Raw genomic sequence first — 438,819 nt, 5'->3', positions numbered from 1 at the left:
CGTACCCGGCGTGCGGTCGTGTATCACTACTGCGGGGCTGGCGGTTGTACTGCACTGGCTAAATTGCTCATCTACAGCGGAGAGACAAGTCGTCCGTTGAGGCAGACTGATTTCAGGCTGTATAAACATACGCGCACCAATTTACTTTTTCTTTTACGCGACCAAAGGCGTTGCTGTAGTCGGCATTCCACGATTGAGCAAACGGTCGCTGAGGCGTCTTTATTGCTATTAATTGCGCTTTCGTCGACAGAAATAGAGCAGTGCCATGCTATCAACTTCGACGATGTTGGTTTATGAGCGCTATGACTCGAAGCTTTCGCCGTGCTTTTTGACACACAGCATATTGAACTTGACATTCGGAACTGATGATAAGGGGCCAGGATTACAACTCGTGACGTCACGGCGAGGCAAAACTTGGCCGTGACGTCACGGATGCCATTATTTTGCGTCACTTGCGAAGCGTCTCAGCTCGGAGCGTGGAGCGCAAGCTTGTGCTGGGAACCTGCTGGGTTCGATCCTCGCCGCCCCCGCCCGTTTCGATCTGGACGAGTTTCGTACTGGCACGCCTTCGTGTAATCACTACTGCTTGATGCACGTTAAAAACCCCAGGTTATCAGATATACTGCACTTGCTAAATTTCTCATCTACAGCTAAGCGACCGGTCACCCGTTGAGGCGTACCAACATCAAGGCTGTATATATAAACATACAAAACAAACCTTTTTTTTTAGATTTTATTTGGTTTGTTTTTTGGTCGACAAAGCGTCATTATGGATGGAGCAGCTCGAGGAGCCGTCGTCGTCTGCTCATCGAGGCGACCGTTGCGGCAGGGAGGTGTTTCGAAACACCATCTGCTACGTGAGAGTTGGCGTGCGACGTAGTTGCCCCGTCACTTCATAGATGTCGCGACGTGCCTACAGCGGACTCGGTTTACTGCAGACGCGGGCGCTTCATCGTGTTCAACAGTTCTTGCATCTCCGTAGAATCTAAGCACCGAGCGTATCAAAGGTGAGCAATAAATACCTGTGTGTGCCTGTGTGTGTGTGGGCAGGGGGGGGGGGGGGGGGAGTTCCCTTTGCAGCTTGTGCACATTCTTCGTTCTCTGTGTAGAACTCGAACACAACTTCACCCCTGCCGTGTCAATCAGGTTGAGTACCGTACCGGTTTGCGGTCGTATATCACTGCTGCGTGATGCACGTTAAATACTCCCAGGCTAACCGTCCTACTACACTGGCTAAATTTCTCATCTACAGCAGAGACACCTGGCGCCCATTGAAGCTGACTAACTTCCCGCCATAAAAGAACAAAACAAAAAACATACACACAATACAGATACTTGTACAGTCAACGATACAGTGCTCCAGCACGAGTATTTCTATTATATTTATTCAACGAATACTTATCTCGAGCATCAGATGCTCAATGAATCCAGTAAAAAGCTACTTTTATGGGGGTCCGTATTGTCCGCTTGGAACATTTCGAACAGCGTCTATACCGTTGTTCAAAGTGTACAAATTGATTTCGTTTCTTTCTCTTCCGTTCTTCTCGTGCTCCACCCAGTCTCATATGGCTGGAAATCGGTAAGCGTAGTACGAGTCCGAGCGCAAATAAACACGGTAGAGTACAAAGCATGCAGATGACGATTCTAAGGAAATCTTGCTGACACTATCACTACGGTTATGTGGCAGAAGCACGTAGTTAATCATTTATGAAGCACTTGCGGCCGACGAGATGCTGACCATATTTGTGCGCTCTAACGTCTGTTTCACTTTCTCGGAACCGGCTTCGTGAGTGTCCCTAACAAGGTGTGAAATTGCCTACGTCACGAAGATTTCGGGGGAGGTTCAGCCGCCTAAACACGAAAGAAACAAACACAAAGAAGGCGAAAAACAAGAACAATAGAAACAGAAGAGCGAAGGACAACGGCAAAGCGAGTGGTCGCAGACGGTAGCACATCACGGACATTCGGAGGTTTCCTCACGCACGTTGGCCACGCCGCTTATCCAGTTAGCACCCCGCGTTGCCCGTGACGTCATGCACCTAATGGACTACGGGAGGGGCGTGGCCTGCGAGTGTAGGGCCTTCGTGATTGGAGGAAGTGATCGGAGGAGAAAGAGGACTGATTATTGTCGTTTGTGCTCTTCACGCATTCGTTGAATTGCCCGGGTTAGCTTCTCGCGATCGATTTTGCGAGTTTTGGATTTTTGCTTCGTGGCTCTGTTTGCGCGCCGGAAAACAGGATAGGCGAAAAAGTACGTGAGGTTTGCTTCGGATGCTGAATGTGAGCGCAACACCTGTTGGGGAGGTTGTACATGTTTTCGTCGAGAGCTGTTTATTTCGCGATGGTTGTGTTTGAGACGTCCTGTGTTTGTCTCCTCTTTGTGGCCCCCGTCTTGGGTTATAGAAATGTATAATATACAACGCGGAAACTGTATTTTGTTCCGTGGTTCGAGATTGTGCATGTTTTCGTCGAGCATTGTTTATGTCGCTATGATAAACACCAAAACGAGTCTTGTTGCGCATTTATTTTTCTTGTCATTTGTGCGACGCTGTTTAGCGCGGAGGCAGGCGGTCCTTGTGCTACTATAATTGGTTTTTATTGACGATAGATCAGCTGCTTCAGTAATAATAATAATAATTTGTTTTGCGTTACATGAAAACAAAATACAGAACAGCTGGCCTTGCTGCTGAGCGCGTATACGTCGCGCAACCTACATTTTGTACCAGCGGCCGAATTTCTTCCCTCCAGCGAAAAGCAATTGCAGGATTTGCAGTAGGGTGAAGACTTGGGCGAGTTGGTTTTGGTGTATTGAAGAATTAAGAACAACGCGGACAAGACGAAGGACAAGAGAGACAAGAGCGCTCTCTCTGTCCCGCTGACTCTCAACTGAACTTTATTGGAAAGCAACGCATGGAAATCGCCGTGAATAATTAGAACGGCACGTGCAAGCTGCCAAAACTATATTTTGCTCTCATGTTTGGTGTGATATAGTCACTGTAAGCTTAATTAAGAAACGCAGGCCTGTTCATACCTCTTGTTTCATGATTTATTTTCGAGCGCTCTAATCGGCAAATGTCGCTATCTCATATTGACTGTGAAGCAACAAGATGCACGCCGGGACCCCTGCGTTTTTAAGCGATACCTAATTAGTATGAGAACTCCGAAAGTAGTCTAATATCTAGTTAGTACAATGACTTCGAAAGTAGTGTGGTACCTAGTTAGTATAATAACTTTAAACGTGGTGTGATACGGAGTTAGTCCAATATAAGAAGGACAGAAACCAAAGGCCAGCGGTTGTGCCTTATATTCATCATATTTCTCATGGTCTTAAAAATATAGGCAACCGCGTAAACGTTAACGTAGTATTTTCTCCTCCATGCAACCTCTCTAGTTTATGTAAAAAAGTCAATTCATCCTCCGATAAAACCTTAGGTTGTACCAAAAAACACCACTCCTGTTTTGTTCCATGCTCTGAAGGGGTGGTTTATGCAGTTCCCCTGTCATGCGGAAAACAGTATGTCGGGCAGACATGGAGGTGTCTCAATGACCGGTTACGAGAGCGTCATTATAACATAAACAGAGTAATATCAGGGAATCTAGGAATCCATTGCCGGGATTGCGGGTGTTCAGCGAACCTGAGTAACTGCACTGTCATTGCCAGAAGTCGTAATCAGCTGACACGAGAGATCATCGAAGCTGAAAAAATAGCCAGGTTGGACAAACAGTGTGTTAGTGTATCATCGTTAGCTTTATCAAAGAAAGAATTGGATTATCTAGAATATCATCAAAGCACCAAGTGATGAGAAATTTTTTGCTTAATTTTTATTACAATTTTTAAATTTAATTTTTAATTTAATTTTAATTTTTTAATATTATTTCTTTAGCTGTCGTTTATTTATTTAATTATTAGTTATTTTTTAATGTTTATTGGCTATTTGGTTTCTGGTACGTAAAAATTTAAATTGTTCTCATTGACGGCGAAGGCGAAGAAGTTGAAGATTTGAGGAAGAAAAAAATATAGGAAAAAAATTGGGTTGTATGTATGTTTGTACAGCCTAGAACTTGGTCTGCCTCAACGGGCGACGAGTCTCCCAGCTGGAGATGAGCAATTTAGCCAGTGCGGTACAACCGCTAGCCTGGGGTCTTTAACGTGCAACACGCAGTAGTGATACACGACCGCACGCCGGTAGGATACTCATCCAGATCGAAACAGGCAGGCGTGAGGATTGAACCCAGGATCCCTGGGTTCTGCACCGCGAGCTTTCGCTCCACGTGCTCCGAGCTGGTGTGCGCTAGCCCACCCGGCCACCGCTAAGTTTTTTTGTATTTATTACATGGGAAGGAGACAGGGCAAACGGCAAGCATACAGCTCGACAGATACAAACAATTAAACGGTTCTTGATCACTTCAATGTATTGTTATCGGTTTGCGCTCGGGAAACGAAGAAAGGATTCAAAATAAATGACATAGCTAAAAATCAGGAAGATGGAGACATCGGTCAATAAGAGCATATCAGTCTGGGCGCTCCTTATGATGATCTAACACATTTCTCAATTGAGATACAGTTTCTATAAAATTTGATTTTGTAGTCCTCCGGTGTGGATCGGCATTTCTGTCGAGTTGTAAGTCAGGGCCGCCAGTCTGTTTCCTTCTTGTGTGCCTGTGAGTGTGACTGTTCATCCGCGCTGTTCCATCCAAGCATGAATTACCAACTAGCCCAAGCATCCACATGGTCAAAATACGTAGTTAGTACAATAACTTCGAAAGTAGCGTGCCTATTTAGTATAATAACTTTAAACGTAATGTGATGCGTAGTTAGTACAATAACTTCGAAAGTAGTGTGGTACCTAGTTAGTATAATGACTTTAAACACAGTAATAGTATACGTTATGCCTACCCTACACAAACTAGCCCAGATTTCAACTTTGGTACAATGATAGTGGTTAGTATAATAACTGCGAACGTGGTGCGATACCTCTAGGCAGTGATAGGTTAAGAGTAAAGTACCAGCACACATGGCCTTTTTCCACTGTAGCAGAGCGAACGCTGGAGAGGAGGTCGCCTCCTGTCCAGCGTTCGCTCTGCCAAAGGGGAGAGAGGTGGGAGGAGCTTCCACCTGGTATTTAACCTGTCACCGACTATAGTTAGTGTAATAACTTCAAATGCAGCGTGATACGTAGTTAGTATAATAAATTTAAACGTAGTGTGAAAGATAGTGTTACAACTTTAAAAACAGTGTGACACCTAGTTAGTATAATTACTTCGAAGGAGTGTGATACCTAGTTAGAATAATAATTTGGAAAGTAGTGCCATCCGTAGTTAGTAACAATAACTTCGAAAGTAGTGAGATACTTATAAATAATAATAACTTCGAAGCCATTAATTGTTATTCGTGGGCGCGCTTTGGCAGGACTTCGTCTAGTTTCCCCACTTTGTTCAAGTCCTTGCCGTCTAAGTGCGTCATACTCATTTTGGATTACCATTTTCGTTTGACAGTTCAGAAGAAAAAGAATGTGTTTGTTTTCCTTTTTTATGTATGTCGCAGCAACGTCGCTAAGTGGCGAGGCAGGTTCGCGCTCTTTGGTATGACGGTCTGAACGAGCTTTTTCCATTAGCAGACGCTGCCTGAAGCGCGTGCGTCGTCTGCTTCTAGAAACGCTGGTTCTCCTTTCTCGCATTTTAATTTTGTTTGCTGTCTTTATCATTTCCTGGTTTGGTAAACCGCCAAACGACACTCCGATAAAGTTTCTCTTTGGCTATCTCTACATGGTCGGCGAACCGTTTCTCAAAATAGTCTGGAAATAGAACCATTCCTGGGCGGGGATCTTTCGAACAAGTTGTTCGCCTTTCATTTTTCTTTAGGGGCACGATTACCGGTTTCCTTGGGAGCCCCCCAACGACTAGGTTACTTCCCTTCTTCCGAAAACGAGATAAAGACGTTCAGCGGCAATGTCCCGTTCGGCCTCTTCAAATATACCAGTGCACGCCTGTCAAAAGAAATGGAACATCGCCACGAACGCGCGACAAGAAAATAAGCAGACGTTACAATCGGGAGCGAAGCGAGGGCGAACGTGTTGTCCGCTAAAGGGAGGGTGCCTTCCGTTTGCCGCTTGTTTGTCTTGTAGTTCTTTTATGTTTCCTTTTATTCGCCGCATTTTCACTGCGGGAGTGGAACGTTTACAGCTCTTCCGGCGCGTGCGTATAGTGCGACGTTTTATGAAAGTGGGGCCTAGATTGTTCCTACATGACGTAATTGTACGGGCGCAAAGGTTGCGACAAGAGAGCGTCCAATAAAAAGCGACGGCACGTAACCCCAGGATCGCGCGAATCAAGTGAAACGAACGAGCCGACTCGCCTTCCGCGTCGTCTGCTCAAGCCGCCACGGGTGGCGTCACCTCCGGGACGCCTGTTTCTGCTCACGTGACTTCCGGTTTTACACGAACAAGCTGCGCGCGGTGGCGCCCCAGGGAAACAGGGCGCACATAAACGGCTCTGACAGGGCGGCGTGTTATGTCTCTTATTATTTTTCCACGGAAAAATAACACTTACTTTCTCTCTCTACCGGTACCCGCGTCTACGCTGATCTTTTTTTACTTTTGTTTTTGTTGCACGCCGCCAGCAAACAAGCAACACACAGCTTTACGAAAATTGACCGTGCTCTCCAGTTGTTACCGTGACTCTGTCGTGTGACTTCATTTATTTTGGTCTACGTATGCACATATCTTTTCGATGGCGGCGGCTTCCAATGAACGCCGGCCGTGGGATACGTTATCGACGCCTCTCTGCGTCTCGTCCAAGTGGAAAAAGATAAGTGGTGCCTCTTCCATCTGGAAGCAGTGAATGAAGACGGGGCGGCAAGGGCGGAGAGACCGTTGTTAGCAGACGCAACATTTTTCGCTTCACATCGACTTTGTCGCGGTGAGATTTAGCTGGTTTTCGATCGTCGGAAGGCGCTGAGTTACTGGTAGGAGGTCGGAGGGGGGCCTGCCCTTAAACGGCTTCTTCCTTCCCCGTGATCGAGGGAGTTGGCGGATGGTTGGCTTTAAAAACGTAGCGCGGCGGCGGCAGCGGCGAGGAAGGAACGACATGGCGAGGAGGTGACCGGCGTCGTTTGTGAATCAGTCGGCGTTTCGAGCCGCTGCCAGTCCCACGCCGACCTAGAAAACGGAAAGTGCGGAGGCCGCTCGGGTACCTACGTACTCGACGTCGCTTCGTTCGTGGTCGGAAAGCGGAAAGAAGAAAACGAGAGTCGTCGCGGCGAGCTGCCGGCGGAAAGGTGCTGGAGTGGCGTGTGCTTCTTCGTTAGCAGACGATCGGCGTTCATCTGTGGCGTCGTCTGCTTCGGGGGGAGAGGAAGGGACGAGAGTTCTCGGCTGCTAACGAAGCTTCGTTACGGATTTGGATTCTGTTGAGTGGTTCTTCGTCTACGGCTGCGGCGCTACGACTTAAACTCGACTTTGGATACGGCTTGGAGGAAGACCGTTTATTCTTTTTTAACGAAGGGTGTGGACTACTTTTCGGGGCGGCGACGGCGGCACCAACATGGAGCCGACCAACGGTGACGACCCCAACTTGCAGAAGTACGAGTCGAGCTTGTACAAGTTCAAAGGTTAGTCCATGTCTATCGTATTCTTCATTAGATATATTTTCAATGAAGGGCACGGGCTCTATTGACGCACTGCACAGAGCAACATTGGGGCGCGTACGATTCATTGCTAGCTTCAAAGAGTCACGATAAGTTCGAACACCAGAGGAAACTCCGCCACATTCCAGAATGAATGGTGTTGCACCTTCCCTAGGTTTCTCAGAACTGTCGGATGAGATAATTTCGGTGAGCCTAATTTCGGCTTTCGGCCAACCGCGCAACTCCTGAAACGCTTCTGTTACGTTCGATCAATCATAAAATTGTGCGTTCTGTTAACTGATTGCTTCGAATCGATATCCCTCGTTGAGTTGGCGATCGTTTATAAACGTACTTAAAGTAAACATGTCATGTTTTCTTTGTTGTATCGCTTGTCATGTCTAGGTATCTTCAAAGTTGCTAAGTTATTCCGCAGCCGAGGTAGTCGACACGGGAGCCCAAATGTCATCTAAGCGCGCCGTTACTTTTTTTCTTTTTCTCCTTAATTGAAGGTCGTACGTCTTGGCGCTACGTGAGGTCATTGTCTAGGCGTCAGTTGAATCCGTGTACGTTCACTTCTTCCTAGCGTTAAAGGTCAGCTGAAATTCCTGTCAGTCGTGAGGGTCGTCGGCTTGTCGGTTCGGGTCGGTTGCTTCGAAGTAGCGTTTGTGTTTCTTGTACGTCCCGTCGCTTATTAAGGCGCTAACGGCGTGACCAGTGTCGTCAGAGGCTAGCGTAGGGCAGTCGCCGTAGGCAGCTGCTATTGACGGCAGTCAGCGGACAGGCGTAGGAATTCGAGTGTGGGGAACGCGGGGGATAACCTTGCGGCCGCTCGGAGAAGTGCGTAGGAGGTCAATATGGTGCTCTTCCTACCCGTGTCATTTCTCACCAGATCCGCCGCGTGGGTGACGGGTTTGGAGAGGAAACTGACTCCCAGGAGAGTAGGCTCGATTCGTTCTAAGCCCCGTGGCACTATCGAAGCATTAATTTATTGACAAATGTTGGCCCCCGTGTACAGATTCAGATATTAGTGTGAGGTTTCAGTTGCAGAGCTACATGAAATTAATGGAGAAAAATGGGGCAGTTTGTTCGCTCCAGCTGGTTAAACCGGTCGTTTGAATTACAAATGCTAAAAATAGTTAATAACAGTTTTTTTTTTTTTACAATGTAAGACCCTTTCTTATTAAGGTAAAAGGTTACACTCTTTTACCTCCGTAATTGTGACACTCGAGATGTTTTAAATAATTGCCACTGGATAGGGTATATCCTTCGCGAGTTGGTTCGAAGAGCCGCCTTCTTCACTGTTCAGGTTCAAGGCTCAACAGGAGACTGTGGTGTTGAGTTTCCTACCAAAACGTGGCCCTAAGAATGACTGCGTAGGTTTTTTTCTCGTTCATTATACGGGCGTGATAGCATCGCCCATTCTTTAAACGATTTAAATTATGACTAAACAAAGCTAAATATAGTTCTTGAATCCCGCAATGTTCCCTTTCGACCGGGTAAAATAAAAATGGCCACCTGAGGCGCGTTTTCAAATGTTTGAAGTAGGTTTCCTTCGAACTTTTGGATACTGTGTGCATTCCCAAGATTAATACTTGATGTTAGTGGGCTAACAATTAAAATTCTTAAACACACGCACACAACAAAAATCAGTGCTCAAATACAGTGCAGTGGGTAACGCCAATCGCTGCACTACTTTCCGCCGTGAGATTTTACCATGCCCTATGTCGCAGCGGAATTTGCATTGTTGTGTGTGTGTGTGTGTGTGGGGGGGGGGGGGGGGGGGGGAAGGGATTAGATATATTTCCAGCCTCGTCATTTGCCGAGATATATCTACTTTGTGGCAAAGTAGATGTACTAGATATCTTATAGCGAAGCCGTTCGATTAACTGAACCGGACCACTCGGCGATCGCATGAAACGTGGGGAGGTGGGCACTCCTTCATTTATTATTTTTGACATATTTATGCGCTTACCTGTTTATACTACTGGACGTTGTTCGCGATTGTAAGAATGTTCGCATAGCAAAGAATACGCGGCACGAGGCACCGTGAAAATGAAACTTTGAGCGCAATAATTAACCGTGTCTGAAAAGCAGATCATAAACATTCAAGCAGAAAACTAAATCTGCACTAAACATCGAAATATTCTTATACTATAGGGAGTATTTAGTGGCGGCCATAGCTGCCACTAAATACTCCCTGCTGAGCGCGTGCTAACGACAGGCTTGTAGAGTTATTATGCTATGTTCATTCCGCGCCATCAAAACTGCCGGTCTAGCCTCAGCTAGTTTCAAAATACCCGTTTCAAGAGCAGTAAAAAAATTTTTTTTTCATGTGTTACTTTGGTGTTGCTTGTGTGTGTGGCTTTTAGGGGAAAGGGGGGGGGGTTCTTACAAGCCAATATTATAACAAATGCTTCTTGCGATGTATGAAATACGAGCAAGATTTGCTTTTCGCTGGAGGAGATAAAGAGTATAGAGTTCCATATTTCAGTGGATAATCAATCAATCAATCATTTGATTTCCGTCTACACGTACTCTGGAGGCATGAACAAAAAGCCGACAACTGTCGGCTTGACGAAGTTCACGTCCCCCTTTTGTACCAAACTGCAAACGAACGAAGAAAAAAAAACAACAACAAATACTTAAGAAAATCAATCCCTCTAGCAGTTGGTGAAATACACGTTTAAAATTGGGCTATAGATTTCAATGTCAAAGAAAGGGTACACTCTGTATTCTAAAATACAGTTGTACGACACAAATATTCACAGAAACATCAGTTTTGAAGAAGGAGCTGTTAAATGTTCGATGATAATGCTATTATCAATTAACTGGTTTAGTAAAAAAGGAAGACGATGTTTTAGCATTTGAGTTCCATGGTGGTTCGACTGAATGGTATCCTCCATATCTCCTCGTGACGTACGTTAGGGTCTAATATTTATTGTTAATTCCGATATATTGCTAATGTCAGGCGTCTTTTGTTTAAGGCTTGCTGTATACCGAATAAGTGAAGTGTACTCGTATAGTTTGTTTAAGGCTATGACGTTTAATGATTTAATGAATGGTTTCGTGTGGGTTGATTGTGGTACATTCATTATAGCTCGGATTGCCTTCTTTTGAAGGATTGTCAACATGCCCAAGTAGTTGCTGTGCCCCACACCAAGTAACAATAATTCAAATGTGACATGAATAAAGAATCGTAAATGAGAAGCTTAATTTTGACTGGTGTACTAGAACGGAACTTGTTGAGAATATTAACAACGCTTGAATTTTTTTCTTTTTTAAATTACAATTTGAATGTGGATGTTCCATGACATGTTTTCAATAAGCATTACACATAAGGCTTTTATATTTGAGACGACTTCGATGCTTGAGGGGCCAAGTTTAAGGCGCAAGTCAATATTTGGTAATATGTTACGTGGTTTAATAATAATTGCTTTTGTTTTAGATGTCTTAATTAGTAGAGAGTTTGCTTCGCTTCATTTATGTGAATATTGCTATGTTTCGTTAGTGGCTTATGTAAGTGTGTCGATATTGCTGGCTAAAAAATGTTGTGTTGTGTCATTAGCATAAATGATGAAAGTGGTGTTTGGAATAATCGTTACCATATTGTTTAGTATATAAATGTTAAACAGTAGTGGGCCTGATATACTACCTTGGGGGACACCTGTTTTTAGTGCTCGAAGATCTGACGAATAGTTGTTTATAGAAACAGATTGTTCACGAAATTCTAAATATGATGTTAACAGGTTTATAGTTAGTCCACGAAAACCATAAAACTGAAGCTTGTAAATTAAGTTCTTTAGAGTATGCAGGAAGCAAAAGTCCATATAAAAAGAGGCCTTGTTTCTTGTGGTACAGTGAGAACACGGGCAAGGCACCGCTCTGAGTATTCCCCTTACGTTTCTAAGATTGGAACGTGTCGTGACATTTTTCACGTTAACGTTTGCCTATTTTAATTAAATATTACGCCGCATTAATCCGTAGATATATTAAAGCAAGCGAGCGAACGACAAAAAAAAAAAAAAAAGATTCAAGCGTTTTTTTTTAGTAGATTTGCACTTAACTTAAATAAACAGAAAAAAAAAGGAACAAAGTTCCTTCTGCCGTTCTTTCAAATATGTAACGAGTTCCAGTTATGTCGAAGCGCGTTCCAGGAACGTCGTTCCGTACAACCCTGCCTCGAGTCTTGTCACGCCCCGCGTTTCTGAATCTGGGGGGGCGACTGGTGCGCAGAATCGCTGTGCCATTCCAAACTGGGAATTCCGTTCGAGACACGACACGGAGCACCATCCACTCACCCTGTGTGTGTGTGTCGGCGTCACTAGGGTGAGGACATCCACTTCCAAAGGGGATTGTCTGATTTCCACGGGCGACCGGTTATTGGAGCATTCCTCGGTTTACGCGTTTTTTTTTCCTTCTTCGCCTTTTTTTTTTATCTTCTTTTTGTCCGGGTTTGCGGGGTTACGCGTGACCCATTCATTGCAACACAGCAATTCTGGACAGGTTTCAATTTTTTTTTTTTTTTACCTCTTCCTTTTTGAGACGTACTTCTCGCAAGAGGTTGGGTGACATATCTTTGGAGTTGCTCATTTCGGATCCCTGGTATCGTCTGCTTGCTGCGGTGTTCGGTATCACTGGCATACTTCCTTTTTGTTTTATTAGTCTTCTCTTTTTTTTTTTCTTTCTTTGTAGCTTTCCTCGATACTGGGTGTTCATTGTACAGGCAAATCGGTTGAATGCCTCGTGCTTTGTACTTGACTCGCGTTTCTGACACTGATGGCATTTTGCGGTGTCTCTCTCTTTTTTGTTCTTACGCGCGTTTGTCTGGCCTCGGCATTCTTTTGCTTTTGTCTCTTATGTGAATGCGCGCACTTGCGTTTCGGTTAAAACAATGGACGCGATTCTTTCAAAGTATGCGAGGAACGCTGGTATTCCTCTACTCGTGCTTGCTGGAAATTGGGACTCGTTTTTGTGTGTGTGCGCGTGCGTGGTCGCGTGCGCGAGAGAGAGGGGGAGGGGACAGAGGTAGAGATTTTAGTGTACCAATATTAAAGGGGCGATGCAAAAATTTTTGTACTTTGCGCAAATACCGCTGACGTTAATGACCATTCGTTTTTCACCCCACGCAATAGAAGTTCAAAAAAAAAAAAAATTGAAGAAAAACGAGCACAGTTCACCCCCTCAGCTCGCAGCCAGAACAAGCGGCCACGTGATCTGGAGCCGAATTAGATGCCGCCAATGTTGATCATATATCCACGCTCTGGGGTTGACAAAGCACAGGACACGCGCTGAGTTCCAAACATTGTTATGGCTCGGCTATTGTCGTCGTTGCAGCGATTGGACACGGGCCACTACCCGACTTCATGTCGAGGCATCGATCGTCACGAGCCCAGATCGAATGCGTACGCAGTCTTAGCGTCCACCGTGTGAGCAGCATTTGAATATCGTCACCGCAAAGCTCGATGAGGCATTCCCGGGCATCGTACTGTTGCCATTAGAGAGTTTTAGTGGATCGTATTTTCAGGCCACGCTAATGGTAGCCGGAGCTCGCGCTGCCACTTAGATGCATGCTCTGAAGCGCGCGCTCGTAGCGATGGCGGGCCTTTGAAAACGATCTACTAAAACTCCCTAATGTCCCCACAGCTCCGTCATCAAATTTCGGGAAGGAGCAAAAGGTGACTTTGGAATTAGAGACTGAAAGAAAAGCTTCGCTTTCATCCTTTGAATTCCGCCGCGACGAAGACGCATCTTGGTCAGTGGTGTTGCGTTCGAGTATTCTTGGGTCCCACTAGTGCCAAGAAGCTGATGTAACGTTAGGAATATTCCTACCGAATGGCGTTGCACAGCCACTTTAAACATAACGAAATGACGTCACGAAGCGATGCTTTTTAATCAAGTTTCTTTTTTTTTTTTCTGGTTTTGGTACTTAATGGAACTTCCTTCGTGGGTCAGCAGTGATTGCCTCTACGAGTGCACGGCGGCAAAGTAGAGGCACGGCCAGATTTTAGAGCGTTTGGATGGTTGGAGTGATTGGAAGGCGCGAAACCGGGCACCCTCGCTTTCCTTGTGAGTGATAAAACGGAGAACCAGATATACAGATCTCGAGGGTCTCTCCCAAGCGGAGTGGGAGCCGATCGCTGTGGTTTCCGATGACGGCGCCCGAGCCAATATTTTTAATTAGAAAACAAACAAAAACAAAGTTATCTGTGCCCGGGCGTTAAACCCACTACGATCTGACGTCAGCGCCAGAAGTCCATCGTCACTGAGCTCCTTATCTTTGTCGGTTTGCTAACATTGTCTAAACCAATAACGAAAAAAAAGAAAAAGAATTCGCAGGGTTTCGGCGCATCTACCGTACATTATTGGTTTAGTCTAGGGGTGGCCAAGCTGCGGCTCTTCGCGTGTTAAGGCCCGTTCACACTCTTGCAACCGAGTACGACCGAGAGAGACCAAACCGGTTTTTAAGCCTCTTGCGATCTCTTAGGACCAGCTCCGCTCAGCGCATCCGGTCCCAAGAAGTCTTTCTCGGTCGTACTCGGTTGCAAGAGTGTGAACGCGCCTTTAAAGTGCGACTCGCAGCGCCCTTCCCTACCCCCCCCCCCCCCCCCCCCCCCCGCCCCCCGGCCTTCCAAGTAAAGAAAAGAAGAAGAAAAAAAAAAAAAGGAAAGAGAAATGGAACGCGGTTTAAATCGAAAGAATTGCGGTTTGGTAGCCTTGTGCTACTGGTTTACTGGTTCGTTACGTACAGTTGGACTGCTTTTGACTCGGATAGATTGAAAGTAGTTCGAGTTTCGTTTATTGCTCAAAACAAAAGTTTGTCCCCCCCCCCCCCCCCCCCCCCCCCCCACTTCCCCCCTCCCCGCGGCTCTTGGAAGTTTCGTGGTTTTGTTTGCGGCTCTTAGGCCGGGTCAGCTTGGCCACCCCTGGCCTTTAGTCAGTGATAACAGACATACAAATACGACCAGGGAAGTGACGGTGTACTTTTGGAGTTGTTTGATGGGTTTCACCGGACCGTGACGTGGGGCTGCGACCGAACTGAAAGGAAAACAAAATCGCAAATCGACGTTTACTTTTTTTTTGTGCGTGTGCTTTTTGCGTGTGTGTGTGTGTGTGGAGGGGGGGAGAGAGGCGATCTTTTTTGGGGGTTACATTAATTTAGGATTACGCTAAGCCGCTCTCCGAGCCGTATGCGAGTGAAGCCACCGGAAGTTCGACGCTCGCCCCGGAAGTCGGGAGGCAGTTCGCTGGGCAATTCTTAGCGCATTCGGTCGATGTCTCGTTCCTCCTGCTCGCGTTTTTAATTTGGTGTTTAATAATCCCCCTTTAGCGGTGAATCCCGAGAATGAGGCATTTCAATGTCTGGATGATCTCGAAATACGCACACACACATCAAACGGCTTCCCTGAGACCTCTCCGGTCTGCGTGCGCTCTAATTGCGCAACAAGCGGACTTTCTTGAAATAAAAAAGGAAAGAAAAGAAAAAAATCGGCGCCTTACAGTATAAAAATGAATATAAACGCTCGAAGCGCACTTGGAAAGCCTGTCAAACGCTCACTTCAGGGACGAGCCGCTTACTCCCGGTGGTTTCATCATAGCATCCGTGCATAATGAGTCATCCAGCTTTCTGGTGAAGGATATCAGCGGTTACATCGTTAGCTGTACTTATGTGCAGATTCGGTGTCTGAATCTTACGTTCATGTCTGCACGTTGCCTGCGTGTATCATGCATACGTTGTTTCTATCTTATCGCGGGAAGGGCAGTCTCCTATTTGCATAGGCCGTTTCGAGTGTGGTTTATCAGCCATCCGCGTGGACCGCATACTCGTCCCTTCCTCCCTGTCCCCTTCCCCGCCGAAAAGAGAGGTTTTATCTGTTGACGTTTCGACTCACTCTGATAACGACCCGCTCAACAAACAGCGCTGCCTGTATTCGCAACTGGGCGGTAGTCCCAAGATGGCGGAAGAGACGGGAAAAGTTCTCCAGAATTTCCCGTCCGCCTGCTCGCTGAGGCTGGTCAGTGTGCTAACTTATCCCCAACTTTCTCGGACATCAGCACCTCGGCGCATACACTAAAATGAGAATTTCAACGCAATGTTCCCCGGAAATATTTTAGATTAGTCATAAAATATTAATCAGCAGTAATTAAACATTTGGACGCGTATAGTCTTCATTCCACGGCTCCAGATACTTTTGCATTGAATCCTACTGGGCCACTTTCACAAAAATTGTCGATTTCTGCTGTGCTTGACAAGATATTATAATGTTCCCGAGGTCTATAGTTGCCTATCATAGCACGCAAACCAATTAGAATTTTGAAATTTCCCCGAAAACTTTTATTCCACGAGAGGTCCCAAAAAGTTGGCCACGAATTAATTTATTTGGCTACAAAAATACAAAGCAGTCAGGACAGGAGAATATCGCGGGTGATGGAGATGATGACGCGCGTTAAGAAAATGACCATGTTGATTTTTAAAAGTCGCGGAGCGGAACAGCACAATTCCTGTTTTGACGCACTCGCTTTTTTCGTTAAAAGTACATTATGCACGAACACGCCGAGCAAAACCGTGCGGAAACAACAGCACCAAGGCCGACAATCCATCCCACCGTGTTCGCCGCCGTCCCCGCTCCTCTGGTTCTTCGTTTGTCCGCGAGAGGGCGAGCGACGGGCTGCCGGAGCTGTGCTGGAGCTGCGAATGAGAGCCACAAACGCTCTACTTGCCACCCCCAGTCAATTAGTAAAGAGTAAGATCGTAGCACATGACTGCCTGCTCCACGAGTCGCAGCGATCGTTATAAATGTCACGTGGTTCATTCCCCGAAAGTTGATTGGTTGGGGTCGTTTGTAGAAGTCGATGCATTCCACTCTACGATATGTGTACACCGTTTTAGACGACCGTGGACCGCATAAAACGCTACGGCCCACCGAAACCAATTCAGTGGCTACGTTTACATGGATGCGACTGCAGCGCGTCGGATCCAGCTAACGAATCGAATCGGTCCATGTAAACAACTCGGATCGGATCGGATCCGATCCGATCCGCTGGGACGGGGTGGTTTGAGATGGTCAATCCGAATCGAGACTCTCCATGTATACGCTAGGGTGCCTACATGTTTCCGCGCGCCCTCGTCTCCTTTTCTCTCCCTCAGTGTCTCGGCGCATAGACTGGGCATAGAACGGTGTTACTACCGTTGTTAACGGCTACCGCCGCGAATTGCCTGCCATCGGCTGTGCGGGAGCGTTTGTTTGCTGCTCGTTGGGTGTGTGTGGGGCGGCGAAAGAAGAAAGGAGCAGATAAGACAAGGTCATCTCGGGTGGCCTCTGCTCGTGCATGCATTGTTTTGTCGTTGCTATGCGTCGTCGTTGCGTGGGCTTTTGTTTAAGTAACCGGCGGCGTTCTTCCCTATAACGACATTGTACCTTGCCTGGTCGTTTTTATTTCCCAATGTGCCTCGAGCGGCGCAAAATTGCGAAAGGAGAAAAGTAAACGCGGTGAATTCACCGGAGACTAGGGTTTTCTAAAGCCTAGACCACACTGATAATACATCGTTCAAAAAGACAACCCGTAGACACTGTCGAGGCGTGTTTTTTTATATTTATAATTTAAAAGATGTTTGTTCGCTGGGAGAGCCAATCACTGAGTTCTACACGTATCAGTCGCTGGTGATCATCGAAAATAACGATGGCAGTTAAACTTGATACTCAGCCTCACAATCTAATGTTCAGTTGAGATACCGAATTAACAACTGGTGAAACGCGATAGACTACAGTTTTCTCGTGCAGATTTATCGCAAAGAGGCGGAACGTGTTTTATTTTAACGTAACCCGGAGCGCAGTTTATGTGGCGCTAGTGAAAGTTTTGAAAGATGTCGATCCCGAATGCTACTCCGCGTGGTAGGAGGACCAGTCCGCAAACACAGGATAGCGCTCGGAGCCTTATCTATACGTCCCATATCAGATTAGGGTAGATGCCTGGCATTCGCCCGGTTACTAGCTGCAACGGATCGCCGCATGGCGCGATAGCGAGCAATCGGTAAACAAACAAAACAACACGTCCACACTGCGGCGTTGTATGGGCCACGTGGAATTGGCCCATCTTCGTGCAATGCAAAGTGTAGGCCATTTTAGGAGCATCCGCTATGTGTGCACTTTATGGTTTCCTTCCTTCGTCGCTTGTCTCGGTCTGCCTCGTTGTCCAAGAATCGGTGTCTCGAAGTGTATGTGGTTGCTTCTTTGTACCCCTCGCGTCCGCGACCGACGTTGTAACGTCTTATCCACTTTCGAAGCTTCCCGTGTCGTCTTTGCGAGGCTGAATCAGCCTTCTTTCGGCTGTACACGTAATTCTGTCCCCCGACGGGGAAGCATAGGTTTGTGTTTGCGCAGTATGGGCGTGTTCGATGAAGTACTTACGCTGTTTCTACATACGCCCACCGAAGCGGCAAAGAAGATGCTAGACAAATCTCGTTTCCCGCCTTCTATGCGAATCAAAACGTTGACTCGGGCTAGTTGGTTCCATGCCGATTGAAAGGTTTAAAAAAGCGCGAACAAGACGAGGACAAAGAAGACGCAAACACAACGGAACGGTCACTAACTCTTAACTTAAAATCAGTGTGAGAGTTAGCGCCTGTCCTGTTCTCTTCGTGCCTTCTTCGTCCTCGTTCTGTTTGTCGTTTTTTTATTTTTTTTAAGCCCTTTATTTCTTTGTTTATCCCCGCCGTTTTGTCTAACGATCATTTCTGTGGGGGTGACGCTCCTTGCGGACTCTACAGTCCTCATTTAAGGAGCGGAGCGTGAGCGCTTATATGCAGGGTGTTTCCTTTTAAAGGCCGACGACCAGACACGAGATTCTGCAAGGCAGAAGATCCTCTTCACTCTGGGGGAGGGGGAAACAGGCAACGGTGGACAGGGTAGAAGGGGGAGAGGAGGAAGCGGGGCGAAAGTGGACAGCACGAACTGCACGAACTGCAGGTCCTCGCCGCTCAGTCTTTAAGCGTAACAGATTCGTTTAAAAAAAATAGTGAAAGCTACACTTATGCGGTTTGTGCAGGTGAATTGATCGCCCAGGGGGACATCGTATAAAAGGCTAATCGTAACGTCCAATTGGCTAATTAAATAAAATTTGTTAATTCACTTTTTAATTAATGGAAGTAGACACATGGTTCTAATTAAAAATTTTCTCTGCGTCACCGAAAACCTCCAAGTCAACTCTTTTTAGAAGGATATAAAGCAACGGCAGCATTTTACGATGTTCCGTAAAAGTGCATCGTTTGGACGCGCTTCTGGGTTTCGGTTTGTTATCGGAGCGCATCTCTGCGCCCGCGGTCCTGCTCCCCAGTGGCTGAGGCGCGCATCACACATCCTGCGATGGGGGCGAGGGAGTGGCTACGCGCCGCTACCACCGGGGGGCAGGACTGCGGGTGCAGAGATGCGCTCCGACAAGAAACCGAAATCTAGAAGCGCTTTCTTTGAGAACGCCGTAAAATGCTGCCCTTGTCTTATATCTTCCTAAAAAGAGTGGATATGGTGGTTTTCGATTACGCTTAACAAGTTTGTAATTTAAACTAAGTCTATTTTTACTAATTAAAGAGTCAGTTAACAAATTTTCTTTGATTAGCCGACTGATCGTTCTGGCTAGCCCCCCCCCTCCCCCCCCCCCCTCCCCTTACAATGTCTCCGTGACCGTACAACTCACGTACACAAACCGCATAAGTATAGCCTTCACGTCTATTTCTAAAACAAATCTGTTACACTTAAAACGAAACACCCTGCATATCTCACTCGAGAATTTAAGAGCTGTTTATTATGTTAAAGCCTCTTGTTTCCTTATTCGATATTTGGCGTGCTTATCGGCCGCAATGCTGCATCGGCTGCGGAACGAAAAGGAGGTGCTCTGAACTCGACACGCCTCGCGTTTCTTGAGTTGTCGGTGCCTATATATGGTTCCTCTCGGCTAAGCTGCTGACCCCGTCCGCTTGAACAACGCCCCGGGTTTCTTCCACCCCCTCTTCCTTTCTTCTCTCTCTCTTTTTTCTTTTTTTTTTTATCGGCGAAGTCTACAATGTTGTTGGCTGAGTGATAAGAAATGATGCTGTTGTACTCGCCACGCCCCGTCTTTCTTGAGTTGTCGGTGCCGCTATGTGGTTCCATTCGACCGAGCAGCTGACCACGCAAACTTGAGCTGTCAAGTCGGAGGTTTGTAGATATAGGATTCTGTGTTTTTTCGGGAGGTTTTGTTTTCTTTCGATTTCTAAGGTGCTCTTTCTGGACCTCCCTCCCCCCCCCCCCCCCCCTTTTTTTTTTTCCTCACAGGGGTGGGATTTTTTGGTGCCTATTTTTAGTGTAGAGAGAGAGATCGAAAAAGAAAGGTTGGCGTTTATTGAAGGCGTGGCTTGTTGGAAGGAAACAAGACACGGGACATAGAATTCATCCAAGGAGTATGTGCCTAACCCAAATACTTGAGGAAAAAAAAATGGAAGAGAATTAACCGTGCCGGTGTTGTTATTTGATATAATGATTTTTAGAGGAGATCCCCGGGGTGAAGATTTACGTAAGAATAAATTGGCTTCCGCCTGAAATGGAGCGCTGCTCGCGCCCTCTAAAAAACTAATAACCAATAGAAAAAATTGCCTGGTTTGAGATTCGATCTTAGAACCTAAGACTCATTATGTGATATCATTAACGACTCTTGCGATGGCTACGATCAGTACTGATGGCAACGGCTAACATGTGTCTGCCACCGACTGGCAGCTCCTGGTTAGATCAGTTAATAGAGCGCCCGGCTGGTCTTGAAGGCGGACTTTTTCAGCGACCGCCAGTCGCCCAGAGGGCGCGAGCTGCGCCCCATTTCAGGTAAAAGCCAATTCATTCTTACGACATTAGAGAGTTTTGGTAGACCGTTTTCCCACTTCCGCTATACGCTCTCCGGAACGAAGACTCCACTACTGCGCATGCGCGGCGCTAGCCTTGCCTGCAGAGTCCTAGACCTCGTATCGGGCTGCGGAGAACGCTGCGGGACACCGGAAACGATCCACGGAAACTCCCTATTAATAATGAGAAGGAAGAACGGGGATAAAAAAATAAGAGCGGAAAAAGGGGTGTGATTATTTAAAAGAGAAGCAGCTTCGCGGACACAACGCAAAATAATGCTGCTGATAAAAAGTACCTGGCCGCAAATCTTGGGTTTTTCAAACTCAAATACGGCTCAATTTTTTTTTTTCTTCTTGATTTTTGTGAAACCGGCTAGAGAGAGGGAAAAAGGGGGTGGGGGGGGGGGGGGGGGTTACTTTTGATAATTTTATCGAACACGGAACCCATTTGTAAAGCAGGACGGCGTTTTGTTTGGGGGAAGACACACATGGGTGCAGCTCGTATTATGATCGAAGGCTGGAAATACGCTGTAACAAAAGAAAAAGGGCCGGGGAACCAAGACTCGCAACAGAGTGCAACCGAGCGTGAATCCTGCGGACCTTCTTATTTTTATTAATTTAATCATTTTGTTTTCTTCCCATCGAAGTTCGCTCTACCTCTAACAAACCTGGACCACCCACTTTCCCGGTGAGCACTTATGACGCCAATCGAACTCAGCGAATGACGCGGCTAAACCTGTAACTAAACTTACGTTTAGACCTATACCCGATTCACCTCAAGAACCGTAGTAAAAAAAGTCCGGCTCCTCGCGGAGCATTACTGATTTCCCTCTTCATGCTGAGAATTGAGATATATGTAGGTGTATTTTAGATTACATATGTGTTCTCTTATCAAGACGTACACGTTTCAAACGCCAAAAGCACCGCTCCTGCGTCCGACGACCGAATTTTGTGAGAACTACTTCGCGTGGCGTAGGAACATGGAGCAAAACTTCCTTTTTTCTTGAGGTGTAAACGGGTATAGTAAAGAACGGCGGCTGCTTTGTGATACTTATGACGGGTTTACACTCGCGGATTCCCGGGCGGATTCGCGCAGGCGGGCACTTGGATTTTGGGAGCCGGGTGGCGAATTGGACTCGTCTCTGGCGGAAAATCTGCATCAGTCCGGGACCCATATTCAATTTTAGTTTTTAGCCAGCAACGAGTCGATTTCGCCACGCCGGCTCCAAAATCCACTTTCCGCCTGCGCGGATCCGCCCGGGAATCCGCAAGTGTAAGCGCGCCACCGAGATAGTGAAATAACATGCTCAATCTCGCAGCTAAACTTTTTTTTTTTTTTTAATTCGCTTAGTTTTTTCCGTTCAGGTTTCTAAAGAAGCACGTTTTTATCTTTGCGGCGTAACGATCGTGGAAAAGACGTTCACGGTCGTCGTCGTCGTCTCGAGGACGGGGACGCAGGCGAGGCTTAGTGGCGACACGCCGTCGCGATTAATTAGACGACTGCCACCGTTTTATGGTCTTCGTGACTGGGCTGATCAATCGCGTGTGTCAGCGCAGGAGATAGCGGCGAGCTCAGTCTTGGTTTCGTAACGATCGAGTAGCGGGAAACGCTCGAAACTTTCCCCGGAAAAAAGTCTACTATATGCAGCCAACGCTGACAAATCGAGATGCTCTGACACGTCAGCCGCGCCGGTGTATAGCGGCAAAGCCTGTCGCGCGGGCGCGCCGGGGCGATGCGGGGAAGTTTGACACCAGAGCGCTGGTGCGAAGTGGTGAGGAACGGGGGGAATTCTGAAGAGATCATTCATAATTTTCTAACACTTTTGCCGGTAAAAATGGGCTGCGGACGGAATCGAATAGCAAACGCTATTCGAGAATCATTCCAAGTTTCGAATATTCGCGCAACACTAGCCGTTAAATGCGCGCAGTGCGCCTTTTTAGGAAGTCCCGGTGCTGACCGCTTCTGGACGGAACGTGTGCTAAGCGTTTCCGGTATGGTGGTTCGCGACGATTGGGATAGATGGCGCCACGTTGAAGTAGCTTGGGTACCATCTCAAGTGCAAGTGTGGTTGTTGAGAGCGTCTCAGGTAGGGCACACGTATCCAACCTGTCGAAGTTCGGGTACCCCAATGCTCGACTTTTTGGAACTTCTAACTGACAAGTTGTACAAAAGTTTGACCCAACTTCAACGTTTTGAACTTGGCTGAACTTCAATCATTATACGCGTGCGCTGAAGTTACCAATGAGCTGAGCGTATACCTAGCGAAGAGGGGGTGCGAACTTCATCGGGCATATTGTTTCACACTAACAAAACGAAGCGAATTATCAAAAGTTTTTGCGTTTGCTTTTACTGTAAAACGAACTATAGTGTAAATTATTTCCCCCCAGATATTTGACATATTTACGTAGAAGTCGGTCAACACCGTTCAAAAGTCGAGCTTCGACGAATCTGCCAAAATTTTGGGGAAGTTCCCGGAACCAGTTGAACAAAGACAAAAGTTCGTGACTTTCCTATTCTCGGGTGCGATCGGCGCCCATACCTTCATCGGGTAGGTCTGCGCAGCCTAAACAATATTAAATTGGCTCGCACGATTAAACGCGTCGCTCAGAAGGCACTTGTTTGTTTTTCCCCGTCGATCGCACGGGCCCAAACCTTCGCAACGGTGCCGCGGCTATCTGTGTAGGAAACGGGGGCAGGTACGCGGAGGCAGCGGAATCCGGTCACGCTTCCTCCGGCGGCGCTGCCGTGTCCGCACCTGTCTGCCCCTTCGCACCCGGCGGTGCGTGTGTGTAAACAAACAAGCTTCGATACGGGGATAACAGGCATCACGGACGCGCTCTCGGCTTCATCTCCGCGAACGGTCAGCATCGGTCGCCGATAGCTGCCCAACCTAACGGACCGGTAGTCGAGAAAATACGGCGAAACTGCAGTCGTGTTTACTGTGTTAACCGTTCCGATGTGGGTGGGTTGTCCGAGCGCGTCTGTGGGATTTAGGCCCTGTCCACGCACTATGCGGGCGAGAGTACTCTACTTGCAAGCAGGAAGAGCGAGTTGTGACCTCTGGGCACGCGCGCTGCAGTGAGCGATTTTTGGAGCGATTTTTGGAACGGCGATGCTGCCGCCCGTGTTCAGAACGTAAGCGTATATAAGCTTCCTCTCTCTCTCTCTCTCTCTCTCTCTCTCTGTCTCTCTTTTTTTTTTCGATAAGGAACCAACAAATAAACTCGTAGCTAGATTGTTTTTTTTTTTTAATTAACGATATACTTTTAGAATATTACTGTATCTAACGACGTTGATAATTCAAATCGCACGTTGTGGGCACCTATATCAAACGTTTCCTCCCGAGAACGTTACTTTGAGTAATGGTGCTCATGAGTTGTGGTGCTTTTGGCCCTTCCCGTGGAGGAAAAGGGGCGGGGGCGACTTACGAGCATAAGTCAGAGTGCTCCAACGGTTCCTTACTAAAGCCACATCTGGGTGCCGATGAAACACCCGAAAAGTATTTCTTCGGGACGGGCGCGTGATTTGTGTCGATGTATGTCCATGTGGCGGATCGGAGTGTGCGAACGCGAGCAAGTAACATCTCGTCTTTAACGATGTGTTTCGTCGAGATGTATGAGCTCGCTGATCCGACCTCCTCCACCGGTGATCCCGGCTTTTCTAAAGGGCTTCGGGCTGCCCCTATTTCCCGTTGTATCCCGGGTCTAAAGCGAAGAAGAGAAGCAAAGACGGGAATCGACCCGTTTTGTTCTCATTTTGTTCCCGACGCCCGCACCTCGAGTGCCTGCCGGCTGGATAGAGGGGCCTGTCGCGACGGCCGATCGGTCATCTCTACGCGTGGTTCCAAGTGTGAGGGCTGGCAGGGGGTGTACGCGCGGACGTGCTTTACTCGGAAGGCCCACACGAGGGAGTTGCACGTGTGTTGAGCATGTGTTCTGCAGACTTCGTCTTGTATACGCGTGATTGGAGTTGGAGGAGCGAGACGAGCTTGTTGCATGTGCGCGCGTTTAATTTGTATCTTTTTTCTTTTGTTTTTCTAATTTGTTTTTTTTTCTTTTGTTTTTGAATATGTCGTTGTTAATGCGTTTAAATGGGATCTTTTTGCTTTCCTCCTTCGTTTTTTTTTTTTTTTGGCAGGATTTTTGAATATGTTGTTGTTAAATCTGGGTACACGTTGGGTAGCCGGTGCCATTCGAGGCAGGCTCGAATAGGACTCGAAATGGCCAATAAAGAGAGAACGGTTGTTGTCACGACGGGAGTTTTCTGAAGCTTTTTCTGCGACTCAATTGGCTTGTGGGGCGAGTAGGTGATTTCTGCCGTAATAAAATGAACGAGATAGCCAAGTTGGTATTTTGGTGCCGCGTCCCCTTTGATAGAAAATAAATATATTTAAAAGGTTCTTGACAGTTCGATCTGAACAGCTACGATATCTGGTATATCGGTCCGCAAATAGGTGCTTTGAAACATCAATTTTCGTGTTGACTCGAATGGGAACGTAAGGTTTTCTTGGTGCTCCTGTGTCGATGTAAGACTGGCCGGTTGTTTCCATTCTCTAGTTCCAGTCCGCGGTGTGTGTGCGCTCCCTCACGGTTCTCTGAAATGCTTTTTGAGCATCTCCACGGGAAAACCATGCTTGCCTCGAAGAAAACAAAATAAATCCCCTTAAAATAATAATAATAATTATGCGGAAGGTTTTCTATTTAGCGATTCTTTCGGCTGAGGTCGCGGTTTGCGCTTAAAACCATCACAAAGAGCCGTTGGACGTTGCTTTCTCTTGCCCCGCCTCTCGCAAATTGCTCCTCAAAGAGACGCACGTCACCTTCTCCGAACGGTTGTTAACGAAAGCAGTCCGAAACAGTCTACGATGCGAGCGCGACGTTTCACCGCGCCCATGTGCCAATCAGCGCACACTCGTTTGTTTCAGCTCATATTCGGCCTGGTCGTCCCTCCGTAAATGGCAGGGGTACACTTTCCCACGTGCTTTGCGGCAAAGTAGACGCGCCTGCCCTATTTCTCGAAGTGCAAGCTCATATCCACCCTGAACTGGTGTCGGAAACATATAAAGATTTATTCCTCGGATTGCGCTGGCTTTATCCGATCCGGAGAGCGAGTCGTCCGCTTCTTGCGCAGGATGTGACGTCAGAAAGACGCCGAGCTCTCATTGGCTCCGATCGAAGGATAGAGAGGGTATAGATCTCAAAAGCTAGCTGCCTCGATGTCTACCCACTATCCTTCTAATGGGAGGCAATGGGAGCAGGATGTTATGACGTCACAACAACCCACGCAAAACAAGCGAACGAACTTGCACGCCGTATAGTCTCCCCACAGACCGTAGTCTCTATAACTGTCTGTTAGACACACTGTCTGAGGCGTGTTTGTTCCTCGGGTGACGGTCGGTCCTTTTAGATTGGTCATACAAACAAAGTTCGCAGGAATGTTCCAAGCGTACAGATATGTATGAAGACAACATGATTAGAACATGCGTGAGGCGTGTTTGTACATAATTCCGTTATCGCGTCTGCACACAGTGAGCACCGTGTCTTTTTTGTACGATGTATATGGGCAGTGTGTTAACTGACTCTATGTGCGAACCATGTTGGGTGTTTCGAAACGTTTCGCTTCGTTCACTCTCGTCGTGGGCTCCTTGTGTACTTACGCTCTTCTGCTTTGGCGACGTCGAATAGGGGCCGTTGCACAACGTGAGCGCGGACGGGCCTCGCTTCACCTTGGGGAAGAGCGGTTACGCGGCGCGCGTGTGGCTATGCTGGTCGCCTCTGCCAAGTCGGCGTGCGCCGCCGTGTAGTCGCCGCACATGCATAACGACCCATGACACGAAAACAATTGACCACGAGGAGAGAGAGAATGGCGGCGATTGATGAGAGAGAGAAAGAAATGGCGCCGGTGATTTTATTTGGTAGTTTCCAAGGTTGCCGGCTAGCCGGTAGGATGTACACTTTCTTACCGTTTGCTTTTTAAATTCAAATGTTTTTTCTCCGAGCCTTCCGGGAAGTCTGCGTCGGAATGTGTTTTGCTTTCGCCTTCTCTTTCACCTTTACCCCCGCATTTTTGTTATATATATATATATATATATATATATATATATTTTTTTTTTTTTTTTTTTGAGGGGGGGGGGGTTGTTTTAGGTTTGCTTGTGACTTTGTTGTATTTTGGAGAAGGACGTGGTTTGGCTACCCATGCGGTGTGAAATGAGGAGTATAATTATAGAAATGGACTACAGGAATCCTGTTTCACTACTTCATTGTTTCCATCTAGCTCTGTCATAACTGTACCAGATCTAGTCTCTGACTGTACACAATCGCTGAAACGGCCGGCAACACATGATGGGGCATGCTTCCATTTTGTGATTATCTGGTTGTAACTGAGCGGACGAGCACGTCTTCCTGTATAGCCCAAGTAGTCAAAACGAGGAACCAAGTTGCGACGCATATAAGGCTTCTGTTCATCGCGCGTTCGTAATTGTATACGAATCTTACCACTTTGGACTTGGCGTGAATGATTCATAACCGTTTGCCTTCGTCCGGTAATTCATTCTTTCTACAGTGCTCGTCTGACTACATCTCTAACACGTTACTCATTAGAATCGCGGAATCGCAGCGGACGTCTCATGGATTCATCAACCATGGTTTGCAGAATGCGATGCGTTTCAGTGGTGACCGAAATGTCGACACATGGCCTAGGAATGCAGTGTTTCCCGCAAAGCACTTGAGAGAACCAATTGGTGCAATTAAGGAGGTAGCTGGGGCGGATGAAAACTCCAAAAACTTGCTTAACCTTGTAATCTTGAAAAAAAAAAAAAAAGAAAAAGGTACGGACTCTGTGCATGACGTTTCACCATGCCCAGTGCCACGACTCAGGCTGGGTCTGAATATATTTCCAGCCTCGTCATGCTCCGAGATTGCGGTGATTGGCTCTCCCAATTACTTTGCGGAAAAATAACCCCACTAGATAAAAGTAAAAAAAAAAAAAATAGAGTATGCGTATACAAGGTCAGTGTGACAATCGGTTATCGTTTTCAAACGAGACCCCCGACTACCGATTTGCAAACAAGACCGCTTTCGAACTCCCATTTCTTTTGAACGGGTCGTCCCCCACCAACCCATCATTACGTCCGGGAATTCTCCACGCCTTCTGAATGCTCGACGCGAAAGTAAACCAAATACAAGAAAGAAAAAAGAAAGTACAGCTTAAAACTGTGTAACCATCTGTACCGTGGCGAATATCAAATCGGAGCAGGGGAATTTCTTCGAATCGCCCGAGGAAGGTGTGTGTGTGTGTGTGTCTTTCTACATCGTCCGGTCCGTCTATGCTCCGTTTCACCTTACAATGGACCGCAGACGGCGCTACGTACGGGCCATCCCAGCCAGTCCCCACCACTGTGAACGTACTACGTAACAACGCTCACCGCGCTTCGCTGCGTCCCTCTCGAAGGTCACGTGACAGCTACGCAGGCTTTTATTGGCTGGAATGGCTCGTAGCGTCCTCCAGGCTTCATCGTATACGTGGAAACCTAATATGGGAAACTGCGTGTACTCTCTCTCTCTCTCTCGCTATCTCTCTCTCTCTCTCTCTCTCTTTCTGTGTCTTTCACGGTCTTCCGTCTGCCTTTCCTCGTACGTAACGGCTTCTCGTTATTAATGATCCGGACTGAGAAAGAAAGAAAGAAAGGCAGTATGACTAAATTTGGAGCTGTTGCAACTCACAGTGAGCTGGCAGAGTTCCGGATAAAATATCTCTGCCTCGACAGTGTCGAAACGTACCGTACGTACGCCGAGTTATCGTATCGGAACGGGAAGTAGGAGCGCCGGCCGAGGTGCTTCTCTTTCACGACATGGTCGCACACGCGCAACGTATCTGTGACATTAAAGAGTGTGCGTGACACGCGCCCGGGTGTGCGCTTGGGGGGGCACGGCTCTCGCGAGATGTTGCGACAGTTCATGGCGCGATCGCCGCCGTCTGATTGATTGATCAGTCTAGGCGTGCAACCCCCGTTATGTGACGAATCGATGCCTGCTCCAGTTGTGCGCTTCCCGTCGTCGCCGCCTTGCGTTAGAGCGTCTTTAGGCAACGACGCCGAATGTTAGACGACGCGCCTGCAGGTTAGCACTCGCGAATCCGGCAGTATGTGTAAGTACGTGCGTGCTGCGCAGGCAAGCGGCGGGCATATCAATCGGTAATGCGCGTGTCACGCTTGATGCGAGTCACCCTGATCCTCGAAAGCGATTGTGTAACACGTCGCACGCGGGTGTCGTGGATCAAGCGACGCGTTTCCCGAAATTAGCTGCGTTGCCGTGTGCGCGACATATTTAGCGTTAATAGGAGATCGGCACACGACCCTCTCTTTCGCTGTATCATAGAGCTTCGCAGCGCAAACAATCAACCTCTGACAGTTACTCTATGCTGCATGTAACGTGAATGTCTTTAACCGTCGCAATGCCCAAACATTTGTTTCTTAAAATAATTTTATACGCCAGTATTATATATGCACTCCTCGTTGTTAGATGCATGATTTATATAATATGAACCCGTTTATACTTCCTTCGAAGGATTTTCGACGTTTCAATATGTTGGCGAAATATATCACGGGATTGTAAATTTGTTCGCAGTAACATTTCCTTAAACTCTCCTGGTTTAGAATATTTGAGCAGTCTAGTCAAAATAACCGAAAACATAAATTGATCAATGGGGGTGACTCCGGAATACCCCAGTTGTCTTGCTCAGTTTGCCCTACACAATTAACCCACTCCCCCCTGTAATGCATTCGGACACTAAGGAAGTAATACAAAATTGCGACTTGCAAAAAAAAATTAGACAAAAAGTAACTCCCCCCCCCCCCCCTTATACAAAAAAAAAAAGAAAGAACGAAGAAAACGGGTAGTGTAGGTGTAGTCGTTTGCTGCAATGCGAGTGCACTGCCCCGCAGCCCCCGGCGCCGTGAGGGTGGGTGACGCTGCCTTTAGACTTGTATCGACCGCTAACCATCGTCTAGAGCTCCGTCCGTCCACGTCTACGTCAGACGACTAGAGCCCCTCGATCTGTCCACGTCCTCTTTTTATTATTCTTTCCCTCCGTCAGATCCTTACCAACCTATGTACTCGAGTTAAGCCACGTTCGCGTCGTTGTTTCAGTCGCGACTGCAATATCGACGCCGCCCACGCGATAACAGCAACCGACCGCCGTGCGTCCATCCCATGTGCACCGTGCAAGCAGACTGCCGGTGACAAGAGTCTGCTAGAGATCAAAGTATCACCGTCGCCTGCCACCACTACCGGCTTCCCTAGAAGAAATGTGAACAGTTAAAAAGTCAGAAAGGAAGTGCAGAGTCAAGGACGCCCTGTTACGTCACGATAAGCTTGGAAGAAAAAAAGAAGTCTGTAGAACAACGGAAAAAGAAAAATACGAGCAAGAAAAGGAAAAAAAGTGCTCGCGGAGGGATCTTGGCGAAGAGGAAAAAAGCCGTCTGCTCGCGCTCGCAGCACACGCAAGCATAAACGGTTCGCAACGGCTCTCCACGCGCGAGTTTTCGTCTGCTCCGTGATATCATCAAAAAGTCGCCTCGTCTGATTGGTGCGTTCGATCGTTCGTTTATAAGATGGCGGTGAAGTGAGGTGGAGTTGACTTTCAGGTTTGTGTTTGTAGAGTCTCCGACCTTTGTAAGTCACGGAGTGACGTTTGCGGCCGAAGGGAACTGACACCGCCGTGGGAACGCGGCACCGCGGTGACTATGGCGGCAGACGACGGCGAAGAGGATGTCGCCGAGTTGTGTCGTCTGCTAGTGGTGGAGTTTTGGTGCGCGTCGTCAGTGATCGCTGCCCTAGTGGTTGTCGCGGTCACGTGGTGTTCCGGTACCGGCGACGGCGGAGGTCTGTTGTGGCGGCGGCTACTGCGCAAGCGCAGAACGCGTCTCGCGTCGGAGGCTGCTGGGACGGCGATGTCTGCTACGGAGGAGCCGTCCGATGTTCCTCGAGAGTGGACGAAACCTCTTCGGAAGCTGAGTAGGTCTCCCAAGGGGAAGCTGTGTTTGTTTCTCTCTGCTTAATTGTTACTTTTGGAAGATAATTTCTTCTAACCATTTCGTAGTCTTTGATGTTTGCCGGAGAGGCGTACAGCATTTATTTGGTTGGTTTCTTGAGCGAATTCAAAGAAATACGGTCTTAACTCGATGACAGTTTCGTAGTTACGTTCGGCCGGGGAGTTATATAACATTTATTTGATATGTTTCTTGACGAAATTCATACCAAATTACGTTTTAACCTCATGACCGTTTCGGAGGGACTTTTTGCCTTTAGGCGTGTAACGATGATAGTGTTAATAAACAACCGAGCTGGTTTAGGTTACTCAGTTAAAACCGGAGACGACGGTAATAAAGGAACTGGACAACAACACGTCTCAATTATTTAGACGTGCCGTTGTCCTGTCGCCGTCTCCGATCTTAACTATGTGAGACGTATACCGTTTATTCGATTTGCCGAAGATACGTATAGCATTTATTTGGCTTGTTTCTTGGTGGAATTTAAAAGGAATTACCTTTTACCTAGACGATTGTTTCGTAGGGGCGTCTTTCCGGAAATACATGATTTACTTGCTTTGTTTCTTGACAGAACTCAAAATAAATACAACCTTAATTTGATGACAGTTTCATAGACGCGTTTTATCTGTCATTACACTCAGGTTTCCTGACAGCCTTACGTTTCTGGAATCATAATTTCACGAGCGTTTGCAATCACGCTAATTTTGCGTGTTGCACGCACTCTTTGCAAACAGTTCGTCCGACGATCTCGGGTTTCCTTTTGACGAGCTTTGCAATTTCTCCTGATGGCGAAGAGGTTCATATGGTCGTTTGTGGTAACTTTACCTACCATATGTGGAGCCATGCCTCTCAGTCAGTCAGTCAGTCAGATAGGCAGGTGTTCAATTTGAAGAGCGGAGAGTACAGCAGTTGGGGTGGCTATTAAAAGACTCATTAAACAGCTCTCTCGAGCCTCGGGTAATAAGATTAACTATCCTTCAAACGAAACCACTGTGTATATAGGAGCATATGATAAAAGATGCCATTAGGTTCAAAAGGAAGGTCTGGCAGTTCTTTTCCAACCCCGTCCAAAGTTTTAAAATAAGCTTTTTTTTTTTTTTTTTTTTTTTTTGCAATTTATTTTTGAGGGAAAAGGAGCTTGACTTTTCAAAACACTTTTTGTGGTATTGTCTACACTGTGATTCTAAAGTGAACCAAAATGAACTAAATTTACTATATGAGCGTAGAAGGCCCACGTTGTCCCCCTTCAAAACAGCAACATCCTTTGCGGCGCGGACTTATAGGTATATATGGCGGTACGGGTTTTAGGAAGGGCACGGTAGCATCCAGCAACAGAGTGAACTGGATAGACTTAATTTTCTTCCCGCAAAATGTGATTCGCCACGCTCGTTGGTTGTCCTTGACGTGCTCAAAACTGGCCCCGATAATTGAAGTTTATTTAACAGATTCATTCAAGGCTAAATTTAAGTTAAAGTTGCACACTATTTAATCTTGAAGGCATCACTTCGTTAAATAGGTGCAGCAACTTTATTTCTGGGAGGCACGACTCTTTTAAAAGGAAGAGTTTCTCGGAACAAGGCTGTGCATTGATGTTTCTTTTTTTTTTTTTTTCCTAAAGAGAATTTAATTTTGCTCATTTTTGAAAGCACTTTCTAGAAATCCTGGGTCTACGCTTTATGTCTATAGAACAGTTATCAGAAATGGTCACGTTAAGGCACGCTTCTCCCATTTAATGTGGCATCATGTTCATTCGAAACGGATCAGATATGTAACATATTTATGAAGGGATCATTTTGATCAGTGACGGCGGCCTTGTTTCCTGTCATGCTGCGGTAAGCGCCGGTACAGAGGAACTACGGCGCAGTGCAGGTTTTCCCCCCAACCGTCGTTGTCGGCGTTTTTTGTTTTCGTTTTCGCCGACATTGCGTCCCCCTCCCCCTCTCCGTGTACGAGCGCTGCGTGTCTGGTGTTGGTCTGGTGCCTCGCTGCGTCTCGTCCCGCTGAAATTTGTTTGACGCGCTAAAATAACCTCCTTGCAGACATCTGCATGAAACGCCAGGTGTCTTTGTATACTCGTCCGTCTCAGCAACAGCTTAGGTAGCGTTAAGACTATAAATGCACACGTATACACAGCAGGACACTTAATACACACAAGCAATCGCAGTTTATTTATTTATTTATTTGTGGGGGGTGTAAACAATTGTTATTAAAACTAACCAAAAGTTTTGATAAAATTTTGTAAAATTAAATGCCCGCCAATACCGTAAAAAAAAACACACAAAAAAAAAAACACGAAAAAGCGTGGTTGATTTGTTTGCGCCAAGTTTGCATGGAGACTACGGTTATATTTGTTTGCGAACCCAGATTCGGCGTTGTAAAATACGATCGTTAGTAATAAGTTAAATTATATTATCTTATAATAGGTATATTAATCTGCCACCGTGGGCGTGGCCGACATTCAGCGACGCAGTTATCAGGAACAAAGCAGCAACGTTTCTCTTTTTTCTTGTTCGAACGAGGTATAGTGGCAAAAAAGTGATATTTTGACGGCTAACTGGAGTTAACGTTTAAGCACTTTTCATCACACTGCAATCTTTGTCATCTAAAAGAAGAAAACAACTTTTTGCACATAGCTAAAATACGGTTTGAAGTAGATGCAGCACGATTTAGTTGTAAGAAAAAAAGACAAACGATATGGTTTTTGCGTTTTAAACGTTTACGTTTTGACACGGTAGAGAATAATGGTTTTTACACGCGCACACGAGTATCCTTCGCGACAAAAAGGGACAAGTAGTAACGTTTTGCAAGGAGCCGCACCCTCTTTAATTATGGTCCTTGATGAGAAAACGAGTATAATCATTTTTGATGCCATGCTTTCGGGTGTAAGACAAAAAGGAGGAAAACTTGCGGTCGCTTGTTCGCGCAAACTGTGCCGCGTTCTGTTCTCCAGAAAACCCGGATTTTATCGACTGCCATCGCTACTACTATACTCCAGGCGTCGTCGGCCAATTTGCTGTGAAAGCTACGAATTAATTAGTGTGGAATCCTGGATTTCCATTGGCTCCTATAATAATAATTGCGTTGTGTGCAAGTTTAGAGAGCAGAAAGTCAATAAGCGATCAAATAACATATTTATAGGGAAGCCGGGCGCAGATGTCTTGGATTCTTCGAAACCAAGGGTTCCCTCTCAGAGTACACTGTGTTGCCAACAGGCACGTAGCCAGGATCTTGTTTCGGGGGGGGGGGGGGGGGGGGGGGGGGGATTGCTTTTGACAAAATGTTGTATGAGGGGGGGGGGGGGGGGGAGGAGGCCCCAGCAAAATGGAAGATTTCGGAGGGGGGGGCGGTGGGGGGGGGGGGGGAGGCGCGGGCCTCATGCCCCCCCCCCCCCCCCTTCCTGGCTACGTGCCTGGCTGCCAACAAGGTTGGGTACTATGCTGTAGATGTTCTAAGTGCGACGTCGAGTTGTACCGCGTTATTACGACGTTGAAACTGGGAACCCTTTCCTAATTAGTCACTTTAACATAATGGGGTCGTGTAGTACAACGCTTTGCAACTCGGTATGCCCAATGCCTCCCAGTCGCGACGCCAGGCTGTGCGGAGAAGCGGATGACCGCGCACACGATTACAGAGCGCCAACCCTCGCTATGGTTCATTTGGCTTCGGTCTTCCGGACTCGCCTTCTCGATGAGCAATCCGAAGCCAATCCAAATTGACCGGTTCGGTTCTTGACCTTGTTCTCTCTCGTTGCAATCGCCATGGCGTGTTGTCGTCATCCTCCACTTACATTGACGTCTGCGACGCACAAATGGGGTCCATGTAAACGACCTGAACAGCCTCCGAGGGAACGCGCCAGCTCAGAAGGAAAACGAAGTATGATCAGAGTCAGAGCGGCGGCTTTTTACGAGTACCTAAAGGTAATTAATTAATTACCTAAAAAGGAAAGAAAAACGAGCAAGCAAGAAACTATACATCGTCCCCAGAATCCGCAAAACATTTCCACCAAAGTTCGTGTACGCAACTTTCAGAAATATCGAGGTTGCGGTAAACTCGACGGTAAGATTCACTTGCATTCAAGCTGGTGGCAAATCTGGTGGGGTGATCCGTGGCCGAGTAGGTTGACGCGCCGCATGCTCGTACCATAGCTTCCTATATACTGACAAAGCCTAGCAGATTGCCACGAGAAGCGGCCGCCGAAATGGAAAAGACAACGGATGAGAGGAGATAAGAGCTTCCTACAAGTAGAGACATTCTTTGGAGCGCCGAGTGCGTGACGGTGCAGGTTTTAGAAAGCGAATGGCGGCGTAAGTTGAAGAGTGAACTGAATAACGTCATTTTGTTTCAGCGGAATAAGCGTTGTCATTTGTGTAGGTTGTCGTTACTTGTAAAAGAAGTATCAAGGAACTTTAGGAGAGCCTGTGACTGGCGCCCCGCTGCGGCGAAACGCCGAACACACCTCTCCCGAGCGAACAAGTGTGTTTCGGGTCCTCGCCGCTGCAAAAACTATGCGCTGGCGTCCAAGTTCCCAGAGAAATGGCTCTTTGATGCTCTGTGACACCAGATCCTCGCGCTCCAAATCTGCGATCGGACACTCTATAGCTTCATCGTCCAACTGCCAGGCTTTGCGAGTACAGATGAGGCTAGGCTCGTACACGTGGAGTGAAAGCTCGCGCTACTAGACCATCGAATCCTCGGGGATCTCTGATTTAATCGCCACCCCTACCTGTTTCGATCAGGATGAGCATTGCACCGGCGTGCGGTCGTGCATCACTACTGCACGAAGCGCGTTGAAGACCCCGAGAATAGCGGTCGTACTCTACTGGCTAAATTTCTCGTCCACAGCGGAGACACTGGGCCCACTGGAGCTGGCTGATTTCCCATTGTCGAAGCAAAACACGCAACGCAGTTACAATCGATTCAATCCGGTGACTGCTAGCAGCGGTTCGCTTTGTCACGCGGTCCCTCTTGTATACCCGTCGACGTCCACTTGACACAAGACAGATGCGACGTGACCCTGGTTCGATGGGATCGGAGGTCGTGTCCTTGCACCCCTTCAACCCCCGATCGACGGCGAGAAATGGCGACGAGCTCGTGGAGCGTCTTGATTGTTTGCCGGAACAAAAGGAGACACGGCGGGTGCATCGTTTTTCAACCGGTTTGGAAAGTTCCCGAGAAATATGTCTAAAAAATGAAGAATTGATGTGTGTGGAGAGGAAAATTGCGACGTTGTTCGTGCTGCCCTCTCTGCATGGAAGCGGGATTTTCGTATTAACCGGAATTTCAGTCGCTTTGCTTTTTGGTTTCAGTTCATGCCTTCTTTCCCTTTCTTCACTTCGAACATTTATAAATTACGTACGGTGTACGTTGCGTTGTCGAACCTCCGGGACCGGAACCGCGAAGGGTGTGCGTGGGATGAGCGTCGTCTCATAGGCAAGGAATTTCCCTACTTTTGCGGCGTTTCAGCGGTAGGCTATTTTTACCGACGTAAGTTTTGTCGACCGTTCTTGTTGGATCAGACTCACCGCGTTCACATCAAACAGCAAGATGGCGGTTTTTAGTGACGTCCGGACAAAAAATACGCGCGCTCAGCACAAAGTCATCTTCAGTTAGGGCTGGTTCACACAGTGGTGTTTGGCTGCGTAAGGCCTGTTTACGTCGAGCTGTTGCTATGACGACCCTTACGACGAGCTAGTGGGGAGGCGCTGTGTTGCACGACGCAACGCGCAACGCAGTCGACGCAGCTGTGTGAACGAGCCTGTAGACATAAAGCTGCATGAGGCCAAGATATGCTCATAAGCGATTATGTTTTAGGAAGGCCAACTTTGGGGTCCCTGTGCCGCGTGAGACCCGTATACAAAGAATGAGTTATCGATAAGGTAGAAACAAATATAAAAATTATTGCTGCCCGTTTTATTCTTTCGAGGTATGGTCGAAATGAGTCAGTGGCTTCTATACTGCAGGAACTTAAACTCTGATCATTGCGTTATCGTAGAGAAATTACCGGACTAAACACTTTTTTAAGCTTTCTCGAAACCAGCTTAACATCGACACCTCCCCATATCTGCTACTACACGTACAGAACAGAACCTTTAAAATCCAACATAAATACTCTTTTTTTTGTTTGTGTTAGAACTGTAAAGGAATGGACCGAACTGCCGGATGATTTTGTGAACATAGAAAATATTGCCGCCTTCGAGAAAAAACTGCAAGAGTCCAACGTGCATTGAACCTTAGCTATAATTAGTCTGCCGATTATTTCTTTTTCTTTGAACATTCTCAATAAGTGTACCAAGTCCAATGTTTCGACTTGTAATCGCGTAGTTGCGCTAATTTTTTTTTTTTTTTTTTGTATAGCAATGTGAAATATGCTGTTACTTTTTAACTCTACTCCCGTAACCGCCCCGAGCAGGGTGGACAGTATCGGAAAATAAATAAAACACTAGTACGCGCTGTCGCAGATATCTATAACTGACCCTGGATCGAAAGTGTGTACCGAGCCTGCTTTTTCTGTCTATAAGACGCACCCCAGCTACCCTATCCTTCCTTCTTTTAGCCGCGATATGTAGACCATTCCAATAATCGCTTTCTGCGCGCAGCCATGCACCTCTGTCTCCTGGACTGGGGAACGCGTTGTCGGCGTGCGCAGATACCTCGATTCTGCGAAATGTCGGACGTTTTGGTCAGCGTTCACAGCCCAATGACTGGGCTTTTTTCGCCTGGCTGACACGTTCTTAAAACGTGTATATCTGCGGGAAAGGCAGGGTGAGGCAATATGAGCTGGCCTGGCCGGCGTTCGGGCCTGGGTGTTGCAAAAGCCCCGCAAGGGGGCCCTGTTAAGAGAGCCTGTGACTGGCGCCCCGCTGCGGCGAGACGCCGAAACACACATCTCCCGTGTGAACAAGTGTGTTTGGGTCCTCGCTGCTGCACAAACTATGCGCTGACGTCCAAGTTCCCCGAGAAATGGCTCTTTGATGGTAACAGCGTTGTCTGCGTTACTAAAAAAAATATATATATATAGTAACGAAGTGTACGTTTCTCATTACTTGCAAATAAAAGGAACGCGTTACAGACCTACGTTACATCATAGTAAAAAAGAACGCGTTACTGTTAAAAAAAAAGACGTAACGCACATTTCTTTTGTGGGACAACGGGCGTGGGCGTCTGGATTTTTCTAAAGTGGGAGTGCTTGCGTGAGGAAAAGAGAGGCAATATTTTGAAGGTACCGTAAAATTCCGGGAGATATGCCCCTACCCCCGAAAGTTAACCCGCCCCCTATTTGCTTGATTTGCTGTTTCATTTTAAACACCGAAATAATCCTAGTAATTGTAGTGTTGGGATCAATGATGACCTGGGCCCAAATGCGTCTAGTTAGCTGTAGCGGGATATACGCGAACATTGCTGACTAGCTAGTAGAGTCATGTTTGCGTTATTGCCCCTCGCCGCGATAACAGGTTTGAAAAAAACAAACGATGTAATTTTTTTTTTTTTTTTACTTTTCTCGATTGCACATCGAACCTTAGTTCACTTCATATTTTCGGCCAAATTTCTCTCGAATTTAGGTGGACTAGCAGGATATTACGTACATAAAATAAGTCGTTTTTTTCTTTTTTTCAAAGTTTTGGCAAGGTGTAACGAGTAACGTAACTACGTTAGACGCTACTCGAAAGAAGCAGCGTAAGTACGTTTTACGTTACTGTTAAAAAAATAACGAGTTCGTTACATGTTACAAAAAAAATGTAACGCTTTACCGCGGTAACGCCGTTACTTGTAACCCGCTACCGCAAACACTAACTGTGAAAAAAAAAAAAAAGAAAAGGCGGTTGGAATGGATTGTTACACTTGCTACTGTCGCAGTGTGGCAGTCGGTTTGATAGCTTAGCGTGCCAGAGGCCCCCCACGCGGCCTTTTACCCCTTTTGGCCGGCACTAAACCGAGCCAGCTCATATTGCCGCCGACTGCACATATGATACATTCAACGCCTAGCACGTAAACTTGTATTTATTTTCCCGTTTTGCCTCGAATTTCTTTTCACCCTGACATTGCGAAGGCCGTGACTCAGGCGACGGAGGAAGAAAGCTGACGTACATGAGTGTTCCTTTTTTTTTTTTTATGTTGCGAATCCGTTTTAACGCGGTGTGCTGCATGATGCATTTCTGGAAGTCCGGGTCCACTGAACGCGCGCTTTATATCTTGCTGGTAAGAGCTTGATCAGTCGCGGACGTGTATAATCCGGTCGGTCTGTTTGACGCGTGTCGATGTTCCGGTACGTCGTCTTGTATGTTGCACTTTTGTAACTGGCTTCGTTCACTTTGGCGCGACTACAACCGGCCTGTATACACAGGTGGACGTCCGTCCGACTGGCAGAAATGTTGCTCTTGGCCCTGTCACACTGAGGCAACACGACGGCGAGAGCAACACAACGCGTTGTCCAACAGTCGGGCAACTTGTTTGCTCGCTCCCTGTATTGTTCGACGAACCTGTCCCATCGCGGCAACAGCGGGACAACATGGACGGCAACTAAAATGTTGCCTCGGTATGACTGCTTTTGGCAACAAAAACAGTAGCAACTTGTGTTGAACAACGTGTGTTGCCCTGATCGCTGGCTGAGCGAATTTCGGGCAGACAACACGACAACAGAGATAGCTTCGATGGCAGAGCTAGTTCCCTATCAATGACGTCTTACTCTAATAAATGCTTCAAAAACGTTATTTAACAATAATTAAGGCTGGCGTGCAGCTAAAATAAATTTATGAATGATTTTACTGCGTAATTACGGAAAGCGATTGCCGAAATGGCCACAGCCACGTACGGTCGTGAACGTGCAGACTGGTATTGAAATTAGAATTGCCGAGGGACCAGTTCACATGACTGCTAGTAAAATAAAATGGCATGCCTACTAACCTGATAAAGTACAATAAGAGTAATTCAGGAAAGCAAAGATTAAAAAATCGGGGCATTAAAACGACCACTGATCATGGTTGTTGATGCTTGGAACTTGAAAACAGCCGCTACCAGACACGCTGATTTGAACATGATCGTAAACCTGAGACTGGGGCAGAAAAGAGAACACAACAGAAGGTAGAAAAAGAGGAGGCAACGTCTCAATGGAAATAGGAATTACACCAGCTCGCCTGCACTCTGACTATTTTTACCTGATTTGTTTCAAAAATACCCAGTGTGTTTTGAGGAAAGAAGCGATCACATAGCAGGCGGTAGCCAAATAGACGAATCCCGGACAAAAGCTCACCGGACAAAAGCTTACCGGACAGAAGCTCACCGGACAAAAGCTCACCGGACAAAAGCTCACCCATTTTTTCACCGACCCGGACAAAAGCTCACCCATATTTTCACAGACCCGGACAAAAGCTCACCACGAGAAAATTTCATGTTGGTCTTCACACGAGTGCGGACAACTTAGGTGCATGCGTGCGACACAAAAAGGCAACGATAAATTTAATCTGACAGGCGCATGGTTTGTTGATTTTAATAGAAACAAGTTTATTTATCGATTGGTTAGAAGCGAATGCAGTCCCCCACTAGCTCCAGCAGTCTTGGTAGATCTCGATGTACATGCAAGCCCTCGCAAATATTTCTAAGACGATCCTGCAGGTGCAGAGTAATTTTTCGCACCCGCTTTACGGCGGGCTCACCTCTCCGGGCTTTTGTCAATGCCGTGGCAACGAGCGCCTGATTTTGCTGTAGGCATTCAATCAGCCTCAAGACGCTTGGATGAGCGTGGCCGACGAGCTTCTGGAACCCGGTACTCTATCTTTCGCAGGTGTCGCTCATCCGGTCTTTATCTTGAAGAGTGGTGTCGTACATATTCCACCGTACCGGGGGAAACTCCGGTCGCCGTCGGCGCAGAGTCAGGCGAAGAGAAGAATTCGCTCTGGGTGCCGCCGCAGATGGAACAGAAGCATAACGGAAGCGGCCGTTGAAATACGTGCAATCAAAATAGTCCAGCAGGTAGCGATGTCAACGGTAGACTTTTCCCTGGTGGTTAGTTCTTGTGGAACAAGCTGTGGTGGAAGGAACCCCAACCTATCTAAAATCCCGCGCAATTTTTTTTAAATTCCTCATCCGTCTTGTACTTTTCCAAAAGGCCGAACTCCCGTTCTTTCAAAGTATTTTTTTAAAAAATTCGCAACTCAATGGTGGATGAGGTACAAGTTCTCCTAAAAATGGTCCAATGTCCATTGCGTCCGCACTTTATTTCAGCCCGTGTTTCGCCCGGGTAGGAAAAAAAAAAAAATCGAGGTGAGCTTTTGCCCGGGTCTGTCAAAAAAGGGGTGAGCTTTTGTCCGGGTCTGTCAAAAAACGGGTGAGCTTTTGTCCGGTGAGCTTTTGTCCGGTGAGCTTCTGTCCGGTGAGCTTTTGTCCGGTGAGCTTTTGTCCGGTTACCAAATAGAGAGCGTTGAAAAAAATATTGATTCAACCGATTGTTATGAAGGCTGATCGTTTCAGTGTCGCGGTTCTTAAGCACTGTCAGTTCAGCTCAACAGCACGCTACAAAGAAAAAAAAATCTTGTGTACAGTTGGTGCTAACTCAATTTTACAGTTTAAATAGGAATTGCACGAAGGAAAGAACCGGAGGGAAACACTTCATACGGTTTGCCTCGGTTAGGACTAACTGTTTAATCAGCGAATGAACATTTTGATAAAATAAAGGGTGGAAAATACTCCCCGTGTCAAGTTTTGTAATCACAGGCACTGGTTGATGTCGTTTCGTGGTAATTTCCGGCTCTTCGAACGCACTAGCACTTTGTAGAGTCACGTTTCCAGCGACTACGCGCCGCTCACGAACGAAGGTAAACAATCATGATGGCGGAATGTTGTCCCCGCCGTCAGCGCGGTGTGACAGGGTTGTCGGTCAACAAATCGGACAACACTGTTGCCGGGCGGCAGCAACATGTTGCCCGACTGTTCTTGTTGCCGCGATGTGACAGGGTCGCCGGCAACACTATTTCGTTGTGTTGCCGGATTTACGAATGTCTTTCGTATTCCTTTAGGGGTTTTCTGAAATAAGTGTTGACTTCGAGCATTCAGTAATTGAAGTCGTAAGCTTCGGTGAGCCCCGAAAGCTGTTGTAAACGACTGCACAACTTTTTTTTTTTTTTTTTGCGATTTAGTGCATTAATAGTTTGAGTGCCGCGTCGGAACTTATTTATTTAAATATTTATTGTACTCTCAAGGCCGAAGCATTACAATCGGAAATACAAAATTATGAAAAGTCGTCACATACGCTCAAATCAAGAATAATAATGAGTGCAGCTGTAAACCTATTAACATGTCTGATTGTCGCTATAGAACGGGGGAAGCGTTGCCTGTCAAAGCACCTTTGCCTGGAGCTCACTTAAGATAATAAACCTAAGAGAAATAAAAATGTTAAAAAAATCTCTAGTATAGGATTTACTCCTATCTTCGTAAAAAAAAAAAAAAAAATACGATAGTCATTTAAAGTTAGTGCGGCGCGAGCGGCCACTACGTTCGAAGAGTTAAACCGTAACTACTCATCCAGGGTCAGTACCCCTCTTCGCCTGGCTACTCTAGCCAATGTCCAGCTTCGTCCTATGTTTCGCCGTTGGAATATCACCCAGTGCACAAACGCCGAGAGGTACATAAAAGTCGAACGATTCCGAGAAGAAGCGACTAAGCTCGCGTCATGGATCGGAATTATCTCGCTCGGCAGAAAAAAAAATAAAGAAAGGTCTCCGTTACAAGTTACAACGGGTACTATCTTTCTGCGACGCATTTACGAAATCGTTGACTAAGCATCAAAGGGCCACAGGGTCTTGATGATAGTGACGCTACTCCTGGGTATGAGTCAGCCGCCCGCTGGCTATCAACGGTCGAGGCTCACCTCGAAAAGACAGATACTGGCTATCCCCCTGGCCACCGGACACGATGTCTCGCATTATTTTTATTTTTTTCCTACCTCCGTTCGTGAGGTGAACGACGTGTCCGACGCGATTAGTTAGACTATGTGAAGTGGGCAGCAGGTGCTGACACTTGGTGACGAGGAGCGAACAATCGTTGACACCGATGGACAAGGATGCAAGCTGATTATGGAAGGTGCCAAAGAACGCAGCGCGGTATTCGGTCGGGCAACTCTTTGTTGTCCGTGCGACGGCATTGCGATTTCTTCCGTCACACGCTTGAATAACAAACAAAAAGCGTTGCTCAAAGTCATGTCGTGTACTATACTACTTACGCAGCCGAGGCAACGAGCTGATGGGCCCCAAGCAGACAGAGTCAAAAGCGCACCGTCATGGTGTTCGTCGTGTTTCTGCACGTGTTCTGTCATTGCTGAACCAATCATAAGCAGAAAAAGGTCTAGTGACCTGCATGAAGAAACTTGGTGGTTCATGTTTCACTCACAAGCCTCGCTCTGCTCATTCCGTCACATATGGCAACATTTATTTCATTGCCTCTGACGTGAGGCCAAAGAGTGTCGCTGCTTCTTTTAGGAACGTGTGCGTCTCTTTACCTGTGAGGTACGCGCACTTCCCATTACATCCCGTGATTTCCGGGAATGATTTACGTGTCCCTCGCGTATAGGACTACATCTATCTGGCCATCTCGGTCAGAGTCACCCTCTTGGAACTTGACCCGAGCAACGGAATGTATCTTCCGATCGGTTGCCTACTTCCCCGTCAGTCTTTTGTTCTCGGTGTCGTGCCTCCAAGAACAAATGAATGCGAAATCGCGAAGTGCCCCCCCCCCCCCCCCCCCCTTAGGTATTTCGCGCCTTGCAACCGGCTGTGCATGCACCGCACCGCATGGATCGGCGTCGCGCGAACGCAAGCTGCAGGTCAGCTTTGCTGTCTAAGCCCGCACGATCCTATCCAGAGTCACGTGTGATCATGTCACAAAGTCGTGTCCCGTATGACAAGTCTTTGTGACCTCACTATCTGATCTCTGAAGAAATTTCGAGCGTGTACTTTCCCGCAAATCCCATGGGAAACAAGCCAGTCGTTGCAGCGGACGGAGGGAGCTGCGCGAATGAAGATAGAACGAGTCGTCATACTGGAAACAGTCAGGGTTGTGACACTAAACGCGGTGAAACGCCATGCACAGTGACGGAAAGAGCTCAGAATGATTTTTTTTTTTTTTGGTCTAAAACATATATTTAGTTTCGTCATTCGCAGAGCGACCTTCGTGGATTGCAGCGATTGACTTTGCCGAGTGTTTCCGTGGGATATAAGACGCTCCATATTTTTTAGAGTGTAGATGAGACTATAATTCGTTTGAGCTTAAATTAAGCCGAGACGCAGCCGGGCCATACGAGGTACGGGAGAAATCAAGCACCCTGAAAAGCGCAAATCACTATAGCCTTTTCTGTTTATGATTGGTTCTTTGGATCAGGGATGATATACTTCGTCTCACCCTACGATGGACTGGAGGTAAAAGCTACGGACCACCAGATCCAATTACGAGCCACTTAGAAATCGCCTGGTATTTGGCTTGAATGCACGTGTCGGTTCCCGCGTCTAATGGGGATGGGCGGGCAGTGGTTCTAATGGAATTGCGCTCAGTGACTCACCAATTTTACATTGCAAAGAAGGCCACAACATACAGGCTCTTTGCAGTGTCGAAGCTACAGGAATGATGCAGCACTTTTTGATTCGGAGCATTATTCGTCCACCCCTAATCAATGTTAAGCATGTCATAATTTAACCTGTAACGTGATTGGACCTGGCGGCCTGTGGCTTTGACCTTTAGTCCATCGTGGGATGCGACAAAGTATAGAACACGTTCACAAACACGTTATTGTTGTGGTGGGCGATGCGGTTGGAAAAGGAAATAGAGGCAATCGTGGGCCCGTCTGTCACTGCCTCTACGGAAACCCGTTGAACACCACGATGGCGCACTTTTGCCGCTGTTTGATTAGTCCCAGCCGCTGACTCCCTTTTCTTTTTTCTTTCTGTATCTCTCTTTCTTTGTCCTATTTTATTTGGTTCTAGATAGAATACCCTAACCAATGTCTTTTGCAACAACTTGGCAATATCTGCGCGCGTGTGTGTGTAGCTGAGCACGGTCGCGTCATCGCCATTGTTTCAGTTGGGACGGCGCGCTATATCGGGCTGCCGATTAGACAAGGGCCTTGCCGGGTGTCCACCCCTTCGTTGGACCTTCGAGGGACGCAGACTGCACGAAAGGAATGCACGATGACGCTGGTGAAGTTTCAGATCGCGACACAGTTGGCCCCCACTTTTTTATTTTTTTTTTCTCGATTTTTTTTTGTTGCAGCCGATTGGCCAAAACTGTCTGTATGTTGCAATATGCTTAAAATATGTCGTTGACATACTATCGTCACTAGCGCATTAGGCGCTAGTGACGATTGAAGCGCACGTCTTAATGAGAGAACAATAAATCGTAGAAGTACGAAATAGGTTTGTCCTTTGCTGCCCGCCTTTTCACCCTTTCGCAATCGAATTTGTTGGTTCGAACTTGACGAGTTACCGCTATTAATCTAAACCCTGAGACGAGGTCCAATAAATTAACGGACAACGCGACTTGTTATTTTTTTTTCCTTGTCTTCGGGGTGCATTTAGGATGGTTTCTAAGCAGTCCGTCTTAATCTTCCTAGAACACTATCGGAGCACAAGTGTCTTTGCTCTGGAAAGAAGCGCAGGCATACTATATATAGTGACGCTAAATAAGCTACGCTTCCCAGTAACGATACTTACTCATCTTGCGGCTTAAAATCAAGGTTGCCAGTTATCTGAAGCTTTATCTGAAATCGCAGTAAACGCTTCTCCGTCCTCCACAAATGTTTAAACAGTTCGCGACGAAGCAAATCCATATTACATGAGCTTCCCGAATCTAATGCTCAGGAAGTTGCTCTTTTGAATCAGGAGGACCGGCAGTTGCCTCTGCATGCTCTGCACATGCACCAAGATTGCGACGCGAATTGCACCCACTTGCACATGCTTCAATTGGTGCAAAAGATCTTCATGTTTATTTTTTTCGCGCGGTAGAGATGAACGTATTTCAGCGGATTTGCCTGGTGCATGGACCTTGAATACATTAATTTAAGCAATGCATTTAATTGGACGTTTCAATTAAAAAAAATGGTGCCATTATATGACAGATTTGACTTCGTTGTTGCCTGCGTTTTCACTTTTTGACCGTCGGCTTCGTTGATTCTTATTTAACTTTTTTATTTTTTTTATTTTATATATCGCTGTATACGCAACAGCTCGACAACACTGTCGGGTCACAAGCGTGCTTTCTCGGAAACGCGCAGGTATACGCACATTGCGGCTGCGCGCGCGAACTGTTATTTCTTTTTATCGCGGGGATTGTGCGGCAGTGATGAATGCACCTCGCCGCTTGTTTCGGTGCGGCCCTTGGCACGAAACACCTGCGCTCTCCCAGCATGTGCTGCTTGCTGCACAAGTCGTTCGAGCTTTCGCCCCAACAGCTGGGAGTCGTGGGCCCGTTTCATACTCGCGCTTTCGTTTATCTTTTTTTTTTTTTTATTTTCCTTCTAACGGCTTTTTTTTTCTGTTTTTGTCTTTGTTGCTGACGGAAGCGTGACTCGAGGCGAGCTACTACTAGAGCGAGACTGAACGTGACGTCGCCCTTTGTCCGCCATCTTGGTACGCCCGTGTCGGCGGAAGCGTTCGAATGTCGCGCTTTTGCAACTGCGGGGCTTGTGTCGGTTTCAATTGACCCCGTAAGTGATGACGTCACAACTTGGCGTCTGGGTCCAAACAAACCGTTGCTAGGGGCGTTGTTATGGACTAATGCATGGAGACTCCACACGAGGCTACATTTTCGCTTATAAGTAAGTAACTAATTTTTTGTAAGCAACCTAACTTCTTGATATCTAATTATGAAGATGTTCTTGTCGCCTCAGTGGCGTATTGCAACGATGAAAGCCACCTCTGAAGTATTACACTCCGCTTTGCTTTGGTAGCACACGACTTGATAGATTTGCTGGCCTCTGTTGCAGCGGGCGTCACCACTCAATTGCGTCGGTAAAGGGGTGTCCAAACAGGACACCACAAAACGCACGACTCCGACAAATCGTGAAAATAGAAGCGGACGCGCCCGCTTCCATTTTCACGATTTGTCGGAGTCGTGCGTTTTGTAGTGTCCTGTTTGGACACCCCCTAAACGAGCGGCAAAAACAAGTGCATCGCCATGGCCGTACAGGCCTCCGCAATAAACGTTCTTTTTCTGTGAAGAACCCAGCTTAGTTCAGAGGGATGAAAATGCCGTAAAATCAAACCACGTCATGCAGATCAGTTACGACGACGACCTGAAGTGCATTACCGGCGTAGCGCAGGCCAGCATGAGAAACAAATCGTACGCCGTCGAGATAAGTCGTTTGTTATTATTATTATTGAGGTGGTCAGGTTATTAAAACATTGCATGTCTATCGCAATTTCGCATTTTTTTTTTTTTTTTGTATACATTAAATTTAGTGGATGTGCTCTTTCGGTGAATATCTCCATCGAACCCGGGATGAGAGTACAATCTATAATAAACTCACCTTATGTTTTTTATCCAGTTCTTTCGCGTTTTTGGGGTTCTGCGGAAATCTGAAGAAACTGCACGAATCTTTCTCCACGCGATGGTTACAATCAGATACGAAGCACCCTCGCATAGCGCGAGTCCGCAAAAAAAAAAAAAAAAATTGGGATCTCTACCGATCGCCTGAAGTGCTTTTCTCACGGGTGCATTGTGATCTTTTAGCAGACGATCATCTCGATCGACGCCCGGACTTTCGATAAACCATATTTTGCATCGCACCACACTATGAATTCTTATAAGTGTCTGAAACTCATTTTATTTCAAACAAATGCAATATAAAAATATCGTCTTTATTCAACCGATTCAGACGCCGGCGCCGGCTTGGCCGGCGGGCGTGTGGCAGACGGCATTCTTCTTGCATTCGTCGTCTGCTGCAGGCATCTTGAGGACCGGAAGTTGCAGTCGTAAATATTTCAGAAACAAGCGATTACCGGCACACTTCTGTCGCAACATATATGACATTCAAGCTTTCTATATCTGTGATTTTAGAAGTTTAAATCCTACTCCCGATTATTGAACGGTCGGGTTTTCGTAGCGAAACCTAGCGACATGTATTTGCCCATAACAACGACCCTAGCAACGGTTTGTTTGGACCCATGACGTCACACTTACGGAGTCAATATCGTCATAACTGGGAATGTTGCAAACCTGCCGAGGTTCGAAATCGATGAGGTTCGATTTTTTCGAACTTCTATCATAAAGTTCGACAAAAGTTCGACTTTTTTTGCGGATGTGCGAACGTTTAAAACGAGCTGACACCAGCTGGCGGAGAAATAAAAAAGTGTAATATTTGTCGCATTAATGTGCCACACTCATAAACTATAACTGAAACATTAAAAGTGCATGAGCTTGCTTTTATAATGCTTGAACATCGGTGGTCATTTTATAAAATAAACTGCCTTATAAATTCTTTGTTTTGCAACATCCTCAAGGTTTGTGTAGAAGTCGGTCAACGCGACCTACAGGGTGTCACAAAAGAAAATTTACACGGTCTTTTTCACCGCAAAAATAAACTAGGCATCGCCGAACGCTCATTCTCCGCCCAAAGGTAGAGCTAGAGGTCACAACCAGATGCCAAAGTTTCAGCCCCATCCGATATGTTAATCAAAAGTTATTAGTGATTTTCTGAAAATTTCAATGGAAAATGGAGTCCATTTTCGCCCGTTTTTGGTTTCTGGTGCCATAGAGCCCCATGTGTTTGAAAACTCCGTCGTCCGCCATTTTCCCATTGAAATTTTCAGAAAATCACTTATAACTTTTGATTAAGTTATCGGATCGGGCTGAAACTTTGGTATCTGGTGGTGACCTATAGCACTACCTTTGGGCGGAGAATGAGCGTTCGGCGATGCCTAGTTTATTTTTGCGGCAAAAAAGACCGCGTAAATTTTCTTTTGTGACACCCTGTATAAGCTGAACTTCTTCGACTTTGTTAAAAGTTCGACGGATCGTCAAACCAGTCAAAACTCGAGGATGAACTAAAGTATACGCGACATTCCTATCATAACGGGTTACCGATCGGTGTTATCTCTTTTTTGAGATGAAGTTGCCAGACCTGAATCTTACAAGTCAAAGTTAGCACAACAGCGTATTTTTGGGCGGCGGACGCATGACGGCGATTCAGCCCTTTCCGATATGTGTTCTGGTTAAATATGTCAGATTGACTCTTGCAAGGCGATGATTTGAATTGGTGTCGTCTCGGAATACAGTTCGTTGAATTTTGGCATTGCGTATGTGTGGCTCGTCCTAATTAGGCCATCTTTTCTTTTTGTCTTTGCAGACGAAAGAGATGCCATCCAGAAGAAGACATTCACCAAGTGGGTCAACAAGCACCTCATTAAGGTAGGTGTCAGTACACACGAATTAATGAGATTGAGTTTTCTAGCAACACGTTGGATGTCTTAATTATGATGTGTTTGTTGTAAAATCTGACGCAACATAATAATAGAAACAAAGCGTCTCTTTAGGGCCTAAAATCTTTTCTTTTTTTTGTAGTGTCTCATATAAACTATATAAACAGGAAGCCAAATCTAAAAGGTATATAACCAAAGGGAGACTCCTTTTTAAGTGGGAAAGAGTTAGCTGTATGAATGTTTTAGAAGCGGGATATGCTAGTTTTCTTTGAATTTTGACGTGTCATGTCAATCAAATCAACTTGTTCAGCATTTTTGCGATACTTGACCTGCATGATCTTCAAGTTATATCATCAACATGGAAATTTCACGAAGGAACCTCCTTACCACTCTCGTTGAACTCCGAAACTGACTGTAGCAATGGGATATAATTGAGCTCTTGTTTTCATTCATGCTGCTGTCACTGTAACAATTGTAAATCGCGCAGAGTGCCGTATTACGTTGTTTTTTTTTTCTGCTAATTTAGATTGGCGAAATAGTTTTCTAATGCCTTTTCGGGAAAAAAAATCATTCACAAGAGAGTGAAGGGATGCGTGACAGAACGCGGAGCTTTGCTTAACGTGTTTGAAAAGCAGAACAAAGATGCATGATTTTATAAGTTTTTTACCTTATAATAAAAAGATTAATAGTAAGAAAGTTAATAAAAATCAGTTTAACTTAGGCACCCTCAGGTTGGTAGAAGTTGCTTTGTCTATACGAAATTCAACCCAGCATGTAGTGTACATTCCCCAAAGGGGAAAGAAAATATAAACTATACGATTTTCCTCAGTGTCTCCAACGTAAGCAAGCAGTGAGATGATGGCAATGGCGACAGGATAAACTCCTCATCCAACGTACTCAACAGTTCGCAAGGCACGGCGACGAGCATTTAAACTTGTCCCATCAAAAGAGAAAACGTTCTGCGGCGAGAAAACGATCGAAGTAGAGGCACTTTCGCCGCTCCAGACATGTTTCGATACTTCCACAACTCACCTTCGCTTTTCTCTTTCTCACCTCACTCTTTCCCCTCTCCTTTCTTTTATTTTTAATTTTTCTACTTTCTCGTTTCCTTCCACTTTGCTGCGATGCTGCGCAGCACTGGACATTTCTCGAGGTCAGTATATCCGCATCCTCCGACGCTGCCAGGTCCTCTATTTTCTGGTCTTGATTGCCCGTGTCTGCACTCTCACACTAAAACTATACTCCCACACTTGTTTAGATCTAGTAGACTAACTGGACACTGCTGTCTTCATCCCTCTGTTTTGTTTCGTGGGAAGCTCGGTACTATCGGTAATCACATAGGGTTATAGGCCAACCCCTTTCCACTTCCGCAGAGCGAACGCTGGGAAAAAGGCGACCTCCTCTCTAGCGTTCGCTCTGCTAAAATGGACGGAGGTGGGAGCAGTGCCCTCTGAACTCCTAACCTGTCACCGACTAGAGAAGTCCGAGGCCCGATAACGGTACGATACACGTGCAAAGGTGCCGGCGGACTATCGGTTATTAGGGACTTTTGGCAAACCGTTGCCGTGTTCCGTGTACCGCACTACCGGAGCCTTTGAAGCCTTCTTTTAAGTGCGCGCGGTCACGGCCCCGCGGTCACGGTTTGCTAAATGTCCCTTTTGTTATCGGAGTTATCGGAACCATTTACTAAAACTTTTTTATTAGCGTGTCGTTTACTGTACTCCTGGAGTCTGTACCGAACACACTTAAAAAAAAGTGTAATTCGGTTTTCGTTTTCTCGGCTACGTTAGCTGTTAGTTCGCTACCGATGTCTGACAAAATGAGAACGACCGCTTGACCTTGAAGCTTCGGATTCGCTACTACTAGTTTTAGTATTATGCTTTCTTTTTTCTTCGATGAATTATCTGACAGCCAACGATAACCGGTCAAGGGCTGGTTCACAAATTTGCGTTTGACACTGGCGCCATCTGTCGTGGTACCCTGGAAAACTTGTGATCTGCGGAAATGTTTTTATATACTCAGATCAGAAGTATTTTTTTTTTTTTACGCGTGCATTCTTTTACCGTGGGCTTGGAATAATTCTGACAGTGTTATGAGCTACCGCGTTTCTCACAGACAGTGCGTAGATTTGGTGTGACAATAACGCAGAACGAACATTATGCGTAGGATTTCGTGTTTTCGGTGTTTATTTTTTTTTTCTAGAATTCAGGGGTGTTTGTTCGGAGTTTATTTTTTCAACGGTTTCGGCGTTTTTCGGTGTCAATATTTGGTGTCGGACTAGAGATGATGTTTATCGGACCTTATATGTTGAAGAAACAGGACACGGACATGTGATTCCCCAACCTTCAGGAGAACATGGTCGTGCCCAGAATACTTTTAAAAACGTCCCGGTGCCAGCGAAGAAGGAAAGTCGGCTCGGGGGTTAATTTTCGGTGTTTATCGGTATTTACCGAAAACACGCAACCCTAAATATACGTAGTTGAAATAAATGTCGCCAGTGTGTCCGTTTTTTTTTTTTTTTTTTTATTTTTAGAGAGCCTAGATTCTAGAGAGGGTCCATCTAAAACCTTGGGGAGCGTTTGCACTTTACTGGCGGACACCTCCGCGCCGACTGGTCGCAAGTGCGCACGCGCTGCATTGTCGCGTGGCGGGGAGGAAAGCAGGCGGAAAGGCAGAGACGCTCGCAGACGATCAACGCTTTCGTCCCCTCCTTGCAGCTCGTACTGCAAACGCTGCCCTTAAGCCACTCGACCCTTATCGAGCGGTTGGACACTCTCTGTCATACAGGCTCTCTATTTTCTTTTCTCTCTCTTTCCTGAGCGCTTACAAAAAAACGGGACTCTTAAAAAAAAAAAAAAAAAAGAAACTAAATTTAGCGGGAAAAAAATTATTTCTACTTGCTCAGGACAGGCATGTCTCAAAATAAATGTTCGTCTATATATTTTTTTCTTTTTTTGCATAATATTTATGTTACAATACGAATTTCTCGATTCGCGGAACAAACACTATCATCATCATTATACAAGGGTACAATTTCGGTTTCGTTTTGTGGCAAATATATTGAGCAAAACATTTATTTTGGACATGCCTGTCCTAACCAAGTAGAAAAAAAAAGTTTTTTTTTCGCTCTTTTTATAATGGTTTGACTCCTTTCCTATACCCTTTCCATCTTTTACCTTGCCCCAACTTGGCTCCCCGCGCAGCTTAGGAGAGGGAAGCTCTAAGGGGATTGCCTTCCCTGTAGAAATCTGAGGTTGTACGTCGGCCTTTAAGCCCACTCAGAAGCAGATGTGTGAACCAGCCATAAGTGGAATAGCGGGAAAGTGTTCGCTGTGTGTACCCAGCGGATATACCTTTGGCCGTTCCTACCGCGCTCTCTATCCGATAGTGTTTTCGGAATTCGATTATCGTCGTTTATCGGCGATACGAAAGGTTGCGCAGCGCCCGTCGGATCTCTTAACTGCCCTAAAGTGATCGAGCACGGAAAGCGGTCCCGTTTAGCGCGGCGGGGACTTGGACGGACGGGCGTTGCCCCACGTGTATATACAAGTCCTTGGGGAGGTGCGGCTTCTTGATTGCCGGTTGTGTTCTCGCGGGGCCGGTCGACACTTTGTCGGGTTCACAACCGGCTGCAAAATACTGATCTTGTTCCGATTGCCTGCTGTCGGGTCGCTCTCTCTTTTCTAAAAAATGAAAAAAAAAAAATATATATATATAGGTATGTATAACGGCACTTGTCTTTAGATTTGGATGGCCTGTAAACTTTTAAGGAAAAAAAACAAGGTCCAGGCGTTTTTTGTTTTTTTTAGTGCACTGGAAGAGCCAATCACTGCGATCTAAAAAAGCTGGCCTAGTAACAAAGCCGAAAAAAAACAAAAAAAAAAAAAAACGGCTAGCCTAGAAAATATAAAGTGTGCGAATTCTGTGCAGTGGTATACGTGGCTTGCAGGGGACGTCATAGTACCATGCTTGTTCTCATTCCTACTTGTTCTAGTGGAGGAGAAATAAACTCGGTGGTACAAAATTTACGCTGCTGAAAGGTGCGTGCTCTGCAACAAGGCAACCACAATGGCCGCTGGTGTGACGTCAATTCAAGCCACGTAATAGAGACGCAGGTGCGAGAGGCTAGATATCAGAGAAGGTTTGTTTCTGCGAGCACCTGCTCGAGGACACCGCATTTAAATCCTTAGGATACAGCGTAACGCGTGTGCTAAGCTTCGTAAAAAAGCGCAAAAAAAGTGTTTTGTTTTTCTTTTAAATTGTTTATGCACAGAAGTGGGGGACATAGTCTATCTTTACATATATCATCGCGTGAAATGTCGATCACCGGGGCATGCAGCAGATCTCGATGGTTGCTTGTTCTATTTTTAGGACTAGCAGAAAAGACACCGATCAATCGATCTGCCCGTTTTGGTCTCTAATCGTTTCCATGTTTCCCCTCTCCTCTCCCCTCTCCTCTCTCTATCCCTCTCTCTCTTCCATTCTGCTGCTTTTGGAACCATTTCCGACTTTTCCTCCCTCGGATTCTGTGCGGCCTTTCCGATTGGACAGACGTACGCGTGCCTCCACGTGTGTAGCCCATGCAGCGCTTGCCATTCGCCCGCCGTGAGTCACGTGATCGCACTTTTTTTGCGCCAGTCACCTGTCTGTGTGCTTGTTTACAGTGTTTGTTATCTTATCAGAATGTAAGTTTGTGTGTTTTTTTTTATATTCCTGTGTGGGTATGGTTTGTTGCCTCTGTGGATGTCACATCTCTGCTGCCCCTTTTAACAAAGCAAAAAAAGAGGAAAAAGCACCAGCCGCGTTATTTTAGTTTACATATAAAACGTCCGAAACCTTCCTGTAATCTCGTTGAAATGTACTGACATCCCTGCCTTGCAAAGGATGTTTAGGCGCTGCGTGATAACACGAATAAATGAGCAAATAAAGGGACGAATGAACCAGCTGTTGCGGCATGAGCGGTAATTTATTCCTACGACGCACTTTCCAGGGTAGAAACAATTATTTCATGTTGAACATACACGTCCTAGATGTCTCTATTGCTTTAGAAGATGATTGACTGGGACTATTCAGCGGCTGATTGCTGTTTCTCTATTTTGGGTCGAAAGGAAAGGGGGAAGTTGGCGGCTGAGTTGTAAACCGTTTAGCACGTTCTGGGGGGGGGGGGGGGGGGGGGGGATTAATTTCTTTCACATTGGCTTTGCAGAGTCCGTATATTACAGCACGTTTACTCTCATCTGAATCAAACAAAAGGAATAGGCAGATTTGTTTTTCCATTGGACGGCGAAGTTGTTTTAGCTTTATCGGCTGAGATGTTTATGTTTGGTACCCCGTTCCTGTCTGTTGCTTGAGCCACTACTGTGCTCGAATTTTCGCTGCACACTTTAATGTGCGCGTCTCGCTTTTACGGTTCACGTGTTTGTCGCTCGATGGCGTCGCCTTCGTTTTTGGCTTGGTGGCATGGTGCAGTTACAGATTTCTGAAGTGTAGCGTCTGCTGCGTCTTGCACTTTCGCATTTTCGCATACGCAAACACGAACAAGAAAGAACAAATCAACTATAATTTCTGACTCTTGCACACGCCAGTACAGGTTTTCAGCAAAGAGTGTATTGTTCATAGTTGTTGAAATACCGTTACACCGTTAAAAAAGGAGAGATATTGGTTGCTTCGTATTGATGATATGCGAATAGAAACACCATCTAATGTACTTATGATCAATTATCAAGTTCCCTTACCGATTGTTTCGCTCGATAGACATTGATTCCGGCAAAGAGGGAGTCGTACATCTCAAATATGGTCACTTACTGCCAGTCGAATACCAGCCCTTCACGTAGCGTCTTAGATAAATGGCGTTCTTTTAGATAAATAGCGTTCATGCACTTACCTGGATGGCCTAGTGAATTGCTTCTGTGACGAGTCTTGCAGTCTTGTTACTGGCAATTTATTTTCTACAATGTCGTGGCCGTCTCTCTTTTCGTCGTTGAAGTGAATCAAGAAAAGCAACCCATTGAATGTACAAATTCATTGTCCTTAAACAAAGATGCGCCTCGTCCATCGATAACCACCAACTTTGCAGCTCCGAGTAGCGTAATGATAATGGCTGGCAAGAATTTTGTATATGACCTATTGCCCCTTATTGTAGCGGTTTGCCCTTATTCCTTTCCTTTTCGTTGTAACGCTGGGTACAATCTACTTTGTTGTGTATAGGGCGAGTTAACCTCACTTGAGAGCAAGGTCATTTGACACCTTACTTGACGTCCTAGTTAGCGAGTCGATTAATAGGAGGCGTTATCGGATAGAGCTCGCCTTGCGCGTTGCACACCACTTGCTTAATTGCTTTGCCGTTCATTTACGATTTGAGGTTAATCATTCCCTCGGTATTTGGGCCGCGATCCGGACATGCAACACGAGTGATTTGAATAACAACGATTAAAAGCAGGAGCGAACGCATGTTGCGCCCGATCCTCAAAGAACCTCAAAGTGCAAGGGTATACCTTACTCGAACATTAACGTCACGTATGGCTGGTTGTTAATGTGCGCAGTTAGAAAACAGTGACTCTGTTTAACGGCTCTGCGATGCTGTGACGGCCGACAGTTACGGCTATGAGATCTCTGGTTAGTACTGCGTGGAGTTCTTGTGCCTTTACGATGTTGACGACAGACGACTCTAAGTGTGGGCGTGCCCGTGCCTTGTTGGTTTGATGGCTGATTGCTGATGGTACTCATCGTTCCCGCATTTTCCTCTCTGACACCCCGTAATCATTTCCTTCTCTCCCACACGCTGCTTCCACGCCTTTTTTTTTTTTATTACTCGTGGATTAATACGAAATTAACAACGTTTGGAAACCAGAAAAAGGTGAGCATGTTTTGGCGTAGGTGATGTGGGGACACTGGCTGTTTTATGGAGTACCGTATAGTCCGACCGAATTCGTCCGCCATCATTCTTCCAAATATTGTTGTATCGTTAGTTGCTAACTGCGGTTGGCCAAGATTCAGGATAGATATGACGGGGTATAATGATATTCTAAACACGAAGAAACAAATTTTCTGTCTGATTACTTTGATAGGAAACTAAATATCAAATGTGCTGTCACTATTTAAAAAAATAGGATATTAGAGGCGTATTTTGACCCATCCTTTGCGAGCGACACATTATCAGTGCGGTATTTTAAAACTTATCCAGTGTCTCCAGGTGGTTAGTCTTGGTTGTAGCCATCGTTGCCACTGGAAGTTTGTATGGGGCTTGTGCCTGTCTTTGTGTGACTTTTGGATGACTTTTCTAGACACGTTCCTTGGTCACTGCTGTTGCCGCACTGCTTGAGCTCTAGCGATTTTAGCCGACTGGGTGTAGTCTGCCTCCCGACTAACTTTCGTATTTTTGTTCTGGCACGTCCTGTGGCATGCCTTACGACATGGCAAGAAACCAGAGTAGTTCCTGGATTGGTGTCGGAGCTCGATGTTCAGGCTGCTACACTATTGCTCACGCTGCTTACCTAGCATAGTATATAGGGTCAGAGCAACGCATTGACTAGCAAGTTGGCTCGATTTATGCCTCCGTCTTTGACTTTGCTCATAAAGCATCTTGCACGATCAGGTGCGTCGGCTTTCGTCCTGGATTTTGCTTGACACCGATGTGTGAGCTTAGTGTAAGCGAGTTTTGCTGCTCTCCGCGCGATACACTCTTTAGCTTTGGGCCCTTTTCCCTCTTTGGTTTGGCTTGGATTGCGAATGGGATCGTGCACCCGAGAATGTGGGCATGTGGTTCGACGCGTGATCGGGACGTGTGTGTCTGACTGACCCTTGCGTCGTATTTTCTGTGCAGGCGAGCAAGAGGGTGGATGACCTCTTCGTGGATCTGCAGGATGGACACAGCCTCTTGTCACTCCTCGAGGTCCTCTCGGGGGAGACGCTGGTGGGTGGCGTTCTCTTAGTTCAATAAGCGTCCGACTGTGCTCCTTATCACTTAAGAAAAAAAATGAAAGCCGTTTACAACTCCCTGTAACGCCGAATTAGAGCGCAGCTCTTGAGGAGGAGGAGGGAAGGATACTGAGGGGAGGGTATACCCCCTTCCCTCCTCCTCATCCTGCCTGCAACTCCTCTTTCCGAGCGGCGTCGCCGTCGGCGTAACCGTGAGGTCACGTGACCCTCGTGACCTCACGGGGGTCACGTGACCCCCCTCAGGACCCCCTCGGGGGGTCACGAGAGGACGTTTTGGCTTGGTGCCGAAACGTCACCATGCCGAAACGTCGCCGCGGTTACGCCGACGGCGACGCCGCTCAAGTCGGAATGCCCATTATAGTTAATATGCCACACGAGGTGGTTCTCACAAGATTTAGTTGTCGCAATCGTTCCATGTGTGCACATCCTGATAAAAAAATAAATGCGCACACTCGCATCCCAATTTACCACGTAAATCCGAACTTTTTACCCCCTGCTTCCGCGAGAAAAACAATTGTCAACTAGTTCTTTTTTTCTTTCTATTTTTTTTTTTTTTTTTACAAGAACGTTGTGCGAAAGGATAGGCTCGACATCTCCCTTTTTTGGGGGTAGGGCTGTACCAGTTGGGACAAAACTCTAAACCGCTGATGCGCACGGTTACAGCAGAATTGAGCTATCTAGTACCTACATAGCACCAAAGGGACCATGAAACGGTTTGCAGTATACTTAGATGACCCCGTGGTCCTGAGAAGAAATACTTCATTCTCATAAGGTACGAAACAAATACAACTGTTCTTTGTTTTCTTTTCTTTTTTTTTTTCTTTTTAGACGCGTTTTTTTTTTTTTTTTTAAGGATTATTAAACTTGAATGATCAATCTCTGAGAAAGCATTCTTCATTAGCTATATATTTTGTTGGGAATGGTGAATCAATTTAGCCGCACTGGCTATTTAGGGACCGTAAGGTGAAAAAGGGAGACGGCAGGGAACCGGCCGCGGCTATGGGCCAGCCTGAACCTTCACGGCGCTTGGAATTGCCCGAATTTTAGGGAGTCTAGAACGTTGATAATATTTAAGGGAATGCTTATGGGAGTAGTATAACAGAAGTTAAGGAAATGCTGGAAAATGTTAGGTTGTCTGATGAAGGTTGGGGAAATGTCGAAGTCTTTTAGGGAGAGCCCTTGCTAATATAGAAAACGTGGTTGAGTTTTTTTTTTTTCAACTTTTAATACTGCGTTGTAGTGATTCGCATAAAGGTGCACTCTCGATTCTGAAGGCGTTGTGTGAGAGATATTTGATCGAACGCTATGGATGTTTCTGGTTTGGGAGGAGAGCAGCAATGGTCAACAGTTGTGAATAGCAAACAATCACATGGCCGAGTAACCTTTCCGTTTTCTCTCCTCTTGCTTTCAGCCCCGCGAGAAAGGCCGGATGCGATTCCACATGCTCCAGAACGTGCAGACGGCCCTCAACTTCCTCAGGTACCGAAAGGTGAGACCGATTTGCTTCGTCATCGATGACGTGACAATACATCTCCCGCGGAGCAAGGGTGCCGTACGAGGCAGTGTTTGTTGCGGATATTTCTTGTCAGCGATGATTATGTATACAAAGCCACTAATTGAGTCTAGCTTTCAAGTAACTCTAATGTCATCCATAAACAAGACCCTTCTCGAAGGGCCATTTTGTTCTGTGTGTCCACACCCGAACCCGACGCGGATAATTGACTATCAAGTGTACGCGCATCCGCGCGTGGCCTGGAATTCACAAACTTCATAACGTAGGGCGAGACGAAGTATAAGTGAGTTTGTTCTTCCATCCCCGCCTTCAGAGCAGAGAATTCGGAACTTCTCAGATGCCAAGTAAGAAATTAAGGAAAGGTTCGCCCACAAGCGTCACGAGGCCGCTTCGGGTCCCTGCAGCTTTCGAGGAAAGGGCACGCTGCCTGGCACGTGGGCGAACAATGGGCGTCATGCAGCTAAGCCTAATCGCAGAGGCAGTCTGAACATTTTGCTGGTGACACCAGCCGTAGATCGTCACATTGTCTCACGGAAGACCTGAAGCGGATATATTAGCCCGACATGGCGACCCAAAACAAAGCAGATAAAGAGCAGAAAAATCGTTGCGAGAAGTCGGCGTTTTGCAGCGGCGGTCGGCGGGCGGTGTGATATGAATCCCTTTTCTCCCGTCCGTGAATGCGTGCATTACTTTCCCCACTAAATTTAGCGGGGAAATCGAATTGGTGAATAATTACACACCGATTCACTTCGCGTCACACGTTACTGGAAACATTTTCCCACGTGACATCTCGACTCGAGACTGTGACGTCACGACGTTAGGTCACGGCATTTACATTAACCATATTCACTTCCCGAAACGACCGATAATGTATTCTGAACGAATTTTAACGATCGTTCCTTTAAATATTGCATTCCCTGCATTATATGGCTTTAGAGATCAAGGTCGGTAGTAGTTTTTTTTAAAGGGCACACCAGGGTCGAAAGGGGATTGTCATTATCTTTTTTTTTTTTTTTTTTAATAGGTTGCGTCTCGATCTCGTTGTCAATTTAAATCACTTTGGAGTCGGTATTTGCTTCCTCCGTAAACGTTGCGGCCTTCTCCGGTTCCGGCAGTCCCTGTGTGTTCAGCGGGTTCGCCCCATTATGCAGCTTCCGGGGTTTCCTTTCAACCAAACTCCCTTCTCTTTTTTTTTTTAATTCTTTTTTTCAAAATGGAGGACGACGCGTAGCGGCGGCGGTAGTCCCCTTTTCTTCTTTTCCTGGTGTCCGCCTACTTCCTCGTATGGCCCGAACGAGGATGACAAATGGAGGTGCGATCTTCGCTTCAACCCGTTTGGCGAGCTCGAGAGAGTGTACACACGGCAAGTGTGTAGAGGTGTCGCGTCCTGGACAGAGACTCGCCTTCCAAATCTTGCATCATTTTATTTTCATGCCCTCCCCCCCGTACATCGATGCCAGTTGGAGCCGGTTGGAGGTCGCCTTAGCGATGATTAATGGTCGAATGTAGAGAAGTAGCCCTCCATGCTGGCTCGTGCATTGCGCGCAGTGCAACCCAAGCTCTCTGCACAATTGTGTTGCGTACGTTACACGTTTTAGTATCACGTGACGTCAGCTCACGTGACGTTAATTTCCCCGCTAAATTTAGCTGGGCTCCTGAATTCGTCTGTAGGTCACGTCACGTTAATTTTCCTGCTAAATTTAGAGGCAAAATACATCGCCGTATAAGACACGGGACATCAGGTCACGTGACGTCAATTTCTCCGCTAAATATAGCGGGGAAGCTGGATTGGTGTGTAGGCCGCGGTATGTTAATTTTCCCGCTAAATTTAGCGGGAAAATTGATGTCGCGTGACGTATACACCAATTCAACCTTCCCGCTAAATTTAGCGGAAAAACTGAATTGGTGCGTCGGTCTGTGACGTCCCATAATGCAACATTGCGCGCGTTGCATCATGGGACGTCGCAGACCCAATACACCTATTCAACTTCCCCGCTAAATTTAGAGGAGCAACTCAGTTGGTGTGTAGATGAGTGACCTCCCATAACGCAATATTGCGCGCGTTGCATTGTGGTACGCCAGAGCTATAGCCACGGCTTTGCGAAATGCGGCTTCACGAAAAATGTAGTGCAGCTCCCCCCGTATGGTTGCCATTTTGGTTCGTGGATTGAGCAATATTTCTCCTCGACCTCTCCGTTCTTGGTGAGCCGATCGAAATTCGCTGGGGACGGGTAGCTTTATAGAGACGTTTCTCGAACACCGAGATTTCGTCACCCACACACACCGGCGTGATTGATAAGCGTGATTGATAAGTGGATTGCATGCACGGTGCCAAAGACGCTTGCGTCGGCGAGGAACGCTTTCAGTACGATGATACTCCATTAGCGATCTTGGCGCGACTGATTCAGAACGACCCTTTCAAAGGTTCGAAGATTTGAATGGACCAAATTGGCGCTTGCCACGGCAACTTAGTCAACCGGTCAGCCAATCACTCTCTGAGGTTTATTCGTCTGTAAGTATCTTTTTGTGCCCGGCTAGTAGGCAGGATAGGCATTGACGCTACTTTCCCAGTGACTTTACTATTGAGAGCGCAGGGAGTAATGGTTGTAATCCTATTTCTGTTGTCGCATTCCGTTTGAAAACGAAGTGTTGGGCAAGGAGAGACTCGCAACGCAACGTGTCCATATGGTAATGAACGGAAGAGCGTGACGGCTCCGCAAGGGTGCGCTTGCTATCTATCGATGCGTGTGTGCCGCGCGCTTCCTCGGGTTACGCTAGGTTTTGGTACGTTACGTCGCGGTACACCGCGTTACACTAAACGTCGCTCGGGATGCGCTTCGGCACACTGTTTCGTTAGTCCCACATTGCCTGCGTTAGGTCATGCGCGACGTTGCGTTATCGCTCGGCGATGTCAAAATGTCGGACGGCGAAAGGGAAGTACGTCAGGACGTGACTAAAGGCCCCCCCCCCCCCCCCCCCCCCCCCCTTCCCACCGTTCACACACCCGAGTGAGCTTACGACCGAGTTCTTGCGATCTTCCACGACGAGAGCATGCACTAGCACGCATGGCGCCATCTATGAGGTGAACCCGGAACTGCATTTCACTAGAGTGAATGTTTTCCGGTATTTGCAAGGTCAAATGCGCGTACTATCTTTGAGATACGGTCGTTTATAACATTTTCTAAGGTTTCTCATGCAAAAAAAAAAAAAAAAGATATATATATTATGACGCACGATAAAGAAAAGGAAATATACGGTTTCACGGCTACCCCATAGATGGCGCCAGTGTGTTCTGTCACTCTCGCTGTAAGAAATCTTAAGAGGTTTTATGGCAGACGGTCATAAGCATTCGTAAATCTGTGAACCAGCCTCTATTGTGGTCACGCCCCTATAGCTTCGTTTTTCGGCGTTTGTAGCGAATAATTCCCAATCTCATTGCCTGAGGAGTGATACTGAGATGCAAGGAGAATCGCCACGCCCTGCATTCCTTAAAGGGGCCCTCCAACAGTATTTGAGCGTCGACTTTTTTTTTTGCGGTTTCAACACGCTAGTGGTCCCGGAAACCCAGTGGACAACGAAAGAGTTTGAAAATATTAGCGCATCATATTTTAATTTGACAACTCGGAAACACCTCCTCCGACGGTGGCGCCGCGAGGTGCCGAATGCGCGCGCAAAACGGCGCTCCCTTTCACTCTACGTCACATTCTCTGGGTTTCGTGATTGGCGAGAGCCGTCCCAGGAATTTTGAAGCGAAATAAAGTATATCACACGTTAACCGTCATTATTTCTCAAACAAGTCATTTTTACAGAGCTAATAAAGTTGCAAACTAAAGTTCAAAAAGGGCGAAGATAACGCCTTCGCCTTGTGCGCCTTGTCGCTCATGCGCGCCTCCCAGCGGCGTCCGCGACGTACCATCGCGAGCAGACGACAAGTGGTCCGTGCAGACAACGTGCATCGTATCTTCACTTGTGCGCCCCCGGTCCCGGTCAACTAAAAGCAGTAAGAGGAGCGAGGGGAATCCTTATTTTCTTTTAGTGCTGTGACAGACTTTTCACTGTTCGAGTAAAGTGCGGCGACGGGACCCAGCTTATATCGTGCCCAACGGGAACGCTCCCCAGTTTGTACCTCCGGCTCCGGTGGCGGAGTTGCGGGAGACGAGTCTTCCGCGGCTGTCGAAGCGGATTGAGGCAAAGACGCGGCGCTTTCGTGGAGTGTCCTCGTACGGCGCGACGCCCAGATCCGCCCTCAAAATCCGATAAGCCCGGTAAATTCATCGATGATCGCAACCCGATCCCAAAGCTACGATGGTTGCAGCTAGGCCTAATGGCCGACGAGCCGACCGGGCCGACGGGCTATCAACCAAACTCGCGTCCAATTGGCGAAATCCAATTGCTCCAATCGCTAAACTGTTTCATTTTACGTCACGAAGCGCAATGTTTTGCTTATTAAAAGTTGCTTTCTGCAAAATTTAATTTGCTAATAACTCGCAAAATATTGCGAATTTCTGTAATATTTTCTTTTCCTGGGTGTTCCTGCTTTGATGGAGCTCCGTTTCAGCGCGAACTTCAAACCTGTCAAAAAATTGTTGGTGGGCCCCTTTAAGCTATCAGCGAGAAATCTGGGGCGTCTGCTCTCCCGCAAAACACTTCAGAGCTAACTGCTGCAATCTACAGGAGGAGGAGGAGGAGGAGGAGGAGGAGGAGGAGGAGGGAGGGAGGGAGGGAGGGAGGGAGGGAGGAAGGGGAGCGGAGGAGCTTGGTGAATGACGAAGATAAAAAAAAAAAATTCATTGGTGCATTCTTAGGGAATGTGTTAGCATGACCCTTGGGAAACGCCACACACGTCCCTTTTTGGGAAGAGCTAATGCTGACCCCTTCATTTCTCTCTTGTGACTTTCTCTTTTGCTTCGTCTATATTTTGCTACATCTTTTTGTCGTTACGGGGTCAGCGTGAGCGTTTCCCGAAGGGGGACATGTGTGGCGTTTCCCAAGGGTCATGCTATCGCAATACATTAGCATTCACTAATGGATCTTTCTTTAGTTTTTGTCACCCCTTTCCTTTAATCTGCCTGTCAGAGTACGTCGATGGCCTTGGGTATGGTCATCCGTATCACTCGTGGAAAGAACCACATCCATACCACTCGTGGAAGGAACCGTATTTATATCACTCGTGCGGGGAACCATCGTTTTAACTACACACACACACACACACACGTCACAGCCCACGCACTGCTACTACGAAAACCCAGAGCCAAGAACATCAAGCGACGAGCAGAGGGGCAAATGAGCACGCCCGCATTCCCCTGCGCCTCCGCGCCTCCTCTCTGGCTGACAGGCCCGGCGGTGTCTGTCAGTTTGTCAGCGCCGGGGAGTGAGGGACGTTGATACGTGCTGACGCCAGCGCTTCGGACCAACGGGAGCGTCGCACGCGTCACTCTCTTCCCTCCTTTTCCTTTTCTTCCCGGCGTTGACAAACAAAAGTCAACGTTGGGTTTTCGTCAACACGAGCGTTCTAATGCCAACGCATTAAAATTATTCAGACATAAAAGAACAGTCTGCGCTGTGGCACAGGGCATGACGTTTCGACATGCTAAATGCCGCATTGCGGACTGTTTTAACGTGAAACGTTTATAGACTAGGTTTTCAGATTAACTGAAGCCACAAGAAGCGTATACCCGCGAATTTTCCCGATAAGTATAGCTAGGAAAATGACGCCATATGCCTTCGTGTCACGTGACCTAAACACCCTCTTAATTTACCGGAAAAATTGACATCGCGTAACCTCAGTACCAATTCATTTTCTCCGCGAAATGTAGCGGGGAGAATTATGTCGCATGACAAGGGCACGTGACCTATACACAAATTCAGTTTCCCCGCTGTATTTAGCAGAAAATTTACGTCACGTGACATAATGTCGAGTGACCTATACACGAATTCAGTTTCCCCGCTAGATTTAGCCGGAAAATTGACACGTGACCGGCCGCAGCCCGTCATTCTCCATACTTGAGAGGCCAACCCGACGGGGAATTAAAGTCAATGGGTGAAGGTAGGGTGCCTACATGTTTCCGCCGCTCCGCTGTTTAGGGTGGCGACAACGTTTGTGATACCTGTTGCCGACAAACCAGTGTTGCGTACCTCGTTATCATGGCAACCTCCGCTGTTTCGTCGACCATTTTGTCACACTCGCCAGTCGTGCGCTCGCGCTAATCCTCGTTAGGGCTAGGGAGCGCCCACCGCTCTCGTTCCGACGGCGAGGTTTCGGCGTGCGATGCCGGTCTGTTGCGTTCCATTTGGTCGAGGGGACTCACGTTTCGATAAACTAAACGCATACTTCCTGCTCGCAACTTCAAAGTATGAAACACCCGAATAAAGAGAGCGACAGCCACGACGACCGCCATCCCGTTGAGCCTCCGACTCGAACGGAAACGGAAGTGGCCTCACAGTGTTGCCGGTGTGTCGAAACTACGAAAACTCAACGTTGTGTACGTTTAGCCAAATAAGAAGTGGGTCAAAATGGCGGTGGGAGAGGATCTGGGAAGGGGTAACAAGCAGTTGGCGCCACCCTAAAGCGGAGCGGAAACATGTAGGCACCCTAGGTGAAGGATTCAATGGGGTGGAAAGGAGTGCAGAGACCTGCAGCATAGCTCGAGAACAAATGCTTGGAGGTTACTCGCTAAACGGAAAACGTTTCACGTACAGTTAGTTTCGTTACGCCGCCGCTGCCGGCAAGGATCACGGGAACATGTAGTCTTTCTGCGAGCGCGACAACCCCGCTGGAACTCCGCGCGAGCCGCAGAGCCGTATATATAGAGAGTTTGGTCAATGGGAGGCGAGGGCAGAGCCAGGGCGTGCACCAGACGCAGAAAGAGGTCTTGAGATGCTCTGTCGGCCAACCAGAAGCACAAAGGAATCCCTTAGCGGTGGTAGCGAAAAACAGTTCTGATCATAGATATCTGGTTTTAATAAGAGCTTCTGAGAGTTAAATGTAGTAGCACTTCATGGTTGAAAATAAGGTGCACGTGATGTTTCGATCATGATCATGCAGAAAGAAGTAAGAAACGAATGCGCCGCTCAAACTCTGTTTTACTGGGACAGAGTGTGACCACTCGGACGGCAGATTCCCGGCCCTCGGCGCCTGGCGTACGGATTACGTGGATCGTTCCGCTAGTCGCACTCTTCCACCATGATTTTGGGGGACCGTGACTGAAACATCACGTGCACTATATTTTCAGTCACCGAGAGTTACTCCGGCGCATTTATTAAGTTCGTTTCTCGCGACCGCCGCCAGGGTAATTTGTGAACACGTCCTGGAACACGCCAAGCCCGCTTTCGTCCATTGGCGCCTCTTCATTTGTCTTCTATACTTCCCAATGAATGACCAAACTCTCTACCTGTATATATATCACTGTAAAAAAAGCCCGTGCGTCTACTTTCCAGCAAAACACTCGGAAAGCTAATCACCGCAACTTACGGAGGCAACTTACGATGCCGAAACATATGTTTAGACCAAAACACGCAGTCTGAGTTGTGACATTAAAGGGGACCTGCAATGACTTTTTTACTAATTTTTAATTTGCGCCGAACCTGAGCGCACTGAACGTAGTAACTTAATGAAAATTTTCGTTTGTCGAATTTCGCTTCATTTTAAAACTTATAGGCGAATTAAAATTACAAAGACAAGCAAAAAATAACCTCCTTCATGACGTCCTTGGTTGCCTGAGTGGCCGTGAACTAGAGGAGGGGTAGTGAGCACAGCGAGCTCTCACGAGAGGGCGCCACTAAAGCATCTTCTCGATAGGCTGTATGCAGCGGGCAGCCAGAGCGGCTCTCATTGTATTTGCTGCGCGATTAAACACTAATTCGGCGTGACACTTCATTGGCCACAAATGACAGCAAACACAAAAATCAGTTCAGAACGGGAGCCACTTCGCGCCGCCATACCGCGAAACGGCCAAACCGCCAGGCAAAGCTGCTCGGCGAAGGCATTCGGAACGCTCGGAGTCGGTCGGATTCTCCAGTCTGTAAACGACCGCAGCGCCGCCGCGTACATCTGGGACTTCCTCATAAATGTAATCAAATGATTACAAAATTACTTCAAAATGTAATCAATTACAAGTGATTTGATTACTTGTAATGAGCATCGTACAAGCCTGTCTGTTAGTCGAGAGTTTTAGGGAACCGTTTTTGCATATGCGATACGGTACGAACTGCGCATGCGCTACAGCAGAAGACTCGCGCATGCGCAGTTCATACCGGAGGGTTCCTCGTACCTATCGGATGTGCAAAAAAAGGTTCTCTAAACTCTCTAGTATGTCTCTTAATTCACGGCCGAGGCGTGGCTAGTTCCAAAGGTTGGACGCCGTCGGGCGTGGCGCTTTCACGTCGAGGCACGCGCATGCGCAAGAGGGAGAACAGAAGTGCGCCACTTTAGCCACCGCTTGCGTAACGGCAGCGTTTAGGCCACTTCGCGCGGCCGCCCAAGCGTATACGACGAATCACTAATGAGTCTCATGAATAGTGAATCCTTTTCGAGGGCTGAGGAAAGATACCGGGGATGAGGCGGAGGAAAGATCTAGGGGCTCGTTGAAAGTGAAATCTCCACGAGCCAACCTGGAGTGGCGAGAAGCAATAAAATGCGTGACACGTGCGAACGAAACAACAGAGAGGACGTGCTCTATAATCTGTTTGGGCTATGTTTTTTTTTTTTTTTTTTTTTTTTTTTTACGCAACGCACGTAATGGTATTTAAATTTTTTTCTTTCATTTTAATACAAAAGGAAGGGCTGGGCGGGCGCTAATGAAATACCTTTTTGTTTAATTGAGTTTTTCGCAGGAATGTTGCGTCAGCCAAATACGGGCACATATAATCCTCTTCCCCTTCAAAAGAAAGAAGAAAAGAAAAGATGATTGCAGAGTTTATGTGGTTTATACTTGTAGAAAGGAAAGTTCCGCTCGGTCAATGTTTTCTGGGGATCTGTTATATAGAGTAAATTACATCTACTCACTAACAAATCTGGAGCGTCTGCACTCTAAAAAAAGCCCGTGCGTCTACTTTCCCGCACAACACTTGGGGAGGCAATCACCGCAACTTACGGAGGCAGCTACGATAATGACGATGCCGAAACACATGTTTAGACCAAAAAACGCAGTCTGAGTAATGGAGTTAAGCAATGCAAAACGTCACGCTTGCATTGCTTAATGTCACAACTCAGTCTGCGTTGTTTGCTCTAAAAAACATATGTTTTGGCATCGTCACTCGCTGAGCTGCCTTTGTAAGTTGCGGTGATTGGCTCTCCGAGTGTTTTGCGGGAAAGTGGACGCACGGGCTTTTTTTAGACTGTACAATCTATGAAAGCTGGAACGTTTACTTTCCCACAAACCACTTAGGAGGACCAATGCTTGGGATCTACGGGGCGTGCTAGGTGAATCACGAGGATGGAAGCATGTCTAGTCCTAAAACACACAGTTTGTGCTGTGGCACTGAACGTGATGCAACGTCACGCTTTGTATAGACCAGTGTTCGAAATCCTAGCCACCAGTGATAAAAATGGAAAATAAGAATCTCGAACGCAGACTCTTGTGAAAAAAAAAGAAAAAAAAGGGCTGCGCATAAAACAAGGTGATTTTTTTTTTTACGGTTTTTTTGGCATTGATGTTGTTCTATGCATTTTGGACGTCCTTGCGCCACGATGTGTGCGAAGGCCTCTAAAAAAACGGAGTCTTACAAAAAGCGCAGCCCCCCTATTGTGTCATGGCGTCAGCGTCAAACAAAGATGGCGTTGCCCATGGAACAGAGCGGACACTGGTCTATTGGCTCTCCCAAGGGCTTTGAGGGAAAGTAAACGTTCCAGGTTGCATGGAGTGTACAGTGTAAGCTCACTGGATGATGAAACCCCGATATTTATTTATTGAAATACCTTAAAGGTCCCTTCGATATAAGGTCATTACTTAAAGAGGATGGCAAACATCTCGGTAGAAAAAAACAAAAACAATTAAAAACAACAGTAGAATTGCGGGAGAAAAAAGATAAAGTAATCAATTCTTAACGAAATCAATCGAAGGAAAGACACAAATCAATCCATAATTAATGAAATCACTCAGAACCAACAAAACCATATAGGAAGAAAAATTAAATAATCGCTAATGACTAGAAATAAGAGCCCGAAAACGTTGGGGCTCATATTTCTTAATATATCGTTACGTGTCTGAAATTAAATACACGCTGGGACGTCAGGCACGATATGACTTACCCTTTATCACTGCCCCAGTGCAAACAGCATTAAAAAGAAAGCAAAAGAAAACGCAGTTTTTTTTTTTTTTTAATCTTTTAAATTGCATTATTGTTTCTAAAGATCAGCCGCACCCGAAAAGAAACTTTTCCGTTGTCGTGTCTATAATGGCTGCACCGCCAATCCTTCGTCGTCGATCGGCTGCTTTCGTTTCTTTACTCGACCTTGAGAGTTTCGTCATGATTAAACATTAAAACCGAGGGACGGGGAAGTAAGAGAGAAGGTTGAATGGGGATCGTCCTTGAAGAACTTTTTTTTTTTTATTTGTTTGCATTGTCTGCGCTAGCTTTTTGTTTTCACATTGTGTCAACAATCGTAGCGTGTGTATCTGTCTTCCGGGTGCGTGCGTATGTGTATACCCTACACGTACTTCTGGAGCGTGGCACGAGTCTTCCTAATGAGTGGCGCCCTTTGTATTCTGGATTGTCTCGACTCGCGTTGGATTGTGTTCCGCCTCTGTTTAGGGACATCGAGTCGATCAGTGAGAGCAGCCGCGATCTGATAATGATACCCTTAGGCTGCGGGCTCGTGATAACCGGGGTTGCACGTTCTTTTGTTAGTTCTTTTTTTTTTATCTTTCTTCTAGTATGCAGGAAATTGACGTCAGTGTCCTTCCTGACATTGAAGTCCGGAGCCATTCTAAGGGTCTGGGTACCTTCTGGTGGGGCACACGCCGTGGTACGACGATGCTGTGGTACTTTAGACGTCGAGATGAGGGAACAGAGGGAGGAAATTGAGTGGAAAGGAGGAAGGAAACAACGCTGCGTTTCTGGTCTGCTGCTACGTAAAAACATTGAAAAAAATATCCCCCTTCTTTCCCTCAAAAAAAGAAAAAAAAAATAAAAAAAAAACGAAAAAAAAAACGCAGTTTTGTTTGTTTGCTTCCTTCTTTCCTCCGATCATCGACAAACATGACACACGCTTAAAAATCCCGTTGTACATTCTGTTTGCATGCCGTACTCGAGACCTTTTGATATTCCGGCGGGTGAACGTATATTGGAGGATAGAATCGTTGATTGCCAGGCTTGAATGAACGCGAACACTTAATGTTGCCAAAGGGTTCTTTCTCATGGTACCGTCGAGGTGACTGCTTCAGGGTGACTGCATGGACCCGTCGGGGTGACAGCTTCAAGGTGACTGCATGGACTCCTGGATGCGAACATTAAATTGCTGTACACACCAAATCAGATTCGCCGCTAAATTTAGCGGGCAACCCGTTCTTACACTTAATTCAGTGGAATTTATCTTCACTCCCAAGGCTCAGAAGAAAAACAAAAAAAGTTCGTAACTAAACTCCTATCGCAGCTCAAAACACACCGCGCGTTCTGTTCTCCGGGAACTTTAGCCGAATGATCAAGATCCATTAAACTTTCTCTTGACCGCACCGGGAACCTGTGGACACTAATCGTTGTTGCTTCCTTCCTTCTCATGGTCCAGATCAAGCTGGTCAACATTCGTGCCGAGGACATCGTGGACGGCAACCCCAAGCTCACGCTGGGGCTCATCTGGACCATCATCCTCCACTTCCAAGTGAGTTCAAAGGGGGCCTCCTTCAGATCTCGCCCGTTTCCTTTCAGGTCGCGCAGACGCACGCGTATCGTCGCCAAGAAGTGAGAGAAAAGTATACTATACCGTAAAACGACTCCATTCCCGGCTGCCGCAATCGCGTGCTTTTCATCTCCTTCTCGATAGGTGGCGCAAGTCGTTACCCAATTCAGAGCGTACGGCCGTATAGTTATCTATTCATCCAGCTACGGCAACGGCCGCGAGCTACCCGTTCCTCGCATAGAATTATTATAATGTACGCTAGAGGTTCAACTGGCGCTAGTGTGCTGTTGCAAATTGAAGCAGGCAGCAACCAGTCGAAATATTAGCTTCCAGTAAGGCATTTCTACGGGGAAAAGCGGGCGGATTTGGTCTCTGCGCTTGAATATAAGACCAAATATCGCGAATAATTATAACGTACCAAATAGTGTGGAACATTTTTCAATCATGCAAATTAAAATATTGCTCAGTGACAGTGTTTTTTGTTTGTTTTTTGTCAAATTCATATGCCTTTAAACACAGTGCAAAAACAGCATCATATGAGCATTGTCGCAGTAAATAAGTACTTAATGATTTTTTTTTTCACTCTCCTCGGGCATATGTGCGACGATGCTTGTTCTGCGCTAAAACATCACCCGCACGCTCGAAATATTTGAAAATAGAGAGAAGCCAGAAAACAGGTGCACGATAAAAGCTGCCGGCATAGCAAATAATAAAGAAACACTTTTCGTAGACAACATTTTTTTTTCGTTTCGAATGCTTGTTTTGAACCGCTTGTAAAGATGCTGGACAGGGCCATTTTCTTATATATGTGACAGGACTGGCATATTAGCAACTCTAAGCGTCGCCGGTACGCTAATGAACCTTGAACAGACTCTACATTCCTTTCGTTTGTTGTTTTGCTTATATTCGTCGCTCGTGTTTATACACACCTTCTGTTGGAACACGGGTCTGGGCCTGAAATAGAGCGAAGTTTGACATCGTTCACCGACGAAGAGAAATGCTGTTACTAAAGCAGTTATACTCTTACAATGTTAATAAAGGTACACATACAGTTCGGTACGACCCAATACTGCCATTGAGAAGTTATGCTGCACTTTTCTGAGGCGAGGCATCTTTTTTCGTGAATTGCGAAAGTTGTTTTTCTTCGCTATCGCTTCTATTAGAGCGAAGGTTTTCACGTCGAGGAATTTTTCGTCGCGATAGAATTGCACGAGCTCGTGCGGTCTCGGAGAGAGCTCTCCCTTTACGAGCCATCAAAACGGCAGATACACATATATAGTGTGAGGGGTGCGAAATACGTTTTTCGAAGGGATGAATGAAGTTAAGATAGTTTAACCGAGTGTGGCGCCGAGACCCTTTACGCAAACTACTGGAACGTCGGGGGTTGTCGTTCCGTTAGTTTCTGGCGCTTCGGAGCAATCTAGAACCTGGTGTATAAAGCAGTTCTAATTTAAATAACACAACGCTAATAAACATGGCAAAAAAAGTGCTTCGATAAAATAGTACGTTGTCGACACGAGATTTTTCGTTTGACACAACCGGAACTATTTTCTCGTACACTAACGCCATCTGTGGGAGGCACAACCAAACGATGAAAACCGTACAAAACAAAAAAAAAAAGAGCGATGTTTTTATTTCTTGGTTTGTATATGATGAACATTGGTCGTCCGTCTAGCAACTTTGAAGGCTGCCATTAAGGGGTCGGAATGAGCCGCCAACTAATGATGCGAGCATTACTGTTGTTCCTTTCCTCAAATTGATTGCGCAGTCATAACTGAGTCGGAGGACGGCGGTGAAATGGCTGCGTCGTTGTAATTCGGATGTCCATAACACGCGAGGCTTTTGAACGCAGACGCCGTTATTTTGCTGCACTTTTTACTTTGGCACACTCCGGAAGTCAGCCTTGCAACAGGTACGCAAAATGGAAGCCGCTGACGACTCTTATTTGTATACTTTCGTCAGCTCCTTTCATTCACGTCGCGTGTCGCCGGACACTTCCTCGTACGTGAAGCGCAAGTCGTATTAGTCTCCCCACCACGTCGCCGTTACGTGAGCGATTTGGTTTTACGAGAAAATAATGAGCTTCTCCCCCTTTTGAGAATTTGAACACCTCAAGATTAAAAACAAAAATAAGAAGGAAGATAAAAAAAGTAATGGTACGGGAAGATGTTGGCAACATGAACTGTCTCCTGCCACTATATTTGTCTTCCGCACACCTTCGTGATTTCAAACATGTGCGTAACTTGAAACCGAGCAGTGCGCCGAGAAACTGAGGGAGAGAGGAGGAGAGGAGAGCGCGGGGGAACGTCAGAACGGCGAGCTCTGATTGGAAGGATTAGTGGGTACACCTAAACCAATGGCTGCCTTTGTCTCCACTGCTCTCCTCGAACGCGAGCGTTCGGCGCGTGCCGTGACGCCGCCGTACCTTTATTACACATGACACCGCAAGAGACGGCTCGGTCTGGGTCGTGCGCTGCACGCGTAGGGAAGCGGCGAGGTTGTCGCACGTGCAGAAATACTAAAGTTGCCATCGACACATGGCGGCAGCTGCGGCGTAGTCAAACTGGCTGCTAACATCACTCTATTATAGAGAACTGTAAGTGTGGCGCCCGCGACTGGTTACCACGAGTGCAAGCACGTGCAGCTTGCGCGTGAACGTAGCTTTGGCGAGCTTGAAATTGCACGGGCTTGCGCACGAGCAGAGGCATGGCGGCGGCTAGTGGCTTTGCTCAGAGACGTATATAGAGAGACTTTGGCCGTTCATTGGCAAATAAGGAGGCGCCATTGGCCGAGAGCAGGCTTGGCGTGTTCCAGGGCGTCTTCACAAATTCGAATGTGGCCAACCGGAAGCCGGAAATACTGCCCTGGCGGTGGTCGCGAGAAACGAAATTAATAAGTGCGTCGGAGTAACTCTCGGTGATTAAAAATATGGTGGACGTGATGTTTCAGTCACGGTCGTCCAAAATCGCGGTGGAAGAGCGCGACTAGCGGAACCATCGATATAATCCGTACGCCAGGCGCGAGGGCCGGGAATTTGCCGTCCGAGTGGTCGCACTCTGTACGAGCAGAACAGAGTTCGAGAGGCACATTCGTTTCTTACCTCTTTTTGCATGACCATCACGTGCACCATATTTTCAACCATCAAGGGTTACTACATTGAGCCCCTATGCTTTTATTATACTACCTCGCTACCACTGCTAGGGATTCTTTTCGGCTTCCGGTTGGTCAAGAGAGCATGCCAAGTCCTCTATCTGCGTCTGTTGCACGCCCTGGCTCTGCTCGTTCCTCCCTTTGACCGAACTCTCTCTATACACGGCTTTGGCCTTGCTTGCAATCGTCCATTTCTGCGTGCGCGGCTACTGAACGCGTGCTGACGGCGAGCTTCCACAGTTCTGCAACGTGCCTTTCGCATCATCAAGATTGCCGCTCTTAACAGCCTAATAATGTGAACTCGTTCTGAGCATGCGCCCTAAACATCGTCCTCAAATATGGCGTCCACTGGATACCCGCTCTAGTCACTGTCAGGAGGGAATTAACAGGGTGTCTCTCTCGAACGTCGGGCCTCCAGCACGCGCTCGTTGCCTTCCTCCGTGCTTTGGCTGCGCGTGCGCGTTCGAGGCTCAAGAGACGCCGAAGCACTATCGAAGGTAGAAAACTCGCTCTAAAGACGGAACAGCTGAAACTCCCCCTATACCGTTCTCACCTTCTAAGTGACGCACCAGAAGCTCACGTTAGTCGAGATAAACGTTGGCCGGTTCTTCGCATAGCCAAGTCGTGACGTCACTTATTGCGTCATCCGGTAATTATCTCGCTATTGGCTGTAGGTGCAAAACTCCGAGCCAAGGGAATTTGTAGGTTGATCGATGAGCATTTCCTCCGTTACCCTAGTCGGTGCCGAAATCGAGCCTTGGAACCGACGTGACGGATTTCTTATGATCACGTGATTCTGAATATCCAATCCAGACGTACTTGAGCCCAGAGCAACTTTAAAATACGCAGTGGGTGTTCACGGTTTTGATTCGTTCCCGGCGTTAGTATCCGCTTTTGCCGCAACATCGTTGCCTGCGGCGCGATCATAAGATTGTGTTGCTTGAGCTGTCCGTGGCAATAATTGATTTGCTTTACAGCGTGCTGCGCTGCACTTTTCTCTTCTTTAAGCACTTCGTCATTCTGGGATAGTGTTCGATTAAAAGAACGGTTAATCGAGGCTGTGAGAAGAGAGGAGCAAGCGTGATTCGATCCTCAATAAAAATAACGCGGTTAAATAGAAACTCGTTTTATTCAGTCTCGACTTTGCTGGTATCCGCCTCTGTATCGCAGTCATTATCATAATACGGTACACGCGAAATTTGAAGCCTGCAATTAGGGGATTTTTATTAATCGAGGCGCTCACTTTCTCGCCTCCCCGTCTTCGCAGGACGTCCGTGATTGTGTTTTGTAATGCGACAACCCGCACTTAATCATTGTGCGAACCTGCTCTTTCGTTCTTCTTATATGTCTCCTCTGGAGGTCCGTCACGCACGTACCTTATAGCTTAATTCGTCCTTTGCCTTGAAACCCGGTTTTTAAAGCGTCGCGACCATGACTTCCCCCTTTTGTTTTGCACGGTCTCGCCGAAGCCTCACCAGACGCCCTTGAGATCATAAGTCGAGATATGGAATTCGTCCCACCCTCCTCTCTTTCTTTCCCGGTATAATGATGACATCGTTAACTGCTCGGTTGTTTTCGGCATCGACTTATTAACATCCTCACGCGCGTTACAAGAAACCTAGCCACAGCGATCTTTGATAGTCGGTGACAGGTTTAGAGTTCTGGGGAAGTTCCTCCAACATCTCTCGCTTTTAGCTGATATAGTGCAAGAGAGGAGAAAAAAAGTTATGCATTGTAATTGTAATTGTTGCAACTGAGTGCGTCGTGCAGCCTTGTGCTCTCTTGTGATGAGAGAAAGAGAACACACTGACACGCTGGTGCCATCTGTGAGGTAACCCTGAAACTTCTGTTGACTATATTTGCGAGGTAAAATGTACGTTCTATTTATGAGAAACGGCCGTCCATGAGATTGTCAAAAGTTTTTCAAGCCCTTGGCGAAAAGATGTGCGCCAAAAATAAAATAAATGCACGCAAGTTCAAAGTGTTCGAGGGGTGGCGTTGACGTCAGAACCCGATAGGTGGCGCCAGCGTGTTCTCCCTTCTCTCGTCGTGAGCTATCATAACTAAGAGATCACGAGGCTTCATAACGAATGCGTTGTTGCAATCGCTCTTACGACGAGACACTACACTGGCTCCATCTGTCGGGTGTACGTGCAGCTCTTACGATTCGTATATTTTCGTTTTCTTTTACGCGTCCTTCTTTAATATGGGCTTTCACCATGCACTAAATATTATGTTCGAATAGAGATTTGTCATTTTCTTTCTTTCAAATACGTCTTCATTTTTTTTTTTTTTGGGGGGGGGGGGGGGGGGGGGGGAGGGGGGGGAGGGGGGGGGGAGGTTTGAGTAAATCCGAAAATTAAACTTGCAAAATTAAGTTTTTTTTCCCTCCCCCTTTCTTTTAAAGGCCGACGCCTTTTAAAGGAGACCCTCCTCGTGTAGGGAGAGGAGGGAAGAGTATGAGAGGGAATGGGAGAGAAGGAAGCGGGGAACCGGTTTTCTGCCTGGCAGAAGACGATTGTGCAGGTTGGCCCTTAACGAGAAGTGAAATAGATGGTTGTAAAATTCTGATCGTATATATTGAAGCGGTTGTCCGCTTTCAAAACTGTATAATTACAGGACGGATCGTCCGTCAGCTTCGCTTGCAACCCAATCTCCGCGAGCTCTTTCGTCGCGTTCTTACTTGGTTGTCTTCTTCTGCGCTACAATATATATGTATATTTATATACATTTATACTTACGAGTACAGAAGTTACAATTAATGGTAACACTGTTGTCTATGCAGTTTCAGAAACGCGGGGGGCGTGCCTTATTACGTTCACGCCCCTGGCGTCGTGATTGGTCCTTCGGCGTCCTTATCGGCGTCCCTGCTCTTCATGAGCTCTGAGTGACTCCATGCGGAACTCAAGTTCGTCTGCTTCTCGCCCAAGGGTTGCGGCGACGTCAGAACGCTAAGCTCTGATTGGCTGCTGCTGAGGGATAGTGTGCAGACCCCAATGCTAGCTGCCACGAGGTCTGCCCACCGTCCTTCCAATCGAGCCAATCAGAGCCCGCGTCCTTCTGACGTCACCTTATTAACCCCTGCGCAAAAAGCAGACGAATTTTCGCTCCACATCGACTACGTCTTGTTTCGAACCCGTTCCCCCCCCCCCCCCCCCCCCCCCCCCCTTCATTATCCGAAAAACGTCCCGTAAATTGCCTCTGTGTCGCGCAGCGGAAAGGGTTTGTTCCGTCTCTTAAACGAATCCCGAACCGGCGTCGAGTTTCGATCCAGCTTCTTTCCGACAGTCTGGGCGCAATTACGGGCGCGCCGCGTTTCCCGGGGACGTTCGTGATTAATTAATAAAGTGACATTGGCGCACGGGGAAAGGCGAGGTCGCGCCGATGCGGTCACGCTTCCTTTACGCAAAACGTGAGTGGAGCTGCTTAGTCTCGTATAGCCTCCGGACAATCGTGGGTGATTAGGGAGTGTTTGTCTTGCACAGCGGCGGCGCTCGTTTCCGCTCGTTAAGACTTCCCAGGTGGTCGTTTTTATTATTATTTTTTTTTTTCGATTATAGGTAGACGAGAAGTGTTTAGGCACTATTCGCAACTCCAACGGTGCTTCCTATCCGAATGTGCAGTTTTCGCTGCACAGTTGGATAGGTGGCAGTTTCTCCTTCTCTTTTTCACATCGTTTCCGCTGGGTGGCGTTGCCTCCTTTGTAATTGCGATTAGTGTCAAATGTATTCCGTACCTTTTTGGTTTTGTTTTTTGTATAGCCCATTTTACAGTACTTATGTTGCGACAGACTATAAATCGAGTCAATAAAACGAAATAGGGAACTATTTTCTTACTACAGAAAAAAAATATTGTTATAAAATAATCTTTAAAAAAATGTTGAGCCGCCAATTTCGTGATTTGGTGTATACCAAAGAATACCAAAATGCAACCGTATAAATTATCTTCCAGAAATGTAAATATCAGACAACATATTAAACATTTTCATTATATATATAAAAAAGTCAATTTTTGTGTAACCAACGCAGAAGTTTCTATTTGAATTCAATATGCCATGCAAGGTATTACGAGTAAAAAAAAATCCAAAATATACATTTTGTGTTTCACTTTTCTAGAAACAAAATCCTGTAAATTTGAAAAGCCTCCGTGCAAACCTTCACGTTCTGCAGATAACTAAAAGTTAGCCCCCGTGGTGACTGTACTACTCCCCGAAGCCCCGACAAGAGCGTTTCGTGCAACTCCGTAGCGTTATACCGAAGTCGGGACCGGGCCGGAGAAGGGGAACAAGAGGACGAAGGACAAACTCAAATCTCGAAGCACACGTAGGCGACTGGTGCGCGACTGGAAAAAAAAAACGCCTGATCCTGGTATCGAACCAGGGACCTCTCCATTTTCAGTGGAGCGCTCTGCCAACTGTTTGAGGAGCGCCAGGTGCGCGACGAGGACGCCATGCTATAGACGTGATCGCTCACAATCCTGAAACTTCAGTCACATTAAAAAATGTTGCCCTCTCGCGGAAAAAAAAAAAGAAAAGAAAAGCAAAAATCGAAACCGAAATTTAGAGTAGAATTTACCATAACACCCTAGATGGCGCCACACGTCTGTCACAGGCACACTGGCGCCATCTATTATAGGCGGCCCCTAAAGCACTTTCGATCTACGAAACCCCGAAGGTTTCGCAGTATTTGCGATACCAAATCTATACGCACTCTCTACGAGAAATGGTGGCCTTCTAACGTTGTCAGAATTCTTTCGAGCCAATGGTGAAAAGAAGGACGCGCAGAAAAATTAAGTAGTATGTGCAGATTTGAGGTGGATCCGGGGCTAACCCGGTTGATGGCTCCAGGTCGTTCTGTCGTCGTCAGCGGTTACACTCTATGGCGGTCGGTCATCCTGAAACGCAAGCGTATACACGAACCAACCTTAGCAACACACACGCTGCGGCACGCCATATTCACAAATACTGGCAGATCGCCACGAGAAGCGGCCGCCGAAATGGAAAAGGTGGAGCGGTAGACAACGGATGAGAGGAGAGCCACGTGACTGGCGCCCCGCTGCGGCGAGACGCGGAAACGCACTTCTCCCGAGCGAACAAGTGTGTTTCGGGTCCTCGCCGCTGCAAAAGCTGTGCGCTGACGTCCAGGTTCCCCGAGAAATGGCTCTTTGATGCTCTGTGCTCCCAGATCCTCGCGCTCCAAATCTGCGACCGGGCACTCTATGGCTCCGTCGTCGAACTGCCAGGCTTTGCGAGTATAGAGGAGGCTATGCGATGCCTGGAACGCGTCTCCGACTGAGGCGTTTACGGCGTCTAAAAGAGAGGCCCCTGAAGAATGTCTGCCCGATAACGTCATGGAAGCGGCGTTGTTACACGTGCCTCCGAAACAGTAACGAAAGCTCGTTCCTTCTTAACCTTGGAACGAGTTCTCCGTTACAATTGTTCTATCGGTGCGAAAGGAACGCGTTCGCGTTTTACAGTTCTAAGATTAGCCTCGTGTCTTTAGATTAACTCTACTATGTTGGGCGGGATAATTCGAAGATGAAATAAAGCGAGCGAGTGAAAAATATTCACATCAAAATACGTGTCGTGTCGCCACAATCGCATCGGTTCCGGTGCTGTTTTCGACCACTGCAAAAAAAAAAAAAAAAAAAAAAAAAAAAAAACCTTGATTTTTGCGAGTCGGTCACAAGGACATAATCGCGGCCATTAAATTTGGCGAATTCCGGACGCCTGCATTGAAACTAAGGACCAAAATTTTCGCGTGCGCTTAAATTGTGCGAATTTTTCAATTCGTGAATTTTGCAAAAATTAAGAGCTCCCGAATATGAAGGGTTTAACAGTATCTCCTTTGGACACTACCCCAACCCTTGAAGTTGGAGGTTGAAATAGTCGATAATAAAAATAAAAATGCCTAACAAGTTCGGGTAAACATGCAAATACCAACCGCCAGGATCGCGACATCCGACCTCGTGACTCTGGCTTTTGTGACGTCATTTGTTGGGCCAATTTGGGGGCCACTTTTCGATGCGTGGGACGGAATAGCAAACACGCCAGTCAGAGACGGGTTGCAGGCACCGTAACATTCGCCGCAATAGCCTCGGTGGCGGACGTGGCCCGAGTTAACGAGTCAAAAAGTAGTCGAGCCGAGGCGGCCCACTTTAATAATCTGAATAATAGTCGTTAAGCCTCGCTGCCAGGGAATCAGGTATCGTGCGTGACGGCAGTAAAAGAACACACACACACAAAAATCAGCAATGAACTGTTGCTAACAGAGAAATTATAACTCGAATGCTCGCTCGCGGGATCTTTAAACATGGCACTCACGTTGTCGCGGTGGAACCGCTCTTGCTGTTGGCGGCAATTATGGGCAAGGTCGGTTTCTCAATCTGTCTATAATCATCGTCGCCGTCGCTTAGCACGCATTATAATAGACAAGCGTCTCCGTTGGAGGGAAAACTCATCGGCGGGTTTATCTCTGCATTAGGTAATAACGGTTACTTCTGAATCTTTGGCATTTGGTCCGGGCCGATAGGGTAGCGCTACATTTTGGCGGGGACTGAGTGGTCGGCGTCGCGTAGCTAATTTTTGCGGCGAAAAAAAAAAAAAAACTGTAAATTTATTTTTAGTGTATTTAAACTTGATGAAAATAATCTCTGAAGAAGGGGAACAAGAGGGACAAAGGACAATCACAAATCTCCAAACACAGCTAGGTGACTGGTGATTTGTGTTTGTCCTTTGTCCCTCTTGTTTCCCTTCTCCAGGGATTATTTTCATCATTCTTGTCCAGCTCGCTTGCACCTTTTCATTTAATTGCATTATAATTACTTAAACTTGTTCTAAATATTCCAAGAAATGCAGAGGAATACTGATTTCCAACGGTGAAATAGAGACCGCGTTCCTAATGTTGTCCCGCTGTCCTTCATCAAATTATTTTTTTTCCCCTCGAACCGTTCTAGTGACAGACTTTCCAAGTGCTCTCTCCTCCGCCGGTACCTTCCGGCGCAGTGACAAAAGATCAGGGCCGGCAAAGTGCACCGCGTAGCAAAACGAGGAAGAGCCAGAGACAACAAGGGCCGCCACTGAATGGCGTGCACGAAGAGCGCTTCCTGTTCCTATATAGTCCCCGTACATTGTCGCTTGGCTCTAGAGCGTATCTCTCTGGACGCGACCTTGAGGAGAGGACTCCTTTATGGCTCGTTTTAATGTTATTAGCGGGCCTATTGTGTCGCTCGGTCGGGAGAGGCTTTTGCCCAAGAGGTGGGGCGTGGTCGCTTCTTCGGCAGGAGGACAGGGTCGAAAGAAATAATAAACCGGAGGGAATCGCCTAAATCTATAATGCGGGTGGTCACGTGGTGCGGCTGGGGTGACGTCATGGAGGGAGAGAGCATTGGGGGGGGATGACTTTACGTCATTGCGTCGCCTGACGTGATGGTGTCGAGCTATGGGTGCTTATGAGGATGTAATTGAGTTGTGAGTGGGTGAGGAGAGAAGTTTAGCTAGCTCTGTCACGTCTTGAGCGATCTCGGAGCTGTGATCACGTGACGTAGGCAAACAAACGAACCTGAGTGGAACGTGCAAAAATGCATTTTTGCGCAAAAAAATGTAAAAAATGTAACACTTTGACGTAACAGTGTAAACCGAACCGCCCCCCCCCCCAAAGAAAAAAATAAAAAAAGAAAGAGAGAGAGAGAGAAACAAAAAAAAGAGGTCGTGGATTATGTTCACGTATCTTGGTGATTCGTTCTTCTGCATTATTATCGTCTAATACCCTAGTGAAAAATGTTATCGATATGAGAAATTTCTTGGTTCGATAAACGCGTATAACATAAAAGCATACAAGAGTATATAAAAAGTTAGAGGAAGCTGATACGGAGTTTCTAATAACTTTGCATGTAATCTTATATTGTTCTTATATCTTGTAATAAAGTTCTTATAAACTCTTATATGGTCGTATTTGAGCATATGCTGCCTACTCATAGGCTCCGGGGTGATAAGAACATACTCAGGGCTCGCCCTTTCATCTGTCGCTGACCGTAGACCATGCACGTACACACAGAAAAGTATCGAGTTTGTCAAGGAAGGGAATAGCTCGGGAGTGGGGAGTTAGTCCATACTCTCGGGGGCTGCTGAAATGGAGAGTGACCTTGAGATTTCGTTCGTTTTATGGGCGTTTCCCAGTCAATTCTGCGCTCTACAATTTTTTTTCTCTCTCTCTTCCTTTTGCGAGGGGTTGTATTTTAGGGTTTAGGTTTGCGTGCCGATGGGCGCTTCATCAGACAGGTGGCTGCTTCGCTCGCTGGAAAGTGGTCGGGCGAGCTGTTTGAAAGCCCAGCAAAAACTATCAATATTGGCAAACTCGAGAAGTCCACGGGGAGGCGGCGTTCTTCCCAGGAAGCCGACGCCGGGTTTCGCAAGGTGTCCATTCGTCCATACGCGGACGAGTCTTCTATCTGAACCGTTGAATGATGAGGCAAACTGAGGAACTATGACCTTTCCGGTTTAAGCGAGATGACGAGTGCGGCGCCTTTAATATGAACGAGGGGGAGACATGGGGAAAGGGGGGGGGGGGGGGGGGGGGCGCATGGTTGGGCGACGTTTTGAGCCGCGGAGGAGTTGCGAAAGTGGTTCCGCGAGTCGTGTCGCTCGCGTGCCAGAATCAAGTCGTGGATGAGCGCGCTTCATTAATTTTTCTTCGTTTAGTTGTTTTTCGGGACGGTGCTGCCATCTGTCGGCGGCGACAGGGAACGTTTCTTTGAATTCTTGTTTTTGTTTCATTATTTAGGGTGTTACATATTTTTCCCTTTTTTCACCGTGTGAGATGAATTTTCATTTTTTTTTTAAATTGGGCGGTGACTTGCGCCACCTATCCAGTGTTTCTTCTTTTTTATTTTTTTTATTTCAACCGGTTTTGGCGGCTGTTCTGCCGTCTATTAATATAAATACTTTACGGAGAGCGATGCACACAAACAAACCATCAGTAGTTTTTTTTTTTTTTTTTGTCATTAATGAAGGCGGTTGACATCAAAGCTAATTTGGTGTAGTTGGCTTTTCCTACGGGCCGGATAAGCGGTAAAATTTCACATTCGTCGATAACCTTTCTGAGCAAAATCCGAAACCCCTCCATTCGTATTCGTGCTAACTTTGTCGCGCAATGTGCACTTTGCAGAAAAACAGCGACAACAGAGAAACATGGGTTTGCTCGTTATATTGACCCTAATCACCGACGAAACGCACTTTCTTTAGTTACACGGATACTTGACTCCATGTGGAATTGAGAAAAAAAAAATCGACTTATAGTAGTTTGTTGGTATCTGATGGTATACATCCGATAGCCTTACTTTGTATACTAATCATGAAATGCAGTGTATTTATCACCGCACAAGTGTTTATTTTAGTTGATCGGGTGAAAGCATTGTTCCTTATTTTTTTATTTGTTTGCTGGTTAAATTAACTTGAAGACTAATTAGCCATGAGTGATCCTCGTTCGATTGGGGAAATTACCTCGAAATATGTGTTCTCGAAAGTCAGCGAAATACAGCGTACGGTTAGCGGAAAATCTGGGATCTTCCAAAAAAAAAAAAAAAAAAAAAAACAGCAACACTAACAAAATAATTAGTTGATTTATTATTTAATAACGTCACGAGAACATTGACATGGCTGCGATATAAAAAGCAAGCAAACGCTTGCAAAACTATTAATGAAGCTGATAGACCAGTCAATCAGGCGGTGGCTACGAGATGTATTGTTGGCGCCACCTCGCGGGCGCCCTCCTGGGACGGGGCTGGTAAAATACGAGCAGACGACGTACTATGTCAGGACACGGAGTGGATATGCTAGTTCGCATCCATGCCGATTAAAAACGGTTTATTTATTAAAGAAACGTGTCTGACATTCTTGTGAGTGATATTTCGAATGACTAACAGCTCCTCGTAATTGTTTTTATATATAAAAAAAAAATTGTTTGAAAACAAGCCTGGAGCTTCACATTGCAGCTATCCACAGCCTCTCCGATTCTTTTTTTCTTTCGGATCTATGCGGGCTGCTATATAAAAAAAAAGTTTTGCACTCAACAGAGTAAATTAATGCTGTCTTCTTAGCTGTGTGCGCGCACACAGTTATGTTGCATAGCTCCACATACTGTTTTTTTAAAAGCTATATTGAGCTTGCAGATGCCGACGCTTTTATCCAAGTGTGACTGGACAGTTACTGCCGATCAAACGCTCGCCAGCACCTGACGCTTAGCTCATCCCGCATCGAATACGTGGCAAACTTTGTCACATCGCGACTTCAGCTCGAAAGAAAAGCAGCCATTTTCATAAGTCTCCAACTGTCGGGCATGACCCGGCAAATTCAGGCGATTGATTAATCTAGTTTTTACTAAGAATTGTTTAAAATTTTGAAATCTCCCACTTAGAAGAGCATCACGCATTATTCGCATTTGGGTCTGCAAATTTAAACATACAAACGGTAAGTCCAAGCGAAACACGCAGAGGAGCGAAGCTGGCAGAAGGAAGGCTGGGAGGGTTCTGGTAAACCTCGGAGAGGCGTGCCGACGTTTTCACTAGGAGACAGCTTCTTCAGGCCCTGGAGAAGCTAGGTCTCTTAGTGAAACGTCTGCACGCCGCTCTGAGGTTTACCAGAAGTTTCCTCTTCACATACAAATGGTAGTAATTCACAGCAAGTGTATACACTTCGTATTTTGAGGCTCTGAAGTGTCACCGACTGACTAGATTTAAGACTTAGATTGCGAGGGGTTCTCGCGCGTTTCGCGTCTACCTGTTGAATAAACAGGGATTTAATTAAAACATCGCCGGAAGCCAGCCACCGCTTCTTCCTGCGAGTTTGAGGAAACGTTTGTGTACTGGTTTGCAAAAATTAAAAAAAAAAAAAGGAATCAACTTGGAATTAATAAGAAACTAGCATTCACAGAACACATTGGAACCAACAGCATACACGGAGTCGCTTTCACTGAAATGTTTACTACAGACGCGAGAGGTTTTCGAATTTCGCTTTCCTATTTTGATTTTGATAAGGCATTCCTTTCTCGTTTTTATTTTGTCCGAATCATAATAAAATTGTCACCCTATTCGCCGCGGTAGTTGTAGCGGGGTAAAGCTCTGGATATTCCATTTACACCATCCAGCATTTTGTACTGGGGTACACTCTAAGAAAAAGGGGAGCGCGACTTAGTCCCCGAGGGGAGCAAGTGCCTTGCCACAACCATTAGTCCCCTCGGGGACTAACGGGAAGGGGAGTAACAGTTGGACCCCTCCATTAGTCTCTCGCAGTTGCGCCGTTGCAATTGACCCCTGGAGACTAACTGTTAAGCCCTTGCAGTTACTCTCTGGGGACTAACCGTTATTCCCTCGCATTTGAACCCTTAGGACTAACCTTTATTCCCTTGCACTTAGACCCTTAGGACTAACTGTTATTCCCTCACATTTGAACCCCTAGGACTAACTTTTGTTCCCTCACACTTAAACCCTTAGGACTAACTGTTTTTCCTTCACATTTAGACCCCTAGGACTAACTGTCATTCCCTAGCCCTTGGACCCTTAGGAGGAACTGTTAGTCCTGTACACTTGGACCGCAGCGGCTAATATTTTAGCCTAACCTTGCACACACTGCAGGTCCACCGTTGCAGTGTCGCTGCAGTATCAGAAAAAGTATACTGGTTCCAAGTCAAATATTCCTTTATTTTTCATTTAGAGTGCTTAGGTTTGTTTACAGATGTCGCCCTCAAAAAGTGACATTGGTATTCTGAACAGAATAGATACATGTGAAAAATACAAACTCAGGGTAATCAAACCCTGAAAAATATGAAAACCAAAATACTAGACCAAAATTCTACAAAACAAGTTACTAAACAGGCATTGGACATGATGAGGAAATTCAATCCCAAGGCTGCAAAGACACTGCAGGGTGGTCTTTTCTCTCATATGCACAATGCCGGCTCAGCCATCTATGATTCCTAGAGCCACAAGAACAAGAGGGGTGGCTGTAAGACCGGATTTGACACCAATGAGGTGTGACAATAGCTGCAGTGTCTTTGCAGCCTTGGGATTGAATTCCATGTTCAGGGTCCAGTAAAGAGCTGTCATCGTGCCGACAGCCCCCAGCAGAGTGTGTTCCTGAACCCGAAGCTCATCCACACAAACAAAAAATGAAGTCGCGTCGTAGACGTCGTCGCCCTCGTAGCCAATGGCCGGGTACGTTGGCTGTGCCGCAGGGTCCTAAAGAAAGAAAAAACAAAAACATTTCCATTCAAGATATGCTGATCCACTTATATTTTTAAAGCAGCCATGAAACGATTCTCAGACTTCGGTCAAATGATTGCGGCAATTACTGGCAATTACTTCCTTTCGATAGTATAGTCAAGATCAGAAAACCAATTTTGTACAGGAGCGCTGTTTTTTATCTTCAGAAATAAAATAGTTTAGAGTGTGAGGTACTCATCAACGTTTACACCACTTATGGGTCACATGTGTAGCCATGGGTCATGAGAAATGTAGACTTCCAGTTTTAGTGTGTCTTGTGCACCCCCAGCATTCATTGCAGTGCAGCCTCAAGAGCGGACCTTCTACCGCAGCATTTTTTAAAGCAAAGAAATTAAATAAATGCTCCTGCTATTACCACTACTAGCTTTGGGTTATGTCTCGAACGGGTGCCTGTATTTTTTAAAAAAGAAGCATGCAAATGAATGAGGCCGAGGAGACTTGGTCGCGTTGCCAATTCTCATTCCCTCTCCTCTTCGCTTTGTCCCCTCGATGAGGTGAACCGAAGCGGGGAGGAGAGAAGCGAGGCCGTTTTCTCTCATTCTCAACAGTTCCAGGGGAATGGTTACATCACATTCTTCCCTCAGTCACGCCCTTCTTTACCAAAAATACCATCCGTTTGGGATATTGCGGCATGAGTGATGTTTTTCGGTTCATGGCGTCCCATTCAACATTTCTGCAGACTCATTTTGTGGAATCCAAATTTTAGTTCAGCATCCCTTTAACATTCTGTCTGGGGCACCGCGGAACACCGCGAGGCAAACCCTGTTACAGTGAAGCACTGGGGAGCGGGTGCTCTCGTTGACTTCCTTGGGTAGATGGTGCCATTAAAACTTTGCACAATGAAAGCCTGCCGATAATACAAGACTTCTGAGATATTTTTGTAATGTCAGAGGAACAAAATCTATTAAAATTTGTGAGGAAACAATGCATCACTGCACCAGTGGGTTTAATGAAGCATTATCTCTACACCTCTCAAACTATATTACATTATCTTACAACTTTCAAACCCCAATAGAAACTACTTTTACAGAAAAATCAGAATCCTAAATACAATGGTAATTATGATTTTGTGTTCAGACAAAATGTTTGACACCTCTGACCAATAAAAAAAACCTCCTTCAATACTGTTATGAGCCGCGCAATTTTAACACCCTCAGTGCCACTGTACACTGAAGTATATTTTGCCTCTTCAGATGAAAATATGATGCACTGTTATTTTGTTGTTTAGTCCTTGTTTCCCAAATCTTCTGAACCACTAAGGCAAGAAGCGTAAAAAAAAGTCAGGCGCTGAAACATTATGAAAAGGTTGCTTGAACATTGTTTCATGAATCCTTTAAAGGAGCGGTGCAACGATATTCTACTGGAATGCATTTCACTTTACAAGAGCTTACTGGCACTAGTGGGACTCAAGGATACTCGGACCAACGCCACTGGCCAAGAAACTCCTTTGTTGCAGTGTAATTTCAAGGACAAAAGCGATCATTTTCATTCAATCTCTCCGTTGCAAATTTCGATGACGTAATGTGGGGATTGCAGTACACCCCAATGACGATATTTGTATGCGATTCATAAATTGGACCCGAGAGTTGCGTGGGCACTCGATTTGGGCTCGTGATAATCACTAGCTCGAGAAGCATTCAGGTAGTGGCTCGTGTCCAATAACGACGTGTCCAGGTAGTGGCTCGTGTCCATAACGACGTCTGGAACTCAGCGCGTACCCTGTGCTTTGCCGACACCAGCGCGTGGCTATGATCAACATTGGCGGCATATAATCGGCTCCAGATCACGTGGCCGCTTGTTCTGGCTGCGAGTTGAGGGGGCGAATGCTGTTCGTTTTTCTTTTAATTTTTTTTCTGGGACTTCTATTGCGTGGGGTGAAAAACGAACACGTGGTTCATAGGTCATTAACTTCAGGGATCCATTCTAAGCGGTATTTGCACGAAGTACAAAAATTGTTGCATCGCCCTTTTAATGTTGCATGCTTTAAATTAGATTCACTAAAAAAATTCGGTGAAAAATAAGCTCAATATTGAAGCACCTAGCGTCCCACCAATGAAAGGCAAGCACTATAACATGAATTCACTAGAATCCTTGTTAGCCAGTGCTGTGGGATCAGTTGTCAAGAAAAAGGCTTGTCCCCTATACTCACATCTGGGTAGAGGAAGGACAGGCTCCTTTCCTTCACCAAGGATGGCAGTGCCTGCAGCGCAGCCCTGAACAGCATTTCTGTAACAAGAAAAAACCATTAAGACATTTACTATGGGCTACCCGCTGAGAACATAAAATGAGGCCCTGGAAGCTTTCCCATTACTTTCAACATAACAAGCCATCAACTAGTCCATAAAGTTGGGAAATATGAATCTGTTTTATGCCACATTTTTATCTATCAATGTGCCATATCATCACATTCCTCGCACAGAATTTCCATTCTCTGCTTGAAATTGCCCCTTTCCCACACTATTGTGGCAATGGCAGCAGTGACACAGAATATGTTATTTGGGGCACCTGTCATAAGCCTGATTGGAGACACATTCATGAAAGAGTGCCCTGCTGAAGCAAGCACTCAAGCAGTAGTGGAGCATGATGTTTGCAAACTTTTTATGTTGCACAGCACATCTACAACTCTTCTGTTTCGAATCTATTATTTTCCCTCGGAGCACATGCTTGTTCTCTTCCTTCTGGACTCCCACACTCTCCCCACCACATCTGAGGGAGCACACCATGCTTCCTTCTGAAAAGCTTTCAAGCTTGCTTTCCCATGTGGACATTTAACTCGGGGGCTTAGAAGTTGTTCGAAACTGAGCGCTTCCTCTCTTTTTGTGGTACTTTTTTATACTGGTGAATTTTTGGTGTGATGCAGTTCCACTACCGAGGCATGCATCTTATGAGGTGCTTGATGCTAGCCCTCTACCATATTTTCTGTTTAAATGTATGCTTTAGTTGCACTGAGCTAGAACAAGCAGCTGAATAAATAACAAAGTACAGTCACAAGTTAATCCCTTAAAGGGGCGGTGCAACGATTTTCGGACTTCGGTCAAAGTTTTCTGGAAGTTTCCCTCTGACACTTCTGAAGTAAAGAACAGAAGACCGATTTCGCCTGCGTGTCCTAGTTTTTGCGTAAAAAAAAGATAAAGATTGGTATTTCGAGCACCCCTCAACTCACTCCCAGTCTTCAGGGTCACACCTGGTCGCACTCCCAGTGACGTCATTCGGAGTGCCGTGTAGCTTCCCGTGTGCTATCTCGGAGGACGCTTCCCCTCCCTTTCTCTGCGTACATTAGCGGGCGCTAGGCTGCAGCTTAGAGCCGAGCGAGGTCACGTAATCTTTACGCCGTAGTTCCTTCGACTGCCACTTGGGGCTGCAGGTGGGGGAAAAAGCTCGACTTTTGCTTTGCGATTATGCAGCGGAATCGCGACATTTTTAATGAAGGAAGTGTTTTCTCTATCCTCTGGGACACGATAAACAACGTAAAAGTGACGAGATGCAAATGATTTTAATCATAAAATCGTTGCACCGCCCCTTTAAACGACATTAGGTTCAGGAATGTGGCCTCCATTCCTGCCTCTCGGAAGTAACTGTCAGGTTTCAACATCAAAATTGGTGACGAATCAGAAGCCACAAAAAATTATAAAGCCCATGCAAAATTTTCCTCCTCTCCTTGAGAGCCCTAAAAGTGCTGTGCAATGATTTCAACATTGAAAGGATTCACACTTTGTAATTTTCATATTGGTTATCATGTGACAACCATCCCAAAAAGCATCACCTTTCTCTGAAATACTGCGATTCCGCCACATAATTGTAAAGCAAAAAGTGGTAGTATCTTCCGACCTGCAGCCGTGGAAGCTGCAGCTTGACATAGTTACAGGTGGCATTTATAATAGACAATTTGCAATTTTCCCAAGCGCCCCGGCCCGCGCGCTAGGAATTGTGGGAGAAACTGTCCCTCGCCTGGCCACTCTGCTTTGAGATTGCATTGCCTTGTCGCTTGTCTCCTCTTAATCCTCTATTTTTGATTCTATTACCTATTTTTATCTATTCCAGTGTAGTTTTTATTGCTTCTAAGTGTTTCACTTCTCTTCTGCGCACAATATTTCTTATATATATATAGTATTTGTGTCTTTATTTTTGCCTTTTTGACCGGAGTGCCTACGGACAACACGCCGCTTCGCGTGTCATTCCCCGGTCGAGTACTACTGTTGCTATCGATTCCTATCGGGCTGTTAGCTGTTCATTTTTGGTTCATTTGACCCGCGTGCAGTCGAGAGGAGTCATTTATGAACACCCGCGCACATGTTGTAGGGGTAGGCAGACCTCGTAATCAACAATTGCAACGTGAAAGCCAAGTGTGCTGTGATTTGGCTGCCCGCGCTCGCCCCGTTGACTCGCACTGTAGCGTGTGCCTTCGAGTGCCGCTTACTTGACCAAGATACAGCACACCGCTTTGTCGCTGCGAACCATTTGTCCGAATGTTTGCGAAGCTGAGGCATATGCAACGCTGCGGCACCTGACAACTACGCGCTGCGGCGCGATCCCTTTGCAAACGCCGACGGCTCAACATCGCGGTTTGAATGCGCCTATGGCATGCCTTCGTAATCTATTTGCTAAGCTGCTGTCAGTTGCCAATGCCCTTTTTCAAGTGCAGAGATGTGTTGCCGCAAATCATTTGTCTGAATGCCTGCGAAGCCGTAACAGCATTTGGCATATCCAACGCCGCGGCACGTGACAACAACATGCAGTTGTCTTCACCCGAATGCTTCACAGGACACTGCCTTTTGGAAAGCGGTGCCAGGAAACATGCTGTGCGCTGGCAGTATTTTTTGCAGAGCCTGGTACAAAGCAAACTGTACAACCAGACATGTTGCTGCTGAAGGTGACCTAATGAAATAAAATAACTTGAGTTGACATCTTGACTAGAGAAATAAAGTTATCGAAGGAACTACGACTTTAAGATAACTGCCTGGGCGACAGCACATTTCTGCACTTGAAACAAGGTGTTTGGAACTGACAACCTCCTAGCAGATAGATTAATAAGGCATATATACCATAAGCGCATACAAGCCGCGACATCGGACCACCCTCGCTCAAGAAGGGCTCGTGCCGCTGCGCGCAGTTTGTCGGGCGGTGCAGCGTTGGATATGACGAACAGTGTTACGGCTTCGCAGGCATTTGAAAAAATGATTTGCAGCAACACGTTTGCGCACTTGAAAAAGAGTGTTGGCAACTGACAACAGCTTAGCAGATAGATTACGAAGGCATGCCATAGACGCATTCAAGCCACAACATTGAGCCGTCGGCGTTTGCAAAGGGATCGCGCCGCAGCGCGTAGTTGTCAGGCGCTGCAGCGTTGCATATGCCTCAGCTTTGCAAACATTCGGACAAATGGTTCACGGCGACAAAGCGGCGTGCTGTATCTTGGTCAACTAAGCGGCACTCGAAGGCTCATGCTACAGTGCGAGTCAACGGAGCGAGTGCGGGCGGCCAAATCCCAGCAGACTCGACTGTCATGTTGCAATTGTTGATTCCGAGGTCTGCCTACCCCTATGACATGTGCGCGGGTGTTCATAAACGGCTCCTCTTGACTGCACGCGGGTCAAATGAACCAAAAATGAACAGCTAACAGCGCGATAAGAATCGGTAGCAACTGTAGTACTCACCCGGGGAACGACGCGCGAAGTGGCACGTTGTCCGTCGGCACTCCCGTCGAAAAAGGCAAAATAAAGACACAAATACTATATATATACAAAAAATATTGCACACCGAAGAGAATAGAAACACTTAGAAGCAATAAAAAATACACTGGAATAGATAAAAATAGGTTATAGCAGGGGTGGCCAGGCTGACCCTGCCTAAGAGCTGCAAACAAACCCCCCAAACCTCTAAGAGTGGCGGGGGGGGGGGGGGGGGGGGGCTTTTATTTAGAGCAATAAACGAAACTCGGACTACTTTCGATCTGTTCGAGTCAAAAGCAATCTAACTGACTGTACGTATAGTAGCAGTAGCACAAGACCAAACCGCAACCTGCCTTTCGATTTAAGACGCGTTCCATTTCTCTTTTTGGGGAAGTGCTCGTGTGACCGTGAGGGAGGCGGGAGAAGTGGAAGGGGGGGGGGGGGGGGCTGTTAGGTGGAGGGATGCGAGCCGCACTTTAACACATGAAGAGCCACATGCGGCTCGCGAGCCGCAGCTTGGCCAGCCCTGGGTTATAGAATCGAAAAACAGAGGATTAAGAGGAGAAAAGTGACAAGGCAACGCGATCTCAAGGCATAGCAGCCAGGCGAGGGACAGCCTCTCCCACAATTCCTTGCCCGCGGGCCGGGGCGCTTGGAGGATTTCGCAAAGGGTCTATTGCGCAAGATATGCATATCTGCTCAATATAAGGCTTATCTCCTATAAATAATGTTGCTTGAATGTGAACAGAGACATAAAAAGGCTTTGTATCACTATTATAGCTGCCTAATTTTAGTGGCGCCGTCTCCCCGATGTTCATGAAAACCCAGTTGAACTAAAAACGAAACTAACTTCTGTGTCACATGATCAGTTTAAATATTACGAGAAATTACCCAAAGACGCGCTTTTTATTTATTATACAACAATATGTGATACACCTTGTTGTTTTTAATGCCACTCGAACAAGTACCAAAAGTCATTCTAGGTTAGGTGGCACATGCTTCAGGATAGGTGGCACCAGCTACCGCCCGCTACAAAGTGTATAGTCATTATCATTAGTCCAGTTGGTCTCTCCACCACCTTCCCCGTTCGGCGAGTCGCAAGCTTGCCGGAATCATTTTAGCGGCAGCTCGGATGCCTTAAAAATGTTAACAATGCCAGAATGTTTGCTGCTACAATTTTTTTAGTGCCTCCCCTTGCATTCTGAAACAGTAAAGGCTCACTCACACAGAGAGAAAAATGCTCATCTCGGCCGATGTCAACGGTCGCATGAGCAAAGTGGGGTGGCCACACAAGGACAAATTTAGTGTAGTAATGAAGATGTCACATTCATCATCAATTTTATTATAAATGTACCTTGTGTGCCTGCCCTCCTTTGCTCAATGCAACCGTCGGCGCCTGCCGAGGCACGCATTTTTATCTCTGTGTGAATGAGTCTTAAGTGCTACGCAAACGGCGGCAACTGGGTGCTGTGACAATCGTCACCTTCAACTCCTTTGGGCAGTACACACCACCATAACAACTGTACTGCACAACATACCACAACTGGAATGACATCACCAGCCTGAACCACGTCAATGCGCATGTGACTTGGAAGCCTGTGGAGGAGTTGAGTGGTGCCGCGGACCCCGATCTTTTAGAAATTTTTTTTTTACAAAGTCTACGGCATGCAGAAAAATATGGTTTTGTGCTTGAGAATTAAGAGAGAAAAACTTCCACAATTATTCGATTGAAGTGCAAAAATCGTTGCACAGCCCATTTAAAAGAACTCAGCACTGGATGACCCGGTTTACTGTGTTTTGTTATCAACACCAGCCTATTTAAGCAATTATTCCTTACCATCTTCTGGGTTAGACTCAGCGCTAAGAAACCGGTTGTCGAAGTCCTGGAAAAAACCAGCGAGGTGTCGCTTGCCCCTGGCTGCCTCCAAGACCCTCAAGCTGCTATTCACTAGGCCAGACATCAGCCTATCTTCTATGGTCTTGCCAGTGACCGCTGTGAACTCTTGCTGCACCTGAACATAAATTTAAAAAAAAGGAACTGTACATGCAATTGATCTGTCATTCTGCAATGCTCAGTTTTAAATTCCAATGACACTTACAAAAGTACCATGCCGCAGTGCAGGGTACTTGTCCACAATCGCCGCCACAGTTGGGTGTTCGACTGTGACCCACAGCCTTCGTGTGGCCAGCGTCCGCGCCATGGAGTCTTCCACATATGTCATGTTGGGCTTGGGCTTTTGGAGTTCTCTTTGCATCTCCAAGACGTGCCCCTGGATGCTGTTAGCGTCCTCCCCATCCATTGGCAGCACTATGTCCTGCAATATGTTACATGGAAACAAAGGGTTGGCACCAAAGCTATTGATCAATCAAACCGAAAATACTATTTCTGAAATAAGCTTCATACAGTGCCAGGCCTGGTGACACGCCTTGGTGTGGGGTCTCGGGGTGGCCTGGAGGCCTTTGGTGGCCGCACCTCGCCCTCGCAGTCGTCGTCCTGCCTGGCACGCTCCCGAAGCTTGCGCCTCTCTCGCTTGGCCTTGAAGCGCAAGGCTATGCGCCACGAGTCCTGCGTGCACAAACGAGATGAAATTTCGGATGTCATACCAGACGTTCTGAAACATAAGCATGCCAATAGCAGCTTGTAGATGTAATCACATTTCATCCAAGACCCATCATGATGACTAAAGCCCACTCCTTACAACTGCTAAAACTAAGTTCTCTAAAATGACAGGTTTGAATACAACATCTTTTTATATGCCACAATGGCAGAGACAATGTATCATTTAAAATATTAAGTTGATTTGATATACTTTCTGTGTACCTTACTTTAGAGGCTTCGCACAGTGGGGGCGACAAGACTGCATTATCTCACGCATCGCAGTCCAGCTGAGTGGACTCAATGGCTTTAGGCAATGCTGGGATGTCTAACGGGCATGATCACATCCAGCCCTAATGGCACCTTATATGTAGGGCTCAGTGTTTTCGGTAAAAGCCGTAAAGCCCCGAATTGAAGCTCTTGAAGGAGAAAAATGAGTTTCATGGCGGGAGACCCATAACTGTATATGTGTCACACTAGAACACCGTCACTTACCTCTCCCAGTCTTATCTCTGTGTCTAGCACGAACCTTGCACAGGGCAGATAATGGTTTGCACCTGCAGTCATGACAGTGACACAAAAGATGGCCACCTTGAACCCCATTCACTTTCTGGTAGTGTTCTCTTAGTTGCACATTAACACATCTGCCTGTCTGGCCCACATATTTCTTTCCAAATGAAAGTGAAAAGTTCCTAATTAAGCAGCGCCTCAATACTTTTTCGAACGGGTTTGTCAGATTACACACTTTTGCGAGCTTCTCTGGTGCGGAGCAGACAACTTCCACGTTAACCCGCTGTGCAATTTTTTCAAGGCTGTGCGCTGTTTTGTACATATACGGCACAACTGCAACTTTCTGTCTAGTTTGATCTTTATTTTTAGTTTATTTTCATTCCTTGGGGCCATATCTTTAAATAGAGATGAGCAATTATAATAAAATCTGACAATCTCCGGTTACTCACACATCCTGTTCCAGTTGAGTCCGAGAGCTCCGGGAAGGTCCTCACGAGCCCCCTTGCCGCTACCTCATATAGCTTCTCTGGAAACCTGCCAGAGCAAACAGTTCAGATGAAGAATGAGCAAAAGGAGAAAGTACAGCCTTGGTACACTGCATGATGCCATTAGCAAGAACAAGTGACTGATTGCTTCTGCAGTGTTCCTAACAGGTGGTGTTCACTGTTGGCCAAAGTATACCTCGCTTCACCTTTAGCCCGAGTGCAGCAGGCACTACGAGCCATCCCACTCAGCCAAACCAGTGCCAGGAGGGTATCAAGCAACTTCCTCGTTGGGCGGATTCACAGGCAGCGCTCAAGGTCACAAGACATTCTCTCAATCCTGGATTGGCTGGGATGGCCCATACCCCCCACTGCGCTCGGCCTGAAGATTAAGTGAAGTGCAGGTCACTGCTGCTCAGTGCACCTTAAGGGGGGACACTACCCAGAAAAATCAATTTCTGCAAAAAAAAGTTGATTTTGAAAAATGGCATATTTACATCCACCAACATCTGGAGAGTATTCCCAGAAAGTTTCGTTAGTTTACACTGCATAGTTAATTTTTTATAAATTATTTTCGGTCCACCGATGCTAAAGAAAAGGTAGGGTTTGAAGCACTTTGAACGCATTTTTCTCCATTCCACTTTTTGGCATAAATTTCCCTTTAGGAAAACTATCGTTTTGTTATTACATAACTTGGATTTATTTTTATAAGTTTTTCTGGAGTGAAATTTTAAGGGGAAGATAGCTATGAGCTTGAATTTTTTATTTTTGTCATTTTTCATGCTCAATAACTAGCATTTTGGACAAAGGATGGAAATATAAAAAAACTGCAGCTGTGTTTAGTGGCTTTTTTGTCATTAAATATGGTATAATATAGAAATATAGCTCCATAGCTATCTGCTCTGAACTGTTCTAAAGCAATATAACACATAAAAACAACAAATTTATAAGTAATTTCAAAACGATAGTTTTCCTACGTAGACACGTCCACTTTCGTCTTTGACCATTTCCAACTTTTTTTGTACTTCACCTAGGCTAACAAAATTTGGCACAAATGTTCTCAACATCAACAGAAACAAGCCCTGTAAATGTCATTTAAATCAGACAAGTGGTTCAAAAATTGACTTTTTTGGGTAGTGTCCCCCCTTAACAGCAAGCCCACGCGGTGCTTCGGAAAAGTACACAGTGCGACACTGTTAGCACGAAGAAACCGACAACGATTTTCTAAGATTTGAAAAGGATGTCAAGACACCACCAGAGCTGCGAACATTGCTCACTTGGTACTCGCAAATAGTCAGCAAAACTTTGAGCTCATCAAATCTGTATGTGCAAATCACGAAGAAGCTTTGAAGGTGCATTCGTGCCAAGTGTATCATACAGTGTACACCAGTTACCAATTATGAGTAGAACAAAATGTATGCTGGTATCATTGGCACCCATAAACCAGCTATGAGCATGACAAAAACTGCCAAGATAACATGCAAGGCCAGTGGTCAGTCTTCTTATTGTGGAAGAGGAACAGCACAAAGATATACTAAGGACAAGGAGGTAAATACAGACACGGCACTGAGTACTAACTGAACTGAGTATTTATTTCTGTAATGAAACAGAAATAAACACAAAAAAGAGAAAGAAGCACACAAAGAAACCGATAAGATGGTGCCACACCACACCTACCTGTGGTCAAACGAACTTGCCATGTAAGCCACTATGTGACTCTTCAGTCATTGACAACACACTAACACATGCATTCTCTCAAAGAAATTAAAAAAGCTTTGTCAGTCTCCCTCGCAGTCTTGTTTCTGAGGCAGGCTAGAGTCGTGATTTCATGGAACCGTGGCTCACAGCCGCATCGGCTATAATGAACTACAAGGTGGCCAGGGCACGAAAATGCTCCTTTGCCCTTGCATTCACACACCTGCCCATTTACCCTAGTGGCTCGCAGCCAATGTGGCTGCGAGCCACCATTAAATGAAATCATGATTCTAGCCCGCCACGGAAGCAAGACTGTGAGGAAGATTGCTGAAGTGTTTTGCATTTCTTTGATAAGAGAGGATGTGTATGACAGTGTGCTGTTGGTGGCTCTGGGGAGTGATGAAGAGGCAAGTTCATTTAACCACAGATAGGCATGGCATGGCACTGTCTTATCAGTTTATTTGTGCATTTTTTATTCATCTGTTCATCCTGTTTCGTGCAGAAGTAAACATCTAGTTGGTAGTCAGTGCCATGTCTGTGTTTACCTCCTCTTCTTGTTTTCCATTTATTTTCACGCTGTTCCCCTTCCTCGATGTCAAACCTACCCGCCAAACTTTATGCCTTGCTGCTTCCAGTTCTACTCTCCGAATACATATCTTGATCTTTAGTTACGAATACCCTGCCACGATGCACTGAAGGATTTGTGAACTCCATCCGTGTCCACAATATCAAGATGGGAGATAGTAGCAAAGATTATGCTAGTGCTGTCTGCAAGAGCTGCTGCATGAAGATTAATTGAGGTCACAGTAAGGCCTCGATGTGCCTAGAAGAGCACATCAAGTTTGTAAGTCACATAAAGTGAAAGCCATGCACTATCTGAATGTGAAACTGAAGACAAGAACGATAAGAAAAATATGCACATAGTGTACTACATTTTGGAAGAAAATGCTTTAAAGAGCGCACATGGTCAAAGCATATCCAGTAAAAAGACCCGGTAAATCTTTACCTGTATATATATTCGCTGATAGAAGCCTAAAATTTCATTTTCAAATAAAAACTGAAGAAGGTATGCCGTATTAAAAACAAACTAAGTGTTGAAATGCTGGACCCCCTTTATAGGGTAACACTGAAACCGGCACACTACTAACTTACAGATCATAAAGGCACAAATCGTGGTACAACCACTCGATGATCCTGCCCCTGCACGATAAGTGGTGTCCCTTCTTGTGCTTTCCAAGGGACTGCACAATGTCCAAGGGGACTGGAGGGAAACTGTATGTCGATCGGTCCTTCACGGAAACTCTCGACGGTCCGGGGGCTTCTTGGACGATGACGTCCATGACCCTAGATATACCAGTTGAAGCAACAGATGAGCTACACCGTTTAAAGATGCCATTTCTCGGACGACGACTTGCTGACGTTTCGTCTGACAATGTTGACACAAAGACTTGCAGGGAAGAGAAATGTGCCATACTTTGGGAAAGTAAAGGCAGTGAATTCACACTACCTTAATATATATATCTGACAAATCGCAAGACACAGAAAACTTCCTGTTGTGATTTCTGGTGCTCTATAGCATCAGAACTCAATCAAACACATGGATGAACTACTGTATGTAGCACAGACAATAGTGCCAGAGAGCAACAATAAACATATCTGATGGCTTAAAACTACCTGATGTGTATAATATTATCCTGTTTAGAGTCTAATCTTACTCTGCACGAAAACCTCATATGATATAAAGTGTGGCAGGCAACAGAATTCCATTCCACTTAAAGGAACTTTCAAGCTTAAAAGCCTGTATTACAGAAAAGTAATGTATGTCTATACTACCATAAAAATGCCAGCAAAATGTCAACTCCAAATGCCAATCATTCATAACTGAAATTGCCTCTGAACGTAATTGTAGAGTATTTCGTCACTTCAAGGCTGTGGAAAGTATGACTATAGCAGAGATACGATCTACTGACTTGATTGCAGCAAGCACTTAGCACAACCACTGAAAGTCTCAACTAGCTCCAAAGACGTAGAGGAGCTTAAAGCGATAAATCATTCACCAAGCAAAATGACCCCACCCCCCGGCTGCCCGCATGTTGTACATTTTCTTGACACGTGACTTCATGAAAACTGTGACGACAACAACAAAAACATAGCGCTTTTTTCCTGTGACACACTGGGTGCCACCAACTTTTCGCTGTTATTGTCTCGTATTTGGTGTCAAGGTCAAGAAAATGTACCAGGGGGTTACTTTTGCCTACCAGATCATTGTTCTAAGCCCCTCTACCTCACTGACTAGCTCCGACAGTGCACATACAGAGGAGCATATCGAGATCAGGAGACGGCACCTCCTCATCTTCAATAATCACACCCTAGAGAGCTGTCCCGTGCTCAAGTGTGCTTATTGCCACATGTGAAAGCTGAGCGAGTTTAAAAAATTACCTGCCCGTGATCAAACCACCTGGACCCAAACACCTATTGCAATGCATGCAGTGCTTCCAACATGGTGCTGCAAGGTGCCATGAAAACCTAATATCTATGTTTGCAGGGGTAGCGGGCAGCAGGGGTAGAGGCAAGAGCAAGCCACTGCTGCCACACTACCCTCCTCATGCCCCTTCTCGTGTATTGCGCCACTTGCCGTTGCCAGCCAAAGCCAAAATGACCAATGTGCCAACTGGTCTATGCAATATAATGGCGAGAGCAATATCTAAAGGGGGTGGATTAGAGAAGGCCTGTTACATATGGGCTTTTGGAATGTGTGTAAAAGGTCCAGTGGTTGTCTTAGAAAGCATTTTTGCCCACCTGTACTGCGATGCATCCTGCACAACTGTCAGCTGCGCCTTGTCTTGGAGGACCATGTCCTCCATAAGATCAACGTCGGTGCCGAATCCAGCATGGTAAACCTTAAGAGACAAATAAGATAATGCGCTCACAGGTGCAAATGAAACTGTTTGCATGAGCTGCAACGGTGAAAGGATATGGTTGAACACCATGCCTCTTCCTGCAGCAGATCATGCAGACCACTCAGTAATACAGTGGAAAGCCACTGCACTTCAGTCGTGTCATTGTCTGCTGACCAGCTAAATCATCCACCAAGATTGTGCCGCAGCCTTGTACTGGGACACAAGTGCCTAAGCTACTAAAGAGTAAGATGTTCACATTGTAATGAGACAGAATACACAAGGCATACTTTTTGTTTTTACGGAATATTTGTATGCATGAACCCCAGTGTGATAATGCAATAAACAAGTGGTTGCTGCCTCAAAAGCACTTGCGTCCAAATGTCGCTGAAACTGTGCCAATCGACATACCTCGAGCTGCTTGAGTCCAATCGTACATAAGGTAAGGAGCTAGATATCTGAAGGGGCATGATTTAATCTATATGCATCATCACCCCATTAATACGACACTCGAGCAGCACTACCTCACACTAATAATGATAACACAATGCATGGAGATGATTGGAAGAACTGCGACGGAACTGGCTGTCAACGGACGGACCTGGGAGTATTTGTGCTTCCATGGGCTTAACAATATAGTAACGTTGACTGGAAAGGGCAACCTCAAAGCTCAACGAAGACTCCACATGGAACACAGCCGCACATCTCTCAACTGCGCCATGCGCCTCCCGGCAAAGACATTTTCTTTTCAGATTTTTGCGACGATTAACAGAAACAAGAAAAAAAAAAAAGCAACCTACATGATCACTACATGGGGACCAGCGGTAATAGCATCATCATCACTACCACCACATAAAAATAACTATGATGATGATCACAGTTGGGGTACTCGGAACACAGGTGCTGATAAGGGCTTCCCTCAGAGTTCTGGACGTGGCTTCACGGTGAATGCACAATGAGGGTTCTTAATACAGTCTTGCGTTTGCAGCGAAGCATCCACGTGCAACCTCAACTATGGTCCCTTTGCCGAAATAACTGGTGGTCCAGATGTCGGGCGGATCTAAATAAATTGCAAAAAATCAGATTCGTAAGCTACCCATATAAGTTCGGCTTGTGGTGGATTTACTTGTAAGATTATAAAATACTTACCTCAGTCATAAGCTATGAGGGAAAACAAGTAAATTCCTATGTTCTCCAATGACACCAATAAAGTGACTCCGTGGGCCATTCATACATTTAACAAAAAAAAATGCAAAGAAAGACTTTCTCGCCTTGTTTTTGTCTATAAAACGCTCCATGGGCCAACAAGAATGTTTTCTAACTTTAAGAGGAAAAGGCTTCACCTGAAGCCGGCCCATAGAACTTTTGTTTTTACTTGAAACTTTTAAATAGGGCAAGTTTTTCTTTAATATTTTCACAAATTAAATCCACCACCTAGACGAAGTGGTGTGGTAAATTACAGTGTCGTAGCTTGCAAATCTGATTTTTTTTTTTTTTTTTTTTTTTTGCGACTTATCGAAGTCTCGGCCCGACATCTGGACCCGGACGTCCAGTGGTTGCTGTACCTTATATATGTCCTGGGCACGCGCCGATCAATAGAGGCGAGAAATAAAGGGAAGACAAACACAAGGGCGGAAGAGTCGTCTTGTCCGTCCTTGTGTTTTATGTTCTTCCCGTTATTTCTAACTAGTAATTACACTTACCAGCACGCTCTCCATTCAAAGTATCTAATCATATTCCCTGCATGGGAGACGTAACGCCTGAATAAATTGTTGTCACTGTCCAATGTAGGTGAATTTTTATTAGACCCAGCTTTGGAAACGTTGCTTAACCGCCTTGGCATAAAGAAATCGAAAGCATGATAGGATAGGATAACCTCTCCATAACTTGGTTTTGGGAACACCGCACGACACCCTCCACACAAAGAAAACAAAACCATGCTTACCAGGATGTCGCTTGATTGGAGGTCCAGCCCCTGGAACGCTTCTTTATGCGCAAGGCTTCTGATCAAATCGGGGCGCCTGCGCTCTCCTCCCACAGTGACCACGATTTTGCGTTGGCCGTAACGCACCAAGCACTCGATCGCATCCATTTCAAGGAGCACGTTAGCACACCAGGATCTAAACCGTGCTGAAACCACGACCGGTCGTGGCTGAACCGCTGAACCAGCTAAAGTGACTTGGATTGGACTGGATTGGTTTGACAGGTGGTGTTGGTTTGGTCCGTTTGGCCCCCCCCCCCCCCCCCCCATTGGACAATTGGATTTATAGATTTATGTTCCTGCGAATTCACGGCATTTATTTCTTTGTTCGTTGTAGTACAGTTTAAATATTTAACACCCGAGTCAATGTAGGACAGTTTAAATATTTAACACCCGAGTCACTTAGCGACCGAATCACTGTAACTCCGCACATACATCCACAAAATCCACTGTCATTTTTCAAAATTGAAAATAAAGCATCCAGCGGTGTGGATGTTATAATTTTTTGTGTGTGCTTTGTATGTTCAGCTCAACGTTGGTTCAGCTGATCCGTTCGTAATAAAATAAAGCTATCATCATCATGAAATAAAGAAAATAAAGCTATGGCCGCTGCTCTAGGTGCTGTATTGTACTGCTGAGCCCACTGGTCAAACTAGTGTTATGGTGTTTGCAAGCTGCCCTTTCTTGCTTGGTCTCTGTGAAAAATGGCAGTAAGGTACTGCCCCAGGTGTCCGTACTTTTCTGAACAATTCACGAAAGTGGTGAATCATATTGGGATCGTACATGGCGGTGATGCTAACTTCACAATCTTCTGTGGAATCGGTGGGTGCACAAGTAGCTACACGAAGTTTGCATCATACAGATCCCATCTCTACCGGTGCCACAGGGACGTCCTGCTTGACACTGGAAGCAACCTAAGCACCAAAACGAGGGATGGAGACGCTCAAGACCTCGGAGACAACGGCGCTAACGCCGACGCTGAAGCAACTGCGGAGCCAGAAGAAGCGTCCTCTGAAGAAAAAGACTTCGTGGATTTCTTGGCAGAAGCCAGAACAGCGATCTGGAACTTCTTCTTTAACATCACTGAAAACCACAAGCTGGCTCACACAGTGGCAGAGAAAGTCTTCAGCGACCTGCAAATCGTCTTTGAGCATGTCATGAGGGGCTTCGCTGATGAGATCGCAGCCAAGGTTGATCTGTCAGCCCTGCCTCCTGATGTGCTCTCACTTCTCAGGTGTTCATTCGTGCCAGAGCTTTTCGAAGGCATTCAAAGCAAGCATCTCCGTGAACAGTATGTCAAGGCACATACTCCATATGTTGAGCCTAGGACATGTGATCTTGGCTCCGAAGGGGACAGGTACCACTATGTGCCAATTCCAAGGCTTCTTGCAAAGCTGTGTGAAAATCCTGACATTGCTGCCCGACTCATCACGCCGCAAGCAAGCCATGGTGAACCCGAGGTTTACCGAAGCTTCTCAGATGGGCTCCTTTTCCAAGACTTCATGAGTCTTATCCCAGATGGGGCCCAGTACACAATTTTCATTTTGTTGTACAGTGATGAAGTGGAGATTTGTAATCCCCTGGGACCGAAGCGTGGCACGCACAAGCTACTTGCTGTGTACTTCACGTTGCTGAACCTACATCCAAGACACAGGTCGCAGCTACGGTTCATATACCTAGTGCTCCTGGTGAAGTACGACGACGTACAGAAGTATGGTTTGGACAACGTCCTGAGCCCCTTGATCAGTGACCTCAATGAACTGCAAGCATACGGACTTAAGTTCATGAGCAAAGAAGCAGCACAGAATGCACTGGTCTTTGTATTCTGTGTATGTGGTGACAACTTGTCTATGAATCGCCTTGGGGGCTTCTCATGTTGCTTTAGTCGGGGCAGGGTGTGCCGGTTTTGTATGGCATTATCTGGAACATTGTCAGTGATAACAACAGAGGATTTCTGTACCCTGCGGTCGGCTCAGGCACACGAGCAACATCTGAAAGCTGTGGCTGTGAACCCAAAGTTAAATAGAAAACTGTATGGTGTGAACGACCGCTCCCCAATGCTGGAGCTGCCATACTTTGACGTGACGCGACAGTTACCCCCCGACCTCATGCACGACATTCTAGAAGGAGGCTTCGAGTCCGTTCTTCGCCCAATACTGAAGGCGTTAGTTGAGGGAGGGGTGCTGTCGTACAGTGACATGGACCGCATCGCTTCCTTTGCATATGGGTGGAACGACAAGAAAAACAAACCCGTCGCAATGAACAGAAGCTTTCTAACAAGCAAAGCAAACTTGAAGGGAACTGCATCAGAGAAGTGGTGCCTTCTGCGACTCCTGGGTGTGATTCTTGCCGAGCTGATTCCAGAAGGTGACGCGGACTGGGAATTGTTCCTCCAGTTTCGGGAAATTGTTGACATCAGCTTTGCTCCTGTCGTGCCCAGCGGGTACCTTCCTTACTTGGAGACAACTGTGCAAGCGTTTCTTGTGGAGTTTGCGCAGCGGTATGGAAGCACAGCCATCATTCCCAAGCTTCATTACCTCATTCATTATGCCAGAATGATTCGTGAGGTTGGACCACTACAGCAGTTTTGGTCTATGAGGTTTGAAGCCAAACATCAATATTTTAAAACCCTCGCCTCACGGATCAAGAACTTCCGAAACATAACTCTGACCTTGTCCAAACGACATCAGCTAATGCAAAGTCACCAGCTCAAGGAGCTGTCATTAGATGCTCAGCTCATGGCCCCATCTGGCAAGCCTGTTGACCAGAGTGCTCTGCCACCTTCTGTTCAAGACGTGCTGCCACTGAATGCACGCCAGGTGTCGCATGCAGCAATCGACCACCGCGAGTACCGGTGCGGTGATATCCTTGTGAAGGCTGCACAGGACGTTGAACCAGAGTTCTGTGGAGTTGAAGCCCTGTATGTTGCATCAGGCAAACTGTTCATTTTGGTTGAGTTGTTAACCAATGAAGGCTTCGACAGGCACAAGTTTTGCCACCGTGTGGGCAAGTCAGGGCACCTAAAACTTGTGGACGCTGATGATGATCAGACGCTCCACTGTGCTCTAGATCTGTATAATGGTAGTGAGGTTGTTGTCAAATGGGAAGTGCTTTAAGCTTTTGTATGCTGCTGTTGTGGTCAACCTGTTTCAAACATGTGGCAGTAGAAATAAACATGAAGTGTGGTCCACACATGGTATCTACAAGAGTTTGTTGGCTGATTGTTATCTGCACGACAACTTGGTGCATCTAAAGCACAAGCTCACTTTGGAACCCAGAAATCTGGGTTTTACTTGCACCCATTATGTTCAATTTGGATCATTATACCAGCACGCAGTTTTGCCATCGCTACTGTGTGATGAATGTTAAACACCTGCAGCAGTCGTCTTGCATTAGCTAAATTGCTCATCTCTACGGTGAGACAGTGCCGCCATACAAAGGCAGACTAATCGCACACTATCAATATCCAACAAGTAGAGTTCTGCGTTTTCATATAAATCTGATAAAACCTTTGCAACATCCGCTGGTAAAAATATTGTGAACTCTGATATATGTATGGTTCTTCGTTTTCGGGTAAAACCCAATATTACTTAATTTTTTCACCCTAAACAGGTGTTATGAGAATTGGGTCAAACCCGATTTCTTCCCAAAAGTCTGTCTTTACAGCAACTAAATTTATAAAAAATTGTGAAGAAACTATATCTCTTTCGTATCTGTTTTTCCAGTCATTCATTTGATGGTTACAAACACCTTGGATTGGTGTCATCTTGGCATAGATTCACTTCGAAATGGGCCAGAAGGTGGGAAGGTACTGTGTGCTCAACCACCTTGGCTATATCGTAGACATTTGTTGACTTTTTTTCATGTGAATAACAAATTTTGTATATTTTCCCATTGCTTAATAAGGCCCGAAAAAACCCGATGCTTCCCCGATTATGAGTCTGAAAAATAGCACCCTATTTTATACCCTGATTTCTGAAAAATATAAAACCCCAAAAACGACAAACCCTAGATGCGTGAAAAACCTTGAATTTTGGAACTGCAAGTTGTAAAAGCCAAACTGTTCGTTATTATTTTCTGGAATTGTCAATCAACTTTCGCAATGAATGTCTCTTTCTCTGTTTGTACTTTTCTCTGTACGCGTCACAAAAATGTCCTTCGGCTTCTTGTGAGAAGGGTAGAGCCGTCTTGAAGATGCACTGAAAAGGTTTCTGAGATTGTCTCTTCTTGGTGATAACTCCTTCTACAGGCTCTAAGCATTCTAAAAACCCAAAAAAATATGTGTAAGTGACGCTTTTTTTCCTACTAAAATGTAATTTACGGGACACGCCCCTCTTGAGCAGAACTTTCCGCTCTGGAAGAGTGGCACGTAATCCAGCCTAGCTCGAGATCAGGGCGACAACAGTGCTCGTCAGTTGTCCGTAAGCCGCTGTTGCATTAGCAGACGATGCAGCGTCATCTGCTATTGGAACGGTGGCTTACGGTTGGCTGACGAGCCCTGTTGTTACCCTGACGTCGAGCTCGGCTGGATTATGCGCCAGCCTTCCCGAGCGAAACGTTTGCTCAAGAAGGGCTTGTCCCAATCGTAAATCACATTTTAGTAGGGAAATAAGTGTCGAATCACCATAATTTCTGGACTTTTAGGATGCTTAGAGCCCGTAGAAGTTAACACCAAGAACAGACAATCTCGGAACTCCCTTTAGTGCGCCTTTGCATTGCTCTCAATGCCTTCAAGTGCGAATTTGGCGTCAGTGAGCTGAATTTTTGGGGAAATTCAGTGGACAAGCATGGCATTCATCCTCTCGAAGACAAGGTCAAAGTCATCAGGGACATCCCTCAGCCGCAAACAACGAGGAAACTCCGCGAGTTCCTTTGGCTGATCAGTTTATACAGGAAATTTATTTCCCACTGTGCAGCGATCATCCATGCAACTCAACAAACTTTTTATTGGCAATCCCAAGAATTTTACAGCAATCTAGTGGAATGAATCAGATATCCAACTTTTTCAAGCAATAAAGGAAGTGCTCGCTAAGGCAGTGCTGCTGTCCCATCCCAAAACCAACGCACCGATTTCCCTTGTGACAGATATGCCTTTGATGGAGTGGTAGGAGCGGTCCTCCAACAGTTCACTGCTCCGACTGGCAACCGATTTAATCTTTTTCGAAACAAATGACTCCAACCGAAATGTGTTGCAGTATGTTTGGGCATAAACTGTTGGCTAGATATCTCGGCGTGAAACACTTCCACCATTTTCTTGAAGGACGTCAGTTTGCCGTCATGACAGACCATAAACCCCTCACTTACGCCTTAATATCCAACAGCTCATCGTACACCGCAAGGGACGTTCGTCAGATGGCATACATATAAGAATACCCCAGCGACATCAGATTCATTAGGGGAGAGAAGTTAGAGAACAACAATGTCGCCGACGCACTATCAAGAATAGCAGTCAACCAGTGCAACACGGGCCGATTGCCCATCAACTTCAAGGGCCTTGCTGCCGCACAGAACGACGATCAGGAGCCTCAACAGCTTTGCTCTACTTCCACGTCATTGGTCCTGGACGAAATCAATCTCCCTGAATCTGAAGAAACACTTGTCTATGACATCTGTACTGGTCATCCTCGGCCCTACGTACCGACACACTTTCGACAAGGTGCTTTTTAACGCCCTCGACTCGCTCTCGCACCCCGGGATACGCAAGTCGCAGCGTCTTGTGTCATCTCGATTCGTGTGGCCAATGGTGAACACAGATATTAGGAACTTTGCAAGGACATGCTCACAATGTCAACGGGCTAAAGTCCACCGCTACGCTGTAACTCCTGTAGGATGTTCAAACTTCCGGATGCGAGGTTCAACAATGTCCACTTGGACATTGTAGGACGTACTACTATCACCGTCACACGACCATCGCTACTTACTTACGTGCGTTGACCGGTTTTCCAGGTGGCCAGAAGCAATGGCTACAAAAAACATCCCCGCAGAAACCGTGGCTCACACGTTCATCACAATATGGGTCAGCCATTTCGGAGTACCATGAACCACAACAACAGACACACAGTTTGAAAGCGCTCTGTTTCAAAAACTGTCTTCCATACGAACCACATCAGGATGACAGCCTACCATACATCCCCAAATGGCCTAGTGGAACGATTCCATAGACAACTGAAAGCCGCGATTCGGGCACACGACTTAACAGGACCATGGACCAAAATTCTTCCACTGGTACTGTTAGGCGCCCGGACCGCAGTCAAAGTCGACCTTCAGTGCAGCTCAGCTGAATTAGTATATGCCACGACCCTTCAACTTCCCGGAGAATTTTTTCACACCGAAAACAAACAGCAGTGTATGGACACAGATAATTACGCTGACCGACTACGCTTGACTCTGAAGAACATCCAACCAACCCCACCAGGAAAACAGTTGTGCAAAGTTTTCGTCAGCCCTGACTTACAACACCGCAACCATGTATTTGTGTGCAACGACAGAGTGAAGCATATCCTCTCCAGCGTCCTTATGATTGACCATATTCCGTTACTGAATGTCACGAAAAGACCATGACTTTGTCTAGGAACGGTCGGTAAGAAGTCGTCTCGCCCGACCGACTTAAACCAGCTCATCTGGCTAACAACAATCTAGAACCTTCCGAGAACTTCATCGCCACCACACCAGTAACACCAGTAAAATCACTCATCTCATCGAGCTCACCTCACTAAGGGGGGGAATCCTGTAGCGGCTCTCAGCAACGCGTGGAAAAGGAAGTCGATGGACACCGGCCGGCTTCCACGATGTTAGCACCCGACATCGTGTCAAGCGACTCCGCTTTATTTTGCCTTTGTAAATATGTAAAATGTAAATAAATTAGTTCAAAGTGGGCAAGCCCCTTTCAGGGTGAATGTCGTATTTTAAAGGAAAGGAGAAAAGGTCAAAGAGGTCAAATTAGCTGTGTGAGTTTATACAGCGTAAGGTTGGTCAGCCTTTTCATCCTGGCAACACTGGTTCATCCTGTAGAAAATTAGGCCAGTGCGGTACGACTGCTCGTAGACTGGGGTCATGTGTCAGGCTCACGAACGCATGGTTTGATGCTCATCCAGATTGAAACGATCAGGGTCACAGTGGCGATGAAACATATTTCAATAAAAAGTTGTCCATGAAACATGTTGACAAAATATGTGTCGACGTGAATATAACGGCTGATCTCAAAGAAGCATACTTCATAGAAAGCAAAGCGAAGTCTCACCCTTGCATTCAAAGAAGTGACGTGACTTAAACTTGACTCGACCTTAGCTTGCTGCCATTTTCTACTTGACGCTAGCGGGCTTCTGAAATCCTTCAGAAGCCTTCTGAAATTCTGAAAACCTAAGACAGCTCTTCAAGTCCTGAAATCCTTTAGGACTTGAAGACCTGTCTTGAGGCAAACTTAGTTTGATTATAGTTCTCAACAAGACAGCTCTTCAAGTTCAGGAGGATTTCAGAAAAAAGCTAGCATCAAGTAAAATATGGCAGCAATTCAAGTTCGAGTCAAGTTCAGGTCAAGTCTAGATTTATGAATACAGGGGTCAGTTTAGAAAAACGCTGTCTGAAGATGGCGGAAAGGGCTTCCAGACGGACCGCACTTTGGTCACCGTCCTCTGTCCCTCCAGGACAATAAATACCCTCTCTAGCTTGAGCGTGCGCCATGAAGGGTTTACTGCCAATTAAGGCTATTAAATCAAAAGAAGATGATACAGGATGCTAATGGCCCCAATTTTTTTTTAGCGAAGTTAAGAGAGGGAACTAGTACAGCAATCGCTAAAACGAGCATCAGTAAACTGGACTGGGACCGGACATTTCATCGAACGTCGTTTCGTCAAACGCCGTTTCATTGAAGCCGTTTCATCGAATTCCGTTTTATCGAACGCCGTTTCGTCGAACACCGTTTCATCGAAGCCGTTTCATCGAACGCCGTTTTATCAAATGCCGTCTTATCGAACGCCAGGGTGGCATTCCTGCTTCCTGAAGCTGGTCGGAGGTACCCATCCAGGGTTCTGGAAGTTTTTGACTTGTATCGTCGCAGAACATCAATTGACGGAAGACAAGCTGGAGGCGATGCTGTGTACCCAAGAGCCTCCTCGCCAGAAGAAGGCCATAGCGGCAAGAAATGAGAAGGCCCGCCTTTTTTATGTGAACGGACGGAGCATGGGGGGGCGGGGGGGGGGGGGGGGGCTGTGGGGGACTTTCAGAGAGCAATTGCTCATCACTGGAAACGGTGAATGGCTGTCGCACGAACGCATGAACCCCCAAAAGTTTTCAAATAAAATTTGAAGTGACGTACTTACTTTTGACTTCATCGAGTCTTAGAACTAAAAGAACAATGTTTCGTTGTAGTTTCATAAATGGCACCTCAGCTTTAGCTAATGCAAGCTTTGGGCAGTAAAAAAGTATCAATAGAAAGAAATGAGAGGCTAGGAGGCTCACATGGCTAAAGTTGTTGCGCCTGCGCAAAACCTAAGTCGCCTTCTGGCCTCCATGAGTTGGAGTGAGCTCTTACCGGGAGTGCGACTTTTTATTTATTTGTTACAATAGCCTCAAGGCCCATCGGGTAATACACAGGGGGTGAACAGATAAGCACAATGTGCGAAACAAACATAAAAATCGGTACAGATATCCTCATGGGTTACTTGCATCAAAATAAATTGCAATAGCTACAAGTTTGGACATTAAAAAACCTGACGATAAAATGGGTGAATGACAAGAAAATGCACTTGGTCCGTGCATAAAAGAGCTTCTTTCACACTTTATATATAAAAGACATTCGATGAAACTGCCGTTAGCGATTCGATGAAACGGCTTTCGATGAAACAGCGTTCGATGAAACGTCCATTTTTTCGATGAAACGCCGTTCTATGAAATGTCCGGGAACCAAACTGGACGCCTCCAGATTTAAACGCCGCTTCGCGGCGTCCGACTATTTGCTAAAGTGTCATTCAGTGAAACGTGGGCGTTCGCTCAAACGTCATTCGATCAACTGAGTGCCTCCCGACTAGGCCAATGTTTGCCTAGCTGCCACAGTCATTAATCCAGTAAGCCTTGGGCCAGGCTTATGAAACAAAATAGCAAGCTTTTGTCTCATGAGCTTTTCAACATGGATGGAACCAATGGAACTAACAATGGCACCCAGTGTCAAGGGCCGGGTTACCACGATTTAAGAACCTCATTGCTTTTGATGGGTGAAAAGTGTGTACAAACACTCCCGGCTACATTATGCGTGGGATCTAGCCCACACAGTTTCTGAGAAACTTCCAGAGTGGCTCAACATGAAGCAATGGGTGCTCACCAACAGCATTGACTTCAACTAGAATGCAAGGTCTCAAAGACAAGCTCGATGCCAATCTCAATCAATGTTAAACACCGTGTTCCATGTATGTTTTAATTTCGTCACACTTCAACTCGAGGTCTCATTCATAGGCCAAGTGGACCTTTTCTGCATAAAGACAACAAACAGTGGCGGCAACACGAACTACGGGTGGAAGATTGCAGAGAGCAACCGCAATTGACTAGCATTCCAGCGATCCAATTTTTGCCTTCGGTGAGAGCAAGAGCCTCGCTTCTTGACCGATGGTTGCCTGGACAGGCACTGTCGACCGCTGGGGCGATTGTGATCTATCTATTTTATGAGGCTACGATCAGGCAATATCCTGGTGAGGTTTCATGTTTACAAACGACAAAAGATGCCTTGCAGCTTGTTCGAGTGCTCAATTGTCTGCCAGTGGATGTCAATTTCTACAAAAGCAAAAGAAGTCATAATTAGCAGATTAAACTCAAGCTTGCGATCACTTGGTTCATGAAATAGCAGACATTGACAAAATCTTGTCTTTGATCTCGCTGCTTGCTTTTGCAGCAGATAATATACCTTCTTTTTGTTTTATTTTCATCTCCAATTTATGAATTTCATAGTAGACAAATCTCCATTCATTGCTTCCATTAGGAGTAGGCTTGTCTACTAATGATGTTCTCACTTGCAAAGGGGAAGTCAGCCATCTCAATTGCTCTCACTAGTGATGAAAATCAGACCACTTGTTTCCTCCAATCCTTCGTGTGTAATTCAAGCATTCAAGCATCTGCTGCCTGTTACTATGTCGAAAGTTGCATGTACAGAACTTTTCCTGGAAAAGGTCAGTTTTGTCTGACTTGTATTTCTTCCTTCAAATCGTGAACTTGTAACCACTGACAACGAAATGGAGGGATTGACTGCTGAAGCTGCTGTTGAGCAGCCTTATCCTATATAGGCTGTGCATCAAGAAACATCCAACCAACTTGTACTCCTAGTCATATCTGGAGTTTGGGACTGATTCTTCACATAGTGAACTGTATGACAGCATCGTTACATGAAGAATGGTATAATAAAACGCCAAGCTTTTATGCTGCAAAGCATTTGGCAAAAAACCCCATCAGAACAGGGTCTGTAAGTTCGTGTACAAGCCCATATATTTCAGGTACTGCATAATCTAGACTTCAACGAGACTGTTTGCGCCAAGAAGACCATTCTAGCTGACTGAAATCTAGGCCTGCGTCATCCTCAATGACACAGGCCTAGATTTCAGACGTGTCATCCTCAATGACACAAGGAAGTCGATGACATCCTTGTGCGCTTTTTTATTGACAAAGGAGCTGTGGTGCCAACTATAAAAAATAATACCTTAAAAATGCTTAGAAGAGGCACGGTGAGTCAACGCTGCTTTAAGACCCCAGATTTTTTTAGATCGTGACTTGCGACCTGCAATGGCAAGTATGCCAGACCAGCTGACTCAACAGACGAGGTCAATGTGGACGTGACGAAGATGGTGGCAGGAGTGTCATGCCAAAACCAAGAGCTCCTCAAACACCTTGCATTGTCGCAGTCGAATCGACCAGCATCATCGGTCATCTCCATATGGGCGGCTCCTGATCCGTCAGTGGTGGTTCTGAACCGTGGTGGAGGGAGAAAACTTGGCAAACAAGTAAAGTACCGAGTTCATCCAGATCGCCAAGCTAGCGACGAGGGACGGCGAAGAAAAGATCACCGTGACCAAGGTTTCCTAATGGGGGGCTTGACAGCTCCGAGATGTAGACCAGATGGGATTTCACGAAGATTGCATGTTTTTCAGAAGCATATAGCCAACCTGCTTTCTCATTGCTTTTGTACAACATGCCTTGGGGCCCAGCAGAAGTTTACAGCATGGCCATGCTCTAGGCATAGTGACGGCAGAAGTGGGAGGCGGAGGGGCGCAACAGGGGGCACCGAGCCCACCCCTGCCCCATTTCCTTCTATTGCTTTCTAGAATTGTGAAAATTGGGGGGGGGGGGGGGGCAGGAACCCCCTTGTTTTAACGTCACTGTCTAGGTATCCGTCAGTTTTACAACGTAATAGCTTAGCGAAAATATTTCTAGTATCTTTGTCAGAGTATATTTGTAGCTGCCTTGGATGGAGAACTATGAGGATGGGCTCAAGCAGTATATTTACATAAGTGTGCTATGGTAAACAAATGGTCTACTTGTTTTTATAAGTTAATTATATTTTCATGTATGTCCAACATTCGAATTATATTGTGATGGCCCCTGCTTCTTTTGCACCTTTGGGAAACACTTGCTAAATAAGCAGCAGGAAGACAATGCTTACTCTACCTCTGTGAACGACCAGTCTGCTGGTCGTTCACAGAGGTAGAGTAAGTGATGAACAGACAGAGTAATGCTTTTGTCTGTTCGTCACAGAGGAGGGACAGAAGCATTATAAACTTATAATACCAAGCTTCATTTCTATCTTTCAGAGATAAGGCATGTTGAGAACAGCGATGGGCACCTACGCACACTACTATGAGTGCTTAAAGTCTTCCGTGAGAGTTGAGGGGCGTTTCAACAGAGAGGTGCACCCCCCTTTGTCTCTCTAGTGTACTATAGGAAACCTGCAATGCAGTTTGGCGCTACACGTTGCACCACTAGTGGCTGCAAAATAAAGAAACTGGGTAGGCCAGGCCTGTGCAGGTTACGGGGGCTGCGGGCGGGCGCATCCAGAAACCACGTGTGAACGATGCATTTCGGATCGGCGTGAGCTTTTTTTGGAACCGTTTTTCGTAAATGTAAGTCCCAACTTCACGTCTCTACGACCTCATCGAGTTCCTGTAACATATCGCCTACTCCTAGAGTTCCTCCAAAAAATAAACGTTGCTACTGCTGCGTGAAAGATGGCCACAGTCGCGAAGGTGACTCAAGCGTCAAACTTCACCGCTTCCCTGGCTTCTTTCTGAGATCTTGGGAAGCGACACAGCAACAGAACTGGATTACTGCAGTGCGCCACATCAAGTAAGTAAATTTTACAGATATTGTTGGCGGGGAAGCGAATGAAATTATATGTGCAGGCTCGGAAAGTGGTCCGATGAACTCGTTTTGCAGACTACTCGGCAAAATAACATATTTATACAAGTTGTATTATGAGTCGCTTTGACAGCCACATAGGGAAATACGATAGGAACAATCGGGCCGATTGTCGCTTCGCTGTGACGTCGAAAATCGGGCAATGAGGTCTTCAAGAGAAAGGCCCGTCGACCTATTCCGGCACTCCTAATGCCGTTCGGCATGTGTGGTCGCAACCAAAACCTTCCAAACCTGCGAGTTTTCAAATAGCGGGTTTTCGTAGCACAAAGTTTTGCTTGTTTCAGCAACCAAATTTAATGCTGAGTCTAGTAACAAGTGTAACGGCGTGCAGAAAGCAGGCTGGTAATGTTCTTGTTTAGAAAAAGCTTGTGCGAAGCGTAAATATCCTTCCACATACACTTTGTTCCCGATTCTGAAGGTTTCCAGCTGTACGTAGAAGTAAAAAGCAAGCAACTGGTTTTTACTTCTACGTTCAGCTGGAAACCTTCAGAATCATGTCATACCAACCGGCTCAGCTCCAGGCAGTCACGAATACACTTTGTTGCCTGTCGCCTTTTTACACCAGGCTTTGCAATGTGCATACGGTTATGTAGCATGCAGACTTCCAAATTTTATTCTAGTGTATGTGGGCGTCGGGAGGAGAGGACGGCCGAGCGAGGTGCGAGTGGGGCCAGCCGGCGAGGAAAGAGGAAGAGCGTGCTGCACGAGGCTGGGGCCAGGCAGGAACGATAGAGCCGTTCTGGCTGGTGCGGCCCATGGCTATTCCCGGGAGCATTCCGCCAGCCAAGTCCGGATCAGGACTGGCGGAAGCGGCGAGCCCTGGCCATGTTGGCCTGGGCTATGACGATCCCGGAGTGGTTTCGTAGCGAGACTCTGACTGTGATAGCCTGGAACAGCTAGCCTACGCAACACTGGCGTGGGAAGGACGATTCTCAGGACTGGACACGGGCTCTGACTGTGAGCCCTGAACGACGGGCAACAACTAGGGTTGGCGGGTCTGGACTGCCGGCTCTCGAAGACGGGCAACTGGGATGTACAATAAACCTGTTCGCTGCCTTCTCGTTGTATGTGTCACTTCCTGGGAGACGAGCGAAGCACAGACCGATCGGGCGGCCACAAGTAGTGAAGACAATTCAAACTGATGTCCAAATGACGACTCTAGACACTTAGAAAACTTGTTGCAAGCATTTGTTTTATACGAGTTTCGCATATACTCTTGTCAAAATCAGTGGGGGCCCCCGAGACCCCTTGACCCCCCAGCCTGAAGCACTGATTACTACATGAAATTACCAACAATACAGATCTTGCCACATCATTCCCTTGCAATGATAGAAGCATACACCAACTCACTTCACTGAGATAAAAGCGGAAAACCTAGGACGCAGCATCTACATGACTACAGTTCACATGCAAATAGCTCGAACTCGAGCATACACATGGACTAGTAAAAGAAAATATATACCCGACGTCTTGCAGGACCCCCAAAAAGCACAATTGCAAGGTAAAGAAACAAGTGTATATATTTATTCCGTAATGGATGCCGCTGGCGTGACGGCGCAACATCACCGCCGCAGGTGGATGGGTTTTGACGTGCTGCATGGTGTACCACCGGTACAACCGCGACATGCGGCCAACAACAGACGCAAAGAATATAAACTTACATCGTGGTGCGCCACATTACCGACGGCGCCTTTCACAGCGGTTCGCCGCAGCGGCCGCAGGCCCAGGGAGAGAAACGATGGCCGCTGAAGCGGGATCGGCATCGGCGCCGTGCGGGTTGGTGCGAGATTGCCGGTCATGGTCGACATCTCGACAAGCGGAGCGGCAGAGGCGTGAAACTCGAGATAAGGCAAACGGCTGACTTCGGTTAGCTCGGTTGCAATGTCTGCATCAAAATGGCACAGAAGCACACATGTCGGCGTTCAACGTTTGATGCGAGGTGCACGATATATCTCCTTAGTGAGCTTCGAGTCATCAATGTTCTCACAGTTGTGCAAGCTGTATCGATGGCAAGGAGAAAAGACACCGAGCGCGGTTACGCAAAGGCCGTTCGCGCACTTCACAGCTTCGAGCACAAACATTTGTCGCGTCAGTTGCATTTCAGCGTCTCGCTTCGAGGGATCAGATCCGTGCGAGCACTCAATATGCCTTGAGGATCTTCGGATGCGGATGCTCCTCGGTCCGAGGAAGACTAATTGCTGCTTTTGCTCGCGATCACCTCTCAGTTAGTCTCGGCCGACCACAGTTAGTCCGCGGGTTTTGCACACGGTACCTAGCTCGGACCAGAAGATCCCTTCGGGGTGCAAATGCGAGTTCAGGGGTTCATATGCTGCCGTTAGTCTTAAGGGGCCATCTTTTTTCTTAGAGTGTAGAGAACAGCATACCACCACCATCCCAGCGCTTCGACATCTCAGTGCCATAAGTGTGTGTTATCACGACTCTGCGTGCCACGGTTTCAAGGTTTGGTAAAATATCCTTCTAACCATCTCTAAATAAACACGACGCTTTCTTAATAAATAAACAACTAAATAAACACAACGCGTGAAACAGACTTCGCCGCTCGTTACCCAAACAGCGCACGGAGCGAGCTGACGAGTCCTGGCCTGGGATGCAAGATCTGCGCGATCTGTCCCAGTCTGTCCTACCCGTGACGTCACAAACGATGATGATGATAGCTAGAGAGAAGCCCCCTGTAGTTCGCGCACGCCGCCAATAGCGATCTATTTCCGTTTTTTTCTGGCGCCTATATGTTTATTTGAAATTGATTGATTTTGTCCGTATGTTTGGTTCGTTGACGGAAGGACGTTAATTGACGCAGGACAGCCGTGGCGAACGTGGACGGCAGTCTTGCCGACCTTTTATTCATTTGTGCTTCCCTTTCAAGGTACAAGGTCACATTGACTTGGAGTACTTGTTCCGACAGATGTCGTGGGTCGCTGTCGCCTTGTACGGATGTCTCTCATTCAGATTTGTTTTTTAATTTCCTTTTTGTTTTTGAAGGCACTCCTACCACCTGGCTTTTCTGACCGTGACACTTTTTCTCTGCCGCAAAGTAGGTCGTCTCGTGATAACTGTTTGTTTTCTTCACGTCGTTGTTGTTGTTGTTGTGGGTCACGTGGCCGATCGAGCACTGCGTCACGAGGCCTTATACTTTCCAGAATAGCACAGCTCGTCGAAGTTACATTCCTGTTTACAATTCCGTTCTCATCGGTACGAGAAAGCAGCGTCATATATATTCCTGTTCGATACATCAACGCTCTGCGCATGCGCAGGAGCCGGATTTGTGTGAACGGCGTAACGTCACAGCCGTGCGTTGGTCTGCTGTCACGTGGTATGCACCGCCGAAACGAGAGAATATCAAAGTCGTACCCGATGTTTACGAATTTTTTGGCAGGTCACAAAGGCTGCCAATTCTTGGGCATAGTGATCCCAACGCTTTCATCATTTTTCAGTAAAGTGTTTTCCGTTTGACCGTGCGTTCGTAGTTTGACCATGCGTTCGTAATGCTTTTTATACTAGTTGCCCCGCGCACTGACAATCATTGCCATGCCGCAGTCACTGTAGTGTCGAGTAGACGAAGCCGTCACTATGCATTTGCTGATGTGTTCTCCGACTTCGGGATGACGTCAGTTTATCGGTAGTCGCGAATTATTTCCGTGGTCAACGAAAACGGAACGATCGCCGAACGCGCCTAAGTGATGTATTTCCATTCCTTGCCGTTTATCATCCGCCCTGTTTTGTGAAGTTTTCCCGCATCGTGTTACTTGGGGTGTGGCACTCGTGGCGACAGCATTGAAACTTTTAGTCACGTTTATCTGGAATGTACTACGTGCCGCTATTTGGAAAACTAGTACTAAATCATTTTCAAATGATATAAAACTATATCGTCCAGAAGGGGAAAAAAAAAAGTACTAATGCAAGAATTTCATTAACGTTGTATCTTCCTAGTTAGCTGGCACAGTTTTTCCGGTCGTTGTGGTTCGACGCTGGAGCTTTTTCCAGGCAGCTGCGGTATGGCGTACGTGTGCGCGGCGTGTCACTACTGCGGTCCTTATTTGAAAGAAAGCAACGCGGAGGCGTAGAGCAGTGGTCGCGCTCGTGACGCAGACGACAAAAAGTAACAGTCAAATGAACGCGTTAGATCTGGAGAAAAAAAAAAAAAGAGTCCATCTTGGAAATGATGAATTAGGCACGCCAGGCTTTTTACGTCCTTGCGGAGAGAGTGACTTTCTCAGAGAAAGCAGGCGAGTCTGTTCAAATACAAATAGATAAACCAGAAACGATCGTGGCGAGAAGCCTACGCGACGGCCATCTTGTGTAGGTTTCTTTTTTTGTTTTCTTGGCTTCGTATACGTCCACGAGCCAACCATATACGGCCATGCCGTCGTCTGCTGGGCGCGGAGAGCGCTTGCGTGCGCGTGTGTGTGTGTGCCGTCTGCTTCTGATGTAGCGCGCGTCTGCCGTCTGCTTCCAGCGTTTGCTCGTCGTCTGCCACCGGGCCTCTTGATTGGTCTACTCAGAGTTTGAGTGATGATGATGATGCTCGTGATTGCTGTCGTGGGAGTTGGCGAAAGGCAGACGGGCGCGTCTAGCGCGCGCGCGTGAGGTTAGGTTCTTGTTTGTACTGGCAGTAATACTGGTTTCGGAAGAATATATTCTTTTTCTTTTTTTGCTGTTTTTTGTTTTTGTGTTTGCTTTCGAGGCGAACAGTTTGCAGCTTCCTCTGCGTTAGACTTCTTGCCGGGTTCCCTCCTAGTTTGCGTAATATAGCTGGTGTGCCTGGTCCTTTTTTTTTTTTTTTTAGAGTATAGCTAAGCAGCTTCTGGACGTTACTTAAAATTCGGTTGTGCCTCTGTATCGACAGCCGGAAGTTAGTCAGCTTCGACGGGCGTCTTGTGTCTCAGCTGTAGATAACCCAGCGCAGTGCTACCGCTAGCCTGGGGTCTTTAACGTGCACCACGCAGTAGTGATACACGACCGCACGCCGGTACGATGCTCATCCAGATCGAAACCGGCAGGGGTGGGAGTTGAGCCCGGCATCCCTGGGTTCTGCAGCGCAAGCTTACGCGCCCCACGCGCTCCGAGTTGCGGTTCGTGAACAGACTCGGCCAGCAATCGCCCATCGCCTCCTTCAAATGAGAGAAAGGTAGTAAGTAAAAACTCAAGCGCAGTGACGGAAGTGCTGCGGCATTAGCCACAGCACTTCCGATTGCGCCATGAATGAAAGACTGCTTCATCTTGCGCCAAAGCGCCATTTCTGCTAAATATTGCGCCACACCTGCGCCAAAGCGGCCTTAAACAATGCGCAAAATAAAATTAAAAATATATCATTGGTCGATTTTATTATTTAGAGAAGTTGAAGGAAATGAAAATGGTACTATTTCCCAGCGTCTACCCTACCCGCCGTGTAGTTCGTTTCGTCTTAGGTAAGCGCACAGTCGAAGGCTCAAACACAGACTATCAGAGAGACATGAAAGTGTAAGTCTAGGGGCGTTCACTGCTCTTGGTTGGTTTAGCCGACGAAAGAACACGCACAGATAGATGACGAATGCCACGATGTCGCGCCTTTGACGCTGCTTGATTGTCCCATTGGTTCGTAGCGTCGAAACGATGTGTAGAGGTTGCTCGTCGACCGCGCTGGCCCCATCGTCGTCTGAATCTCCAGACGATGTCTTCAAAGTAAAAAATTATAAGTAGCACAAAAAAAAAAAAAAAATAAACGTGCAAAAAATATGGATAGCGATTACAGCAACAAAACAGAACCATGGTCTTTTACTTCTAATGATAGCACTTGAGTATTGTGTTTGCCACATGCCTCCATGCCGTGGCTACAGGGTACCGTGGCACTTGCGCCGCTCGCGTCAAGCTTCACGGTCTCACACCATCGTGCACGCGACGAGCTTCGCCGCTTTGCACCGGTGTGCTAGGAGCAGCGGCTGACGTGGGGGAGCGCATGGGTCAGCAGCATTGGCTTGGAAATCATGCTCAGTACTATTACAGATCCGAACTTCTTTGGTATTGACTGTAGGTTGATCTCTAATTTAAAAAGAAAAAAGCTGTGCTAAAAATTTAGAAAAAAAAAAAAGTGGGTTTATACTTGAATAAATACTGCAGTCAAGGTAGTTCCCGCGCAGCTGTCAATCGTAAGGGCAAGAAAACTTTGACTCGATTCTGGTTCGACCTCCGCTAAAGTCCAGCTCAAATGTAGGTTTTCATAATACTTGCTGGTTGTTGTTTTTGCAGTTTATGAAATTAGAATCTTGAGCTTGGTGTTCGTAAACCTTGTGAAGGGGGGAAGGGGGGGGGGTGTATTTTTATTGGTAGACGTTTTAGCGCATAAGTTGGTTTTCACCGGAATTTCACAGGAATTATATTTACAGGCTAAATGAACTACCGACTGTAAAAGGGGGAGGAAACCCTAGCTCAACTGAAGTGTTGCGCTAGGCTTTATTTTTCAGTACTTTTTTTTTAATACTAATCCGAAATTGAACCTACTCTGACCTCAACCTCATTTCTAAGGAAGGCTGTGTGTTTTTCGCGTCCTATCGGTTCTTACTACCAAATTTACTAACTAATATGCTTCAGCATAAAAAAAAGTAACTCTCAATCATTATCAGATATGAAATCATTTAGCGATCCAATCACATTTTTATGTTTAAGTGACGGTCTAACAGATGCCTGCTCCCAAAACGTCAGTCGCTGCTCCAGACCAATATTTTTCCTGCTACAAATCCTACTACAAAAGGACTAATGCCGCTTCCATCACTGCAAGCGGTTTTCACTGTTCAATGATTTGTTACAAAAAAAAAGAAAAAAAAAACAAGAGTAAGATATTATTTCAGCATTTACACCTGTGAAGTCTTGAATGGCAAACCTGTAAGTGCGAGTTTCACTGACTTTTGTAGTGATGGCGTTTTGACCACTTTGCGGGCCGATTTTTTTTTTCTATGCTTTTTTATTTGCTTTTAGTGTGACATCCTTGTGAGATAAAAAAAAAAATAAAAATAAAAATGGATATATACCATGTTTCTAACATTTATGCATGTCGCAAAAATTAAATCTTAAAATGCCAAGCCAACAGGTAATCCGAAGGTCGTCAGTTTACCTGTAAAACCACTAAAGCAGCAAAAAAACAAAAACAAAAAAAAAAACTACGTTTTGTGAGTTCATTCGTAGAACAGAGGGCGTAAGAAATTTATTAAAGTAAATAGAAAACCGTTTTGTCTAAACGCGTCGGAGATGTTCCGTTGCTGCGAAGCGAACCCAGTTTAGACTTTGGAGAGCAAAAGGACGTGTGGGAAGCTGCACGCCGTTAAAAGGAGCCGAAGCGGGTAATTTGACGGCGTGGGATTGGGCGCTGGCTTGGGCGACGTCATCGTGAGGTATACCCACCTCCGGTTGTCTGCTGGGTATGAACGCGACGTCCCGTTGTTTTTGTTCTCGCCGTCTGCTACCGCGTTTTCGCCCGTGGTGTCTTAATCAAACTCGATTTCGCATAGAAAAGTGGCGATGTAGTCTTGTTAACGGAAGCCGTCTATTTCTTCTGGTTCAAATAAACGTCTGCAACTGCTTCAAAAAGAGGGAAAACATAATGAAATGAAATATACCTTTATCATACAGGCATTGTTCGGAGACACATAGTATGCAGCAGAAAACGCGTGTAGGAATGGATTAGATGGATTTACTGAAGCTTGCTAAATTTAGCGACGGCTTTTAGTGACATTCGTAATGTTCGTCAATGGAGCGTAATAATAGTGATATTGTTAACAAAAATAATACGTTAATTGAGCGTAATTATCGTGATATTGTTAACAAAAATAATAGTAATTGTACTGTCATATATCAGCAGTCAAAACGTAAGGAATCCGATCTGTTGCGATATAATTCACGTTGACGCGGCAAGGTCAAATATCGGATTAACAATAGGCGTCTGGCTGGGCTTGTCGCACACCACGCGTCGTGCTTTGACAGACGTCGGCTTAACTAGCTAGGATTGTGTTCGCTTCTGATAGAAGACAATGCGGGTTGATGAAACGTCCGCATTGTTATCATCTTTTGCCCACGCGTCGTTTATTAGACCAGTTGTTGTGGTTGATGTAAATCATGCACTGCGCGATGACAATCGGTGCTGAAGACTGTCTGGCCGATACGAGCCTTCCTGTTGACTGAGCGTCTCGTGCCAGTTTACATCTGTTCAGCAAAACCTTTTTAGCACGGCCAAGTTCTCATGCGAGGGTGGAAACACATGCTTGGAATCGAGGGACATAACTCGTGGTGTAATCCGGTAGAGCGGTTATTTTACCGAGTTTGCTTCGTCTAGAACCATCCGGGAACCATCTTGATTGGTCGTCCGGCATTCTTATTAGCTTGTGCCGCAACCTAATTGGCTGCAGAGCAATAAGATGATGTACAAGAAGAAAAAAAAATCGATTTGCGTGATCATGCAGTACACGTCAGCAGAACGAAGCACGAACGAGGCTATCCCACTCGTCTCGATGTCGTCTGCTCACGTCTGGAGAAGGCGTCGTCTGCTTCATTTTCGTGTCGGTTTGAGGTCCTTGAGAGGAAGCGCGTGGGGGGACTTTACGGTCTTGCGTTGACCAACTAGAATAGGGTCAACCCCCGCGATGATTATTCATGCGCTCCATTCTTTCTAACTAGGGGGCCTCCGGCGCGTGCGCGGTAGTCGCGGCCGAGTCGTGTAGGTGGGGGAACCCCGCTTCGATGGAACTCGTTCGGAATCCTCGACCGCGATTTCGGTCTCGCTGTCTCCGGAAGTCCGATTGTTACTCGAGAAGCTTCCGACGTCGAGTGGGCCTCCCATAACGTTACACTCTAAGGCCGCGCTCACATTGGCTGGCGCATCATACAAAAAAAGGCAGTGTGCAGGGGAGTTTTTAGGGAACCGTTTTTGCCAATCCGATACGGTAGGATGGGCCCTCCGGTGCGCACTGCGCATGCGCTGTCATGTAATACTTGCATATGTGCAGGTTCGTATACCGGAGGGCCCAATGTACCGTATCGGGTGTTCAAAAACGGTTCCCTAAAACTCTGTACCGTCAGAGGCGTGCCTCTTCCCTATACTCTTTCCCATATAACGGTCCCGTCTTATTGGTCGTACAAAAACTATCTGCACAAATGCTGGAAGCGTACATATGTATGAAGTGAACTCACAGACGTCATTTCAGAGTGAAGTGCGCACGCGTAGTTTGCGAGATATTCCGGCTGTGTTTAAAGAAAACTGCGAGGGAAATGAATAAGTATATACTGTCGCCGTCCACCTAGGGATTCGACGAACACACTTTCCACAGGTGTCGTTTGTTTATGTTTGAGGGACCGAGGGCGAAAAGGGGGGCAGGAGCGGGCGGATATCTCGGGACAGAAACGCTAAGTGTGAATTTCCGGGTGGTCGTTTAATAATTCGACAATTGGCCTCGCACATGAGCGTTCTGAAACATAAGCTAGAATTATTCTTAAATTGTTCCGTCACTCCCGACATCTGTTTGTAATTATGGACACAGCTCAATTTGATAAACTTTAACTGCTCAAAAAACGTTTATCTTAATTTTTTTTTATTGTGTTAGAGAACGAATTATTACTCATATTACCTTGAAGTGTTTAAATAGTTGCACTACCCGAAAATAGGCAATGCTAGGCACTAATGGCACTTGAACCGAAATACTACAATTTCTTATGTGAAGTTTAGTCCGAACGGTTCTAATTAACTAGCTACATTAGAGGGAACAGTCTGCAGCTACTTTTAATATTATTTTAATGGGGCTAAACTATTTCGAAAGTGGAGCTGTCTATTCCCTTCAGGATAATTGATCGACGACCTTGATGAGCATGCGTCGAAAGCCAATTGAAAGCGCCAGCTGTAACAGGACAAGGAGATAGTTCTGTTTTTTGCGCGTTTGTACGTGTATACCCGTGTCCGTTTTTTTTTTTGTTTTTTTTTTTCTTGTTTAGGTCTGTTTTGTTGACTCGTTCATAATGTAGCGCCACCTTGTGGGTCGACCTTGGGGCATCGAGGGTGTCGTGGGCAGATATAGATTGGACGTCTCCGGGGGCGGGGCACTACATACCTCCCGTCGGCCTCGGCCGTACAACTCACCTTGATCTCGCCGTCTGCAGCCATAAACAACGCGTTGCGAAACAAGATGTCGGAGAGTGCGCCGCCATCTTGTCCGACAGAACGGGCGCCCCTGGAAGCAAGCGCGATTGAGTGCTCGCTGTCGTTTGAGCAGCGAAGCATCTCGAGATTCTCTATCACCAAATTATGTTTTTGACGTCGCACCACACTGCCGGCGAAGCCTGTATGACGGCCCGGAGGACGCTCAAAAGCGTCGCTCAGTACAAAACGAGTTCCTGAGGCATGTGTAGTGTTCATAGTTCCTGTGATCAAACTTGCTTGTTTACGAACGACCAGCTCTCGATCCATATAGCGTGGTACAACCATAGAACGATCATACCAGGAGTCGCCCATTCGTGGCTTCGCTTATGGCCCCTGCTTTGCTGAGATTGTTCACGTGACCAGCGTAGCTTCCTGAACTCAGCTGGGGAAGTTGTCCCATCGCTAGCAGGGAGCCGTCAACCGTTCAGGCGGTAGGAGCAAGCGTAAAGGTGCGTGGTACCCTGGAACAATCGTAGACCGGCCGCACCATGGGCATACTGTAACAGGTGAAAAGTGGCGACACCTGGAGAGTTGCTTCGTCAACGTTTCATTCGCCATCTGTGCATATTCGGACACAACACGCATGAAAGAAGAACGATAGTGGGTCTCTAGGAGACTATCGGTTCGGGACTCGACACCCCCGTGTCTTCCGGACGGCCCATCGTTTTTCCAGATAAGCTCCGCGATTCTCTCTCTTCTTCGCGCTGTGTGTGCATTCGATCACCCTATATCTCCGCCAGCGGCGCTCAGCTGTCGGCGCAGGGATGTTGACTCGGAAACCGTGTTTCAGCGTCTATTTTTTGTGACAAAACATACGTGAATGCGTTGCAGTTCTACGTCCATCGTCGAAAGCAGTGCTGGCCGCTTCGTTGCCCAGCGTGGAAGTTCGTCTTCGTTTTATTGTGCATCGAAACCAGGGCCCTCAAAACACGTGGGAATAACCGGTAGGTTCGAGAAAGAGGAGTTGCTTACCGCCGATGCGACGTCATGACGAGCTGCGTCGCCAATTGGCGGATTGACGCATGGAACTGTTGTGGTTTCGCATGCCCTGGTTGCCAGGCTTTCCGGTGAGCTCACCTGAAACTTTGTTTCACTGTCTTTGAGGGTTGTTGTTGTTATTTGCACTTTTTTTTTTAATATTGAGAGCTCACTTGTATGGTCTGATGTGTAAGTGAAAGCTATGAGGTCTGGTGAAGTGATTCTGACGCGTTAGGGAGAGTCCTTTCATGGATAAGTGCAATAAGTTGAAATTACGGCGAGCTTTAGTTTCCGTTGTTTTCCCATTTGAAATAATATTTGCTTAACACTGAACCAGTTTAAAGCTGTTTGGCTGTACGTGGCTTCTCGACATAAAACCATAAATCTTCATCATCATAGACTGTCTGAAAAAAGAAAGAAAAAGGAAAACTTGGTTGGTCATGTATTTCGCGGAATTAAAGCCTTTTCTTTTTTCTCTAGTGCAGCAACAAACGTTAAAAACACGACTTATCTTACTGCCCCAGAATGGTGTTGAGCCGGCGCTAAGACAAAACTGTCAATACGAAAGACAAGCTGACACTGTTTCCTGTTGTTTCTAGGCTGGAGATATGAGTAAGTTTGAGACCTCCGCCAATGCGTAAGAGTTGAAAACGAAGTCACGCAGTTCTTCTACAACGCGTTATTTGCTGATTCCAGTTGAGGGCGTGGATAAAGTTATCGCCACAAAGTGACATATTCAATACAACTCTTTAGTGAACCTCTAATTTCTCACTGCCAAAACATCCGTGCGAGAAATTTGACTTTGGTTCCCAAGGGCTGAGATTTCCACGTTTCACGCTTATTTACGTTTTTGATAGGCACTTGCGAAGATACATCGTTTCCTTAGTATTTCTTGCCAAAGTTCCCTCCACTGTTCTTTTGCAGTCGCTAGCCCGTCTGGAGATGAGTGTACCTAACTTCCAAGTACTCGCATGTTACTCGCATGCGAGTAAACGAGGATGTCGAAAAAAATGCGGAGATAAGGCTTCCTGGCTTCCCCAAACTGATGGACCTTTCACTGAAGCACGTGCTCGCGTGCTTGTTCTGCGGCTGGTTTCAACGTCCGCAGTTTCGCCCCCTTTCCCTCTCTACTTGGAAGTTAGGTACACTCATCACGAGACGGGCTAGCGACTGCAAAAGAACAGTGGAAGGAACTTTGGCAATGAATGTGACTGCAGTCACATTCATTGCTTACTATAGCATGTCAAAGAACGGGAGGTTGCGATAGCGTGAAACTCTACACGATATGGCAAATCACTTGAACATCTCGTGAAGCTGTCTGTATGCCGATGTCGAAAATCATCTGGTTCCTTCGCAGCACACTCATGCCGCTGTGATAGGGCAATTTGAAGTCCTGTACTTCGTTTTACCATGACGTGGTGAAGGTCGAAAGCTTCAGCCCCTGTAAGCAGAGTACTAAAGCGCATGGAGCCGAGCTCGTGGCAGCTCTTCCAGAAACAGGGCAAGCGCTGGCGGCAGGTTGTCAGGTGACTCGCCCTAACGCACTCTGAATGGCTCTGTAAGACAGTAGCTTTTGCCCTTTGCTGAGACTGAGTATCGTTCGTTCGGACCGACGAATCGCTACGGATTCCTCGAAGTCAATTGCCTTAGGAGACAGGCCTCTTTCCTTGCTAGACTGATACGGGCGACTCTTAGGCTGGAAACACGTTATCGTCCACCTACTGCTCTTAAAGGGGCGGTGCAACGATATTCAATTGGAATGCTTTTCACTTTACACGAGCTTACTGGCACTAGTGGGACTCAAGGATACTCGCACGCAACGGCGCTGACCAAGAAACTCGTTTGTTGCGCTGTAATTTCGAGGACAAAACCGAGCGTTTTCATTCAATCTCTCCTTCGCAAAACCTGGTGACGTAGCTCGGCGGTAGCAGTACCGCCCAGTGACGATATTTGAATGCGGCTTATAGATTGGACCCGAGCATGGCGTGGGCACTCGATTTAGGCTCATGATAATCGACAGCTCGAGAAGCATTCGGGTAGTGTCCTGTGTCCAGTCACTGCAATGACAACAGCCGAACCATAACAATGTCTGGAACGCAGCGCGTGTCCTGTGCCTTGCCAACCCCAGCGCATGGCTATGATCAACATTGGCGGCATATAATCGGCTCCAGATCATGTGGCCGCTTGTTCTGGCTGCGAGTTGAGGGGATGACCTCTGCTCGTTTTTTCTAATTTTTTTCTGTGACTTCGATTGCGTGTGGTGAAAAACAAACGGCTATTTCACAGGTCGTTAACGTCAGGGATCCGTTCTAAGCGGTATTTGCGCAAAATACAAAAATTGTTGCATCGCCCCTTTAAGGGGACTAGGCGCGAGAGAGGAATTCTAAACGCGAAGCGCGATTAGCTCGAAACAGCGGATGAACTTCGATAGGATAGGGATGGCTTTTGGGTTGTTCCGCCTCCACCGGAAGCTGGATGTATGATCTCGAGAGATCTTCCGGTATCACGTGAGCCTGGAGCGGGCATACTCGCCATCTTTAATTTCGTCACTTCCGGTATGGACGAAAACGTTGTCTTGCTTTTGATCTGCAGAGTAAGTTGCCGTTTCATGAAGGCTTCTTGATACCCGGCACTCTCCAGCCTTCCTCTTTGTCTTCTTAAAGACTGCTCCATGCAATGGGTGCTTGACGTCGCCATGCCAACAGACTACATTTAGGATATAAGCGTAACCGTCCCCCACTCTCGTTTTGCCTCCCCTCTATTCTTTTTACTATTTGCAGGTGGAAATGTTTCATTATTTTTTCGTCGCCTATATCTGATATGCCTACTACGTGGCTGGGGCCGAGAGCAAACGAAGCCTCGAGAAATGCTTTGACCTAGAGTGCCTTCACGTTCGCTTTCGGGACATGAAGGGCACCCTAGTTTGGCCTGGCTTACGCCCTATGCTAGCCGAGAAAGCCACCGTGTCGTCTTAGTATAAGCCTTGTGATTTGCCTCACAGTCACAAAATTACGTTAATCACATAAAGAAAGAGAGAGAAAAAACGGTTTCTTCAGTGTTCTTTTATAACTTTTCACTGTCATTTTGATCTTGTTCTTGACAGGTGCTAACCCAACGCCATTCAGTCAGTAAGACTTTAACTAGCTGACGACTTCACTGGTGTAACGGCCTAACTTCTCCGACGTCATATCTGCGTAGTTGCGTGGGATCCGGCAAAAAAGAAAGAAAAGGACAGCCGAAATATTTCTTCTTTGATAGAGATAAGTTATAACGCGAGGCACGGCGGATACCGAAAGTTGTTCGCGTACGGCAAGGGAAAAAAGAAGAAAAAAAAAAAAAAGAAGGAAAGGTACAAGCGTTGGAAATGGAGTGGGTGTGATTTTTCGACGTCCCGCTAAAGTGCACCGCTAAACCAGTTTCGGTTTCGAATCATTTCTTTTTTTTCTTTTTTATTCGTTTCACTGTAGCGTGACGCGTAACAAACGTCGCGCGCTTTCGAAACCAAAACCCACGTCCTTTCGGCTGCGAAGTGAAATCGCCTTCTTTTTTTTTTTTTTTCTTTTCTTTTGTCGTCGGTTGTGTGAGGGCAGCTCTCTTCTTGTTTTGGCCCTTTTTAAGGTGCGATTGGCGACCGGGCAACCTTGTGTAGGATACGAGGTCGCCGCTGGGAGTGGTCCGATCCCCCCCGACTGAGCAATCTGTCTGCGGCGGCTTACAGCTCACACTTGGGGGAAGGGACTCCATCCCACTTACCGCTTTTGGCCTTTGACGACTGCACCGTGTGTGCGTGTGCGCTTGATTTCTTCCCTTCGCGAAGTTTGTCGAGTCTTCTGTTCCGAACCGAACCTGTGTGTCGGGGGAAGTCGCGGGAAGTTTGGGAAACGAGTCGCGGTTTGGAATGATCTTTATTTTGTAGTTTTTGTTCGTCATATTATCCTCTGCCTGTTTGATGCTATAGAATGGTCGTTAATGTGGACAGCTGAACTATTTTGTTGAGCTTCCAGTTTATCCAGCATGAATCAACTAGCTTAGCTAAAGCCCGCAACGCTACAAAATACGTCTAGCTATTTAAAAAAAAAAAAAAAAGAACGGCGGGGTTGTTGACAATGTTTTCTATAGATCTATCCTAGGTGACATTGTGACATTAAATATATATATATATATATATGCTACTAGGTATTCTAAACTTATAATCCAAGTTCTAAATACCAAAGAGAGATGGGTAAGAAATTAAAAACAAAATCGTGTCGTGTCGTGTAACGTACGACTTGCAACTTGGAAAGTTCACTATGCTTCACCGAATGTTAAGAAAATCATAGATGTTTGCGTGGGACTGGGGGGGGGGGGGGGGGGGGGGGGGGCTACTGCACGTACTTTGCTGCTGATAATTTCTGCGTGCGAACCAGTACAAAAGAAAAGTTTCTCTCGATTGTTGAGATAAAATTTATGGACACCAGTCTATAATGGGGCACACGACCTAAAGCGAAGTCGGCTTTTCCACATCGGTTTTGTTCGTTAGCTGTCTTTTCTGCAGGAATTACTTTGAGAGAGCTGTTTCCTCCACATTGCTTGCTAGCGCTGCAGGAAAGCTGATAGTACCGGTGCGTTCGTAGCGTGTCGCAAACAGCTGTCAAGTGGCAGGAAAAAGAAAAGAAAAAAAAGGGGGTGGGGCGGAAGAAACGCCGATCCTTGAATAGAATTCCTCGAATTCGGCGGGAAGAGAGACAGACGGGTGTGTCGGGGCAGACAGACTCCAGAGCGACATTTGCGCCGGAGCTGTTTCTAAGAGCCCTGGCTTGAAAGGACCGCGAAACGTTAGTGAGTCCGTTTGATCCGTGCACACTTCGGAATTGGTAAAACTTTCTTTTTTTTTTTTTTTTTTTGCTGTTGAAATAATTTTGGGAACAGGATGAAGTCAAATTTTATTTTTGCTTGAAAGTAAGACAGGTAGGACGAAGGGGCGGGAGTCGAAAGCATCCTCGAATTTCTCGGGTTACCGTCTTGTCTCAACACACACAAACACACGCAACAGTCACGTACAGGGGTGGTCACAAGAAATACAAGCAGCGGAGCGCGTGCCTTCCTGAGCACGCAAAATTTTCTAGCGGAACTTGCTGGCTCTTCTCCTGAGAGATTATGATCGGCGTTTCCCGCTGGGGCATTATCTTCACCAATTGGCTACAGGCGGCGCCACATGTGGCACCCTGGGTATCATTCGGTCGCCGCTCCATTTTTCGTATTTCTTTGGACCATGACTCTACGTAAGCACGCGTATAAAATATATGCAAGCTACTTTCCAAAATGCTCAAATTTTCGAAAAAAAAAATAAAAAAACGAACTTTAATTTAGCTATTTTACTTCGAAAAGATCGCCCTTTGTTCCGATCTTCCAGTGTTTGAGAAGTTTTAACGTTGCAATCCTCCAACCGTTATTCAATGGTTGGAAAACTAATGTTCGAAATACACGCTCGCGCATCAAAAACATGCTGGTGTCCAACCGTATTTCATTTGAATTGAACTTCTCATACTGTGTACTTGGCCTGCACGAACGTCAGATCAGCCACCATCGTTCCAGACAACGCTCCGGTGCCCGTACCTTCTGGAGCATACATTCGACACCACCGAATTTGTTCTCTTGGGAAAGCCTTGCCGAGAAGAACAAATTCGATGGTGCTAAATGTATGCTGCGGAAGGTACGGGCACAGGAACATGGGACGGAGCAATGGCAAATGCTACGGTGCCATATTACGTCACGTCCAAGGCATGTATAGGAACTTACAAATTAATAATTTTGATCATTTGTGATAAAATTATTATTATTGTTATTATTATCAAACTGCCAGCTGTGAAAAAAAAAAAAAAATGAAGGTCAAACAAAACGCGAAGACAGCTGAAGCTTGTAAGAACTAAAACAAAGACAATACCTCCGGAAACACCTCAAACTAAAAGAAACTTTTTTTTTTTTTTTTTTTTTTGGCAAAACATTTGTTAGCGTGTAGTACGGTACTACACTTGTGATTTTGGAAGAGAAGCATAAACGAGGCTACGAGAGCCCCGGGGTGATGGTGCGTTGTTGTGCGCGGCCACTACCTTTTGCTTACGGTTTTCACGCTTCGTATCTTTCCCATAGAAAAAAAAAAGAAAAAAAAAACGGGCTATGAAAGGCTGCCACAAAGATGACGCTATGGGGCAAGAGAAGGATAGTGTGAATCTGTGATAAGAAACACAGCTCCGCTGCCTAGGTGATCGATGCAACCATTGTGCAAACAACGAGGCGCTTACTGCGTCGTCTGCATTTTTTTGCCGACGGGAGCAGACGCCGGTTTTTTTCTTCGCCGAGAAGTTGTTTCCGCTGAAGGGGCTTTAGTTTCCGCTATTTGAAGCTTCGCCATTCCACCGGCAGACGTTCCGCCGTCGCGCCTTGCATCGTACCTCCACCTGGCGACACGTACATCAACCATCACCGGCACTTATTGTTCTTTTATGCGGTTTGTGTTTTGTTCCGCCTTCGCGCTCTGCGAACGAAGTTTTCGGAGGAGCTCGATGCTCCGGTGCTGCCGCTTCCCACGAACCTGATCAAGCACAACTACAAGTGCACGGGACTGACAGCAACAAGCGTCGGCGTCACCGACAAAGTTTTGTCCGGTACGTAGTTCGGCGCGCCGAGACTTCGCGAAGCGCCGGGTCGGTGCTCGGAAGGTGTGCGGCGGTCGCAGCGTCAGTGTCGTCTGCCGCCGTCACGAAGCAGAAGATCGTCTGCGAATCTCCGCGTCGTCTGCGTTGCTTTTTAGGCCTAGTTTTCGGGCCGTGAACGAAGCGACGTGCGTACCGGACCGTCGGTACGGGCGTCCTTGATGTTCCGCCGGTGAATGGGCCGGCACCGCTAGCTGCGTGGGGGCATCCCTGGCGAAGGAAAACGACAAAAAAAGAAAGATAAAAAAATACGACACGCCGTCGGCGTCGTTTCTTCCTACCCGAGGGCTCCGGCGGCGAGTGGGTGAGGCCGCGCACGCTGCCGCGGCGGCGGCGAGCGCAAAACCTGTTTTCGAGGGGCTGACTTCCTAAAATGTGAAGAGGCGACGCTCGCCGGAGAGCCAGTCGCGTTGTGGTACCTCGGCACGTTCGGAGTTGGGAGTGCCAGCGACAACGTGCGACGATGTACTCCTTCGTGCGTGGAGCTCGGCTCTACGTGAAGGGGACCCGGGACCCCGACGATCCCGACGACGTGCCCGACCCGGGAGACCAGCTCGTCTCGAGCTCGCAGCAGCAGCAGACCCGGAATCAGATGGCGTCGGCCTCTCAAGAGTCCAGAGAGGTCTTCAGATCTGCGCACGTCCGGTCGGGCGTCAAGACCGTGCACACGTCCAGAGTGGTCCGCAAGACGACCACGATGACCCGCGGAGAACAGCGGACCCTGGAGGATGAGGCGTCTTCCCGGCAGCTCGCCATCGAGTCCAAGAGGCTGAGGGCCGAGAGCGGCACCCAGACCGCCCGCGAACCTGTTGTGTCCACGTCCAAGTCGACTTCGACGCGTGCGGTGCATCGCAAGACGACCGCTACGGATACCACGGACAGCCGCAAGAAGCAAAAGGTACGGCACGTCTTCGATTTGGCTTCGGCTGTCGCGGGAGCCGGCTGTCATTCGGATAAGACGTCGTATATCTGGGGGGAATCGCTTCTCTCTTTACCCCCTCCACTATCTTTAGGTAGAACGGTGGGCGGACTTCTCCACGCTGTATTGCTATAATCTTTTTCTCCTATCTATATCCTTGGCTTCCAGTTGCGCATCGCTTGGAAGACCGAGATTGCAGGGTTACGCTTGATGTCGCACTATTTATTATTTCAACAGCTTCAGAAACGCGGGCTCTTCCTGCGTTCGTCACACTGTAACGGGTCGCCGGAACTTTACCGTTTCCAGCGCGACCTCGACTATTTTTCTTTGTTTGCGTGCGGCTCCAACACGACGACGTTTCGTTCTACACAAACGTCAACTTGCGTGAGACCTTGAAAATGTAACAAAAAAAGGGAACGCTCTTTTGTCGCAAAGACGCGTCATGCGTCCATAAAATTTGTCAAAATGATACACCGGGAAGAAAAAACAAGTTTATATACATACAACTGCTCCGTAAGTCGCTGCGGTTGTTTTATTGCGCGAATCGCCAAATCGTGTCTCAAAGCGAGGTCGAAAGGTCGAGGCGAAGACAACGATTCCTTTTTTTTACGGGAGAGAGCGCGGTCTTTGCGGTACGGCTTCGCCAAGCAGTTGTGGATTGCTTTGGCGGGTTTCGGTCGTTCCTTCCCCTCGGAGAGACAGCTGTCTTGCCGCTTCCCTGACATTCTCAGGGTGTTTTCGGAGAGCATTTTCTTCTCTTCCACAACGTTGTTTCTCTGCTGCGTCCCCGTGGCGGTAGTTGAGGACCGAGAGTTCGCTCTTTTCGACTGGGAACACGGATGTGAATGTAAGCGATATTTCGCCGGTTATTTATATTGGCCCTTTGTAATGTGTTTTGCGAGTTGTCGCAGGGGATGCCTTTTGTTTGCTAATGTGATCCCTAGATTGGCAGACGACATCTTCAGTTTCAGAGGCGACATTTTAATGTTCGCAGATTTTCGGACACTGTAGTTGGCAGCAAACGGCATCTTATCATCGTAAACGACATTCCTAGATCTCAGATGAGATTCAAATAGCAGACAACGTCACCGTGAAGATAGCAGACATCATTATAGATAGTAGACAACATCACGATAGGTAGCAGACGGCATCACATCACTACAGACGCCGCCTGTAGCAGACGGCATCACATAGTAGATTACACCAGTAGGGACAGAATACATCGCCATAAATATCAGACATCGCTATGGATCTCGGGCGACATTGGCGACATCACCTATCATCACCTATAGAGGCAGCAGACGTCATCGCTAATAGCAGGGGACATGTATTTTTGCGTGGTTGACACTGTTGATTCACAGATATCTTGTGTAGCGGCAGCCATTGCAGGGGTCACATGCATGTATTTCGTAGAGCGGATACGTTGAGTTCACCAGCTCAGACGTTTTATTTGGCGGATATATATTTAAAGCCGGCATGTTTGAGTAGTAACAGGTGTTTGCACCCTTAGCACACAGAGGAAGCGGCAGCCATGTTGGCGCGATGTCGGGTGTGGCAACTTAGGAGGACACATACATCAGACGACATCTGTGCTGCTCGATCAACATTCACTTACCTCTTTGTCAATTTAGTGCGCACTGGCGCAGTTACGCACATCATTGCCAGCTTTTATATTCCGAAAAGAAAAAAAAAGCGAGAATTATGCTTCGGAGCAGATGTTACGAAGGGCGTTGTTCCGAACGTTCAAAGAGCGCAAATGCCTCGTAAACGTAAAAAAAAAAAAAAAAAAAAAAAAAAAAAAAAAAAAAAGTTACAACATTGAATTGAAAGCATACGGAACTAAGCCGTGGAGTCAGCCCGTCAAGGTCGAGGTTTTCACGCTTACCTTATACGCTGACACACGTGACCGTATTTTCACATTTCCTCCCATCTCTACGTCAGAGCGCGGTGGTGCTAACTCGCGCTTCACCCACATTCATTCTTTCTGTGCTTACCCTGCTACGGCAATCCGCCTCGTGTTAACCGAGTTGCAAGCTCGGTCTACATATCGCTGCAGGAACGCAAAACTGCGAGAGCACGAATCACGAAGAACCTACTCGATCGAGGACAGAAAGTGAACCTGTCAGTCGTGCACCCCTCCTCCAACACATATACACGCAACAAAATGTGTCTGGAGGAGTCCTTTTCCAGCGGGTATAGGTCGCGGAACATGCACTCTTCAAACTAAATGTGGCCTACGTTCTGGCGTTTGTTCATTCAAACGCCATCGGTCTGATACGAGCTTCCCGTCAGCTGTCGCCGGCCACGAAAGCAAAGAACGTCCACAGAGTTCCGGGCATGCCGGGTGTTATTTCTGGCGGGCGTCTGTCTCTCCCCCGTGTTTGTGTCCCGGTGTCGTTGATCCCCCCTGGTTGTGACCAGTTTGGTTCGTGTTCTCAGGCGGGAAAGCAGGTGCTGCCCCAAAGTTTATCGTGCGCGCCTTTGATTTTTCTAGTTGTCCGAGTTTGGTTTGTCATGGCCGGTTTGTTGGACTGTAGTTGGTGTCGTACGTGTATATCGATGATAAGTGTTGTTGTTATTTCTCGGACTGATTCGCGATCGCGTCGGTTTAATGACGAACTCGGACGTGCGTCTTCAATGTCGTCGTCTTTGCGGATTTTTTTTATAGTCACTGGTAGGATGAGAACTTCAGGGAGGTCTTTCAGTTGCCTCCAGCGCGAACTTGCCATTTTCGATAGCGCTTCGTGGTCTAGTGACCTTTGAGCGTGCACGCGTGCAACCAGAGCAGGGCGGAAAGCATCTAACACGTGCTGGAGGGCCGAGGCATCCGAAAGAAACGGTCTGCCGTCCTGATCCTTCATTCCACACGGCCTCCACACAGAATCGCTCTTTTTTTGGCTTCTTTAGTTTTATTTTCCGCCATAACTGAACGACAACTGCAAATTTCATTGACCTTTTTTTTTTTTTTGTCTTTTTTTTTTTTTGTGCGAAAAGGCGCCAAAAACAAGGACAAACTAGGAGTGGACACCGCTACTGACAATTGAATTCTGTTTGGCCGTCTGAGATAAATATTTTGTCAGTTGGATGAAGGACTCCCCTGTCCTACAATATAGTCCAAGGTGGCTTTTCTGGAGCAGTTTTTCCCTGTAAAACTGGTTCATATAAGTGACAAGCCATGGTTCGCGTATGCTAGAGGCCCAAGTTATTCCCCCCTAAAGTATTTTCAGTATATTGGATTGGTGTAATCTAGTAACCCCACGAAGGTTAATAATAATGTACAGAAGCTACCCTCTTCTCCATTGCTGCTCACACTTCGTAGATCAAAGTTCGGGTCCACCCATAGGCCGACCTGTGGGTGGTCCAAAAAATACTGCCCAGGGTTGGGAAATGAGGTCTCCTAGGGCCCTAATCTACATGGCGGGCCCAAGCTGAAAGACCAGGACATCGTCGCCTGCTACGATTGGTCAGTGGTGCGGAGCTGCAGCCAACCGCTGAGAGCCCTTAAGATAACTTTCTAAAGCACGTGCAACTGTATAGTTAAAACAACTCATCGTAATTTTTTTTTTTTTTTTTTTTCTGACCCGTTTGAACTTTGGAGTTTACCCCTTGAGCATGCAGCCTCTTAGTTCGACTAAATTCAAAACCCGTAAAAAAAAAAAAAATAAAAAAAATATTATTATTTTGGATGATTTGTTTACTTCCTTACCGCAGCTTTCGGGCTCATTTCAGCCACCCCTCCCCTCATTCCGTGACCTCCGCTCCTTACTGATATGTGACAGGATATTTTTTTTGTGTTATCACACATGGTAGACGAGGAGTTTCGCCGCAGACAAGATGACAAAGTTGTCCGCGAACGCTCCTCGTGCATGTTCGACGCATTTCTGCTTTAAAGTGTATATTCCCTCGACACCGACCCGCCGACGTCTCACGACAATAGGTCAATCATCGCGGGATCACGTACCCCGCGCGGGAAATAACGCCGCGGAGACAAAGGCAACACGCGAGACATGCATCCTTCTTCTCCGTCGGCACTCCGATTCCGCGAGAGAGAGACGAGCGTCGTCACCCCCGTTACCCTTGAACCCGTTATCTCCACTCGTCGGCGGTTAACTCGGCGACCCTCCTTATCTGGAGTGGTCGGCCCAGAAATCTGGGGCGAAGACCTCCCACTCACTCCGTCGCCGCGGTTCGGGGTTGGCTCGGACCAGGACCAACTTAAATAAGGGGGAGACCTGTCTACTGAACGGAGGCTCAGCGCCGGCTCAGTAGTACGCGCATTCCTCACAAACGCTCGTGGTGGCGCTCGGAGCCCCCCTACCTTTCCTCCCGGATCCAGTCCGGGACGCCTTGGGAAACACCGAAGCGAGGTGGCTACGCCTCTGGAATCTGTGTGTTACGATACGAAAATTTAAGTGTCGACTCGAACTGCGGGTAATTGGTGCACTGTTGCGTGCCGCTGTGTACCTCGCACAACAAAAAGGGCGAATGATTTCTATTTCACAAATTTCCATCACCAAGTATCCGCAGAATGGATTAAAAGAATCTCAAGAGCGGGTAAGTCTCGACTTTTTTTTTCATCTCAGTCATTTGGAAAAATAAAAATAATAGCGTCATATTGTATTAGAAGAAAAAAAAAGGCATTCAGGACATGTTTCAATGTTTTTTTTTTTTTTTCGTTCTTTTCTTTTAAATGTGAAAAGAACTCCCAATGGCGCCCAAGTGATAGCGGGGGCACTGTCCTATGCTCTCAAAATTTTACAGCAGATGACGATGAGGAAAATGTAAATTTGGAAAAAAAAAAAAAAAGAAAAAACCCAGAGCGGTGCCAACGATGTTCCGTGTTCGAGATTTATCCGATCGACAAACAGTGCAATTCAAAGCTGACTTGAAAACACCCGGCGACGCCCGCACCACCATCGCAAAAACAAAAAAAAAAACAAAAAAAAAATGCTATTTTTTATTTTTTATTTTTTGCGTGCAATTCATTTTTTAGGATAATTGTAACAGTTATACATGGCGACACAAGATTTTTATTTGCTACGGACGGCGAGCCCGGTGAACGAAAGGAATACTGCCTCAGAGGGGCCGAGGTGGAGTCGATGGACCCCTCTATATTTTCGCTTGAAAACAGATTCTTCGAGTGCGTGGACAACTGGAAGAGAACGGCACCGTCGTTCAGCGTATTTCTAACGTCCGAGACGCGCGAGGCCTTAGCAATCAGAACGTTGTCTACTGCATCGTGCACACGCAATCTGTTGGACCAAGGAGTCAAGTACGTTTTAACGTCCAAGTTCTTTTCACACAGAGAAGAGTCGCCCTTCTCTGCGGTGGGGCTGAACGGATGCCTAAGGCGCCCTCTCCTTTCTGCACAAAATTCTTTTCATCATCATTTATTATCCTTGTAGGTTTTTACGGGCATTCCACAAAGGAGCGGCACAGTTCGATATCGGTGCACTGCTGCAAAAGCCAGGACTGCAGCCTGCTGCTCCGCCACGAAATATGAAGAATATTTTGCAACCCTTCTTAAAAGAACTTAAAACGTTCCCAGATAAGGAACCATTTTATTGTTTATAACAAATTAAAACTAGTAAGAAACGCAAAACAAAATTTTTGGTAGGTTTTCCAGCTCCAGGACTGCAAACCAGCGCGGAGGCACACATCGGAGGTTTCCTCGTGAGAGCGGCTGAAGACAACATTGCCAGCGACAGGTGCTTGCACCAGCTCAAGTCCCCTCTACACAACAGCACAACCGTTACGATAGCATACAACCTGGACCGTGGGGTACCGCGCAACCCCAGCCCCCGCTTCGTCAACTTTCTGAATACGTTTGAGAGCGCAGCCAATTCTGCCCAGACGTGGTTATTTGCACTGAGGAAGCCACTGCTGACGTTTACTAAAAGGGTTCTGCCGGCAATTGCGAGCAACCTGCTATTTGCCTGTGGAGTCAACGACTGACAAGATCACAGAACCGGCCCTGGCTGCAGTCGTCGTCAGGAAGTTTACGAGGCCTTTTCTGACGATCATTGCATCAAACATGATGGAGGAGCACCAGGCAAAGTAGGTCATAAGAGGAAAAACCGACTTCCCGAATTGTGTTGAAGCTGTAGGACTTCTATAAAAAAGCACGCATAAAATTTGTTTTGTAATTAGTGAAAAAAGCTATATATATATTTTTTTAAATTATTACTCTGTGAATTCAATAAAATGAAATATTTGCGCACATAAGCTGCACAAAATCACCGGTTTCAGTATCGCACCGTGAATCGCGCAGCCTTTCCAGTTCAAATCGATGGGAGGGCTTTGCGCGCCGCCTCGTAGCCGCAACGCCAACTAGAGCTCCAGTAGCTCTCCCATAGGAGGGGCGCGCGATAGACAGGTCTCCCCCCTATTCAAGTTGGTCCTGGCTCGGACGAGCGGTTGGCGCTGTAACAAAGAAGTCCGCACTTATCGTGTGCGCTCGTTGTCGCAATACATTTCTGCCGATACACTCACGTTTCGCTGCTGCATAGATTTACGCGCTTATCTCCTTTTCAGGCGTGGTCCCAACTCGGCTGATAGATCCTATTCAAAAGTGGGCGCCACCTGGTAGCCGTTGCATCAATTATTTGAATCTGCCATAGTTTAAGCACGTACCCTACCCCCTACACTGTGAGACCCGGATCTGCCGAATTCGCTTTGACAAGGACAACATTTCTTAGTACGAAAAAATAAATTAACCTTTGTTCTTTCTCCTCCCTCAAAATGATATGGGGTTGGCATTGGGTGGGCTAAACACCAACGCATAAACTGGATAGGCGAATGGTTCTTTCATATTGCAAGGGACAGTGCTCTGAACAGTATTTGGCACCAATACTCTGTCAGCGTTCGGCGAGGGTTTGAATCCATTCGCGCGTTAAAGTACCTGGAGTTGTCGGGCATTGAATGCTATGTAGCATGCCCCATATCACTTTCAGACATATATATGATACGGTGTGCTTCGTATGCACGGAGTCAAGTTCAACGCGAACAGATCGGTAATCGGTGGAATTTTTTTTTTTTTTCGTGGCTTCGCGGAAGATATAGGGCAATTAATTCGCGAGAGCGGCAAGGTGTTCTGGAAGCCTCAAGACCCGCGCCTCCAAAGAAGCAGCCTTTAGGAATTCTCGAAGCCTCGGTGAGACTAGCGCCACTAAATAAGCTACGCTTCAGAGTAACGACACTTGACCATATTGTGGCTTAAAATCATGGCTGCCAGTTATCTGGAGCTCTGTCTGAAATCACAGGAAACGCTTTTCCGTCCTCCATTAATGTTTAAACAGTTCGCGACAGAGGAAATCAATGTTACAAGAGCTTCCTAACACCGAATATAATGCTGAAGAAGTCGCACTTCTGAATCAAGACAATCGGCAGTTGCGTCTGCTCTGCACAAGCCCCAAAATGGCGGCGCCCACAACAATGTCGGGAAACGGAGTGCCGATACTCTAAGCGCAGCTCATTTAGTGGCTCTAGGTGAGACCGGTTCCAGTCGTCGGTAGGGTCACTGTCTGTTGATTGGTCTATAATTTGAATGTACGATGATGAAGGGCACATCATGCATCATTCACCGTGGTGAGCAGTTGCAGTTTTATGTGGCATTAGTGTTATTATATGCATCAAAGCAATTATATGAACAACCTTTGCGATGGTCGCATAGGCGAGATACCGAGTTAATAGAGGAACCTTCTTGACATGAACGGTGATGTATACGTGAATCTCGCAACACCCTCGGGATTTTACTTCATTCCAGTTAGAAGTCATTCTTAATTAATTCGTAATTTTGTTTTGAAAGTGGTCGTTCGGTAATAAATGATTTAAGTGGAGGCCCTATTTGGGGGGCAGTACTCAGCGTCCCTTGAACGGTGGCATGCCGAGTTCTGTGTCTGGACAACTTTTAGCTCACGCTTAAGAACAGTGCTCCTGTATCTTGCATTCGCTGCTCTAGTTTTCAATGTCCGCATGTGGCGATTAGCTTTCTCATGCCCACAGTTGAGATCAAGATCTCGTAATTGCGTCGACCATCCGTGACGTCTCCAGCATACATATTCTTTATTTAGAACTCGCGCTGCGCTCTGTCGACTAGAGCCCAAAATATGCGCCGGTATTTGAATCTGCGAGCAATTCGTGACAAGAGCCTTGTTTGAGACTAGACCAGGTTGCCACGATCTGAGCGTTCCTTTGTTGTCGAGGAGTAGGTCTCCGTTTCGCGTACAAAGCTAACACTTTGCTAACGGTGCCGTGAGTACGGCGAGGCTCCGTACGTAGCTGTACACAATGGGGAGCATCCTCCAAGGGCCCTTCGAGTGAAATTCCGACGTTACGTACGTAGCCAAACGCGGAGCATCCTTCAACGTGAGTCGAGCGTGATCGCATTGACTTGTGCGAGTGTCAGAGGTACTCAATTAGTTCTCAATCCGTTATATACTTATTGGCACGCTTAATCTACTTTTTTTAAGTAACTCTTTCAACTGATCAGTACGTAAGTAATGCAACTTTTGTATCTGTTTCGCGGGTTATATAGTCTTCATATGGTTCTTTTGACATTTTCGAAGCGCGGGAAATCCTTATTGTACGATGACAGAAAATGTGCTAACCTTCTGCAAAAGGTGTTTTTTTTTTTTTTTTTTGGGGGGGGGGGGGGGGTAGGGGGGGGGGGGTTGTGAGCACGGTGTGCTTGGATGCAAGCACAATGAGGTTATAATGAGTGTCTATCGCTCTTGTACCCAACAACATCGTAAAATTTTTGAAAATAAAAACGAGTTTATATATATATATATATATATATATATATATATATATATATATATATTTTTTTTTTTTTTTTTTTTTTTTAATGCGTAATGTTATTGCTGCTATTCCTCCGAGTTCAGCGCTTCCGTGCTATACAAAAAATACTCGTAATTCCAGGATTTCTTGACAGAGGGCGCTGTCTTACCGAAACACGCGCTCCTATTGGTTGGATTCGCGGTTGACGGTGGCGCCACCTTGGGTGCGGCTTGTAAAGCTCCGCAGTGGGGAAGGTTTTTCGTCCCCTCGGCACGCGCGTGCTTGCTTCTTCTGGCTTGTCAGAGAGTAATGACGCCCGAAGAGGGGGGAAGTTTCGGTGTGCCGAAATCGTCGCCGATGTCGACGGACGGGCAGGAAGGATGTCTGGCGTTGCGTGACCGCGGTTAAACAAAAGCCCCGGTAACCAACCGACCCGACTGCCTGCATCGGCGCCGACGATGCGCCTGCCATTGTTCTATTGTGCCGACGAGGGCTTTTTTGCCGAGTAGCAGCGCTGCTCGCATTTTTGTTGCTTTCACGCCGGTTTTCCCGATCCACTTTGTGTTCTTGACTCCTCTCGGCGTACCGACCGGGATGACGAAGCGCGCGGGAGGTGTCGACTGAATTAGCGGTTGATTATCAATTAGGTCACGTGGTTGTTGGGTCGCCCTTGTTTTTTTTGCCCGGCGTGGTATGCGACGACGGCGCTTGTCCGTCGGAGTCAAGGTCGCTGTGCCCAAAACCGCGTGTGCCGTGTTTTTCTTGTCTGACCCTGACATGGTTCGGCCGGATCTACATATTTCCGTCCGGCAGGTTGCGTCCAGGGCAGCCCGTTGGTGCGCTGTCGTTTCCAACAAACTGACGACCGCAGAGATAGGATTTACCAGCCGGAGTCCCGTGGAACTTAGGAGCTAGCTCTTGGTGTGCAAGCCCTAATCGAATCGGTCTCATCTGGGTGAATAGTAAAGTAGCGTTCTTTGCACCCGGGTTCTTTGAGTTGGTTGGTTCACGAGTGTGTTCAGTGTGCGATTGGCACACGAGTTGTCTTAGTGTTACGTCGTGGCGATTGAAGCATTCCGCATAACAAGGTGTGTGGGGGAGAGAGGGGTGCAAGTTGCAACCCAGCTGATGTCTAAACAAAGGCGAGAAAATAAAACTGGTCCTGCGATAAAACGAGCCCAGAAATGGCTGGTTCGTGACTTGACCCTCAACGCCACGTCTGCCAAGTTTTAGCGCTGATGTTTCGTGACGGGACCCCACGTGGAATTCTTACGTAGCCGAGTTTGCGGTACATAAATACCGCGCAGTTTTATTTGCAATTGGAAGGCGCTGTAATTCAAATACCACTGGCTCTATATTTCTTCTCCTTATTATTACTCTTCTTTTTTAGTTATTATTGTATTCTGGAAACAAAAAGGCTGAACCCACCAATGCTAGCTGGTGCAACACTTCGCGTGATACTGTTCTCAAGTCTCCAAACGCACTTTGAGAACGGTCTCCCATTTCAGACTGGCCGCTCCTGGTCGGTTTCTTGGTTCTTAAAGTTAGACGCCAAAAACAACAGGGACACAAGAACAGATGCAGACTGGACGAGGCGAAGTCTCTCGCGTTCTTTTCTTTTCCTTTTATCATCTCGCTTTTTATCCTTTCGCGCTTGGCTTGTGACGATAAAAAAAGAAAAGAAAAAAAGGTGTTTTGTGGGCCGTGTGGCACTCTCGATTTTTCGCTTCCATTCACGGCGAGGGGGCGTGGTCGGAAGGAGCCACATAGAGTTCCTCGATATGCTCCCCCGAAGGGGGAGCAGAGTTGCGCATTTGTTTTCCCCGCGCCGCCACGCCGCTATTCGCCCAGATCCATCACGTGAGGAGCAAAGCATCCATGCCGTGCAAGAAAGCCACCTTTACGGTCGGTCCGCCGACGTTTGTCGCGCCCCGGCGTATGTTCCCCTGCTTTCGCCCTCCTTCTCCTCCTTTCCTGTTTTCCATGCGCGGCGGCGCGCGCGGCGCCGCTATTCGCCAAATTTAGTCACGTGAGGAGAAAAGCATCCTGTGCGTGCGGGAAAGCCGCCGCTACGGCCACTCGCCGAGGCTGAATGCGCAACTCTGCTACCGTAGGTAGCTATATACAGGAGGTAGCTATATACAGGAACTCTAGAGCCACAGAGCTGGGTTCTCTATTGCCCTTTCTCTTACTTTCTTCTCGGACAGCTTCTTTTTCTCTCTTTAATTTCTTTGTGACAGTTCTTCCCGGAATGAGTTTTTTCCCCTTCTCCTTCTAAACGTTTTTACGCGCGGGTTAATCGCGCGGTTTAGTCGTTTAATATCCCAGGCTTCTCTAAAGACTAGCCAACACTCTTTTTTTTCTTTTTTTTTTTTTGGGGGGGGGGGGGGGGGGGGAGGGTTTGGAAGGGAGGGGGGGATAAAATTCTTTGTAGAAATAACAGAGGATGCAGGAGAGCTTGCGAACTTTCGACATCTTGAACACCCGAGACTAGGAACGTAAAGTGAACAACGCACACACACACTCTTATGGGGGCCTTATTTTCGCTTTTCCGTTCATTCTGGACCTTAGTATTATTATTAATCTGTTTTTGAGGGCCTACGAAAATATTAAAACAAGGAAGTGTGCGGGTATAATAATAGGTGTTCTGCTGAGGAATTGACCAACAATAGCATAATTTGCCTAAAAATAAAATTAAAAACAACTCTTTTTTTTTTTTCGTGGTCGTTGCCATGAATTTGAAGTGGTCGTATTTCTTCGTTTGCCTCGTTTTAGATTAGACTAAGCTAAGGTTAATTTAAGGCTAATTAGGCTAAGGTTAGGTTAGACTAGTGTTAGGTTAGGTGACATGAATTCCTTCTGCGCGTCATCTTTCTGTGCACAAGGACTGGTGCTTGCGAACGATCGTTTGGAATGCTGGGAGGCTACGGTGCAATGCATACATGCAACGATGCAATGCATACATGCAGGTCGGTCTAGCCAGACTTCGTCGCGCTTGGCGCTAACGAAACTACCGACGCCGCTTCTTTTATTTGCTCCGCGTAAACTATGTGCTTGCTTGGAGGGAAACGCGCTGCCTGTTTGCGAATCCATGAAAGTTATCTCCACTCCGTGATACTGCCCCTCCTCCTCCGCCTGCAACGTCCTGGCCAGGATTGTGGACGAGCTCCGGTGTGTTTTGAAACGAGCCATCGTTGAGGGTTTCGGACGCGCTTCGGATCGAGAGCGGAAACGCTCGAATTGTGCGAAATTCAGTCTTTTGAAGAGTTTCAATAGAGAGACAAGCACTTTGACGCAAGTTTGCGAGATACCATCTTGCGCCATCGTCCGTTCGGGTTGGTGGCAAGAAGCGGACACCGTTTAAGTTTTAACCAGATGTGTCTCTCTTAGCGGGACCAGAATTTGGAAAAAGGAAACTTGCGTACGTAAAGTTTTTTTTTTAGAAAAAAAAATAGTAATAAGGTAGTTTAAAATGTTAGTAAATTAGCCAACAAATTAACAAATTTCGCCTCTTTTCTAGTGGTCTCCATGGAGTCAAGTTCGCCCCAGGTCTATATGTATGCATAAGAGAAGAAACGTCACGTTAGCTTCCTTCTAAAGAATGCTAGTCGCGCTTAAAGGAAAAAATTAAAAAGAAAGGAACAAAAAACCCTGTATGATCGTGCAAACAAAGGTACTTAATATATCCGGTCACGCCCTGTTAATAATCGTACGTTTTTCACCTGAGAATCCAGGTGGCACGCTTATGAAACTACAAGAAAGAGCAAGGTGCCGCTTTATTTGTTGTTCAAAACTTGCAGCACGCTCAGTGTATTATGTGCCCAAGTTCATGCAGTGCCGCGGCATCTGGGACGTAATTCAAACGCACTATGTCGGAATGCGCGGCGGCGGAATAGCTTCGAGAAAATAAAGCGCGAGCGTCAGCCGTCGCATTAACCGAGAGAGAGTCGCGTCGTGTGCCAACGGTGAGTCAGCAGCTTTTCTCGTACCGCGAAACCTTTGTCCCCTTTGGCGACGAGCTATGGGACGCCTTCCGGCATCTCCATACACGCGTGACGAATCGCCGCCGGATCGCGTACGACGTTGCCCAAGACAGACACCCCGTCACCGGACACCTTGGATTCGGTGTCGAAACCCCCCCCGACACGTTCCCTTTATGGCGACGGAGCGGGCACCATCTCGGAAATCGGACATGTGGCTTCCAACGTCGTTTATACCTGTCAACAGAACTACCAAGTGTAAAATATCCCCCCCCTCCCCCCTAATAAAAGAAAAAGAAAGCCGGCAAAATAATTGTTTTAGCGTGCATCACCCAATTAAAAATAACAGAAAAAAAAAAAAAAGCAAGAACGGTGCATCGGTTGTCTTCGATGTGTGCCAAACCTCGTATTGGCAACGGATACAAGTTGAGGCTTCGTGGCAAGTTGGAAGCTTCGTCAACAATCCTCCGGCGACCATGGCGTACGAAAGATCCTACAAGACCCCCCAAAGTTTTATAAGGGCGTCTGCACTGCCGCTGAGCACGAATTGGCGGCTTCCGCGTGGTCACGTCACCGTATTTCGTCGAGTTTGGACGCGTAAATCATCACCATTCCCCACCCCCTCCCCTTTCCTGGATATCTTTGCGTTTCGATGTGCCTGTGTTTGTGCACGCACGCACGCGGCATTCTTCCGACTCCCCTTGACCTCCTCTTTCCGCTCCTTCTGCGAGCTCGCGTCTTGTGAATGTCGGAGGTTCCTTGATCCGGAACCGCGCCGTTCCTTTGTGCGCGTGGAGGAACGGACTTTTCTTCGACCCGCGCGATACGTCGTAAAAGTAAGGCGGCGGAAGGAATCCCCCGGGGCGTCCGATCGTGCTTCTGCGCACGCGAGACGCTCACCCGATCCGCCATGCCCGTAATGGCGCCGCGGCTAGACAAGCATTCCTCTCCGCCTGCCTGGCTATTCCCTCGGTACAAGCTGCGGGTTCACACGTTTGCACTTGACTGTGGTCGACTGCGCTGTGTACGACCGTTTGTCACGGCTTACGAGAATGTCCAACTGCTCGGTCGAGGTCACGTGGTTTATGGGAGCGAGGTGCCGGAGGCGTTGATCGTCTGCTAACGACTTTGCCTTTCCGGCTGCTTTCCCGCGGCGCTTGCGCACTCGCGACCACTCGCCGCAGGAGGCGTCCGCCATTAAATTGCGAGCGATCCCCACGGTTTGAGATGGATCCTCTCTGCCGTGTGGGCTCTCTGAGAACCCACACTGGCGCCATCTGTCAGGGGGCCTTAGAACGGTGTATAAGCAGTGGACTGAAGGTTTTGCAGTATTGGCGACACCCAATCTACGCGCCACCCACGAGAAACGGTCGCTTATAATGGTGTCGGGATTATTTTGAGGTCACGCGCGCTGAAAGAACGACGCAGAATAAACAAGTAGGAAGGATATACATTCGTGTCTGGTTAACACGGGCCCTGTTCATGGAGCATTTTAGTAGATCGGTACGGTACCTCCGATAACGGTACAATGCACGCACAAAGGCGGTGACAGCGTATCGGGTAACGACCTGCGTAAATATGTGTATTGTTTTTTCATTGTTATGGACTCGCATTACCGACTATTTTTTTATTTTTTTTTAAAGAGGAACCGAGGGCTTTGGTATTACCGAGACATCACTGTGTACGCCGATCGGTTTCAGTGCTGCCCGAAATATGTCGGTAGTGAGTTCTCGTCTAAAGTCCTTTGGTGCCTTTTTTTTTTTTTTTAGAAGTAATGACAATTAAACGAATGACAAAGCACATTCCGTAGAAACAAAATGACGTCCCTCAGTTTACTCCTCTACTGTGCGCCGCCATTCGCTTCCTAAAATATGCACCGTCACGCAGTCGGCGCTTCGAAGAATGTCGCTACTTGTAAGAAACTCTGTCTAGGAACTTTGCTCTCGTCTAAAGTTCATAGATAACAGCAATCCGCAGTCTCTTTTCCCGAAATGGATCTGGTGAATTCGGTTGGTACTTTTGACGAAAGAACAAGTAAGCGATGGAGCCGGCTAAAGCTCACACAGTAAAAGCCGAGACCAAAGAAAACTAACGCACGATAGGAGATATAAATAATACTGTTATTATTTAACTTTCCCTTTTTCGAGGCGGGATTTCAAAGGCGGTGTTTCTCTCGGTGAGCTGGTCAGAGTGACAATAGACCCTTTCCGGAATTCAGTCTGGCCACTTTGATCTCTATCATCATCTGAAAACGGCATATGTGCTATACTAATGGCGGCCTTCTGTTTACTGATGAAGGAAGAAGTTGAAGATGCTCCTAAGCAGATGATTCGAGGCCTATATCATTCTATATGTTAGCGCGGCGTGAAGCAGGATTTGGACGCAAGAGCTGCGTAAGCGTTCATTTCTAACTCCGTCCCAGTCAATGTGTTAGTAGAACACACTCGGCCTCAAGACCGTTTGATGTATAGAACTCTTTCAAGACGTCTATGTGGGCTGGCGCTTCGTTCCGACTGGCTGCATTTGTTTCGAAATCGAGACTAAAAAAGACTGAAAAATAATTGTAGTGAAGTGCATATTCCCGTTTACCGTTGACCTTTAAGTGACGGTGCCCCATTAAATACTGCAGACCACAGGTTCATTTTAGAAAGGGTCTATTGTGCCACGGCCCATTTTCCTCTTCGCATCTGTCAGTCATTTCTGTGTGCTCCCAATTAGGCATGGTCCCACGCTCTCCCGGTTGCTTCGGCCACGTTGACGACGATCGAAGAGACGCTCCTCGGCGTCTCGTTTGTTTGTCTGGACCAATAACGCCGTGACGCATCGCGTTCACGGCTCACAACTGGCAGGAACCTCCGCCCCGGCCTATCTAAAGGGCCCTAAATGTTTATGGAAACACAGCCGATAAAGCCGAGCTAAGAAAAAAAAGAAAGGGGTTGTGATTTGTTGTTGTTTTTCTTTTCCAAAATTTCGCAGTATTAAATTTTATGACGATCCAAAGAACGAACATGCGTTTATCTTAAATTAAAAAAAAAAAAAAACAACGTAACCCTAATTGCGCGGAATTAGGCGTCCCACCTGATTTTCGCGAACTTTATCACATCAGGCTCCACCGCGCTGGTCTTCTCGTTTTAATAATAATAGTAGTAGTGATAATTTTTTCTTCAGACTTCTTGAGTCGGGGGGAGGGGGGGGGGGGCGCAAAAGATAAACAAATATTTTTCTGACGAGGTAAACATTCTCTCCGCAAGCACACGACTTAGTAGTTGTAAAACCAGCGCATGACCGATGTCTTGACGCTTTATGTATATCTCCCTTCTTTTGTTTAGCGAATCACTCTTTTTTTTTTGGCTCGAAATAACTTTTGACAATGTTAGACGACCATTCTTTATGATAGTACGTACGTCTGATTAAAAAAAAAAAAAAAAAAAAAAAAAGAATTTTAAAAAAATACAGTAAAAAAAAAAGAAAAAAAAGTTTCCTTTTATGTGTTGAATTAAGATGCTTACATGCCCGTCTATGATCTTTTTTTTTTCTTTCTTTAATTTGATTTCATCAAAACGTACGCCTTTCTAATGCAAAAAAAAAGTGTCGTTTTGTTCTCTTGCCACCAAATATTTTAAAACGTCCTTTCGCGCGGGGTACGCCACGCACAAAAACCCTTTTCTTCTTTTTTTCTTCTTGATGTGACAACGAACGGGTACGGGACGACAGCATGCGGCATTGAGACTTTGCCAAGTGCCTACAGTGTTAATTGCTGGCCTTGTTCTGACTCTCGCATTGACTCTATCTTGTTCGCGATCGCCCTGTGCGCACGCGGACACCGTGGGAAGCCTGCCTGATCTGCTTTCGCCTCCCCCGTCCCGTGAGCTTTGTTATCCGTTGCATCCAGAGCGGAGTAGATCGAACAAAGCGTGAGCGCCAAAGACGACGGAAAGCTACGCCAGCCGGACCGCACGTGGGTAAAGCAGCGTGGGCCCCGCGCTTGGGACGTTGGCGAAAGGCACCCGTGCTCGTTTATAGACCACGCAGGGGCGACAGCGATATTGGGTCATTTACACGACCGGATTACTCTAAAGTCTAAGAATTAAAAAAAAAAAAAATTGAATGACGCGATTTTGTTTCGGCAAATTTACTAGTGACAAAAATCTTTAAGTGATGACTTTAGCTTTGGTGAATGTCTGAAGGCACCGTTTCGTCACCTTGGGCCGAATGTTGCATATGAAATATGTGGAAACGAGTCATCCAAAGGAATGCACGGGCCTCTTTATCTTGTCGGGGCAAGAGTGGGGGAGGTTTACGAGAGGCGTCCAGGTAACGATCGCGCTCACAGCCCGTATTTTTCACTTTCACGACGGCTTTCCCGACTTTTTCTCGAAGGAATCCACACAGTTTGGACTGAGATTACGGGAGGCGATGCACGGTGACGCACAAAAACGTGCACGGGACACGACGTCGTGCTTCGTGGAGCTTGCACCACTGTGTTTGCGGGCTTTATTGTGCCAATGAGCGCTGATCAGATGGTAATGATAATAATAATAGTGTATATATCCGGCAAATCCGCGTCAAGGTACACAAATTCCGCCTCATAAAAGCACTTGCGTGCTTGTGCGATTTCGGTAGTGGGCCGGTCTTCCAGTTTGTAAGCACCCGATTTGGGGCCGCGCTCGCGACCACTGTTTAAGTGCACACACTTGAGCGTTATCTCAGCGGGTGCTCCGACCACTCAAAAACAACACACACTCACACACACAAAAAAAAAGGAAGGCACCTTTTTAGCGCGCCTATTAAACCTTGAATCGGTGTCTAGGCACGACCCCGCTAAACTGGCTAGCGGCAGCAGCAGCGTAGTGGATTGCCACTGCGCAGCAGCCGGGCGAGGAATATCCTCTCGCTGGGACGCATTTCCGATTGCGTCGATCTGCATCGTGACGTCGTGACCGGGCTCGTGTCACGATTTCGGGCAGCGGTCCGCCACCCACCTCCAGCCAGAAGGAACTACGCCTCCTTTCTCTCTCTTTCTTTTTATCTATTTCGTTCTCCTACGCCCTTCCCTTCATCTAGCAACTTGCTCGAATCGTCTTCGGAATCGAACATGCGGGTCTCACGATTTTTGTATCAAAAGGGTACGGAACTTTATGCTCCCAACGGATGTGCTCTAAGCACAAAGCCGTGACGTCACGAGTAAATACAAATCTGTAACAAAAAGTAAAAAAACAAACTAAAACTTGGACCCCCCCACCCCTCCCACACACAGAGGGAGAGAGAGATCAGGACAACCACGTCTCAGGACTGCATGACCCCCACGGACCGGTGACCACGCAACCTTCAGTACTGGTGTTTAGTACGTCTTCAACAGGGAAAAAACAACCTTCGATGTTTTTCCTATCGGTAGAGAGCACGAAAAACATCATATATAAAAAAAAAAACAAAAAAAATCAGCCCCATTTTCCTCTCCGGAAAGCCTGGAATCTTTAGGGAATTTAGTCTGCCGGGAAACATTGCTGTCGTCTCAGCTTAGACCGCTAAAGTTGGAAGTTTTGGCGACGCCGCTCCTGACAAGAACATGGGGGCGAGGTGTCACGTGACAGGTGGTCGTCCAGTAGCGGCCGAGAGGGCCAGCAGGTGCGCGCGCTCCGTAGGCGGTTGTGCCGCGCCCTCCTGCCTCGAAGGCCGCCTTCGCTCTTTTCCTTGAGAGAGGCGAAGAAGCCGCCCACGCGCTTTGGATGTCGGCCACCTGGATTCATTAAGACGGGAATAATGGTTGGTAATCATTGATATCCGAATCTTTCACTGTTTTGGGGTCCGGGGCTGTGCGAAAGAGTATGCATGATCTCTGTCGCTGCTCCGGTGTCACGGTGTCCTTTATGCACTCGATGAAATGGGGAACACACTTCGCTGTACTGTCGGCGCCAAACAACATTGGCATTTTTTTTTTCTTCGTCTCACATTTTATCTTGGAAAGACCGGTTCGCATTATTCCGTTTCCTTACGTCGCGTTATGTTACGGGAACGTCGAAAATCACCGGGACATCCGTGCTTCTAACAAAGCGTCGCAACCAAGTACAGATTAGTGCCCCGAGTGAGCTATTCTCAACAGACCTTCAATTCACAAAAAATAATTAAAAAAAATGGCGATTGTTTGTTTGTGTTAACAGCGTCGGGTAGATCATCGCGAGTAGTATCAAGCAATCTGAAATAATTTTAAATTGTGCCCCGTTTCACCACGACGCATTGCACGGACCTCGGTCGTTGTATGGCAGCCATTGCTGTGTATACCACGCAGTCGGTCCTACTGAAAACTCAAATGTCTGAACCAGCGAGAGATCCTACGTTATGCATAGTCCTTAGGGAGTTTTCGCAGACCGCGTTTCCCCCTCGGCTAAACCCTCCTCAACGAAGAAGCCCCTACCGCGCCTGCGCGCCGAGGGTCTTTTGCGAAGGAGCGTTGCGGGACGGCGAAAACTATTTACGAAAAACTCCCTCTTGTGTCTTTTTTGGTAGATCGTTATCAGAGTCTCCGCCGCCGCCTTTGGGCATGCGTCGTATCGTTATCGGGGGCATCGGAATGCTCTACTAAAACTCTCTTGTCACTTCACCCCGCTTCCCCGTACGATGGATTGCAGAGAGTGCTACGACACTCTCACGGCATCAAAGTGAATACAATGCCCCGTGTTACGTCACCTTCGGAAGGAGCGCCGTGCGTCACACGAGACATACGATGCGTTTATATTAATGGATTGACTGGGAATGGCTAGCAGCGTCCGCTGCAGCCCTTCGGTAGGTGAAACGTAGGATCGCTAATTCGACTCGTCTAAATTATTTTAATTATCTTAAATCCATATCAGTGAACCGTATGAAGTTCCGCTCTGCACCTAGGATCATCCTTTGCTCCCATTCACTCGGGAAAACTGCCCCAACGCTTTTACCGTGAAACGTTCTTCGGCTATAGGTATTCGGCATTTCATGAAGCCTGGATAACAGCGTGGCCGCGAGGCTCGGCACTGATTGGTTGACGGGAGGGGAGAGGAGGAGTGAGGTGCTCGACGGTGATTGGTTAACGGGGAGCTCACGTGACCAGGGGAGGAGTGAGGAGACACGGGTCAGAAAATTCTGGAAGACCACAGGGTTTATCATTTCAACTGTACACAGATGCCACGTGTTAAATTATCGGATGAAGACCGCCGTGAACGTGGGCGTCTCACTGAATAGGCTAGCCACTGAACGATGACCTAAACGTTTGTGGCGATAGAACTAGCAGTTTGCCACACATTTTTTGCTGACACCTTTGCAGAGCGAGCAGATGCCTTCGTTGAAGGTTTCTCGCACATGTCGAGGGTGTCACGTGCGAAGCAAACGCTTGAGGCATTTCCTCTCCTATATATATACAAAAAAAAAGTGTTTTACGAGGCTCTTTTTTTCCTCGCGGAAGAGGCGTAAAAGAAAGCTCTGGGCCGTTCTTTTACGTAATCTCGTTTCTGTGCGCTCGTGCGGCGTCGTCTTTCTCTTCGAAGGAACGTGAAGAGGAGGAGGAGGATTCCGTTCGGCCGCTGCGGCGACGGATTCCGTCCGAAGCCCTTGACGGGCTGGAAAAAGGGAGTACGGGGGGAGGGAAGGGACGCGAAAAGTAAACTCCGTGACAGCCGAGAGCGGTGCCTGCCAAGGGTACGACGGCAAAACAAACAAAGCAGCAGCAGCGGCGGCGACTGGAGAACGTGTTTCACGGTGCGTTACTCGCACGGAGGGTGCGAGAGCTCCTCGCACACCTGTCGCTCTCTGTGGCGCCGCGCCGTCTTCCGCCTGCTGCGGCCGCCTTGCTCCTTCTGGCTGGGACAGCCGCCGAGCTACTGCTGCTGTTGGAGGGTTTGCAATTGAATACGTGACGGACTACATAACTCTGTATGGCAGAGTATGCGCAGACACGGCGTGCGCAGAGACCAACGTAAAAGCTCGGATGTGAAACTCCTGGGGAGAAGTGTACCCCCCTCCCTTTCCCCAACCCAGCACCCCCAGCCCGCCTCCCGTAAGCTGCGTGTTCGATAGAGTACGGTGAAATGCCATCTAGACGGCTGTGCTTCAAAACTGAGCTAATCCATGCAGAGACCACATTCGTGTGAAGTGAAGCGTCTGCGCCTTGCCGACAGTAGAGCTACCGCAGGGGCACGACGTCATGGACCGCTTGTTGGTCTCTACTTCGACCGGGTTTCACGTGCCCTGTTTTGGCCGGACAGATTCCAATGTGTTTGTGACCCAAACGAACTGCAACCCGTCCGCCCGAAATAGCGCCTAAAGTTCCAAACCCACCCCAAAGTTTGGGCGCCATGCACTCGAACTTTGGGAGCATGGCGAATGTCTTTGCACATTCCAATGTGGCAGTCTGACATCAAATTCATCGTGTAAACTTTTAGATAGCGGGACATTGATTTCGGCATTTGTTCGGGTGCCTCAACTAACCTTGCCTCGTCAACATGCATCAAATAATAATAATAATAGTATAATGACATTTCGTCATCGGTATACATTCTACTCCGCCTCACAAAATCACATTGGTATGAGAACTCTAGCGGTGCTCACACAAACCTTAATCATGTTCTCTCTTTTTTTTTTTTCTGTAGTTCTTGCGAGTTTTGCCAGACAAGGACAGCGATTGAAAATAAAAAAAGAAAACACGAACAAAGTCCCACATCTATGTGTAAAACGGGGAAAGCCGTAATATTTGGCTAGGCAGACGGCGTGTACGTATATACACATCGCTTGCACGCGACGTCTTCGTACCGTGCTGGTGGTCATTCCTTGTTCCTGTCGAGAAAAAGCGATTCGGTGGGGTGCAATATGTGGCGCAGAACGAGCTCGCTCAACAGCAAGGTCACCACAATGGCCACTGATCTGACGTCGGTGCAAGCCACGTATAAAACACGCGATTTTAAGTCACTTTTCTACTTGTTTGAAGCTTTAAAGCAGTGGTCTCAAAAACTCATTGTGCTGTCTGCTTTTTGTAAGCTCACAGTTTTGCCATCTTTAGCTTTCATTTGCATGTGCGACTGCTTTGCCCCATGATCATCATCATCATCATAAAGCTTTTATTTGTGTCGGTAAACAACCAACCATGGTCCGCGTGATGTTTTATGATGTTATAAGATTTAAAACACGGTTAAACCACTCCACTGGCATTTTTTAAATAGAACTAGAGCAAGTACACCGTCGTTGCCTTGTCAAACAATTCACTAGTCTCAACAGGTACATAAAAATGTCTCTTCATGTGGCAGTTTCTACTTTTCCAGCGATTTTTATAGCAGCATTAATTTTAAAACTTTTTTTATGGCAGCTAGAAGCCCGAGCTCATAGCTTTATTTTTGGCTATTTCTTCTGATCAAGATTATGTGCTGCCTTTTTGGGCAGTCACAGTGATGTGATTGCTGCGCCGTTTGCGCCAAACTGTGCCAAAGTGCTTACCCTGCTGCATTTGACAAAAATGTGAGGAATTTTCGCCAACGTTGTGCCAGAACTTGAGTCCACTTAAAGGGACAATGAAGGCAATTTCGGATATTTTTTTGGCGATTGAACTGGCTTCCCGGCACGCCTCAGGCCACAATGCCCAAATTTCAGCCGAAACCGGCGCTTGTGTGCCGCGCAAATCAATTAAACAGTCACGGTAATAATCGTACCGGGATCGATCGAGGCGACGCCCCGAGCGTTGCGGGAGAAACCAGCAGAAGCAAAGGTCACGTGACCCTGCGAGGCCTGGACGCGTGACGTCACAAGAGACGTGTCAGCGATTGGTCGAAACGAGAAACGTGCCCTCGGTCACGCTTTGGTTCGTGGTTTTTATGAACACTGTTCTAATTCCACTTGAATAACCATGAAAACTATAAATTGAACCGAAAATGATAACTAAACCGTAAACAAAACACCCTATTTATTTTTCTCTTTGCTACGCTGCACGCGAAACGGGCAACGAGCAACTATGGGCAAACGAAATACATAAAATGAAGAACACAGCACGGAGCACGAGGAGTTTTTTGGTTCTGGTTTCAGATGTCGGTGCCGTGTTTACTTTAGGAACACGGCACTCGAGGGATTCTGCAAAGCGGTAGTCATGCCAAATTTGTGCGCAGTTGAAGGGTGTTCAAACGGTCGACTGAAGACCCGTGATCGTGCGGGCGACACTAGTTTTTACCTACTCCCAAGCGATGAAGCATTGCGAAGTCTCTGGTTGAACAGCGTTGTCTTGCGCAGAGGTCTCGGCGATGGCGTCAGAATTTGTTCGCTAGGTTTTCGATCAGGAGACTTTGAACAGAACCTTCAGGTTAGCCGGAGTCTGGGCGTAGGTGTGAGGCGAATCACTCTGGGTCGGCGGCAATTCTAGGGCGTCCTCGTAAAGAGGCATCCAGAGTTCCGTGTCCTTAGGAGCATCTCCCGTTCTGTTGGTGTCAGGTAACTGAACGGGAGCCCGAATTCGCTCGCGAGAGCGGCATTGCCGTCCATGTTGGAACGACGAAACGACCGCGCCACCGCGCTGCTATAACCCACCGCGGTAACCAGAGTCTCGACGCCCTAAATGTTGCCGGTACCGACAATTCACATGTGACGTCACTCGCTACGTCACCTCCGTTTTCGGAGGCCCAAAAACGAGAAACGCAGATAGTTCAGTTTCGGTTTCTTCAGTTCTTTCGTAGGTACAGAAATACGCGTCACAAATGTCTATAAAAAATTGGGCAGTACGCCAGGTTCCCAAGAAGCCTAAAAACACCATTTAAAAAAAAATAATTAAAATCGCCTTCATTGTCCCTTTAAATAATACTGAAAACAAAACAGCTGCAGGCCTCGCTACCGGGCCGGATCGTTAGGGTAGGCTAGTGCGAGTTTTCAGGACTTTAGATAATCGCCTTAAATAACGTACTATTCGATTTGATTTTGCACCACGCGCTGACAGTAATCGGAAGTTTCGGAACAAGTCTCGTGGTCTGTTCTGCGAACTTGACGTCGCGATGTTGCGTGTCTTGCTTCGCCGCAGCGCACCCGCGTGCTAAGGGGAAAGGTACTCCTTCAGAGCGAGACGTGGTGCGAGAAGGAATATATGGACTCTTTTGTACGTTTATTTTTTATTCTTTTTTTTTGTCTTAATTAAGAATTGCAGTTTTATTCCCCCCCCCCCCCCCCCCTCCTTCCCCTAGAACTTTAAGGACACATAAATCTAGGTGCTCGAAATGATTGTATCTTAACATTTCTTCAGTGGGATTTCGTACCTAAAATAATCATTCACGGCAGTTTGCGCTGTCCTTCATCAGTCTTCTTGATACCGTGTCTGATGCTTCCACACGCAACTAAACAGCTAGTGTTTGTTCTCCTCCTAATATTTGCCGTCTGTCCTCCTCACATTTTCAGTGATATAAATGAAAACGAAGTGTGCGGTTATACTGTAAAAGCACTTGTTTCTCCTCCAAAATGAACTTCTGGCTGCTCCAATAGCTGCTCCAAAATGACTACGAGCAATCACATCACTGCTGTGAGCTCGCGCTTGTAGCCTAGTGGTGGTGTTGCCTTTCCGGTTGGTTGTTTTTAGACAAGAAAATAATGAGAAGCCAATATTCAGACGAAGCAATACTGCGTCCAAAAGATAAGCATAGTAGTGCAAAATGCGTGAACACGTTACAGAAGTAGAGCTTCTTTTTGAACGGAAATAAATTGACCATATTAAGACATTATTCATGGCGCATGTGGCACTTGAGGCATGTGAGCGGGAGCTCGCAGTTGCTGCTTTAGAGTGTATGGATACACACGCATCCATTCACACAAAAAATGTAAATAAACAAGTATCTAGATTTTTTTTTTGTCTTTTGATTTGTACATTTTTGCTTCATCTAGTTTATTCTGCATCAATCCGTGTTTTTCGCCAAAGTTACGAGATCGTGCATCACGAAGTTTGATTAGGCTTAACGGTAGAGTTTGAAAGCTCTGCCAAAGGACCGGTTTAGTTTGTCTTCGAGTGGAAAGCTTTGTGCGACATTCCTTTAAAGGGACCACTTGTAACAAGGCAAAGAGTGCAAGGAAACTAATGACGCCATAAAGCAGCAGCTAGAGAGAGAGCGAGGGGGGCGCGAAGATAAGAGGAGATTTGCAGATTGCGTCGGCGAACGAACAATCTGTTTATGAAACCGAGGTAACCGCAAAAGGAGGAGTAGTACGAAACACGTTTCGGGTCGTTTCTTTTTCAGCTTCCCAGAATATAATATGGAGCCAACTGAAGAAGACCGGCTTTGCCTCGCCTTTTCCTGTTGGCTTCGGCTTGGCTTTCGTTCAGCTCGAAAGGACGCGGAATATTGCGTAACATGGAACGAACAACATCCTCTTCCGTGAATGCGCTCGTTCTCTTTGCGGGATGCTCGCTGGTTTCGTTTTCTGTTTTTAGTTCGGGACTGGTTGTCCGTAAGCCTTTTCATCGTAAACGTTTTAAAAGTGAGCTCTCCTAGGGTTGCTGCTCAGATACCCTGCCGGTACTTCGAAGCCGGCCGAAGCGCGTTTTCAAATATTTTCAACGCCAACGATGTCTGCAGCCAAACTTGCCAGGCGAGCGTTCATGTTTCACGCACGCGTAGTACACTCATGAGTGTGTTGGTCTAGAATCATTTCGTAATAGCCTGTGCTAAGAAGATTGATCCTGTCGTGTTCCTTTTTAATCCGAGACCGGTTGTTTATGTTTATTGGCGTCGCCGTGGCTCCGCCGGCGCCGTTACGTTTTCAAGCGCCATCTTTCGTTCGTGCTCGGCGTTACTTCGGCAGACGCCGACGCGGCATGTGGGACGCGGGATTTGAATGGTTCGCGAGTGAACGAAAATTGCTTTGCATCGTGCGTGGCCGATTGCACCTGCCTCTGGGGAATTTTTTTATTGGCGCTTGTTTTTGAGCTTTACATCATCGTTTGTTGCAGGTCCGACGCGTAAGCATTTGAGTTACCTTTTCCTTTGTTTTCTTTTTGAACAACGTACAAAAAAAATTAGACCTACAGACAGCGTCTAAGCTGATAGCAGGGACCTACAGACAGCGTCTAAGCTGATAGCAGGGAGTGTATTGATATTATGCAGTTTGTCATGACTAGTCCATCACACCTGTAGGCTAAATCCAATGGGTATTTTTTCAGGGCTCTATTTCCATGTGATTATCGCTTTATATCTGGTATTTACGAGCTTTCTATTTGTATTTTGGCCAGTCACATTCTAATTAACTTCTTGAGGAATCCTCATACCCATTTCAGGACGTCACCATAACAGACTACTGTTATAAAAAATTGAAAGACGTTTGCAAATCTCTGTAATGCGAAACTAGAGAGCAGCTCTTGAGGAGGGGAGGGTATGCTCCTCCTCCTCCTCCTCTGTACCCTGCTCTCCTACCCTCATCCTCCTCTCCTTCTGCTGGATTTGGTCATGGGAGACGTGACACGAAGTCATGCCGTCATTTTCCCCGCTAAATTTAGCTGGGAAACTGAATTGGTGTTGAGCTCATGTGACGTCAAGTCCGCTCTAAAGTTGGCGGGGAAATTCTCCCGCTAATCCTTGCGGGAAAATTTATCCGCTGAATTTAGCGGGATAATTTCTGTTAAGTTTAGCAGGAAAATTTCCCCGCTAAATTTAGCGATAAAATTTCCCCACTAACTTCAGTGGGAAAACATCCCATAATGCAATGTGCACGGTTACGCCGACGCTGTTCAACCCGGAAACGGGCGCCTAAGAGCTGCATTCTAAAAGACAAGCAATCATGGCATCACATTTTATCTTATTGTATGCAACTGTCATCGGCATGAATGAACAACACTGCAAAAGTAATTGGATGCATCTCGGATGATGGTGGAAGCTTGCTGAATGAATTGTACCCCCTCCCACAGGCAGTATGAGCTGCACGATTTGATCTGAACTTTTGGTAGAAGTGCAATCCTGTCTTTACTATTTCTTGATTTGTCGAAAAAATGGAGGGACTGGGACTTAAGCTATGCATTTCAGCCCTAGTATCATATGCATCAAACCTTCCTAAACCTTCCAAAAAGCAGAACCATGGCAGGCAGTTCACGCTTATAGCGGGTGTTCCTGCGAGGACTTAAAAAGAAATCCTAAACCTACGGTGCTTGAAAAAAATGACCTTTTTTTACGGAACAGACCGCCAGCCACGGCGGACATCAGAAATTGCAGAAAGCATGCTAATTAGCAAAATAATTACGTAAAATTTACTGATTTAGGGCTTTTCATTGACGCTCAGCAAGTTTCTAATTAGAACCATATGTTAATTTTCACTAATTAGAAAGTAAATTAGTAAATTTAGCATAATTATTTTGCTAATTTGTTTCTTTGCATTTTTTGACATCTAATTCACCTTGGGTGTCAGTTTGTTTCCAAAAAGGACTTCTTTCTTTTTTCTAGAACACCTTATACTAGGGATGTTTCAAAGTCTTCGCAGAAATATCCTGTAGTATTGTCCATGTTAGTACCGTGCATAGTTTAGGCATCATTGAATGTTGTCTTAGGATGGGGCAAGTGCAAAGCCCGGCGCGTCTTGAGAGCGAAGACTTAGACTGTCGTCTCGTTGTTTCCGTGCGCAGATCTCGGACATCACGTTCACCCAGAACAACGAGAGTTTGACGGCCAAGGAGGCCCTGCTGCGCTGGGCCCAGAGGACCACAGACCGCTACCCCGGAGTGAAAGTCCGTGACTTCACCTCCAGCTGGCGCGATGGCCTCGCCTTCAACGCCATCATCCACCGAAACCGGTCAGTCCGGGCTCCCAGCGTCTTGCGATGGGCAGCGCCTTCAGCGGCAAATAAACCTTTTGCTAAATCACCCAAGCACTTAAGGAGCATGCTCCGAGTGTAGTTACATGCGCTGCAACTTGTGCTGGTGTCTGCCGCAGTAACTGTCCTAAAGCAAAAACCTGAAATGAGTGTCAACGTCTTACTTTGATCATGTTCTTCGGATTTCTTCAGTTCTTTATACTGTTAAGGTGAGCGTGTGTGGCGCATGTACCCATGTTGCCAGTAATCTCCTTGCTAGTTGGGTAGGCTGCCAAGGGGTCTATTGATGCAACAAAAATTATGAAAAGGAAGCCAGAATTCATTTCCTTGTTACTGTATGGCCAAAATAAGAAAGGTCCCGTCCCCTTTTTGTCATCTTTAATCTTGCTTTCATTCCAGTTCTGAGATTAGTGCCGCCATGTAATATTTTTCAGTATTCAGTGAAGCTAAACTCTGAAGCTATACCAAATAGTCAAAAGTACACCCAAGGTGGGGGAAGCAGGGTTAAATTTTCCAAAAACCAAGAGGGCAATATAGATTAGAGACTAAGCAGTCATACTCTTCTCAGCTGGGCATACCAGCTTATACTAGTAATATTGCTGTTCAAAGCTTCCTCAGTTGCAGCTGCCACTTTTTTTATTGTGCAACCTAAGTCTAGTTCTCAGCTCGCTGTTCCAATTCTTTGAGTTTGCTTGTTGACAGAGTCATCTTCAGAGTGACTCTGGTATTCTGTTTGCTGCTTTTTTTCTAATGTATGCAAAGACGGTACGATGTGTTCCCTTTTTTCTTTAATCCTCAACAGTTAATTCTCGTTGCGATTGTATGATTTGGAATTAAGTTAATGTAGAGCCTTGTGCTGCCGCTTCTTCTTAATTAGCCCTATTGTTTCACGTGCGTGGCCTACGAAGAAGTGCACCTCTTAATTTTTTTCTCGCCGCTCTGTGCCCGCAGACCCGACCTTCTCGAGTTCCGTTCGTGCCGGACCCGAACGGTTAGAGAAAACCTCGAGATTGCTTTCACGATTGCCGAACGAGACCTTGGAGTCACCAGGCTTCTCGACCCGGAAGGTGAGCCTCCTTTGGGACAGGTGGTGTCTCACTTCAGGGAACAAAAATTCTTCCCTAGAGTAGGGGCTCCCAAACTTTTTGCCCTTGTGAAATGCCCATCCCCCTTGAAACCTCTCCTGGTCTCGACTTTGAGGCAATAAGTAAGTGCAGAAGTGAACCTCGTAAGCAATAATGGGCGTACAGGGGAGTGTTTTAGGCATCATTAGATGGTTCAGATCTTACGAAATAGTGCCTAGACTAGAGGAACACGGAGGACGTTTTGAAGCTTGGGAACCCTTAACGGTACTCTAGGAACCCTGTTTCAGAATCCCTGCCCTAGAGTATGGAAAACCTTGAACAACTGGAATAGGGGAATTTTGGATACCCAGATTGGGACGACAATAACCTAGGTTTTCTCTTCTCGAATAACACCTAAAATAGGGATACTTGGAGGAGGTTTTACCTACAATAGAGAAAATTATTTGTGGATAAGGACGCCATTCAGGTCATTGGGAATGGTACCTTAATTTAATTTTTGGGAAAGATTTAAAATGTGCTTCTATGCCCTTAGCAGTACACGGAAAAATGCACTGTTAACGAAGCGAGCTATTTTTTTTTTTTTTTTTTCAAATGTGATGGGGCAGATAACGTCCTTGTACATTATAAATATAATTTGTCATCCGAAAGAGCAAAGAATGGTAGCCGATGATGACGATTCTGTCTTCTGATGCGGAGCAGAGTCCCACAACCGAGTCGATCCAATGACCTTCGTTTTGCCCTCTCCGTTTCCAGACGTGGACACTCCTCAGCCGGACGAGAAGTCCCTCATCACATATATCTCGTCCTTGTACGATGTGTTTCCCGAGCCGGCGAGCCACAACCCGTTTGCGGATGACGAGAAGCAGCGCAAGGCGGACGAGTACCGCGAGCTCTCGAGCAGCCTCCACCTGTGGCTGCGCAAGACCATCTCCATGCTGCAGAATCGCAACTTCCCCAACACCCTGCCCGAGGTCAAGGTGAGAGGGGTCCGGGTGGCAAAGGGTAGACGTGAAAGCGCCCCTCACTGCACTTCTCTTTTTTGGGCTCGTCGGGGAGCACTAAAAAACACGGGGGAGATTTTTTGGTAAGGTGCATAGCTGTTATACTATTTCCTTTGCAGCGATGCGCATACAGTCTGAAGGTTAGCATAGTATTCAGTGTGTTTGTGCTGTACACAGTTTGGCTTGGACACAACGTCTGTGATCTCATTTTGCTCAAGGAGGTTAATGTCAGACGCAAAATTTGATTGACTGTACTTGGTCTTACCTTACAATGAACCTTAGTGGACGCTACGAGCCAGCTCACCCCATTCAACGCCGCGAGTGCATCGCGTGACTTCGCGCCTGGCGTGTTGCATCGTTGCTGAAGGTCGCACGACACTAGTGTGGCATTGGATTGCGGCTCATAACGTTTGCTGTCGTTCGTCGTAAGATGAAACAAAGTTTGGGCAAGTCCTCTGGTGACATTTTTTTCATTGACGGTGAGCTATAGTCGCCGACGAGATGAGAGCGGCAGGGCGTCTCTTTCGAATGCCCACTCTCCGACACGCACTCGTTGCCTTTAGCCGTGCATTGGCTGTGCTTACGCACTTGAGGCTTGCAAAACTCCCTAGTGCTGTCGAAAGTGGGAAGCTCGTGCCAAAGGTGGGACAGCTGAAACTTTTCTCTGCCAGTCTCATTCTGTCGGTGGTCGTAGGAACGCAAAGCTTCTGCAGGTGTGTGCGTGTGGACGCGTCCCTAAAGGCACACATCAACCTCTTTCCTCGTCTGGCAGGCCCTCCAGTCCGAGAACGGGCGCTTTCGGGTGGAGGAGATGCCGCCGCGGCTGCAGGAGAAGCAGCGCCTGTCCCACCTGTGGAGGGACATGCAGAAGCTGATGAAGGAGAACCGTATCCACATTGACGAGGAGCTGCGCTACGACAGCCTTGACATCTCCTGGAACCGCATGCTCTCGGCGCACGCGGACCGCGACCGGGCCCTGCAGGACGAGATCGCCAGGTGGGTGGCCCCTCGTATTGACGACGAAGGCAAAGGGAGCTCTAGGCTAAGGGGCCAGGAGTTTCCATAGGGCAAAGCAGTGTATGGGAAGGTACTCTTAGAGCGGTCTGTCTCGAATCCCCTGGTGCAGGGGTTGGCAACCTTTTGCAATGGCGGGCCGAGTCGTTGCACAGCAGGGGGGGGGGGGGATGGCAAGTAGTGAAGGGAGGCGTTGGGGGGCAGGCGAAGAAAAGCTTTGTTCATGTCTAACCCCATTTAAAATGAAAAGTTCCGTGTGGTCATTGAGTTTGTGCGAGGAAGCGGCAGGAGTGGGGGAGAAGGGGGGAGGGGTGCCTTCTGGTGTCATGCTGGGGTCTGCTTGCAGTGGGTTGCCGACCCCTGCTCTAGTGTAGTGTGCCTCAAAAGTAAGTACCTCTGGGGTGAGGTGCCTGGGATCTTTGTAGGGCAGTCTAAGGAAGCATACCTTTGAGTTCGAGTGCCTTGACTTTCTCTAGAGCAGAATACTCTTGTTACCTCAATCGTAGTATGCCTGGAATCTTTATAGGGGCAGTGTGGCAAGGGGTACCTTAAGCCTCTGGTGTCTTAAAATTCCTCTAGGCTAGGGTACCTGGAATGTTCGTAGGGCAGTGTAGGGAAGGGTTTCTTTTGGGTGGAGTGTCTTGAATTCCTCGAGGGAAGAATGCTCTTGTTGTAGGCTACCTGTACAGTAGAGTGTCTGGAATCCTCATAGAGAAGGAAAGTGTAGGGTAAGGTGCTCCCATGTTGGGGTGTCTCATATTCCTCTAAGATAGGATGCCTTTAGTGTAGGTAGGGTACCTCTAGAGTGTGGTGCCTGTAATTTTCATAGCACAAGGTCGTATAGGGAACAGTGCTTCTATGGTCAGATGCCTTGAATTACTCTAGGGTAGGTGCCTTTAGAGTAGGTAGGGTACCTCTAGAAAGAAAGCAGACAAGCACGGCTTGCGTGTCATCTGATTTCTTTTCTCCGGTCTACCGTTGCTCTTTTTGTCGTTCTTTCTCTCAAGACCGGCAATGTCGGCACTTGCAATTTGCTATGCTCCACTCCTGTCTTTGCCCTTCCCTCAGGCTGGAGAAGCTCCAGCGGCTGGCGGAGCGCGTCCACCGGGAGGCGAAAAACTGCGATGCCCGCATGGACGACGTGGAGAAGCGCATCGTCGAGGAGGAGCAGCGCCTGGGGCGGCTGCACCCGGCGGACGCCAAGCACGTCTGCGACCAGGTGGACCGCGACCTGAGGCACCTCGAGGACTCCATCAAGTCCATGTTCAAGGACGTGCAGGTCCTCTTTGACGGACGCTACCACAGGGCCGCCGACCTGCACAAGCTGTGAGTTCTGGAGACTCTTCGGATTGTAGGCTTGGTCCGAACTAGATCCAGCTGGAAATGAGATTAAAGGCTTGTTTACCTCGGTGTGTCGGCACGTGGTAGTTGATGCAAGACACGCCATGTTTGCCACGCCAGACCTGTCGGAAATTCCACCCCTCTACTGGCAAAAAGGTCAAACTATGGGGGACGCTTTGTCCAGCTTGCTTACGTAAGGCCTGTGGACTGGATTCTTCATTTCATCTTCTTTGATCGAGTGCGGGGCACAGATTGGACGTTAGTGCTGCATCAATCTTCAGATGGAACTCGCATTCATTGGTGCTTTGCCGATTGAACACGAGCCCCAGCCAAACGTTGATGCAGTGCTGCGCACAAACAAATATTTTATATTGTCGTTTCCATAGGTTAAGTTTTTAATTTAGCTGCTAGGAGCGTGACGGTTGGATCTCCTCTATAGTCAAACTTGTCTAGGGCCATCCAACCTTAATAAACAAACATTACTAAAGCCATTTTTGCCATGGGTGGTTCGACTGCCATGCATCAGCCAGTTTGCATCATCCGCCAATAACTTGACCATTGCTCGGTTTTGTCAAGGGCTGAGACGAGGCTTCCACGTGCCTATAACACTGACGTTGTGTGACTCACGTGTGCAGGGTGCAGAAGCTCCACCAGCGCTGGTCTGAGCTGCGGCTGGCTTACCAGCAACGTCTGCTGACGCCGCTGTCGAGCAAGCAGTACAAGGTGGAGGAGCGACGGGTGACCAAGCAGCGACAGGTCATCTCGGAGAGCCGACTGGTGGAGACCAACGAGTACTTCAAGTTCCTCCAGAACTGCCTGGACTGGGTCAACGAGAAGCTGGTAGGTGCTTCACTCTCGCTCGTTCACTCTCCTAATCATTTTATGTCATTCCTTTTCTTTTACCCACTCTTAAGCATACTGTCTCACTCATTCTCACTTACCCTCATTCTCAATGAGTAACTCCCTCTCACTCTTACTTTCGAGTTTCAGCCTTTCGAGTCTCATAACAAATGTTGCATTTATGAAATGTGTCCTGGGGGCAGGCGTGTTGCAACTTCTTGTGTTCCAGCTATTATGCAGTAGCGAAAATTCAAAGCTTCTACTCACTGTACTCTGCTTCACCTTACGATGGATTGCAGAGAATGCTACGAGCCATTGAAGCCGGTATAGTGCCGAGTGGCCTTTGGGAGGGGCGATACAACATCTGAAATGCGTGCCATATATTTCCGCATATAGGTCAAACTCCGAATATAGGCCTAAACACCTCCAAATTCTGACCATTAAAAAAAATGTTTTTGTTAATTAAAAAAGAAAAATTTAATATTTATTATTGAGGTATCTGAATTTGAGATATCTATTTCTGAAAAGGTTGACTTATAAACAGCAATATACGGTACTCACTTGATATGCTCACACTCAAAGATTCACTAGGATGGCTTGTAGCGTCCGCTGCTGTCTGTCGGAGGGTGAGGCGGGGTACTATTACACCAGATAGCATTGCCATTAGAGCAATAATTAGACATCTTCACAAAGGTGCTCAAGAACCGTATGCACCTTTCTGCCGGCCGGGAAGTGGGACGTGAAAGAGGTTTTGACCGCCTTGCAGAAGCACCTGGAGGACGGGGACTATGGCAGCGACCTGCCCAGCGTCCAGTCCATGGTGGACAAGCACCAGGCCGAGCACCGGCTCATCGACCAGTTCCAGAAGAACGTCGACATGTGCATATCCCGCAAGGTACGCACATGTGCTTTCCTCTCAGTTTTCCTCCATGTTCATTTGTTTTCTCAATGATTGCTTTTAAATCTGCTCCTCGGTGAATGTTCTTGATGTCGTGGCGACTTGTCTTGGCTTGCGCAGAACCAATTCAAGGGAGAAGAACAGGAGCAGTACCTCAAGCTTCTCAGCCAGCTTGAGAGAGGCTACTCCGAGCTCTTGGTAAGGGAATCTTTTGATCCCTGTACACACCTCATATTTGTTTTTGTTTTTTCTGGTGCAGATCTAGCTTTTAGTTGCTGTAGCAAACTGGAGAGCTGAAATGGTGGTATTGGCCAGCAGCAATAACTACTCACCTTATCTTGTCAAGGCAGAATTCCCTCTCTGCAATGGAATGTAAAAAAAACCCTGTTCTGAAAAGTTCTGAAAAAAAAAAAAAAAATCTTGGGACAGTATCATTTACGCTTGTTTCTTTAGATACTTTCTTTAAAACAACTACTTCAGTTGTCTCAAATGAAGTTTAAGTTGGTTCATGTAAGATGTCTTCAAAGAGTTTGTAACCTGCTGTTGCCTTTTGGACAGTCTATTATGTTTAAAGTAGCTTCTTCTAGTTGGATTTTTTAATTTCCTTATTTTTGTTTTTTAGCTTGACAGGAAGTGTGACTTCCCTAGCTCTGGTTCATCTACATTACTTTAGTGTTGTGGTGTCTCGTCCCAATTCAGCAGGCCTGGTTTGATACAGCCTTTCTATGTTGTGGCTCCATCGAGGAGCTCCTCGTAGAAGGTCACCCAGTGCCAGAACACGCCTGACCTTTCCACCGTAACGGCGCAGGTGCTGTCGAACAAGCGCCTGAGCGACCTGGAGGCTCTGCTGGAGTTCATCCAGGCGGCCACGGCGGAGATGATGTGGATGAACGAGCGTGAAGAGAAGGAGGTGAACCGGGACTGGAGTGCCAAGAGCCTCAACCTGGTGGAGGTGGAGCAGTACCACGAGGCCCTCACCACCGAGATGGAGATTCGGGAAGGGCAGTTCAACTCCGTGCTGGACCACGGGTCGGGACTGATTCGCCAGCAGCACCCGGCCAACAAGTGCATTGAGGTGAAGAGACAGGAGTGCATCTGCCTCTTTGATGAGCACTTCTTGCACTTCGAGATTTGTTTTCTGTAGACGTGGCACAGTTTAAAAGCTATCTCTCTGACTGTTGCCAAGGGAGATGCGATAGCATGGGGGTTCTTTTGCCTGCTACGCTTCAGACGTTTCTCGAGCTCCCTCGATGTCCCTTGACACTCTTTCTACCCTCGGGTTTCGGCCAATCACGGCGCCCATTCGTGCGACGTCACGTGGGTGTGGCATCGTGAGACATGGTGTCATGTGATGCGGTGTCGCGTGGTTTGGCAATCTGTCAGTCACACACAAATTCGGGTGTTCCCGCAACATCAAAATGTTTCCCGCTAGATTTAGCCAACAAAGTGCTTATGCATGGACGCACACAATCTCGCAGCTTGGTGGACTTCGAAATACTACTACATTTAATAAAGGAAATAACGGCTCGCCCCTAGTGCCGGTCAGCTAGCCCAGGCGGTGGAAATGACCCTTGCACGTCGTCAGAATATCCAGGGAACATTTGAATGTCTTGAGGATGTCCTTCTAACCACAAGTGCTGTTGGGGTGCCCTTACCATGGTACTTCGGGCTAGTTTGCACTTGTTTAGAAAGATTTTTAATCCTGGCTCCGGTTGGTAACTCATCAAGTTTACTCCTTGTCTGTGTAGGCATACCTGACAGCAATGCAGACCCAGTGGGCCTGGCTGCTCGAACTCATCAAGGGCATGGAAGTGCACCTGAAGCATGCCTCCCACTACCACCAGGTGAGGAACCTTAACTTTCGTTTTTTCTACTTATATTTGTTCCCCGATTAACAGGGAGGAGGTAGGGAGAGATACATGATGCCTGACGAGGTGTCTGCATCGTTTGCAGTTGTAGCGAGATGCAGTTGAAATAGTTTCTTGCACAAAAAACAGTTTCTTGCACAAAAAGGGAAATTTTGCACATCAGGATTGAAATACAAGTTGTATGTTATAAAACGGAGTGCACAAAAAACGGACAAAAGACACATACGACAGACGAGGGGTCGTTTGCAACTGATTGTTTATAGGACTTTTTCCCCTCGACTTTGTCCGAGTAGTGTGGGTGCCCTCCTCTTGTTGCGAGATTAGGGGAATTGTTTTGTGCGAGAGCAAACTGCTTTGTTGTACAGTATGCTCGCTATAATTCAAACTTTGATATTTCATGCTTTTGGGTAATTCAAAGAAAGAAAAAAATTTGGTTGTCCCGTTATGTTTTTAATGTATTTATAAGCTGCCTAATTTGAACGGCATTTTCGTGCAATTCATACCTTTTGTTCTCGCGGCCCTGTTGAGTGCGCTTGTTTCTGAGCACCGGTGCGCTGCGGAAAAGCAAAACCCGCGATGGTCTCTTCCGCGGGTTTCTCTTCTCTGCAGTGCACCGGTGCTAGATAAGAGGCGTGCTTAAGGTGGTTAAAGCCAAGGACATATGAGCGATAAGAATGGGTCCCGTGTGGCTGTTACTTACACAGACGCCGTGATGTGGCGGCGTGGCACAGGTCCACATCACAGCGTTCGCGCAAGTTGCTATCGAAGCGTTTCCATCGCTCATCTGTCCCCTGCTTAATAGTAGTCCACAATAGACAACTTTTTTGCTGGAACAACAAGCTTAATTTTATTTTGAGGCGTCACATGCTGTCTAAACAGTCCACGATAAACAACATTTTTGAGAGATGAATAAACTTGTCATACATTTCACCAGTGTTTTATGTGTGGCATGCCCGCTTGTGGCTTCCTGGAGTTTCAATTAATGATTCTGTCGTATCTCCCTGTTTACGAACTGTAAGAACGAACAATTGGTTTGAGCAAGTGCTCGTCTGTTGTACCTGTCTTTTTTCTGTCCCAGTTTGCTGTGAACCTCGTCTTAAAAAATCGGTGCCAACTGGCCCAATTTCCCAGCACTTCTAAAACTTGTCTCACAACTTGCACTTCTATTAAAATCTTGCAAGTGCTGTTAGCACTGAAAGTGCAAAACAGCCTTGTTCCGGTTGCCCTTTCGGCCACGACGAGTTGTTGCCAACGATCTCTCCCCTTGTGTCCGGCTGCGCAGTTCTTCAAGGAGGCCCACGAGTGCGAGCAATGGCTCCAGCGGGTGGAGGAGAAGCTGAACACGACGTTCAGCCGCCACAGCTTTTCGATGGACGAGGGGGAGCGGCTGCTGCGCCAGATGCAGGAGCTGCGGGAGGACCTGGCCCGCTACGCGGCCATCGTCAACTCTCTGCTGGACCGCTCCCACGAAGTGCTGCCCCTCAAGCAGCGCAGGGCACCCCTGCCCAGGCCCCTGAGGGTCACTGCCGTCTGCACCTACAACCAGCTCAACGTGAGTCCCTGCCGCTCCTCCGCTCCGAAGTAGGGGCTCGTAACGGAACCTCTCTGACATACTGTAAAATACCGCGAAAGCCCCCACTTCGTCGTTCAAGTGCCCACTATTGACATTTTCCAAACTGGGGAACTCTTCAAATTATATGTTAAGCACCCGATTGGACAGGACAAGTGACCACATCTAGATTAGCCCAGTTTTGAGTGAAAGCGGGGTGGGCGCTCCTTGGTATTTTACGGTAACTAAGCCTAAAACGCTGAAAAAGGAAGAAATGTAAAAGTGTAAGCATGTTTTGATATCTGGTAAACTCAGACATGCGCGGAATGTGTTGTGAATGAGCTGGGGCACATGCCGTGTGTGTGTGTGTGACGTCATGTGACTGTGACACTCGCGCCAAGCTAAGTGTTTCAACATGCTCTTTACTGTTTTGTGTCAAGCACTTATTTTCTCAGTTACTACCTGCCTCGTTTATGATATGGCGTGTTGTGGGAACAAAACTGGAGAAATAAGTTTTAATGTGAAGCAGTGGGCCGCGCGTTTTAAAATTAATTTTTTGTCCACTGTAGTCTTGTTCAGTGCTTTTTTCATATATCCTAATTTTACCACTCCTTTCAATAACGCCCATAATTTATTTCTATTTTTTTATTTTATTTTTTAGTAATATTTGTTTGACCTTATATTCTTGTTGAATCACTTTCTACGGAGTACCTTGAGTCATCACGCTACCTATTTTTACACATGGTACATCTCGCTTGGATGGCTGTTGTTCGACGGTAACCACATGTGCGTGTGCTTCTTTCAGATGGCGGTCACCCGTAATGAGCAGTGCTGGTTGCATGACAACACCCAGAAGAACCGCTGGAAGGTAAGTTTCTCTCACATTTTTATCTAAAAATTTTGAATATCAATTTGCGAATCTGAGTTACATGGTTATCAAAAACACACTCATAAATAGTCTCAGATTCAAAACTGCATTAGCTCAAACTGAGTCCCAACTCCTGAGAAGGTTCATATGAACCCAGTTTTGAAGCCCTTGTCTCAATGTTGTCCTAGAGTTATCCTAGAATTTCCCTAGAGTTACTTTAAAGTTATCCTAGTTACTAAAGGTACCTATTACCTTGGGGTTACCCTAGTTACTCAGAGCTTAACCCAGTTGCTTTAAAGTTGTTTTCGTTTGAATGTCAGTGTCATCTTTGGGTCCTTGTTTTTTAGGTGATCAACGCCAAGGGCACTGAAGGCCTCGTTCCTGGCGTGTGCTTCGTCATCCCTCCCCCCAACCCCGAGGCGATTGAACTGGCCGAGAGGTAGGTTGACTAGTCACCCCCCTGAACAACTCCCTACAGTATCCTTGATATGGACGCCGGGGCATAATTCCCTGAGTGGGAACGAACGCGCACACGCGTCAGCCCGAGCTTTAACTCTCCGGGCCCCGCCACCGCAGGAAGACCCATCCCTGGTCCCCATCCCGATCCCCCTTACCTATCGTGACATCCTTCAACATCTCCGATTGAGTCGCCGCACCCTTCCTCCGCCGCACAAATCTCTAACGAGGGAGGACGCTGTAGGTTGGCGCATGTTGCAAACAAATACTTTCCCCCACCTCGGCCCCTTACATGCCATGTACCCTACAGTATACCCCACAAACAAATGCCCCCTGTGCACCGAAAAGGCTTCACTATATCACATCACGTGGGCATGCCCTAAGATTCAGGCTGCCCCCCCAGTTCCCAACCCAAACGCCGAGCAGTGGGAAGCTGCGCTGTCCAGCTGGGATCCGGACGACCAGCGTAATCTGGTCTCGCGGGCCCGTGCCGCAGCGACAGCTACAGGGGCCCTGGAATGAGGGCTCCTCTCGCCTCGGAAGAGCCAAACGAATTGTTTATTAAAAGTTTTTTTTCTCTCTCTGACAGGTTCCCTCTGAAAGGTGAATGAGCATGGTATAAATTGTGAATGGGAAATAGATTGTAAAGGGATTTGCTGTTAGAATCTAGTAGATTGGCATAAAGAACCTTGTTGCATCATTGCTTGCAAAGTGTGTCCCACCTGGAATTTTTCAATTACCCTACTGACACTTGGTTCCTCTTATAAGCCCTGCATGAAAGAATATGCACATATCGTTTGGAATGTACTTTCTGTGTGCGACAAACCACTGTGTCCAGTTCTGAATTGAAATTTTTTTATCGAGTGACATGTGTCCACAAGCATTCTTTTGTTTGCTGTTGAGTGATGCAGTATCGTAAATGTCTGTTCAGGCGAAAGCCTTGTCCAATTACGGAAAAAGCGACGTCGTTGTGCCCGAAATATGGCCATAAAAATATGTCATCAACCACCCGCTGCTCAATGACATGCTCAAGGACAGCACCGTCCTTGGCATCGTCCTAGAAGTTGCCCTAGATGTCATCCTCTAGGCGTCGTTCTCGACGTCGTCTTAGAGGTCGTCCTAGAAGTCGTCCTTGGCGTCGTCCTTGTCATCCTAGATGCCGTCCTAGATACCATACTTGGTGTCAATCTCTAGGACGTCGTCTTGTACGTCTTTCTAAACTTTATTAGGTGTACAAACATTACTCAAAAACATTCCTCCTGTGGGGCTTTAATGCTTTCGCCTTCCTACACATAAGCAGTCTTGAGTGTCCTCCCATAATTTTTTTTCAGTTAAACCACCTTATGAGCTCAACCTGTGAGAAAATTCATGCATAGCATATTCTGGTTCCCACTTGCACACATTGGCTGCCATTGTGGTCGCTGCTGTTCGTAGTGACTGTTGGGTACCAATCGCTCCACTGACCATACCTTGCTCTCTCCTCGCTCTGATTGGTAATTGAAAAACTATTCGTCCGCACCGATGATACGCCTCTAACGCATTGTGTCGCCTATTTGTTGATTGAGTTGCCTGACACTAAGGCAGGATTGGAATGGACAGTTCATTATCTGTAGCTTATACGATGGGTGTACGTGAGGCTCTTTGAGCAAACGTGCAAACAACAGTATTTTTTGATGCACAGCCTGAAGCGCAAGTATGACCTGGTGGTGAAGCTGTGGACAAAGAAGCAACACAAGCTGCGCCTCAACATGATCTTCGCCACCATTAAGATCGTCAAGTCATGGGACCTCAAGACGGTTTGTGTGCAAATTACTCATTGTTACGGACAACATTGATGCGACTCAGAGTGTATTTCCCCTCAATGTTTTATGAATTTGTTTAAATTCTGAAATGGAAACGGGATATCACCCTTTTTGTAGCATAGATTCTACTTTCCATGTTTTGATTTACTGCCATCCGTTTGTAATTGAATGGCCTTGACCTGCCCCTGGCTATGCCGAGGTGGCAAAAATGAGCAAGTATTGTGTTCATTTGTAAGCAGTGAGAGAGTGCAGGCGAGCTGGTAATCAATCGACATCTTGTAAACCCTGAGATGGGGAACAATCGTCCGTTTTTTTTATCGTTCCCCATCTCGGGGTTTACAAGATCTCGAGTGTTCATCTTTCTTTCCTAATGTAGCAAATTATGTGCAGCATTTATTTTGCTTTTCTTTCTGTAGCAAACATCAGTTCCAAGATGGAGGACAGTGTTCAGTGGTCAACTAATAACCTCAGTTTGCTTTGTATCATGAAGGAGCATGCTTCTTTTCTGTTGTCTCTTTTAGGCGTTCCTTAGCAGCTGGCAGATTAGTGCTATTTCGCATATTTAAACGGACGTAAGAATACAAGTTTTAACCCTTTCGATCCTACCGTAATATCTCGAAAGATAGCCCACTTAAAATCGGGAGTAAATTTGGTGAAAATAAGGAGTGGGCTAACTTTCGGTGTGCAAAAGAGGAAAGTTGAAAAAAAAAATACTATTTTTAGATCACATGTTATTGCTTGTTATTGCAGCTTGCAACTTGTTATTGCAGCAAGGGGCAATAAAGCAAAGATGAGTGTATTTTTCAGTCAGCAATGTTCACATATGTCTCGCCATGGTTAACTAGACACATTTACGCCAAGACCATCATTGATCCGAACACTAGGATTACTAGAATGGTCTATCTTACGGTGTTGAAAAGAAAGTAGGTTTTCGGTTCATTTTTGGTAGGGTTTTTTTAAATTTTTTATGGAGCTTATTAATCTTTGGTTTAGTCTTTCTGCGCTTCACTTCGATTTAGAATATAGCAAAGTCTGGGGTCTAGTTCGGCTGCAAATAACTTGCTGGAAACATGATACAGTGGTAAGGTATCTCTATGAGAATCTGTATCAATGTTTCTGATTCACACTGGTGTGCCACACATAGATGATTATGTGGAAATGTATGTTCAACGATTATGCTTGACTGCATGTGCGTGCAGTTCCGTGCCATGGAGCCAAGCCAGAGGGAGTCCATCATCCGCGCCCTCAACGAAGACGCGGACAAGCTTCTCGCCGAGGGTGACCCCACCGACCCAGACATGCGGCGCCTCCGCGAGGAGATCCGCCTCTGCAACAAGCTTTTCGAGGAGCTCATGGCCAAGCTCAGGGAGGAGGAAGGTCAGTATAGGGAACCTTACTGCAACACTCTTGCACCTTTCAAAGCTTGGCTTTTTTTGGTGGTTCCATTCTAAGGAGGTTCAGACTAGTTAGAGGGAACTCAGTGGCTCGTATTAAACATTTCTGCTTTTAATAAGGAACTGTAAGCACTGGTCTGGTACAAAAGGATTTCTGTACTTCAGCGTAGGCCTTTCTCGTGTTCCCTATAGAAGCCCTGCTTTATCTGACAATGCCTTCTGTGAAAGCATTTTTTCGGTGGCTACATGGAGGTGATGCTTTGCACGCCGCTTTTATTAGACCTGTAGTACAAAGCAAGTTTACTGTGGCTTTTCAAACATACTTTCTAGATTCCCCTGACCGATAAACTGATCTGGTGATACATGCAGTAGGCTCGCGATAATTGAAACTTGGACATTTCATACTTCTGGTTAATTCAAACAAATTTCGAACTTTTAGTTGTACCACTATGTTTTTACAGCGGAGATGTTAAGGGCTAGTTTCCCTAGGATCGTGTCTGCCAGATTAGAAATGATGACACCGAACTCTGGACAGCTACCACCATCTATGCGCTGCGGCGGCAACCAAACAACTGGTTGCCGCGGTAGCCTTTCTTCGGGGGAAGAAGAGTGGGAGCGGAACGAGCAGCAATGTGGCGCCGTGGCGCGAATGGTTCCGCAACCGCCGCAAAGCCGCCATCGCCTAAAGTTTTACTGTGTCGAGCGCTTCAGATTCCCTTGCGAAAGAAGAGCAGATCGCTCGCCTGGAAAGCCACCGCCGTGAACAGAAGCTACAGCTTCCGCTGCTCTTCCTTCTTCACCAGAGTGGAAAGGCTGAAAGTTTTTTTTTAGTGTTAAAAGAAACTCGAACGGCATTTTCGTGTAATTTATACTTTCTGTTCTCGCGGCCCCGTTGAGTGCGCTTCTTACCGAGCACAGGCGCACTGCAGAGAAGCAACACCCACGGAGCTCGCTTTCGTGGGCATTGTCTTTACGCAATGCACCGGTGCCTGGTAAGAAGCACGCTCAACGGAGCTAATAGTCCACCATAGGCAACTTTTTGCTAGACATACAAACTTAATTTTGTTTTAAGGTGTCATGTTCTGTCTAAATGGTCCACAATAGACAACATTTTCGAGGGATGAACAAACTTATTTCATACATTTCACCAATGTTTCATGTGTGTCATACCTGCTTATGAATATGGTAAAATGGTCAGTTGGATGAGTCAGTACTGATTAAACATTGTTATAGTTGCTCACAAAAAAAAAAAAAAAAGCATAAAAAGTGTGCTTGTCTATCTAGATGTTTCCCTCCTCTGTTCTTGTCTTTTTGTGTGCAAATTTAACCCTGCATATGATTAGTAGGCCTGTGTAGAGAAAATCATCAAAATTATCTGCTTTGTATGTGTAGCCATCCATATAAAAATCTTAATTTTATCTTGTATCATATTTAGACGAATTTCTGCTAATTTAAACCTCCGTAAATTCAAGCAAAACTTTGTGATTTCCTGGAGTTTGAATTAAGGGGGGACATGGGTCTTCGGAGCCAAAAACGTCCTAAAACTAAATTCTTTTGAAAATGGCGATGGCTGTTGTTCTTCTGAATTTACCAGGCTTCTAATTTCGTGGATGAATATTTGGGCTATAAATCGATTAATAATGTCTATCTGGGCTGAATGTGCATTGAAGTTGACCCTGAAACATTGTTTTCACAAGGCACAATTTTTGGACTTGTTGAAAATTTGCACGAGGGATATCTCAGCATTCAGAGCAGACAGAAATATAACCTTTCCTGAAATGTGTAGCTAAATGTGTGAAGCATACAATGTTGAGAGCAGATTTTCTAATATAAGTTTAGAAATTTTTCTATTAGATTTTTTGTTTTATTACTTGTTAGCCATGCATTGAGCACTGAACTTTAATGTGTGCTAAATCATTAATACAGTGTAGACCGCATATAACGTATGTCGCGGGAGTCGAGAAAATCCGCACTATAAGCGGTACCGCACTATAACCAAAACATCAATTTTTCAGGCCAAAATACATGCCATGAGACAACTTACACTTGTGAAACGAATTTATTTTATGTTAGATGAAAAATAAAGCTTAGTTTGAGGAAAGTCGTTATTTCACCTGACTAGTACAGTTCTGTCTCAAGTGTGTTACACATTTTGAAAGAAATGAGCAGCTTTCGCCAGGCGCAGCCTTTTAACGGCGTCGCGGGTTGCGGACGGACGTTGAGAGCGTTCAGGATTGCTAACCCTAATCACTTTTCTCCGGAGATGAAAACGCGTGAAAATTCGTATCCTTCACACGGTACGCGCCAGTAATACCTTGAACTTGAGCGCACGCATGAAATGCGCCAAATAAGAAATCCGGGCGATGTTCGAGGACACGAATGCTTAGAAATCACCACTGTAGTCGAAGTAAACAAACACGACGACACGGGCGTTTCTGCCGTCTTGAAAGCGCCGCCACGACATCGCCGCTCGAGTAGGTGGATCTTCCCTTCTAGTACGTGCTGGGTTATCATAGCGACACACAACGAAAATTCACAGTCAAGGATAGCGCTTTTACGCGGAACGATGAGATGAACGCCGTCTACGACGACGATCACAACCGACGCCGTGTTTGCGGATAGGAGCAGCCGACCCGCGACCGGCATGTAACGCGCGCAACTCTTCTCCTCGACCTGCGATTGGTCTGTCGCTGCGGTTGTTTGTTTCCAACGCAGCGGAGGGACGCACGCACGTGAACGACACGTGCGTGCGTCCCTCCGTCGCTATGGCAACTGAAGCCTTTCGCTTCTTCCCGCTTCTTCGAGCAACTCGGCTCTGGAGCAACTGCCACGCGAGTGCCGCTTGCTGCTCGCGCCGTCAGCGCCGTTATCTAGTGTCGCACAGGGAAGCGCGCTCGCTGCTCCGGTCGTCGGCGCGGCCGGCGGGCTGTGCCAGAAACCGCACTATAACCGGTATTTCCCTTCGCGCGCCTGCATTTTAAGCGGTATGTAAATACATGGAGTTCTATGGGAGGCGAACCGGTGGTTTAAAAAAACCGCGTTATACCCGGTCCTGCACTATAAGCGGTTACGTTGTAAGTGGTCTATACTGTAGTGGGTTTATCTTAAAAAGTACTTCCAACATTGTATGCTCTACACTTTGTAGTATCTAGCCATGTGTTAAAAAAAATATTTTGTTGAGCAGTTTTTTTCCTATCATTCCTCTAAACAAAGGCAGGCAAGTTTTAATTACCTTGAGGACAATTCTACTTACTGAGAAAGTGACCAGATATATGAAATCAGCACAAAAAGCTGAGCAAGCTTGTGCAGTATCAATGCGTTTGGTCATAGAATAAGAAAAAAAGCTCAAAGACCAGTGTTCCCCCTTAATGAGTCTACTATATTACTTTATTTCTAGAGCAGCTTATTATCCCTTTTGAGTTGCCGTTCTTGTAAATCGTTCTGCTATCCATTTGTGCAGGGTACCTTTACGAGTGAAGTGTTGTTCTCTCGTTCCACTCCCTTAAGCCAAGGTAGAGAAACCAACTTTAAGTCGACATTGCTGGTTTATTTCACTGCCCCATTGCTATCGCCCACAATCCAAGGTGTTGCATTTTTATTTCCGACTGCTCAGGATCGTGCCGAGTATTTAAACACTTCTACCTGTCTGTGTTGCAGCCGAGAAGTCGCCGGAGAGCCCCACGCGACGCTTCCAGGACCTCTCCGCCAAACTGGAGAAGGTGCTCCAGGAGAAGGAGAAGACCCTGAACACGAGGGTGCAGGCACCGATTCCTCGCGACCTGGACACTCTGGACTCGCTCGTGCTTCAGCACAAGGTGCGTGTGGTGTCGCTTTCTGCACTGTCTGCGTTTATATAGACGGTGCAGTCTTTGAAACTTCAAACACTGATTCCTAGAAGTGTACAGTTCAGCTCACAACGTTTTTAAGATGTGTTTTGTGTGTTCAGTAATTTTTTTCTAGTGTTGAGTGAATACTGAAAATTTTGAGTAGTAGTTTCGAGTGATATGCTATTCGATACTTGCTTCAAGATGAACTGCGATATTCGTATTTTTCGAAGGTTTGATCACGGCGGGATTAGCCGCCTTGGGTGCGCTTCTTTCCGAGCGCGGGTGTACTTCGGAGAAGCAACACCCGCGGAAGCGGGCTCCGCTAGTGTTGCTTCTCTACAGTCCACTGGCGCTCAGTAATGGCCGATTCACACGACGCACCGACTTGCGATTTTCGTCCGCGGAACGTATAGCACGTGACCGGCACGTCACCAATTCCTGCGATCCGTGCCTCGTCTGAGAACGCGCGGACTGATAAGGTTGACTACCTTTTTATTTGTGGAGTTTTGGCGGGAGATTGACATGAAAAGTGTTCAGTCTGGAAACGGTACAATGTTTCCTTGTTGTTGTTTTTTTGTTTTTGGACAGTTAAAACAAAAATGGTGCATCGTTGTGTTTTGTGCATTCGCTGGTTCAGTTTTTTGCGCTATTCTTGGTTCCACGCGTGAAACTGCAAAACTAGTTTAATACGCTGCAATAATTCTTGCACGTCCAATCGGGCTTTCACCGAGCAAGACCTTCCTTGTTGCTGTGATGTACTTGAGTGTTGTGCACGAGCGCGGATTGCGTGAAGGAATCTCAAAACCTCTGCGAGCCGGAACTCCGTCGCTTCTATACCGAAGCCTTCTCGAGCACTACCATGCCTGTGTCACTGTCATATCTTGGGTTAGTAAAGCTAGTGGCACTTCGCGCAAAGCCAATCATGGTGTTTTGTCTCTATCTGTATGTAACAGCGGCTTTCGATTCTTTATCGCAATGGCAAACGTCAATTTCTCTCTTGGACAACAATGCCACGGTGCAATGTTGGAGTTTTACAGCACTGTGGGTGGTAAACAGGTTCAGTTTGTCCTCGCTAATGTCTGCTCGCTGTCTCCCTCGTGTGGATGCGCTTGGGAGACTGACGAATTGTGGCCATGTCATCACGGGATCAATCCATCCGCAGATCAGTCCGTTGTGTGAATCGGCTATAAGAAGTGCGCTCAGTGGAGTAATTCGCTGCGATCAACGCTTGGAAAAGCACTAATATTGCAATTGCAGTGCTTTTCGTCATTTATTTGCCATCCCAAGCCATCAAACTTTCTGAGGTTACAGTCGATAAATATAGTTAGGTTAATATTAGCTTATAAATGCACAAGTGGAAGCTTGGGAAAACCCTTCATGACATCAGCTGGGTTTTCTTCTAAGCATGATGCAACATTAAAAAACGACTTGGAGAAGCTATTACTAGATATTAAATTAGAAAATATTCTACCAAAACCACTATTCGCTTCTAATTCACTTTGAAATCAAAATCTACTATTGGCACTTGACTAGTTTTTTCAGATTTAAAATAAATTCCCCAAAATTTATAGCTGTAAATATCCAAGACCAAGAGCCTTCCACTCTAAAATTGCATTATTCAAAGATGGTGTCTCGAAACACTACATTTAAACAATAATTTTTTGTGCATATCATAAATTTACGAAAGAAGTATTCAGAATGCATCAGAGATATACATTGCGCCGTAACGTGTTGTTACGGCGTCAAGCCGTGGTGTGACGTCCCGTGGCACGGTGTCATGTTACCCGACGCTATGCGACGTGATGTGATGTCACAGGACCCGTCGCGCTTTCACGTGGCTATGTCACATAACTAGGGGTGTGCAAATACTCGAATATATGAATTCGAATCGAATAGAAAGTTCCCGAATAATTCGATTTACAATCGAATTCCTAGTATTCGGTCACTCGAATATTCGGTCACTCGAATATTCAATATATTCGGCCAAAGACGCGCGGTCGGCGCGGAGCTGACAAAAAAGCCGTTCTTTCTCCTGATGTAAGCGCCGTGATATTAGACAGACCATGCGAGAAACACCTCTTGGTCCTACCATTCCAGAAAAATATAACTCGCAGGTTAGAAAAAATAAAATTAACGAACGCCACAAACTTTATAGCACGCAGATTTACTCACAATTGTGACACAATCTTCCCTTGAATCACAACCGAAACATCCCATTATGCCGCGCCATGCCTAATTTTTTTTCACGAGCGCCCATGTAGAACACACTTGCCGCATTCACGGAAATCGCCGACTGCACGGTCACACAAAGAAAATTATGTTAACCACGCCGATGAAACCAGCCGAGTTATTGTCATTCTTTTGGAGCCGCAAGCCGCAAATTCTGATTCGGAACAAAACGGAACGGAAAAATAGTGTGCCTAAATTTGAGAGGGTTTCCAACCGTTCAATAGCCGCGTTTGAAATACGAACTGCGAGAAGGTGACGAAAAGACGAAAGCGTCAATCAAGATCGGGCAGGCAGGGCAGGCGTCGTCGCTCTTTTGTTTGCTTGCCTTCTTTCCACGCGACAACACAACACTTGCGCACTTACGACCAACCTGCGCTGGAGCAGTTTTCGTAATTTCAGTTTCGCTTGCTCCCTCTTTTAAATCAAGGCTCTCTAAAACAGGATAGATAGACGGAAAGATGGATGCATAGCGGCAGTTGGACGGTGACTTGCGCCACCTAACCAAGTTTTGTTTCCTTGCTTCAGATTATATTGTTTAAGCCTGTTTACTCAGATTTAAGACCTATCTGTTTATTTATGAGAAATAAAATCCCCGGTGTCCTTTTTCTTCCTTAAAATGGAGACCAAATATCGCAAAATGCACCTTTTCTGAGATACACAAATATTTTTTAAAAAAAGTCGCGGTGTTAGGTTGTGCTTTTAACGAGAAAAAAAAGGCACACGTGGCTGTAACTTTTTTTTTTTTTTGTGACGTTTAGGGTAGATAGATTATGTTTGCGCCATAAAATTGGATCTTTAGTGGCCAACGTCCAACAGCAACTGCTTTTATTTTTTTGCCAGAACTTTTTCTACATTTTTGCTCTTGCTCCGTAAAAGATGCGTATTCTACACCAGGCGCATACTCTGCACATATAATAGTCTCATTTGCAGCACACTTTGAAAAATTCCTACAAATAAAATCACTATTCGATATTCGATTCAATATTCGGCTTTTTTTTCTTGATTCGATTCGGTATTCGATTCGAAAACTACTATTCGGTATTCGCACACCCCTACACATAACAGCCCGACGGTCAGCCCAAGGGACAGTGGCCTGACCACAACTCGACGCCGAACGTTGCCAGATCTAATAAAGTCATCAGCAACCGCACAAAGAAAAGCTCGCCAATTCCAAACTTTCGTCGGCACGCACATTCCCAGGAGTTTGAGGAGGGCCTCCAGGACCTGGAGCCCCAGGTGGCCGAGATGCGGGTGGCCTTCAAGCAGATGCCCAAGAAGACACCGACTGCCCAGGACCGCCACGACAACGTGGTGCGCGTCTGGGACCGCATCTGGAACCTGTCCCACCTCTACGTGGAGCGCCTCAAGGCGGTGGAGATCGCCACCCACGGCCTGAACGACGGCTCGGCCTTCGTGTCCGGGGTGGAGGTACAGCTGGCCTCGCTGGACGAGCTGCCCGGCGACCAGGAGGCTCTGCGCAAGGTCCACGAGGACCTGCTGGCTCTTCAGCTGGAGATGCAGCAGCAGCAGCCGGCACTGGACCGGCTGACGGAGGACGTGACCAACGTAAAGAAGGTGACAGAGAGGTCGCGCCCCAACGTATACAGCCACCCTGACATCCGCAAGTTGGAGGACGACCTCCGCAAGCTGCTCAAGAGGTGGTCCAACGCCAGCAACCAGCTGGTCGAGAGGTACGTGTCTGGGGCTTTTTTCAAGCTTTTGTGTCGAAACACGTCGCGAAAATGGGTTGCGACAGAAGGCCGTCGATTATGTGTGCTGGCTGGGTGAGGCAGATCTAGCTTTGGTTCAAACTCAAACATTGGGCTGTTTGAATCGAGCGTGTCGAGTTGGAGATCAAACGTCCCGCACGGCCGTCTGTTTCATTACCGGACTGGTCCCTGGGGATGGCTTGAAAATCGCCGCATCGAGAGGACTCGGCTGGTTTCGGAAGCGATGTGAGCGATCTCAAAGGACTCTGATGAGTCGTCTCTTAATAATTTGCGAAATGAAAGAAAACATTGACTGACAATAGTATGCGACGACGTGCAATAATGGCCTCTTTAGTTTTATAAATACTCTTATATGAAACAAGCGTAAAGCGATTACAGAATTTAGAGTAAGCCTCAACAAGTTTGAGTGCTAGTTTATTTGAAAAAAGAAAAAAAAAAAACATCACTGTAATAAACTTTCGAGGAGTGCATGTTTGGGTATGTTTGCAGCTTTGGAGTTTATTTTGAATGGGTCGCACCGTGCTTGCGTCCCCGCTAGCCAAAAACAATTGCCACGGGGCTTGCTGGAGACTGTCTGACTCGCTGCTGACCTCCCTTCCGTCGCTCTGCCCGTTGCCCAGACTGCGTAGCTGCGAAGCAGCCTCGGAGCTGCTGCGAGCCTATCGCAACAAGATGGACGACGAGCGCGTCTGGGCAAACCAGATGACCATGAAGGTGAACAGCGTCAAAGTGAGCAAGCCCTCCAAGGATGCAGAGAAGGAGTACCAGCAGGCACTGGTGAGCGAATCGACAGACTTCTTTTTTTCATTCCCGAATGACGGTGTCTTCGAGAGATCTCGAGGACGCTGCGTGCGGTTTGAAGCTACCTATAGTAGGAATTGTTTCAAAGGTGATGGCAACATCTGCCCCGAGTCACGTGCACTTTCGTTATTTGACGATTGGGTAACGTGACCTTGCAACTGTTCATAACCTGGTACCTAACTGCCAAGGTTTTTTTTTGCCAAGAACAGTGTTTCCCTTGCAGGAAATTCTTGAACAAGCCTTGATACAATTAACTGACAGCATATTCCTTAAAAAAGTGTTCAAATGTTATTGGGTGATTTGGAAGTGGTAGTTTTGCTAGCCATGAGCATACCTGTATGGTGCTGTGAGCCTCTGAAGCAAGAAATTGTAAACTGCACCGGTTATGCACAGCGATGTCCGCCACCATCCTTGTGATAGTTGCATAGTATTATTTTAGCTGTTAATTTGTTAATGTAGTTTTAGCTCTTTCCAGCTTTTGATGGGCAATGTTCACTTATGGACGAGCAATCGGAGGAAAAGAACTGGTGATGTTGAATACCCCTACATGTAGTGAATCCAAAGCAAACAAGGTAATGAATAGTAAGGTTGCAAAGATGGATAATCTAGTCAAAATGCTGGTCAACTCAAGTATTTAGAAAGTTCAAACTATGGTATGCAAGTTTTGCAGCTATAGAAAATGAAAAAATTTTTTATGTCTACAATGTTTCACATAGGTACTTGGTACACAAATTTGCATTGCTTGTCCAACTTGCATTTAAAGTTTTTTCAAGCAGTGCAGCCATTGAGGCAACATTGCTTGTTCCATAGAAACTTACATTCTCATAATGCTTACGAGGCTTTTTCTTGTAAATTGTATTTAAGAAGTAGTACATTCTCATAGAATTTACGAGGTATCTTATAGAATTTACATATTGAAAACGTACTGTACACTGTTTTGTTATGAATACATACAAACTCGCCCAATTATTCATTTTGTTAATATTTGCAAGGCTCAAAAATTTATTGTAGTTTTAAGGTTTGCAAAACCTTGAAAGCTTGCAATCTTTATGCAAAAGTCCAAGTCCTTCAATTGTAGCCTTTCATATCCAACATTTTTTGTTGCCTGAGGAGTCTAAAAGTGAATAGGTGCAACTGAGTTCATTTCAAGTGTGGTCAAGCCTTTTTCTTCTTGAGAGTTCTGCCTAGAGTGGAAACAAAATTCTGACCTCAAATTGCAAGATTTTTTTGTCAATAAATGTCTGTCTTCCCATGCATTAGTTCTGCCTAACCAATAATGTTGTGTTTTAGATAGAGGTATGAGAATATCAAATGTTTGATTGTACATCGAATATGAATATTGATATATGATTAGCTGCGAATTGAATTCAAATGATACTTTCAGAAGTATGGCTGGAAATATTTTCTGGAAAGCATACATATGAAAAGTAACAGATTTATTTCGTTCATGAGAGACATTTCACATAGTCCTTTTATGAAAAGACAAAGGCCCTGGTAAGATGAGTTTGGTGAAACCAACGTAACCTGGGAAGTAAAATAGCGACTATTTTATTTATTTGAAATAATCTGCATCTTATTAGCTTAAACATCTGATACATCTCCTATTTGAACCCAAGATAATATATTCTTATTTTTAGAATGTGACAGTGCTGTTTCACCTTTGCCACAGATTCGCTCAGTATTGCACTGCCTCCGGGATCATCCCTTGAAAATTTGGGGAAAACTCGAATACTTCGGAGAGTAAAAGACTTGAAGCAAATCGAATCTAATAGCATACAGTATTCACAAATTATTCTAAGTTTTTAATATTAGCACACCTCTAGTTCTAGACGAATGCTGGCTTCACCACACTGTCAGTCTTTTGTATTGTTTTTGTTGCATTGCAGTGAATTGATGTTGTTGTATTAAAAGAGATGTTGTGCCTCAGGGCTTGTACACTGAGATCAGTGGCAAGAAGCCTGCCATTGAGGAAGTGAACGTGCTGGGAGGAAGGTTCGTCCGGGAAGCCAAGGTTGGTCCCAAACCACTGTGCTGCCTCAGTCACTTTTTGCTCGTTGTTCACTCTGCGTCGTGCACTGTTGTTACTCTTTTATTTCGCCGTCTGGATCTGAATATATTTAAGAGTACTGTTCGGTTATCAATGCTGTTGCATAGAAAGCTAACATTTTTTTATGGAAGTTTGCCCCAGTCGGAGCGGTAGATTCACAAAAACATATAAGAGCAATCGGGTCGTGGGAAGTTTTTTTACGGCGACTCGATTTATGGAAGGCTCTACATGTGCTGTTTATTCGCATAAACCTGTATCGGGATGGCGCATGCCTGATGTTTTTCACTCACCTGTAACATGGCTGTACTGGCCTGAAACAAATTTATCCTGAGATCTCTTCTGGCTTCTTTTACTTTATTAACGTGTTGACATTTTAACGTTCCAGCTCTTTTTTTTTTATCACGTTTTTAATTTCTAACGTTGCACAGCAACGCCTAACGAGGTTTTGGAAACGCATAATTCCGCCTGGGTTGATTAACTGCTTTGGTACAAAACTGTCTTTTTCTTAAGAAAAAGGCAAAAGACCGTTTAATTTTTCTGGTGTGGAATGCGATAGGCTCTTAAATAAGCATGTAGCTGATTACAATGGGAGTCTTTTTGTTTTCTTTCTCTGATGTTCTGGTTTTTTTGACATGTGAGGTGTCATACAGGGTACGGTGGTTGTGCTGCTTGATTGCATGCTTTCCTTTGTATGTGGCATTTCGTCCATGTGTGGCTATCGGACTATGCATGCATAGCGTTAGCTTTGTCTGTGGTGAGGGAATGGGTGTAGCACATAGCCCTCAGATACATTGTCCGAGTGTCTGTGTTTTTCTATTTTCAAAGGCTTTCACTGCCTCGTTGTGCTTGTGTTTCTTACAACACATTTCTCCATTCTTTTCTGTTGGAGGTTATAGATGTTTTTCTTGTACCTTACATTGATGATGATTAGTACATGTTCTGAGAGATCATTGTTTCAACCTAGACAGAATTTTTTGTATCTATTTCTTTTTTTTTCAAGCAGTGCAGCCATTGAGGCAACATTGCTTGTTCCATAAAGACAACTGCTTAGCTTGATGAACTGTTAATTTCCCAATGCTGATTTATCACAAGTAGCAGTTGTTACTGAAAATACTTTTTAGCAACATAGCAATCACTATTAGGGATCTGTTCAAACTCGATTCAAAGAAGCCCAAATCAAATACTGTAGTGTCACAGTTTGAACCAGGACTGCAAATGCCGTCAGTGACACCACACTATTTTATTCAAACTTCTTTAAACCGAATTGAAATGCACCTTTCATCAGAATCCTTTTTGTTTTCTAAAAATAGTTGCAGACCTTGAACTATCAAAGAAATTGAGCAATGGAAAAGTTGTTGCCTCTTTGGACCCTCTAGTGTCTGTGTACCCTTGTATGACTCCCCTGAAAAAAGTATCCTTTCTTTCTAAAAGGGAGCTGGGGAAGGGGAGGGAAAACAGTCCTAAGGAAGAAGAGTGTACACCCTCACACCTCTGACGGCCCTACCTCTAGAGTGTAGCTAGTTGCTCTAAACCGAGAGATTACTACAAAAATAAATAAATAGACACAACCCTCTTTACCCCTGCCCCCCTCAACCCGAGAACAAAAATAACCGCCTAAACAACAAAACCGCTTCCTTGGCTCTCAAACCCGGTTTTAACTTGCCTGTGGTGGTAGCTTGCTAATGCATTTGCTGTGTTTTTGTTTTTGTTGTTTCCTCGCTGCCTCGGCTTCTTTGACACCTTTCGCCCGAATAGAAGTGCCGTACCACTCTCCTGGATGTCTGTGTTTTTTTTTTTTTCTTCTTTGTTTTGGTGATGGTTTAAGTTAGCGACGCATAGAAATGCTCTCTGCTGTGCTGGGATGCTACTTGGGTAAAGGGTCGCCGCAATTTTTGTTAGTAGCCTTTCCACTGCTCCCATACCTTTTAGCACCCTCCCGTCTCGTGTACGTCGTTCTCCGACGAAAGACGAACTTCGGGAGGCAAAGGTAGCCTCTCGTCGGGCGCCGCTTGTCGGAGAACCAGCCTCTCTCGACGGGCGGACAAAGGGACGGACGCCCTCCGCTCCCGTCTCCGTGCCCTCCTGCCCTGCTTCTCGTACCGCACATTCCGGAAGTGCGTGCTTTCATCGTTCTCGCTTCTTAATATTTCTTTTCCTAGTTCTCGTGGTAGTGGTTCTTTTGTGTTGCTTGTGTGGTAGCAGTAGACATCCCGTGTTGTGTGTTTGCGTGTGTGCGCGCGCTTTGGAGTGCACGTTTTGGGAGTGGTATCTTTCCCCCCTCCCGACGCCACGCTTCGTCGTTGCACCGCAACTCCTGCTTGCTAGACGCGACGAGCCTGCGACAGCTCGAGACGCGACTTTGAACGTTGAACAAACATACACAAATCTAGAGAGAAATGAGGCGAGTTACGTCGGTCTTTTGAAGGGAACCCACATGACACGAAATGACCCGAGACAAGAGAGCAAAAGGAGGTCAAACACCCGCCGCTTCAAATTCGTCGACGACTAAAACAATTTGGCGACGGACCGTGCATTGTGCGTGCTCAGAAGACCGGTAAGAGCAAAGGCCACCAAGCCCACGAAGACCACGAAGACCGTCAAGACGTACGACGAAGAAAGACCGGGAACACACTATGCTGCTTCGGCACGACTAGCACGGAAGTAACCCTTTGCTCTCTGGAGAATTCGGAAAACTAGGCACACGTTCGTAAAGAAGCAAGAGTGGTCGGGTACCCGTGCTTGTTAGACCCTCTGTATGTCTCCCGGCTCGCTGCTGCTCGCTGCGCTATTTTTTCCTCGCTGCCTCTCCTCGCGCCCCCCGCATCCGAAAGTGCCACCGCTTTTGTTCTCGACCACCCGCCTGCACCCCTCGAAAGGGCGAGAGCCTGCCCCCGAACCCGACGAGACTGAGAGAGCATCCTACTCCGACGCAACGAATGCCGGCGCCCGATGAAACCCTCCCTTGCCAACCGCCGCCACCTGCTGCCTTCAAGTCCCGGCGAAAACACGCAAAAAAAGAAAAAGTGACGCCGCTTTTTGAAGGGGGCGGTGACATCTCCTTCCCGGAAACATCCTGCGCCGCTACGCATGATGAGAGGTAGCCCCCCCTCTCTTCCTCCCCTGCCGTCCTCTCGCTCCCCCGCCCCCAAACACAACCGTTCCTCTCCACCTCCTCCTTCGTAGCCTAAACGAAAAAGACGATTGGGGGACCACCGCAGAGTGAAGAGAAAGGCTACTCCTTCCCAGACGGTTTCCCTCCCCACACCCCCCTCCCCGACACGCCTCCCCCGAGCGCGAACCCATGTCCGCGCTCGGGGGAAGGTGTACGGCGGGAGCTAGGGGCGGAAAAAGAAAAGAAAAACAAAAAAACAACAAAAGGAGCGAATGAGCAGAAGGCCAACCAACCGGTCGTTTCTACCTTCCTTTTCTCTCTTTTTCTTTTCTCTCTCTCTCTCTCTACCGCCACCACGTCCTGTGCGGGCTCGCGTCCTCTCTGGCCTTCCCCCTCCCTCCCGAACCACCCCCCGACCCGGCAGATCTACGACCTCCGGCTGAAGCGCTACTCGGACGGGCTCGAGGAGGAGCATCCGAGCCTGGACGCCAGCGTGGCCAAGAAACGGCCCAAAGTGGGCCCGGGGGGCGCCGACGCAGTGTCGGCCGAGATGGACGCCTTTAATGCGGACTACCTGGCCCTGGCTCGGGACCTGGCCGGTGTGCTCGAGGGGCTGGGGGAGTCGCTCGCCAAGGAGACGCGCGCCAAGGTGAGCCTCCCCTACACCCTTCCCCCCACTTTCATTGCGTTGAAACCATGGTGTCTAGAACAGATCTCCCGACTGGTATGTTTAAGTGGTCTCGAAGTGGCAACAAAAGATGTCAGAAAAGCTGGATCGTTATGCTGTCGGACGTCACAATCTCGTCGATCTGTTGTGAAAAGTATGGGCAATAGCAGGTGTCACCGTCGTAAAAGAAATCTGATACTGCAGGCTGGTGTAGCGTCCGTAAACTGTCAAGCTGGGGGGTGACCTGCAGTGGAACAGGCGTTTGCTTTGACACTGCCAGGATCGCGGCCTGCAACAACGCGACGCTTCCGGGATGTGGTCTAGTGGAAATCGAGAAAAACACACTTTTTGGGTCGTGGTGTAAACGCACCGGTCACAGACGCGTTCCAGGCACCATAGTTGAGACGCGTCAAGACGTGTCGTGGTCACCTAGGCCCGTCGTCGCAGACACGCGTGCCCCCTTTGTTTCTGTGGATATTTTTTGGGGGCGGACGGAAGGGATGTTTTATTTTTGGGCCGCTTTCTGTAACTCTACTGTGCTTTTTGTGGTCAATGAAATTTCATGCAAAAGCCAGTTTGCGTGTATGTCGCAGCACTAAATCGACCCTGGGAATGGCACCGGCTTGAACGCAACTTAGCACTGACTTAGCGCTGTATTGGCATTTTGTTACCAATACAGTGCAAAGTCAGTTCTTTGTCAGCAAGGTCAGCACCATTTTCAGCACTGGCTAATAGTGCTGGGGTAGCGCTATGGTGTATGTGTGAACATGCCTTAAAGCTGAAAAATTAAAGAGTGTTTCGATCGTATCGGTGGTTCTCAAACCTTTAGCCGTCAAAGACCCCTGACTCACTTGGAGGCCGTTTGGGGACCCCCAATGCGTTCCACATCAGAGGTCTTGTGCGATGGCATAGGAGGGCTTTCTTTAGAGCAGTTATTTTCCTGTACGCGGACTCCCATGAATGTTTTCGAAGACCCCTGGCTCTCCGCAGAGCACGGTTTGAGAATCGCTGCCCTATATACTGAAATGCAAAGGGCATACAATTTCTGTGTGCTTTGGGGTTGCATGCTTAGCTTTTGCTTGGCCGTGTGGTTCACCCGCGGTTACGTCTTGTTGAGCTTTTAATTGATCCCATTTGCGTTTGGGTTGAATTTTATTTTCACTATGAGGGCAACGGGGTGCAACAAATGTTAATCCATGTAGCGTCTGGGTGTTGGCATTGTTGCGTTGTCGTCTATGGGCTTTGTGTGCTCTGTGCAACGTCCCACTTTCGAATTTTGAGAGGCATCCAGAGAAAGTAGACTGCTGTTTACGCATCAAGTTGGAATTGTGACAACCTGAAAGTTTGATCATGGGCTTACTGTTGTCGCCTAAAGAGAAATTTGAGAAAATCTGAATGTGAGAAAAGGAAGCCGTCATGTTGGGTGGTAGAGCTGGCTGCGGATACCTAATGTTATTTTACAAGCACAACACTCCATCTCAATATATGATTGGGTTCTGCTGTTTGGTCAATTGATGACTCTTGCATTTTGCATTGAACACAAGGCTTGCTGGATTTTGGAAGACATTGCCTGATAATCATTAAGGATTCTTCAGAAGGCACGTAAAATTAAAGGCCTCAATGAAGTGACATAATGGCTTTTGCCATATACCAATGTTGGTAGGTGCTATCAGCTATATTTCTCTGGGTACGGCTGCTAAATATTTGGGGCTTACATTAGCGCAGAAATTTATGTGTATGCTTAGATTTCTCAGGAATTTTTTTTAAAAAGTGCAATGCTTTTTAATGCAAACCCCTACTCCCAGATATTTGTCCATTTGTCCGTGCCTTTTCCCGCTAAATTTAGGGGGTAAATTGAAGTGGTGTATAATACACAGCAATTCAGGCCGCATCACACATTATTGGTCACACGGGAAGTTTTTTCCTGCTAAATATAAATAGCGGAATAATTGAATTATTGATAAAGGGTACACCAATTGGTGCCACGTGAAATCATCACTTGACATCGTAACGTTGGGTCACGTGACCATGCTGTGTGACGTCTGGTCATGTTGACGTCAGTTGAAATAAATGCCATGTTCATCACTCCCCGAAACAACAGTGTAATATCTTCTACATTAATTTAAACAATCACTCCCGAAATGCTGCACTTTACAGATCTAGGTTGCCTCCAATTTTTTGTTAATTTTTTTTGTTTTGTTTATCGGGTTTTTAGGGAATTCTATATTTTTGTTTTATTCGCCTTCCTTGCAAACAGATAAATGAAGCATTTTAGCATTGCATATTTCTCCAAAACATACCTTGCCAATGGAGCGCAATGCCTAGTATAGTAGAAGAGCTTAGCTTTGTGGAACTGCCATTTCTTCGAAGTTTAATTATGCCCCTCAACACTCATGTTCACCAGCTCATCTAGGCTTTATGGCTTCTTTGATGTCGAAAACGATCCTCTTGGGAATGCAGCTGTTTGCCTAAACATAAAACTCCGTTATTTATTTTTGTACACTCCTAAAAGCTGTGTTTTATGGTTGTCATCAGACATGGTGGGTGAGGTTACAGCCACCTTTGTTTGAGCAACGCTTGGTATTTTGTGAACGGCGTGCTCTCGCAGGCAAATGCAAAGGCTTGCAATGTTTTCCTCAATTCCAAACCTTATCAGGAACAGATGGTTTATTTGAACACGGATACACTTTATGCTGGTTTGAGCAGCTAATTTACATAGTTGTACTGGTCAGATAAGTGAATATATGAATGCAGTTCTTTAGAGTGAATTAAATATAGTGAAAATATTTTCGGTTTTTGACCCAAAACGTCTCGTCAACTGGCATTATATTATTCTCGATTTCATATTTAGGTAAATTTAGGCTGATACAATTGAGGAAAATGCGACAATGACTAAGCAGGTGATGGCCTCGGCTTGGTCAAACGGGTGATCTGGCGAAGGGGAGGGGGGGTGGAGGGGCGGCAGCTCTTGCTCTAGCATGCCTTTCGAGTTTCGCTGGGTCCTTGTTGTGTTGGCGGGTTGGCGTTGGGTGGTGTCTTGTGTCTTGGTGCCTAGCTTTTGTTTGTTGGTGTCAGCGTTTCTTGCCGGTGGAAGGAGCGAGCGTCTAGCTTTATTGCATGCCCAAGTTTGTGTTTGGTTCAGAGCAGTAGCTTGTGTGCTTTGGTGTTAGCGTAGAACAAGGCTTTCTCTTTTGGTGTGGCTGTTTTTTGGTTTCTTTCCTTTTGTTCCTTTTTTTTCTCGCCGCCGTTGCATAGGTTTATTTCCTTCAGTTTTTGGGGGTGGTCTCGCTGTTTGGTTTTGTGGCGGTGTGCTGTTTTTTGGGGAGTTTTTTTTCTTGGTTTTGGCTGCACTGTCTTTTTTTTTTTTAGTTTCTCCTGGTTTTTCTCATTCTCTCTTTCTCTCCTCTGTCTCTCTTCCTCCTCTCTCTGCCCTCCTTGCGGTTGCTCTGCCCTCCTCCCTCCCCCTTCCGTGTCCCAGTTCACCGTAACCCTGACCAGGGCCGCACCGGTCACCCTCAAGACGTTCCACATCGAGTTGCCCACCGACCTGGACGAAGGCACTGCACCCCCCAAGCGCCCCCACCGCAGGGCAGACCCAGAGCACCCCGGCGAACCCCACCTGCGACCCGCAGAGGCTGCCAGGGGTGCTGACGCATCTCCTTCCCCGAAAAGAAGCAAGGTCACCTCGCCAACGACCATGGCCGGTCCATCCGTGGAGAAAACCATAAGCTCAACCACTACGTTCACGGAAGTTCGAAGCTCGAAGAAGACCGAGAAACCGGCCGAAGAGGCCGCACCTGCGCAGTCCGGAATCAGAGACCCGCGGACGGGGCAGCTGGTGACGTTCCTCGAAGCCATCAGGAGGGGCTACTTCATCGTGGAACGCTGGGTGTTTGTTGACATCACCACGGGGAAGGTCTACGAGGTCCCCGAAGCGGTTTCTCGCGGCCTGGTCGACCAAAGGTTTGCCGACGAACTTGCGGAACCCTGCGGCATCCTTGACCCCAAAACGGGCAAAGAGCTGACACTGCGCGAAGCGGTTCGAAAAGGGCTGTATGACCCACAGAGGGCGGTTTTCCTGAGCCCCAAGGGTGGACGCCCCGTCACGATTGAAGAGGCTATCAGGCTTAAGCTCCTTAAGCGAGAGAGGGTGGAGTACTTGATCAGGCTTGGGCTGATTAAGGTGACGCGCTTGACGCTCGCAGAGGCGGCAGAGAGGGGGTTGCTTAACCTTGTCACGGGTTTCGTGAACGATCCAACGACAGGGGCTCCCGTGCCGATCGATGAGGCGTTCGAGAAGGGGTGGTTGGACTCAGAGCCGCCGGCAGACAAGGAAGACGGTATGTCGCTCACATATGCAGTAGATGCGGGCATGGTAGATGAAAAGACTGGGAAGTTAACTGATAACTATTCGGGCGGTACGTATGGCATAGATGAAGCATTGTTTAAGGGCATCCTGTCCCCAGACACGCGGGAGGTAGCAGACACAAAACGGGGCGTCGTGGTGACGCTTCCGGCAGCCATCAAGGATGGCCTCTTGGATGCTAAAAAGGGGCAGTATGTGGATGCCAAGACGCGTGAGAAGCTTCCGCTTGCGGAGGCTCGCAAGCGGAAGGTTCTTGCACCGTCGCTAACTCTGAAAGACGCGGAGGAGCAGGGACTGCTAGACGAGGATGGGCAGGTATTGAACCCGTTCACAAACGTGAGGCTGTCCCTTCTCGAAGCGATAGACTGCGGTCTTCTTGATCCGAACGTGAAGTGCATCATCCATCCTGTGACGCAGGAGACTCTGTCACTCTCCGAAGCGCTCGCTAAGGGGGTGATCACTCCAGAAGGTAGGTTTGTGAACATGCGGACTCGTGAGGTGCTCACGCTGATTCAGGCAGTTCATCTCGGTTTGATCACTTCGGTTTGTCAGAAGATGATCTTCGACATTGAGGGCTTTACCGATCCTGCCACGGGCGACAACATCAGCTTCAACACTGCTGTCTCACGGGGCATTCTCAACCCCAAGACTGGCCAGTTTACAGACGCTAAGTCCGGGAAGACTGTTCCTTTCAACAAGCTGGTTCAGGAGAAAGTCCTCCAGCCACAGATCTATGACATGTTCATTCGTAAGATCGGGATGAAAGATGACATGGGCAAGGAATTGACACTCGCAGACGCAGTGTTTAAGGGTCTGATCGACCCAAAGACTGGTCAGATCAGAGACAAGACGACCAAGCTTCCCTTGCAGCTGAGGGAAGCGGTTGCCAAACGCATCATCACGCCGGAAGGTGCTGCTCTCTTGCGAGGGCTTCTGAGGATAACGGTGAGTACCGCCACGGTGACCAAAACCATCACCCGCTATGTGACGGTGTCTTCTCATGGTACTGGCCCAGATGCCGAGATCACTTCCCAAGATGCCACTGGACAGACAACAAGATCAGGGACGCGCGATCCTACTTTGGAAGAGGCCGTTCGAACCGGCCTGATTGGAGTTGACACGGACTGGCCGACAGACATGGGCGAGTTTGCCCCCAAAAAGCCGGTGGAGCCGGAGACCATCAGACGGACAGAGGTGAACCTCCTCTACGACAGAGAGCTTGAGGAACAGCGCCGTAGCTATGGCAGGCAACCTACGTGGCCCACGGGCACCGAGCCTGTAGGGCCAGATGCGACCCTCGAGTCGCTGGTAAGCACTGAGATCTGGACTGAGGTTCCACCCGAATTCGACACCGGTAGGGCCCCACAGAGGCCATCCGAGGAATCTCCACGGAGAAGTCCAGAGGGCACGACCGGTAAGAAGCCAGGCGAGCCGTCTTACACCATTCGCACCTACGAGGAGGCCTATCCGAGAGTGAATGGTTCCTCTCCTTTAGGGCAGCCTACTGTCAGGCAGGACACAAAGAAGACCGTAGAAGTGACGACTCGCACTTGGGGTATCGGGGCGCGCGAGCTGGACGACACAACACCGTCCCATCAAGGCGCACGACCGAAGACTCCATCTGGGGACACGAGGTCGGAAGTTCCCCGGAAGCAGCCCAAAGATGGAAGAAGTCTGTCGCCACCTAAGGACACTCAGCCAAAAGAGAAAGGGTTTCCCAAGGGTTCACCTGAAAGGGAAACTTCACCAATGAAGCCATCTGGCAAGGGTAGAATGCCAGGAGAAACTGAACCCATGATCGGAGACCTTGTGCATACCCAACGGGTCACATCATACTACACAGTCACTACGGATGTGACGCACCAGGGTAAAGAGCCATCTCCTTCAAAGCCTGCATCAGAAATAGCACCTCCTCTCCCAAAGAAAAGTCATCCTGCAGACCAGGCCCATCCAAGAACAGTCCCTCACGATGCAGAGCAACCTTCTGAGGGACCAACCCCTTACTTCACTGTCAAATCGGAGGGAGTTGAGAAAGACATGCCTTGGTCTGGTAAGCAGGCTCCAAAAGATAGATCCCAAAGTTCACCAACAAAGGGTGCTCCCAAGGAAGCGTGGCCTTCGCCATTGAAGGATGTCCCGGGAGGACCCTTCACAACAGAGACTGTGTCCTACCATACTGTGACTAAACACATTACTCTGGAAGGTGCAATGCCGGAAGATACCGGTGAAGCATCGGCGATGAAAGGTACCCCGAAGGGCAAGGAGCCATCGCCAACATCGAGACTTCCCCAGGAGAGAGAACCCTTACGACCAGCAAGTCATCCCAGAGAGAGCCCCAAGGGTATGTCACCAAGCTCTGGCAAGCTTCCTCCTGGAGAGCATATGCCTTCACCTTTGAAAGAGGGCATCACAACTGAGTATGTGACCTATCGCACAATCACGACAGATGTTACTGAAAGAGAAGTTTCCTCGGAGCTGCAGGAGAAAGCTCCCAGAGACCAAGAGCCACCGTTGTCAGCAAAGGGCCAGCCCAGGGAGCGGAGACCCTCGCCGACCAAGGACTTTCCAAAAGAAAAGCAGCCCTCCACTACCGAGTATGTGACTTACCACACTTACTCAACTGAGACGACAGGAAAAGAGACAGCTCCAGGATATGGCAAGGAAAGTCCCAGAGGACACGCGCCAACGTCTCCAACAAGAGTAGCTCCCAAGGACCGAAGTGGATCGTTGACAAAAGATGTTTCCAAAGGAACTCCAAAGGACAAGTCGCCTGTCTCGCCTACGAGAGGTTCTCCCAAGGAAAAAACACCCTCTCCTTCAAAAGGTGTTCCTGCTGGGAAAGAGCCTCTCATGGCGGAGACTGTGTCTTACCATACTGTCACAACGCATGTGACTCGTGAAGAACAGGCACCAAAGGGAATGAAAGAAGCTCCTGCTGAGCAGACACCAACTTCGCCAACAAGAAGCAAAAAGGAAAGGACACCCTCTCCCACAAAAGAACCTTCCAAGGAAGCTCCCGGCGATCGTGCACCACTATCTGCGACAAAGGGAGCTCCCATGGAAAGGATGCCCTCACCCACAAAGGGGGTTCCAGATGAAAGAGAGCCTTTGACAGGGACATTTGTGTCCTATCGCACTGTGAGTACCAAGACATTCGACACTCCGGAGGGTACCCCGGAAGAGATGTTCTCCACCTCACCAACAAGGACAGTACCTGAACACCGAACCCAGTCTCCTACAAAGGAATTTCCAAGGAAGGAGCCCACTGCACCTGACCAAGTCCAGAAAGATAGAACGCCAGAGCCTTTCAAAAGAGCTCCCGGAGAAGAGGAAGTTCTTACTACGAGAATGGTGTCTTACCGAACTGTAACAACTCGCTTAACTGAAGAAGAGATCACAGATAAGGAACCATTCCAGCAAGCCCCCAGTGATCATACTCCATCGTGGCTACCCAAAGGACAAGTACCTTTGCCTTCAAGGGATGACCAAACTACCACCAGGGAACACCCCAAAGAGTCTCCAAAAGACAGAAAGCCCTTCCCAACGGAGTCCTCATCATACCACACTGTGTACAGCTCAGATGTGACCCACAAAGGCCTTCATACAAAAGTACCTCAAGACGGGGCTGAAGGGTATCCATTACCGGCACAGAAGAAACAAACCTCATCGCCAACAAGAGACGTTCTCCGTGGAAGAGAACCCCATGAGACTGTGTCTTACCATACCATCACAACTCGTGTGGAAGAGGTGTCACCTCCTGAGTCTGCTAGACAAGTGCCCAAAAGTGGCAGGGAAGGCTCTCCAACAAAGGACCTGCCAATAGGAAAAGATCTTCCCACAAAGGATGTCAAGGGAAAGCAACCATCCAAGGGCAGAGAACCATCTCCTACTAAGGAAATGCTGGATGGAAAAGAACCCACAACTCTGAAAGATTTCAAAGACAAAGAGCCCAAGAAAGGAAGAGAGCCTTCACCAACAAAGGACATCCCTCTGGGAAAAGAATCCACACCAACGAGAGGAGGCCTCGAAGGTTATCCGAAAGGAAGAGAGCCATCTCCAGTAAAGGACCTTCCAAAGGAAAGAGAATGGTCACCAACCAAAGATGACAAGGACAAAGCACCTGAAAAGGGGAGGGAGTCCCACCCAAGCAAGGTCCTTCCAAGTGGAAAGGAACCAACATCAACAAAAGGTGAAGTATTTCCAAGGGGCAGAGATTCCTCCCCAATGAAGGACCTTCCCCTGACAAAAGATGTCAAAGGCAAGGAGCCTAAAAAAGAAAGGGAACCTTCGCCAACCAAGGACATTCCTCTGGAAAAAGAGCGTACACCAACAAAAGACATCAAGGACAAGGAACCCAAGAAAGGGAGGGAACATTCACCAACCAAGGACCTTCCATTGGTGAAAGACCAAACACCAACGAAAGATGTCAAGGACAAAGACTCAAAGAAAAGGGAACCTTCACCAACAAAAGAGCTCTCATTTGGAAAAGAACCCACACTGACAAAAGATCTGAAGGACAAGGAACCCAAGAAAGGGAGGGAACCTTCACCAACCAAGGACCTTCCGCTGGGGAAAGAACCTACGTCAACAAGAGATGTAAGGGACAAAGTCTCAAAAAAAGGTAGGGAACCTTCACCAACTAAGGAGCTTCTACTAGGGAAAGAACCCCCCCTGACTAAAGATGTCAAGGACAAGGAACCCAAGAAAGGGGGAGAACCTTCACCTAATGAGCTTCCACTAGGGAAAGAACCTCCCCTGACTAAAGATGTCAAGGACAAGGAACCCAAGAAAGGGAGGGAACCTTCACCAAACAAAGACCTTCCACTGGGGAAAGAACCTACACCAACAAGAAATGACACTGACAAAGACTCTAAAAAAGGAATGGAATCTTCACCAACCAAGCAGCTTCCACTAGGGAAAGAACCCTCACTGGCTAAGGATGTCAGGGACAAGGAACCCAAGAAAGGGAGGGAACCTTCGTCAACCAAGGACCTTCCGCTGGGGGAGGAACCTACACCAACAAAAGATGACAACAAAGACTCTAAAAAAGGAAGGGAACCATCACCAACCAAGGAGCTTCCACTAGGGAAAGAGCCCTCACTGACTAAAGGTGTTAAAGACAAGGAACCAAAGAAGGGGAGGGAACCTTCACCAACTAAGGAGCTTTCATTTAGAAAAGAACCCACACCGACAAAAGATGTCAAGGACAAGGAACCCAAGAAAGGGAGGGAACCTTCACCAACCAAGGACCTTCCACTGGGGAAAGAGCCTACACCATCAAAAGGTGATAGGGAAAAAGAACCTAAAAAAGAAAGGGAACCTTCACCAACCAAGGATCTTCCACTTGGGAAAGAACCTGTACTGATCAAAGATGTCAAGGACAAAGCACCCAAAAAAGAAAGGGAGCCTTCACCAACCAAGGACCTTCCACTTGGGAAAGAACCTGTACTGATCAAAGATGTCAAGGACAAAGCACCCAAAAAAGAAAGGGAGCCTTCACCAGCCAAGGACCTTCCACTTGCAAAAGGCCCCACCCTGACAAGGGATGTCATGGACAAGGAACCCAAGAAAGGGAGGGAACCTTCACCAACCAAGGAGCTTTCACAAAGAGAAGGGCCAACTTTGTCAAAAGAAGACCTTAAGGATAGGGAGCGGAAGAAGGGAAGGGAGCCCTCACCAACCAAGGACCTACCAAGAGAAAGAAAACCTGCTCCAACAAAAGACAGAGAACCGTCACCGGTGAAGGATTTTTCAGAAGGCAAGGAAACAACAAAACTGAAAGACTTTACAGAGACAGAACTGCTTCCAACAAGAGATATTCCAAAGGATGACTTCAAGGCAGGACAACCAAGTCCTACTAAAGACACTCGTCCTTCTGGGGACACAGTGCCACCTAAGCACAGGGCAACATCGCCTACCAAAGAACGCCCCAAGGGCAAGGCTCCGGCGCCACCAAAGAGGGTGTCATCTGTCCCAGAAAGCACAGATCTTCCAAAAGTGTTGGAGCCATTGCCATCAGAAAGCCAGGAACCTCTCGCCAAAGAACCAACACCCGGAGCTGAGGAACCCATATCTTATTTCACAGTAAAGGTGACCAGAAAACGAGGAACGTCGCCACCCCTGGAAGAGTACAGGGCTCCCTCTGGAGAACTGCCTTATAGTAGACTGCCCTCAAAGGAGTCTTCTACAGACAAGGAACTACACTCGCCGGAAGGTTTTCCTAAGTCTCCAACAAAGGACACGGAACGTAGCCCTGAAATGGGTGCTAGAAAAGATAGGCAACCATCACCTGAGAAAAGTCCAGAGAGAAAGTCGGTTTTGGATAGGCAGGGCATTCCAAAGGACAGGGAGCCTGTTCCTGACAAAGAAAAACCTTCGCCAACTAAAGAGCATCCTAGCGGCAAGGAGCCTTCCCCGCCAAAGGGTGCTCCAAAAGATAAGGTGCCTTCTCCTCCAGAGCAGGAAAAACTTCCTAGTGTGAAGGGCCTGCCTCTGGAGAGAGGGAAATCTCCAATGAAAGAGGCGGTTCCATCCCATACAAAGGACAGACCCCAAGATCTTCGTGGGAGAACATCCCCCAGCAAAGAGATTGGGAAGGCTCGTGAACATTCCCCAACAAAGGCTTTTCTGGAGGAAAAGGTGCCTTCAGCCAGGGACCAACCAGGTGGGAAGGCCTCACCCACAAAGGAACATCCTTCAAGAGGAGACCAGTCTCCCACCAGGGATGTTCCCAAAGAGAAATCTGCAAGTCTCCTTCCAAAGGATGAAAGCGATAGGGAGCCCTCTCCTACCAGGGTCAGTACCCGGCGCACGCCATCGCCGAGTAAGGGGCTTCCCACCGATAGGCGTCCCTCTGATCTCGAGAAACTTCCTAGAGAGACCACAGATGGCATTCAGAGAGACAAAGAACCAGTTAGAGAGTCTCCGGTCAAGAAGGAACCTTCTCCTTCGAAGGAAATTCCGCAAAGGATTTCCTCGCCAACCAAGGAGCACGAGGTCAAGAAACCTTCAGATGAGAAAACCCCGAAAGCAGGTTCTCCGAGTGGCACTCGTTCTAATGTCAGAACGCCTTCACCTAGCAAGGAGCCTACAAAGGAGAAAGTGCTTCCTTTTGCAAAGGACAAGGCACCATCACCAACAAAGGACTTTGACAAAGGTCATAGGCCAGACACCGGTCAACGCTCCCCAGAGCGAGGCTCCCCTCCCAGGTTTGAGGAAACCAAGGTTTCCACCATCGTTTACACCACTCAAATGACGGACTCTCAAGGCAGAGCTCCCTCACCCGAGAAAGGGTCCCCTAAGAAAGGAAGGGACGAGCCCGATGGCAAACCAAAGTCTCCCACCCGTCCTAAGGCTAGAGCTCCCAGCCCTCCCAGGCGAGTGTCACCTGACACCGAAACCGTTACAGAGGCGGGCAGAACGGTTACAACGAGGGTGATTGAGCGCGGCGGTACTACGATAACAAAGTTTACGCGAGAGACACAGGTGCTTGAAATACCGCCAGACGGTTGGTATCTCAAGGAGGCAATCGAACAAAAGCTGTTTGATGCCAAGGAGGGTCTCTTCCTGATCCCCGGTACCGACAGGCTCGTTTCCTTGGAAGAGACTCTGAAGATGCAGATTGTGAATCCCAATTCGGCGACGGTTCATGAACCGGGCTCGAAACGAACCCTTTCCCTGATACGGGCTTTGGAAAAGAACATTCTCGACTCGACGGGCCACTACCACGATACCAAGAATAAGGAGACGCTGACAATGGAAGAAGCCATCAGGCGAAAAGTCATCATTTTGCTCGAGCGCATGGACTACTGGACTCCCGAGCAGGCAAGGCCCAGGTCAATCCATGTGACAAAAGTCAGCGGTCAACCAGATGTCGTAGAGGTCAAAGAAGGCTCAGAAGCAATGCCCAAGGAAATTCCCAAGCAGGACTTTCCCAAATTTTCTGAGATTGCTTCCGAGGTGACATTTGACAATGAGTCGCTGACTGTTGTCGACAAGGGTTCAGGAACTACAATGGACCTGGTGTCTGCCCTTCAGACAGGTGTTGTGGATGACAGTGAGTTTGTTTTCCGGGACGAGGAGACAAAGAAGGAAATGCGGTACAGTGAAGCAGTTGAGAAGGGAATCATAGACAAAGGTACTGGCACTTACAAAGACGAAAAGACTGGCCATACCTTCAAGCTCGGAGAGGCGGTCAAATTGGGTCTTCTTGCCATTGCGGCTTCTCCCATGATCGTGGGTTTGAAGGCAGCCGAAGCTGTGCGGGGCTTGAGGTCTGCTCGAGACGAAGTCACGCACGCAACTGCAGTTGGCACTGAGCCCATTCGAGCAACCAAAGAAACCACCAAGATAATTCGAACGGCAACCCTGCACATCCGCGACGCCGAGACTGGCCGGGAAGTGCCACTGGAAGAAGCGGTGTCACTTGGGCTCATTGATGCCGAGACGGCCAAACAACTGGAAGAGCAGTCTAAGACAACGGAACAGACTGTCCATACGACCACGACAGTCATGGTTACAGATCCCGTAACGGGAGAGAACATCACCCTAGATGAAGCACTCCAGAGAGGCCTTCTGGACAAAGAAGCGGTCGAGAAGCTGGAGAAGGGTGACGTGACCGGCGTTGTCACGACTTTGGAGACTTGCTTGCAGGATCCAGACAAGGGCACTACGCTGGCCTACCAGGAGTTCATGACAAAGCCCAAGGGTGAAGTGTCTGAGCAGGTGAGGGAAGAGAAGAGGAGGGTTTCACCCACCAGACCCTTGCAGGCAAGCTACGCTGAGCCCAAGTTCGAAGTCACTCTGGGCAGAGCGACTACCCTGCAGTCTCCTGAGAGAGAGGTTGTGATCCTGCAGAAGGTCAGAAGGCGGGCACTCACCCCAAAAGATGCGGAGAAAGAGGGCATCATTGACAAGGCTGCCATGGACATTCTCAAAGACGTAGACTCCCTGAAAGACTCGAAGGGTAGACGCGTAGGGCTCGATGAGGCCATCAAACTGAAGCTGGTCGACGGCACCAAGGGTGGTGTCCTGGAGCCCAGGCAGGGCGACAAGGTCTCCATTACGGAGGCGGTGTCTCAGGGTCTCCTTGATACCAACACGGGCCGGGTCCTGGTGCCGATTGGACGATGCCTCTCCCTGCCCGAGCTTGTCTCTCAAGGCATCGTGAATCCAGACACGCAGCGTATCGTTCACCCGGAGACCGGTTCCTGCCTGACTCTCCAGGAGGCCATCCTTTGTGACATTGTGAACCCCCTCTCCAGGGTTCCCGGTCCGACCAAGAGGTCGACCCTGACCCTCGAGGAGGCAGTGGCATCCGGTGTCATCGACGAGGAATCCGGCATGCTCAGGACGCCTTCTGGTTCGATGACCCTCGTGGATGCGGTCCAGAAGCACAAGGTCTTTGAGCAGCCTAAGGCTTCCAGGTCGGACAAGCTGATACCGATGCTCGCACTCACATTCCCCGTGGCGCTGCAACACGGCTTTATTGACACTAAAGCAAAGACGTTTACTCACCCTGTGACTAAAAAAAGGATGCCCATCCAACAGGCCATCAAGGATGGTCTGCTGTTGCCAATCCCGTCCAACCCTGATCCCGACAGCCTTCATGTTTGCGAGGCCCTTGACCGTAACCTCGTTGACGAGAAAAAGCAGACACTTAAGCACCCGCGAACGGGAGAAGAGATTCCAGTCATAGATGCCATGGACTCTGGTCTGTTGCAGCTTTCTCCCTTCGACAAATCCAGGGTGGTTCCCCAGACAAGAGTAGACACCCAGTTCCAAGACACAACCCGAACTATGGTAACCTCGCATTACACTACACTGACGCGACAGACAACCGTGATCCTCAAACCCGGCTACGTGATGCTGGGTCCAAACCAGGTTAAGAATGTCGACACCGGTGAGGTTATATCTTTTGAGAGGGCCAAGGAGTTGGGGGTAGCCGAAGTGGAGACTTCCGAGGGTAGCGAAAGGCCGACGTTCTCGGACGCCGTGAGGCGAGGGCTAGTAGACTTCCAGCGTGGCGTCTACACAGATGTCGTGCGGGGCATGACTATGCCAATCAGTGAAGCGATTTTGGAGGGGCTCTTGGAGCAAGACAGGGTTGAACCGGCCCAGCCTGGCAAGTACACCATCATCCAGGTGTTTGAGTTGTACTATGATGAGGTAATTTTCTTGTTCAGGGTTCCCAACGTCAGCCAACCTTTAACGTTCGAACAGTTGCTAGAGCGTGGCTATCTCGATCTGAATGCCGTCATCTATGACATGAGCGAGGGGGTCATCATGACCACTGAAGAAGCGATCGAGTCTGGCCACATCGACACAAAGACTGGGAAACTGAGGCGAGAAGGCCAGGAGCCTGTGTCAATCAAGGATGCCATCAGGGCAGGGCTTTTGGTGGCTATCGAAGCGCCGCTTTTGGCTACCTTAAAAGGAACGGAGAGGTTGAGACGTATACCTCCCGCGAGGTCACCCGTAGACAAGCCTCAAAAGGCTACGAAAGGAAGGTCACCATCACCTCCCAAGGTCACCTCTCCTAAGAAGGGTAGCCCGAGGGAACAGTCACCCACGAAAGAGATTTCCACAGGGGAGGCTTTGCCGAAGGCGACGCAGGAAGCACCTACAAAGGGGGCACCAGCCAAGGCATCCCCATCGAAAGAATTGCCAGCCGAAACTGGTAAAGATTTTAAGCCCGGCTCTCCCATAAAGACTCCTCGAGGTGAGTCTCCAAGGAAAGAAGATAAGCCCATACCAGGGGAGAAAGCTCCGGATGAGACCCCTAGAACCCCCAAAGATGTGCAGTCACCGGTGAAGACGTCCCCATCAAAAGAGCCGTCAGCTGATGCCGGCGAATACTTTAAACCTGGTTCACCTGGAAAGACTCCAAGAGGTGTTTCTCCAAGCAAGGAAGATAAGCTGGCACCAGGAAAGAAAGCACCGGATGAGACTCCTAGAACCTCCGAAGGTAGGCAGCCGCCAGTCAAGACGTCCCCATCGAAGGAGCTTCCAGCCGACACTGGTAAAGATTTTGGACCCGGTTCACCTGGAAAGATTCCACGAAGTGAGTCTCCAAAGAAGGAAGATAAGCCAGTGCCAGGGAAGAAAGCACCAGGCGAAACTCCTAAAGCTTCCGAAGATGGGCAACCAGCGAAGGCTAAAGCACCACTCGAGAGATCGCCAAGTCGAGAGGTCAAAGAGCCAGGCCCACCGACAAGACCACCACGAACAACTCCCTCACCTGGGAAGGACACAAGGGAGAAATCACCAACAAAAGAAGCACCAACCAAGGCTCCCACTAAAGAGGTACCATCAAAAGTTCCCAAGTCACCCACCAAAGAAGCACCAGTGAAGCCAACAGAAAAGGTGTTGACTAAGGAGGGTCCAACAAGGCCAACTGACAAGGCGCCAACAAAGGAAGTTCCTTTGAAATCTTCCAAGGAGACGCCCACTAGAGGAAGTCCAAGCAAGTCTCCCACAAAGGACATGCCTTCCAGAGGAGCACCGACGTCGACTCCAACGAGGCCAGGCCGTGCGTCAACGTCGCCCGGAAAAGAAACTACACCGTCCACTTCGCGGCAGACGGTGCAGACGGCGGTCAAGACTAACGTCTTTGAAAGTCCGGAACAGCAGCAGGTTGCTCCGTTCAGCAGCGTTTCAGAACACGAGGTGAAGTTGACCACCACGGGAGAGTGGGTTCCCACCAAGGAGATGTCCAGCTTCAGCAGCACCGAGGTGGTCGTGAAGCAGACGTTCACGGAGTTCAGGAGGGACTACGAAGCGGAGATTGTCGTCGGCGACCAGCTGTCTGTACGGAACTTGCTCCGTGGGGATGTGCTCGCGCCCAAGAACTTCACAGTGTTCATCCCGAGCTCCGGACGAACGATGCGGCTGGAAGATGCTCTGGAGACCCGCCAGGTAACCGAAGACAGCATTGTCATGGTGCGAAGCATGAATGAGCTCGTCCTCATGGACATCGGTCGGATCGTCCCGGACTTCACCCTGGACTACGCGGTCAGGGAAGGCTTTTACAACCCAGACAAGAAGAGCTTCACCAACCCCAGGACCGGAAAGCCCATCTCCTTCTCGGATTTTGTGGCGCAGAAGTTTGTGGACTTGTCAGACGTCAAGGTCAAGGACTACAAGGCCAAGGAGATGGTGGACTTGAAGACGGCTATCTCGCGGAACATCGTGGACCGCGAGACTGGACAGATGACTCACCCCGAAACGAGGCAACGCATCTCGTTCTTCGACGCCTTCGTGCTCTGCTGGATCGTCCGCGAGTCGGTGGTGCACAGCAGATCGGAGTCTCTTACGCTAACCCAGGCAATCCGTGGGCTCGGCTATGACGAGGAAAAGGTAACCTTCAACCACCCGACCTTGCGGGTCGCTTTGAGCTTGCACGAGGCGCTTAGCTGCGGCCTGATAGATCCGTCCTCGGTTTTGGTGTACTGCGGCGAGTCGGACGAGCTCGTGCCACTGACGGAGGCACGGGAGGAGCTCGCGAGCATACCTGATGACAGCTATTTGCACCCTTTTACGGGGCACCCCATGAGCTTGGAGGAAGCATTCCGTAGCGGTTACCTCGTGCCCGACCGCGCTTCGCTGAGCCTTCCCGTCGCTGTGGAGAGGGGCATGTACGACAAAGACCTGCGCATTTTCGTCCACCCAGATTCGGACGAGCGCTTGAACGTTCTGCAAGCGCTGCAGCACGGCTTGGTCGACGGGTTCTCCACGCTGGTGGTGGATCCGGAGACCAACGCGCACATTCCGCTCAGCCGTGCGGTGGAGCTTGGTGTCGTGAGCGTCGGGGACTGCGGCGCAGCCTCGCTTCCACTGGAGCTGGCCATCTGCCGCGGCCTGGTCGCGGAGAAGCGCAAGTGCCCGACGAAGCAGATCACAGACCCGAGAACGGGAGAGCTCGTTAGTCTCTGGGACGCGATCGACGAGGGGCTCATTGAGGCAGAGAGGCTCATGGTGAAGGACCGGGAGGGTTTGCGCGTGGTGCCTTATTTCGAGGCGGTGCGGCTCGGACTAGTGGACGACGCCGATGGTTCGTATCGCGGTCCTCCGAGGCTGACGGCGGACGAGGCTCTCTTGAGAGGCCTCGTCGTCGACTCCGCCACTCCCATGCCTCTCCAGAACGCGCTCGAACTCGGCTTGTACAGTCCGGCCTCGGGTACACTGAGGCATCCGGTCTCGGAGCGCGAGCTCACCGTGAAGGACGCGATCAAGGAAGGGATGATTGAACCTGACGTTTTGACGATCAAAGTCCCACACAGCGGGGAGATGCTGTCGCTGTCGGAAGCGATGTCCACCGGTCTTCTCAATCCGATCTTGGGGACGGTGTTCGACTCTGAGGAGAGGGTAGACGTCGACCTGTACGAGGCTGCAGGACGGGGCATCGTGCTTCCGGTGGCCAAACTCCTTCCGTTGTCCGAAATTGTCTTGAAGAAGTTCTACGACCCGGTGAGTGGACTAGTGTCAAGTCCCTTTTCCGACCACCCGCAGTCCCTGCGCGATGCGATGCGCTCCAATTTTGTGAGTACGTCCTCGACGGTGGTTTGCTGTGAGGAAGGGCCCATAACTTTTCGAGAGGGAATCAACCGAGAGCTGGTGGACGCCAGGGCAGGGATCTTGTGGGTAGGTGGAGAGCCCATGGATTTGAGGTCGGCTTTTGAGAGGGGCTACCTTATTGATGTGCCTCCTCCCCTTTCACTTCGGACTGCTATGTCGCTCCAGTTAATCGTACAGGAGAACGGACGAGTCCTCGACCCAGAAACGGGTGACACTCTGAACTTCATTGAAGCGATAGACCGTGGCCTCATTGACGGCACGTCCACAAAGGTGATGGTTAGTTCTGGAGAGGACTCCAAGGCCATAACTCTTTCAAGCGCGATGGATTGTGGGAAAATAGACAAGCACACCTCGAGTTACGTGACGGACGACGGGACATTGATTCCGTTGCAGACGTGCTTTGAGGAGGGCCTCGTTATCGACGTTCAGCCAGGATTGTCACTCCAGGAACTCGTAAGGAACGGACAGTACCTTGACGCCTCCAACAGACTTTGCCTTTATGGGTTGGATCACACGGTCACTCTGAGCGAAGCCGTTGTGAAGAGGCTCCTCGACCCTTTTCTGCCTTTCTGTTCGCCATCCGAAAACCGGTTCGTCATGCTGGCCGAGGCGTCCAAGTCCGGTCTGATCGAACTTCAGTCTGGCTTGGTGAAAGATACGAGGCAGCTGGTGAAAGTTCCGCTGTTGGAAGCGTTGGAGGCAGGTGTCGTGATTGATCTGGATAAGCGATTCAGCTTGCAAGAGGCCGTAACTCTCGGATTCTGTAACCCAACGACTGGAAGAATCTTGCACCCGGTTCGAGGCTACTACATGAACCTGAAGGAAGCGTTAGATTGTGAGGTTCTTACAGCTGATGACACCTACGTGAAGGATCTGCACTGTGGGACTTTCTTGAGTTTGGACGATGCCATCGAGATCGGCCTGATTGATCCCGTTCACAACAGCTACACTTCGCCGGATGTAGATTTCAGCCTGCACGAAGCGGTCACTGACAAACTAATAATTTATGGTAGTGTTCCATTCAGTTTGGTTGACTTGTTTAGCAACCTCCTGTTTGACAAAGAAACTTGTCAGTTTGTTGACCCAAGGTCATCTCAGCATCTCAGCATTGAAGAAGCAGTGGGCTCTGGTCTGTTGGACGACACAAGCCCATTGCAAGACCACGAATCGGGAGAGCTGACAACACTTGCGGCGTTGATGGAAATGTCGGAATCAGACTTTGGCCTCCACAGGGTATGGGACGTGGTCTCGGATGTTCAGCTTCCAGTTTGTATCTATTTCGAAGGGGATGTCCTGAAGATCCGACACGTCTCTTTGTCGAGGCGAGCGAGCGAAGCGAATCTTGCCGGCGAACCAGTAGTTCGCATAGGAAACTTGCAATTGGGGTTGAGGTCATCCGAAGCATTAAGAGGTACTGAGGGAAGTGATCTTGTGCGGGGAGGCTTACGTCGAAGTTTGTCAAAAAAGGCAAAAAAGGGTTTTCCTAAACCGGTGGAGCAAAGCGGTGCCATTGTTTCTGATCATGGCATCAGCAAAGATATCAAATATGCTTCCAAGAAGACGTTGGAACTGAAATCGAGTGGCAAAGTAGAAGCCGGTGACAGTGTGCAAGAATCTTTGTCCCTGGAGCCATCTGCACCGAGCGGAAGAGAGTCCCCGATTACAGAAAAGAAAGGCATAGAAAAGGATGACCTTCGGTTCTCAGTGCAGAGAGAGCTGGTGCAAGAAACTGTGTCTGCAGGGGAGGTACTTCCAGTCATCAAAGAAACCGACCCCGAGGGTCGCTTCGACACGCTTTCACCCAGGCAGGATGAGGAAATGCCACTGTCCGGCGGCACTCCCAAGGAGAAATTGCCTTTTCCCGACGTAACGGACCAAACCGCCCACTTTGTCGTGTCCATGGATCACGGTCAGCCATTTGCAACGGGCATGCCCACATTTCGAGATTTCGGAGACACGCTCGAACGAGAAAGCACTCCTTTCGACTACGGAAGCACAACGGGCCCCTTTGGAGTCATCGATTGGACGGAGAAGGTCCGTGCTCCGTCCAAGAATCCTTTGGACGAGGTGACGGAAGGAGAATTCGTTGATGTTTCAGCACCCGACTTCAGCGAAAGATTTCTGCTACAGAGCCCAGATTCGGCAGCATTGTCTGAAAGCACTGTCACCCCTTCGTACACTTTGGAGGAGATAGTGACACCGGTTTCGACGCCAGAAACAGTGGAAATGCCACTGATCGTTTCGAGGGTAGATTCCGAAGCCTCAGAGGCACCGAGCTCGGAGTTTTGTTTTCCTTTGGAAAGAGACTTTGGGCACGCTGCGGCACCGAGAGAAGCCGAAGTTCCGCGGCTTAGTTCGAAAGTTTCTGTAACTCCGGAGGATGCAGTAGGCGAAGACCTTGGCCAGGTTTTATTTCAAGCGCAACTGCACACGTCAAGCGCAAAAGGAGAAATGGCAAACGAGGGGATTGATAAGGAATATGTCGCAGCTGATTTTGCAAAAGTGACTCCAATAAATCGGCGCCCAGAGAAACAGCAGGCACCAGCTCTTTGGAGAAAGAGAGTTTCGTTCGAGATTCATGATCCTAGTGCAGCGACGAAGGAGACATCTGGTCCGAGCTCGAAGGTTCCAAGACGCCGCCGTAAGTCGGCGTCGGATGCAGGCCTTGCGGATGACAGTGTATGTTCATCCTTCGTTTTGGATGAGAGCAAACATTTCGCGACATCTGAATACAAACCCGAAAGTGAGAGATTGGACCTACCTGAGGTTTCAAGTTCAGGGGAGGAACTCGAGGAACAGGGCAGAGTTCAACTTGAGAAACCAGAAATTCTTGAGCCTGCCACTGCCGACTCCCCTGCATTAAAGTTTGTGGATTCACACAAGGATCTCAAAGATGAGGTTGTGCATAAACGGGACATTCAGACAACCGAGAGGGTCGAAGAGCCCCCTTCAGCAGAACCATCCGTTGCAAAGAAACAGTCCGAGTTGGCTGTCGATCAACGTCAAGACAGTTATGAAAAGCCTTTGATTGTTGAAGCCAGTCTGACCGAGAGTACCACCGACGACGAAACTGCAGAAGAGTTCTTGCTGTTCGAACCGGAACCTTTGGCTGTCGGGGCCGTTTGCGACCACGTAGTTGACGCGTACGAGCGGTCGCAAAGCAGTATTTTGTTAAGGCAAAAGCCTTCCAGCTCGCAACCAAGTGAGCCATTAGAAGACTCTACACTTGCCGAGACCACTACTGAAGTGCAGCAAAGTTCCAGGTCTAAAACGGCCGACCAAGACGAATCGGATGGTGTAGGGAAGCACCATCCTGCGAGAACGAGCGCAAAAAGATATGCACAAAAAGGGGAGGACATTTCTTGTGAAACCAGAGACAAACTTGGGTGGAAAGCTGGTTTAAAGGCACACATTGGCCCAGAAGAGAGGCCTCCGAGAAAACTCTGCGACGACCGCGAGGAACGCTCTGTTGTGGTCCACGTCGAGACCGCCGACAACGGTGCGGGCGTCGATACAGTAAGGGTAGAGATTGCCGAAAACGTCTCTGGCAGCACGTCTCCGGAGGAGGAGCACCCTATGGAAGCACAGTTTGAGAGGGGACCGATGCCTGGGGGAACCTTTATCCACTTAGAACAGTACATAGAGGTGGACACCGGAGGGTACGACCAACCAAAGGTGCAGCAAGGTCCCGGTACATCTAGAAAGCAGAGCAGGTTTGCTGAAAGGTTGGGTTCTCGTGCTCAGTCCCGGGAGAGCCAACCAACAAAAGCTGAAGGGTCGAGGCAGAAGCCATCAAGATTAGACCCGGCTAAGAGCGGGGGTGCTAAGTCGGTAGGGGAAGATGAGCCATCTTGCATGACCAGCATCGCCAAAGACTCTGTGGAATCCAAATCCCTTTTGGCTGTTTCTGGCACGAAGGTCACTGACATTAAAGCTTCCTCTAGAAAGGAGGCTAAAGTTGACCCCAGTGGTAGAGCTGCCCCCGTTCCTTCTGCCTCGAGAAAACTTCCATTTTTGGAATTGGAACCTCGCCGAAGAACCTCCGGGGAAGATCGACCCGAGTCTTCACAGACTGGAGAAACGGCACCCGTTACAGAATCTGTGCATTCCGAATTCACAATGGCCACAAGACGCTCCCGTGACGGTACGTTTCCAAAGAAACCAGACTCCAAGGACGACCGTAAGCCCACGAGCGCGCCGCCACAGACCGTCCGCTCGGACCGTACCTCAGGTGAGTGGAGAGACGTGCTGAGGACGGTGGGGGGCATTCTAGACCCAGACACTATTCTTGTCAAGAACACTCTTGATAAAACTGTCCTCAGCGTCGAGGACGCAGTTCGAGAGGGCATTCTGGACCTGGACTCCGAGACTGTCCTGGTCGCGACGGACTGCGACCGCCTTTCGTTCGGTGACGCACTCGCGCGTCGCATCTTTGTGTCTCCGCAAAGTCCGCTGTCATTTGTGGAGGCACTCGAGTATGGACTGTACCGCCCGTCGGAGGGGCTCGTCTTCTTTCCGCCCACGGGGCAGTGGCTGCCGGCAGGCGAGAGCCTCATGAGGGCTCCCTGGGTCGACCTCGCGGGAACATTGGTGAGGGATGGGGCGTCCGGGCAGTGGCTGACGTTGGCCGAAGCGGTTGAGCGCGGGTTCTTGGACCTGAGCAGCGGACAGTTGCTGGACAGTGCGACGGGACGCAAGATCAACGTCGTCGAGGCCGGGGAGGCGGGGCTGATCTGCTCGACCGAGGAAAGGGTAAGATGCCGTGCGGTGTGGGAGGGAGGGGGAGGGGTCGGCAGGGGGATCTCTCGGTTGGCGGCTGTCGGGACGGAATGCGAAGGTAGGAGAGGCCGCGTGGACCTTGTCGTCTATGCGCCCAGTCTGAATCTTGAAGAGGAAGTCTTTCTCTTTCTGAAACTGGCATCTTACAGCGGAAAAGTGTGAGCCAAATTTTTAGACCATTTGCTCCTTTAAGAGTTTCGTTTCTGCCTGGGATAACTGTTAGCTCCTTTCACTTTTGAGGCCTCAGTAGCACTCCTTAAGTCGCGAGGCAAGTGTTGCTCGAGTGTCTGTAGATTTAGTTTTGGTATCAAGGTATTGCCACCTCGAGTGTTCCGTCCCGTCTTGCTGTCTGCTGACAGATCCTCGTCGATCTCCCCCTTCCTCTCACAGTCTCCCTGAGCTTGCCTCCCTCTCAGAGGGGAGCATAGCCTTAACAAGGAGAGACTGGGAGGTGGTTTCCCCTGCACTGCATCGTCTTCCTCGAGTGCACCACTCACATGTTTGCTCCACGACGGTTTCCCTTTTCCCCCCCTGGTGAAGCGGTTAGCAGTTCCATCGCAATTGGTCCGCAGGCACCAAGAGGGCGATGATTCCGAGTCGAATTTTCGTGGCTGCTTTTTTTTGCTTGGCTACAGGTTGCTCTTTTTGATTCTATTTATCTGTGTTTGGTTCGAGCACGGTTGCTCTTCTGTTTGTCTCGTTTGACGTCATAGTTTTTGCCCTACCATTTTTGCGAATATTGCATTCCTAAACGTGATATGCCTCATGCTCTAATATGTTTGGGTTTGTTCGTACAACATGTGGCAACTTTTGGGTTGCACTATTGGTCATTTTGGATACCTTTTGGCTTAATTGTTTTCATAACAAAAAATAATTCCCTGACTTTTTTGTAGGAAGTTCTGGGTATCTTAGAACTAAGTATTAAGATTTTTTTTTACTCTGTCGTTTTTGCAATCGTGAACATCAGGTAACTAAGTGACGTGAAGCGGATGCCACTTCGGCATTGCTGGTGAAACATTTTGCACTCTGGGCACCGGGTGTCACATTTTTTGTGCTTTCACCGTGCACCGGTAACAGGGATGCGTCACTTGTATCTTGGTGGCTTAGCTAACCCCCCTAAAGACGTCGTCTAAACTCCCCTCGAATCGTCCACCGACTAACTCTTCCTCCCAGCACCCGGAACCTGGAGAACGAAACGACAAAGGCTTTCACCGTCGGTTGCAAAAGTTTGGCACAACATCTGCTTTGGCTGTTCCCCGACGCATTTTGTTTCATCCCCTCTGGGTTGTTTTTTCTTCCTTCCCTCCTCTTCTGCCCCTTGCTCGTGCAACAGTCGGCCATGCAGGAGAAGTACAAGAGCTGCGATGAGAGCATCACCAACCTCGTCTCGTGGATCGGAGAGATCGAGATGCGCCTCGCCAACCTCGGCAACGTCTACGAGGATGTCGACGGGCTGCGTCACCAGATCGGAACCGCTAAGGTTGGTGCTCTTCCGTTGCTGCGCTCGTCAGTTCCATGGGACCCCGCTTTCGTGCATTATTGTGCCGGGCGAAAGGTTTGGAACAATCGTGCATAATCAAGGACTCTTCTTAGATAATGCATGCAGTTTCTTCCGAATAGCAGTGCTCTAGGAGATTTAAAGGTAATACTTCGTAGCAATCTTTTCGTCTGGAAAGTGGCTTTTGCGCTTATTTTTCTGTTCCTTGCGGATCTGTGTAGAGAAATATAGAAAAATGTTATGGAACCTTGGTGTTAGAATTAGTGCATTTCTAGGACTTGACAAAAAGCCTTCCTTGCATTAGTCGCTGTATAATAAATAGATCAAGGCTGCTGTTCTCCGCATTTTTGTTTTGTCTGTGGTAGTTTCCCCATTCTTAAGTGTTTGCATTTCCTAGCAGACATTGACTACACTAGTTCGTAGCTAGTGCAGTCTGCTAGTACAGACTGCAACAATGGTGTGCCATGACTAGGATAGGCTTTTCAGTTTTATTGAAGCGCTTCATCATATAAATCGCAGGCATTAGTAGGGTTGCCCCAAGTTCACCTCTTGCAAGATCTTGCTGTAATGGCTCTTTAGTAAGTCTGATTAAGAGACTGTGGGTTTTGTCGCATTGAGCTTGACGAACATTAAAAGACTTGCCCGTCTCTTTGGTAGGTCCCAAAGGCACTCTAAATTCATTGCATTCACGGGTCCTCTGTTACATCACGGTCACTTGCTGTTCATGTGTCATCTCGCATTTTGTCGCATCCAAAAAAGAACCAAACATTTTAGAAGTACAGAAACGACTCGGTTTCTCACCTGTCCCTTCTCCGGTTGCAGACGATCAAGGAGGAGCTGGACCTGAACCAGAACCTGGTGTCGTCGTGCACAGACCAGGTGCGGCAGATCTCGCAGCAGGGCCACGACCTGCTCTCCAAAGAGGAGCTGGAAACCCTGCAGAAGGAGGTGAACAAGTTCAAGGGCCGCTATGACCACTGCCAGGACATGGGGGAGCGCCTGCTCAGGAGGCTCACCACTGCCCTCGAGGAACTGCAGAAGTACACGGTGAGTGCCAACCAAACGCTAACCTGCACCTTTAAAATGGGCGTTACACAGAGTCACGATGTACAAAACCAAAATGCGAAACGGCTAGGCCGGAATGCAGTCTCGAGATCCGCGGGCCGGTTGTACCAGCCACGATCGAGGTGAAAGCTCCAAGTATGAGCTTGGGTTCGAGATTCCGGCCTTGGAGCTGCTACGGCTGCTACAGAATGATAATATTATTAATCAGTTCATTGGCCGATTGGTGAACAAATCAATCGTTTTATTCATCTCGTAAACAAAATGACATCTAGCCTTACTTCACTACCAGCGTCTACCAGCGTAGGTATTTTCTTTGCATGTGTGTTAATTAGCTGCCGTCCTATTTCAGTTTTTATGCGTGGACTCTAAAACGCTAACTCTATCTTGTTTTCCTTTTTGCAGAGTGAAATGCAAGTGTTCAAAGACTGGCTGAGCAATGCGCACAAGATCCTGACCCGACACGAGGAACTGCTCAGCGACATCAGGAACATTGCGGACAATGCCGACCACTACAGGGTGAGTTAGAGCAATGTTTGTGCAACTTGGGGATGTGAACGTCCTGTGTGAAGCAAACAGGTCAGCAGAGAATCCCCGCGTAGTTTCTCAATTAAATGTTTTTCCTTCCCGCTGCAGACATTCTCCAGCGACGTCATTGCCCACCAGGCAGACCTTCGTTTCATCACCATGGCTGCCCAGAGATTCGTCGACGAGTCCAAGGTGAGATCTTGGATGCCGTTTTTCGGAGGCTTTTGTCGGCCAAGTTTGACCTTAAGCAGCATTTGGGAAGGATCACGAGATTTCTTCCAGTTGCTCTTTTTTAAGTTGTGCAGTTTCATATTGATTCGAGTCCAGCACATGTCCTCGTACATATTATTTGTTCTGGTTCATCAGCCTATTGGTTTTAGGTTTTTCTATCTTGAAAAAAAATTGTCATTTATGTGCGTCTTGTTTAGGGGGTTTACTTTTCTCTTGAGGAGATTCGTGTATCTACGGACTTTTTGGGGACTGCTAGCATCAGTCCTCAGTCGTGCTTTTAGGATTGGTGTTACCTTAAAAAAAACATCACTTACCATTTTTTGATGCACTGTTTCGTAGTACGGTATAGCTCATATAAACCGGTGCAGGATCTTTTTACTACCATTAATCTGAACGGGGGATTGGTCATACGCTTTGTCGCGAAAATGGTCCCCAGTGTGACACGAAGATGACTATTGTTTTACTTTCCCGCAGGACTACCTCCGCTCTCTGAACGACTTCCGCACCAACCTTCCGCGGCGCCTTGGCCACGTGGAGCCGACGGAGAGCGAGGTCAAGTCGCAGGTGGGCCAGGTGACCACCGACTACCAGAACCTGCTGAACCGGGTTAACCGGCTCGGAGACCGGTTCTCCGGCCTGGGAGACCGCAAGCGCAACTACCACGACTCCGTCGAGCGGGCCACCACCTGGCTCAACGAGGCGCAGCGCAACGCCAAGCGGCTACTCGAGGAGCCAACCGCGGCAGAGCCGAAGGCGATCCAAGACCAGCTCGACCGCGTGCGGGCCTTCAACCTGGAGGCCGTCGGGCAAGGGCGGCTCATCGAGACAGCCAAGCACGCCGCCCAGTCGCTGCTGTCGAGCCTGGAGGGCGCAAGCGCGGCCGAGCGGAAGCAGATCGAGGAGACCGTGAAGAACTTGGAGGAAGTGTACCAGCAGATGCTGGGGCTGATCGGGGACAAGAGCAACGAGCTGCAGACGGCACTGGTGCACTCGCAGGACATCCAGGACGGGCTGGACCGCGTGCTCCGCTGGCTCGACGACGTCGAGTCAAGCCTGCGGAACCAGAGCAAGCCTGCCAGCCTCATCAGGGAGCGACTGGATGAGCAGGTAGGGTGGTTTCTCGGTTTTGTATCAGCAGTGTTGACTTGGTGCTGTTGCTGCTTCTTGCGAAGTGTCCGATACTCGAGCCGCGTAAATCTCACCTTTTGTACAGTGGGCACATGCCAGAAGCTGGGACCGTGTTGAACGGTGCATTCAGTCTAGCCACTTCATCAACAGTGTTAACTTGGGGTGTCGCAGTTTCTCATGAAGTTTCTGACAGGATTCAAAGTTGTACTGCGTGAAACTCCTATCCAGCGAATTGTTTTCTTCTTGGCACAATGATGCAGCTAAACCAGGTTTCGTTTAGAATTGTACGCTCTGTTTAGTCTTTTTTGGGAGCCAAGCAGACTATAGTAGTACAGTTTTGAGCATGGAGTATTAAATCGAAGCTAACTAGAACAAATGCTAAGCCTACTACTTTTAGCATCTTTTTGGTTGCCTTCTTTACATTTGTAGCACACATTGCATTAGCACACAGTTATTTGTCTTCTCTTCCGATTATGTTTGTGCTTTGTTTCAGTTCACATATGCCCCTGTGAAATTGTGCCTCAATTATATTTTGGCAGCAGAATTTACTTCTGTGCTAGATGACACCTGCTAACTTTATTGAATGACTCTAGTCCTTTCCTTTCCCCTCCTGGAAGTTTATCCGTGTGTTCTGTGAGAATCGAAACACTAAAAAGCAATGACCAAATAAAAAAAAACACACGCAGTGCTAAAAAAAAAAAAAAGAAACACATAGAAGAGACCTAGACATCTCCCCTATTTGTCTGTCATTTTTTTTTTTTGGCTCTTTAATTCTTAGTATACAGTACCAACTAGCCCCAATAGATATTCTCGTACGAGTGTCGCACGTGTCCCCTCCAGATCCACGAGCACCGGGTGCTGCAGTCCGAGATCGACAGCCACCGCCCGGCCATCGACGCCATCAACTCGTCTGCCCGGGAACTGCTGAGCAGCTCCAACGCTCGCCTCGCCAAGAAGGTGGAGTCCAAGCTCAAGGACGTCAACAGCCGCTTCGAGAAGCTCCACGAGAAGTCCGTCAGGCGGGGAGAACTGCTCGACGAGGTGGGTACCTCCCTAGTTGTTCTTATGCGTTCGTCTTGTGGTACGCAAGCAGAAGAGTGGGTTTTCAGACTGGTGTGCTGACCTGTAGGGAACATTAGAAAAATTTTGGCCATTTCTAGGGAATTATTGGTCCCCACCCCTCCAAAAATTCCTCGAGAGCTGTTTCCCGAGTACATTGTTTGATTTTTTCCAAGTTGGAGAAATATTCGCTCCTCTTTCCTCTATGCTGCATCCATCTTGTCGTGTGCCGTGCAGGAAAGTTAACAACACCGGGGTTTGGTAGGGGCGACTTGTAAGGAAAATGAGGAAAAATCCCAGATATTTCCGGGGAATTATTCTTTCTTCCTTTGGAAATTCCTCGAAAGCTGTTTCCCAACAAAGTCCATAGCTTTCTTCGATGTTGAAGAAATATTCCCTCTTTCTTTTACGCTGCATGATATATTGTGTGATATATTGCCAACTCACACTTTGTTGAACATTCGACTGCGGCCCAGTACTATTTGCAAAGTAGAAAATTTTCGTACTGAGTAGAAAGTTAACATCAGTAAAAATGTTTTTACTCATATTCAGAACTCCAAATATTTGCAGTTCTAGTTTCTTCCTTGCTCAAGATAAAGGTTCTTCCTATTCCAGTGCGATTCACTGGTTTGGTGTTGTATCCAAACAAAAGCTAGAGACGTGGCACTGACTGCCCCGGCACAACTTGTTGTACAGGTGTCCAGCTGCCTGGACATGTTCCTGACAATGACCGGCCGGTTCGACGAGTGGTTTGCCAGCGTGCTCCAGAGCGTGGAGGGGCCCGAGGCCACTCGCGCGAGCAGTGAGGAGCAGATCACTCGCCTCGAGCACGCCATGAACCAGCGCAACTCGCGCAAGGACGAGTTCGAAGACCTTCTGCGTGCAGGCAAGGCCCTGTGTGCCAAACGAGACGTCACGGACACCACCCACATCCGTGACAAAGTAAGTCGCCACCGTTCGAGAAGATGGCAACGACCAAAGCCCCTCGACAAAATTTATGGTTCGCGTTTCTTACCAGTACCGACAAGCGTTGTAGCGCATATGCGCGAGTCTTTTGCCGCGAGCGATTGCTCTGTCACTGTTTGTTTCCAAGGGCCACACATTTGAGTGCTGCACTATGATTTTACTTCAAAGGCCACTACACACTTCGTGTAGTTGTGCTTTTGTTGCTACTTGTAAAGCAACAGAAAGATGCTGGCAGTGGCTGCATATTTTTTCAAGTATCTAAAACAAAGTATGTCAGTAACAAAAGTGTTAGGTGGGAGCTACATGAGAGACACGGACACACTTTGGCATCCGTGGCTCAGTTTATAACCAACAAAAGAGGCGGCATGCACCTGTTGTATGCCTATTTCAATTATGCGTACAGGGGGTATTGCGCCCAACGAATGTGTTATCGCAGCTTAGCTTTTCAACGGCAAATACAGTTACCAAGGGTCTTGTTGCGTTTATGTCGGTATATAGTAAGAGAGAAACATTTGAATTGCAGTAATGCTACCACAGATGTCATTGGTTTAGAGGTTCATCCACATAGAGTAGACAGTTATATCGGAATATTATGTAAATTGACTTTAAAGGTGGTAAAAGTCCTTGTGGATGTCGACAAAAAATATTATCCTATTTTTCACAGCAGTTTCTAAGCGGCTTAATAAAGAAACCTTTTTTTCGGCGCAAGACGGTGAAAAACGATAATGCATTTCAACTACAATGTGCGCGGGAATTTCGGCCAGAATTATTGTTTCCGCAGCTACGCGACTTTTTTGCGGGAGATGCCACCATTTATGACGGCGGTGTAGCTCTTCTGCGAGTGAAGCGGCTTGCATCTGAATGCATCCTTTGCGGCATCACGTGCAGCTGAAACAGCTGGAGCAGCAGTGGAAGGAGCTGGGCGACCTGCTGGCCGAACAGCAGCGCCAGGGCAGGGCCCGCTCCGAGCAGCACAGCGCCTACGAGTCTCTCCGCCTCAAGGTGCTCGACTGGCTCAACCACATGGAGGTACGCGTGGATGGCCTGGACGCCGTCGCCGTGGACCGGGAGGTGCTCAGGAGGCAGGCCTCCGAAGTCAAGGTGGGGTCCCCCGCTTATGTCCTCGTTTGGAGTACGAGACTCTTGAGCTGTCTTGGCATTGTCGAACAAAATTATGAAAAGGATTTACTATTCGAAGATGTTTGATTTGTCGCTTAGTTTACTTTCGGAAAGAGATTGAGGCATGTGGAAGCTTTTCTTCTTTTTCTTCCTAGAAGGGTAATGCGGAAGTAAAGGTCTTATTTGAGATTAATTGGTTGGGTTTCATGCTTCTTGGTTCTCCAGAATGCCAAGTTGTACGGGAAAAGCCCGCGAATGTTGCTGCCTTTCGAAATGCACGCTTTTGTGTTGCGAGGGTTGATTGTTGGTTCCTACGAAAGTGATGGCGAGCTATGAAGAGTTTAAAATTTGTTCTTTACGTTTTCCAGGTTTTTTTTGTTTTCTTCCGCTTAATTTCTGAAGTAATTACAGTCATACTTCGTTCACTCCTTCACTGACAGGGCGGTGGGGGCTTTGTGCTCGCCGGATCGTCTGTTCGCCTGCCTTCACCTCTGCTTCTTTCTGCGCATAGGTAGGGGCGAAGGCGCAATCACCTTTTGAAAGGTCGAAACACAACCTGTCCAAGAGGCAAGTTGCTTCCACCACCCCGTCAGCTTAGGAATGATCGGAGCGTAGTAGTTCGGTTGGTAGTTCCTTTGACCCAACACTGACCTCTCTGTTCCCGTTTGTCTCGAGATTCTTTCGTTTTAATTTCCGGGATAACTACAGTGAGTCATTGAGGGGAAGAGAAACGGCAGGGAGGAGTTTTAGTTGTCCCGCCACCTACGTGAGCACGCACACACAGCTAAAGCGTGGCAAAAGGCAAAGAGTGCGTGCCGGGCGTTCAAAGGACACGGCCTGTTGTGACTATAACGGTCTCGTTCGACACGACACCAACCTCTCGGCTCCCATCTCGCGGCGCAGCCCCTGGTGAAGGAGCACGCGGACTACGCCTCCACCATCGACCGGGTGAACGACCTGGGGCGCACCTACGACGCCCTCCTGCACCACGGAGAGAGCCCGCGCCGGGGCCCCGCGTCACGCGGCCCGGCATCCAGCCCCACTAAGAAGATCCCCGCGAGCCCGACCCGGGGCGTCAAGGGTACTCCCTCGAGCACAACCTCGAGTAGTGAGTACTACGCCAACGGCACGACGACCGGTGCGGCTGCAGGTTAGAGCACACCCCCTCCCCTCCCACCCTCTCCCGAGCAGCACCCCTCTCCCAAAGGCGGTAGCTTGCGCACTTTCCTCCTCGCCTGTTTCGGCTCTTGGAGGGACACTGGAATGGGTTTCGAGGTCGCAGGTGTTATCTCATCTTGCTTGCTGGACTTTCAGACTTTCACGACGCCGCTTCAATATGAAAGCTGGTGGGGACATTTGTGCGTAGAGGCCCGTTCGTGCGGTACCATCTGCTCGCGTTGCTTTTTACGTCTGCTTGCAACTGCGAGTTAGCGGTACATCCATACTTTGTGCACAACATATGGAGTGCAGATGATCCGGTGACTCGTACCATAACATAAGGAAACGTTAGTAAATCTTATGTGTGAATTAGCATGAAGTGTGACCGGCTACACTACGAGTACTTGCATTCCACTAGAGCTGGTTCCGTTCTGCCACGACGCATCGCGCAGAACTAGTCTGCCACAGCAGCGACCATCTTGTTGGGGGCAATCGTGAGTGGTCGTAACGCGATCGATTAGACTCAAATGCTCGTCGCTCTACGGAACAAACATTCAGTCTAAGAATTTTTCAGGAAAGTATCAATTTAATTCTTAAAAAAAAAAGGAAGAGAAAGTGAAGAGGCCAGTTTGTTTTCAGTGTCCCTCCAAAGTGCATTTGTTTGATTTTGGTTGCCCATCCCGACACCCAGCATGGTGGGCTTTGCGTAACACCAGTGTTCTTGTTTTAAATGAAGCTCGGGTGATTTGGGGGTGACGTGGCAATACCGCTGGCCATCGGCGATGCTGCGAAAGCTCTAGGCAGTGCGCAAGCGTAGCACTGGGCCAAAACCGAAGTATTGAAGAAGAAAAGAACAGATAAAATTACCGAATTAATAGAACTACTTTTGACACTTTGACGATATATTGTTCGGTTTTTGCTCACAACTTTGAATTAACTATTCCAGATTATGCCGAGAGAAACTATTTGGCTTAAAAACTGCTGGCTATACTTTTATAATTTTTTTTTTGTATCTCTTAAAGTAAAGAAGGGGTGTGTGTGTGTGCCCAACTCAGTTTTTCGGCACTTGTATTGCATATAACATTAGCTTAGCATTAAGTTATCCTTACAAGGATTTTGCAGCCTGACTGGGAAATTCCAAGGCTTGCATTTTTAACGGTCACCCCGCTTTTTGCACACACGCAAGAGAATCTTGCTTCCCGCCTTTGGATTCCACTCCTTATGACTGTCTTTGTAGATGCCATAAAAAGGTAGCTTGCTTGCCTATATGCTTGCCTGGTGTTTCCTTCTAACCCTCACAGCATGTGCACCAGCCATTTAGCTTCAGCTGATGTGTGCTGCTTGCTATCTGAGCACTCGTGTCAGTGTCCTTGAATTTTTCTTTCAATTTGATACTCGTGTGTACTTTCTTTTTCTCAACTTCTCTAACTTTTCCTACGTCTAGAAATCTTTTAGTGTCTCGTTTTTTTCTAATTCTTTCTAGGACTGTTGAAGTAGTCTTGAACCAATCTTTTGGAGACTTAACAATTTTTGCAGAGAGCAATTCTTTGGTCACTGACAAACCGCAATGCACCAGTTTCTGTCACCTAACCTCTAGTACGATTTGGCTGCCCTCAATGGTGGTTCGTCACATGATCTCAGAGTTGCATAAAGGGGCCCAACCTGAACCTTCATTAAGGGTCATTGCTTATTCGTGCGCAGGCGAGGCGGCTAAGAGACATGTTCCTGTTTTCTTAACACTGTCAGTAACCATGGAAGTTCTTGTTATGTCTTTCTTCTTGGCCTTGGCTGAAAATGTAGTGTCACTGAGTCTAATGAATATGGAAAGGCGAAAAGGCATACTAGTCAGGTGCTACCATGACTTTGAGTCAATAAAGAAAACTCTGTAGATATATTAAATGATGTTTGCTTTACACAATACCTTCATTATATAAAGCTTGTGCGTGCACAGCAAAGATAAGGGTGAAGGGAAGACAAGAGACAAGCAGGTGCACGCACAAGTTTTTCTTTCCTCTCTTCATCCTCGTCTTTGCTGCGCATGCAAAGTTTTATGAAATGACCAAACAACTAGCGCAAACAGCCACCCTTCTTGAATACCTTAATGCAACATTTAAATTTGACTTTTTTGGTGGCATTACTTACCATACTGTTCGTCTTGAATTCCCGACTTTATAAAACAAACTACTGAAAGGGAATGGCACTTAAATTGCGACCAACAGTCATCATCTACCAGCTATTCTGTACTGAAGCAGATCTTAAATTTTTATAAAGCATGAAGCTCTCGTGAAAACATAGAATTCGTCAATTGTGACTCGCCATGCAATCCAAATTCATTGCTTGAACCGAACCCTTCAATCCAACACATTCTTTTTTCTCCGTGTCCTTCAGCATCAGAGACCTCATTTTCGTGCAAAGGCCACTCACTTCTGAGATGTGTAGATACCTAACCCAGTCTCTTGTTCCGCCTCTTTTCGTTTTTCTCTCTCTCCTACACTCTCCTCTCCCACGCCCACCTGCTAACCTCCCCCTCCCCCACGTTCGACATCCCCCACCCCCTCCCCCAGAGGTACAAGGGTCGCCAGACAGCGCAGGCGGGAAGGCCGCACCCTCGGTATTGCAGAGTCCGCTGTCTAGTGCCTCGAGTGGCTTTAGCAGTAGGCACAGCTCTGTCGACCAGTTTGGTGGTCTCGACGGTGAGTGGGAAGACGCGCGGTGTCTGTGGTGTCTGTGCGTTGTCGCATGTCGCATTGAGTCGTCTGTTCACTGCGTCGCGTGTCTCGCGTTTGTGGCCAGCTCTGTTGGACTTGGGGTTTGTTTTGAGTATGAGGCGCGGTCCAAGTTCGGTACTGCGACAGGCCCTTTACGAAACCCCGTCGAGCAGCATTGGCGCGGTCGTCGTGTTTTTGTACATCGCTTCCAGTGCAATGCTTGCGATTAGGCCAGAGTTTAATATGATATAGTGCTTTTATCCAATATGCCCAAATTATGATGACCTCGCATAATTGTAAGAGGTTCGCTCAATTGTAGTTAGTCGATGGGTAGGAAAAACAAGTATCGCGGCAAGTTCAATCTAGTTCCGTGACCTGCCTAGATTATCAGTATTTGTGTCATGGTTCGATGTGGGGTGAGTGGCATTAGTCTTCAGTTTAAGAATGCGGCATAGCTAACGTGATGTTTATCTTACCACCGGCATTTACCGACAGTTAACCGACTTTAAATTGAAAAGTTGCGTGTGGAGCGTCTCGAAGAAAGATCTGTAGCTTTCATGTCCATGTTCCTCGTTACTCATAAGAAAATTGCACCGTGACGATTGAAAGCTTGCGTTTCTTCTTTATTTCTTGAATTTATACTTTAAGTGAAGTTGCTGGTGCCTTAAGGTAACAACGCCCCGTAAAATACCTCAATCACGGAGCTCTAAAAGAAGCCTAAAATATATTAACTGTTTGCGAGGCATCCCAGATTTACGGGTATGGGCCTACGTCCTTCTATGGTGGCCCGAGTCTCCAAGGCTACATGCAAATACGAATGTGCCGCCGTTGCAGTCCTCTTCCGTCGACTGTAAACGGCTGTTTTTGGTTGCCCATGTATGTTCCGGCGCCTTTTCCACATGGGGTGACATGGCCCTAACCTGTGCCCTTTCCGCCACCATTGGCATGGCGCCACCCAGCAGACCTGAGCCCGGTGCAGCAGCAGCTGTCTGAGATCAACCACCGGTACCACCTGATTGGTGTGAAGCTGTCCGACCGCCAGCAGGAGATGGAGTCCCTGGCGGAGGAGCTCAAGCGCTTCCAGGACAATCTCAAGGCCCTGCTGGCCTTTGTGCAGACCAAGGAGCGCTCCCTGCCCAAGGAGTCCCTGCCGGCCACCAAGGAGCTCGCCGAGAAGCAGCTCACCGTGCTCAAGGTGAAGGGGCCTGTGCACCCGTGGGGTCGGGGAAAGTCCAGACATTGGAGTCGGTCGGCGTGCCTCGATACATGTGCATTGTGTTTGGGCAGTGACGTTTGGTAGTTTTGTGGCAGGGTGCCTCTTTGTGTTTTTGGGCACGCGAAGCAGCATCTCTCGGCTCGAGGAGTGAACTTTGGCCGGTTCTACGGCACGAGTTTGGTTCGTGCTATTGCCTGAAATTTTTTTCCACAATTGCCTGCTCTCGGTACCTGATGCTACAGAGTGGCGTCACTCTAAGAAGAGCATTAAGGCATCCTAAATCAAAGAGTTCAATTAAGGCACAGAGGAGTTGCTAAAAATGATCTGTTTGGTGAGAAATTGTGGCTGTTTGGTTTATCTGTTTGGTGAGAAATCTAAGGCTACTAAGCATTTTAGCAGGTTGGCTAACAATATTTAGTGGAGGTACAGTTGATTTTGTCCCATCTTTATTTTTAATGTTAAAGGCAGGTTTTCTTAGCTGTCACGTCATTGCATCGCTTAACCATAAATATGGTGTTACTCATAGCTCGTTCTTAATGTAGTTCTCCCTGCTTACATGCTTTGTATCGCATCCCCTACGCCTAATGTGGAAAAATGTTTAATAGTAATAAGGGATGAAACAAACACCGACTCAAGTTCATTCTACAGTAAGGTCATCTTCTCTGATCGACAGATTTGGCACTTGCAACTGCTGTGCACGCTGCTATACTCAGTCTCACCCTACGATGGACTAGGGCTTGAAGGTTGACGGGGGGAGAAGCTTGCATTCGCACTGCAAAAGAGTGCGCGAGAGAAATTCCGATATGTAGAGTACGAAGAGCACTAATCTTACGGATACTGTTCTCTGTTGCAGCATGCTATTTTATATTGGTGAAGTAAAGGTACATGGTATTTACATATAAGCATTCATGCCACATTTCGTAAGCATATCAACTGTTGGAGAAGTTGGATGGCGTGCAGGCAACACTGACATTAGTCATTTCGCACTAGCCTTAACAGTCCAATCCAATCTTGTCTCCCTTCTGCACGTGGTCTGTACATACTCTCCCATGTCGAACACTCAATCCGACGCATCTTCATTTTTTAATGGCCACTGGTTCTGATCCCAGTTTCTTTTCACCACATCACTTCCAGACGGTATTTAATCCCTTCAGTGGTTTTGGCAGTAGCAAGCAGACGGAGCCGCCGCGTTAAGCAGACGAAAGACTTGCCTACTTGCCTCCGCATGATGCGTCTTGGCGCACTGAAACATACGACAGAGCGAATATATCACGTGGTTTTTAACAGACTCATGATTGAAGGTGGCGGCATGAGCATTGGGCTTTAGCTCATCGTAGGATGAGACTGAGTATAGTGAAGACCAATAATCTTGGTTGCAAAGTTCTAACCACATTTCCCGTACCCATCCCATCTCGTGACAGGAGCTCCAGTCTGACCTGCAGGAGAAGCAGATTGAGGTGGACCGCCTGAGAGTGCAGGTGCAGGAGCTGCTCAGGCGCAAGCCCAACGCCCCGGGATCAGAGTCCCTGCAGCAGCAGCTCACCGAGCTGCTCTCCCGCTGGCAGGAGCTGCTGCAGGCCATACGCATACGCCTGCTCCTCATCCAGGAGTTCAAGGACTTCCAGGTACCTCTTCCCTCCCAGGCTGCCTCTTCTCTAGCTGTCTCTTCCCTAGCTGCCTCTTTCCTAGTTTCCTTTTCCCTAGTTTCCTCTTCTCGAGTTGCATTTTCTCTTGTTGCATTTTCTCTAGTTGCCTTTTTTCTAGTTGCCTTTCCTTAGTTGTCTCTTCACCATCGGCTTTCCCCAGGTGCCCCCTTCCCTGGATGCCCCTTCCCTAGTTGCCTTTTCCCCATTGCCTTCCTCCAGTTGCCTCCTTCCTGGTTGCCTCTTCTCTAGTTTCCCCTTCTCGAGTTGCCTTTCTCCAGATGGCTTACATAGTTGCCTTGCCTTAATTGTTTTTCCCTATTAGTTAAGAGAAAACATTCTGAAAGCCTCAGCAGAATACATAACTTTTTGCTCAAAGCTTGTTCATATCTCTTAGGGAAACTTTGGTGCCTCTCTAGAACTTCCAAAAGCAATTCCCTTTCGACTTCTTTCGACTAGTTTTGACAAACTTTGTGGTTCACAGAAAAGGCGTTAGCTGCAGGTGGGTTAGGTTTCAAAGTTTCGGCTAGTCGACACCATCCAAACAACACGGCGTCCCCGTCTTTTCTTGCGCCAGGACACACACGACCTGCTGCACAACTGGCTGTCGCAGAAGGACAAGATGTTCCAGGTGCTGGGCCCCATCGCCCACGAACCCCGCATGGTGGCTGCCCAGACCCAGCAGGTGCTGGTCATGCGGGACGAGTTCAGCTCCCAGGAGCCCCTTCTGCGCCGCATGAACCTGTGCGGCCAGGAGGTGGTGGGTCAGTTGGAGCCCAACAACCCGGCCGGCCGCAAGATCCGGGACCAGATGGAGGCCATCAAGCGCCACTGGAACGAGATGATCGGCAGGCTCGAGGTGGGTCGCCGCTAGCTTGTCATCGGGTGACATCTTGCTCAAGTTCCTTGCAGAAGGAGCCATCCTTCGTGCAGATGTGAAGGCCATTGTCGGCTGGTGTCCATGTTTTGTTGTGTGGCTAGCCTGCTCCTGTCGCGCGAAATGATGAACTTTCCATTTTCATTATTCAGTGCCTACTGGGGTCGAGAACAGTATAGACCAGTGTCCGAAATCCTGGCCCCCAGCGATAAAAATGGGAAATAATAATCTCAAACGCAGGCTCTTGTGAAGAGGGGGGCTGCGCATAAAACAAGATTTTGGCTTGCTACAGCACTCTTGGAATTGGTGTTGTTCTTGGAGCTTCGTAGCAAGCATGCGTTTCTGAAGTTCTTGCTCTGCAATATGTGTGAAGGTTCCTAAAAAAGACGGGAGTCTCGCTAAAAGCGCAGCCCCTCTACTCTGTCATGGCATCAGCATAAACAAACATAGCGGCACCCATGGAATGAAGCAGACGGTGATCTATATGTCACCATCCCGGACGAGACGTTACGGTGTCGCAAGATGTCGAGGTGTCACGCGACACCTTGACCCGCGCGTCGATTGAGCACGACGTGTTGCTCTTCTCTCGAGACCTCACTCTATAACGCAGTCTGGGTCGACATCCTCCCATGCAGGAACGAGAGCGCAGCCTGGGCGCCGCCACGGGGGCCACAACGGACTTCCACACGGTGCTGGGCAAGCTGCTGGAAGCCCTGCAGAACATTGGGGATGACTTCGACCAGCTGGCCGAGGCCGGGGACCTTGAGGAGCAGCTGCGGCGCCTGCGAGGCCTGGACGACCGACTAGAGGCCCAGAGGCCACCCCTGGCTGAGTCCGAGGCCATGTGCGACCACCTGTGCGACATCCTCACTGACGCGGCCTCCCGCAACGAGATCAAGGGCAAGTGGGGCACTGCGGACAAGCTCTACAACAACCTCAACCGCAAGATCAGTGAGTGTCCCCGGCCTGGTCTGACCTTTCTTCGAGTCGCGACGTGAGGGTCTAGGGAGAATGGGGGCATGACGGAAGAGTTGGGAGCAATCTAGGGACAATTGGGCTAGGGAAACAGGGAAAACAAGAACCAGGGAGAGAACGGAGTATGTGAAAGTGCGTGGGTGGCAGGATGTGCGGTTGGGATACAGTTGTTACTTTGGCAATCGAGAGTGGAGTTAAGCCTGTGACTTGTTTAAAATATGATTGGGAAAGCTAATGATGCAAATAGGACTATGGAAAAAGACAAGTAAAAATGTATGGGCATATTTTGTTGTCAAGGGCACTTCGACACAGGGCGGTGTAGGATGTTGAACGCACTAGTCTGAGATGCGTTAGGTGCCATATTGCGGGCCAAAGCTTCCACTTTCTTGAAGATAACAATTGGTGGTTTTGTGCTGACAATGTTTGTGCTCTGTTTTGCCCTGCAGACAACCGCAAGGCAGAGCTGGAATCTTCGCTGCGAGAAGACCGTGGTTTCTTCTCGACATGCGAAGACATCCAGGGCTGGCTGCAGGAGATCCAGCACACCCTGTCTCCGGACTTCAAGATCTCGGCTGACACCGACATTCTGCACCGCCAGGTCACCGAATTCGAGGTGAGGGTGCTTTGTGACAACTGACTGAGGGTTAGAAGTCAATACAAAGTTGTTTTAGAAAAAGTTGTGTAGAAGTACCTTATTTTCCCAACTATACGTATAGCCTGGCAAAAAGAATTTGATTAAAAAAAAGTTTTTATAGCGGAGCTGTTAAGGGCTAGTCTTTCCAGTTTCGTGTCCGTGGACAAATGAATCTTGACACAAAACTCTAGACAGCTACCGCCATCTACAAGCGACGGCAGCAACCAGACAACCGGCTTGCCGGTTGTCTGGTTGCCGCTGTCACTCATAGATGGCAGCCACTCTGGTTTTCACCAGAGTGGTAAGGCTGAATTTCTCTAGGTGTCGTCCTAGAAGTCATCCTCGAGGACGATGCCTAGAGGACGACGTTCTTTAAGCGTCGTCCTCGAGTTTGTCTTAGAAGCTATCCTTGAGGTTGTCCTAGATGTCGCCCTTCAGGTTGTCCTAGACGTCGTTCAAGAGGTTCTCCTCGAGGTCGTCCCAGAAGTCGTCCTTGAAATCATCCTAGACGTTGTCCTCGAGGTCGTCCTTGAGGTCATCCTGGAAGTTATTCTAGAAGTCATTCTTGAGGTCGTCCTAGGCGTCGTTTCTGAGGTTGTTTTAGACGTCATCACTGAGGTCATCCTAGGTTTCGGCCCTGAGTTCGTCCTAGGCGTCGTCCTTGAAGTTCTCCTAGACGTCGTCCTTGAAGTTGTCCAAGAAGTCATCCTTGGGGTCATCCCACCATAGTTCAGCTCCGCTGGTCTTCCTTTTCCACCAGAGTGAAAGTTTTTAAGTTGTACGCTTTTGATGTATCTCATAAGAACTTCTCACTCACGGCACACCATGACAAATGCCTGCTTAGCCCACAAAGGAAGCTTCTGTCACCCGTAAATCATCATTGTCATTCGCAAAATCTGTCGCATCTCATCGTAACAAACACTCCGGAAGAAAAGAGTCCCTGTAAAGTCTGCACTTCTAGATGATCTGCACTAGAAAAAAAATTTCAGCTTTCAGAGAGGCATAGTCTGTGGACTATAGTCCAGAAAGTATGGTAATCTTTAATGAATCTACGTTGAGCCTGGCCACTTCTGAGGCATGCCGTCTGGTGTCTCCCCTTGCGCAGCCGGCCTACAAGTCCCTGCTGGACAAGGAACACGAGGTGCACCTTCTGCTCAGCAAGGGCACGGACATGGTGGCTAAGATGACCCGCAAGCAGGAATCCCAGCAGCTGCGCACGAGGCTGGACGCCATGCGTAAGGCCTGGGATAAGATCCGCAAGGAGGCTACGGACCGGTGAGTCCATGATCTGCTCCCCCCCCTCTTTTCTTTCACTCTGTTCTTCGTTACCGTCGCCCTCTTTGCCAGAATTCATCTTAACGTTTTCAAGATATGTGGGTTTCTGGCTTAGTGAAAAGAATGTGAGAATTCTGTAATGCACCTAGACTTGTCCAGATCGAGGCCGGCGCTTTGTTTTGACCGTGTCCCGACTTTGCACAAACCTCGTTTGGACTTTACCCCGACCTCGTGCCGACTTTGTCTCGACCTTGCACTGACCTTGTCCCGTCGTTGTCCGGACTTTGTGCCAACTTTGTTCCCACCTTGCTCCGACTTTGTGTCAGCTTTGTCCCGACCTTATACTGTTCTTGTCCCGACTTTGTTCCAGTCTTGTACCAACTTTGTACCGTCCCTGTTGGGACTTTCTCCCAACTTTGCCCCGACTTTATCCCAATTTCTTGCCAATTTTGTTGTGATAACAATGTTGTTCGTCGGGCTTGCGTAGGCACACGCGACTGCAGCGTGCCTTCGAGAACTGCAAAAAGTTCAACGCGGCCTTCAACAAGTTTGGTCCCTGGCTGCAGACCACAGAGGCGCGTTTCTACGATCTCGGGCCCATCAGCTACCATCGGCCAGAGACAGAGAAGCAAGCCAAAGAACTTCAGGTGAGCTCAACTTCTCAAGGAAATGTTTGGGATATTGATGGGCTCCTAAATTAACTAATCGGCCAGTTGCTTGGTGCTTGATAACGCTTGAAGGGACATTTCTACATGACATATGAGAGCCTAACTACCCAGAACACAATTTGTGACTCGAAGTTATTTTTTTTTTTTCCAGCTGAAAACTGCCGATCTGGCCGGTTTGAGTTGCGCTCACTCCCTTCTCTATAATCACGTGCCGTTTTCCATGGTTTAGACACGACCACCAAAGATAATCAGTCCTGGGTCATCAAAGGCACACAATAAATACCCATTTTTTGTGGTTTCTAAAAAACTGTAAATACGTTGAAAAAAAAAAATGAAAAAGTTGCACAGCCACGTGACTTTTGGTATCTTTCTCCTCCTCTGTTTCTTCTTCCTCGCCAGTTCGGTTTTGGTTTTGAGCAGTTTCGTTTTATTACTTTATTAAAAATATATGTGACACCCTTGCAAAATGTTGATTGGATAATCTTTTGACATCATAATAGGTCACCTGAGAAAAAGTAAAAACAAAATATTGGGGGTTGTCAGTGTCCTTTTAAGATCGACATCTCATACTTTGTCGTTCGCTGATTGCACAGTCTTACGTGCTTGGTTAGTTGGTGTCACATTTCTGGAGGATAGAGATTTTTTACATTAATATATCACCGTCCGTATAACTATTATGCTCCCACAGTGCACCATGCATGGTGTAGTAAAGTAGCTGGGGAGCTCTGTCTGTTGGCAATCGAGATGTAGATCTTGTAGCAGCAGCAATCTATGTTATTACAGTTCACGATGGTCTCAAACGAGTTTTATTGAGTATGTAACGTGTAACACCATGTCTCTCGCTTTTGTCGTATAGCCATACAGTCGCGAATCATTGATGCCTTGTTCACACTACATGTTTCACCAGTTCTTTACGTGACACTGGCACATAACCTTACCATACTTCATTTTATTGATCGGCTCTATCGAGTCGTAGCGTCGGCTGCGCTCAGATTTAAGGCGACACAAAGTGCAGACATCTTGCGTCCTCAAAACGGCTCCGTTTATTGAAGTGGCCGAAGGGCACTCACCGCGTGAAACCCCATCGTGCAGGGCTTCAAGAACGAGATCTCGAGGCACAGCCAGGAGTACGACAGCGTGCGCAACCTGGGCGAGACCTTCCTGTCCGGCTGCGACGTCGACAAGGAGGGCGTCAAAAAGGACTTGGACACCCTGCGCACCCGCTGGGAGAAGCTCAACCAAGGTCAGCAACATTGCCTTGCACTGCGCGTCAAACGTTTTTTTGCGTTGTTCGCAATTTCTAGCTTTCGACACGAGCGACGTACCGCCGTGCTGCCTGCAACGAGTCTCCGACCGGTGTGCCTACCGCATCCTAAGAAACTGTTTTTCGACTTCCACCCGATGAAGTGAGTTGTCTCGCTGTCGCCGGCCATGATTTTTACGATGTTGCGGTGGTAGACATGGCAGACGTTACGCTGCACGTCGCTCTCCGGCTTGACAGTACGTGGAAGTTGGGACGCCGCGACAACAGCAACACTCTCCTCCCCTCCTACTTTTTGCACAAACTTTTATGCCCAACCGTTGGGAGTGCGATATCTGACAGCGTGACACTCCGGCTTTTGCGACGACGTTTGTTGCCGCTTCGGGGCCACTTTCGATGCATGGGTTGAACAGGACGCTATACACACCGATCCGGGACGTGTTCCAGGCAACGTAATTTCATCTAATTTTATTACCTTAAAGACCGATGATTAGTTTGCACTTTCCACTTTTTCCTCGCTCCCTCCTCTCCCCCCTCTACACTGTCCACCGTGGCCCGTTTCCTCCTCCCCTATGGTGAGGAGGATCTTCTGCCTTGCAGATTCCCAACTCTGGTCGTCGGCTTTTAAGGACCCCCAGAGGGGCAATACTTATGCAATGAGTACATAAATGGGGTATACATAGATGCCAAACGATTTTTGAAAGCCAGGCATGAGCCGTTACATTTTCTATGAATGTTGATGGGCAGGTGATTGCAGCAGTGTCTTGAGAAAGGCTGTTCCAGTCCAAAGCTGCTTGGGGGGAAAATGAAGCAGGAAACGCCGTAGTTCTGGTGCCTGGGCGGGCAGCTTGGAGGGAATGACTGGTGCGCTGCGATATGCGTGCTGTGGTTAAAATATAGGGTGGTTGACAAAGCGTCGAATGAAAAGCTTGTGAAACAAACCGAGGCTGGTGATGCGGCGGTGACTGGAAAGAGGCGGGAGCCCCGATTCAGCTTTTGAGGATGATGTGCTGATATTGCAAGAACATGAAGAACGAACGACTTGGTCGCTGCATGACCCAAGTGCGTCGCTGCAACTTTCGCCTGCAGGAGTGACCGACCGCAGCCGCGAACTGGACGAGGTGTCGGCCAAGCTGGCCGAGTTCCAGGACAAGGCCCGCGAGCTCAACCACTCACTCCAGCGAATGGAGGACAAGGTGGCCTCGCACGACGCCCTCGGCGACGCGGCACGCAACCCGCAGCTTCTCGAGAGGATGAAGGTAACGGACCGCCGCTGTTTTATGAGGGTGATAGTCATTATTATCGTTGTTTGTTTGGTTTCTTGGAAAACCCGTCTGGTCTTGTCGTGTGGTCCTGACTCCTGACGTTACGCAAAAGAAAATGAGAATGTGTATCCGAGTAATATCTGTTCCCTTGTCAAAGTTCTGTGTAGATTGGTAACTGTGAAGACGTCTGTTAAGCCGTCGGTTAAAAGTGATAATATCTGCATAGGCGGCAATGGAGAATAAGAAGTTTTGGAAACGTGTTTGTAATCCATCTAATAACAACACTATATCTTGAATAAGGGATACAGTTAGCATGAGCATCTGCAAGTATGAGGTGGCACGTGAAGATTAACACGAAAGCAACAAATTGGTCTTGTTTAGGTTTGGTGTAAGTTTGACATCAGCAGGTTGTCTATATATATTTTTTTTTTCAGTGGTTCAAGCGAGTGCAAGTTGTGAAAGCTCAAATTGGGAAAGAATGGTTGCACATTGCATTTTCCGCAAGTTTAGTTTTATTACTTATTCGTGTCCATAGATCAGAAATTGTTGTGAATTGTAAACGAAACGGAACAAATGCGATAGATCACGAAAAGTATCGAAAGAAATCCCCGCCAAAGTGACAGCTTTGGCAGGTCTTTTTTTCAGAGACTCTGCGCACGACGACGTGTGTCCCATCGAATCATAATATGCTTACTTAGGCCCCTCTGCACCGCTACACAATACACAATACATTCTGTGTTACCCCGATGGTGCGGGGAATGGAGCGGATTTTTGTACTTCTGGCCTCCGGAGACATTGCGTCGTCTTTCTTTCCCCTCCACCACAGGCTCTGCTCCGTGAGGCGGAGGAGCTGCAGCGCGGCCTGGACCGCTTGCGCGCCTTTGCGGAGGGCCTGGTGGCCAGCGCTTCACCTGACTCGGACACGACGCACATCCGTAAGGAGGTGGACGACCTCACCAGGCGCCACCAGCAACTCACCAGCAAGCTCGAGGATCGCTGCGCCCAGCTCGAGTCTGCCTCCTCCGTCGTGGCACAGTACAACGTGAGTGGCGGCCGCCGGACTTCCTTTGCAGCTGTGTCTCTTCCTCTTGACTTGGACATTAAAGACTGGTCCACACATTGGTCCACATATTTGTGTTTGTGCATTTACATCTGCCGTCGTTTTCATCTCTGGCTTTCGGACTGGTTCCATCCCTCAGTGACATTTTCCTTTTTGTGCCTGCAGAACAAAGTCAAGACGGCACACCAGGATCTGACTTCTCTCGAAGAAGAACTGGAGAACATGGGAGCCATTGGCCGAGACATCCGCACCGTGAATGGGCAGATCGACGAAGTCAAGGTAGGGCTTTCTCTCACTTTTGTTTCTGAATGTGATAGAGTCGATTTTCTTCACTTTTTATCGTCATGGTTAGTTTTTTCAAGACCGTGGTTGGGGTGCGAAGTTTCCGACGTCTACGTCGCCACTTGAATTTAGCAATTAGGGAACTGCCTCGGTGGTTTACGATCTAGGCTGTGTTGGCAATGGAAGGAGTTAAAAAAACTGGGCAGAAACAAAGGAACGGATACAACAGAAGCTCGTTCTATGTCTTCCTTTTTATGTTCACATATAGTCCACTCTTTTCAGCTTTCCCAATTAACTGAAAAGAAACTTAACTCAAATCGAAGCCTTAAGGCATGTTGGCACCCTTTTGAGTCGGTGGATGGAAGATGGCCGTGTCTCAATGGTGTAACCTTTTCTTTGCCCACAGAACTTCAAGGTGAAGCTCTCAACCACCGAAGACGAGATCCAGGATGCCGAACGAGAGTGCAAGGACCTCATCAATCATGGCTACACCCAGGACGCCAAGGGTGCTAGGACTCAGGTGGGCTCCGCTCCCTGTGCACTTCAGTCTTAAGCGTCGCCTCATAAATCTTGCAGAAAACTTAAAATTGTGTTACCGTATAACTGTGTGTATGGGCCGCACTCGTGTAAGGGCTGGTCCCCCCATATTTAAACCCAAGATATAAAAAATATATATATATATATTAGAATTATTTGTGTATACCTTATCTCGGCGCCGAGGTGCACGCACGAACCGGCCTCAACTTGGTCTCTCCTTTGCAGCTGGACACGCTGAAGCGGCAGCTGAACCGTCTCCAGGAGCGCACCAAGGGCCGCTCCCTGGCTCTGGACCAGATGCTGGCCAAGCTAGAGAAGTTTTACCAGGACCTGGGAGACATTCAGCGCAGCCTCAGCGAGGCCACCAACGAGGAGCGCGCCTTCCGCCCGGTGGCTGCGGATGTCGACACCATCCGCTCCCAGCAGGAGGAGTTCAAGGTGGGTGCCGCTTCTTAGTCAAGGGGCATGTCCGATTGGCCCACACTGCAACGTCTCCATGTATGTTGTCTGGAAGTTCAGCCTATTTCTGTTGCACGCACACTGCGTAACACTGTTAAGGCTGGTTCACACATTTCTGTTTGAGTGCGCTCAAGTGTGTCACATTCTTCTGCAGCCACTTAGGCGAGAAAAACTATTGAATATCATCAGACTGGTTCACTGGTATGTTCCATTGGGTAGCCCTGGAAACAATTCCAGTCTGCCTTTAACTAGACTGCAGGTTTTCTACTATTCGTGAGATCAAATCCATGCACTATCTATGAGAAATGGTCTCTTATAACATTGTGAAAATTATTTTGAGCTTGTGAAAAAATTATGTATAAAAAACTAAATTTATGCACGCAGGCCGGAATTGTTTCTAGGTGTTGCCAGTGTGTTTTCTTGTAAGCGGGTGCAAATAAAAACGACACCCACGAGCACATTCAATTGCAAATGTTTAAACCACCAACCTTGTACATACAGAATATGGGCACTTTTTCATATTTTACACGGAGCGAGTATTGTCTGGCAACACATTTGGCTGCATGTAAGGTGTCACAAATGGGCACTCAATGTGTGTTTTGATTCTAAGAAAAAAAAAGAATGCGAGCTTGACAGTGTTTTTCTGCATTGCGATCGTGCAGCACTTCCGCAAGTCATGCGTGGAGCCCCTAGGCAAGGAGATTGACGAGATCAGCAGGGTGGGCAATGGCCTGATCCAATCAGCGTCGCCGGGAGTCAACACCGCCATCCTCGAGCGTGACGTGGACAAACTCAACGACGAATGGAACCTCCTCAAAGAAAAGGTGGGGCCTCTCTCCGTCGAAACCCCAAATGTAAGCTGCCGTCTTTTATGGTGACTGGCAAACTTGGCAATCGTTACAAACTTGGCAATCGTCACCAACTCGGCAATCGTCACCAACTCGGCAACCGTCACCAACTCGGCAACCGTCACCAACTCGGCAACCGTCACCAACTCGGCAACCGTCACCAACTCGGCAACCGTCACCAACTCGGCAACCGTCACCAACTCGGCAACCGTCACCAACTCGGCAACCGTCACCAACTCGGCAACCGTCACCAACTCGGCAACCGTCACCAACTCGGCAACCGTCACCAACTCGGCAACCGTCACCAAAACTCGGCAATCGTCACCAAAACTCGGCAATCGTCACCAAAACTCGGCAATCGTCACCAAAACTCGGCAATCGTCACCAAAACTCGGCAATCGTCACCAAAACTCGGCAATCGTCACCAAAACTCGGCAATCGTCACCAACTCGGCAATCGTCAAAAACTCGGCAATCGTTAAAAAACTGCGATCGTCTCAAGCTCGGTCGAACTTAAGATTGCTCAAGGCAGATGTTTCCGGACCGCCGCCTTTTTTTCGGGGAAATCTTACGGGGCTTGTAGTCGAGTCTGCAACGGTGGGCTGACGGCCTGACCCGTGCTCCGATTGACTCCCCAGATGAGCGAGAGGGAGAGGAAGCTGGACGTGGCGCTCCTGCAGTCCGGCAAGTTCCAGGAGGCCCTGGCGGGGGTGGAGAAGTGGCTCCAGGACACGGAGGAAATGGTGGCCAACCAGAAGCCGCCCTCCTCGGACTACAAGGTCGTCAAGGCACAGCTCCAAGAGCAGAAGGTGCTGTTCTATCTCTCTCTTTCTCTTTCTCTCTCTGTCTGTCGTGTAGTTATTTGGACCGACCTCTTCTCTAAGCAGAGTCGGGAGCAAGCGTGACTGTTGCAGTACTTTCTACAGCTGATGTGAATGATATTCTGGACGTGTCATGATGGAAGTGTTAAGCCAGGTGTCTGATTTTAATTTGTTTAACCACACACAGTTCACCAAACTCTGACAGCATTTCAATTAAATAACGTTTCAGGCCATTTTATGCACTCTTGGCTTAGTCTCGGGCGTCGATGTCAGCCCGAGGTTGCGACGAGATGTCTAGGGAGGACTGTAGGAATCATGGGGCTACGGGAGGTCATGGCTGCGGAGACTGGGAATAGGGGAGATGGGAGTACCTCAGGGGACGAGGAGGGTTTGTTTGTATGTGTGGAAAAGCGGGACGTGCGAGCTTGCGAAGGAGTTGTGAGAATAGAGTGAGGTTAGGTCTAAGACCTTGTTCAGAGTGTGGTGGGTAAATCTAACATGTTCAGGTATGTTCTCCTGTGATTACTGAGAGGTAAATTATAGCTCTTCTCTCGAAGCATGCTTTTTAGTTGCGAGACAATCTCGACAATCTCTGTAGTTGCTCTGAATTGTCGAGGTGTACTGATTTGCTGGCTGTCGGATGCCCTGCAGTTCCTGAACAAGCTGCTGCTGGACCGGCAGAGCAGCATGACTTCCCTGATGACCATGGGCAACGAGGTGATGCGCAACCTGGCACCCTCTGAGAAGGCACACATCCAGTCGCAGCTGCAGGACCTCAGCCAGGTGAGAGGGCACCTCTTTTGGCTCTCCTTAGAGATTTCAATCCAGCATTTTCACAGTATGTATTTTATGTTTACACTCGCACAAGCTATGAATGTATTGAGCAATCTCAAACCTAGTCTAGTAGTTTAGTCACGGTTTTAGGGGAAACTACTTACTGACCTAAAAACTTGGGCACTTTCCGTTCTGTAAATTTTGTCTCCACAGGCAGTGTTTATTTATGTAGAACAAAAAAAAAATTATATATTTAAAGCAAGCATATCATACTTCACGTGCGTTTCTGTTTTTTGAAAATAGTATGACCCGGTATAGGTCTCTCCTATACCAGGTCATACTCCTAGATCACCGGTATAGGTGACGTTCCCTGTCATCCATCTTCTCAACGGGTCTGCGAGGTTTTACAAAAAAGAAGACACTTGCGGCAACTTTCTTTGTGTTGGCTTTTCCGAACCCACGTCCATCCGCTAGGTTCTCGGAGCGATTTTATTGGTTGTCACCAAACGTCGGCGGTGCGCCCCTCGGGCTTCAGTTTGTCCCTATAAAGAAAAAACATTCCTATGGCATGATAAAAAGACTCCAGATTTTACAATGAAAGCAATGTGTCCAGCACCCTTGGAACCTAAATAAGCGTTCCAGCTGTGAAGTGGGGTTTGCCAGTGTGCCCACAAAAGAGGGTTTGCTCTGACCCTGCCCGCGCGTGCCCCCATCTCCTCACAGCGCTTTGATCGCCTCAACCGGGGTGCCCAAGAGCGGATGAGCGCCCTGGAGCGCACGTTGCCCGTGGCCAAGGCCTTCCAGGAGAAGATGTGCCCCTTGGTGGAGTGGCTGGAGCAGACGGAGCGGCGCCTCGCGACCATGGGCACCATCCCCACGGACCAAGACCGCATTGCACACAGGGTGCAGGACCACAGGGTGAGTGGGTCCCTCGTTGTTTATCTTTGGTCGCACCGAGCGTCTAGCCTTACTCAAAATGTGAGGGTTAATTCATGTGCTCATCATAGAGTTAAACCACTCTATGGCAAATATCTTCACTTTATCGGTGCTTGTGTGTTTGCACCAGTATTACGAGTATACTATATCCGTTTATTTACATCAGTCTTTACGATAAAGGGGATCTACCAGTTTTTATTTTTTTTTAACATTCGTTAGAGAGAGAGAGAGCGAAGGCTTGCAAAAGAGGAAATACTGACATTTATGCTATAGCCAGAGGCGAGACGGTCGAATTTAAGGCTCCTCTAAATGTGTTCATAATATTACACATGTCACTCATCATTTTCATTGTCTTACATGGTTCCTAACGAGGAAATAGTCTAAATATGTAGTATTGTAGACAAATGAATCGTACTGATAGAATGGGTAAATGTTACGAAGCCACCAAAAGACAAAACTTTCAGTGGTACTGGAATATGAGGTAATGAAGAATGTAAATGTTCCCGAGTATATTTGGATAAAAAACATCCGTCGAAGATTAACGTCCCTCTCGTGTTCCCCTCAGGACCTGCACCGAGACATCCTGGGCCACAAGCACTCGTTCGAGGAGTTGACGGAGATTGCCCAGACCCTGATGGGTCTCGTCGGAGACGACGAGGCCCAGGCAGTGGTGGAGAGCATGCAGGAGGTGACTGACCGCTACGCGCGGCTGGTCGAGGACAGCGAGCGTCTGCAGCAGCTGCTGGCTGAGGCGAGGGCCGGGGCCAATGCCTTTGTGGTCAACTTTGAGGACCTTCTCGTCTGGATCGGGGAGATGGAGTCCCGCCTGTCCCGCTACCAGGTGCTCAGCGTGTACGTCGAGAAGCTCCAAGAGCAGTTTGAGGAGCTCAGCGTGAGTGTGCACTTTTCGTCCCATCCGGCGGACATTTCTTGACAGGGTTTTGATCCCCGGCAATTGCCGAGTGGGGATTCCTGGGCATCTTTGTTTTAATGTTGGTTTTGTTGCTGTGAATGTATTTTAAATACAATGAGGCTCTTAGTTCTTGTGGTGATCTATGAAAATGAGTCTACTTTCCTTCAATGTATGGCATCTGGGATAAAATGATGCACTAGAATCTCTCTAAAGTGCAGTCAGCTTTTTCAGGTAATACCGATACTATATCAATATCTTCAGTGCCTACAACGCCAAGAGGACTTTAACTTTGCTTCACTATTTCCATATGCTTATTATGTATGTCTTGACAATACCGAGGTTTTATCGTAGCATCCTCTCCAACATTTTTTGTTAAAAATCTTTCCAAATCAAAGCCGGTACGGCTTGTTTCAACATACTATTGTAGTCTGGTTCAGTCGGTCAAGATATTTATTTACGAAAAGCAGAATCTAAACATATCCAGCTGTTAGGACGTCTATTTGCTAACACTCGAGTCGCGAGACATGCGAGCTTGTGCTCATGGCTTGATGGCACCCTTGATGATGATAGCAGGCTGTCTGCTTCACATACACTAGTGCCGAAATTTTCCCATTGTCTTACCCAAGTATCCATGAGGCCTCTCTGCTATTACGCAGTGCTTTATCGTTGTCTGTTCAGTTCCTTCAAACATCTTGGTCGCACAAGTTAAGTCGAAAGATTACCAATTGTCTTAAGAGATAATTGCATACTGCCTTCCCAGTGTCATACCGATATTACCCCACCATATTGTTAATATCTTGCTGACATCATGTCGATATCTCCCCGCCATATTGTTAATATCCTACCGACATCGCACAAATATCTTGCCGAAGTCTTCCAGCCTCTTGCCGACATCTGCACCCGTATTCACCAGGCGCGGCTAACTAGCGGCGTTTTAAGGTTAGTAGCACAACTAAGTAGTTGCGAGCTAAACGAGAAATTCGCGACTAACAAGCGATTATGTTCTGCGGTATTCACGAGCGCGAAGCGAGCGGGTGACTATCTAGTCAGAACTAAGAAGCGGAAGTGACACAAAAAGATAGGTCACGGGCACGCGAACTTCAACGCCGCTGCGTAAATGGGTATTTTATCCTATAAAAACTAATATTTAAATGTTTATCAGGAAAAAAAAGTTACAATGAGAGACATATTGTCTTAGACAGAGTTTTACAACGAAAAATTTCAAAACAACGCCAGGGAGAAACACGGAAGCCGCATTGCCAGCGACATAAACGAATATGGAAGCGCCCGTAAATGCGTTTCTTCGCGCCGTCCACCGCCCTGCCGAGATCGCTTTAGCAATGTCTCTGGTTGTTGAACATGGCTATTTAGTCAATATTTGCTCCTCCGATTCTTTCTAGATATGTCCCCCAACGTTCCGAGACAGTAAGTGCTTTGTTATAGCGCTGGCGGTCAGCGGTGATACGAGTCGGCCATGGCGCTAAGCCGCTAGTCGCCCGCTAAACACCGGCCAAACTAGCCCTACCCCATGACTAAGATTTGTTAGTCGACTCCTTAGTCGCACGGGGCGACTAGGCCCTAAACACGACCGGTGAATACCAAGCGCTCACTTAGCGGCGACTATCGCTTGCCACGTGATCATTTTAGTCGATGACGTCGCTAGTCAGTGGTTAAACAGGCACTACTCGCGCCTGGTGAATACGGGTGCTGGCGTCTTATCGACATCTTGGAACCGTGCCAACATCTTGCCGACCTTACCCCGACATTCTTTTCCCCAGGAGCTGAGCGACGAGATAGCGGACCACCAGAAGCAGGTGGACGACCTGACCGGCTCTGGCCAGGACCTGATGCGGCACGCATCGGGCGACGACGCAATTCAGCTGAAGGAGCGCCTGGACGCTCTGCACGTGCGCTACACGGATCTGACCCAGCGTGCGTCGGAGCGCCTGAGGCAGGCCCAGGAGGCCCTGCCCGTGGCACGCAACTTCCACTCGTCTCACGAGCGGGTGGTCGTGTGGATCGACGACGCCGAGGCGGCGCTCAAGAGCGTCGAGTCCTCGGCCCTTACTTCCCAAGAGTGCACCATCCAGGTGAGGGAGGTTTCGACCAAGACTGGAATACTATAAAGCCCTTTGTTTTTGTAGCCCCAGTCTTCAACGAATTGGGCAGAGGAGTTATTCTAGACTCCTAGATTTAGCAAATTCTATTCTCGTCTCGAGATAATAGAAATATTTTTGTGCCCTTGAAGTTTTTTTTTTTAATTGGTGAAGTCTGCTCTAATCAGGGGCTCGCAAACTTCGAAGGTTTTATAGTGTCAATGAATGGATTGTACCTTATGCTCGAGTCCCACTAGAGCGACCGATGGAAGCGGAGAATCGATGAGTCTCGAACGTGTGCAGCATGCGCGCGATGGTATCTTTGGCAAGCTGGCAGTCTCTCGTGCTCACTTTGCAAGCAGCGAGAGGCTGTGAGAATGCCAAAGATACCATTGCACGCATGCTGCGCATGTTTGAGGCTCGTCAATGTTGGTTGTGTCTGTTTGTCGCTCTAAGAGAACTCGAGCATCAGAAAAATTTAAGGACAACAACCTTTGCGAGAAAATCTCTCGTGTAAATTTTTAACTGGAATAGTGAAGTTTGAGGCAGTAGTAAACGGGGAAGATAACTAACATAGATCACACACAAAATTGCCGCGAAACAATCGCCATAACATTCCGGGAACCGATTCCACTTGTTCGAAACGACGTTGATTTTACAATATTAATTGCGATTGTTGGGAGCATCCAACATGCGAGTCGTTGATAGTTTTTAGTTTTGCACATTCGACACCTCTAGAGCCTTGCATCCCCCACACAATGAGATATGTTTTTTAGGTTGTCCCCCTTCTAGGTAAGAAAAGCTTAACAGCACATCTTTTTGTTTGGTGGCTGTCAAGCAGTTAGCTCGATAGTCTATAGCTTCACTGTAGCATAACTCGGGAAAACGGCGAAACACTCAATGTCGAAGGGAGGCATTGCCGGAGGCAACTCCTTCGGGGTGCCGTCACGAAGCTCGCCGGGGCTGTGGCTTCCGCAATTGATTGAGTTACGCGAAAAGAGGCTGTGGACAGTTCGTATCTGTGTTCCGACGTCCGACCTTTGCATCGCAACTTTCCGCAGCGCCTGGAGCAAGAAATCCAGGAGGTGCGGAGCGTGCTGGAGGTGGTGAACCACCTGGGGCCCCAGCTGTGCCAGATGTCGCCTGGAGAGGGTGCCGTGGTGGTAGAGTCGATGGTGTCCCGGGTGAACCGGCGCTTCGACGCGGTCTGCGAGCAGATCCAGCGGCGGGCCGAGCGCATCGAGCTCTCCAAGCAGCGCAGCGTCGAGGTGGTCGGAGACATCGACGACCTGCTCGACTGGTTCCGCGACGTGGAGCGCCAGCTGGCGAACGCCGAGCCCATCATTCCCGAACCCGAGGCCCTGGCCGCCATGCTCAAGGAGCAGAAGGTGGGGGGCCCTTGAGACGTTGTCGATTGGATGAAACTATGCGGAGCGCAAGTTTGTCCGCTTCTGGCACAGGGATTGCAATGATGTGAGAACGCCAAGCTCTTATTGGCTAATAAAGATGATGAAAATCATCTTTATGATGCATTTAATTGCATTCTAATCTTATTGGCTAATTGAAAAAAGAAAAAAAAATAGTGGGTAGAGCTCAAGGCATCTAGCATCTAGCATTGAGGTCTACCCACTACTCCTTAAAAAAAAGAACGATCGGAGCTCTGCGTCATTTTGACGTCGCAGCAACCCCTGCTCAAGAAGCAGACCACTTGCTCTTTGCATAGGGGACACCTTGTCCAGCTTGTTTTCCACAGAGCTCTTTGTTTGACCGAATTCTTCGTGTCGTCTTCCTCGGACACGAGTGCTGCATCGGTGTTTGGTTGGAACTCGTGTTCGGTTGATGCTTCACCGATTGAGCACGGCGTTGCTGGTGTTGCGACGTCAAATTGCCCCGTGTGAAGCGGGCCTAAGGATCCTTTGGAGACTCCTAGTTTTCTTGGGACTCAGTCTGGGAGCCCACGAGTTAGAGCTGTGAATATGTCCATCAGAATAAATAGTGACAATCGTTGGATGCATCCCCCCACGTCTGCAGGCCCTGAACGAAGAGGTGAGCAGCCAGAAGGGGCGGGTGCGGGACATCCTGGCGTCGGCCAAGAAGCTGGCCAGGGAGTCTCCGCCCGAGGACCAGGCGCTGATCCGGGACAAGGCGGAGGACCTGAAGGCCCTGGTGGCCTCTGTGACGGCGGCGTGTGCGGACCGCCTGTCGGCCCTGGAGCAAGCTCTGCCCCTCGCGGAGCACTTCCTCGAGACCCACCTGGACCTGGTGCAGTGGCTGGACGAGGCAGAGTCCGAGGCGGAGCGCCTGGGCGCCCCGTCCCTCCACGCCGGGCAGATCAAGAGGCAGCAAGACAGAAACAACGTGAGTGTTGTGCCAGGGCTGTTTCGGAACGCGTTGCTCGTTCTAGCGTGCCTCAACGACCTTCTCTTCGGGGTCGATGCGAGTCTTTGTAGTACTTGACGCCAATTAACAGCACGCACTCTCGGGTAAAATCGAAGAAATGGCCATTAACGGAATGTCACCGCAACAGAGCCAATGGAAGGAGCTCGTGCCGGGAGGTGCTCTTTCACATGCTCCAGAACAGAGAGGAACAAGAAGCGATGTGTTCAAAACTATCGGTTGTTGTTGTCATCATCCTAAGCAAGGTGCGCATGAAGGCTCGCTATTAGGAACAGTTCTGGAAAGAGTAATAGGACAGGACGAGAAGGGCAGTGCATCTCTTCCGAATGTCCGGCCTCTAGCATGTGTTCCTTGCTTGCTACCGTGCACTTGGCTGCGGGATTAGGAGCATTTTAATCGTTGTTAGAAAAACCAACAATGTGCTTTGCGAACCTAGGGGAGCTTTGTCTGTTAGCAAAGGGCACTCGCCAAAGAGTGCGCTTTGCTCTCTTCTTTTTTTCTGTCCCATTTTGCACGCCTTTATTAGGTTGCACCTTCCTAAGACTACAGAGGCGGCTAGAGAAAATGCTGTATCACTATGGCAAAGGAAACTGGTGATATTCTATAAAGCCAGGGCCGTTCTCGGTGGGACAGCTTTGAGTGTGCTCCTTTTTTCCTTCACTATGCAACCACGCTGGACGTCGACATGTTTTGCAACGGGTCTGCTCGCATCTTTCTCAGGCCCTGCTGCAGGCAGTGACAGAGCGCAAGCCGCTCCTGGACAAGCTGACCAAGACGGGGGCGGCGCTGATCAAGCTGTGCAGCCCCAGCGAGGGCAAGAAGGTGCAGTACCTGATTAACTCGGACAGCGAGCGCTACAACGCCCTGCGCAACCTGCTCCGGGAGCAGCAGAACCTCCTCGAGGAGGCCATGCAGTCCACGTCCCAGTTCGCCGACAAGCTGGACGGCATGTTGAACGCCCTGGCCTCGACAGCCGACCAGCTGAACAACGCCGAGCCCATCTCGGCCCACCCGGAGAAGATCCAGGAACAAATCAGCGACAACCAGGCCGTGGTGACGGACCTGGGTAAGAAGTCGCCCGCCCTGGAGGCGGTGAAGAAGGCTGCCCGGGAGGTGATCGCCAAGGCCGGCGGAGACCAGGAGCCCACAGTGCGGGACCTGAAGAGGAAGCTGGAACGGCTGAACGACCTCTGGGAAGGCATCCAGAAGGCGGCCCGGACGCGGGGCCAGTCCCTGGAGACTGCCCTTGCGGCGGCGGAGCGGTTCTGGGAGGAGCTGAACGCGGTGATGCGGGCCCTGCGGGACCTCCAGGAGAACCTGGACAGCCAGGAGCCCCCCGCGGTGGAGCCCCAGGCTATCCACCAGCAGCAGGAGGTGCTGCACGAGATCCGGCAGGAGATGGAGCAGACCAAGCCCGAGGTGGAGCAGTGCCGCCAGGCCGGCCAGGACCTGATGCAGCTGTGCGGGGAACCCGACAAGCCCGAAGTGAAGCGGCACATCGAGGACCTCGACTCGGCCTGGGAGAACGTCACCAGCCTGTACGCCAAGAGGGAGCAGAACCTCATTGACGCCATGGACAAGGCCATGGAGTTCCACGACACCCTGCAGGTACGGGGATGTCGTAACTCCTCCTTCGTCTCTCTCAGTCTTGGAGACTTTCAGATTGCGGAGAGCTAGGCTTTGTTTTGCGCCGCATTTTTAGGTTTGTCGACATCATTGTTGTAGGATCTTTCTATTTGGGGGGGATCGGTGGCCAAACACATTAACGCATCGCAACTCGGCTCATGTGGAGCGAAGTGCCAAAACCCTGGGCTCAATCAATGTCCCTAGATAACAAAGTCAGATACCTGTATTTTCAAGGTTACCTAAAAGGGCAAAAAATGCAGGGCACGGATTGGATGCGGGTGTTGCGTCGGCGTTTGGCCGAGACACGTCTGATGAGTGAGGACGCGAGTCGCGGCAGAGTGCTGATGCAGCACTTCTGTCCAGTTCAAGGCCCGCATTTGTCTCTTTTAAAATTCAGTCCTCCAACCTAAAAAGTCTAAGAGGTACTGACTCAGCCCCCACCCCTGCCAATTTCGCTCTGGATGAGAACCGTACCGGCGTGCATCGTGTATTACTACTGCGTGGTACACGTTAAAGACGCCAGGTTAGCAATCGTGCTGCACTGGCGAACTTTCTCATCTATTGCGGAGACGCCTAACTCCCGTTGGAGCCAACTACGGTAACCTCCCGAGGTCTAAACAAACGCACAATTTAAAAGCTCCGGGTTGAACTGTTTCGTGTTGTTCGTTTCTCTCGCTGGAAAACAGAACCTCCTGGAATTCCTGGACACTGCAGAGGAGAAGTATTCAACACTGGGCCCGGTGGCATCCGACATCGACGCCGTCAAATCACAGATTGGTCAACTCAGAGTGAGTGTTCTTTTTGACGTACTCACCAATTTCTCGATTGTACACTTTGTAAGTCGGAGGTAGGTAGCTCGTGCTGGAGGCAGGACAATTGAAGCTCCTCCCCGCCGTTTTCACCCTGTCAGCGACCGTAGCAGCTTATAACCGGGTGGTGTCTGTATGGTGTCCAGCGTTGTCTCCTAAAAATGCTTAGGTTAACAAGATGTACGAGAGGAATTTTCTTTTTAGTTTTCTTTACCAGAATAATGAGGAATGGCTGCTAATACAAATGGAGAAGCTGCCTTCATTTCTGTTCCGCATCCAACCGTTGCTTGCTGACTGGCGGACGATCGGACTGTTCACAGGACTTTAAGCGCGAGGTGGACCCGCACATGGTGGAAGTGGAGTCGCTGAATCGCCAGGCCAAGGAGCTGGTGGAGCATACCTCCGCGAATCAGGCTCGTGCGATTCGGGAACCCATGGACGACATCAATCGGCGCTGGACCGCCCTCCTCAAGGGTCTCGTCGACCGACAGGTAAACCGAACGGGCGTTCTATTCCTAAACCGCGTCCGCTCCTCTCCGCCTTCACGCTGCCGCTTTTGATCACAACAAATCAAACTGGCCGAACAATAACTGCCCAGTTTGGCATGCACGGTGTCCTCGGTGGCACTGCGGAAAGGATGACCGCTCGAGTTGACGTTCTGAGTCGGATTGTCTTTAGCTCAAAAGCACAATCAATTAAACGTGCGATAGCAAAGTGATAGCGAGGAACAGTCTGCCGACGACGATGATGATGATGAGGTGCATCTTGCTAACACAGAACCAATGATGCGAGAGCATGGAGGTTTAGATTTTGCATTGTATTAGCCCGTCGCATGTTGTACTATAGGCGTAGACACCTTGCCTGGCAGGTTTTGAGATGAGAGGAAACCGACAGCATTGGCTCGTGTCAAATTCTTTTCTTTGATGCTCTTGCACCAAGAATCTCTAGTCTCAATGTCTAACTGAGAATGTAACAGCCAGTGATATTTTTTGGGTGTCAGTAGGGATTGATTCAACCCGGCATGTTGGCATTATAACAGCAATCGGAAGAAACTAATTCACTGTGGGGGTGTGGGTCCAAGAAATTATGCACTATATACTTTGTTTCACTGTAAGTGCAAGCAAAGCCGAAGCATGCACGAGGATATTGCCTGAAACAGGGTTCTCACTGCACGAGCGTGCTAGTGGTGCCCATTCGAAGTGTGGCCTTCGGTCTTGTAGCTTTTGTTTTGCTTACACTTATCATGTAACAAAGTATAGGTATAAAGAAAATTTGTCACGGCTACTGGCCCCCTTTGAAGACACGTCGTTGTCGTGCTTCCGAGCGTTTTATGTTGTCGAGTCACACTCCCGGATAAATGAATTGTTATTAATAAGTGTGTGTTTTCCTCTGTTTAGCGGGAGCTTGAGAATGCCCTGCTGCGCCTGGGCCAGTTCCAGCATGCGCTGAACGAACTGCTGGTCTGGATCTCCAAGACCGAGAAGACCCTGGAGGACTGCAGGCCGGTCGCAGGGGACGCCCAGGTCATCGAGGTCGAGCTGGCCAAGCACAAGGTCGGTTAACTTGGCGATCGGGCAAGCCACTGTCTCTCTCTCTCTTTCCTCAACATTTGTGCACTTGTATTTCCTGACCTTCCCGATTTGTTTGGGAGAGTTTATCCGCAGAGTGATGTTTCTATTTTCCTTTCTAGAAATCCCATTTCAGTTATTTTCCTCTTGTGCAGGTGTTGTGCGATTGCTAGCTATCAGTTAAAAATGTTAGTAAAGCGGCGTGCTATCAAAGCAATAAAATATCTCGACCGTGACCTCGGCTCACCCACATAGCATGGTGTCTTATAAGCTGCATAAGTACCCACATGCATTTCTGGCGGTGGTTATAGCTTATTGTGTTCAGCAAGGTGTAATGATTCATTTACATAAAGATGTTCAGGAAAGATAAGTATGGAATGGGCATAAAAAAGCATGTCAGTTTATTTTGCATATTTTTCTTTTTACGACGCGTTTAAAAAATGAATGGAATTTTTTTATCGGTATACTGGACTCCTTTAGTGTTATCATTAGTGCTTCTAGACACCTCCATTCCATTCGTCAGGTGATTTCGTTAGAATGGTCACGAGAAATCGAGTAAAGTTTCATAAGTTTGAAATGTAGTTGTGGTAGGAGTCTTGATTTTTTTGTTGCACTATACTTCGCTCATGTCCGACCGGAGTCCAGACAAGACTGTGTTGCCATCCCAGGTGCTGATGAATGACATTCAAGCGCACCAGACGAGCGTGGACACGCTGAACAGAGCAGGTCACCAGCTAATAGAGGCGGACAGGCACAGCGAAGACGCCAGTGCCACCCAGACTAAGCTGAACAACCTGAACCGTCGCTGGCAGGCGCTCCAGGACAAGGCAGCGGAGCGCCAGCGCCAGCTGGAAGCAGCTCTCAAGGAGGTAACGCCCACCCTCACGCATAGTGTTGTAGGGGAGAGGTTTGGCCGTGGTGGTTGCTACGTTCCATTTACCTGGCACACTTCCTGCACCATGCTACACGGCATCCGCGCTGTCGTCGTCGATTTACGAGTACAGCCCATTTAAACACATACAGCGGAAGTACATTGCCCAGCAGATTTCTGCACCACGCTACACTTTTCTTCACTGGTGCAAGTAAATCAAACGAGTTTAGTGTCACTTAGCATGAGCAACATGTGTAATATGTTGCAACATTGACACTGTCACGGAATTTGCACTAGCCACGACAGTGTCCCTTTGCACATTGGCTGCATGTGGTGTGACTGGACGAAGTGGGGAATTGGAACGTTAGAACCGATGTTTATTTGAGTTCTTACCCGACTTAGCGACAGGAACATTACATATGTTTGCAGAATATGGAGGTATTTCACGTTAAGGAACTCTCAGTGAATACCAACGAATCCACGTTGAAATTGAGTTGTTCGAAAGCCTTAGCTGTTAGATTATTGTGTCAGGCACAAAAATATTGAGGTTTGTAATCTTAATGTCACATGGGATTTATGATCATTTCATGCATTAAATTTCCGTATAATCAACACTGCACATCAAACAAGCTTCAATATGTCCCAAACGATCGAGAACGTTGAAGCTTAGTTGTCGGTCTGGCTCGACCGGTGCCTTCCGTTTTTAAAGCTAGTTTTCAAGCACGCGTTCTCTCGTTCTTTGGCAGGCACAAGCCTTCAACCAAGAGATCCAGGACCTGCTGATGTGGCTGGGCGACGTGGACGGACAGCTGGCGTCGTCCAAGCCGGTCGGAGGGCTGCCTGAGACTGCCCGGGAACAGCTCAACCGCTTCATGGTCAGTCCTTTCAGCATACATCAGATGTCTGGCAAGAACATTGCCTTTCTACAAGAGCCACGGATACGAGTCATTGCTCAGACATGGAATTTCGCTCGAAGATGTTGAAATTTCACTCCAGGGGGGGGGGGGGGGGGGCTGTTGACATTCTCCTTGTAAACGTCTTTTACTTGTCGCGGTATTGTGTTTAAATTTAAAACTTTGACTTTTTATGTGTAGAGGGTAATTATAATGATAGTCTAGCATCTTGTGTGATAGAAACGGCTAACCAGTATGTGTAAAAGTGATGTTTCTACATTCATGAAACTGACTAGGAGCGTATAAGTGGCTAGGCATTGGGGCTTCGCTAGCAACTTGCATCTACTTTTGCTTAGTCTCGCTTGCTTTTTTAGCTGTACATTCTCCCTACCTTGTACAGAATTTTTTTTCTTTTTCTTTTAGGCAATGTTGAATTTGACTTGGTGCCGTGCCGCCCACTGTTGACCACCTAATGAAAGGAGCCACTTTGCTTTGCTGTCGACGTGTAGAAGTTGAACCTCGATGAGACATGTTTGTGCCTCGCAGGAGCTGTACAACGAACTGGACAGCAACAGGCACCGTGTGGAGTCGGCCCTCCAGCAGGGGCAGGAGTACACCAAGGTGGCTGAAGGCACCACCACCACTGCCCTCCAACACAGCCTGAGGACCCTCAAACAACGTTGGGACAATGTCCTCAACAGAGCCAACGACCGAAAGGTGGGCTCGGCGCTCGCCGTCCATGCGTTGACTCGATCGGCATGAGCCCCATTTTTTTTTATGGCACGGAGAATTTCTGTTTTCGTTGCACAGTTAATCCATTCAGATCTCAGCGTTACCTCGAAGGAATGACTATAAATTTATTTGGCACGTATGCTGTGCTCAGTGATGGTACAGTGCCATCTACTGGTGACTATACCAGATATAACAATGTACTGCTCATGACAATTGTTTTCTGGAGTTTCTAGCCTAGAGACGCTCAATTTCTAGTCCAGATAAAACAATAATTGGCGTGACGATTGAAATTTCGGGTTTTTTCATTATTGTTATAGGTAGATTGCACTGTAGTTGTATGCTTTAATTTAAGCTCATCGTACAGGGCATATTTTCAACACCTGTACTTCAGTTGTTAAAGCGTAGTCCACCGGAGGCTGTTTGGCCTACCTTAGTAATTTGCAGGAATTTGTTGCATGGCGGGACAGTGTAGTACTCTCTTGATATATGTGGACTATTCCCGACTTTGTGCACAACTATGCAAGGTAAAGATTAGCGTGAAACATTCTTTGGCTAGCTGTTCGGCATTTCGTGATGCCCGAAAGTGAAGCCTGGATAAAAACATGGCCGCGAGGCTCGACATTGATTGGTTGACGAGTGGGAGAGGAGAAGTGAGGTGCTAGATGCTGATTGGTTAACAAGGAGGCCATGTGACCAGCGGTGAAGTGAGAAGAGGTAGGCGAGGAGGCGAGGCGGGAGAGGAGAGGAGTGGGTTAAAAGGTTCTGGAAGATTACCAGGTTTATCATTTGAAAGGTATACATGCCACAGATTAAATTATCTGATGAAGAGCGCCACGAACATAGGCGTCTGGCTGAACAGGCTAGACGTGCTGCTAAACGATGATATAAACGTTTGTGATGTTAGAAGGTTTTAGTTTGCTTTGTGGGGACTGACTATAAAGCAAGGCAGCAACAAAGTACCTTTATGATGTGAGAGACTTAATTGAGATACCTCCCACTTGGGTCTCTATACGACGGTTGCTTCGTAGTGCACTCCACAATGCTTCTTGCTTGGTCGTTTTCACAGATAAAGCTCGAGATTGCGCTGAAGGAGGCGACAGAGTTCCACGAGTCTCTGCAAGAGTTTGTGGAGTGGCTGACCAACTCTGAGAAGTACCTGACCAACCTGAAGCCCGTCAGCCGCATCCTTGAGAACGTGCTCGTGCAGATCGAGGAACACAAGGTGGGACCCTGAAATGTGCTGAATTTCATGCCGGAGGGACTTTCTGTTAGAAGCAGAAAGGGTTGCCTGTTTAATACATCTGCTAGAAGTTGTGCAGATATCTGCTGTGCTTTTGTTCTTATGGCAGTAAGCTCGCTTAACGATTGTACCCCAGTTTTCAGTTGACAAAATAACCGAGTTTCTACGGAGCTTCTTCTCAAATCTTGTGAAATCTAAGGCCCAAAGTTGAAGAACCTCTGAGTATGATTGTGCTAGAGTTATTTATGTAATCCCGATCATCTGCAGGCTCTAGAGGTAATATTTCTCATATACTATAACTTTTCGTGCCACGCTCACATGCACACTTGTCTTCTTGTACAGGAGACCAGACATTCCCCTAAAGACTGCTCTGCAAAAGTCTGTGCTATTATATAAGCTTTCGATAACATCAAGGCCAACCTTTTTGGGCAAACGTTCCGCATGCGCCTTCTTCAACCGCCCAAGTGGTCTTAAACGCCCGTACAGTGGCGTGCGTGATACCCTTGCACCGTTCCCGACGCATCCTTTGCGTTTCTTTTTGTCGTCGCCATCGCACAGACGTTCCAGAAGGATGTGGGGGCACACCGTGAGACGATGCTGAACCTGGACAAGAAGGGCACCCACCTGAAGTACTTCAGCCAGAAGCAGGACGTCATCCTGATCAAGAACCTGCTCATCTCCGTCCAGCACCGTTGGGAACGCGTCGTCTCCAAGGCCGCCGAGCGAACACGCAGCCTCGACCACGGCTACAAGGAGGCCAAGGAGGTGCGTGTTTGCCCGCGCCTCCGCGAAACGCCATTGTGCCAGTCATTTGATGCGTAGTATGTGGTCGGGTACCGAGTAATGGACAAGCGTGGCAAAGTGTTTAGATGTTTGGTACTTAAGATACTGAGTAACAAACATCTCTTAACGTGGAATGTGTTTTATCGGCCTATTTCCACGGAGTTCTTTAATGTTTGGCTGTAACGACACCGAAAGGCGTTGCACCCTTAGGGAACCGTATCAAAAGACTTTAGTCCCCCGGGGGGATTTGAACTCTCCACCCTGAGGTTGTGAGCCAGGCGCTTCGCCAACTGAGCTTTCCAGGCTCGGTGGTATGGACCATGCAAGAGCCAAGTCTTTGGTGCGGCGCGCGAGGAATCAGTCTCGCACTACGCCCTTCCCTTCTCCCTTGAAGGGCCTATCGCTTGTTTCGTGCTTACCGGTCTTTGTCCGCATGATCAAGCTCGTATAATTGTTATACTTAGTTTCATTGTAAGTACGAACATAGCGGAAGCTTTGAGAGCGAACTTCAGGCTTCCAGCATCCCTGCCGAGCATGCATGCTCGTGCTTCTAGCTTCAGCTTCACTCTTGCATGATAGGCGCTTGTGAACATTTTCCGGTTCCCTTCCACAAACTGCAGCGATTGAAGGCGCCCATTCACACACTTGCAACTTAGTAGGTCCGGCCGAGACAAGACCGGTTTTTAGGCCTCTTGCGATGGTTTAGGACCTGCTCTGCTGCAGTGCATCCGGTCCTATGGTGTCGTGAGAAGCTTAAAACCGGTCTTGGCTCAATCGGTCCTACTCGGTTGCAAGTGTGTGAACGGGCCTTGACTCTCTGTACATTTCACGAGAAAAAGTGTATGCTTGAGCATTGTGCGTAAGGAGTCAGGAGTAAATAGAGCCCCTTCTCTAATGAGAGACATGAATGCTGCTGCTGTGATCAGTCAATGAAAACTGGTTGACTGATAGATGCATGGCCAATTATTCATAAGGTGCAAACAAAAGCAAGGAATGACCTATTTTTGGAGCGATGTATAGCCCATCGTGGATACGATGGCAGATAAAGACACGGGCTCACGTCTTTAACCAGGTTCTCACGCCGTCGCTCGCTCTCTCTCGACGCAGTTCCACGACTCGTGGGCGGAGCTGGACCGCTGGCTGGCGGAGGCAGAGCGCAGCCTGGACGACCAGCCCGCTGCCGGCAACGACCCGGACAAGATCAGGCGCCTGCTGGCCCGGCACAAGGAATTCCAGCGGGCGCTGGGGGCCAAGCAGCCCGCCTACGACGCCTGCGTGCGCCAGGGCAGGCTGCTGAAAGAACGCTGCCCCAAGGCCGACCTGCCCGTGCTGCAGCGCATGCTGGACGACCTCAAGGCACGCTGGAATGCCGTCTGCAACAAGAGCGTAGACAGGTGCGTTCGAGCCTAGCACCGGAATGCGGCTTTGACCGGTGCGTTCAGAGCCCTGTCCTTCCCATGCGTGAATCAGTGCGACGAAGGTTTACTACGACAAAAAGGCAGCGTAATCGAGATTTCGGTTGCATGTCTAAAGATCCCTAGGCGGTTGAAAAGAATCCTCCGTTGAAAGTAGTCTCGAAGTGGCAAAAAACAATGTAGCGGAAGCAGCGCGTGGTGTCGTCAGATGTTGCGATCCATGCAGTTGTTGGTAGAAGTTCAAAAGAGAAAAAAAAAAGAAGGCTTAGAAGCGTTGTTGCATGCCCAAAGCACCAAACTATTTGTTTGTTTTTTCTGCTTTGCAGGCAGAGGAAGCTGGAAGAGGCCTTGCTCTTCTCTGGCCAGTTTAAGGATGCAGTGCAGGCGCTCATCGATTGGCTGGACAAGGCTCTGGGGACACTCAAGGAAGACCAGTTGGTTCACGGAGACCTGGACACGGTCAACAACCTCGTCGAGCAGCACAAGGTACCCACGATCGTGTGCCTTTTGCGTGCCTTTCGCCCGACTGCCCTTAATGTGTGGCTGTCCATGTTTGCCAATTCTATGAATCCGTCAGAACTCCTTTCTTGAAGCTTCCAGACTTTGGGCTTCAACTAGGAGTCTGGTCTAATAATGACACTACTTGAGCATATGTTCTAACTTTTGAGTTCTAAGGGGCAGTTGAAAAATGTGGACGTTCAAGTTAGGGAGTGTGAGAATATAAAAAGGTATTGAATATCGCAAGGCTGGACACAATCTGGGCCTATTCCTCCAGGAAGCAATTTATAGACGAGCACTTTTTTTTTGCAGAGTTTCTCGTAAAGGGGCACATACTGTTCGCTTCGTATGAGGAATTAAATTTTGCCCTCTACTCTCTACAGTGGGGTTGCATTTTCAGGGAATCGGTGCTAGCTAGCTCTTGTCTGCCATTTGAAGGACGAATACAGGCGTCTTGCCTCCTACCCTCCGATCATTTGTCCTTGTTATGACCCGCTCAATCGAATTTTTTTCATTGACTTTCGATCGTGTCCCCGCCCGTCGTCGTGCAGAGCTTCCAGACGGAGCTGAAGAGCCGCTCCACCAACCTGGAGTCCGTGCGACGTACGGCTAGCGAGTTGCTCAAGACGGCGAGCTCGGAAGATGCATCCAACATCCGGCAGCAGATGTCCATCCTCGAGTCCAAGTGGGACACCGTGTCCAAGCTGTGCGAGAGCAAGCAGACGAGGCTGGACGAGGCACTCAAGCAGGTACTGTACCCTTCCCTCCATCTCTTGCTTGTACAACAAGTGTGTGCTGTCTTATCCTCAAGTCTGCTTCCTAGGTTGGATACTTGGCGAGAAGGTCGTCGAGATCACCAACCGCCGCGATTGGCCAGCATTCGTCTTGGTGCTGGCCACTCGCGGTGGTTGGTGATCTTGCCAACTTTCTCGTTGAGTGTCCAACTTAAGGCCCTAGAAAGACTTCTTGAGGGGATGCATCTACGAATTTATATAATTTTGTCATAGAGGGACTGATGCATATGCGCAGCATTTATGGCGCTTTGGTGTCTGTGGCAGGCAGCCTCGATTGTGCAGTCATGCCAATGAGTTCGCATCATTTACGCGATGTCATTCTTGCGTGCAATAGGAGGAGAGTGAAGAGGCCCTATCAATGGTGATTATGCATTTAAAATGCCTTTGAAAGATGCTAAAGAAACTGCCAATTTTTTCACTTCTCCAATTACAGCCGGGGCGTAGTCATGTACCCATGGCTTTCCTCAGACTCTCCCTCATTTCGTTTTCTTTCTTTCGTCCAGGCGGAACAATTGCACAAGGCGGTGCACATGCTGCTGGAGTGGCTCTCGGATGCAGAGATGAAGCTGCGCTTCGCCGGCCCCCTCCCCGAGGACGAGGCGACGACGAGGCAGCAGATTGCGGAGCACCAACAATTCCTGCGCGAGATGGACGAACAGCAGGTCAACAAGGTGGGGACGCCCGGATCGATACGTTCGCAGTCGTCGCTTGCCGGAAGGGTGCGAGGGTGTGGGAATGTCGCTTTCAGTCGAACGGCATCACCGTTCCCGGCTTGACGCAAAAACATTCGCGAAAGCAGAGGTTCCCCGTATCCGAACCCTCCGCGCGACCCGTCTTTTCAGGACAAGACGATAGCGCTGGCCCAGGAGATCCTGGCCAAGTGCCACCCAGACGCGGTGACTGTGATCCGGCACTGGGTGACGATCATCCAGTCGCGCTGGGAGGAGGTGTCGCTGTGGGCCCGGCAGCGGCAGCAGAAGCTGGAGGACCACCTGCGCTCCCTCAGGGACATTTTGGACCTGCTGGAGGAGCTCATGCGCTGGCTGCTCGGAGCCGAGGCCACCCTCACCGCCCTCGAGGCGCAGCCCCTGCCCGACGACATTCCCCTCGTCGAGAGGCTGATCGACGACCACAAGGTGGGACACGCATCTCTGGGACGGCAGGCGGTTGTGTGAGCCGGCGAATAAATGACAGACACTTTTTCCCGTTTTAAGGAGACTGCGCTTTCGTGGGAACCCCACACGGACCTTATTTGCTCGTGTTGATCGTTTGTCACGCCGTGGCAAGGCTGAGGAAGACAGTACAAGCGATAGAGCGAGGCTGTTAGTCTGATTGCATAGCCTCTGCCACAAAACCAGAGTCGCGTTACATCGCAGTGTCACGCAATGTCGCTGTGTTGTTGCGTGATATTGCGAATTGCCTGCTAAATTTATCGGGAAAATGTGTCCGCTGAAATTGTGTGGCAGGAGTGTCGCTCATTGAAAAGCCTACAAAGTGCTATCGCACCTTTGCCGTATTTGACGAAAAGTCTTGAGTCGAGCAATTTTTTTTTGACTGACAATTGGAAAGAACATTACCAAAACCTAGCGTAGAATGTTGGAATATGCTCGCCCCAGACACCTACATAGACATTGCGAATCGATGTCTGTTCGAGGAAAACATAGAAAAAGGACCAACGTCGTGTTTCTGCTAACCGTGTTGCGCGGTGTACTCCCACTGGCTCCCATATTTACGTATCTATGCTTCGTCTCCCCTTATGACGGATCGCAAAGGACACAATGAGCCATTTTTGCCAGTCGGGTGCTTGTCGCCGTGCCCCTCCCAATCGGGTTACGTCGTACCAAGACGAACCAGCGACGGGAGGTAACGGTGCCGACGCGTCTCCCTTTGGGTGTCCGCGGACGACACGATCATAAGACGAAACGGAGCGTAGTCTTGGCGCAATCAGGGTAGCGTTGTACCGAAAAAAGGTGACTGTGTTGATGCGGTGCCTCCGCCCAGGTGTTCATGGAGGACATGTCGAAGCGGCAACCGGACGTAGACCGGGTGTCAAAGGCCTTCTCGGGCAAGCGGCAGCAGCCGCCCGTGCAGCAGCCCGTGCAGCAGCTGCAGCAGCACCCCGTGGGGGCCCGCAGGAGGGGGGAGCCCCTGCACCACGACCGGCGCACCACCCCACACGGAGCTTCTCAGAGCACGCCCAGGACCTCCACCCCCGTGTGAGTGCCTCCGAAGGAGCGCCTTGGCTCGGTCCGCCCCTAGATTCCGACATTTCGACGCAAATAACGCGACTCAAAGCGGCACGCCACGTTCAACCGTCGTTCTCGACCGACACGCGGGTCGGGATGTCCCGTGATGTCGCGGCGTCGCATAACGCTGTGTTTCTGAGAGGACTTCTGCGTGCATAAAATTAATGAGTGTGTCATTATCCGAGCAGACATCGGCGACGGTTCCTCCACGTAACGTGCGAGATAGGTAAGGGTACATTAGGGTCAGACGGTGTATCGCAATTATCGCCAAGATCGTACTGTGTTTTTTTTCTTAATATTTTATTGCCACTGTAGAAGGACAGTTTGGTCAACGCAGCAAGTCTTCACTCAATACCTCTTGTTACATGGAACTGCTCGCTCTAAAAGTGCATTCAGTCTGGTCACCCCGGAGGTGCGGTGGAAGCCACGAGCTTGTTGAACGGGTTGTGCGCGTGGGTAAGGCTCTTGCCCGTACGCACGCACAGAGAGAGGGATCGGTCGATAAGAGGGAGGCGTTTCTTCTGTTTGGCCGACGTACAGATCCCACCGTCCTTTCGGCTTAGTGTGAACAATGTGTAGGTGCTTAGAGCTCATGTCGGTCAGATCTCGGCTGACGATCGCGGCCCTACAACTGCTCTGCAGGCGTGGACACCATGCTGAACCCGAGATCCGGCACCCACGTGCCAAGGAACTGGTAGACAAGTGGCAGCATGTCTGGCTGCTGGCCCTGGAGAGGCAGCGCAGGCTGCTCGAGAGGCTCAAGTACCTTCAGGAGGTGAGGGCTCTTCGGCGCTCCTGCCCTTTCAAAAGGAGGTTTAGTGGGGATTTTTGGACAAGAACTAGCAAATATTTGCGTCTCTAGTTGTTGACGGGATAAGAATGGCAGGGAGATAGTTCAGTTCTCCCGTTTCCAGCGTGAGCTTTTTACCTTTGGTAACGTTTCGGTGTCTCTTGAGCTCGGAGCGAGTGCACATGTCCAAAGCATGACTGTTGACAAGGCTGGGCATCCGAAAGATGCGCCGCGCTTCATGGCCTGTCATTGACTATAGAGGACGATATTAATCTCGACGAAGAACCCGGGATGTCGAAATAAATTTTTGCCGTTTCCACGTAAGCAATTTGATCTGAAATGGGTGAGAGATGAAGTGGACAAAATCGCAGGGAGGAAGCAGCGGCCTCGGGAAATTCCAGTGCCGCAAAAGGGTTTCCTCCTCGGATTTAGCGGTGAGGAAGCAGCGCGTGAGAAAGAGAGAGGGGGATTTGTTCATGTTGGGCTGCATTTATTATGGTAAATAAAGGCAGGGCGTGCGCACAAATTGTTTTTGCATGTTTGGCTCATTTACACTGTCTACATTTAGGGTGTACTGTACCTCGGGTATTTCATAGTCCAAAGCCCGTTTTGTGCTCTCTTAAAATCTTTGTGAGCATGTCTACTTGTCACATTATTCATTACCCTCGAGGCAGTTAGGCAGAGTCTGCTTAGAACAGAATGGGCCATTTCTTTTTTCGCTCGGTCCTTGTTAAGAATGTTGTTCTAAAACGTTTGCCCTCTCTCATACAGCTGGAGAGCATCAAGAACTTTGACTTTGATGAATGGAGAAGAAGGGTGAGTAAGCCGTCCGGTGTCGGACGTTTCCCTTCCCACTCATGCGCCTCAAAAAATTAGCCTGAACGTTCTACGAGTTGATGGCTAATCCGCGTTTCTTCCATTTCTTTTTCGTCGTTGTTGCTAGTTCTTGGGCTGGATGAACAACAAGAAGTCCCGAGTGATGGACTTGTTCCGCAAGATCGACAAGGACAATGACGGGAAGGTGACCAAGGAGGATTTCATTGACGGCATCCTCAAGTCAAGTACGTCCCGTCCAACCATGTACATCTCTGGCATCTAACTTTTCTGGACTGTGCCAAAACTTGCCCGTCAACTGTTACGGCCTAAACTCGGTGTGGTCCAGACACTGCTGTTCTACGCTTCATTCCACTTTACGGTGGACCGCTGGGGGCGCCGTGAGTCACGTGACCTTCGGGAGTGGTGCAGCAACCCGTGGGGCATAGTCACGCAACACGCTCAAAGTGCCGGATTGGCTAGGGTGGCCCGCAGCATCCGCCGTAAGGTGAAACGGAGTGTCGACTGACTCTGAAGCCAACGTTCTCCTAATGTTGCATCAATGTTTTGTTGATGTAGTGGCAACATTATACTCTAATGCCGTGCCAATGCTGCGTGCTTCTCGAATGGTGGGAGCAGAACTGTACATAGCTTCCAACTTTTCCGGGCTGGGCCAAAAGACTGGCAGGTCGACCGTCGCACCCTAATATCAATGTGGTCGGGACGCCGGAGTTTCAGACTGCCTCGGAAGTGTCGCTCTTTCTTAGCCAATATCCCGCCGACGTTGCGTCAATGTTTTACCGATCAAGTGGCAACATTTTACTAAGGCTGTGCCAACGTGGTACGCTCATTTGGAGGCGGCGATGCCGACGCTTTTATGAAAACCAACGTCTTCGTTGTTCCCGTTGTCAGAATTCCCGACGAGCAGACTCGAGATGGAGAAGGTGGCCGACATCTTCGACCGAAACGGCGATGGCTACATTGACCACAAGGAGTACATCGACACCCTTCGTCCGGATCGAGACGTAAGCGCAGCCGGCCACCTTTCTGCTACCATAGTACTCCAGAGTTGCTGCTTGCTTTTGGAAACTGATGCTCTATCAAGAGGTCACCCGAGAACATTACGCTTGCCCGCTACAATAAATGACGAGGCATTGGAAAAGGTGTTTGGAGGAAAAGTGGCAGCATGCATCACTTTAGCTAAGGGCCAGCTGGGATTCACTAGCGACTAATGGTTCTTGTCCCTCAACACCCATCTTTATTGGGGTGTAGCATCGATTGGCTAGCGAGGAGTGCAAATTTGCTCGTGGTTACATTTGAGTGGCAGGAGTGAGGCAAAGAAGTATAATTCGGTGGGTGTTGCTTTGGTATAATGAGTGTTTCATCACCGATGTTGCGTGTAGAGAAGGGAGCGAAAGAAAGCAACAAAAGTTGCCACTTGAGGTACTATCTGAGGATTGGTGTCCGAGTGCAACGTAATGTGCAGTGCGAAATGTTCAAGCCTGATGAATTTCGATCGTTCGGTCGACTATGTCGGAAAAATGGAAAAGGCAGGGCATTAATGGAAAGGTTTTGCTCGGATTATATGATTCATTGGCAGCGATGTATTTTAGCAAGCGTTGTGTTCTAGGTGGCGTTTTGCTGACTCACACTTCTCTTGCCGTAGCAGCTGATTTACCTTCTCGGCTCTTGGCATAGAGTTTAGAAACCGAGCTTGTGCTTTTGGAAGTAACTCGTCGAGTTTGAGCGTCTGTTTTGCCGCCCCTTGAAGCCTAACCTCTCACCTTTTTATACATATTTTTTTTTTATTTCTCTAACGACTGGTTGTTTCTTCCATTTTTCTCGCCAAACTAAACGCACCTTCCTGCAGTGCTTGGTTCATGGTGCGAGGCAGGTAAGTCAATAATGCCCCGACCAAGAAATGCGCTTAACGTGCTGTCCCGCTGCTTTTGGTTTTTCCCTGTATCCTGTCATCCCAGCTCGGCGTGCCTGCCCCTTGCGTTTCTCTTGGCCCCTCGCACTTTGTTCTGCATTTATTGCGCTGCTGCAAACAGTTGCTTTGATCAGCCTGCCACTTTTCCAAGCTTTCAAACTGTTTGCAATCGCTCTCTTCTTTAACGAGTCGCAAAAGTTGTACGCTACAGTCTACACCCCTTTTCTAAAGCTGTCGTAAAAGAGGTGTCAATTTCATCTGGAGATTGTGACTTCTTGTGAACATATTGCATAGTCATTTGACTGTTTAATATATTTGATTTTCTTCAAAGCATTTCTTGTTAGTACAGTAATGCTTGGTTGAGATTACTATGTAAATATTGTAGTCCCTTTGATTGTTACGGATAACCTTGTAAACTTGCATTACTGCACAGCTCCAGTTGAGAAGCCCATATTTTCATAGGGGGGTCACGTCTTTTTAATGTCTCTAACAATGTTTCGAGTTATTTTAATTTTTAGTGTGGTAGCGCAGAAAATTTACCTATATCATTTCAGAATTTTACACAATCGCATTCTGTAATCACTACATGCCAGCCTGAGGTGCTTTCTGGCCTGTTTGTAAGGCCAATTCTGCCTTTGACACCTTACCTCTTTTTTTTCCTTTTGTTTTAGCAGCAAACTTTTCAATGTGGTATTGTCACACGTCCCTAGTGTCGTCCTGCACCCGTTTTTCAAACGCCACACCCTCCCTCTTTGTTGTTTGAAAATTGAAAATGATAATAATAGACCTCTTTGTCTCTCGGTGTTGGAGTTGGTGATATAGTGTAATAGTACAGATTGAGTTAAGCCATTCTTTCAACTCGTTGTTTCAAGCTAATGTCCTTCCCTAGATCACTCAAGTTTGGGCGAAGGAAGTCACTTGCCCCGTTTATTGCTTGTGGGGCCTTGTTTAAATACTTTCGCTTAATGTAAGTTTCACTGCAGAGGAGCTTTCACTGCGACAACTAGTCTTACCGGCGGAAACAGTCGAAAAAGCAGAGGAAGAATTCTTAAATTTTTACAATTTAAATTATCTGTGGGAACCTTTAGAGTCGGGACGACCATTTAATAGGTTTTGTTCTTTCCCCCGACCGGACGGCTGAGCAGAACAAGCCGCTCACGGAGGCCGAGAAGATCCAGGACGAGGTTCAGCGGCAGGTTGCCAAGTGCACCTGCGTGCACCGCTTCAAGGTGTTCCAGGTCGGGGAAGGGAAATACAGAGTAAGTGCCCTCTCTTTCCTTCTCTTCCGTCTTCATTCTTTGGCGTTGTGTTTTAGACTGGACGCTTTGTTTCCTCGTACAGCGCATTGACTGTCTCCTGGCTTCAGCGATTTACGATCGGACCGATGACCGTGTTCATTGCCGAAACCTCATCACATTTATTATATAAATGTTTTTGAGATAAAAAGTCTCGGTAGGCCTGTTCAATTGACCTGCACTTCCGGCATCTTGTATGCTCGGTGTTGTAATATACAACGTTATGCATCAGTACAGATGCAAGTAAGCTCACAACCACTCTAATGACTCTTTAAATTGTTTAACCAACACCCTTTCTTGACCCTATCTGTTCTGTAGTAGCCATATTCGTTCCCAGATATGTGACAATCACTTGACACTTGTTGCTTTGAATCTGGTGACAACAATGGAACGTGTTGAGTGGCCGTTTGCTCGTTGAGTCTTTCGGACCCCCCCCCCCCGTGACCACTGCGACCGCTTAGCGGCCACTTTGCCCTGTCCTCAAGCGGCGTCTTTGTCGTGGTTTCCTTCCAGTTTGGCGAATCTCAGAAGCTCCGTTTGGTGCGCATTCTGCGAAGCACGGTCATGGTGCGTGTGGGCGGAGGCTGGGTTGCTCTTGACGAGTTCCTGGTCAAGAATGACCCCTGCCGAGGTCAGTCCCTCTTCTTTGGCCGCTCTGGCTGCTCTCGCATTACGCGTGACGCTCGTTGGTGACTTGTTGTCGTACCAGCTCAATGAGACAAGACCGTACGAGATAACCATGTCTTTTTCGTGGCTATCTCTGAAGAATATTTGTTGCGGGATGCAAATCCTTTTAAAGGGAGACACTGCTTTTTAATGCAAGAAATACAAAAAAAAAACACATTTTTGAAATTGTGTTTTTTGAAGGATGGCAGGCACTTACCTCGTCCTTGAACGATTTCTGTAAAACAAGTGTTTCTTATCTTTAAAAATTTTTTTGGAAATAAACTGGGTCTGTGGATGTTTTTTTTTAGCTATTATTTCTGAGTGAACTATTTACACACTTTGCTCTTTTATGGAAGCCGTATCTCCACTTGCACATCTCCTATCTTCGAAATTTTTTCTTTCTCTGGTAGGTGTATGTGTCAAGTATGCAATTAGGGGTGTAAATATTAAATATAGTACATATCGGGCTTCTTTTAGGTGCCTTTTAGGCATCCTGCAATAGATCAGTTTGGAATTGGAAAATTTAAGTGTCCTAAAAAGCCTCTAAATTGCCACAGAGCTTTCATTTATGCCTTATAGGATTCCACAGACCTTTTAGTTTACTGATTGTGTTTATTTTCATATTTCAGTATTCCAATTTCTCTTTTTTTTTAATTTTTTTAATAATAACAAAACTAATTGGGCTACATCAAAACAAAGTGCATATTTTTAGTCAGGTTGTAATGGCCGATAAGCGATGTAAATTATATTTGAATTGAATCACAAGTTATATAAAAAAGCTCTAGAAGCATTGTTGCCCCTGAAGCATTGGAGTTTCTTTCTAGCCTCTTCAATTCCTCATTCCACGTAGGCAAATGGCAGCGGTGATTTAGGGAACAACTGTTTGTGTGTAAGTGTAAAATGAGGCAAGTTGTATCAGTAGGTACCTAACTCATATCGCACCCTGCTGCGTTAATCCCAGTGGGCTCTCTCGATCGAAACGTCGACAGCCGTCAATATTTCTATATATGATGGAAGCAGGCAGCAAAAAATTATCCTTCACATTTTTTTTGAGATATAGCAAAGTGTGATCACCCCCCAAGAAAAATTAAGTTCAATAGAGGGTACATAAAATATTTCCAGACATTGTAAATTGTATGCCTGAGAGTTCTCTCAAGTAGTCTTTCGCACGGTATTTAACAAAGGGTTAATCGACCGCACGGTACTTAACAAAGGGTTAATCGACCGCACGGTACTTAACAAATGGTGAATCGACAGCAATGAACGTTGTTCATTGCATATGGAAAGCTGTGCAAGTCTTTTCTCGTTGAACTGGTGCAAATCAATGTTGCTTAGAATTTAGAAGTCTTGGCTTCATTGCAGAAGGCAAACCAAACCATACACGTACATTAAGTAAAATAACTTTCCCGTTTAGCTTAGAGTTTAGAATCATGTTATGTTTCAATCAGTCATTTAGAGAAATGCAGATGTTTGGGGCTGCACGTGATTCAGATATTAACTAAATTTTGTATAAACTGTGGTAAGCTCTCTTGAGTGAACTCTCTAAACGTCACGAAAATGGTTCACTGAACTGTTTTTCACCTGGGTATGACCCAACTAGAGGTTCCCGAAAAGTGTGTTTTGAGTGGGGTTCACCCGAGTGAAAGTTTACAGCAGTAATCGTCTAATTCAAGCTCTAGCATTCACATATTCTTGCTTTCTTGTGGTAGTAATGAAATGATGTTGGCTTAATTAAGTTACACATGTTAGTGCTTCTAAACATGACAGTGATTTATACCTATGCCTCTCTTCATAACTGTATTTTTGTGTCTTTTCTTCTGCCATTTTTTCTCTGCTTCCCTGTCACCTGTTTTTTTTTTCTCTTTCTTCTTCTGTGCCAGGAGGGAGAGAAGAAGCGTTGTTGCTAACACGACTAATAATCGAGCAGTACCGACGAAGCCAGTCCAAACAGTTTGAAGTGCAGATGTCACCCCACTGACCACCTCTGACATCCCCATTCCCTGCCTGACACCCTGAAACCATCGAAAACCCCTCATTCCCAACCCCGACTAACCTCTCCTACCATCGACTATCCCTGGGGAGCCTTTGTAGGGAAAAGTAGATGGTATATCCCTAGGATGATACAATGCCCTAGGCAGCATCCCTATGGGGTGTAATTCCCTAGACTGTGTCCCTAGGGGACACCCACGCCCATGTACATAGCTACAACGTCAAGCGGTAGTCCAGCGGTGGCCAAACTCCGTCTCGTGAACTGGACTCCGTGTCCTTTCCCGTTTTTTTGTTAGTGTACAGAAAAAGAGATGGACTTGGTCATGGCGACCCATGTGAGGCGAACCTGATTAAAAACGAAAAGGTTGGAACCATTGAGGTCGGCTCATGTGGTGTGGTTTCTTCGGGGAGAAAAATACTGCGCCTGGAGCATGCCTCTGACTCGGCGATGCACGTTTTCTTTCACTGGGCTTGGCATGACTTTTGGCATGTTTTTTTCTCTTGCCTGTTTTCTTTTCACCATCATTCGACTGCATGTTTTATGGTGTTGCGACTGAAATAACAGCATGCTTACTGTTCTCTTGCACATTTCTTTTCATTAAATCTTCACTAAAAACACTGGACTTATTATTTTTTTTTATCTATGTCACATTTTATAGTTTTGTTAGAAACCTAGATGAAGCCCATCAATGTTTGAAACTTGAATTAAACTTGACGTGTAGACTTGCACATGAAGAATTTATGGTACAAGACTAAGCACCTAACAAATTCTTGTGGTGGGTTTGGATATGACTAAAGACAAAGTTAGTTTGCATGGTTCTAGTGGTGCAACCGTTCTGTTGCGTGTTTTCGGCTGGCAAAGTTGTGGCTCATTTTAATGAAGACCCTATCATTGTGAAAACATATGGTGCTCAAAAATGAAAAAACTAAAAAATCAAAAACTTAACACAAAAAAAAAAGTAAACTCCCCAAACTTTTTTTAGTTTTTCGCACTTCTGAGCAACTGCTGCTTTCTAGATGAATTGCGTGACCACTGGCGAACACACGGGAGACATCCCATTGCTGACGGATTGTGCCTGAGCACGTTTTGGCGAACTGAAGTAGTACTTTGCATGATCATAGTCTTACCAAGTGCTTGTTTGTTTGTTTATGTCAGTGCTGTTTGAGTAGTTGTGTGGTTTACTGGACTTTTCCAACAGTCTCTCGTTGGTGGTTATTTCTGTGTAAGGGTGGTTGAATTGTCACATTAAAGCACCATTATTTTACGACTCAGTTTGTTGATTATGGCAGGGGCAGTCACTAGTTATATTATGTCTGGACCTTAAGGACATTTTGGTCTCGTTGTGCTGTTGACAGTTTAGTACTGCATAATGCTAGGACTGCATAATGCTAAGAGAAAATAAATATCACTAGAGCTACGTGACTGTAGTCGGCTAGGTCATCTATGCAACGAACAGCACTGAGGCAGAACTTGGGACAACTGCTGCCCGTGATCTCTTTCAAAATGCTCGTCGAGTCTCAGTTCAGAAATTGTTTCCGTGTTTTTTTTAACTTCAACGAGACACTGTTGGTACAGTCACACCGTCCCTGTTAATAATTGACCGCATTCGATTTATTTGTGCTGTCTATGCATTGGCATGGATGGCAGTTACACTGTATGTTGTTACATAAAGGTACTTCCGATCAATGCAGCTTTGACACTGATGTAATGGCAGTTTATACGTAGACTGGTGGAGAGCTTAATGTAAATCAACACAACAGTGGTGCCAGGCTGTCACTCAATTCATTCTGTGCCAGTGCAGTCTTGGTTGCAAACAAACCCTATGCAGGTAATCCGCTGGCTAAACAATGAAGACACAGTTCATAGCTCGCTTTCCTTCTTTAGCATCAGTATCACGTTGCAGCCAGACCCGTACCGAGCTGAATAATATGCCAAGAGCCTAAGCTAAGCCTTAGCATGAATTGCAATTATTTTGGCACTTAAATGGTTTCATCTTGGTTCAATTTGGCACGGAACTCACAATATCTTTATAGAAAGCTTATTGAAATCAATGGTAACTGGCTCAGTACTTCTTAGACCGAATGACATACTACCTTACCGGTACTATGCCAACTTTGTGCTAAACTGGTGCCATAGTTTTCTTCGAATCAAAATGCTGCCATCCCCAGTAAACCAGCACGACATTGGTTCTACACGTTTGGTGTTGCACCAAAATTACGCCAGCGTTTTGCCGGCTCGGCGCCATCACCATGTTGAAGCCACTGTCGTAGTTCCCCTAAATCGAATGCGGCCATTGTTGTTGCGCTCACTGGTGTTGCGGTGACACCTCCCAAGTGGCGAGGCCTTGGTACCAAACTTTCTACTTCGCCTACCGGAGGCCTTCTGTAGGCGACGTAGGAGGCCTCGTTGCCGGGGAGGCGTTGGTTGCGGTGTGCCCCTTTAACTGTGGCCCCCGCCTCTCTCTCCCCCTCCCCCGTCGCATGTCTGTGTGCGTGGCGCGTCCTCCTCGTCCCTCCCCTCCCCCGGAATGCACGTGCACGTGGCGGTTTGCGCGGCAACAACAGCCAAGGGGCGCACAAACCTGGAACTGCGGGAGCAGTTCATTCTGGCCGACGGCGTCAGTCAGTCCATGACCCCCTTCAAGTCCAAGGTGGCTTCGGCCACAGCTGCCGCGTCCCCGGGATCCTCTTTCACGCGCGCGGGTGGGGCCACCGGACCCATCACCAAGGTGCGTCCCCACTTCTCGACGCCATCCTTTTACGGGTCACGTCGGACTGAGTACGATCCATAGCTGCAGGCCCGGGACGAAAATGGCGAGGAGGTCTTTTGACTATCCCTCGTCCGGCGCGAGCTGCTTACCTTCTATGGTGCTTCGGTCTCTCGCAACCCTCGAGCGTGCACGCGCAGCCGAAGCACGGCAGAAGGCAGTGAGCACTTGCCGGAGGATCCGAAAGAGGCACCCTGCCGTTATCGTCCTTTTGGTTGCTGTAGAGGATATTCTTGTTTGTGTTCCATCCCACAAACTTACCATAAAAAGGAGCTACAATAGACTTTTTTTTTCCTACGTGGGTATTGTAGGAGGTTTTGGGAACTGTTTATATCTAGTAGGTTATTTTTGAATGCTACGTTTGCTTTTTTATGTCTTAATGCTATGTTTGCTGTTTATGTTTGCATGCTATTTTAGAAGTAATTGGCTACTATTAACTCGTATCCACATAAGATAACTAACCCTATAGGGGGGACGGCGTAGTTGCTTGTCTCTTTTGTTATCGGTTTGTTAGAGCTAAAACCGCATGGTGTTTGGGCGTGCTCGGAGTGACCCTTGAAGCTTCTCGACATCCAATTTGTATGGGTTAGGATCAGGGCCGTACCCAGAAAAAAATTTCGGGGGGGGTTTTCGGGGACAACGGCGGCCATTTTGAAAGTGTCTATTGTCTTGTTTTCGCCTATGAATCATGTGCATCGGTGGCATATAATGGAGAGTTACAGCAAACCGGAGAACCGGTCCCGGTTTGGTACCCGATAGCCGACCGCCGCCACTGCGCGTGCGCAGAGGTGAAGATTAAAATTGGCTGGCTGCCAGTGCACCGACCAGGGCCGTACCCAGAAAAAAATTTCGGGGGGGGTCAGAACCCCCTAACCCCCCCCCTGGTTACGGCCCTGGTTAGGATATCTAGACACTATCTACGGGGAGAGTATTGCCTCGCAATTATCTTTATGTTGTCTATTTGTGTCGCAGCTCCGGTTGTTTTTTAGTCTCGTTGCATCTCTTGAGTTTCTTGCCTTCCTTTTGGCTCGTTACTGTCACCTGCTGTTGGGGCTTGCGTTTGGAAAAGGCGGCACTATTTTGTTGGGTCCTTGGTTCGTCGCTGCCTTCGTCCACTCGTTCCTTTGTTTGCTTTGTTTTTCGGTTTCTGTCCGCCTCAGTTCCAGTATTCTTGTTTCGTCTTTATTCAGTCGCATTATTTTATGTCGCACACAACGGAACTTTAACTGTTGCCTATAAGTATATATATTTTTATCGGTCTGAACTTTGACGATTGAATCTCGAGGCAGTTGAAGAATGTGGGCCGCACGACGGGGGTCAGCTCGTCCTAAACTATTTCTAAGCCGCGCCACATTTTCACCCCTCCTTCCTACCCTCCCTTTTTCACCAATCAAACAATCATAAAAAAAAAAAAGAAATCTATTAGCAAGGTAGTTGTTAGAACGATGCATCGCAAGCACCAGAAGTTCGTCCTCTCCCCCTGGCACCGCAAGAAGAAAGGACCGAGGTTCGTTCGCTCCAACTCCGATTCGAGAGAAAGGGCGAACGAGGCTCTCTCTCCCTCGTCGAACACATTTTGAGCAACCCGTGTTTTCTTTCCTTTGCTGGGAAAAAAAAAAAATGGCGACGACGGCTGCAGGAGCTCCACTCCAGTCTATGCCGTGCCTGCCAGTCCAAGGCTTCAGTCCGTCCTTTTACAGACCGGTACCGACTGACGACGGCTCTAAGATACCGATCTTCGATTGGGTAATGGCGAGCGGCACGGTTGCACACGGTGTCTGCTGTTTCTATCTTGTCTGTGCATGGTTGCATGTGCGTGGGCGGGACATTGTGTGTCGCATAACCACGGTTGTGCGAGAGTTGGTGTGGTTTGTGGTCCTACCTGCAATGACGTGTCGGATTTTGTCTCTTCGTTTTGGCGTTGTTAATTGTTCTGGAAGTCCTGCTAGGTACCATGGCCTATTCTTGTGGGTGCAACAAGATAAGTCACATTTTGGTTGGGGGTGATGCGATCGTCAGCGGTGTCTTTCTGGCCAGTCAAAAATGTCTTCAGACGTGACCACGCACAAACTATTCTAAAACATAACGAGGTATTTAATTTAATTTTTGTGTTCCGTATATGGACTGACTTAAAGGTGTAAATGGGTCACAGTACAGAGCCCATTATAGAAATGCAGCGTCATCAGAGATTGGCTTCCAAGTTTCTGGTGAGATTTGTCGCTTCTGAGGAGTGGGTATGGTACCTAGTTGGCCTTTTAACAAACCACTTGTGCACCAATTGTGTTTGCACGAAACTAGTAGGATTCAGAAACGCTGGTAAACTTTGACTGCAACTAAAACAGACAGCTACTACTCCATCCTGCCATTTTGTGCCGGGCCCACGGGTCAGAATTTTCAAGCACTTCCGACAGTTTTTGCCGGGCCCCGATGAGGCAAATGAAGTCTAAAGTAGCGAAAGAGGCTCGCCATAGCTAATTTTTTGTCAACAAAGTTGCACTTATCACATTTATTTTCTACAGTGCAGGCACGTGTACGAGAATGAATGAAAAAAAAGCTGAAGTATTGTCTCGAAGCATTTCCAGAAATTGTCTGAAAACGCTTGTTTCCAGAGCCTGCGCATGCTCGTTACGTACTGTCAAGATTATTTGGCGAAATTTCGTGGATTTAATGGGTAATTTTGTATTCTTAAAGGCGAGCCTCTCTGCAAAACCTTTTTTTTGGCAAGGCTGAAAATGTTTTCTGTCTTTTATTTGTAGACGGGTGAGGGAACAATGAGTTTAGTCTACAAAGATCACAAGGACAATATTTGAGAAGGATTCAATGGGGGTTTATTTTATTTAGCTTCCTCACTCGTAGCCACCGAGGGATGGGTAGTTTTAACACCATCTTAGATACCGAGGTTTTAGTGCTGGATTTTCTATCTCATCTTCCGGAGGCCAGAGATCAAAGGCGAGTGCTGTGTTCGGCTGGTCGTCGTGCCCTCACCAATTGAACATGACCCCTAGCCGACCGCTGACACAGCCAGACTCGTTGGTGACATCAAAATTTCAGAACAATGGCCTTGTCCTCTTAGAAGAGTTGGCAGTTTTCCTCCTTCTCTTTTTCACTGCAGGCTGGCCTCTAAGGATTGCAAAAAATACAATTTGTTGCTGAGTGGAGTGGAGCCATTGTAAAACGTTTATGTAACCAATATATCGTAGCAGAGTGCAGTCGTAAACATTGAGTCGGTTGGATTTACTCGCACCAGCCTACACCGGTGCAGAAAAGTGTAGTGCAGTGCAGAAAAACGCAGGGCGGTGTACTTCCAACACGTGTTTTAAGACAGGCTGCGCTCGTAGATAGAATGCGGCGGTGTGCGCTTGTTGTAGCTGGTGTGGGAGGTATAAGTAAATCCACGACCTACCGTAATCCCGACCTGCACACGGAAGAGAGCGCCAGCGCGCGCCTCGTAGTAGTGCAGACCGTAGCCACATCCTTACGTCACGTCACGACTGCACGGCGGTGCAAATGTCTCTTTGCTTCCGAAGATGTCTGCATACCAACCGAGGGCGTGCAGGGCATGGCGACGTTATCTGGTCCTGCCTCCGCACAAAATTAATCTTGTGCGATATCTAGTCAGCGATCTCGTATATCCGCCAGCATGGCGTGTGCCATTTGAGCCGTGAACACGTTTCTTTTTGTTTGCTTCGTATTGTAGTTGTAATGAAGAGCAGTCGGAGATAAGGAAAACGCCCTTTTGCTACTATGCCCGAAAGACGCTTTCTTTCGATCCAAGCAAACATGAGAGCGACGCGTCCTGCTGCGGCGTCACTGTAGCCTGCCAGCGCCACATTAGGGAGGCTTTTCCGAAAAACAATAATCGCATATCATCAGCCGCGCGCTGTGCAGACCATGCACTAGATTGAATCGTCTTCGCGTTGCAGAACATTTCGTACCGAATGCTCCCGACGGTGAGCAAGCCGCTTTGTTGGCGACAGCCTTTCCGAGGGAGCCATTTTGTGGGCAGGTCAGGATTACGGCAGGCCGTGAGTAAATCAAACAGTCCCTATCATGGGCGCATAAAAGTCTGTTCGAGTCGAGGCAGGACAGGACTATGCAGTCGAGAGATTGACTTGCGAGAGATTGGTGTGTGACGGCACCCCGTGTGCTCTCTGCCCGGCATGCACGGCAGGTGCGAGAGAAGACGGAGCGCAGCGTGCCGCTGAGCCGACAGCGCCCGACCGGGGCCGGCGATGCCTCCGGCGACAGCGAGATGGACGGCGCTCGCTCGCTTCCGAGACCACCCCGCACCCCCCTGGGAAGCCGACTCACCCCCGGAGGTGAGTGCACGGACTTTAGACTGTCCTCCCGACAAGGGTATGGTTCGCGTCATCTTAAGGGGGTTCGATTTAGTCAATCCCGACTGTGTCGAACCCGTTTACGTCGAATTATTCCTTATATCGAACAATTTTCGTGCACAGTAATGTTACAGTGATAATATATAGTGAAAACTATGGTTACATCGAACAAAAATAGCAGCCGCTACCGATATTTCGAACTGCCAAGACCGCCGTTTTGCTCTGCTAGCTGGCTTTCCCCTAACGCAGCCTCCTGCCTTAGGGAAAAGCCAACTTGCAGAGCGAAACGGCGCACAGCAGGAGGTGCCCCTGCTCGGATGTGCTCCGCACTCTTGGCATAGTTCGGCGCTAATGTGCGAATATAGAAGGCAGCGGCCTCAGCATTTTGGAGTCCGTCGATTACATAGAAAAATATTATTGCGGATGCAATGAAGAAAAAGCAGCAGAAGATGAGACTATTTCATTGTGTAATATGTCAGCAGAAAATGGATTTTTGAGTCAAATCCAATAAAACTTTTGTATAGAATACCCACTATATCGAACTGGTAGACATTTTTTTTGTGAGTTCGATATAAACGGGTTTGACTGTAGTACTACTTTTTTGAAAATACCTAAGAGCAAACTTTCAAAATTACAACTAAAAAAAGCAAAAATTCAAAAATTTTTGTCACAAGACTATTTTGGTGTTAACTGTCTCAAAGTAGAGGCGAGTTCTGGAATCGCTCCTAACTTCAAAATGTTTTGCAATGTAAATAAATACTGCAAAAAAAAATGTTTTTTCTTTCTTTTTGGTGGGAGCGATTTTTTTTTCACAACTTATGCATATCTTATTTAGGCACTAAAGGGGTACGGAAACGAAATTCCAGCGCTCATTTTTCTGCGGTAATATGTTGCTTGTTGCAACATAACCTCAAAAATACCAGTCTTTTGTTGAAAGGCACAAGAAAACTAAATTTAAAGCTAATTAAACAATCTTTCAATGTGCACCTGGTGGATGCATGTGGAGCCTATTTTGGAGGTAATCTAGCAACGCTGGGGAACTTGCTACGTAGTCATGACCTAGCAAGTTCCATCGGAGCAGCACCGCTCTCTGGTATTAAACATTTTCCTTCTTAGCTGTCCTCAACTCACAAATTGCGCATTGCACCAGACAGCTCAAGAAGACGGAAAGGAGGGACTCCCCTGTTGCTCGGACCATCGTTAGTGTACCCGGACACAGTCATTTGCCCCTAGAAGATTAATTAGACAGTCACTCAAAACTCTGACAAAAGTTGCTTTCCCCACCCTACTCACCCCTAAGCTGACAGCGCTGTGGAAGCTACGTGCTCCTTGGGCCAGCCACACGCTCGTCACCCCGCGGGCTCTTCGAACGGCTCGGTTGTAATGCATTGACACTATTGACACCGCCACAACGCTGACAACGCCACCAACAGCAAAACTCATAACCACGCCAGCATTGCTACGTCACGAATGCAGGAAATTTTTTTTTTCTTCTGTTTTTTGTTTTTTTAGATATCCCATGATGCATCGCGCTCTCCGTTCGCTTCTCTCCAAGCACTTGCTCGAATGCACCGTTTCGAACGAAAAATATGGATCGACACGCGGCCCTGACGTCGCGCCGCTGCGGTGGCGTTGTCGACGGCACTGTGCATGCGCAGACGCTTCACTTCATGCGAATTTGGTTTCTGCGCACGCGCAGTGCACACACCTGGTGTGGGCGAACGCGGGCTTGTTTGAAAGCAGCGTGTCGGTCTATAGCCAGTCATTCAAAATACAAACCTGCGATTATCATTTACGGTTATTATCCGTCATGCTTGACTCATTTCCGAACGAAATTTGAATATTTAAATTTTCGTTTCCGTACCCCTTCAAAAACTTCTAGTTGGCAATTCAGCATCCCCTAAAGCAAAAGCACTGATCGCTCTGTGAATCATTTTGTCTTGCAGATAAGCGTGCATTCCGGTATAGTTCCAGCATTACCCGTTACTTTTGCACTTTTGTTTTTATGTGGCACTTTTGTTTATTTTGCGTCAATAAAAGATTAACAATGTCAGTTGTGCCGTTCATCGTGCTCCCGGAAAAACCTTATCTCTTTGGTAAAACATAACGTAATCATCCGCCATTTTCTCCGAAACGATTTACCGCAGCGCGATCGAACTTGTACACCAATGGCTGGTCGCCCCTCGCAGCTCCCGGAAGCCGGCCGTCGAGCCGGCCCTCTAGCCGACCCTCGAGCCGGCCATCTAGCCGGCCGCCAAGCCGTGCCAACAGCGACCTGTCCGCGGACAGCATGGAGGGCTACCGCAGCCAGCGGCGCACGCCGTCTGCCACGCGGCAGCGCACCCCTAGCGGCTCTTCGCAGACGGGCACCAAGACTCCCGGAGGAGCCGCCCAGACCAAGATCCCGACGCCACGCCGAACCACGCCGACGTCGGCAACCAAGGGCGGGAGCCTGGACTCCGAGGTCAAGCAGCAGCGCGAGAGGTGGAAGTAGACCTTGCGCCCCACTCTGAAAGGCCCCACGAGTCCAACAATCCGCCGGACCGTCCCTCGATCCCACGAGCACATAATCAAGAAAAAGAGAGGCGGGATTAGTCCAAACGCGCGGAGGAAGAAGAAAAAAAAATGGCTTGTGCTCTCTCGCTTTAAACCACGCTTTTAACCGCGAAAGAAAAACGGAACTAGGAAAGGCGTGTGGCGCCGTTGTCGCTGGCACTACTTAAAGACGAGAGAAGTCGCTTTTTGAAGAGTTTGTGCATTGCCCATGTTTCACGTGTTCTTGTTTTTCCTAATTTTGTTGTTGACACCTTAATTATTTTTTTAATATATATATATTATATATATATATCGCTCTCACATGTCCTCTTATTTAATGCTGCGCGCTTTCGAGTCTAGAGGTAGCAGCAAATGACAACGCAAGTACTAGGAACGTTTGTGCATGTACATAGTGTTTTGTGTTTTTTTTTTGTGAAAACAAAAAAGCCGTACCCCCCGTTGCTTACTGCACTAGTCGAATCGAAGTTTGCAATGCTTGCGGCTTCCCTGTCTCGCGCGCGGGAAATGTTGGCACCCGTTCAAACATTCCGACGTCGAGAGATCATTTCATTTTTTTTTGAGTAACTGTCGCCCCTTTAGGTTCTTTGAAACAAGCTTGCCTACGAGCATTTTGCCTGCCACTATCGCGTTTTAGTAAAAGTCTTTGTTCGAAGCAAAAATAAAAAAGACTGCTTTTCTCGTTTTTTCGTTGTGTCGACCTCGTTGTTACTTTAGGTCCTTAGGGTTCATGACGACCAAGTCTTTGTCTCTTTCGTTTTAGCCTTTTGAAATACACAGGAAAAACGAGGATGAATTGCACGTTACTCTGGTTGCGTCACTTTACATTGCTTTCGTAGGTCCTGTTCTGGCTCCTCACTCTAGAACAAAAAATTATAGAAGGTTTTTTCTTAGAACTAACGATTATTTTTTTAGTTTGTTTCTAAAGAGGTTGGAAGAGGGTAAAGATGGATCCCTCTTTTTTATTGTGTTGTATTAACCGAATTTGAACTGTTATGTTTTTATATGGTTTTCAATAAAGAGACTATTAACTCTGACTGCCCACTGTGTCATTCAGGCCAGCTAGCTTTGCTGGACATCCTATTTTTCCTCCCTTCTTTCCACCAAGTCATTTGTGCATGAGCATAGTATTCCTATGAGGAATTAAGGGGAGGCACGGCCTATGGGGGTCTGATTTTTAAATACTTTGTCGACTGCCATACTCCTGCACTTTGTCGAGTGCAGAAATGTGGCGAACGCTCGTGCTGCATCACTGGGACATCCGGGGCATTGTCCTTCAGGACACAAGCGTAGGAGTTTGTCAGCTGCTTAATTTTTACATTCGTCAGCTTGCCCCGTCTACCAAGGCCTTTCTTGGCCTTCTTCAGAGCATCCAGGCCAGCATACATACACTTTGCAACATGGTTGATGCAGTCTTCTTTTTTCACTTTCTTGTCATACAGACCGAGGCTAGCAACCTTCGAAAACTCTGTGCTGTCACCATTACAGAGGACAGTGGTATACTGCACTTTGTGTCGTTCCACAGAACGCCCAAAAATACTGATGCAGCTTCCACTTCCATTGCACGAGGAGACCACCGGAAATTCTTTTGGCAGTCGGGGTCGTGGCTTTCAAATCATTCTTCATATTCGTTTTGGACCTCGAGTGCAGCCCTGGCAGCTTTGTACGCCGTAGTCGAGCACCAGGCCGCCATTCGGTTCCACGCCAACACTAAAAAGTGGGAGGTGGCCACATTTGTGCCAAGTCATGTCGTACGAAATGCACGCATTTGACAGTTTGTCGTCTTCAGACATCTCCGCTTTACGTATGGACCGTGCTCTCTATCCCTCTGCTTGTGGCCTTTGTTGTTGCGTCATTCACTTTTGTTGCCATCTTCTGGGAAGACTTCGGGCATGTCGGTGGAGGTGCGTTCATGCCGGAAAAAAGGTTTGAGAACTTGGTGAAACCAATGCCGCAGTCGTGTACAGCAAGTCCGATATGCGTGGAAAGTTCATTGTGGCCGTCCCTCGATCCCACGAGCACATAATCAAGAAAAAGAGAGGCGGGATTAGTCCAAACGCGCGGAGGAAGAAGAAAAAAAAAATGCTTGTGCTCTCTCGCTTTAAACCACGCTTTTAATCGCGAAAGAAAAACGGAACTAGGAAAGGCGTGTGGCGCCGTTGTCGCTGGCACTACTTAAAGACGAGAGAAGTCGCTTTTTGAAGAGTTTGTGCATTGCCCATGTTTCACGTGTTCTTGTTTTTCTTAATTTTGTTGTTGACACCTTAATTATTTTTTTAATATATATATATTATATATATATATCGCTCTCACATGTCCTCTTATTTAATGCTGCGCGCTTTCGAGTCTAGAGGTAGCAGCAAATGACAACGCAAGTACTAGGAACGTTTGTGCATGTACATAGTGTTTTGTGTTTTTTTTTTGTGAAAACAAAAAAGCCGTACCCCCCGTTGCTTACTGCACTAGTCGAATCGAAGTTTGCAATGCTTGCGGCTTCCCTGTCTCGCGCGCGGGAAATGTTGGCACCCGTTCAAACATTCCGACGTCGAGAGATCATTTCATTTTTTTTGAGTAACTGTCGCCCCTTTAGGTTCTTTGAAACAAGCTTGCCTACGAGCATTTTGCCTGCCACTATCGCGTTTTAGTAAAGGTCTTTGTTCGAAGCAAAAATAAAAAGACTGCTTTTCTCTTTTGTTCGTTGTGTCGACCTCGTTGTTACTTTAGGTCCTTAGGGTTCATGACGACCAAGTCTTTGTCTCTTTCGTTTTAGCCTTTTGAAATACACACGAAAAACGAGGATGAATTGCACGTTACTCTGGTTGCGTCACTTTACATTACTTTCGTAGGTCCTGTTCTGGCTCCTCACTCTAGAACAAAAAATTAGAGAAGGTTTTTTCTTAGAACTAACGATTATTTTTTTAGTTTGTTTCTAAAGAGGTTGGAAGAGGGTAAAGATGGATCCCTCTTTTTTATTGTGTTGTATTAACCGAATTTGAACTGTTATGTTTTTATATGGTTTTCAATAAAGAGACTATTAACTCTGACTGCCCACTGTGTCATTCAGGCCAGCCAGCTTTGCTGGACATCCTATTTTTCCTCCCATCTTTCCACCAAGTCATTTGTGCATGAGCATAGTATTCCTATGAGGAATTAAGGGGAGGCACGGCCTATGGGGGTCTGATTTTTAAATACTTTGTCGACTGCCATACTCCTGCACTTTGTCGAGTGCAGAAATGTGGCGAACGCTCGTGCTGCATCGCTGGGACATCCGGGGCATTGTCCTTCAGGACACAAGCGTAGGAGTTTGTCAGCTGCTTAATTTTTACATTCGTCAGCTTGCCTTGTCTACCAAGGCCTTTCTTGGCCTTTTTTAGAGCATCCAGGCCAGCATACATACACTTTGCGACATGGTTGATGCAGTCTTCTTTTTTCACTTGTCATACAGACCAAGGCTAACAACCTTCGAAAACACTTTGCTGTCACCATTACAGAGGACCATGATATACTGCATTTTGTGTCGCTCCACAGAACGCCCAAAAATACTGATGCAGCTTCCACTTCCATTGCACAAGGAGACCACCGGAAATTCTTTTGGCAGTCGGGGTCGTGGCTTTCAAATCATTCTTCATGTTCGTTTTGGACCTCGAGTGCACCCCTGGCAGCTTTGTACGCCGTAGTCGAGCACGAGGCCGCCGCTCGGTTCCACGCCAACACTAAAAAGTGGGAGGTGGCCACATTTGTGCAAGTCATGTCGTACGAAATGCACACATTTGACAGTTTGTCGTCTGCAGACATCGCTTTACGTACAAACTGCGCTCTCTATCACTCTGCTTGTGGCCTTTGTTGTTGCGTCGTTCACTTTTGCCATCTTCTGGGAAGACTTCGGGCATGTCGGTGGAGGTGCGTTCATGCCGGAAAAAAGGTTTGACACCTTGGTGAAACCAATGCTGCAGTCGTGTGCAGCAAGTCCGATATGCGTGGCAAGTTCATTCTGGCGAGTGTCACCGATGTTGGACGACTGGGGTGCGCTCGGCACCACTTCACGCGACGATAAACCCCAGAAGCGCACCTTTGCCACGTTCCTTTAGTGCCAGGCAAGACCCTGCACACCGTGGGCACGGCAGAGCTCCCACCAAAGTCCTGATGCAAGAAACTTTGATGAGCAAACAATAACCTTCGAGTTTGCTGCTGTCGTCTAGGCCTGGCGGCCCTCCGGAGCACTCTTCCTGTCCTAGCATTTCTATCTTGTGCTCAATCCCGATCAGCTCATCTTCCTTTGGGGTGTCAGGAATTAAGAGGCGACAGAAGCATTGACTGTCCCGCGTGGTCCATGTCTTCAGGCAGTGATGAACGAGGATGTTTTCGCGAGGGTTCTCTCTCCTTAACGCATGGCATGAACAACAAGCTAGGGCGTGAACTAAAGAGAAAGAATTGCTCTTCCGAGGGGACTCGCGCATCGTAGGAAAGAGTTTTCTCTTTCCACCTTGACATTTTATGACTGAGTGATAATATCCTGTCTTGTCAGCCATTGCAATAGCAGATATCCAATTTAAATGAAGCTGGCAAAGACTGCAGAGTCGTAACTATGTGCATTCTAAACTAAACATAAAAGAAACTTCCAAGCCCTAGACTTGTAGTTGACTTTTCACTATTTAGTTTTAAAGTGAAATAGCTTCTCGCATCTTGTCTGTCCCTGTGGCAGTTCTTGTGGTAGTATACATTCCAAGCAGCTTGTGTAATCTTTGAACCTTATTGTGTCAAGGCAGTTGGGCGAGTACAAAGGTCACGATGTGATTTTTAGTGGAGTGAATATAAGTGTGCTCTTTCTATTTTTAAGTCTGCTCCAAATATATCGAACTGCCACATGCTTGTAAACTTTGTTGGTATCTTTGAAATGCTTGCCAACAAAGACAGAAAGAGGAAAAAGCATGTTTGCAGAAGCCACAGTTACATATGGCATAGTTGAAATCTTCGAGCAGCTACTGTCTACCTGGCAAAGGTACCTTGCAGTAATGTTTTTTTCTTCCTTTTGCGCATGTAACATCTCTGGGAGCCGTCGCCTTCCCGTGATGTTCAGTTGTGGAGGTTGTGCATCATTCGTGCCACGTGTGTGCCTACAACTGTCGCTGCTTTAAATTAAATGTCGGCTTTGTGTTATCATGTTGGCGTCCCTCGCAAGGTCTTGTATATTAATGCCCGGTTTAAATGACACGTGACATTTGATTTGTTTTGTTCGTTGTCGCATTACACAACAAGAGGAGTGGTCACCCGATCACCAAAGTTGTGTAAAGCCTTTTACCCGACATTGAGAGGGATGAAAACAAATCCAAGGACGATGGGTGCACATGTCCTAATATGCCCCAACCTGGAAGTTGTCCCAGTAGGTTGTCAAGTAACAGAAGCTGTTGCATTGGTAAAGTATCAACAAAGGGATCGCTCGTAGTCGTTTCTACCGAAGCATCCAATCATTTCCCTACACACCCCCCTTGTTTTCCTGAAGGCACCCCCTTAATTTGCAACGACTTCTCTATTCTCGTTCCCCCCCCCTCCGCTTAAAAATTTAGACACCCCCCTAATTGCATTTCCTGGGGAAACCTCTGGAAGCATTCACGTTCATGCAACTTTATGTGAATATTTTAGTAGGCACATGCAGTCTGCCATGAAGTGCACCACCGGTGGCAATCAGTTCATCGAACGACGTTTCATTGACACGTGATGTTTCGTCGACAGCTCAAATTAGCATTTTTCTGTAATAAGCTGCAAGACTGTCGCCGCGAGGCGGCGTGTACGGGTCGGTCAGGTGGGTCAACATTTTTGTAATAAGCAACTGCAGAGTGTCGTCACGAAGCGGCGTGAATGTAGGGGGGGGAATGGAGGCGGGGAGGGTGAAATGCGCACCCCAGTGATATATGCATGATGAAACGTCCCTTCAGCGTGCAATTCGCGTAACGAGCATCGATGAAACGTTTGTGTCAATGAAACGTGTATCCATGAAACGTGTCCATGAAAAGTTGTCCACGAAACATACTTCCACGAAACGAGTTTCGATGAAATGATGGGGACCCGTGCACCACTCCACCCTTAAAACTGCCTCGTCCAATTTTTCGGCTCTCGTACGAAACGGGGGTTCCACAACATCCAACAAAGTGCCTACGTGGTGCAGACCTATGCAGAAGGGATCTATTTATATTTCATCAACCCCTTACTTTTTTACCACGACTTGAATGGGCAGAAGAAATTAACTTTGTTTCACCTTATGATGAACCGCAGCGGACGCTACTATCTTCACGTGACTTCGCACCCCGCGCGTCACTGCCTTGGTTGCAGCGGTTGCAGCGCCTCTCCTAAAGATTGCGTGACACGCTGCATGGGATTGGATTGGAGGGCTCGTGGTGTCCGCTGCAGCCCGTCGTACCGCTGCGGTACGACGGACCGCTGCAGTACGATGTTTGTCTGTTCCGCTGCGGTACTTTGTTTGTCTGTTCTTTGAGGAAATCAAAGAACAGACAAACAAAAAGTTAGGGCGTAGTTGAGCTGGTGAAAGTGTGTTGTGTTGTCCTGCGTCTATTCCCCAGTCTCAGGGGTCTATCTTAAATCAAAGAACAGTTATTTTCACGAGAGGCGTCAGAATAAAGAAATTGCAAGTTTCCCGCCGTCTCTCCTGTCCAACCAGAAAGAGGCCCGTCTGCGTATGTACGAGTATGTGTAGTACAAAGGTTCACATAGTAGGATTTGTCGATTGGTGTGCCAGCTGCGCCATGGCGGCTGGTGGCAATTGTTGCAGTCACCCACTAGTGGCCTAGGAGGGCTGGCACGCGTGGTAGGCACGCAACAGGACCAACAGTTTTGTCGTGACTGTGCGACTGTGTATCATTTTTGTGTTCACAACTGTTGAACAAAGAGAGAAAGAAGCGAGAGGTGCTAGAGGAGGCCTGGCAAGGTCAGCTGGAGGAGGTGAAGGCCATGGAAAAGTCCAACAAAGATAAACATATGAAGCAATGGAATGGCAACTGGAGGTGAAGTTAACAAAGGAGAAGCAACGGCGAGAGGCGGTGGTAAAGGAGCTAGAGAGGGTGGGACGTGAGCTGCAGAAGATGAAGAGACAGGGGACGGAGGGAGGAGCAGTTGACGTAGTGCCTATGAGCGAAAGGGCAGAGGACGTAGACACTTGTGCGGTGGCAGAGGCAACGAGGCCGTTGTACAGTATGGTGGTGCAACAGCAGACCGCTATTCCAGCAGCCGCCAAACCTGCGATGCAGGAAAAACAAAAGGGAAGGGGGCAGAGAGAGTTGATCTCGAATGTGTCTAGATGCACAAAGCGGGGATCACCAGCAGAGTCGGGGGAGATAGGAGAGTAAAAGTTGCACCCTTCCAGGCAGACGGATGAAGGAAATGATGGACACGGCAGTAAAAATGTTGACTTTGAACAAGGGGGAGGATAAAACATAGTTGGTGCTGTGTGCACATCTGTGGTGCCTGCGTAATTACCGTTAAGGTTTGCTGACTTCGCCACTTCGCTGTCTTTGTGCTGCTTTGTGTCAAGACCACGTGGTCAAGCGAGATCGGAGACTGGCCAAACCATGGAGAACCGAACTTCTAACCTCCTTGGGCCAAACTCTCCCCACATACGACTTTGGTCCGAACTAGTGCCGCCAAATAAGCTACGCTTCCTTCCTTCTTGCTTCAAAGTAACGACACTTAGTTATCTAAAGGTTTTTTCTGAAATCACAGGAAACGCTTTTCCTTTCTCCACAAATGTTTAAACAGTTCGCGACAGAGCAAACATGAGCTTCCTAACACCGAATAAGTCGCACTTCTGAATCATGACGACCGTCAGTTGCGTCTGCTCTCTTGGTCTGCTCTGCTCTGCAGAAGCACCAAAATGGCGGCGCCCACAACAATGTCGGGGAACAGAGTGGCTCTGATTATAATGCAATTAAATGCAAAGCTGCAAGCGAGCAGAGTTCGAGCAACAGATTCTATTCTTCCATATTTTCGCATGATCATAATTAAAAATTAACATCACGTGCAGCATATTTTCAACCATGAAGAGTTACTAATTTTAACTCTTACCGCTTATTCATGGCCTCCGAGACGTTTATTGTAATAACTCAATGCTCCGAGATCTTCACGAATCAGGATCTCGGAGGCCAACTGCTTCTCGCTACTCTGGTTGGCTAAGAGAGCATGTCGAGCAAACGTATTAACCAACCCAACCAACCAACGCAACCAACCCTCTGTTTGCATCTGGTGCACAGCACACCCTGGCTCTGCTTTGATTAGCATCCGTCCATTCATTCATCCGGCCAGCGCGAGATTGGCCAGGATTGGCGGGCTCGCGAATGCAGTGGAACGTAGGGTTTTAGCGTTTTAGTGTTGTGTTGACTGTGTCCTCCTGTGTGCACGCACATCTGCGGTGCCTGCGTTATGGCCTGATTACCGTTTTGTTCGCTGACTTCGCCGTCTTTGTGCTGCTTTCTGTCAAGACCACGTGGTTAAGACGAGCGCCTCGAGGATGACCCGCAAAGGTTATGGCGCGTAGACGTGAGATGGAGCTTTGACGCTTCGACACGCCTGTTCTATTTGGAGGCCTTGTCTACTCTTCGCTACCTGTTGGAAATTGGAATCAGTTGGAAGCGACGGCAAGCGCTGTTGCGTCCCGTAAGTATCAGTTGCTTTTGACAACTCATCGGGACATGTCACGTAAGGCGCATAACTAGGAATAAAAAAGAAAAAAAAAAAAAAAAAGAAGGTATTTGAGACGGGGGACGGTCCAGCTAGCTAACGGCCGCAAACTAGGTAACATTTACCTCATTTCGAGCGAGAGAAGGGCTTACTTACCCGCATGAAGCCGGTTGTTTTGTCCGTGACATAAGCGCTGACAAGGCTGCTGACGCGAGCGTATGGCTTAACCTTGCGTTTCATTTGCATGCACCGTTATGAACTTTACTTTTTCCAGGAGAGCTACCTAAGGTGCCTCAGAAAGACGAGTCCCATGCTCGTGCAGCGACACATTTCATGATGGTTCGAACTGAAAAGTGATGACCGTGATTAATTCGCCCTAGGACCTCCCGAAAGCTAGCGTTCTGCCGTGCTTTCTACTTACGAGCGTCCGCACAACTTTTATCAGGCAATCCTATTATGCCGTTCCTTACACTCCCCTCCTAACACAGACGCCCCGGGTCTCATCGTTTCGTCGAAACACCTTTCGTGAACACACGTTTCGTCGACAATCCGATGTTTCGTGGAAACTCATTTTGTAATGCTCCTGCGACGTCTTGTCAATATTCTTTTTTTTTTTTTTACTAAGTGAATTTGATTGCATTGCTGGCTTCATTTTATTTGTTGAAAGTCCGGATCGAACCAAAGCGCACTTACCCAGGTGGCTCCGATATGGCAAAAACAAATTCACTAGCCCAAATCCTAGGCTTCCAAGCAGACTGTGCCAGTGCAACCTTGGGCCTGACCGAGCTTGCACTAGGCCTCATAGAAACTGCCAAGGGTTTGGCAATCTAGGCTACCATTCAGATGCCGGCGAGCGAGGTGATGTGCAAGGAAAGACTCTTTTGATGAAACGTCGTAAAACATGTCGACAAAACGGTCTTGTTAAAATCTTGCTCGACGAACTGATTGCCACCACCCTGTCACGCATTTCCTTTGTTTTGCAAATGGTGCATTACCAACCTCTATGAACGGAGCATTCTTCAATCAATTTCTAACCTGATGAGGACAAAATGATGTGTTTGTTATGTGCTGTTGGGTGAACTGATGCCCAATTTTCCCCTCTTTTTTATAATTTCAGCAGCATAATGGGCAGAAGAGGCCTGAACCTCAGGGCTTACGCTGCTCACGTCAGCAAACTGTTGCCATTTGAGTGGACTACCAAAAAGATTCATGCGAGCCTCTGCAACACAAGAAGCCCCCAGACTTCGCGGAAGATCAACCTTAACCAAAGCTGCACCGAGAGTGACAGCCAGTGCTGCCACATTCTCGACAATCTCACCTTGTGGAATGAATTTCTCTGCCTCTGGCACATGGAGCTGAAGGAAGTGGTGCCGGGTGAGTTGGGCATCGAAGTCTTGAATGGTGGGCGAGTGGATTTTGCCATGGAAGCGCAAAACAGCTATCCTCTGGTGCTCCTTCATTGGTTGTTGAAGGAACACCACTGTGTGAAAACCCTGAAGGTCCAGAGTTCCATCTTTCAGAGATACTCGCAGCTTCTCTTTGACGCCATACATCTGAATGTTGGCTTAAAAACTCTGGAGTTGCAGGGCTGTCACAAAAGTGGAAGAGACTTCTTTAACCAGACGGACAAGGGTTCACAGCATTTGGTAACTACCCTCGGCACCTTGGTTCGACTCCAAGAACTTGTACTTAGGGACGTAATTCTGTCGAAGGAAGCGGTTGGTCTTCTTGGAGCTGCTGTGGAGAGCATCTCTTTAAGGTCGTTTACGTACGTGAGATCCCACAACTTTGGAGAGTTCTACAGTCTTATGCCCCAAGAAAGTGCAGTGTTGCTGATAGAGAGCTTCAAGCGCAGCAAGAAGCTCAGAGAGCTGGACATCGACCACTGTTGTCTTCACGACAAGTCTTGCGAAATGTTTGCGGAGTATCTAGCAGGAAATGACACTCTTCAGAAGCTCACCATTCACATGGTTTCGGTGTCTGGGCATCGGCTGGAAGAGCTGGCACCTTTGCTTTGTGCACTTGAAGAAAACAAGGTTCTTCAGACATTTCGGGTCATTGGCTACCCCAATTATGAGCTTCAGCGGGATCGACTTTCTGGCACAGTGACCGCAAACAGAGGTCTCCGAAGTTTACTTGCAAAAAGCGCAACAATACCAGACCTGATAAAGAACAACTGTGCTCTGCTCAAGCTGGATGCTGCGAGTGCAACCATAAAAGACATGAAGCCATTGGCAGAAGCAGTTTGTGTCAATAAGACAATGCAGAAGCTTAGTCTTAATTGGTTGGGACTGTCCCTCTGTGACACTAAAGAATTCTGTACTGCACTGGCAAAGAATGAATCTCTCAAGTTGGTTATAATGAATAACATTGATGAAGAGTTGGTGGACGGTGTCTACAAGGTCCTGAGAGAGACAGGAACAGAGCAGAGGGTGAGGCTTGCAAGCATCATCAGGAGTGCCTTGGTTCTGCAGACGACCTTGGAGAACTGCTGCGAGTTGACGGAGGTCTGCTATTGTGCTGCGTTCCGTAACACCACCGGTAGTGATAGTGAGTCCTTTGCTGCAGAAGATGATGACAGCCACGAAGATAGCAATAACAGTGCAAGTGAAGAAGATAGTGAGTGTGTCCGGGACAATCCTGAAGATGGTCATGCCAAAAATGATGGAAACAACAAAGATGATGATAATATCCTAAAAAAAGCTTGTGGGGAAACTGGTGGAGCTAGTAAAACAGAGGGTAACATCCCAAAATTTGATGACGAGGAAGCTAATGGTGGCACGTCATCCGATGATGACCTTGATTTTGACTATGATGGGCACGAATACTACGATGACCATGATGATATGTTGAGGTACTATTATGACGGTGATGTCTACGAGCACTACGGGCACTACAATGACATGGACTATTATGACAGTGATGAAGGGGATTACTTTTATGATGACGACGATGATGACAGCGACATTGATTACTTTTACGACTTTGAGCATATGGACAATCTAAGGGATGCCGAGGAGGTTGCTCCAGAAATCCCTGCATTTCGCTGCCTGAGCCTGTGTAACCATCTGGATACACTGGTTATCGTCGTCAACGAGAGGATGTGCGAGGAGCGTGCGGGACTTCTCTCGCAGTTCTTGTCGTGGACAAAGACACTGAAGAGCACCACTTTGAGCTTCCCAACAACTGAGCCGTCCACACAGATGCTTCTGGATGGACTGTCATCCAACACAAGCATCTCGGCCCTAGAGTTGGGGTACTGGCGTTTCAAGCAGCGTCACGCCGAAGACTTCGCACAACTGCTGAGGAAGAATGAGACCCTGAATAATCTCGTGCTCCATGACATAAAAACAAAGTTGATACTCCAAGAGCTCTCAAACTACATAGAAGACAACAAGTTTCTGGTCAGCTTACACGTGGATGACGGAGGCTCCTTTACTCAGAAGCCGTGGATGTTTAAGATTCTGGATGTACTGCGGCGGAACTCGTCCTTGCTGCAGTGTGCAGTCCACTTCGTCATGGGCAACCATGGCAAGCGGTTTGGGGAAGCATTTGAACAGATGTTTCGGAGTAAAGCATTGCTGAAGAAGGTCCAAGAACTTGCCAGTGAAACTGAGTCTGGTGCCTTGGAAAGGATCCGGAGTGGCAAGAGATACCTTGACATCAACTTTTTGACCGTGGCCGGTGTCGTCAAGGGCATGGTGGTTTGCAACAAGGGCGATGGAAGACGCATCAGGCTGGATCAGATCGGGGAGGACAACTGGCTTCGGGTGCGGTCGTATCTCAAGTTGGCAGACATCAAGGAGAAACTGGAGGTGCCACCTTTGCAGGGTCCGAGGAGGAGAAGACGGGGTCATGCTCGCAGGAGAAAGCTGAAAGCCTAGCTTGGTACTATTGCAGTGCATTTTCTTTTTGTTTTCTGTAAACATTTGTTTTGTACTCCTGTTTCAGTATGTTTTGGTTTTGTAACATAGATTTTGTGCTAACTCCGAGACGGGCGGTTTGAGTGCCTAACTTGAGATCTGTTGTTAGATCTCTTCCATCTCTTGATTGCTGTAGGTGTTGCATCTAATAATGCATTGAGCCCAACGTTTTTTTGTGTTATTTTAACATTAACATGCACATTCAGGTGTGTGTACTCCGGAGAACAAAATGTATGTCTTAAAACCCACAGCGTCTATCATAGATCCCATTCAGTGTAACAAACTTGCTCTGAAAGGCAATTTTTTTTTCTTACTTTACAAACCTTTTGTAGTTTGCTGAACATGTTTATTATTTTTGCTGTACTAAATATTGAGCAGAAGTGTTTTGATCTGGTCTGAGTAATAATAAAAATGCCAGTTTGTACTAGTAATGTCTTTTGAAACCAGAATACTCATTCTTTGTTTCCAGGTCAAAATTGACACGCCAAGTCCCCCATCTTCAGAATTAAGAGCCTGCATGGGTAATTTTCCTTGTGCCTGGATTTAGTACTACCAACACCCTTTTTAAATCCGCATTCTTTTCTAAGCATTCTTCACCTTCAGAAGCAGGCTAGAGAAAGTGTGGTAATGCTGCTAAACAGCGGCATTGATCCTGCGTGCAGTGTCAGAACGCTGGCTTAGTAAGGCTGTGCGAAAAGCAAACCTGCTGGCGGTCAAAGTTAGCCTCGGATGCCTGCATTTCCTCAGCAAATTACGTTTTTTTTTTTTTCAATGTCAAGATAAGGTATGCATTGCCAAATGCTCATCCTTCACCCCAAATGTTGCACTAGTGATCCGGATTAGATCCCAAGGTTTGAGAACTAACCGTTATCTCGAGGCTGAAGTTTTGAATGGGAAAATGACTGCCAACAGATATCGAATACATGGTCAAGCTAAATGGCACAATGTAAAACCACATGAGGAGGTGTGTGTTTGTCCCCTTATCGAAGCCACCGGTCTTCAATCAATACGGTGATTTCGCTGCGTTTCCATAGAAGATGAGCCTTTTTTTTTTTTTTACTTTTTCCTCAGGTAAGTTTGCTCTTTGCAAATTTTATAGCGAAAATGCACCACCTTTGGGCAACGCTGCAGAAAATCGTAGCGCGATAAGTTAGGAAATCGAACTTTACGGTCGGTTTTAACATACTGGCCGCTACTTGAGACACCCAGTACGTTTCCCCCGTTGAATGAAAATCTATCGGATCACGTTCAGAAAATCGCGTAACTTGTGAACAAGATAACGATTAGTTTTGCAACTTTTGCATCTGGGGCTATAGTTGGACGGAGATTGGGCGTTTGGTAAATCGTAATTTATTTAAAAAATATTAATAAATTACGATTGAAGCTTATAGGATGACTACCACCAAGAATAACATTGCTTCCCCATCCCTCTCGTTGACAAAACCAGAACTGGTGTTTCTGAGGCCGGCGTTTCCTCGGACTCCAATTGCACAACCTTGAACAACAAGACCCCCCCTCGGCCTTCGGCCGTCAATCAGCTTCGTATGCGGAAACGCTATCTTCCCTTCCCCCCCCCCCCCCCTTTTCTTCCCTCTCAACCTTCTCTCCCTTCTTTTCTCCCTCTTGCTCGTTCCCCCTTTCCCCACCGACGGTTGTTGGTGCAGACTTCGCTGGCGTCAAATATATGTTGTTGTAAACTGAAAGCTTGTACATGTCTGTTTTTGTCCCTCTGTTTGTTTTGTGCTTTCTTACTGTTACGATTTACCAAACGCTCACTATTTTTATTTACATTGGAACTAGTGATTGAAATCGAAACCCAAACACGAACTCTCCTATGCTGGCTCCACTGCTATCGAGACTAGCATCCTAGCATGCCCTTGTAGCCACAGCTTGTAGCCACTGACTGGCTCGCGCTGGTTTGCTGCTGTCGAGACTAGAAAAGTGGCGCGCGGTATCGCGAACGTCGCGAACTGAACAGAGCCGTGGAACTGAAGACAGCAGGGCGCGAACTTTTGGTTTCCGTCTGATAACTGGCATCTACGCTCCTTTCGTCGGTGGCAGTACCGTGCATGCGGTGGAGTTAAATGTTGAGGGCTGGCAGCACCGCAGCATCACGTAAGTTTGGCCGTACCGTAGTAGACTCACGGTCGCACGTTTCGGAAACAGTTTCCTTTTTTTTCATACACGTGCACAACTGTCTTCGTTTCACCAAGTCCAGACGCAGCCGACGCTACGAGCTGATGGTGCCAATCATGATGTAGAAAACCCGAGACTGTGGTAAAAGCAGGGAAACTTGGTCGAAGACCACGTTTCCCTGCTTTTACCACAATCTCGGGTTTTCTACATCATGATCAACATCCACCAGCTCGCCTGTGCACTCACTGTTTTTTCTGTGCCAATCTGACAGCGTCAAAAGCGTGCCATCATGGTGTTCGTCGTGTTCTTGTACGTGCTCGATAAGCGCTGAGCCAATATCGTAAACTGAAAAGGCCTAGTGACTTGCGCAGGAGCGTCAACTCGTGACGACCCCTTCACTCTAATTCACTGTAAAACAGTGATTCCCCCCCCCCCCCCCCTTGTTTTTCTGAAGGCACCCCCTTAATTAGCAACAACTCCTCTATTATCAATGCTCCCCCCCCCCCCAAAAAAAAAAAAAAAAAAAAAAAAACTTTTTTTTTTCCCTTTCCCCCTAGTTTCAGTCTTGGCAAGACCCCTGATGTAAAACATTAGTTGCCAGTCCAATTTTTCCCAGTAAAATGTCGTCCCCCAAAACAAAAATAAATGAAATAACGAGGGGAGCATGCAGTGTTGCAAACATACAAAAAACTCAGTGGCACAGGGAAACACATACGGTGTGGTAAAGAGTAGACTGGGCACATGTAGCATTTCTGACACAAATTTTCACCAGACTTACTGGTGCACCTGTGTGCACTAGTTGCCTAGCTAGGCCATCTGGCACCCGGGGCCCTTAGGTCTTTCGTTGCCCCCTTACATGACTGGGACATCTGGCACCCGCGGCCCAGGCCCCCCACCCCGGTTGCTACGCCTACCTTCCGCATTGCAGCCGCACGCGCTAGGGCTGCTGGTGCCACCACCGCGATACCAGCTAAGCCTACCGGGAGACTGGCACTTTGATTCTGACCCCCACATCCCCTCACCTGGCTCCTCCTCGCCAGAAAAGTGCCTCCGAATCCTGCCCCGACCCCCTTCTGCCTTCGCTGTTGTCGGCCAGTTCTCAAGAATGTGGCTGCCCTACGGTGCGACGGCTCCACCAAAAATGCGAATCCCAGTCCTCCCAGCGTACAGCAGGCTCTCTACGTCACCCGACAAATGGTGTTACGGAGTCTTTGTGCTACCACCCTTGAACGACAACCTTCCCCTGACTCCGGTTAGCCAACGCGCAGACCCAACTTCCCGTCCGGTCACCCCGTAGCTGGCTCTGATGAAGCCTTTGCACAGGGGCTCGCACATTGGTCCATCCATTGATTGGAAGGCTTATTAACACCACCAGCCATCTGACGTACAAGAGGGCCCTTACGTCTTGCGGGGTTGTTGTAATGATCGTGGTGCCCCATCAACTACCCTGCCATCATAGGCTCGAGTCTGGACCTTGAACCCTTATTTGTTGAAGTTGCACACCTAAAGGGCAAGATGTTGCTTAGTTGTGTGTACCACCCACCTACCACACGCATCGCCTTCTCGACGCCTTGGCCTACCTCTTCATTTCCGTTGACTTTATTGCCCACATTAACTGGCCTGACCTATCTACTCCAATCCCACTCTGTTCACACAATGATGCTCTCTTCGACATCATAAAAACATTAACGGTATTCGAGTTGTGATGAACCAACATACACATTCAATTCAGGCACAACCTCCTTCCTAGACTTGGTATTTGTCAGTAAGCTCGCCCTCATCACAGACTGCCAGATGGGTCTGAGCATAGTGCCATCAGCTTTTGACTTTCTACACCTCAACAATCTCCCTCACCTAGCAGCCTGGAATCTGATCCTCGGTAATCTGTCTGTTGATGCATATGACCTGTGGTAGGGTAAAACAAATGCCATTGAAAAAGACCGTTCCCAAGAAGTCACAGTCATGTCTCTGGAAATGCCCCCAGATCTCCAAGAACATTGGCGAATGCTCTTCAAAAAATCCAGGACGAATTTTGCTCCAGCACAGAAAGTGCAAATGGACCTAAAAAGGCTGGTTTACACAGTCCATAAAAAATATCTGTGCATGATTGCTGAAAAAGCTGCTCACTCTCCCAAGCGCTTTTGGGCATACATCAAAAATCAGTGCAGGACGTCTGCCTCCTTTTCAGTGTCCTTTTCAGTTCGCTATGGGCTAGCCCCCCCGCTGATTTCGATTTGCCCCTCGCCCTAAGTGCTGTCCCCCTCCATACTCTGTCAAAAGATGTTCATGGTAGTCCAGTGCAGCACGACAACGACCTTGGGAGGGTTCTGCTTGCTGAAGCTGACATTACTGAAAAAAAAAAGCACCAAGAAGGCACTGTAGCAGAGCAATGCCTTCCAAAGTGCTGGGCCTAGCTTATGGCATCCACTTAGCACTTCTGCGCGCTTGCTGTGGTGGATTGTGCCCAGTCCTTACCCAGTTGTTCAGTCACTTTTAGCTGGAAAAATACCAAAACAGAAAAAATGCCACGACAACTGCATTACATGAGGAAAATAATGCTCCGAAAAACACCACTTCATCATGCCGCCCAATTTTTGTCTGCAGAACCGTGGAGCGTGTGATAAATTGCAAGCTTCTCTGACACCTGGAGCAACAACTGCTACCTTGCACAGCTGCATGGCTTCAGGCCAGGACGCAGTTGAGAGTTTGCTGTGGCTGATGTCACTCACACTGCCAGTGAACATCTAAATAGTCATACTCTCTTTGCACTCGTGCAATTGGACTTCAAACAGGTAATCAATAGTGTGGATCACAGAATCCTAATCAATAAGCTCTATGTTACCACACATACGCACGTGGTGTGTTCTTTCTCGGCGAGGCCATTTTGAGTTCAGTCATGGTTTTGTCTGGTGTGCCTCCTGGGCAGCGTGCTGGGACCCACTTTATTTGGTATTTCAACTAATGACGTTGCACTTCCCCACTGCAAACCTCTGCTTTATGCAGTTGACCCCTCTTTCCTGCATCCAATCTCCGACCCTACTCACCATCAACAGATTCAGCATGACTTGGACACAGTATATGCCCAGTCCTGCCAGAACAGGCTTCCCCCGAATTTTTTCAAGTGATTGGCCATGGTATTTTCGTGTGCCCAACAGCTCCTCTCCCCTCCTGAGCTGTGGCACTTTCCTCAGCTGGACTTTGACTGCAAAGCCGTTAGGGGTCACTTTAGACGATTGGCTTCATTTTTTCTGCCCACATCGGAGAGGTAACCTCGAAGGCAGTTAGGTTTCTGTCTCAAGGCATCCAAGGGTGCCGAACCGAAGACCCTACGCGCCTTTTCACGGCACTCACTCCCGCAACCAAAGTATTGCTGTTCAATGTAAAGACCTCCCCAGGTGGTAACACCTTGTGTCATTGCTGGAAAGTGTCCGACTTCGGGCTGCCCATACCGTTCTAAGAAGGCTGACTTCCTTGCGTCGCACGATACCGATATGCGAATTGCAGACCTGTTGCAAGCTGACGAGTGACAGCCCCTCTTGCAACGACGGGCGGTGGTCTCCCTGAGACTGCTGGCAAACCTTCTAATAATGGAGCAGCCAGATAAAGTGCTCCACGGTGCCTTGTGCCTTAGCCGGTCTGGTGCTTTGCAGCCTCTGGTGGCCATGACTGAGAGACTTTGTCAGTCCTTCGTGGTGCCAACGACAGCTGATCAATGCTCACTGCCCTTTAGCATAATGGAGCATCTACCCACAACCCGTGGCAATGTGAAGTGTTTCTGCAAGGACATGTATCATCGCCTTCATTGTGCGTAACTATCACTAGATATTTTTTGTTCATTGTTTGTTAATCTATTTGATCCCTCTTTTTTTTTGTCGTAGTTTGGCTGGCGCAGGCCTTTGGCTTTTCTGCGTTTCTCTCAACTTCCCTGAGCCATATAAATTAAATTAAATTGTGTCCTTTTTTAGAGTTCTAGCTTTCCTACCGTAATATCCCAGGAGATGTATAGGGTGTTCCAAGTCACCGCGCTCAATCTAAAATGGACCGTGAAAATCGACGTCTGCACATAGCAATCTCAACTTTTCGTCAAAGGTGTATTTTTCAGGTTTGGTTTTTTCCTGTAAAGTTACAAAGCGTAACTTCCTTTTCGTAAAAAATAGGGCCAAGACACTTACCAGGCTCAATGGCGGGCGGCGACACAGACGACCAAGTTCAGTGGCGGGGTGCACTTGGCGCTCGTATTGATAGATGCCGCTACCTTATCGAGACGGCTTGCAACCGCCGTTGTTTATTAAAATGAACATTATCGTTTTGTTAAAAAATAAATGTGGACAATAAAAGCAAACCTTAAAGTAAAACAAAACACGTCTGCATAACGACGGTATTTTAGCTCTCAATGGATTTTGTCTACGTGTCGTATGCTTTCTTTCGCTGGTCAGCTGCACCTTCCAGCGCTGCTCCGATGCACTCTTTCGATACATGCACCCTGCAAATCGACTCGGTCGTCTGCGTCGCCATCCGCGTTGACCCTGGCATGTTTCTTGGCCCTATTTTATACAGAAAGTGAGCTACACTTTGTAATTTTACAAGAAAAAAAACAACCTGTGAAATACGCCGTAGACGAAAAATTAAGATTGCTACGTGCAGGCGCCGATTTTTACGGTTCATTTTAGATCGAGCCTGCTGACTTGGGACACCCTATAGTTCCTCGATATGCTTCCCTGAAGGGGGAGCAGAGTTGCGCATTTGTTTTCCCGGACCTGCCACTCTGCTATTCGCCCACTTCAGTCACGTGACGAGCAAAGCATCCAGGGCCGTGCAGGAAAGCCGGCACTACGGCCACCCGCCGAGGCCGATTGTGCAACTCTGCCACCGTAGGTAGCTGTATACAGGAACTCTAAAATGTCCCACCTAAAATCGAAGGCAAACCGGGTGAAAAAGAGCAGTGGGCTAGCTTCCAGTGTGTAGTCGGAGAAAAGTTGAAAATAATTTGTTTTAAATTTTGAGACCTGCAAAACTTGTGATTGCAGGGAATCAAAGAGGACTGTCCTTCCCAGTGTGCAGTGTTCGCCTATCTCCGGCCGTGGCTAAGTAACACCATTTCTGCCGATGTCGCCGTTGGCCAGAGCTCTGCAATTATTACAGGTTTTCCCGCTCATGTTGTTCCAAATGACGGATCAATTAATCCGAGCGACATCTAATTTAATCCCAGCACTACCCAATTTAATCTCGGGGTCAGTCAATTTAGTACACAATATGTACATGCACGTTTTTGTCTCAAGTGGTCACGTTTTGGTTACACTTTTGATAACTTGGTGTAATTGTTTATAGAGATAGATTTTGTTAGGAACAACTGATAATTTTATCACTATTTCAATTGCTTGGAGTTGTTGCATAATTGACATAGCTTAATTTACATGTTGATTGCTCTTAATAACTGAGTTAATATTGGTGCTCTCGGCTTTCGTTTAGCTGAACTGATGTTGTGTTTACTTCATTTATTTATTTAAGAGGGGAGTGGGAGTAACAAAATAACACACACAAAGAAACAAAAGGGCAGAGTACATAAGGTATCATGGCAGCTCAGGACAGTAAAGAGTGTTTATAGCATTTTTAAATATTTGGGTATCAACAGTATAAATTACAGAAGCCGGAAGGTGATTCCATTCCAAAGAAGTTTTAGGGACGAATGATTGTAGAAATGCGTTGGTATTACATTTACAAATTCCAACTTTGAGGTGATGTTCGATGCGAGGTGAAATGTAGAACGGTGGGATGAAAAGACGTTGCTTCAACTATGGGTTAGCATGAGAGGTCTTGCGCAAAAGACATAAACGAGCAACTTTACGTGGGACAGGGAGGTTAGGCAGGGAGAAGGTGATTTTCATGGAGCTTACACTGGCAGTGCGGTGATAGTTACCTAGAATAAAATAGGCAGAACAGTTTTGGACCGCTTCTGTAACATTAATTAGACAGAAGCATGCTGTAATTTGGAGCGATTGGGAGATTTATACAGTGTTAATATTAAGGCTGACGGTGCAAGAGCAAAGTTTCTTTTCAGGTAACCTAGCATGCGGTTAGCATTATTGATGACATATTCAACATGCAGTTTCCAGGAGAGGTTAAAAGTAATGTGAACGCCCTAATATTTATAAGAAGAAACGGGCCCAGGGGACGTTGTTGAGGTGGTAGAAAGGCACATGAGGATTAGTACGCGATATCCTCATAACTTAACATTTAGTAGTGTTAAGTTCCATATTCCTAAGTTCACACCAGTGGTAAACAACATTGATATCTGTTCGGAGCTTTAAAACATCAGAGTCGTTAGTAGATTTAGTATATATTACACAGTCGTCAGCGAAAATATTAATTAATGATGGGACACAATTAGGTAGGTCATTGATGTAAATGAGAAACAGTAGAGGGCCTAATACGGGTCCTTGAGGAACACCGGATGTGACAGAAGTGAGTTACTATATCAAAATGTTATCTATTATGAATTCAAATATTATTATTACTCTTGATTACTTACTTACTTTTGACCTGGCACACTTCAAATCTGACCTAATTGACACTGTGATGACTTAAAATTGAATTATGAGCCAATAGATTTAAAATAGGCTTATTGACTCTTTAGTGACTTGATCATTTTGTATTATACTACCAATTGATCAATTATAAGCTCAATTAATGTCATTACTTTTGATTACTTTGAGTCATTTTCGATACAGTGGACTTTCGTTCGGCCTAATTGACATTGTGATGATTCTTTCGATTAGTTTTTGCTAATATTAAACCAAAATCTTTTTGGTTGAATATTAGCTTTACATTACACATCACAAACTACCTTAATATCCTGATAGATGCCCCACCCCAAAAGACAGCCCACCTCTATTTTTGGCTTAATTTGCTGTTTTTTTTCTCTTCTTTTTAATACATCAAAAGATATCCCACTTCTAGTTATTCCAGTGCCCAGGCCCATGGTGCACTCAGTGGAAATTGCGCTAGTTAGCTACGGCGGGAGATAAGTGAATGTGTTAGCTATGGCGAGTGATAAGTGAGCAGTGAACAGATAAGTGAGCTGATTGGGAAGGACAGTCATCACAGTTGTCTTTAGTTCATCACCCCTCGCTGCGATAGCAAGTTTTGCAGATGACAAACTAAAAATGGCTTTTTTTCTACATTTTTTTTATTGCACACCGTAAGTTAGCTTACTCTACTTTCACCCTTAATTTGCACTCGATTTTAGGTGGGCTATCTTTCGGGAGGGCACGGTATGTGAAACGGTAACTGATACCACAGATCGTGGACACAAAAAATCAGAGTTTCGCGGTGCAGTAAGTATGTGGAAATTCGCTACAAACTCCTTTGTCGTGAGAACAGATACTGCAGGACGCGGAGACGGCACATTCACGCTTCACAGTGCAATAAACGTGCGAGAGTCTGCTATGAACTTGGCTGTCACGGTAACCGGTACTGCGCGTGCAGATCGCGGATAAAAGCGTGGAAACCGGCTACAAACACGCGTGTCACAGGAACAGATATTGCAGATTGTGGACACAGCAGATTCATGTGTCGCGGTGCGGTAAACACTGGAGAATCCACGGCGAACAATTGCTTGTCACACGTACCGATATGCAGATAGCACGGTTGGTGCGATTACCTTCTGACGTAGCATGATCGATATTCAGCAGGAATCGTGGGTTAGGCAATTTTTTTTTGGGGGGGGGGGGGGGGGGGTGGAAAGGGGAAGGGAGAATGATAACTTTATATTTTCACCTTAAGGAGTCAAGATTTTCCAACAGAATCAAAGATAGCTGCAAATATGGGGGTACAAAAGCTGATCGAATGCCAAAACGATGCCATATTTGGTGGCTACAGCTAGAATATTATTTGTATGATTACCTGCTTTCTGGGCTATTTTCAGATTGGGGAGTGTTTTTTCAGTGTTTACTTTTTTACGTAGATTCTGTTTATTTTTATGTCTATGTTCTTTCATGACTTCCACGGTTAGGTTAGGTTTCTTGATTGCTGCATTCACCTTTGGCAAGTGTTTTTAAGATGTTGGATTTGTCCTAGAGCTGGGACCATCAAGTTGTCTCTGTTTCCTTTTGGGAAAGGCTTGCACGAGAAAAGCAAACATTTTATGTTTTATTCAAGTTTGATGGTGCATGGTTTGCACATGTACAATGTTGCCCATGCTTTATAGCCGGTGTCTCCAAACTTGTTGACTATAAGGGGCTGGATTGAGTGCTGGGAGCACGTCACGGCGACAATTTCTTTTTTAAGCGCGCACCTTTCTTTTTACCGATAGCAGCGGACCTGCTGGAAGCAGGCCGCGGGCCGGTTGGAAGGCTTCCAAGGACCGGGGTTTGGAGACCCCTTCTTTATAGTCAAACTTTCAAGGATATTGTTTTTCACACACACTTTTGTTGCCACAAGTATGGACATAAAAATCTGTACAGAAGGAGTCAAAGGGATCAATGTCTGTTTAAAGGGATGGCATAAATTGGTTTCTAGACGTATCGAGCAGTGTTGCGGAGTTGCCACTTCGGAGTTGGAATGATTCCGGAATCATTCCGCATTTTCGTGACCCCAGAATGGAATGGGAATGGAATGGCGGCAACGTTCAGGGGAATGGAATGGGAATGGAATTAGATGCCTTTTGAACGGAATGGAATGAGAATGGAATGGACCAGGTTCTTTAAATTTTATTTATTTATTTTTTACGTTCAGCTATACCAAGCCAGTCTGGGAGTCGGTTGTTCAGAAATAAAATGAGCGGGAAACTGCAAACCCGCGTAAGGCCCTAGCAGACTTATGCGCAAAAGAAAAAAATGCAATACAAAAAACAAGCGTCAAAGCAAAGAACAGAGGGGGGATGGGAAGGGGGTGGGGGGGGGGCGGTGGCGCCTTTCACCAGTGAAGTTCAGCACATATCCGAATGCGTCTGCGCCTGTAATATTGCACGGCTGGTACGTCATCAGCCGACGTGAACGTGACCTGCTGCTTTGGTGATCCGATACTCAGGAAGGAGGCCAGACGTGGCCTCGCTGTGCGGACCCAGACTTCGTACACTTTCGAGTCGTCTCGAGCGCGCTGTTTCTCGAAGAGCTCGCACCTGTGCCGGCCATCTCAGATCGCAATCCACGAGGTCTCTGTTTGAATGATGCTAGGCGAAACCTCATGCAGACTACCATTCATGCGTTGGAGGCGGAAAGTCGGCAGGAAGGACCGTCACAACAGGCATGCCACCGTATCGTTTTTTCAACCGTAACAGAAGATAATACATGTGCTTCAGGATGCTTCACGTGGTCCACTTTTCTCGAAAATTCCAAATGCAACTGCCTGCATGGTCTTCAATGAGGTCAGCTACAACGAAAGTATGTATTGTCCTTTTATACAGCAGCGTAGGTAAAGTTGCATGTTCAAGGCAACACCTACAGATTCAAGAACACTAGTTCATCCCACCGTGACGTCATGTGATCAGTGCTGACAGGGGCGCCCTTATTAAACAGGGAAGTGGTGATGTTTTGGTGGAATTTATTTTAGAGATCGAAGTCTTTTCGCATCGCTGGTCAGTCAGACAGGATGCTAGGGAAGGGACCGCGGTCAATCCTTGATGGAACGTTTTTTAAACCCATTTAGGACTCTTCGTCCGGAACCACTACTTTCAAGGCGAAGTGCCAAGCCTGCGAAAAAGTAATTTCGGGACCAAAAAAAAAAAAAAAAAGAAACTTCCACTTTAAACTTAAAGCCTCATCTCAGTTGACGTCTCAAAGAAATTCGAAAAATGTATTGCATTTTCAGTATTTATATTTCTGACCTCCAAAAAAGGTATTCTTGTATTTTTATTTCCAAAGACTTTTTGCCTCTTTTTAAAATGTATTTCCGATACGTATCACGATACATTTTTATAGATATATTTGAGACTTGAGTATCAGTATCTTAGCAACTATTTTCATCTATCCCAGTATTTGTATTTCCAAATACATTTCTGAACATTTCTGCCCAACCCTGCACCGTAATGCAGCTGTCAAGTGCCACTTTTAACGTTTAGGAATTAGAGGAATGGAATGGAATGATTCAGCCATTCCAGGAGTGGGAGTGGGCCCAGTGTCCCCATTCCTAGGAGTTGAAAGGAATGGAATTATCGAAAACTCAAATTCCCGGAATGGAATGGGAATGGAATTGGGGTGCCCATTCCGCAACACTGGTATCGAGCTAAAATTTTGCACAGGGGTGGCTGGTTTCACTGAACAAACTTACCCGAGTGAAAAGTTTGAAATGAAAAACTTGAACGGACGAAAGTTGCAGAGAAGAAAGAAACGCAGTAACAACCAGCAAGTGCAAGGCAGACAACATGTAATCAAAAATGGTTGTTGAGAGAAAGAAAAAAAGGGACGGCATAGATCGGTTTCTAGAGACGTATTGAGCTAAAATTTTGCACAGGGGTGACTGATTTCACTGGACAAACTTACCCAAGTGAAAAGTTTGAAATAAAAAACTTAAACGGACGAAAGTTGCAGAGAAGAAAGGAACGCAGTAACAACCAGCAAGTGCAAGGCAGGTGACATGTAACCAGAAATAGTTTTTGAGAAAAAAAAAAGTGCATTTGTTTTGTACTTGTTTTATTTTCATTTTTTATGTTTTAATGGTAGGATAAAACAATCATGCGCTGACAACTTGTGCAGAAAAAGAAGGCATTGTTTCGGGCCAAGAAGCATCTTCTCTTGTCGAGGTCGAGGGATGCGCCCGTCGTGGCCACCTGCAATCTTTTGTGCCGCCATCTGTCGGCTGTTGCGGCGCCTTTAACTAGCAGACGACCGCTGTGGGTAAAGATTTAAAGTTTTTCATTTTTATTTGCTCGGGTAAGTTTGTTCAGTGAATGTTTTTTTTACCCTTAATGCACATTCTTCAGCCAGCTCTTTGTAAAATCTTAGCTTGGTACGTTCAGAAACCAATTTATGCGGTTTCTAACAGAAACCGATTCATGCAGTTTGACTCATCCTGTATATTTTTACAATCTTGCCCATGTTTGGTAGGTAAAGTTCCAGAAATACTGATTGTTGCATTCACTTTTGGTATAACAAATATGCAAAAATCAAAAGTACAGTCTCCGGCAATATGGAAGACCCGCTGGGAGCGTGTGGCCGAGGTGGTGGCTGGGGGGGGGGGGGGGGGGGGGGGGCGGGCGGGGGGGGGGGCGGGGGGCGGGGCGGGGCGGGGGCGGGGGGCGGGGCGGGGCGGGGCGCTGCGAGGCGTTCCGAGCAATTCCATTCTGCTTCGAGGGGAGGACGCTCACTCGGGGCTCAGCAGAATCTGATAAGCGCGTTTCGCTTTAGCTGAGCCCGAGTGAGCGTCCTTTCTTCGAAGCAGAATGGAATTGCCCGGAGCGCTCGCAGCGCCCCCGCCAGTCACCGCCTCGGCCACGCGCTCCCAGTGGGACTTTCATATTGCCGGAGAGTGTACATGCTTCCATACACTGTGTTTTTCTTGTTTGTTTTTTCCTTTAGGTGCAGTTTTAGATAATTTAAGCTGAATCAACCAAGTGATAACTGAGAGATACCAGTGATGAGAAGTTTAACTGGTGGGGGAAAAGCCTGCAGACTTAAAGGGGCACTGACACGTCAAAATCACATTTATTTTTTATTATCCGGAACGATTGGAAACGATGCGTGTACGTTACCCTTAAAATTCTAAACTTGGGTATTTAGTATTTGTGAAGTAAAAAATCAATTTTCAAATGCCGAATTTGAAGTTCCTGCGCGATCCGCACAAGTGCAGTGACATCGAATATTGAGCCATCCTGAGAGTCAAGTTTCTCCAACGTCTCCGAACCGCTGCCACACACAATGTCGTGTTCGCCGGCATCCTGCGAACAATCTCTTTTCTCCGTGCGTGCCGCCTATCGCTGTGAACAGACTACGCTTGACTTACGAGTTTGAAGTTCTTTTAGGGCCCTTTCAGTGATCTCCAATTCTTTGAAACAGTGTGAGGTCGAAGAGAACGCGCTTTGGGCTTTTGTGAGCGACGTGAGGGACCACGTCGCGCCGGTTTGCGTGAAAGGCTGCTCCGGCAGAGTCACAACCAAAAATATGATACACAAACACCAAACCCAATTGTTTGGACCGCTTGACGATTTCTTTTTCGAAGTCTGAGAAGTCGTTGTGCACTTAAAAGAGACCCCACTTCCCCGGCTCACCGATCATACTCTTCTACATACGTCGAGCGCCGCTATGTTTTCCGAGGGAGAAAAAAAAGCCAGGAGGTGACGTCACACAGGACTCAGATTTTCAGTATTTCAAAAAAGAAGGGCTGTAGTGCGTTTGTAATTGCGTCAAAAAGCATGTTTTATGAATGCCGTTAAAAATGTTTATTTATTTATTTCAGTTTACCCCGCAGTGCCAGAGGCATTATAGCAGGGGGGGGGGGGGGGGATGGTACATTGCGTATAATATGACATGGTACTTGCGTACGCAATGTACAAATAAGCAATAACACAAGCTCATAGGTGAATATACACTTGTACATTATCAGCCAAACACAAGAGAGAAAAAAAATGTTTGAGTCACAAAAAGAGGCACGAGCCCCTCCCTCACATCAACCACAATAGAAAAAAAAGAAGCACAGAAATCAATAACATTACAAAAAAAAAAAAGCACGAAACAGTGCAATACTGTGCCCACAAACCTGGCACATTTTCTATGGGAGAGGGTAAACATAGGGGAGATATTATGTTCCCTTCAGTCATGGCAGCCTGCCCAACCATCGCACTTATAGAAGTGTCGCTTACAAAGCTTCTAAATTCCGTAATATTTAACGTCGCAAATCAAAAGAATCGAGGAGGTGAGAAGCGGGAGGGAAAGGTGCACGTGTGCGTAGGTGCATTTGTTTTGCGTGTCTATGACTACAACTTGCATCATTTTAGACAGCAAAAAATATGACCTTTGCGGTGTCAGCGCCCCTTTAAGTGTAGCGCAACTGCGGCTCTGCCTATCATTTTCTGTGTTCTGAGATGAGCGTCAATGCATCCAAGGTCTATCTTGTTTGCTGCCGAGGACTTGCACTTGGCATTCTGGCTTGATTGAATCTGGGTGGGTGATAATTAACACCGGTTAAAGTGTTTTTTTGATGATCAGACTGAGTCAAATAGGAGTGGTGTCGCAGTCTTTCCTGCATGTTTTTTTCTGGAAGCTAGTTCAAATTATTGTTTTAGGACAAGGTCACTGGTTCTCTCGGTCAATGCTCGGACGCTTCAGTCGCTTCAGCTTGCTAGTCCGTGGCTGTTCATGTAAAGTAGTGGTGTGATTGCTGTGCCAAACTGCGCCAAGTGGCTAACCCTGCTACGTCCTGCTACATTTTCCCAAAATATGGGTAATCTGTGCCAAGCCTGCGCCAAAAGAACAATTTTGGTCGCCTTTCAAAACCGAGACTAAACTGAGTATGGTAATTGAGCATGCGTGTTTTGTGGCACATGCGGCCGCCTGACAAAGTACCCTGCATCATTCGTCCATCCGGTCTTGCATGGTTTTCCCGCCGTCTCGTGTTTCACGCTCTCGTCGTTTCGTCTATTGGGTCTCGTCTTGACTCTTTTCTTAAAATATTTTCAACAATAGACGCTTCGACACTGGTGTGCCGGGTACCAGCCATGCCGTCATGCTGTGAGACAAAGCCACATTTGCATGGCAGGAGTTATTTTGTGAGCTGAAGCACTCGCTCCTGAAAGCGATGGCCGAGGGAAAACCATATTCGGTCCCTGCCTTCCAGTCACCATGGTTGAACGACGTCGGGTGTTGCTGTCCCAACGTCGCTGCAGGCATGACGCTTTCTAAAAAAAAGCAAAAAAACTAAGTACCGCCACATGTTCATCAACATTCCTGTTCTTGTGTAAATCATATGTTGCTTCGAAAATCCCCCTTTAACTCAAAGACTGCTGTGTGGAAGTATTGATTACTTAAATTTCTCTCGGTGGGCTTTTTCATGAGAGGGACCCCGGTACGTGAAAAATGTGCCGCAAAAGAAAGTTGGTGAAGAGAAGCGACCTAAAGCAAAGAAGGCAATGTCTGCACGCCGAGCCCGCACAGTGCGCTAGTTTCTCTCGAGTTCAGTCATTGCACAAAGCGCTCCAAGATATTTTTGACCCTGGCTCGCAATGTCTTGCATCGATGCGCTCTGGTTCCTTTTTTGTGTTTAGCTTGTACCTTGTTTGCCGGCCTGGCAAGCACGTGCTGCTGGACTGTTTTTTGTTGTATGCTTGACAGTTACATTTTGCACACAATTTTGGGAATCAGTTGGCGCCGGAGCGGAGTGGCATGGTTTCGGTTTCGATCGAGCAAGCGTTGCCTTCGCTCGCGCCACAAAGCACGCGCAACTGCAAGCCTGTCAAAGTTGCCCTCACGTGTATGCGAACATGATTGTACGGCATAGGCACCAGCCGAGATGCTTGCAATTCATTATTTTATGTTTGCTTACTTTTGACGGAAGTCTGGTACGTCGGGAACCACTAAAACGGTGGCAAGCAGTTTTTCGGAATTGCTCAGCAATGCCTACAGCACTGTACACTTGTGGGATGTCTCAGCAGTAAAAACACTGGCAGCGAGTTCTGTCACAACACATCAGAACACAACACAAAGTGCCCTTGCTTGTACTGCACAAAAAACAAATATTTTTTGTTTCTCTAAGATTATCTGCTCCAAAAGTCACTTTTGCTGCTCTGAGACAGTCTCGGCTGCTCCAAAAGCCACTTTTGCTGCTCCAAAACACTGTATTAGTTGCTCCAAAGGCACATTTGCTGCTCCAAAACAATGTTTTGGCTGCTCCAAAAAGTGCTTCACAATGGCTTAGGCCGTTCACATCACTGGTAAAGTACCTTGTTACCTTATGGCGGTTACTTGTTCCTTTATACAGCTGTGTCTTGTTCAAATGAACCTTCAGTAACATGGACACCCCACTATGTAGACAAGATATTCGTGTACCGGTCTGTCGCCATACAATTCTGACTTGTTAAAGGGGAAACTTGCAGTCGAGACTATGAACAGCTAGTTCGGCAACGAACTGACACATTGTCTTGTTTTTATGCATGTAAGGTTTCTGAAGAACGTCCACAAACACATGCACAAAAATGGACGATTGAATTGGGTTATAAACTGCACCCAGAGCTTCACTGCTGTCTGTCGCTTGTTGCCAATCTTGAGAACAAGATTCTACCGTTTTTCTGTGCTTGCTTTCAAATAGATCACCTGCCCTTTCCTCCCTATTGCTGTCTACAATTGGAAGTCCATTTTGTAGTCATGTGCACCCCACTTGCATAAGTCAAGTCAGGATACTTTTCTTTGTGGCCATACTTGTTGCCTATTATATGTGTATTTGACTTAAATCCGTTATTACTCACATGATGAAACTTTTTTCTTTCTTTTTTTTTGTGGGAACAACCATTTATATGAATGAAACACTGACACCCTAAAAAGATTTTTTTTTTTTGTTAGACAAGTACATTTTGAATAAAGCCAAAAACTCAACTGCTCGAAACACAAGCACGGAAGCTGATCACCGGAAGTCACGTGGCTATACACGTTTTTGTTTCTCTGATTCTCCGGCGTGTGAATTGCTAGACGACAGCGGCAAAGTTGCGTCTACCGTTTGTCGTATGATTGTTTTGCATTTATATCCCTTCCGCTTGATGTTCTGCGCTTGAAGATCAATTGGCCGGTATCACGAACAATGGTTCCAAAGCAACGGCTCCACGTTTGTCGCAATGTTGGTCCGTCGTGCGCCGCCAATGCGTCGTCCAGCCCGTGGTACGCGCCATATTGAGAATGACGTATACATGTATTTTCTGCAATCTGTGCAACCTTCCTTTTCTTTCATTTTTTTTTTTTTTTATCAACATTTTGGCAGTTTTTTTGGAAACCACAAAAATGGGGTTCATAATCTTTTTTTTATTTTTAATACTGACTGTGTGCCTTAGATGACCCGCCACGACTTCGAATATACTCAGTACATATGGTCTGAATGCCACGTGACTGTGGAAAAGAGAGTGAGAGCGACTGAAACCGGCCATTTCTAGACCGGCTGTTTTCGGGCGGAAAGGAAATGAATTTCGAGCCGCAAATTGTGCTCTGGGTAGCTGGGCTCTATAGGTCATGTTAAAATTAAAACCTCGGCGAGCATAAATATCCTGTAAATGTCCCTTTAACGAGACATGGCTATACTTTACAACCCAGACAGAAAGCATTTTCCTTTTGCTCCTGAGCTTTTGTCGGAGACTCCTGTCAGATGCCTTTTGATAAGAAGGTTGCTACTGCTACCCAAGCCCCCCCTGCATGGAACCTGTTGGATATTAAATGGGCGGTGCAGCGATGTTCATTTGGAATGTTTTGCACTTTACACAAGCTTACTGGCACTAGTGGGACTCAAGGATACTCGCACGAAGCGCCACTGTCCAAGAAACTTCCTTGTTGTGCTGTAATTTCAAGGACTAAAGCGAGCGTTTTCATTCAATCTCTTTCGCAAAACTTGATGACATAGCTGGCCGGTCGCAGTACTGCCCAGTGACGATATTTGAATGCGGCTCAAAGATTGGACCCGAGCATTGCGTGGGCAGTCGATTTCGGCTTGTGATAATGGATAGCTCGAGAAGCATTTAAGTCGTTGCCTGTGTCCAATCGCTTCAATGACGACAATAGCTGAACCATAAGGATGTCTGGAACTCGGCACGTGTCCTTTGCCTTACCAACCCCCAGTGCATGGCTATGATCAACATTGGCATCATAATCGGCTCCGGATCACATGGCCGCTTGTTCTGGCTGCAAGTTGTATGTATGTATCTTTTATTTCAGACACAAAAAAGGGTCTGGGGGGCTGGGGCAAAAGAAGGCGAGTTGTCTTCTGACGAGGCTCCAGCCCCTTTTTCACAGCACTCGGAGGAGACACAGGAACATAATTACAGAATAAATATACAAAGATACAGCAATTTTAAAATCCACAACAACACACAACTGTCAACTTCGTACTGACTGCAGATCATGAGTGATTTAGTATATATTCTGCAATCCTTTTTTTTTAAATGGAAAAATTAAATCTGTGCTTGGGCCATTTCTGCTATGTTTGGGTGTTTGTTTAGTAGATCTGGTACGAGGTATGTAAGGTGCTGTGTACCGTAATTAGTTCGAATTCTGGGTTTCGTATACTGTGCACTTCTAAGACTGTAATTTGCCGAGGTTTGATTGAAGATATAAAGAAAGGGCGCTTTGTTTTGTCTAGTTTTATTAAAAATAAAAATAGATAATTTTGGAATCAGGATTTGATCTATATTTAATATTTTATACTTTTGAAATGCTGGAAATGAGTGTTCGTACCTTTTAAGGTTCTCAATAAATTGAACAGCCTTCTTTTGCAAAATAAATAGTTTTTCTTTATTTGTTTGTGTAGTGGTTCCCCATACTAACATACAGTACTGTAAGCGTGAGTAGACCAGCGAATAATATAATTGAAGTTTCACCCTTTTTAGTAGTAATTGTCGGAATTTGTTTAATATTCCTATTGCTCTTTCAATATCAACCCTCATTTTTTCAATGTGTACAGTCCAGCTGGGTGTTTGTTCGAACCATACACCAAGAAACTTGTGATATTTAACGCCTTCAATTTTTTCCCCGTCAAAAAAGAAGTTCAATGTACGCGAAATAGTTTTTTTTTTTAATCTGAACAACACATATTTTATTTTACTAGTGTTAAGATTAAGCTGGTTGCGCTTTAGCCACAATAATAATTTACTGAGCCAACTATTTGCAAATTCCTCGAGCTGGTCCAGATTTCCACTAGAAAAAAAGACATTGGTATCATCAGCATATAAAATAATATCACGCGATTCAGGTATATTCACAATATCGTTTATATAAATTAGAAATAATAGAGGCCCCAGTATGGAACCTTGCAGAACGCCATATATTATCGGTGCGAGTTGAGATTAAAATTCATTAAGTACCGTATATTGAGAACGCGAATATAAATAGCTGCGAATTAATTCCAGTGCATTACCTCTTAATTCTGTACGCCGATAGTTTCTCCAGTAAAATTTCATGTTTTATTGAATCAAACGCTTTTCTGAAATCCAGGAAAATCCCAATGGTATATGCATGATTTTCTATATTAGTAATTATTTTATCTTTGATATATATTAGGGGCTGATTCAGTTGATTTCCCTTTCTGAAAACCAAACTGTTTGTCAGTTATAACATTATTAATAGTAAAAAACCTGTAAAATCTTGAATTCATTATTTTTTCTACAACCTTGGAAAAAAGTGGTAGTACAGATATAGGCCTGGGTAATTATTAAGGTTCTCATATGTGCCTCCCTTGTGGATAACACTGACTTTAGCAATTTTCCTTTTTTCTGGGAATATACCAGAAACCATTATTTTAATTACAAAGATCAACAAGAGGAGGCAGCACAAACTCCGTTCCTGCTTTAATAGCGGTAACCTTGATATCATCAACACCACTTGCGCAGTTATTTTTTAGGGACATTAGTATGTTGCAAACTTCTGTTTCATCTGTTGGTTCTAAAAATATTGAGCTTAATACCGGAACAGATAAGTAATGGTGATCATATACGGTCACTGATTCACATGCACCATATGACAGAAAATGTGTATTAAATTTATCTGCCAATAAAGCTCGCATATATAGAGTACCATCTATTTTAAGTTCTTCAGGGATGAAAACCGGATTTATTGACATTAATTTTATCATAGTATTCCACAGCTTAGCTGGGTCTTTATAAATTTCAGAGAACGTAGATTTATAAAAGTTTATCTTCGCCTTTTTAATGTGAAGAGAGAGTTTGTTTCTGCATTTTTTATATTCCATAAGTAAACTCTTAGTTTTGATAAACGTTGCAAAGATCTGATCACATGCTTTGATTCGGTTGTAAAGCTCCAGCATTACCCATGGCTTCCTTGACATTTTATGTTTTTAAATCTCCGCTTTTGGGAAAGCTTTATTATGGTATTCTTGAAGCTTTGATATAAAAATATCGTAAGATTTTGTCGGGTTAGGTTCCCTAAAAACATCCTCGCAGTTTTCTGTCGAAACGAGATTATAGAAATCTTCCAAAGTGGTTGCTTTTACGAGTCTGAAAAATACTGGGTTTTTGTACAGGGGCTTGTGTTGTGAACTGTGTTGGGGAAAGAAGCAAAAAAATGGTAAGTGGTCGCTCAGATCTGCAGTTAGAACTCCAGAAAATACATCAGTTTTTTGGTAATTCGTTAAACAAATATCGATTAGTGATTCCGTACCTTCAGTTATGCGAGTGGGAACGCTGATTATATTTTCACATCCGCTTGCTGGAGCGATTTCTAATAATGCTACACTCGCAGGTCCATTGGTCAACAGATCAATGTTCATGTCTCCAACTAAAACTATTTTCTGATTTATTGACATAACATACTCAAGTAATTCTTCAAGAAAATTGAAAAAAAGCACATTTAAGGCACCTGAGAGTGGACGGTAAACCACAGCTATTATACAACCTCCGTAACTCACAACCAAAGATTTGAAATCATTATTCATACAAGTGAAATCAGGCAGTACATTGTAGTTTAGTTTGTTTTGAATGTACAAGGCAACACCGCCCCCACGACGAGATTCGCGGCAGATAACTTCACATTTATAATCTTGGAATCGCACAATGTCCAATTCTCCTGAGTACCACGTTTCGGTAAACGCAAAAACATCAAACGGAGTACAAAGTGAATCTAGGAAAAAACATACTTCATCAGATTTATTCTGCAGACTTTGTGCATTTAGGTGAAACAATTTTAGGGTTTTTGCAGTCACTGCTTCATTAGTGATGCACCGATTGAATAACACACTGTCATAGTAGATAGGTTCATTATGATCGCACGCGATTGTTGTGTTTATTTATTTATTATTTAGTATTTATTTTGTAGTTGAGGTGAGTGCTGGTGGTTTTTTTCTCTATTTTTTTCTGCGACTTTGATTGCGTGTGGTGAAAAACTAACGGGTGTTGCACAGGTCATTAACGTTGGGGATCCGTTCTAAGTAATATTTGTGCAAAGTATGAAAATTGTTGCATCGCCCCTTTAATTGCTTTTTGTTTGGTTGCCTTCTAGTGACACAATGGACAGAAAACGGCAGACGCTGAAGGCCTATGCTTCTCACGTCAGCAAGCTCTGCCCAAAAAACTGGACAGCCAACGAACTTCACACGGAGCTCTGCAACAGCACAAGCCACCTGACCTCCAAGAAGGTTGATCTTAACCGACCCTGCACCGACAGCGAAACCCAGTTCTGTCATATCTACGATGAGCTGAGCTTGTGGAATGAAGTCCTCTGCCACTGTCACATGCAGATCAAGGAAGTGGCACCCAAAGAGTTGGCCATCAGTGCCTTTCACGGCAGGATACTGCAGCCTGGCACGGCTGCGAAATATGCACTCGTGCTTGTACACTGGCTTTTGAAGGAGCACCACTGCCTAAAGGCACTCCGGATTCAGGGCAGCGTCATCCTTGAGAACTTGGAGCTCCTTTGCGATGCCCTACGCCTGGCCGTTGGACTGAAGAGCCTGGAGATCTGGGACAAGCGTAACATCAGAACATTTTACCAGCCAGTGATTGCTCACCAGCGTCTCTTGAGGACCATCGGCACCCTTGCAGGGCTTGAGGAACTCAAACTAAACTGTGTGCTATTGTCAAGTAGAGAGCTAGCCATTCTTAAAACTGCTTTTGAGAACATGACATGTTTGAGATCTTTTGTGGTTATGAACATAGCTTTTGATGTCTCAATGGCTTCCAAAGAATGTTTCCATTTGATCGAGGGTTTGAAGTGCTGCAAAACCATCACGGAGTTGTACTTAGGTTGCAACTATCTTTGTGAGGTGTTGAGTACAGCACTTGCAGAGTACCTCGGTGATAATTGCACCCTTAGAGACCTCACTCTACATTTGCCTTTGGGGGGGGTCCTGCATCGGGAAGAGCTGGCACCTATGCTTGGTGCACTTGCAAGAAACAAAGCTCTTCAGAAGTTACACCTAATTGGGTATCCACTGTTTGAACTTCAGCATCACCTGGTTGTCGAAGCCATGACTGCGAACCAAACATTGCAGAGTTTGCACATCACTGATGAATGGTCGTGGTTTGGGCACGAGAACTTCCCTGATATCATCAAGAACAACTCTGGGTTGCTTGAACTGGCCCTTGAGGGTCCAATTAGGGAAGAGGTAAAGTCATTCACAGAGGCCATTTGTGTGAACAAGACAATGCAGAAGCTCAGCCTTAATTGGTCAAGAGTCTCTGTCTGCGACACAAAGGAGTTCTGCAGCGCACTGGCAAAGAACCAGTCCCTTCAGATGGTCATAATGAGCAATGTTGATGAAAAGTTGGTTGAAGGTGTGTATAATGTCTTAAAAGAGACAGGGACTGAGCACAGGGTACATTTTACAAGCATCTTTAAGAGTGCCCTCGTGTTGCAAGGAGCATTGGAGAACTGTTCTGAATTGACAGAGGTCTGTTACTGTCCTTGTCTCCATGCCACCGTGAGAACTGAAGATGATATCTTTATTAACAGCAGTGATAGCAGTAGCGAAGATGACGATGGGGGGGATGAAAATACCGATGATGACGATGACTATCTTAGAGATGATGGCAACACTGACGATGACAATGACTACCTTAGAGGTGATGGCAACACTGATGACGATGACTACCTTAGAGATGGTGGCAACACTGATGATGATGGCTCTCTTGGAGGTGATGACTACACCGATGATGATGAAAATCCTTTTGGAAATGGCGATACCACTGATGACGACTCCCTTGGAGGTGATAACAGCGTAGACGATGACACGAGTTCTTACGATGGCAACGAGAACAGTTACGATGGCTACAGAATCTTAAACATTGGAAACAATAGAGTGATCAAAGATGTTGTTCCAGGAATCCCCACTTTTCGTTGCTTGAGTACATCTAAGCACTTGGTAAAGCTTGTCATAATGATGAATGAAAAGATGTGTGAGGAGTCTGCAGAACTGTTAGCACAGTTTTTGGCATTGACGAAGACATTGAAATGTGCCACTCTGAGCTTCCCAACAACTGAGTCATCAACACAGTCCCTCTTGGATGGACTGCTGTGCAACAAAAGCATCTCAAAGCTAGAGCTGGGGTACTGGTGTTTCAAGGACCGTCACGCAGAAGACTTTGCTCAGGTGTTGAGAGGGAACAACACCCTTATTCACCTCACGCTGCACGACATGAGCTCTCCCCTGATACTGCAAGAGCTTGCTAAATGCATAGCAGACAACAAGTTTCTTCTCAGCATAAACTTCGACAAGATGAGGTTCTTTACTGGTGAACCGTGGATGATTCGAATCATGGATACCCTGCGACGGAATTTGTCTTTGCTACAATGTGCAGTGTGCTTCGTTGTGGGAAACCATTTCAAGCGATGTGGGGAGGCTTTCGAACAGCTGTTCCGGAGCCGAACACTGCTGGAGAAGGTACAAGAGCTTGACAGCGAGTCAGAGTCTGTTGCTAAGGAAAGGATCCTGAACAGCAAGAGGCATCTTGATATCAACTTCTTAGCTGTAGCTGGTGTTGTTAAGAGCAGAGTGGCTTGCAGCGGGGGAAATGGAAGCCAGATGAAGCTGGATGAGCTCGGTGTAGACAACTGGCTACTGGTGCGGTCATACTTGAAACTGACCGACATCAAGAATGCATCAGGTGAATCATGCCCACCACCTTCAAAGAGACAAAAGCTGGATCGGGCGTGCAAGAGAAAGTTGTAGTTTGTACGGCTTCCACAGCAAGAGACTCGTAGCATCTAATGTCGGCGACAGGTTAAGAGTGAAGTGGGAGCTCCTCCCAACTTTTTCCACTTTAGCAGAGCGAACGCTGTATAGGAGGTCATCTCTTTTTCAGCGTTCGCTCTGCTAGAGTGGAAAGAGGTGAAGGGGCTTCAACTTCACTCTTAGCCTGTCGTCAACTATAGCATTAAGTCTACCATTTTGTATTACTCTTTACTTAAATGCTCTTAACGCGCCTCAACCTCAAAATGTGCATTCAACTAGAACACTTTTTTTAATTTTATTGCGTGTTTCAACCCAGACAAGCAAGCTGTGGTGCATTTAGCCATGAAAATAAAGTGTTTTACATTCGAGATTGGTTGGTTATCAGACAGTTACTGCCCAAGTTTCAGGTTGGCATTTCGTCAAAAATGTATTTCAGAGTTGGGTTTTATCTTGTAAAATTACAAGGAATCGCTCCCTTTCTGTAAAAAGGGGAAAAAAAAAAAAAAAAAAGAAACGCCCGGGTAAATTGCAGTCAGCGACGCAGACGATTGAGTCGCGTTGCGGGGAGGGTTTGGCACACGTATCGATAAATGGCGCTACCTGCTTGTTCCGGTCAGAGCCGTATATGGGGAGAGCTCGGCCAGTCTATGATCTCGCTGCCGCAACGCCCCCCTCCCGCGTGAACTCGCGCAGAGCGAGAGACGTGAGCGCATGCGTGTGAACTCGCGGCTGCTCCCTGCTCAGCGGGGAGGGCTGCCATTTTCAATCATTCACCTGGCGGAATGCATGGAATCGACATCCAAATTTCGGTTCTTTCCTTTTATTTGGCAAGCTCTGGCAAGAAAAAGATAGTGTTATTCCTTGGGGGCTTAAAAAGCTAACGAATGAAGTTTCTCCATGTTTGAGCGCAAACTTTTTATTCAGGCGAAAAAGAAACAAGCCCGTAGTAGACGACGCGTAGCCTTAACGGTGCTCGGTGCCGACAGCATTTCGTCAAAATGGCGGTCGTCTGCTCTTTGCTCCCTTTCTCTCGCTCCTTCAGCGCACTCCTCCCTTTCCTTCACTTTTCCCCTCTCCGGCGCCTTCGTCGCCACACGTTGGCCACACCCACTGGCCAAACTCTCTTAATATACGGCGCTGGTTTCAGTTAGAGTCCCTGTATAGGCCCCCTACGGGAGCCAGAGTTGCGCATTCATCCCCGTAGCGCCGTCTTTCCTGCTCCTCACGTGACTGAATTCGGCAAATAGCGGCGCCGCGTGCTCAAATGCAGAGGAACGGTGCCCGAGGCGCGTACGTCTACTTTCCTGCACGGCATTTGGTCCGGCTCGTCACGTGATCGGATCTCGGCAAATAGCGGCCCGGCGGCACATGAAAAACAGACGCGCAACTCGGGTAGTTCCGGTAGTATACACTGTAGCAAAGTGGTAAGCTGGGCGAGTTGGTAAACGTTTAACATAATAAAAATCGCGCACAAAATGTTACCATTTTGTGCGCGATTGAACATGGTAAAAATTGCGCGCTGTGTTCTCTGTTCCTTCCTCATTAATCCTTGTCTCTGTGAGCGATTTTTACCATGTACAATGGTAGTATACATGTTTGCAATCCGGCTTCAGGGCGCCGTCATCTTGCTCGTTGGGGTGCGCTTGGACTCGTCATAATCCTAGTTGTGAAACTGCCCACCAAAATGCGCCAGGGCGAACAACCTGCTACATGCTGCTCCAAAGGCTGCATTTGTGTACACTTTGCGCCATGTCTGCGCCAAAAGGAAGCTGTTCTTGAAAAGGAAGCGGAAAGTATTTGGCACGTGGCATTGTTGGCGATGCCACTGAAAATGAATGAAGTACAGTTTTTTCGGATGAAGAAGTACTATGTGCGAAAGTAGGGTTGCGCAAATATTTGAATTTTCATATAGCTGTTTCAAATAATACGCTATTTGATAATCTCTTGAAAATGAACTGCGATATTCATACTTTTGGAAGTGTTGATCGCGGCCGGTTAGCCTGGTTGAGCGCGCTTCTTAAGCACTAGTGTACTATGGAGAAGCAATACCCGCAGAGCTGACGTTGCAACGTGCTTCGTCGCAGCAGAGCCGCGGACCAACTACCAGTTTGCACTTTCCACTTTTCCCTTGCTTCCCACGTCCTCCTCTCCCCCCTTCTACCCTGTCCACGGTTGCCTGTTTCCTCCCCCCCACGGCGAGGAGGATCTTCTGCCTTGCAGAATCTCGAGTCTCGTCCCGTCGGCCTTTAAGCGAAAAACACACCTTCAAAGTGGTCCGGTGCACGTGCATTCCTGTTGTATTACAAGAAAACAGTAAACGTGATACTGTATTTGATATTTACACTGCAGTAAAATCTTCAAAATCTAACTGTGGCTATTTTGCAAGCGTATATTATGGGCAGCGGTGTTCTAACAACATGTGTCCATTATTTGTGCTTGTTTCTTTTTTATTCTTTCAATAAGAATAGAAGAAAATATTTCCATATAGCAGGAATATAAATCCCCTCAATTAGGCATGGCTGGGCTTCTTTATAGGCTTAATTTTATTAATAATATGTCGTTTACTTGCCATCCCAATGTAGGTATGGTACCTTTTGAGGCCACAAGCTATAAATATAGCTAGAATAAATTTAACGGAGCTTATAAGTGGGCAGTTCGAAACTTGGGAACAACCTCCGCGAGCAACAATGTGCCGCAACTATTCAATATTCGATTCAAAAATAGTTGGCCAAACCACTACTCACTTCGAATTTGCTTAGAACCCAAAATTCATTATTTGCACATGCCTTACAAAGAGTTACCGGTTTTTCTGTGAATGGTGCTCACATTGATTGCAATGATTATAGCTAGTGTTATTCATTGTGATCGGCTAGAATAGCTATGTGCTCCGCTTAGCCGCTCAGTTTACAGTAGCAGGTGGAATACGAGCGGGAGTAGCGTGATACAAACCCTAAAAAGTAGCCAAAAACATCTTTTTATGTCAAACTAGGGCTGAAGACGCTACCGGTATTCCTAATACGTTAATTGAGACATTGCAAATTTACCGCTGATGAATGTTCAATATATAAATAGTACATATATGTAGTGTCCAGGTCCCCTCTTGGTATGACACTTTAGTCTCCCAACACTTCAACAACTGCAGTTTTTTCCACAGGCTATTTAACAGAGAGATAGAATAAAAACATTTTACGTGAAAGCTCAAAATTGTTAGGGAATCTCTGCTCCAAAACCGATTTTTCCCTGCTACAAGAGCTGCTCCAAATCCCCACTTGTCAGTCCCACCACTGCAAATCCGATTACGAAGCCTTGCTAAGGCGTCGTAATCGGGTTATGTCCGCACCCGAGCGCACCCCACTGAACAATACGGCGGCGAGCCAAAGTAGCGCGTTCATCTTCGTAGCGCCGACTTTCTTGCACGGCAAGGAGGTTAGAAGTACTAGGAGGGGGCACGTTGCAATATTGGTGAAGCCTAGTCATAAAAAGTTTAAACGATTTCGTGCCCAGCGTGACCGCAGATCTGTCTGGCGATTGGTGCGCGTGACATGTCACGTGCGAGATGGATGGTTGATTGTAGGAGGATTTCTTGCAGGCTTGCGCGCGCTCCGTCCGGTAGGTTTTATCAGATCGAAGGCTAGGCTGTGGTGTATTCTAGTACACCATAGCTAGACGAAGGCTAGCTACGGTCACGTGATGTGGTGAGAGTAAGGAGGAAAATGCGAAAGAGGCGAGGCGTCAAGGGAGCATGGCTTGTGGAGGCTACGCGACTGACGTCATGCCCTCTCCTACCCTTCTATTCTCCATGTTGCACGGTATTTGGAGTCTGCTCCTCACGTGACTAAATGCAGCGAATAGTGGCACCGCGCGTTCGCGGCGCGCTTTTTTGTCCTTTTGTGGAAAACAGGAAAGGGGATCCAACGAGGCAAAAGCAGGGGTATGTACGCAGAGGCGCTTGCACCGTCGGCGAGACGGCTGTACCGGTGGCTTTCCTGCACAACAGTTGGAGTCTGCTCCTCACGTGATCGGATCTCCGTGGAACGGATCTACTGCTCCCAAAGCGGCCATGTTGGATGCAAGGCCACACCAAGTATTTGGCCGCGCTATGGTGCCTGGAACGCGTCTCCAATACGAAATATTATTCAGTGTTTTAGTCACTGACTGGTGTGTTTACAGCATCCGAAAAAGAGGTCCATCGATTTCCGCCTGATGATGTGATGGAAGTGTCGTGCTGTCGCCAGTCACGATCCTGTCGGCGTCCCAGCAGCTGTGGTGTATGTGGCAATTGCCTATTCTGCTCTGGGCGGTTGCTTTCTAGTGGCAGATCCACTGGAGCTTCGGCAGCGAGGAGTTGGGACACCATGACAATAGCGACACTCACGTTCGGTCTTGCTACTCGCAGCTTCTCGTCATGGCCTCGGAGATCTCGAAGCGCGGAGGCCATGTTCTCGTTGGCTTCTTTACGACCAACCGCCAGGATCGCGACATGCAACAGCATGACACTTCGGCTTCTGTGACATCATTTGTTGCCACTTCGGGACCATACTTTTGATGTATGGGCAGCACAGGACGCTAAACACACCACCGTTTTGGCCGGGGCAGTCCTGTTTTTGAGGTCTGCTTTTTGTCCCCAAAATTCGCAGGGTATCTTACGTTATCCCTAAGACGACTTGAAGGCGAAAGCCCAAGCGCCGATCCCAATGTTAGCAAACCCCCCAAGTCAGCGCGCTCTTTGACGGTTCACTTTTGGCGCTGTTACGGCACATCGCACGCCCACTCTTCACAACACCTGTTCGCTCTTTGCAAATTTTACAGAAAAAAAAAGCGCACATCTGTGGGCAACGCCGCAGAGCCTGGCCGCTCCTTGGGACACCCAGTAGTTACGGCTAGAGTAACTGTATATGCTTTGTTCCTGCTTGCTTAAAAAAAAATTATATATATGTATTTTGACTGTTCGCGACTTTGGTTTAAAAATAAATGCGGATAATGATAGCAAAACTTGGCAGAAATAAAAGAAAACATGGTTGCATAACCACGGCGGTCTTGCTGCCGACGCATTTATTTGGTGTGTCGTCTGCTTTCTTTCTCTGGTCGGCTACACCTTCCGGCGCTGGGTGCTCCACTACTCGACTCTGTGGTCTGCGTCACCGTCCGTCCTTGTCCCTGGCAAGTTTTTTTAACTATATATATATTTATATTTACAAAAAGGGAGCTACACCTTGTAATGAAATACACATTTGGCGAAAGGTTTAGATAGATAGATAGTCTTTATTCGACCCTGGAGGGTCACAGCATCACAGAAAGGCCATTGGCCCATACCTGAGGCCTGTGGTGCCACAGTATTAGAGTAACAAGAACATTAGCAGTAATTAAGATTTATCGCAAAGGTCATATGGGATGGTATGTGTCAGTCCAAAAACGAGGTGTCCGTCGCTGCAGGAGGAAGTGTAATGCCTCCTTGCACCAGGCTTTCATGTCCTCTTTTTCTTGGGGGTGTGGGGGGGGGTACACTTAGTGAGCTGCCTTGGTATTAAGCTCCACAGTGCTGAAGTCCTGATGAGGAATGAATTCCGGTGTCGCATAGTGAGGCCGAAGAGTGGCTGCAATCCACCGGATCGTGTATGGCGTAGGTTTCCTATCAGCGGGAGTGTTGAATTGCTTGGGAGGAGGGTGCTTGCAAGAAGCCGGAGCGACGCAATCTGTTGGCGGAGATACAATGGGCTCCATCCAACCATTTTTAGCAGTTCCTGCGTGGGTAGGTCGCGGTAACGCGGCAGACCTGGGGAAGCCTGCCGACGTAGAACTGAATAGGCTGCACGCCGCTGTACGCTTCCGAGGGACGCTATTAATGCAGTCTGGTAGGGGCCCCAAACCGAAGCACAGTACTCTAAGTGGTAGCGCGAGTGCGGTGTACAGGTGTCGCAGTGTGCTGAGACCAGTTCCCGAGTGACCTGGAGTACAAACCCCAGCAGCCTACGGGCCCTTGAGATAGCCTCACCGATGTGAACAGCAAAAGTTAATTTAAGGTATATTGTTACACCGAGGAGTCTTGTGCGATCGATAACAGGGAGCGCCACTCCGTTCAGCAGGAAGCTGGGTTGTTCGGTGGTGAGGCTTCTATATGTACTGGTGAAGGTAAATGTGCACTTGTTGATGTTTAGTGGGAGCCTGTTTTCTATTGACCAGTCATGAACAGCGTTAAGGTCACGTTGAAGTTTCTGATAGTGGCAGGGGCACTGGACTGAATTATGGTCAGATCGTCTGCATAAAGGAGGGATGTGCACTGTAGAGATGTTACATCGTTTATGAAGATGTTAAAAAGAGTTGGTCCCAGGACACTCCCTTGTGGGATTCCTGACAAAACTTGTTTTGAGCTTGACAAGGCTCCTTCGAATCGTGTAAAAAGTCTGATATCCACTTCATGAGGCAGCCGGTGATGCCCATCTGGGACATCTGTTGAAGTATTGTATGGTCAACCCTGTCAAAAGCTTGCCTAAAATCAAGTCGCAGGCGTTGACAGCATAGGCGTAGACTTCGGGGGGCATCGGGGCTCATGCCCCCTCCCCGGGCCCGGGCCATGATCCTTACCGAGACGCTGTTTACGTGCCATGTAACGAGCTTCTATAGTAGTGGGATGTAAACAAAATAATGTCCACGTTGCCTTTATTGACAAAATACATGGGAAACAGAATCCCAGCGTGCTCTTGTTAGCTTCTATCTACAGTTCTGGCGAAAAGGTAACGTGCAGCACCCCCCCCCCCCCCCCAAAGAACTTCTCAGCCTGCCCCCCCCCCCCCCCCGGGAAAAGGTCAGGTCAGGTCAGACAATGTTTATTACGAATGAAATTCAACTGGCGGTTTACACTATGGTAGGGCCAGAGGGGAGGTGGTTATGGAAAAGCCTAGGGTTGTAATTGTGGCAGCTACAAGTTTCTGCCGAGGTTGGCCGTCTTCAGAAAGTCGACCAGCGATCTGAGGATGAGGCTGCGTCGTTCTGAGTCTCCTGCGGCGTTTACCCATTCGTCGAGTGTTCAAGGTTTGTTTTCATGGTTGAGCGCTCCCAGGGCGTCATTGCGTTTTCTTGGTCGAGCTTTGAACATTCCCAGACCAAGTGTTGAGTGTCTCCCCCGAGATTCTCTAGGCAGCACTTGCACTGGTCTGGTTTTGGTACAAAGTCCGGATTCTTCTTCTTTTTAGCGTCCGCCCATTTCTTCGTTATTGATGGAGGGATTGCAGCTCATGCTTGGAGCCTTCTTAGCAGGACGGATTCATGTCTTCGGAATCCCTTGGGAAGGCTTTCTCGTGCCACGTCTTTGTGCTTGTCGATATTTTTCTTCAGAGCGATCCTGGCTGCTTTAATTTTCCAAAAAGGGTCGTAAAAACCACCAGGTTCGCTCTTTGGCGACTCAATTGGTTGTGACGTTAGCTTCTATTTCCAGTTCTGGTGAGAAGGTAACGCGCAGCATCCCCCCCTCCCCCCCCCCCCCCTTCCCAGGAAAATGGAAAGTCTATGTCGCTTGTTGACAGGGTATGTGCTCGTCCGGAGACGAGCTCAACATTTGAACGGTGGAGGCTAGGGCTGACTCACAGCTTCGTCTGGGCCTAAAACCATGCTGGCAGGGCGAGAGTAGGTCATGCTGCTCCAGATGTTGGAGAAGCCTTTTGTTCAGAATCTGCTCCGTCGTTCTGCACATGACGGAGGTCGTCGAGATAGGCCGATCATATGAGGCAACAGACGATGTCGGGGCGCCATTCCCCTTGCGCACTGGTATGATAAAAGCCAGTTTCCACTGGTGGGGAACCGAGCCAGCTTGCAGAAAGTTCGTAAAAAGCCGTGCAACGACTGTACTGAGACGTTCAGAGCCGGCTTTTAACAAGATAGGATGCACTCCATCCGGGCCTGCACTTGCAGGTTAAAGGAAATTTCGGTGCTTATTTTTTGGTCTATATATGTGTTAATAAAAAGCAGTATCACATGGGACACACCAATATCTTGTTAAAATAGACATGAAAAGGAATTTTAAAACGAATTAAGCGAGCACCTGGTGGATGTCGCTAACGCCTTGTTTGTAATGCACCCGTCTAGGAAGCTTGACAGGTAGTGAGGAGAGGGGAAGGAGGAACTCCCCTCTCCCCGAGAATTTCTTTTGTGTGTCCCAGAAGTCGTTATTGTCCCTCTACAAGATTATAGAAGATTAACCCGTCACTCAAAATTCGTACAAAAGCAGCCGCTTCGGTGGCTGGAACGACTAGCATATCCTCTCGACATCAGCCTCGCCGCAGCTTTGCTCGTCGCGAGACGAACTACGTCACGAGTGCGTCGGATGTCACGTGTTCTCCGCTGGCTGCTCTCCAAGAGCTTGCCAGAGTGGGCCGTTTACAACGAAAACCACAGCCACCATGACTCAAAATACAAATGTGCGATTGTAATTTGCGGATATTGTGCATGATATTCAACCTATTTTTGAACACGACGGGTATATTTTAAATTTCGTTGAAGTATTCCTTTAAATTATGGCATATTGAATTATTTTTGGGGGAGCTTGATAATAATCTCTTTGTTTCAAATAAATAAATAAATGGTTTGATGTAGCTGGTTCGCGATATGGCCCTGTTAATGCATTTCTCCGCCTGGCCAGAGCAAATTAAATAAAAGCCGTGTTACGAAAAAAAAAATTGCGAAAATTAAGTTGGTGAGTGAGATGGTGTGAAAGCTGCTCATAGTTTTGTAACGGGCTTATAACGCCAGGTTACGACACCTTCAAATAATAAACCGCGTCAAGTATATATTTTAGAAACCCGAGACAGAACCCTTATATAAAGGGTTCTCCGCAATAAAATGTTAGCTGTGTTTGAGGCGTACTCCTCTCTGTTTGTGTAAACTTTCTTTTCCTGTCCGGTTTGAGTTCTCGGCGCCTGGTTTCGGTTCTATCTTAAAATGTTGCATCTTAAATTAAAGTTGTGACTACGCTCGGTGTTTAATGTTTGTAAATATCGAAAAAAAGATGGCCATATAAATCGCCTGATTTTGAGTTGATCAACAAACTTATAAACACCATCCGAGAAACAATACATTCAATACATTCTGCCATTCCGCACCGCAAACGAAGGCCGTGCAGCCGCATCGACACCGACGTCAGTGCCACCATTACTGTTTTCGTTTGCGACCGTCGCCACCGTCGCTGCTACGTTTTTGGTTAATCTGCGTCGCCTGGAAGAGAGACAGCGGCGCCCTAACTGAGGTCCGCACGTCGACGTTCTCGCCCCCTGAGTCCACGAAACCCACAGCGACCATGTACTGCCTACAGTGGCTCATCCCCGTGCTGCTCATTCCCAAGCCCATGAACCTCGCGTTGGTCCAGAATCACGTGATGTTCATGGTCCTCTACCTGATGGGTTTCTTCTTGGAGCGGAAGCCGTGCACCATTTGCAGCCTGGTGTTCCTCGCCGCTGTGTTTCTCATCTGCTACAGCGGCATGGGAAACTGCATCTTCTCCCTGTTCGTCAACTGCAACTCGGTGACCTGCGAGCCTGGCACGTAGAAGCAAGACAACAACAACAACAAAGAAGCGAACCAACAACTAGACAAGGAGCCGTCATGACAGAATGGACCTGCGATCAGACTCCGCGATCGGACTTCCTGTCGTGTAAAGTTGGGACGTGACAAGAGAAAAAAGGAAAAAAACAAAAACAACGCGTCTTCCCCGTGCTCCAAGACCCCGTCTTTTTGTACCTTTGCGGCGCTATCGTTTCGCTAACATGTCTCCCTCCTCCCTCCCTCCCGTTTCATTTTTCGCACCGCGTTTTATCCAGGTGTATCGATTCTTTTTTTTTTCCTTCCTCAATTGTCTTCTGTATTGCACTTTTTCTATTCCGGATAGCAATGCAGACGTAGCAAGCCGCCGTTGTGACTACGGCGATTAAGCAATTCGCATCAATTTGTAAGAAAAGGGTTCCGAGGAAAACAAGCTAATAAATGTTGAGAGGAAACCTAGATGGATGTCACTTGGCAAGTTTAGCGACCTAGCTCGCGGCCAATGGTCCCTTGGACGCTGGGGTTGCTTGTAAAACTTCCTAAGAATCACAATACTCTTTTGTATTTTTATTTGTCAAAACGTGTTAACTTAAGTGAGTAATAATAACAATAATTTTATTTGCACATACTGCAATGGGCACATGTGGTGGTGTGGGGGGCTAGGCATATAGGTGAAAAAGTTTGTAAACAAATCGCGGTTGTTTTTGTTTGTAGTATCGTGGAACTATGACGTGTGCAGTAACAACTTGTGGCTCCTCCATCACTCTGAGCAGAAATGCAAGTTGAAACAATGGTAAGCTTACTCTCTTTTTCCAGGGGTTAGAGGTTTAACACTGTGTGTGATGTGGGACTTGTCGGCAACTGACTTCATGAGCAAGGGACTCGCTGAAAGAAGTTTGCAAATATGCATACCTAGACCAATGGCATTGCAACAGTGTAGAAACACTGCACTGCAAACTTTCCCGATAACTATATTTCCTGTATACACTGCCTTGGAACTCCATAGTTTTCTAATCTGTTCATATTTATGTTCTGTAGCACACATCGCCATGAGAGGATACTGTTTGATAGACCTGGATGCTGCAGTAAGCTTATGACAATGAAACTAATTCACACCTCATCTTTTATTTGCAGCTGGTTTAACAGTCACCCAATCGAAAATTTGTTTCTGGGCGGTCTTAGAAAAATTTATAAACTACGAAGATTGACATTGGAGACCATTTGTCTCGAAACCAGGGTTTCATTAACCACGTCGTCCTTCAGTTTCACGACATCTTCCAGGCTGGCGATTCACCTTACCGTGTAAACATAATGCGGACAACCAATTTGGCCGCCCCTCGCAGATTTAGCTTGGAAGCTCGCTGCAGTCGCAAACGCTGCATTTCAAATTCTTGAGGCGCAGCTTTCACCAGGGTTTCACTTCGCCGTTAGAAAAATTCACATACATTAGCTAGGCCTGCTTGTAAACTTTCTATCATCTCGCTAAAATGTTGAGACGTACAAACGCTCGGCTCGCAACGCAAGTGAGGTCTAGGCAAATCATTCTTGCGGCCAGAGGCGTGGGAACCCAACATGGGACAATTTGTTTTCCATGTCAATGTTCATCCAAAGCTTTGCAAGTAGATGAAGTATTTGTCGGCGTCGTATCATAGGGCCGTACCTGCACTGGTACGCATTCTGAATCTTCGGAATTCCTGCAATTACTGCTTCTTGCCGTTCACGGAATTGCAGGGCGAGTTTTTCCGCCGTCCGGTCTCCATCCCACGCTTCACGCCTTCCCCCGCGCTTCGGCTGCTCGTGCACGCTGAGGTGTACAATGAGCCCAAGCATTGTCGGAGGTAGAAAGCTCATGCTGGAGGCAGCACATCTGAAGTTACCCCCTGCCTTTCTTGCCTTCTCGGTGACTTGGTGCCCATAAACTGAGTTGGTGTCCACTGTGGCTCCCGTGTAGCTTTTTAGCTTAACCACAACGTCACAAACTGTTGCCAACTGTTGCTTCCGCTGTGGCTGAGGTGCAAAATTATTTTTGGCCTTGTTGCATAGATCCTTCCAATCCCTCAGTTTTCTAATCTCGCATTCTACGGCCAAGCTTCTTTCCTTGCCCAAATGCTTCGGGTCTGGGGAAAATGGGAAAGGTTTTCTTTTTTGGTTCTGCGCCGGCCCAGTTCCCAAACTTGGTATGCGGAATCATTTCATGATTTCTTAAAAAAAATAATATGTGAATGGTGATGCTCGATTTTTCTCTGCACGGACTTGCCGTGGTATCTCGAGAGACGCCTCACCCCGAAAGGTAGCCCACCCATATTTTTGGCATGGTTTTCTGCTTCTTCAAAATGACTAAAAGGTAGCCCACTTCTAGTAATGGCAGGGCCCTGGCCAACGGGGACCTCAGTAGAAAAGGTGTTCCTTAGCCACGGCGGGGGATGAGCGTACGTTGCAGACTGGGAACTACAATCGAATTCGGTTCATCGCAAGTCTCTCAGTTCACAGAACGTAGAACTTGAACTTTCCAACTTTTTTTAATATTGTGCACCGAAAGTTAGTTTGCTATAAATATAATTCAATTAAATGCAAAGGTGCAAGCGAGCTGGACAAGAATGAAGAAAACAATCCCTGGAGAAGGGGAACAAGGAAGACAAAGGACTCCTTATTTTCACCGGATTTGCTTTTGATTTTAGGTGGGCTGTCTCTTGGGATATTACGGTAGACCCCTGTATCCCGCAAAAGATTATTCTGCGAAATGTTCTTATGATAATCCAACGTTCACGCTGCAGGGCAATGCAAAACTGATGCTTCCTGTCTTCATGGTTCTGAGAAGATAATGAACGATGGCATTGCATGTAAAGAAACACTGTCATGAAATTTTGTGTGGCTGTAAGGCACAACGTTTCTCAGTTGTGTCTTATAACTCTAGTCATGAACCACGTGCCTTTGTAAATGCATTTCTGAGGTCGGGCAGAGAACAAGGAACATGACTTGACCTATCAATATTGCTTCGAGGAAAACGGTCCCTTACCAGTTTCTTCTGTCTACACAGAGACAGATCAAGCTCACCTCCATACAGGTCAGCTCCCAGAGCCCTGATAAATCTGCAGCCGCTGCATCTGCCTGCATGTCCTCGAGGACGACGACATTGCGGGCAAGGTACACGGAGAGTCCCAGGCAATGCACACGTGCCACGTAAGAAAAACCATCGTAAGGAACATTTATTAACATCTCTTCTTGTTGGATTCTCAGTATGCGAGGGGGTTACGTCCGTCTCTCTGCAACGTCAGTGCTCGCTTGCAAAAAAATGTTTTTCCAGGAAAGTTGCAATATTGCAAAGGACCTAAGTTTCTGTCGTTTCTCTCTCGGTGGAGGTTCGTACGCATTCGGCGAACAGAAAAAAAAAAATGGTGCGCAACAATCAAACTGAGGGCATTCTTTACGTCTCTTTCTCTCGGTGTTTGTGTCTTTGTAGCGAGGGGACGTCTTTAATCGCACAGGGCGCGTTTTGAGAACACCCCAGGCCTGCGGCACGAGGCCGCCTCAGACCGAGAGCATTGTGGAGTGCCGAAAGTTGTTTGTACGAGATTGACATTTTGCCCTGGCCGGCAACAGGCATCTCGTTTGTGTCGATGCGAAAGGTGGCTGCAAGTAAAAAGACTGCGTGCTCGGGAGGGCGCATCTAATTCGCGCATGCACATCACCCTTCTGCCGTTGAGAATAGCATGAGGCTGCCGGTGATGAAACAAACAGTGAGGTGGCTAAACACAAATGTAAGGAATGAGAGTGTCAAGAGAAGAGAAAAGCAGGCTCGTACGCCGTCACGTCCGCACATGTGGTTTGGTCCGCCTATTCTTAGTTGATTGAGAAACATAATTGTTCCGGGGAGTTCTAGACCTTGTGCCGGTGGCCGTAGAGGAATAAGCGAGGCCTCCGAATGCCTGTTCGGCAAGTCTGCTTTCAGTAGTCGTAAAACGTTAGAATAAAGATGCAGACTAAACTAGCTTGTAAAACTCGGGCAAAAAAAAAAAAAAATTCCTGTCACCAGGTGTTGTAACATTGGGAATGTTGAATCCAGGTAGGAACCGTTAGCGATTCGCTAAAGAGAAGCCTACGCTATTACTTTTATTACGATCAAAACACTTGTCTCTACTTGAGTAACATTTGTGCGTAGAGGACTGAAGTACCTAGGTGCATTTATGAGACGAAAGCAGGTGTGGCTGGCGCAAGCGTGGTGCCTGTGTCGCGCGTCTCATTGATATGCGTAACTGACACCTACGTTGCACAGAGACGAAGACAGAAGTGAGTGATTGCACTTTGGATTGCACCACAGCCGGGCAAGAAAGCATTAACAATGAACACTGCCCGCATTGCACCCTACTTTCACTGAAGCGTGCATTTGAAAAACAGTTCTCTTTCAGCGTGCCTCTAATGGTTCCTACCACCGTAACGAGAAGGGAATTCAGTTTATAAATGCCCCGGTGCACCTACTAGAACGATCTGATGCCAATCACAACGTTACTTTTGTCATGTGTTGTTGCTTAGAAACACAGGGTTTTGTATTGTCCCATCATCCATCATCTGGTGGAAATAGTTTCAAAGGATGCATGCCAAGCTAATGTTGCTGTGCGTCAAAATAGACGAAAGTTTCAAGCACATTAGAGCTCGCACATTTAGATGACTCGAATGCATGTTGATTAGGAATATAATCTGAACAGCTACTTTCCCACACAGCATGTGGAGGGCCAATAATTTCTGATCTGTGCGAGGTGTCCAGTGAACGATAAGGCAGTGATAATATTTCTGAATGAAGATGCCATTCTCTTTGCTACACTGTGTACGAAATTTGTGCACCCAAGAACCAGGGCAGGTTAAATTTGTGAGAGGGCACATTCTCTGGGGTTTGTCATTCTTCCCTAGATTGCAATGATTGACTCACCGCATGCACAATGACAAGGTAGACCTGTGGCCTTGCCTACAAATGGTGTGTGTGAATCGAACGCAGCAGAACAAATTTCTTTCTTTTTCCATGTTTGCTGTACCCCTAGCGTGATGTTGCAAGAATACTGAACGGTATTCCTTTAGTAACATACTGTGGCTTGGAACCATATGTTGATAGGAATGAAGCAGCCATGCCATGAGGAGCTATAAAAAAGCTTGTTCTTCGCAATCAGGTGAAGGCGCTACTTTTCCCGACACCACTTCAACAGTGCTGTAACAAATGTCACGCTTTTATACACCTGACAATGAGGCAAGGAAGTTGCCTTTCTTGGCCTGATAGATTGGGTGTTTTTTTGAAAATGAGTGAATTGCAACTTTCGGTTCCTCACAGTGGGTATTTCCGAGCCGCCCAGATAAACTAATGCAAGCTTTGATATTGCACACCTGTTTAAGTGAGCTTGCATTTGCACAAAACCTTCAGGCACATATGTCCTTGCTTTCCATTCCCCGGTAGGCTAAATTTCTCATCACCATAGCCAAGAAATAAATGGCTTGGTTCGGTCACACGAAAAAGTTCACATAATAACCTCTGCCGTGCCGTTTACATTCCAGCACAAGACAGCGAAACTGTTGTCCTTAATGTGCCCATAGGAGCTGAGAATTCCAATCACTGATGCCGTTGAACAGATGCCGTGACTTTGGCAGTTGGTGGCTGTGTCACATTTTTCGCGCTACTTCTTTTGATGGCTTAGGGGAGAAAGCACATTAAAAACACACAAACAAGTAAGTAGAAAATTTGAAATGTCCAGCAGCCAGTGACATCATATTATTTCTGAAGGATGTAGATGTCTACAGAAAGCTTTTTTTAGGGGCAGCTATTACGCTTCATCCACAAGACATTGTGAGAAACTTTTGTGCACAGCCCTCGATCTGCGAGCTCTGAAGCCTCGTCACAATTTATCTAGGAAGAAAAACAAATGAGGTAAAGTTTGATCAACTCAGCATTTTTATGCTCCGAATCCATTATTCGACCGATTTGCTCGTCCCAATGGCTTGGCTGGCAGACAATGGACACTAGAAAAAATGAAACTTTGCTACACAAAATTTTCTTGCCTTAGCACGGGTTAATCTCACAATCGCATGTGGGATGTGCCACAACAAGAGCTGTCCTCGTCACTTCTAAATTTCGGCCATGCTAGTACGCGAGCGCTGCAACGGCTGTTTGTTTCCTCCCCGGCAGCCTGCGGGGGTCAAAGTTGCCGGAAAGTTTGTCTTTTGCTCGTTTCGTGAGACGGGGAGGCAGAGATTTCGGCGAGTGTGCGGAATGTGTTTTGTTTGATTTTTTTTTTGCGGTTGTGTCACTTGCATGCCGTGGACCTAAGCTTAGCAGCGGATGAACGGCCTGGTGGAGACACGGAAAACGTAACAATAACTATAAAAGGATGCTCCTTATGAGGGAGGAAAGGGAGAGGAGTCCTAGCACCCGTCAAAAAAAAAAAGAAAAGAACAGATGCAAGTCCTCGAGAATGCGGCGAACAGTTTCTCGCCGCTGTGGATCCTTTCCTCTCTTCTCCGACAATGGAGACAAGCTCGGTGGAAAGAGAAGATGGTTTGAGAAAAGAAAACGAGAAACGAAGAAAAATGCGTTCCTCTCCCGTGAATGAGCACTACTGCCGGATTCCCTAGCGGTTGCTGCCGGCAGGGAGGAGAGGTAGGTGTAAGTACATTGTCGCAAAAGGCGGACCCAGGGAACGACGTGCTACGCAGCGGGGGCCGTCGACGTGCGCACAGGTTGCACCGAACCGCTCGTGATCGTGGCACGCGTGGGAGTCTGCAGTTCAACGACGCGAGTTTCTGGGACGACACATCACGCCGCGGCGGTCCGTCTTGCGTACCGGCCATGAGCTGGAGGCGTCTGTGAGCACCCCTCACAAAGTTCACAACCGTTTGGGGAGTTGTCACCGCATATTTGTTCGGAGCGCTGCTTTCGTTTCTTCTTTCTTGTTACTGCTGCTGCTTGGTCACTCCGGTGTGGTCTGCTTCTTTTTCTCGCCGCTGTGACATGAAGAACGGACGAGACGACGGAGCCGCCTCGTAAAGAGAGGCAGCGCCGACTGTCTGCGTCGCCCGCCCTGTTGTGCTTGTCTACGAGGCTGAGCGAGTTTCGACGTGTGCCGTCCTTCTCTCAAGGGAGAAAAAAGTGTCGTATGCCTACGGCGAGGGTGGCATGCCCGCGACTCGTCGTGACGAGGTCGTTCTCGAGAAGCTCTTGCTTCGGCGTCGACGGCAGCTCTTGCATGACACATCTTCCGGTCGCAACCTGGAGCGGCGTAGGTGCCGAAGCGACAGCCACGTGAAAAAATCTGCGGTGTTTCGTACACTGCTGTGACGAACCTAATGGTAAGGATGACGAAAACGCTAAGGCAACGTAAGCTCCGAAAGGATGGGCACCGGTGATCTAGCTTTGCAGTCGCACGAGCCTACGGGTGCACTCCACACGAAGGGAGGGGGGAACATTTAAATGCACAGATGGTACAGTCCTCTGTGGGATGAAAAGAAAATACCCCACAAAGGCCCCGGAAACCGAGCGAAAATGACGCGCCATCGAGAAAAAACACCACCGCACAGACACACCGGACGACGACAGACTTGTCCCATCAAAACCACGGCGCAACACAGGGGCAGCCTATTCCTTCACCTAAACCGAGGTTACCAACATAACCAACCGAGGAGCGAAAGGCTGGGGGGTGGGGACGGCCTACACAGACACGCGCGTTCCCTGGGAGCACTGAGCTGGCAGGTCTATGTGCACATAAAACTGCGCCATTGTTTGAAACTGCCGAGCTTACGAGAAAAAGGAGGGTGGGAAAGGAAAAGAAAATGGGGGAAGAGCAACAACCCCCCGGGAGCCGGGAGCGTCCTTCGCGCGTCACCGGGATCTGTTGCCGGCCTTGCAAATGATATGCACTTGTGGAAACGACTCTGAGAACGGGGCCAGCGGAGTCGGGGAGGGGGCCCAACCCCGGGGGCCGGGGAATGCGGATGCCGTTATTGCTGGCGGAACGAAAAACGAAGACTGGGGGCAGGGGGGGAAGGGCGCAGAGTCCTTGGGTGTCTCAATGTGAGAAGAAAGGGGGGGGGGGGACGGGCGGGGGAGACTAGTGTGTCAGGTACGCATCGGTGGTCGCCGCGAGCCTTGCGGGGCCTCGGGGCGGCGGGTCTCAGGTGGCGGCAACGCGTCATTGAGCTTGTTGAGCCTTGGAGGAGGTCAGGCGGCGCTGCCCTTGCGTGACGGGGAAGGCAGCTGGGCGAGCTTGCGGAACAGCGGGGAGTTGACGAACCGCGGGTAAGAGTCCCGGTGCATGAGCGTGTAGATCTGGAGCTGGGCCTCGTCGAACGTGTGCGGCGTGGGCTCGACCATGTTGCGGTTGATGATCTCGCGCACCCGGGAGTCCAGGCTCACCTGCGAGCAACGTCATCGCTGTGAAGGAGGTCGGCACAGCACCATATCGCTTTGTCAAAATGTTGAGTTTGACATGTAGCTGAAGCGTCGTTACAACTTTGTAAAGTGTGATAACATCAACACAATGTCACAATTGACATTATGACGATAGTCACTATAGGTTGTATTCCCTAAAGTCACTGAAACCTGGGAAGGTAGTGCCATTACCTTCTCTGCCCACAAGTTGGACACAAACAGATACTAACATATAGACGACCGAACCTCGCAAGGCGGTTGGATAATCGGTCTTAGTTGCCATGGCAATCGCCATTTCGGTCCACTGAAATCTTCGAAGCTTCGAAAGGGTTATCCTTAACCAGTCGTGCCAAGATCGCTATGGAGCATCATCATACTGAGAGCATTCCTCGCCAATATAACCATATTTGGCACCGTGCATGCGATCCACCTATTCAACAGATCTCTTACAATGGTATTTTTGCTCTTGTGTATTTGAACACAGGAAATTTATTTTTCAATGTTGTCAAGCACCAACGCGACATGTGGTAGCAGTGTGAAGATGTGCGCTTGTTTCGCCGTTGTGCAGATAACAAAATCTCGGTATTCAAGAAATGTCTTTATAGAGCAATCTGTTACCGGAAATTAGGATCGGCTCACCAAGGATGGTAAGCTGATCTGCTCATTCCACGAACCAAAATGGCAACCGCAACCATACGGGGAGCTTGGCACTACTTTCCCACGATCCAATGACATTAGTATTCATTGGGCACCATATTTGAGGGTGGTGTTTTTAGCGCATACTCAGGGCAAGTCCCCACTTATCTTTACTGAAGAATTATGATCTTGGTGGTGCACAATGTACGTTGCAGAAGCATTGTGTAAGCTCATCGTTAGCTTGCGCTCGGCAGCGACGGATTTAACTGTGACCGCCAGTGCACACTAGGTACCTATAGTAGTTATGACATTGTTGTGACTACTGGCCTCTGACCCCATTCAGATCTCAACATTGTCGTTACGGTAGTGTTGGCACAGGTTATATTATGGGGTAACATGGTCATAATGTCAGGATTAGCAGTGCTTCTTGCAATGCCAAGTCTGGCATGTAGCTAAAATATCAGTGCCACTTTGTAAAGTGCAATAACATTGTCTCAATGTCCTATGGTTGGCACTGTGAAAATACTCAAAATATAGTTGTCCTGATGTTGTCATGACTAGCTGCTGACCTCCCAACTCCGATCAGATGTCAACATTATCACTGTGGTAGGGGTGGCGCAGAATATATGATGTGATAACGTGGTCATAAGGTCAGGATTCATAGTGCTTCATACAATGCACTATATTCTGCTTCATCTACCACTGTGGTGGAGGCAACAAGAACAAGCAACAAGCTTTCAGCGTCCCTGTCAAGCACATGTGCTCTTGCATTATATGCATCGATCAGGGCAACGCCGTGCTTGTAGCTTCGGCTTGACTTGCACATGAAGTGAAACAAACTTTGGTGTTGTCAAAATGTTTGAAGCTTATATAACTATAACTCAAGAGTTCATCATCCTTCGTAGAACACGGTGAAAGAGCCTACATGAATCGTAAGTTCCTTTGTACAGTGTACCAACAATACAACATTAATGTGTTCCTTGATGACAACATTAACATGGTGGGAGAAGTCATTACCAGCTGGAGGTCAAAAATTCTTCGTACAGCACACTAACATTGTCACCGGGCGCCGGGAAGGTAACTATGAGATGTCAAGCTGGGAATTGTGCTTACGTCACAAAGAATACCGGATTCTGACTATTACAAGTTGGCAGAACTCAGTGACTCTAATTCTTACTCAATCACAACGTTGGCACAATGTGCAACATCGTTACAAATGAAAGGGTTTGTTCAGCATACCAACATTTTCACCTTATCAGGAGCTGATGCAACCCAGATGTGAGGCCTGAGATCTGAGTTGATGCAACCTAGATTTGAATTGAAGCCTGACATCTGGGTAGCATCATCTCCTGATATGGTGGCTGTTGCTCAATAATAATGTCAGCATGACATCACAAGTTGTTGCTGTACTTGCTGTTCTTTTTGTAAGACAAAGGTGCCACAAAGTGAAAACATAAAAGAAGATCCATTTGTTCCTTACCTCATATGGGTGGATTAAAACAAAGGGAAACAGGGAGAATGTTCCTCCGAGCATCTCTTGCAACTTTCTGCTGTAATTTTTTTTTTACACGTTTCTGGTCACAATTTATTACCTTTTATCCATGTGCTGCCCGAAGTGCATACAAACTACAGTTGTATATATTCTACCAGCAAAAATAAGGGATAAGGTCACTGGCATGGTTGAATGGAACTTTGAGGTTGCCCTTCATGAGAAATCAATAACATAAATACAACATGTAAAAATAAGAAAAAGTTACTGCATTTTTTTATTGCAAAAATAAGTATATATATGCATTGCCGAATGCTTTACCCCAATGTATAGCAATGAGCTCTTCGAACCAGGTGCCAAAGTTTCAGAACGAACCGTTCTCTCATTCAAAAATTATGTGATTTTTGCTCCATCGGCCGCCATTTTGGATGGAGCTTTCGAATACATGGAGGCACCAGTTGCCGAAAACAGGCCCCATTTTCTCATTGCAAATTTCAGACAAATCACTTATAACTTTTTATTAAGATAATGGTTAGTTTTGAAACATTGGCATCTGGTTTGGACGGGTAGCGTTACATTTTGGGCGGAGAATGGGCATTCGACGATGCATATTCTATTTTTGTGGTAAAAAAACAACAACACTGTAATCCTTTTTGTGGGTACATTTGGGTAACTTGGTAACTTGGTATAACAACTTTAGCGAGCGATTGAATGATCCAGGAATACGTGGAACACGTCCCAGAGGGATTCTCTCACCTCCTTTGGGGACAGGATGGAAATGTAGTCTTCGTAAATTGCACGGGCCTTCTCCTCGATGATCTCCGGGTTCGACTCCTGCTTGAGGTCCTCGCAAGCCAACCAGAACAGGATGTTTTCCTCACTATATTCACATTTTAAAAAGTCCCTAAACACCTTGCGCCCAGCTGAAATTAGAGGGAGGGAGGGAAAATCAAGGCTTAGGCAATTAAAGGGAATGTTTCATCAGCACAGTGCTCATAATAGTGGGCTTCATTTCATATTTCCAGGACAATGTACATCGCATTTCATTGATTCCAAACTCCAAAGCTTCTCAAAATCTGCTCGTTATATATTGGTTTGCTATAAATAAATTGCGCTATACGTGCCAAAGTTTATCTTTTACTCGGCTCGAGGCAAGGTGGTGAATCAGGTGCTGTTCATTTGTTGTGATACCGCAAGTTGTGAGCAGCAGCTCAAGCTGGGTTCCTAGGAACCCAGGTACCTAGAAACTTAGGTATCAGGAACCTAGGAACCCTAGTGTACCCTTAGGGGGATTCCCTGATCTCTCAAATTTAGTTGGCCATGCCTCCCTCTAAATGAAGTGCTCTTCCTGTTTAGGCAATATTTTAAAAGATGAGACACATTCGTTGACACAGCTATGGTGCAAAACAGATTATAGTATCATCATCATCATTGTTTTGCAAGGTCTGTAGGCTTCTGCACTGCCTTATTGCATATCAATGCCTAGACCTCGAGATAAAAGAATTTGAGGACCCCTGTACTAGTACACCGAGCCTGAGCTCTTGTTGTCAACCTAAGCACTTGCTGACACCACTATTCTTTAACTTGGTTCGCTTTGGCCTTGAGCTGCTTAAATCGCGTTGTCTTTGAATGTGCCATTCGGCCGGTTTTATATTGTGGAGTGCCTGAAGTCTAAGAGCACTGCAGAAAATGGGATTGGAGGGGGAGGGGCCAACTCACCTGAACATTTCATGAGTTTCTCAAAAGAGTCGCCCCACGTACGAATCTCGTCAACGGTGGGGCTGCAAACAACGAAAGAGGCAAATTTACAGACAGAAGGCCAGGGAGACTGGTTCAGACATTTGCATTGACTACTCTGCGCTGCATTGCATTCCACTACAACAGACTGCCCTCAGTTGTCATGGTAACGCTCTTTGTAAGCAGCCGTAAGCGGGTGTAATGCAGCCGGTCATACTCAGATGTCTGAACCGGCCTGAAAAGTTGTTTTGACGACAAGCATAAGCAGCACTTACGGTGGTTCGCCATCCCCGTTTAAAAAGTTATCGCCTGTGGTTAGCCTTTGGTTGTTCTCCCGCGGTGACCTAACGTTGCCGTTGTTGCTTTTGACGGCCAAACTGGAATGGACAAAGGAACAACGGGCAAAACTTCACTTATTAGTTTTGGGTCAGTTGGTGGGAGCTTTCATAGCGTATAGTATAAGGAAATGCCTCAACCTAGCTTATGTAAAAATTTATACTTTGGAAGACATTATCTACAACAATAAAAAATCATATTTATAAATGAATATTATTCAACGAAAGTTTAAATATTGTTTCATTAGCTTTTTACTTTTATCTGCTCTACATTGTAGAGAAATGTGGGAGGGAGAGATTATAAATTAACTTTGTTTCAAGTTTATAGAGCCGCAGCAGTGCATTCCTTTGCGTTTTTTTTTTTTTTTATTTCTGTGTGGTTTTGACTTGTTCGTAACCATAGTCGGTGACAGGTCAAGTGTAAGGTGGAAACTCCTCCCACCTCTTTCCCCTTTGGCAGAGCGAACGCTGGGGAGGAGGTGACCTCCTCTCCAGCGTTTGCTCTGCTGAAGTTGAAAGAGGTGGGAGGAGCTTCCACCTTCCACTTGACCTGTCACCGACTATATATTTGTGCCATTAGGGTTAGCTAATCATACACTAACAATACCATTTTAATGGCATGATGTGACTGTGACACATGACTGCCGCACTCTAACCAAGTCTGTGCACTTAGCCGTGATGTCAAACTGTATAGATGATACAGTCAATGTAGCAATGGTTGTTCAAATTCATATTTGTTTTCGAGGTCAGTGTGGGGACTGAAATTGCCGAACACCATCAACGTCCGTAGTACAACATGCACTTTAAGCATTGACAACCCATGCGCATGCCTTTGATGAACATCAGCGACACGAGTCGGCATAGCACGACATGTGGTATCGCTTGTTCTGGCGACAAGCTCCGCGTATTTCAGCGCTGCCCGATTTTCTGCAATCTTTTAGTATGCGGAGACAATTACTACCTGGTGTTTCTTTCATCTTATTATTATTAAAGACATTTCCGGAAAGAAAAAATATACTACTGTACGCCTGATATCTATGTAGATCACATATTTATTTTCAATAGAGAAAGTCAGAAACCCTTGACATGGTCTCTTCTTACATATGTGATTCGTGATGTTAACTTGTAAAGGACAGACAAGGGCACATTAACATCCAGTCGTGAACCTCTGCCTTTTTTGTGGAAGTAATGAAATGGACGAGTCAAGTCGAAAAATATTTCGAGCTTTATTGTCATGCTTATAGAATGGGGAAATTGGCTTACCTTGAAAGCTTGACAGGTTTCTGTAAGCTTGCGTAGACTGGCCTGGATCCTCGCCTGAAGGGAAGAAAAACTGTTCACCAACGTTGCATGGACTTCGCTCAATACTACGTGGGTGGTCTAAATCGGAGATTTTATGCCAAAGGCTGTCTTCAGGTTAGGCATTCTTTTGCAATATTCCAAGTATCATAAAGGTAGATTATGTCTGAGGCATCAAAGCGGCATCGTATTTGTCTACGAATAAAATTGCAACACTAAAATGACGAACCTAAAAAATGAAAGCCGTTTACAACTCCCTGTAACCCCTAATTAGAGCGCAGCTCTTGAGGAGGAGGAAGGAAGGGTACTGAGGGTCACGTGTTCTGGAGGGGGGGTCACGTGACCTTGGTGGGGTCACGTGACCCGAGGGTGTCACGTGACCCCCCAGAAAAAGTTTCCGCTAGATTTAGCGGGAAAAGTTTTCCGCTAGTTTTAGCGGGGAAATTTTTCCGCTAGATTTAGTGGGGAAGTTTTTCCGCTAGATTAAGCGGGGAAATTTTTCCGCTAGCTTTAGTGGCTAGATTTAGCGGGGAAAATTTTCCGCTAAATGTAGCGGGGAAATTTACCCATAATGCACCGCGCGGTTACGCCGACGGCGACGCCGCTCAAGCCGGAAACGGGCGCCTAAGAGCTGCGTTCTAAAACAGCGGTAAAAGACTGGTCACAAAAAAAAGAAAAAAAAAAAACGCGATAGACAGAATGCTGTCGTGACTTCGGCTCTCCGCGACTACAACTTCAGTTATAGCCTACTCTTGAGTGCTGAGAACTCAGGTCAACGGAGGTTTAAGAAAACACTACTTCGAAACGTTCAACGTCTCAAAATCGAGGTTAGTATCGGAATCGCTTCTAGCTTGCAATGGTGTCTCGGACAGTGTTTGAAAGTACTTCAAGTACGTTGTACTTAAAGTACTACTTCAAATAGGTCTTGGAAAACTTGCACTTGAAGTACATTATCTGAGTATGTACTTTCTTTAAAGTATTTTTTTTCTGGTACTTTCCGAAGATAGTATATCTCCCGACTTCAAAGCACATTCCTCAAATTTGGTAGTGTTAAATTTGTATCGCAAGATCATGCTTTGTCGTCTCTGAAGAAACACTGAGAGGAATATATTCTACTTTCACCAGAAACGCGAGCAGACGGCGCATCGCTCTTTTTGTATGGGGAGCGGCTCGGTGATATTAAGCTCTTTCAAAGAAGCGACCTTGGCTTTCCCAGTGCTATACACAAATTCTGATTTCAATTATAAAAGTTCACCAACCAAGTTCACAAAAGCAAAAAAAAAAAAAAAAAGTGGCCTACCGTCACGCGAGAACGCGCTATGGTTTTTAGAAACGTTTTCTGGTCATTTCTTCGAGTGTAGTACTGGCGGTTATAAGATCAACACAAATAAGTGCCTCATAAGTTGATTGCGTAAAACAACCACTCTGGCCACTTCACTCTATCCAATATTTGCTGCCATTTCCGAAAATAACTGATGCACTCCCGATTACCCTTAAGGCCCGTTCACACTCTTGCGACCGACTTCGACCTAAAGAGACCAGACCGGTTTTTAAGCCTTTTGCGACTTAGGACCGGATGCGATGCAGCGGAGCTGGTCCTAAGAAGTCGCGAGAGGCTTAAAAATCGGTCTGGTCTCTCTCGGTCTAACTCGGTCGCAAGAGTGTGAACGGGCCTTTAAGCACTGCGTACCAAATAAAAAAAGAACAAAAAAAAAACTTTGTAGGAGAATTGAAGGACATCAGGAAAGATTGTGTTGGAAAGTACTTGTACCTGACTTCGGAAATACCTTGTATTGCTCTTCACTTCAAGTACATTGCGCCCGGTTTACTTCAAGTATTTTGTATGTGTACTTTACCCAACACTGGTCTCGTGGTGTATTGCACTAATATTGCAGGGAAAATTCATTTTGCGAATTACGTATCTACCGAGGCACTTAAAATACTCGAATGACACCTCAGTTTCACTAAGGCAACGAAAATATCGACGTGTGTTGGCAGAAGCATGGAAAAAGAAATGGTGTATTTTAGTTTGACGGATAAAGCCAGGCGACGCGAATGCGCAGCGTGTTTTGAGTTGCACTTGGTTAGCGTGACACGGACATGGAGTCACGTTACGGCACGTGACATGATGTGAAGTCACGGTGGCACGTGACGCAGTGTCGAGTGATGGCCGTCACACTGGCGATGCCACTTTAACAAAGTCCGCGGAATTTATTGAGCCCGCTAAATTTGGCGGCTGTGTGACGTTTTTTTGTGACAACACGAGTATTTCAGCACTCGTGTTGAAGTACTCGTGTATTTCAGCACTAAACACATACCGTGTTAAAAAAAAATGTTATTCTTATTACTTTTTCTGCGTGTATCACGGGCACTTTCATCATCTTACGTGGTCTCCAGGAGGAAATAATCGAAAATATGCGGGTGAACGAACCGTACTTGATCGAATGAATCAAAGTTTACGAAGCCGCCGAAAGAAAAAAAATCTTTGGCGGAGCCAGGATTTGAACTCTGGGCTTCCCAATATCCGGTCGGGTGTAGTGGTTGGCACACCCGACCGGATATTGGGATGGCCGGAGTTTAAATCCTGGCTCCGCCAAAGATTTTGCATTTCGGCGACTTCGTAAACTTTGATTCATTCGATCAAGTATGGTTTATTCGCCTGCATACTTTTTATTCTTTCTTTTATATATATATTTATTTATTTTCCGGGGAAAAAAAAGGGGGGGGGGGGAGGGTTAGTGTCCCATTCACGGCGTGCTTCGACGAATACCGGCGACACATTCGGGAGTTTTCGTAGATTGTACCCAAATCTTGGATAACGCTACCCGATACTCCGCCGGTGCCTCTGCGCACACATCGTATCGTTATCGGGAACGGTTATCGGAGTTACCGGAACGATCCACTAAAACTGGCTCACCAAGAACAACTGCAGCAGCAGCACCAGCAGAAGCAACACGTCTTGGCCTGCTTGTCCCCGGCGTCCTGCTGGGCCGAGCCCGCGCTGTTGTTGTTGTTCTGCACCACGGGCGAGACCCGGTCCCCCCGCTGCTGCACGTCCCCTTCAGGGACCGCCATCACCTCGCTCCCGTTGCTTGGTCCCGCCCACGAGGGGCTGCGAAGAGGGAACAAAGATACCACTCTTCTAGGGACTTAGGCCGCAATGCTTGATTCGCTACGGCACCAAGGGGGTCCATCAACTCCCTCTAGATGTGATTGTGGCGACACCTCCATGATGTATGTGCCCTTCACTACGCAATCGAAATGTCTTACTGTAGTCTTGCAGGTTACAAAACAAGTCAAGCAACACCCCCCCCCCCCTTCACCCCCCCCCCCCCCAAAAAAAAAAAAAAGATTTGTAGAACGAACGTTGGGGAGGAGGCAAGCGCAAAGTCACCAAGCAATCATTGTGAGCAGAGAGCTTCGTGGGAGGGGCTCATTCTGTCTTTTCCTTAACTTGTAACATGATATAGTTAGTGCACAACGAGCGCTAGGGAGGTATTCACCATGACACGGGTGTCACTTCGCCGCTCCCGTAGGTAGAACATTGAAGTAAAGTGGAAGACTGGGAATACTTCAGTACTCTGCCTACGCGGCGATGGTGCTCAGTGACCCTGTACTGATTTAGGGCGTATCCAAGTTATGGAGATGTCCGACTTGGAAGATTGCACTGTAGATCAGTGGAACAAAGCATATAACGCGAACAAAAGACATAACAGTTATGCTGGTTTCTCAATAAAGATTAAATGAGCATTATAATCATGAATAGGTCACTCTTACACAGTAAAACACTTTACGCTCCCTCAAGAGTGTAAATGAGCTTGTGCCAGGGCTAACACCCTAAGGGTGTTACAGCAACACTGTTTGCGATTTTTGCAACATGTTAAAGATATTCTTTCTTCCTTTTTCTTTTTCAAGAAAAACACGTTTTCGAGCAATAAACACTCCGTGCAGTTTTCACTTGCACGGAAACAATGTAGACTGAATGAATCACGCGCGCTTGAGGAATCACGAATCTGTGGACTGCTCCACCGCCCTATGCGCATACTCGGCAGTTCAAGGACCCCAATTCGCAGTTTGCCGTCTCCGCACTTGCGGAGGTCACAAGTACGTTGCTTTGTTCTCTTTGACATTTCACGTCAAGCATTATATAGATAAGTTCAAGGGCTAGATCTCTAAGTAAAAAGCATCGATAGAGGCAACAACTATTCGACATGGTCGCTAAAACAACCTCCGCTAAAACTGCTTGAAGCAGGCGTCAGTGCGGCGAACCAGAAATGAAGGGTGCTTGTCTCGCTACGGCCGCAGACCAACTTGCCCTATCGTCCAAGTTATTCAATATAGATTACATGATCTCTTAAACTATAGTTACCTGAGCATGTGCTCACGTGATCCATCATATTTAGGTGACCTCCTTATGAAGCGGGCGTCTCTGGGGAGAACCAGAAATGAAGGGTGCTTGTCTCGCTACGCCGCATCACTCTTTCCCGCACCCATTTTTTGTACCCTTCAAAAATGACTGGTGTTCCATGCAACATCACCCTATCTTAACGTTGTAAAAGGTGTACTGAAAGGGTGCCATGAGCGGAAGTCTCTGGAACGCGCGTTTCTACGCCGTCGGTAGCACTGGTCGTACAAAAGACACGGAGTTTCTCTGCAGACATGATGACAGAATTTTGTGCGAACTCTCCCCAAGCATGTTTGCTTCATACGTATGTATGCTTGTCAGATTGTGTTTTGTACGCCCAATCCGGAGCGCAAGTTTGTCTGCTTCTTGAACAGGGGTTGTGATGTTGGCAAAACGCCGAGCTCTTATTGGCTGATTGAAAAAAATAGTGGGTAGACCTCAAGGCATCTAGCATTGAGGTCTTCCCACTATCCTTCCAATGAGAGCCAATCAGGGCTTGGCGTCGTTCTTACGTCACCGCAACTCCTGTGCAAGAAGCAAACGGTTTGCTCTTCGCGTATGGCCGCTAAGACCGTCGTACAAGAAAGAGACTCGCCGTGGATAGTGTCTGCAATGTTTTGTGTGATGTATAAGCAGTGTGGCTGCGGTTTTAAGCCATGGTCAGATTGCTAATATATATATTCGTAAAAAAAGACAGTTCGCAAACACCATATGAGGCGTTTCTGACGGAACTCGAGCACCGACCAGGGCGCCCCTAGTGGCAAACAGATCGGTTTTGTCAAAACTCGGGAAGCATGCTTTCACATTGAGGATGCGTCGGAGATGGTCGCAGCTATCGCGAGCTGCACAACCAATGACTTTTCAGAAGAAAACAAAACAAAAACGTGCTTTTTAGTTCGATGCTGTAGTACAAATAAAAACTCACCCGATGCGAAGTTATACGGATTTGCGGCGAAACCTTACGGAGACTGAGTGCCGCTCGACTTGGGTGCAACGTGAGTAACGTTTTTCCACTGCGTTTTGCACTTCGCGCTTTGCGTTGCGATTTCAGCTGCAGGAGGAATATATAATGACGTTTTTCTAGCGCGGCGACGTCTTGACACCCACGCTAAATTCCAAACGCTTCAGAAATCATTTTGTGTGCAATGGGCCCGTTCAGTAGCCGCTCAATTGACACCAAACGGCGCAACGATCCTGTCACGATCTCGGCGACAAACGAGCATAGCGTCGTGTTTCTCAAGCATAGTGACGCATGCCCGGTACAGCAGTCGATCTCCGAATAAAATGAAACCAGACAACGCCGAACGCGATAGCTTTTATTTGACCCTCTGGACTTTTTGGAACAGTAAATGTATAAACGTCAGCGTCAATTTTCGAAACATCGCGAACCTTTTGCGCACGAGTGAATGAACTGCAATAACAATGACCTATAATGTCTATTGTCAGCAGGTATGGAGCACGGAAACCGCGCCAACAAGCGATCGCCAGTACCTTTTTTCTTTTTGTTTTTAATTCCCTCAAAGGATTGACATCAAAACTGCCGGCATGGTGGAATGCACGAACCCTGGGCAGTGACCTAGTCGATTAAATTGATATTAGTATTAATTAAAAAGTCCCTTAAAAAAAAAGAACTAACAGTCTGGTTGGGACACGCGTGTTAAAAAATTAATTTTACGAGAAAAAAATATTGAGCAATATTGATGGCGCGAGACGCGATTTATACTTAGGCCACACGGGCAACTCGAATACCATTTACAACGAATGACATTCGTGTGATCAACGAATCGGCTCGCGATCTGTCGCGCGTGGAACGCCCCACGCTCGGAGTGTCGCGCGCTGATTGGCCGATCGTTCAGGTGTCATTCGTTGTAAACGACATTCGAGTTGCCCGTGTGGCCCAAGTATTAGTCGGTGGTCACCTCCTTTCCACTTGTTTTCTCTCTCGGCATTTCGGGCGCGTGGAGGAGAGGTGGATCAGCGTCGCCTTTACGTTAAGGTGGAAAGAGCGAAAGACCGAGATGGTTCAATCCGGAATGACCCGCGACGTCATGTACTGCGCGCAGGATTTCAAATAAATCTCTCGGGACATTTGACGGCAATACTATTTTTCTTATTTTATTTCCGAACTTTCTGACAAAATTAATTGGTAAAAGAATAATGTTACTTTAAAGTGCCCGAAAACAACCACGATGCCTTAAGATTGGTGAAATAATTAAGTGGCCCACGATGGGCGATGTATACAGTTACAATGTGCAACGACGCGAACGTCGGCCGACAGCTACGCATTTGGCGAAAACAACTGTCATCCCGCTGTCAAAGTTATTTAGTGCATACACACAAAAAAATTTTTTTTTGTTAGCATTGCTTATTGGAAGATTACCGAGATAACGTTTTTGCTCGCATGTTTTTCACGCTTTATCGTTTTATGCTCACGGGTAATTTTATGTGTTTCGTGCGCCCAGGCGCACTGAGTTTGGTCCGCGCGGAGCCTTACATTATATTTGTGGTCCCGTTCACAGAGCAGCTTTCCCGTTGACAAATGAGTGTCACGACATAAGCTTTCCGGGTTTCTAATTACATCAAATGAAGTCCCAGCGACAACGCCACGTTGTCTGCAACGTAGCTCGCCGGCTTTGCGTGCCGGCAATTCTGCTCCGTCTGCCACTAGGTGGCAGAGAACGATAAGCAACGGAGGCGACACCGGCGGTTCGCTCGCTCCCTATGGCTGCCCTATCATATTGGTCGTACAAAAATCTCTAGTTAAACATGTTGGAAGCCTACATGAAGCAAACATACTCCGAACATGTTTCAGGTGTGTCCGCAAACAAGTCTGTCATCCATGGCTGCAGCGACTTAAGGGGGTTAGGTTTCTAATGCCCTAGTTACACGGACACTTTTAACCGCAGTGAGGTCAGGCTTCACTACGGGGAAGGGCATGCCTGTATAACTAGGCAGTAGCGGCTAAACATACTCGATCGTAACTGCGGTTTAGGATATTCGTGGGGCACCGTTAACCGTAGAGTCACGCTTACCTGTGGTTAGGGGTTTCCCCGTAACTAGGGTATTAGTCTAGGCAAGTTTAGCTGTTGCCCACCTGGTGTCCTGGATGACCGCAATGACGGGCGACGGCGGTGGCGTGGCGGCAGTGATGGTAGTGGTGGTGGTAACTGTGGCGACGACGGCAGGCTGGAGCCGTGGGCTTGGCTCTTCGGTCCGTGAGGAGCCGCCGTTGGAAGCAGCGTGAACCGCGCCGCCATTGGTCGGGCACGCGGAGTCGCCGTTGCCGTCGCCGCCGTTGGGGGAAACGGAGGCCCTTGCTGCGGGGTGCTGGTCGGTGTCTGCACTGCCCCACTGCGTGTTGGACATCTGCGAGAAGCATCGTGCAACAATTGCAATTGTGTTGTGCGTATACGTTTAGTCGGCGGGTAGTTAGTCTGCGGTAGAGTAACTATGTGCTCCGGTTGTGGAGGAGAGTAGCGGAACGGTTTCAGATTTCTGACTCCAAGTATTGCGGGAGAGGCGACCGTCGCTCTTGCAGGAGACGCGACGGGTTTGAAGACATGAGGCGGCGGTTCACCGCGCGTGCATCGTCGTGCACCCCCCCCCCCCCCCCTCCCAAATCCCTCGGAAGTGCACGCGCCCGTGTGCTTCATCGTCGGTTGTTGCGGCGTCTGCTTGTATGCGGCCACTTCGAAACGGTGCTTGCGTTTTAAAAAGAACGCAATTACGCGTGCCTAAGTGGCTCACGCAATGTCCAAAAGTTCAAGAAGCTTCCTGCACATCAGACTTCAGTGTAAGATCCGCATTTCGTAAATGCAGAGCGAAAACTATGTCCCGCCCCAAACCCGGCATTGGGCAAGGGCGCTTCCCTGCGAGCGCGTAGCCAAATCCGGCCCATGTGTCCCCTTCTCCGCCAATGAGGAGTTGGCGGAGATAGGCGATACTCTGGTTTCGCCATTTAGTTACTCTAGTCAGTCCTAGATTTATTAGAGAGTTTTTGTAGATCGTTCCAATACCTCCGCTCGGGATCGGTATATAGCTCTGAATCCCCCCCTCCCACACACACACACCCCCCACACACACATAATGTGAAACATCGCAAAAGGGACAGGACAGAAAGTAGAAGAAAACACAGGACATAACGCTGTCCTGTGTCTTTTGCGCTGTTTCTCATTATGTCCAGCAACCAACCAGCCCAGCTAGGTATCCTGTTACACACACACACACACCCCTGACTCAAGAAGTCGAAATAAAATTATTATTTATTATTATTATTTGCATTTTTTTAAGAATGATTAACACCAGATATTATTATTTTATTCGATTTTGTTTTTGTTTGACTAAATCACCACGACTTACGCCACCCAGCTTTTCTCCACCAAGATTAACAACACTAAGAACATAACTGGTCTCAAGACCTTCTTCAATGGTGACAATGATCGGTTTGCGTGTTTGTGAATTATGTGCAGGTGTGTGTATACGTGCTTTCCCTTGTGTCTACGTTTCTTTTAAGTGTCACAAATGTTATTGGGACTGACTCAAATCTCTTTAGTACGTGGCGTAGTTATTTTCATGAGGCCACTGCAGATTAGGTTCAGCCACACAATATTATTATTATTAATATTATTGATATTATTATTATTATTAGTATTATTATAACTAAAAATTAAGGGCAGCCCATCGTGCCTTCGCCCACCATAACGTGGTGGGCGAAGGCGACGGTGACGGCGACGAGGCGACGTTGATCGTCTGCAAGTTTCCGCAGGCCTCCTCGCTCACTTTTGCCCTTGCCAACACGGCAGCGCAACAGATGCGCACTCGCGACCTATCTGCAAGGCGAAGCGTACGCCGTGAAATCGCAAGAGCTCTCCGTGGGTTCAGTTGCTCCCTCTCTTAAATCTAGGCTCTCTAGAAGACATACATTTCCAGATGATCTTTTAAGATAATGTAAGCAGTAATTTTAATCGGTTAAGTCCTCCGTTAAAAAAAAAAAAGGCACGTAAAAAAAAGAAAGAATCGCGTGAAGTCAACATTTCCATACATAATAAAATCGTAGTAGTCTCGGAATTTGTTTGGCTGTTAAAGCATGCCGGCTGTTTTGGGCGAATGTCTTTGCAGGTTTTTACCCAGAACAGGTATTTATGTGGAACGTAGCATATTCACATAAGTTGTAGTTTTAATGATATTGTTTGCCTTAGGCATTCCGTCAAATACAATGATAGGCCGATAGCATTAATACGTAATTTCTACCCTAAAAAAAGGGGGGGGGGGGAGAGTGTAAGCCCCCCCCCCCCCCCCCCCACACACACACACACACTCCGTGCGGCCCATTGACCGCGCGCGCTATGTCGTCAAATCAACCGCTGCGTTACATTGCTGAAACTCTCCGAATGCCTTGCTGCGCTACGAGCAGGACGAGCAAGTAAGGTCCGTGCAGGGCCCCCGTACAAAGCTATCACATTAAAGATTACACGCAATAGTTCGTTTTCGCCTCACCTATTTGCTTGCAAGCGTCGACAATAGACCTCTCGCAAAATCGAAGCGGTCAGCGGCGTAGTGTCGCGCAAAGCATCTTGGCACCTCTTTGGCACTAGCTACCGTTTTCGACTTTTCCAAACGTCACTCCACGACATCCCGCCACGACCAAAGGCAGTGCTTGAAGTTTCGAACGTCGGACTTCGCTTACATTTATAATACCGCAGGCGTCGCCTACCGATATAGATATGATGCTGGCTTATGGTTTTTTGGGCTCTTGACATGCCAGAGTTTGTGCGCAGATAAACACAGAACTACGATGGCACATGGAAGTATACTGGACCGATCGTCTCGTTTCACCACCTCCTTAATGCCCTAAGCTTCTTAAATGATTCGTGAGCAGGGAGGTTAATGTTGAACTCTGGACGGTATGAAACGCGACCAGTCGTTCTGATACCCCTCGCTAAGTCTAGGCAGGTATACGGTCGTTGGGGGTTCGTGCTTCAACGGGGGCTCTCACGAAGAGGAATGGGTGCAATGCAGGCAAGCTCTCACTTTAGTTTAATGCAGTATTGAGATGCACTTTTCAATGGGGCAATCGAAACCGAAACCATGTCACTCTTCTCCATAGCCAATTAGGTCCCATAATGCAACGCGCGCAATGTCGCGTGCAGAGGGATGTTTGGAAGTAGTCTAGTGTTGTACGAACCCGTAATCTGCACGTTGCAGGTAAAAGGAGGAGTTCAGTTTTGTGTTGCAACAAATCGACGGATATTGCATCAACCAGAGTGTTCGACCCAATCCGAAACGGACCAAATCGTTATTTTTGACCGAACCTGAAAAGAAAACCGAAGTCGAACATTTGATATCGAACCCGAACCGAAACAAAACCGAAAACCGAAGTCGAATGTTTGACATCGAAACCGGACCTTAACCAACCCGCAATCCCGTGTGGCGGTTTCCGGTTCACTAAAAAACGGTTCGGAGATAACTGCTCCGACTTCAAGCGCGGGTTTTATCGAAGGGTCTTACGGTGTGTGCGTCGCGCCTGTTTTTGTCGGCGGCGGCGGCGAGAGGCCAATTTTAACATTCGCAGCTGCAGCAGCTTCAGCGGCGGAGTTTTGTTTAATCGCCCTTACTAATGAACCAATTAAACCACTCAGTTTAAGGCCAAGTCACGTTTTCCCGGTCGTGTCGAAAACGGAGACTACATCGAGACCTTTTTACACACCGTCTCGCTTTGAGGCCGACCGCAGGGTCGGACTTGAAACGCGATCTGTTGGAGACGGAACTGATTTTCGTGATCAAGTCGCGTTCCCTGGCAATGTCGCTTTACCGCAAGCACGGTAACCATGTGGGAAAGTTTGCCTCCCAGTGGCGGCCTGAAGCATCCTGTTCGGCGATCGTAATTTTCTAAGCTGCACGAGCTCTTCCCGTGCTCGTGGTTTTATATTCCTGTGTAAATCATTTGTGTACACGGAAAAAAAAAAAAAACACATTTTCGCGTGAACATTCTGTGCGGAATGAAATCGCGTCTAGGAACTATTTCTTGCGATGAAAATAGAGAAATATGTTCGGACAAAAATAAATCAGGTGGTCGTTGAATGTTCCGCTGAGGTTGACTCGCTTGAAATGGTTGTGCTGCTTTAATTGTCTACAAAACGTTCGTTGTTTTGAATGTTTCGTCGCGTTCGTGCACGTTAGAACCACCTTTTTTTTTATTTTGTTCTATAGCTTAATTGCTTAAATTATCTTTGGAACGATTTAGCAAAGAACGGAACATAAAAAAAAGAAGCAATTTACTTTAGAAGTAAAAAAAAAAAAAAATAGATGGTTTGAGATCTGGGCAAATGGTACAACTTTCGGAACCAGCAATAATCTTTTCTGGTTCTTTTTTTTTTTTTTCAAAATTGGAACGTTGAGAAACGAATAAACAAGAAACAGACGATCGTGACTTCGATCGAAGGTAAGACTTCGACGTGCCTGAATGACGTCACTGCCTGGGTCTGTGACGTCAACGAAATGCCCCGATGACGTCATTATGGACGCAATCCAGGCGCGCCTTCCGGAAAAGCTCGTCTTTTTGTGATGTGATTGCTTTTTGACGACCTCTCTTGAATAGGAAACAAACAAACACGATGGAAAGAGAAGTCTGGTCGTCTTGAGAACTAGGAATATAAAGCGCTTTCTTTTTTTGGCGCCCGTTTTCATTTCCGTGGTCATGAATTACGAGGCTCTATTTTGTTAACAGTAGGTACATGATATCTTCGTTTAATTTAGCCAGATTAGCTAATGATTATAGCGATGGATCGAATCTGCCAGAGTCGGGGGGGGGGGGGGGGGGGGGTTTGCCGAACTTTCGGGAAAAAAGAATTCTGGAGATTCGATCAAATTTCGGCGGACATCAGATCATGCGCAAACGGAACTTCTGCGCGTGCGTTATTAATAACGTGTTAGAAACTCGTCTCCGGCTGGTAGCGTCACAAATGTGTAATGCTAGTGCGCCTAGATTTGAGAGTGGTTCCAGCCGCTTGGTCAGGTCACGTAGTTTATGGCACGCGTTAGCGACGCCAAGTGCACGAGGTGGCGAAAGCGTTGAGCGCTTTCGACATTTTGAACCAGGGTGTCGAACCGAAACTCTTTTCGGTTCAGTTCAGGTTACGGTTCAGATATTTCGGTTCGGTTCAGGTTCAACTCCGGAGCGGAAGAATACAACAGTTCGAACCGGTTTTAACCGGCTCATTTTGGTTCATGTAACGGTTCGAGGAAAAGTGAAAAATTTAACCGAACATTTACACACCTCTACTGCCATAAAGTGGATTGCTGGGGTATAAAATAAGCGCTTTTTTATTTGCTTTTGTGTAATATGTCTGTCTATTGGAATGAGCTGCAAAAATTTAAGACGTGACATGTGACTAGATGCCAACCTTTTATTCACCAAACACAAAAATATATCTGCAGCTAGAATGGACGAGTGCCTCCGTACATGCTCAGTCAAAATATTACTGATGTGTACCCTCTCCCTTGGCTGCGTGAAACGACCTGAAGAAAAGGGCATCATCTACTATGTCCGGGCTCAATCGCGTTCGTTGGCATGATATGATGTATTTTAAACTCGACCGGCCCTAGGAAGGAAACAACGTTGCTCATTGATTTCCAGTCTTTTTGAGTAGGGCGGTGTTCATCATCGTCTGCGATAAACTCGTCGCAAAACTCTCTCAGCTCTGAGAATCGTCGCATCATGGTCCCGGTGCGCATTCACCTGGTCACGCAATCCAGGATGGGCTTCTTTAGAATGAGCGTCCGGAGCAGGGACAGCACGGTCTGCGACCTTATTTTGATCACAACTGTACGATGTCGCTAGCCTCTGTGGACTTGAGAGCGTCATGTACAACGAGCTGCAGCGTGTGCGCAGCACACCTCATACTTTGAAGAAGGGGTCCCTCATCTGAAAAACATTGCGGTGGCTTAGCTCGGCTATGCTAGGATATACGTAGCGTGAGCTTATGCGCACAAAATGAGAGGCGCTATCAAGCGGCTCCGGTGCAGCGTCAGACTTGGCTACTGCGCAACGGAGGCGCACAGCTGGGCACGCGGCGGCGCCAGAGCGTCTGCTGCGGCTATGACGTCACTCCTCTGGAATGCGCAGACCGGCGAGGCGGGCGCGGTGGCGGCTGCGGCGCGCCAGTTGTTCGCCGTGTGACGTCACTACTCCTCGCGCATGCGCAGCACGGAGCATGGCTCTTTATGCGAATCACTCGAAACTGCTCAACCTCGGCCAGTGTAGCTCACGCTACAAAAGTAAAAGCCCCTTCTAATTCTTCCTGGTATGGGGCTCCATCTGAGGCGCCACTGTACGCGTGCACGTCTTCGTGTTTCGACTCGGACAGCTCGGATCTTGTCGCGATAGGGCCAGCAGATTCTTCTACTAAGAGAGCTACTGTTTTGGCATATTGGCTCCGTTGTCGGTCATTATAATGTGGACCTGCTCTGGGGAAACGTCGTACCTTGAAAGCACCTGAAGAACTTTGCTTTTCAAACGTTCCGCGATGTGTCTCTCGTACATTTCTTTCACTGCCAGCGTTTGCGGATAAATTATCCCATTTTGGACGTACACGCCGAGAAGTGCGCGTTCGAGACCCGTGGCGCAGTCCATTTTCAGTGACACCAACCGTGCCCTAAGGGACTCGGAGACCTCTCTTCTGGCAATCTCTGCCTCTTCTGGGACTTTCTGCGGGACGCTTTCGGCACTTATTGTGACGCGCTCTTAGAGGTCTTTCAGCACGAGATCGATAATTTTCCGGAACGCGGAGTCATCCATCATGCAAAACGGCCGGCCGTTTGTGGTAACCATCTTGACACATGTGTCCCTAACTTCGTTACCGGTTATTTTTTATGTTACACCGGAGCCCCGTTGTGCGACGGACGCCAATGTTGGCTTCTCTAGCGGTGTTCTTGGCGACTGACTGGCAGCATGGCTGCTACCGGTGGACGGCTCAGGCGAGCTGTGCTGCCCGGCGGCTTCTATATTAGAAGCCGCTGGGCGCGTGGGCGCGATAACTTCGAGCGGGTCAGGCGGATCTTGTGACAGTCAGCAACAGCGCTTATTGGCCTTTGTATTTGTAAAATAGGTTTACAAAAATATTTGCTTAAGTGGAAACACCTCGCTCTGCAGTGCTAAGCCTTTCAATCTTTTCGGCAAACGGCGCACAGCATACTAGCGCGAATGCGCGCCCGAACCGTTTGGTTCAGGTTCAGCTCCAAAATGGCGCCGAACATTTCGGTTCGGTAAAAGCTTGGTCTTCTGGGCAAGTTGGTAATTGACATTCATATTAAAAATAGCGCAAAAGAGACGGGACAAAAAGACGAAGCACACTGGACAAGCCCTGACTCTCAACCAGTCGTAATGGAATCGAACTTGCCGCCAACACTCAGACTTGAGGATCTTACAAAGTCTCTTTCAATGCCCGATGTTCCGTCCATCGATGTGTTTACTGTGTTTATTTCTTGTGACCCTAGACTTGTTGACCTAGGCTCTTCGTGTAACGATGCTGTACGTCGATCGCAAGGTGTTCATATATAATTGTGAATCTGGGAGATATAGCGAATTTCGGGGGGGGGGGGGGGGGGGGGGGTATATATATATAGACTTTCCGCTGTAAATACGAGCCGGAAAAATTGGTGCCTGCACATTGAAAGCTGAAACGTTCAAAAAATGTGCACTGAGCAGGTCAATTTTACCTTGTCAAAATTCAAGGCGTAGTTTTCTTTCTGTAAAAAACGAAAGCAAAAAAAAAAAAAAAAAAAAAAACGAACAACTTAGTTTTTGTGGGCGCATTCGCAGATGATCGAGTTAGTGATGCTATTTACTCATGGCACCATCTCCCGTTAGGCGCAACGAGCAGACAACAGAGCGCGTCGTCTGCTCGCTGCTCCTATCGCGAGATGGCGCCACAAGTGAATAGTGTCACTAACTCGGTCGTCTGCGAACGCGGTCAACCTTGACTTTGGCAAGTTTTTTGCTCTCATTTTTTCACAGGAGGAGAACTGCGCCTTAAAATTTCCCACGGTAAAACTGACCTGCTCAGTGCACATTCGGTGAACATTTGAGCGCTCAATGTGCAGGCGCCGATTTTGCCAGCTCGTTTTACAGCGGAAGGTTCGCTTGGGGACACCTTATAGACCTTTTTCTGAAAGGCGCCGCCATCTTGAAATATCGTCACTTCCAGCATGGGGAAAACGTTGTTTTGCCATGGCCACGCCAATAGAATACATGTAGGATAAAGCGTAACCGTCACCCATTTTCGTTTTGTTTCCCCTCTATTTTTGAGTATTTAAAGGTTGAAATGTATTGTTTTTTGTCGCCCGTACCGGATATGCCTACCAGGTGGCTGAGGACGAGGGTAAGCGAAAAAGTCTATACTGTGGGTTTATGTACTTTGCGTAGGAAATTCTGGGGAGGGGGGGGGGGGGGGGGGGGTCATTGTTAAGCTCAGCCTAAAGAAGATGCTTTTTCTCTCTCTTTATTTTTTTTTTTTTGGGGGGGGGGGGGAGGGGGTTTATAGACTTGGAGTTATAAAATATAACTATAACTATAGAGTTATAAATGATAAAGAACCCAGATTGCAGGGAGGGTCCGCCTCAAACCACGGGGAGCGTTTGCAATCTAATGGTGGACGCTTCCTCCGGAGATTGGTCGGAAGTGCGCATGCGCTGCATTTTCGTGTGGCGACGACGAAAGCAGGCGGAGACGCTTGCAGACGATCAACGCTTTCGGCACCTCCTTGCAGCTAGCTATTGCGAACGCGGCCCATAAAACCCGCGACCCATAATCGAGCAGTTAGAAAACTCTCGGTAATGTAGGCTCTCTAACAGATCACTGGAAAGGTCGCGATCCTGGTGGTTATTCACGGAAGTGAAGGTGAACAGCCAGTCACCCGCTCTGTTGTATATAGTTCGCTCTAGAGACAGTAAACATACTACGCTCCAGAGAAACGAAACTTCGGCCATCTCGATGCTTTAAATGATCGTTGCCGATTAACCGAAGCTTTATTAGAAATTCTAAAACAACTTTCCCGTAAGATTTCTAAACAAAAACGATAATATATAACATATTTCTTTGAATATTTTTAGAAAACAGTTTTAAATTTTTCTGTAAATTAATATCGATGCTATATGGTCACTGGGAGTCTAAGAAACACAGGGCGTGGTCTATTATGTTCACGCCTTTTGCTTTGTTTTGGTCCGCTTTGGAACGTTCATCTTTTATTTTCTTGCCTGGGGGAAGGCAGGGTATACCTTCTGTTTGCGTCTTTGGACAGAGGTTTGGAGCGTGCTCACGGTGTGGTCTCGGACAACTACCGGTACGCTCTGCTGGCTGTCGTCAGGGCCTCCGCTGTTGTCGCGGTTCCCCAACTTCCCGAAAAAAAGAAAGGGAAAGAGACGACAGCGAGGAGGAAATTCGTGCTGTCTGCGTGATCGCTGTCCAAACTGAAAACGTACGCGCATGCCGGAACTTTCACGGTTTTCAAGAAACGCGCGCGTTTTTTGTTTGTTCGTTTTGTTTTGCCGTGCACGACATTTGTTGTGTCCTGTTTGAACAACCCTTTGTGGTGCTGTTGGACTCTAAGAATTCTATGTTTCCTAAAAGGGAGCTGCATACTCGAGGATATCTAGCGTATCCCCCGGGCATGCCCAACGTGCGCCCGACACAGATAATCACTGTCCGAAACTCTCAGCGGGGCTCGACATCGCACAACGCAGGTTCCTTTTCCGGCCGGGAAAGTACAGTAGCGAGCGATGGGCGGCACTTCTGGTGGTGCTTGACCTCTCGTACGCGGCGGAACTCTCTTCTAAATTGTAAATTCAAACGTCTGCGCACCACGACCTGGCTCGCTTTCACTCCAATTATTTTATGCTCTCAGCCCGCCCCGGTCAAAACCTATACGGTCTTGTGTCGGTTTTCGTGTTTTAATCTTTTCCATCTCAACTTGACTTCCTGTTTCGAAAACGCTGCCACCATTTCTGGGAAACTTAAACATTTCCTCTCTGCGACTTCCGTTTTCTTTATTTAGGCATATTCATTATTATTATTATTTTATTACAAAACAAACTACACCGACAAGATTAAATAAAACGTTTTCGTTTCTACGTTTATCGACGTCATCTCGCAACGACCCTCGACATTGAAGTAAACAAAAACTTAATAATATAAATTTCTTCTTTTTTTATATACTTTAGGTTTTGAGGATTTTTTTGAATGTATAATCTGTTCCAATCTAAGAACGAAGGGCGAGGGTAAAACGGTCCGGGGAGGAGGAAGCAGACGGAACGCTGGAAAAGAGAGGGGAAACCTTCTTCTCTCTTTAGCGTTCCGTCTGCTTCCTCCTCCCCGGACCGTCTTACCCTCGCCCTACCTTCTTAAGTTGCAACGGACAACAGGGTTCTGTGTATTGGAGTTGTTTATTTTGCTTCAAGTTTGGGGCTGTTTTTCTCTGGGTCTGTTTATTTCCCCAGGAATAGACCGATGTCACCAAGCGAAGTGCGCAGGCGCGCGCATTCCGGAAGCGGTGCCGCCGCCATGCTACTTGTAGTCATCGCTTTCCGGCTTCCCGGGATGTATAGGGCCGCGGTGCGCTTACATCATCGTACATCATCGTTCGGAATTTGGGACGCCTCGGTGTCGGCTTGGATTCTCCTGTCATCTGCGTACTTCGTAAGACTGTGTTGTTTGTGGTGCCTTAGTTTGTTAGCAAGTGCATAAAAGCAGTTGCAGTCGTCTTGTCGCTTTAGAATCGCTTGAGAATCGCTTTGTCGTTTGCTGCCACATTTGCGTCGTTCACACGGGGGTCCCACTGCGGCCGCGGGAATAAACAACCACGGCACTACTCGATCCCTCTGGCTTTTTAGACGTCTTAACTTGGAAACAAGTGAACACCTTGTTCATTGCCGGAGAAAACTCGGCGCTCGGTGCAGCGCCGCGGAACAGCATCGAGAGTATTGGTGGGAAACGGATCTTGGGTAGTGTTCAGGCTTGTGCATAACGTTCAATCGACAATGAAGTAAGAAGAGCTAACTTAGACTTTCTCGGGGAGCGATAGTTTTCTAACAGTCGTTTCACTCTTATCGTCAGTCTATGCTACAGCGTACAGATGAACTGCATGATATAAGCGTTTTACAGCGGAGCTGTTAAGGAATAGTTTCCCCACGATCGTGTCCCCCGCAAAGAAATGAAAACACCAAACTCTGGACAACTACCGCCATCTATGAGCGACGGCGGCAAACCATGTATCTGGTTGCCGCCGTCGCTCATAGATGGCGGCAGCCTTTCCACTCTGTCTTCTTGCCTTGCGGCCGGCCATCACTTTCCATTGTACAGCTCCGCTGGTCTTCACTCTTCACCAAAGTGAAAAGGCTAAATGTTTTTTTCTTTTTCTTTTTTTTTTTACTGCGGTCTTGATTGGTGTTAACGCAGAACGGATCAGTGTATAACGCCAGCCAAAATCAAGTTGTTGCGTAATAGACCACTACAAAATGCATTAAGTTTTTTTCTTGCTCTTTTCGGCGCTAAGTGTTGTTGCGCTCCTAAATTACATTATGCGGTGTTTTCACGTTTTGTTTGAAGCATGCGACATAGTCACAAAATACGGCCACGCAGTTACTTACATGCTTGGCGTCAGGTCACGTGACATGACGACTTGTACCGTGAGGTCATCTAGTGTGATTTGACGCGCTGGATTGATGTAGCAAGACGAAGGTCGTGCTGAAGGACAAATTTCCAGAACAATCCCCGGCTTTGAGGTCAAAGAGCCGGCCTGTCTAATATTCGTACAAAAAAAAAAAAAAAAAGTAGTGCGAAGGTTTTATTTAACTTGTTTTGTATGGTGTGCGGGTTTTTTTTTTTTTCGTTTTTTTTTTTTTTGGAGGGGGGGGGATGAATATACCTTTTAAATAATTTATTGGACAAAAAAATGTCTAGCAATTTCTGAGGAAAACAAGCCTAGCTTCTAAACTTTCTTAGAACGAGAAAAAAAGAAAGACAACCGCCAACTAAGTTTTCTTCGGTCTGTTTTTTTTTTTTTTTTTTTTTTTTTTTTTTTATCTCGGATGTAGAGAAAAGACAGATGCTTCCAATTAAGGCGCGAACTATCGGAAATCAACTTTTAGTGTAATTTATATCCAAATAGTTTCTTCTTATTCTCTTTCTTTTTTTTTTTCTCCCAGTTTAACTTCAATTGACCGTTGTATTTTTTTCGCGTTCCATAGAATGACCTGCGCATGGCTAAAACCAGCCTCTTTGTCCTTCCTGAGACAATTGATTGAGGTGATTTATTCCAGGTCCCTAAATCCAGACAGGTTCTAGAAGTTTCTCATTTAATTGTGACCCGATCTAAACCTAAAACGAAGCAGCTAGTTTTCTTTGTTTTGCTACCAACTTTTATTTACATGGTTTGGCAGGAACCAAAAATAGCGAGATCTTCTCTACGCGGGTACAAACAGAGCAAAAGAAGGAGACGAGAGAGCGCACTACTCAGTGTTCTGGCGCGTTCGAACACCAAACGCCGCCACTTGACGTTCGAATGGGTGCGTCCTTCGCGGCTAATCCAATCAGATTCCAGGAAATTAACCTTGGACTGCGCTCTTACTTTTGGTTAGACCGAGTGTAGAAATGCCGCCCACTCTCATTTGACGATCACATTATGGCGGCTACTGCGAGAAAGCAAAAGATAAAGATAAAAATGTGCACGCCAGAAGCGAAGGCGGATATCTCTGCCTTTCTTGTTCAGGGGCCATAACTAGAGCTGGCTGCAAAGCGAGTCGAAGAAAAAAAAAATCACTATGATTTAAATCGTGATTTATATAAAACTAGTTTTACTATGATGATTGAGAGCCAACCTTTCCCGCAAAAATGATCCCGAAACCAGGTTTTTATTTACCGTTTGTTTATCGTTTCATGGTTTCTACGTGCCTATCTCCCGATAAGCGCTGCGAGCAGACAACAGAGTGGGTCGTCTGCTCGCTCGCTGCGCCTATCGGGAGATGGCGCCACAAGTAAATAGCGATCGCTAGCTAGGTCGTCTGCGAACGCGCCCAGCTTTGACTTCGGCAGCGCTGTCCTCTTCCTTTTACAGGAAGAGGACAGCGCTTTGAAATTCCACAAGGTAAAACGGACCTGCTCAGTGCACGTTCAGGGAAAGTTTGAGCTTTCTGCGTGCAGGAGCCGATTTTTTTCCGGCTCGCTTTACACCTGAACGTCCGCTTGAGACGCCCTGTATTTACACCGACAGCCTAAGAAACGCAGGGCGCGGCTCGTTATGTTCACGCATCTTGCTTCGTGGTTGGTTCTTTGGCGTTCGTATCGGCTAACGCCGCACTCTAATTGGCTGTAGAGCTATAACGAGATGCTCGGGGCTCGGGACGCTCCGCGTTTCCAAAGAGCTGTTGGAACCTGTAACACGAACGGGATTATCTCTTACGAACGACTAATCTATTTTATTATCCTCACTGGAGGCGAGCCGTGCTGTTACGTCACCGGTGAGCCCGAGAAGTAGGGAAGAAAAATGACACTATACCGGCGACCCGTTCGAAGTACACCCTTTTGAAAACCCTAGCGAGCAACTTTGGCGGTCGTTATGTCTCGGGCATGACGGGTGTGATTGAATCCGAGTTTTCATCGAACGTTTACGCGACACACAAATAATTCGTGCAGCGGCTACTAGATGGCGCGCAAAAAAAAAAGAAAAAAAAAAGTATATTTTAGAATAAGTGACGCCACCTAGCGGAGGATACGTGAAGACGAGAAGTGGGAAGCTATCGCCTAGGCAAGTGGGAACCGAAATCTGGCGCTGCCTGGCAAACGAAATCTTAAACAGAGGATAGAGGATTACGTGCATCCCGTTAACCCTTGTCCCCAGCCATGTAGTTCACATTATCGGTACTAAGGACAAAAAAAAAAAGAAAAAAGAGCAAGATTTTTATATAATTAAAAACAAAACAGCGGCAAAGACGAGGACGAAGTAAAAGGTAACCGACGAGACACAGCGCTGACTCAACTGAAGATTTCTTTATGTTAGCATCCAGTACAAATAGCATACGTGCCACACCAAATAAATAACATAAATAAATCTTCAGTTCAGAGTGGGCGCTGTGTGCTGTCGGTTACCTTGTACTTTGTCCTCTTCTTTGCGCTGTTTTGTTTCTAATTATGCCTGCATACCATGTAGCCCAAAGGTCTACATTGATCAACTATAACACTTTACAGGCTGAAACAAGTAAAGATATAAAAGAAACAGAACAAGAACGAGTGACAGTCGCAATTCAAACGTGAACGATTCCCAGTAGCTTGGCGAGAAACAAAACGATGTTTTCCTTCGTACCGGAAGTTCCGCGATTCAAGATGGCGACGCCCGCGTGGGAAAGGTCTGAGGAGCGCACTGCCGTCAATGACGTAGCTCTATAGAGAGAGGGAAAGAGTAGCCAACCTGTCTTGTGTCACCATCCTACCGTTTCATGGTCCGTCTGACATCAGATGCACGGCTGTGATATTTGGGGACAGCCTACTGATGCCATTGCCTTTGAGGTCGGCTTGCTGGGCCGCCTTGTTTCTTAGCGGACGAGTCAGTGTAACCGTGATGCGTGCATGTTTAAACAGCCCTTAATAGGCCTCTTGTGTCACTTTGCCCATTATGTAACGCAAGCACCAAAGAAACATATAGGGGTTTGACTGCTAAGCCGATGTAGACGATGCACTCAATTTTGCTCACATCAACAGACGTTGAGGTTGTACCTAGAGTCACCCAACAGCACAGTTCGTTAGTGCATTGTTTCATCTAGAAGCGTGTAGTGGCGTGTCATTCAAGAGTTGAGTCAATGTACACAAGCATACGAATCCAGCGGATCTTTGCGTTTCAGTGCCCACAAAGGAAAAAAAAACGCTTTTGAAGCATTCCTACACCGAATGGACGGGTACAAACAATTAGGGAAAGGATCACGTATCGACGGTATCATGCATGCCGCAGAAACTCGTTCGCGTCCCACATCAAACGGGAACGGGAGGAGGGAGAGGGAACGCACAATTTATATCCCATCCGCGGTAAGGAGGCTTGGAGGAGAGCGGGGACCCCGCCGTTTTGGGGTCATGCGAGAAGCGTCGACACGGACGACCGACGGGTCGGAGCTCCCCGAAAAAAAAAAAAAAATAGGGAGAGGAAGAGCGAGGAAAGGAGGAAAGATGTCCCGTCCGTCGTCGCGGGAAGAAGCACGGATCGAACCTCGGCTGCCCTCGCCTCTTTCCTCCTCCTCCTCATACTCCTCCGCGCACCCGCCCGCCGTTATGTCTTGTTTATCAATTCCACCTTCTCTCCCTCTTCGTTTTCCTCCTTCCCTTACTTCCCCAATTTCCCTCTCCCCTTTTCGGCCTCCTCTTCGACGTGGAAGGAAGCCCTCCTCTCGTCTCTCCGCATATCCTCGTCTGTCGTCGTCTGCTCGGTGTCCTCCTTTCCCCATCCGCTTCCCTCTGCCAGTGTCGTCTTCTCCCCACACCTTTCAACGAGTTACCGCGTCTCTTCCCCAATTCTTACCTTTCCCACCTTTCGATCAGTACCTCGCTTCCTTTCGTCGTTTCTTCTCTCCCACCTTTATTCCCTCATTTCTGCGCATCGCTCTCTCGCCTTCTCCACGTGTCGTCCCTTTCCAATTTCGTTTTCCTGCTTTCCCCTCCCCCTCTCTCACCGTTAAGCATCCGTAACGGGGTTTCTCGTCTGCCCTCGACACACACGTTAGAATAAGCGTATATAAATAAACCGCGGCAAAACAAGCGTGCGAGCATAAGAACCGAAGGAAAAAAACAATAACAGCAGCAACAACAACGAAATAAATGTAGTACCGGCTGGTCGGCAGAACCGGCCGTCGTACTTTTTTTTTTTCTCTTTTCTGCCGAGTTGTTGCAGATTAAACGATCTTCAAATCGCGACGATTTTTTTTTTTACATAAACATCGAGTTGTCCGAAATGTTTTGAAAACGCGCACAACCACACCCATAAACCTTTTGTGTTTTGTTTTTGTACGTCGTAAAGTTTTGTTTGTTTCAGAGGGGCAGACTTCTTTTTCTGCTTACTTCAAGCAGATCTTTACCTTTAGACCAATGTGTGTGTCTGCGCGCGCGCGTATGTTTTTATGTGTGTGTACTATCGGGGAAAAATGAAATGCGAACAGAGGAGCGCGTGACTCGCGGTACAGGCTGCGCCGCCTGGAAGTGAGCCCAGGAGCGAGGGTGCGTGGCCTACTCCAACGTGTTCACGCCCCTCCCTCTGCGCTCCCCGAGCTTCAGCAGTGCGCCTCTTAGTGCGCTGAGAGCTATCACCGCTATCTTTGCTGGCTCAGCGCGTGCGGTGCAAAGAAGCTCGCCGCACTCGCCGAGCAGGCAAAGATAGCGGTGACAGCTTTCAGCGCACCGAGAGGCGCACTGCTGAAGCTTGGGGAGCGCAGAGGGAGGGGCATGAACACATCGAAGTAGGCCACGCACCCTCGCTCCTATAGCTCACTTCCAGGCGGCGCAGCCTGTACCGCGAGCCACGCGCTCCTCTGTTCGCATTTCATTTTTCCCCGATAGTACACCTTTGTAACTCTGACAAAAAAGTTTTCAAAAAGTGGACAGTCGTTTCTAGCGTACGATGTCTACACCTGCAGAACCGAAGGCATAAAAAAACTGTCTAAGCAAATAACAGACAGAAGAAACGAATCTAAAAAAGAAGCCACTTTGTCAAACGTAAAAACGAAGCAGAGGCGCGCCGCAACCTTTGTTTTGGTTTGTTTTACCAATAGGTGGCGTTAGGTAAACCCCAGGCACACACTCTTGAACACGCCAATGGGGAATTATAATCTCGCTTTCTCCATCCAGGCTTTTTTTAAATTTTTTTTGGCACTTGTTTTACGTTAGAGCGGAGCGTTTCCGCTCTATAAATCGAGCGAAACTTAGAGCGACTATTGATCGATGGCGAAAAATTGGGAAACCGCCATCGGCATTGACCAATGACAGCCATCGAACGAAAAAGGAGAGCAAATATTGAGGAACAGTCTAACGGGGGTCATATTACCGTGAAATGGAGGAAAAGAGAGAGCGAGAGAGAAAATCACAATGACTGCCGCAGGAGTGGAGGCAGAAAGTCGATTAAGCAACTCAAACCGATTCTTCTTTTTATCCTTCAATTCGAATTATATCGTTTGTACAGAGCGAGATGTGGCCGTTTCGCCTCTCCTCTAGCGAATCAAAGCATTTTTGGGAGATGTTCGTATACTTCCGACTCCGAGATGGCATGAAGTCCTCTTTTTAGCGTTAACTTCGATGTGTACTTCGAAAAGAGGATGTGTAGCCGAGCTAGTCGGCGCAGCGCAGCTCGAAGCACGTGGAGCGAAAACTCCCGGTGCACAACCGAGGAACCTCGGGTTTAATCTTCACTTTTTCCCGTTTCGACCCGCCTGCGTGCGGCCGTATAATCACTTCTGCGTAATGCGCGTTAAAGGCCCCAGGCTAGCTAGTGGTACTGCACTGGTTAAAAATTTTCATTTACGCCGGAAACTTTACACAACCGCTGGTGCTGATTAGCTTTCCGCCGTCTAAGTAAACGCTCGACTCAATTTAGGCACACTCGGAAAGCATATTAGTGCCATTTAAAATATCATTACCTCTGCAAAGAAGACATCAAAACAGCCTCAAAGATGGTCAAGCGTTCATTGTTTTATGGCTCTAACTTGACCATACACTCGCTCTCAACGAGGACCAAAATAATAAAACAAAGATCATATATGCAAGTTACGGTTCTATATAAAGCGCGCCGTTAAAATCTCATTCGCTTAATGTCACCCGTCCGAAACAAAGGGGAATTTTATAAATTGGTTAGAGGTTGCACAAGCTACGAATCACCAAATAAGCTATAGGCGTTATACATTCCTGGATTGTTTTTCTTGTGGGCGCCACCATTTTGGCGCGTAATGCAGAGCGGGCGCAACGGGTGACGTCACAATTTCGAAAATGTCACTTCCTGAGCTTTGAATGCGGTGTCGTCAGGAAAGGTTCAGGCGATATCGGTTTGTTCTGTCGCAAACTTTTTTTTTTTTTCTTTTACATTTTCGGAAAACGCAAGATTGTTTCCCGCCATTTCAGATAAAACTCCAAGTAACTGGTTGGTAACCGGGGTTCTAAGGACCAAAGATGGCTGAAATGTCGTCACCCTAAAGCCGCGGTCACGATGCTTATACATAGAACAAGAGACAGTTTGCATACTTCGCCTGATCAGGACCCAAGATCCATCACTGATCGCGGGAGAGGATCGAAAATGGCGGCTGGAAGGATTAGCGTCAAAGTTGACGCTACCCCTTCCCGTCGAACGCAACTAACAGTGACTCGTCGTTTGAAGCGATGCCGAATGGTGGCCCTTCCGGTCGCGACGAAAAACCCAGATTTGTTGCGTCGCCTTTTTTTCGGCACGGAAGGTAGAAGAGTTTGATCGCCCGTTTCGGTATGAACATATAAGACGCGTATGTAGAATGATTTGCGTTTTCTAGACTTCGTGGAGCAGGTATAGATTGATTTAGGGTCGTAAGAAGACCTCTTTGGTACCCTAAAACCTGCTGGTACGCACTGCTCGTACACAGTGTTCGTTGCGCACACGATGACAGGATGATCCGCGGGCATGACACTTCTACGAAGCCATACGGCTTCGTAGAAGTGTCATGCCGTGCCGTCTGGGATCCTGGCGGCGTCCCGGCAGCGGTTGTAGATGTGGCAGACGGCTGCTTTGCTGCAGGTCGCTGTTCAGCTTGACAGCCCACGGAAGGCTTCGGCAACCAGCGGTTGGGACGCCGCGATGACAGCGACCCGTCGCGTTTGGTTTTGCTTGCACGACCAACCGCCAGGATCGCGACATTGATCCGACAGCACGACACTCCGACGTTTGTGACGTCATTTGTTGCCACTTCGGAACCACTCTCGATGTGTGGGCGGAATAGGACGCTAAACACACCGGTCGGAAACGCGTATCAGGAAACGTACAGTGCAACACACGGTTTCCCAATACCTGTGTTCTAGAATCTTGTATTAGACCAAACGGTCGTTTTCTTTTCCACTGCCAAAAAAAAAAGAAAAAAAAACTTTGTTGTTTATTACGTTTAGGTGTCTCTTCCTCTCTCTCTCTTTCCCCCCCTCTCTCTCTCTCGAGCTTTAATTGTTTTTCCTCCTTGATTTTTTTTTAAATTTGTGTCTCCCTATTACTATGCTATGCGAGGTATTTTTCCACATTCTAGCTTTTTTTTTTTGTAAAGCTGAAGATCTATATATATGTATGTGTATTTGTTTTTGTATAAAATATTTATATTATGGTATTGCCGTACCGCCTGCAACAAATTTCAGGGGGCATAAAACCTGTCAAGGTGGTAATAGTAGCTTTTGTTTTTCTAGCCTTATCATCAGAACTGTACCATTTGGGCCGAAGTAAAGACAAGAAAGAAAGAAAAAAAAAGAGCCATTCACTATTGCTAAAGTGTCATAATCTATTACGTATAGATAATTCTATTTTTCTTGTTTCAATTTTCTCCATTCCGTCGTTTCTTTTTTTTTTTCTGTTCTACCATTCTTCCTCTGTCCCTTTTTTTTAAATTTCAGTTTCTTTTTTTTTTCGCCCTCGCTTTTTTTATCTCTTTCATTATTTTTTTTAAAGTTTTGTGGACTTGTGTTTACAGACGGGGTTTTATACTGCCAAGGGAATGTCCTTTGACTTACGGCACGTGTAATCACAGTAAAACATGTAAGGCCGCAACACGCGTGCGATAATAATCAACTGAAGAAAAAAAAGAAAAAGCACCGAAGCGGTAATTTTCGAAAATAGTTCCAGAACATGCGAATACAGCAAAACAATTTTCGGTCGCTCCGATTTTCGCTTTCCGTGTGGCTTTTCGCGCATGTTCGAGCTGGGCAAACTTCGCAGTATGCCAGCTGACCAGGGTTTTACCTCTCAAGCATGATTCACATGTTGCGAATTTTTTGCCGATTTCGCAGCTGTGACGTTGGGCATTGTGCGCTTTCCGCAATGCCCTTTTTGACGCACAAGCGACGTCGCAACTGCGAAATCGCAAGCAAATTCGCACCATGTCAGTCAGTTTTCGAAATGAGTATAGCCTTTCTCTTTAAGCTTTGCGGACGGTAAGGAAACCGTACAGTTTAGTAACTAAAAATGTATTCTGATTTATGAATAACTTTATAGAGTCAGGAAATGAATCATATACGTGTCCAGTGTAACGCGTTGGAACACCTGTTCCGCGGTGTACCGTCATCTTACAAACATTTATGGGCGGTTTTTCTAAATCGGTTTTGAGAGCGCGAATTTGCTCCGTGTGGGCTAGTGCACACCAACTCGTTGCACGTGGAGCGAAAAAAAAAAAAAAAAAAAAGCTCGCGCTGCAGAATTTAGAAATTCTGGACTCAATATCCACCCCCGCCCGTTTCGATTTGGATGAGCATCGTATACCGGCGTGTGGTCGTGCATCACTACTCCGTGGTGCACGTTAAAGACCCCCAGGCTAGTGGTTGTACTCGCGCTGGTTAAATTGATCATTTGTAGCTGAGACACCAGACGCCCCAGGGAGGCAGACTAACATACGCATAACAATTTGTGACCCGTATGGGGTCGCACTGACGCCTATCGAGATGGCCGTCATCCGCGTGATCCACGTAGACCAGCAGCAGCACGGGGGTTCTGTGGCGCGTAATTTTATTTTTGTTGTTAAATATACCAGCTATGTTAGTTCCACCTCATCATTTTGTGTCAGGAAGGTGTATGCAGGCACCTTCGTCGTGATGCTCGTTTCAAACTGGATTTAGGGATTGATTGTTTGATACAATCGTTCATTTCTTTATTTACGTGTTCGGGTCTGTGCCCCACTGGCTACAGATGCCCCTTGCAAAAGCGTACATTGTTTCCTTCAAGCCGCAGTCCCACTATTCATACATCATACAAAAGACACGGAGTTTCTCCGCAGACATTATGACAGAAATATCCGCGGACATGCCTCGCGCATATTCGAGGCACGTTTGCTTCATACATCCTACTGTCTTTTGTAGGATGTACTAGCAGTAGTGTTGCGCGAATATTCGAATTCAGAATAGTAGTTTCGAATACTACGCTATTCGATATTCGCTTCGAGATGAACTGTGATATACGTATATTCTGAGCGTTCATTGCGACCGGCTTACCCCACTTGGGCGCGCTTCTTATCGAACATGGGTGCACTGCGGGGAAGCAACACCGGCGGAAGCGAAAGCGTTGCGGGTGTCACTTCTCCGCGATGCATCGGTGCTCAGTAAGAAGCTCGCTCAAACGGGGCTAACCCGCCGAAATCAACATTTCAAGAAGTAAAAATATCTCGCAATACGCGTGCATTAGGGAGAGGAGCATGCTTTCAAAAGGAGATTGTGCACGCGTGCGCCTGGTGTATTTGAAGAAAAAAAAGAAGAAAACAGGAAGTTTGAGAATGTTGATACCTGCGTTGCACTAAAAAATTCAGAATTAGACAGTGGCTGCTATGCAGGGGTAGGCAGAGAGATGCCCTGACAACGTGCTCTCATAATTTTAGATTCTTTCTTTTTAATTCAAAATTGAAGAAGGGGTATTTGCAAGCATGATTTATAAATCTCCTCGATTAGATATAGCTGAGCATCTCCATAGGCTTAATTTTATGTCAAATCCGACGTTATTATTTTTTTCCCATCACAATGTAGGTATTGGACTTTCTGATGCCAGAGTCCATAAATATAATTAGATTAAAATTAACTTAGATTAGAAATAGGCAAATGGAAGCCTGGGAACAAGCTTCATAAGTTCAGGTGGGTTTTCGTTTAAGCGTGGTACAGCAATAGTGAACGGTTCGGAGAAACTATTCCATATTCGAGTAAAAAATATTCGCCCAAACCACTATTCGCTTCGAACTAAATATCCACTATTCGCACATGTCTAATTGGCTGTACCAACTTTCCGCTGAGAAATCTGGCCGGTTCAGATTTTCACGGCACTAACCTTAATAATGCACGGAAACCCGACGCTCGTGGTGCACTTTCGCGCACACGGATGGCGCCACCGTGTGTTTACGGTTCAGCAGCTGAGGCCTCGTACACACGCTAACTGGAGTGTTTTGCGTACGAGGCCGTCGTTTTCATGGCGTTTGATTTCACCTTTCGCCGGGCCGAGAGTGCAACGAGATTTCGCGTGAGCGTTGATCGATGACGCGATGTAGAGAGCCTAGATGTAAGAGACGGAGCAACTGACACCATAGAGGGGGTGTTTTCTATTTAATGTCGGACGCCTCTGACGGTTATCGGTTGCTCGTGCGCATGCGTACACGTTGCCGCTTGCCGATGAGGTGGAGAGGCCGAGCCATTGCTCTGAGACGCTTGCAAAGGATCCGCTCTGTCGCCCCCGCAGCTTATGTAGCAAACAAACGCGGCACACGAACCGCGTGACCGCAATCGAGCGGTTGGAAGCACTCTGCCGATTCGGGCACACCGACGCGATGGATCGATGCGGATGCCACCTATCGTCCGGCGATCACTCAAAGCGCGCTTTCCCAGAAGCGGCGTGTTTGGCTGTGGAAACGCGGGCCGTCGCCGCTGATGGAGCGGTCGCGTCGGACAGCAACTTATTCCCCGGCATCAAACTTGGGCTATGCTTAAAATAACACGCCTCCGTTCCCGTGTGGTGGGTACATGGGATCATATAGCGTTTTTTTTCCCTGTGGGCCAGAGGAATTCCACCCAGAAGACAAGGCCGCGGGCAGGACGTCATTGTTAGTGGATTTCCCGACCCGCGCCCCAGGTAGCGAACACGCTGGAACCCGACCAGAAGCGTCAAGCGCGTGCGTCAGGCGTTGTCGCGTCGGTCGCTTTGCGGCGTTCGAGTCGTGAGACGCTGGAACGCGTATACTGGCATAGCCTCCTCTATACCCGCAAATCCTGGCAGTTCGGCGATGGAGCCATAGAGTGCCCGATCGCAGAATTGGAGCGCGAGGATCTGGTAGCACAGAGCATCAAAGAGCCACTTGTCGGGGAACCTGGACATCACCGCACATCTTTTGCAGTGGCGAGGACCCGAAACACACTTGTTCGTTCGGGAGAAGTGTCTTTTGCCGTCTCACCGCTGCGGGGCGCTAGTCACGTGGCTCTCCTGTCATCCGTTTCCTGCCGCTCCACCTTTTCAATTTCGACGTTCGCTTCTCGTGGCGATCCGCCAGGCTTTGTCAGTATAGAGTAGGCCATGATACCGGCAGCGAGGCCCGGAGCAACGTGATAAGCTCTCACAACGACGGCCATCGCGGTCTTGTTTGTCGACAGCGCGTTGGCCTTTATATAATCGGAAACAACTTTCTGTTGCACTAAGCTTCCGCTTCACTCGCTCAAGATGAAATGGAGCCTGTATACATATGTACGAGCGCTCGTTCCACAGAAGCGCGTTTTAAAGCAATGATCTCGTGCTGGTTTGCCCCCTTGCGACTGCTTAAGACCTCTCGTGATATCTTCCAAATTCTCCATAGCACCATTTATTTTCTTCTTACGACGAGAGAACAGACTGGCACGCCGGCGTTATTTTGGGTGACTCTGCTGGAACTGCATTTCACTAGAGTGAGGGTTTTGAACATTTGCGACACCAACCGTACGTACTATCCGTGAGACATGGTCGTTTATAACATTGTAAAAAGTGTTTCGTGCCAATTGTAAAAGGAAGATACGCGAAAAAAAAAAAGAAATATAGGAAAATCGTGAACGTGGTACGACTGCCCGTTAGGTGGTGCCAGTGTAGTTTCTCGGCGTAAGAGATCACAAAAGGTCGTGAAGCACTCGATCGTATATAAGCAGTCTCAAGTTTGTGAACGAGCCTTATGTCGTCGCTCTCGCGTGCCCAAATTCGTTGCTACAAGGTCGATGTTGAACACTTGGTCAAGCGCTCACTGTCGCAGCCAATCTCTCCAAAACAATAATGTATTCTCTCTCTCCCTCTTTCTCTCTTTCTCTTTCACACACACACTGCCACGTCTTTAGCACGATGAATTCTGCTTTTATCGACGGAAATAAGAGAAACGTCAGCCCGCCAACCTTGACTGTGGGTATCAAAAGGCAAAGACTTCGAGGTTCCACGTACTTCCTCTTGTCTCTACTTGTAAGTGCCGTCATTACCGCGATTCCACACGACCCCTAAAATTAATATTTAATAAAAGTTAATGAAGAGATTTTTGTTGATTGGTAACGGTTATCCTTTCATCTGATATCCGCCGAGCTTGATAAATGCATGGTAAAAACAGAACCCGTCTCTCACTCACTGTTTTTTTTATCTGTTCGAGTAAAAATATAAACACTCTGTGTATTGTAAAACATATTTCACAAAATATGTTTCACGATATATACGCGAGCTAAAACTATACCTTCTAAATTCCGTCAAAGTATTGAGACGAGTCTTTTCAGTCGGTTTTTATAGAAACACTCATCGGCAATTACACCACCTGTTTTCTTAACGAACGTTGTTTACATTCGGTACCGTGATGTAGGCGACAATCATTCAAAAAGAAGTGGTTAAAATCTGTCGCTCTAATATACACGTGCTTTCGTACTTGTGTCTGAGCTGGTCTTAAACCGCGCGTAACTTCTAAAACGGCTAAATTTGTCCAGTCTGGCTGAGGTTGAGGATAGAGCTGTGTCCTTGGCAAGATACCGGTCAACCCGCTTAGCTAATCTATGAGTTTTTATATAGAACGAAGTGGTATATGATACTCTACCGGGAATAGCAACTGCTTAGTGGCTTTTTCTCGAGCTAAGTGTGTGAGATCGCCATAGCTCCACCACGCGCCCCTGTGTATATTGTTTTTGTCCAGCCCACAGACACGAAAGATTGTTGTCAGTCGCATAAAAGAAGCAATAACAGCTCTCTGTGATTAAGATGTGCTTTATGTGTCAGGAAAGCACATTTGTTTACATCAACTTCCATATGTAAAATAAATTTGTTTCAGGCTTTGCAAGTCACTGGGGCACATGCCTATCCAGGATAAAACGCCGAAAAAAAAATGCAGGACATTTTTCAGTAATGGAGAATTTTTAATAACGACGTAGGCTTTTTTTTTTATAGTTTCTCGATATAGTCTTCGATCAGTAAGGCAATATATTTTTGACGTTGCTAAAATTTCACTGTATCACATCGCCGCATAAGGCCGACGCGGGAGGACGCCAGTTAATCAGCTACACGCTGTATAAATATCCACAGGGGAGGGGAGGGGGGATACTTTGTAGTACTGCGCCGGAGAACCTACAACACAGTTTTCTAAAGCCCCTTTTTTCTCTTCCTCCGTTTATTGGACAATACTTTTTGACTGCCATTTTGTACCCAAAGACTGGGAAGTCGAAGCTGGTAGGAAGAACTTGAGACCGAACCTCTTGTGAGGCACAGAGCGCTTGCTGACGTCTCGTTAACGGGCTTAGCAGGTTCTGGAGTCTCTTTGTGAAACGTCGGTTGTCCCTCTCAGACCACCGTGACCTTCCTTTTCATGTACAGATCTTCCCCCTCTTGTTCAGACTTGTGGTTCCACGTATCGTCCAGTCCGGTTAACAAGTCACTCTTAGTCGGTTGAAAACTTCCATACTCGGCGACAGAATTTCGTAAAAATTGGGAAGTAAAAGAGCCATACTTAGGTGTCTCGGTGCTACGTAGGTGTTCAATGGGCCGCGCAGCGGTTGTTGTATTTTCAGTTCATATTCTGCTTAAAGGACACATACAAAGGAAAAAAACATTTTTTTTAGACAGCTTAGATGGAAAAAGGATGTCATAAAACGATTTTACAACGAAGAAAAAAAATTTTTAGAGCTATATTTACGGCGCTATACGAATTTGTAGTTGGCGCTCGCGGGAGCCGCCGCTGGTCACATGGTAGGCCCGCGCGCCGCCGCGCTGCGTCGCCGCCGCACGCTGAGCGTTGTGCGAACGCCGCTTCAACGCGTTTCTCCACGCCGCCGTCGCCGCCGCCGCACAAGTTCGTCTGCTTCGGGGCGCCGCCGCCGTCGTCTGGCCGGCGCACAGGTCTATCACGTCTGCTTGCGCTTTTTCGGGAGTTTCCTTTGGGCTCTAAAAGTTACTTATTCATCTTAGTTTTTTGTTATACTTCAAACAAAGATGAATAAGTTACTTTTAGAGGCCATAGGAAGCTTCCGAAAGAACGCAAGCACCACGTGATAAATAAAGACCAGTCACGTGATAAATACGGACCACTTTTCCGCGGTGCCCGCGGGCGCCAACTACAAATTCGTTTTGCGCCGTAAATATAGCTCTAAAATTTTTTTTTCTTCGTTGTAAAATCGTTTTATGGCTTCCTTTTTCCATCTAAGCCGTTTAAAAAAAATGTTTTTTTCCTTTGCATGTGTCCTTTAAAGCTAATCCTTGATTTTGGGAATACGCATTATCTTTTCGCTTCACGAACTGGCAGAGAGCAGAAAAAAAGAAAAAGAAAAGCATGTCACCTGACGTCGCGTGACCTATACACCAACCCAGTTTCCCCGCTAAATTTGGCGGAAAAATTGATGTCACGTGACCTGGCGTCCCGTGGTATACTCACCGATTCAGTTTCTCCGCTAAACTTTGCGAGGAAATATATTTCACGTGACTTGACGCCACGCGAATATACACAAATTTTGTTTCACCGCTTAATTTAGCGAGTACCGTGGCATCAAAATTCCCGCCAAATTTAGCGGGGAAACTGAATTGGTGTAAGGTCACGTGACGTCAGGTCACGGCCTCTCATATATAACCCCCTCCCCTCATTTTTTTGTGCCGCTCACACGTAGTTCTACGAAAATTTATGCAGCATGTACACCGACCAATGTTTTGTAATCTCATATATTCAAACCGTTGAACAAAAAAAAAAAAAAAATAGGCTGAATCGTTTTGAACCGGTTACCGTTCAAAACGGTCACGTGTTCAAAACCGGTTACCGTTCCCAATGCGGTTCACTTCCGGTTTAGTTCCAACATGGCGGTGAGGATTCGGTTCGGTCTTGGTTCGACTAAAAACGGCGGTTCGGTTCCGGTTCGCTGCGTGGTGCACGTCGAAGACCCCAGCTGCGCGGTTGTACTGCACTGGCTATTTCTCGTCCACAGCTGAGACACCGGACACCCGCTGAGGCTGACTAACTTCCGGCTGTCTTAACCTACACGCAACACAATTACTGTTTTAATTAATCGAACAAGCCGGCTTTACCTGTTCTTCAATAAAGTAAGGATCGAGTTACTTCATAATCTTCGCGATGTCGATATTGATCAAAAGGCTCCCTCCTCTCACGTCACGTCGCAGCGGCGGCGCTGCTGACGCTTCATACATCGCAAATATGATTTCTGCGCACGCGCTTGTTTGTAAACAAAAAGAAGAAGAAAGAAAAGAGACAAATAAACGTAATTCTCTATATACAACTAAAACAACAAACAATAAAACATTGGAGTTTGAGGTTGGTTCTAATCAATCAGGTTATATAAAAATTAGCAGGGCTGGAGGCGGCCTCTACCTTCCTTAACCTAGCTCCTCGGTTATGACAGTAATTTAAACGTGTGCACATATAATGCCCCCGTGGTGTTGTCGTCAAAACAAAGAGAACTAAACTACCCAGTCATCTTTTTCGCAAACCCTATTATGTAAAAGAAAGAGCTTCCCGTAGATAGGTATCACAATGTTTTTTTCTTTATATATTATTTTTTAATGCTGATCTTGCAAACGTGCTTTTGTCGCAGTTCGTATAATCACGTCAAGAGAAGTAAACTTATTATTCTATTTTCTCCCCTCGATCTCGGTGACTCGCTTGTTTGCACTCGAATATCTGTTTTGCTTGTAGTCCGACTCTGGCTAAATTGCATCCTGTCATGGTCGTATATGATTACAATCGCCCCTCCCTTTCTCTCTTACTTTCTCTTTTTTTTAAACAATATTAAAAAGAAAACAAATTTAATAAGGTCTCTAAAGTAGGAAAAAAAAAAAGCTTTAAATAGACCATCGCAAAAACTAACTCGTTTCGCGTTGATTCTTTTTTTTTTTTTTAAATTTTGCTAAGCGTTTTTTGGCCAGAAAAGTAGCGATAGCCGGGTTGACCCTAATCGGCATCGCAAGCTCCCGGTGATTAACAATTGAGGAGAGGAGAAGGGAGAAAGAGAGAGAGAGAGGGAGAGAGAAAAACCCGTTCGATGTTGCAGTTTGCTTCACGCAAAGCGGTCCCCATTTGTATCACACCGAATCTAGAGTCGTTCTCTTGGTACGTGAGTAAAAAACAGACGTGAGGGGTCCATGTCATCGTTTCCGTGTAGATACCGTGTGTTTAAAAAAAAGTGAAACCGTTTTTTTTTTGTTTTTTTGTTTTTCTCATTCTAAAAATAATTTACACGTCTCCGAACGCTCAGCGTCTGTCCGAATTTCTAGCGTGCGGCTCAGACCAAATAACATTTTTTTTTAGAGCTTACCGTTATCCGATTTAAAAATTACGTAGACCATCTCGCCGTTTACAAACATGTCCGCGCTTGCCCCCACATGTGAGTCGTGTGCGCATGTGCAGCGAAGACAGCAGCGCTGGCCAGACGTCAGGTCTGCGCAGCGCTTATTGCCCAGGCGAAAAATGCTGAGTCACTGGGCTGTGTACGCATGCGCGCCGTCTGATATCTCCGCGTAAAAGAGGATATACTGCGCATGCTCACAACGCGCTCGACGGTCCAGCAGATAGCAGCGATTTCGGCATGATTTTATGATTGAAAAATTTCCGGGACATGGAATGTACTGCCAGGAGAAGTCATTATTGTTGCCGATGACGCTCGTTCTTACGATATATCACGAAAATATACGTTGTAAAGTAAAACATTTTTGGCTTGGGAGGGGGTGTAAAGTTGGGAAGTCGATGTCACAAAAACTTGCTCACGGAAGTAACGTCACACAGAAGAGACCGGAGCGCAGACCGACTTAAAGCTCCTCTATCCTGTGCAAGGTAGCGCCATTGATTGTTTAGGAAATTTTCTTCTGGGAAGAAGTGGCGCGCGGCACGTGTGCAGATGCGATCGCTCCATACCTTTTTGTAATATATAACAAGTCGTTGATTGATGGTTCATTGCCAGACGACTGGAAAGTGGCACACGTGGTGCCTGCGCACAAAAAAGGGCCCAAAAAAAGAAATTACGAATTACAGACCGATTTCACTGACATCTATAAGGAGTATTCACTGGGCGCCATATTTGTGGGTTCTGTCTAGAGCGCACGCTCAGAACGAGCCCACATTAATAGGCTGCTAAGACCGGCAATTCTGATGGTGTGGAATGCACGTTGCAAAAAAACCGTGAAAGCTGGCCATCAGCATGCGCTCAGCATTCGCTCACACAACTATGGCCGCCAGTGAATACTTCCTATATGTTGTAAATTGCTGGAACATGTTTTATATTGTCACATTATCAAGCATTTAAATTTTCATGATTTTTTCTTTGACTCACAACATGGCTTTTGAAAGACGTATACTCATGTACTGCACAACTAACTGAGCTTTATCATGATTTGATGACGGGGGTTGACGGAGGCGGACAAATTGATTGTGTTTTCTTAGATTATAAAAAAAATCGTTCGATACGGTGTCACGCGAACTATTATTATACAAATTAGAGCGCTTGATTTTTGACACGACTAGTCTAAATTGGATAAAAGCATATTTGTCATCACGTCTTCAGCGTGTTGTTTTAAATAATAAAACTTCACATACTGTTATGGTAACATCTGGTGTACCGCAAGGGTCTGCTTTGGGTCCATTGTTGTTTCTAATATTTGTTAATGATATTAATGACGGTGTAAATTCACAGATACGATTGTTTGCAGATGATTGTGTTGTTTATACATGCATAACAGTCGAGGGGAGTTCCATGCGGCTGCAGGGTGATCTGAATCGAATAGAGCAATGGTGTAAAATGTAGAAGATGGAGTTAAACGTTAAAAATGTGTCCATGTTAGTTTTACCTGCAAAACCAAAACAAAAGTTGAAAAATGTTACCAACTGAATAATGAAACCCTAACAAAAAAGCAACCCTTAAATATCTTGGCGTCACTCTGTCAGCTGACTGCACCTGGAACGCACATATTATATAACGACGTTGTTATGAGGGCCGGCAGAGCACTTGGATTTTTAAAACAAAATTTAAGGAAATCAACGAAAGCTACCAAAGAGCTCGCTTCTCTGTCTTATGTACGCCCAGTGCTAGAGTACGCTTGCACCGTTTGGGATCCTTCCCAGCAAAACCACATTGTTGCTTTAGAAAGAATTCAGGGTTGTGCCGCTCGTTTCATTTTGGTGCGGTACGACCGTTTTGAGAGTAACCGACATGATCAAAGAACTGGGATGGTCTACATCGGCATTAAGACAAAGGAATTTACGCTTGAAACTTTTATACAACATCTATAACTATATAACTGGCACTAATAGCTCATTTTACTTATTACCACCAAATTATATCTCAAAGAGAAAATACCACATTCGTAAGATTAGAGAATACCGCACCAGAACGGAATTGGGCAAAAAAAAATTTTTTTTTGTTAAAACAGTTAAGGAGTCGAATGCCTTGCCCAGTGCGATTGTGTGTGCCGTGAATTCAGAATTGTATTTTTTTTTTTCAAGTTTATTCGCCCCTGCGATAATGCCTGATGGCGCTGCAGGACAGTGATGAATAAAGAATGATGAATAAAGAAAGAACATGGCTTCTGGGACCTAGCCGAGTGCTGCGCTGTGCCGCCATGATCTTCCCAAGGGTGGCACGTTGCACGTGTCTCGTGAATCGACGCACCTTGCTCTACTTTTGAAACAAAAATTGGCTTCAGGCTGAATCGCGTCGCCGCGCTCCCTGACGGCTCGCCGCCTTCTGCCGAGAACCGTGCAGTGCGCACGCTCGTCCTTTCTTATCTGCCGTTTTGCTCGCTTGCTAGCTTCAGCTATAGCCTCCTACACTCTGACATAGCCTGGCAGATCACCACGAAAAGCGGCCGCCGAAATTGAAAAGGTGGAGCGACAGACAACGGATAAGAGGAGAGCCACGCAACTGGCGCCCCGCTGCGGCGAGACGCCGAAAAACGCTTCTCCTGAGCGAACAAGTGTGTTTCGGGTCCTCGCCGTTGCAAAAGATTGTGCGCTGACGTCCAGGTTCCCCGAGAAATGGCTCTTTGATGCTCTCTGCTACCAGATCTTCGCGCTCCAAATCTGCGACCGGACACTCTATGACTCCGTCGTCGAGCTGCCAGGCTTTGTGAGTGTAGCGGAGGCTATGCGAGCGACCGAGCTCGCGTGCTCTGCGCGCGCACGGGCAGTTCACGCGACTCTCTCGCGCAACTCTGCGAAGCGTTAAGAACAATCCGGGCGGAAGGCTGCACGTTTTTTTAGGCACGCTTGCATCTACCATGGTCTCTACCAGACTCCGAACCACGGGCATTCGGGTCTTTTTTGCTCGTTACATGCATTTCTTTTTTGTGTTTGCACTTATGTACTTTTTGCATAATGTCGAACGGCGCTGCGGGTATTGATGTAAATAAACAATAAATAACTTTGGAAGCAGGTAACGGTAAGTTCTGAAACGTGCAACCGACGGTGGACAGACGGCATCAGGGGCTTTGTTGCGGGTCGCAACGTTTCCTGCGGTCTTGCCGTCTGCGAGGAATTCACTTCCTGTCCATCGCAGTGGTCGACTTTTCGCACGTTCGGCGGATAACTGAAATGCCCTGGCGTTGCTTTTCCTTTTTTTTTTTTTTATTCTTAAGGACGTTTGTTGCATCAATTACTCGCAAAAAAAAATGAATGGAAGAAAAAAGTAGAGCGAGATTGCTTTTTTTAGGGGACAGCATCGGTTCCAATCAAAACTTCTTCCGCAAAGAGGCAGGGCTGGGGCTTTCGGGAGCAATCGCAGAAGGGCGTCGAGGCTACCGCGGGGGCGTCCATTTTTATCCCGACTCAGATGAACGCCGCAGCTTTGGTCTCCTTCCGTCAGCAAACCCCCTCGCCCCGCTCAGCCTCCTACTGGATTTCAAATCCAAACAAACGCACCAACAATTAAAACAAAAATATCTGAATGATAGGAAGTGGATGGAAAAGTTTGAGTAATTTCTTGGTAGTTGTTTTTCTCTACGAGCAAGGAAAGCATCCTTTCGATTTTTGCGTGCGTTCCGCGTAAGTTTTTTTTTTCGCAATTTAACGTTACGTTTGATTAATTTAATAATAATGGTGTTGTTTTGTTTTTGTTTTCGTTCACGTATGATGTTGTTCCCCCCTTCCCTACCCTTTTACTCTGCGAAAGTGTGAGGACAAAACTGAATCTACTAAATAGGTTGAGCTTATTTGTAGTCACCGAGAACTTAAGACACGCAGGGCGTGGTTATCATTTGTTTGCTCTTCTTGCTTTGTGATTGGTTCTCCGGTGTTCTGATTGCCTAATACTACGATCTTATTGGCTGCGGGGCGGTAATGAGATGCTCGAAGCTCGCTACGCCCGGCGTTTCTCAAGTTGTCAGGGGACTCGTATACTGCTGGAGTTTTCTGTATTCGGCCAATATACCGCTCTGCTGGCGTAGGCGCTGCGATTCACCTGTCGGTTTCTACGTATACGTTTTACTCAAACCGAAACTTTTGCATTGTTTTCTGGAAATCGCCGAATGGTCCAACTCACTTGAATTACTAGTGGGTTTCATCGTCCTATCTTTTCCGCGTGGGTAGAAAATGCAGCTAACAATAATATCTTTAAAAAAACAAAAACAAAACAAAAAAACAAAAACAAAATAACTTTGGATTATACATAGAATCCGCGTTTTCGGTTTCTATTTTTTTAGAATTCGGCGTACTTTTTTCTGTGTTTATCTTAAAATTCATTTTTTTTTTCGGTGTATATTTATGCCCACAAAAGTTTACCGTCTTTTTTCGGTGAATATGAAATAAGCACCAACGGACACCGGTTCAGATGATCCTTGTAGCTCTGATATTTGTGATAACTCAAAGAATAACGGCACAGATACATTGAAAAAGAAATGGACACTTTTGGCAAATGTGTGCAACTCTAAAAGCAACAAGAAAAAATGAAGTACAGACAAGTCAGATATGAAGCCTATGCCCAAAAAACATGGAACTTCACCTTCTGTACATCAGGATTACGTAATCTTATTATAGTAAACACACATGTACCTTCCCATGTTCTCGTTGGTCTGCACTCTTTCTTTCCTGTTAATATGACCCTGAGCTTCGACAATAACACTGGATACTGGAAGGCTCAGGAGGTGGAGCGCTGCCTGAGGCAAAATTGGCATATTTACCAAATATGACCGCCAAAAGAGACATGGTGCGACGTTTTGAAGCACAACATATTTCGTGTACTCACTAAACGCTGACTGCAGAGCTTGCATCATGTCGGTCCCCCTTACAACGAGTTTGAAAACAGGCTCGTACATGGTGAAGTCATGGGGCATTTCGGACTTTACGTTCCAATCGATGATGCGCACATTAAACCATAACGTCGGTGATTGCATCCGTGTATCCCATACCTTCGGACATGTTTCGATAGACACTGTCGTTCCACTTTTTCGCCACGGCTCTGCGGTACGACTGGAAAATCAAAGTGGCCTTTTTAGGTTAACACCGAATTTTAGAAAATGGGTCGACGTACTTTTATTGGTTTAAACCGAAAACGCCGAACCTACAAACTGACCTTTTCGGTTAAAACCGAATTTCCAAAAATTGATTCGGCGTACTTTTATCGGTTTAAACCGAAAACTCCGAACCCTGAATATACACAACCCGTTGCTCTGAACCCAGTGCAACCGTTTCAGCACGCATTTATAATGTCTGTGCTAGGACGGCTCTTCTGGCTTGAGGAACAACCCTTATGACGTCATTAAACACGTCACAGGTCTGCTCATTGGTCGTTGATCGCTCGTTTTAACGGCTTCCACTCTCCACATTGTAAATAAGCGCCGTTGAGTAAAGCGCCTTCGTCACCCTCCAAAAATAGGCTTTTGTTTTTTGTGTGAAGCGCTAAACTTTTGTCGCAGGTTAAGAAAAACGGGGCAAGCTCCTCCCTCCACTCTTTCCACCTTAGCAGAGCGAGGGCAGTATGGGAGGTGAGTGGAGAGGAGAAACCCACCAATCACGGCGAGCAGAGAGCTTTCTGGGAAGGTCTTGTCAGACTTTAAAGTATGGTGTCGAGACACCACCTCCATTCATTATACGCAAGGGAAGGACAATTATACGCCAGAGAAAAACTGTCATTTGCCAGAGAAAAGCAATTATTCGCTAGAGAAAAGTAATGATTCACAAAGAAGAGAAAAACAACAACAAAAAACGTCAGACCAAATTTTGAGGATTAGAGCCGAGCGGCGTGATGTCAGAGATTTCAAAAGTGACGTCAGTTTGTTCGCTACACCGCGACTACGCTTTCCGAGTTTCATTTTTAATCCACGATTTTTTTTTTCTTTTTTAGGTTTTAGGGATTATGAAATTTACTTTGTGCGCATCTGTTAAGAAGGCGCGTCTCGGGTGGCTAATTGCTTCTCAAGTTGCGCTGCAGAACCAAGGAATCTTGGGCTAAATCAATAATTCCCTATAATGCCTTTAAAATTGATCAATGAAAGCACGTTTCCTCTGCTAATACCAGGCACAAAAACATTACAACCTTGTCGGAATATTCTTTTAAAAGCGATTGTTTTCGGTACTCTTTTTTTCCCCTTGGTCATCAGAGAAGAGAAAGAACTTGATCATTTCATCACTAGCAGCACCACAATAACCGAATTCCTAGCCTTGTCCCATAGGGATGAGTGATGTAAGAGTACCTTTTTTTTCCATTCTATAACCAGGGCTGGCCTTCTATTGTATGTTTGTTACAGATAGGAATTCTAAATTTGTTCCTTTTTAACGCGATAGAGTTAAGGAGCTCGTGTCGCAGAAAATTCGGCGTTGGTGCCGTGACGAGAAAATCGCGGAAGCGTAAATCTTGATGGGTCGAAGGGTCATGACGTCATAGCCACATGACTTCGCGCGGGAATTTCAAACAACGCTCACGTGAAACCTCACGTCGCGGGTGTAATAAAAGTGATTAAAGAACATGACATGTCATGCAAATTAAAGTTAGCCGCATGTCTCAACTGATTTTACTCTATAAAGTAATTCATTTGAACTAAAGGCAAATTTGAAGAATTTTAGGCGGGATTCGAACCTACGCCCTTCGTTTGCCAGCCGGACATGCTACCAACTAGGTAACGTAAGGCATTCTTTTTTCTTTATTACAGTAACAAGCAACAATTCTCAACAACGTAAGGCACGCTTGCACGGCCTGGGAACGAGCGGAAGTTTATATGTTTATATGTTTCGCTATCGCGTTGCACTCTTAAAGGCGAAGCTTAAGCATTCTCTAAGTTCTTAGGCAGTGTTCAAGAGCATTTATCTGCATTGTTTTGAGGACTCGAAGTGCCAATTATGATGCATGCAATTTTCTCGTATTTTTTGTCCTTTCCTGCTAAAGACTCTCTTAGGGACTAACAGTATTTTTAAATAAAAAAAAAAAAGAATGCCACGTAGAAGACAAAGGCCTCTCCCTCACAAACGTCACCACCAGAGGATTCACGCAGTGCCGCCTATTTTGTATCAGCGTCGTCGAGCAGTCCTTCTCTCGGCGCCTCACAGCGTGCTAGACGCTGGCACGCGGCGACGCCGAGGCCAGACGGACGCATCTGCGGTTTTGCGGCGGCTCTCGTCAATGCTTGTTGCCCGTCTGCCACTGGGGGCTGGTCGGGCGTCCACTAATGATGACGTAACGCGCTGGCCTTTTCTGCTAGGGGGTATCTTGGCCCGTTTCGATCTGGATTGGGTCGTACCGGCGTGCGGTCGTCTGTCCCTCTCGCACGATGTACGTTAAAGACCCCGGGCTGTAGGGACCGATAGCTTAAGAAACACGCGGCTTGGCTTAATGTGATTAAGAGGCTATCCTCACAGAACACGATCCACTCAAACTTTTGTCGTGAACGTCCTCGCAGCCAATAGAGGCGCACGCAAATAATCTTTCTCGGACATTCATCCGCTTTGCGTGCGCATCTACGAAGTGTGAAAATGTTTTTCTTTTTCTTTTATATTTGCGTCTTGTTGTGCAGCTTTTTTTTTTCAATCAACGTATTTGCAGTTTTTTAGAAGCCACAAAAAATGGGTATCGTATTTGTTTTTGTCGATTTCTAGTATTGAGTGTGTGCCTTCGATGACCCACGACTTTGATTATCTTTGGTGGTTGTGTCTAAACTATAGAAAACGGCACGTGACCACGGAAAAGAGAGTGAGCGCGACTCAAGCCGGCCAGTTCTTGATCGGCGGTTTTCGGGCGGGAAGAAAACGAATTACGAGTCGCGAATTGTGTTTAGTGTCTTTGGGCACATGTACAAATAAAAAACCTTGGCAAACATAGATACCCCGTCAGTGTCCCTTTAAATATGGGCTATCATCCACCTACGAAGCGCGTGCCCTCTGGCGCGCGACACGCGAATAAACATTTCCTCCAGGGGGCGCAGTTCAGCGAGAGGGTTGGTCCAAGAGCGTTTCCACCCAACAATTCGCCGCCATTTTGTGACGCCAGAACCGACTGGCCCCGCGCTCAGATTTATCGTCCAAACAGAAGCAGGATATATCTAGGGTGAAATATTATCCTTTGCTTTACTCGGGCCGAGGGAATTTATGGCCTCACAAATCAATTACACAAACAACGACGGAACCGTGCCCCGTCGACGCGCGATCGAATGAATTGGTGCCACTCGGTAGATCTTGGTGAGACATTAGCTGTGACTTGCGACGTCTTATCGTCGACGATCGTCTTTGTGCGATGCGAAGTACGCGTTTACGCGCCTGTAGGTTCCCTTCTAGGGCTCGGCCAAGACAGCCGAGAACCCCGCCGCCATTTTGAATTTTGAGCAGAGCGCTCATAAGGTTCTCGAAACTCGCCAGTCGCTGCGTTTCCTAAGCAGGCGGCGAATATGACAATGTCCGGAGCACAGCCCATGCTCCGCGCATTGCCAACTCAGACACTTGAATGTGATGTTAACGTTGATGGTACGAGCCATCATTTCATTTCATTTAATTTATTTCACCCTTAAATGTCCACAGAGGGCTTCACATCAAGGGGGTTGGGGCAAATTTAAACACAAATAAAAGGTAGTACAACAAACAAACAAACAAAATTATGTGTGTCCATTTGAATAGAAAAAAAAAAACACTTGACAGTTGGGGTTTAGTCAGAATCGGAGCGCTGCTCGATGTTTTTCGCTGTTTTTTGTTTTGGAGGGCTGCAGTAAGCGTACGGAGTTCAACACAAACGCATGCCATCGGGAACAGCGTTTTACGGCTCCTTTCGGCCCTTTGAAACACAAAGTTTGCGATCCGTTTCTCGGATTGCGCAGGTATATACACGCAGACAGAACGCGCTCAGGTCACAGGAATGTCTTTACGTCGAAACGACATTTTGCGTTCAACTGTGCGTCGAATTTTGCTACCATTTCAAAGGTTGAAGTCTGCAAGTGCAGTGCGACGGCTAGGTCAAAGACTAATACATCATGCAAAAAAAAGACTTCGAACACTGTCTGACCTCAAGACACCACCGCAAAACGGATTGAGCGGTTCCTGCTCTCAGCACCGAGGCTTTTAGCGACAAGATAGTGTTTGGAGCAAGCCGATGCTCCGCCAAACCGGGATTGTTTGTACATCGAAATTGCCTGACTGGTGTTTTTAGTCCCGTGACACGCGCACTGAGAAGAAAAATTCCCACGATTTCTCCGTCGTGTGGAGAGCATGCTTTAGAGTGGGTAACGTAATAGCGACTGTGCTCCTTTTCCGCTAAGCTGACATGGAGGGTGGGGGCCAGTGGCGTACCAACTTGCTTTTGAGTTGGGGGGCAAACTAAACTCCCCCTCCCCCCCCCCCCCCCCCCAGAGCTGGGGGGCGGTTCCCTTGGGCGCCGCCGGCCGGAGTTTTCCCTGCCCAGTGTCGGCAGTTTCGGGGGGGGGGGGGGGGGGGGCAAAACATATGACTTGCCCCTCCCCCCCCCCCTCCACTCTGAAAACTGGGTGGGGGGGGGGGGGGCAAGCGCCCCCCTTGCCCCTCCCGGTTGGTACGCCCATGGTGGGAGCTACGATCTCATTGCTCGATCTTGCACCACGTGAGCAGGCTCGCTGCGAATATTTACGCGTAGAGGGTGGTGTCGGGCGATACAAGGCGGGGTGCGATTGACTGGGTCCAGCGGGTGTGTAGCATTCACCGCCTTGTCGGCTGAGCGTTGAACGGACTATATGCGAATGCTTCTCGACACAACGTCCGTCTCTATCGAAATTGGCACGAGACGAGACTGACCTTATAAGAGGAAGTATACTGAACGACTGAGTGAATGAATGACGTTTATTGAAACAAATTATTTTTGGTGGTGCAATTAGTGGTTGAAGCACCCTGACAGGGATCCATTTTCATATACTCCGTTTCAGCGTAGCTTGGCAAAGACCGGATGCTACGGCCTCCTCTCGAACCAATCAGATGGACGGAGCTAGACACGTGGTAGCTTTTCGCTGAAGAACACTGATATGATACGTGGCCAATTGTGTGCTGCGTTCCGAAGTTCCGATTGATCCATCGGGGTCGTGAATTTCGCGGTTTGCTACGGTGAAACCGACTATGGCCGTTACGGACAGCATACCTGTAAATGAATGCTGACCTCGGATACGAATACGTTTCACATGGTCACCTGTTGTCGGAAAAGATGGGAGACATATATGTTATTAAAAAAATTAAAATGTATTGCCTTATTTTTTAGTTTATTTGTAGTCCTGCAGGCACAATATAGTATTGGGGACACGATGTTTTTATCGGATAGTTATTGCTCTGGTAGCAGTACCAATACCTTCTAAATGATGTTAAAAAAGTTAATTGAAAAACCGACGATATCTCATAACTCAAATTAAACCCGATCACTAAAAATGAGACTTGCGATCGTTTAGTGTTTTTTATAAAACGCTTTTTGCTTTCTAATTTGCTCCTCTGTGTTCTTGGAATTCACCACACCTTGCGTTTCTAAGTTGTCAGCAACTATATTAGTTTAACGGAATGAAATTTTATTCGAGCCTTGCATTATTTGTAAAACAATAATGTTTTATTTTATTTATTATTTCGGGTGTACCCCCGCAACATATGCTTTACATGGTTAGGGCGGGACCCGCACGAACGTCGTGCGTCGCCTTTACTGCGCATGCCTTATATCTCATTGTGCATCGAGCCATCCAGTCTCCACGCGCTCGCATTCAGTGGCGAGACAATCGATTACGGATTCGATTAGATTGATTTTCGGGTCCCCCCTTCCGTTTGGTGCTACGCTTGTCTTCTGTGTATAGATTAAAGAGAGTAAGAGAGAGAGAAAGAGAGAAGCGTTCACTGGGATATTTTTAGTGTCTTAACTCGTGACTGACCTCCGTGCGCCTAGATCTTGCGATTTCTTTCCTTTTGGAGGTGGCGACGTTTTCATTTCACCACGAATGCTTGCACACAGACTTTGGTATTTCTTCTTTTTTTCTTCATTTTTAAGCCGCGGTAACACTGCTAATGCCTAATACAAAAGACAGTCTTCGAACACTGTCTCATGTTTATTCCTCGTCTTTTTAGACTTAGGCTAGGTGGCGCAAGCTACCGCCCGTTACAAAGGGTATAGCCATTAACATCCACCCATCCATCCTTGTATGACAGTGCTATCACGTTGGTCATATCAAAACTGTCCGCGGACGTGCTCGAAGTATGCACACAAACGATGCTTCGAACTTTGTCGAGGTGGGACCAGAGATTATTCTATTACCTAGCCTCGGCAGTGAGGCTACGTGATAGAATATTTGGTGCGATGTACGAAAAGTCTGACTGCGGCTCTGTACACTATAGCTCGATCGACTGCTCCAAACTCGCTCATCCCTAATATCCTCCGAAACTGACACGAGAGCGGTCATTCCTACTCGTTTCTGCCGAGAAGAAACGTATTAGATGATGCGAAATGTGCGCTGCTTTCGAAGCATGTTCGAAAGATGCTTCGAACGCGCTCGAGTCGTATCTGCTAGTAATTCGGTCAACGTGTCCGCGACGAACACCGTGTTTTTTTATATGATGTATATCCGGCTTTAGGATCGATCCCCGCCCCGCCTGTTTTTGTTTTTACCAGAACGAGTATCGATTGATGTTGAAGAATGAAAGACATGGGGTGGCCAGACGTTTGTCCTAGCCATGGCTACACCGACGCCTTCTGCGTAACAACGAGGCCTCGCTGCTACATGGCTTTACTATAGTCACCTAGTGAAGGGCTGCGCAGGGACGCGGAGAAGGCACGAGTGCTTGTCCAGCGTTCGGTTAAGGCTCGTGCCCAGTCGCCGAGAACGCGAGCCTCGGTCGAGCGCGCTGACGCAGCACTTTATCCATATCTGCACTACGGGCCTCCGGTGTGCGACGTATAGAACAGCGAGCAGTACCGCCTCGTTAGTCGGGTGTTCTCTGCACGGTGGGGTTAAAGCCGCGAGTCGCAGTGCTCATAGATAATACAAAAGTCGCGGAGGTTTCTCCGCAGACAGGATGGCGGAGAAATATCCGCGGACACGCCTAGAGGACGTTCCAAGCACGTTTGCTCCATACATGCGTATGCTTGGAAATTGTCCGTCATTTTTGTTGCCACTTTAAGACAACCTTCGAAACATGGGTGGAAAAGGACGCTAAACACACCAGCCTGATACGCGTTACAAATGCGGCATATAAAGGAAGGGTAAAAACGGTTATTTTTTTACCGTACGATGCGCGTTAAAAAGACCGCAGGCTGTCAACTGTTGTGCTCTAACGAAATTGTATCTCTACAGCGTAGATACCGCGCGTTTTGTAGTGTCGCCATTCATCAAAAAGAGACCGAAATCGTGCTTTACGAACTGCGCCGGCCTATTCTGCAGCCTCAGGTGGCGGGTTCGAATCCCGGCCGAGGTGCCCGTAATCTGAGAGGAGGCTTATTGCGAAGATGGCGCCGTGTGACCGAGCTTTCGGTTGCACGTCGAAAAATCCCGGGGTGGTCCAAATTAATCCTCGGTCCTCTTCTGGGGCGTATCAGTTGTCCTTCGTTGGTGGGGCACGAAACAACCGTCAATTTCAACTTTGTTTTACGAACCTTCGCAGCGTACGATCTGCTTCGCGTTGCTCAGTAAAACATTAAAAAGGCTTTCAAATGCCGTAATAGTTACATAACACTTGGGTCCTAACTTCTACGCTCCACTTAAGTACATTTTCCGCTTCCTCACATTCCGAGGGAAGGACGAATCTACAGCTTTTTCAACGAGCTTGATGCGTGTGTTTGGAAATCATAGGCAATGGGGGGATTTGCAACCGCCTGCTTGGCTGAAAAGTTAATCTTGCATTTATACATTTAAACATCACCCAGCTATCTTGTGTTTGAAGTGAAGCACAGCGTCTGCATCACTGCAAAGTGGTGCTGTCTCGGTTCTAGGTTCCAGTCGTTTACGCCCGGTGCCTGTTCGTCGGCTACGATATCGACCTTATACCTGCTTCATCTGCTTCGAGACGTACGCATTTCAACCTTCCGCCGGATCTACGCCCTTTGGTCACGTGTTCAGCGTGGCAGTAGAAACGGCTCGGGGGGCTTCATCGACTGGGATTTGCTGCCGCCGCTTGACTGAAAAGCTGATCTTGCATTTATACACTTGCAGGTAAAAGTTCTTATCTTTATACCAAGTTAAAGGTTTTTTTGTTTTTTTTTGCTTGGGCGCAAATTTTTTGTTTGTTTTTGTTTTGCGATTTGTTGAACAGTGTGTGTCAATCAAACCATAGGTATCGATATTTCTGCTTATCAAGCTAGAATAGGATGTTAGCTTCGTAATCGCACCCGCGGTAGCGAGAAATTGAAACCACTTTTGTTTTCATCACGAGTTTTTGCGTTCTGTTTTCATTTTCGGCGAAATAATCTTGTATTCAAAGGTATCCCAGAGGAGCCCAGGGACACATGGGCTAGAAATTAAAAAAAATATTGACTTTCTTTGTCAGAGACCACTTGGATCTAGAGTCGGGTGAAATCGAAAGGCCACACCGGGCAGGTAAAAATAACGTAAAATTTCCTTGCCCCATCATAGCAAAGTTCCTGAACTTCAAAAACAAGCAGAGAATTCTCGAAAATGTGGCTTCTGCTACCTAAAGGTATGCATTGAAGAAGATCACTCCATTATGGTACGCAAAGCTTGGAGAAGGATTTGAGACTACGCGAAAGGCCACCGCACTCCCCAAATACGCTCGCGCCTAATTTTTGATAAATTGCTGATGGATGACATTGAGTCACAGCGAAACTTGACAGACAATACAAACTGACTAAATCGGAAAAAGAGCACTGCTTTTTACAGCAACAAGGATACCAGCATCACGCCACTATATTCTGTCGTTTCAGAGTATCGCGAAATCTTACCTTTATTGTATCCAACTTTCGGATTGTATTACCGAAACAAGACAAGCTCTTTGATATAGTTGAAACGTATAATCCTCACATCATATTAGGAACGGAAGCCTGGCTCTCCGATAATGTATTGAACAGCGAACTAGTGCTCAACAATGATTTCGCGATACTCTAAAACGACAGAGTATAGTGGCGTGATGCTGGTATCCTTGTTGTTGTAAAAAAGAGATTTCATTGCAGTTTCCAATCAAACTAATTATAACATCGAAATACTTTGGGTGTGTGTCAAGCTATATTCCTCGTTTATTCATGTAGGTGTTTGTTATCCGCCACCAAACGCTTCGTCTGATTTTCCTGACCAACTGTAGAGCTCTATTGGTAATGTAACCTCCTGGTATCCAAGCTCTTTTTTGTGCGTGTGGAGATTTTAACATTTTCTGCGTTGACTGGAACACCGTGGATGTATTCACCGACTGTCGTGACGCTCTACAAACATCTGCCTTTCTAAACGTCTGCCAATCATTCTCTCTTACTCAAGCAGTCCTCACGCCCACTTGCGAAAATGCCATTTTAGACTTGCTGTTAACTACCACGCCTGGAACTTTAAAAAAGTGTTACGAGTTTCGACGAAATCAGTGATCATAAGACTGTTTTAATTGATTTTAGAGCGTCTTCAAATAATGTACCTTTACAGTTAAAGGTAATTCGCGACTTTTCCCAGGCAAATGTCGTAGGTATTAGCAGTGCCTTGGAAAGTTTTATTGTTGAATTCCACAGCTCTCTTGGGTTTCAGTCAAAGAAGAAAATTGGCAAGTTATTAGAAATATGGTGAAAGACATCCATGCTGCATTTATTGCGAAAATAACAATACCTAGAGCTCTAAAAAAAACATGGTTTACAAAATCATTGAAAAAAAATGCTGAATACTAAAAGACAACTTTCTAAAAAAGTAAGTCTAGAAATATCGACGCATTTTGATCTGAATATTATACCGAGGCAGAGCTGTGCAAAGGAAGACCAGGGATGCAAAATATAACTTCTTTAACGTTGATCCTAAAAAATTTAATCAAAACAATCCCAGTAAAGTTTGGAAAGTACTTACTCCTGAATATACAATTACGAATTCTTTCCTAGGCCCACAAGACAATGCAATGCCACCTATGGTTTGTGCTAATAAGATTAATGAATAATTTGGAAATATTTTATCGACGAGTTTTATCCATTGCCCTAATATAATTTTGCGCACAATCATTCCTTCTCGGCAAGGCAAAGATCAAACTTGTGCTGTTAACAATATTATACTACAGAACTTTCCCCACCAGTATTCTCATGGTGCTGACGGCATCAGCTCCAAGCAACAGAATTTAAACCACCATATGCCGGGCTTCTACCAGACCAAACCATTATACCTCATTACTTGAAACATGCGACCGTATCTCCAGTTCATAAATCCGGTAGTAAATCCTTGTTTAGCAATTATAGGCCCATCTCCCTTTCCAGTGCCTATGCAAAATTCTTGAGCATGTTTTATACACTAATACCTAGTAGATAATAATTACATTTTTATCAACCAGCATGGCTTTAGAAAAAAACGGTCTTGTGAAACCCAGCTTTTTGAAGTAGTTCCAGATATTCACGAAAACATACATCCACGAATTCAAACTGACAGCATTTTCCTCAACCTTTCGAAAGCGTTTGACCGCGTACCACACCAACGTTAATTAAAATAATTAGGTTAAATGAACATTGATAATTTCTCGATTAACTAGATACGAGAATTCTTGACTAAAACAAGACAAGCCGTTACTTTTCATAGTCAAATTTCATCAAGTATAAATCTGAAATCAGGAGTTTCTCAGGGATCAGTTTTGGGCCCCTTATTGTTCCTCATACACATCAACGATATTGCCACTAATCTTTCATCAACAATCAGACCCTACGCTGACAATTGCGTGATACATCGAACAGTTCAGGATCAAACCGACTGCCTCTCACTACATCATGACTTCGACACTCTTTCCTTGTGGTGTGACTTTTGCAAATGAATATGAATATCTCAAAACCAAAACTCATGACATTCACTACAAAAAAGTCAGTCCATCCTAACATTCAACTACAAAATAAACAACCAAACAATTGAAAGTAAATAGTTACGAATACCTAGGAGTCATTGTGAACGACATACTGCATTGGCAGGACCATAGAGATTGTGTGACTAGCAGGGCGAGTAGGATTTGAGGCTTTATGAGAAGAAATTTATATTTGGCTCCTAAAGACGTTCGTTTACTGGCGTTTACTAACTTACAAGTCATTTATTTGGTCCAAGGCGGAGTATGGTCTATCATATAGCATCCCACATAAGAATCTAATTTAAGAAATATAATCAATTCAAAACAGGGCCGTTAGATTTATTTTTAAAGGTTATTCTCGATACACGAGCGTATCCCAGCTGAAAAATGCAGCCTACTTGCAACTCCTCTCTGCCCGAAGAAATAGTTTAAAACTAACCTTTCTCCATAACATCTGTTATAATAGTTCACTTCTGAGGCTCGACCTTGTCAAGCCGCGACATCGTGTTTTCCCTAGATTAGATCATCAATGTAAAATATTACTACGGGCACCTTGCACAAAACTTTTCCAAACATCTCTGTTACAGTTGGCAATAAACGATCGGAACAAACTACCTGCCGATATACTTTGTAAATTGATGTGTATGTTTGTGTGCCATTGTTACCGTTTTTTTATTTTTGTACTTTTTTCATTGTGTTTTTTTCGCGTATGTTTATGTGCGACGTGTTTTCGTTATTTTTATTTTTGTACTTTACCCGAGTGTTTTGTACGTTTCTACGCGCTTTCAGGTTTTCCGATTTTGCATGTTGTTTAAATAATAATAATATTTATGATGATGATGATGATGATGATGATGATGATAATTATGATAGTAATAATAATAATAATGTTTATTTTCCATTTGTACAAATCGCGGGGAAAATGGAAAAAAAGCTTCAAAATTAAGCTTGACGAGTCTTCCGACCAGTGTGTTCGAACCGGAACCGAACCGAACGGAAAACCCGAACCGAACCGTTATGTTTAGCCGAACCGGAACTGAACCGAAAGTAAATATTTTCCGCCATCTTGGTACTGAACCGGAAAAAAAATATATCGGTAACCGGTTCAAAACAGTTCACGGTAATTTTTTTTTTTTTGCATTACAAATTGAATGTTTGAGAAATAAAAAAAGGTCAGCCGTATTGTGATCAAATTGTCATATACAGAATTGCAATGTATGAGAAATTGTGGGTTTTCGTGACGCTTTTGAAGTCGAACTATGATTATTTATGTGTCACGTGGTGACGTGAAATCATGGTGTCAAGAGATGCCGTCAAATAATGTCACGTCACGTGGCCCCGTGGCGTGGTCACATGACTCACTGAACGTCACTAGATTTATTAGCGTTGTTGACATCGTGACGTCACATGACATCACTACTTTTCACCGTGACGTACTCGATTGTCATGAGCCCGAGTCGAGTGCTCGGGTTCATGACAATGAGCATCACCAAACACTCGAGCCCGAGTCGAGTGCTCGGGTTCATGACAATGAGCATCACCAAACACTCGGGTAATGGCTCGTGCTCAATCAAAGATGAGAATAGCCGCAGTGACAATCTCTAAGGCTCAACCCATGTTGTATTCTTTGCCGACCCCAGCGCACGGCTATGATAAACACTGTTCAATCATCATTATTTGAAAAAAGAACACTATATAATTAGCCTCAGATCTCGTAGCCGCTTGTTCTAATAGCGAGTTGAGGGAGTGAAAGCTGTTTCTTTCTTTTCTTTTTTTCTGCGCCTGCCATCGAGCGGAGAGGGAAGCTAATGGGTGTTCTTGCAACTTACCAATGTCAGGGATTAGCTCTTAGCGGTATTTACTGAAAGTGCGAAAATTGTTGCAGGACATTTTACATGCACACATCATTGAGGCACCCAAACATATTTTCTTTGTTGCTAAACTGTCTCAGAAAGTTGTTCCCGAGAATAGAAGCATTGAAAGGACTAAATGTGACTTATTAGTGCGACGATCAATAGAACTACAAGTGTGTATGGGAAGGATACCTGAAAAGGAAGATCCTAGTGGCCTCAGGGTGATTTCAAACGTTGGCAGCCGCCCTACGTCTCACAGGAGTGTCGTTCTCAAGTTAGTTTCCAAGCTTTGGCAACCTCCGCATTTTATTTAGACTTCAAAAATTTTTGGGGAAAAAAAGAAAAAAAAAGATGGAGGATCACTGTTGACCAATGACACAAATATAATTGTTGAATTAACACCGCCAAACGGAGGAGGTAGTCCCTCCGCAATATAAAGTATTGTCTTAAAGAGCATTAAAAAAAGGGAGAGGGAGAAAAAAGGGGGGTGGGGTTCAAAACATATTGTGTTATAAAGGTTCTTCTACTCCGTATCTTAGGCAAAGATCAGAAAGCGCGGTCCCGGAAGCTACTTTGTTTCCAAAAACACTCCTGCCAGAAAGCGCGTTTTTGTGGTGCCAGACGCTCGGGCCGATCTTAAAGGGGTTATGACACGCCAAAAATAAAATATTACATAACCATACTGCTAGGACCCATTGTAGGTTCCTGTAATCCTGCTAAATTTGTTTTGAAAAAGGCGCGATAATTACGTGGATAAATCGATTTATATGCGGGCCCCTCGGAGGGGCAGATCCGGGCGGACCTGGAGGCTGATGACGTAGCCAGCCTCCAGCGTGGTGTCTACTTGCACGCACTCACAGACTTGGCTCTCTTGGCATATCGAGCCTCAGCTTCCTCGTTTACCTTCCACGTTTCCAGCATCCGGTCTGTGACGATTACGTCTACGGCATCGATCGCCTTGTGGAAGTGTTCGACATTGATCGCAGCAGCGATGAGAGTGATTGCTATCAAGAGATGTTGGAAGCTGTTCATTTTGACTGCGACCCGCTGGCGACCAGCTCCAGCGACGACGAGTTCGCCGTGGTCACCGTCGTCCGGGAATGTCTCGCAGGCGTATGTAGGGTGGAAGGTCAACCGGCCGGGGGGCGAGAGCGAGAATAGCTTTCAGTTTACCGAGCTGTTTGAGCGGTTTTGTTCGTACCGCGACGAGAAGAACTTTGGCGATCATGGGGGCGCCTAAAATGAGAGAGTGTTCATGGTCACGTGGTCTATGGACACCATGGTGTGACTAACTTGAGCAGTGTTGCCTGGTCGCCAGATGGAAATTATAAAAATTCGTAAATTGAATATTGCAATTATCAGAGCTCTAAAAATAGCGTAACTTGGTGTACATACTAAGTAGCCTATGAGCATTCCATTTCAAGAATAATCTATCCGTTTAATTTTCGTGTCATAACCCCTTTAACGACGCAGCACCAGGCAAGAAGAATTTGTATCTCTCGACTACATGACTTGCACTGAGCGCCAACCTTCTGCAGCGTGCATTTCGCACTACCAGATTTGATTTTCTCAGCAAGAAAATTAAAATGAACTCTTGGACTAGTTGGTTATTCATTGCAAAATTACAGCGAACCAGACACCAGACTAGGACAGGAAGGAACAGTGGGACTGTCCTGTTCGTTTGTTACTTCCTGTCCTAGTCTTTTGCGCAATGATTTTATAGCGATTGCGTCACGTACAAACCATGTTACACAGTTCAGTTTTCTGGTAAAATCCGATGTTCTCAACACTAGCAAAAAGTGGATGTCCAAATTGTAAAGTTGTGCAGTATATATAGCCGTCTCGCGATGATATGCGGTAGCCTAATCAAATGTTAGAGCGCGCTTGATGGATAAAGCATAGAGTTGTAAAGGAAGGGCCCAGAACAAGTGCACGTAAAACCGAAAATAACATTAGCCTCGCGAGACAGTATTTTTGGGAAGTTTCGAGCTCGTGCGAGCTGATGTCCAAATGCGATTTATATTGTCTGTCGTTCGCGCTATTTATGTATATATAGTTAAGAATAGAATTGCATGCATCTCTCTGTATTTCTTTTTGCGATAAGGCGTTGGGTATGGGATTTTTGAGAATAATACAACGTATTATCTCTTTTACTGCACATTTCGTGTATTTGCCTTCAGATCTATTATGTGAACACACGGTCATTTTTGGCCTACTCCGCTACCCGGTGTTACACACTGTAAAACAGCGAACAAGAAACTACATTTCCGCAGACTCCACTGCTGGCGTATTTTTGAGAATCGTCCTCCCATGTCGGTCTCACCTGGTTATGTGAACTTCATACAGTCACATTTATATTTGATAAAACAAATATATTTAATGACTGACTGAAGGTTTGACAACATAAATAAATGCTGATCACCTTAAAGATATGCATATCAAGTAAATGCACCCCCAAACACGGGGGTGCGTGGCGGGACTATGACGATTGCGCACGCAGACCGTCAGAAAGTTACCACTTAAGTAACTGTAAAGTCGAGTAGAGTATGAAATTAGTTTGTTCCATTTAACAAGAAATCACCAGTTAGGAAGAGAGACGCTTATTTGCAAATTTAATTGACCGGCATCTCGTCAAGAACAAACCTCAACACGCAAAGCTAAGCCGAAAATGTTCACTTTTGTAGGCACCATTTTAGGCCGAATTTTATCTCAGTATGAAGGTGCGTATAGATTAAAGTGAATATTCTTTTATCACTCTTTCCGCATGATAACTCGCCTTCATCACGGTGCAGAGTGTAGACGATGTTGGTCAGGAAAACAAGCGTTGGGATTGCCGCTCAGTGTTTCTATGAAAGGTAGACTGAAAGGGATTGTCCTAATTCTTTCGTGACATTTTGAAAATTTTATTGCTTTTAGCTCAGTTGCGTCGTTACCATATATAAGTATCCTGAAACGTGTTTTGTAAACTAGATTTCACGATATATATGGCGAGGAGGTGCCCAATTCATGATTTTATGTACTGTAATTAATTCCTAAGTTCAAGAGCGCAACTATAGGATGCAACTTTTAATACTGAGGCGCGAAGCTGTACCAATCAAGCGTATTTCAGGCGACTTACCTGACTGATAACGTTTCGATTCAGATGACTGAAACTGACTGATATGTGACTGAAAGAAACAAAAAGATGTTGACTCGTAAAAACGCGAGGTGTTGTATGTGAATTTAGCTTTTCTGTTACTGTTTCGTCGAAATTAAATAACGCAATGTCTTATTTTTGGTACCTGAAAATAAAAGTGTCTTGTACGAATGATAAAACGTTATTTAGTTACTCGTCTCACGGTTGAAATTGTGCCTATTGCGGTTGAAACCGTTTCCTACGGTTAGTTTTGCTCCCCGGAACTAAACCGGAACTGAACCGAAAGCTGTGAACCCGAACCCAAACCGAACCGATAAATATTTGGGTTCGACACTCTGCCCATAGGAGAGAAAACAGTCCGTACTACCATGAATGACCACAAAAAAGACGCGTACATAGATGCTGCAATTGAAGTAACAAAAATAACTGTACTGAAACCAGAACAACTCTCAAAAAGGTTCAACCATGTACCTTGAAAATTTTCCAGTCTTGCACGAACATACAACGTACTCTTTTGCAGAAATTGTGCCTAGATCTATGTTAGTGTTTTTAAGGTGATCTAAAAGCCGAGGAACTAAATGTCGAAGCATTTGCTGCCCATAGTTGGATCTGTGTGTGAGAACCCTCCCAAGTCATTGTGATGGTTAAGGCTAAAAGGATTATTCTGTTCGAAAGTAGCTGATTTGGTTAAAATTAAAGTCAATCTTTTTATATTGATGCAGAGTTTATAATCATACAGGGTATGCATCTTTTTTTTAAATTTTATTTGGAGAATATAAAACAGGGTTTCGGCACGTGAATCATACAGTGCATTACAGATCGCTCTCACTATATATATATATATATATATATATATATATATATATATATATATATATATATATATAGTGTTTTTGTGTGTTTTTTTACTTTCGGCGGGTTCCTGAAAACTTGGATTCTTTAATTCATTGGATTAAGTACGGTTCATTCATCTGCACAAATTCGTTTATATATATATATATATATATATATATATATATATATATATATATATATATATATATATATATATATATATATATATATATATATATATATTAAGTAAGTAATTTTGTGAAGATTGGATACCGTCACTGTAGCTTCGGAGGAAGCTACAGTGACTTACGTCAGAATAAAATAAAAGCTTGTATATTAGTGTTTCCACGCAAGTTAGAAGAGCTATGGCGGTATGTCATGCCCACTACAGGTGACAATTTTGGGACAAGGTAATTTACTTGACTCTCCCATGACATACTTAAAAAAAAACACAGAGTGCTTTAAAATTATGAAAAAAAAAACTGTTGGACTTCAGTCAAATAATATAAGTCTGTTCACTAAACTGTGTTTACTATTTTCGCCCCCTCCCCCCCCCCCCCCCCCCAAAAAAAAAAAAGAAGGATAGCCTTTGTTTTACCAGGGTTTATGCTCACCCCATCTCGTGCCCAGTTTTGACAAAGTAACGTTAGCTGCGTTAACAAGTTCGCCGCTGTTGTTCGAAGAAAAAAATATACTTGCATCGTCTGCATAATTAACATACTTAGCGATACGGTTCATATTTACATAAATTATGTAGAAATGAAAAACAAAAACCACCCGTTAGGAAAGTAAGGAAGAAGCTTTTTTTTTTTTTTGTCGCATAGCGGGAATTTTTTTTTTTTTTTTGAGGTGTCACTGTTACAAGTTTACATCCAATAATACGTTGTTATTTTTGTTTCTACTCTACCGTGCTCTGCTACAACGTAGATAATACAATTTTAATACTGAAGGAACAAAAAAAGAAGTGAATGAAGTGAGCGAGAAACTTGTTACAGTGTTGAGACGGGCAAGGATTTTTCGAATCTCGGCATACGTATTATGGATAACGTGTCTTTCTTATTTAACCATACCTTAATCACCAGAAACGGTAAGTGAGAAGTGGGCCACTGCCAGAAACGTTTCTTTCTGTTATTAACATCCTTCACGAGCGTGGGACTGTTTACCAAGATTGACGCCCCCTTTTCCCCCTCTCCACAACCCCCTTTGAATGTGCCTTCCATCTATTGCCTGAGAAGCGGTGCAGACTGCATGAAAACGGCTACAAAGAAGCTAAGCTCTTGTACGGCACAGTCAACGGGTTCCGACCTCCTCTCCCCCTCCCCCTCATACAGCATTTTGTCATGGGCGCCCCCCCTCCCCCCCGAAACAAAATCCTGGCTACGGGCGTGCTATACTGGTATCGCGATCTGCACAAAGTTCTGCATGTCAATTGACAAAGGCGGACGGTACGCAGCTGCTCTTCCTTCTAACAGACGATAAAAAGAAGAGAAAAAATAAGAACACGAAAACAAGCGACCCGGAAGAAGAGACAACAGCGAAAAACAATATGGAAAACACGCCTTCTATTTTAGAACACTGAGGGTGAAAAATAAAAATCAATATGATTTAAATCGTAATTTAAATCACGGAAGTTTTACTGTGATGAATTAGATCAAATCTTTCCCGCAAAAGTAATCCTGAATTTTTTTTTTCGTTTGCCGTTTGCCTATTGCGTTTGGTGCTTTCTACGTACGTTTGTGTTGTATTTCAATCGAATAATTATCAAGCAAGAAATATTTATAATAGTTGAACGCGAGCAAAAAGAAGTGCTCCTGTGAGCAAATCGGAACGTTGAGCTGGGGTTCTACTTCCACTTCATTCGTCCGTTACGCAACGTCCGATTTCAACAAAATAAAAATGCAGGAGCATGAAACAAATACTAGGAAAGTAACGTCCTGCTACAATCGAATACGAACGCGAAAGAACAAGCAAATAAATATTTTTAACTGATTAAACAAAATCAAGCTTATTTTGCCCTAGTGCATTGCATCGACAAAGAGATCGTAATTAAACTGTACTTTACATTGACATTAATTCTTCGCTTTTTTATAGTTGATCGGACGAATAGATCAGTCAATCTGCAATGTTTAAAAACATATAAAGCGGTAACTAGCCATTACATTTCTTAGCTACACCGATTTAAGACAAATCAACCGGATTTAGATCAAACACATTTTATTTATTTTTCTTTTTTCGAAAAAGGAATTCTGGTTAGTATTTATTTAGATGGCAGCTGTTCAACCGTGCGCAATATATATCACGATATCTTTTCTTCTTTTAATGGGAAACCCGTTAATTCGCTAAAACGTGTCATAATTGCAGTGTAAAGGCGATGAGTGTTATGCGGAGTGCAAGTTCGTCTGCTTCTAGCACACGGGTTGCGATGATGTCAGAATGCCGAGCTCTTATTGGCTGATTGAAAGAAAAAAAAATAGTGGGTAGACCTCAAGGCATTTATAGCATGGAGGTTTCCCCACTATCCTTTGAATCAAAGCCAATCACAGCTCGGCGTGGTACTGACGTCACCGTAACTCCTGTGCTACAAGCAGACGTGACTGTATACCATCGCGCCACTCTGGCGTCGCGATGCTGCGGTGGTGGCGCTGTCGGCGGTACGCATGCGCAGGTGTATCACATTTCGCGAATCGTAAAATCTATGCTGCATATAAACCCTTTTTCGAATTTCTGTGTGGGCACTTCGATAGCTATCATCATCATCGTCATGTGAGTGTGTGTGTGGTGGGGATCTGTGGCGGGGCTAATGGCGGCTTTTTTGGCAGTGTTAAGCCTTCACGTTCTAAAAGGTTTTTTTTTCTAGTGCGATTAATGACGACGACAATTTTTGGATGTTTTTTTTTTTATACGCGATAGAAGCGTTTAGTTTAAACTAGTGTCTAATGAATCAGTGTGAACTATAAAAATTATTTTTAATATAATAATCTAAAGCAAAAGGTCTCATACATTTGCGTGCATTCCGGCTACTTAAAAATTGCGGGCTATTTGCGACTTTCATCGATGGTTGTACCGCGGTGTGTGAACCGCGCTTCAACTATAGCTCCTGGATGACTGGCTTCACGACACATGTGCTTTCCTACACCTTCTTGATGTGAAAAATTAATAAAAATAAAGTACGGTTCGAATACTGCTCGTATTTCACAAAATGAGCATTACTCAAGCGTCACAGACCCAGTCTCGTACTGCCATTCTACGACGATCATCCAGATGACAGCCATTTTGAGAGGCGCCAGTACGCCCCCTATATAGGTCCTGAAAGTTGCGAATAGACGCGGACATGGCTGTTCCCGGTGGGTGGTCCCGATTAAAATTAGTCCCGACACAAAAGCAGCAAAACCTCACCTGTAATGTTTGTATCTAGCTCTTTTCTAACTTACCTAGCAATGAAAAGCCGACATCTTGCATTATACTATAAATATAAATAAAGTTGACTAGCACTCAAACAGCTTCGATTCGTTGCGACCAAATGAACGCGCCTAAAATTTTGTCTGCTTTTTTTCTCGTTCTTTGACTCCCGATCCCAGCGCTCAGAATTTGTCTCGTTCCGCTCCATTGTCTTTGCTCCCCCCCCCCCTTTCCCCCTCCCCCCCCCCCCCCCCCGACTGGCTCACATTCGGAAAAAATACCCCTCGATGTAATATATTTTATCCAACTTCATTCAGGTAGACGCCTCGTACAAAGCGGAATTGAAACGACTAGAGTATGAACTGGGATGCGAAGGAAGCATGTCTGTCTACCTTTAATGCACAAAATTTGTCGGTGCCCGATGAGATTCTAGATTTGCACCGCAATTAGCGTGTGAAAAGTTGGGCTGATATTTATACCTCTAGATGGCACTGAATTTCTGAAAGGGTCTCTTCCGTCACATTCTGGTCTCCTGACGACAGGTTTGTATTAGAGCGACACAAATCAAATACACTGCTGTCAGACACTTCAAAAGCACAACGTTGCTTCTAGAAGCGAAACACCGACCAGAAAAAATTAACCGTTTGCCGATAAGGAGTACTGTGCACGGCTGCCTGGGTTCTCGAAAAAACTAAGTTGCGTTTTTGTTGTTTTTTTTTTGAGGGGGGGGGGGGGGGGGGGGGCGGACTAAAATTGCTGTTCGTGGTCTGAGTGGAACATGGTCAAGAGCACGCCACAATCTCATCTGCACAAAAATACAAAAACAAAAAAATCTTTTGCTAGACGACTGGAACACTTAGTTTTGCAGGTACAAGCGCCTTGCGCTCTGTCTGTAGGAAAGATTTTAAGTAAATGACTAAAGCAAGGCAATATCAAATACACGTACAAATTGGCTTTTTTTTTTTTTTCTTCATAAACGTATGGTTGTTAGAACGTGCAGCGTGTGTGCCTGCAAACCCAGCATGTACATACCTTGGTCCGGCATTAGTGAGTTTTAGTTTTGCGTATACGAGCGAACGCGTAGTAGTGTGCGTTTGCGTTAGCGTTGCGTGTTGCACACTTGGGCGTGCGGTGAAACCAGATTTGCGTGAAATGAAGCGTCTGGGCATGCGCCATGTCGACAGTGGTGCCACCGAAATCACGTGACGTCAAAGCCGCGTGTTGGTCTATACTCGATCTGGCAAGTGTTTTTCAGCGCTGACAAAGGAGTGCGGGCCGAACGGATGACTTTGACACACACGCATCGTGCTGATTTTCGTGGATGCCTCGCGGGAGATTCTTCCGATCAAGCGGTTAAAACACTCCCAACTCTGCTTTCAATGAAAACGTTTGCACCCTATTCTGAAGTGGATGCCGACATGCTTTGTTTTTGCACGAGCATTGTTCGCACTCTTCCAAAACCACGTGCCCAGGGCCACGCTTTTTGCCGGCGCCGAAAACAATTTGTGAGCTGGCTTCGTCAAGCACGTCGGCACTCAGCGTATTGGAAAACGAAGCTTGTTCTCGTCAAGGAAAGATAATCAAGAATAGTTCGTGGAGCTCGCGACACTGTAACGTACCGAAACTTCGTCCCTGCCCGTTTCGATACGGATGAGCGTCGTACCGGCGTGCGACCGCGTATTATTGCAAAGTGATCCGCGTTAAGGACCCCGGGCTAGCAGCGCACTGCTTCGGCTACAGTTTTCGTTTGCAGCGTAAACAAACGTCGCCATACTACTAAAAGGCAGACCGCTGTCTACACACGAGCGTCTAACGTCTAATCGAACATCAAAATGGCTGATTCACGTCGTACGAACACACACCCGATATACTGAAACTGGCGACCGATACACGCGTGCCGCTCAACGGTGCAGTTTCATCAAACACCAGTCACCGCGCCGATCATATTGCAACGTCTAGAAAAAATGTACCCGTTCTCAAGAGAGTTCACAACCACAATTCGAGCGTTTGCGTTTAAGAGGCACCGCCTTCTCTTTTGACCACATGAAAGAAACGCGAACGACTCCGTGTCTCCTTCGTACATTGTACCGCACGTGTCGATGTGACGTATACGATATCTTATTTCGCTTTCCGGTCGGCTCTGGTAACCTTCAGTCAGCGCACAGAAGCAACACAAAAGGTTAGCGCGGATCCATCGATGACGTTATGTTAAGCAAATGCTATTTCACGGGTCGGTTCGTCTTCCCAAAGCCCGACTAACGCTGGGGCCCGCTCTCATTAACGTTGCGTTAGGCTATAAATAGATATTCGGCGTTCGTGACGCCGCTTCGGTTAGTGTCGCGTTCCGGAGATGTTTGTATAGTCATTGACAGGGCGAGAGCGGCGGGGTTTATGCTTGGAACGCCCGGCTTCTAACACGCGCTGGTTGTCTTTTCCCGTGCTTTGGCTGCGCGCGTGCACGTTCGAGGCTCGCGGAACGCCGAAGCACCGCCGAAGACAGGAAGCACGCTTTGGAGTCGGGACAACCACTGTAGATCCTTCCTGCCGTTCTCTCATCTTGCCGACGAATACGGTGTTTTCGGGGTTTGCCTTTGGAAACAAAACGCGCTTTTTTAATCACTCCGGGATATCCGATGGGATGCGATTTGGGGGGGTCGACTTGGGGATGGGGAAGCGGCGTTCGTTCTCAGAATTACGGTGATAGTTTTTGAGCGAGTTTCGCCCGCGTGTAAAGTGCATCATCGAAACGAGAGGTTGCTACGGTGAGGATAATAATGAAAGGTCGTTGAAGTCTACGGCAGAATAAGAAGGCAACGCTCTTCGCCTTTTCGGAAAGAAGGGCCGAAATCCACGGCGCGCGCGGGAGAGCGGTCCGGCGCTGCAATCAATGCGAAAGGAGGACGAGGAAGAGAGTGTTCTCTCCCGAAAAGTCGTCGCCGTCGCAACTCCGAAAAAACCTCTCCCTTTAGCTCTCCGGCGAGCGAGCGGTCGGCCCCCGCAGCTCACGTCGACTCCGGGCTTCAGTCCCCATTCTCGAAACTCTCCACACAATAAACCGCGAGAACCCTTCGGAAAGACTATAGCGGGTCCTCCGCGGACTCCTAACACCTCCCTCCCTCCGAAAGAAAAGAAACAAACAAACGAGAGCACAACAACCCGCGAGATACGTACACATAGAAAATCGACGTCGGCGCGCAGTGTGTGGGGAGGTGGAGGCTCTCGGTGTGTGCGTGAGTGGCGCGCGCGCGCCCGCCGGGGTGGGAGTTTTTGGGGGCGAACGGTCGCGGTCGCTCGGTGAAGTCGCGGAGGGCTTGGCGAAGCCGGGAGGACGTTCGAAAAGGCTTACCTCGGGCCCGACGGAGCCGCGGTCAAGGCGGCCCGGGTCGGAGTCGCGGGCGATGGTCCGCCATGGCAGGATTTTCCGAGGGGCACCCCCCCACCGCTCTACCCTGACAGCCCCGTAGCCATAGCAACGCCGCGCGCGAGAAGAGATCGAGACGCGGCGAGAGTCTCGCGAGATCGTCTCTCGCGGCGAGAACAGCTGTCTCGCCTAGCGGCTCGCCGGCGAACCCGGGCTTCGTATTTTTGTTTCGTTTTCTTAGCGTTCTCTGGGTGTCCGAGCTACGGTTTGAACTTCTGCGTTTGAAAATGTGGGGGCCGCTCTGTGGCGGCTTGCAGGTGCTTGTCGATCGGAGCGCCGCCTCCTCCAAAACGCGCGGCGGTTGCTGTCGTTATTCGCATGGACTCGGCGCCTATAAACCAGTTGAGTAATCGACTTCAGCGCGCTGCCATTTTTGTCTTGTCAGGAAGTGTATTCATGATTGCTTACGAAGAATCTGAGAAAATGCATTCATTCGACGGATGCGATTAAACCGATTGTTGTTACTGCAAAGCTTAAAAAAAGAAAAAAAAAAAAACATGTGGCGAATTTGTTGGTGGTTTGTGAATAATCAGACTTTTTGAAAGTGTTAGCACCATTTGATATTTTTGTGTTGAATAGATCATTTTTAACAGCCATGCTCATTCTTGGCTTGAAGACCGGCTAATATTAATATACGCATAGTTACTAAAATCACCACGGTTAAAGGAACGGCGCTGTCTATACTAAAAGGATATATAGCTGCGCAGAAAGCAACTCGGGCTACTAGAGAAAAAAAGACGGTGTTTCTTTCCAGTAATCAAACGACGAATTCGCTGCCTCGCCCGAAACATACGCCAACAGTCGCAGTGCCACCGCGCTCTCGACGCAGTGTTGGTCGTTCATCGAAAAAGCGAGCTTCTCAGTAGGTTAAGAATTCCTCTTCTAATACGCGGAATGAACTGTGTAGTCGAGCATACGCTTTGTTTTCCGAATTTAATGATTAAGAACGAAACCGCCGACAGTTTGCGACCGCGAAGAAAAAAAAAGCGCATACAGCGGCTCCTGCAAAGGGTGCACCACCACTAGACGCCAGTGCACTGTGGCGGAACCGAACCACCGGACGGTGCCGTGAATCGGTGACCGCGTAGGAGCGTCAACTCCACGCAAAATCAGATTCGAATACGATGTTGACGCTTGGTGCCTCCGTATATGTGCACGTAAGTAGAGCTATTGCTTCCGTCGGGTTTTGTTTTCTAGCGTTTCTTTTATGGTTAGTTTATTACGTAGTGTGGTGAGCGGTTGGTTTGGAAGGAAGACTTTCGTACCCCAGGTGGCGTCGTCTGTCGTGGCTGTGTGCAGCGTTCGCGCTCTACTACTCTCGCGTGACGGTCTCGGGGAGCGATCCGCGTGGACATGTGTTTCGGGACGCACATGTGTGCGGGATTAGGTTTAGGTGTGGCGTTCTAATAAAGTCTGCATATATAGACGGGAGTTTTGCCGGCTCGTTGATTGCGGTCAAATAACTTCGTCAAATAAATTCTGTGTGTGTATCTGTGTGTGTGTGTATGTGTGTGGCGAGTGGGTGTATAAATACCTGAACGCAAACAGGACGTTGAACTTTTCCTTTTTTTTTGTTTTCTTTTAATAGGGTATTGGCGGTCATCGATTTTTACCGCTATGGTTTGTGTCCCCCGCATGAGCACTTTCAACAAATCTAGTAGGCTTAATGACAGCCATTCGATTCTAAGGGGGGGAGGGGATATGCGTCGATTGCTTATTCGCGCCAACAGTGTCGCGCAATCTGCCATGCTCGTCTACGAGTCTTGGTTTCGTGTTTCTAGTATATACCGATAATCACCGAAAAGTAACTCACAAGCCGGTTTTATCAAAACCTGGGAAAACCGAAAAACTTTCAATTAAAGCTGTCATTAAAAATAAATACTATAGCTTTACGGAAACAAATTGTTATCGAGAGCTTTCCTTTCCGTTAACATGAAACACACCTGCAGCCTTGAACTCGTTACCCCAAAAAATGTAATCGATTACAATCAGAATTACTCTTGGTTAAAAAGCATTCAATTATATTAATCGATTACTTGAGAAGAAGTAATTGGCCGTTACATGAAAAAGTAACCCTTAACTTTTCCGATTACTTGAGTTTTTCAAAACGCCACATTTTTTTTTCTGCCAGTTGGAAAACGGTTGATTTTTGTACCGTTCATTATTAGAGTGAACTCTAAGATATGGCTGCGCGTGTACTTATCTGCAATACACTCGAAGAGCCAATCTCTGCGGTTTACGAAATGCGGGGTCATTAGAATGTGAGTTTGAGCACGGCGTAAGATGGGCACCCTCCTCGCGAGTGAAATGTGGAGGCGAATGGGGGAGAGTCGAGGCGGTCATACGCAGGTATTAGAGGATAGCGGTTCGAACTTTGGGGAGTTGCTTTCGGTGTTCGCGTGGGTCGTAGGACTCAGGCCAGAGGGTAGGAGGCCCCGGATTTCCCTCAGCGCGGGAGAGCGCGTGGGCTCTTGAATTTCCTCCCATGCCTCGATGGCCTGGTATCCATTAAGTGGTGACGTTCAGATGAGGGTGAGTAGTTAGGTGTTGTTGGATGAGGGCGTGTATATGGGGAGGGAGCCTGTTGTCCCCGAAACTGTCGACAAGCTCCTTGACTCTAGGTGCGTATGAGAATCTGATCGTGATGACGTGTGGGCATGATGATGGCCTCGGCGATGGCAAGTGTTTCGGTAGCCGTAGGAGAGGGTACACCTTCATGCAGAGTGGTATGGGAGTAGGTATTGTTAGTCACTGCCGTGCGACATCGGTCAGGGTAATAGCTGGCATCAGTGAAGTAAAGGTCTGTATCCGGCGGTTCCCCTTGCTTCGTGAGACGTTTGACACGATCTTCCCTTCGAGAAGAGTGGGCCTCCGGACACATGTTTCGCGGTAGGGGAAGGCCATGTAGACGTGGCAGTGAGCCCCATGGTGGGGAGGTTGGAGGGATGAAGGGGAGCTTAGGAGGTGTCATAGTGCTGGTGGTCTAGTATTCGTCGGCCCTGTCGCGATGTACCTAGGCGTTCATGTTGAGCGTGGCGATGCATGGTAATGCGCTCGCCCAAGGTGTTGTGGATGCCAGTTAGAGGTAGTAGGTGGTTGGGTGCGAACCGTGGAACGCCAAGTGTGAGTCGGGTGCACTTACGGAGCCCGGTTTCGAGTTTGCGGATTTGTGTGGTGGTGAGGGTGACATAAGGTAGGTTGTACATGACTCAAGTGTAGACCAGGGCTTCGACCGTTTTACGCATCTCATGTTCTTTCAGACCTCGGTTGCGCCTGGATACTCTAGCGAGCATATGGTGAATTTCGTTTATCTGCTTTGTGATGACTGATAACCACTCGTCCGCTTTGCCGTCCTGTTGGAGGAGGAAGCCTAGAACCCGTATGGTGCGGCAGCGAGGGATGAGGGTGCCATTTATATGTAGTTGAATGAGTGCGGCGGTAGGTCGTCTGCCTTCTGCCCCGTAGCGTTAGAGACAACGATGTATTCTGTTTTTGTGGGGGAGCACGTGAGGCCAAGTTGCGTTATGTGGGTGTGATTGTGTCAAGTCCGGCCTGCACCGTGGCTTCCTGGTCTGCTGGGGAGCCGGTGCAGCACCAAACGGTGATGTCGTCCGCATAGATATTGTTCTGTAGGTGCGGGATTTCATAAAGTTTACCCGGGAGATTCTTCAAGGCTAGATGGAATAATGTGGGAGAGAGAATAGCCCCCTGTAATACTCCAGCTGTTAAGGTATGGTCAGGGGATATGAAGTCATTGACCTGTATCTGTACTGTTCGATCGGTTAGAAAGGCTTTTACATAATTATACATTCTAGAGCCGGGAGTTGTGTCCAAAAGGTTATCTAGTATTGTGTGGTGCGCTACAGAGCCAAAAGCATTGTGAATGTCTACGCTTGCTGTGGTACGCAGTTGTGTAGTACTGGCATTCTGGTATATATCTTCGTATATGCGAAGCATGGCATCTTGTGTGCTAACATGTGATTGAAAGCCCGTCATAGTGTATGCTAAGGAATCTGTGGTCTCTAGAAGCCATTGAAGGCGATTTAGAGCCATCCTCTCCATAAGTTTGCCAACACAAGAGGTGAGTGAAATAGGTCGGAGGTTGTTGATCTGGTTGGGAGGTTGTCCGGGTTTCGGGATGGGTATGATGAGGGCCGTTTTCCACTCATGAGGGAGGATTCCAGTCTCCCATTTTTGACTGATTTGGTTGAGGAGAGGTTCGAGGAAGTGCTCCGGTAGGTTGCGTAGTGTGGTGTAGGTGATTCCATCCATACCCGGGGTCGTGTTCCTTTTCAGGTTGTGAAGAGCTGCTTGTAGCTCGTTCATGCTGAAAGGGGAATTGATCCCGGTGAAAATAGAGTCGGGAGATTCGGGAAGATGGTCGGGCAGTGGGGAAAGGTTTGGTTTGTGTGGATAAAAGAGTTTTTGTATGTCTCGTGCAAGAGATTCAGGGTCTGCTCCTGCATGCATGAGAAGCTTTGTTAGTGTGTGCCTAGGTTTAGCCTGTCCCAGGAGGGATCGAAGGATCTGCAACACTCGAGGTGTGTGTAGTTGTCCGTTAAGCTGATCGCATGTCTGGAGCCAGTTCTCGGTAGTAAGGGTGTATGCATATTCCTGCGCCTCCTCAGTGATAGCCTGTATAGCTTTTTTGAGGGGGCGATTGGTCTTGTTCTTTTTCCAGCGTTGTATCGTGCGGTGTCGTTTGTCCCACAAGGAGAGGAGGTGTGAGTCTACATGTTCGTGGTCTGGGGTGTTTATTATGTGCTTTGTGTGTTTGCAGTATGTGGAGTGTAGAATATCTACCCACTCTTGGTAGGAGGAGGGGTGGGTAGTTCCTCTAGTTCCGTTCGGAGTTTATCCCATTTGGTCATTCTAGTAGGCAGTCCTCCCTGGGAGCTCTTTCGGCGTGTTTGAAGGTAAGTTAGCGAGGCCTGTAGGATGCAATGGTTGCTCCCCAAAGTTTCCTGGAGGTTATCCCATGTCGCTGGCACTGGTCCGTTGTACCATGTGAAGTCTGGTGAGCTGTCATGTTCTACGCTGTTTCCTGTACGTGTGGGCAGGGTGGTGTCATTGAGAAGGGTGTATTGATGAACTTCCATGGCCTGCGCTAGCTTGCGGCCATTCGAAGTGGTGTGTTTATATCCCCAGGAGGTGCTGTGGCTGTTAAAGTCCCCTGCTATGAGGACCGGATGAGACTTGTATTCTGCTGAGTGTTTAGCTATCCACCCTAGGTTTGCGTTAGGGTGTTTAGGTAGCCAGTAGGTGTTGTGTTGTGCCCTAGACGACATTGGACAGTGACGTATTCATTAGATGGTTTGTTCAGGTGGGAGGTGTCAATTTGCGTAGCAGCTATGTGTTTGGATACATAGGTGGCGGTCATGATGGGGACCGAAGCGCTCGTGGGTGAGCGTTTGTCTTTGTGCGTGATGCTAGGTTGTATGAATAATTCATATCCAGGAATAGTGATTGATCTGTTTGTTTCTTGAAGAAGAATGATGTCAGGTTTGGGGTCAGCCACCTTTATGTACTGAGTAAGGAGGCCCTTTTTGCAACGTGCACCTCTACAATTCCATTGCCATATGGTGTACGTGGCTTGTGGCGTGTTCGGAGAAGAGTTAAATGCGGTGGGTGGTGGGCGGTGGAGAATTAGACATCTTGGTTCATATCCATATCTATCTTGGCTGTGCCGTGGGATGTTTCTGCTTGGCTGCTTCTAGTTTGTCGTTTGCGTGGTAGCTCCAAGGCATTTCTGGCCTGTTCTAGTTTTAATATAGTGGCGGCTTCGCTATCGAGGCGATTAGCCAAGTTTTTGTTGTGCTCGATGATTTTCTCTATGAGTGCGTCTCGCCTTTGGTTGGCCTGTTGCATCTGCTGTGTGGTGGACTGAAGCGCCGAAATGGCGTTTACCAGTTCGTCTACTTTAGTCACAAGGGCATCTAGCTTCTCTCCTATCGGAGAGGAAGCGGCTGTGAGTGATGAGTGAGGTTGCGAGTGCTGTGGGGTTTGCCTATAGGACGGGTGTAATGTGACTGATTTTGACACGTTAGGGGTTGGGAGAATAGGGGTGGAGAAGGGGGTCCCTGGAGAGTTGGCTCGCTCACATTGGTGGAAGGGATGGTGGTTCTTCGGGCCGACCTTGGTAACTTGGGGTTCGGTGTCTTGGGTGGTGGTGTTGTCTTGGGCGGTGTGGTTGACAGCTCTCTTGATGTTTCGTCCCGGCTTCGGCTCTTGCTTCTACTCCTTTGCGAGGTTTGAAGGGCTTCGAACCGGTTGTGGGTGGGTAATTCTGGCCACGCTTGAGGGTTCAAAGGTGTCAGAGGTTGGAGTTGATGTCGTCGTTTCTGTAGGGCTTGCGTCTGAGCTGCTTGGTTTGCCTGCAGTCGGGCGGCGCAATTAGGGGAAGTGCGCGGGTGGTCTTCTCCGCAGTTTACGCAGTGTGGCTCGCATTCATGAGGAGTTGCAGGAGTTTGACCCACGGGGAACTGTTTGCTGCAGTTGAGGCATGTGGTGAATTGAGTTTTGTTGGGACAGACGTCGGCGCGGTGTCCGATCACACAGCAGAGCGTGCAAAGGATGCTTCGCGGCTGGTAAGGGTGCAGTCTTATGGCGGCGCGGTTCTTAAAGGCGTAGCGCGGTAGCCGTGGTCCCTCAACTGTGACCAGGATAGTGTTCGACGTGCCGATACGGCGGAGGTGCAGGAGCTTGGTGTGTTCCACTTCGAGGGTGTTGCGGATGTCTTCTTCTGATAATGTCGCGGGGATTCCATGCACAACTCCGCGTGCGTTTGCTGGATCATTGGCCTCTTATGTCCGGATTTCATGCTGTTTGCCTTGGATATGTACGGTTTTCAGAGCAAGTAATTTGGTCTCGGCCGAAGGTCTGTAAGTGTCGATTGCGAGGAGGTTCTGGATTGTTCGTACTTTTATGTAGGTGTCTTTTCGTTCGATGGCGTTGGGGCCAGCGGCGTGAAGCACGTCGGCTCCAAGCATGTGCGTGTCCACGCTGCCGAGGTTGATGTAGTCGGATAGTTTCACTATAATGGTCGTAGTGTTGGCGCCGTGCCGACAGACAGTCTGCCCTTCATGGGAGTTTACTCGGTCAATATCCATGACGTTGATGTTGTCGGAAAGTGTTGTTGGACCCTGGCCGAGCGGACGGTGGCCGGGCCGAGTGCAGGGTCAAGTCGGCTTTCTTTCCGAATGTCAGGCTTAGCGACTCGGTTCCCGCGGGGGGGGGGGGGGGGGGGGGGGGGGGGGGGGGGTGAAGTTGACCTTGGGCGATAAAGTCAGGTCTAATAGGTCCGTGATATTGCTGCTCGAAGGTCCAGGTGAGGTATACTGACCTTTGGTGCGGCTTGAAAGGTCACTGGTGAAGTATTCCGGGATTTTCGGCGAAAATTTGCGGAGCTCGGAATGCATCAGAGAGCACTGGTTGGTGCTTCGTCTTCCTTTTCTAGGAAAGGGAGCAGGAAAGTACTAAAGGCTGCGAGTAATTTGATTGCTGCCCAATGTTCCTTCTTTTCTCGTCGGTATACCGGGACGTTTTCCAAGTATTTGAGTCACATGGGTGTTCCCCGGAGGTTTTGGAATCTCACTGTCGTGTTCCGAAGGCTTCAAAAAAATCCCCGATAAACGCCGATTTTTTTTTTTTTTTTTTTTTTTGACGCCAGAAATAGAGGCTGAAAGACACAGAACTTTCAGGGAAGTTAAATGCCAAAAACGTAGAATCCTAATTATAAGCATTTTTGCGTTGATTGGCTTTTTCCAAAATATGTTTTTTTTTTTTAATCTGCCGTTGTCTAAAGCTCGTTGGTTGCGGTCACATAACTTCGTGAAATAAATTCTGTGTGTGTGTGTATGTGTGTGTGTAGGGCGGGGGTTCGTGTGAACTCAGCCTGGTGGGAACTGTATAAATGATTGAGCACGAACACGACGTCAACCTTTTTTTTTTAATTTTCCTGATTGCTACTCAATAGAGGTAATCGCTCTAAAACTATGACATTCAAACGTCCCGAAACAAGTGTCGCTGGATTGTCTCACACGGTTTAATGTCAAAAGCTAAAAAAAGGCAGAATGAAAAAAAAAAATGTTATCCTGAAGAGTTTGTTTTTGTTCACGGGAGAAACGTACACATAGATGCAAACATTAAAAAGGACGCTAAAATTAGCCCCATTTCTTTGTAGACGTCGGCAGTGGTCTTCCTTTAAAAAACACACAAAAAAAATCTCTTGAAATAATATTTGCAGCTTTCGCGAGAAGCGCATTTTTTTGCTCGATTCTGTTTACTCAGCAGTAGAATAAAAGGTCACGCCAAGAAGGAATGTTGTTTTTAAAGGTGGTATTTATACACAGGCCGCACGGCCATCTCCAAGACCTTCAGACCGAAAACAGTAGAGAATAAAAAAAAAAAAAATAAAGCGTACCATCGCATGCAGACTGAAACGGCAAAGCCGCGGTCAGACCTCTAGTATATCATACAAAATACAGTCCGCAGCCACTCTGTGAGGTGCGTCTCTTCCTTGTACGATGATGCTGTTGCATTTGTCATACAAAAAAAATATTGGCGGCGATTAGCTTTACTTTTAAAGTCCTCTAATGCATGGAATGCATTGATTATAGGGAATTGATGAGGAAATTGGTGTGTCACTCTACGTATCTTTTCCCGACACACTTAGCGGAGAGACTGGATGGTTGTAGAGGTCGCGTGACATCAGATCACGTGACGTCGATTTCCCCCGCTAAATTTAGCGGGGAAAACTGGATTGCTGTCTAGGTTGCGCAAAACGTGAATTCGTTTCACGTTAATAAGCCGCTCGCTGCTTCTTAACGTGAAACGTTCTTAGTTGCTCCGGATTTTGTGAAGCCGTGGCCTGTGACGTCACGTGACTTCAGTTTTAGATTTAGCGGGAAAATGACGTCACATAGGCTCGTGTCACGTGACCTAACAGAAATTCAGTTTCCTCGCTAGATTTAGCGGGAAAATTGACGTCATGTGGCCTTAACATCGATTTAGTTTCCCTGCTAGAGTTAGCGGGAACGTTGACGTCTCGTGACCTACACAAATTCAGTTTACCCGCTAAATGTAGCGGGAAAATTGACACGTGACCGGCAACTTCCCGTCAATCGCCATACTCTGTAGACACGGCCGACCCGACGGGGAAAGTCAGTGGGGTGGAGAGTAGTGGCGAAACCTGGAGGCACAGCTCGAGAAGAAATGCCTGGAGGTTACTAACGCTAAACCAAGGACCTCTCACGCACCAACAATATTTCAGGGCAATTTTCACTGCAATTTTGATTGTTGCTTCCGAACGCTTACGAGTAGATCGTTGCGACCTGCAGAATTGTTCTCTTATTTCTTGACGTGGGGCTACGTCGCACCCGAAGAGTATGTACGGAAAGATTAGGCAAACGAAAGCGGACCTCACTATAATAGTCCACTGGCTCTGTGACTATGAACCAGAAAGCAATCGTTTCCATCCTTGACTCGGTGCCTAAATCATTACAAACACACACATTCACTCCATCCCCTCCCGCGCAGGCACGGGGTGAAATGGCGCTTTCGATGAGCAGTCCGAATGTGCACACTGTACAGTTTGACTCCGTGTTGTTAGCAGACGTGTCGTTCGATTGATTTGTTTTTGATATCCTTTCAAAGTTGAATTTACGTACAATAGGTGCTAAAATAAAACTGTGCGCTAACATATCCTAACATATAATACTGTGTTACTAATTTCACGTAAAAGTTGAAACATGAGCCTATCATTGACCGTCGAGGCGGCCTCTGTTTTTGTACATATATATCGCTGAATATATCGCTGAAAAATCGAACACACGTGTAGACCTTATTAAGCCAAGCATGGTAGTGCAATAATCATCGAGATACCTCCCTCCGTTCTAGAGATATGCAGGCAACAAAACGATCATATAGTACGTCCGACGGTGACATGACGTCACCCGCGCCGCCATCTTGTGACGCCCCTCGCATGTCCCGTGCGGCCGCGGCGATGTGGCGATCCAGAGCGAAGAAGGCATTAATCAAACAAAAGTGTTTCCAACAAAAGCGAGACAACAATGCACAGAAACTAAAGCGACCTCACGGTGGTCTGGTTTTTTGTGTATGCTTTAGCTGTATAAGTTTGCCTTCTGTTTCCATATTTGTTTTGTTCCATTGATTTTGTGACTAACTAACTAAATCCAGGCTCACGGCCGTATTGACTAACACATATGGCAGGCCTTAAAAAAATTGAATTGCACACTTACATACCTTAAATTAGGCGCGCGAACGAGGTGTCGCCACAAGTTTTATGTCTATATTTCTAGAGCTCAACATGCGAAACGTAGAGCAATATTTATACTACATTTCACCTCGTGTAGAATTGCAGTGAAACTCTAGGGGCCTTCACAGCCAATCAAGCGTCAGTTTAGAAGTGACGTCACCTGGCTCCTCGGGTGTGTATCAGTGCGCGAGTTAAAATGGCGCTGGTTGGACATCCGGCGTTGGCGCGGTGCGGATGAAACGTTTTTGTCTGCTGTGTTCTGCTGTGTTCGAGGAAGTTCGGGCTTCGCGTACGTTGCTCGATTTATAGGGTGGTTCAAGTCACCAGGCTAGATCTAAAATGGACCGCAAAATCGACGCTTGCACGTAGCCATCTAAACGTTTAGTCAAAGGTGTATTTCACAGGTCTGTTTTTTCTTGTTAAATTACAAAGCGTAGTTCTCTTTTAGTAAAAAGAAATAGGGATAAGAAACTTGCCAGGGCCTACGGCGGGCGGTGACCCAGACGACCAAGTCCAGTAGCGGGGTGTGTTTGCCATTCGTATTCATAGATGGCGTCGGGAGCAGCGTCCGAAGGTGCAAACGATTAGCAAAAGAAAGCAGACGACACGTAGACGAAATACGTTGGCAGCTAAAGCGCCGCCGTTATGCAGACGCGTTTTTTTTTATGTTAAGTTTTTGTTTTTATTGTTCGCATTTATCTTTTAACAGAAGGTACATTTCAAAAAGATTATATTCATTTTAATAAACCACGGTGGTCGCGAGCCGTCGCGATAAGGAGGCAGCGCCATCTATCAATACGAACGCCAAACACACCCTGCTACTGGTCCCCTGTCGTCTGCGTTGCTGCCCGCCGTAGACCCTGGCAAGTTTCTTGGCCTTATTTTTTACAGAAAGAGAGCTACGCTTTGTTATTTTACGAAAAAAAACCGACATGTGAATTACACTTTTAGCTAAAAGTTTAGATGGCTACGTGCAGGCGTCAATTTTTACGGTCCATTTTAGATCGAGTCTGGTGACTTGAACCACCCTATACTGCGCAATGTCAAGTATTTTCGGTGACCGTGTCTGGAACCTCTCGACGTACCGAGGAAGGCGCGCAACTGTCAGTCTCTATTTTGTGAGTTGGGTGGGTGGGATGGCACGGTATATGCTGACCTTGCACAGCGAGCGGAAGCAGGGTCCGCAGAAACGCTTCCCTTCACTTCTTGTGCCACAGGGAAAATTAAAGAATTTTTCCCCACGCAACGGTCCAGGTAGGCATAGACAATGAAACGTCGACTCTAACCTAACGCCCTTGCGGAATGTCTCGCCTGCATGGACTCGCAGGCCAGGGCTCGTGTGTCGGATTGGAAAGTTCCGGTGCCGTCTACTAACACTACACTGCAGAGGGATGTTGGGACATGACTGACGAAGTATACGCGCGGCGAAGCAAAGCTATTTATGTTTTTTTTTCTGCAAAGCCAATAGAGGCATGCTACACTGACGAATAAACTTTTTTTTTCTTCTTTTTTGCCGGCAACGCCAGGCATGCTTTCATTGCCACTTTTCTTCTGCATTCAGCACAGCTCATGCCGTTCTTTGAACGATCGCTCTGCACGACTTGCTCGGAGGCTTAGAACGAAATTTATGGTACATGTTGAGTACAGTTTGCCGCGCTTCTTTTCCAAGGGCGTTTTTTTTTTTAATCGTTTGTAAGCGAGCCGACGAAGGAAACACAGGAGCCCCGGTGGAGACGGGCCTGCTAGAGATCAGTGGGCCTGCCATTTCGTGGCCATTGCGGCGAATGAAAGTGAGAGCGCAGTTGTTGTAGTTACATTTGTCAGGTGACATTTTAAAAAGACATCAAGGTCATTTTAAAGTTAAAATTATTTTTTTTTCCAATAAATATCTAACTCGGGTTCAGTTTGTACATAATAACTAACTTTTAAATAGAAAACTTTAATTCTGAAGAAACATTTCCTGTATACGTCGCATCGGCTATGGCACTGATCTCTATGACGATTTGCTGGATCGCGGATCGCCCCTCCGCAAAAGCGGCCACCGATTGGCCATCTTACGTAACCCGCCCTAGCTCTGTCAAGCCTAGGCAGTTAGCATGGTTACCATTTGTAGGTCACGTGACGAAGACCCAGAGGTCACGTGACCAGTCTTGACAATGTTTCAGCTGGTGACGTAAGATACCCGACCGGTGGCTGCAATCGCGCAGTAGGCTCGAAGCGGAGATCAGCGATTCACCAAATCGTCATAAAGATCAAGCCATGGCAGGCCATGGTGACACGAATTCTGAATAAACGAACATGAAGGCAACGACAGCGTTGCCAACCTGAGGTCTGGTTTCTCCAAACATGCTTCATATATTTTTATATTAAAGATAACGTCTGACACCTTTGAGAGCTTCATTAGAACATAACTTATGTATCGCTAGTGCAAAACACGAACGTTACGTTAAGGACAAAGGTGCACGTTTTTGTACTATCAAAATCTTCGACGCACTACTTTGCGTTGCGTAAGAACGTCTTGCCAGCGCCGTGTCACGGCCCATAGCCTTCCGCTGCGGTTCAGCACAAGATGAAACGAAGTATAGTAGAGCGCCGAGAACTACGTCCGCCATCTTGGTAGCGGCGAGAAAACGAAACCATGTGGCCCGACCGGCAAAGAAACCATATAAACAAGCGACCGCGCTTCGTGCGAGAAATGCGATGCCAACGTGTTGCTGCGTTCTGCTGCGGATGCAGCGATAAACCCTCGATTCGTGCGTGACGTGAACGCGAACGTGAACGGGGTTCACATTTTTTTTTCTTATATTTGATTTGTTACTTTACGTGGAGCTTTTGACAAAAACAGTCGGTGGCGATGCAAAGAAACATGCGGACGTTGTCCGCATGCGCACGGCGTGATCCCATTTACATCTATTGAACTGGGCTTTAACCCTTACACGAAGTTTCAGCGGATATTTTTCTAAATTTCTGTTGTTGTTTTTCTTTCTTTTTTTTTTTTTTTGGTGCATGGTGTAGTGTCGATTTGCGTTTTTCTTGAAGCTAAAGTAGCTCAATCTATGCGGATGAGACCACCAAAGCTGTGAAGTGAGGCAAAATGTATATATAAAAGAATTACTTTGGACAATCAGAAAACAATCTCATTGATTAACAGCGATTTCTTACACTTGATCTGGTTTTAGTAAACGATGTTTGTAAAACACCTCTAAAACTAAACAGCAGAGTTTGCTGATAAAATATTCTTGAATATTCAAAGCGCGGTTATGTAGAATAGAAAACATAACAGACATGGCCGAGTATCTGTTTGCTCAACCCCCACTAAAACGAAATTCTGCTGTCTTTTTTTTTTTTTTTTTTTTGTAGAACGCCACGTTTGATTACAACACTTGCTTAGCTTCATCGCAGTGGCGAAAACTTCGATGTCGGCGGCGCCAAAGAGGTACGCTGCGGACGTTTCACGGCCTCCTTATTTTTTTTTTTTTTTTAGTTTAGTTGAATATTTTATTTAATTTTATTTTCACTTATTAGCCATTTTGAAGTGGGGTGGCAGGAACAAAAGGTCCTTAACAGCACTGACCAAGGTCCCGAGCCCCATAAATGTTTCAGAGCCGCAACACAGAAAAAAACAATTAAAAAAACAAAGTGCGAAGGAACTTGGGGGTTAGTTTTGGGAGAGTCAATTGCAGTTGTACTTCCCGGGTGGAACAAATCTTCATTGAACCAGCGCGACATCCGTCAACTGCGCTTGAGGTCGATGATATTTGAAACCGGATTAAGCAGTTTGCAACGCCTGAAAAATATTGCCTGAAAAATATTGCCATTTACAAGAACTCGGAGCTTTCCACCAATTGAAACTTTAGCCAGGTACAGCTAAAAAAAAACACATTAACCTTGAGTCGCATGTTTCGGCGTAGAGCAGTCTACCGCTAAACAGTGTGACGTATGCCCGTGCAACACGGGCAACTCGAATTCTATTTACAACGAATGACATCTGAACGATCGGCCAATCAGCGCGCGACACTCCGAGCGTGGGGCGTTCCACGCGCGACAGATCGCGAGCCGATTCGTCGATCACACGAATGTCATTCGTTGTAAATGGCATTCGAGTTGCCCGTGTGGCACGGGTATTAGAGCACTGCACGGACCGGGGCCAGCCCAAAAGCCCGAGCCCAGCCTGGCCCGTTGGCCGGGCTCGCGCCGGGTAGCACGCGTTTTCTCAGGCCCGAGCCGGTCTCGGGCTTGGAACAAAAACATTTTCGGGCCGTGCCGGCCCGGGCCGTGGCTGGGCAGTCGTGTGCTGCAAATTTTAAATTGTTGTTAACAAAAAGTGTGCTCCTTGATATTTAATAAGGTTCAGTGCAAAGAAGCAAGCGAAATAAAAAATCACTACAACGCCGTTTAAAAAAAAAAAAAAAAAAAGACGTCGTGCTTTTGGAAAGCGTTTACGTGGACAAAAGAATACGTATGGATTCCACCAGCATAGTGGGAAAGTGCGGTCAAGAAAACGAGGGCGCTCTAGTCGCCGGGTACGACATGAGTGTCTTTTCTCTCTTCTTTTCAAGCTAAAAAAAAAGATAAACGTGAGCTTGACTTTGCACTTTGTGCAGGGAGTCTCATTATGTCACCAAAGATAAGCTAACTATAGGAAATTTTATGCTTATACAGTCTTTTGAAGATGCACTAGCGTCATTTTGATCGTTTCTTCACAGAAACATGTACAAAACGTTTTCTGTCAAACGAATTGAACAACGAAAAGTCCAATATCCCTTCAAGAAATGTATAAATAAAATTTTGGCCACTTCTTTTTTTCTCTCAAAATCACTTATGGACTGCATATTTCACCCATATTCTCAAAAATACATCGTCTAAGTCAAGATATTTATCGTGTAAAAAAAAAATGGGTTCAAGTTTAAGAGAAATTTAGATCAAATATGTTCGCTTTGTGTTTAAACAGTTTTTACGTTAAAGGGGGGGGGGGGGGGGGGGGGGCTTGAAAACGTTTTCGCGCTCATGTATATAATCTGTCGGGCTGGGGCCGGGCTCAGGCTTATATTTTAAGAAATTTTTGTCGGGCTCGGGCCGGGCTCAAGCTTCTGCCCAAAATTTCTGCCGGTCCCGGTCGAGGCCCGGGCAGTGTCTCTTCCGGGTCGGGTTGGGCCGGGCCTAAAAGTTAAATATTCTGTCGGGCTCGGGCCGGGCCCGGGCTGTGCCTCTACCGGGCCCGGTCGGGCCGGACCTCAAACTTCCGGCCAGTGCAGTGCTCCAGTGTGACTTCATGCATCTTCGCGTTAACAAAAGAATTGAATGTGTCATCAGAGATGATAGGCATAACGGCACAGTCCTTTGTCCACGTTGGGGGATCGGAAGTCGGAAAACGATAAAGTTTCTGCATCACGATCAGTGGCGGAGCGTCCCTGCCCTGGAAAGGCTGAGAAATCAAAACTCAAGAAACTTGACGCTATCACGATGGCCGCTCGCGCAGTGCTGCCAGACCACCAAGGAGTTTCGCATATCGTCTATTCTGAGGTTATGAAACATTAAAAATAAAGCACAATCGAAGATCGCGTATTTAGTATGTCCTATGCCAGCCTGTTTGTCGTCTGCAGGCTGGTTTTTGAGCTCACTCTTATGTGGCTTGCTGAACGCAAAAACGTTCAAAAACTAATATCAGAGGCTGGCGATGAGCGAGATGTATGAACAATGACCACCTGTGAGCAAGCTCACAAATCAGTGGGCAGACGACGAACATAGGGTATACGGCATAGGAAATGGACGGCCGCCGTTTTTGCTTCTTTTTTTAACATTTTAACACTTCTAACTTGAGGTCTGACAAAAAAAAAATCACATAAAACTTTTTGCGAAACTGCGTTCGCGTGCTCAATTTTAGGTATGTACGTCTGGAATTCGAATTTTGCAAGATGTGTTAAATGTGTTAGTCCTAACGGCCGCACCCTGTATATCTTCCATTTGATACTTGTGTTTTATTACATTAATTCCGTGAGTTGCAAATAAATTTGTTACATTCGATTCATGCGTTTCATTTCACTAGACTCGGTATGTAGACGTTACGGCGTAATTATTTCTTACTTTTTGTTTATTAATATTTTCCATTTTAATGCAGTCCTTTCGAGGAAATAAAAAAAAAACAATATCAGTCAATAGCTATTACATGGAACATGCAGGCCGAGCTGGTAAACGTTCAATATTTCGATCACCAGAGACTAAGGCATAAAAATAATAAACACGTGTTGCCGCTTTCTTTTTTTAAGTTTCGTGTGTTGAAGATGTTTAATCAAAAGCTGTTTCTTTAGTAACTTTCCGTCGCACGATCTTTTGCAGTGTATCCTAATTAGGTCGAAAACAAAAACAACAACTATAACATCCGGTATGCAAGTTTGTCTACTATCAACGTACCTTGTCCTGCAGTTTGCCCCCTAATTACGCTCACGTGCTCTTGCTTTTCTTCAGTCCGACGTGCTCGACTTCCTCGTCAACGCGCGCAGTCTGCTTGGTTTTGATGTTCTTTTGTACTTTCAGTAAATACCGCTTAGACCTAATTGTTGAGTTAATCACAGGAAAACGGCGCTTAATCTTCTTGACACAATGACAGTCGCGCCCAGAGCAGGTTGCCACATGATCTACTGCCAGTTACGTGTCGCCACTGCTCATCATAGCGACGCGCTGGGATTGGAAAAGCACGGTACATGCGACAAAATTCTGTCGTGGTTAAAGTTCAGTTATACGCCGTTCCAATGTTTACAAATCCACAGCCCTCGTGGAATCTCCACAGTCTAGCACGAGCATGCTAGTCACTTTGGAAAGCGAGCAAATCACCCGACGTACGCACGAACGGAGAAAATGGCACCGGCCTGAAGCCGTTTCATGGAAAGGTCTAGCGATTGTACACGAGCCACAACCCGCATGCTCGCCGAGACCTCAATTGTCACACGTGCAGAGTTAACGGAATGCTCGTATCCAATCTACGAACCGCATTTGACTATCGAAACCGAGGGGTAATCTTCGCGACTATGCCGATGCTGCGATCTCCGTTATGCCCGAGTCCCACTAGAGCGACAAACAGAATCAACCGACACCGACAAACCCCCCAAGCACTTGCATCAAGCACGCTAATGCCGCTTTGACAGGCTTGCAATCGCTCGGTACTCATGAAGCAAGCACGAGTGATTGCAAGCCTGCCAAAGGTACGTACTTTTGCATGCATGCTGGACTTTTTTTTTTAAACTTCTTACTGTTGGTTGTTTCTGTTTTTCGCTTTAGTGGGACTCGGGCGTTACTAAGTCATCAAGTTTTGCGAAGGAGGGACCTAGTGAAAGTAATTGTCTGCTTTTATCCCTGAAATCGCGCCAAGCTCTTGGGTCAGCTGCGTTGGGTGCGAGCTATACTTGGGTCACGCTAGTGCCAGTAAGCTTGTGTAAAGTAGAAAGCATTCCTACTCAATACATGGCTTGCACTGACGTCAAATCTGCGGCCATTGTTGTGTCCTTGCTGCCGAGCGCGTACCTTTTGAAAAAAACATTTCGCGCCTTCTAATGGGTGTTTTTCTCGGCAAGGATGAGTAGAGTGGCCACCAGCGCTATGTGGATAACGTCACGTGCAAGCCGTGTATATTGCTGCACGGCTTCTTTAACTTCGGCTACAAGAACGTTGACGCAGTAGGGGCAACTGTCCAAAGCAGATGCTCGGGCTTATATTGTACGGAGTTGTCTAAAGTGTGCTTGTCCGCAGACATCTGGGCACCCCATTTTCAGAGTGCCTGCAGAGCCGCACGCGCACCTTCTCGCAGCGATGGCAAGGGAGTCTACTTACAACGTTTGATCGCAGGGGCACCGAGTGGGGCCGAAGTGCAGCGGCAGTCTTGACATCGCAGAAAACGCACGAGAGGGTATTCCTCCCGTAGCTTGCGCAGTGCCTCGGCGAGGGTAGTCCCAGGAGTGAGGCGCGCAAAGGTGAGAGCCGCTGCTGTTGCTGACACGCAATCATCTTGCGGCGGTCTTTCTTCACTTTATGGTAGCTTAGCTGGGCTACTTGTTCAATCGAAAAGAGCCTATCCCTAACCAGCTTCGATCGGAAGTGCTACGCGCGACCTATCCTCAAAGTCTGAAGCATGACGGCAGTTGGGGCACGAACGGGGACAAAATTAGTGGTTATGTCATTCAGGATTCACTGAAAGTTTCTACTGGGGCAACTGATTATAAGTAACACAAGTCGTGTACATACTAGGAAAAGTAATGTTGAGGCGGCTCTTGCAGAAGAAGTGCCAAGTTACTGGTGTGAAAATTTGGCTAGTGGTATAATACAAAATTTACTGGCTGTTTTACTGGGGCATCGGATGGTATACTGCTGGATTTGGCCTACACTAGTAACGCACGCCAAGTCTTGAACTAGCAGCACATGGTGTCGAGTCGGCTCTAGCAGACGAACGGGAGCGACGGTAACTTGCTGGTCTGAAAACTTGGCGCTTGTTAAGTGCATGCAGATCTGAGGAGCGCCACTGAAGACACAACATACAAGGCTGAGCACACATTGGCGCCACGGAACGTTGTTAGATATCTGGAAAGGAGGATTTGGGGGGGGGGGGGGGGGGGGTACGGAGGAAAAAGGAAGCGGAAAGCTAGAGGCTGAAGTTACAGATAAGATGCCGCCTCGTTGTGTCGGTCTTCTAGTAAGCCCGCAGGAGACGCAGGACTCGGGAAATCGATGAAAGCGACGACCCTCGCCGGAAGTTTGACTCTGACAAGAGCTTGGGCCTTCGTACGCATGCCGGACATTTTTTATCTTTTTGCTTTTCTCGGTGTCTTAGGTGCAACATACTCGCTTGAAAGTACGTGAGGGTGTTGCTAATTAGCGTGCCCTGATCGTGGCGTAGACCACAGCAAGAAACAGCCGAAGGACTGCCAGTGCTCCGTCGGCTGTTCCTTGGGATGTTTGATGTATAGGTCATGGTCCACCAACAAGCCCAAGTCCCGCTTTCTTCACTGAAGTTATCGGTCATGAAGGATCGAGGCCTGCAAGAAGAAAACCGTAGGCTGTTTATGTATTTTTAAAATAGAAAGGATACAAAGACGGAGTACTTTGTAACAACCACAGCTTTTCATTTAGCTACGGCGAGTGTTTATCTACGGGCGCGAAAAATTCACACCTTGTCCAGAACGGGGGTGGGATGAAGGAGAGGACTTTACAATCGGGAGCGCCGATGAGGATTGAGTCACCAAACGGTGACTGCCCATGTTTATTATTTTTATTTTTCCTGTTCTGGCCTGGTAAATCCTATTTCACGTCTTGTCATGGCTTGCGATACAGATGAGACGTTCCTTTTTTTGCTTTTTCGATGAAGAATGTTTTGATAATTTCACGTCCGAATCGTTCCGGTCCGCTCCCAGGGCCTTGGATCCATGAAGGTCGTCCGTGAAAGTATTCCGAGTTTTTATTCTTTCTATTTGAAGTATTCATAATCACAACACGCTGGTTTTAACCAGTCCTGTTTATGTATAGGTTGTTTGCACATGACGTCAATCCGCCATTTTGTTGTTAGTTTGTTTTTTCAAACAAATTTACTTCATTGAAGGATTATATTGTAACCGGTTGAGATGATGTCAGCGGTGCTCTAAGCATTTGAGGGGGCATGTAAATCCTTGGAATGCTCGAGTTTGGCACACGCCAAACTCGAGCATTCCAAGGATTTACAACCCCCCCAAATCCTCCTTTCCAGATTACGTCAGTGAAAACACCCTATAGGGGCGGAACATCCCATCAAGAGGATGGGTGCTTCATTCGGTGTGGTTCTTTCACTCCTTGAGCGAGTGAGCGTGTAGTGGCGTTGGGTTGTGGGACAGAGGTGACCGATGTCCAACAAGGATTTGCCGGAAATCAGGAATTTGTATAATCCGGCGTGTGCTTCGCACTGTTATTATACTCTTATGACTGGTAATGATAGCGATGTCTTATTTATTTTTGCACTTACTTCCTGTACCCGAGTCGGCATGAAAGTGAATGTATCATACAGCATGTTCTCCGTGGAAAGATTTTGTTAACTTGGTTCCGCTAAGAATCTATTACGGAGTGTACGATATGCTGAAGTCCTTCATATTCATTTATTTTTGTGAGTACCGATCTCTTTCGTATAAAACATACAGAGCTTCTGAAGTAAATCATGTATACATGAATGTGGTCCAATAAAATGTGTTCGAACCACTTACTGTTGTTGACCCCAAAATGCTCCACCAGCCAGGAGTCAATGCGGCAATTGTGTAACTTCAATGCTTTACAATAGAAAAAAGAACAAGAAATATATATACTTCTGCTTTGTGAAGTAATTTGAAATATTGTTTGACACATTTTGCACGGACTCTCTCGTAAAAAATAAAGCAAAAGTGCGTCAGTATTTAAAAAGAAAAAAAAAAAAAAAAGAAAACAGCGGCTTCGGAAGTCAATGAGCTCCCGAGAGCCGAGCGAGGCGGGGAGGTAAGAAGAGTACCGGAGAACCGGAGGCAGAAACGCCCAAACGGAAACCAAAACTAACTTGACCGGAAACGAAATCAGATTATACTTAATACCGCCCGCTAGGAGCGTTACCTGTCACTGGTCTATCTGGGCCGCTGGGGTCTATGGAAGTGTCCGCTCTTTACCTTGTGTATATTACTTTATGTGTGGCCCTCCAGTCAGGGGCAAGTCGCTACGTGCCTCGCAGCAGCTATATAAATGAAATTTTATGTTTTGACTCGCCGCCAAAGGGCGGTGATGTTACCGTATCCACAGGGTGCCTCGATGTGCGTCTGTCATAGGGTGAAGACACCTATTGTTGTATTGAAAACTGCCTGCGCGTGCCGAATGGGCCTTAAAATGGCGCCAAAGCACCGGGCAGAGCTAAGCGCTGGCTCCGAACGAGTCTGAAGCGCGTGCATTCTGGGCATAGAAAAGGCCGAGATGCCGCCACCCTAAGACAGACGTGACGAATGTGTATGAAGGCACCCTACGTATCCAGTTTGGTCTCGGTGGACGCGAGCGGTCCGGTTTTTTGCATACGAAAGGATGAACAAATAGGACGAGAAACAGAACGTGACATCTTTCATCTAGCAACAAGAATGAAACAGAACCGCACCCAAGGAGATCTACAAACGCCGCGGGAGCCTGCGGGAGCCAGTACATCGGTCAAACTGGCCGATGTGTCAACCACCGAGCCAGGGAACATAACCTGGAGGCTTCAAAGACCTCTCATGAGTCCTTTCTTACCATTGTTGTTCGTGGCCGTACCTCTGAAGACTGCACATTTTTCTCTCGCGATAGCAGAATTCTACGGTGACGCAAGAGTAGATTTGAGAGGGAAATCATCGAGTAATTTGTGATCGGTGGGGTTTGCAACAATATTTCTGCTCCTTCACTCTCACTCACGAAAACAGAAGTTGAATTTCTTAAAGCGAAACTTTCCAGACTGCTTCACACACCTACGGGATACTGTGTGTGTGTGTGTATGTGTGTTTGGCTTTTCATGTCATGTTTCAAAGCTCAAACACACAATTCATGTATTTCAGTTTTATCTTTTTTTCCCGTCTGGCATTTCCCTTCAACCATTTCTTTTACTTCTCTATTTATCCTTCCAAGATATGTACACACCTTTAGGGGCGCTTGTTTAATTCTTGTTGTTGCTAGTTGAAATATGTCACGTTCTGTGTCGCTGTCCTATTCGTTTACTCTTTCGTACGTAAAACGAAACAGCAGACCCATTTCAAGAGTGCGCGCCATCTAAGAGCCGCTGAGCCAACTATCCGAATCTGCCATTTTTTTTCGGGCATGTATACTCTAATCACGTTTTGGCCTCGAGGACTGCTTTCAGTGTTCGGCGTGAACTCCGCTCAGCTTGTATCGAGAACGAGCACTTTTTCGATGAGGACTTGGATCCCATTACACGCTTCGTGTCCAAGCAATGGTGACCGCCATAGTTGCTTGATGGTTTTTTTGGAAAGGGTTTATTACGTCGTAGGAGGTGAGCACTCAGTTAGTGTAACTTTGACTTCGGTACTCAGACGTGCTTTTTAGTTATACTTGTTTTCTTTTTGTTTCCTCGGAGTTGATCCTTTCATCACGGGAGGGGCCGTCACCTCGGCCATATTTATTTAAGCCGGGAGCGAAAGGTACCGGGCAAATGTTCGGCAGACAACCGTTTCCTTTTTTGTTTTTTTATGGCAGCACCTTCCAGACAACAAGGCCGTCTGGTGGTAGATTTTCTACGTCATGTACCGGAAGTCAGCCCGGGGCGATCTCTTGGACACGAATGCGCTGTCAGCGTTGGGCGCTGGGACTCACTTCCTCACTGATTGAACCGAACCAATACCACTTAGAAGAGCTGCAAGTGTTCGAACCCCTTACTGTTGTTGACCCCAAAATGCTCCACCAGCCAGGAGTCAATGCGGCAATTGTGTAACTTCAATGCTTTACAATAGAAAAAAGAACAAGAAATATATATACTTCTGCTTTGTGAAGTAAGTTGAAATATTGTTTGACACATTTTGCACGGACTCTCTCGTGAAACGTATCGGGGATCCACTAACGATGACGTCATTCGTAGGCCTTGTCTTCTAGGTCGTATTGACTGAACCACTCGAGTCCAAGCCGAACGATGACGCGCAGCACGTCTGAGCTCCGCACTGTCCTCTGGATAGCTGACGTAGAAACTCCAGCACTACGGAGTTTATTATTTAGGAGCAGTTGTTTACGGCATCGCGATTTTACGCCAATAAGTTCGTCGAACTTATTGACGTCTCGTAAGGTCAGCGATGTTTTTTTTTTTTTTTCATGTTTTGTTTACTTCGGGGATCGTCGGCTCGCTGCAACGCCAGACTGCTGGGCTATCCTTCGCCACGTGCTCACCTATACCCACACGCAAAAGAGCGGGTGTCAGGCGATGCATAGCACAGCCGGCAGCTGATTGGTCCGGCGAGCTTAGCCTTCACCGCCCTGTCACCCGAGAACGGAGTCACAAAGTATAGTCCGGCCTAAAAAAACCCAAAGAAAACAAATTTAGACAGTTTGGTTGGGACACGCGTGTAAAGTAATAAGCTTTACGCGAAAAAAAAAAAATATATATATATATATTTTTTTTTTTTTTTACGATCAATATTGACGGCGAGAGATTTATTTGAAATTCTGCGCGCGAAGTGCATGACGTCACGGTTATTCCGGAGTGACCATCTCGGTCGTGAAACGAAGCCGATCCACCTCTCCACCACGCGTTCGAAATGCCGAGAGAGAAAACAAGTGGAAGGAGGGGACAGTCTCGCGCCGTCAAAAATTCTCTTTTTTTTTTTTTTTTTGCCCGTAAAATTAATAATTTGACACGCATGTTCCAACCAGACTGTTTAAAAACAACCTTTTTTTTTTCTCTCTTCAGGGGCTTTCTAAGTGAGGTGGGGTTGGATATTTGGGGAAGTGACAGGTATATTCTTCATGTTGCGCTCACCAGGACGACATCGGAAGTCTCTTGTAGATAGTTTGCAAGTAAACTGGAGTTGTTAACTGCGAGAAGTCGTCGATCAACTCTTCATCGTCTGCGTAGCTTCACAAACGTCTAAAACTTATGGACACCCGGGTGGCCACCCAGCCCAGTTGCTCGACTGCGGGGCGCAGGTGGTGAAGTTTTCCCGCGCGGCGGCGACGTCACGCCGGCCACGCGCACATCGCGTGCGCCGCCTTGATAAAGCGCGATCCAAACCAACGCTACCAACGCTTCTTTTTGCGCCTGTAGGTCGTGCGGCTGCGGATGTGACGCATTTCGTGGCGTTTTTGCTGTTTCCGGGCGCGCTTTCTGAGTCAGAACCGTGCGCTTTGGTTTGGATGGGCGAAACTTCGGGCGAGCGCGCACGCGCGCACGCAGGCACGAGCGCACAAGCAAGGTGCAACTGCGACAGACTGGCCCGCCAGACGGCGAGAGAAAGAGAGAGAGAGAGAGATCGCGTTGTCATGTTGGAAGAGAATAAAACGGGGGGAGGAGAGGGCAGCCAGACGGCGAGAAACGCGGAGCCGGAACTAGCTTGCCCTCCACCGATTGGCCGGGACACAGGCGCGCCCTGCTACGTCACCGCGCGTTTTTGTGCGCGTCCAGAGAGAAGTTGAAATCATCCAACTTCTTCGCAGTGTTGCCATTTTAGCGATTTTGTCGCTAGATTTAGCGATTTTCTACACACTTAGTGACGGATTTTTTTAATTTAGCGGCTAGCGACTTTTTTAGCGACTTTGGTGCTCAACCGTAATCTTGTTATTTTGAACAATTTTAGGGATGCTCGCGGGCTAAACCCTTTTGCTTCTCTAGCCGAGTTTGCTTTAGAGGCGCGCTTAAAAACAAATATCAACATTGTCAACACTGTAGACCTGTACACCATCTCTCCCGCGCCCACGTACCGACGTGCTCTTCGCCAAACGTTGGGAAGATTGTCGAACTGTTTAGGGAGGTGTCAGGTGGACTTAATTTTACCTGGGCACCGTCTGTGAATAACTGCATTCAGTTTTTAGCCATTTTGATCCTTTTTTCTAAAGAACATGGCTGTTGGCAGTATTGTCCGCGCTCTAAGAAAAGCCTGGTTTTGTTTGAAAGTGCTCACTCTAAACTGGTAAAGAGGGGTATAGCCCTGACATGTTAAGTGCGGCTCTGGAAAAAAGTTGCAATCACCAGATGAAAATCAGTCTTGAAAGGCAATCAAAAAGGTTAAGAGATATTACAAATATTATTACAAATAAAAACCGTCCTAGTTGTTTTTCATTGTAAGTTTAACCTCTCAAAATACATGAGATATGATTATTTAAGGTTCCCTTACTTAAAGGGATTGTCCGGTCAAATTTTGTATTCGAGAAAACAATTGAATATCATTGTTATTGCCTCGAGAAGCATCGTACGTGCAATATCCGAATTTTATATGCCCATCTGCGTGAGTAATTGAATTTATACTGCTCGTATCGCATTCTAGCGTAAACGCTGCTTTCGTTGGCAACATTGAAGCTCTGACGTCACAAAACACAAAGCGAGCATTTTTGTCTCGTTGCTTGCCTGCGAGTGAACGCTTCAGCGTGCTTCGTTTTTGTTGTGCTCGACTTCTTTCGTGGTTGGGTGAGATCTTTGTTGCGCGGTTGGGTGCCACAATCACCGGGCAGCAGATGCGAGCCAAGACATGACGTTCCACACTTTTCCGCGAGACGTGCAGTGACGAGCAAAGTGTATCGTCGTCGTGCGTAGGGACTGGGTTCCCGTCCAGATCGAGATCCTGCTTATGCAGCAATCATCTCACAGAAGAAAGCTACGAGCTGAGCTCTCAGCGGACAGAAGGCTTGTAAGCAGAGGTGTGATGCTGTGCCAACGATATTAAACTACGTCCACCCACTCCTCGCCCAACTCGGATCAGTCAATTTAGGTCTGTTCGATTCGCCTGAACTGGCTGAACTAGTTCGGCAGTGCAGGAACTGGTGCATTCGATTCAACCGTAAGTTGCACGACCGCTGCACTGGCGCGTTCGATTTATCCCAGTTCTGAACGAGTTCAGACCCAGTTCCTCAAAATCTTGCACCGGCTCCGGACTCTGTTCAGCGTCCGTGCAGAAGCAGACGGCGATAGCAGAACTGCTCGTCCGTTTCTGCTCGCGGTGCCATTTTTCGCAGCGCTTGCTCAAATGTCTGCGATGTTTAACAATAACGCCGATACGGAGGTTGCATTTCCTCTCATTTATGATAATAACGTACCCGGGGTGGACGCGGAATCGAGATCCTAACCGAGGGTGGGAATTTGCTTGATTATGATATTCTAAAAGCGTTTTAGGCACCTGCTCGCGTAGGTTTGGCTCCCTGTGGTGAGTGTTGAAATATTGGCTCACGTAAATTGTTTCTTTTTGATGCTAAGTGGGGATCCACAGTGTTGATATTCTTACTTACAGACACGGGAAAGGTATTGCCCTCTTGATAGTCTCCGCCTTCAGTTGCTCTTGGATGCATATTGACGACTCCGATACATTGCAGAGGTCTGGGATTTAGTGCGTTGGCACTCGCATGTCCCCGTAGCTGAGCATAATACTGCATGCTTTGTCCGCTGGTATCTGTGGACGCCCATTAACGGGCCTGAGAAAAACACCGAGAATCAGCATTTTTTTGCCGATTCTCGCTTCAACTTGACGCCAAAGTTTCGGTCGATAATTGTCTTGGCCAAGACGCTATCGTCAGGCCTTCGTCTTCGAGGTGACCGGTATACCGACCGCGCGCTGCCGCCAGTGACTCCCGACGCAAAATCATCCTGATGCCGCGAACCTATCGTCGAAATGCAAAGATTCCCTTTGAGGGGCATTTGCCGCTACCTTCTTGACTTGTAACCGACTATAGTTCAGAACTTCCTGGGCGAATCGAACAGATCTTGATTATGTAGCGAAACCGAAACCAACAGCTTGGCCATCTCGAAATGATACCAGAAGTTGTATTTAGCACGCGTGCAGCCCGGTATCTGTTTGACCCGCGTGTCAAAATGGAGCGTAGCTACGATTCACCAAGCTCGTCCAAGTCAAGTGACGAGTCCGACATGCATTTGAACGGTTCGCCGTTTGCCTTCGACCCGCGGACGTCGCCACTGAGGGAATGACCCGCAGCCTCATCACCGATCCAGTGGATCCGCCGAAATGTGTACCCAGATGCCGCTTCGTGTACCTAAGTGCCGCTTCAGAGGCGAAATCTGCATCCTTTGCTTTGCAAGCGCCCCTAGTTCGATCGGCGTCCGTCGCAGTTGTGTTTGCGCGAAACGGCATACGTTTGCTCGAAGCTTATGGCTGTCTGCGAGTAATATCCTGCTAAAAGGCGTGACTTTTTTTGCACGTGCTTGTGAACTGCATTAAAAGAACCGTATTTCAGTAGGGTAGGCCTACGAGACTATATCATTCGAAACAAAATACAAGACATCCATCGACCAACGCTTGTTATCCCGACCATCCGACAAACCTTTGTGTTTTGTGACGTCACGCAGCACCTGCGGATGTCAGCCATTGACACTGGCGAAATTCGGGGTGCAGTTTCGTACATAGGATCATGAAAGGTTTAATTAATAACGGGAGATCATATATCAAAATAAAAATGACGTTTGTCTATATGAAGGCTCCCTCGACGTAACGAGCGCAAGAACTTAAGTACTTCCGGTTTCGACCGGACAATCCCTTTAAAAGGGTTTAAAGGGGCGGTGCAACGATTTTATGATTAAAAGAATTTGCATCTCGTCATTTTTACGTTGTTTATCGTGTCCCAGAGGATAGAGAAAACACTTCTTTCATTAAAAATGTCGCGATTCCGCTGCATAATCGCAAAGCAAAAGTCGAGCTTTTCCCCCACCTGCAGCCCCAAGTGGCAGCCGAAGGAACTACCGCGGAAAGATTACGTGACCTCGCTCGGCTCTAAGCTGCAGCATAGCGCCCGCTAATGGACGCGGAGAGAGGGAGGGGAAGCGTCCTCCGAGATAGCACACGGGAAGCTACACGGCACTCCGAATGACGTCACTGGGAGTGCGACCAGGTGTGACCCTGAAGACTGGGAGTGAGTTGAGGGGTGCCCGAAATACCAATCTTTATCTTTTTTTTACGCAAAAACTAGGACACGCAGGCGAAATCGGTTTTCTGTTCTCTACTTCAGAAGTGTCAGGGGGCAACTTCCAGAAATCTTTGACCGAAGTCCGAAAATCATTGCACCGCCCCTTTAATAAGCTTTTGGAATTCAACGAATATTTTAGCGACTTCCTGGCGAATCTAGCGACTGTTTAGTGACTTCCTGGTCTCAATTTAGCGGCGCGCGTAAAAAAAAGATGGCAACGCTGCTTCTTCGTGCGCGCCCGGAAGGAGCGAAGAAGCGGCGCGACGTCACGAAAATGCGTCACATCCGCAGCCGCACGACCTACAGGTGCTACAGGTGCAAAAAGAAGCGTTGGTTTGGATCGCGCTTAAGGAGGATCAGAGGCGGCGCACAGGCAGTCGCTGCCTGGACTCAGGCGCCGCTGGTAACCATGTTAATCGTCTCGTCCATGCCCCATTAAATGTAGTTTCTTGTTGTTGAAACCGTTGGCTCCGTGTTATTCCTCCGGGTCGGGTATACAGCAAGGCAAACCGACCACTGGCGCCCAAGCGTGGTATGCTACCCACTCGCAGGAATTTCACGGGGCTTGGTTTCTTCTTTCGGTAAGCTTTTTTCCCACACCCCGTGTTTCCTATCGTCGTTCCGTGCTTCTGTCACGTCCGCGTTTGTTGTATTGGCGTGTTTCTGACTGTGTTTTTGTGACCGCGGCAATTGTTTTGCGCGCTTGTGATGGTTTCTGGGGGGAGTTTCCTTTTTTTTTTTTCGCTTGTGTTGCACCTGTGTTGGGATTTTGGGGACGTTTCCTTTTTTTTCCTGCTTTCAGGCATGCTCGCACGGGAGCAGGAAGCCGCGATGGCCGCAGCGGCACAAATGAACCTGCTCACGAAGGTCACGAAGATGTGCGACTCCGTGATGCAGCGCCTGGGCCACACGCCTGGCCAGCAGGAAACCCCACCGCGAGAGCCCCAACCACACTTGACTGTTCCAGTCTATACGGGGTACGACGACGTCAAGTCCGTGGCAGACTTCCTGGGCGAGCTGCAGACGTACCACCTTGCCTCCGGTGCCTCGGAAGCCTTCATCGTGGACCGGATTGTCCCGCTGGCGTTGCAAGCCAGCTCCAGGTGCTGCTGGTTGGGGTCACAGGCCCCCTCCACCAGCCTGGCGGCCTTCCAGACAAGGCTTCGCGAAGGGTTCCTTCCTGCAGGCTACGCGACGCAGATTCTCCGAGAGCTCGAGGCAAGGGCGCAGCTCCCGGAGGAAAGTCTGGTCCGGTACGTTCGGGTCATGCAAAAGCTATTCAAGAGGGAGGACCCGAAGTCGCCGGAGTCGGACAGAGTCGCTCGGGTCAGAAGACAGTGTCACCCAAGGTACCACGTCTACCTGATCAGCCGCCCCTTTGAGACCGTTAAAAAGCTAGCCCGGGGCGCCCGCCTCATCGAGGAAGCACTTCATGCCGAGCGGAACTACGTGCCGCCGCCACCAGCCAAGTACGCGCTCGAACCGGCGTGCTCATGGCGGGGCCCCGAGGCCCCCACGCAAGTGGACTGTCCAAACGAGACCTCCCTTGCTTACCACGTCAACCAGGAGAGTTCGCGTGGCATGCGTGATGATCTCCCGTGCGGGATAAGCGTATGTTCGCCTAACTCTCCCCGAGAGGTCCCCGGAGGTCACAGCGGGGTCTGAGGGTTTCGGGCGGGGTCGCCACGACATTTGGGAGGTTGTTGGCCGTGCCCTATCGTAAGCTGGGGCCCAACGGAGATCACCACCCAAGCGAACCATCTTATCAGTCTGCTCCTGCAAGTGCTGGCAAAACCTGGCACGGTGCGGTCGCAAACCCGCACCCCAGCAGCATTGTTCGCTGCAACGGAAGAAGCCCTCCCCACAACAGCCAGTCGCAAGCCTGGTGGAGGCCCTTCCATAGTGGTTCCTTACCCGACGACTGGAGGCGGTCCGACGGGTACCTCGGTGCGGGTTGGCCTAAGCAGGCAACTGTCGTCGGACTGCTGCTGCCACTGCGAGCAGCCCGGCCATCACCGAAACCAGTTTCCAAAACTTCTGGACGCTACAAACGAGAGGTGGCATGGGACGGTGGCAAAGGGCCGGAACCAAAACAACCAGGGAAACTACCACGGCCGGCGTCGCTGAAACGAGACAGCCACTCGCCGACGGCCGTTGCAGTCCCTGGGAGCAGTGACGCCGCGGCACAGATTCCATCGGCATGTCGAATCCAGCCCGAGCCTAACATCATTGAACCGCGCATGACGATTTCACTGCTCGATTTTCCCATTGCCGCACTTTTGGATTCTGGGGCCTCTATCTCGCTTATAGGGGATCTCGTTTACGAACTCTAACTCTGCCAAGCAAAAAAGAGAAGCCTCCGGGAGTGCGAAACACGTTTGCAGCTAGCTTCTGGTACAGCGATAACAGCGATAACAGCTGGAAGAGCCGTGAGGCTGCAGATTCGGTTTAAGTGGAAAGAAGCAACGTCAGCGATTTCTTTATATTGCAGGACTTGTGGTACCCCTGATCTTGGGCCGAGATTTCATTACAGGGGAAAGCATGGCACTCGACTTTTCTGGTGGTGGATACCTGCTGGGACAACTGGTGCTGACTCCGTCTACCAGACGGGAGGACTGTATCCGTAACCTGCCCACTGCAGCCCACTTCACGATGGTGCCGGACGTCTTAACTGCCGGTGTTCGAGAATCGTTGCGAAAGTGCCCCGCAACCAACCAGCAGAAGCAGGAGTTGCAAGCCGTCTTGCAGTCCTTCTCACCGATGTTCACGGAAACACCTGGAAAGACCGACATTCTGGTGACGCGCCGCCTCGAAGGTGCAACCCTCGACCGATTAGCGTCCGCAAAAGAGCACCCCTATACTTTGTTTTGCGCAGACGATGTTATGAGCCGAAGGGCCAATCAAACAGCGCAAAAAGCGCAACGTGATGGCGAGCTCTCTGCGCTTGATAGGACTAGCCGGCGGAGAAGCACGCACAGAGAGACGGCGAATACCGCCTAGTCCTATCCACTGCAAAGAGCACGCCACGAAGTTGTGCCTCTTTCGCTGTTTGATTGGCCCTTCGGCTCATGACATCGGCCTGTGTTGATTACAGGCGGCTTAACGATGTGTCCGTACGAGACAGCTACCCTTTCCCCAGCATTTCCTCCGTGATGTACACGCTCGGTGACGCGACCGTGTTTACAACGCTGGATTGCAGTCGCGGGTTCCTCCGGATCGAGATTCACCCATGAGACGTTCCAAAAACGGCTTTCATTTGCCACAGAGGGTTGTTCGAGTTCACCCGACTGCCGTTTTCTCCAGCCAGTTTTCAACGCCCAATGGATGTTGTACTTGGGAACTCGAAGTACGAATTTGCCATGGCATACATGAATGACGTGGTTGTTTTCTCGAGAACTATTGAGGAGCATGTCAAACACCTTCGCATTGTATTTGAGCGAATGCGTGATGCTGGGCTCACGATTCATCCCGGAAAGGTTCAGTTGGCCGCGCCCAAGATTAACCTCCTTGGATTCGTTGTGGATAACGGCACGCTCCGCCCCAACGAAGATAAGTTGAGCGCGCTAACGGAATAACAATCCCACGTGACGTAAAGAGCCTACAAAGATACCTCGGAGTAATTGCGTTCTACCGGGATTTCATTCCACACTGTTCCGAGATATCCCAACCGCTCAATCACCTTCTAAAAAAAGGCGTCAGGTGGTGTTGGGCCGAACAACAATGCGCATTCGCAGCCCTTTCAAAAGCCGTGACTGGCAACGCTTGTTTACAGCTCCCAGACTTGGACAAGCCGTCCGTTCTGCAGACAGATGCAAGCGACTGTGGCCTGGGTGCTGTCTTGCTGCTGGAGTATGGCGGTGTGCTTTGGCCAGTGTCTTTCACGAGCCACACGCTAACTCCAGCCGAGCGTAACTAGTGTCGCAGAACGTGAATAGGGAGTTTTCGTAGATCGTTTTCGCCGTCCCGCAAGGCCCTCCGCAACCCGCTACGATAGCGGGAACTCCGCAGTCAAGGCTATCGGCGCGCAGGCGCAGTAGCAACTTCTTCGTTGCGGAACGCTTAGCGGAAAGGGCAGCGCGGTCTACGAAAACTCCCTAATGTCTCGCCATTACCGCTCATTCACACTGGAAGCGGATCCGTGTTCGCAAAGCGGTTGCGAACGCGGTTGTATAAAGATCCAGCACTATTGCACGCACACTTGATGTCATCGAGTGCGCGTGCAATTGTCGTACTGGATCTTTATACAACCGCGTTCGCAACCGCTTTGCGAACGCGGATCCGCTTCCAGTGTGAATGAGCGGTTATTACCGTATTTACTCGCGTATAGGTCGACCTGTTTTTCAAAAATCGCCTCATCAAAACTGGGGGGTCGACCAATACGCGAATCCCGGTATTATATTTTTCAACTTTTTTTTTTTTCGGGGGTCCCGAAGTTAGGGGGTCGACCTATACGACGTATCGACCAATATGCGAGTAAATACGGTATTAGGGAGTTTTCATGCCTCCTCCCTCCCCCATCCCCCTGCCCTTGCTACATGCCTGCACCCCCCCCCCCCCCCCCCTTGTTTTTCTAAAAGCACCCCCTTAATTTGAAACGACTCCCCTATTCTCTGTGCCCCCCCCCCCCCCCCCCCCCCCCCCCCCCCTAAAAATTTAGACACCCCGCTAATTTTAATTCCTGGGGAAACCCCTGGGTGTGACATCAGGAAAAGGCAGGCTTAGCAGGTCGAGCGAGCGGTCTCAAAATGGACTATGTCGAGCATTTGTTTCGTGCTGCTGCACGGGTGCTGGAGCGAGCTTCCAAAGCCTTCATTTGATGCTATGAAACTCCTTATAATCAGTTAGGAACAAAGTCTACAGTCCAAAAAGTGAACCCCTGCCTCCTGCTGATGTCATTTTTTTATGGCTGCCAGTAGATAGTTTCACTTTGCAAAACGCGGTGAGGAACAAAAATTTATAAAATTCAATAACCTTGTGAAAAAAAAAAAAAAAAAAAAAAAAGTTTTAGGACCGTTCGGCTGGGCCAGGGGGCGCGCTGGAGCGATACCGGTGGCGCCGCGCCGTGGCCCAAATTCGCCCTACTTAGCCGTACGCTCGTCCCATCGCGCTGCCAGTTGCAATGGCGGGCACCGCGCTGAAGCTTTCTGTCCGTTAAAAAACTAATAATTTTTTAGGGAGGCGAACCTCCGCAAAGAAAGGTTGCCTGTGTATCAGGTCTCCGGGGTGGAGCAAATGATCCAGGCATAGGAATATTTGTCGTTTGCGAAGTGTGTCCCGCAAGTGCAAGACAGCGTCGACATTAACATCCGCCTCGAGATAAATGCTCTTTTTCTTTATGGTTTGGCTAGCTCTTCAAAGTCAGGGCTATTTGGAGAAAGATGAGGATGCAATATTGTATTAATTGTCTTTTCGCGCACAGCTGTGCTGTCTCATACACAGCTTGAACTCAGGACAGTTCTCGGAGTTACCGGCTGATGGAAGCATGCCGCGCCTGTTCTAATTCATCCGGATGAAGTTAATGACGAGGCACGCACAGCCTAATCGCAACACTGGGTCAAGTTTTTATTAAAAAAAACGAAACGGTACGTCAATAAGGCCTTCGCTTTTATCTTGAACGGGTCCAACAATATATATATATATTACTATACGCCGCGACACCTTGCTGTGTTTGCGCGCATCTGTCGCTGCCGTCAAAGCGGTAGAATTGCAATTCATGTACATGCGTCAGTAACCCACTTTTAATTTTATTAGTGAAGAGAGGGATCTCCAATCGACTTGCATTTGCGTCGTAAAGCGTCCCTTTTTTAACTTATTTTTATGTGACCGCAGAATGATAATTTTGCAAACTGTTCCGGTTCACGACAAATAAAAAAATTGTCGTCACTATTTGTTTTGTTTGCTGTTTAGGTACAATTAAACTTGATATATCTTGAGTCTGTGTGCCAGGAGAGCCTCGTCAATATTTCTTCACTCTCTCTCTTGCTCTGCAAGAGCATATTATTTCATTTTAAACTTCAGTCATGAAGGCTTAGTTACTGGCCTTTGTGACGTGCCCTGTGCTGTCCTCGTCCTCTTTATTTTGCTTTCAATTTATACATCTAACATCGCCAACACACTCTTATTGGTGGACCGAGGAATGTCCGGGGTTGATTTTTTAGAGTTACTTGGGAAGTAATTATGCCTGTTGGAGGTTAACTACATCATTTTAATAATATAAAAAAAGAACTAGAGTACGGTCGTCAGTGTAAATCACTTTTCAACTATGCGCTCAAGTCTGTGCTCAATACGGTCTATGATTATCTGCCTCATTGGCCCTCATGTCTTTCGCTGCTTACTCGCCTTCTGCTGTAAGCATCAGGGAACAAAATTGATAGAAATTACTGTGAGAGCGCAGGCGAGCCGGTGTGTATATTAACAATTTGGATTAATTACCCGAGACTGGGGCGAAAAAACTAAAAATATCAATCGCGTATGAGAGATACTTCTTTCTGTCCACGGTTGATGTTTCAAGTTTTCTCGACCCAGTCTCCACTAATTTACCAAAATGGAAAATTGGCTAGTAAGCAAGGTGAGCTGGGTTCTCAAATTTAAACTTGTTTAAGAAATAGTAACTGCATAATCGGGTTTATTTTGTCGGCATCCATGGGGAAGCGTCCTAGCTATTACATTAGGAACGTCTAACATTGCCAACCCGCTCAAATTGGTCGACCTCGGGATGTTCTAGAATCTAATTTTGAGAGGCCCTTGGAAAGTAATTATACCTGTTGTGGGCTAACTACATCATTTTAATAATATATAAAAAAAACTTGAATACAGCCGTCAATTTATTTTCAATTATGTGTTCAAGTCGGTACGCAATAGGGGCTACGATTATCTGCCTAGTTTTTCCCCAGGTCTGTTGCCGCTTACCCTCTTTCTGTTGTTAACATCGGGGAACAAAATGGGCGGGTAAGCAAAGTGAGATTGGTTCTCAAATTTAAAGTCCTTGATCAAAAAAAAAAAAAAATGGTAACTGCATATTTGAGTTTTGTTTGTAGACAGCCATGGGGAACCATCGTAGCTATTACATTAGGGACTTATCGTAGAACGTCAGTGTCGGATTGCGGGCCCCACTGGCGCCAGCTCGTACCGCCCCCAAGCAACGCAAAACCTCTGCATGCTCTCGCGTGTGACCTACAAAAAGTCCCTATTAATGTGACAAGCAAGCGTAGCTGCATTACTGAATCACGCGACAAGATAGAGAAACAATAATTAAACCTGTCCTCCGCACAGCTGGCGATTCATGCTTCTGGCAATCTTTCTTAAATAACCTCCCAGGAACCAAACAAAACTTTTCGGGAGGTGGATACCTTTCTGTTTAATATGATGCTGTGACATTTGGGTACCTTTTGCATTTGGTACATTACTTTACGAGTCGCGAGGCCAGCACGACAAGCGCACCAGCCTCCCGCGTCGTCTGCTCCTCGTACTTCTAACAAGTATCGGCGCGCCTCGCCAGGGGGAGGAGTGGCGCTGCGTGCGCGCGGCGAAACTTCAGCCGCACAGTCCTTATATACTGGGGCTACTATTTCAGCAACGTGTGTTGGTGAGTTTAGCAAACTTTCATGCAACTCGGGTACTATGAAGGAAACGCCGGTTTTCTTAAAGAACACGCTTGCTTCCCGCTTCTTTCCAGGTGCAGTGTCAGCCCTTCCTGCAGTTCACGGTTTCTTCGTACCCCGGCTTGCACAAGACGGAACTGCCGACTGCCTGGTTGGAATGCTTGGTCGGCTCGCTGACCTGCATGCGACATGCGACTTCGTTGAAGATGTTAACTTTCAACAATTGTTTCATTGAAAATGCACGAGGGAATAAATCGAGGTCATTTTCGATTAAAGTTTTAATAAACGTCGATGACACATTAGGACTGGTATTTCGTCATTAATCGACACCTAGGACATTCCCAGCAAAGAGCGAGCTGAAGTCCTGCACGTATGGCCGTAAGTAAACCCTAGCTAAGAGACACGGGTTTTTTCTGCAGGAATGATCTGCGGATACGCCTCGGGGAGAAAGAAACAAGCCTTCGACAGTGTCTCAGCCAATCGCCTCGCAGCAAGGGGCGGGACACGTCACGTGCATCTTCACCTTCGTGTCTTCGTGTTCTTCATCTTCGTGTCTTCTCGGCCCCGGAAAAGTTGGCAAACGAGCGTGTTCATTTTTCTTTAATTGCTTAACGAATTAAACATTCAAATTCACCTCCTCTTAGTCATTATTGAATTTATTCGGTCATTTAATTATTTAACACTGTAGTGGGAATGTAGTGACAGCTTCCAACGCCAGGCGACCGCTGTAACGCATGACGTCAGTAGAGCGTCCCACGCCTGGAGGAAAGAAATTGAATTTGAGCGAAAAAAGTTTTGGCCTTATCAGCTCTGATATGGGGCAAATATTTTCCAGATAAGGGCGCGTATTTGTTGCTTTTGCAGCCTATTTGGGGGGAGTGTCTTTGTAAGCAGTGAGAGAGTGCAGGCGAGCTGGTAATCAATCGTCATCTTGTAAACCCTGAGATGGGGAACGATAAAAAAACGGACGAACACAACAAAATCTCAAACGCAGCTGAAGTTTTATTGATAGAAGCATACCAATAAATAGACTTTTACACAAAAGGAAAAGAGAAAGGGCAACAAAAACTCAAAAGCAAAAACAAGACGGCCAACGCGTTCACCCCAGACGGCCTAAGCCACTCCCCGGCTCCAACAAACCCCGGAAAGGGCGCCGACCACTCGAACAAACAACAACCCCACGGTCACCACACATGGTGACCTCCAAACCGCTAAAGCCTAATCCCCAAATTTCTTACTCGAAGCAAACGCTTCCCGGTCCCCCCCCCCGCCTTTTTCAAGGTTTGCAAAGCTCCCGTCAAACAAGCAAAAACTCTTTCATTCGATCAGTGATCACCAAGGACGGCTGGCTGACACAATTCCCCCGCTCGCGAATGCATAAAGTCTCCTTAATTAGCCTTCTGAACAATTCTTTTTCGTTACACAACACAGAAGTCTTTTCCCAAAGAGGGGAAAGTTGGCAAACGAGCGCGTTCATTTTTCTTTAATTGCTTAACTGATTAAACATTCAAATTCACATCCTCTTAGTCATTATCGCATTTATTCGGTCATTTAATTAATTGACAGTGTAGTGGGAATGTAGAGACAGCTTCCAACGCCAGGCGACCGCTGTAACGCATGACGTCAGTAGAGCGTCCCACACCTGGAGGAAAGAAGGTGAATTTGAGCGAAAAATGTTTTGGCCTTATCAGCACTGATATGGGGCAAAGATTTTCCAGATAAGGGCGCGTATTTTTCGCTTCCCGCAGCTAAACTGCAGCCTGTTCCAAGGGCATATCTTCTTTCCAGAAAACAGTTCCTAAACGAGCATGATCGCTTAATTAAACACAAAAACTTACCTTCTCTTGTCTTACTTCGTTCATTTAATTTACATTGCAATTGCGCGATTCTACTGCCTGCTCCCAACACCAGCGGTCTGCTGCAATGCATGACGTTAGAAGCTAACTTTAGACTTTCTAAAAGACGTAAATTTTATATTGATTTTTTTCAGTTAGCATTCTGGTACGGGAAGTGTAACCATATTTCACATCAGCCTACCTAATTTGCTAGTGACATGCTACAAATAAAAATGCATGCATGCATAAGATACCCGAGATAGAGCTGGAATAAGGAGAGGAATCAGAGAGCCTTTTAGAGGCAAACCAAGGCTGGATCCAGTGACTGCTTCTGGTTGGTTGGCCATTTCACAAGTAGCGACAAGTGCGACCAGATTCAAACAATATAAACAATGTATTTCCAAAAAGTATCTTTATTTACAGTTGATTAAGCAGTTTAAAAAACACATTTGAAACGAAAGTTGTTTGCTTGTACGTATTGTCTGCATTAGCAATGCGGATTCTCTTCACGACAGGGACGAAGAGTAGGAACGAACTTGTCAATGCAGAACATAATAGCGCATTGTGTTGTCTCGTTCCTACTCATCGTCTCTGTCGTGAAGCGCTATTATGCATTGACAAGTTCAGTAAACATGTAAAGGAACCGTATGAGGTAGCAATGTTAGTGCGTAAGCACGAGCAGTATGCTTGGTTAAGCACTGCCTGAGATTGAAAGATAAGAAATGAAAGTACATCAAGGGTATGGAGCCATGCTTAGAGATTAAAATCTGCAGTGAGAAAAAAAAATTTGTACAATATAATCTAAAATTAATGTTCCTTGCAGTCTTAGGCACAGGGAATCTGAGAGGTGGCAAAATAATGGGAATACTGCAGTAGCTCTGACCTGTGCATTTTTCCGGAAACCTGACTGATTTGAGGCAACCATTTGACTACTACATAGCAAATTAAAAAAAAAAGGAAAGTAAATCAAGTATAGCAGAGAGGTTTGTAAGTCAGTTAAGGGGGGACATGGCCTGGGATGGTCAACTTTTGAACCATTATCTCAAATTGATTCAAACTTTCAATATGAATTGAGCCCTCACCCTACCCTCTTGCGTTGCAATGGACTACAGAGAAAAGACTATGGGCTAAATTTAGAGTAAATGGCATGTCCAATGAGGGTGAGATGTTCTGGCTATATTAAACGAGTATGAAGCAGTGCTAAATAAAAAACGCAAAAAACTTGCTCCCTGCTGACTTGGAGGGCTGCCGACATGTCGGAAATAAATAAGAAAATTAAGAAAAGTAAATCAAGTGTGGCAGAAAGGTTTGTTAGTCAGTTAAGTTCTAAAAACATTAAATTCTGAGGCCATATCCCCCCTTAAACAAATGAAACTGACCTTCAGTCAAGAGTCAGATATTGAACATGTCAAGCCAAGATGGCCCACTTGAGCTAGAATACCGACTTGAATACACTCCAAAACTC

General features: G+C 47.1%; 4 protein-coding genes across 8 annotated transcripts; 3 read left to right on the top strand and 1 right to left on the bottom strand.

Annotated features, from left to right (window-relative positions):
- Positions 1-29,519: 29,519 nt before the first annotated feature.
- Positions 29,520-275,460, top strand: LOC8031391. Its single transcript, XM_029981965.4, has 82 exons — positions 29,520-30,500; positions 48,858-48,919; positions 56,753-56,842; positions 58,280-58,357; positions 70,107-70,199; positions 159,975-160,141; positions 161,114-161,229; positions 162,001-162,224; positions 163,021-163,244; positions 164,331-164,588; positions 165,239-165,443; positions 166,210-166,338; positions 166,462-166,539; positions 167,150-167,416; positions 168,090-168,185; positions 169,492-169,761; positions 170,564-170,626; positions 170,974-171,065; positions 172,764-172,878; positions 174,084-174,261; positions 177,936-178,093; positions 181,535-182,025; positions 182,685-182,841; positions 184,793-184,876; positions 188,449-188,673; positions 192,170-205,414; positions 212,745-212,891; positions 213,732-213,956; positions 214,377-214,490; positions 214,608-214,691; positions 215,205-215,837; positions 216,699-216,899; positions 217,614-217,859; positions 218,772-218,984; positions 219,906-220,152; positions 222,725-222,853; positions 223,831-224,063; positions 225,506-225,709; positions 226,305-226,586; positions 227,240-227,555; positions 228,026-228,192; positions 229,319-229,488; positions 229,976-230,135; positions 231,249-231,399; positions 232,507-232,676; positions 233,509-233,724; positions 233,908-234,021; positions 234,431-234,544; positions 234,787-234,999; positions 235,683-235,844; positions 236,506-236,676; positions 237,340-237,471; positions 238,186-238,380; positions 238,964-239,290; positions 241,090-241,401; positions 242,469-242,795; positions 243,439-243,765; positions 244,525-245,412; positions 246,117-246,218; positions 246,560-246,730; positions 247,637-247,792; positions 248,476-248,676; positions 249,425-249,553; positions 250,118-250,288; positions 251,370-251,525; positions 252,102-252,308; positions 253,434-253,720; positions 254,068-254,227; positions 254,791-254,988; positions 255,537-255,704; positions 255,876-256,169; positions 257,035-257,249; positions 257,922-258,054; positions 258,841-258,885; positions 259,013-259,130; positions 259,795-259,907; positions 260,753-260,776; positions 261,961-262,074; positions 262,624-262,741; positions 267,331-267,494; positions 271,705-271,852; positions 274,060-275,460. The coding sequence occupies exons 1-82, from the start codon at positions 30,230-30,232 to the stop codon at positions 274,362-274,364; spliced, it is 28,923 nt and encodes a 9,640-aa protein (XP_029837825.3). The 5' UTR covers positions 29,520-30,229; the 3' UTR covers positions 274,365-275,460.
- Positions 275,461-282,720: 7,260 nt separating this feature from the next.
- On the top strand, positions 282,721-287,456 carry LOC115315498. 2 transcript variants are annotated; one of them, XM_029974640.4, is made up of 2 exons: positions 282,721-283,084; positions 284,226-287,456. In XM_029974640.4, the coding sequence occupies exon 2, from the start codon at positions 284,233-284,235 to the stop codon at positions 286,990-286,992; it is 2,760 nt and encodes a 919-aa protein (XP_029830500.1). In that variant the 5' UTR covers positions 282,721-283,084; positions 284,226-284,232; the 3' UTR covers positions 286,993-287,456. The 2 variants fall into 2 exon arrangements, with proteins under 2 accessions (XP_029830500.1, XP_040074616.1); XM_040218682.3 differs by having other exon boundaries at positions 282,737-283,084; positions 284,229-287,456.
- A 44-nt stretch (positions 287,457-287,500) lies between these two features.
- On the top strand, positions 287,501-312,340 carry LOC115321705. 4 transcript variants are annotated; one of them, XM_042286710.1, is made up of 2 exons: positions 287,501-287,552; positions 309,300-312,340. In XM_042286710.1, the coding sequence occupies exon 2, from the start codon at positions 309,307-309,309 to the stop codon at positions 311,965-311,967; it is 2,661 nt and encodes an 886-aa protein (XP_042142644.1). In that variant the 5' UTR covers positions 287,501-287,552; positions 309,300-309,306; the 3' UTR covers positions 311,968-312,340. The 4 variants fall into 4 exon arrangements, with proteins under 4 accessions (XP_042142644.1, XP_029837821.2, XP_029837824.2 ...); XM_029981961.3 differs by lacking the exon at positions 287,501-287,552 and adding an exon at positions 288,919-289,146; XM_029981964.2 differs by lacking the exon at positions 287,501-287,552 and adding an exon at positions 306,607-306,630.
- Positions 312,341-324,683: 12,343 nt separating this feature from the next.
- On the bottom strand, positions 324,684-400,148 carry LOC8024227 (regulator of G-protein signaling 20). The gene is made up of 8 exons (XM_029981959.4): positions 399,955-400,148; positions 342,898-343,169; positions 338,316-338,510; positions 335,363-335,416; positions 334,040-334,141; positions 333,747-333,808; positions 332,784-332,950; positions 324,684-329,887 (listed from the first exon to the last, which is right to left on the bottom strand). Exons 2-8 carry the CDS (start codon positions 343,167-343,169, stop codon positions 329,693-329,695), a joined length of 1,047 nt encoding a protein of 348 aa, XP_029837819.2. The 5' UTR covers positions 399,955-400,148; the 3' UTR covers positions 324,684-329,692.
- Positions 400,149-438,819: the final 38,671 nt, after the last annotated feature.

The sequence above is a fragment of the Ixodes scapularis genome, unplaced genomic scaffold, assembly GCF_016920785.2.
Source record: "Ixodes scapularis isolate PalLabHiFi unplaced genomic scaffold, ASM1692078v2 PGA_scaffold8__174_contigs__length_109621045, whole genome shotgun sequence".
NCBI classification, from domain to species: domain Eukaryota; kingdom Metazoa; phylum Arthropoda; class Arachnida; order Ixodida; family Ixodidae; genus Ixodes; species Ixodes scapularis.
The sequence above is the reverse complement of the archived record's forward strand: the minus strand, read 5'-3'. Positions and strand labels throughout refer to the sequence as shown.

Excerpts from the sequence above, each read along its gene's own strand:
- LOC115321705 (XM_042286710.1), top strand. The coding sequence starts at position 309,307 with ATGGACAGAAAACGGCAGACGCTGAAGGCCTATGCTTCTCACGTCAGC.
- LOC8031391 (XM_029981965.4), top strand. The coding sequence starts at position 30,230 with ATGGCGGCAGACGACGGCGAAGAGGATGTCGCCGAGTTGTGTCGTCTG. Across the intron at positions 58,358-70,106 it reads ACTTCCTCAGGTACCGAAAG|ATCAAGCTGGTCAACATTCG; the intron begins GTGAGACCGATT and ends CTCATGGTCCAG. Across the intron at positions 160,142-161,113 it reads GCCATCATCCACCGAAACCG|ACCCGACCTTCTCGAGTTCC; the intron begins GTCAGTCCGGGC and ends CTGTGCCCGCAG.
- LOC8024227 (XM_029981959.4), bottom strand. The coding sequence starts at position 343,169 with ATGTCCAACACGCAGTGGGGCAGTGCAGACACCGACCAGCACCCCGCA. Across the intron at positions 338,511-342,897 it reads GCGGTCATCCAGGACACCAG|CCCCTCGTGGGCGGGACCAA; the intron begins GTGGGCAACAGC and ends CCCTCTTCGCAG. Across the intron at positions 333,809-334,039 it reads AACGGGGATGGCGAACCACC|CCCCACCGTTGACGAGATTC; the intron begins GTAAGTGCTGCT and ends CGTTGTTTGCAG.
- LOC115315498 (XM_029974640.4), top strand. The coding sequence starts at position 284,233 with ATGGGCAGAAGAGGCCTGAACCTCAGGGCTTACGCTGCTCACGTCAGC.